Source organism: Bos grunniens, chromosome 26, assembly GCF_055505025.1.
Source record: "Bos grunniens cultivar Pamir isolate PY7600 chromosome 26, Bosgru_T2T1.0, whole genome shotgun sequence".
Lineage (NCBI taxonomy): Eukaryota > Metazoa > Chordata > Mammalia > Artiodactyla > Bovidae > Bos > Bos grunniens.
Window position 1 is genome coordinate 23,022,988 of NC_141190.1, and position 561,964 is coordinate 23,584,951.

The 561,964-nt window shown below is 47.1% G+C and overlaps 18 protein-coding genes, 4 long non-coding RNA genes, 1 other non-coding gene and 2 pseudogenes across 123 annotated transcripts; 11 read left to right on the top strand and 14 right to left on the bottom strand.

Moving 5' to 3' along the window:
- The first annotated feature begins 1,912 nt into the window (after window positions 1–1,912).
- TRNAR-CCU (transfer RNA arginine (anticodon CCU)) lies at window positions 1,913–1,985 on the top strand. Its single transcript has one exon. It is a non-coding gene; the product is annotated as a tRNA-Arg (tRNA).
- Window positions 1,986–3,196: 1,211 nt separating this feature from the next.
- On the bottom strand, window positions 3,197–5,887 carry LOC147344226 (formylglycine-generating enzyme-like; annotated as a pseudogene).
- A 4,800-nt stretch (window positions 5,888–10,687) lies between these two features.
- Window positions 10,688–13,851, top strand: ELOVL3 (ELOVL fatty acid elongase 3). The gene is made up of 4 exons (XM_086377411.1): window positions 10,688–11,024; window positions 11,909–12,040; window positions 12,680–12,831; window positions 13,088–13,851. Exons 1-4 carry the CDS (start codon window positions 10,924–10,926, stop codon window positions 13,513–13,515), a joined length of 813 nt encoding a protein of 270 aa, XP_086233537.1. The 5' UTR covers window positions 10,688–10,923; the 3' UTR covers window positions 13,516–13,851.
- Window positions 13,852–14,006: 155 nt separating this feature from the next.
- Window positions 14,007–26,063, bottom strand: PITX3 (paired like homeodomain 3). 3 transcript variants are annotated; one of them, XM_086377410.1, is made up of 4 exons: window positions 25,859–26,063; window positions 16,238–16,371; window positions 15,861–16,063; window positions 14,007–15,344 (listed from the first exon to the last, which is right to left on the bottom strand). In XM_086377410.1, the coding sequence occupies exons 2-4, from the start codon at window positions 16,353–16,355 to the stop codon at window positions 14,757–14,759; spliced, it is 909 nt and encodes a 302-aa protein (XP_086233536.1). In that variant the 5' UTR covers window positions 16,356–16,371; window positions 25,859–26,063; the 3' UTR covers window positions 14,007–14,756. The 3 variants fall into 3 exon arrangements, with proteins under 3 accessions (XP_086233536.1, XP_086233535.1, XP_086233534.1); XM_086377409.1 differs by lacking the exon at window positions 25,859–26,063 and adding an exon at window positions 24,249–24,368; XM_086377408.1 differs by lacking the exon at window positions 25,859–26,063 and having other exon boundaries at window positions 16,238–16,496.
- Window positions 26,064–29,832: 3,769 nt separating this feature from the next.
- Window positions 29,833–153,657, top strand: GBF1 (golgi brefeldin A resistant guanine nucleotide exchange factor 1). Of its 16 annotated transcripts, XM_086377427.1 has the most exons (42): window positions 29,833–30,076; window positions 40,876–40,949; window positions 42,146–42,254; window positions 43,688–43,754; window positions 123,139–123,270; window positions 127,673–127,791; window positions 128,330–128,438; window positions 128,943–129,003; window positions 130,204–130,258; window positions 130,987–131,085; window positions 134,001–134,148; window positions 134,476–134,699; window positions 135,227–135,395; window positions 135,818–136,029; window positions 136,664–136,762; window positions 137,345–137,539; window positions 137,750–137,939; window positions 138,531–138,671; window positions 138,992–139,080; window positions 140,033–140,235; window positions 140,676–140,799; window positions 141,089–141,214; window positions 141,484–141,566; window positions 142,216–142,452; window positions 142,735–142,828; window positions 143,198–143,374; window positions 143,697–143,761; window positions 143,847–143,970; window positions 144,163–144,234; window positions 144,380–144,474; window positions 144,708–144,861; window positions 148,221–148,446; window positions 148,953–149,113; window positions 149,244–149,490; window positions 149,613–149,818; window positions 150,679–150,829; window positions 150,918–151,048; window positions 151,247–151,348; window positions 151,610–151,723; window positions 151,872–152,052; window positions 152,204–152,332; window positions 152,808–153,657. In XM_086377427.1, the coding sequence occupies exons 2-42, from the start codon at window positions 40,912–40,914 to the stop codon at window positions 153,086–153,088; spliced, it is 5,739 nt and encodes a 1,912-aa protein (XP_086233553.1). In that variant the 5' UTR covers window positions 29,833–30,076; window positions 40,876–40,911; the 3' UTR covers window positions 153,089–153,657. The 16 variants fall into 16 exon arrangements, with proteins under 16 accessions (XP_086233553.1, XP_086233538.1, XP_086233540.1 ...); XM_086377412.1 differs by lacking the exon at window positions 130,987–131,085; XM_086377414.1 differs by lacking the exon at window positions 130,987–131,085 and having other exon boundaries at window positions 149,613–149,806.
- A 728-nt stretch (window positions 153,658–154,385) lies between these two features.
- Window positions 154,386–156,917, bottom strand: LOC147344230 (uncharacterized). Its single transcript, XR_015155268.1, has 3 exons — window positions 156,778–156,917; window positions 154,682–154,807; window positions 154,386–154,508 (listed from the first exon to the last, which is right to left on the bottom strand). It is a non-coding gene; the product is annotated as an uncharacterized LOC147344230 (long non-coding RNA).
- A 2,192-nt stretch (window positions 156,918–159,109) lies between these two features.
- Window positions 159,110–166,795, top strand: NFKB2 (nuclear factor kappa B subunit 2). 15 transcript variants are annotated; one of them, XM_086377433.1, is made up of 24 exons: window positions 159,110–159,206; window positions 160,127–160,237; window positions 160,456–160,548; window positions 160,831–160,912; window positions 161,047–161,087; window positions 161,347–161,445; window positions 161,525–161,676; window positions 161,942–162,048; window positions 162,137–162,295; window positions 162,555–162,659; window positions 162,743–162,846; window positions 162,925–163,063; window positions 163,299–163,427; window positions 163,555–163,764; window positions 163,844–163,985; window positions 164,338–164,452; window positions 164,543–164,756; window positions 164,910–165,079; window positions 165,195–165,297; window positions 165,434–165,585; window positions 165,716–165,785; window positions 166,016–166,188; window positions 166,302–166,413; window positions 166,512–166,795. In XM_086377433.1, the coding sequence occupies exons 3-24, from the start codon at window positions 160,528–160,530 to the stop codon at window positions 166,634–166,636; spliced, it is 2,724 nt and encodes a 907-aa protein (XP_086233559.1). In that variant the 5' UTR covers window positions 159,110–159,206; window positions 160,127–160,237; window positions 160,456–160,527; the 3' UTR covers window positions 166,637–166,795. The 15 variants fall into 15 exon arrangements, with proteins under 15 accessions (XP_086233559.1, XP_086233565.1, XP_086233568.1 ...); XM_086377439.1 differs by having other exon boundaries at window positions 162,761–162,846; XM_086377442.1 differs by having other exon boundaries at window positions 162,761–162,846; window positions 166,515–166,795.
- Window positions 166,796–166,884: 89 nt separating this feature from the next.
- On the bottom strand, window positions 166,885–184,727 carry PSD (pleckstrin and Sec7 domain containing). Of its 3 annotated transcripts, none has more exons than XM_086377429.1 (17): window positions 182,406–182,544; window positions 180,161–180,897; window positions 179,788–179,890; window positions 178,943–179,303; window positions 177,762–178,202; window positions 176,377–176,571; window positions 176,130–176,210; window positions 175,812–175,924; window positions 175,117–175,175; window positions 174,903–174,992; window positions 170,948–170,991; window positions 169,324–169,514; window positions 169,152–169,222; window positions 168,893–169,050; window positions 168,579–168,723; window positions 168,163–168,306; window positions 166,885–167,694 (listed from the first exon to the last, which is right to left on the bottom strand). In XM_086377429.1, exons 2-17 carry the CDS (start codon window positions 180,812–180,814, stop codon window positions 167,464–167,466), a joined length of 3,081 nt encoding a protein of 1,026 aa, XP_086233555.1. In that variant the 5' UTR covers window positions 180,815–180,897; window positions 182,406–182,544; the 3' UTR covers window positions 166,885–167,463. The 3 variants fall into 3 exon arrangements, with proteins under 3 accessions (XP_086233555.1, XP_086233554.1, XP_086233556.1); XM_086377428.1 differs by having other exon boundaries at window positions 169,312–169,514; XM_086377430.1 differs by lacking the exon at window positions 182,406–182,544 and adding an exon at window positions 184,429–184,727 and having other exon boundaries at window positions 166,887–167,694.
- A 148-nt stretch (window positions 184,728–184,875) lies between these two features.
- FBXL15 (F-box and leucine rich repeat protein 15) lies at window positions 184,876–186,912 on the top strand. The gene is made up of 4 exons (XM_086377481.1): window positions 184,876–184,942; window positions 185,116–185,269; window positions 185,640–186,145; window positions 186,582–186,912. Exons 1-4 carry the CDS (start codon window positions 184,890–184,892, stop codon window positions 186,769–186,771), a joined length of 903 nt encoding a protein of 300 aa, XP_086233607.1. The 5' UTR covers window positions 184,876–184,889; the 3' UTR covers window positions 186,772–186,912.
- A 104-nt stretch (window positions 186,913–187,016) lies between these two features.
- On the bottom strand, window positions 187,017–194,885 carry CUEDC2 (CUE domain containing 2). 8 transcript variants are annotated; one of them, XM_086377487.1, is made up of 9 exons: window positions 194,805–194,885; window positions 188,862–188,945; window positions 188,389–188,532; window positions 188,234–188,295; window positions 188,026–188,093; window positions 187,760–187,939; window positions 187,559–187,620; window positions 187,417–187,477; window positions 187,017–187,341 (listed from the first exon to the last, which is right to left on the bottom strand). In XM_086377487.1, exons 2-9 carry the CDS (start codon window positions 188,933–188,935, stop codon window positions 187,195–187,197), a joined length of 798 nt encoding a protein of 265 aa, XP_086233613.1. In that variant the 5' UTR covers window positions 188,936–188,945; window positions 194,805–194,885; the 3' UTR covers window positions 187,017–187,194. The 8 variants fall into 8 exon arrangements, with proteins under 8 accessions (XP_086233613.1, XP_086233609.1, XP_086233612.1 ...); XM_086377483.1 differs by having other exon boundaries at window positions 188,026–188,147; XM_086377486.1 differs by having other exon boundaries at window positions 188,862–188,948.
- Window positions 194,886–197,589: 2,704 nt separating this feature from the next.
- On the top strand, window positions 197,590–228,096 carry SLC68A1 (solute carrier family 68 member 1). 27 transcript variants are annotated; one of them, XM_086377468.1, is made up of 10 exons: window positions 212,726–213,290; window positions 216,860–217,074; window positions 222,108–222,350; window positions 222,656–222,847; window positions 223,057–223,509; window positions 223,636–223,759; window positions 224,986–225,082; window positions 225,654–225,825; window positions 225,912–226,105; window positions 227,294–228,096. In XM_086377468.1, the coding sequence occupies exons 5-10, from the start codon at window positions 223,493–223,495 to the stop codon at window positions 227,554–227,556; spliced, it is 867 nt and encodes a 288-aa protein (XP_086233594.1). In that variant the 5' UTR covers window positions 212,726–213,290; window positions 216,860–217,074; window positions 222,108–222,350; window positions 222,656–222,847; window positions 223,057–223,492; the 3' UTR covers window positions 227,557–228,096. The 27 variants fall into 27 exon arrangements, 26 of the variants coding, with proteins under 26 accessions (XP_086233580.1, XP_086233600.1, XP_086233588.1 ...); XM_086377447.1 differs by having other exon boundaries at window positions 222,765–222,847; XM_086377451.1 differs by having other exon boundaries at window positions 212,815–213,011; window positions 222,765–222,847.
- Window positions 202,796–206,208, bottom strand: C26H10orf95 (chromosome 26 C10orf95 homolog). Its single transcript, XM_086377491.1, has 2 exons — window positions 206,079–206,208; window positions 202,796–205,818 (listed from the first exon to the last, which is right to left on the bottom strand). The coding sequence occupies exon 2, from the start codon at window positions 205,762–205,764 to the stop codon at window positions 205,111–205,113; it is 654 nt and encodes a 217-aa protein (XP_086233617.1). The 5' UTR covers window positions 205,765–205,818; window positions 206,079–206,208; the 3' UTR covers window positions 202,796–205,110.
- LOC147344237 (uncharacterized) lies at window positions 213,270–215,281 on the bottom strand. Of its 2 annotated transcripts, none has more exons than XR_015155266.1 (3): window positions 215,138–215,281; window positions 214,694–214,775; window positions 213,270–213,875 (listed from the first exon to the last, which is right to left on the bottom strand). It is a non-coding gene; the product is annotated as an uncharacterized LOC147344237 (long non-coding RNA). The 2 variants fall into 2 exon arrangements; XR_015155267.1 differs by having other exon boundaries at window positions 215,009–215,142.
- A 1,124-nt stretch (window positions 228,097–229,220) lies between the features above and the next one.
- ACTR1A (actin related protein 1A) lies at window positions 229,221–245,507 on the bottom strand. Its single transcript, XM_086377480.1, has 11 exons — window positions 245,394–245,507; window positions 237,689–237,753; window positions 236,782–236,857; window positions 235,979–236,104; window positions 235,058–235,182; window positions 233,524–233,740; window positions 232,729–232,821; window positions 232,035–232,209; window positions 231,878–231,939; window positions 231,206–231,246; window positions 229,221–231,024 (listed from the first exon to the last, which is right to left on the bottom strand). The coding sequence occupies exons 1-11, from the start codon at window positions 245,439–245,441 to the stop codon at window positions 230,922–230,924; spliced, it is 1,131 nt and encodes a 376-aa protein (XP_086233606.1). The 5' UTR covers window positions 245,442–245,507; the 3' UTR covers window positions 229,221–230,921.
- Window positions 245,508–248,284: 2,777 nt separating this feature from the next.
- On the top strand, window positions 248,285–354,125 carry SUFU (SUFU negative regulator of hedgehog signaling). 6 transcript variants are annotated; one of them, XM_086377479.1, is made up of 14 exons: window positions 248,285–248,691; window positions 253,365–253,499; window positions 281,014–281,150; window positions 316,992–317,134; window positions 318,012–318,097; window positions 318,351–318,423; window positions 321,476–321,632; window positions 323,444–323,555; window positions 337,699–337,833; window positions 339,370–339,508; window positions 346,469–346,576; window positions 348,422–348,490; window positions 348,778–348,954; window positions 350,854–354,122. In XM_086377479.1, the coding sequence occupies exons 1-14, from the start codon at window positions 248,510–248,512 to the stop codon at window positions 350,941–350,943; spliced, it is 1,743 nt and encodes a 580-aa protein (XP_086233605.1). In that variant the 5' UTR covers window positions 248,285–248,509; the 3' UTR covers window positions 350,944–354,122. The 6 variants fall into 6 exon arrangements, 4 of the variants coding, with proteins under 4 accessions (XP_086233605.1, XP_086233602.1, XP_086233603.1 ...); XR_015155264.1 differs by lacking the exons at window positions 346,469–346,576; window positions 348,778–348,954 and adding an exon at window positions 345,160–345,346 and having other exon boundaries at window positions 350,854–354,125; XR_015155265.1 differs by lacking the exons at window positions 346,469–346,576; window positions 348,778–348,954 and adding an exon at window positions 345,160–345,346 and having other exon boundaries at window positions 321,479–321,632; window positions 350,854–354,125.
- A 7,642-nt stretch (window positions 354,126–361,767) lies between these two features.
- TRIM8 (tripartite motif containing 8) lies at window positions 361,768–377,627 on the top strand. Its single transcript, XM_086377492.1, has 7 exons — window positions 361,768–362,057; window positions 362,496–364,757; window positions 373,566–373,661; window positions 373,992–374,225; window positions 375,211–375,242; window positions 375,377–375,492; window positions 376,040–377,627. The coding sequence occupies exons 2-7, from the start codon at window positions 364,188–364,190 to the stop codon at window positions 376,645–376,647; spliced, it is 1,656 nt and encodes a 551-aa protein (XP_086233618.1). The 5' UTR covers window positions 361,768–362,057; window positions 362,496–364,187; the 3' UTR covers window positions 376,648–377,627.
- Window positions 377,628–385,897: 8,270 nt separating this feature from the next.
- On the top strand, window positions 385,898–401,280 carry LOC147344241 (uncharacterized). 7 transcript variants are annotated; one of them, XR_015155286.1, is made up of 4 exons: window positions 385,898–386,189; window positions 393,654–393,717; window positions 394,845–394,966; window positions 400,924–401,280. It is a non-coding gene; the product is annotated as an uncharacterized LOC147344241 (long non-coding RNA). The 7 variants fall into 7 exon arrangements; XR_015155287.1 differs by lacking the exon at window positions 385,898–386,189 and adding an exon at window positions 387,347–387,581; XR_015155288.1 differs by lacking the exon at window positions 385,898–386,189 and adding an exon at window positions 391,251–391,374.
- Window positions 391,859–421,833, bottom strand: ARL3 (ARF like GTPase 3). Its single transcript, XM_086377504.1, has 6 exons — window positions 421,772–421,833; window positions 415,862–416,005; window positions 411,897–412,013; window positions 402,751–402,801; window positions 400,989–401,174; window positions 391,859–392,128 (listed from the first exon to the last, which is right to left on the bottom strand). Exons 1-6 carry the CDS (start codon window positions 421,772–421,774, stop codon window positions 392,081–392,083), a joined length of 549 nt encoding a protein of 182 aa, XP_086233630.1. The 5' UTR covers window positions 421,775–421,833; the 3' UTR covers window positions 391,859–392,080.
- Window positions 421,834–422,131: 298 nt separating this feature from the next.
- SFXN2 (sideroflexin 2) lies at window positions 422,132–440,368 on the top strand. Of its 19 annotated transcripts, none has more exons than XR_015155271.1 (12): window positions 422,132–422,190; window positions 430,419–430,603; window positions 430,784–430,954; window positions 432,060–432,158; window positions 432,891–432,966; window positions 433,206–433,291; window positions 434,538–434,618; window positions 434,969–435,035; window positions 435,620–435,669; window positions 435,972–436,021; window positions 438,015–438,062; window positions 438,927–440,368. XR_015155271.1 is itself a non-coding variant. In XM_086377499.1 (12 exons), exons 2-12 carry the CDS (start codon window positions 430,434–430,436, stop codon window positions 439,024–439,026), a joined length of 978 nt encoding a protein of 325 aa, XP_086233625.1. In that variant the 5' UTR covers window positions 422,132–422,190; window positions 430,419–430,433; the 3' UTR covers window positions 439,027–440,368. The 19 variants fall into 19 exon arrangements, 4 of the variants coding, with proteins under 4 accessions (XP_086233625.1, XP_086233627.1, XP_086233628.1 ...); XR_015155272.1 differs by having other exon boundaries at window positions 430,442–430,603; XM_086377499.1 differs by having other exon boundaries at window positions 434,558–434,618.
- A 5,138-nt stretch (window positions 440,369–445,506) lies between these two features.
- On the bottom strand, window positions 445,507–446,830 carry LOC147344244 (uncharacterized). The gene is made up of 2 exons (XR_015155291.1): window positions 446,667–446,830; window positions 445,507–445,609 (listed from the first exon to the last, which is right to left on the bottom strand). It is a non-coding gene; the product is annotated as an uncharacterized LOC147344244 (long non-coding RNA).
- Window positions 446,289–504,975, top strand: WBP1L (WW domain binding protein 1 like). 2 transcript variants are annotated; one of them, XM_086377496.1, is made up of 4 exons: window positions 446,289–446,570; window positions 491,879–491,981; window positions 500,121–500,282; window positions 501,293–504,975. In XM_086377496.1, the coding sequence occupies exons 1-4, from the start codon at window positions 446,481–446,483 to the stop codon at window positions 502,042–502,044; spliced, it is 1,107 nt and encodes a 368-aa protein (XP_086233622.1). In that variant the 5' UTR covers window positions 446,289–446,480; the 3' UTR covers window positions 502,045–504,975. The 2 variants fall into 2 exon arrangements, with proteins under 2 accessions (XP_086233622.1, XP_086233623.1); XM_086377497.1 differs by lacking the exon at window positions 446,289–446,570 and adding an exon at window positions 470,553–470,840.
- On the bottom strand, window positions 457,809–457,931 carry LOC147344246 (small nucleolar RNA SNORA70; annotated as a pseudogene).
- A 6,619-nt stretch (window positions 504,976–511,594) lies between the features above and the next one.
- Window positions 511,595–517,739, bottom strand: CYP17A1 (cytochrome P450 family 17 subfamily A member 1). Of its 2 annotated transcripts, XM_086377493.1 has the most exons (8): window positions 517,299–517,739; window positions 515,562–515,700; window positions 515,132–515,361; window positions 514,283–514,369; window positions 513,665–513,880; window positions 513,177–513,346; window positions 512,538–512,641; window positions 511,595–512,028 (listed from the first exon to the last, which is right to left on the bottom strand). In XM_086377493.1, the coding sequence occupies exons 1-8, from the start codon at window positions 517,593–517,595 to the stop codon at window positions 511,742–511,744; spliced, it is 1,530 nt and encodes a 509-aa protein (XP_086233619.1). In that variant the 5' UTR covers window positions 517,596–517,739; the 3' UTR covers window positions 511,595–511,741. The 2 variants fall into 2 exon arrangements, with proteins under 2 accessions (XP_086233619.1, XP_086233620.1); XM_086377494.1 differs by lacking the exon at window positions 514,283–514,369 and having other exon boundaries at window positions 517,299–517,701.
- Window positions 517,740–530,539: 12,800 nt separating this feature from the next.
- On the bottom strand, window positions 530,540–536,910 carry LOC147344248 (steroid 17-alpha-hydroxylase/17,20 lyase). Of its 2 annotated transcripts, XM_086377506.1 has the most exons (8): window positions 536,397–536,910; window positions 534,660–534,798; window positions 534,230–534,459; window positions 533,219–533,305; window positions 532,601–532,816; window positions 532,121–532,290; window positions 531,482–531,585; window positions 530,540–530,973 (listed from the first exon to the last, which is right to left on the bottom strand). In XM_086377506.1, the coding sequence occupies exons 1-8, from the start codon at window positions 536,691–536,693 to the stop codon at window positions 530,687–530,689; spliced, it is 1,530 nt and encodes a 509-aa protein (XP_086233632.1). In that variant the 5' UTR covers window positions 536,694–536,910; the 3' UTR covers window positions 530,540–530,686. The 2 variants fall into 2 exon arrangements, with proteins under 2 accessions (XP_086233632.1, XP_086233633.1); XM_086377507.1 differs by lacking the exon at window positions 533,219–533,305 and having other exon boundaries at window positions 536,397–536,830.
- A 12,728-nt stretch (window positions 536,911–549,638) lies between these two features.
- LOC147344249 (steroid 17-alpha-hydroxylase/17,20 lyase-like) lies at window positions 549,639–555,845 on the bottom strand. Of its 2 annotated transcripts, XM_086377508.1 has the most exons (8): window positions 555,498–555,845; window positions 553,758–553,896; window positions 553,328–553,557; window positions 552,318–552,404; window positions 551,700–551,915; window positions 551,220–551,389; window positions 550,581–550,684; window positions 549,639–550,072 (listed from the first exon to the last, which is right to left on the bottom strand). In XM_086377508.1, exons 1-8 carry the CDS (start codon window positions 555,792–555,794, stop codon window positions 549,786–549,788), a joined length of 1,530 nt encoding a protein of 509 aa, XP_086233634.1. In that variant the 5' UTR covers window positions 555,795–555,845; the 3' UTR covers window positions 549,639–549,785. The 2 variants fall into 2 exon arrangements, with proteins under 2 accessions (XP_086233634.1, XP_086233635.1); XM_086377509.1 differs by lacking the exon at window positions 552,318–552,404.
- Window positions 555,846–561,964: the final 6,119 nt, after the last annotated feature.

Sequence of the window (561,964 nt, forward strand, 5' to 3'; positions counted from 1 at the left end):
CTGTCGGAGCCGACTGCTATTTTTGCATATAGTCGCCTCCCTCCATCTGTGAAATCTCTTGCCCTCTGATGTCAGTGGGATAGGAGTTGGCCTTGGGACAGGAGTCTACCCTCTCCCTACCCGCCCCCCTCCATAGTTGGCATCCAAAATAAAGCAAATTTTCCTTTTCACCAGTCTTGCCTCTTCATTGGCTTTTGAACAGTAAGCAGCTGAACCCCACTTTCATTTACACAAACATACATTTTTATACATAGATGATATGTGAAAGGATTCACAAGAAACTAGTAATTGTGGTTGCCTCATGGACAGAGGAGCCTGGTAGGCTGCAGTCCATGGGGTCGCTAAGAGTCGGGCACGACTGAGCGACTTCAATTTCACTTTTCACTTTCATGCATTGGAGAAGGAAATGGCAACCCACTCCAGTATTCTTGCCTGGAGAATCCCAGGGACAGAGGAGCCTAGTGGGCTACCGTCTATGGGGTCACACAGAGTCGGACACAACTGAAGCGACTTAGTAACAGCAGCAGATACGACTGTGTGACTGAGAATGCACTGGGAAAAAGAATTAAGGATAGGAATGGGAGAGAGTTGATTTTCTCAGTTTACTTTTTATTCTTTTTCACTTTTTTACGACTTACTTTAACTTTGTGTGTGTGTATTTGTAATGGAAAAAATGCCATTGTGTCCTCTATTCTGATTGATTTCAGAACACTTTCAGGACATGGAAAGAAGAATTGTAAAACTTGGTGTCAGCTGTGGGAATAGTGGCCCATGTTCCCAGTGTGATTTGCCAGTAGTCAAAATTATAGAGACAGAAAGTAAAATGGTGTTTGTTAGAGTCTGGAGCTGGGGGAGGGAATGAGGAGTTATCGCTTAATGGGTATTGAGTTTCAGTTTTGTGAAATGAAAAGAATTCTGGAGATGGATGATGTTGATGGCTGTGCAACAATATAAATGAAGTTCATACCATTGAACTGTGCACTTAAAAATGGTTGAGCTGGTAAATTTTACGTGTATTTTACCACAATTTAAAAAATTGGAAAAAAACCCACAAGACAGTTCTTAACATTTTAAAGTACAAATATATAGAACTTTATAATAACAGAAAAAGAACTATTAATGACAGAGAAGGATAAGTTAAGGTTTTCCCAGATTTTAAAAAAACCTAAAGAACTTATTGCTATAATAGCAGACACGCCCTACAAGAAATGCTAAACAGTTGTTCCAACTGAAACGAAAGGAGAGTAACTAAAAACTGTACAAAGAAGTAAAGAACACCAGTAATTATACCTACATAGTTAGGTGTAAAATCCAGTACTGTTGTATTTTTGGTTTGTAGCTTCTCTTTTTTCCCTATATGATTAAAAGACAAATGCAAAAACAACAATTATCTATGTCAATGGGCACACAATGCATACATATGTAATCTGTGACAATAACAACATAAGGAAGGGAGGATGAAGCTGTGTAAGAGCAGAGTTTTGTATACTCTTGAGGCTAAGTTGGTTTAATTCAAACTAGATTATTATTAACCGAAGCTGTTACCTCTAACACCCGGCCACTAAGAAAATAACTAAAAACAAAATCAGAAAAAGAAATGAGAAGAGAATCGAAATAGTGCACTAGAAAAAAAATAAGCACAAAGTAAGGCAGCAGTAGGAACTTCCCTGGTGGTGCAGTGGTTAAGACTCTGAGTTTCCAACACGGGAGCTGGTGTTCAATCCCTGGTTGGGGAACTAGATCCCACATGCCACAACTAAAGAACCTGCATGCCACAACTAAGACCCAGTGCAGCCAAATAAATAATAAATATTTTTTAAAAAGATAAAGCACAATAGAGTCACCCCAGTGATGTTCCTGTGTGTTCAGATTGCTGAATTTGAGTGAACCATCCTTGAAAAAACAAGGGACTTCCCTGGTGGTCCAATGGCTAAGACTCTGTACTCCTAATGCAGGGGGTCTGGGTTCGATTCCTGGTCAGGGAACTAGATCCCACATGGCACAACTAAAGACTCTGCATGCTCATCAAAGATTGAAGATCATGTTTGTAACAACTAATGCCTGGCACAGCCAAATAAATAAATTGAAAAAAAAAAAAGAAAAAACAAAATACAATGTGAATAGAAAGACTCATCACTGCCACCCCCCATCCTTTTCTAAAAATAATTTATAAGAAAAAATCATTAATATTTTACATAATTAGTTTCACCCAAGGTTCACACATGGAAGAAATAGCTAAGACATAACATCATAAATTCTCACTATGAAATCACAATAGAATCTGATATATTCTGAGTATTTGCAAGTTGGGAGAGAGCCTCAGAGATTATATTACTCATCCCCTCACTGCAGAGATGAGGTAGGTCACTGAGGCCCAAGAAGGTCTAGTGTGGGACCTTGGGGTCTAACCCCAGGGACAGCGCCTGGGTAGAATGCAGGCCTCCTGAAGCCTAACTCAGGGTGCCGTCTACTCCTTCGTCTTTATCAAAAGTAAACATGCTGCTGCTGCTAAGTCGCTTCAGTTGTGTCCGACTCTGTGTGACCCCAGAGACGGCAGCCCACCAGGCTCCCCCGTCCCTGGGATTCCCCAGGCAAGAACACTGGAGTGGTATGCCAGTTCGTTCTCCAATGCACAAAAGTGAAAAGTGAAAGTGAAGTCGCTCAATCATGTCTGACTCCTAGCGATCCCATGGACTGCAGCCTACCAGGCTCCTCCGTCCATGGGATTTCCCAGGCAAGAATACTGGAGTGGGGTGCCATCGCCTTCTCCGAAAGTAAACATAAAATTCACCAAATGATAAAGTGCACATGCTAATGTGGGCAAGAGCTTCAGTCGTATCCAACTCTTTGTGACCCCACGGACTGTAACCTGTCAGACTCCTCTATCAGTGGGATTTTCCAGGCAAGGATACTCAAATGGGTTGCCATGCCCTCCTCGGGGGGATCTTCCCCACCCAGGAGTTGAACCTATATCTCTTACATCTCCTGCATTGGCAGGTGGGTTCTTTACCATTAACTGCCTCCTGAGAAACCCCACACAAGGTGGTGCAGATTAGCAATTTGGTTTTGCAATGTGATTCCTTTAGCCATCAGTCAGTTATGTAACCCACCTTGGAATGGGAATTTTTCATACGAGATTGTTCAGCATTCTGAGGGAAGACTCATACAGGCTAAACACGGCTTTTTCCTGGATTCAGGAAGATTTTTCATGGCTCTTAGCCTGTGGTGGGCAGGCTGTCAGCTGCACAGCAGAATTCCAGTTTCCAAGCAGCACTGTGAGGTGCGTCCTGGCTTCAAGCAGCACAGCGATATCTGTATGGTGCATGCAGGATAACCTTTCTTCATCCAGTCTTTCCCCAAAGGAGGGCCTTTTGGATTAATCATTCCTTCGACAAAATGGTGAATGGTCCACACCAGTCTGAAGTCCACTCCTAGGCGTCCCTACTATATTGATATAAACCATAACCATTATGAGGAAAGGCGTTAGCAGACACTGTCTCCGTGGTCTCTGGTGTTGGTCATGGGAAACTCGCCCTGTCAAAGGTTGGTATAATGTTGGCCTTTTGGCTACAGTTTCTTGCCCCGGGGGAAATATCTAGTTTGCAGACCTCCTCGACAGCAATATTCCCACTCAACTTTCATGGGTAACCACTTCCCTGCCCAGGTGCAGTAGGCAACGGTGTGGTTTCAGGAGCCCGGGTGATCTGGCCTGGGTCAAACAGTAGAGTCGGGCCCTTCCGGGTGTCTCCAGGTAGTGCCTTTAACAGGTAACCACCAGGGAGCATCTGTAACTGCCTGTTGGCTATCAGACTTCCTGTGCTCACTCAACATCTCTTCAAAGCCAAAGGAGTCAGCAAACTTGTCATGCTCTGTCAAATAGCTGGTTGAGTTTACAGCTTCTCAAATTTAGCCTTACTGACCTCATAGGCGTCCTTGTAAAAAGCATCAATAGCAACTCTCTTCACAGATGCTTCTCCATCCTACTTTATCTGAGGATCATCAGTGCCCATTGTAAATACTCTGGCAGGGATGGGGCCATTTTGGTGGGTAGAAACAGCCGATCTCCGGGCGTCTTGTGAGTATAGGTGTGCAACCCCCATCTGCTACAGACCCCGGGGCACTGGGGAATGCCCAAACTGCCCGAGCCTGTGAGGAACACCACGCCCAGGCCTCTTTGCCTCCCACCAGCCAGCCTGGGCCCCTCATCAAGAGCAGAGGCAACAAGAGGATGAGCTAGATACAGTTTTTGTTTTTTTTTGTTTTGTTTGTTTTTAAAAAACCTTAGATTTTCTTTATTCATTGGTCCATTTCTACAACAAATATATCCAAAACACTACACGATAAGATTATTTACAACATTTCCAAATGAGAAGATTCTTTCTGCCCTGCTACTGCTATTCACACACAGTACTTCCACAGCACATCATGAGAAGATTCAGTTCAGTTCAGTTCAGTCGTCAGTTGTGTCCAACTCTTTGCGACCCCATGAATCGCAGCACGCCAGGCCTCCCTGTCCATCACCAACTCCCAGAGTTCACTCAGACTCACGTCCATCGAGTCAGTGATGCCATCCAGCCATCTCATCCTCTGTTGTCCCCTTCTCCTCCTGCCCCCAATCCCTCCCAGCATCAGAGTCTTTTCCAATGAGTCAACTCTTCGCATGAGGTGGCCAAAGTACTGGAGTTTCAGCTTCAGTATCAGTCCTTCCAAAGAAATCCCAGGGCTGATCTCCTTTAGAATGGACTGGTTGAATCTCCTTGCAGTCCAAGGGACTCTCAGGAGTCTTCTCCAACACCACAGTTCAAAAGCATCAATTCTTTGGCGCTCAGCCTTCTTCACAGTCCAACTCTCACATCCATACATGATAAGATTACCCTGTACTCTAAACTGGTTAAGAAATGTGAAAACTAATAATGTAATCACATTAGCCCTCCTCAATATGTGGCAACATTTTAGAAACCTTGAACTTCATCTTGCAACATCTAAAGAGTTCAACAACAGCTTTCCCCATTGTACTTTACGAAATAAGTTGCAGGGACTAGGAGAAGAACCACATTGTCAAGATAACTAACTGTACAGAAATGGATTTAAAAAGTCACACCTCAAAATTACTTTTTGTGAATTTCACACATATTTACAAATATCACATTGTCATCCAGCTTGTTTACTTGGATTTTCTTTGCTTGGACTGCACCACATTGGTTATGTCTTTAGCAGAGCTAGGGGCTGAAGCAGAGAGGATGGTTCACGATGTCCATTTTCCATATTGTCAGAAGCCACAAGCCAGCTCTTCACTTTGAGCGTTTATTTGGCTTGGAGTTTTGGACTTTTCAATTACCTCTTTGGGCTCTCTGTTTTGTCCAGAGACTATGGCAGCATTTGCCTTGAGTTCTAACCTGGGAACAGACCCCTGTAGTGTTGTGGCTGGAGTTTCCTTTGGGACCAAACTCTGTGAAGGGCCTGGTGGTCAGCTTGAAAATTCTGGCTGTTTAGGGCCTGAGTTTTCCAAGCTAATTCCTTGTTTTCCAGGTAATGGCTGCTTATCAGCCTCCTCCAGACCAGCTGGGTGAGTATCTGGAGTGCTTGGATTCGCTATTTTTCTTCTACCAAGGAGGTTTCTTCTTCTGTTTATTTGCATTGATGTTATTTTGCTTATTGTGTACCCAAAATTGCCTGTAGAGATATCACTCTGCAATAAGTTGACCAACAATGGGTTTGTTCGTGTGACATCCTTATTGACTGGGAAGCCTAGATTCTGACCACAGAACATCTGATTTCCATTGGGTGCACCAATGGAAGGTGCGTTGAAAGGCATCCGATGGCCGGAGAAGTAGTTTCTGGGGGCACTGTTTCCCTGCATGGCCTGCACATGAGGGCGGGGGAACATGGTGCTTTGTTGCATGCTAACATCAGGCATCATCTGAGACGAGCTATCATTATTTGCTATAGTAGCAGGATCACCATGCTGCTGGGCCATACAGGTATATGTATGTGTGTGTGTGTGTGTGTGTGTGTGTGTGTGTGTGTATATATATACAATTTATGTATTGGCTGTGCTGGGTCTTCATTGTTTCATGGGCTTTTCTCTAGTTGTGGTGAGTGGGGGCTACTTTCTAGATGCAGTGCACAGGCTTCTCACTGCAGAAACTTCTCTTGTTTTGAAGCACAGGCTCAAGGGTGCACGGACTTCAGTAGTTGTGGCACATGTGCTCAGCAGTTGCAGCTCCTGGGCTCTAGAGCACAGGCTTAATAGTTGTTGGGCTATATAGTTTTAAATATTGTTTTTCTTTCACATTACTTTGTAAACATGGTTTTGTGTTTCTCCATGTTCTGGCAGCAGCAAGCTGTTTTATAATATTAGTATTTAATAATTTAAGCTTTCATTATAGGGTTGTTTGCAGCTTTTTTGAGTCCCAGTGATGTAAGTGTTTTAGTACATACAGATTTTTTTTCTTTTATTCTATTTCACTGGGTTTTAAATTCCTAGATGAGAGATTGGGTCAAAAGAAAGCCAGTTGGCTCTTGCCAAGTGTTACCTAAGTATGCCTCTAGAAGGATTATTACCTGGCCCTAGACAGGTGTGAATATATCTGTTTCCCAACGCTGATACCCAGCGTTGGGTATCTAATTTTTACTTGGTTTAATGGTTGTTAATTGGAACCATACTATACTTACAGTCTTTAATTTGTGTTTCCCTAATTACTAAGGAAGTTGAGTCTTTTTAAAAATAAATATGTTGTTTATTACTTGTTTATCCTGTTAGATGCCTACTCGATTCAAAGCAACAGACATTCTGAGTGCCCACTCTGTGCTAGGAGCTGTGTACATCCCTTAAAGGGGCAGTGACCTAATAAAAATGATCCTTTGGAATAGGGTGGGGGAACCAGGATAGTATAGGAAACATAAGAGTAGCTCTACTCTCTCAGTAGAAGCACAGTCCTGGCAAACTGCTTGGGGAAAGGCCTGTGGGTGGAAGACAAAGAAGGGAAGGGTTGACTCTGCCTGAAAAAGATTAGGCTTTTGCAGGGTGGGTGACTTTAGAGCTAGGGCTGAATAAGATTTGTCCAGGTGAGAAAATGATGTATGGGGAGAGGGGACAATATGAAAAGAGGTCAACAGGTTGAAAAGTCTGATAATACGGTGCTTGTGTAATGGGGCTGTGACTCGTCCATTGTAGCTGAGACACAGGATGCTGGAGCTGAGGAATGATGGGACATTGGCTGGAAAGGAAGAGTCAGGACTAACCTTGGGAATCTGACCTTGGTCCTGAAGAATTTTTGTTCTTTGTTTAAAAAAAGTATTTATTTATTTGGCTGCATTGGGTCTTGGTTGTGATACATGCAGTCTTTGTTGTGGCACAGGAGCTTAGTTGCTGCACAGAATGTGGGATCTTAGTTCCTAAACCAGGGATGGAACTCCTGTCCCGCCACATTGGAAGGTGGATTCTTAACCACCGGACCACCAGGAAAGTCTCAAATATTTTGTTCTTAAAGAGGAATGACAGGAGCTAATGTATGTTTTAGAAAGATGTTTCTGGTAGCTAAAGAATCTGCCTGCCAATGTAGGAGATGCGGATTCGATCCCTGGGTCAGAAAGATTCCCTTGGAGAAGGAAATGGAAACCCACTCCAGTATTTTTGCCTGGGAAATCCCATGGACAGAGTCCAGCGGGGTATAATCCATGGGGTCACAAAGAGTTGGACATGAATTTGCAACTAAACAGCACTTTTGGTAGTTAATAAGAGGTAGACATGTTCCTTGCCTTTATGGAGCTCAAGGACTAGTGGGGGAAACAAGTGTTAAACAAGAAATCATAATTATAAGCTCTCATTGAATGAAATGAGTCCCCGTATGGGCCACTCTCTTCTTTGCTTTCCTGGTGGCTCAGATGGTAAAGTGTCTGCCTACTATGCAGGAAACGTGGGTTCAATCCCTAGGTTGGGAAGATCTGCTGGAGAAGGAATTGGCAACCCACCCCAGTACCCTTGCCTGGAAGATCCAATGGACAGAGGAGCTCAGTAGGCTATAGTCCATGGGGTCTCAAAGAGTCGGACATGACTGAGTGACTTCAATTGAAAGAAAAAATGTCATGCTTTGAGAGCAATTTATATGTAACAGGGGTAGCAGACCAACTCCAAAGGTCAGGGAGGGTTTCCCCTAGGAAATAATTTCTGGAGGTGTTTCTTCTTCTGCTCTTACACACACCTCTCACTTAAGTCTTACCATTAAACTTCACAGATAAAAGCAATGTAAAATATTTGAAAGAAACCCAGAATTGAATATACATATTCTACATGCATTTGTAAACCTCCCCAAATGATTCACCCTGACATTCCCTTGTATCTGGTCCCCAGTATCCCTTCTTTGTAAAAAATGTTAAATTTCATTTTATTTATTTACTCGTTTATTTTATTTTGGCTGCACTGAGTCTTCATTGTGGTGCACTAACTTTCTCATTGCAGCACTTGGGCTTTGTTGCCATAAGGTATGTGAGATCTTAGTTCTCTGACTAGGGATCAAACCTCATCCCCTGTGTTGGAAGGCAGATTCTTAACCACTGGACTATGAGGGAAGTCCCCACAGTATCCTTCCATTGACGTTATCTGACTTGTATACTGACCCCAACCTTGTGAGGCAGGCAGGCAAGTGTGACTCTCAACATTTTATTGATGAAGAATGTGAGTTTCAGGTTAGGTAACTTGCCTAGAATCACAGGACTAGTTAATATGTACAGGCATTTGAATCCAGGTCTTGTAATACCTATGTGGAATTCTTTTCTTTTTTAAGAAAATTTTTTTTAATTAGTAAAGGTCTCAACAAGTGGTCACACCTATGTTCTTTTTATTTATTTTTTTTAATTTTTTTGGCTGCATGTGTGGTGTGTGGAATCTTAGTTCCTAACCAGCCTGCTCTCCCTGCATTGGGAGTGCAGAGTATTAACCACTGGATTGTCAGGGAAGTCCCTAGGTGGAATTATCCTTGCAATGCTCATTCTTTTGTTTGTTCATTAATCCATCAAATATGCACTGATCACCTTCTGAGTGTCAGGCTATGTGTGAAGCAATCCAGAACCACAAAAGGTTTTAAGCAGGAAAGTAGCATGATCCAATTTAGGTTTTAGAACCTTCTTTTGGATGAGAGGACAGAAAGAAGTGGTTTTCAAAGTATGGTTTGAGGCCACACTGGGTCAGACGGGTCTTCCAGATGGCACTAGTGGTAAATAACTCACCTACCAATGCAGGAGATCTAAAAGATTCAGGTTTGATCCCTGGGTTGTGAAGATCCCCTGGAGGAGGGCATGGAAACCTACTCCAGTATTCTTGCCTGGAGAATCCCATGGACAGAGGAGCCTGGCAGGCTACAGTCCATGGGGTTGCACAGAGTCAGACACGACTGAAGTGACTTAGCATACATTCAGGCACTGGGTCAGTGGCTCTGGGGTTGGTGATATGCCAGGTTTGGGTACTGTTTTTTTCCCCTAATGCAATAGAAAGTGCTATATCAGAGAAGAAAGTGTCAACTCATTATGAAGAGGTGCTGGCTGTAGCAACCAGGTGAGAGATGACACAAAACAGAGACAAAGGGATGTACCTGGGGGTCATTGAGCTAGCATGGCAGGACTTCCCACTCACCCTTAGCTCATACAGTAGCTGAGAAGTGAAACTGGAATTCCTACCTAGGTCCTCTGGCTACAGAGCCTGTGGGCTTACTGCACATAACCATTTATAGCCACTTCATGATTTTAAATATTTTGTATTTATTTCTCTTAGCATTTGTTTTGCATATCTCTATCGTGTCTCAAACTGCCTTCAAGCCTTGTATTTCCCCCTCATTTTCATAAAGTCTAGGACAGAAACAAGGGACAGATGAGTAAGGCCTTAAAATTTTTTTAATGTTTATTTATTTGGGGCTGGGTTCACAGGCAAGGAAAAAGTAGATTTGATAAACACAGACTAGGGAAGAACCGCAGGATACTGGGAGATGAGCAGCACCTCCTCTTCTATAAACCCCTGGCAGTCTCCAGGAAGCCTGAAGACAATAATCCCAGAAGCCCAGAGGGTGACCCCACTTCCTTCCCAGGGTTATTACTGAGTATCAGGCTGGAGCCGGCAGGAATTCAAGAAACTGTAAAGAAACCACAGCCTCAACAACCAACTCTCCAAACATCAACACCAACTACCTCGACAATAAAACTCGTTACAATTCATCTCCCTCCCACTTACAACTGCAGACCAGAAGGAAGCAGAGGGGCCTACGGGAAGGGCTCTTTGCTGCCCCTTCCCCTGCCTGACCCATCCTCATGGGGATGAGCCTGGTTTTCCCAGGGTCTTGGGGAGGCGGGAAACTGACACCCTGTCTCCGAATGGGGGCACTAGAGAAACGGAGGACACCTTCATTCTCTCCTCATTGCCAGATAGGTCAGAACTAAAACCAACTGAGGCAAAGGTTATAGTTGGCAGTGCCAGGAGAAGCCTGTCACATCCCAGTAATCCCAAAGCCACAGCGGCTAAACTAAGCAGGTCAGAGTTGAGGTGGGCGAGAAAAAGATGGGGAGGTGGGCGTGGCGAAGGCCTAAGGTAGTGGGAGGCTTCTGGGGCGCTGCCCTTAAGAATGACCAATCAGAGAGTAGCTTGCAGCCGAGGGGCGGGACCGGGGCGCATCTTTGTCGCGATTGGATGAAGGCCGGGAGCGGGGAGGGGGCCGCGGCGCGCCTAGGACCGCTGCTTTGCAATTTCTCATTATATACTGCAGTGGCCGCGGCTGTGGAAGCCGGCTGGACTGCAGCCCACGTGCCTGCATCTGAGGCTCTGGCTTGCCGCGGAGTTCCTTGCCGCGGGTCTAGTCAGTCCTGCCCCTAAGGTTCTCTCCATCCTCTGTCCCCTAGCTCTCGTCCAGCTCCCGACCTCAGCGTCTGCAAAACGAAATGGTCACAACCGTGAATACTTCAGATGAAATAGAGCAGATGTTCCAGCCCTACAACTTCGAGCTGTTCCGGAACATGAGGCCCTTTTTGGAGGAGTACTGGTGAGACCTGTAGAAGGGGAAGGGCCGTGTTAGGGGCCTAACTCTGATGACCGCTATTTGGGGGGATTGGTGGAATGGGGGAGGGCGAGACAGAATACCCACAGAGATTTTGCTAAGGAGCAAAGGTATCGGATTCCCCAGTACTGACTTCACGTCCCTGTTGTCCAAGGTACATACAGGTAGTGTGGCACCTTAAAGAGGTGAGAAAGAAAGGCAGGAATAAGAGGATGGGATGAAGAATTTAGGAGGAGACAGAAACCAAGCGGGGAAAAGTGTAGTGAGAACTCTGAAGACTGGGGTTGATCTGAACTCCTACTCCCACCCACCTTATAGACGACTGTCCATCCTTTGTGGCTGCATGTGTGCGCATGCGTGCATGGGCTGATGCCTGAAGACTGCTCTTCACAGTTATCATCTTGTTCCTCAAATGTTCCATCATCCATGCTGTGGAGAAGGAGGCAAAATCTGGATACTCTTCCAAAATTTCCCCAGACTTTGCCCTAGAGCCCCTCAGAGCTCCAGCCAATTTGCTATGACCAACCAGGCAGAAGCTGTTGCCACATTCTTTGTACATCACAGCCTTGGTTTGCTTCTAGAAACGGACCAGCAGCTGTCACCCACTCCCAACCCCGGGAACCTTGGTTATAGCTGCTGCCCTGTGTAAAGTACTTTACATATATTAACACTGTCAGGAGAGGAGTGTTATTCCCCCCATAAAAATAAGGAAACTGATGCTCAGAGAAGGAAGTAGGTTTTCCAGTGTCACACAGCTAGTAAGTGGCAGAAGTAGAATTTCAATCCAGAGCACTCACCTAGAGATGAGTGGACATTCCTCTAACCAGCTCCCACCCATAAGCCCATCCACTCTGCCTTCTGCCTGCCAGGACAACCTCATTCGCCATAGCTCTGATCTACCTGCTGCTCATCATCGTGGGGCAAAACTACATGAAGGCACGGAAGGGCTTCAACCTGCAGGGACCTCTCATCATTTGGTCCTTTTGCCTTGCAGTCTTCAGGTAAGACCTTCCCCACTCCAACCTATCTTATAGACCCTAGACCCTCATTCTATCCCTAAGAGCTTTCTAAAAACCTCAATTGCATCAACTGCCCAAGTTGCCTCCTAACTCTCTCCTTATTCTGTTCTTTCAGCTCTGACTCCTCTCCCCGGGTTCCACTCTCCTGTCTTCCTTCTTCTCCAGTTCCTAGACTAGTAGTCTCTGCTCTCTCTCATGAGACCTCTTGTGCTCATTGAGTCTGGATAATTCCAACAATTTCCCCAGCCTCTAATACTCTCTGCATCTAACACTCTCTCCCAAGACCTTCCAATAACTTCCCCAGCCCCTTCTTTCCATATTCCCTCCTCACCCCCATCCTGCTACCTGTCTCCTTCCAGGCTCCTACCCATCCTATGAACCCTATTCCCTAGCTCAGTTTTCAATCTCAGCCTCTAGCACTCCCTGGTCCCTCCCCAGCCTTCATGTCTTCTATTTTCTAGATTACTGGTTGGCTTTACCAGGTTGGCATTGGGATCTCAGAAGCTGTGACCCCTTTGGAAGGGTGGGGAGGTGGTGGAACTTGGATCAGTGACTTGACCAGGCCAAGGGTTAAGGTGCCTGGGAATGACCCTTTCACCCTTTTCCTCTGTTCCATTTCAGTATCTTCGGGACACTGAGGGTGTGGGGCTACATGGGGGCCGTGCTACTTAGGGGGAGCCCAAAGCAAACTGTTTGCTTCACCTCCTTCATCGACAGTCCCATAATCCAATTCTGGTCCTTCCTGTTTGTTCTCAGCAAGGTCGTTGAACTTGGTGAGTGGCAAGGGTTTGTCTCTCTGGTGTCCAGTCAGTTGCATCCCTCCACAGGCCCTCCCCTTTACCCATCACATGGAGACTTCCTTCCCCACCCCTGGGTCCTAAAAACACCTCTCACCCAAGCCCCTCTTCAGATTCTCTGCCATAAAGACCCCTCTCCCTGTCCTGAAAATTTCCCATGTGCCCCCACATCAAGTTCAGAGGGTGGTCCCAACACTAGGTGATATGTTAGCTATGACTCCTCATCTCCCAGGAGACACAGCCTTCATCATCCTGCGTAAGCGGCCACTCATCTTTGTGCACTGGTACCACCACAGCACAGTGCTGGTGTACTCGAGCTTTGGATACAAGAACAAGGTGGCTGCAGGCGGCTGGTTCATGACCATGAACTTTGGTGTACATGCCGTCATGTACACCTACTACACTCTGAAGGCTGCCAAAGTGAAGTCCCCCAGCTGGTTTCCCATGCTCGTCACCAGCCTGCAGATCCTGCAGATGTTTATAGGAGCCACTGTCTGTATCCTGGCTTACATCTGGAGACAGGAAAAGGGATGCCACACCACAGAGGAACACTTCTTCTGGTCCTTCATCTTGTATGCAACCTATTTCGTTCTTTTTGCCAAGTTCTTCCACCAAAACTACATAATTCCCAGGATCAAAGCCAAGACCAAGAGCCAGTAAACAGTTGGAGAAAGAGAAGAAGCCCCAAGCCCTCTCTCCTCCCCAGGGGACTGAGGGGCTGAGCTTAGGTTTGAGGGAATGATTAGGAAGCCTTTCCTGTATGGTTTCCCCATGGGATGTATACTCCAAGGTGGCAGGAGATGATGACAGTCAAGAAGTATCACCCCTGGGGTGGGGATATGATCTAGTACTTTGATGTTTCTGTTGTTAATGTGAAGGCCAAGCAGGCCCTGGGATGGGGGTGGGACTAAGGAGGCTCCCCCAAACTGAGTTATTTGTGTTTCCAGAAATCTTTCTCCTTCTTGCTCTGTTTTTTAATTAAAGATTCCAACAAGGTTTTCAGGGTTTGGGGATTTACAGGAAGGAGGCGACTGCTGTGTTGGAGGAGGGCCGCTGGCAGTGGGATGATGAGTGGGTGAGAAGCTTACAACAGTGTGTGGAAGGCTGAGAGTCACACACAGAGACATTCAATAAGAATCCTAGGCCTGTTAGGCACTTAATAAATGTCTGTTACAGACCAGAATTTTATTGCTGTTAGAGGCAAAAGCCCCTCATAGGAACAGTGAGAAACAGATGCGCAAAGGTGGAGTAAATTTCTAAAGTCGTAGGCTTCCTAAGTTCCAGAATTGACACTTCAAAGCTGACCTTCCAGTTATCCTCCATGAGACCACGAGGTGGCGCTGCAGCACCAGCTTTGTCCAAGCCATACACACCTACACAGACACGCACGCTTCGGGCGCCGCTTGGCTCCGGGAATCCCCAGGCCTCTCCATCCTGGGGTTGAGGGGTTGAGGACTGAAGCTCTAGAAGCCTCGACCCGCACATCTTTCCTGTAAACCCAGTTCTCCTTTAAAAATGGGGAAGGATGAGGGGAGGGAGCTCAACCGCAACTCTGAATCACCAGGCCTCTGACAGTCCGCGCACGTTTATTTCATTTATCTTTGAAAACCAGGGAGAGGGAGTCTGGAGAAGGCGAGGTGGGCCAAAGGTGAATTGGCCCCCCGGGGAACTGGTCCCTGTTCCTGGCCTTAGTCCCAGGGTCTCGGACTAAGGGTCCAGTCCGCCCCTCAGGCCTGGGAGTGGGGGAAGGCTCTCTCCTGAGCCGGCCGCCTCCCCAACCCCGACTGCCCGGCTCTCCTCTCAGACCCCGAGGGCGGGGGCAAGCCAGTCAAAACAACCCCAGTCCGTCGAGGCTGTGAATTACCGCCCCACCCTCAGGGATGATCGACGGGCAGCGCCCTTCAGACGGGCCGTTCCACAGCATACTGGCACGGACTGAGGTTGGCGGCCGGTGGCGGCCCCGGCACGGTGGGATAGCTGAAAGAGGCGTGCTGTTTGGCCTTGAGCCGCAGGCTGGCCAAACTCGAGTTACACGGGTCCCGATATACGTAGGGGGAAGAGGCGGCGGCGGCGGCTGCGGCTGCGGCCGAGGCGTAAGGGCAGGACACGGCCCCGGAGGACACAGCGGCTGGAGCCAGCCCGGGGGGCCCCCCGCCTAGGCCCTGCAAGGCCCCGTGCCCAGGCACGGTGCCTGGGGCGGTCGCGCCCGAGGGCACCATGGACGCGGAAATGGAACTGGGTGGCGAGAAGACGGGCTGCGAAGCCAGAGGCCCCACGTTGACCGAGTTGAAGGCGAACGGGAAGGTCTTGGCGGCGAGCGGCGGGCCGAGGGCCTTGGGTGGCCAGTTGCCGTACGAGTAGCCGGGGTACACCTCCTCGTAGGGCGGCACTAGCCCCCCGAGCGGCGCCGCGAAGCCGCCCTTGCACAACTCCGCCTGCTGGCTGCGCTCGCGCTTTCTCCACTTGGCGCGCCGGTTCTTGAACCACACCTGCGGGCGTGGGAGGAAGGTAGTCAGGACCCGGACCCCCAGGGCGGCTGGTGGACCGGTCGCCCAGGTGGGGGATTCAAGCGGGGTCCGGGTCCGGGCGGAGTATAAAGAAGATAAGGTGGCTGGAGGAGAATGGGGTGGTGGAGCAACGGCACGGGGTTGGGGAGGAGCGCATGCGGGACGGAGTCGGGGGTGACAGTATTGGGGGGTGGCGAGGGCAACAGGAGGGGTCTAGGAGAGGTGAAGAGAAGAACCAGAGATAGTGCCAAGGGAGAAGAAGCGCTCCGTCTAGGGTGAGAGGGTGGAGGAAGAGAAGAGATTGGAGGTTGGTGGAAAAAAGGCCGTGGGGGCAGAGGGCCCTGGGCGAGGGACGTCGGATTTTGGGTCGGAGGAAGGGGCAGGCAGGGCAGAACTACAGGCTGCCGTTTCCGAAGCTGCTTGCTGAGCGGCCCGCGAGAGGGAGGCCCGAGGTGGAGGGGAGGGTGGTGGTGGAGGGAGACCGCCGAGGGTCCGTACCCGCACGCGGGCCTCGGTGAGGTTGGTCCACACGGCGATCTCTTCGCGCGTACTCATATCGGGGTAGCGGTTCCTCTGAAAGGTCGCTTCCAGCTCCTGCAGCTGCTGGCTGGTGAAGTGCGTGCGCTGCCGCCGCTGCTTTTTCTTCAGCGAGCCGTCTTCCGGGGAGCCGCCGGGCAGCGAAACCGAGGCCTTCTCCGAATCTGGGAGCCGGGGTGGGGTCTGTCACAGCACATCCTTGCCTGCGCGGATTCCCTGGCTCGGGGACTTCCTCCGTGGGCCGCCCCCCACCTCGCACCCGGGCTCCCACTCCCGGGTCCCACCCGGTTAGGGATGGAGCTTTTATTTCCCCCACCCCCAGAAGGGGGCGCGCTCACCGCTGTGCTCTTGGCCCTTGCAGCCGTGTTCGGGGAGTGGGGGGTGGGGGGTGCCCGCATCTGACAGCGAGAGGGCCGGGCTCCGGGCCTCTGCCTCGCTCAGCAGGCCGAACTCCATTGGGGGCTCGAGAACTCTGAAGGTAAGAGAAGACACAGACCAGGTTAATGGGAATAAAATCTCCAGGTTATCTCGTTCCCAGTACAGAAGTGTTTCCCCATCTTCCCCTTTCTCAACCACCAACATAAAGCTACCCTTCTAATCTGAGGTGCCCTAGGTTAGAATGGGGAAACAGCAGCCTAAGTGGGGAAAGGTGCCTACTCAGAGGTTTCATACACAGTTATACACACTAGATTTTGATTTGTTCCATGCTGGGCATCTAGAACCCTGCCTGGTGCAGTTGGTGTTCAATAATCATTGAATTAGTGAAAACCTCACTATAGCACATTGCATACCACACACCACATCCTTAAAAAATCAAATTCCCTCTCACACGAATGCCCAATATCCCCATAAACTCAAACGTGCCTCTCAGCCAGTCTGAACCTGTGTTATTCACTCTCCCATGGGACGGATTTGCTTTTGAACCAGACCTGATACTTTCCCTGTAAGGAGAATCACTGCTATCATTTATGAGTACTAACTATGTGCCTTCACCTCATTATCTCTCCTCACAAGAATGGATCAATGTTAGGTATGATCACCCTTTTTTAGGCGTGGAAACTGAGACATGAAGTAATGATGAAGATCACAAAGTTTGTAAGTAGTAGAGTTATGATCTGAATCAGGTCTGTGAGATTCCTAAGATATGCTTTTGTTTGCTTTTTCAAACTGTGTTCTTTGGGGTCCTCCCTGCCCCGCAAACTCCCTCAGGGACTGGAACTCAGAGCTAACCTCAGGGATAGAAATCTAGCCTGATCTTACTCAGGTCAGCTTCAACTAGGGCAGCCCTGCTTTTGTCGGTTTTATTTATGCTTTCTTGAGAGACTTCATTTGAAGAAAGGGTTCTAGGATCAAAAACAAGTTTAAGAATCTTGTCTGCTTCTGTACATTGCACCCCATGAGTCACCACTCTCTCCCACGCCCTCCTGAAGTCCCACCTCAGGCTGTGGGTGTAGGTTTCTTAAAAGCCACTTCTGACCATTACTCCCCATGCCAAATCTCTCCTGACATTGCCCAGGAGCCTGCCTGGGTCCTCCTCCAGGTCTCCCCCTGCAGGGTCCCCCTTTCTGCTAGCTCTCCCAGGCCCCCTCTGGTGGGAGGAAGGGAAAGGGGCACTAGTGGGACTCAAGACTCCAGATGCCTCTTGGTCAGAGGAGAACCAATGGAGGCTAAGGACCAAGGAGCAGGGGTGAAGAGCTATGTAGGGGGGCGGGGTCCATCTGCCTCCCCATTAAGAGGGACTTAATGCAGGCTGTGCAAGGTGGCATTAATGTGGCGGATTAGCCCAGATAGAGACGTGTGTCACTTGGCTGCTCTGAATTGATTAGGAGCCTTTCTAAGAGAGGCGCAGATGGGCAGTGGCCTGTATTTGCACATGGTAATGCCCCCTTCAACCAGCTCAGACATGACAGCTGCCCCCGCCCCGCACCAAGCTAGTTTGAGTGGGACAGAGGTCAAGGCAGAAGGCTGAGAAACAGTCCTTATTCTTTCCACAGGCAGAGAGGACTAGACCTTAGACCCTTTCCTAGGGTTGGAGAAGCAGGGCTGAAGGGAACCCCAAAGGAAGGAGAGAAGTCAGGCCAGGGATGGGAGGGCTCAGCTTCCCTCGCCTTCCAGGTCTGAGGACAGAGTCAGAGGCTTAGGACTGGGCTGATGATGCTCCCATAGAAGGGAGAGGCCCTTGGGAGGGACCTGGAGCAGCCTGGACTAGTAGCTCTTCCCAAGTAGCTGTGGAGGCTTAGAACTAACAGGTGGAAAAAGGGGTGCTCTGAAATCTCTTCATACCCTAAGATGCCCTCAAAATTGCAAACCACACCCCTGACTTCTCCAGAGGCCCACAGGAGCAATGCAGAGCTGGGAAAAGAAGGACAGTTGGGTTTGCCTGTAGGAAAAGCTGAATTCCACGATTGCCATTCATCCTTCCAGTCTGCTTTGGCTCCAGACTTCCCATTTTCCAAACTCCCCCTTCCCCAAGCATTCCATACCTGTGTCTTGGTTTCACCCTTTATTTCAGCAGAGGGAGGCAGAGTGAGGAAAGATAAGGGCCAGAATAAAAGACGAGACTGAGAAAGCAGAGTTCAGGCTGTGTGTTCCCAAAGACAGACAGACACACATGCAGACAAATACAGGCCCCCTCTCAGACAAAATAAGCATTTGGACTTGGAGCTAGAGGCATACAAACACACACTCTCTCCCACACATGTGCCCCCACATTCAGGCAGACAGACACACACCGTCACACAGTCTCCTCTCTCTGTGACAGGGACAGCTGCCTCGGCTGTTTTGGAGCTAGCCATTATCCCCCCTCCCCCTTCCTGGCCCCTTTGAACCTCAGCTCTCAGTCCCAGGAACTAAGGACTCTGTGGGGGAGGAGGAAGCCCGAGGAGCCAGCGAAGTGGTCTATGCTCAGTGGCTGCTGGGGATAGCCTGTTTGGCTGAGTGGGGGAAGGTATGAGAATGCTGGAAGAATAGGATGGGGTCGTGGTGGGGGCAGAAAGTGATGAGCACCCCCCCAATCCCGCCCTGACCCAGGAAAGTAATCTGGTATACCGCAAAGAAACTAGGTTTAGATTCAAAAGATCTGAGTTCATGTCCTGGATCCTCAATTTACTAGCTGTGTGTCCTTGGCAAATTACCTCTCTGGGCATGTTCTTTTCATCTGTAAAAGTAAGATTATAATTCCTTCTCTACCTCTCTTCAGTATTGTGAAGAGGTTAAAATAAAACATAACATTTAAAAATGAGTAGGGGTCAAACTCTATCCAAGTTTTTTTCTCATTTATTGAAATGAGAAGGTTGGGCACCTTCTATGAGCTAGGCATTGAGTAAGGTGCTCAGGATAGAGTCAGAAATAAGGGATCATTTTTGTCTCTGCCTTTGCTTGACTGGTTCACCTCCCTAGCTTCTGTCTCCCAGTGAAAAATTGCTCTGTGAATAAAGGTGAGTATGCTGGATTTTAGAGAGGGATGCATGTGTGTGTTGTGAGCGCTCTGTTCGAAACCTAAAAGTGGGCCCAGTCAATAAGGAAACAGCCACATGGGTGGAGTAGCCCAAACTGGGAGCTAATCTGGGGACCCGGGATGGGTAGGAGAGGAAAGAATGAAGGCTTCAGACTCTTGACTGCATTAGTAATAGCAGCAAGAGGAAAGGCGGTTGAGAAGGGCCCTGCCTATGAAGCTGAAAAGGTAGGAACACTAATGCCAAGAAGGCAACAGAGAGAGAGAGGGTGGGGGCAGAGGCCTCTAGCAGATTGTGTCCGGTGGGCTGGTCAGGCAGAGGCTGGGGGCGCCAAGCTGTTGTCTGAGCTGGAGACAGGCTGGCTGAGGATTAAGCTCCCCCAAACTGCTGGAGGTCGGGAAGCTGGGGAGTTGGGACTGCAGCCAGGGACTTTGCCTCACTCAGTGGACAGGGATAAGCAATAGGTCTAGAAGCCACAGGTTTGGTTGATGCTGGTCAGACATACCAGGAAAGACCAGAGAGAGTCAAGAGATAACAGTGGTGCTGAGTTCAGCTCTTGGGGTGGGGGGCCTCCTGCCCCACCCAAGCCTTTCTGACAGGCCCTGCAGGGGATAGATACATAGCCCAGTACCACTGGTTTCAAGGTGACAATCCCAGCCCTAGGGAGAATAGAGGGCTTGCAGGTGACCTTTGACTCTGAAATACAGCATGGAATTACAGGAAGCTGTCATGGACCACAGTAAGAACAAAATATCCAAGATAATTAAAGTGGGAGAACAGAGACTGCCCCAGAGCAGAGAGGCTATAGTGGGGAGGCCATGATTTCTAAGGGACACAACTTATGGCAAGAAGGTTACTTCCATGTGCACCCACTTTTGTCCTGAAGACAAAGGGTAGACGAGGGCCATAGCCAGAGAGCCCCCAAGTAGTTGTAAGTGCAATGCCCAAAGCACAAGGTACACCCTGGAACTGAAATGGGAGAAAACCTTTTTCTTGCAGAGACTGAATGAAAAGGAAGATAAGAGGGGATGGAGTTGTAATGCTGTAGCTCAGCTCAGCCAGCAGTAAGTTAGTGAATAGGTGAAGAGTTGACTCATTGGAAAAGACTCTGATGCTGGGAGGGATTGGGGGCAGGAGGAGAAGGGGACAACAGAGGATGAGATGGCTGGATGGCATCACTGACTCGATGGACGTGAGTCTGAGTGAACTCCGGGAGTTGGTGATGGACAGGGAGGCCTGGCGTGCTGCAATTCATGGGGTCGCAAAGAGTCAGACACGACTGAGCGACTGATCTGATCTGAGAGCCCTAAACAGGATGGAACCTGAAACTAAAAGTGAGGCCCTTAAGTGGACACAGCCTCATGTACATTAGGGATGCTGAGCATCCACACTGTCTGGTCTCCTGAGTTGCTGTGAGCAAATGAAAGCAAAGGAAGACAGCCATGGACAAGGTTCAACAGCCCCAAGAGGAAACCCTAAGACTCAGGTGGAGGCATCAATGATTTGATGCACTTACTTTATCAAGGGGTAAATCAGGGATTGGGCTTCCCAGGTGGCTCAGTGGTAAAGAATCTGCCTACCAAGCAGGAGATGCAGGTTTGATCCCTGGGTCAGGAAGATCCCCTGCAGAAGGAAATGGCAACCCACCCCAGTATTCTTGCCTGGGAAATCCCACGGTCAGAGAAGATACCCAAGAACAGTAAGGGCACAAGACCCTAACTTCTAAGAGCTTACAGTCTGGGGAGGCAAACAGAGCATAGGATAAAATGATGGACTGCATGGGCCTGACTCTCAGATGGTGGAAGCTCAGAGACACAGAAGCCCGTGTAAGGTGGCATCAAGTTTTGGGGCTCAGAGAATGTAGCTGCTCTGGAAATTAGAGAGGCAGAGAAGGCAGCGGAAGCTTCTAAATAAAAGAGCCAGGGTCTCGATGGGGGCAATGGGAAATCATCAGAAAAACGTGGTCAGGCTGTGGAGGCATCCAATGAGGGGCAAAGGGTTGGGGTTCAGCTAGAGAATTCTCAGCTTTTCTATGAAAAACTCCCCTAAGACTAGTAAGAGAGAATATAGTATGGGAAACTAGGGGCACAACCTGAAAGAGCTGCCGCCAGTATGAAATTTCTTTGAGATCTTCAGCCTTATGTTAAAATTGGAAGCAAATTTTGCATTCTATCCCACATTCATGTTTGTTTTAAAAAATTAATCTATTTATTTTAATTGGAGGCTAATTACAATATTTTAGTGATTTTTGCCATACGTTGACATGAATCAGCTATGGGTGTACATGTGTCCCCCATCCTGAACCCCCTTCCCACCTCCTTCCTCATCCCATCCCTCAGGGTCCATCCCAGTGCACCAGCCCTGAGCACCTTGTCTCATGCATCGAACCTGGACTGGCGATCTATTTCACATATGATAATATACATGTTTCAACGCTATTCTCTCAAATCATCCCACCCTCGCCTTCTCCCACAGAGCCCAAAAGTCTGTTCTTTACATCTGTGTCTCTTTTGCTGTCTTGCATATAGGGTCATCGTTACCATCTTTCTAAATTCCATATATATGTGTTAATATACTGCATTGGTATTTTTCTTTCTGACTTACTTCACTCTGTATAATTTAATACAAAAATAATATTTTCTCTTCAAATCTCCAAGAGACATCTTCAAGTGACATCACCACACCAGGAAGATGGACCCAGTGTAGCCTGCAGTGTCATGCCACTCCCACTCCTATACTGCCCCCCGCAACCCACTACTGAGAAGCAGTGCTCCAAGCAGAGAGAGTGACTTAAAAGCAATATCTTTGGGATCTTTTTTGGGCAATGATGAGCAGAATGGATTGGGCAGGGGAGAAATAGGAAAGGGGAAACTATTAACTGACAGATGAAAAGTAAAGAAGGCCTCAGGGGAGGAAAAGTAGTAGGGAGAGTTCTAAGAGTGGCTTTCTCACCCCACATCTTTTCTTCTGTTTCCCTATCACTCATCATGGGTCCCTGTCAGTGACCAGAGACTAGACACTCTAGATATTCCCAAAGCTCAGGACCTGGGTGCCATCTTCAGGTTAGTTGCCTCCCCTACATGCTAGGAAGCATCACTTAGATTGAATGGAGAAGAAAAGATTTGAGTAGTGTGTTTCTCTTATGCTCACCCCCAACTTAGCTCCAGCATGCCTCCCTTGCCCTCTATTCCTGGACCTGGGTTCTGGGCCCATATTCACATCCTTGAGCTGGAGGCAGGGAGGGATCAGATCAGGATATTTGGTCTGAGAGAGTAGGCATTTGGGGAGTTCCCTAGAACTCTTCTCAAGGAGGGATGGGGATAGTGGGTGGCATCTGAAGTCTAGGATAGGGTGTCCCATCTGTCACTGAGAATCTTCCTGTGGCTGTACCACGGATGCTAGCAGGCTGATCTAAGTTTTGAGAGGCACCCTTCCAAACGAAGATTCTGTGCTTACAGTGGACCTACAGTTTGAGCATAATAATATCAGTAATGTTTCTTATTACTGTGTTTCTTCTCCATTTGCAAAGGGGCTTCCAAATACATGATTTCATTGAACTCTTACAACCACCTTATATGCCAGGAATGACCACTCCATTTCACCTCTAAAAGATAAATTTGTCCATGGTTATAGAGATTGAAGTGGAGAAGGCAATGGCACCCCACTCCAGTACTCTTGCCTGGAGAATCCCATGGACGGAGGAGCCTGGTGGGCTGCAGTCCATAGGGTCGCTAAGAGTCAGATACGACTGAGCGACTTCACTTTCACTTTTCACTTTCATGCATTGGAGAAGGAAATGGTAACCCACTCCGGTGTTCTTGCCTGGAGAATCCCAGGGATGGTGGAGCATGATGGGCTGCCGTCTATGGGGTCGCACAGAGTCGGACAAGACTGAAGTGACTTAGCAGCAGTAGCAGCAGCATAGAGATTGAAGAGGTTCTAATCCAGTTCTCCTAAGACCAGGGACTGAGCTCTTGCCACTCCTCGCCCCCTCCACCCCAGCTACCATTTGTGGCTCTGACATGCATTGATCCTTCCAAGCCCTTAAGGGATTCCATTTCTACTTCCTGCCTTTACCACCTCCCTGGAAATGAGCTCGGGAAGTTTGCTGCCCACTGTGTGCCAAGGAACATTTTCCCATTCATCCTGTGCTTGCATCATTCCAGTTCTAAGAGGCCCCCTCATCTCTGGTTTCAGGATCTGGGGAGCAAACAAATCTGCTTATCTAGGTCTTTCCTTATTTTGTGGATTTCCATCCTATCTCACTTTCCAGAGGCCTAAACTTTCAAGTTTGCTCTCTCCAGCAGCCCCTAGCTCCTCCTTCTGCCACCATTCTCTGACCCTTCGCTAGGTCCATGACATTCTTCCTAAGAGCCAGTGACCAGGCATTCAATCAGCTAAACAACTTTATGCAGGGACAAGAGAAGGTTCTGTCTTTTGTTTCCAGCCATCTTTATTATAATGCCATTGCCTTTTTGGCAAAAGCAGAATCTAGGGGTATGGTCTTCAGAGCACCATCTGTAACGCCTTCCCTATTCCGTTCCTGACTCAGATCCCTTCATTTCACCCATAATTTCAGTGTTTTCCAAAGACAATAGGAGCACAAGCCCCTTGAAAAGGGTATCAAAATGTGATGGGGAATGACTGGGATGTGACTCTATATTTATCAAAAAGGGATGAGGGACAAAAGAGTTTGGAAAACAATGTCCTAGCCAGTGATAAGTGAACTTTAAAATTAAGGAGTGGAGGTGGGAGTGTGGGGAAGACGTATGGGGAGTGTGGTGAGGGTGAGAAAGGTTGGAACCCACTTGTTTAGATTACTCATTGCTGAATATATTACCCTGCACTTGTCCCCATGAAACTCAGTCGCAAAACGGGCTGTTTGCTTACTTACATAGATCAGAAGAGTTCCCTCTACTTTGTTCCCTTCAGCTTAACTGGGTTCTGGTTAAAGAGCTGGAGTCAGAGTGGGCGGTCATTGTATGGATCCAAAGAAATCAGGGCCCTCTCCCAGCTGTAGGAAAAGCAAATACGGTAGTTGGGTAGGGCTGAGACATCCTTCCCAACCAGAGATGGAGGGCAATCTGGGTCCTGTGTTGGATCCCAGTGTCTGGATCCCATGTGTCTCCAACTCAGCCACCAGGGTGGTGCGGAGATTGGTGGGACTGAGGAAGCAAAAAGGGAAACAAGACCCCAGAGTTTGCTTTGCTAAAGGGCTGCAGTTTTCTCTTTGGGCCTGGGCTCCTGCCTACTGTGGGAAAGGAGACTCTAGCCTGGTGAAATCCAGGCAGAGTCTGGGGTGGGGTGTCTGGTCAGCTGTACTGGAATTAGGGGTGACTGAGTTTGTGAGGGAACTGAAGCTGTCAGGGGCTTGTGCTAGGCTCCTCCTTGCCCCCCTCCTTGCCCTTTGTGAGTCATTCCTTCCTTTCCTACTTTTGATTCCCACTAGCAGTCCCACCATTGCTCCGTCTCCACAAATCTGGATTCTGGAAGTCCGGGGTGATGCTCGGAACATGTCTAATCTAGGTTGGAGAGGGAATGTCTCCGGGTGCCACTCCAACCCAAGGCCACATATCAGCTTTCACTCTCGGTCCCTGCTCCCTGCCCCGCAGCCCCTAGCAGAGAGACAAGTTTGCAAAGTGTGAACTGGGATTCTAGGCAACCCACCACAGCGAACCCCACCGTACACGCAGCCCCTGGCCAGGCGCTGCGGGGTAATGAACATGCCACTCGGCCAGGGACATTCTGTCCACCGCTGCCCGACACAGCGCCTGCTCTAGAGAGACCAACCTAGCTTCCCCGGACATTCTGTCCGCTTTGAGAACCGCGCGCGGCGGACATTCCGTCCGATTCCCTGGCTTTCCCAGGTCGGAACCCATCAGGGCCCTGGGACCCGCCAGACCCGTCGTCTGGTCACTTGGACTACCTAACCTCGGCCCTGCAGCCCGAACAGCGGCCATCTGACACGGTCGCTGTCGGGTTCTCACAACACGGCTCCTATCCCAACTGCAAAGCAGCTACGAAGAAAAGCGTGTGCGACTAACACACCCCTGCTCCCAGGCCCTGGAGTCTGAGACCCAGCCCGGGGGCGTCTGGCATTGCCAACTGCCCCCTTGCTGGGCGGCCGCCGCCAGCTCCCCCCGCTGGCCACAACCCTTTTAGCACCCGGGCTGTCGGCCCCGCGCCCCAGGTTCCCAGGGAGCTTCCTGATAATTGGTTTCCCAACGCTGCGCCGCTTCGCAGAGCTCCTGTCCTGACCTCATGACTCCGACTTCTCTTCGGATCCCTCGAATCTTCCCCTTCTAGGTCCCCCGAGTCCTGGCTCTAAGTTTCCCCTTTTCTAAGTCCTGGCCCCAGGTCTACAGTCCGTTCTCCCAGTCTCGACCTGTTCCCCAGGCACCGTTCTACAGTTCAGCCGCCCTAGGTCCCGTTTTAGGGATCCCGAAGTCCGGCCATGGCCCCTCTGCCCGGTGAGCCCCTGTCCCCGCATGGTCAAGCACTCACAGTGAGTCCCGCAGCAGGCAGACTCCCGGCAGCGGCGGCGGCGGCCGCAGTCTGGAGGGCAAGCAGGGGCCAGAGGCCGGGCACCCGGCCGGGGTGGGGGCCGCCCCCCTGAGCCCGGGGCCGCCGCTCCGCTCCGGCGCTCCCGGACTCGCTGGGAGAGAGTAAGCCTCGCCGCGGACTGCCACCCCCCGCCAGCGCCCATTCACTTTATGGCAGCCCAGGGCGCCCCCAGCCAGCAGCGGCTAGCCTCGCGCATCGGGCCCCGCCCCCTTCCAGCTGCACTGCCGGGGCTCCACCCTTTCCAGCTGTGAATTTTCTGGCCCCGCCCTCAGAGGAGGGGTCTGGCCGGCGCGGCGCCAACAGCCCCGCCCCCCGGCCAATCGGAGGCCCTCCTCAGCAACTGGGCCACGCCCCTCCCCACGTGGCTGAAACAGCGCTCGCGGAGAACTGCGTGAACTGGGTATCCCCACCGAGCTCGGGCGGGTAGGCTGCGAGATGGGGCCAGGCAACCACCCTGAGCGAAGTGGAACCGGTGCTGGGGGATAGAGCCAGGTGGGGGTGGGGGGGCGCACGGCCCGGGAGAGACCGCGGGGTTTCAGCACTCAGACTTCGTTGCCGCTCAAATTTCGGTGATTTTCTCCACTTGTCGCTGTCTGTCTCTCTGCCCTTTTGTCTCAGCTCCAATCCTCCCACTTCTCGCCTTTTTTTTTCCTTCGCCACCACTTTGCTTTTTCTGTTTGTCTCACTCCTCCGTCCCCTGCCACTTCGAAAGACTAATTTCTGTTTCTGACCCTCTTTTTCTTTTTTCCCTTGCATCTTTCTCTCTTCCTCTTCTCGGCTGCCACTCCTCCCCCAAGCCCCTTTTCCCTCTCTTCCAAGAAAGTAGCTTCGTGGAGAATTTGGAGTGAGATAAATTAAAACAGCATTCTAACCCTGCCATCAGTTGCAACATTGCCAAGTGACCTTGCACATGTAACTTAACTATGATTCCCTTATTCCTCACCCACCCTGTAAAATTAAAGGAGATTCTAGCTGAATCTCAGGGTTTGGCCTGGGCACTCTTCAGAGACCTGGGCAAGTTCCCTGTCAGTCTGCTCTCTTATCTTACATAGGCTATGTTCTCCCAGACTTATCAAGGCTACCTTCTTCTTGGTGATACCAGGTTCAGTTCTGTGGGTAAGGTGTGGCCTGGTGCTTGCAGGTTAGGGAGTTGCAAAGGATAGGACAGATTTCCTAAGGAATATGTGGAGTCAGGCTGAGTTGCTAGGGTGTCCCTGAGGGCCCTAAGCCCTATTACATAATATACTCCTAAGGTGAATCTGACTAGTCATGTCTTTGCCTAAAACCCTTCAATGGCTCTTGTTTGCTATCAGGATAAAGGCTAAGCTCCCTTGCATGGCATAGAAGAGTTTGAGGACCTGATTCTGTCTTAATATTCAATCTCCTTGTGGTTTCCTGTATATCTCCAACAGTAATGTGTTTCCAAACATTCTTCATTTTGCCAACTCCTACTCACCCTGCTAAGCTCCACTGAGGCCTCATTCTCTCCGGGAAGCCTTTCCTGAATTCCCAGGTTATCCAGAAGTCCAGCCTCTTGCTCCCACAACCCTCCTGTGTGTAGATCTATTACCTTACCCATCATATTGAAGAGATCAGTTTATGTGTTGTTCCCTATAATGCTAAGATTTAGGGGTGCGAGGACCATATCTTCCTCATCTTTCTATTCTTAGGCATTATATAGACACTCAGTACTAATATCTAAGAGAGAGATGTTTTCCTTGGAAAAATGGAGGTTAGAAGGTGCTGGGGCATTATCATTTCTCTTTGCCTCATCTCTAACACACAATTCCATTCATGCTTTTAGGTTGATTAATTTCTGGAGTGGAGATAGGATAGCAGGGAGTTTTGGCCTACTTAGAGGATTTTTCAGTTTATTATCTAGGACCTCTCAATCTGTGATAGGGTCAGAAGACCAAATCCAAGTTTTCAAATGAAGGTGGAAAATGGCTCAGAGGTAAGCTGGAAGAGATGCTACAGTGGTTGTATCATCAGCCTCTGACTCTCTTTGGGTGAAAGAGGCAAGATATTCAGCTGGACCCAGAGATCAGGAGCCCCATTTGTAGGTACACAGACCTACTGAGGAGTTCTTCGGGTCTGATGGGTTTCTCCATATTAGAGGATTCTAGCACAAGGCTTTGGATGTCTGGTTTTGAGACCACATTCCTATGGGGTTAGGAATGTAACTTCCTTAGACTTGCTGCTGCTGCTAAGTTGCTTCAGTCGTGTCTGACTCTGTGCAACCCCATAGATGGCAGCCCACCAGGCTCCCCCGTCCCTGGGATTCTCCAGGCAAGAACACTGGAGTGGGTTGCCATTTCCTTCTCCAATGCATGAAAGTGAAAAGTGAAAGTGAAGTCACTCAGTCTTGTCTGACTCTTATTGACCCCATGGACTGCAGCCTACCAGGGTCCTCTGTCCATGGGGTTTTCCAGGCAAGAGTACTGGAGTGGGGTGCCATTGCCTTCTCCGTCCTTAGATTTGAGTCATCCATAAATGAGAGGAAATGGGGGAGAGAGCTGGATCTTTTTTTCATCTTTCTAGCAGTCTCTTCAGGTCTGTAGGGACACCTAGGCTTTATTCAAGCAGATAGGCTAGGAACTCCAACATTCAATCTGCAAGGAGAAAACTCATCCTTCTGTCCCCTTTCTACACAAACTACTAGGTCACTCTAAATATCCTAGCAACTTCTATCATCTCTTGCCAGGGGAGAGGCAACTAGGGGCATCTTGCTCTCAGATGTTTTATCATTTCTAAGGCTTCAGGAAAGCCTTCAGTTTCCTGTCACTGGTGATATGGACTAACCCGTGTGATTAGCTTTTTTCCGGATAGGTAAAGAGTATCCAGGGACTTCCCAGGTGGTGTAATGGAAAGAATCTGCCTGCCAATGCAGGGGATGCAGGAGAGGCAGGCTCGATCCCTGGGTTGGGAAGATCCCCTGGGGAAGGAAATGGGAACCCAGTATTCTTGCCTGTGAAATCCCACGGATAGGGGAGCCTGACGGGCTGCAATCCATAGGGTCACAAAGAGTCGATATGACCTAGAGACTGAGCAAAAGAAACCAAGGCTTAGGATGAGGGTCAGAGCTGAGTCACAGTCTAATAAACTAAAGTGTAAGAGGTATCGAGGGGCAGTGAAAAAAAGAACTGGACTAGAGGTGAGGACACTTAGGTTTGTCTCTGCTCTGTCATTAACTAGATATACAAACATGGGGGCTATCTTTCCATTCTGGGACTCAGTTTCCTGATCCATAAAATGAAAGGACTTGAATTAAATATCCAAGCCTGTTGTCACCTCCCATTGTCTATTTCAGGATGATAGGCATAAGGCACAAGACACAGAAACAAAGTTGAGATGGGACAGATTCATTATGAGAAGTCAAGCAAGCAGAAGGCACGGTGGGGGACGGGAGGTTGGAATAGATTGCTCCCTTGAGCTGCCTTGAAAGGAAACGATTCCTCAAGTTTATAGTATTGGCCCAGGTGACTTTAATAGGGAGAAGCGGCCGGTTTCGGCGTAGAGAGAATAGTGTCGGCCACTCAAGGCTCTCAAAACGGACTCCGCCCCCTTTCCAGCAAATCATAGCTTTCTTCCCCATAATGCCCAGCAGCCACTGCCAAACTGTGCACTGCAACCTAACTCTACCTAACTCCACCTCTCCAACTGCCAGCATAATTTCTGCTTTTTTACTGGTTCTAGGAACTGTCACTCAGAGAGTCCTCGTATCCGTTGGTTGTCCCCTGCCTATCTTTTTCTTTCCCTTGTAATCTCGCCTCTTTAGGCACTACCCGCCTCCCGACGCCAATTTCCTTCCTTCGATTGGGTAGCCGAAATGCCATTTTTCACGATGCGAAGCTATGATTGGCTATGAGCGGCAGGGCTCGTGCAGATACCAGGCAGCGGGCTAGACTGAGGCTAGTTACCACGTCAGTGAGCTGACAGGGAAGGTAGCCGGCTCCACCGCCCGTTCTGGCCGACTCTTCCTGGCTAATTGGGTGGGCTTTGATTTCGGCCTCAACTCCCGGAAAGGGCTCCTTTCCTGCTCCTATCTGCCGCCAGAGCCGGGAGAGCCGCTCAGAGACGCCTTCGAGGCCCGGGCTGGACATGAACAGCCGCCGCCGGTCCTGGGACTAGGCCCCGCCATTTTGGATCCGCTGACAGGTCAGCGAAGTCTCTTATTAGAGTTCCAGTGTCGTGAAGGCCGCCCTGACATCACGAGAGGGAATAAGGAGAGGAGAGCCCTTAAACCGAATGAGCCGGGTTGGGTTAGGGACGCAGGGGCAAGAACGAGATGAGAGAGAGATTGTTGTGGGAGGGCACTGGGAGAGGTGCAGGGGGCAAAGGTCAGGCCCCTGCCGCCGGAGGGGCGACTTCAACTCTGCCTTTTGATCTCTTGCAAGTACCCGAATCCTTCTCCCTGTGTTTCCAGGCTTAGCCTATTTCCTGTCTTTTGGAGCTTCCCGCGTCTTCCTTCCAGTTTTCAGAAGCTGAAAGCAAACTTGCAGAGTATCATATCTACATTTCAGGGTTGATTTTTAGAGCTTGGATGAGAGTCTCACTGAATTTTGTGCAGCGCCCACTTCTGTGTGACTGCCTCTTTAACACAGCTGAACTGCCTCATTAATGATGATGAACTAATCATCACTACTACTAGACCAGGTAGTGAGAAAGTTTGTGGAAGGACTGAGGCCAGCCTCCCGAGGACCTGTTTAAGAGAAGGCTTTCCTTTTTATGGGGCTGCTCACCTGCCAGTCTGGGTCTGTGTGTAAACACTGGGCTTAATCTTCTGCGCCTCTTTCATCTTTTACAAATATTTTCTTCAGGTGTATATTTTTGGTTGCCATCTCTTCCCCAGGTCTTCTCTTCACTTGTCCTAAGGAGATGAAGTTTAATTTCAAGGAAGCCATTCTATTACAACATATTTGGAGGAGAGCAGAGAGGAATTTGAAAACCTGTGAAGTTGGTACTGTTGGCCTATTATTTTTAGTGGTAGGAAGAGTCATGAGAGATATTCAATCAGTTTAAAAGTGGTAGGGTCAGGACAGCAGAATGAATGATGGAACATAACCCCAAAGAGCGTAGTTTGTGGTGCTGTGATGATTTTGACAAACTGCTGTATTGTAAAGCTATAAGAGTCCCTCAGTGGTAAAGAATGCCTTTAAAAATAAGGAATAGGTATAGTGTCTTTTAATGCATGACATAGAACTTGGCATGCTTTTAAATCAGGTATACAAGGCACACCTCTGGACCCTGTGGAGGATACAAATGGAAAGGTCTGATTGGAGGTTGCTTTGCTGTGCTCAGTTTATGTGCTCTAAAAAGCAGTAGCAATATATGTGTACTGGCCTATACTGTGCATGTCAACCTAAGTGCCTTTTAGCCTGTAATGTACACTCAGTAAGTGTTATCCATACCTAGGATTAGAGTTAGTGTGTGATCCTGTGACCTGGTTCTAACCCTGGCAGTCAGGCCTTTTGCATGGTGAGGTAGTAACAAGGAGAATCTAAACCTCATTATGTTAGAAGGGAAAACAATCTAGGTTCTAGAGTGACTAAACTGTGCCCTCCTGAAATTGTGTGTGTATGTATTTGTTGATTTAAAATAAATGGGGTGGAAATTATAGGACACTATTTGCATTTTGAACTTATTTGAACTTATCTAACCTGAAGTATCCAGGGTCTGCTTTTCTCATCTGGGTTGACAGGCCCTGTTGATCCCTGTTGAGTTGATAATGCTTTGCATAATAGGCAGTCTAGTCTTTGGATATAGTATAACCAGTTCAGCATCTTTTCAGTTGGGCTTGGAGGTAAGTTAGGCATCAAAGATTTTACCTTTTCTTATTTAAAAAGTCATTTTCTGGATAGAAATAATTCTTTACTTCCAGCCCCCATCCCAAATCAGAAAATTTGTTCTTCCTTCAAGATTTGTATTTGAGCTTCTTTTTATAAGTGCCTGTAAACAGTACATTCTAATCTTGACAGTGATGCTCATTGGCACAGTGGGAACTCAGGTTGTAGACACATCTCATGAGTAGCTGGGCACCAATCCCAGTTGAACTCAAGTTCTCAGTAGTTACACTACTACTTCCTTCTCTGTGTTCCAGAAGGCAGGATGACTGCCACTTTTAGATAATAACTTTATTGTTTGGGTACTTAAACTGGCTAGCAATTAGAGAGGAAAAAGACACAGCTCCTGCTTTTGAGGAGACCCATTGTCTTTATACAGTACTCACTGGAAGGATCAGCCTTGTCTTTGCACAGCACTTCTATTGATTGATCAGTCTGTCCTTGTGATTCAAGGTGACTAATTAGAATGATTCTGTTGTGGGGTAATTGTGGAACTGAGTTGAAGGGAGTCAAGGAGGTTAATTTTACCTCTGGCTAGAAGAGCTGTGTAATTGTTAGCTCTTTAGCTTTTATTCTTCCTCTTTTTCTGTATTTCATTATGTTCAATGGCAGTTGTTTATTTAAATGAAAATGTACTGGACTTTGTGGTGATTTGGAGCCCACTTGTAGTGGATGTGATCATGAAATAATGATTTATTGCCATCATATAAATAAACTAGGAAAAAAAAAAAAGTAAATAAACTAGGGATTGCAAGCTCAAATGCCTGAGTATCAGGCAGGTAATGTAAATGAGTGAAGTGAGCCAGGAGGGAATGTGTTAGGATATAGTAGTGACTATAGTTGGAGAAGGCAATGGCAGCCCACTCCAGTACTCTTGGCTGGAAAATCCCATGGACGGAGGGCCCTGGTGGGCTGCAGTCCATGGGGTTGCTAAGAGTCAGACACGACTGAGCAACTTCATTTTCACTTTTCACTTTCATGCATTGGAGAAGGAAATGGCAACCCACTCCAGTGTTCTTGCCTGGAGAATCCCAGGGAAGGGGGAGCCTGGTGGGCTGCCGTCTATGGGGTCGTATAGAGTCGGACACGACTGAAGTGACTTAGCAGCAGCAGCAGCAGCAGCAGCAGCAGCAGCAGTGACTGTAGTGTACTGAAATGTGAGCACAGTATGACCATGCTTCCTATTTTTCAGGAGAAACTGGGAATTCAGATCATTATGTTTTAAACTGTTGGCAACTAGTTAAATTATTTAAAAGCCTTTTACAGGTGGAAAATACGTCTGTGGACTGGATTCTGTGCCATGACAGTGGAGGATGACTCCTGATACTCAAGATGAGCAGACCTCATGAGACTTAATCACTGCAGTTCTCTATGTATAATCATACAGACTCACTTTTTAATATTTGTCCTACTCTGCCAACTTTTATGCTGAGTTGTCATGTTGGATGCTCTGAGTGGTTAAAAGATGAGTGAGAGAAAGAAGCCTTGTTTCATTTTTCATCTCCAAGGTGACAGAAAGGACATCTTTGGACAACTTTGGGCTTATCTCAGTAACTCACTGCATATAGTTCTTGGGATAACCTCAGAATCTCTATAGAGGGAGGAAGTGGAATGGAGAGCTGGGGTACACCAGTCACCTGCTTATTGGGTTGGGAGGATTTTCCAGTTGTATCCTCTCAGGGAATCAGCTTATTTCTTGGTTTGACTTTCTCTTACCTCCATACTTGAAGTAAATTTCTTGAGCCCAGTAAGTTATTTACTAATTCAGTAATTTTTGTTCACTTTCAACAAAGCACAGAATTATGGCATGTTCTTTGGCTAGCTATAGAAACCTTAAAAGCTCTGCATCTTTGGTGATTCTCTGGGATGTTAGAGAGATGAGTGAAGATAAACCTTGGAAGGGCCAGTTGATAGTTGTTCAGCTCCCTGGTACCTTCTACCTTCTCAGTATGCCCATCAGAGTTTTCTTGGTTTACATAGCTCTGTATTAGACATCAGAACACCATGAAAAAGAAAAAACCCTGAGTTTTTGCCTTTGGAGAATCTAATTTCTAGTTGGATAAGAACAACTTTTAAGCAATGAAGAAAAAAAATAATGGTCCACTAATAGTCTGTATGTGTGTGTTCAGTCGCTTAGTCGTGTCCGACTCTTTGAGATCCCTTAGACTATAGCCCGCCAGGCTCCTCTGTCCATGGAATTCTCCAGGCAAGAATACCTGAGTGGGTTGCCATGCCCTTCTCCAGGGAATCTTCTGAACCAAGGGATCAAACCCTGGTCTCCTGTATTGCAGGCATATTCCTTACTGTCTGAGTTACCAAGGAAGCCCCAACTAATCTAGTACCAAAGAAAATAAGACACATATACATGAATATGAAGAATTGACAATTACATAAAGAATTGTAATTATTTGCAATGTTTCATAGAAGAAATGTGAACATGCACATAGCATATGAGGAGACTTCAGGAAGATAGATGTAAATCAGAAGCATTATTCTTTGGTGGATAAATGTGGGTTCTTTTTGTCCGTAGAGTGGCTAATATGGAAGGTTTGTAACTTCTTTTAATAGTAGAGGAACAAACGTGGGTTACAGAAAGTTTTGCTTGCCCGGCTTAGAGTCCTTGTCTTCTGTGAAGCAATTGTTCTCACAAGAGGTGGATGTGAACTGCATCAATATTGAAGAGTCAGTCTTGGTATTCTTTCATTTATTCATTCAGTATTTATCAATTTTCTTACTATGTATGTATCATTTTTCTTTATCATTTTTCTGTGTAAAAGATGCTAAATTATGGTCTCTTCCTGAAACGCTCATAGACTCGTGGGAGAGACAGACTAAATAAATAATTATAAATTAGCATAAGATATGCTTAAATAGAGGTAGGTGCAGTGCTATGGGGTGACAGAAAAAAAAAAAACCAAACCACTCTTGGAAAGTGGGTTAGCTAGGGAGGACTTACACCTTAGGTATTATCATAATAACAGCCAACCTTTGAGGGGTTTTAATATTCCTAATAGCATGCTCGGCCTTAACAACAAGTGGATGAGGAGGTACTAGCTCAGTTTTGCAATGAGAACTGTAAACTGGGGCTCAGAGAGCCTAAGAAACTTGTTTAATTAAGACCATATAGGTAATAATAGTCAAGAATACCACTGTGGTATTCTAAGTCTGTCATTGACTTTTGGATGTAATGAGTAAGGATTTACCAGGTGGATAAGAATGGGAAAAAATGTTCAAAACGGAAAAGGAACAGCATGCACAAAGGCAGACAGCAAAGATCGTGACTTGAACAAGAAAGAACTTTTGATGTTCTATTTAAGAAATATTTTTTGGCCACACTGCAAGGCATGGATCCTAGTTTCCCAATCGGGGATCAAACCCACTCCCCCAGCATTGGGAGGGCAGAGTCTTAACCACTGGACCACCAGCGAAGTCCCTTGATGATCTCTTATATAAAGAGTATATAGAGCATACATGGGGCATCAGTGTCCCCAGCCAAGCTTAAAAAACAGAGCATTACCAAAGCTAGGGCAATGTGTTGCCCTTCCCTGTTAGTCACATCTTCCTCCCCTTAGCCCCTGTTGTAAATTTTTTGTGCTTCCCTGGGGTGTAGTCTAGAGGGAGTTGCTAGTTGATACAGTGACAACTCCTCTTTGGATCCTCTTGGGGTGTGTAACTGGGATGCTGCAAAATACTAGAGGAATCCTGTTAGACCCAGGTTTAAACAGATAGTGGTTTCAAATAATATATGTTGCTCGGAATCTCTGAGCAGATAAGACAGTGGCTTATTTCCCTGGAGGATGTTAGTTGTTGTATTGTGTGTTTAGTTGTTTGTTCTTATATTATTTCTGATAAAAGGTAAACCTTAAGTTCTTTTCTACCATACTCATGAGGTGTCTGCTGGCCTTTGTGACCTTGTGACAAGGGGGTTCTAGGTCGTTGGCTACCAGGCAGCAAGTGGTTCATCAGAGCTTCCCTTTTGAACCCAAAGGACAAATTTCCCTTGGGAGATTCTTGGGTAAGGAGACGTGTTTCAAGGCTTGGAGGGAGATTAGGCAACTCTACATAGTCCTTGAAAATAATTCCTCTTTATTCCCTACATGTTTCTTTTTTTTTTTTTAACTAAGAAACTTAAGACAATGATTTTTTTGTTAGACCTTTGCTATCTTAGAAATGTGTTAGCTTTTGATGCCTAATGAATTTTGATTTAGTGTAGGTCGATTACTTCAGGTGGTATCCCAATTAATAACCTCAGATATGCAGATGACACCACCCTTATGGCAGAAAGTGAAGAGGAACTAAAAAGCCTCTTGATGAAGGTGAAAGTGGAAAGTGAAAAAGTTGGCTTAAAGCTCAACATTCGGAAAACGAAGATCATGGCATCCGGTCCCATCACTTCATGGGAAATAGATGGGGAAACAGTGTCAGACTTTATTTTTCTGGGCTCCAAAATCACTGCAGATGGTGACTGCAGCCATGAAATTAAAAGACGCTTACTCCTTGGAAGGAAGGTTATGACCAACCTAGATAGCATATTCAAAAGCAGAGACATTACTCTGCCAACAAAGGTTCGTCTAGTCAAGGCTATGGTTTTTCCTGTGGTCATGTATGGACGTGAGAGTTGGACTGTGAAGAAGGCTGAGCACCGAAGAATTGATGCTTTTGAACTGTGGTGTTGGAGAAGACTCTTGAGAGTCCCTTGGACTGCAAGGAGATCCAACCAGTCCGTTCTGAAGGAGATCAGCCCTGGGATTTCTTTGGAAGGAATGATGCTAAAGCTGAAACTCCAGTACTTTGGCCACCTCATGAGAAGAGTTGACTCAGTGGAAAAGACTCTGATGCTGGGAGGGATTGGGGGCAAGAGGAGAAGGGGATGACAGAGGATGAGATGGCTGGATGGCATCACTGACTCGATGGACATGAGTCTGAGTGAACTCTGGGAGTTGGTGATGGACAGGGAGGCCTGGCGTGCTTCGATTCATGGGGTCACAGAGTCAGACACGACTGAGCGACTGATCTGATCTGATCTGATCTGATCCAATCCCAATTAAAAATTTATTTCTTCTGAAAGCCTTCCAAATAGCATGTAGATCTCAGATAAGTCTTGACACTTTTGTTTGCAATTTGTAGTATAGTGTTGTTTCTTGTTTCTGTATTGTTCTCAGTATGGGTGTTTTCTCTCTTGCTCCTAGTTCTTTATTTAAAAAATTTTTTTTATTTACTTTTGGTTGTACTGGGTCTTCACTGCTTCACAGGCTTTTCTCTAGTTGTGGTACATGGGCTTCTCTTTGCTGTGGCTTCTCTTGTTGCCGAGCACGGATTCTAGGGCGGCTGGACTTCAGTAGGTGCGGTTCCTGGACTCTAGAGCACAGGCTCAATAGTTGTGGCCCAGGGGCTTAGTTGTTCCGTGGCACGTGGGATCTTCCTGGATCAGGGATCCAACCCATGTCTCCTGCATTGGCAACTGATTCCCAGCACTGAACCATTAGGGAATTCCTCTTAGTTCTTCAAAAGAGAAATTAAACGTACTTCCCTGGCAGTCCAGTGGTTAAGACCCCGAGCTTCTGCTATGGGGGGAATCACGGGCAGGGGACCTGTGTTCGATCCTGGATCGGGGAACTAAGATCCCACATGCCCTGGAGCACAACCAAAAAAAAGAGAAATTAAATATTCTTATTTTATAGTGGTCCTCTCCAGGCCCCCCCAAATATTTTTTACAATGATTGTAGTCAGTATATATACTACATATATTGAAAGCCCTCCAGGCCCCCCACTTGCTTTTGTAGCTTTACCTGCTATTATTCTCCTAGGAATAATGTTCCAACAAGTCTGGAATAATCCTGATCCTTTACATACTGAATTTTCCCACCAGTAAGCTTTTGCTCTTGCCATTCTCTTGTATTTTTGGCTGTTTGAATCCTGTTTTTCATTTGCTTTTCCAGTGTTCTCTAACAGGAATATTTTCTCTACTTCACCCCTGTGACACTGCGTACCACTCATGTATTGGGATATGTATGGGTTGTGTATAGATGTATGTGTTTAATCTATTAGATTATAAATTCCTTGTGGGTGGATAGGGATAATTCGGTATGACTGTGTCTAGCATTTTGCTTAGCATGTGCTAAGTAATATCTGGTTGACTGAGGTGAATGTTTATTAGTTAATTAACTTTGATTGCTGTTCTTAATCATTTACACATGAAATAATACAACTATTTTTCTAAAGAGCTACTCATTTTTAAAAATCTAAAATTTAAAAAACTTTAAATTTTAAAGTTTAAAAATAGGTAATATATGTATGTGACACAAAATTCAAAAAGTATAAAAGAATATACAAAGAAAAGTAAGGCTTCCCCCCTCCACTGTGAGAGGAAGGAACTAGAAGTTCCGTTCTCCAGTGGCAACCTCTGTTGTGTGCTATGTCAACTCGCCTCAGTCATGTTTGATTCTCTGCAATCTTTTGAACTATAGCCCGCCAGGCTCCTCTGTTCACGAGATTCTCCAGGCAAGATTACTAGAGTGGGTTGCCATGCCCTCTTCCAGGGGATCTTCCCAATCCAGGAATTGAACCTGTGTCTCTTACATCTCCTGCTTTGGCAGGTGGGTTCTTTACTTCTAGTGCTGCGTGGGAAACCCAGTGTTTAACACTCCTCCACACTGGGGAATCGAACCCTGGTCTCCCGAATGACAGGTGGGGATACTCACCACTATGCTAAGAGTGTCTTAAAAATCTTTCCAGAGATCTAGAACATATTCATCTTGCCTAAATAATTTAAGGAAGAAGAGGTACTAGAGATTTTCTGATACTTTAAGTTATTTTTAAATTTATTTTTCTTCTACTTCTTGATTCTCTTCCTCTTCATCATTATGTGTTCTCATCATTGAATCTTCTCCATTCATTGAAGAGAATATTATTGTGTGCCTAGAGCATTTAGTCTTCTGAGACTAACCTAGTTGTTTCTTTAAATTGTTATTAAAATAAATGTTGGGACTTCCCTGATGGTCCAGTGGTTAAAATTCTGTGTTCCCAATGCAGGGGGCATCATTTCGATCCCTGGTTGGGGAAGATCCCACATACTACATGGTGAGGCCAAAAAAACAAAATCTTTAAACAATAGATACTATCTTTTGTTGGAATTCCCTGTGGATTGAGAGAGGTGTTATGGGCCTTTACAAAATTTGTACTTTTTTCCTTTGTCATAGTAGTTTACATGCTTCTCACTTTCTTTATGCAAAATATGCAAATAGAGCTACTTGCAGCGTGCTTCCCCCCCACCCCCCACCCCGTGTCTCTGGTTCAGTTTTCTTTTAGATCCTGCTGAACTCTATAAATGCTTCAAGGGCAGAAATTATATCTCATTTCTTTCATAATTATTAATTTTAAATTATATTGATAGTATAGTAATACATTCTTGTAAAAAATTAGAACATAGATAAGGCTATGCTGCTGCTGCTGCTAAGTCGCTTCAGTCGTGTCCGACTCTGTGCAACCCCATAGATGGCAGCCCACCAGGCTCCACTGTCCCTGAGATTCTCCAGGCAAGAACACTGGAGTGGGTTGTCATTTCCTTCTCCAATGCAGGAAAGTGAAAAGTGAGAGGGAAGTCGCTCAGTCGTGTCCGACTCTTCAAGACCCCATGGACTGCAGCCCACCAGGCTCCTCCATCCATGGGATTTTCCAGGCAAGAGTGCTGGAGTGGGGTGCCTTTATAAGTATCCTCTGATTGCAACCTAATTTCATAATACCTTCTCTAGAGATAACTGTGGTTATTGAGTTTTGGTACATCTGCTCAAACCTTTTATTCATTGTTTACATATCTCTGTATATACCTATATCTCTCTATATACCTGTAACGACATTAGATGACTCACAAACACAGTATTTCAAGGGAAAAAGACAAATTGCAGAAGAATACATACAATCTGATATTATACAAAATATAAAAATAGGCAGAATGATACATACTGTCTAAAGATACATATCAATGAAGTAAAAGTATAAAGCAACATTAAAATTTTAATAAACATCAGATTTAGAATAGTGGGGACTATGGATGAAAGAGAGAAGGATGTAATTAGGAAGGACTTCAGTTGTACTGTTCTTAATCTGGATACTGGCTTGTTATATCACTCTTTATATCTTGAAAGTGAAAGAAAGTGTTAGTCACTCAGTCATGTCCAGCTGTTTTCGACCCTGTTAACTGTGGCCTTTCAGACTCCTATGCCCATGGAATTCTCCAGGCAAGATTACTAGAATGGGTTGCCATTCCCTTCTCCAGGGGGATCTTCCCATCCCAGGGATCTAACTCAGGTCTCCTGAAATGAAGGCAGATTCTTTACCAACTAAGCCACCAGGGAAGCCCGTTTATATCTTTGTTGCTGTTGTTCAGTTGCTCAATCATGCCCGACTCTTTGCGACCCGATGGACTGCAGCATGCCAGGCTTTCCAGTCCTTCACCATCTCCCAGAGCTTGCTCAAACTCATATCCATTGAATTTGTGGTACCATCCAACCATCTCATCCTCTGTCATCCCCTTCTCCTGCCTTCAGTCTTTCCCAACAGGAGTCTTTTCAGGGTCTTTTCTAATGAGTAAGCTCGTCGCATTAGGTGGCCAAAATATTGGAGCTTCAGCTTCAGTATCAGTCCTTCCAGTGAATAGTCAGGGTTGATTTCCTTTAGGATTGACTGGTTTGATCTCCTTGCAGTCCAAGGGCTTTATATCTTACTTTATGTTAAATATTACATATTTTTAAAAACGAAACTCTAGTATTTTATGTAGGATTGGTTAGTTGGTTTTTACATAACTGGTGACATATAATCATATACTACAGTTTTTTTGTTTTTTCATTTCACAGTATGTCTGAGGCTCTTTCCGTGTCTTTTGCTCTGTTCCTTAGCACTCTGAAAGATGCCTTATGCATAGTAGCTGCTCATTAAGTATTTCTGAAATCGCTTCACTTACTCTGTTAACCTCACTGTTTTTTATTTTATTTTTAATTGGAGGATAATTACTTTACAGTATTGTGATGGTTTCTGCCATACATCAACGTGAATCAGCCACAGGCATACACATGTCCCCTCCCTCTAAAAACCTCCCTCCCTATCCCATGCCTCTAGGTTGTCACAGAGCACCAGCTTTGGATTTCTTGTGTCATGCAGCAAATTCCCACTGGCTATCTATTTTACATATGGTAATGTATATGTTTCAATACTACTCTCAAATCATCCCACCCTCTCCCTCCCCAACAATGATCTTATGTCTGCATCTTCTTTGCTGCACTGTGAGTAGGATCATCAGTACCATCTTTCTAGATTCCATATATATTGCTAGTATACAATATTTGTCTTCCTTTTTCTGACTTCACTCTGTATAATAGACTCTGGGTTTATCCACCTCATTAGAATCGACTCAAATGCATCCCTTTTTTATTGCTGAGTAATATTCCATTGTATATATGTACCACAACTTCTTTATCCATTCGTCTATTGAGGGACATACAGGTTGCTTCTGTGTCCTAGCTATTGTAAAAAGTGCTGCAGTGAATAGTGCTGCACTGGGGTACATGTGTAGCCTTTGTGCTTTAATTTTCCTTGAGCCTGATCTAAATGTCTGTATAACTGTGTGTCTCCCCTTCCCTTCTCTTTATCCCTTTTGCTTTTTAAAATTTTGTCTATTTTGAGGAGGATTCTAAATAATGGGAAGTGATTAGGTTGGTTTTATAAGCTCCTATTAAGGTTTTCTCTATGCCAAGAAGAGTCTACCTTTCAGTTTGCTTATTAGAGATTTCCTGCTATAAGCAAGTGAACTTGACTTTTTAGAACTTTTCAAAGCTTGCATCACTGCCACTGTCCAATTTTCTGGAGCTGACTTGGCAGAATAAATGCAGTCTAAAAATTGATATTGTAACTGTGGTTCCAAACTAAGGCTATTTTTCTAACAGCCTTCATTCTTTTTTTTTTTTTTAACTTAGACCTTCATTACTGATTGGGTTGATAAAGTAAAAGAACAATAGGAAGGTCTGAAATATTTCTTTAACAAGCTAGGCACACAGAGGTATCTGCTTGTCTTCATGCTTTGTAGGGTAGATTTGAGGGACATTGACTTTGAGGAATTTGAATGCTTTTTAGAGATTGTTGAGGTGCCTTAGAGAAATTTTCTGGTGTAATGTTTTTGGAGTTGTATCTTGAACTTTTAGAGACCTCTAGAAGAGCCAGGTAATTGGATTCATAACATAAGAAGGACCTTATCACATTTTAGTATTATAGGTGGGGAATCTTGGTACTAAAAAGCTAAATTAATAGTTCTGACTTTATCAGGTACTGATTCAAGCATGGGGATGCTCTTGGGTAACCAAATATTAACTAACTTTTCTCTTAACTGTTTCAGTAGGTTTGCCAGGATGGTGGATAAAAATATTTACATCATTCAAGGGGAAATTAACATTGTGGTTGGGGCCATCAAACGAAATGCCCGATGGAGCACCCATACACCACTGGTAAGTGGGGGATGGGCAGAACACTTGGTTACTGAGTTGTTGTAGGGGATCTGATACATGGTCAGTTTCCTGGTAATAATGATAATAGGAGCAATTCAGAGTTTTTCAGAAGGGTATCAAGGACCCTTCTGTTTTATTTTAATAAGAGTCAAATTTATAAGCTGCCTTTTTTTCTCTAGAACCCAAAAGGTGATACCATTTTTCTTCTAGCTGTTTTTATAAGCAGCTTAAGCTAGTACTTGGAACCTCTTTGATATGTCTAAACATGTCAGAAAGATTTCTTATCTTCTTTTTTGTTTGTTTACTTTTTGAACCAGAAATTTTACTTCTAAGAATTTATTCTAATATTCAAATATTAGAAAAAAATTGCGATATAGATTCCTTACCTTCTGATTCCTGAGAACTATAATTAGCTATCAAATTCATTTCAATGAGTGCAGTTATTGGCACATGGAATATGGCTTTGTAATGGTACTCCTTGGAAATTCAGCAAGCTTTCAAATATAGAGACCAAATCTTGCTAATAAGATGAGTAAGCTTAACTGTTGTAAAGCTCTCTTTGTTGCATATGTATGTTCAGTGATGTTTTTGTTACAGTTGTATAAAACAGTTTTGAGTACAATTGTAAAATTAAAGTTTAGACATTTCTAGCTTGGTGAATATGTATATGTTTGTTTAGAAATTTCTCACTTTCATTAATAAAAATGAACTGTTTTATAAGTAAGAGGGGAGTTACGGATGAATGTATATGACTATGATAGCTATGAAGAAAGAGAAGAGATAGGGTAATACATGTCTCAGTCTGTATGTTTCAGTCTGTTTGGGATGTTCTAACCCAATACCATGGACTGGGTAGCCTATAAACAGATTTTTTTTTTTTAAACAATGTATTTATTTCCAGGGGCTGAAAGTTCAATATCAGAATGTTAGCATGCTTGGGTGAGGTACTTCTGGGTCTCAGATTTCTCATTGTATCCTCACATGGTAGAAGGGGCAAGGGAACACTCTTGGCATGTGGGATCTTAGTTCTCCGAGGAGGGATCAAACCTGTGCCCCCTGCAGTGGAAGCATGGAGTTTTAACCACTGGACCACCAGGGAAGTCCCAGCACAGAAGTTTTGAGGGGTCATGATCATTCAGACCATAGCACATGTAGAAGACCTAGCAGTCTATGGTAACTTGAATGCCATGGTCTTGGTGTAGATTAACATTAGCACTTCAGGATGTACTATTTTAGGTAAGCCCAGGGTACTTCTATGAGAATAAGAGATTAGGGAACTGGAAAAATGAACCATGGCTAACTTCCTTTTCGTCAGAAGGAAAACTGACTGAATTTTCTGGTTGGATTCAGAGAAAGAGCTCTTGATCTATCTTTTATTTCCTTTTTACTCTTGGTCTGATAATGGATTCTTTTTTTTAATCTGTGTGTTATAGGATGAAGAAAGGGATCCTCTGCTGCATAGTTTCAGTCATCTAAAGGAGGTTTTAAACAATGTAACAGGTAAGTGTGTTTGATTTATTGCAAGGATGGGCAAACTTTTTCTTTATAGTATAAGACTATATGATATTTTAGACTTTGCAGGCTGTAGCAACTGCAGCTACTCAACTCTGTCATTGTAACTCAAATGCAGACTCAGATAATACTTAAATGAATAATAAATACAATTTTCTTTAAAAAAAACAGGCTGCAAGCCAGTTTTGGCCCACAGGTGTAGTTTGCTCTGGTTTATTTTACTGCTGATCCTTCCTGGAGCTCTTAGTGTCCCACTTTAGTGGGGTATCGGCATTCATACAATTATAAGCTTCCTTCTTTGCTTGAGTTATAAGTGTTATTTTTGGCTAATGTTCTGTTTTGTTTTAGCTATTTTTCTTTCTCTAACTCACGTATGCCGTCAGATAGGAAGTTGATGACACAAGTGAAGTATTTAATACTTGCAGTATAACCTTTCTCTTACAGAAAATCCTTACTGGTTTTAGGACCTGAGCTTTCTGTAATGCAGCTCTTTTAGTCTTCACTTGTTCCCAGAATCTTTTGTGTCACACACTCCGCCTTTGTTTTCCTAATCATAATTATCTTATGTAATATTTATATGTTTAAAATTTTCAAAGCCACTTTCACATTTATTACCTTATTGAATTTTTTTCACTTTTGTTTTATTTATATTTCAGATCAGAAACTTCATTCTTTCTTCTTTTAGTTTAATTGAGATGTAATTGATATATAGCACTATATAACTTTAAGATGTACATAGTGCTTTGAATTACATACATTATGAAATGATTTCCCAATAAGTTTAGTGAACATCTGTCATCTCACAGATACAAAATTAAAGAAATAGAAAAAAAAATTTTTTTTTCTGGTGAGAACTCTTAGGATTTAGTCTCTTAACAACTTTCATGTGTAACATACAGCAGTGTTAATTACATTTATCATGTTGTATGTGCGTACATGCATGCTCAGTCACTCAGTACGTCTGACTCTTTCTGACCCCATAGACTGTGGGTTGCCAGGCTCCTCTGTCCATGGGATTTTTCAAGCAAGAATATTGGAATGAAGAATACTGGTTGCCATTTCCTCCTCAGTGGGATCTTCCTGACCTAGGGATTAGACCCATGTCTCCTGCGTCGGCAGGTGGATTCTTTACCACTGGGTCACCTGTGAAGCCCATTGTGTTGTACATTACAGCCCTAATACTTATTTATCTTATAACTAGAAGATTGTGTCTTTTGGCTGCTTTCATCTAGTTCCTCTTTCCCCCACCCCCTGCCTCTGGAAACCACAAATCTGATCTTTTTGTTTGTGAGTTTATTTGTTTGCTTTTGAAATAGAATTGACCTGTAATACTATGTTCTTACTATACAACATTGTGATTTGATGTTTCTGTACATTTCAAAATGTTCGCCATGATAAGCCTAGTTACTATACCTTTTTGAAACTTTTACACAACCTATGAGGGAGGCATGGCAGATTTGTCCCCCTTTTATGAATGAAGTTGAAGCCCAGAGATATTTTAAGTGATTTAGCTGAGATCACACTGATCCTAAGAAGTGGAGTCAGAACTCAAAACTAGAGTTCAGGCCCCTAACACCAGATTCAGTGCCCTGTTCTGTGTGGTTTCTGCTCATACAATTAGAGGAGAATGTACACAGGAAATGCTTTATATTATGTTTAAAAACATGTCGAGGGAGGAGGTAAAGGCTCAACACTTCATATTTTTCAAGCTGGTGGGGGGAAGATATAGACATAAAGGGAAAGCCTCAGGGCTGTGCTCCTCTGTTGACTGTAAAGGGCTTTTGCAGTGTATATCCCTGGAATGTTTTTAGCTAGTAACATCTAACACCACGATTGAAATAGCTTTTAGGCTTCTGCAGATTAAATAAATGAAAAATAAGTAAATGTTCTCCTTTTATGAGTAACGTAGGAGAATATCTGGAGAAAAATTCCTTTTACTTTCCTAACCCTAATCCTAGGGAATCTAAGGATTTTCTACATGTTTGTTTAAAGGAGCAAATTTGACTCAATGGGAAAAAGTGTTGGCAATGTTAGCCAATGATCAAATATAGAGGAAGAGGTGTCTGATAGCTAGTTTGCAGGGCTAATGCTGCAACTAGGCATGTTCTCATTTTATGGCCTGTACTGAAAGTGATTTGGCTGCTTTAGAAAGTTGGTGGCTTGTGCAGATTTTTTTTTTCAATTGAAATATAGTTGATTTACAGTGTTGTGTTAATTTCTTCTGTACAGCAAAGTGATTTAGTTATACATATATACATTCTTTTTTTTTTTTTTTTACATATATACATTCTTTTCCATGATGGTTTATCCTGGGATACTGAATATAGTTTCCTGTGCTATATAATAGGACCTTGTTGTCCGTCCATTCTATACGTAGTAGTTTGCATCTTCCCAGGTGGCACTAGTGGTAAAGAACCCACCTGGCAATGTAGCAGATGCAAGAGATGAGGGTTCAATCCTTGGGTGGGAAAGATCCCTTGGTGGAGGGAGTGGCAACCCACTCTAGTGTTCTTGCCTGGAGAATCCCATGGGCAGAGGAGCCTGGTGGGCTACAGTCCATAGAGTTGCAAAGAGTCGGACACAACTGAAGTTAACTTAGCACGCACGCAGCACGCACTAAGCCCAAACTCCCAGTCCATCCTCCCCTCCCCCGTAGCACAAGTCTGTTCTCTCTCTGAGTGTTTCTGCTTCATAGGTAGGTTCATTTGTGTCATGTTTTACATTCTGTGTACAAGTGATATTGTATGGTATTTGTCTTTCTGACTTACTTCACTTAGTATGATAATCTCTAGTTGCATCCATGTTGCTGCCAGATTTTTTTTTTAACTTTTCATGTAAAGCTTACATATCCCAATTACAAAGAAAAATAGTCAATAGATATTTACAATTCTTTTTCGTGGGTCAGAGTTTGGAGTATTATCTTTCTCAGAGAATACATTTGGAAAATGTTTGGCAAGCATTTTATATACAGCTAAGAATTGTTGTCATAGTGGCTGAAAGTGAAAGAACGTGAAGTCTCTCAGTCGTGTCTGACTCTTTGCAACCCCATGGACTGTAGCCTACAACGCTCCTCCGTCCATGGGATTTTCCAGGCAAGAGTACTGGAGTGGGGTGCCACTGCCTTCTCCAGAGGATCAAACCTGGGTCTCCCGCATTGTAGGCCGATGATTTACCATCTGAGCCACCAGGGAAGTCCCGTAAGTGGCTGGGTACGTCCTAAAATGGTTGAGGTGAGACTGGAGTTGCCTTGTAGGCCTTTTGGGCACTTTGCAGACCCTCAGGAGCTGAGGTGGTGCTGCTCTCCTGATAAAGCCACGTTTCCTACTTGCCATCCAATCCATATCCCACACTTGTTTTCTCCATTCTGACGTATCCCAAGACTTCAGTTCAGAGATGGTATCTGTGGTGAGTAGTGCAGTCCAGGATTTGGTTTCTAGTTCATCTGAGAGTTACCAAACTTGAGTCTGCTGCCTTAATTTCTTACATCTTTGGATTAGGAATCCAGATTATCTTCTGCTTGAAACTATTAAAACCAGAATGTGCTGAGGAACCAGTTCTGTTAGTGGTACTAGGAACATAGCTGGGTGTTGGCCAAGCTTTCCCTCAGAGTGAAGAAGAAGGTGATGATATTCTCCAGGGGCCAGTAGCTGTGGCAGGTATTGAAACAGTGCCTGTCTAAGTTGCCCCATTGTTCTTGGGTTTTAACATATCACCCACCTGATAAAATGACAGAGTGGATCTGAAATAGAGCATTTCATGGTCTTCTGATTGGTTCTGACCCCCCACATAGTGCTGGCTTCCAGGAGCAGGTTTATGGGTCAGCTGCTCCTGTGGTCCTGGACTTTGTAATCCATGACCAATTTCTTGTTTCTTTTACTGAAACAAACAGATTTTTTTTTTGATTGGCAGTGTCAGGAGGATTGCTTTCTTGGAAGCCTGTTAATGGTCGGAGGCTGGGAAAGGGTTTTGAACTTGGAGAGAGAAACTGAAGGGACTGCCCATGCTATGTGACTGGGAATGGTGTACCACTTAGGTTGGAAGAACTATGGTAGGAATTCCAAGACTCCATTCAGTTAAACTCATGAAACTGATTTGGGCTTGGTCTCTTTTTACAAAGGCTTTTTATTTGCACTTTTCTAGACTATCTGCTGGCTGGGTTGGTTAAGAATATTATTAATGGACATAGGTGATTCATTGGACATTGTCAGTCAACCAAAGCAATTTTTCCTCTTGTAAACAGTCAGAAGACCTTTTAAGGGCATAAGTGCTACCTACTCCTCCAGGAACATTGTCTGAGCATTGTAAAGGATGTAAGTCTACTGTCTCTAGTAAGGGTTGGGTAAGTCCATGTCGTTATTCTCATAGGTGTGTCTCTGGACCACATTTGCAGTCCATATTTGCCCAAAATGCATGATAACTGAATGCTCTGTAATATCTAGAGTAATAGAATGTTCTAATACCACATCTAAAGAGAGGGTTGCACTTGGAAAGTATGAAGTGCCTGAGAGCAAAGTGTGCATATTGGTACTTTGGATAAAGCCATAGCTCACCACCAGTAAGACTTGACTGCTGCCCCTCATTTAGTCTTTCAGTTCTCTTAAAGAATCCTTTAAGAGGTTATTCTAAAGGAGTTAAAACAGATGTGTGGTTGCTAGGAGCAGGAAGTGGGCATGGGAAGTAACTGCTAATGGTAATAGGGTTTCTTTTAGGGGTGATGAAAATGTTCTGGAATTAGATCATGATGATGGTTGTACAACTTTGTGAATATACTAAAAACTGTAGAAGTGTATACTTTACAAGGATGAATTTTATGGCATATGAAATCTATCTTAATTTTTCAAAATAGCAAGTGTAGACTGGAAAAGCAATGGGATTCACCAGCTCTTTCTCAGCACTCAGAGCCATGAAGGACTGCCTCTGACTATACTTGCTGCTGTGCTTTGAACCCATTGCCCAGCAAAGGCAGCGTAAGGCTCTGTTCAGCCTCTTGGCCCAGTTTGTCCTTTTATGTCTCTCTCATTAACTCAAGAAGCACATGGCTTTTATATTTAAATTTATTCAAGCTGTAATCTTTGACATTTGAGTTAGCTTTTAGTACAGTTTTGCATTTATAGTAATATATATTATGTATTTTCTCTATCCCCAAAGAATCCATTTTAATCTTTTCCGGATGCAAATTTCAGGCTGTCTTGCCCCATCTCCCCTTTCTTTCTCTGTTTCCCCTCCCCCAATGGAGTGTGTTTGATCAGGTGTGGCAGGAACATCCACTGTCAAGCTGCGCCCTTTATATTAGTCAATATTATCCTTCTCCCCCCTCCCTGTCTGTCTGCCCCTTTGGGCTTTCCCAGTTGATTTATAATTTTGGAATTCTCATCGGAGTCTGTAATACAGTTTGTTCATTATTTAACCAAAACCTGTTTAATGAGCAGAGAGAGGCAATGTAAATGTTAGGCATGTTGCAGTGATGTACCTTTGTGCTTCTCAAAGCGGGTGGGTAGTTAACTCTGTGCTGCCTGCAGGGCTGGGGCTTCCTGGCCTTAGGGGCAGAAGGACCAATGCCTCTTCCTTGCATCTGCTCAAGCCATACGGTGGGCTTAGATTCCAAAGACACATTTCTTTTTATCCTTTTAGAGATCTTGTTGGGGCTCTTGCGTATTGGAGTTATCTATAATCTCACAGACTGGGCGGTAAGATTTGTGGCATGAGACAGGGGGATGGAAGGGAAAGTGAAATATTAAAATACTTGATACCGCTCTTGGTTTTAGGTGTGTAGAGAGTTGTTCAGTCACTCAGTCGTGTCCGACTCTTTGTGACCCCATGGACTGCAGCACGCCAGACTTCCTTGTCCTTCACCATCTCCCGGAGCTTGTTCAAACTCATGTCCGTTGAGTCAGTGATGCCGTCCATCCATCTCATCCTCTGTCATCCCCTTCTCCTTCTGCCTTCAATCTTTCCCAGCATCAGGGTTTTTTTCCCTAATGAGTCATGTCTTCGCATCAGGTGGCCAAAGTTTTGGAGCTTCAGCATCAGTCCTTCCAGTGAATATTCAGGATTGATTTCCTTTAGGATCGACTGGTTTCCTTTAGGATCTCCTTGCAGTCCAAGCTGTAGAGAGTAGACAGTTTACTTTTTTTTAGCTGTACTATGCCGCATGTTGGATCTTACTTCTCTGACCAGGGATCAGACTTGTGCCCACTGCAGTTAAAGCACAAAGTCTTTACCATTGGACTGCCAGGGAAGTTCCCCAAGTGTAGACAGCTTAGAGTAATCCTTCTAGCCAGCATGGTCTCTGGTCTTTGATCTTTTTGTTTCCCGATTAGATAAGTGCTTGGAAGCCTTAGTACCCTTCATTCAATATAGCTTCCCATACAGTGCTCCAATCAATTGTGATTTGTGGTGTTTGGCTATGGTTATTTACCTCCAGATTTTAGGCTGCCTTTGTCCTTGGTGTTTAAACTTAGATCATTACAAAGAGATTCTTTTCCAGAATTCAAAATTTTTAAACCAAAAATTTTGGTTTAAAGCACAGAGGGAAGAACAGTCTAAAAGTATCCCACCAGAATCTAAGGAATCACCTCTTAATGACTTTAAGGGCTTGAGAAAGACCTCTTAGTGATATGTGTGTGTGTCAGGGGTGGTGGTGGGGAGGGTAGTAAGTTTGCCTATGGAGATAAAACTTCTTGCTGGTCTTTTTAATTTTGAGGACCTATGAGGCTCGGGGTATTTAGCATAAGACTGAGGTGGTCTTGAAGCTCAGTATAAGCACCTGTATTAACTATGGAACTGTTGTAGCTGCTTGGACCTTTTCTTTCTGAGATTCACTAAGATTTGGATTTCTTCCAAGTCTAGCTTATTGAGTTGCTTCTGACCAATATTTATTGAATACCTGCTGTGTGCTAGGCATTTTGCTTAGGCACTTAGCCATTGGATCTACAATGGTAAACAAACTTCCTGCCCTCATAGCCACTGGTTTTTAAGACTAGTAACTCTGGCTGACCATTCTGAGACTAACTTATGTACTTATATACTATACTTTAGGCTATATGGTTCCCTATCAGATATGGAATAGATGATAGTGAATCAGAGCAGTCTGTTGCCATCTTTTCTTATTCCTCCTTTTCCCTTTGTTCACATAAACCATAGAAACGAAGAAAAATTTAGCTCATATATTTGCTTATTTGGTCTTCTCATGTAAAGCTGTTCTGGGCAGAGTTTAGGTATTCCCAAACATATTGATGGGTTTGCATATTGTAACTCTTGAGGGATAAGATATTTCTTCACTGTGCTTACCTGTACAGCAAGCTATGATGTGCCTGAGTTTAAGAGGAAGAAACAGGTGTCTGGAGAGAGTGGATATATCAGGAGTTTATTTAAATATAGTTTATCCTAGACAAACACACCTGTAGGGTACTGTCTCAAGCTTTGTGAATTCAGAGTTTGAGCTAGGAAGTTTGAATCCATGTAACCTCCAGAGCTTTACAGAGAACATTTAAACAGAGTCTGAAAGCCAACCTGGGAGGAACTATAACTTAACACCTGTCTGACTTAGGCCTCTTAGAAATAGCCTTCTAAGTTGAAGCAAAACTTTTCCAGGATGCCTCAGACCTCAAGTTTAATCTGTTCCAATTGAAACATAGGGACATATAGGAAAGACATTTAGTAGTCGCTGTCAGGAAAAAGACTGAGTAAGGGTGCATATTTGAAAGAGAAATATCAATAACCTCAGATATGCAGATGACACCACCTTTATGGCAGAAAGTGAAGAGGAACTAAAGAACCTCTTGATGAAGGTGAAAGAGGAGAGTGAAAAAGCTGGCTTAACGCTCAACATTCAAAAAACTAAGATCATGGCATCTGGTCCCATCGCTTCACAGTAAATAGATGGAGAAACAATGGAAACAGTGACAGACTTTATTTTCTTGGGCTTCAAAATCACTGCAGATGGTGACTGCAGCCATGAAATTAAAAGCCGCTTGCTCCTTGGAAGAAAAGCTATGAGAAACCTAGACAGCATATTAAAAAGCAGAGACATTTCTTTGCTGCCAAAGGTCCATCTAGTCAAAGGTATGGTTTTTCCAGTAGTCATGTATTGATGTGAGAGTTGGACCATAAAGAAAGCTGAGCACTGAAGAATTGATGCTTTTGAACTGTGGTGTTGGAGAAGACTCTTTGAGAGTCCCTTGGACTGCAAGGAGATTAAACCTGTCAATCCTAAAGGAAATTAGTCTTAGATATTCATTGGAAGGACTCATGAGGAAGCTGAAGCTCCAATACTTTGGCCACTTGATGTGAAGAGCTAACTCATTAGAAAAGACCCTGATTCTGGGAAAGATTGAAGGCGGGAGGAGAAGGGGATGACAGAGGATGAGATGGTTGGGTGGCATCACTGACTCAATGAACATGAATTTGGTTAAGCTTCTTGAGATGGTGAAGGACAGGGAAGCCTGGCTTCCTGTGGTCTTGTGGTCTCTTAGTTCCTGACCAGAGGTTGAACCCAGGGCACCCAGCAGTGGAGGCTCAGAGTCCCTGGTCTGAGGGAATTTCAATTTAACTTTGATCCACTTGGAAATGAGCTCAAGTAAATTGTTCAAGGCCTAACTAGAGACTAAAAGGAAAAAATGATAAAATGATAGAATTTGGCTGACAGATTTATGTAATGTGCTAAGTATTGGAACAGGCAAGATTGGGCACACTTATGTAAGTATCTCTTTCCTGTGCCTTTTTTTTTCTTTTGGTTGTGCCACATGGCATGCAGGATCTTAGTTCCTTGACTAGGGATCAAACCTGTGTTCCCTTTAGTAGAAATGTGGAGTCTTAACCACTGGCCCACCAGGGAACTTCCTCCTGTGCTCTTTTTTTCTTTCTTGTTCTGTAATAAAATATATGACTATATTAGTTTGGAGATTGTTGAGCAACACATTAGAGTGTGACTTGAATTTGAGTCAGGCTGGCTTTGGCATCTTGGTAGCTTGAGTGGCCTCAGATTTATGGGCGTTTGAGCACAGTTAGGGGAAATAAAGGTACTGTGTTTTTTTTTTTTTCCCCTTGAGATTATTTATATCAATAAAATGGCTCCCAGAGGCCTATATTTTGATGACTTTACGTTGTCATTTCTTTTTACTGATGTGTTACTCGCTCAGTTGTGTCTGACTCTGCAGCTCCATGGGCTGCAGCCCTCCAGGCTCCTCTGTTCATAGAATTCTCTAGGCAAAAATACTGGAGTAGGTTGCCATTCCCTTCTCCAGGGTATCTTCCTGACCCAGGGATCGAACCTGAGACTCCCAAATTGCATGCAGATTCTTTACCAGTTGAGCCACCAGGGAAGCCCCATGATCTGAACCTTCATTTGAAAATTCTAAACCAACAAGTTCTTCTAAACCTTTGTTTGTCCTCAGGATTAGAAAATGAAGACTTTCTTGAGAAGAAGCAGTACTACGTAGTCTTTTTGTTAATCAGACTCTCCCTTTTCTCTTCTAGTGCTCAAACACACCATCAGAACCACTGTCCTGGTACATTTTCCACTACTCATATCTGAAAGGAAGCTGTGAAGAAAAGGCCTTTTTTTGGCTGTGCTGCATGCCTTATAGGACCTTAATTCTCCATCTAGGGATTGAACCTGCACTCTGGGCAGTGAAAGTGTAGAGTCCTAACCGCTGGACCACCAGGGAATTCCCATAAAGGGCATCCTTAATATATTGGCTCTCAAGAGCAGAAGCAAAGAAACCTAATTTCTTTCTAGCAGAGTTTAGCAGACAAGGTGACAGTGTGGCCTGTGGTGGGTGTCACTGTTGCTAGTATTGCTCTCATTGACATTGTCCTTTTTAAACAGCCACCTCTTGAGGCCTGAAATTTCTCTCTGGATATGTGTTCCAGTTTGCCATAACAGCAGTCAGATGAGTAAAAGGAGGGAAAGCCAGATACAGCCTTGTTTTTAACAGGGAGGCAGGCAGAGTCCCTTTCTTCTCTTCTACCCATTCAAACCTAGGGCAAGTGCCAAGAGGGTTTCAGAAGGAGCCAGGTGTTTGAAATTCACTGTGCAGTTTTTGTTAGGAAAGATAGTGAAGAGTTTTGTCCTAGCCTTACCTTCTTTAACCACCTCTCTGTGCTCACAGACATTCAGTTGGTCACCTCAATTTCTAAAATGATATTGGGTATGTTTATGGAAAGAGTGAGTACATTTGTCTTTTCTGCACCCATTAGAAGATAGAGTGGGATATAGAGCAAAATGAAGATCAAGTTATTTTATCTCAGAGATCATCTTAAACAAGAGTTGTAGATGGAGAGCAGTGACTACCTTAAGCTATCAGTTTTGCTTCTGGAAATGAGGAGATAAGATGCTCCTTTCCAGTTTTGAGACCTTTGTTTCTTTACTTTGGTCTTTGGAAGTCTGAAGGACTTAGATGGACAAGCACTCCTGGCTGGCTGTTGGCTGGCTTCTCTTTGCATGCCTCTTCAGTAACACCAGCCTTCTGTTACCACTGTATGTTGAGTTGTGAAGGGCTGCCACATGTGCACATATCACAACTGACCTTTCCTTGTTCTACGCTTGTTGAGCAATTATTTGCCCGTTTGTAGAACTCACATTATTGCTTTGGGTTTCTGGCCCATTGTGAAGTGGGGCCATCCAGGAAGTGGATTGATACACTGTACATCAGAGGGGAATAAACTGGCTTTTGATTTGGTGGAAAGGCAGGGCCAGATGTAGTGTGGGAGCAAGGGTTTTTCTGCAGTCAACCATGTAGCTTGCTTCAGGTGTCCTGGAAAGCAGCTTGGGAACTGGAGGCTAAGGGTAGTTGGGGACATTAATTGGTGAGCAAGAGGATCAAAAGGACTTCAATGTTATCTGTGATGGGCCCTTAACTGGAAAAAATCCTCTATAAGTATAGGGACAAATGAAATTTTTCTGACACTGGTAGTAATTTTTCAACTGATTATTTTTCCTTTTCAAGTAAAGTGAGTTATTAATTGGCAGAAAAATATAAAACTTGAATAAGAAAACTTCATTTCATGTGAGCTTTTCATGAAGGTTCATTCTTTTCTTTGGGCAACAACAGGTTTAAGAAAACTGCCTTAGTATTGGTAATAAAGGGAGAGCTAAGATAATATTATGACTACCCTACTGTGGGCTTGATTGGTATCTTCAGACTGTAGTTGCATTCTGTTAATGGATTGTGATATCATTTTAAAGGGTTACACAGCAATTTTTCCTCAAGTTTTTAGTATGAAAAATTTCAGACATACCAAAATTGAAATATAGTGAGCACCTGCATCCCATACTTGAGTCAAAATTATTAACATTTAGCCATATTTACTTTATCCATGTATATGTGTATTTTTTTCTCATACATCATTTGAAAATAAGTTGCAGATGTGTTGACATTTCAGGCTGGATCCTAAATAAGGAAATTCTCCTACATAATCATAGTACCGTTATCATACCTAAGAAACTGAGCAGTAATTTACCAATATTAGTGAATATCCAGTCCATTTATTAAAATTTCCTATTTGTTCCCAAACTACCTTTTATATCTATAGCTGGTTTTACCAACCAAAATCCATGTAGAATTCTCATTTCATTATGTAGTTCTATCTCTTTAGACTTTAAAAATCTAATATAGTTTTCTCCACCCTATTTATTATTTTTTTCTTGGCATTGACTTTTTGAAGAGACTAGGCCTTTTATCTTTAGAATGTTTTACATTCTGGGTTTGTCTGTGTCCTTATGGTGTCATTTAACTTGTTACTGTACTTCAAATATTTCCATTCTAGAAGTTAGAGTTAAAAGCTTGACTCAATTCAGGATAAACATTTTGGGCATAGATGATACTGTGTGCTTCATATTATATCACCACAGGAGGCACATACTGTCAAGTTGTCCTGCTGTTGATGGTGCTGAATTTGGTTATTGCTTCTGGTGGTGACTGCCATATCTCTTCATTGTAAAATAAATTTATTTTTCTCTTTGTGATTAGTAGATAATCTGTGAAGTAATAATTTGGCCTCTTGCAAATATCCTGTTTCTAATATCCTTTTACCTAATAATCGTCCACTGATGAATTTTTGCCAGAATCACTTATTTTACTAGGGGAGGGGATTTGCAGAATGATGATTTTCTAATTCTGTCTTTCTTTCTGCATTATTGGCGGTGTTCTCTAGAATAGTTCTCCTCTGTAAACTGGAGGATGAAACACAGTTTATCCTGAAAAGGCAAGGAAAATGCCTAATTCTTTCCCTTAAATTACTAACTTTCAGATAAGGAGTTTGTGTAGTAATGAGCACTAATGGGGGCAAGTGAGGAGTTTTCCATTTTGGAGGGGCTTATGAATTTTTATTTATTAAGTGTTTACAGTTAATTATATTTATGATCGTTTTTGGTGCATAAGTAATTCCAAATTTGGTCAATGAGAGCCCCTTCAAACTAATTCCTTTGTTCCTTTGATATTGACCCCTTTGAGCACTTCCTTGTTTTCTGTGTACAAGCTGTGGGCCTTAAAAAGAATAGAATAGAAAGCATCAGTGCATCACACATAATAAAGAGAATATCTGACTTATTCAATTAGCATAATGTCCCCAAGGTTCATCTATATTGTTACAAATGGAAGATTTCCTTTCTTTTTTGTTTATGGCTAAAGCAGTTCTATTTATATGCTCGTTTCTCTCTGGGTGAATCAGCTTTTGGAAGGCAGAAATTAATTTGAGACTATTTGAATCATAACAGTCCTGGAGAATGTTGGAATAAGTATTCTTCCCCAAGGAAATAAAGATTGTGGATGTAATCATGATTAACTAGTCACTTTGTACCTTCTATATTATCTGTTTTACATGATGTTAAACTGATTGTTCAGGAAAGAGTGGATAGCACATCATGTTAGACATGGCCTGGCCATCCTTTTGAGTTCTTTTGGTAGATCAAGCAGGGAGTAAGTTGTGCTAGAAAGATTTGAAACAGCATCTTTTATAGGAACTTTGATCTGGGCAGAAATTCATTTATATATTAAGTCAACAGGTATTTCTTAAGCACTTCAATGTGTGCCAGACACTGAATTACGTATTAAGGACCTAGTTTTCAAGGAGGCCAACCCAGTTCCTGTCCTCATAAAGTTTATGGTCTAGTGGGTGGGTGATATGAGAGACTCTGGAATTTGAGTAGACAGCTGGATGGTGGTTTGAAGTCTTCCCAGCTTCCACATATGACCTTAGGAAATTGTTGTGTGCCCTGGTGTACTGAAAGAGGTTCTAGGGTCTTCGGAAGAACAGCCTTGGTGTTTGTCAGCTTTCTCTCTCCCATTCTCTGCCCTCGCCCTGGCTTCCTGGGAGTAACTGTGTGCATGGCAGCTTCATTAGCTGCTTTAGGGCTTTGGATGTCTTAGGGCTCAATTAATCCATTTATATTCATCTTTGATTAATCAGTCTGTGCATTTCAGAGCTGAACTAACTAAAATTGTACTATAAGGATAGGATATCAATGACTGATTGTCTTTTCTAATAAAAGTCAACCTCTAATAAAATTTTGCTTTCAGGCTTGGACTTCTAACATAGTTGTTAGGATTCTGCAGTCTAGGGGCACAAAACAAAAATTTTAATAGCTACTTAGTTAAGGTACTAAAAGAATGAGGGGAATTCTATGGTGAGCCAGTGGTTAGAACTCTGAGCTTCCACTGCTGAGGGGCCGGGTTTGATCCCTGGTTGGGGAGCTGAGATCCCGCAAGTCATGAGCTGTGACCAAAAAAATAAAATAAAAATTCACAACTTAATCAGGCCAACAGTATAAAAAATAAAAGAGTGAGGAAAGTCCTTTTCTATAGCTCAAATTTAATAATCCCAGTTCAAAAGTAACATGAGCAGCCCGTTGTCTTTAGCCCAGCAGCCTCACCTGAGGAGAAAAGTATCAGAACTCATAGTGACTTTGAATAGGATTTGACTTCAGATTAGCAGAACATCCCATTATATGTTTATCTTTTGAATCCCAGAGAAAGCTCCCTTATTTAGAAGTAACCCTTGAGAAACTTGAGTTCTTAGAAAGAATGCCATTTAAGAAATGTCCTTTTTCCTTAGGAAAAAGGACTATTCCTAGGATTTTCAAGAGTGGAGAGAGGTAGTAAGGCAGTGAAGCAATTAAACAGTGGTTACCCACTCCAGTACTCTTGCCTGGAAACTCCATGGATGGAGGAGCCTGGTAGGCTGCAGTCCATGGGATCGCGAAGAGTCAGACGCGGCTGAGCGACTTCACTTTCGCTTTTCACTTTCATGCATTGGAGAAGGAAATGGCAACCCACTCCAGTGTTCTTGCCTGGAGAATCCCAGGGACGGGGGAGCCTGGTGGGCTGCCGTCTATGGGGTTGCACAGAGTCGGACACTACTGACATGACTTAGCAGCAGCAAGATCTTTCTAAAAGAGGAAGTTGAAGTGGATGTTGGAGTAAAAATGTTACTGAAACAAATGTCCACAAAAAGACCGTATCATTTGCTTGATAGCTTATTGCGTTTAAAGTGCAGTTTTATCTCGTTGGCCTTTTTTCTGGGATGAGTGTACATCCAGAGTACATCCCTAATACCTGTTATAGCCCAATACTTTTGGTGACCAGAGCCCAGTGACTCTGGCAGAGGATCCTGTTCCCTCTAGCCCAGGAAGAGGAGTTCTCTTTTGGTTTAGCCCACCTGGAAAGAAGCATTGTGGGATAAATAATCAAGGGAAAGTCGATTTCTGTTGAAATCCAGAATCCAAATATGGCTCATTAATCCTCCCAAGTGAGCCCAAGATTACCATCTTAATCAGTCTCAGTTTAGAGGTTTTAAAGACTTACTCTGTTCTCTAGGTTCTTTATAAGGAAGGAAATGAGCAGTGGCTGCAGTTGATAGAGCTCCTTGGTATTTAGAGAATGGGAGCTGTTGCTAGGGTCCTAAGTGGTCCTAGGTAGGCTGCAGCCTTAAGAATCAGCAAAACTGGGTTGTGTGTATCCAGTAACTGAAGGCAGAGAGCTGGAAATATTTGTGTTGCTGATAGTGTTCCTCTAAAAGCTCAGAAGGGAAAGAATTGGCTTGCTTCCCTACCATTTAGTGTTTTAGTGTTATCTAGAATGTAAGTCAATCTCTACTTCTTCTTTAATTTACTGGTGTCAGGATATTTAATCATCAACTGATAGTGGATTCTTTCGAATTTTCATTTTGAAATAATTTCAAACTTAAAGAAATGTTGCAAGAATAATACAGAGGTCTCCTATATACTTTTGTTTTTATTATTCTTTTCTTTCTATATACACACATACGTATGTATATACATTTTTTTCTAAATCATTTGAGAGTAGATTATATATATATTACAGTCTTATCACTTAATACTTCAATGTATATTTGCTAAGAACAAGGATAACCTTTTACATAATATTTAATACAGTATCAAGTTCAAGAAATTTAGCATTGATACAGTACTATTCATATTCCAATTCTGTCAGTTGTCCCAATAATAAATTTTTAAATTTTTTCCTTTTCAGTCAAAGATCACCTATTGCATTTAGCTGTCATATTTCTTTAGTCTCCTTTAATCTGAAACAGTTCTATAGCCTTACTTGGTCTTTCATGACATTGAATTTTTTAAATGAATATCATCCATTTTTTTCTTTTTTTCTTCCTTTCAAGAATGTTCTTCATTTGGGTTAGACTAGTATTTCCTCATGATGATTCAGGTAATATGTATTTGGCATGAATCTACACATCACTGGGCTTTCCTGGGGGCTCAGACCATAAAGAATCCACCTGCATTGTGGGAGACCTGGGTTCGATCCCTGTTCTGGGAAGATCTCCTAGAGAAGGAAATGACAACCCACTCCAGTATTGTTGCTTGGAGAATTCTATGGACAGAGGAGCATGGTGGGCTACAGTCCATGGGGTCACAAGGAGTTGGACACAACTGAAGCAACTTAGCACATACCCACCACTACTGATAAGTGTCCTTCTTAGGACACCCCTCAACCCTCATTGGTGATATTAATTTTGATCACTTCATCAAAGTGTTAACTTTGTTTCTCCACTGAGTAGATACTGTGATCTCCTTGGAACTCACAAGCAGTTTGTGGGGTGACATATTAAGACCTTGTTTTGCTCCTCATTAAACTTTTGGTGGCTCAGTGATAAAGAACCAGCCTGCCAATGCAAGACACATGGGTTTGATCCCTAGGTTGGGAAGATTCCCTTGGAGAAGGAAATGGCAACCCACTCCAATATTCTTCCCTGTGAAATCTCATGGACAGGACCCTGGATGGCTACAGTCCATAGGGTTGCAAAAGAATAGGACATAACTGAGTGACTAAATAACAACAATGACAAACTTTTCTCCCCATGATTTATCATATGTTGATGATTCTTGCCTGAAACATTTTCAGGTTGCAGTGATGGAAAATTTGAATGGTTGCCTAAAACATCTGTTCTTAAAGGACTTGTTCTTAGGTATGAGAAGAAAATGTGAATTTTCTTCCTAGCTTGCTTATGTTTGTTTCTTTCTAAGAAGTACAATCACATGCTCTGAAGATCTGTATTTCTTTATGGCTTTGGTGATGCTGCTGTTCTTGTTGTGTGTGTGTGTGTGTTTTTAATTTATGTTTTTTAATTTTTGGCTGTGCTAGGTTTTTGTTGCTGTGCTAGCTTTTCTCTAGTTGTGGAGAGCGGGGGCTGCACTCTAATTATGGTGCATGGGCTTCTTCTTGTGATGATTTCTCTTGTTGTAGAGCACAGATTTTAGGACACTCGGGCTTCAGTAGTTGTGGCCCCCATGATGAAGGCACAGGTTCAGTAGTTGTGAGACACAGGCTTAGTTCTCTGCGGCATGTGGGATCTTCCTGGATTGGGGATCCAACCCGTGTCTCCTGCATTGGCAAGCGGATTCTTTACCACTGAGCCACCAGGGAAGCTTGTGATGCTGTTTTTTAAAAATATACTAATGCATATATATGGAATTTAGAAAGATGGTAATGATAACCCTGTATGCGAGACAGCGAAAGAGACACAGATGTATAGAACAGTCTTTTGGACTCTGTGGGAGAGGGAGAGGGTGGGATGATTTGGGAGAATATCATTGAAACATATATAATATCATATAAGAAACAAATCGCCAGTCCAGGTTCAATGCAGGATACAGAATGCTTGGGGCTGGTGCACTGGGATGACCCAGAGGGATGGTACGGGGAGGGAGGTGGGAGGGGAGTTCAGGATTGGGAACGCGTGTACACCCGTGGCGGATTCATGTTGATGTATGGCAAAACCAATACAATATTGTAAAGTAATTTAGCGTCCAATTAAAATAAATAAAGTTAAAATAAATAAATAAATAAAAATATACAGTAACTTGGGGAATTCCTTGGGAGTTCAGTAGTTAGCACTTGGAGCTCTTACTGCCAAGGGCCAGGGTTTGATCCCTGGTTGGGTAACTAAAATCCCATAAGTCACATGGCATGGCCGAAGGAATTTTAAAAAGCCAGTAACTTAAAAACTCTTTTAGTTGTTGTCATTAATAATTTTATTTATTTTTGGTTGTGCTGGGTCTTCGTTGCTGCACAAGCTTTTCTCTAGCTGTGGCGAGCGAGGCCTGCTCTTCATTGCAGTGCACAGGCTTCTCATTTTGGTAGCTTCTCCTGTTGCGCAGCATGGGCTCTAGGGTGAGTGGGCTTCAGTAGTTCCGGCTCGTGGGCTCTAGAGCACAGGCTCAGTAGTCGTGGTGCACAGGCTTAGTTGCTCCATGGCACATAGAATTTTCCTGGACCAGGGATCCAACTCATATCTCCTGCATTGGCAGGTGAATTCTTATCACTGAACCACCAACACAGCCAAAACACTTTTTAGTTTTGAAAATTGGGAAAAGGTTGATCTCAGTGAAGCTTGACCAAGGGTTTGGTGATTTCCTAGAATATGGCAACATCATCAGTAGGATGAATTTGTTCTCTGCTTAACCAGCAGCATAAATGCTTTTCCCCTAAGCCAGATTGGAAACAGCCTTGTGAAGCTGATGCCCTTCTTTTTTTTTTTTCTCCTTTTAATAAGTGGGATACCAATATGAATGTATCATATATCAACATTTCTCAGATATATTTTAGAAGCCTGGTTGAGCTCATTAAGAACTTCAGCTTTTTAAAATATGTAAAGTTTTGAAATGCCCATCATTCAGGAACTTTAAGAGAAAAAATTGGTTTTAGAAAATCACTCCTCATTCTTATTTACTATCACCCTTTTCTCTCCGTCACTCTTTTTTCTCTACATTTTTCCTTTTGTTTCTACTTTCTTTTTATTCCTTTGAAGGATCTGGTCAATATGCATGAGTGAGCCTCCCTAAGAAAAGAAAAGGTAGAGAAAAAGGTATTACTCTTGAGTCTTATTCTTTGCTGTTACTGTGGTGAAGAGTAGGCTGATGATATGACATTACTAATGAAAACCTTACTAGTTATCAGTTATGTTTTGTGGAGGAAACCTTGCCTATGAAAAATTAAGAGAGAGAGAAAAAAGTAGGGAAAGAAAATAAATGGAACTAGAGAGACAGAAAATAAGGAGGAAAGATCAGAAAGGAGCAGAAGAAAAGGACTTGGAGGGAAGGACCAAGGTTACAGAGCTGCTAAATAGGAAAGTGGGAATCAACTCTAACATTTACCCTTACCCAGTCTACTGTTTCGGCTTTCCCCTTTCAGTAGAGTGTGCTGCAACGTAGGATGAGGTCGGGATGAATAAAATGGTCCCAGCTTTGATTCTTTGGATCCGTCCATTCAGAACTGAAAGGTTTACCCTGTGATATGGTGACTTGATAGCCTGATCCTAGTAGGTTATGGTGAAAGAGTCTATTAAGAGATGCCTTTTGGGCAGCTAGCATTAACAGTTATTTTTAACTGTTAATGAAACTCCCATTTCAATCCCTTCATTCTTTAGACTCCTCCACTGGCTGCTATGAGAAGCAGTCAAAATTAGCAGCTATACAAAATGAAGTACCTCTTGTCTCCCCAGTCACTTCCAAAATAAACAGGGAGTAATACTGTCCGTATTTTGTCTCACTTTACTCTGAAGGCTACCGATAGAGGAAGCATGGATTAGTGTGTAGTGATTTCTAGGCTCTGCCCTCTGGACAGATTCCCCTGAGTGTGTGGCTGAGTGACAGGACCATGTGGCAGGAGTGCAGCTGGAAGTATATCATCGGCAGATTTGGGTTGGGTAAATATAGCAGGAGCAGGATGTCAGTGTGGGAGATGGATTGTTCTGGGAAAGGAAGTGTTGTCTTTCGTCTGAGAAACAATTTCCTGCACTTCTGGGACTCTTGCTTTCTTCTTCTTTTTTTTTCCAGGGCAGAACAGGAGTTGGCAGGAGTTGGGTACACTTGGTGTATTCTATCTCTGGGTGTCTGTCTATTCCTACATTTGAAGATGGGAGTAGAAATCAGATCTGTTTTGGCAGTTAGCAATAAATAGCCATACCCTTTTGCCTTACAGTTCACTTTTTGCAGTCTTAAAATTATAGCACATACCTGTATAGAGTTTCTTTTTTAAAAGTAACTTTTTTTTTTAGTAAAACAGACAAGTTGAAAGACAAATATAATTATACAAAGAAAATCAACTCTATTGAAAGTCAGACATGAGGCACCAGCTGGCAGGAAACAGCTGGGATGTTTCTGGGGGCTAGACTCTTCACACCAGAACTTAACTCTTCAAGCTATCTCTGTCATCTGAACTACTTAAGGTGGCTGCCTACCTATCAGCAAAAAGAGTAAATCTACTAAATTATGTGACCTTTTACAAATGACTAGAACTTTGCAATTTATAAAGTGTGCTTTTGCATAATTTAAAAACTTTTTAAAAAGTGTTTTAATTTTAGAATAGATTTAGATATATGGAGAAACTGTAAAGAAGTTTCCATATACCCTACACCAAGCTTCTCCTATTATTAACATCTCTCATTAGTATGGTACATTTGTCACAATTAACGAACCCATCTGATACATTATATTAACTGAAGTCCATTCAGATTTCCTTGATTTTCACCTAATGGTTCCAGGATCCCATCCAGGATGCCATATTACATTTAGTTATCATGTTTCCTCAGGCTCCTCTTCACTGTGATAGTTTGCATATTTTTTTTCTTTAATGTTTCATAACAACCCACAAAATAGACTGAGCCTTTATTAGTATCCTCCTCTTACAGATAAAATTCAGGCTCTGGAAAGGCTAAGTAACATGTTCAAGGTTATATAGTTAGTAAAAATTTCTATTAAAATGTGATTATGGCTTGGAAAAAGACAATGAAGTAGCTATTTGCTTTTAATGTGGATGAGGGCAGAACTGTAGCCAACTTTCCAGTGGGCCATTTGTAGAAGAGGAATAAGAGACTGATTTGAGTAAATATTACTTGTTTTGGACCTTTCTGTCTTACCTGGATATAAATTAACATTATTATTTTAGTAACAGTCCCATGGGAAATGCCCATTCTCTTTGTAATTCTGCTGTCTATCAAAGGAGCTGATTCCAGAGAATTCTGGACTGCCTGATAAGTTGACCTTGTTCTCTAGCAGCAGGCTTGCTGCTCACTGGTGCTTGTTGTTAGACATCCAAGTTCAGTAGGAAGGTCCACTGAAAGCCTAGCATGTGCACTAAAACAACCAGACTGTTTCTGGCATTATGTGGAAGTGACTGGGACTAAAGCACATGAATTTTTTATAAAGTTCTAGGGTCTAATTGAGCAAGCTGAAGTTCTGGCTTGAGGTTAGGAGATTCGCAGGATTGTAGTGCTGAGAGGTGGTAGAAAAATGAAAAATCCACCAGGACATGGCAGTTACAGGCTCTGAATGTTTTATTCAGTGGGGTAAGGTGGAGGAGGGGAGAGGAGGTAAAGTGTAGTATGTTACTGATTCTGCTGCTGCTGCTGCTGTGTCACTTCAGTCATGTCCAACTCTGTGCGACCCCATGGACTATAGCCTACCTCCTATAGGCTCCTCTGTCCATGGGATTTTCCAGGCAAGAGTACTGGAGTGGAGTGTCATTGTAGATACTGTTAAAAGATAATTTCAGGGTGATGGAAACTATAGGGGTACAAATTGTCAGATCTTGAGGGAATAGCATCTCTTGCCTAGAGAAGTATCTGTGGAATTGTACCTGTGTCTTAAAGACCAACTTTTAAAGTTCTCCAAATTAAGCTGATAGGGTAAGAGTTTATTGATGGCATTAACAACCACTTTTATTATCACAGTTTTTATTTTAATTAATGGGAAATGGGATACTTCTCAATTTATGCTTTTATGATATATAGCTGTGAGCCTAGAGGCTGGTTTAGCACCTTTTTGTAGTGACTGTTGCTCTCTCTGGTTATTGGCTCTGATTTTTTGTCTCCAAAAGGCAGCTATGGAAATAACAATGAATAAAAAAATGAGGGAAAACTTGAGGAAGTTTGTGTATATTGTTTGTCTTCATGGCATCATGTAGTAGGGTGGGGATGATGTAGACGTTATAAACTATCAGTTTAGGAGTCTTAATGGGCATGGATGACTAAGGCCTTGTGCCAGGAGAGTGGGAGATTATCGATGGGAGCAAAGATGACAGCAGTTATTAAACATTCCATGAACTACATACATGAACTATAGTCCTTGGAATTCTCCAGGCCTGAATAGTGGAGTGGGTAGCCTTTCCCTTTTCCAGGGGATCTTCCCAACCCAGGGATGGAACCCAGGTCTCCCGCATTGTGGGCAGATTCTTTACCAGGTGAGCCACAAGGGAAGCCCAAGAATACTGGAGTGGGTAGCCTATCCCTTTTCCAGGGTATCTTCCCGACCCAGGAGTCGAACCGGGGTCTCCTGCATTGCAGGCAGATTCTTTACCAACTGAGCTATCAGGGAAGCCATTAAACATTCCAGGATGGACCTAATACTCTGAAAATGCTTTCGCTTTACCAATTTGAAAGAGAAAATATAAAAGACAAAGTGACAATATGAAAAATGACTATTCAAACCAGAAAATCCTGTCCAGTGGTGAAATTTTAAACTGTCATTAGATCGGAGGAAAGTCTTGTTCAGAATGTAAGACAAGAAACAGTGAAGTATCTGTGTCTCCAAAGAACTCAGTATTTGAACTGTGGTGGAGGAAAGGGAGATTCCTTACTGTGGTCTTGCACAGTGTGAAATCTTCTTGAGGTCTCAGCAGATGTAGAGTCTCTAAGGATTTGTGGCTGGCTAAAGAGGCTCAGGAGGAGAAGGGGACGTCAGAGGATGAGATGGCTGGATGGCATCACTGACTCGATGGACGTGAGTCTGGGTGAACTCCGGGAGTTGGTGATGGACAGGGAGGCCTGGCGTGCTGTGATTCATGGGCTCGCAAAAAGTCGGACACAACTGAGCTACCGAACTGAACTGAACTGAAAGAGGCTCAGATTCACTGAGCCTCCAGTGTGGAGTGCAAGACAGAAATGGCTCACTGACATCTCTGCTTCAGAGCAATCAGTTTTCGTGAGTGGAAAGCTACCAGGTGTACTTCACTTTTGCAAGAATCCAGAACAGTTCCTGTGAACTATGGCCTGAGGTGACTGCTCGTCTCTACAAAAGCAACAAAGAAGACACTACAGGAACTTAAAATTTCCCAGAAGGAAAGCTCATATCCTGTTAAAGCACTGTAGAAAAATTAAGTAGAACTAGTGAAAAGAGGAGAAGGCAATGGCACCCCACTCCAGTCCTCTTGCCTGGAAAATCCCATGGACGGGAGGGGCCTGGTGGGCTGCAGTCCATGGGGTCGCTAAGAGTTGGACACGACTGAGTGACTTCACTTTCACCTTTCACTTTCATGCATTGGAGAAGGAAATGGCAACCCACTCCAGTGTTCTTGCCTGGAGAATCCTAGGGACAGGGGAGCCTGGTGGGCTGCTGTCTACGGGGTTGCACAGAGTCAGACACGACTGAAGCGACTTAGCAGCAGCAGCAGTGATAAGAGAATCTTTACTTTCATTTTCAAGAGCCTTGTAAAAAAAAATTGAGGTAAATTTCATCTAACATAAAATTGACCATTTTGAAGTGAACAGTTAATTCATTGGCACATGTTGTTCAGTCACTAAGTTGTATCTGATCCCATAAATTACAGCACACCAGGCTTCCCTGTCCTTCACTATCTCCCGGAGTTTGCTCAAATTCATGTCCATTGATTTGGTGATGCCAAACATTCATAGTGTTGCAGCCATCACCTCTGTCTAGTTCCAAAGTATTTTCAGTACCCCTAAAGGAAACCTTGTTCAGTTCAGTTCAGTTCAGTTGCTCAGTCGTGTCCAACTCTGTGACCCCATGAATCGCAGCACGCCAGGCCTCCTTGTCCATCACCAACTCCCGGAGTTCACTTAAACTCATGTCCATCGAGTCGGTGATGCCATCCAGCCATCTCATCCTCTGTCATCCCCTTCTCCTCCTGCCCCCAATCCCTCCCAGCATCAGAGTCTTTTCCAAGGAGTCAACTCTTCGCATGAGGTGGCCAAAGTACTGGAGTTTCAGCTTCAGCATCATTCCTTCCAAAGAACACCCAGGGCTGATCTCCTTCAGAATGGACTGGTTGGATCTCCTTGCAGTCCAAGGGACTCTCAAGAGTCTTCTCCAACACCACAGTTCAAAAGCATCAATTCTTCGGTGCTCAGCTTTCTTCACAGTCCAACTCTCGCATCCATACATGACTACTGGAAAAACCATAGCCTTGACTAAATGGATCTTTGTTGGCAAAGTAATGTCTCTGCTTTTCAATACTTACTAAACAGTTAACTACTTCTCCCTTCTCCTCAATCCCTGGCAAACACCAGTCTGCATTCTGTCTCCATCCTGGATTGTTGTTGTTGTTTTAGTTACTAAGTCACATCCAACTCTTCTGTGACCCCAGGGACTGTAGCCTGCCAGGCTCCTCTGTCCGTGGGATTTCCCAGGCAAGAATACTGGAGTGGGTTGCCATATCTTTTTCCAGGAGATCTTCCTGACCTAGGGATTGAACTTGCATCTCCTGCATTGGCAGGTGGATTCTTTACCACTGAGCTACCAGGAAAGCCATGTGATATTTGACCTATCTGGTTTCTTTCACTTAGTATAGTGTTTTGTTTGTTTATTTGCATATTTATTATTTTTGGTTGCACTGGGTCTTTGCTGCTGTGCTGGCTTTCCTCTAGTTGCAGCAGGAGGGGGCTACTCTTGGTTGCAGTGCACGGGCTTCTCATTGCAGTGGCTTCTCTTGTTGCAGAGCATGGGCTCTACGTGCACAGGCTTCAGTAGTTGCAGCTTGCAGGCTCTAGAAGGCTCAGTAGTGTGGCACACAGGTGAAGTACTCCGCAACATGTGTAATCTTCCCAGACCAGGGATTGAACCCATGTCCCCTGCCTTGGCAGGTGGATTCTTATCCACTGGACCACCAGGGACATCCTAGCATAGTGTTTTTGAGGTTTATCCATGTTATAGCAAAAGTCAATACTTTATTCCTTTTATGGCTGAATAATATTCCATTGTGTCTATATACCACAGTTTATTTATCCATTCACCCACTAATGAACATTTGGACAATTTCTACTTTTTGGCTATTACGAGTAGTCCTGTTAGGCATATGTGTGTACATGTATTTGAGTACCTGTTTTCATTCTTTTGAATTATATACCCAGGAGTGGCATTACTGGCTCATATGGTAACTGACTTTTTGAGGAAATGTCAAACTGTTTTTCACAGCAGCTGAATCATTTTACAGTCCTAGTAGCACTGTATGAGGGTTCCAGTTTCTCCACGTCCTTACCGGCACCAGATAAAACTCCTTCAAGTCTTTATGGATCTCTTGGCATACTTCCCTGAAATCACAGGAAGGCTCTTCTGGGTCAAATAAAGTACTGAGGTTCTACCTTTTGTGCTAAATAATTACTTTCTTCTAAAATCTGTAGGACATAGTGGTCACAGCTGATATAGTTTGTTTAGATAGGGTTGTTGAAATCTGACTTGCCAAAAAGAGTGTCAGTTACACTTTGGGTCTCGACAGAGATGGTAGTATTTCTGGTATCATATGCCATCAGAATCCTGCACCAGGCAATAGACTGGGTCTTGCTGACTATTCAGGAAGTTCAGTTTGCTTGCAGATTGCCAGTTTACTTTCCTGCTTGCTGAATTGCCTTCTGGAGAGGGAGTTAGTGCTAATTCCTGATAAGTTACTGGTTCTTTTTAAGGTACTACATAAATTGATTTCTGTTTTTATTCTTTTACTACTTGTTAGTTGGTTAGTTGCTCAGTCATGTCCAACTCTTTGCAACCCCATGTGCTGTAGCCCACCAGTCTCTTCTATCTATGGGATTCTCCAGGCAAGAATACTGGAATGGGTTGCCATTTCCTTTTCCAGGGGATCTTCCTGACCCAGGGATCAAACCCAGGTCTCCTGTACTGGCAGGCAGATTCTTTACTGTCTGAGCCACCAGGGAATCCCTTTACTACTTATATGGACCTTAATACTCTAACAATCCCATTTCTTTGCTGTTTGGCAAGATGGTTTCTTATCTTGATGTCTTCTACATCACATTATTGAATTCCTAAATGCCTTTTTCATACCTTCTGTTTTTTAGGCCATCAATTTCTACTTCTTATGTCTATATATTTTGTGATTTGTATAATAGTAGTCACTGTGGTTAATGTTTTAGTGTGTCTTATCTAAATTTTTCTTTTGTAGAAATTACTTTCTTCTTGTGGAAGGAAGAAATTGTTGCTGGGATCTAGGAAACTTGACCTTGTAGTTCTCTCTCACTTCTCTATAAGTCTAGCTTTCCTTTGTTTTTGGTAGCACTGCTTTCTCCAGTTTATGAGTTGGGTGGTAGATTTTTCTAACTTTCAGAAAAATAATTTTTTGCTCCTGTAATGTGTTTGCTGTGTTTTAAATCAGAATAAATCAGAATACATTTCAATGTTTATTGCTTCCATTGGTTGCTTTAAAAATTTTTTTTTTTAATGAGTCTGTACCAGTTTTCAAAGCAAACAGAAAATTGTAGTCTCTACTCTACCTCTCTCCCCCTCTCCCTCTCCCCTGCTCCAGGTTGGGTTTATAAATGCATCCTAACCATTTGATCAAAGTCAGTCTTTGAATAAGGCTTTATAGTCAGGTGTAGTTGAATGACAGGTATGTCTGGATTTGGTCTTGAGAGATTTGGGGATGGGTTTTTTTCCCTCCCTCTTCTAATAATGTGCTGTGTTCTATAATAGGTTGAGTTGTAACATTCATTAAACCACTCCTCACATTCCCTGTTTTCAAAGCTTATCAGGATGACTTTGATTTAGTTATTTGGAACCAAAAAGGCATTTGTGGAGCCTGGTCTGGAGTTGTGGAACAGTAATATATCAGAGATCAGACTTAGGTCCCAGTGGGATTATTCCTCAGGATTTACTTGCCTGGAAGTACACACAGGAGTCAAACGGTATGTATGGAAAGCTTTGCTGGAATGCAAATTGGACACATTTTGTTGGGACCTGTAGGGGATTTTCACTGCTTCATAATTTTTCAAAGGTTTGTTATACATCAGACAGTCACTGCCTCTTCTTTAAATCTTTAAATCCCCCCTCTTTTTCCTGTTGTAAAGGTCAGATTTTTTTTGACAACTGTGTGCAGGAACAAGATTTTCTAAATCCCTTCATTTTTATTCATACAAATATCGGCATTCAGTGAGCATCAGTTATCCCAGCATTTACAGGTAAGGAAAACTCAGAGAGAGTCTTATGAATCTCAACTTAGTACCAGGCATATATCTCTGGGGATAAGTTTGGTGCCTCAACTTTAACCCTGACTGCTCTGATATGGGATGAGACCCTCACAGTGACTTGTACAGGAAACTTACCCTTCATTAACTCCATGTCTATGGTTTGTAAAATAGATAATATGACTAGTGGGAGGAAACTGTATTGGACTCTTCTAATGGGGCCTCTTTGTGACAATCCTTAGATTAGTGCTGAAAATAAAGGACAATTCATTCTCTCCAGTGGAGCCCCTTTTTTATGTGGTATCTTGCTTGGGCAGCGTACCACTTTTAATTTGAATATGATTCTTTTTCTCACTCAGTAGATCAAATCATGGTATTATTACCATATGGTACAGTTCCCCATCAAACTTGTTTAGTTTGATGTTATCATGTTATCTATTGCTAGGTAGCAAATTACCCTAAAACTTAGAAGCTTAAACTTTTTATTATGGAACAGTTTCTAAGGGTCAGGACTCTGGGAGCCACTTAGGGGTTTCGGCTTAGGGTCCCTCAAGATGATAAGCCAGAGCTGCAGTCATTTGGAAGCTTGGCTGGGCTGGAGGACCCATATCCAAGCTTACTCATATGGCTTTTGTTAAGGTGCCCCAGTTTCTTGCAGGCTGTTGTCCAGAGGCCTCAGTTCTCACAATGCAGACCTTTGCATAGGATAGCTAACAGCTTTACAGCTGGCTTACCCCTAAGTGGGTGATCCGAGAGAGAGCAGAAGCTGCACTAATTTTTCTTACCTAGTCTCAGAACTTCTACCATATAACATTGATCAGCAGACCAATCCTGACATGATCTGGGAAAGAACTGCACAAACATACGTAATCATTGTCATTGGGGGTCATCTTGGTGGCTGGCTACATAAGAAGTTAATTGAAAAATTTCTAAAGTTTACTTGGGTTTAAATACTGATTTTTTTTCCCCCTAAAAAATTGTGTTCTCCTTACTAGCCCTCTTTCTGTCTTTTCTCTTTCTCTTTTTTTTTCTTTCTGTCTTTTCTCATACTCTTCTGTCTCTAAATTATCCAGGGTGTATATGGCAAATATATATGTGAAATATATATTCTTCAACATGTGAATCTTTCTCACCCATTGTCATCTCTAAGCATTAGTAAAACCCTTCTCTTTTTCTCAAGCAAACCAGTAAGCATGATCAATCCATCTGCTGCTTCCTTCTTGTCTTCCCTGTGTTCTCTCTCTTTTCTTCTAAGAAACACCTGTGGCAGTTGGTCCCAAGAGCTCTCTCCTCATGAGAGCCCTTCAGTTGAATTCAAATAATCCTTTGTGCTTTCTCAATCCATTTACCACTGATCCTATAAAATTTGGTGCAAATAGACTGGAGTGATCAGAGTCATAGGACCACTGTGGATCTTCCAGATTGAGATATGTAATGACGTGAACTCTTCTTAGATTCTATCCAGGAGCTCTGAGATGGAGATAAAGTCCTTGCACAGGGGAGATATTAAAAAACTAAATTATCTGTTACTTGATGGGTTCATCTGGCCCTTTGTATACTAATCAGAAAAGAGCCTAAAGAGTGATTTGCTTTTCTTTACCTTTCTAGAACAAGCAGGCCTATAGTCACAGTAATGAAGAATGTACAGGTTGATCTTGAAACTAACCAGAGACACTGTCCTGCCTGTTCGGTAACCATGCAAGCTATGCTATTACATTGACATCTTTTGCCACCTTGGTAGAGTTTCTTCCACCAAACTCTATACCTGATAGCCTGTGTTGTGAAATTGAACTTGTTCAGCTCTTGTGGGTGTTAAAAAGGAGAATTAGCTTACTTTCTCAAAAATCCCAGAGCATCTTTGGCTTCCTAGGAACAGCCTGAAGCTGTGATTGAATCTGGCCTCATATTCCTGTTGCTGTTAACTGGCCTACTAGAAAATTCATACCTGGAAAAATGTACATGATACTTTTTTTTGACTCAGGATATACAGAACCTGGAAAATTCCATGGACAGAGGAGCCTGACGGACCACAGTCCATGGGGTTGCAAAGAGTCGGACATGACTGAACATACACGCGCAGCGTAGCCCAGCATAGAACCAGTGAGTGAACCCCCTCAGTCGTGTCCAACTCTTTGCGACCCCATGGACTGTAGCCTACCAGGCTCCTCCATCCATGGGATTTTCCAGGCAAGAGTGGGTTGCCATTTCCTTCTCCAGGGGATCTTCCTGACCCGGGGATTGAATCCAGTTCTCCCACATTGTAGGCAGATGCTTTTACCATCTGAGCCACCAGGGAAGTCGTATAGAACCAGAGAGGATCCAAAATTGTGTTTACCTCTATAGAAGTCCATGGATAAAAGTAACAAAGCAGGCAAACAAGAACAAAAAACCTTTCATCATAAAATCACTCTTTACCTAACTCTGACCTTCTCTAATCCTTAGCATTATATACACATAATTTAAATAGTTTAATCAGTTTGCCATATTATTTTTGTTCCTTTTATTCATTTAGCATAACTTAATACAGAATTTTATTTAGCATTTTTATTGTCATTATAAAAATACATTGAATTAGAATGTCATAGGTTAACTATTCTTTTAAAAATTTTAATTTGTTGTATATAGTGCAACTTTAATCATCTTTATACTGATAAAATTGGGTTTTTTTCCTAATTATCTTCGTGAAATAATAGGCCCATTAGTAGACTCAACTGAGTTTTATGGTTGTGCTATCCTTTATTATTTTTTACCTTCTTTTTATTTTGCTAATTTAGTGGACAAGATGATACCTTTATAATTCGTTTTACAGTTCTTTAATTACTAGCATTTTCTCAAGTGTTTTACTGTTAGAAGTTTTTCTCATGTGAATTATCTGTGTTTAAGTCTTGGCCACTTATTTGGCAGAGATTGGATAGTGTCCATTCCGATTTGTATCAGCACCTTTTATATCTGGATAATGCTTTTTTATCTTTTCATATTTATTCCTCATGTCTTTTTCCCCTATTATTATGGGATATTTGAAACCTGGTTAGGTTAGTGGTATTTTTGATCCTTACAGTGAGGTTCTTCAGCATTAACTAGTGTATCTGCATTTGAAGTATAGAAATGAGAGTTTCTGTGAGAGCCTTTAACTCAGAGTGTGCATGGGAGCCTCCCTGTGTGGAGATCAGGCAATCCAAGGTGTAAGGAGGGGAGATGAGGACAAGGCTGACTGATACCAGACCTATAAATAACCTAAGGTTTAGCTTTGTGCTTTGAAATAGGAATTAGGTCACTTTTATTGTCTTCCCCAAGTCATTTACTGGTTGGCCATGAAGAGGAGGCATTAGGATTTTTTTTTAAAGAAAATGTTACTGTCTTCTACTCTTAGAAAAATGAGAAGTGCTGGTATTGGTCAGCTCTGTCTTGTTTTCTTTTTTCTTTTATAGTGAGATGATTGAATGAAAAGTGTGGGTTTGGGGATTTAACTAGACATGATATCCAGCTTCCTAAGAAAGTGGAATTCTAAATAGTGAAAGGCCCTGTATCTCTTTGCCATGGCACTGTGCCTAGGACAGATTGACCATGTGAAAGGGAAGCTGGTAACCCAGCATGTGTCAGTCTTCTCCCCATTGAGCAAGGTCCTTTTTTACCTTGTAGACTGATGTGCCTAATCATTCTCACTGCTCTCTGCAGAGAGTTAAAGGCCCAGACTCTTAGAACTTTTTCTCTGGGCCCTCAATTTTCTTCTCTAACCTGAGAAAAGTGGACCAAATGATCTCTGAAGTCAAAGTCCTTAGCTTCTTTGAGTCTACTCTCCTCTCGCACAAGTTTGGAAATACTTTCAGAGAGAGCCTATTCTACATGAGTGTCATTACCCTTTATTTGTAATGAAGCTTTTGATGTTGGAATAGTACAGAATGTAATTTTAAGGAGAAAATGCACATAATCTTTGCCTCCGTGTGTTTTGAGGTAGTCTCACTTTACAGTTTCCCTTTGTCTTTCTCTTGTCTACTTGGGTCACTTTTCAGGTGAACTGTGCTTCAAACTTGTTATATAATTTCACAAGGGCCTTTTAGTTCCAAGTAAGTGATTCTTAGATCTTTGTTATCTCTTAAAATTTTCAATAGTTTGTGGAAATGAATTAATATTACATGAGTGTTCTATTTTTGATTTAGAACTTTTACTCATTAAATACATTTATATATTAACATATATGAAGATATATAAATATGTCTCAGTTAAGACTCAAAACAATCCTGTGAGGTAGGCATGAGGATATGGAATAGTAATCCCCAATACCTGCTCTTCATCATGTGCCACTCCCAGGAGGCAACTCCTTTCATTTTTTTTTTTTTTAGCAGATTCTTTCAGAATTTACTTAAGCATTTCTAACAAGCTTATATTGCTACTTCTTGTTTTTTTCAGTTTTAGGCATGAAGTTCCCCTCATTTGTTTTATTTCTCTGCTAACGTTTATAAGAATCAAGTTACCTTAGAATGAGACTTCAGATCTTCCAGAGACCCATGCTCAAAACTTTTAAGGGCCTAGTAGGTAACTTATAAATGGGTATGAGGATAGGGATCATTGGGAACTACAACAAATTGAAAGGCTACCCCAGCTAAAGAAATTCAATTCTGTTTTTAACTGCACATAACAAACAGTTTCAGTATATGGGTCTTATTTGGGTCCCGATTTATACAAAAAAGTGTTACAAAAATTTATGAGGATTATAGAAGTTGAATAATTGCAAATTGAACACTAACCTTTTGATACTAGGGCAATATTGCTGTTTCAGATGTGATGCTAATGATGTTATCAAGATGAATGAAAATATATGATATAAAGGATTTGCTTCAAAATAATAGGGGAATGGTGGTGGTTTAGTTGCTAAGTTGTGTCTGACTCTTATGACCCCATGGACTGTAGCCTGCTCCTCTGTCCATAGGATTCTCCAGGCAAGAATACTGAAGTGGGTTGCCATTTTGGGAGGGGATAATAAAAAAAGATTAGCCCTGAGTTGCTAATTATTAAGGGTGGATTTGGAATACATGGGAGTTCACTACACTAGTCTGTTTACTTTTACATAATTTTGAAATTTTTCGTAACGTTAAAATTACATAGTTCAGAATCAGGTCCTCACAGAGGAGTACTAGAATAAGGAGGAAAAGAATCTAGAATAGACTAGAACAAAGGTAGTTCTTTTACCTATACTGTCACCAGACCCTTAACAGTATATTCAGTCAAATAATAATTTGTTATTACAAATGTTCATTTGTCTAGTTTGTTCTTTTAAATTTTTATTTTTTTCCTTAGTAGTAGATGATAACATGTCATTTCAAAATGTGGTTTCAGTTATTCTTACTAAATTCATTCATTGCTCTAAACAAAAAACTTGCAGCTTACACCAGACAAAATATATCTGTGGACTAGCCCTGATTTTTTTAAATGGGCTTAAGTTTGTGATTCCTCAGTTTGTTCCAGAAGAAACTAAAGCACAGAGTGGTTGTCATTTGACCAAGGTTACACAGCTTATTAGTGTAGAAAGCTAGAACTCAGGTCTGATACTATTGTCATTGTTTCTTATGAGAAAATTGCCCCATTAACTTATATAAGAAAAGGGGGTTATGGTTTTGCCTGGCAGTTTTCTTTTTTTAAACCTTAACTATTTGTCTTTAAAACATTGACTAGAGATTTGGCTTCTCTTTTTTTGTAAGGTGATAAGAATAAGAGATCTGAGCCACAGTCAGCTCCTGGTCTTGTTTTTGCTGTTATAGAGCTTCTCCATCTTTGGCTGCAAAGAATATAATCAGTCTGATTTTGGTGTTGACCATCTGGTGATGTCCATGTGTAGAGTCTTCTCTTGTGTTGTTGGAAGAGGGTGTTTGCTATGACAAACAAAAAAGTTTCTCTTGGCAAAACTCTATTAGCCTTTGCCCTGCTTCATTCCGTATTCCAAGGCCAAATTTGCCTGTTACCCCAGGTGTTTCTTGACTTCCTACTTTTGCATTCCAGTCCCCTATAATGAAAAGGACATCTTTTTTGGGTATTAGTTCTAAAAGGTCTTGTAGGTCTTCATAGAACCGTTCAACTTCAGCTTCTTCAGTGTTACTGGTTGGGGCATAGGCTTGGATTACTGTGATATTGAATGGTTTGCCTTGGAAACGAACAGAGATCATTCTGTCATTTTTGAGATTGCATCCAAGTACTGCATTTTGGTCTCTTTTGTTGGCCATGATGGCTACTCCATTTCTTCTAAGGGATTCCTGCCCACAGTAATAGATATAATGGTCATCTGAGTTAAATTCACCCATTCCAGTCCATTTTAGTTCACTGATTCCTAGAATGTCAACATTCACTCTTCCCATCTCCTGTTTGACTACTTCTAGTTTGCTTTGATTCATGCACCTGACATTCCAGGTCCCTATACAATATTGCTCTTTACAGCATCGGATCTTGCTTCTATCACCAGTCACATCCATAGCTGGGTATTGTTTTTGCTTTGGCTCCATCCCTTCATTCTTTCTGGAGTTATTTCTCCACTGATCTCCAGTAGCATATTGGGTACCTACTGACCTAGGGAGTTCCTCTTTTAGTATCCTATCATTTTGCCTTTTCATACTGTTCAAGGGGTTCTCAAGGCAAGAATACTGAAGTGGTTTGCCATTCCCTTCTCCAGTGGACCACTTATGAACAAAGCTATTGGAGGTGATGGAATTCCAATTGAGCTATTTCAAATCCTGGAAGATAATCCTGTGAAAGTGCTGCACTCAATATGCCAGCAAATTTGGAAAACTCAGCAGTGGCCACGGGACTAGAAAGGTCAGTTTTCATTCCAATCCCAAAGAAAGGCAATGCCAAAGAATGCTCAAACTACCGCACAATTGCACTCACCTCACATGCTAGTAATGTAACGCTCAAAATTCTCCAAGCCAGGCTTCAGCAATACGTGAACCATGAACTTCCAGATGTTCAAGCTGGTTTTAGAAAAGGCAGAGGAACCAGAGATCAAATTGCCAACATCTGCTGGATCATCGAAAAAGCAAGAGAGTTCCAGAAAAACATCTATTTCTGCTATTGACTATGCCAAAGCCTTTGACTGTATGGATCACAGTAAACTATGGAAAATTCTTCAAGAGATGGGAATACCAGACCACCTGACCTGCCTCTTGAGAAACCTATATGCAGGTCAGGAAGCAACAGTTAGAACCGGACGTGGAACAACAGACTGGTTCCAAATAGGAAAAGGAGTATGTCAAGGCTGTATATTGTCACCCTGCTTATTTAACTTCTACGCAGAGTACATCATGAGAAACGCTGGACTGGAAGAAGCACAAGCTGGAATCAAGATTGCCGGGAGAAATATCAATAACCTCAGATATGCAGATGACACCACCCTTATGGCAGAAAATGAAGAGGAACTACAAAGCCTCTTGATGAAAGTGAAAGAGGAGAGTGAAAAAGTTGGCTTAAAGCTCAGCATTCAGAAAACTAAGATCATGGCATCTGGTCCCATCACTTCATGGCAGATAGATGGGGAAACAGTGGAAACAGTGTCAGACTTTATTATTTTGGGCTCCAAAATCACTGCAGATGGTGATTGCAGCCATGAAATTAAAAGACGCTTACTCCTTGGAAGAAAAGTTATGACCAACCTAGACTGCATATTCAAAAGCAGAGACATTACTTTGCCAACAAAGGTCCGTCTAGTCAAGGCGATGGTTTTTCCAGTGGTCATATGTGGATGTGAAAGTTGGACTGTGAGGAAAGCTGAGCGCCGAAGAATTGATGCTTTTGAACTGTGGTGTTGGAGAAGACTCTTGAGAGTCCCTTGGACTGCAAGGAGATCCAACCAGTCCATTCTGAAGGAGATCAGCCCTGGGATTTCTTTGGAAGGAATGATGCTCAAGCTGAAACTCCAGTACTTTGGCCACCTCATGCGAAGAGTTGACTCATTGGAAAAGCCTCTGATGCTGGGAGGGATTGGGGGCAGGAGGAGAAGGGGACGACAGAGGATGAGATGGCTGGATGGCATCGCCGACTCGATGGACGTGAGTCTGGGTGAACTCCGGGAGTTGGTGATGGACAGGGAGGCCGGGCGTGGTGCAGTTCATGGGGTCGCAAAGAGTCGGACATGACTGAGCAACTGAACTGAACTGAAGAATAAGAGAAGAGATTCAGTCTTAAAGTCTGGTGGAAATCCAGGCCTAGAGATGGTTCTGTTTCTTAGGATAAGAAATTGCCAAGCTTAGGCAAATTATAAGCATAAAACTTTAACTGAGGCAGGACTGGAAAAATGAGCCCCTTGGTTCTATTTGATCCTTAAGTGAAATTTCACTCCCACTACAAAACTACTACTCTGTTTGCTTGAAAAAAGTTTTTTAACTATCTTAACTATTTTTTCCAAGTCCAAAGCACTAAGCCAGCAGAATAGATGTACAGACCTGCCAGCTGTGGGGAATATGTTGCTAAGTAGCTGTGACAGAGCCTTGGTAAGACACAGTCCTATAGAGCTGATACTAGGCTTTTGCTCCCAGAACAAATTGGGAAATAAGGATATGGGAAGTCGTCTTTTATATATGTTTTATTTTCATGCTTAATTTAAAAGCCTAATAAACCTGAGCTGACTTTCAAAGAGTTATTGCTATACTGGCAAAGAATCACATTGTAAATATTAGTTGAGGGAAGATTTATAGAAAGCACCAGAAGAAAGTAGAATGACTCTTCTAGATAGATTCTAATAAGTCTTTTCCACCAGTATAGCTTATTCATCTCTTTTTGACCATCCTTCCCTATCCCTGTTTGTTTATATATTTTCCCACCAAGACCAAACAGAAGCAAGATGGAAGGAAATGAATTGCAAAATTCTTTTGGGCAGAGAATTTGAATTTTTTCAGACTTTAGTTAAATAACTCTTTTGAAGTAAACCCTGTTCTCCTAAGAACCCGCAAATTTTATTAAGTAGTCTCTTACCAAGTGTCATAGAACTCATGCCTTTATGTATTTTTCCTCCTCTCAGGTGTCAAAAGTTATTAGGACAAATATTTTATCATTTTGAAATTGATGCAGATACCTGGAATGAGAGAGTTGGAACCTGTAGTTTTTAGAATCCATACTATATCTTGACCAGTAAAGACTTTGCCCTTACCAATGCCAAGGGAATATTCTAGACTGGAAGGCAGATAGATTCCATACCTGAGTATTGATTCTGTTCTTTTTTTTTTTTTAATAGAAAATTAAAGCTATTGACCAAAATTAAATTGAATTTATCTCTGTATTTTATTTATAGATCCAGCCACACAATTTAGCATCATATTATATAATAGCATCTATTATATTTTTAAGAAAATGTTTCTCTCTTTAGCAAGAACATGTGTACCTTGTAGACAGGGGCTGTGCCTTCTACATCTTTCAAAGGTTAATAAATACTACCTTGTGTATTTAGTAGGTATTTAGTTTGGCAGGGCTTTATTGGCTATATTCAGTACAAGTGGCAATAATATTAGTGTGTGTCATACATCATCTCATTTAATCTTTCCAGGAATATTTCAACATAATATTATCCTCATTTTATGGAAGAGGAAACTTAGGTTCTAAAAAGTGAAGAACTTGTAGAAGTTCACATACTTAGTAAGTGGCAGAACTTGAATTTTAATCCTAGGCCTATTTCCTTAATGATAGCTCCTGCTCTTTATTCTGTATCATGTTGCTTAAAAGCTTTGGAATCATTGCTAGAAATCTTGACAAACTGTTCTCTGCTTCTGTTTTAAGTATGAAACTCATTTATTCTTTGGTACCAGAAGAGCCCTTCATGTTTAACTCAGGATTATGGCATGCTCCTCTGAGAGTCTAAGCTAATAGGGGGCAGTATAGCATAGTGGTTAACAGTATGAGTTCTAGAGCCACACAGACCTGGGTTTGAATATTGGCTTCACATTGGTGACCTTCAGCAGGTTACTTAACTTCCTTGAGCCCCAGCTGCCTTACCTATAAAAATGAGACAGCATGGAATGGTACTCAGCAATTAGAAGGAATTAACTATTGATACACACAAGAACTTGGGTGGATCTCAAAGCCATTATGCTGACTAAATGATTCCAGTCATATGATATTCTAGAAAAGGCAAAACTACAGAGACAGGGAACAGGTTATGATTGTCAAGTTTAGAAGTAGGGAGATGGTGCGACTATTAATATAAGGAAGGATGGTAGAGGGAGTATTTGAGGTGGTGAAAGTGTTCTGTGTCCTCATTGTCATGTTGATTATATGACTCTGTAAATATTAAGACACATAGGACAGTACACCAAAAAAAAAGTATTTACTGAGTGTTAATTTTAAAAAATAAATGTAAAAATGGGATAGTAATGAAACTTTTCTCATACAGTTATTGTGAAAATTAAAAATAAGATAACACATGTTTATCACTGTATGTGGTATGTAGTACACAATGAATAAATGGTTGTTGTTTTATCATTAAAATATAATATTTAATATAGTGACATTCATTGAAAGGAAAATGGAATAAGCTTTCACATCATCTGCATGGGTACAGTCAGTCAGTAAACAATGAGAAAAATTAGCAAGAGGGATTATGTGAGTCAAATGTGAGTCAGATGGATTATGTGTTTTCACGTGATTTGAGATCTTCTGGAAGGTAGGGGAAGGTTAGGCTTCTTTTCTGGCTGCCTGAACAGTTCCCTTGATCTTACTCTTCAACAAGATGGCTTTGGTCTCAGAGGCCACAGCTCCTTTAACTCCTCAGATTAGATCTGAAATTTTGATTTGAGCAAACTGGATCAAAGAAGAAGCTGAAAGTGATTCTCACACTTGGAAGATAGTAACTGGTCTGTATAACAGCTGTGGCTTCCAGAGCCATTTACTCCTGCCAGCCAGTCTCTGATTAGACAGTGACAGCAGCAGGGCAAACATTATTCAAGAGCTAAAAAAAGTTAAGGTCAAAGTGGCATTGTGGTTGTACTAAGCAGTGAAACGGGGTCTAAAGTGAAACCTTGACCTTTCTGTCATGTAGGTTAATTGTCTTGTACAAGAGTTCAAAACCTGAATCAAAACAACTTGAAGTGATAGTGAAAAGGAATCCAATCTTAAAAATACCTGCTGTACTATTAATAGTTACTTTACAGTCTTAATAGCTCTTACTGGTCTGTGAATTATATTTCTCTTAGCTAATACTGGAATTTAGGAAGCAGGGGGAAAAAAGGAATGTTTGGGGTTGTTGGTACAGGGCTTTGGGTTAGGAGTGGTTTGTTTTTTCCTAATTTCTTTATAGTGATGACAAATTTCAAGCAAAGCTCTGTCATTCAGTTTGCTTCTTTCATAGCTTATTTTACTGTATGTTGTTATTGTTGTTCAGTCACTTGTTGTCTGTGTCCAACTCTTTGTGACACCATGGAATACAGCATGTATTCCAGGCTTCCTTGTCCTTTACTATCTCTCAGTTTGTTCAAACTCATGTCCATTGTGTCGACGATGTCATCCAGCCTTCTTATCCTGTCACCCACTTCTCCTGCTGTCAGGATCTTCTCACTATCAGGATCTTTTCCAGTGAGTCACTTTTTCACATCAGGTGGCCAGAGTATTGGAGCTTCAGCTTTATCAGTCCTTCCAATGAATATTCAGGGTTGATTTATTTCCTTTAGGATTGACTGGTTTGATCTCCTTGAAGTCCAAAGAACTCTCAAGAGTCTTCTCCAACACCGCAGTTCGAAAGCATTAATTCTTTGGTGCTCAGCCTTCTTTATGGTCCAACTCTAACATCTGTTCATGACTACTGGAAAAACCATAGCTTTGATTATATGGACCTTTGTTGGCAAAGTGATGTCTCTGCTTTTTAATATGCTGTCTAGGTTTGTCATGGCTTTCCTTCCAATGAGCAAGTGTCTTTTAATTTCACAGCTGCAGTCACCATCAGCAGTGATTTTGGAGCTCAAGAAAATCTGTCACTGTTTCCACTTTTTTCCCCATTTGTCATGAAGTGATGGGTCTGGATGCCATGGTCTTAGTTTTTTGAATACTGAGTTTTAAGCCAGCTTTTTCACTCCCCTCTTTCACTGTCAAGAGGCTCTTTAATTCCTCTTCACTTTCTGCCTTTAGAGTGGTATCATCTGGATATCTTAGGTTGTTGCCATTTCTCCTGGCAATCTTGATTCCAGCTTCTGATTCATCCAGTCTGGCATTTCACATTATGTACTCTGCATATAAGTTAAATAAGCAGGGTAGCAATAAACCGCCTTGACGAACTCCTTTCCCAGTTTTGAACCAGTCCATTGTTCCACGTCTGGTTTTAATTGTTGCTTCTTGTCGCACTTACAGGATTCTCAAGAGACAGGTAAGGCAGTCTAGTATTTCCATCTCTTTAAGAATTTTCCACAGTTTGTTATGATCCATACAGACAAAGGTTTTAGCATAGTCAACGAAGGAGAAGTAAATGTTTTTCTGGAATTCCCTTGCTTTCTGTTGGCAATTTGATCTCTGGTTCCTCTGCCTTTTGGAAATCCAGCTTATATATCTGGACGTTCTGTGTGGCTAAGTCATTGATTGGGTTTCCCAGGTGGCTAAGTGGTAGAGAATACGCTTGCCAAGTAAAAGACACAAGTTCTATCCCTGGGCTAGGAATATCCCTTGGAGAAGGAAGCAGCAACCCACTCCAATATTCTTGCCTGGGAAATCCCATAGACAGAGGAGCCTGGCAAGCTACAGTCCATGAGATTGCACAAGAGTTGTATGTGACTTAGCGACTAAACAGCAAGTCATTGATTTCTACAAGAAACATTACTCTCTTCTATCCTGTGAGGAGACAATGTCAAGGTGAATAGCCTTTTGTTTTGCTTTGGTTTTGGTTTTTAGTTCTCTGGTAGATATGCTGAGTAGGTGGTTGGGACAAAGGTATATAAAATACAAAAGGATCATCTTTTTCAAAAATCATATTTTATTACACAACTCAGAATATATTAAAAAACATTGACTTGTACACATTAAAGGGATGAATTTATATGACATGAATTATATCTCAATAAAGCTTTTACCTAAAAAATGCCATATCAAAAAAAATCATGATATGTGACCTTTTAATGGAAAGAGTTTGACTAAGAACTTTTCAAAATGGAGCTCTTGGCACTAAGGGATGGTCCTGAGATCCTTTCAAAATGATGGATTATGGAATATTAAATGACTTTTCCAGAGAGTTCTTAGAATTCATGTACTAAGCAAATAACCATTCAGATAGTCATGACATAAACATTGGTAATTTTGGAAAGGAAAAGTTTAGGGAGCATCATTTATTCTAAAATAGTGATTCTCAACCAGGCAGTTTTGCCTTCCAGGGGAAATCGGGCAATATCTTGAGGCATTTTGTGTTGTCAGTGCTAAAGAGGGAGGAGTTCTACTAGTATCTGGTGGGTAGATGCTCCAGACATCCTACCATGAGCAGAACAGCCTTCTACAACAGAGAATCATCTAGCCTAAACTGTTAGTATTGAGGTTGAGAAACCCTGGTGTAGAGATTACACACCTGTGTTTTCTTAGAGTTTTATAGTTTTAGTTTTTACATTTAGGTCTTTGATCCATTCTTTGTATATGGTGTGAGGTAGGGGTCCAACTTCATTTTTTTATATATGGATATCTAGTTGTCCCAGCGTCATTTATTAAAAAGACTAGTCTTTACCCACTGAATTGTGTTGGCATCCTTGTCAAAATCAACAGACCATACAAATCTGTGGAGATAGTGAAAAGATCAGGGGTTGCCAAGAGTTAGGGAGGAGGGAACACAGGTGAAACAGGTGGAACACAGACCATTTTTAGGGCAGTGAAAACTGCTCTGTATAATACTATAATGGTGGATACATGTCATTATACATTTTTCATAACCCATTGAAGGTACAACACCAAGTGTGAACCCTAATGAGAATATATACATGTATATGTATGACCAAGTTCCTTCACTGTTCACCTGGAACTAGCACAACATTGTTAATCGGCGATACCCCAGTTCACAATAAGCAATTTAAAAAAATAAAATTAAAAAAATGCCTTCTAGTACAGGAAAAAAAAAAGTGAACCCTAATGTAAAATATGGACTTTGGGTGATAATGATGTGTCATTGCAGTTTCATTGTAACAAATGTACCACTCTGGTGGGGGATGTTGATTGTTGGGTAGGCTGTGAATAAGTGGGGCAGAGGATATATAGAAACTCTCAACTTCTTTCTCAGTTTTGCTGCAAACCTAAAACTGCCCCCCCAAAATAAAGTCTAACTTTAAAAAAATCAATTGACAATAAACAACCCTGGTAAAAATGAATGATATCTGTACAGATTTCTCCTAGAAAAGGCTTACATAGCTTCCCTGAGATCTTAGGTAATCTTGATGACTATATTGCTTCAGAATAACTTAGGGTGTTTCAGTATGGACACTACTATACCTGAGTGGGGACAAACACCATTGTTATGGTGTCTCTAAGCCTCCTCCTGTCATATATTAAGGCAGCTTATATTATGCAGCCTCAGGGTTTTCCCCAGGCTAAGCTGTGGCATTAAAATTGTAGAGGACCCTAATGATCATTTAGTCCAACACTCTACTAAGCTCTCTGAATTCTGTCAGTAATATGTTGTTATTGTTTATGATACTTCTTAATATGCAGGGTGAATACCCTTTCAGGACCTAACTTTTTCCAAAATTATCTTAGCTATTCTTATCTGAGTACTTTATATACATTTTTTGTTTTTGTATTTTTGTATGTATTCAGTTGCTCAGTTGTGTCTGACTCTGCGACTCCATGGACTGCAGCACACCAGGCTTCCCTGTCCTTCACCATCTCCCGGAGCTTACTCAAACTCATGTTCATTGAGTCAGTGATGCCATCCAACTGTCTCATCCTCTGTCATCCCCTTCTCCTGCCTTCAGTCTTTCTGAGCATCAGGGTCTTTTCTAATAAGTCAGTCTTTGCATCAGGTGGCCAAAGTATTGGAGCTTCAGCTTCAGCATCAGTCCCTCCAATGAATATTCAGGACTGATTTCCTTTAGGATTGACTGGTTTGATTTCCTTGCAGTCCAAGGGACTCTCAAGAGTCTTCTCCAATATCACAATTCAAAAGCATCAATTCTTCAGCACTCAGCCTTCTTTATGGTCCAACTCTCACATTCATACATGACCACTGGAAAAGGTCCATCTATGGACCTGCTGACATAGATGGACCTTTGTCATATGGACCATATGGACCGTATGTCATATGGACCATAGATGGTCCATAGATGGACCTTTGCCAGCAAAGTAACGTCTCTGCTTTTTAATATGCTGTCTAGGTTGGTCATAGCTTTTCTAAGGAGCTTCCAAGGAGCAAGCGTTTTTTAATTTGATGGCTGCAGTTACCATCTGCAGTGATTTTGGAGCCCAAGAAAATAAAGTCTGTCACTGTTTCTGTTGTTTCCCCATCTATTTGTCATGAAATGATGCAACTGGATGCCATGATCTTAGTTTTCTGAATGTTGAGTTTAAGCCAGCTTTTTCACTCTCCTCTTTCGCTTTCATCAAGAGGCTCTTTAGTTCCTTTTTGCTTTCTGCCATAAGGGTGGTGTCATCAGCATAGCTGAGGTTATTGATATTTATATATATTATTTCATTTAATTCTCAAGCTGAGCCAATGTGGTTTTTCAAGTCTCCATTTTATGGTTATGGAAACTGAGGCTTAGAGAAGTTTGCTATGGTTACACCAGAATTGAAACTTGATTCTTGGTCCTTTTTATTCCAAAGCTACTATCTTTAAATGTAATGAGGTCTCCATCTTCATGTAAAATTGAGTTCTAATAGGAATAATAACTATAAAAATGTATTCAAACAGAAAAATGGTACATGAGACTTAAGTTTAAGCCAGTATATACTTATGGGGAAATCTAAACTATATTTAAGATTCATTGACCTTTTGTAGTCTATCTTCTGACCCAGAAGGGGAATGTAGACTGCTCTCTGAATACACTGGCTTCTTATTTGCTCTATAGCCAAAAAGGTCCTTACAATGGTGGGCCTCATCCTGCAGGATTTTAAAGACAAAAATATAGCATGTCAATACCTTAAATACCATTTGTGGTTCCATTTTCATATATATATGAAAAAAATTTAGAGAAAGTAAAATGAAGAAGGGACTTCTAAGTTTTGGAATATTAGAATTCAGGAACATAATCTTCAAATTAGAATTAAGTATAAGAAAAAGTTCTACCTTGTGTGGCTATTAGTAAATTTGTAAGTTTTATATAAGAAGTTTATTCAAAAAGGATTGAGATCAGACATTCTGATCTGGGGTCTTGGAATGGAATTTAGGACATTAATAGAACTCCTGAAAATATATGCAGACTTGTATATATGCACACATGTGCATGACACGCACACACACACATTTCTGGGGAGAAGATTCATATCTCATTGGAATCTCAAAGGGAGTTCAGTTCAGTTCAGTTGCTCAGTCATGTCCAGCTCTTTGCGACCCCATGAATCACAGCACGCCAGGCCTCCCTGTCCATCACCAACTCCCGGAGTTCACCCAAACTCATGTGTATCGAGTTGGTGATGCCATCCAGCCATCTCATCCTCTGTTGTCCCCTTCTCCTCCTGCCCCCAATCCCTCCCAGCATCAGGGTCTTTTCCAGTGAGTCAGCTCTTCGCATGAGGTGGCCAAAGTATTGGAGTTTCAGCCTCAGCATCAGTCCTTCCAGTGAACACCCACAAACCTCCATAAACTTGGGCATTATAACTTTAACTTTTTGTGCTTCATTTTCTTTCACCTGTAAAATGATGGAATGCTCCTCTGATCCCTTAACACTGACTCTGGTGTTAAAACTTCCTTTTCTCTATAAGTTTGCATTCTTGGTTCCACGTGCCTGAGGAAGTGTCACCTTGGTGAAATAGTATTAAGAGGTACCACTTCTAATTCTGGACAATATTTCTCTCTCAGCTGTAGAAGTTGATGTCCTTTCAACTGTGTTTCTCTCCTGAAGAGTCATTTCAATATATTTTTATTGAATGTCTTCTGTATACCAGACACTTTAGGGTGCTTTGTGCGATACAAAAATAACCAAGTTTTATGAGTATCACGTACTGTCCTTGACAATGAAAGTATTACTTGTGTCCAACTCTTTGTGACCTCATGGACTGTAGCCCACCAGGCTCCTCTCTCCATGGAATTCTCCAGGCAAGAATACTAGAGTGAGAGCCGTTCCCTTCTCCAGAGGATCTTCCTGACCTAGGGATCAAACCCAGGTTTCCTGCATTGCAAGCAGATTCTTTCCCTCTTGAGCCATCAGGGAAGCCCAAGTAAAGAGTAATAGACCTTTCCTGCCAGAAAGATGGAGGTAGGACAATCCAAGGTTTGGAAAAAGCAAGGAATCCATTGGGAGAGAAGGATGTTAGGTAGGTTGGATTCATGTTATGGAGGGCCTTAACTGCCAACTGAGGAAGGCCATTAGGTGGTGAAAAGAACTTAACTGGCAGTCTGAATACTTGAGATATAGACTGGGCTTTGTCATAATTTTGTGTGTGATCTTGGGTGAGTTAATCTCTGTTGACTTCACTTTCATTACACATGTATACACACACATAATGGGATAGAAAATGGGCTGGTTGAGTGCTTATTTCCTTACAGCTCTAAAATCCTATGCTTCTTCTTAATTCAGTTAGAAGTGGGAAATTATCGAAGGTTTCTGAGTACAGGAGTTTTTTCATCAGCAGAATTACTGCTGTTCTGTTGCTTGGATACTCCTATTTATTAATGCTGCCTCTTCACCCTAACGTGATTGCTCTAGTGGGACTGTCACTTTAGATAATTCTTGATGTAGTCAAGGAGTTGGCCATCATTGTCATTATTAAGTTATATTATCAAGAACATAGAAACTACCAGGTGTCTGTTTTTGAATCAGGTCTAAAGCTAGTCTTATTTCCTCATGTTATCAGTCACTGACCTGAGAGTTGGATCATGTGTCCTGAGGGTGGGCAGCAGGTAAGTGCTGACATTTTGATGGGCACATCATATTTCAGGGATCTATGAGAAGGCCTGTAATGACCATGGAAAGCCAGCCAATGATCTCCTTGCCATGGACAAATGGGAGAAGTTACTAAGTTTAGCTGACATTAAGCTGTAAATTATTTGAAAGGTGGAAAAGGATTCTATTCAGAGGCTATCTAGAATTTCCGTTTACTAATCAGGTCTGTGTGCTGTAGGGGCTTCCATCCCAGGAAAAATATTGCTTTCTGGTTCCTCTTTCCCCACACTTTGTCCCTGTTATATTGGAAGATGATTTGCAGCTCTTATTGGGACCTGGCACTTTAGTGCTTCCTGCTATTCTTAGATTCCAGGGGCCTCAGGATGATAAAATCAGAGGTTGGAACCACTCGCTAAAAATTGGAATATGAGTTTCGTTGCAGTTGAGTTTTCTCCAGAGAATGAGAGACATGTATGAAATACAGTAAATTGATTTTTGAAAGGAATATTTCTAGCGATATTTACAAATCACCAAAACTAGCAAATAAAAAAGTCTCTATAAGAACTTGTATAAATCAATAAGAAGAAGGCAGATTTTGCAACAGAAAAATGGGCTAAAGACTTGAACAGACACTTCACAAAAGAGTATATCTGAATAGTCAGTAAACATAAGAATAGATATTCAACTTCATTAGTCATTAGAGAAATTCAGAGGCACTGTGGACTACTACTACACATAGAGCAGAACAACTGAAATGAGTTGATATACCCATACTCTGTTGAGCCAACAGTTTTATTTCTAGAAGTATATGCTGTGCTGTGCTAAGTCGTTTCTGTCATGTCAGACTCTTTGCAACCCCATGGACTGTAGTCTACCAGGCTCCTCTGTCCGTGGGAATCTCCAGGCAAGAAAACTGGAGTGGGTTGCTATTTCCTCCTTCAGGGGATCTTCCCAACCCAGGGATTGAACCCATGTCTCTTACATCTCCTGCATTGGCAGAGAGATTCTTTACCATTAGTGCCACCTGGGAAGCCCCATTTCTAGAGGTTTCAGTTCAGTTCAATTGCTTAATTGTGTCTGACTCTTTGCTACTCCATGGACTGCAGCACACCAGGCTTCCCTGTCCATCACCAACTCCCAGAGCTTGCTCAAACTCATGTCCATTGAGTCAGTGATGCCATTCAGCCATCTCATCCTCTGTTGTCCTCTTCTCCTCCTGCCTTCTAGAGCTATACCCAATAGAAATTCATACATGTGTTCACCAAAAGATGTGTACAAGAATACTTATAGCAGCACTATTCATAGAAGACAAAAAAGAGGGGAAAGCTACCCAGATGTCCATAATAAACAAAATGGATGAGTGATATATGTGTGGTATAGTCTTACAAAGAAATATTATACAGCAAGGAGAATTAGTGAACTACAACATACAGCAACACAGATGAATTTTTCCAATGTAATATTGAGCAAAAGAAGCCAAACACAAAGGATTTCATACTACACAATACCATTTATATATTAAAAGCTTTTACTTTGGTTTGCAGAGCAAACCAGATTTTGTTTGGTTGCAGAGCAGTCAGTGGTATTAGAAGTCAAGATAATGGCTACCTTTGGAATCATTGTGAATGGAAGAAGTGATGATAGTGGCTTCTGGGTCCTGATTATGTTCATCTGGGTGCTGGTTACTTAGGTAATTAAGTTTGTGAAAATTCATTGAGCTGTGTACTTAATGATGTTATGTACTTTAATTGAAAAGTTTTCTTAAAGGGGGAGGGAGGGCTTAAGTTTGTAGATGCTGAGCTGTTAGCCAGTCTCACTTACTAGCTAAATAATTAACTGTTACAAATTACTTAAAGCAGAATTCAAACTTTTGTCTCAGAAAAGTTATTAATTATGATGAATCTTGGATCTTTAGAGCCATTTTTAAATAGTTGAGATAGTAAGTATTAAATTTATGGATGCTATTTTGGTCATCAATACTAATAAGAAGGTCTTTGGGGAAATATGACTAAAATGAAATGGCAAGAAGAGGTCTACTCTTATAATACTGATTTTTGGTCAGTATTATATGGAACACTCCTTGGAAGAAAAGCTGTGACAAACCGAGACAGTGTATTAAAAAGCAGGGACATTACTTTGCCAACAAAGATCTGTATAATCAAAGCTATGGTTTTTCCAGTAGTCGTATATGGATGTGAGAGTTGAACCATAAAAAAGACTGAGTGCTGAATACCCAAACTGCAGTATTGGAGAAGAGTCTTGAGAGTCCCTTGGACTGCAAGGAGATCAAACCAGTCAATCCTAAAGGAAATCAACCCTGAATATTCGTTGGAGGGACTGATGCTGAAGCTGAAGCTCCAATACTTTGGCCAGTGATGTGAAGAACTGACTCATTAGAAAAGACCCTGATGCTGGGAAAGATTGAAGGCAGGAGGAGAAGGGGACGACAGAGGATGAGATGGTTGGATGGCATCGCCAACTCAATGGACATGAGTTGGAGCAATCTCCGGCAGATGGTGAAGAATAGGAAAGCCTACCGTGCTACAGTCATGGGCTCGCAAAAAGTCAGACACAACTGAGCAACTGAACAACAAGAACAATTATATGGAACACAGAATACATTGTGTTCTGTTGACCCTTATAATACTAATTTTTTCCCTCTGTCAGCGTCAGGCTCCAGAAGTTGTTTAGTGTGAAGCTTGCTTTTTCTCTCTGGGCAGCTCAGTTTATGACTTTTCTTACTTTTGGCTCAATATCTTTGTTTGTAAATATGATACTTGCTTATTTATCTTCCAAGACTGGTAAGATATCTTGTCCACTGTATTTGTTCAGATTAGGCTGCCTTTTTTTTTTTTTTTTTGAGGATTTTTGGTCTTCTAGTTATGATTTTGTGTGTGTGTGTGTGTCTGGAACTCTATTCATTATTAATTGTGGAATGAAAGGCAAGGTATATTTTGTTCTCCTGAATTTTCTCCCTATTCTAGATCTGCTGTCATCAGGCTTTAGTCAGAAGCTAATATAGTGATGCTCAATTAGTCCTAGAAATTGCCTTCAATTCTAGTTTCAATTTATTCTGAGTTTCTGTGTTTTCAAAAAATCTCATTTTATGATTCTTGGTTTACATTGCATAATTTAAGAGAATATGGCCACCTGTATTTTAAATATATGTAGCTTCATCTTTTCTATTGGGCTTAAAGAGCTGTGTTGGATATCGTGAAACTGGAAGTAGGTTGTGTGGATAGGTGTGGGATTTAAGTGGATTAGTAGTTGGTAGAAGTGATGAATTGGAAAAGTGGTAGGGCACATGTGTTTCTCACTCAGGTCTGGTCTGTTCTTACTATTTGTTGTCAGAGTAAAAAGTGTCAGTAGCTCAGAAAGGCAGAAGCATCTTGACAGAGTTGAAAAAGTTATACTGATATTCTATTGACCAAGAGGAAGTTATATTTTCAAACTTGCACCCTGAGATGAAATCGAAATCGTGTATCTGCCCTGCTTATTCTTCTTAGCCTTGATTTGGTTTTCAAATCTTTTCTATTAAATATGATATATGTTATATTAGCATTGAATCTGCTGTGCCTGTATTGGTTGATATTTCTATTAATCAGTATTAGATTTCTGGTCTCTGTTAGGTACCTCATTTTTACTTTTGGTATTCCCTAGAATAGAGGCATGCCTGCATGTTTGTACTTTTATGATTATAAGCACTAGAGTGTTTTTTTTTTTTCTGGGACTGTTAGAAAATATTGCAGTGGTATTAACCTAGAAGAGATTTTGGGATTTTCAGATTTTTAGGTAAGTATGAGGGCTTGGTCAGCCTGTGGCTTCTACACCAAGACTATTCTTTAGCAGCCCCAAGCCACAGAGGTTTGTGTGGGGTTGAGGAAGGGATTGATTTTCTGTTTATTAGAGGTGACAAGAGCAGTGGGGCAGTGGCAAAGAGGCCATGTTGCTCTTGCTAAATATACATCCCTGACAGTTGGATAATAGGTTCCAGGAAGTTCAGTGGAAAATTAAAACAAAGCAACATTTATAGCTGATTGAACTTGAAAAGCCATTTTGGTGCTGAATGGCAAATATGTAGACTTCAGCATTCCTGGAGCCTGATGCATCCCGCTGGATGGCCCTATTCCTGTGTACATGATGGCCTGGGGACTCAGCATTGTGCAGGGCATTCTCCTTTAGAGAGTGTTTTGAGGAAAGAAAGCTTCCTGGTGCTTACAGAAGTCCCTTTCCCATAGACTTAGGTAACACAGATTCCTTATGTCTTGGGAGCATCTTTCCTCTGATAATTTGAGGACTTACTTATTAGAAGGACAGGAATGTCTGGCAAGAGACAGAGCAGCTCTTAAGTCCTATAAATACTCCTAATCATTCTGTATTGGAGCTGAAGCTGTAAGCAGATTGTTGTGGTATATACACCCCATCTTAGCATGGTCCTGCTTTTGATTAGTGTCCCTAGTTGTCCTGAGGCCACTGACTTGAGCCTTAATTTGAGCTGACTTGGCTATGAAGAAAAGGTTTCGGACTCCATGTGCTGGGTAGTTAATTTTTTTTAGAACCAGGAGAGGGGCTTTAGTCAAGAGATTGGAAGGTGAAGAAATGGTACAGGGAATATAGGTGGAGAGAGAATTGAGCCTTTTGCAACTATCAAGAAAAGTTGCTGTACCCATCTTTTTCTCCAAGATTATCTCATGCTTCCCTTCCTTTGTATCTCTCTTGTGGAGAACAAAGCTTTAATGTCTGATGAAAGCTTTTGAGTTTTGGTTTAGTAAGAATGATGAGAAAGTCCCTGTCACTTAACTTGATCAATCCCTTCAGAACTTCATGCTAATGAAGCTGTCAGGAAAACATGAACTGTGGATATGGGCATAATTTTATTTGGTTCCCACTCAGGTGAACTGCCTTTGTTGGCTGTAGAACCAGTCATTCCTGCACCCTGTGTATTTCCTCAAAGTTGAACTCCAGTGAAACGGAGAATTTATAGGTTCCCTAGCTTATCAGAGCATTTTCCCAACAAATAAAGAGTTTTCTTCCTTTCCACCTTAACTAGAAAACAGAGACCTACCTTAACAGTTCTCTAAGCTCCTCCTTTACTGAATGAAGCTTGAGTGGGCTCCATTTTAGACATATCTCCTATAAGAATGGTGGAATGTTAACAAACTTAGAAAATAATTAAATCTCTCTCTGTCCCCATTCTGCTGTGGGTTTGAGGCATAATGCACTTAATGGGTCTCTTCCCTTCCCAGTTGCAGCCATATCAGCTCTATGCTTATGTTGCTTAGCAAACATTTATAAACTTTGGATAACCTGGCACCAGGCCTTCAGTTCTCTTTTATTTTAATGCTTTTGAAGTTTCGCTTTTAGTTCAGTAACCTTTGTTGGTGCCTAACTATTATAGTTAGCAATCTCATCCATTGCAGGGGAATCTTGGCAGCTGATCCACTGTTGTCTGTGCAGTTTCAAGGGTCTTTGGTTGCAGTAAACCCATACTTTGAGTGTTCCCAAACTGTGAAACTGTGATGCTACAAGGTGGAAACAGCTGTTTCAGTTTGGTTTCTCCTACAGAAAGAATTCTGCTCATGAAATTTGGCTCCAGGTGTTTTCCTCAAGTGCCTGTAGAGTCAGTCACTGAAGAAGAAATTGGTTTCCAGTGAATTGAGTTTAATTTTGCCCTGTTGCTTTCTCTGTCTGCATCTCACATTGGCACCATTAGTTTGCTTTCTAAGCCACTGAAAGCAAGGATTTGCCTGTCCTATAGAGATCTGAGACTTGGCTAGGCTCATCTTTGTGGTCTCCTGGTGGTGAAATTAGGGCCAAGGCACAAGGAAATGCTGGTTCCTGTAGTGTCTTGTGGACAGTGAGTGTTCACTTTGACAGGACAAGGAAAAATAGTTCTGAATATGCACTCCAGAGTCCCGTGCAAGGGTAGCAATACTGTGAATGCTAATAAAGAATAATTGTGCTGCTGGGCAGATGGAACATTTCATGACTTGAAAGCAGGCTCCTTGTATTGTGGGGGCCAGGTTATGTTCCCAACTTCAGGGAGGTGACACTACATGTTCTTCTGCGTATACCCAAGACCAGACTGCAGTTAGTACTATTCCTTTCCTGAAATAAGAATGTGATTTACGAGGTGTGGGCCCTTACATGAAAGAAAACAAAACCGGCTGCTGTGTGGGCCTGTAAAATTCTTGTGCCATCTCGATGGTATAGGTTACAGGAGGAGAAGATGGAGAGGGCTAGCTGGCCCTGCTTTGCTGGGGCACAGCTGCCCCAAATACTTGTGATATTGTGGGTTATTTATGAGCTCGTCTGGGCTGGGATTCACTACCCCACACCCTGGTAGGTGAAGATTTGCAGGCAGAATGTAGAAGCCCTCATTAATCTTCCTGGTCTTGTTGGGGATTTCTTGCCGGCCGGAGCTCCTGTTGGACGACAGACTGGCCTTCCCACTGAATTGCAATGACTCAGATTAATATTAATCCCTTTAATGCTGCAGTTCATGATATAGTCATTAGGTGACTTGGAACTAATCCTGTCCACCTAACTACTGTGATTTATTAAATACACATGGAGATCTAGCCTGAATACAGCCAGGCAGAATCAGCAGCAAATAAATACCTCTGTGTATCTGTATTAATGCTGGTTGATTGGGACACAATTGCAGGCTGGGCTGGGGAGGAATGGGAGTAAAAGAAGGCTGAGCTCTCTAATCAACAGCACTTGCCCATCCCTAGCCTTTAATTTAAGTGACAGAAATTCTGCAAACTCTAGATGCAGGCCCAAACTAAGGAGGAAAAAGTCCCTTAAACATATCAATTATTTTATTGACTTTCTTCCTGTACTTTTTCTCCTTTAAGTTTTAAGAGTAATTATTCAGATAAAGCTTAACTGTGCCTTAACTTGCTTAGATTCTTTGAGTTCTTCATTATTAGACACCCTGGGCAGGGCGTAGGGCACAGTGATCTATCTTCTCTCCTGGCCTCAGGGTTTACATTTTTCTTTTTGAAAGGGGCAAGGATGTGGAGCAGCAATACCTGCCAGATAACAGTTCTTCTTTTATATCCTTGCCCAACTTAGAAGCATAATTTCTTCTGTAAATAATTTTAAGTTTATCATTTTCCATTCTCAAACCTCCTTTTCTTTCCCCTTTTGCTCTTTTAGCAAAGATGGCATTAATATGAAAAACATCTACCTTGCTGGCTTCGTTTAATCAGGCAAGTCTGACATTTGTGAAACCTCTCATTAACATTTTCCCCAAAGAGCACAAAATGGCCTCTCTCCCATCTCCCTTCCCAATACAGCCACCTCAGAGTTTAACTGCTTTCCATCTCCATTGGCAGGCTGTTCTCAGAAATGTTACTTCTCTGAACTCTCACTCTTGGCCAACAGCCACTGGTCACATATGGAGGGACCTTCTGTTCAGGTGCTGCCCTATTCCTTATAAACCTTACTTTTCACCAATTTTTCCTGGAAATGACAAGAAATCTTTTATAGGAAAATTGGGATATGGATTTCGTTAGTATGTCCCTGTGACCTTTTTAAACTGAAAAGCATTGATTGAGCACTACTATCTTCATGAACCCTCTTTGCCTTCCAGGAGCTTACAGACTATAATTAGCTATTCCATAATGGTGCTTCACATGGTAAAGAATCTGCCTGCAATGCAGGAGACCTGGATTTGTTCTCTGAGTCAAGTCCAAGGTCCGCTGGAAAAGGGAATGGCTACCCACTCCAGTATTCTTGCCTGGAGAATTCCACAGACAGAGGAGCCTGGCAGGCTGTGGTCCATAGCGTCGCAAAGAGTCAGACACAACTGAAGCTACTAACATGTTTCACCTTTCCTTTTTTTTCCCCCACAAGCCAGAATATGCTCTATATACTAAAGCAACAGCATTCTAGAAGTACCAAGAAGGGATAGATTAATTCTGGGAGCAAGAAATTAAAGGTAGTTATTTTTGCTGAAATCGAGAAAGTGAGTAATGATAGAGCCAGGCCTGAACTCTTGGGAAGATCTTGGTTTTGTTACTGCCATCAAAGTGGAGACCTCTGTGTGTGTGTGTATCTATGTGTTAGTCACTCAGTCATGTGAGAAGCCCTCAGATCTGTGTACCCTGAACCAATGGATAAGAACTGACCCAGAATAGGCATCTTAATACATCATGGTAGTAATGGTGCTTCCTACTTTTATTGCAAGGTGAGCAGTGGTAATTCTCTTTATTGCTTGTATTCAGTTTTCTTTGCTATTCTTTTTATCCACTTGATTTCAGTGTGACATACTAATTCATATCCAAATGAGGACAATAGTCTCTTGTCAGTTACCTCTGTGTTTAGATCATACTGTTGAGAGGCTCTTTGTTCTTTGACTATAGTTTAAGTTAGGACATGACCTGCTTAGAGAAAGCAAGAGAATCCAGAAAAAGAGAAAACAAGGGAATTCCAGAAAACATCTAATTCTCCTTCATTGATTATCCTAAAGCCTTTGACTTTGTGGATCACAACAAACTGTGGAAAACTCTTAAAGAGGTGGGAATACCTGACCACCTTATCTGAGAAACCTGTATGTGGATCTAGAAATAACAGTTAGAACCTTACATGGAACAACAACTGGTTCAGAATTGGGAAAGGAGTATGACAAGGCTGTATATTGTCACCCTGTTTATTTAAATTATATACAGAGCACATCATGCGAAATGCTGGGCTGAATGAATCACAAGCTGGAATCAAAATTGCTGGGAGAATTATCAGCAACTTCAGATATGCAGATGATACCACTCTAATGGCAGAAAGTGAAGCGGAACTAAAGAGCCCCTTGATGAGGTTGAAAGAGAAGAGTGAGAAAGCTGGCTTACAACTCAGCATTCAAAAACTAAGATCATGGCATCTGGTCCCATCACTTCATGGAAAATAGAAGGGGAAAAAATGGAAGCAGTGACAAATTTTCTTTTCTTGGGCTCCAGAACCACTGTGGATGGTGACTGCAGCTGTAAAATTAAGACAGTTGCTCCTTGGAAGGAAAGCTATTGACAAACCTAGACAGCATGAAAGTGAAAGTTGTTCAGTTGTGTCCGACTCTTTGTGACCCTAGAATGGGTAGCCTGTCCCTTCACCAGCAGATCTTCCAGACCCAGGAATTGAACTGGGGTCTTCTGCATTGCAGGCAGATTCTTTACCAACTGGGCTATCCTAGACAACATATTAAAAAGCAGAGACATCATTTTGCCATCAAAGGTCCATATAGTCAAAGCTGTGGTTTTTCCAGTATTCTTGTATGGATGTGAGAATTGGACCATAAAGAAGGTTAAGCACCGAAGAATTGATGCTTTCAGACTTTGGTGCTAGAGAAGATTCTTGAGAGTCCCATGGACTGCAAGGAGATCAAACCAGTAAATACTAAATGAATTTAGTCAGCCCTGAATATTCATTGGAGGGTCTGATGCTGAAGCTTCAGTACTTTGGCCACCTGATGCAAAGAGCTGAGTCATTGGAAGGGTCCTGATGCTGAGAAAGATTGAAGGGGAAAGGAAAAGAGGGCAGCAGAGGGTAAGATGGTTAAGGTAGCATCACCAACTCGATGGAGATGAATTTGAGCAAACTCAAAGATAGGGAGATAGTGAAGGACAGGGAAGCCTGGCGTGCTGTAGTCCCTGGGGTCACAAAGAGTCAGACATGACTGAACAACACAACTTTTTTTTAAAAATAGATTTTAAACATTTGAACCACTATCTGTTGACTTCCTACTCCTAGATGTAGAAATATAGCACTTCTGCAGTGCTACTTGATACCTATTTTCCTTCCCTCCATCCTCCCAATATATAATAGTTCTCTTTCCAGTTGGCTAAATCAATATTCAGTCTTTACCTTATTAAGATCTTAAGTACTATTTACTATAAGTCAGATATTACTCCCTTTTGAAAAATATACTTAATTTTCTATGTTAGTGTTACTATTTCTTCTCAAGCTCTACAATACAGTTTTTAACTCTGAATATTGTTTTCCCACATGATCAAACTCCATTCTTGTCTCTTCCATTTTTATCTTGTACTCCATTTTTCTCTCTGCTTGGAGAATCTTTATCAGTGCCTGCTAGCCTCTTCTTCCATTCTGCATCGGTTGCTGTCTAGGCATGAGGTACAGCTGTCATCCTGAAACTTCCCTTCACTTTTCTCGGGACTCCTTTTTCCTGGATTCCATGTCCATTTCCTTTTTGTTTTACTCTCTCAATTTGGGTTGAAAATCCTCCAAAGGCTCCTAGGAAAAGACACCTGCTATATAAGTTATTTTAGACTGTATATCTGAAACTATTTGTATTCTGCACTGCTCTTGAGTGAAGATTTGACAGGATATAGAATCCTAGTTTGGAAATTATTTTCTTTCAGAATGTGGTGGCTTTGCTTCTTTGTCTCTTCATTTCCAGTGTTGCTCTTGAGTAGTCTGATACCACGGATTCTCAGTCCTTTGTGTTTGAACTGGAAGTTTTTTTGCAATCTCTTTGTTTCAGTATTCTAAAACACGTGATGTAAACACTTGATGCCCCTTTCTAGTCATTGTGCTACGTTCTTAGTGAGGGTCCTTCTGATCTAGGAAAATCATTATTATTTGATTGGGAGATGATCTTATGTTAGTTCTTCAATGATTTCCTCCTCATCCATTTTATTTTCTTCTTTTTTCTCACCCTCCACCTGATGCTTCCATTTCAGAACTTGTTTCTCACTGGTGCTTCCCTCTGAAGGACCCTGGTATTCAGCCTTTTCAGCTCTACTTCCGTTTCCTTTTCTTCTGCTAAGCATATGTTGATGAATCTTATAACTACTTTTCCTTCATCTCAGGTCACTTTATTTCACCTGTTAATATGTTTCAGTTTTTACATTTAACTCTTGAACACTTTTAGCACTTATGTGAGCCCTAATGTCTTTCTCTTCTACTACATAGGAAAGGATTGCATTGCATTGTTCACCACTATATTTCTATTATCCATCCCAGTAACTGCTACACAGTTGGTGCTCATAAATATTTGTTGAGTGAATTATTATTCACAAACAAAGAAGGTAATTATTATCTTCTTTTAATCACATAGAATTTATTTTGTCAAGTGAAATGAAGCGGGAATATAACTTTTACTCCCTAATAATTAACCATGTGTTACAGCACCATTTATTGAATTTTCTTTTATCATATATTACATATTATTCTACTTGTTCTTCTGCTAGTATTATACGTGCTTATTTGTTATAGTTTTGTAACTCATTTTAAAATGATACTACTACAAACTTTCATTCAGTTCAGTTCAGTCGCTCAGTTGTGTCCGACTCTTTGCAACCCTATGAATCGCAGCACGCCAGGCCTCCCTGTCCATCACCAACTCCCGGAGTTCACTCAGACTCATGTCCGTCGAGTCGGTGATGCCATCCAACTATCTCATCCTCTGTCATCCCCTTTTCCTCCTGCCTCCAATCCCTCCCAGCATCAGTTTTTAAAAAAAATATTCTGGCTATCATTATCTGGTTATTCTTGCACATGAAGTACAGGGTCACTTACTCAAGTTCTTTTAAAAATTCCAATTGGGATTTTGATTTTAAAATGTCAATTAATATGAGGAGACTTTACATCTTTATAATATATGTTTGCCTCCCTGTCCTGAAACATGTTTTTGCTTCTGCATTTATTCAAGACTTCGTTTGTAACTCTAGTAAAATTTGTAGGTTCTTCTTTCCCCCATTTATGTACCATAAATTTCTTGTTTATTCTAAGATTTTTTTTTAAATCTTCAATTGCTAATGGAATGAGATTCCCCCCCAATATAAATTCTTTTTAACTAAAATTGGGTCGATTTTCCTTGTTTATGCAATAGAGTTTATGTTATATGCCCAGGACAAAAGAATACTAGCTTCATTTTTAACAAAAGCTAGCTGTTTCAGTTATCTGTTGCTACCTAACAAACCACTCGAAAAGTTCATGGCTTAAAGCACAACCATTTTATTATATCTCACAATTCCATGGGTTGACTAGGGCTCAGCTGGGCAGTTCTTCTAATGCTTTCATTTAGGATCTTTCTTGAAGTTGCATTCAGCTATGACTGTGGCTTAGATGTCTGGTGCCATGTGGCTTCTTTTGATGTGATGCTTCAGTCTCCAGGGCTTTCCCTCATGACCTCTCATAGAGTAGCTTAGAATTTGTACATGGCAGTTCAGATTGCCAAAATGAAAGAAATAGAAGCTTCAAAGCCTTTTTAGTGCCTGGGCACTGAAGTCCCAGATTGTCCCTTCCCCTGCATTATATCTGTCAACGCAGTCACAGACCAGATTCAAGGGGAACCTCTTGATGGGAGGAAGCCATGTGAGGGGTGGCATTGTATGGGACTGTCTTTGGAGATTATCATAATGGCATTACCTGTCCTTACCTTTCTTTTATACCAAGTAGCTACTAGCTACCCTAGGCTCTTAAATTCCCACAAGCTTCTTTCATCCAGTCAGCTTCCAGTACCAAATAACTAGACTCATTGTTATTTGGGACTGGAAATTAGAATCTGTTTGAAGAGGGTAGCAGAGAGGAAAAAATTTTTTCCACCTTCCCACTTGCTCTCCTGGGTGAGGCATAAGTCTCATGGACAGAAATTCAGCGTTCACTTGAGCATGAAATTCCAGACAAGGGGACAGGTGTACACTGGCCTTGTTCTTCTGAATTCTGCCTACTCTCCAGAAAGAACAGCCTCCCCTCTTTTCCTCCCCAGCAGAAGTCTAACCACTTTCTTCATTGTAGCTTATCATAAGAGCTCCCTCCTATGCTGGTCCAAGCAGAAATGAGAAAGTGTCATTCCTTTTCTCTTTTCACACGTAATTCTTCCTACCCTGGGTGTACTAACCTCTAGCTTAAATATGCACTAAGCAAAGATGTATAGTCTTCCTCCCTTCCTCCCTCTCAGCTTAGTCTGAAGGAAGGCAGCAGGTGATAGAATGAATAAAGAATGGGGCTGGGGTGATGGGGAAGGAATCTTTTCTCACACAGTATGGATGTTGCTCAACAGAACGGGTGTGAAATTTAGTCAGAGCCACAGCATGTGTTTCAATTTTCCAGGGAATTTCCTCTTCCTAACAGTAGGTTTAACCCTTTCTTCTGTATAGTGCCAAGAGCTACATGACATGTGTGAAATAAGTTATTTACAAGAAGGCAAAAATGCTAGGGCCCTTTGGAGATATAGGATCTCCAACTTATTTCCTGCCAAATGGTTGTGGAGAAAAGTGTAACTTTTAGAGCTGAATAGACCTGGGTTCAAATCCCGTCTCTACCATTGGGTTGTCTTGGAAGTTTGTTGTTGTTGTTCAGTAACTCAGTCATGTCCAACTCTTTGTGATCCCATGAACTGCAGCACGCCAGGCTTCCTTGTCCTTCACCATCTTCCAGAGCTTGCTCAAACTCATGTCCATTGAGTCAGTGATGCCATCCAACCATCTCGTCCTCTGTCATTCCCTTCTCCTCCTGCCTTCAGTCTTTGCCAGCATCAGGGTCTTGACAGTTACTTGACCTATTTGAACCTCCATTTTTCATCTGTAAAATGGGGATTAAAAACTTGTTTTACCAGGGTTCTCCTAAGGATTAAACAAAATGATACATGCAAGGAGTCTAGTACAATGCATACCTAGCACATAATAGGCACTCAATACATGTTTGTTTTCTTCTCCAGTCTTCCCACTGGATTTTGAGGATACCTACTCTTCTTTTATAGACTTCCCTGGTGGCTCAGACAGTAAAGAATCCGCCTGAAAGGTGGGAGACCTGGGTTGGGAAGATTCCTGAGGAGGGCATGGCCACCCACTCCAGTATTCTTGCCTGGAGAATCCCCATGGACAGAAGCCTGGCGGGCTACAGCCCATGGGGTCGCAAAGAGTTGGACCCGACTGAGAGACTCAGCACAGCACTCTTCTCTTATGCTGCACCACCTTGGGTTTGCCATGTAAGCAGCTTCTTATATTCCTAAGCTGTAAGCTATTTTCTTTGAATCTAACTCTGTGTGTTAGAGGAGTGAAATCATTTCACATGAAATGCAGACTCTTTCTGGTTGGGGAGGGGGGTGGCTCTCATTAAACTAAAGGATGAATCTATAACAATGCTGAGAAGGATTACAAGGCTTGCCTTCCCCATCTGATCCTGGAGGTCATATGAACTAATAAGAGTATTAAAATAATACAGTGGTAGAGCTAAGGTGAAGCAAAAATGTCATTCAGGCCCATTTTATTGAGAAGGAACTGTGGCTTAGAGGTCATGTTTTATATAAGGTCTCATGACAGAGTGGTGACGGCTCTAGAACTAGAGCTCTGACTTGCTTGTCTATTACTATGGTTATAATATATTTTTTAAGACTATGTGTTTTTTTTGGCCACACCACTCAGCCTGTGGAATATCAGTTCTTCAACCAGGAATTAAACCTGTGCCCTCTGCGGTGGAAGTGCAGACTCTTAACCACTAGACCACCAAGTCCCTGAATTTTAAGTAGTGAGGGCCTAACTTTTTCTTTGTGAACTTCTAAATTGAACCCTGATTATACTTTTATCAATGGAGAAGTAAACACTGGAAGACAAGTAAACACTGGAAGACATTTCAGTGACACTCCTTTGGGGAACCATAGGCCTCACTAAGGGTATGTCAGTTACAACTTGAAAATCTCTTCTTTCCCCAAAGGTTGCCCAAGGGGCACTGAGGTGGCAGTTCAGCTCGCTGTTGAGCCTCTGCTCCCAGAATGGTGATGAGAAGCAAATCTGCTTCTTCTCTTCTATGTCTTCATTCTCCTAAATAATCCCAATAGTAGAGGCTGATCCCAAGCACCCCTAGTTCTCTCTTCTTTTTTTTTTTAGTTGAAATACAATTAGCATACAGTGAAGTACACTGACCTTTGGTGTTCAGTTGATAATTTTTTGAGAGTTGTAGACATTCATTAACCATCTTAAAAAAAAGATATATAACATTTTCATCACACCAGTTTCCTCTGCCGCCTTTAAGTTAACCCACACGCGCATACACAAAACCACTTTCTATATTCTATTACCAAGGCAATGGCACCCCACTCCAGTACTCTTGCCTGGAAAATCCCATGGACGGAGGCTGGGATCCCTGGTAGGCTGCAGTCCTTGGGGTCGCTAAGAGTCAGACACGACTGAGCAACTTCACTTTCACTTTTCACTTTCATGCATTGGAGAAGGAAATGGCAACCCACTCCAGTGTTCTTGCCTGGAGAATCCCAGGGACAGGGGAGCCTGGTGGGCTGCCATCTCTGGGGTCACACAGAGTCGGACACGACTGAAGCAACTTAGCAGCAGCAGCATACCTTAGTTTTGATTTTGAATTTCCTGTAAATGGAATCACATAAGATATTCTCTTTTGTATCTAGCTTCTTTTCACTTAGAATGTTTTTGGAATTCATCCATGTTGTTGCATATATCACTAGTTTTTTTTTTTTAGTTTTGATTCATTCTGTTTACTGAGTACTATGCAGTTGTATGGGTAAACCATAAGAGAATTTACTTATTTTCTTATTGAAGGATATTTGGAGTGTTTCTAGTGTTTGTCCTTCATGAATAGGTTGCTATGAACGTTCTTATACAAGTCTATTTATGAACATATATTCTAGTTTCTCTTAGACAAATACTTAAGGATGAAATTGCTGGATCATAGGGGAGATATGTGTTTGAAAGAAACATTTCTTCAAGGTGGCTATAACCCCCAGTCTATCTTTTCCTCCCCTGGGGGGCTAGGCTCTTTAAATTGAGGATTTGGCAGGAGAAGAGAACCCGTATCATCAGGGTCCCTGCTGCCAGAGCACAGTGGCCTGAATCGGACACTTAAAAAGCTGAAACAGGTGTTTGAAACCCTACTCCAGCCTCCCTATTTTATGCCAGCCCCCTGAGAGGCTGGGGCTTGGCCAGCAGAATTCAGATCTAATCTAATGGATGCTGGATTAGAAATTTTTCAGGACATGGCTAGGTAATAATGTATGTGCTGTGACTTGATACATTTGACGCAGGTAAACAAGCATCATCATGTAGGAGAGGGGCCTTTGGTGGCCCAAATGCTTCTTGATCAGGGGGTAGTTAGTCTGTGTGGCAGATGAAAGCCCCTTCCCACTCTTGCTTTTTACCCCTACCTTTTCTCCTTGAAGCTGAATGCAGTAGAAATCATTTCCCTTTGTAATGTTAATATTGCCAAGGGCCTTTAGCCAGTTAGGATTTGGCATCCTATGTATCAAATATTATGGAAAATAAAGTATGCCCTGGTAAAATTCTTTCTCTGTATTTTTAATGCCTCTATCTTACCTAGGTCTTAGGGAACAAATTCTTGGAAGCCAAAGGTTAAAGCAAGAAACAAAAGGTTAGGGTGTGAGCTTCCAAAGCCCACTTAATGTACCAAAGAGTACTCTCTACTGTTCTCAGTAGGCTTGAAATTGATGGAAGTGTGATCTGTCTCTGCAGGGCTGCTTCAGCTGAAGGTTTCGAAAGAACAAGCTCCAGTAACAATTTTTTTTCTAATATTGGTTAGAAGAGCCCAGGGAGAGAAGAAATAGGCTCCCCATGCCAGTCTAGCCTTTCCACAGAGGAAAGGGCTTTTCTGAATTCAGGTCCGTGTTCATAGGTGGCCATTCCCTTAAACCTAATCTCAGTGTCTTCAGACCTCAATCTTAGAAGGCAGGGCCTGATATTCGGCTGCATCATGTGGATGCTGTTCTTGGTGTGAACTAGGCTGAGATTTGCATGTTAAGATTGTTTCGGTACTTAAAGAAATTTTTTTAAATTTTAATTATCTTATAGTAAAATTGACTTTTTTAGTACACACACCTATGAGTTTTTACATACACATAGATCCCTGTAAGCACTGCATCAGTTGGAATACAGAACAGTCTCATCACCCCAGAAAACGCCCTCAGTTATTCCTGTGTGATCACACCCTCTCTCCTACGCCAACTCCCGTGAACCACTGATCTAGTCTGTCACCACAGTTTTACCAAAGAGGTCATATAAATGGAATCCTACAGTACATAACCTTTTCAGGCTGATTTGTATAAACTGCTACCTAAATCAATAGTCTGTTCCCTTTTTACTGCCAAGTAGTATTCCATTGCATGTTTCTACCACAATTTGCTTATCCATTCACTAGCTGAATGACACAGGGCTTTTCCATTTTTGGACAATTACGCATAGAGCCACTATAAACATTTGGGTACAGGTTTTTGTGTAAAGAACATTGGTTTTCATCTCTCTGGGATTAATATCCAGGAGTAGGATTTCTGGGTGAAAGAATAAGTGTGTGTTTGGTTTTATAAGAAACTGCCAAACTGTTTTTCCAGAGTCCTATATCATTTTGCATTCCCACTAGCAATGAGGATTCTGATTTCTCGACAGCCTCTCTAGTGCTTGGTATTTTCAGTACTTTTATTAAGTCATCCTAGTAAGTAAGCAGTGGTATCTCAATGTAGGTTAAATTTGCCTTTCCCTAATGGCCAGTGAAGATCCCCTGGAGAAGGAAATGGCAACCCACTCCAGTACTCTTGCCTGGAAAATTCCATGGATGGAGGAGCCTGGTGGCTACAGTCCATGGGGCCGCAGAGTCGGACACGACTGAGCAACTTCAGTCACTTCAGTCAGTCAGTGGCCAGTGACATCAAACACCATTTGGTGATCTGTCTGTCCAAGTCTATTGCCCATTTTTTGATGGGAATTGTTTTCCTATTGTTGAGTTTAAAGACTTAAGTCTATTCTGGATTCAAGTCCTTTATTGCAGTTTTAATTATAATTTATACAGTTATTTATAAATATTTTCTCCCAATCTGTAGCTTGTTTTCTCATTCTCTTAACAGTATCTCTCATAGAATAGATATTTTGTTTTTATTGAAGTCCAGTTTTTTCTTTCATGCATTTTGTTTTTGGTGTCCTATTGAAGTACTCTTTCTAAAAACTATGCAGATTTATGCTTTTCATTTACCCCTATGATCTATTTTGAGTTAATTTTTGTGTAACATGAGGTTTAGGTGAAAAAAAATTTTTTTTTTTTTTTGCATATGAGTGTTCAGTTGTTTCAACAGTATTTGTTGAAATTAATACCTTTTTTGATACCAAATTCTCCTTAGCACTGTGTATTCTTTAGGAATGAAGGAATTAAGAGCATTCTATTGAGTTCTTCTTGTCTTTCCAGCAATCACTTTTGTTCCTATTCCTTGTTTATTTCTGAGTCTTTCTGATTTGAGGTTTGTTTTTAATGCCATGTAATGGAAGACTCATTATTTATAAATTGATTGAGCATAAAGGTTTTCATTATAAAGTGGCCATCCATCACAAAGAGGCATGTGGGCTGTAAAAAACATTAACTGTGCACTCTGGCCTGGAATGCAACTTTACCAGAATAATGCAGCTTTTGTATTGTGTGAATTTGGAATAAAATGAGAGAGACAGATATTGTTGGGGAAACAGGTGTTGGCTGAACCCGGGTTCTGTCCCATGTTTTCTAAAAGGTTGTTTCCCAACCGTTTCAGGATTGTTCCTCTAGATTCAGCTGTCTTGAAAGTTCTCTGGGTACCTTTCAGAACAAGTAACATGTGACTTCTCAGAGTACTGCTGCTCCCATAAACTTTTATTTGTTCATTCTCCAGCTCATAGTCATGTCTTTAGAGGCAGCAATGGCAGGTGGTTAGAGTACTTGTCCTGGCCCTTGTTGATTATATTTTCAATGTCTTTGTTTTTCCCATCAGTAAAATGGAAATGTCCCTTGTCATAAAGTTCTTGAGCCCATTAACACAAAAGGTGGCTGAGGCAGAATAAGATTCCTCAGACTTATTGTCACTAAGAATTTGTGATATGCTGCTATTAAAAAAAAAAAAATTTCCAGCTGCTGGGGAAAGGTGAAAAAGTAGGATTCTGTACACGTAGAGAACAGGGAGAGTTGCTTACCAGTCCTGTGACTGATCCTCTTTAGGGATTCTCTTACTCTTCTCCAAAAGCTTTGGCTATTGACCCTTCAGTCTTTTCTATCATCTATACACTATGCTAATGTCAATTCAGAATTTAGTTCTTTAGTATTTCCTTTTACTTCCCTTCAGGGCCCCTGGAGGAGACCTGACAGAGTGGTAATCTCTGATAAACCTGTAATTGTTTTCTCTTCTTGCTGCCATTGAACAATGAAATATTTTACTAGACTGTGAGGGGAATTTGGATTGAAAAAGTTGCTCCAAGTGTAATGACTGCATAAAGCTGGGGTGAATGTCCTGTTTTAAAGTATAGCAACAGAAATTTTTAATTTCTCCTGGGCTTTCAAATTGCCTGCTTAAGTTTGGTCTTGGTCTTATACAATGAATGCAGAAAACGTCAAGGCAGAGTAAAGGACCACAGCAGCTCTGGTTTGCCTGTATGTTACAACCTAATTGCTTTCCTTTCAATATGGGCCAATTTCCTCTAGAAGGAAGAGAACTAGTGGTTAGAGTTGATACGCATTAAACTTGGGCTCTCAGTAAGACAGATGGATCAGTGTGTCCTCCGGCCTCTGCGCTATGTTTGAGGCTGCTCCCTGTGGGCCTTGTTTAGCCCTGCCAGCCTTGTTAAAGGAGCCTCACTCTTCCCTCTTGGATTAGGAATGAATGTGGGCAAACCTGAAGCTTCATTTGTATGGCAGTCATAAAATCAGTGTTAGTCACTGGTTAGGAAGAAGAAAGGTACAGGAGAAACTTCAATTCTAGGATAGTTAAGTTTTACATTTTTATTTGCCATCTGTGTTATGCAGTTAATATATCTAATAGTAAACCCATAGCAATAGCATAGTATAATGTTTAAGAACATAGTCCAGAACAGACCTGGATTTGAATTCTACCTGTTCCACTTATTGTGTGACTTTGGGCAAGTCATTTAACCTCATAGAGGCTTGGTTTTCTTATCTGTAAAATGGGAACAGTAATATTATTCCTCAGGGCTATTCAGTTCAGATCAGTTCAATTGCTCAGTCGTGTCTGACTCTGTGACCCTGTGGACTGGAGCATGCCAGGTTTCCCTGTCCATCACCAATTCCCAGAGCTTGCTCAAACTCATGTCCATTGAGTTGGTGATGCCATCCAACCATCTCATCCTCTGTCATCCTCTTCTCCTCCTGCCTTCAATCTTTCCCAGCATCAGGGTCTTTTCTAATGAGTCAGTTCTTCACATCGCTGGCCAAAGTATTGGAGCTTCAGCTTCAGCATCAGTCCCTCCAACAAATATTCAGGGTTGATTTCCTTTAGGATTGACTGGTTTGATCTCCTTGCAGTCCAAGGGACTCTCAAGAGTCTTCTCCAACACCACAGTTCAAAATGGAAAGATAAAAATTATCTACATAAGATAATTAGTTTAGTATGTAGCTGTTGCTGATGTCTGAGGCTGCTTAAGGTTGTTGTCCTGAGCAATGGAATTGGGTTCTTCTTGTATGTCGTATAGATAGCAGCTCCTAGCAGCAAGCTAAACTGGTTATTTAACAGTTTAAATAACTGTTTAACTGTAAATAATATTTAACTGGTTATTAATGTCCAAGGTGGGAAGCTCATTCTTCTTTCAATCAGTATTATGTATCATATTGAAGAAAGTCATCCAGTAAATTAAAAGAATTTTCCCATGTGTGTGCTGCCTTTTAAGTTCCTATCTTACCTTCTGAAAGTGAAGGCTAAATTTGACATCAGGCAGACCACCGTGGTCCTACTCAACAAGGAGGAGCTTATAAAAGTGAGGATTTCAGGAGCAGAGATATTTGGGAAATAGCCTGCTTTGGCTCTATATGCTGTCAAGAGATTTCAATCTGAAAAAAATAATCTTCTTTTCTATCCTCTCCCTAAGGAGAGATGGACCTGCTGTAGAGACAGAGGTGACCCAGGTCCTGACAAGGTGTTTGAGCCAGAGAACATATGTAAATACCAAAAACTCTTTTCTTTTTGATCATTTTGAACATTTGGAGGCCAGATGTCTACGGAAGAAGGAGAGTAGTTTTTATGTCATCTCTGCTAGCCTGAAAAATGAATACTTGTCAAGGGGTTTTTAAAGGGCGAAGTGTTAAACATAATTTGCCTTTCTTAGTGTAAGGTGGTTTGTACCATGTAGGCTCTAGGTAGACCCATAGACTCACCTTGTACCTGGATGTGGTAGTGATTACGCTATCACTGTACTTTAACAACAACAAAAAAACTTTTTAAATTGATTTTTGGCTGTGCTGGGTCTTCGTTGCTGGTTTTGGAGAGCAGGGGCTCCTCTCTAGTTGTACTTGGGCTCCTCACCAGGATGGCTTCTCTTGTTGTAGAGCACAGGCTCAGAAGTTGTGCACACGCTTAGTTGCTCCATGGCATATGGGATCCTTCCAGATCAGGGATGAAACCTGTGGTCTCCTGGGTTGGCAGGTGGATACTTTAGCACTAAGCCGCCAGGGAGCCTTCATACTTTGTTTCTTAAAGGGTCATAATATCAGAGATAATCTGCCTCCCACCCCCGATGCAGTCTGAAGGCACTTTGAGAAACTAAGCATTTGTTTGAAAATAGGAAACAGATCTGGGAAACTACTGGATGATATCTAGAAAAAGAGGATCCACTCTCAGGAGCTTAGACAAACAAACCAGGCTTGCTTTTCCCCCAGGCTACCTTTGTAGCAGACTGTCTACATTCATGTTTATTTATTCCCAAACTGTACTTTGTCTTTAGAATAAGCTTGGAGGGTCTAAAGGGAGCCTTAAAGAATTTCATTAAACTGTGTACTCCTACCACCATCTTCCCCGGGAAAACCCTGTGGATGAGAAAACTATGGCCCAAAGAAGTGAAGTGTTTGCCCAAGGTCACATATAGTGACAGACCAAGACTGGGCATAGCACTTTTGGTTTGTTTGTTTGTTTCTCTTGTTGTATGGGACAGGGTTGCAAACGGTTATCAGGGTTTAACCCTTAAGCCCAGACTAGGTAATTTTCTGAGAGCTGCTCTTTGGCAGCCTTCTCTCAAATCAGATCTTGAAATCAAGCCTAAATCCCCACCTAACCTTTCAAGGCTGGAAATAAAGGTGTGGCAGATATTTCAGAGGCTTCTGGCTCCACCAAAGTTTAGTTTGGCTTATCCTTTGGACCACACTACTCCTGATGTCCCCTAGTGACCAAAGAGTACAGCTCTTTCCTATGAACTTACAGTTTCTCAAAAATTCCATTTGTAGCTCATTCTCAATCTTACTTTGACTTTTACAAGAAATATTCCTAGGTATAGCTTAGTCAGAGAAGTAGAATATGAGGACCTGGACTTCCCTGGTGGTCCAGCGATTACGACTCTGCTTCCACTGCAGGGGACATCAGTTTAATCTCTGGTGGGGAAACTAAAATCCTGCATGGCACACCAAAAAAAAAAAAAAAATAGGAGGATCTAACACTTTCCCCTAAAATGGAATGTGCAGGCATAGACATAAAAGCCCAGAACCAGAGAGCTTTTTATGCTCAAATAATTCTGTCCTATGTCTCTGGATACAGAAATGTCAAGTGGGGTAAATGAACTAGACTTCTGTTTTTATCATGCTCTGATTCATTAGTCTGTTATACATGATCTACCTTGTGAATGATGATATTCTGTCTCCAGGAACATGAACCAATGTTTGCAGGATGAAGAGTTAGGATGGGAGCAGGCTGGTGACCTTCTAGAAAGCAAGAAGGGAGAAGTAGGCTCTGAGAGCAAAAGGGGTCGAGACAAGCATTTCTGAAGTCAAATGGTGTTGAAATAATATACCGCGGGAGTTTTTCCTTGTCAGCGTAATCCAATTGAGAATGCCCAACCGTCCCTGATAAGAGTCACTCAGGAGTAAAGAGCTTCACTACCAGGGAAAGCAGCTTATGTGTGCATTTTGGCTCAGGAATGTGCCAGCCCAATGCTGGCCAAATGAGAAAAGGCTGCTGCAGGCTGGAGAACATATGCCTCCTGGGAGGATGGTGACTGCTCCCTTGTATGCTGAGAAGAGATTGTTCCCTTTTGTCTAAGGGCAGTGCATAGCACCACATGTTGAGGCCTTTGACATAGATTATCAGAAAAGGTATCAGCTCTGATGTGGGAAGATAAAACAGTGTCACTATTCATCTCCTTTTGGACAGGCCCCTGCATTATCTGAGAAGACAAAAGACTTAGGAGTCATCTACAGATTCTCGACTTGACTTTAGGCCAAACTGAGACTTACCTGTTAATGCTATAATATAGGGAGGTGAGAGCCCTGTTCACTGATGTTGAGCAGAGTAAGAGCAGAACACCATCAAGAAACCTCTGGAGATTCAGTTTGCTTTGTGTTCAAGTGGCCTACAGCTTCTCCAGAAATAGTTTAATAAGTCTTGTTTGATTATTCTTACTGGGCACTGACTGACTAGAAGTTGGACCTGGACTTGATTTGAGAAGCAGGTGGCCTAGTCCTCAAAGGATCCCAAGTGTTCTTTCTCCAATGGGAGTTGAATTCCCCCTCTTCCTTGTTCAGTTCAGTTCAGTCACTCAGTCATGTCTGGCTCTTTGTGACCCCATGGACTGCAGCACACCAGGCCTTGCTGTCCATCACCAACTCCCAGAATTTACTCAAACTCATGCCCATTGAGTTGGTGATGCCATCCAACCATCTCATCCTCTGTTGTCCCCTTCTCCTCCCACCTTTGATCTTTGCCAGTATCAGGGTCTTTTCAAATGAGTCAGTTCTTCGCATCAGGTGGTCAGAGTATTGGTTTTTGAGCTTCAGCATCAGTCCTATTGAGGACTGATTTCCTTTAGGATTGACTGGCTGATGTCCTTGCAGTCCAAGGGACTCTCAAGAGTCTTCTCCAACACCACAGTTCAAAAGCATCAATTCTTTGGCGCTCAGCTTTCTTTATAGTCCCAACTCTCACATCCCTATATGACTACTGGAAAAACCATAGCTTTGACTCAACAGACCTTTGTTGGTAAAGTAATGTCTCTGCTTTTTAATATGCTGTCTAGGTTGGTCATAGCTTTTCTTCCAAGGAGCAAGCATCTTTTAATTTCATGGCTGCAGTCACCTCTTCCTTGTACCCATTCCTTTTTTATCTTCCCATCTTAGAACATGAATTAGTCACCTTCAGAGCACCCCTCTACCTGATCTGCACTCTGTTTACTGAACTGTTTGTGCCTTGAGGTTGACAGCCTTCCAGGGTGGGAATTTTGGCTACTTGGCCAGGGGTGTCAGATGTCTCCTTGGTTGTGAAATTACTCAGCCTGCTTACTATGAGCAGCATCATGGCACCTTTTCCCTGAAGGACTCAGGCAGTCTTCGTACTCTTCCAAAGAAGATCTAGACAATTGAATCTCAATTCCTGGGCAGAATGAACCAGAAGATAGAACACCAGATATTTTTCTTTTCTGGATTCATAGGAAGCAGTAGAGTTGAATCAGCAGTTCAAACTAGAGGTCAGAACTCCAGTTCTGCCTAGACCAGATTTTCTTGGGAAAGTGATTTCAATGTACCATCATTCTCTTTTTTTGGAAGAGTAGGGGAATGAAGGTGATAGTGAAGGTTCCCGGTGGGTTCTTTAAAAAGTCCAGCCCTTTTAGTTTTCCATCACTAAATTTCCATAAAGCATGACTCACAGAATGGAAATGCTGGAATGGATGTATTGTAGCAATCAGATTCCAACTATAATCTGACATATGAGCTTAGGTATCATATGCCTGGTTTTTAGTAGGAGTGAGACTAATGATTCCTTGTCCGTTGACTGGATTGTATATTTTGTGAGGGTCACATCCAGAGAGTTTTTCGTGGGACGTTGTCCAGGCCTCTGTATGGTGTCATTCCTGCCCCCTCAAAGTCTCTCAATGCCACATTGAGCTCTTTCCTCTTAAGAAGCACAAGGTTAGCAAGTCAGATCTAACAGTATATAAAAATAATTAATATACTAAGTCTGATGAGGTTAATCCTGGGAATAACAGGCTGATTCAATATCTGAAAATCAATTAATCTACCATATTAACTATCTAAAGAAAAAGAATCACCTGATCATATCAGTTGTTGAAGAAAAGGCATCTGACAATAAAACATCCATTTTTGATCATGAACATCTACAAAAACTTATGGCTAATAACATACTTCACAATGAAACACTGAATGCATTTATCCTAAAATTGGGAATAAAACAAGATAGCTACTTTTATAGTACTAGAAATCCTAACTAATAGTGAGACAAGAAGAGGAAATAAAAGGCATGTAAATTGAAAGGAAAGAAACGGGGACCTCCCTGGTGGCCCATGCTTTTAATGCAGGGGGCCTGGGTTTGATTCCTGCTCAGAGAGCTAGGTCCCACATGCCACAACTAAGACCCGGCACAGCCAAATAAATAAATATTTTTAAAAAGAAAGAAAACTGTCACTATTTGCAGAAAACATAATTGTCTATGTAGAAAACCCCAAGGAAGCTACCCCTCCCCACAAAAAAATCCTAGAATGAATAACCGAATTTAGTAAGGTCACAGGATACAAGGTCAACAGACAGGGATCAATCACATTTCTATATTCTAACAATGAACATCTGGAAACTGAAAATTAAAACACATACTACTTACAAATATGCCAAATAAAATTAAATACTTATGTATAAATCTAAAAAAACATGTATAGAACCTGTATGCTGAAAATTGCAGTACACTGATGAAAAATATCAAGAAGTAGTGACTACGCAGACACACCGTGTGCATGGATCAGTAGGCACAACATAATAAAGGGGTCATTTCATCTCCAAGTGAGACTATAGACTCAGTGCAGTTCCTGTAAAACTTCCAAGATTCTTTTTGCAAAAACAGACAAGTTTACCATGTTAAAATGGAAAGAAAGAAGAGCTAGAATACTGGAAATACTGGAAACAGTACTAAAAAAAGAAGTAAATTGGAAGAATCACACCACCTGATTTTAAGATTTAGAATATAGCTGTAGTAATCAAGAGAGTATGATATTGTCACAGAGATTGACACACAGATGAGTAGAACAGAACAGAGAACTCAGAATAGACAAACAAGTAAGGCCACCTGATTTTTTAAAAATTGTATTGAAGTATAGTCAATTTATAATGTGTTAATTTCTGATATACAACTAAGTGATTCAGTTATACATACATATATATATATTCTCTTCATACTCTTTTCCATTATGGCTTATCACAGGATATTGAATGTAGTTCCCTATGCTATACAGTAGGAGCTTGTTGTTTATTCATCCTGTATATAATAGTTTGCATCTGCTAATCCCAAACTCTCAGTCCCTACCTCCCCCACCCACTCCCTCTTGTTAACCACAAGTCTGTTCTCCGTGTATCTGTAAGTCCAATTTTGTTTCTTAGATCTGTTCATTTGTGTAGTATTTAGATTCCATATATAAGTGATATATTATGGTATTTGTCTTTCTCTTTTTGACTTATTTCTTATGATAATTTCTAGATCCATCCATCCATAATGCCTTATATATTTACACCACAACTTCTTTTTATTTTTAACTATTTATTTTGTATTGGAGTATAGATGATTAATATGCTAGACAGCATGTTAAAAAGCAGAGACATTACTTTGCCAACAAAGGTCTGTCTAGTCAAAACTATGGTTTTTCCAGTAGTCATATAGGGATGTGAGAGTTGGACTGTAAAGAAAGCTGGGCAGTGAAGAATTGATGCTTTTGAACTGTGGTGTTGGAGAAGACTCTTGAGAGTCCCTTGGACTGCAAGGAGATCCAGCCAGTCAATCCTAAAGGAGATCAGTCCTGAATATTCATTGGAAAGGACTGATGCTGAAGCTGAAACTCCAATCTTTTGGCCACCTGATGCAAAGAACTGACTCATTTGAAAAGACCCTGATGCTCGGAAAGATTGAAGGCGGGAGGAGAAGGGGACCACAGGGGATGAGAAGGTTGGATGGCATCACCAACTCAATGGACATGGGTTTGAGTAAACTCTAGGAGTTGGTGATGGACAGGGAGGCCTGGCATGCTGCAGTCCATGGGGTTGCAAAGAGTCAGACACGACTGAGTGACTGACTGAACTGATAGATGATTAACAATGTTGTGATAGTTTCAGGTGGACAGCAAAGAGACTCAGCCATACATATACACGTATCCATTCTCTCCCAAACTCTGCTCCCATCCAAGCTGCCGCATAACATTGAGCAGCGTTTGATATGCTATACAGTAGGTCCTTGTTAGTTATCCATGTAAAATATAACAGTGTGTACGTGTCTATCCCAGACTCCCTATCTCTTCCCCCATCCTTTCTCCCTGGCAACCATAAGTTCATTCTCTTAAGTCTCTTGAGTTTCTTTCTGTTTTGTAAGTAAGTTCATTTGTGTCATGTCATTTTAGAGTCCACATGTAAGGGATGTTATACAATATTTTTTCTTCTCTGTCTGACTTGCTTCACTGAGTATGACAATCTCTAGGTTTATCCATGTTGCTGCAAATGGCATTATTTCATTCTTTTTAATGGCTGAGTGATATTCCAATGCATATATTTACCATATCTTCTTTATCCATTCCTCTGTGGATGGACATATAGGTTGTGTCTTGTCTTGGCTGTTGTAAATAGTGCTGCTGTGAACATAGGGGTGTGTGTATCTTTTTAAGTTATAGTTTTATCAGGGTATATGAGGAATGGGATTGCTGGATCATAGTCTACTCTAATTTTAGTTTTTTGAGGGACTTCCATACTGTTCTCCGTAATGGCTGCACCAATTTACATTCCCACAAACAGTGTAGGAGGGTTCCCTTTTTTTCACAACCTCTCTAGTGTTTATTATTTGTAGACTTTTTAAAGGTGGCCATTTTCACTGGTATGAGGTGGTACCTCATTGTATTTTTGATTTGCATTTCTGTAACTAGCAGTGATGAACATCTTTTCCTGTGCCTATTGGCCATCTGTATGTCTTCTTTGAAAGTATCTGTTTAGGTCTCCTGCCCATTTTTCGATGGGGTTGTTTGGTTTTTTGTTATTTAATTATAGGACTTGTTTGTATAATTTGGAAATTAAGTCCTTGTCAGGTGCACCATTTGTAAATATTTCCTCCCAGTCCGTAGATTGTCTTTTCCTTCCATTTATGGTTTCCTTTGCTGTGTGAAAGCTTGTACGTTTAATTAGGACCCATTTGTTTATTTTTTCTTTTGTTTCTATTGCCTTGGGAGATGGATCTAGGAAAACATTGGTATGATTTTTGTCAGAGAATGTTTTGCCTGTGTTATCTTCTAGATGTTTTATGGTGTTTTAAGTCTTTGAGCTATTTTTTTAGTTTATTTTTGTGTATGGTGTGAGGCTGTGTTCTAGCTTCATTGATTTACATGTGGCTGTCCAACTTCTCCAACTGTTTGCTGAAGAAACTGTCTACCCATTGTATATTCTTTTTCCTTTTCAAAGATTTATTGTCCATAAGTGTATGAGTATATTTCTGGGTTTTTATGCTCTTACATTGATTCATATATCTGTATTTCTGCCAATACCAACCTATCTTGAGTACTCCTAGCTTTGTAGTCGGAGAAGGCAATGGCACCCCACTCCAGTACTCTTGCCTGGAAATCCCATGGACGGAGGAGCCTGATAGGCTGCAGTCCATGGGGTCGCAAAGAGTCGGACACTACTGAGCGACTTCATTTTCACTTTTCACTTTCACTTTTCACTTTCATGCATTGGAGAAGGAGATGGCAACCCACTCCAGTATTCTTGCCTGGAGAAACCCAGGGACGGGAGAGCCTGGTGAGCTGCCATCTATGGGGTCGCACAGAGTCATACACGACTGAAGCGACTTAGCAGCAGCAGCAGCTTTGTAGTATTCTGTGAAGTCTGAGAGGGTTATGTCTCCTGCTTTGTTCTTTACCCCCAGGACTGCTTTCACAATTCTGGATCTTTTATAATTCCATATAAATTTTAGTTCTGTGAAAAATATCATGGGTATTTTGATAGGTATTACATTTAACCTATTGATTGATAAGGCCAGTTGAATTTTGACAAAGGTGCAAAGACAACTCAATGAAGAAAGGATTTTTTTTTTTTCAACAAATGCTGTTGGGACAACAGAACATCATATGCACAAAAAAAAGAACCACTTTCATATGAAGCTCATCAGTCAGTCAGTTTAGTCACTCAGTCATGTCTGACACTTTGCCACCCCGTGAACCGAAGCACGCCAGGCCTCCCTGTCCATCACCAACTCCCGGAGTTTGCCCAAACCCATGTCCATTGAGTCGGTGATGCCATCCAACCATCTCATCCTCTGTCGTCACCTTCTCCTCCCACTTTCAATCTTTCCCAGCATCAGGGTCTTTTCAAATGAGTCAGCTCTTCGCATCAGGTAGCCAAAGTATTGGAGTTTCAGCTTCAGCATCAGTCCTTCCAATGCACACCCAGGACTGATCTCCTTTAGAATGGACTTGTTGGATCTCTTTGCAGTCCAAGGGACTCTCAAGAGTCTTCTCCAACACCACAGTTCAAAAGCATCAATTCTTCGGCGCTCAGCTTTCTTCACGGTCCAACTCTCACATCCATACATGACCACTGGAAAAACCATAGCCTTGACTAGATGGACCTTTGTTGACAAAGTAATGTCTCTGCTTTTTAATATGCTGTCTAGGTTAGTCATAACTTTCCTTCCTAGAAGTAAGTGTCTTTTAATTTCATGGCTGCAATCACCATCTGCAGTGATTTTGGAGCCCCCCAAAATAAAATCAGCCACTGTTTCCCCATCTGTTTGCCATGAAGTGATGAGACCGGATGCCGTGATCTTTGTTTTCCGAATTCATGAGCTTTAAGCCAACTTTTTCACTCTCCTCTTTCACTTTCATCAAGAGGCACTTTAGTTCTTCTTCACTGTCTGCCATAAAGGTGGTGTCATCTGCATATCTGAGGTTATTGATATTTCTCCTGGCAATCTTGATTCTAGCTTGTGCTTCCTCCAGCCCAGCATTTCTCATGATGTACTCTGCATAGAAGTTAAATAAGCAGGGTGACAATATACAGCCTTGACGTACTCCTTTTCCTATTTGGAACCAGTCTGTTGTTCCACGTCCGGTTCTAACTGTTGCTTCCTGACCTGCATATAGGTTTCAAGAGGCAGGTCAGGTGGTCTGGTAGTCCCATCTCTTGAAGAATTTTCCAGTTTATTGTGATCCACATAGTCAGCGGCTTTGGCATAGTCAATAAAGCAGAAATAGATGTTTTTCTGGAACTCTCTTGCTTTTTCGATGATCCAACGGATGTTGGCAATTTGATCTCTGGTTCCTCTGCCTTTTCTAAAACCAGCTTGAACATCTGAAAGTGCGTGGTTCATGTATTGTTGAAGCCTGGCTTGGAGAATTTTGAGCATTGCTTTACTAGCGTGTGAGATGAGTGCAATTGTGGGGTCGTTTGAGCATTCTTTGAGATTGCCTTTCTTTGGGATTGGAATGAAAAGTGACCTTTTCCAGTCCCATGGCCACTGCTGAGTTTTCCAAATTTGCTGGCATATTGAGTTCAGCACTTTCCCAGCATCATCTTTCAGGATTTGAAATAGCTCCACTGGAATTCCATCACCTCCACTAGCTTTGTTTGTAGTGATGCTTTCTAAGGCCACTTGCTTCTGTTAGGTCCATACCATTTCTGTCCTTTATTGAGCCCATCTTTGCATGAAATGTTCCCTTGGTATCTCTAATTTTCTTGAAGAGATCTCTAGTTTTTCGCATTCAATTGTTTTCCTCTGTTTCTTTGCACTGATCACTGAGGAAGGCTTTCTTATCTCTCCTTGCTATTGTTTGGAACTCTGCATTCAAATGGGTATATCTTTCCTTTTCTCTTTTGCTTTTTGCTTCTCTTCTTTTCACAGCTATTTGTAAGGCCTCCTCAGACAGCCATTTTGCTTTTTTGAATTTCTTTTTCTTAGGGATGATCTTGTTCCCTGTCTCCTGTACAATGTTATGAACCTCCATCCATAGTTCATCAGGCACTCTGTCTATCAGGTCTAGTCCCTTAAATCTATTTTTCACTTCCACTGTATAATCATAAGGGATTTGACTTAGGTCATACCTGAATGGTCTAGTGGTTTCCCCTACTTTCTTCAATTTAAGTCTGAATTTGAATCCAGAGTAGGCACTTGTTTAAGTCTCTAAACTCAACAGTAAGAAAACAACTCCATCAAAAAATGGGCAGATGATTTGGACAGACAAATCACCACATGGTGTTTGATGTCACTGGCTATTAGGGAAAGGCAAATTTAACCCACATTGAGATACCACTGCTTACTTACTAGGATGACTTAATAAAAGTACTGAAAATACCAAGCACTAGAGAGGCTGTCGAGAAATCAGAATCCTCATTGCTAGTGGGAATGCAAAATGGTATAGGACTCTGGAAAAACTGTTTGGCAGTTTCTTATAAAACCAAACATACACTTATTCTTTTACCCAGAAATCCTACTCCTGGATATTTATCCCAGAGAGATGAAAACCAAAGTTCTTCACACAAAAACCTGTACCCAAATGTTTATAGGGGCTCTATGGACATGAGTTTGGGTGAACTCCGGGAGTTGGTGATGGACAGGGAGGCCTGGAGTGCTGCAGTTCATGGGATTGCAAAAAGTCAGACACAACTGAGCGACTGAACTGAACTAAACTGATGCGTAATTGTCCCAAAATGGAAAAGCCCTGTGTCATTCAGCTAGTGAATGGATAAGCAAATTGTGGTAGAAACATGCAATGGAATACTACTTGGCAGTAAAAAGGGAACAGACTATTGATTTAGGTAGCAGTTTATACAAATCAGCCTGAAAAGGTTATGTACTGTAGGATTCCATTTATATGACCTCTTTGGTAAAACTGTGGTGAGAGACTAGATCAGTGGTTCACAGGAGTTGGGGTAGGAGAGAGGGTGTGATCACACAGGAATAACTGAGGGCGTTTTCTGGGGTGATGAGACTGTTCTGTATTCCAACTGATGCAGTGCTTACAGGGATCTATGTGTATGTAAAAACTCATAGGTGTGTGTACTAAAAAAGTCAATTTTACTATAAGATAATTAAAATTTAAAAAAATTTCTTTAAGTACCGAAACAATCTTAACATGCAAATCTCAGCCTAGTTCACACCAAGAACAGCATCCACATGATGCAGCCGAATATCAGGCCCTGCCTTCTAAGACTGAGGTCTGAAGACACTGAGATTAGGTTTAAGGGAATGGCCACCTATGAACACGGACCTGAATTCAGAAAAGCCCTTTCCTCTGTGGAAAGGCTAGACTGGCATGGGGAGCCTATTTCTTCTCTCCCTGGGCTTTTCTAACCAATATTAGAAAAAATTTGTTACTGGAGCTTGTTCTTTCGAAACCTTCAGCTGAAGCAGCCCTGCAGAGACAGATCACACTTCCATCAATTTCAAGCCTACTGAGAACAGTAGAGAAACTACTCTTTGGTACATTAAGTCATTTGGCTTTGCAAGCCCACACCGTATGTGTGTGTTAAAATTTATAGGACTCAAAGAGTCAGTTTTAACGAATTAAAAAAATTTAAAAACAAACAAAAAGAAGCAGAATGTACTTGGCCCTGAAAGTGTCAAATGCTGGTTGTAAAATTGCCCACGTCTTTGACTACAAAGCAAATACAGGTATAGCAACTGGGTGAATGCTCAGAAAAACCTGTTCCCTATCCTACATCTCAAAAGATTTTTTTCCCTTTAACAGTTTCATATCTCAAATATTCCCAACCTGACTATTTTTTTTAATGACAAACCAAATTGTATGTAATAGAGTTGTGTTCCTAAAGCAGCAGAACTAGATGACTTTAATTTTCTCAGTCTGCTTTTTAAAGGTATTTTATATGTTTCACTTTTTCCAAATATTTCTATTCCTTACATCTCAACCCTTTACCATCTTACACACACACACAAAGGTTTTTCTCTAGGCTTTTTCTGCAGATTGTATATCTCTTGGTGGGGGTAACGGGGGATGAGAAGCAGGTTTTATACAGCTGATGTGATCACTATACAGACAAGCTTGGAAAATGCTACCCAATCTGCCAATTAATTAAAGCATTAATCTGTGGAGCAGCCGGGCCAGGGAATATTTACCCTGAGAGGGGTGTGGTAGGAATTGAGTCGGAAGCTCCCTGTATTTGCATGAAAATGGAGGTGCTTAGGAAACCCAGCTTCCTTTTGTCTCTAAAGGTGGGGCAGCCCTTATCCAGTCCCTAAGTCTTTCTAGCCTATTTAGGAATCCTTTTAGGAAGCTAGTGTCTGATGTATGATAGCACCGTAGAAAAACAAAAATTAAACCCCAGGCATAGTAGGGTAGTGAGCAAGTCCAGTATAGAGTAGCTTCTTAGACCTGGGATGAAACCTAAATTCAGGAGTTTGTGCTGATAATTAAGTAGAATAGATGTAATGTTTTTGCAGGGTTTAGAACCATATGTTTGGGTTCAAATTCCAGCTCTGCTTCTTACTAGCTGTGTGATTTGGGGTCAGTCATGTCTTGTCTGAGCCTTATTTTTTTTCATCTATAAAATAAAGATCATGAATTGCCTCATCATCTCAAGGTAGTTAGCCCTCTGCTTACTGTAGACTGAAACAAGGCTGGAGAGTGATTAGGACCTTTTGGTCCAGTTCAGTAGCTCAGTGGTGTCTGACTCTTTGTGACCCCATGGTCACGCCATGGGGTAAGCACGCCAGGCTTCCTTGTCCATTACCAACTCCCGGAGCTTGCTCAAACTCATATCCATCAAATTGGTGATGCCATCCAATCATCTCATCCTCTGTTGTCCCCTTCTCCTTCTCCTGCCTTCAATCTTTCCCAGCATCAGGGTCTTTTCCAATGAGTCAATTCTTTGCATCAGGTGAACAAAATATTGGAGTTTCAGCCTCAGCATCACTCCTTCCAATGAATATTCAAGACTGATTTCCTTTAAGATTGACTGGTTTGATCTCCTTGCATTCTAAGGGACTCTCAAGAGTCTTCTCCAACACCACAGTTCAAAAGCATCAATTCTTCGGCGCTCAGCTTTCTTCACAGTCCAACTTTCACATCCACACATGACCACTGGAAAAACCATAGCTTTGTCTAGACAGACCTCTGTCGGCAAAGTAATGTCCTGCTTTTTAATATGCTGTCTAGGTTGGCCATAGATTATAAACTGCCTCCAACACAGCCTTTTGTTCTTTTTAAAGTTATTTTTCAGCAAGGGACTATAAACCACAAGTTTCCCCCTCAACTTCCTGGGATGTGCTGCATTCTTTATCTCTGAGAGAAGTGAGCTTGATTATAACTACAAAAGACCTGAAGACAGCAGCTCATCCTGAGGTCTCTTTGGCCATGTTGGCTGTCCTCAAGATGAGGTTTACCTGTGTATCCCTGGGGAGGGTGGTGAAATGGACATGAAAAACTGACCCAGCTGTATTGATGATATTAAAGGATTACTGTTAATTTTTAAACTGTGGTTTAAAATATGTGTGTGTGTGTATATGTATATTAAAAACATAAAATTTACCGTCTTAACCATTTTATTGTTAATTTTTAAACATGGTAATGATACTATGGGTTATTTTTTTTTAAGCTTTTTAATCTTTTAGAGCTACAAACTAAAAATTTTACAGACAAAACAACATAGTGTCTGGAGTTTGATTCCAGATAATCCAGAAGGAGGATGATGGTCCCAGCAACTAAGAACTTTGCCTCACGGCATAGACAAAATGGCCTTTTTCTATGTTTAGTTTCTTGTAAGATGGCACCTCCTCATGCTCGTTTCTTTTCTTACAGAACTCTCAGAAATTGAGCCCAATGTGTTCCTTCGTCCATTTCTGGAAGTAATTCGCTCTGAAGATACCACTGGCCCTATAACTGGACTTGCACTCACCTCTGTCAACAAGTTCCTGTCCTATGCGCTCATAGGTAAGCACTCGGGCTTTTTTGAGTGACCACACCCTTTCATTTCTTTGCCTTTCCCAGAGTGGTCAGGCTTTAGGCAATGAGCTGGTGATGTTGGAAAGTTTTCCCCAGCTATCTGTTTCCTTGTAGAAAAGAAATAGGATTGTTTTGGTTACTCATCACACTAATTGATTGAGGTTGTACAAAGTGGGGAGTGAGAGGAGGTTTCCTTGGGACTACTGATTTCTTTGTGCTTTGGAGGCATAAAGGATATGATGCCCTTGGAGGTTTGGTTTTAGTTTATCTTTATTTTTCCAGTATAATGTATGATTATTTTAAGAAGATAAATAATAAAGAGGTGACTACAAGAAAAGTTAATGGTCTCTCTCAATGTTCCTCATCCTTCTTTAGGTTAAATGATGTCAACAGGAAGCTTTGAATCTATCTATACCTTTCCATACATGTATATAAATATATATAAAGTTCTACTTCTTTTTAAAAAGAAATAAAAATAGAATGTGAAAAAAAAAGAAAAAATAGAATTGTGTGCTAAACTTTTTTTCATTTAATAGTATTAAAACAGTGTATGTAATATAATTATCTGATTTATTATTTTCCTTCTAATTTTATTGATTATAATTGTCATATAACATTGTATTAGTTTAAGTTGTATGGTATAATGATTTGATACATGCATATGTTGCAAAATGATTACCATACTTACTTAAGTCCATCACCTCACATAGTAACAAATTTTTTGTATGATGAGAACTTTTAAGATCTGTTGTCTCAGCAGCTTTCAAACATACAACATAGCATTGTTAACTATAGTCATCATGCTGTACACTACATCCCCAGAACTTACTAATCGTATAACTGGAAGTTTGTATGTTCTTTTTTTATTGTAATAAAATATACATAATATAAAATTTGCCATATTAAAGTATATAATTCAGTGGTATTAACTACATTCACAGTGTTGTACAGCCATCCCCACCATCTGTTTCTCAAACTTTTTCATCATACCAGACAAGAAATTCTAACCATTAAGTAATAATACACCATTTCCCCTACCCCTCAGTCCCTGGTAAGATTTTTTTCTTTTTGGTAGCTGTATAATTTCTATAGTATAGATATAACACAGTTCACTCAATCATTCTCTTACTGGAGAATATTTAATATTTAGGTTGTTTCTGTCTTTTTTTTAGAAAAGATTTATTTCTTTTTGGCTGTGCTGGGTCTTCCTTGCTGCACGTGGGCTTTCGCCAGTTGTGGTGAGCCCAGGCTACTCTCCGTTGTGGTGCACCGGCTTCTCATTGTGATGGCTTCCCTTGTTGGGAAGCAGAGGCCCTAGACACATGGGCACGCTGGCTCAGTCGTTGTGGCATGGGCTTAGTTGCTCAGGGACATGTGGAATCTTCCCAGACCAGGGATCAAATTCATTTCTCCTGCATTGACAGGCGATTCTTAACCACTAGCCTACCAGGGAAGCTCAAATTGTTTCTTATTTTGAGCCATTATCAATAATACTGAAATAAGCTTCCTTGTTCACATAGCTTTATTATAAAATTTCCTTTTGTATGACAGATTCCTGTACTTGAAATTTGAATGTCTTCTCTTTTATTGAGTTGTCTTTGTTTTTCTTATCAGTTTGTAGAAGTTCTTTGTATAGTGAGAATATTAACCCATTATCTATTATAGTGTTACAGATTTCTCTCAATCTAGCCCAAATGTTTTATCTAGTCTATTGTTTGTCTCTGAATTTGTTTATGGTGTATTTTTAAAATTTATTTTTAGTTGATTTTGTCACTCAAAATCCTGAATTCTTTTTCTCATGTTGTCTGCCCATGTGCAGTCGTGAGGAACATAGAACACAGGCAGCTGTCCTTATTTCTAACTAGGGGGACAGGAAAAGTAGAAGCTTAGCAAGAAAGGAAAATGACCTTCAGTTCAAGGCAAGAAAACCCTTTATCTTTTCTAGAAAATTGGATTGTTTAGTTGAAGCATTCAGGATTGGGAGCAAATATGCTGGTGCAGCTAGGTTCTGAATAGGGGCATCAGCTTCTCCAGGCACCGTGGTCCTAGCTTCATACTTGTCCTAAACAAAAATCAGGCCCAGCTGCTTAGAGCCTTGCCCTGAGCACCACCTGCAGGTCATCTCTCTTCATGGCCTCCAGTAGCTGCCCTCTGTGCCTTTTCCCTCTGCTCTTTTGTCAGTGTTACTCTCTTGCCTTTCTTGGCTTGGCAGACAGGCTGGTCATTGGAGACCTCAGGCCAGCTGGTCACTGGAGTTTCCTGTGGTGGGAAAAGAGAATGCTGGAGGTGGTGATTGCAGTGGGCATGAGAAAAGGAACAGGAAGGAGTGTATGAAAGCCAGAAGGCAAAGGAGATGAGATTGGCAAATTTCCCTGCAGTCTTCTCCAGGGTGGCCGGGAAAGGAGGAGATTCTAAAGAAGAGGTTCTGGAGAAGATAAGGTCTGTTAAGTGGACCAATTTTTTGTTTAGGCTACCCCTCTTGAAGGAACTGCCCTCCATCTCTCAATCCTGTCATGAAGGTTTCTAGGATTATTTTAGATCCTACTCCAAAGACCAGCCTTTTATTTGGCCCCACACAGCTGCCAGATCAGGATTTGTGTTTCTGATTGCCTGGCTTGTGAGGCCCTGCCTGTGTGGTTCTAAGGACCTGTCACTTGCACTTGCCTTTTTAGAAAATTGTTTGCTACTTCATTCAAGCTCAGAGGATAAGGGCCACAAAAAGATCAGTAGAGCTTAAACCACTTTAACTAGGGAGGTTACTGAAAGAAGGGAAGAAATAAACCCCCAGAAGTTTGTGCAGTGAGAGCAAGGCTGCCATTCACTAGGAGCTCTGAAACACCCACACAGCACCAAGAAGGTCCTGGATTTTCTGAGCAAGGAAAGGTCCTTTTGTGGACTCTGTCCAGCAGGCCTGTGAGAGAGGATTCAGGCAACTGCCTTGAGAGTATAGGATTTTCTGTATTGATTGGGAGAAATATGGAGAGTTGGGTAATAGAAGGAGCTGGGTCACTTCCTCTACTATAGATCATCGTGAAATTGGCTTCCTTCTGCATGACCTCTAAAGTAGCCATTCATGATGCTGAGTAGAGGCATGAAGTAAATAGGACAGTGAGAGTCTTTGACCAGGTATCGGAGACTAACCAGGACGGAAGAGAAAAATGAAAACCAATCACATTGATGAAAGTGTTCTGGCTCATTGTTGGAAGAGAAATGTTCTGGTTTCTCAGCCATCCCCTGAGCTTCAAATTCAGGAACTCCATTATTGTCAGGTACAAGGAAAGAGAATGGAGAATTTCTTCTAATTCCTACACTTTCAAACTAGGAGATTCTCTTACCTTACACCATGTCACCTCTGGAGCAGTTTTCTCTGTTACTCACAAAGTTTTTGTCATAGTCCCATCTTTTTTTTCCTATTTGTGCCCCCCAAGAACAATCCAGGCTTGCCTGGAGGACCTTTGTAAGCCTTGATGGAAGTCACCTCTTTGTCTACTCCTTATGGGTATTTAAATTATGAATGGGACCAGCTTCCTCCTTGGCAACATTTGTGTTAGCTTCTACCCCTGTGCTGGTTGTCAGAGCTGGCATCTCTCCTCTTATTCACAGTTTAAGGTCTTCTTCTCTCTTGCTTCCCAGTTAGCTAGCCTCCAGTCCTCTTCAGTTTGTCCCCTGTCACTCCTTAATCTTTAGTTAGGGATTCTTGTCCATGACATACTGTTTTTAATAAGCATGAAACCAAAGCAGGAAGTGCTCTCTGATTTGCTGTAATGGGCACCCAGATCTGCATATTGGCAGCAGTGACTGTCCATTTTTTACCTCTACTCCCCTACCTCAGTTGCACCAGAAGACTGCATTCCAAAAGCAATCAGATAGATGTGTTGAAAGAGAACACATGAAAAGAGAAAGGCTACAACCTTGGCATTCAAAGCTCTGGCCCTCCCAGGCACTTGCTCTGGGCCAAAACCTCAAATTTCCAGGTCCTTCCTCTATCAAGTGAGTACCTTTACACCAGTGATTCCCAAGTGTGGTCCCCTGACCAGCAGCACTAACTTCACCTGGAATCTAGTTAGAAATGCAGATTCTCAGGCCCCATTCTAGACCTACTAAATCAAAAATTTGGGGTGTGGGCCAGCAATTTTTATTTTTTACAAGCTCTCCAGATGATTATGATATATGATTGAGAACCACTTTTACACGGTAGCGTTTGTGCTGGGATGGGCACAACATATATCAGCCAGTTACGGGCAAAAACTCTCAGGTAATTCAGGGAGCCATGGGTTAGAGAATTAAAAAGGAGAAAACTAAAGTCTCTCAAAATAGACCCTACACAGGACGTCTTGACTTTTTGTCTCTCCTCTTCATATCCTTTCTTTTTTTTTCTTTGCTGGAGCAGATCCCAGCCATGAGGGCACAGCAGAGGGCATGGAGAACATGGCAGATGCTGTCACCCATGCCCGTTTTGTGGGCACAGATCCTGCCAGCGATGAGGTTGTCCTGATGAAAATCCTTCAGGTAAACGGAGGGGAACAGCAATTAGGCTAATGGCCAGGAGCTGGTGCCTCCGGCCCTACTTACCGGAGCCTGCCAGCAATGTGAAGCTGTGTTTTGACTCCACTGAGGCTTGGAGAGCTACTGTGTTTCCAAACAAGCTGCTCCGTACCCAAAGTAAAAGCTTTTTCTAAGGAAAATAATTAAAAGCTTTAAATTTGATATTGATATCAAATAACCAGAACCCTTAATACACTTGTACCTCTGGCAGACTGTATCTGTGCCATCCATCCATTGGGTTTGTGGGCTAGGGCAGAAATGAGTGCTGAGCTATGTCGAGGTCATATAATGTAAAGACACAGCTCCTAAGATAAGCTTCTGAGAGACTGGACCACCAGCACCAAGCCGAAGCAAGGTCAGCATTCTTGCTAACCTCTTTCTCACCCCTGAGCGCTTCCATAGGAGACTAGAGAAACAGGAGGCACTTTCTCTCCCCTCATATACACCCTTCTTCACCCAGCCTGCCTTGTTTATCATAGTGTCTCCTTTTTCTTCCTGGTAGGTACTGCGGACTCTGTTGCTGACCCCAGTAGGTGCCCACCTAACCAATGAATCTGTGTGTGAGATTATGCAGTCTTGCTTCCGGATCTGCTTTGAAATGAGGCTCAGTGGTAGGTGCTTGAATACTGGGCCCTTCATCATTCCTAAGGGCAGTATCTGTGAGTATAAATATAGATGCTGTCTCTGAACCCCAGAGAGACAGAAAACTCATGACTTCTCCATCATCTACCTTGTGGAGCCATAGGGATCTTGAAGTATCTGTACTTGACAATTTGTTTTGTGGCTAGAAGAGACTTTAACTCTTTGTGCCAGGACAGGAATTGGGCTAGATCGCAGACTGACTTAGCCCAGAACCAGATCTTCCCTTGAGGTTTCTGGGATTGACACCAGCCTACAACCCCTGAGAACATATCCTTGTGCCTTTTTTTCCTGACTCAGTAGTGCCATCTAGTGGGTCAGTGAAGTTAAGGCTGCCAGGCTGAGCTGGAGCTGGTTTTAATAAGTTTGGTATAATCCTTAGTAAACAAGGTTTGGAGGGGAGTCTGCTCTGAGAAGCCTCCTGATAATAGCACGGCAAGTAATGACACCTGTGTTATTTGTTTTTGCCTGTGCAGAGTTATTGAGAAAATCCGCAGAGCACACTCTCGTAGACATGGTGCAGCTGCTCTTCACAAGGTAAACCTGCTGCTGTTTGCTTCAGCCCGGCTGCCCAGGCCTCTTGAGCCTGCCTGCTTCCACACAGCCACTTCAGGGACCTGGCCAACCCCACAGCCACATCAGAGGCTACTGAGATTGTGGATGGGAATAGTTCCCTGGGCCCAGGGTTACCATGCAAGGGAGAAGGAGGAGGGAGCTGGCTTGGCCTCAGAGGGAAGCAGAGGGTTATTTGATCTAGGCTGACAGAACTTCTGCCTCCCAGACTTGTGTCAGTTTCTGTGCAAGTAGCAGCTGGGAAAGGAAACCCAGAGAGGAAGCCAAACTCAAGGGAGCCTGGAGCAGGTTGCTGAGCTCCCAGAGCTCAGTCCAGTTTCTGTGAGGAAGGACCAAGGCTAGGGTAACCAACAATCCTGGTTTGCCTGAACTGTCTGTCCTCATTTGAACACTGAAAGTCCTGTATCCTTGCAATCCAAAACCATTGGTTATCCTCATCAAGGCCCTCATCTTAGCCCTGAGGCGAGCGCTTTACAGCTTCCCCTAAGGGATATCGATGATGGAGGAGGTTATGCATGTAGGGGAGCAAGGGTTTTATAGGAAATCAGTGTACTGTGAAACTAAGATTGCTTTTTTAAATAGTCTATTAAACACACACACACACACACACACACACACACACACACACACACACACATTTCCCCCTGGGATTTATTTTTGTTCTCAAATCTATAAATAATAATCCTTATTACCCACAGACTAGATTTGCCTCTGGACCCTGCTGCTAATTGTTTCCTACTTCTCAGGTTCAAATTTACTGGTTTCAAAACTTCATCTGCCATTCACTTCTGACCCTATGCCCAGTCTCCTGGGGTTTTAATAGACTGCCCTCTCCCCATATCATGCCTTTCAGCAATATCTGCCAGGTGAATACAAGCAGGAGAGTATCAGTTTAAAGATGAAAAGAGCCTTTGCACTCCAGGGATACTTAGTCACCTTTCCCTCATGACATCTACCTTCTTTTTTAGAACGTGTCTGTGTTCCGTGTTCCTCAATTTCTGTGGCCCTTCGATGAAGCTCTGAAAAGGGTGAAATGAGCCTGTTTCTTTTTCTAGCTTTTCCTAAGAGACTCTGACCTAGAGCGTCTTTGGGCTGTGGCTGAAATGAAGGGGAATATTTGTTGTTATCCCTAATTACAGTCCATGGGATTTTCTTATCTTACAGGTTACCTCAGTTTAAAGAAGAACCCAAGAACTATATGGGGACCAACATGAAAAAGGTATGATCTGCTATCCCTCACCCAGACTTCAATCTCCCAGCTTCTGTGCTATTGGGATTTTCCTGGATACCCTTGCTTAGCAAAAGTATGCTTTTGCCTAGACAGGTTTGCTTGGAATCTAGAAATAGTTATCACTCATTTACCAAGAAATTTTCCAGGTACCTCTTTCCCAAGTACCTCTCCTTCCCCAGCCTTTCCTTTCTAGCCTATCTTTGTTGACCCACCATATAAGCTAGTGAGCCAGTCCTTCATGGAAACTGGGTGAGGCCCATCAGGCTGGGCAAAAAATGTATGCTGATAAAGGTGAAAGTCCTGCCATCCCCTCAGGGCCCAGTCTTGTCAGCAGGTAGGAGGCCTAGAGAGGCTATACCTAAAATCCCCTGATACTGGATTAGACTGGGCTTATGCTTGGGCTAGCCTCTGACAAGATAAATCAAGTCTGACTCCAGACCAGAAGGTTCTCAAACTGCTAGGAGAAGAATGGTGTTCAGAAGAATGGCCTCTTTCTATCTTAAACTGAAGCCCTGGACTTCACAGGCCTCTGATGAGGATTCTGCTTGCAGCCCTACGAGCTTCTGCCCTTGAAGCTGACCCTGGGCTATTTGGTGCATGAACCTGACCTTCCCATTTCCCCTGCCATCCATCCCCATTCCTGCCCTGTGCCCTGTTGGCTTGTGTCTGAGTTTATTTCACTCTGTTTAAATCGTTCGTTTGCCTGTCTTTCACAGATTTCTCCATGTCTCCTCAACAAACTGGAGCTAAGTAGTGGGGAGCAGACCAAAGCCCTGAACCAGTTAGAGAGGGTACTACTCTTTAAGAACCTCAAGGTCTCTCTCCCTCTCCCTCTCCTTACCCCCTTTTAATTAATTTATTTATTTAAATGTTTATTTTTTATATGTAACATCTGGGTCCCATGTCCTCTGTGTAGAGCACAATTTACCCCTCCCTAGTAATACCTCATAGCTTTGGAAGAGCTGCATGGGTTTGTAACTTTGCAGTGTTGGGAATTTTCATGGGGCATCTGGCTGCCTGGAGGCAGAAGGAAGCCTTGAACTGGTAACACATTGTGTAGTGAACCTAGATAGAGAGCCTGGGTCCTGCTGCCATCTTGTGAGGAGGCCTAATATCTACCATTTCTAGGGGAACTATGAGGGACCGTCAAATAAGACCCTTCACTTTTCTACTCTCTCTCTGTCTCAGAGCTGGCATTAAAAAGCTTAAGCGTAGTCCTTGATTCTAGCTGGATAATTGAACTTGGTTTTGAGGGAAAGGGTAGTCTGTCTGGTTGAGGTCTTTTTCTTCTTGGTTACTATTAAAGGAGTCATTCTAAAATTTAGGACTCTAGATGGATGAAAAGGAGCCAGGTCCCAGGTTAGCCCAGGACACTGGAAATACTTTGTAATCTGCCAGGGGACCCTCTGTCCTTGAGAAGTAGGGGAACTTAGAAGAGGTGCAAGCTAAAGATTACTGTAATCCCCGTATCCCTGCTTTAGGAAGGAGAAGGAAAGAAGGCAGTATGGGCTATCTAAGCTATCCCAAGAGTGTGCATGCTAGAGGTGTAGCTGTGGACATTGAGGTCACTGAAGATGGACTGTGTGTGCACTTGGCAGTCCGCAGGCCTGTGTTCTCGCTGCATGCTTCGTCTCAAAGTTTCATTTGTGTGCTTGCCTAGTCTCAAGTTGCAGCTCTCTTCAGTGGCTACCCTGTGTTTTGCCATGCTTATTAAGCTGGAACCTGCCCCCTGTTTTTAAATAAAGCTTGTATTGTCCGTTGGAAGTAAAATTATATGGAAAAGGTGATGAAGAGTTTCATGAACTGTTCACCCCAGCCCCCACTTTAGGATCTTAGAACAGGGAGCACAGCTATACTTTTAAAGGACTGAGACACTTGTAAGAACTGGCAGCCTCTCAATTCTTACTCCAGCCAAGAGGCAGAGAACGCTCATTGAAATGATCAGGTTAAAGCTGCCTCTGCAGAGGATGGAGAAGGAGACAGTGATATGATCCTAGTGTGGGAAGGAATTTCAGTGACTAGCTTCTCAGTGAAAGTGGGACTACCTGGAATTCCTGAAATTGGGGAGCCACCTGGAGAGAAAAGATATCTCACACAAGTCAGCCCAGATGTGAGTGTTTTTTGGAGCTCAGTGACAGTTTCCAGTTTAAGCCAGGAGCTTCCTGTTTTCCCTCATTGATCTCTTGGACTTCTGGCCTATCTGTATGTTTGACTGATTCTTACCTCCAGAACTTTCTTTTGCCATGGACTTGACCCAGATGAGCTTCAGTGGTTCCCGGAGGGAGCATCCTGGTTCCTGCTTACCACAGGAACCGCAGTACTCAGAGCACTTGAAGCTCTATTCTAGGCATATGACTGCTGGCATTTAGGAGATGCAGGGACAAAAAGTGTAAATCCAATGCTAGGCTGTTGCTATGTTACTAAGAGCTGGAAGTGGGGCTCAGCTGTTGGGCCTCTCTCCTTTATGGGTGGAGATATGGGTAGGGAGGGAAAAAATAACGTGCTTTCTAAGCAAAACATCAAAGGTTAGCCAAATTCTGGAGGGCTTGGGGGAAGAAGGGGGGCCTATCCCTCAGATAGCAGAAGGAATTGAATAGGCCAAGGATAACATGGGTATATTCAGCCTTTAGAAAGAGGCAGGGAGAAAAATTGTTTCTACTCTCTTTTAGAGTCATGCTAATGGTTCCTAGAAGAGAATTTTTATTGCCCATCCCAGGAATGGTCCATCAGTCTAGGAATAGTTTGATAGAACTGAAGTGGGATTGGATTCAAACCATAACTGAGAAGGCATCAGGATTAAGAAAATGAAATGAGCCTAAACAAAGTAGCTGTGAACTTAGGGTAGAAAAAAATGCATGAAAATTTATACCCTAAAGTAGTCAACAGGTGATAAAAGTTTTCCTTTGTGACTAAAAAGAAGCTATAGGAGGGATAGAAATATAGCAAGAGAGAGGGAAATGGAATAGAGCAAGAGTCTAAGAAACCAGTAGTCTTAGCATCTGAAAGCATAAAGTTGCTTCTAGAAAGACCCAACAGTGAAAAGGACAGGAGGGCTCATTTATATACTGAAATTGGGAGTACCAGAGCAGCAGCCTGACATGACCTTTCATCCTTAACTCCACAAGTCAGCTGGGATACCACTCCTTCCATAATTCCAAGGAATGAACCTTTGACCTGTTTGATGTAGACAATCAAGCATGAGGGATGTGGTTAGGATCTAGGCCCAGTTCATGAAGTAATAGGAAAGCTAAGCATTTGGCTGGGAAGAAGTAGGCTCTCATAGCTGGGTAAGAACTAGGAGTCAAAGGCTTCTATGCAGGTAGTTGAGGAGGAAAGGCCAGGGATCCAGGGCCTGTAGATCTGAAGCTTCTGGCAAAGGACCCCTGCCCTTACCCTTTCTGCACAAGGGTCGGGCACCATCTACAGGGCTCAGGATGGCCACCTGGGATTCAAGGAAGCAGAGTGATGTGTGAGGATTGACCTTAGCAATGACCAGCCTAAAAACAGAATGTCACCTTGCACTTGGAGGCTCCCAGGCTGACCTTTAAAGTGGCAAATGTAGAAGGCCAGCTAGAGGACTAGGACTGTGCTCTGATGGTCTCAATTGTTACTTGGGTACAGATGTGGTGTATAGGCTATTTTCTAGGGACCAGTAGAACTAAAGAAGGGAGATTTCTAGGGATAGAATCCTAATTTGAATATCAGGGCTAATGAGGTATGATATTTCCAGCTGAAAATGAGAGCAGGAGGCATGAGTGATTCATCTAAGTGGAAGAAACAGAAGAGATCTCCCCGGGCCCCACGCCATATGACCAAAGTCATACCAGGTTCAGAGCAGCCCACCTCCAGTGGAACCACCTTATCCTCTAACCTCAGTGGTGAGTACCTTGAGCTGCTTCTTCTGATTGGAATAGGTAGAAGAAAAGCTCCTATCTCTCTCAGGAATTGTGTCAGTGAAGACCAACTAACTGAGGCACTTTGGTCCTTCTGCAGAGAGCAAAAAGGAAAAATTCCAGGTCAGGTCACACTGTGACCATTTAGCAATTCTGCAGTGACTTAAGGTTGTTCTCCTTCCAGTGGGACTATGACTACTTTAGAGACCAGCATATGCAGTCTAGGCAAAAACAAGCAAACAAACGGTACCATGGAGGGTAGGTGTTTCCCAGAGTCTCTTTTCTTTAAGCTTTACTTACTTTATTTGGCAGGTGGCATGCCCTTCATTGATGTACCCACTCCCATCTCCTCTGCAAGTTCAGAAACTGCCTCAGCAGTGGTCAGCCCCTCTACTGACAGTGGTCTGGAGTTCTCTTCCCAGACCACCTCCAAAGAGGACCTCACTGACCTGGAGCAGCCTGGCTCTCCAGGGTACAGCACAGTTGCAGAGTCTGGCAGCAGTGAGCTGGGGGTTCCCGAGCAACCTGAGCCACAGGTATGGCTTTGATTCTAAAGATCCCTGTGCAGTCTTCTGCTGTGGGAATTGGCTTGATCCCTTGGCTCCTTTATCCAGGCCTTGGTTCACAAGAAGGTTGGGGCAGTGGGGGTTCTTCCCTGTTTCCTAGAATTAGCTGTGCTGCCTAGGAAGAATACATAGCATGACTCACTGTGGTGGGTAGCTCCCGGGATTTTCAAGTTACGCATACAGGCAGTACTTGGCAAAGGTGAGGATGCTGGCCATGGCTTTTTCTGGATGTTAATGATCTAAATCCCAAGCCCCTGAGGTCCTCTGTTGGTATGGGGTTCTAGTCACCATAGGTCAGTGTTGCCTCAGGTGATGTTTTCTGAGTCCTTCGTCATACTCCTTCCCTAAACCATCTTGCAGTGATTCATAGCCCACTGAGCTGGCACTGTACCCACAGTCCATTAGAGACACTTGGAGGACAGAGACTTAAGGGAAATAAGTTCCAAGTTGCTCTTGCCTCATCCTTTTTCCTATATCCTCCCCATAACTGGTCATAGCAGGAAGGGGCCCATGTGGAAAAGGCCCAATCAACATCTGTGGAATCCATCCCTGAAGTGTTAGAGGAGTGTTCATCCCCTGCTGACCACTCTGACTCCGCCTCTGTCCACGACATGGATTACGTCAATCCCCGGGGCGTGCGCTTTACACAGTCCTCTCAGAAAGAAGGTGAGTACTCTCAGACAGGCTTTTCCCCTATCCAACTCACTAAGCTGTCTGACCCTAAACCATCCTAGATCCAGGGGGTCTTCTAGCAATCTCCTAGGCTATTTTCTAGTGAGGAAATGGAATCAAGCCAGAGGACTGTTGGATGGAGCCCTTCCCTAGCTTACACAGAGAGGGAGTTTGGTTAACAATAGGAAGTGAAAGGGAAGAATAGAAGCTTGAGACTTCTAACAGAAAGGTGGGATCATCAATTCTGATTCCCTTCAATAAGTGAGACTAGTCTCCCTACTGCCCTAGAAAAAAAAATTTTTTTTTTTTCCAGAAGAGAATCACTTATCTGAAATATTCTGTATAATACAGGGCAGGTTAGTCCTGTGATTGAGCCAGTTTCTTAGCAATCCCACTTCCCTCCTGGCCTTTCCCAGGCACAGCTTTGGTCCCGTATGGTCTTCCCTGCATCCGTGAGCTCTTCCGCTTTCTCATCTCCCTCACCAACCCACATGACCGCCACAACTCCGAGGTTATGATCCACATGGGACTGCATCTGCTCACAGTGGCTCTTGAGTCTGCCCCCATAGCCCAGTGCCAAACCCTCTTGGGCCTCATCAAGGATGAGATGTGCCGCCACTTATTCCAGGTAAGACTGGATTTCTAGAGGGGCGCCAAGCCCCTGGCTTTTTTTCAGGGTCTCTTAAGGGCCAGGGACACAGGGAGGTTTGGCTGATTCGTGTGAAGAGTATAGGACCCAGGAAAGAACCTACCTCCCCTACTGACCGCTGCTGCTGCTGCTGCTAAGTCGCTTCAGTCGTGTCCGACTCTGTGCGACCCCATAGACGGCAGCCCACCAGGCTCCCCCGTCCCTGGGATTCTCCAGGCAAGAACGCTGGAGTGGGTTGCCATTTCCTTCTCCAATGCATGAAAGTGAAAAGTGGAAGGGAAGTCGCTCAGTCGTGTCCGACTCTTAGCAACCCCATGGACTGCAGCCTATCAGGCTCCTCCATGCATGGGATTTTCCAGGCAAGAGTATTGGAGTGGGGTGCCATTGCCTTCTCCGACTGACCACTAATGATAGTCAAGAGGCCTCCGTTAATTCCCCGGGGATGCTGGCAACCAAGGGGAAACATAGGAATGGCTGGATACAGAGTTCCCTCAGAGCACAGATATAGAGTTCCCTTGGTGGCAACTTCCCACAGTTTGCTCTCCTGCTCTTCTCTTGGTTGAGCCAAAGTCAGGTTCAGAAACCTAATGGCCTGTCCTACTGTGATCTCCAGCTACTCAGCGTAGAGCGACTGAACCTTTATGCTGCTTCCCTTCGGGTATGCTTCCTACTCTTTGAGAGCATGAGGGAGCATCTCAAGTTCCAATTAGAGGTGAGTTTCTTGAACTTGGAAAAAAGAAGGAAAAAAAAATAGGAAGATGTATGACACCTTCATTTGGATCAGGTTTGTCATGCTGCAGGGGTGGGATTTAGTGGCATCTGAGGAGAGTGCTTTTAGCCTCCATAGTTTGGTTCACTGGCTAACCTCCCTCATGGTCAAATTAAAAGGAGCCCAGAGAAATCTGCCTGGCTTTAAAATAGGAGAACCCAAACGTAGAACGGGCAAGTAACCTCCCTGTGAGTGGGTACAACTCTTTTGCCTATAGTTCTTTTGCAACACAAGCAGGCAGATCAAGCTGAATTCACCAGAAAATTGCAAAAAGGAACCCTGAATAGGAGCAGATCAGGCTCACAGAGCACAAAAAGGGCAATAGGCAACTTGTTTTGGATCAGGCACGAGGTAGAGAACCAGCCCACTCCATCATGAAGGGCAAAGAGAGGAATGTCTTTAGGTATGGAATACCGTTGTCTCTTAATGCATGCTTCCTGGCTAGCATTTGCTTCCTGTCTAATTTGCCTCTTCTTATCTTGAACCCTTTCCCCATCCAAATGGCAATTACTGGATTATTGTCAGATGTACATCAAAAAGCTCATGGAGATCATCACTGTGGAGAACCCGAAGATGCCTTATGAGATGAAGGAGATGGCACTGGAGGCTATTGTGCAGCTCTGGCACATCCCCAGCTTTGTCACCGAGCTCTATATCAACTATGATTGTGACTACTACTGCTCCAACCTCTTTGAAGAGCTCACCAAGCTGCTGTCCAAGGTGCTGAGCATTGTTACTGGTCTCTAGAAAGAAAATTAAGGAAATCTCTCTGGTGGTAGTGAGGATAGTACATATAGGGAATGAAACACTTGAAAGTTGGGGAACAAAAGGAAGGGCATTTTCTCAAAGCAATGTAAAAGTTACGGGCAGTTTTAGGATTTTTTGAGAAGTATTCTAACCTCAAGTCTACTGGATCTGTTTACTTTCCAGAATGCCTTCCCTGTGTCTGGTCAGCTCTATACAACACATCTGCTGTCTCTCGATGCCCTATTGACAGTGATTGACAGCACTGAGGCCCACTGCCAGGCCAAAGTCCTCAACAACCTTATCCAGCAAGAAAGGAAAGAGGCAGCCAGACCTGGCTATGAGGCAGTAGATGGCACTCGAGAAGCCAACAGTAGTGAGAGGAATTTCTTTTCTTTGAGAATCCCAGGAGTCTATGTTTATCCCTTCTCTACTCACTGAATCCTTTCTCCTACATTTTCCTTACTTCCTCTGAAGTACTCCTAATTCTGTGTTTCTAAGATTTGGTGATGTGAATCATAGACCAGACTGGCACATTAACAGACTCATGGACTTCTCCCTTTCTCTTCTTCCGTACTTTGTCTTTTTTACCGAATTGTTATTTCTTTATGGGGAGAAAAGAGAATTTAGATTAAATGATATATAGGACCTTTTCCTACTTTCCTTTTCCTACTCCCAGTAACTGCCTCAAATCTAATTAATCTTCTCTAACTTTTCCTTGAGATTGAGGTGCAGAAGATCAAGGAAAGTGACTCAGTAATCTATTTATTAAACTATAGAATCTAATGCTTGACTAATGTGGGATAGTGAATACTTATTTGGGCTTGAGTTTATCCTGTCAGGGTTGGTGACCTATGTGGGAACTTGCAGATCTCTTTTGCCTGAGACTCGATTGTCCTGAAGCACTGCTTGACTTCCTACAGTACCTACAGTACAGTCTTCACTTAGCTTCTTCTCTCTTAACCAGCTGAGAGAGCAGCCAGTGATGGGAAGGCTACAGGCATGGCCCCAGACATCGCAGGCCTGAATCTGCCAGGTGGAGGGCGGCTGCCAGCAGAACATGGGAAACCAGGATGCAGTGATCTGGAGGAAGCTGGTGACTCCGGGGGTATGTACTGGATGTCCATCTTCCTCAGCCCCCTCAGCTTGAAGACCTGTTGGAGAACAGAGGGGACGGTTGCAGAAACCCCTGAGGGCAGTACCCAAATGAACTTGGCCGCTAACCTTGGCTTCAGACCCAGAGAGAGGAAGGAGAACATTGGGAGCCCTAGCAAACAGAACTTCTAGGGATGTGAAAGACTGATGAGCACAAGAAACTTTCTGAGGCATCCTTGTTTTCACTAGAGGGTATATCAGGATCCTTCTAAAAGTCATTATCCTGGTAAAAGAGGTCTTACTGGTGTTTCACTCTTTCCCTCCCATTCCTAGCTGACAAAAAGTTTACCCGGAAGCCACCTCGATTTTCCTGTCTCCTGCCAGATCCACGGGAGTTGATTGAAATTAAAAACAAAAAGAAGGTACATATAGATATCCCCAGAGCTCAACCTCTACCCGCTCTGACTGGGTGTTCTCTGTGGGGTTCCGTCTCAGAGAACAAGGGAGAGTTTCAGCTCACTGAACAGTTTCCTATGGCTAATTTTTGTGCTTGTTGGGACTTCAGCAGTCCCCCAGTCTCCTTTGAAGCCCTTCATTACTCCTAAGCCATGTAATCAGGACCACCTTTTGTGTGCTCCTGGGCAAATGCTTCCCTCACTGAGAGTCAAGTGTTACTTGTGGTGACAGGAGTCCTGGGAACTGGTATCCTGTGGGTCACTGAAGGTTATTGGTCATCTGGAGCTCTGGGGTGATCATTGGCAATAAAAGGGTATTGACATTTATTCTGGTGCTTTTAGTAAAGTTCAAATAACTGTGCTTTGTGGTTTTCTTAATACAAAGAAAACCTATTTAACCCTTCTTCATCTTAAGGCCAGCCTATATGACTTTGGTTTACATGTGCCCTTGATTGCAGAACTGTGGATAGACAGTCAAAAAGGTATCGTCACAGTTAGTTCGCCTTGTCTTTCAAACTCCAGGGCCTTAAGAGCTAGGAAACCAAAGAAAGAAGGGGAATCTGTAAAGAAAGACTAGAATCAGCTAGTCTGTAAACAAATACTAGGGATGGCTGTAAAACTGAAAAGAAAACCTTCTCTAGTCTCTTTCTTCTACTTTTTCCCCCTGATTCTCAGGTTGGAGGAGAGTGCTATGCATTTTTAGTACTCAGAAAAGGAGTGAGAAGGAATTCCTCAGCCAGTTCTACATAAACAATGGGGATTGGGGAAATCTAAGGGTCAATATGATTCAGCCTTAGTTCTGGAGTGAGCCGTGTCCTAGGAACCCATTAGGTGACCAGCTGTGGACCCTGATGGAGGCCTGGTCTTGTCTGCTTTAGGGGCAGAGCAGCTTTTGACACCTCCTATCTTTCTCCTGCAGCTGCTGATCACTGGCACAGAGCAGTTCAACCAGAAACCAAAGAAGGGGATCCAGTTTTTGCAGGAGAAAGGTCTCCTTACCATCCCAATGGATAACACAGAGGTAGCCCAGTGGCTGCGAGAGAACCCTCGACTGGACAAGAAAATGATTGGAGAGTTTGTGAGTGACCGCAAAAACATTGACCTGCTGGAGAGCTTTGTGAGGTGAGGAAACTATAAGAAACGTGGGATGTAGTTGGGGGACAGACAGTTCAAAACAGTACCAGTCAGTTCCTGCTGGTAACCCAGGTCACACGCTTTTCCTCTTCCCAAGATTTATATCTGTTGAGTTTAAAAGAGTCTCCAGCAAGAAAGCTGAAGGGGCCAATCCATTCTATACAGAGAACATTGCAAAGGGGTGGAGCAGGGTTCCTGAGCACAGAGCAGGTTCTGGGTTCCAGAATGAAATTTCTAGGCAGGAGCACACTGATGTGAAAAGTACTAACCAACTCACTGTTAGAGATGTCCAGAATATACCTCCCCTTTGCCAAAGCCTTCAGCTTCTGTTCCAATAGGAGAAGCTTAGGGGAACTATAGCTATAGATAACCCAACATTTGCAACTTATTATATCTTAAGTCTTTCATCCTTCTTTCTTTCCCTGTAGCACTTTCAGCTTTCAGGGTCTGCGATTAGATGAAGCTCTCCGGCTCTACCTGGAAGCCTTCCGCTTGCCCGGGGAAGCACCGGTCATCCAGAGGTTGCTAGAGGCATTCACAGAACATTGGAGGGTGAGTTTGAGTGGCAGGGGCTGACTCCAGCATCCCAAATTAATTTGACTAAGGGTTTCTGTGGCTTCAACTGAAAGACCCAGTTTCTGTCTCCTAAGAAGGCTGAGAAGAACATCAATGAGCTTTTTCCCATAGAGGGGATGCCAACTTCCATCAAGGAGTTGGCAAGAGATGGGTCATTTTCTGACTGGTACCTTCCCTCTGTCTCAGCATTGACCAGTAGGTTGGCAGTGAGGGTTTGATTGGCCAGAGAAGAGCATTGACATAGGCGGGGTCTTTGCTTTTTCAGAATTGTAATGGCTCCCCATTTGCCAATAGCGATGCCTGCTTTGCCCTGGCCTATGCTGTCATCATGCTTAATACTGACCAGCACAACCACAATGTTCGCAAACAGAATGCGCCCATGACCCTAGAGGTAAGATTGAATCCCAGCCGTGGCAGAGCAGTTCCAGCACAGCTTTGGAGGTAGCAGGAAGGATGTGGGATTTCCATTGGGCACAGTGGACACAGTTCTGTCCAAGGGAGTCAGGGAGGGCTGGGCAGTACAGAAGAGGAACTGGGGTAGGGAAGTGGATTCTTCTACTTACTGTTTCCTAAGTCCTATTTACCATAGACCCAGGAGTTCCTTGAGTGGGGCTTCAGCATTGACACATGGTAGGGTAAATCTTACTGCCCTGTCTCTAGGAGTTTCGCAAAAATCTAAAAGGTGTGAATGGAGGCAAGGACTTTGAACAAGACATCCTGGAGGACATGTACCATGCCATCAAGTGAGTATGTGTAGAGAATGCTGTAACATCTCTGCTAAGGAGAAGCACACTGCTTCCTTTTCCAAATGTTGGCATCATATCAGTCTGCAGTGACTCACATGCCCTGGATTTAGCTTCGTACTTTAGCTGGGCAGCCCCATCTCCTCCAACTCATTTATTTCTTAAAGAAGCTGAACAGTACTATAACTGAAGAACCCTGAGCCAGGATTCAAACTGCCTCTGCTGAGTGGAGGGGGCATCATTGCCCTGTTTTCTGAATCCACAGCAGCTAGATTTTCCTGTCTAGCTCACAAAATGCGTTAGGATGGGGGTAGTAGAGAACCCAAAATGAGTGCTAGAGGGTGAAGTTTGGGACACTTAGATTTTTACTATAAACCAGAAAAAGAATTGTTCATTCTCTCATACTCAGAAAGAATATGAGATCTTACTATAGAACTAAAGGGCCACTTAGAGACAGGGCTTGGAGATTATGGGATGCTTCCTTTCTTTCTCCCTGGTGCCACTGGTGGGCAGGAAAGCAGACCACTAAGCTGCAGTTTTGATGACCTCTCATTGGTGGAAGTGCCAGTTCTGGGCAAAGCCCCTTTTCCTAGGTTGTGACCAGTCAGTTCAGAGCAGTGCACCTACTCTTTTTGTTACCTCCTGACAGGAATGAGGAAATTGTGATGCCTGAGGAGCAGACAGGCTTGGTCCGGGAGAATTATGTGTGGAATGTGCTGCTTCATCGTGGTGCCACCCCAGAGGGCATATTCCTACGTGTGCCTGCTGGCAGCTATGATCTTGACCTCTTCACCATGACCTGGGGCCCCACTATTGCTGCTCTCTCTTATGTCTTCGACAAAAGCCTTGAGGAGACAATCATCCAAAAAGCCATCTCAGGCTTCAGGTAGCCAGGATTTGACTTTGGTCTTAATCTTCTTCCACCTCTCCGAGTTAACATGATTGCCTCCATGCCTCTCTGACTCCTACTCTTATTGTCCTTAGAATGGGGTTCCTCCTGAGTTTTTGGAGGGAGACTGAAGCTTGGGAAAGCTCAGTATTAAACAGACTCAAGAGTAAAAGGTTTCTTCCTGAGACTGATTAGGGAAGAATCCCAAGCAAGCCTCCTTGAGGACTTGGAAAGGCTGCCTGGCCTCTCAGTGACTGTATCTGGTATGTGACATTACAGGAAGTGCGCCATGATCTCCGCCCACTATGGCCTCAGTGATGTGTTTGACAATCTCATCATCTCTCTATGCAAATTCACAGCTCTCAGCAGTGAGGTGAGCAGCGATAGGAACTGTGTTCTTGGCATTCCAAAGGAAGACCTCTCCCTTGGCCATAGATCTACCCTTATCTGTGGAGCTGATTCCCTTCAGCATATTCTCTCACTCAGCCAGACTACAGAAGAGCTTAGGCCATTTCTGTCTGACATCCCTGTGATGAGAATAGCATTACCTCATATAATGGGGATGAGAGAGGAGACACAATAGTGGAGAAGGCCTTAGCCAGGTTAGCCCTTCTCACCAACATTACAGGGGATTGAAGCAGAAATAGCAGAAGGACCCTTAGGAACCATAGGTACAGGCCAAAGAGAATCTCCTTTCAATTCATTTGCCAGGCTCTCAGCCTCTTCTCATCTTCTTTTCCAGTCTATTGAGAACCTACCCACTGTGTTTGGAAGCAACCCTAAAGCCCACATTGCAGCCAAGACGGTGTTCCATTTGGCCCACCGTCATGGTGACATCCTGCGAGAGGGCTGGAAGAATATCATGGAGGCCATGCTGCAACTCTTCCGAGCCCAACTGCTACCCAAGGCTATGGTAGAGGTAATTCTTGGTAGGAGACTAATCGATAATAACAAGGCAAGAGGTCCAAGATTATGTACTGTTTGTTTTTAGAAATGGTTGAGAATAGCACTGGGCCTGATGCATGCTTACCAGGAACGCCTCAAATGTAAGACCACAGGTCTTCAGCCAGGGGATAGCTGTGAAGGAAGACTGGTAGAAGTCATTACCAGTCACCAATTGGAGGGGACCCTGTCTTGTGGAGGGCAGAGGGCAACAGGAAAAAAGCCAGAAAACTTTACTCAGAGGAATAGGAAATGCAAAAGGCATGTGAGAAGAAATTATTCTTGACCTGATTTTCCAGGTAGAAGACTTTGTGGATCCCAATGGCAAGATCTGTCTACAGCGGGAAGAGACACCATCAAACCGGTGAGGGCAAATCAGAGGCTAGAGACTTTGGGGAGGGAGTATTAGAACTGTAGAGCTCACTAGAGCTTGTACCCTCTTTCTCCAGAGGAGAGTCAACAGTGCTGAGCTTTGTGAGCTGGCTGACACTAAGTGGTACTGAGCAGTCTAGTGTGCGGGGCCCATCCACTGAAAACCAAGAGGCCAAGAGAATGGCTTTGGACTGTATCAAGGTAACTGACCCTGCTCACCCCTGGTGAACAAGCCTAGACCCTTCTGTACAAGATAAGACACCGCTGTATGAACTGAAGACTAGGATCACTAGCGTTTGTGACCAGAGCTGACTCCTTCTGCCCTCTCTTCCTAGCTTCTTGGGAACATTCTCTTCCCTCTAGTCCTTATCATTAACCCTTGTGCCCCTCTAGCAATGTGACCCAGAAAAGATGATCACAGAAAGCAAATTCCTCCAGCTGGAGTCACTGCAGGAGCTCATGAAGGTACAGAGTGAAGAGGAAAGAGGGATGAAAGGGCTGGGCTGGGTCTGGGAGGGGAGACAGGGACATATGCCTCAGTCACTGTCAGGGCTGGGCCAATGGCTGGCTTCTTCTCCATGCCTTCTTTCCTGCAATTATTCTCCTCCAGGCTCTGGTCTCAGTGACACCAGATGAAGAGACCTATGATGAAGAGGATGCTGCTTTCTGCCTGGAAATGCTGCTGAGGATTGTGCTAGAGAACAGGTAGCAGGCAGTCTTTAGGCAGGCCTCATACTGGACTTGTGCCAAAGGGATGGAAGCCTGGAGTCATCTTGCAGGGTGGACTCTAGGGACAAGAAGCACAGGAAGCTGCAGGCAGTGGAGGAGAAGCTTGCTCATTAGACCTGCCTTGCAGGGCCTAGCTTCAGTCAGAAAAGAAGGCTTATTGCCTACTGGCCTCTTCATCTGAGACTGTCTTCATCCCTTATGTTTCTCAGGGACCGTGTTGGCTGTGTGTGGCAGACTGTTCGAGACCATCTATACCACCTATGTGTCCAGGCCCAGGACTTCTGCTTCCTTGTGGAGCGGGCAGTGGTGGGGCTGCTGCGCCTAGCCATTCGGTTACTCCGGAGAGAAGAGATCAGTGGCCAGGTAAGCAGAGTGCAGCTGGGAGGGCAGGAAGTTATGTAAGGGGTAGAACCACAGTATTAGTTATGGATATGGCCTGAAACAGAGAGCTCATTTAATACCCTATAGCATGAGCCCAATGGCAACCCACTCCAGTACTCTTGCCTGGAAAATCCCATGGACGGGAAGGGCCTGGTGGGCTGCAGCCCATGGGGTCACTAGGGTCGGACACGACTGAAGCGACTTAGCAGCAGCAGCAGCAGCAGCAGCATGAGCCCAGTGATCTACACAGGGCTGGGGGAGTCTTAACAGGTGGCATTGGAAGTGAGTCTGGAATGGCCTCAGGCATGAAGCCTGATACTCAGCGTCTGTGCTCGGTAGGGTTGGACAGCTACTGCCCTGTGGCAGTCCCAGCCCTGTACCTGATTTCCTAGTTCTCATGCTTAGGACCTTTGCCCAATTTATAAAAAGACAACCAGCATAGAAATAATAAGTGAGTTCTGCAAGATCAGGGGATATAAGATCAATACACAAAAATTAATCACATTTTTTAATACTAACAATGATCATATAGAAAATGAAACCATTTCAAGTGTTCCAAATGAAATCAAATACTTAGCTATAGACCTAACAAAACATGTATATACTCTGTATGCTAAAAATTACAAAATGCTGATGAAAGATATTAAAGAAGACCCATATAAATGAGACATAGTATATGCATAGATTGAAAGATTCAGTGTAGTGAGGACACCATTTCTCTGTTAATTGATCTGTTTAATGCAACTCCTATGAAAATCCCAGCAAGGTTTTTTTGTAGACAAACAAGCTTATTCTAAGATTTACATGGAAAAGCACAGGCCCTAGAATAGCCAAAAAACATTTTGAGAAAAAAGGTGGGAAGGGTCACTCCATCTGATACTAAGGCTTACTATACAGCTACAGTAATCAACACTGTGGTATTTTTGGAGGGACAGACACATGAATCAATGTAACAAGCCAAAAACAGACCCACACAAAGAAACCTAACTAATTTTTAGACAAAGGTGCAAAAATAATTCAGTATAGAAAGGATAACCTTTTTAATTGCTGGAGCAATTGAAATCCACGGTGGGCGGTGAACCTAGACCTAAGCCTCATACTTTATAGAAAAGTTAACTCAAAATGAATTATAGATTTAAATGTAAAATGTAAAACTCGGAAACCTTTAGATAGAAATACATGAGGATATCTTTGGGAGCTGGGCCAAGAGTTCTTAGACTTGACACCAAAAATACAATCCATAAAAGGAAAAACTGATAAATTAGACTCATCAATATGAAAAATTCTACTCTATCAGAGCCCAATGTGGAAAGGATATAAAGACAAGGAGTGTTTGTTTTCAAATCAAATACCTGAGAAAAGACTAATATCTAAAATGTAAAAGAACACAAAACATAACAGTAAAAAAAAAAAATTAGAAAATGAGTGAAATATATGAAAAAGATACACAGATGGCAGATAAGCACATGAAAAAGATTAAGTGATGTTCAAATCATTAGCCAGCAGGGAAACACAAAACCACAGTGAAATACCACTGCACACCTCTCAGAATGACTAAAGTGAAAAATAGGGATAATACCAAATGCAGACAAGGATGTGGGTCACTCATAAATTGCTGGTGGGAATGTAAAACAATAGAGTCATTTCTTATCAAACTAAACATGCAGTTTTAACCCAGTCCAGCAATTGTGCTCTTGGGTGCTTATCCTAGAGCAATGAAAGCTAACTTTTATAAAAACCTGTGCATGAATGTTCACAGAAGCTTTATTTGTAGTAGCCAAAACTAGAATCAGCCCAGATGGTTTTCAGCATAAAAGTATAGTGTATGTATACCATGGGATACTATTCGGCAACTAAAAGCAACAGACTATTGATACACAATTTCTTGGATGGTTCTCCAAGGAATTATGCTAAATGAAAAAAGCCAATCCCAAAAGGTTATATACTGTATAATTCCATTTATATGACATTTTTGATTGACAGAGTTTTAGAAGTTGTGGACAAATGCCCAGGGGGTAAGGATCGGGGCAAGAAAGAGTTCATGGAATTCTCCAGGCCAGAATACCAAAGTGGGTAGCCTTTCCCTTCTCCAGGGGATCTTCCCAACCCAGGGATCGAACCCAGGTCTCCCGCATTGCAAATGGATTCTTTACCAGCTGAGCCACAAGGGAAGCCCAATAATACTGGAGTGGGTAACCTAGCCCTTCTCCAGGGGATCTTCCCAACCCAGGAATTGAACTGGGGTCTCCTGGATTTGCAGGCGGATTCTTTACCAACTGAGCTATCAGGGAAGCCCAAGAAAGAGGCAAGTGTGGTTATAAAAGAACAACACGAGGGATCCTGTGGTATTGAAACTATTCAGCATCTTGGCTAGTGGTGGAAACACAAACCTCCACAAGTTAAATTTAATTAAATTGTGTAGAACTTAATATACATATAAGTAAAACCGGGGAAATCTGAATAAGATTAGAGAATTCCATCAAGGAATACTATAGTTTTGCATAATGTTACTGATCTTTTCTTTTTTTCAGTTTTTTAAAACTTAAACTTTTAATATTGAGTTAAAAGTTATATATATCTATATAACTATATATCAATATAGTTATATTGATAACTATAGATTCATATGCAGTCTTTTATAATAAAGTATTGGATATCAGGTAATTTATTAGATGCTGTACTGAAAATGGCAAACAAAATGGTTGTAAGTGCATCAGGTGTTCACCTTTATGATGGCATGTCTGACTGGGAGCTGTGGCACCCTGACACTGCCCAGCATCGCAAGAGAGTATTGTACTGCATGCACATCAGTAGCCCTGGAAAAAATTAAAACTCTTAAGTATGGTTTCTACTGAATGTGTATTGCTTTTGTACCACTGTAAAGTCCCCAAAAATCTATATCAGATCACCATAAGTTGGGGGCTGTCTGTATACATTCCCCATTTTTCCCCAATGGTAGCACTATGCAAAACGATAGTATAGTATCCTAACCAGGATACTGACATTGATATAGTTTACTAATCTTACCAGATTTCCCCAGTTTTGGTTGTACTCATATGTGTACTAAGTTCTACACAATTTAATCACTTGTGTAGATTTGTGTTTCCACCACTAGCGAAGATGCTGAATAGTTCCACCACCACAGGACTCCTTGTGTTGCCCTTTTATAACTTGTCCCTTTCTTGCCCCCATCCCTCGCCCCTGGCCATCTGTCCACAGAGTACCCTAAGTTGGGTCTTAGCTGAACCATCCTCATTGGCCTAAGGAGACTGCTGGGGAAAGAGGCTAGACAGGATACTGTGTGCCCACTTTCTACTTCCTGCTCCCTACTCTTGCCCCAGGTACTGCTCTCCCTGCGCATTTTGTTACTAATGAAGCCCAGCGTGTTGTCCCGAGTCAGTCACCAGGTAGCCTATGGGCTCCATGAACTCCTTAAGACCAACGCAGCCAATATCCACTCAGGCGATGACTGGGCCACTCTCTTCACACTGCTGGAGTGCATTGGCTCAGGTGTAAAGCCTCCAGCTGCCCTGCAGGCCACAGCCAGGGCCGACGCACCTGATGCTGGTAAGCCCTTTTCCAGGGACATCTGCAGTGGCAGATAAACAATCACGGCCCCAGTGGCTGAGACAGGAAAACAAAACACAGGTTGTTGTGTTCATCAGATTAAATACCCTTGGCTCTGCCATCTGCTTCCAGGGCTTCCTGTGCCCACTGGCCTCTCACCAGTACTCACAGACTAACAGCATAAAGGCAAGCATGGAAAAGGCTATGAGCCAGGCTTCCTACTGTCCTGAGGGCTGTTTCCTCAGAGACTGTCCTCACTGCCATCTCCCTCCCCAACAGCTGCTACTAGATGCCATCCAGAGCCCAAATTAGCCTGCTGCCCCATTTGGTCAAGAGAGCAGCTCTGCAGGCCATCCTTCAGCCCTCTGGTGACAGAGCTGAAACTAATCTAGACCCAGAGAAAAGAGAGGCCAGGCTTCAGCACCTTTCTTCTGATAACTGAAATTATCCCTCATCCCAACATCCCCATTGCCACCCTGACTCTGCCCCTTTCCCTGCTGTCTCAGGGGCCCAGTCAGATAGTGAACTCCCATCCTACCATCAAAATGATGTGAGCCTGGACCGGGGGTACACTTCTGACTCAGAGGTCTACACTGACCATGGCAGACCTGGCAAGATTCATCGATCGGCCACGGATGCTGATGTGGTCAACAGCGGTTGGTTAGTGGTGAGTGAGCACATGGGCAGCGGGTGAGTCTTCCCTCCTTGGCCTGTGGAAAAGATTCCTGGTCCTTGAGAGGGCATCTAGGGGATGATCAGGGTCAAGCCTGGATTCTCAGCTCTTCTGTACTCAACAGGTGGGGAAAGATGACATCGATAACTCTAAGCCAGGGCCTGGGCCCAGCCGGCCAGGTCCTTCACCCCTGGTCAATCAGTACAGCCTAACGGTGGGGCTGGACCTCGGGCCACATGATACCAAGTCCCTGCTCAAGTGTGTGGAGTCACTGTCCTTCATCGTGCGTGATGCTGCCCACATCACACCTGACAACTTCGAGCTCTGTGTCAAGACTCTCCGCATCTTTGTGGAGGCCAGTCTAAATGGCGGTGGGTCACCTGATGAAGGGGCAGTTGGGGAGTAGCCATGTGAATTATGGGGCAAAGAGGGGGAAAGGCAGGCCATCTATGCCCATAGATGTGAAATGTGTCCTGGGTCTGGCCCTGCTTAGGGTACAAGTCCCAGGAAAAACGTGGCAAGAGTCACAAATATGACAACAAAGGGAACCGCTTCAAGAAAAAATCCAAGGAAGGCTCAGTGCTTCGGCGGCCTCGAACCTCCAGCCAACATGCCGCTAGGGGCGGGCATAGTGACGACGATGAGGATGAAGGTGTGCCAGCCAGCTACCATACGGTGTCTTTACAGGTCAGTCAGGACGTAAGTATGGCACCCTTTACTTCCTCTCCTCTCCCAGTACCTGACATCGGGAGTCTTGGTGGGGCCAGGGACAGCCAGGGCTAAGAGGAAGGGCCTGTTTTCCAGCCCAAGTCCTCGGCTAGCACCCCCAGTGTTTCCCTATCCAAGACTACTTGTAAGTCTTCATTTGCTTAATTTTAAAATTATAGTTTATTTTTTAAATAAATAATTCTAATGCACATAGTACAAAGTTCAAAAGGTACAAAGGGTAAACAGATAAAAGTCCCATTCCATTCCTGTCCCTAGCTGCTAAGTTCTCCTTACCAGAGGGAACCACTGCCACCAGTTTTTGTTTCTTTCTCGTTATTCTGTTGTCTGTTCAGAACGTACAAAGTTTATTTTATGAGCAGACTTTATATCACTAAATAAATGGAGAACTAATTGCTTTAAATAGAATAACTTTAGAAAAATACTGAAAACAAAAATTACTACATCTGTCCATACACTACTGCCTGTCAAAGCCTCTGAGCCTGAGATTTGCCATTTTTAAAATGAGATTAATGAACATGAGGCTTTATCTGTCATCAGGGTGAAAGAGAAGTGAAAAGAAAGTGCCTTTCTCACTGTGTAATTGTGTTATTAAATTCTTAGTGCACACACCTCAAGTCCCTGCTACTGGGAGTAATACCTGTCTTTGGAAAACACTGGTCAGGACTAGGACACCCAGCTCACAAAGTTGGAGAGAGTGGTGAGAGGAGTGTGGTGCGATCAGTACTAGGGGCTCCCTTGAGGACTCAGTCAGGGACAGTGGGAGCGGGCTGTTGGGGAGGGGGTCCAGCAGACCTAACCCCATTTGTGTCCTGCCCCTCCTGTGATCCCAGTTGCTAGATCTGATGCACACCCTGCACACAAGGGCAGCCTCCATCTACAGCTCATGGGCGGAGGAGCAGCGCCACCTGGAGACAGGCGGCCGGAAGATTGAAGCTGATTCACGCACCCTCTGGGCTCACTGCTGGTGCCCTTTACTGCAGGGTAAACCTCAGGGGCAGAGGTGGAGCTGGTGCTTAGGAGGTACCGAGATCAGGATGCCTGAAGGATCTGAGCCTGTTCTTGTTCTCAGGCATTGCCTGCCTGTGCTGTGATGCCCGGCGGCAGGTGAGGATGCAGGCACTGACCTATCTGCAGCGAGCACTGCTGGTACATGATCTGCAGAAGTTAGATGCTCTGGAATGGGAGTCCTGTTTTAACAAGGTAGGCCCTCCCTCTGGTCTTAAGGTAAAGCGCAAATCCTAAAGACAGGGATCCCCTGGCAGCCTGAAGAGCTGCTAATGTCAATCCTCAGCTGATTATACCTTCCCTCCTGCTCTGTACCCACCCTCCTCAACCCAGGGTCAGGTGGGCAAGGCTTCCACCTGACCCTTCTGGAGAGATGTTGACTCTACCCACCAGGTGCTGTTTCCTCTACTGACCAAGCTCTTGGAGAACATCAGCCCTGCAGATGTGGGTGGGATGGAGGAGACCCGGATGAGGGCTTCCACCCTGCTCTCTAAGGTACTGTCACCACCCTGCACCCACCCACTCTCTCCACACCTGCCACTTCAGAAGCCTGGGAGGACCCAGAGATGTAGTGTAGGTGCTTATGACCCCCAGCTGTAGAGAGAGACTCAGCAGGAACCAGGAGGATTTTGGAATTCAGAGGAGTCTCTGATCCAGGAGTCCCATGAAAGATAGAGAAGGCTTGCCTCCTACCCATGGAGAGGGGTGCAGAAGGCTCCTACCTTCCTCTCGGCTGAAAGGGGCTGGGGGCCATAGGTCTTCCTGCAGCACCTGTCTCCACTGCTGTCGCTCTCCACCTTTGCGGCCCTCTGGCTGACCATCCTGGACTTCATGGACAAGTACATGCACGCAGGCTCCAGTGACTTACTGGTATGTTCTGTCTCAGCCCAACACTGCTGCCTGCGTCCTCTCCTACCTTCTGGGAAGACCTGCTGTTTCCCCCTTGGTGGCTATCTCCTTCTTACCATATTCCCCCATATCCCTTTTCCCATTCTCATGGTCCCACTGCCATCTGCAGTCAGAGGCCATTCCAGAGTCTCTGAAGAACATGCTCCTGGTGATGGACACAGCAGAGATTTTCCACAGTGCAGATGCCCGAGGAGGCAGCCCCTCAGCCCTCTGGGAGATCACCTGGGAACGCATTGACTGTTTCCTGCCCCACCTGCGAGATGAGCTCTTCAAGCAGACTGTCATCCAGGGTAGGGGGCTCCGACCAACTTCATCAGAGAGAGTCTGGAGCTAATAATTAGTTCTCTGTGCCCTGGGTAGGTGGGAAGTCTAGTAGGCAGCCAAGACTCTACTCGAGAGAAAGCACTGAGAGCTGCCATCTGGATTCTCTGCCATCCCCAGACCCTGTGCCCATGGAGCCTCATGCCCCCAAACCGCTGGCCTCAGCACACCTGACTCCTGCTGCTGGTGACACTAGGAGCCCTGGCCATCCACCTCCCCCAGAAATGCCCTCTGAGCTGGGGACCCGTGGTGAGTCCCTCTGAGTGAGCTTGCTGGATGTCAAGGCCTAAGAGGAGGCCCAGAGTACTTTATGACTGCTGCTGAGCACCGGCAGTGAGCCAGGGGAAGAAGGAAGGAGCCATAGGATCCTGCTCACCTGCTCTTCCTGTGGGAGATTGCAGGGCCAGGTCTGATGAGCTCGCTGCCTGGGATTTCCAGGCTTCAGAAAAGAAGGCTGGATTGGGAACTTGGGATGAAGAGGCAGAGGTGCCCTTCAGGGATGCTAGTAAAAAGCAGACCAAAATTAATCTGACTGGAGGTACAACAGTGGGGGGAGTGGGTAGGTATGAGGTAACTGGACACTGGAATACGTTTCAAGCAGAGAATCTCAACTATGTAGACTGGGAGAGGTCATTTTGCTCACAGGAATGGGGAGGAGCAGAGTGTGGTAAACCAGCTGCAGACTGTAAGGGAGTTTGACTGCAGCCACCTTGCTTTCCTCTAGACTTTGAGAAGCCCGAGGGCCCCCGACCTGCTAACAGCAGTTCTTCTGGATCACCAGTGGCGTCCAGCCCCAGCAGGCTGAGCCCTACCCCAGATGGGCCTCCTCCGCTGGCTCAGTCCCCACTGATCCTGCAGCCCTTGGCCTCCCCGCTGCAGGTGGGCGTGCCCCCCATGACTCTGCCCATCATCCTCAACCCCGCTCTCATTGAGGCCACCTCACCTGTGCCCCTCTTGGCCACACCTCGCCCCACAGACCCCATGCCCACCTCTGAGGTCAACTAAGGCAGGCCCCTCAGCTATCAGGACCAGTACTTCGTAGCAGGCTGTCCTGGCCCCGCTCTCAGCTGTCCCAGGGGCCACAGACTCTTCAGTCCCAGCCCAAGCGGCTGTCACTGCTTTTTGGATGGGGATGGGAAATGGAACTTTTATGGCCCCTCCTAGGACCCACAGTTAGTCTGTGGGACCTTCCTCCTCTGCTCTCCATTCCTGGGAGTCCAACCTGAGAGCACACTCAGGTATCACCTGCAGGCTGGCAGCTCCGGGGAGGGAGGCATCACTGTGCCAGCCCTGCAGTGCCCACCCTTGGGCCCCTCCTGCCCATGTCAGGCATCGAGAGCCAAGTCAACCACTCTGCACTTTGTTTCCCTCTCCCAGCCCCACTCTCACTAGCCCTGGACCACCACCTCTAGTTTTTCCTCTTTTATTAATTGGTCAGTTTGGAGAGTTGATTTGCGCCATAGAGTGTGGGCAGGTGGGACTGGAGAAAAGGAATGCCCACAGGAGCATGTACATATGGAAAAACAGGAAAACAATGGACTTTTTATGATGTAATAAATGTCTTAGTACCAACATCATGGCCTTTTTTTCTGGTTTCCTTCTTGAGCTTGTGGGTACCATGTTCTGGGATACGTAGGCCCTCACATGAACAGAGGCCGAGCCTACCAACCATGGTCAGGATTCCTTCACCACTGCTGCTGCCCACCTCCCCACCCCCTGACCACCACCACCACCACCATCGTAGCAGTGCTCCCTTGTCACCAGGGATGTGCTGGGGATTGACAGTTCTCTTCCCTAACTGCTCCAATGGAGATAACTGTGACAGCCCAGGCTGGGGTCAAAGGGAAGGTGAGCCAGGGCTGAGCTGTCATTACTCAGAAGGCTTCCCTCAGGTGTGCTTCATAGTCCAGCAGCACAGGGAGCCCATGGGCCTTAGCGGGTGGGAGGCTACCTTGCCCATAGCTGTGAGCTTGTGTTTCTGGACACAGGGCATTCATTCTGGCCCGTAACTGAGCATGGAAATGTTTTTCCTATCCCGTAGCCTCCAAACAGCCCAGCCACTGAAGTGTGATTGGAGAAACCCTTCTCTTCTTTCCCTTTGCATCAGGATAAGACAAGGAGTGTGCATGGGGCAGGCAGCATGGCTTCTGCAGGGCTGAGCTACTGTGGGTGGGTTGCAGAATGCTATTAAGCCTTCCCAAGTGAAGCATCTCCCATCATCTTGACTTCCTCCTCTACCATAGTCTCTTCCACCAAAGGGTGGAGAGTAGTACCAGTGGGCCTCCCTTTTGGAGACTTAGGAGCGCTCACCTCTTCATTGGACCCAGCTGTGTCTGTGATCATTCAGCCTCTCAGTCTTCCCTTTGCTCAGCACAACCACGTGGATGGGTCTGGATGTCTGTCAGTGCCTCCCTTGGGTGTACCGCTGTGGAAACGGAAACAGCTGGATGTGGAACAATACTAACAGGAGTCCAGCAGCTCCTGCACTAGTCTCTTCCGCTTCCCTTCCTTCTGCAAATAATCCAAACCGTGCCTGCTCGCCACACTAACCTAAAACCTTGCCCCTGGGAAAATTATGAGTAAGACTGAACGCCTCACCTGCTCTTTTCCTTATGGGTGCAGAAGAGCCTGGATCTACAATCAGGTAGACACTTGGACCATTGGCTTTGACTCTAACATCTCTGTTCTTCCTTCTGAGCCCCACAGCTCTGCCTTCAGAAGCTTCTGAAGGAAGGGAAACATGAGGTGAGGGAGACAACATAGACTAACATATAGAAATCCAAAGTCTATCCTGTGAACAAAATAATACGAAAAGTCTGTAGCCCTTGGTCTGAAATATTAGGGAAGAAGCTGGGGTGATTGCAAACTGAACCCCACCCCACTGGCAAGCAAAGGAAAACATTCGTCAAAAGTCTTATTCTGGTATAGAAAAATCAGCTGACATATAACCTGACTTGTGTTGAACAGTGTTGTCAGGTGAAGGAAACTACAAGAAGATCTAATACGCAGGCCTTAATTCTGACCAAGAAAGACTGGCTAATGACGTGGAAGTGACAAAACCTCTGGGAAAATAGTATAATCTGGAAGGAAATGCTGGTCTTAACAGTGTCTCCTATAAGAACTCTAGGATAGCAGGTTTCAAAAAGCCCGGAGGCCTGAGATCCTAACGAGGAGTGACATTGTTGGAACATGAGTGTATGTCAATATTAAATGCACTGCTTACCCAACCTTGTAGAAATATTAACTCTTCTCCTAGATGAAGCAGCAGGTTCAGAGAGGCTGTGTTCCTGGGAAGTTAGGGAGCTGAGATTCCAACCCAGGTGTGTTTCACTCTAAACTGCATGGTCTTTCCTATGACACTTCCCCAGCTCAAAAGTAGTGATGGTGGTGTGGAAACTCTCAAAAATGAGTACATTTTTCTGTAGTTTCTCATGTGGAAATAAAAGGTCGAGTACCTGAAGTAATAATTACATGGTGAGCTAAGACTTCACTAGAAAACTGGGAAAGAGGGGCAGGGATAAATGAATTTGGATTAATAGACACACACTATGTGTGTGCATGTGTGCTCGGTTGTGTCCAACTCTTTGCCACCCTGTGGACTGTATAGCCCACCAGGCTCCTCTGTGCATGGGATTTTTTGGGCAAGAATATTGGAGTGGGTTGCCATTTCTTCCTCGGGATTTTCCCAACACAGGGATCGAACTGGTGTCTCTTGCATCTCCTGCATTGGCAGGCAGATTCTTTACCACTGAGCCACCTGGGAAGCCCATAACAGATACACACTACTACATATAAAATAGATCAACTATATTCAATATCTTGTTATAAACTATAATGGAAAATAATCTGAAAAAATATATATGTATGTGTGTGTATGTTGTTATTCAGTCACTCAGTTGTGTCTGACTCTTTGTGACCCCAGGGACTGCAGCCCACCAGGCTTCTCTGTCCATGGGATTTCCCAGGCAAGGATACTGGAGTGGGTTGCTGTTTATTTCTCCGTGTGTGCGTGTATGTGTGTGTGAATCACTTGGCTATATACTTGAAACTAACACAACATTGTAAATCAACTATACATCAATAAAAGGGGACCTCCCTGGTGGTCCAGTGGCTGAGACTCTGCACTCCCAATGCAAGGGACCCCAGTTTGATCGATCCCTGGTCAGGGAACTAGATCCCATCTGCTGCAGTTAGGAATTTGCATGCCATAACTAAGGCCCAGCATAGCCAAATCATATTTTTTTAAACTATAATTAATAAAATAAAAACAGGAAAAAAACAAACATAACCAAGAATAAATGCGAATTTTCTGAGCACATAAGAATGATATCAGAACTTCCCTGGAGATCCAATGGTTAGGACTCCACACTTCCACTGTAGGGGGTAGGGGTTCCATCTCTGCTGGGGGAACTAAGATCCCACAAGCCCCATGGAGCAGCCAAAAAAAATAGATATCAGGGAGGACGAATTACAGAGTTAGTAATAATGGGCGCACACTTCCCCATCACCCCGCCCCTCCCAATAAATGCTAGGAACAGTAAAGTATGTGGCTTTTCAAGCCCTTGGGTATTCACCTGTGTTCAGGGCTCACTGGGAAACTGTGGTTGTGAGAAAACAAGAACCCTGGGCTTCAGCTGAGAAGGAGCTTTAATTCAACTAAATAGTTTACCACCCCCTCCATGAAATGCTCTCACCTGGCTGAGACACAGGTTTTTCTTGGTTCTCCTCTGGCTCACTGACCATGTCTTTTCAATTTCCTCTTTTGGTTCCTCCTCATGTCCACAGCTTCTCAACATCAGAATGTCCCAGGGTGTAGTGCTTGTCAACTCCTTTTCTCTACATTCAATCGTGGGGTAATGGTGAACACTGTCAAAACTTCAAATACCATCCATTACACTGACTTAATGTACAATTACCCCTCATCTCCTCTAGGTTCTTATATCAACACCCCTTCCCAACATCCCACACCCAATTCCTCAGCAAGTTTTATTGCCCCTGACTTTCAAATCTACCTAGAATATAACCATTTCTCCCAGTTTTACCCACTCCCACCCAAGTCTAAAGTCTCACAATGGGGTGGGAAGACCTGCTTTGCTTTATACAAATTTAAGGTGAAGAGCTTTGTGCTAGAGTTAAGAGACTGGGTTTGATTCTCACTCTGTCCCTTTCAAGCCATGTATTTGGTTGTGTTACTTCTCTCTGAGTCTTAACTTTATCAGTTTGGGCTTCCCTGGTGGCTCAGTGGTAAAGAATCCATCTGCCAATGCAGGAGATGCAAGAGACTCGGTTTCAATCCTTGGGTCTCAACCCAGGGATCCTCTGGAGAAGGAAATGGCGATCCACTCCAGTATTCTTGCCTGGAAAATTTCATGGACAGAGGCACAGTCCTGGAAGGCTACAGTCCATGGGGTCGCAAAGAGTCAGAGACGGCTGTGCAACTGAATACACATACATCTTCACATAGTATCTGGCACATTCAATTTGCAGGCAAGATGAAGAGGGGGAAGTGACAGGAAATTACCCAAATCAAGGGCCACAATAGTCTCCCTTTATGCAGAGCTCCAAGAAGGCGATGGCACCCCACTCCAATACTCTTGCCTGGAAAATCCCATGCATGGAGGAGCCTGGTGGGCTGCAGTCCATGGGGTCGCTAAGAGTCGGGCACGACTGAGCAACTTCACTTTCACTTTTCACTTGCATGCATTGGAGAAGGAAATGGCAACCCACTCCAGTGTTCTTGCCTGGAGAATCCCAGGGACAGGGGAGCCTGATGGGCTGCTGTCTATGGGGTTGCACAGAGTCGGAACACGACTGAAGCGACTTAGCAGCAGTAGCAGCAGCATGCAGAGCTACTGCAGGCCTGTAATTCTGTTATTAAGGTCAGGGGCAAGCTGCAGGCAAGGTTTGAAACAACAGCCTGTGTTCTACCATGGTGAGCCTAAGGGAGGACATCTCCCAAAATGGAGATTACTCATGGCACCTCCTGAAAAGAAATTCTACCAACCAGAAATGTCCAGCCCCAGAGGTCAGTACTTTGTGAATCTGTGCTGACCTTGCTGCTGCTAGAAGTGTCTAAGCAGGGACTTCCCTGTGGTCCAGTGGCTAAGACTTCGCACTCCAAATGCAGGGGGCCCAGATTCCATCCCTGGTCAGGGAACTAGACACAATGAAGACAGAAGATCTCAACAAAGATCTCAACTAAGACCCAGTGCAGCCAAATTATATATCTATATCTTTAAAGTAAGCGGACATTGGAAACTATATAAAAAGGTAATTTCTTACATCAAAGGCATTTGAACTAATAATTTTGGATGACTTTTCAACTCTAATATTCCAAACTTCCGTGATCGATGAGCAAGACCTGAGTTTCCCAGATAAATACCTCCTTTCCCTTATCCTCGGAAGACTTCCTGAGCTCAGGTCTGAAAGTCTGGCCAGCTGTTAAATGTTCTGTCATTTACAGAACAAGCTTCAGGTCCAGACACTTTCTTCCCGGTAAGACTGAGAGTATTACGGAGTCTCCATGAGGCTCCAGAGGGGCCACCAGATGGCACTCTAGAACCTACTGCAAGATCAACTTCCTTCCTCTTCCTCTAAGTCTTCCCGGCAGCCGGGCCCGCTCCGGGCGGGACCAGAGGGCTGAGGCATATCAGCTTCCCCCTGGGGTTCCCCGACTTCAGAGGTGGCCGAGCATTAGGCGGAGCATAGAACCGAGTAGCAGCAGGGGCTTCCAGCCGGCTTGGACAGGCCTGGGTGTGAGGAGACCGGAGCCAGGTCCCTCGGCTGGGGAATGGCGCTCGGTCAGCGGATCCCGCAGCGGGTTGGCAGAGCTAGTGCCTGTCTGAGGGTCATTCTCACTCTGGCTTCCAGAGCTACACAGATGTTTCTCCTCCAAGGGGCGCCCCAGAGTCACTCCCGATTGGTTGTGTAAGTCCAGGAGTTAAACTTTCAGCCAATGAAAAAGGGCATGGCGAGTGACGCACGGAAACGTCACGGGAATTCCCCCCTCCCGGGGGCGGTAAAGGGGCTTTCCCGGCTGCAGTCCTGGTGGTGGGAGAGGTGTCGCGACCCGTCCGAGGTGGGTCCGGCCGGGAGAGAATCCTGAACCGGAGCCGCCGCCGCGGTGAGTGGCCGGGTTCAGACCCCTGGGTGGTGGGACACCGGCAAGGGTGGGAGGAGGGTCCTTAGCTGACCGAGCCCTAGAGCTGAAGAGCGGCATCTGCGCATTCAGAGAGCGCGTATACGAACATGACACGCGGATACACATCGATATCCTTGTACAAAGACACGGGGCGTACGTCCATCTACACGTATGCCCGCAGATGCACAGGATCGTCCATGCACTCAGACTCGCACACACATGCATACGCAAAGCACACTCACCCGTGCACAAGTGCCTGGACACACACCCTCCACGCAGAAACTCAACGACAGGTTCACCTGTGCCCTCAGATACATGCTGACATGTGTCCACACTAATAAGTTTAAGGACTCTCACCTGTACACGCATGTTCACGTCATGCACACAATGCGCAAGCACATGGGCTGAAACATAGACACCTGTGATGTACCTATGTTACATACGGCCATGGGACAGGGGCGGGGGAGGTGCACCCAAAGCAGGTGCGGTGTGGGAATCAACGACTGTTGAGATTTTCGGGAAGAGAGAATGGAGGTGCCCATCCCAACACCCCCTCTGGCCCCTTGGCCTCAGAGACTGCTTCTCGGGACAGAACCCCGGGGCCCTCTACTCGGAAGAGCCCCCACCTACAGGCCTTCGGGGAGGAGGCCTTCCTACAGCAGGAATGTCCCCCCAAAACCCCCCGGGGTGAATCAGCCGTGGCCTCCCTGAGGGTAGAAAATCCCAAGGTTGCTCCAGGACGGGGGAGGGGAAGGGGGAGAGGAGGGGCCGGGCCCCGGACTAGGAGCTTCCTCCGGCCTTGAAAGACCCCCAGTCCCCGGCGCCGGCCCTGGAGAGAGGAGGGGGGGCCCCCCCCAACCCCGCGGGGCCTTCCCTGGGTCTGATTGCCCCTCTGCTTGCAGAGACGCTGCCGGCGCCCTCTGGCCAGCGAGAGGACCTCGCGCCCCTCCCGCCAGGGGGCGTGGCCAGTGGCGTCATTTCCAGGCCCGCCCCCCTGGCCCCGCCTCCCCCTGGTATTTTCGGGACTTTCCTAAGCTGTTCTAACTTTCCTGCCCCTTCCCCGGCCTGGCCCAGCCCAGCTCCGGATCTCGCCCTCCACCGGATCCTGCCCGCCACACCCGGACGGGTAGCTGGAGGAGATCGGACCCTCCCCTAAATTTGGGCCCCCCTCTCCCCCCAACTCCCGTCCTGATCTGTCTCTCCCTACACCCGCCACTCCTCCCCACCTAAGGCGGGCGCCTGAAACTCTGGGAAACAGAACCCGGCCGAAGCCACCGGACAGAGCCGGGCCTAGCCCAGAGTCATGGACAGTTGCTACGACCCAGTGAGTCACGCCGCCTGGCTCCAAAGCCTGCCGGCCACCCCCCTGTGCCTGTCTGCTTGTTTGCCTGCCTGTCCTAGTCCCTTCTACTCCCTTACACCTCTAATGTCCTCAGATTATTTCACCCTGCCTGTCAGTCACTCTCTGCAAACTGCTTTCAGTAGGAGCTTTTTTATGGGCCTGCCTAGGAGAGGGGGTGATTGCTAATGCTTTAGAGAGCTGAGAGGTGGGGGGTTCTGGGGGTGGCTCAGAATCAGCTGCCATCCCAGTCTGTCTCCATACCAGGGTCTGGATGGCATCATTGAATATGATGATTTCAAATTCAACCCGTCCATTGTGGAGCCCAAGGAGCCAGCCCCAGAGACAGGTTAATAAGTCCCCTGACCTGCCCTTGTCTTGGAGGGAGGGGGAGGAAGGAGGAGGGAGGAGCATGTGGTGTGTGCCCTCTGTCTTGGGAATGGGCTCAGAGGTCCTGGCTCAGCAAGGCTCCTCTGTCCCCAGCTGATGGTCCCTACCTGGTGATCGTGGAACAGCCTAAGCAGGTGAGCAAGTAGAAGGGATGGTGTGGGATGGCTTCAGCTTTGGGGGCAAGTGGGACAGTTGTAGCTGGCTGGCCACGGGGAGGCTAACTATCACAGAGCCACTTCAGGTTGGGATCGTTAGCAGCTGCTGATCACAGTGGCATGATGGTGATTCAGGATACACACGTCTAGTCATTATGGTCACTGCTGGCTGGGGATGTGGCTGGTGAGGGGGGATGTTTCTCCTGGTCACAATGTCACTCTGCCCTGGCACCTTCAGCGAGGCTTCCGATTTCGATATGGCTGTGAAGGCCCTTCCCATGGAGGACTGCCAGGAGCCTCTAGCGAGAAGGGCCGGAAGACTTATCCCACTGTCAAGGTGAGCCAGAGTGGTGCTGGAGGGTGGGCTAGTGGACAGTGTGTCCATGGGCATTACTGACAGCCCTCACCCCTCACAGATCTGTAACTACGAGGGACCTGCCAAGATTGAGGTGGACCTGGTAACACACAGTGACCCGCCTCGTGCCCATGCCCACAGTCTGGTGGGCAAACAGTGCTCGGAGCTGGGGGTCTGCGCAGTGTCTGTGGGGCCCAAGGACATGACTGCCCAGTAGGTGTCCGGTGCCCCCTACCCTGGTCCCCACTGGTGTGCCCCTTCATCGCTTGCCAGTCCTAGGTCCCAGCCCACCTTTGTGAGCTTAGCATCTGACCAAGGGGAAAGACTCTGGTTGGCCCCAGAACCCAAGGGCCCCAAGTAAAAACTAGAAAAGCTTCCTAGAGGAAGTAGAGCAGGGCCAAGCCTTGGCAGTGGGGAGGGTGCCTCAGGAGGAAAGAACTGCCTGCAAGGCCCCTGACTTCTCCCTGCCCCCACACAGATTTAACAACCTGGGTGTCCTCCATGTGACCAAAAAGAACATGATGGAGATTATGATACAAAAACTTCAGAGGCAGCGTCTTCGCTCCAGGCCCCAGGGCCTTACGGGTATGGGGGATATGGAGGGAGTCATGGGAGGTGGTCATGGAAGGAATAGAGGAGGAGTCCAGGGGTCACATGTATGCCCACTGTCCAGAGGCTGAGCGTCGAGAGCTGGAGCAGGAGGCCAAGGAACTGAAGAAGGTGATGGATCTGAGCATTGTGCGACTGCGCTTTTCTGCCTTCCTTCGAGCCAGTGATGGCTCCTTCTCTCTGCCCCTGAAGCCAGTTATCTCCCAGCCCATACATGACAGCAGTGAGTATCCTGACCACCTGGGGTGCTGGGTCTGGGTGCCACAGGTAGTGTGGAGGGCAGCCTCGAACTGTGGATTTGAACTTGGCCCCACCATGTATGAGCTGAGTGATCTTGAGGAAGTCACGTCCCCTCTCTGAGTAAATGAAGATACTGGCAGTTCCTGTGTCTCTTGGGGTTGTTAAAATACAAAGCACCTGGCTCCCTAGTTGGGGCCATGGCTATTGTATCATCTCAAGTAACTGATATGCCATCTCCATAGAGTCTCCTGGAGCCTCAAACCTGAAGATTTCTCGAATGGACAAGACAGCTGGCTCTGTGCGGGGTGGAGATGAGGTTTATCTGCTCTGTGACAAGGTGCAGAAAGGTGAGGCTGGAACCCAGGCTGGGAGCTAGCGATGGCTATCAAGCTTGGGGAACAACACAGCTTCAGGACAAATGGCCCTATAGATTCAATTTTCCCTGTAGATGACATTGAGGTTCGGTTCTACGAGGATGATGAGAATGGATGGCAGGCCTTTGGGGACTTCTCTCCCACAGATGTTCACAAACAGGTACCCTAGGGCCAGGGCTGGGGCTGGGCTCAAATTAAGTCAAGACCTTAATGACACCTATGTCCTCCTTCCCCCTAGTATGCCATTGTGTTCCGGACACCTCCCTATCACAAGATGAAGATTGAGCGTCCTGTAACCGTGTTCCTGCAACTGAAACGCAAGCGTGGGGGGGATGTCTCTGACTCCAAACAGTTCACCTATTATCCTCTGGTAGAAGGTGGAGCTGGGCTGAAGATCCCAGGGGGGCTGGAGACGGGGGCTTGACTGGAGGGTCCCAAGAACTAGATCAGGGGACCCATGAGTGAAATCAGGAGTAGGGAATGTCCCAGAAAGAGGTGGCCCTAGGAGCCAGCCTGAGGGTTTTTGGGGGAAAGGCCATTACCAGAGTGAGACAGGGCTCTTGAGGCTGGTGCGAGTTGGGGTTTTAACATCTCATTTCCCTCTACCCCTAGACAAGGAGGAGGTGCAGCGGAAGCGGAGGAAAGCCTTGCCCACCTTCTCCCAGCCCTTTGGGGGTGGCTCCCACATGGGTGGAGGCTCTGGGGGCTCGGCTGGGGGTTATGGAGGAGCTGGAGGAGGAGGTGAGGTGGTGCTGGTGGCAGGAAGGGCAATGGAGGAGGATGGGATAAAGGGGAGAAAAGTTGTGGGGAAGAAATCTGGGAGAGTCCTCCTGGTGCCCTCTCCCCACAGTCCTGCCTGTATCCACAGGTGGCAGCCTCGGCTTTTTCCCCTCCTCCTTGGCCTACAGCCCCTACCAGTCGGGCGCGGCCCCAATGGGCTGCTACCCGGGAGGCGGGGGTGGGGCGCAGATGGCCGCCGAGACACCTAGCGTGGATGCTGGGGAGGAAGCAGCAGAGCCGAGCGCGCCCCCCGGGACGCCCCAGCGCGAACAGCAAACCCCGGAGCTGCTGCATCGAGGTATGACCTCGGGAATCCCAGCGGTCGGGACGCTGTGGGTGGGGACCTAGTCCACACCCACGCCCCCTGTCACCTCCAGCCCGGGAGTACAACGCACGCCTGTTCGGCCTGGCGCAGCGCAGCGCTCGAGCCTTGCTGGACTACGGCGTCACGGCGGACGCACGCTCGCTGCTGGCGGGACAGCGCCACCTGCTGACTGCACAGGATGAGAACGGAGACACGTAGGTGGGCGGGAGAGCGGGCGGGGACCAGGGCTCCGCGCGCCGGTGGAAGGTCGTGGGCTGTGGGGCAGGAAAGGAACCTATAGAGCCAGGATTCCGGAGTTAGGCAGACCCAGTTTCAAGTTCGGCCTCGCTACGCTCTAGCTCTGTTCAAGATACTTAAATCTCTGTAGACTTTAGTTTTGTCGATTGCTTAAGGGGCACAGTAATAGTACGCACTTACCGCAAAAGGTGCGCGGAAGGATTTACTTTCGTGGGCTGGAGAGATTATGGAGGTGGTGGTGTTTTGAGAGTAAAGCATAACGAGTTGCTGAGCTTCCTAAGCCAGAGTCTCACCCCCCTCAATCCCTAGGCCACTGCACTTGGCCATCATCCACGGGCAGACCACCGTCATTGAGCAGATAGCCCACGTCATCTACCACGCCCCACACCTCGGCGTGGTTAATATCACCAATCACTTGCACCAGGTGAGGGGCCTCTATTGGTGAGGGGGAGGGGTTGGAAGTCAGGTGGGTGAGGCAAGGAGCGGCCTGGCTCACCCTGCCTGCCTCCCCCAGACGCCCCTGCACCTGGCAGTGATCACGGGGCAGACGAAGGTGGTGAGCTTCCTGCTGCAGGTGGGCGCAGACCCAGCACTGCTGGATCGGCATGGAGACTCAGCAGTGCACCTGGCACTCCGGGCAGGTGCCAGCGCCCCCGACATGCTGTGCGCCCTGCTGCGGAGTGGGGTTCCTGCCATGCCCCAACTGCTGCATGTACCCGACTTCGAAGGTGAGTTCATCACCTCATCTGAACCAGCGGGCAAGAGTGGGCACCAGGGAGAGGATCTGGGGAGTGCCTACAGTGGACGTGAGGTGTGGAGGTCAGCTGGTCAAGGGCTCACATTAGGGGCACAGCTGCAGGCTGAATACCCTGTGTCACTAGGGCTATACCCAGTCCACCTGGCAGTCCGTGCCCGAAGCCCCGAGTGCCTCGATCTGCTGGTGGAGAGTGGGGCTGAAGTGGAGGCTGCAGAGCGGCAGGGGGGCCGGACAGCCCTGCATCTAGCCACAGAGATGGAGGAGCTGGGGTTGGTCACCCATCTCGTCACCAAGGTGGGACTGAGGACTGTGGAAGATGTGGAGCCAAGGGCTGGGGATGGTGAAGGTGTCGGGGGAGGCCCAGCGGATCAGTCAGTGCTGTGACCAACCACTCCCTCACACCCCACAGCTCCGGGCCAACGTGAATGCCCGCACCTTTGCGGGAAACACACCCCTACACTTGGCAGCTGGACTGGGATCCCCAACCCTCACCCGCCTCCTTCTGAAGGCTGGTCAGTCCCACCCTCAGGGGCTTATGAACAGGGCTGAGGGGGGAAAGGGGGTGCCTCCCAATCCCCCAATCCCCCACTTTGCAGTCCTTAATGTGGGCTCCAAGGGAGCCTCCCTGTGACTATCTCCCTGCCCCAGGTGCTGACGTCCACGCAGAGAACGAGGAGCCCCTGTGCCCACTGCCTTCGCCTCCCACCTCTGGTAGTGACTCAGATTCCGAGAGCCCTGAGAGGGACACCCGAGGCAGCTTCCGGGGCCACACACCTCTTGACCTCACTCGCAGCAGCAAGGTGAGGCCAGCCCCGGACTAGCAGTACCAGGGGATGGGGCATCTGGGCTTGTAGATGGGGTCCTGAGTAGCTGGTACTGGGGGTCAAGGACTGTGATGGGAGGTAGTCAAGGCTGAGGCTGTCTCCCCAGGTGAAGACCTTGCTGCTAAATGCTGCTCAGGACACCATGGCGCCGCCGCTGACCCCGCCCAGCCCTGCAGGTGAGGAGCTCTCCCCACCCACTGCCAGACCCCTGACCCCTGCTCACAGCGGTCTCTTGTCCTTCGGGACCACTGAAGGAGGTCTCCCTTTCTCCATCCCCGTTCTCCATCCATTGCCCCAGTGGCCCCGCCTGCACTATCAATCAGGTTGCCTTGAGATAAAGGTGACATTTGGGTGTCTTTGCCATCTCTGGGGGTAACTAACATGTTTATGTGTGTGTCCCCTTCAGGGCCAGAGATACCCCTTGAAGATACAGTCCTACAGAACCTGGAGCATCTGCTTGATGGGCCAGGAGCCCAGGGCAGCTGGGTGGAGCTGGCAGAACGGCTGGGGTTGCGCAGTCTGGTGGACACGTATCGAAGGACAGCCTCGCCCAGTGGCAGCCTCCTGCGCAGTTACCAGGTCGGTCAGGCCCCTGCCCATGCTCCATGCCCCAGTCTCAGATCTCTGGTGCTTCCTCCGGGATCCCACACCCTAACCACAACTCCTGGTTCATGCTTCCTCCTTCTCCTCAGCTGGCTGGTGGCGACTGGACGGGCCTGCTGAATGCTCTGTCTGACATGGGCCTGGAGGAGGGGGTGAGGCTGCTGAAGGGTCCAGAGACCCAGGAAAAGCTGCCCAGCACAGGTAAAGGGACCGTAACTGAGAGGTGGATCTGGGCTTGGAGGGTGGGAGGCCTAAGGCCTGACTCTTTCCTGCTCCCTTTCCTGTGTCCACTCCCCCAGCAGAGGTGAAGGAGGACAGTGCCTATGGGAGCCAGTCGGTGGAACAGGAAACAGAGAAGCTGGGCCCACCCCCTGAGCCACCAGGAGGGCTCTGCCACGGGCGCCCCCAGCCTCAGGTGCACTGAACCACTCCCCACCCACCAGCCCCTTCCAGGATCCCTCTGTACAGTGCCCCTGCCTGTTCCAGTTCTTATTTAACACCCCGTGCCCACCCTTCAGTTGGGGCAAATAAAAGATTCTCATGAGAAAGGGAGGGGGCCTGGCCTCCTCCCCAACTTACAGCAGCCCCTGATGTGTGTGATGCTTGTCCCCGGGAAGCAAATGCCTACCCTGGCCTCAGGCCAGGCACCAGAGAGAGGAGGAGGCCCAGCCAGCAAGTCGAGAGCAGTTTTAATGGAGGTGGAGGCGATACAAAGGGCAGGGCCCACTGAAGGAGGGAAGCAAGGCCGCACTGCCTGGCCTGTGCATGGGGCCTCAGCTTGGACATCCATCCTCCACCTCTGGCAAGGGAGAGGGTGAGCCCTCGGGGCAGAGGGAGGGAAACCAGCTCAACCCCAACTCCTGGCTTGTGTCTGAGCCAGGCCCCAGGATGGAGGGGGACTGCTGGTGTCAGGGGTGGGGGTGGTCTCAGCAGAAAGCAGAAACGTCAGGTCTCCCCCACAAAAAAAAAAAAAGGAGCATCAAGAGTCCAGGGGCCCTGGCCCCTCCCACCCCCATCCCCTGTACGAAAAAGTGCAAAACATTATCACAAAAAAGGGGTCTCAGAGGGGCCCTTAGCCTAAGGCTCCTGAGGCCCACGCCCTAGCCCTGCCCTGCCCCGGACACCGCGTCCGGCGCGGTCAGGCCCTGGACCAAGAGGCCCTCACAGGTGGCCCGAGGCCGGCCCGGGCTTAGGCAGGGCCGTGTCATGCAGGTGCCCGGTGGGCACCGCCCCCCCACTCCCACCCCCAGCTCACGGCTTCCACCGCCCACTGCCTGCCCCTGCCCGAGCCTCTGAGTCGGAACACTGAGCCCGGGGCTGGCTGGAGGTGTTGGCCGGCAGGGAGGGACTGGAGTGAGGAGGGGGGAGTCCATCCTCCGTGCCGCCGGCCTGGGCCACTGCTGCCTCCACCGCATCCAGCTCCTCACTGCCTGCCTTCAGCTTGACCCGAAGCAGCGCTGCGTACGTGCCGTAGCGGGATTTCTGAGGCAGAAGGGCAGCGGTGAGCCTGCTCATCCCCCTCTGCCCAGCCCACCCCATCTGGAGCAGGGAGGCAAAGAAGGCTAGGAGATGCCAGGTTCTCGCCAACCTCTGGGGCCCCCAAAGTCTCCAAGGACTGACTGTGACCACTCACACCCCTGGGTGTTCTGGTGCCGTTCTCTGGACTCTGTAGACTGCCAGCTGTAACACCTCATGTTCCTGGAGCCTTTACCAGAGTCAGCAAAATGGAGCCCTTGGCAGAAATCGGCTCCCTTCATCACCCTAGTGGGGACAGACTACTGTCCTCCCTGTCCCACTTGAGAGGAAACTGAGGCTCATGGCAAGAAAGCTGCCCACGCAGGGTCACCCAGATAGTCCCACTCTGAGCCATGCCCTTAACCACCTGTCTGAGCCTGTGCATGGGACACAGAGGCCCTGAGGGAGCAAGAGGTGCCTGGGCTGGGAGCTTACCTCAAACTCCAGATATGCCTCCTTCTGCCGCTGCTCTTCAGCCTCCTTGCCCCGGGCCTTCTTGGTCAGTTGCGTGGCCCGGTGCTCCCGCAACTCACTTGCCATGGCCTTCAGCTTGGCCTCGTGGGTCCGCACTTGCTCCTCCTAGGGGCCAGGGGAGCACGATCAGGGTTATTCTGGCAGAGACAGTGCCTTTGTGCAAGGTTTCTGAAAAGGTGCCCCTTCCTCTGGATGAACAAAGCACCCAGTGTCTGGGTTAACTGACTGGATTTCAGCCTCCACGGCCCCCCGCATCCTGGTGAGGTGGACAGCCACATCATAGGCAGCAGCCTCGAGTGTGGCCGGCCTAGGCTGGCCCCACTCCAGCGCCCCACTTGCCCCGAGGCACCAGGTGGACAGGAGGTGGGGGAGGGTACCTGGGAGAGGCGGGTGGCAGCGCTGGGTAGCAGAGGGCGGCTGAACTTCTTCTGGGAGCTGACGGCAGCTGGGAATGGGGGTGCGGAGAACATGGCAGCCACCACATTGATGCGAGTGATCCAGGACTGCATCTGCTCCAGGCTCCTGGGGAGACAGCACGGCCACCTGGGACTGGGCCAGGGATCCGTCCCGCGATGGCAGTGCTGGCTCAGGGTGTGGCCTGATAAGGAAGGAGGCAGTCCGGGGACAAGCAAGGGAAGCATGCTGGGGGTGGGGGGAAGGGGTCTGGGATGGGCCGGAGGAGGGCACTCACGGGGCCTGGAAGAGGAAGACCCGCCAGTCAGCAGTGCGCAGGTAGAAGACATGCGGCCTCTTGCTGTAGTCACTGGCCCGCGTGGCCAGTGCGTGGTGGATGCTGATGGCGTTCTTAAGCTCTGCCTCTGACAGCGCTTTCCCAGGCTGGTACTCCTCCTGTGGGGTGCCCGTCTTGTCCTGGCCACAGTCCTGTCCCAGCCCAGCCCCCCGAATCCTCTGAGCCACCCCAGCCCCACCCCTTTGGGCTGGCCTCGCACCTTCTGCAGATAGAGGATCATGCCCTTGAGGATCCCGTGGAAGTTCTTCCAGCCGCGCTTGCCCCGAGGTGCTGGCGGGTGGGCAGAGGTGGGGAGTGAGGAAGACGAGCAGGGGGGCCTGAGACAGGCCCACTCCCATCCCCCTCCCAGGCCTTCCCACCTGGCCACATACTCTTCCTGCAGTCAGGGTCCGCGTGCACCTTTCGCACCAGGGCGCCGTGCTTGTAGACTGCAGCCCCGGGCTCGGGAGTCAGGTCCAGGAAAGGGCTGGAGCCACTGCCACTGCCCCCACTGACCCTCTTGATGACCTTGGGGTTGGGGTCGGCCAGCTCAGACAGAGACCGTCTCAGCTCCTCCTCGTCTCTGCAGGTGTGATTACCTCAGAGGGGGCTGGTTGTGGAGCCACAACCCTGCCCCCACATCCAGTCCTGACCTCTGGCACCCAGGAAAGCTCTCCAGTGTCTGTGGAGAAGTGGGTGCGGGGGCTGCCCCTCTTCTCCACAGAAGGAGCCACAGAGGGTGTGGCTCTCCTCAGCCTGAGGCTCCTGGAGCCACATCTCCGGCCTCAGACTGGGTGGCCCAGGATGCTGCTGTACCTCGCCACTCAGATCAGGGCTCCTTGAGCCAGCATGTCTCTGCCCCCATACTAAAGCTCCCACGGGTAGGGCCATGTCTGTCCCTTCCTCTCTTCACATGGACCCAGTCCCATCCTCTCCATTTCTGCACACACACCCCTCACTCCCTTCTGTGCTAGGGCATAAACGTCTGACTCAGCTTCTCAACCACACCCAGCACCAGGCTTTACTCAGAGCTTGTTGGCTAAATGGTGGCAAGAGGAGCTTCCTAGTAGTTCCCTTGTACATCCTGGTCTGCAGGCTCTGTCAGATATCCTCTAAAGGATCTGATTCCATCTTGTTACTCCCTCCTCAGAAACCTGCAGTAGCTCCCTACTGCCCCCACATGGAGCCTACGCCACATCCCACCAGCACTGTCTCTCCCACTCTCCAGGCCAGTCAGGCCTGCCTCCTCTTGGTCTCCCCACCCCATACTCCTTTCAGCCACCATGCATGTGCCTCCCAAATATCAACTTCCCTCTTTCTCTCCCCAATTTTTCCTCTCCTTCAAGGCTTGCCCCAAGACCAGTCCTCACAGAAGCTTTCCCTGATCCCACCCTCGCCGTACCCCAGTCCTGAGCTTGGCCTCCTCTGAGGAGCAGAGGGAGCACCCAACTAAACTGGGCAGTGACTGGACTCTCAGCAGATACCAGCAAGTATGAGTGACCCACCGACTGTTTAGATGAGGGCTGTACTCTCAGACCTGGGGATTCAACACTAGACCTCCTCCCACAGACTAGACTTTTCCAAGACAACTCTTAAGTCTTTCTGTTTCACTGGGGCTGCCAAGAGTAGACAACTCTGGACTCCCTAGGACCCAAGAGGGGGCTCTCCCTCTATCGGTCAGAGAATTCTGACCAGAGACTTTCCCACTTAGATGGCCAAAAAGACCTCCCTGTTTTGTTTCAGTACCCCTCCTCCCAGGCCAGTTGATACTGGCCACCTACCCAACCCAGCTTGTCAAAACAACCAGCTACAGACAAGACACAGGCCCTACATCCAGGCAGGATCTCCAAAAAAGGAAGTGAGGCAGCCTCATAGCCTCTCATAGTCTCAGCCACCTCCCCTGTCTCACAGCCCCAGGGTTCACTCAGCCCACCTCAGTGCTCTCAACCCCTCCAGGCAGCCCCTTCCTGACATCTCATCCCCCCCACCCCCTCTCCAGACATCCCCAGGACTCACATGGCCCACTGCAACTTTTCATTCTTGATGGAGCTGTACAAGGCCTGGGGAGGAAGGAAGAAATCAGGGGGGTGGGGGTCGATCCAGGGGGAGGTGCACCAGTGCCAGAGCTCAGAGCCCGCCCTCCCAGTCAGGGGGAGGAGACAGGACTTCGGGTAAGGATGGGCATGGGTGTAGTGACCAACGACCCAGGCTGTAGAGCGAAGGACAGGACCCAGGCCCAGATCTCCCACTTGAGCTGCAGGCCAAGTGTCTATGGGAAGAACAAACTATTACCATGTGTTATTTTTTGGTGGGGCTGAGCCGTGAGGCATGCAGGATCTTAGTTCGTTGATAAAGGATCAAACCCACAGCCCCCATATCGTATTAGGAACTTGGAGTCTTAACCACTGGACCACCAGGCAAGCCCCAGTACCATGTGTTTAACACAGGGCAAGCAATTAACACAGACATCACAGCACATGGTTGATGTACAGTAACTGCTACTATCATCTTTGGGCTTCCCGGATGGCACTAGTGGTAAAGAACCCATCTGCCAATGCAGGAGATAAATGTGGGTTCGATCCATGGGTCAGGAAGCTCCCCTAGAGGAGGGCATGGCAACCCACTCCAGTATTGTTGCTGGAGAATCCCCTGGACAGAGGAGCCTGGCCATAGTCTACGGGCTCGAAGAGTTGGACACGACTGAAACGACTTAGCGTGCATCTTTACTGTTGATATTGTTAAGGGTCATCCTGTTCAGATTCTGGGTGGGGGGAACTCGGCTCCAGAGGGAACAGAAAGAGCAGCCTAAGAAGCTCTCCTTTCCCCAACCACATCTTTGGCCTATTTCCATGGAATAAACCCACACAGAGCATATGGAGAAACTGAGGCCCAGGAACAGGACTTTCCCTGTCACCTCCCTCCTTGGCTAATAGAGAACACGCTCTCATGGCTCCCAACCCCAGAGCAAGCTGAGCACTTCCCCCAACCCAGACAGCCCCACCAAGCCGAATGCCAGGGTGTGCCAACCCCCTGCCCATGCCCATACTTCATGTTACTGGAGAATGGACATCAGCCTAAAGGGCAATAGTTTTAACTTCCAAACCCTGTATACCACAAACTCCCTGTGAACTCCTGAACCAGTCCCTTCTCTCTGTGGAGTTGGCCTGGGGGACCTGCAGGGGCCTTAGGGTGGTGGGAAGACAGGATGAGTTCCAGGAGTGGCACAGGGGACCCCTCTTCTTGGGAGCGGCCAGCAGCATGGGCTCACACCAGTGCCTCCCACTGTGGGGGTGCCTCCACCAGCCTGTGAGTGGGTGTGTCCCCAGCATGTGCGGCTAAGTGTGTGGCGTGTGGTGGCGTGTGCTGCTGCCTGCCTGCAAGAAGCTGGGTGCAGTGGTGACGTCGGCACCTTCTCCAAGATGGGACACAGCCCCCCACACACCGCTCCCCACGCAACATGGTCTCTGACTCTTTCACTGTCCACCCGCTATGCCCAGCCCCAAATGCCAAGCATCTCACCTGTGCACACCCTGTCTAGGGTAGGTACACCCCACCACATCCACCCCACAGCACCACAACCTCCACCCCACAGCACAACCCAGACAGGTGCACACACAGCCCTCCCAGTACAAGCCCACCCCGCACTCAGCACAGCTCAGAGCCCAAGCCCTCACTCTTCAACTCTCTGGCCAGGACGCTGAAGTGGTCGCTGAGATCCGGCCTGAAATCCTGTATCCAGCCTCCCAGTTCATCCCCTACCCCCTCTCGGCACTTCCATTGGTCCACAACCACGTCTTCCTTCCAAAAGTCCTAAACTCCACGCGTGAGCCCCATATCGTGCTCTCACCTAGAAGGACCCTTTGGTCTGAGATCCCCAACTTGATCTCAGGGCCTCTGCCCTACCCTCTCCATCCATGCCCACCCCTGGCTACCCATGGGCTCTGTCCCTGTCGGGCTCCCCCGTCGGCCCCAGCGAGGCCCTCATCGGCTCGTGCCGCCTTCGACGCCTCCCTCAAGCCGCCCCCTCAGTGGCGCGCCGCCCTCAGCAACCCCCTCGGTCGCCCCCCAGCCTGGCGTGAGCTGCGGCCCCACAGCCCTCACCGCCTTTTTCTTCTTGCGGCTCTGCAGGCGGCTGACCACCAGGTCGGTGTAGAGCACGGGCTTGAGACTGCGCGAACGCTGCGGCCAGCCGTAGCACAGGGTCTCCGCGCCGCGGTGGGTGCGACCGTAGCGCACGGAGCACAGCGAGCGCGAGCGCAGCCGCCCGGCGCTGCTGTGGATGCTGTTGACACCGATCATGCTGGCCTGGCCGGCGCGCCGCGGCCCCCGGCCATGCCCCCGTCCGTCCTCGGCCCCGGACGGCCCGGACGGCCCGCGGACGGCTCCCCCGACAGCCGGCGCGAGCGGCCCGGCCCGGCCCGAGCCCGGCCCGGCTCGGCTCCCACCGACGCACACAGCGCGCGGCGGCGGCGCGGTCGGCTCTGCAGCTTGGCGAGAGCGGGAGGGGGGCGCCGACGGGGAGGGGAGGGCGAGGGCTGGGGGCGGGGACGGCGCAACATGGAGGCGTCCGACCGAGAGGAGGGCCCGCGGCGCGCCGTCACCGTCACCGGGGAGGCGCCTGGGAGAGCCAGTAGGGGGTTCTGGGCGGGGCCGGGGGGCTGCTCCAGGGGTGCTGGGAGGGTGGGGCTGTGAAGGAGGGACGCTCCTGTAGGGTCTGGAGCGCCCCCCGGGCTCGGCAGGGTTGGGTGGTGAGGAGAAAGGTCGGAACGCCTCCTGGTGGCCCTTTTTTATGGAGCCAGGAGGGGCCAAGAGGCTGGAATCACCCACCTCGCCGAGCCGCAGATACTTCAAATGCCCGTGTATATATCCCAGATCACGCTCAAACACCCCACCTTACTTACATACATCCCAAATAGCCAGATGCACCAGTTCACACTCACCTCAACTCACAGTAGAAATTCAGAGGTACACCTCAAATTTTACAGTCACATATACTCCCCTACTCATGGACAAGTCATAAACCAGATAGCCAATTCACAGATATACCCCAACACACACAAACACGCAACCTACACCCCCAACTCAGATACACTTTACATCATAAAACCTAAGGACAAACACACTCCAAGTCAGACAAACCCCTTTGGTTCACCGACATCCTAAATCACACGTATACAAGTATACAACTAAACTCAGTATATATCCCAACCATTAACCACCCCCAACTCACAAAGGACAGCCCCACTCAGATGCATCCCCAAACTCAGAAGCTCAACACACCCCAAGTTCACAGACATGCCTGTGCTGTCACACGTAGGTGGTGCCCGGGGACCCCCTTGACAACTCTAGGAGTGCAGGCCTCCTTGGATAAAGCACCACCGGATCTGGTAGAGGAGTGAAGCCACGGACCAGGACACCCACCTCCTCCTCCCGTTCTACCAGCTCCAGTGTAGCTAACCCTCAGGTTCTGGCGCCCGGGCGCAGGGCCTGCCCATTAAGGACCCAGAAGCTAAGTATGTAGTCCCAGTTTCGTGCTGACTTTGCGATCTTCTAAAGCCTTTGTCCCTCTCGCGCCCCTCTACCTCCGGGTCCCCCCGGTGCAGTGGTACCAGGGAGGCCTTTGTGGCCATACACCCTGGCGCGGGCGCCATACACCCCAACTCAGTGAACACTGTAGGAGGGGCACTAATGAAGGCAAAATACAGAGTCCAGGGCCCGCTGATCACGTGTTACCCAGACCAGCTCCGCCCTCCCCCACGGCCTGCGGGGATGACGAGAGCGCATGCTCCGGGAGAGCCAGTCCCTTGGGGGCTGGGGGAGGGGGCGGTCCCCCGGCTGAGTCACTAGAGCCCAGGCTTCCACAGCAGGAGTTGGGTGCTTGCAGGCCCCTCAGCTCACCCGCCTTGGAGGCCTGCTGTCAGGTCCCCTGCCCCTCCCCTCTGGCCACCTCTGCCCTGCCCCAACCCCCCACCTTAAGCAGCTCTCTGGGGAAGTCGCCGCCTTCGTTGAGGCCTTCCAGGTTACCGATGAAGTCTCCGCAGGTCATGCGTTTCCCGATGTTCTATTGGAGGGCACAGAGGCCTGTCAACTTGGTGGGGGGATGGGGGGGGCGGTCCTTTGCCTCCCAGGCCTTGAAGTCTCCGAACGGGGTTCTCCCATCTCCCTCCCCCCAACCCCCCACTCACGTGGCCGTGGAGATCCGTATTGAGTAGCATGAGGGCGCAGGTCAGCGTGTGCGCACCGTCTAGGGGAGAGTTAACATTTAGCCTCGGCTACCTCCCAAGGGGTCTTCCCACAGCTCCCTTCCTCTCTCTTCCAGTTCATGCCTTGCCCCTTCTCGGACCCTTTTTGGCCCACAGTCACACTTTCGGAAGTCCTGGACCCCATTGGCAAACTCCTATGGAGCAAAGACCTCTCTCCTCTAGCAAATCCCTCAGACAGGACTTCTCCCCCTTCTTAGGTCACCCTACCTAACTCCCTAAGGTTCTGGGGACAGCCCACTGCTCACACCCAACACCAAGGTTCCTCTGTGTCTATGCATTAAACACAAGCAGCTGGGCCCCACACAGTTATGCAGGCCAAACAGAATCCCTACTCAGGTCAAGCACTGTCTTGTACATATATGTGAACAACGGCATGCAAACACACCAGCCACGTGCCTCTTCACAGCACACACTAGCCTCTAGCACTGTACCTGCCCACATGCACAGTTCCTCACCCGTGCAGTCATGCCAGTATTGTCTGCATACATGCATGCTTCCATGCCTGCAAGCTCGTGCACTCATGTACTTCTGCACACACACTCATGCCGCTTTGCATAGATGCAGTACCCATTTGCCTTCATGACCAGACAGGAAAACCCTGACCCTGGCCTCCTCACCCTCTGAGGACAGGGCTCCAGGATTACACTGGAAGTATCTCTGGGAGAAGTGGGCCAGCACACGCTCCCGTTCCTGGGTCTCACCCATTAAGGCCAGCTCCTTGAGAAACACCCTGGGGAGAGGGGAAGAGGGGGCATGTCACATCTACTCAAGGTCCCCTTACCAGGCAACTCTGGCTCTTGGCCATGCCCAGTCAGCTTGGGAAGAGTGACTTCAGGGCAGTTTAGAGGAGGCACAGGGCTCAGGGGAGGCATAACTGAAGCCCTGCACACCAGGCCTAGAGAGTAGGGCCTGCTTTCAAAGGGCTGGACACCCACCTGAGAGCTTGGTCCAGAGTCATGCCCGTGAAGACAAAAAACTTCAGGTACTCGCCAGCCACAAGTTTGCTGAAGTCATTGCTGTGGGCAGGGCAGAGAGACAGGTGGAGTCTCAAGGGCAAGTGTCAAGGGGCCAGGTGGGGGTAACATAAAGACCTGGGGGTATCAGATATAGGGGATGTGGAGGTGCTGCCCACAGAATGCATTCCCTCTCCCCCCATCCTCAATCCCAGCCCAGTGTCTTTACTTCTTGCCCAGATGCCGGGCCACATCCGCCTTCCTGAAGCCATCTAGTCGGTACAGCCTCTTAGCGAGGCGCTGTGCAGCCTCCAGGTCTGCTTTCTGCCCATTGGACAAGGTGTCAGTGCTTCCCAGGGCCAGCCGCTCTGTGCTGTCCAGCTCTGAGTCCGAATCAGACACCAGTTGGTTCAGGGGTGGTTCACTGCCAGGGTAGAACACCAGCTCAGAGGTGAGACAAGCCCTCAGGGGCCATCCAGATGCTTCCTCTGCCTCCAGACCCAGTAGACAGAGAAGGAAAGATTGGGACATGGGAAAGGCATTTTTCTTTTCTCCAGAGGAGATTCTTTCCATCAGCCTAATCTATCATTACCACCTCTCTGTGGAAGTCCTGCCTTAAATCTAACGTGCATCCATCTTGCTGCTGTGGAAGTTCGGGCTGCTTTCCCCCAAACTCCCTAAGTTTGCTATTAGACATAGATTACCCTTCCCCACACTGGCCCTACTCAGGGCAGAGTCCTGTCTCTCTGAGAATAGGGCAGAGATAGGATAGATGGACTGCTAGGGAGGAACAGTGGAGGGTCAAACAAAGATGTGAGGCAGCAGGGACACTCTCCTGCTCCTACGTCTTTCCTCTTCCCGCCTTTTAGCAAGAGGAGTCTCCTCCATGGTCCTTCTCTTCCACCCACAAAGAAGTAGGCTCTGGGGTAGAGGGGATAGGGGGTCAGAGCACAACCCCTCAGCCCCTGTCTCCTCCTCCCTTCCCTTCCCACCCCAGCTGCTTTACTCACAAAGCCACCTGTCACCCCAGAGACAGAGGCCAGAAACTCCTGGTTGCTAGGCAACCCTGTCTCCCTGGCCACCCCCTCCTGTTGCCATGGCTTCAGTGACTGAGAGGGTAGCTGGCAGAGGGGAGAGCAGAAAGGTTAGACTGGTGAAAGGACTTCCTGGGGAAGGGTGAGAGACTCCAGATTGGAGCGGGTAGGCGACATGGGAGAGAGGAAATAGGAGAGGCTGGTGGCTGATTCTTTGGGAGGAACCTCCAGGCTGTGGGGTGGGGTAACAGCAAAAGAATTCTAAGCAGGTTAGAGGCTCTATGTAAGGAGGGAAGCAGCCTTCTAGAGAAAAAGGGCAGTGTTCTCTAGGGATCCTTCCATCCTGAACCATGGTTTTACAAGTCACTGGGTCTGAGACCCAGGCAGCAGGCTGTAAGGGGCTCCCACTCAGAGCCACTGGAAGTAGTCCTCCAAATGGGAAAACACATCTGTATCCCCTAACCACCCAGTCAGGAGTCAGGAATATAAACCACATTTTCACATTCAGGATCCATCCCTTGGAGCAACTGTTCCTGGGACCCTAGGGCCTGAGGTCTGAGGAACCAAAGGAATCACTCACCTGCCCAGGGGTGCTGCCCCCAGTCCGAAGCTGTCTTCTGAGTGGCAAGGACTAGGGGGATCCCTCCCTGGGGCCTGCTTGGCTCCAGCCTCTGCCTCCTCTTCCTCCCCTCTCTGTGTCCAAGGCCCATCAGCAGCAGAGCTGGTACCAGAATCCGGTTCAAGAGGAGCAAGTGGGGCAGGAGCAGGCGGATCAGGCCTTGGGGCAGGGGGTTGGGGAGGCAGCTCAAAGGTGAAAAAGGGGCTCTGGGTCGGGCCAGGTGAGGCCAGGGCCTCCAGCGAGGCGAGGCTGGTGTAGGAGGTGCCCTTGGCCCGGTGTGACTCCAAGATGGCTTCAAACACACAACTGAAAGAGTCAGGCCCATCAGCCGAGGGGCTGGTCCCAGGTAGAAAGGGCAGAGGTGACTTGAGAGGCCCGGAGTGAGGCATTCGGGTACCTGGCCTGCAGGGGCAGGGAGAATCTCTGATCAGGGGCCTAGAGGACAGCTCTCAGGTATCATTTCACTGAACTTTCACACCAACTCTGTGAAGGGGATTATCATCTCTTTTCACAGGCTCCCAGCCCCTCCCAAAAGTTACCTGGCTCAGGGCTCCCCACCACAGGTTCACCAGGCTATACAATGCCCCAGAACACCCCAGCCCTACCCATCCCCAGTGCCCAATCCCTTTCCTCTCTCACTCCCTGCTAATCTCCCTTTCTCCTCCTTCTCCCTGATCCTCTCCCCTCCTGCCATTCCATTTCTATTTCTGGCAACATCTTAGGAGAAGAAGATGAGGCTCCAAGCTGCAATGGGGTGTGAGACAGAGAGGAAAGCCCCAACACTCCACATTCTCCTGCCGGGATCCAGGATCTAAACTGATGCTCCCAAGCCCCCAGGCTTGATTCTGGCCTTTCACCCTGCCCCCCTGTCCTTCCTTAGAACCCCTTTCTTCCTCTATCCTGTGTTCCTACCCTCCTGGGTTCTTGCTGATGGTCCCCCACAACCCCAAACCCAGTACTCTGCCATGCCACAGGCTTAGGTCCAGAATTCCATGTTCCACCGCCCTGTCGGCACTCCAGCTTGGTCCTGACACTCCCAGCCCCACCCTTGTCTCTATCCCAGTCCCTTGGAGCCCAACCCTGGCTCAGGGTCAGTGGGAAAGAACAAGTCACTTTCCTCTCCCACTCCCCCACTCACTCACCGGGCCCCTTCTGAGGCCTCAAACACTTCGTCGTCCACATCCTCTTCCCCACCTGCCTCATCCTCGTCCTCATTGCCACTGCCCAGGCTGGGGTGAGGGCCAAGGCATGGGCCAGGACGTGGGGCAGGTGGGCGGGCAGTGCCAGGCAGGCCCTCAGAGCTGGGCTGACTCTCGATGGCCGAGTCAGCCTCTTCCCGCTCAGTCAGCACCTCATCGATGTCGGTCTCGCGGTAGCACCTCAGGGGCACTGTGTCCAGGTCCGTCTCGGAGTACTTGGCTGCTCGCCCCACAGCCACCCCAGAGCCCTGCCCTGAGCCCACCCCAGGTGGAGATGGGGGGGCCTGCTCTGGGGGCTTAGCACCTGCAGTGTGCATAGGCATCCGGGTCAGCAGGTTACTCAGGTCAGCTCCCTGTCCTGATTCTGTTCTCAGAAGGAGCTCTCCCCCACTGCCTCATATTGGTCCGAATTTCTTTCGCTGTCTAACCACCATTCCTTCTGCTATAGACTCAGCTTGTTCCTGGTAAGGCTCCTTTCAAATCAAGTTCTTGTCAAACAGTTTTGAGGGGCCTGAGGGAGACCAGCCTCTTTACTCCTCCAAGGAATGGCCCTTGATATCTTGCCATTCCCCTCCCTCCACTACCCAGCTGCCTCCAGGTGCCCAAACCAGCTGCCATCCCCAACTGCTATCATAACATGGATGGAAAGACTGAGGCTTAGAGAGGCATTAGCCGACTCAGAAGCCCAGGAAAGGACTGGGGGAGTTTAAAGGAAGGCTCCCTAGCATACCATGGCTCCTGTGGAAAAGGCCCTGTCCTGTTCCCCTGGCCTCAGTCCCAGGCCTTACCTGAGCTGGGGGGATCCAAAGAGCCATAGAAGAATTCCCATTTGGCTCGAGCGATTCTCTGGGCATGAGAGGAGACTTCTCGTGGTGAGGACCAGATGTCCCCCTAAGCCAAGGAGGGAGTCATAGACACAGGCACCCAGAGAGAAAACCAGAAATACAAAGACACAAGAACACAGGACAAAAGCACAGAAGGGAAAACATACAGGACAGAGGTACAGAGACATAAGGACAAACACAGAGAGCAAGAAGGAGGCAGATTTAGCACAGATTGAAGAATTCAGAGTGATAGGCCCAAGATCACCAAGGAGATAAGACAAGTCTTGGCCTTCGCTGGGTGTCTGGGGTTGCAAGGAGCCCAAGAGAGATCACATACCTGGTTCAGGAGTCCAGTGTCAGCAGGTCCTCGGAATAATGTGGCCAGGTGCTCAGAGGGTCCCCCCAGCCCATTGGGGAGAGAGGAGTAAAGACCATCTGCTCCAACCTGGGGTTGAGTTGGTGGCCCCTGTAAAAGGCCCTGGGTCCCAGGCCGAGCTGAGCCTCCTCCAGCTGGTAGCGGGTCTGATGTGGATGCTTCTAGCCTCAACTTTTGATGGGAGCCAGGCCCAAGGGCTGGGGTGGGCCTGGGAGGAGAGACCCCACCCAGGTCCCAGCTCCGACTCAAGCCTCCAGGAGCTGGCAGCCCATTCAGTGGCCTCACACTGGCCTTCTCCACAAAGCGGAATATGACCACAGAGCTCCGGGCCCCTGGTGGGGGCTGCCCAGTGGGTGAAGAGGGTGCCCAAGGTGAGGGAGCAATGCGGGGTGAAGGGGGGCCACGCAGAGGTGTACAGGGTGCTGTCACACGTCCAAGCTCCCGACTTCGGGGACCTGGACCTGCCACTCGCCGGAGTAAGGAGCCTGTGCTGCCATACATGCTGGCTGGGGGGCTCTGGGGCACTGGGCCTTCGGGGAGCCAGCGGCGTGGGCATCGTGGTGGGGAGATGGCACAGTCGCCTTCCGAGCAGAAGCGCATGGCACCCTGGGCCATGCTGGGGCCGGGGGTCAGGCTGGGGGGGCAGGGATGGCCAGGCCAGGTGGGGAGTGAGCGGGCAGCATGCTCTTCAGACAGGCCTGCAAGAGAGGAAGGGGAGCAGGGGGTGAACTTCTAGGGAGTCAGGAGGATGGGAGAGCAGAGACAGGGAGGGGAAAGCAGATGGGGCCACTGGGCACCAGGGGTCTAGCCCACCCCGGGAATATGGCAGCACTGATCCCACCCCTGGGGGTGGTAATCAGTCCTCCTGCTGGGCTATATCCATGGAGGCCTGAGAAGAAAAGAATTATGCCCCAGTGGGCCCCTGGCTGAGAAGGCAATGGCACCCCACTCCAGTACTCTTGCCTGGAAAATCCCACGGATGGAGGAGCCTGGTAGGCTGCAGTCCATGGGGTCGCTAAGAGTCAGACACGACTGAGCGACTTCACTTTCACTTTTCACTTTCATGCATTGGAGAAGGAAATGGCAACCCACTCTAGTGTTCTTGCCTGGAGAATCCCAGGGACGGGGGAGCCTGGTGGGCTGCCGTCTATGGGGTCGCACAGAGTCGGAACACGACTGAAGCGACTTAGCAGCAGCAGCAGCAGGGCCCCTGGCTCCTCTCCTTTCTGCCTGGGGGCCCTAAGCATCACCCTGGGAGAACCAAGGAAGCTATTTCAGAAGCTGAGTGAGCCCAGAGTCACTGTGGCATTTTGGAACTACTTCTGGTGGGGGAGGGGGAAGACTGCTACCCCACCCTCAGGATCAGAAGTATGAGCCAGCCATCATCATCATCATCCGGTCAGGGGCTTCCCACAGAGAGACTGTGGGAAGGGGAGGGGACTCAGGCCTCCTGGAAGGAGAGGGAGGAAGAATAGGGGTAGTATATAGGGATATGAGAGGCTCAGAGGCACAGGTGAAACTCTAATACATACGTGATGAATGGGAAAAGGATATTCTTGTTCTCCATACAGGTACACACACATGCACACACACACGTAAGGACAAATAATGTCAGTATACAGCTAACACGTTCATAGGCAACACCCTCCAGCACACACAGACACAGGCACACACACACATTGCTCAAAGACACACCCTCATACACTCAGTCATAACAAATATGTGTGTAATGGAAAGGCACATGCTTGTTTTACACACACACATGGCAATCAAACAGAAACACACAAAGAGATACCCAAATATACACACAAGGCCCTCATTCCCCAAGACACACAGAGACACAGGTATATCAGACACTCACAGAGACCTACTGGTCACAATCAGACACAAATACAGATGCCTACTCACACACATACTTAAACAGGGACATACACCCTCTCCCCTAACCCCTACCAGTCACTGGTCTCTGAGGGGAGGCGGTGGGGCTGAGCTACACCAGACCCCTCTCCCCATCTCTCTCTCCACCCCCAGGGACAGATCTTGTCCAGCCCAGGATCGACCATAAAGGGGTAAAGGGGCCCCTGACGGCAATGCAGGGTAGGGGCAAAGGTCCAGAGCAGCAGCCTTGCCAGGAAGGCTTCTGAAGCTCAATCGGGGCCCCATGTGCTCTCAGTGCTGCCCTGGACTCAGCCGCGTCAGTACTCACCGCTGCTTGCCTGGAGCTGGGGCCGAGAAGAGGCAGCGGAGAGGCTGGGCCCAGCTCAGCTGTGAAGGCAGCGCGGCTCCCGCTTGCTCCCGCTTGCTCCAGGCCCGCCCGCCTGTCAGTCCCTCCTTCTCCCCCCTACGCGCGGCTCAGAGCTAATCCCCCAACCCACCCACCACCCCCCCCCCGCCCTCTCCCCGGGCCCTGAGCCCCAGAGGCTGCCCCCACTTCTCGACACTAGGTCCCCGCTGGGCTCTCCCGCCAACCTGAGACCCGCCCCTGAAGAGGGAGAGGACGTATGGAACCTCTGGTCTGTTCTTCAGACCCTCACATGCCCCACCCCAATCGTGTCCACGTCCTTCTCGTCCACCACCCCCTGAGCCGCACGCGGGACCCAGCTGCACACGCGTGTCCCGCTCCAGACCCCACGCGTGTCCCTAGGAGGTTGCCACATGACCTGTTATATGCCACACGCGCTCCCGCCCCCACGAGCACGCGGCCGCGCCAGCACACGGTATGGGTGTAGACTGGACCTGCCCCCTACATCCAAGAGACCATCAATTTATGGAAGAAATATCCAGAGAACCCGGCCTCAACCCCTCCGGAGGTTCTGAGACTAGGACTCAGGAGACACAGCCCTGACCACTCGCCCAGGATGCAGCAGGAGGGATGTTAGTCAGACTTCAAAAAGAACTTCCTTGCTGCCTGAGTTAGGCATCTTGCCATCTGGGAGTAAGAGGTTAGACGGAATAACGCCTGGACTAGACGAAGTGGGAGACAGGCAACCCTTGTGCCCTTGGCCAAGGTAGAAGCGGGCCCGGCTATTTTAAGAAAGCGCCGCTAGAGTTACTATGGCAACTGCTCTCCTTGGGAACTCCAAGGCAGGCAAGTAGTGACCTAGGAAGGAAGAAGGGGTCTGTTCGAGCGGTCAAGGGGCGCGAGAACGTGCGAGGCGGGGGTGCGCGGGGCTCACCGCGGGGAGGGGCGGCGCGGGCTCGGCGTGGTGCTGAAGGGGACAGCGCCAGATTTGTCGCACTGCGCAGGCGCAGAAGCGCGAACAAAGCTGGAAGGGGGAGGAGGCGCGCGGCCCGAGGAGGTGCGCGCCCACTTGACTCTATCTTAGCAGAGATCTATCCTCCCAGCTACCGTTCCCCAAGCAGGCGGAGGAAAAGGGAGCAAGTCCCCCACCCAAACAGATCTTCTTTGGTCCTTCCCCGCTGCTATTTACTCTCTTCTCAGCAGCATGGGAGTGGGGGTGGGGGAGGTTGGAGGAGTGTGAAAGGAATTCGGGGAAAAACAGGATGCCTGAGTTCTCTATCCCGATTCGCTTGACCTCTGAAAAGGTGCTTCCTCTCCAGGGCCTCGGTTTCATCTTTAAAGTGGATTGACGGAACAGACCTGTCCACCTTGCAGAGGTGCCTGAAACCCTGGTAATGGATGGGAAGCAGTTTTCGTTATGAAGAGGCAGGTGAAACGGTTGCACGAAGGGAGAATGCAACCCTGCTAAGGCGGGTGTGAGGGTGGGGGAGCTCTAGGGACAGCAGTAGCCCTCTGCGTCTTTCACACCCTCCCTGACAATGGATGATGGGGAAAGCACTGCTCCAGATGTTCCCTGGAGCGGACTCTGAACTAGGATCTGGGGACGCGGTGAGAGGACGACCCACAGTCTGAACCGAGAGGTCTGAGGGGCCGCTGCCCTTGGGCGGGCCCAATCTTAGACCCCACAACTAAATCCCCAGACCAACGCCAGGCCAACCAAGAAGCAATATTCTTGGTGGGCCGACCTGAACATTTACTCTTCTCAGGATTCCAGACCTCCCGGGTAAAGGAAAGGGACCTAGCTGGAGATATAATCCTTCTCGCCTCCAACATTTCTCCCCAAAAGGCGTAAACCCGTTCCAAATCTTCTGGGAGTGGAAGGGGTTGAATAGCTCTGTACCTCACAATCAACCAGGGATGGGAGGTTTGGGCAAATTTGCTTCATTAAGGAACATAAATTCTAACTTTGCCCCTTCAATTCATTCACTAATTCTTGGATATCCACTCCGTGTCAAACAATGAGAGCCTGGACAGTTTCTCCCCATTTTTCAAACTCGCTAAACGCGACCAGAGGGCAGAGAAAGCAGGCCCAGAACCTTAGAATCTTGGCCCCGCCCCTTATACGTTTGACTTTGCCTGCTCCTCCCATCACTTCACTTAGACGCGGCCACTGGCCCAAAACGAAAAAAGTCAGTCTCTGCTGAACCATCGTATTCTTCAGCCTCCAGTCTCAAGCCCTATAGCGGAGAAAGCGAGGTCTCAGTTTACACCACCGGTCTGTTCCGCCTTCGGTTTCGGGATCCATCCGGAACGCTTTCAGATAGGAGCCTCAGTGAGCCGGCACTCGATTGAATCGGTCTGTCTCTGTAGCGCAAGAAGGCGGGTTTGCTGCGCCTGCTCCAAGGCCACAGCGAGAAGACCTTACTGCGCACGCGCAGTAGGCAGCCGATGGAGCCACCGATGGACCCGTCCGGAGGGGAGCAAGAGCCCGGAGCCGTCAGGTACCTAGCACCGGAGGGGCCGAGAGAGGGAAGAAGGGCCTGGGGGAGTGGAGCTGACCCAGGGCCGGGCCTGGGGGCCGCTTTTAGGAGCCTAGGCTCAGGAGCATAACGGAGGCGGACTCGCAGGTAACAGTGACCCGGGGACGCCGCCGCCAACGCCCTTTTACCCACAGGCTCCTGGATTTGCCCTGGGAAGACGTGCTGCTCCCACACGTCCTGAGCCGGGTGCCGCTGCGCCAGCTGCTCTGGCTGCAGCGCGTCAGTCGGGCTTTCCGGGCGCTAGTGCAACTGCACCTCGCCCGGCTGCGCCGCTTCGACGCCGCTCAGGTGAGCCTGGGGCTGGAGCCCCGCCCCCTTCTGGATACTGCCCCCCCGCCCCCCGCCACCCCGCACGCGCCCCGCCCCCACCCCCCAGTCTCCAGCCCGGAACATCCAGCCCCCAGACCCCAGCCCCTCTGTCTACCCTTCCAGATCGCCCGTGGGCCTCTAGGAATGCCTGGGAAGCGATCCACCCAGCGAGAAGTACTCTCAATGGGGGAGTACCAGGGATCAACTTGAGGGCGCGTAGGGTCTCTCCTGGGAGGGCAGGTGCCAAGCCCCGAGGGCAACCTGCTGCCAGGAAAGAACTCCTCAGGGGCGAGTAGGCAGAGTCCTCCCCCGGGAACAGCTGAGAGTCGAGGTGCCTCCCCGCCCATAGGTGGGTCCGCAGATTCCACGGGCCGCATTGGCCTGGCTGCTGCGGGACGCCGAGGGGCTGCAGGAGCTGGCGCTGGCGCCGTGTCACGAATGGCTGTCGGACGAGGATCTGGTGCCGGTGTTGGCGCGGAATCCGCAGCTGCGGAGTGTGGCGCTGGCCGGCTGCGGGCAACTGAGCCGCCGCGCGCTGGGGGCGCTGGCCGAGGGCTGCCCCCGCCTGCAGCGCCTTTCGCTCGCGCACTGTGACTGGGTAGATGGGCTGGCGCTGCGCGGCCTCGCTGACCGCTGTCCGGCCCTGGAGGAGCTGGACCTCACCGCCTGCCGACAGCTCAAGGATGAGGCCATCGTATACCTGGCGCAGAGGCGCGGCGCAGGCCTTCGCAGCCTCTCCCTAGCGGTCAACGCCAATGTAGGGGATACCGCCGTCCAGGAGTTGGCTCGGAACTGCCCGGAACTCCAGCACCTCGACCTAACAGGGTGCCTCCGCGTCGGAAGCGACGGTATCAGGTACCTGGGCCTGGGGTCGGTGAGATGGGAGAAGAGCGATCGCTTAAGTCTCTGGGGATAGAGGCGGGCTGTAGTTGGCAGAACTGGGGTTTCTGGATCTTTCTACTAGCACGGAACTGCATTCTGAACAGGAAGTGCCTCCAGGAATACCTAGGCCAGAGATCCCATAGTTGAAAAACTTTACTGAACTCGTATTTACACTTTGGGAGATTTCAGAAACAAAGTCAGATTTCTGGCTATTCTTCAACAAGGGGAAAACCTTGCAATCCTGGGGCATGAAGTCTCTGGTTCACTGGAGGCATTGAGTGTACTGACCTCAAATTAGGCCCCTTCGGAGGGAAGCATGCCACAACTGGAGGAAGACTGGGCTCTGCTGGCTCCCCCACCGCGTGTGTAGCGGCTTCACGCCCTTTGCCTCCCCCTGCTCCTCCCCCAGGACTTTGGCAGAGTACTGCCCTGCGCTGCGCTCGCTGCGGGTGCGGCACTGCCACCACGTGGCCGAGCCCAGCCTAAGCCGCCTGCGGAAGCGCGGTGTGGACATCGACGTCGAGCCGCCGCTGCATCAGGCCCTGGTACTGCTGCAGGACATGGTGGGCTTTGCACCCTTTGTCAACCTGCAGGTCTGACCCGCCTGCCGATGGGCACAGCTGGACTGTGTGGCCGGGGCCTCATTGCGAACTGTAAGGAAATTGAACTGTGGGGGCCTCCGGTGAGAGGCCAGTGCCCTGCCCCACCCTAGAGCTTCAAATAAAGAGCTTTTTACCCCCTCTTGCCTGGTGCCGCTGCCCTATTGGAGATAGGGGATGTAAAGTTGGGAGAGACACAGTATTCCAGCACCCCAGCTATGAAATGACCAGAATGCACTCACATCTTCCTGGGGCTACCTTTACTGTGCCTGTGGCAGCTCCAAGAGGAGGTTAACACAGTAGAGCAAGGACGTTGGGAAGGAAGGGGGACAGGAGTTAGGGCGGGCCCTGTGTCGTGTGTAGGGCTCCTGCATCCCTCTGGGATCTGTGCCTAGATGGCTCGGGCAGAGTCTGGCAAGTGCCTCAGTGGAAGCGGTACTTTCTGGCTGGCTTGAGGTTGATGTATGTCGCCTTCATCTCCTCAGCCTCAGGGTTCCGCACATCTTTGAATCGCTCCCCTTTGGTGCTCACTATCTGGTTGTCGATGTATCGGATCAGCTTCTTGGGAGCCTGTCAGGCAATCAGGCAGTGAGCAGCAGAAGCCTGGAGACAGATGTGCCCGCTCCACGACCCTGATTGTCTCACCTCCTTAGGAGCCATAGGACGGTGAATCTTCTGATCCTCTGCACTATCCACCATCATGTACCTGCCAAAAACTGGCTGGGTGAAGCTCTTGCCACCCTGGGAAGACCCTCAAAGGTCCCAGCCCTGCCCAGCCCAGACTCACTTCTGCAGGATGAAGGATTTCAGCTCATCTTTTTGGGGGCCTCTGAGACGCCTAGGCAGGTCCTGCAGAGAGAAGCCAGGTGTAGGGCCTAGGGTACCAGCAGGGGAAGCAAATGGGGCTAGGCTAGGGGCAGGGGCTTAACACTAAGCTGGAGCATGGCTGAGGTTACATGGGGGGGTGGGGTGGTCTAGCAGAGGTTACCTGGTTGGGGCCATCCCAGGCTGGAGGCCCCTGCTTCCCCTCTACCAGCATCTGCACAGCTTCTTCCAAGTCCCCTCGAGCTTTGGCCAATACCCACTGGGCCTGCTCCACTGAACAGGTGGGGAACACCTCCAGGAGTACGTCCACCCCTGGCAGCAGCTCTTCCTCAGGGCCGGCTGCCTGTGGGCATAAATGTTGACAAAAGGCACTATTTCCTCCTTTCCAGCCCCCCGAGCTCCTTCACTGGTACCCTCCTCTACCAGTACCTCATCTTGGGTGTCCCCAGCAGAAGACATCATCTCTTCTTTGAGCTTTTCGGGCCGCTGCAGGGGCTCTGGGGAGATAGATACCTGACCTTGGACCTCGGAGCTCTGTGGCTGCACATTCTCTTAAAGGGGCAGAAAGAGCAACAGGTTTGCCAGGGCTTTGGAGGAGGCAGTTTGAGTCACCCAGGGGCCCAATTCCCAGGCTCACCTTTGTTCCTGGCACCACTCAACTGCCCTGAGAGCTTCTGGATCATGTCCCCTATTGTACCCCTGAAAAGACCAGGAGGGTGGTTAAAGGACAACTCTACCACCCTCCACCATCTGCCAGCCCCCCTCGTCCTCTTGGCCCCAGCCAGGCCCCACCTGGGGATGTGGGCGAAGCCAGGCACATAGGCCTCCATCATTTCAGTGAAGGCTTCCATGTCGAAATTCTCCTCTGATGGGCCTGAGGGGCCCAGGTCCCCAAGAACCCCGAGCACATAGGAAAAGATGACGTCATCCAAGCCGCTGCAGGAAGGGAACAGACAAGCCCTGTTAGCCTGGGACTCCAGCTCCTGGCTTCCTGGGGACGATGAGGCAGACCTCAAGCCTGAAGCCTGGAGAGTATCCCACCCTCCCCCTTCCTCAGAGATTTGGTCTCCCCTTTGTTCAACAAGGGTGACGGGAACAGGATGAGAGGCAAGGCCACACCAGCAGATCATACTCAGCCCTTCCGCATCTCAGGAACAGGGCTGAGTGCTTCCCACCCCAGTCTCTCCACTGGCCAGGGTCCAGAGTCCTGCCCAGCTACTCCAGCACTGGCCCAAGCATGACCCTTCTAGGAGAGCAGCTCCTACCTGAGGTCGGCCTCTGGGAGGTGCGTCTGGACAAAGGCAAGAAGGGCTGCACTGACAATCCTCTCCAGCTCCATGCTCTCTCCTCTGCTGAAGGGATACAAGATGGAGGCTTGTCAGGCCCTCTTCTGCCTGCCCCTGCCCACCAGGTCCGGGGGCAGCCAGCTCCTCCCTCCTGCCCTGCTGTGGAAACCATTTGTTGAAGTTGCCTGTAGCTTCCAACTCTCTGGTCCTCCCCCGCTCCCTCAAGCAGAGCCACAGCCCCCCCGCCTCCCTCTCTCTCCACCTCCTCCAGCCTGAGACAGGACACTACACTGTCTCAGGAGAAAGTTTTCAGAGTGGAGGTTTCCCTCCTCCCTCCCCCTGATCTCTCCCCATCTCCCCACCCCACTCCCCAGAAGTAGGCCCAGATCTTCTGGGAAGACGCCAAGGTCTTGAGGTCACATGCCTCCTGGCTGAGGAATCCCATCACTGAGAGGGCCACTGGGCCCCCAAGTCCAGCCACAAGGGGCCCATTGTCCAGCCCCGCAAGGAGCAGGCCTCAGGACTGAGCATAGCCATCCCCCCACCCAGAATGGGCCACCCACCCTTCAGACAAAGGGGCTTTTCTGGCTCTGGGGCCCAGATAGAAGAGGAAGTCTTTCATGAATTCTATCTCCCTGCCTGGTCCTTGCCCTCCAGCAGCTTGGGGCTATCTACAGAGGCTGTCCATTCTCGTTCCCAAGGCCTACGACGTCCTAGAAGATCTGGCCTTTGCCTACCTTCCAACCTCACCACTCCCTCCTAGCTCACTCCACCAGCATCCTTGGGGTCCTTCAAACTTGCCCAGCTTCTTCCTGCCTATCTCTTCCAGATATCCACATGGCTCATCCCCTCACCTCTGCCAGGGCTCTGCTCAAATGCTGCCTCCAGAGAGACTGTCCCTGACTAACCTACCAAAAATAAGCATTCCCCATACTCCCCAATCTCTTTCTCTGCTTTATTTTCTACATGGCATATACTACAGTTTAATGTTATTTTTATGTTTATTTGCTTATTGTCTCTCCTCCCCCATAAAACATAAGCTTCAAGAAGAGGGAGTTGGGAGGGACTTTGTCTTATCCTTTGGTATAGCCCTAGCACTTAGAATGGAGAAGGAAATGGCAGCCCACTCCAGTGTTCTTGCCTGGAGAATCCCAAGGACGGGGGAGCCTGGTGGGCTGCCGTCTATGGGGTCGCACAGAGTCGGACACGACTGAAGTGACTTAGCATAGCACTTAGAGGGAGAAGGCAGTGGCACCCCACTCCAGTACTCTTGCCTGGAAAATCCCATGGATGGAGGAGCCTGGTAGGCTGCAGTCCATGGGGTCAATAAGAGTCAGACACGACTGAGCGACTTCACTTTCACTTTTCACTTTCATGCATTGGAGAAGGAAATGGCAACCCCCTCCAGTGTTCTTGCCTGGAGAATCCCAGGGACGGGGGAGCCTGGTGGGCTGCCATCTCTGGGGTCGCACAGAGTTGGATACAACTGAAGCAACTTAGCAGTAGCAGTAGCAGTAGCACTTAGAAAAATGCCTGCACTTAGTAGGTGCTTGATAAATACTTATTGACTTGTTTCAATCCTGCTTACATGCTTTTGACTCCATAAAGTCTGTATTTGGTAGTCAAGAACATACAGGTGGCAACAAATTGCTCCAGATCCACAGGTCCAAATGTCAGCTTATCCCAGTTAGAAGACTCAGGAGCACCTACCCCCAATTCACCATATCCTTTCCGTCTGTGTATACCTCCTCCAAACAGGTACCTCCTCCTGTTTCACTAGCTGACACAACTTGCTCAGCTGCCAAACCTGAACTTGGGGGTTACCCTGAGCCTCACCCTCTCTCAACCCCACCTGCTGCAGTCAGTCAGTCACCAGGTCCCGGTCAAGTCTGCTGCCTTATTATTCTCCATGCTAGCCACTTCTCCCCAGCTTCAGTCTGGCTTCTGCTCCAACATCTCTACCAAATCTTCTCAGGCTAAGGTCAGGAGTTACTGTTTTCAGGTTTTGGTCTAATCGTTTTTGTCGTTTAGTGGCTAAGTTGTGTTCAACTCTTACGCAACCTCATGGACTATAGCCCTCCAGGATCCTCTGTCCATGTGATTTCCCAGGCAAGAATACTGGAGTGGGTGGCCATCTCCTTCTCCAGGGGATCTTCCAACTCAGGGATTGAACCCACATCTCCTGTGTTACAGGCAGATTCTTTACTGCTGAGCTCCTGGGAAGCCCTAATTGGTCTAATTAGGTTGAACCATATGAATTTGCCAATATTATCCATTTTTTATCAAGAAAGAGAGAACGGCCATTTCTTATACTGTCACCTCATATTTGCCCTTTCAGCAGCATCAGTATTGGTCTAGGAGGCATCACGTCCTCCTGTTTCTCTTCCACCTCCCTAGCCATTACTTCTCAGGCCATCCCTGCCCCCTCTCCTCTTTTTCCCCTCTAACTGTGGCAGCAAAGCTCAGGCTCAAAGCTGCTTCTCCTCTTTCTTCAGTCTGCACCCTCTGTCTCTGGAAGATCTCATCTGGGCCCACATCTTCTTGTTCCAACTCCATGTCACCAATTCCCAAATGTCTAATTCTCTAGTCCAGCCTCCTCCTCTGAGCTACACACTTGTACATCTATCTCTCTGACACCTCCACGGGGATGACTTAACGTGTTCCAAACTGACATTCTCCCAAGTTGTCTTCTCCTCCAAGGCTGTCCCTGTCCCCTGTGTATACCTGTCCATGTACCCAGCTGTTCCTGCCACAAGTCTGAGACCAGATGCTGTGAGGATCCCTGACACCATCCTACCGTCTGCCTTCCCACATCCAATCAGTCACCAAGCCCTGACCATTATCTCTCAACATATCTACTTCTCTCCATCTCTCCTCCCACTGAGCTCCATCTCTTGCCTTAACTGCAAGTTTCCCAGTCGTTCTCCTCACCACCATCTTTCCGCCAACAACCTATTTTCCACAAACATCATGGCTGTACAATCTTTACAAAAAATCATGTTCTTCCTGCATAACATCTATCCATGATTTCCTGTTTCCAGATTAGTCCAGATTCTTTTTGTGGCCCTCAGTTCAGGGCCTTACTCCTGCCTCTGTCTCTCCAGCCGTCATGTACCACTGCCCGCCCCCCTCCCCACCCAGATCACTCCCCTCCACCCTGGCTTGCTTTCACCTTGCCAGCACTCCAGCTTTTTCACGGCAAGAGTCTCTGCATGAACTGTGTCCTCTGCCTGGGTAACCTGCTGCATCCACACCTTCACTTGCTAACTCCTCTTACCTCTCAGGTTTCATTTTACAGTATCCTTCAAGGGATGCTGTTCCTGACCCTCTAGAACTGGTTTGGTCTCTATCTTACACCATTACTGCCGACTACACTTTTCCTTATTTAGCAACACCTTTTATAGCTATAATTTAAAAAATTACTGGGGCAATGTGTAATGATTCTTCCACTTGCTTCATGAGCGTAGAGACTACACACCTGGTTTACTGATCAATGTACACTCAATAAAGTTACTTCCCACTTCACAAATGAAGAGATTGAAGCTCAGTGGGTTTAATGACTTGCCCAGAGTCACCTGGCTTGACTGTAGTAGTCAAGAGATAAATCCAGGACTTTCTAGTTGAGTGTATATTCGAGGGGCTACTTTGGGAATGGGGGGATGTCAAGACCTCCAATTGGGTTGAGATAGGGCTGCCATCTATGATCACAGTTCCCTGGTCCCCTGACTGGTAACACAGAGTTGCTGTGACAGTACAGGGTCACTTGGGACAGCAGAACTGAGAAGCCCTATCCTACCAGGGGAGGCCAGCCTCTTGCTTCAGACCCTAGTATGGGCCTTGGCGAGGAGTGTAACTGCTCAGACCAGGCATACCAGATCCATCATGCTGCTCCCCCAAGAAGTCAGCCCCCTGTGGAGACCAACATCCACCCCAGGTTATACCACTCCTGGCTGCTAGCAGTTGTCTGCCAACCTCTGCGAGGACCAAGGTCCATGGATGCTGCATGAAAGCTTCTAGGGAAGAAGCTCTCAGGGATGTGGCTGATGCCTAGCTTCTAGCCAAGGTCCAAGAAGTTATTCATGGCAAACACCTCACTGTGCTCAAATAAAAGTCTTCCTGCCCTGAGCTTTTGCTCTGGCTTGTTTCCTAACAGAATGTCCCCCTTCCTCCTGTTCTTGGGCTGCCCAAACTTTCCCAAGCCTTCAAAGCTTGCCAGTTCTTTCTTTCACCCTTCTCCACCCCTTAGGCTTCACTGGCATTCCTTTCCTACCCAGCACCTTCTTCTAATATTTCTCCTCATAGTCCCTAAGTTGGGGAAGCTGCAGCCCAAACAGCCAGGCTTCTCCAGGGTCAGAACAGGATTTCCCCAAGACTTTTCAAATTCTGGATATAGCCCTCAGAACCCCATTACATGCTGGGGGCTCCAAATCAGGGTTCACTGGTTAGCTGCACCCATGAAATGTGACACATCCTATTGTGAGTCTTGTTTGAATACCTCTAATGAACGTAATAATATTTAGCATTTACTGACTGCTTACAGGGCTTCCCAGGTGGCACTAGTGGCCCTAGTGGCACTAAACAAACAGAGGTGGGTTCGAGCCATTGGTCTGGAAGATCCCCTGGAAGAGGGCATGGCAACCCACTCCAGTATTCTTGCCTGTAGAATCCCCTGGACAGAGAATTCTGGTGGGCTGCAGTCCATAGGGTCGTATAGGGTCACACAGAATCGGACACAACTGAAATGACTTAGCACTCATGGATGACTGCTTAAGATCTGCTAGGGATTGTTCTGTGCTCTTTACATGTATTAACTTACCTAATCCTCACAATTACCCTAACATATAGATACTAATATATCATATTATCCCATTTACCCAAAAGGAAATGGACACATTGTGAGGTTAAGTAACTTGCCCAGGGTCACAAAGGAAGTTAATGGCAGCTTTATACCCAGGCAGTCTGGCTCCAAAACCTTCACTGTTAACCACCATACTACACCACCTTTCATGATGCAAAGGGTCTGTCCCCAACCTATGTTCTGATCCTCCTCTCCTGCTTGGCTAGGCCTCTTGCCTACCTCAGAATCTTTGCTCACACCATTCTCCCCACACCAGAATGTCTTTGCCCCTTTGCCCCTCACTTTGCAGACTCACTCCCCCTTTGGAGCCAACAATGACTGCCCCATCCTCACTGGCCAGGTGGCCTGGGAGCATCTCCGGGAGCGCACAGCCCTGAACTCTCCAGATGCTCCATAATGCCTCCTCCCCTCCCCAAACAAATTTAAGTGAAACTGGGGAAAGAAGTACTATGTTGTTCCCTTCAGGTGGGGATGTGCCCCAGGTGGAGGGAGACCAGTAGGCCATGTGGGAGGAGTCCTGGGAAGCGGAGTGGAAGAAGCCCCGGGCATCGAGAGTCTAGAAACGAGGTCTTCACTGCTTCTCCCAGATTCTATGAAGCCCGGCTCCTGGGGCCCTGGTACACAACGCAGGTTCCAGAGGACATCATAGTCCCCTGACCCTCAATGCAGCTCTTAGAAGCACCAAGGGGATCGAGGGGTATACGGGACTCCGGCATCCAAAATCAGGCGGGAGTATAAATGCGGGGTGATGGGAGTACAGGAAGTGGGGCCACAATGATGGCCGACCCCTGAAGCAGCAGCTCCCTAAACGAGCTAGCGGGATACCCCTAAGCATCCAGAATAGTGGGCCCGAGGGCACATGGATGTGCTTGCGGCCCTGGGGGACACGATGAGGGAGGCCTGAGCAAGCTAAAAAGCGCCTTAATACAGGCTACGGCGAGACTCAGAGATGGGGGTCTGGCGGGCCCCGGGGGTACCGTGGGGAGACACACAGGACGGGTACCCTGGGTCAATGCTCTCCGCGACTCTTCCAGCCGTGAGTCGGGGCCTGGAGGGGGAATCACCTGCTCCGTCGGGCGCCGCCGGCGACTTGTCCCGCGCGGTGCAGCTCGCATGCCCCCAGCCCCACCAACGAGATCAAAGGCGGGGCCCAGAGCGGTTCACTTCCAGAAGCGCTGTGGTGGCCATTTTTAAGAAGGGCAATTGCCCATAAGTGGGCGGGGCTTCTGTTTCCAGTCCCATTTGTCTCAGGGTTTTGGACGGGTTCTCGCGGCGGCCATTTTTTTTTGAGGGTAGGGAGGAGTTAGGCATGAAGATTACGCCATGGGTGGAGTCTCACCGACTGACTGTATGCCCTCCTAGTTCCTTGTCTGCCCAGACCAAGGACGTTTGGCCCAACCCAGTGTATTCCCATCCACCTTATTTCTGAGCCCCCCAAATCTCGCTCAAATCCTGTATCTTCCCCTCGACTTCTCCTTGTTTTTCCCGTCTTCCCACAAACCCGTGGCTCACTGGTTAATTCTGGTGGCCCCTATACTCCCAGACCTGGTGTTCCCCAAATCCCACTGTCTCTCCTCCTACGTGTCCAGTCCAGATTCAAGCCCTGTCACCCATCAAAAATAATCAGCCTAAATTCATTCCCATGCTGAAGAGAAGCATTTGGGACAGCAAATTTTGCTCCCTATGTCAGCAAATAGGAGGAGGTCTTTGATGTTGTCATAGGGCATGGGAACTCCCCATTCTGGTCTCCCAAGTCTATTTAATTAAGGCTTCTGTTTATCAATTTTTATATAGGCCACACGTTGCCCAGATAACTCTTAAGTACTGACTTACCCGCCATGCAAGTGTGTGCATGTGTTTCGGGCTCCTTGTGACCCCATGGACTGTAGCCCCCAGGCTCCTGTGTCCATGGAATTTTCCAGGCAAAAATAGTGGAGTGGGTTGTCATTTCCTCCTCCAGGGGATTTTCCAAACCCAAGGATCGAACCTGCGTCTCCTGTATTGGCAGGAGGATTCATTACCACAAAGCCACCAGAGAAGACTATGTCTGCCCCTATGCATTCTCTTAACAGCTATGTCTCCCCAAGATTAGGGTGGCTACAGGGCCTAAGTTTGGGTGGTTTGGATGGGGAAGGGGCAGCAGGTGCTCTGAGGACCCACCTGAGCTCAGATGCAGGATGCCTGCAGGCCAGTACCTCAATGCCCATGTTGGCAGGGCTCCTCATTTAGGACAGGATGGCTGAACCCCAGTACCCAGTAAAGCCCCAGCTTCCTCTTTCTGTTCCTGCTACCTCAGCTTCCCGGTGCTATCCAGGGGGGAAGTCCAGAGCCTTCCCTTCCCAGAAGTCCTTCAATGTGTCATGATGGAAGGAGTTCCATTCAAGAATGAGCTCTCCCATTCCCAGTCACGAGGCTGAGCCTCTTTTCAGGTCTAGTCCCCCTGTAGGGTGCTGGGGGCCCAGAGATTGTCACTATGCTGAGGAGCTCATGGTCCAAGGTAGAAAGTCCCATTCTCTATTCCCTAAGGACAGAAGCAATGCCATAATAAGGAGAAAAAGAGGATCACCACTCCCTATTCCAGTCCTGTCCCTCACTTCAACCTCCCACCTCCCCACCAGGATTCTCTGGCCTCAAAGTGAGCAAGATGTGGGCTGCTGGGGAAAGAAGGAGGGAGCACTTTGGCGTCGCGTCTCCCATAAAAGCTCTGCTGCTGCCAGCCTGGTGCTGCTGGGGTTAATGAAGGGTGGGGTGACAGCCACTTTGAACTCTGGCCAAGCAGGCCCCTGGGAAGGAGGTGATGGATGGCTGCCAGGCCTCTAAAGACTAAGCCGTTGCTCCCCTCCCCCAGCCCCCAGTCTGTCCTCCTCTCCCCTCCATTGCACAATACTGATGCCTCTTCTCTCCCTACCACCCCCATTACAGGAATTTCCAGGTTTCCTCAGTAGAGCTGTCCCTGGTTCCAAGCCCAAGACCCTGGCGACCATCCCTGAGACTGTACCTTTCCCCCTTCCCAACAGCCTGTTTCTTGAATGGCAGTGGATGTAGCTACTTATCATGGGAAAGAACTTCTTGAGGTTTTGGGGAAAGACCATTTAGGGGGAGCCCCTCAATTCCCAGCTCAGATTCTGGAGGGTCTCAACTCTGTGCAGTAAGAGTTGGGTTCTGGAATCAGAGGACAGACGGTGGGCTGGGGAGAGGGCCCACCACAGACACAGGGACACATACAAACCATAATCAGGAGCTCCAGGGAACTCTAGTCCCATGTGACATTCACACTGCCTGGGCCTTAAGCCCCTGATTTTTCTGTTCCCTCAGGTCTCAGTATCTTTCCACGGAATGGGAATAAACTCCACTCATGCTTTGGATGCAGCTTGAAGCCACATGATGTAGAAGGAGGTAGACTGATACCCCCTTCCTCCCCATTCCATGAGTGAATTCTGCAGCTGATGCTGGGCCTCCTAAGCTGAAGGGGAAAGCTAGAATCTTGTGCCGAAAGCCTCCACTAGCACATCAGCTCCCCACCATTCAATCTCAGAGTGAGGAACTGGGCTTGAATTAGGCAGAAAGGGCAGATTTCCCAGACATTAAGGGCAGAGAAAGAACCCAGGCGGCTGGCTTCAAGGGGTGGGAGGGACTCGTCAGAGACTGAGGTGAGGAAGGGGATGCTTTGAAAGATTGGGGGGCGTGGAGAAGGGGGTCCCCATTCTTGCTTGAGGTCAAAAAGGGCTCTCTGGGCAGGGTGCCCGGCCCTCCCACACCTTCCTCCTTTCTCAGAAGAGCCAGGATGGGGCGGGGGCGGGAGTTGGCTGGGGCGGGGCCTATTTAAGGAGCAGTCTCTGGGAGCATCACTGTAGATCCAGCTCCAGGAGGGAGAGGAGAGGCTTCAAGGGTAAGTGCAGACCTGTTTCTTTCAACTCAAGTTGGGGGTGGTAGTGGAGGGTGGCTCTTGAGCCTGCCGGCCTGCCTTTACCTCTCCAGAGACAGGCTGCAGCTCTGCCCTGAGTGGGAATAGCACCCCCGTCCTCAGTTTAACTCTCTAGAAAGTCACAGTGTGTTTCAGGGGAGTCTTTCTCTTCCATTCCCTTATCTATACCAGGTACTTCCTGTCTTCATTTCAGGCGTGTGTGTGTGTGTAGGGGCGCGGGCAGTGGTTTCAGGGAGCTTGGACTCCTGGGCCTCTATCTTGGGGATCCACATTTTGTGGGTCTTGTTTGGCTCAGGAGGCCTGTCTCTAGAGAAATACCCTCTCAGTGTACATGCTCTAGCTCTTCCCCCAGTCCCTTGTCTATCCAGCTCCACCCCTAGGCCCATTGGAGCACATTTGGACAGGGGATGACGGGACCCATTCTGCATGGAATCTCTACCACGGCCCTGAGCCCCCACCCCTCATATCTAATATCAGTATCCTGTTGGAATTGAGAGAACCTTTGCCTCTTCTAGCAATGGACCCCTATTTTCTGCTCCAAGCTCAGACCCTTCCTGGAATAGGAGGAATCTTGAGATCTCAGGTTTCTCACCTGACCCATCCTGGGGATGAGGAAAGATTCACAGAAGAGAGTGCAGGAGGGCAGCATCAAGGTTAAGAGAACTTTGGCCACCTGGCTCTGAGAACTGAATTCCATAGGCTGTGAGCTCTAGCAAATGCCCTAGGGACTCAGTTCTGGTGCCCGGCTGTGCTACACCATCAATACTGAAGTCACGGGGCATCAGCCAGTTGCTGCCACTGGCTCAATCTTTTAATAACTTCAATTCAAGCCACTCTCTTGTCAAAGACTTCAATGGCTCCCCAAAACTCCTCACTTTGCCGTTAAAGTCTTTCAAAGTATGGCCTCCACTTAGCTTTGAAGCCTGATCTTCCACTGCTCCCTGGTTATAACCTGTCCTCCAGTGAAACCCTGCTCCTCCCTGCTCCTTCTGCCATGCTTTTACTCGTGCTGACCCTTCCTCAGTTCTTCTCGGGACACCTCCTTTCCATCACTGTCAGATTCCTACACATCCTTCAAAGTCTTTCTCAGATGCCTCTTACGAGAAGCTTCTTCAATGCCTCAATGATGCATACGATGTCCTACAAATCCTCCACACTCTGCTTCCAGTGGGGCTTGATTCATGAGCCCCGTGATGACTAGTCTAGTTTTCCTCACAGAGTGGCTGTTCAATAAATGTTCCTTGTATTTTGCTGAGCATGTCTCATGTATGAAGAGGCCTGTATGTAAAGGCCACAGTCAGATTTCCCAGGTGTACTCTGTGTATACCCTTGGGTAAGTTGTTAATTTCTATAGGCCTCAGTTTCCTCATCTGTAAACAGGGATAATAATTATATCCACATCAAGGTTTTGTGAAAATTAAATGATAGTTTCTGTACAGGGCTTAGCACAGTGCCTGCACACAGTAAGTGCTCAGTTAAGTGTGTAAGATTGTTGTGATTATTACCCTCCTTTCAGTAGAATGTGAGTTACCCAGTTGGGAGGTGGGATAGGGTTTAAAATTGGTCAGTCATGGTTTATTGGCAAAGGGCTCTAAACCAGATGCCAGGATTGGGTAAGGCTGGGGCGAAGCCAGGAGGAGAAGGCCATCAGGATGAGAGTTTGGTGGCTCAAGCCCCACTGAGGGACAGTACTACTGTGTGACCTTGGGTGAGTCACCCCTCTCTGGCCTTGGTTTCCCAACACGAGGTAACTTGAGGAGGTTGAGCCAGATAAACAGTAAAGTCTCCGGCAGCTCTGATGTTTTATGAGTTCTAAGCTTCTAAGGGTTAAGTTCAAAGAAAAGATCAAAGAAAGAAGCATCTAGGACTCCCTGCAGGGCTTCCTTACAGCCACAGGGCTGGAGCATGGGGGTTTGGAAGCAGTGGCAGGCTGGACTGAGCTGAGTGGCAGCACTTCCTTCAAAAAGTCTATAATTGGGGACCTCCTCCCTCACTGGGGCTGGGGGACAGGGGTAAATTATGTGCAGCTTCTGGACATTTCCAGGGCATAAGTGGAGGCCTTAGGGAAAGAATGTGTGTGAGCAATGTGGATTCTCAGAGATGAGGAGAGTTGAGAGACTTTAAGAGTGGGCTTGAGAGGGTAGAAGAGGAAGGGGATTCAGAACACATTTTATATGGTGGGAGATTCATGATTTACTTAACCTGCTTTGTTTCAAAAGAAAGAAAAGAAAAAGGATTTGAGGAGGCTTACCAGCATGTAGAAAATATCTCTAAGATTAAAATATAAAATCTGTGACAAATTACATTTTAAATGTGTATCCTTTTTGATCCAGAGACTCAATATCCTTATTATCACTATTTTTAGTTAGAAATTGTTTCAGACTTACAGAAAAGTTGGCAGAATAGTACAAAGAACTCTGACTTAGCCTTATACCAGATTCACCAACTGTTAACCTTTCTTTCTTTTTTTTTTTTTTCAAGTATCACAATGTTTATTGATAGATACAAGTATATAAAATCAGGGCATGAACATGACTTGATAAATTAAGTAGACTTAATTTCAATACTATAATAAGAGGGACCAATTCAAATTCTTACCATTTGTTTCACACCCACAAAGACCACTTCAAGGGCATTTACGATCTCTCAAAACTGATCAGTTTTGTGCAAGTAAACCATGTTTCTTTTAAAAAGACTTGTGCACTTGCCCAGGCTCAAGGATATTAAAATCTAGCACATAAAGCCCATTACTAGAGGTAGAAATACAGGCAATATACTATTACGGCAACAACCATCAATTACAGTTAAGAATTTTTCTGTAACAACCAAATGGATAATCAAATATTGCAACAACTCAAGTATTACTGAGCAAAGTGCATTTCTACAGTATTCAGTGTTGCTATTCAGTTTTCTAACTTAAAACAGCCTATGATAACTGGCAGCAAAGAAGGTCCTTGCAATAGACTGCCTCTGCTTGAGAACTTATGATGTAATTATTGCATGCTGCTAATATACTATCTAAACATTAAAGATACTCCTAAAATATTTGATGGTAGACTATGATTAGTCTGTCTTTCTTTTTTTTTTTTTGCCATATTGCTTTCTTTAATCTATAGTCCTCATTCAAATCTTGCTACTTGTCCCAACATTGTCCTTCATAACAATGTTCGTTCTAGGCTAGTATCCAAAAGAGGATCATGCGTTGCATTTAGTTTTCATGTCTCTTTCATCTCCTTTGACTTGAAACCTTTGTCTGTTATGACACTGACATTTTCGAACAATTTTCTCTCAATTTAGGCTTATGTTTCCTCATGATTATGCCTTACCACTGAATTTTTGATGTTGTATTTTTCAGTTTAACATATCCAAAGCACATGATGTCAATTTGTATCCATTAAAGAAAAAATTTAAAGACCCTAATTAAAGATGGTAAGAAAAAAAAGATGGTAAGGAAAAAAAAAACGATAAGAAAGATTTTGTTTAAGAGGGACTACTGCAATGGGGTTATTAACGTGTTTACCCACCACTTTTCCCTATTATACTATTAGGTTACTATTTTCTTCAGGTTACTACTTTAAAATTTGTAATTAATAAATATCTTATTGGAACATATCTGAAACTATATAAATATCAGGTTTTTCATCAAACTTTCACCCATTAGTTTTAGTATCCAGAAATGATTCTCACTTGAATCAGTCATTACTGTGATGATTGGGAATGGTAATTTTCTAGTTTCATTTTTCCTTCTTCTATAAGGAGAGCTTTCCAGTCACATGTATTTATTTAGTTAATATTAGCATGGACTTAGGAATCCTTATTTTATTCAGTAGGTTATAATCTGTTACTGTGACTGTTTTGATGCTTAAAGTGTCCTTGATTTGGTCAGTGGAAGTCCCTTCAAGTTGGCTCCTTTGTTCTTTTGATATTTTTGAGGAGTCCTTTAATTTCTGGCACAAGTTGTTCCAGGCTCATCTTGTACCTTTCCTGCCACAGCCTTGAAATCAGCCATTTTCCCAAGGGGAGTGGTTCCTTTTTTGGAGGATGGAATTTAGAATCAAAGATCTGGGCACTGGCTGTGCTTGTTGCTACTAGGGTGTCATTGTTCAATGATTCAATCTCTAATTCTAACGTTTCAGATTCCACAATTTAACACTTGTATCTGTGAACAAAGATGCATATTCAAGGACATTTATTTTCTCATCACTCTCTCAGCTTATTTCTCAAATGCCTCCTAACTGTTCTCCCTATTTCTACAGTGGCCCCTCTATAGTCTCTTTTCCACACATCATCCAGAATAATTTTTAAAAAATCTCATCACATTTCCCTGTGCTCATAATGTTCCTCTAAGGAAAAAAATCCAAAATTTTCTACATGGCTTCAAGATGCCACAGGATCCAGCTTCATCTGTAACTTCATTAACTATTCAGTTCAGTTCAGTCACTCAGTCGTGTCTGACTCTTTGTGACCCCAGGAACCACAGCATGCCAGGCCTCCTGGTCCATCACCAACTCCCGGAGTCCACCCAAACCCATGTCCACTGAGTTGGTGACGCCATCCATTAACTGTTACATTTTCACTAACTCACCGGACAAGGACACCCCAGCCAAGGGTGTTTGTACTTGCTTTTCTCCCCCAGCTATTCAAATGGCTTGTAAAGGTCTTTATTAGGTCTCCACTGAAGAGTCACCTCTTCTGAGAAGCCTTCCGTAAGTATCCTGATGAAAACAGCACCCCATCACTTATTGCTGTATGACACTGCATTGTATATTCCCCTTTGCTTATTGTCAGTCTTCATTTCCCTACATTACATCTCTAGAGTAAGCTCTATCGAGGGCAGAGAGTTGTTTTTCTCCTAGAGCCCCAGTGCCTAGAATACTGCCCAGCATATGTGGGCTTTCAAATGCCTGTCAAGTCAGTGAAGATGACTTTCATTCCTTGGGACTTTTGCATTCACCATACTTTCTGCCTGGCTTCCCCTCACCCTTCTCTTTGCACAGCTAGCTTTTTCATATTATTTAGGTCTCAGCTTAAATGTTTTCCATAAGGACAGAAACTACCATGGCTATCTCATTCACGACTATATCCTCAAGGCCTGCAATAGTTCCTGGCAAATAAAAGGCATTCAAGAAATTTGTTGGATGGATTTTTAATAGCTAAAAACTGGAAAGAATCCAAATGCTACAGACTGTTGAAGAATGAGGTAACACCATGTTCATTGGCATAAAACGATGTCCAAGATATACTTAATGTAAAAGGCAACAAGCAAAACTGTGATTCCTTTTATGTAGTTAATATTAGGTGCACAGAAAAAAATAGTAAAAAAACACTAGATTGGACCTCAGTGTTCATTTGTGGGTGTTGGGCTTCCCGGGTGTCTCTAGTGGTAAAGAACCCTCCTGCCAATGCAGGAGACATAAGAGACACAGGTTCAGTCTCTGGGTCAGGAAGATCCCCTGCAGGAGGATATGGAAACCCATTCCAGTAGCCTTGCCTGGAGAATCTCATGGACAGAGGAACCTGGGGGGCTACAGTGCATAGGGTCGCACACAGTTGGACACAACTGAAGGGACTTAGCATGCCCACACAAAATATTAGAACAGATTTTAACTCTCTATTTTATAAATTTCTGTATTGCAAACTACTTTTTAAAAACAAATACTAAAAAAATAAAAAGTAAAAACAAATACTAACCTTTGAGCACTTAGTATATGACAGTTACTGTGGTAAACATTTTGTGTGCAGGATTTCATGATATCTTCTCAATAATCTTATGAGATAGGTCCTGATACCATCATCCCCATTCGTGATGAGGAAATTGGTTCAGGGACATTAAATAGTTCACTCAAGATCACACAGCAGACCTAACACACTACAACAGCTCCCTGTGTTTCCATAATTTACAAAAAGAAAGGAAAATAAGCTGAAACTAGGGGTAATAGTTCAGGATCCAGGTTTTACACAAAAGATGCTAAGTAAATTTGGCTCCCTGGAAACCAGGGCAAAGAGAAAAATATGATCAATTATGAGATCCTTGGTGCTTCAAAGATAAAAAAAGCAAACCACTCATCAGGAGAAACATCTTTACCAAGTGCTGAGGTTTAACAGAACTTCTGCATGAACCTCATAATTATAGCAGTGTTCAATCAAGTGATCTACAGTTTCAGTAACATACCTGTATACCCAGGTATCTTCTGGCCAACTACAAATGGAAGTTCACTGAAAGCAATTCCATGAGGAACCAACTTCATACAGCCTGGGTGTCAGATCTGGTGGGATGGCTAGACCCGTAGTTAAAATCGGATGTGTGGCTTAATCCTCCAGCAAACTCCTACAATAGTGCACATTCAACCTATTAAAGACTGTTAGGCAGAAGGAGGAGACAAGATACAAATATATGTATGACTGAGTCCCTTCGATGTTCACCTGAAACTATCATAACATTGTTTATCGGCTGTCCCACAATATAAAAGTTTAAAAAGAATCGGGACACAAGATGTGACATCATCTTAGATTTCAACCCTGGTAAAATTTCCAGGTAGGCTGTGTTAGTTTTATTCTTCTTTAACAGATGAGTAAACTGAGACTCAGAGAGTCTAAAAAATGTCAGTTCAGTTCAGTCAGTCTGACTCTTTGCAACCCCAAGGACTGCAGCACAACAGGCCTCCCTGTCCATCACCAACTCCTGGAGTTTACCCAAACTCATGTCAGAGCCAGCCCTAAATCTGTGTCTTAGGGATCCCTTCCTCAGCCATGCTTGCCATCCACACCTCAATAAAATAGCTGATGCCCTCAGAATCTCTCTGTGGATGGTGGGCTGAGGACCTAGGAGAGAGTCGTCTTGCACTGGAAGGCAGCTGGTTAAGGGAAAGTGGGGCCCGGCGAGTGAGGAAGCACACGTTTCCCACTCTAATCCCTGACACCTTGTACCCCAAAAAGGGAAGTAAAGCTCACATTACATAGATGAAGAAACCCCACCTCCACCCCCAAACATAAAAACAATCTTAAAGCCTACACCTGACTTCAGTCACTTTTCTTTACAAGCTGCGAATAAGTGGGCCCTCAGCTTGGGGAGTTAGGGGAAATTTCCTGGAGAGAAGAGACGAAAAAGGGCACGTGGGGGCTCATTGCAGGGCAGGGTTGGGCAGGGAGGAAACAGAGGGTCCAGGCCCTTCCTCCACCACACGCTCAGGCTTTCCAAGTCCAAGGAGAAGGAAGGAGTAACAGGACACCCACTCAGAGATCTCTATGATCCCTTTTCGCCCTCGCCCCACCATCCTGCAAAAACCTGAAATCAAGGAAGAGCCTCAAGCCGGTGGTGGTTAAAAAAAAAAAAAAGGCAAAAGTACAGGTGACAGGTGCACCCAGCCCCAGCGCACAGCTGCGGCGGCAGGAGAACGGCGCGCGTGCTCACAGTCGCCTGCCGCCGGGCCTCGCGCGCCCCCAGCTCAAGCCTTCCTCTTCTTCAGGCGGCCGCGCTCCACCGCTTCCCCCGCGGGACTCTCGTCCCCGCTATAGCTGCTGGCCGGCGGCCGCAGGACTCCCCTCTTGACGCGGTACTCGGGCTCTCGCAGGCGCGGCGCGCCTTGCAGCAGGAATTCGCCGCCGCGGTAGGTGACACGCACGTTGGTGCGCGGGTATGTGCCGTACACGCGGCGCAGCTCCCGGCGCACCGAGTCCGGCAGCTCGAGGCGCGGGCCAAGCGCGCGCTCCACACGGCCCCACCGCAGCTCGGCCTGCACGGTGCCGCCTTCCGGCCACTGCGCCCCGCTCTCGACTGCCGCCTGTCCTGTGGCTGCGGGCGCCTGCAGCGATGGCCCCAGGTAGCTGGGCGCGGGGAATGGCGGGCGCAGGGCCGCGGCGAAGGCCGGCGGGAAGGCCCAAAAAGGCGGCGCGACCTTCAGGGGCGCTCCGGTGGAGTGGAAGCAGTGGTATTCCTGCGGACCAGCCCACTCGCCGGCGCACAGGTCGCGGGGCCGGCTGCAGAAGTTATGGGCCTGGATAGGGGGCAGCAGCAGAGGGGCGGGCTGGTAGGTGTAGGTGAGGTGCTGCAGTAGAGGCCAGATGTCCTCCCCAGGCGCTCGGCAGTAGTATGCGTACATGGTCTGAAGTTCAGGCGGCCGGCGTGGTTCCTGGGGCCTTGTCCTGGTCCAGACCTGGAGTAGGGGAGGTGGATGCGCTTTGTTCTCAGGTCCACCGCAGATCCTGGTGACTAGTAACGCAGGCCTTGGTTCACAGCAGGAGCCCCTGCGATTGTGCCCCCGGCTTTGGGGAACTCTTCCTAAAGAGTTTGGCTACCAGGTCACCTCTTGTCCTAGGGCGGGACCCAAAGCCCAGGCTCCGAGCAGGCTAGAAGGACTCAAGGCCGTTTGAAGCCCCAGCCCTGAAATGCCCTTCCAGGTAGCTCCCCACTCACTTGTCTCCTTTAGCCTCGGGGAGCTGACCCCCAGCATTTGGAGGAACCAGAGAGATCCAGGAGCAGGGCTCCTCTCCACCGCTTTTCAGTTGATCTGCTGTTCTTCATGCCCTGACTCGGCCACACCTCCTGGTTTCCAGGCAAAGGGAAAACCTTTACCTTGCCAGAAGCCAGCCAGTCTGTGTTTACACTGGGTGAACCTGCTGGAATCATGCTGGCCCCAACTTAGACACAACATCCGTGAGGGTATCCCAGTGCCCTTTGCAATTAGGTTAGCTCTCTGTTATCCACATCCCGTTTTCCCAGTCAGATGGATTGAGTTATCCAGCATTTGAGTTAAGCTCCTCACCAGGCACTGAATCAAGTTACTTCATGGTTCAGTCGTGTCCAACTCTTTGAGACCCCATGGACTGCAGCACACCAGGCTTCCCTGTCTTTCACCATCCCTGGGAGTTTGCTCAGACTCATGTCCATTGAGTTGGCAATGCCATCCAACCATCTCATCCTTGTTCAAGTTGCTTATGAGCATCTAACTTCAAGTTTACATCAACCCTAGAAATGAGGTATTAATAGTTTCCCCACCTTACATAGCAAGAAGCTGCTTGTCTCAGATTTGGTATACAATGAATGTATTCTATGACTGGGGCTTATGTAAATATCTTGTCCAGACTCACATAGCTAGTTATGTTAAGGGTAAAATTCTCAAGACTTGTACTGTCAGTAATAGCATGATCACCAATCTATACTGGGTCTGCTTTCCCGCTATCTGACTATCCTCCCCTCTAGAATGTTACATAAGAGCTTATAACTTTTTTCAAAGAACTTCTAATTCTTATTAGCCACATGAAGAACATGGTGATATCATTCTCATGGAATAGATTAAGGAACCAGAGACTCAGGAATTTAGGCCACTTTCCCATCTTCTCACAGTCTGTAACTGTCACTGTGGGATTTGAACTCAGTCCAACTGATGCCAAAGCCCAGAAGCGACTTGGGTGAAGCCAGAAAGGTTGCTTCATTCACATGGGGTGAGGACTATCTGAGCTCCAGTCCCCATTGGTTCAGGTCATGTCCTTCCAGCTCTCTTCCCCAGTGGAGTGGGTCATAGTTGCTGGATGCTTAAAATGGATACCCTCTCCTAGTTGCTGGGCTGCCAGGCCATCATACTTTCCTTCCTCCTCTGTTAATCTAAGCAGTATTACCATTAACCCCCACAGTTTCTCATAGATTTTCAGCATCCCTCAGAGTCCAGCTACCCTCTGGGAAGTTCTCCCACACTCAGCCTGGTGATGTCATGTTTATTCCTGACTGCACCACTCTTTCAAGTCTAATTCAGGCCATTGGCCTAGTGACAGCAGCAGCTCGGACTGGTTTAGGTTATCTACCTAACACTCCCTATCCAACAGCTCCAAGAAGGGAGCCTCCCCCTCTGTTTTCTTTAAGAACTGCTCCCAGGGACTTCCTGGTGGTCCAGTGGTTAAAATTCCCTGTGCTTCCAATGCAGGGGGCACAGGTTTGATCCCTGGTTGGGGAACTAAGATCTCTCATGCTGTGTGGCAAAAAAAAAAAAAAAAGAACTGGTCCCAGGACATAGTGGTCTTTGTTGGGGGAGGCCTCCCACCCCCATGATGTCCATGGCTTAATCCCTGGGGTCTGGTTAATATGTTACATTACATGGCAAGGGGGAATTAAGGTTGCAAATGATATTAAGGTTGTTAGTTAAAAGTCCTTAAAATAGAGAGGTTATCCTGGATTATCTCGGTTGGTCCAGAGTAATTACAGGAGTCAAATGTGGAAGATGGAAACTCAAGAGTCACTGGCTTTGAAGATGAAAGAGGGTCATGAGCCTCATGAGCCAAGGAATGCAGGCAGCCCGAAAGCTGGAAAAGACAAGGAAATGGATTCTTCCTAGAAAGGAATGCAATTCTGCCAATACCTTGATTTTAGTTAATGAGACAGAATTCCAGTCTCCAGAAGTGTAAGATAATACATTTGTATTGTTTAGAGCCTCTAAGTCTGTGGTAATTTGTTAGACCATTAGTGGAAAATTAATATACCTCCCCACTCTATTTATAACTGCCCCTTTCTCCCCCATGGGGATCTGATCACCCTGAGTGGGAGATGAGAGTGTGAGACCAAGCTCAAGTTGAAGCCTGGGACAATGAGAAGCCTGTGTTTTAATGTTCTGACATACTTGCTGAAAACTGCTGGTCTGGGGCGGAGGGTAGTTTTAAGGAAAAATGAGAAAAATAAGAACCAGGCCAAGTTTCTCAGCCTTTATTCACCCTGATTCCAGTAACAGCCTCCACATTTTTAGAGTTCCACACCTTATCTACTGTTAAGAAAGTGGTTCTGGGGGAGTTGGTTCTAGCCCATCCTTAAATTACCTAGGTGATTTAGGGCTCGATCAATCATCACTGACATCCCTTTGGCCATAGTGACTAGTTTACGCTAGCCATGTGACTCAATTTGGGCCAATGGGAACCAAGCCCAGGGCTCTGTTCTCTTATTGTGTGGAGGGAAGGGCTCTCTCCCCTGGACCGAAATCTGGAAGAATGCAGTTCTGCATCCAAAGGCGATGCTCTCTCAGCATGGAATCGCAGAAGAAGTGGAACCAAAGGTCAGAGGGAGATATTGAGTCCTGATGACATCGTTTGAATCCTGGACTTTGAAGTTATGTGAGCCATTAAATTCCTCCCCCCCCCCTCAGTTTTTTAGGATATAGTTGGTATACAGCACTGTTTAAGGTGTAGAACATAATGATTTGACTTAAATTTATTGTGAAACAATTACTACAATAGGTTTGGTCAATATCCATCATCTCATATAGATACAAAAAAAATTTTATTTTCCTTCTGATGAGAACTCTTAGGGTCTACTCTCTTAACAACTTTCAGATATACCATACAGCAGTGTTAACTTTGGTCATCATGTTATACTTTACCTCCCTAGTATATATTTATCTTATAACTGGAAATCTGTATATTTGATCAGCTTTATCCAACTTCCTTCTCCTCACCCCGCAATAAATTCCTTTCCTGCTTAATCTAGTTTGAATGGAGTCTTTTTTTGTATATGTAACCAGTTTTGTTTACTTCATATAAACTTAACTACAAAAGACACAATGAAATGGGCATTTTAAAAATTATACCAAAGCACCATCATGTTAGCCTTTGGAAGTTTAAATATTTATTATACTGTGGAGTGGGTCTTCTGTTGTTTGCATCAACAATACACCCTGAGTGTTTTCCCCCAGAATTTATGAAAAAATTCAAAATACAGAAACCTGAGTAGTTTTTGATCAGTGACCCCCATGATCAGAGGCTCTTTTTCAGGCAAAGTAGAGGATGGATTGGGGAGAGAAAGATTAGAAGCCAGTCTTGGAGGAGGTTCACATCCTAGTTTAGGAAAACTGACAACGAGAACAAGAGCAGGGATGAAAAAGACATGGAAGCAGATTCACCTGGAATCAACTGCCTGGATGGGTACAGGTGGATGCACATGTTTTTAGCTTGGTCACCTGGATGGGTAGTCAAGGTGATCCTGGAGATAAGAAACACGAAGGGGTGACAGAAGTTGAGACAGTGCCGAGTTCTGGTGGGACATTTGGGGAAGACTATCTAGCAGCAGTTTTATATTCAGGCTGGAGATAGGAGGTGAGTTGGTCATGAAGGAAAGGTAGTAAGTGAAGTTACCAAAGCCGCTGCTGCTACCCTGCCCGTATTACATACACTGTGTCATCACGGATGCCAATTTGTTGGGTTCCACTTATGCCTTTTGAGGGCAATTGAGGTATAGTTTATGTATAATATTGTAAGTTTCAGGTATACAAATAGTGATTCACAATTTTTAAAGGTTATATGCCATTTATAGTTATTATGATATTTGACTATATGTCCTGTGTTGTACTATATATTCTTGTAGCTTATTCATTTTAGATGTAGTAGTTTGTACCTCTTAATCTCTTACCCCTATCTTGCCCTTCCCCTTTTCCTTCTCCCCCACTGGTAATTTGTTCTGTATATCTGAGTCTTTATTTTTTGTATATGCATTAGTTTGTTTTATTTTTAGATTCCACATATAAATTAAATCATACAGTATTTGTCTTTTACTTATTTCACTTAGTATGATACATTCCAAGTCCATTCTTATTGTTGCAAATGGCAATATTTCATTCTTTTTTTTATGTCTGAGTAGTATTCCATTGTGTGTATGTGTGTGTATCGGAACTTTCCCAATGGCTCAATGGATAAAGAATCTGCCTGTAATGCAGGAGACACAGGAGACCGGAATTCAATCCCTGGGTCAGAAAGATCCCTTAGAGAAGGAAATGACAACCCACTCCAGTATTCTTGCCTGCAAAATCCCACGGGCTACAGTGCAAAGGGTCGCAAAGAGTAGAACATGACTGAGCAACTGAGCACACAGCATATATGTGTGTGTGTATATATATATATAGGCTCACATGTTCTTTATCCATTCATTTGTTGATGAGCACTTAGGTTGCTTCCACATCTTGGCAATTGTAAATAATGCTGCTATGAACATTGGGGTGCATGTATCTTTGCAAATTATTGTTTTCATTTTTTTCAAATAAATACCCAGGAGGGAATTGCTGGGTCATATGGTAGTTCTATTCTTAGTTTTTTTGAGAAACCTCTATACAGTTTTCCATAGTGCCTGAATGAGTTTATATTCCCATCAACAGGCAGTCTTGGTTTTGAAGTCCCTCTTACCCCATATAGTGTATGGCCTGATGAGTTTAAGTGAATACATGAAAAGAGTATTGAAAATGGAAATTTGGGGGACCCTCTCTCTGACTAAGAAAGCCCTGGAAAAATGTGTCCCAAGGAAGGGGACTGAGGAGTTGTTAGGTGGGAGGAGACTATGGTGGAACCCAAATGAAAGAGGTTGGAAGCCAAGGGAGGAAAGAATTTCAGGGAAAGTGTGTATCTCTTTCCCACCATCCAAGGACTCTGATACAAGTTGAGAGAAGGCAACATGATCTTCAGTTGTACCACATGTCCCCTCCCTGTTATCGCTGTGCTTGACAACTGGGAAGGAAATCAGATATAATCACAAGCCTGGTGCTGACACAAAAGGGCAACTGGTTACACTGTTTATAAAGTCAGAAGCTGAGGGAACACCAAGTGTAACTATGGGGCATTAAGTGCAATACAGAGGCCAAAGCTTTCCCTGTAAGACCACATCTAGTTCTCACCCCTTGGCAGCTCAGCCCATTTTTCTGTTCCCCCACTGGATACCCAGGGAGGGCTAAGCCAAGATTCAGGGTTGCTCTGAAATAAAGGTGCATGCATTCTAGAGATGGGATGCCAGAAAGACTCCTTTAGTCAATTTATGGGGGACCTAGTGTATCAGAGTCCATACTGAATGCTGGGTTTCCTGCCTTCTATTCTCACAGCCAGGAAAGCATAGACAGGGATAAGGGGTAGCAATGGGAGAGAAATGGTAGTCTTCATTCTAGTAATGAGGGCTTTCTAGAACATGAGGGGATTCAGCAATTGCTTGAAGTCTTTAGAAGAGAGATGATGCCTGTGTGGCCAAGGCGGGGAGGATACAGGTGGTAAGAAGAGAGTCTGAAGGGCAGGATTGGGGAGGAGGAAAATGAGACAGACTAGTGGGAGATGGATGCTGGGGGCAAGGTTCATGGGGCCTCTAGGACTCTCCAGGAACTGGGTGAAGAGACTCTACCCCTGGACACTTAGGCTCTTGTGCTGGACTGTTTGCAACAGGTGTGCCCTTTGCAATGGGTGCCACCCAGGTTGTCAGGATGGAAGATACGGTTAATATTCCTGTTGACAACAAAACTTTTACACCCCTATTTCTCATTTAATGCCCACAAAAATCCCTCTAAGGAGTAAAGCAGAGACTCACAAAATGACGGTTCCTGTAAAAGAAGTGGTGGAGCCAGGGAACTGAGTCCCAAGTCCCCCAGAAGTAAAAAGTCGTGATCATTGCCCCTTATCCCAGGGTAGGGAAATAGTAGGACTGGAGTCTGTGCTGTCTGACTGCCTAGAAACCTAACTAGGCTTACAGGCCTATTGAGAGAAGACATGGGACATCCTCACTGGATTGGACTAAGCAAAACAAATCTTGACTTTCACGGCCTGGGAAGGGGTAGGAAGAGGAAAGACTCCTAAGAGTCAGGAGACCTGTGTTCCAGCTTGTCTGGGCCGCTTGCTTGCTGTGTGAAAGTCACTGAATCTCTCCCCACCTCAGTTTCCTCCTCTGTAAAATGGGATAATAGGACCTACCTCCTAGGGATAACAATGTGAGGACTCAACAAGATAATGCATACAGAGTGTTTAACACAGCACAGTGCACATTCTAAGAGCTCAGTAGCTTTATAGTTTACTATTGTGTGCATGCATGCTAAGTCACTTCACTTGTGTCCAACTCTGTGAGACCCTATGGACTGTAGCCCACCAGGCTCCTCTGTTTACGGGGTTCTCCAGGCAAGAATACCGGAATGGGTTGTCATGCCCTCCTCCAGGGAACCTTCCCCACCCAGGGATCGAACCCGCGTGTCTTCAGTCTTCCGCATTGGCAGGCGGGTTCTTTACCACTAGCGCCACCCGCGGAAGCCCATACTTTACTATTAACAGTACAAGGAGGTTGGGCCGCTTGGTTGCTCTCTCAGGGTCTGGTGCGTGTGACCTGAATCCTGGTGCCCACAGCAGCTCGAGGTGGGCGTGTCCACTCTTGGCTCACAGTCCAGCTTCAGGGAGTTCCAGGTCGTGCCACCGCCCTCTCCTTATCTGTCTCAGCTGTGCATCCAGTCACATGACAAGGCTTGAAGGAGGCACTGAGCTCTCTTCATTCTCCGAATTAATAGGAAGGAGGGTGGAGAGGACGGGAAGCTCTCAGAAGAACAGTTGATTTGAACTGAAGTGACATTAAGCCTTCGTGGAGGTGAGAGTCAGGAATTCAGGCAACCTGCCCCGTTTTTTTGGCTAGCGTGCACATCCTCTGTTTGATCCTTAAGGGCAAAGGCCCATAACAAATATGGCGGCGACAGCCTCAGGCTCCAGCACCTGCCTAAACTGCGGTCCCAGGAGCCGAGCGGAGCCAATCGCTGGGTAGGGGCGGAAGAAGAGGCTGGAGAAGTTACAGGCGGCCCGCGCGCAGGCGCACTGGCTGGCAGCTGGCTCCCGGCAGCCTTGGGATTAGGCTTCGCGTGCCACAATTGCGGTGAGCGGCTGGCCGGCGGCAGGGGCTGGGGGCAGCGGGCCGGACTGGGGGCCAGTCAGACACGAAGGACACACGGAGGGGGACAGGAGTGCTGTCTGCTCTGGGAGTCCTGGGGGCTGTCTTCGGGGGTTCCTGAAGTGATCTGGTTGTGGATTGAGAAAGTGCTTGGGTCAGGGTGGAAAAAGCTTGAGCTCAAGGGGTGAGGATGGAATTCTTGCAGAGGGGACTCCCTAGAGTCGCCGGCAGCTTTAGGCCGGGATCCATTTCATTAACATAATGGCCTTTAACCCTGGTGATGTAGTAGAACCTATAGGGGAGCTTTAAAAGAACACCGATGCTGGGCCCCTTCTCTAGAGATTCCAATTTATTTAATTGGTCGGGAGTGAGGCTGGGCCTTGGTTTGATTGAGCAGCTCCTCGGGTGATTTTAATGTGCCGACAGGCTGGAGAGCCACCACATGGTTCAGCACCATGGTTGATCCCAGACTCCTCTGTGGCTTGGAACGGGTGGGTGGTCTTGGGGTGAAGTTACTGACCCTCCAAGGAAATGGTCCCAACTCCCAACAGGGTGAAATTGACTTCTAGCCTAAGAAAGAGGATGGGCCCATTAGTCACTGCATGGAAAGTGGGCACCCTTCCAGGGTGGGCCTCCCCAACAGCCCTGCCAGGGGTTGTGGGAAGACTAAACAGGGAGACAAAGGGGATGTGAAACAGGAAACTCAGCAGACAATTCAAAGGTCACCTTGTTGAAAAAAGGACACCCTTAATATTTGCATAGGGTTTTATACCTTTAAAATTCATTTAATACCCCCTGGGGACAGACAGGGAATGGAATTTTTCTCCCGCTTTGCAGATATAGGAATAAACTAGTTAGTGAATAGCTAGTTAGTGATAAGGTTCAGACTTGCAGGGCTCCCAACTCCAAATAATGCTTACTAGTAGATTTTTCCCCTCCATACTAATTGCTTCTCATACAGTCTGCAGTCCTTCGGGAGCCCCTCACCCCAGGGGGCCCTATCTGGCCCCCTTGGTTTTCTCTCCCAAGTTTATCAGCTCCCTGCCCACCATAGGCTGGTTCAAAGAGCAGGGAGCTACTCTTGTTTCCGTGCTTTTCTAGTTATTTCCCAGGAGCCCGATGGGGTGAAGAGGGGAGCATTTTTGAAAGATGCGGGGGGGGGGGATTCTTCTAAAAATCTTTTTCTGTCCCCCGGGCACCCCAGTGGCCCCCACGCCCCTTTCTGTTGTCCTCAGGAGACTTATCTTGTGTGTGGTTTCCAAGCCCTTCCTAATCTGGTGTCTTTCTGTCCTGAGCTCACTCTCCATATTGTATCAGTTTTCCTTAGCACCTGGTGAAGGCTTAATAAATGTTACATTTTGTTATTATCACTGTTCCTCTTTGTTCACCTGTTGCCTTGCTGTCCACGTTTCACATCAGGCTTTCCCAGGTTGCTTCTTTCTGACTTCCACAGTCAAGCAGAATGAAGAGCTGAGGGGGACAGTGGGATATGGGGGTGTCACTCCTCCTATGGCTGCTTTTTCCCCCCTTGGGCTGGGGATGTCCATATGAGCCTTTTAGGGGCAAGTTGACCCACTGGGTATTAATTAAAAGGCCAATATGTGGTGAAGGAGCCTGAGGGAGCCTAGAGGTAGAAATCAGGGGTAGGTCTGACCTGGCCCCGCCCATAAGGAGCTTGGAGGCTGGAGAAGGGTTAGGGAGACCTTTGGATCCTGATGGACAGAGGAGCCTGATGGGCTGCAGTCCAGGGGGTCGCTAAGAGTCGGACACGACTGAGCGACTTCACTTTCACTTTTCACTTTCATGCATTGGAGAAGGAAACGGCAACCTACTCCAGTGTTCTTGCCTGGAGAATCCCAGGGACGGGGGAGCCTGGTGGGCTGCCGTCTCTGGGGTCGCACAGAGTCGGACACGACTGAAGCGACTTAGCAGCAGCAGCAGCAGCAGCAGCAGCACAGAGGATTCAGCCAAGGAACCTGAAAAAGGGAGAGAACATCTAACTTGGTGTTCTTGAGAAGGTTTGTGCCACTGAACTGGCCCTTTCTCAGATAAGCAGGATTTGATAATGATTGTGATGGGCAAAGTGATGTGAGAAATGCTGAGGGTTTTTCCTTTTTTTTGCTCAAAAGCATCTGTTTTCAATCTTGGCTCCAGCACTTAATAGCTCTGTGATTTGGGGCCAGTTACTGATCCTTCAGAGTCTTGGTTTCTTCACTTATAAGATAAGGATAGAAATAGTAACAAATTATAAGGATACATGATGATAGGTGTAAAAACCAGGCATATCTTATATGCCTGAGAACTGGTATGTAGTTATATCTAGAGTGTTTTAGGTGGAAGGAACAACATGAACTAAGGTTGGAGGTGGCATTCAAAAAAGAATTTGAAAGATGGTAGGATATTCCAGGCAATGAGAAGCATCAGTGTTTCGTACTGAAAAGACAACTTCAATCCTCAATCTGCCAGAAGACACAGACTGAAATCCTTTAGAGATCATAAAGCCAAACTTCAGAGAAATGAAAAAAAGGAATAGTTACATTTTACTGAGGGTCTTCTAAATGCCAGGCACTAGGCTTGGTGCTTTATATACCTTTATGCGTTTCAGCCCCACAGCAATCTAAGAGGTTGGCTTAGATCCCCACTTTATAGATGGGGAAACTGAGGCCCCGAGGGAGGGAGTGGCTGGCTCAAGGTCGCACTACTGGGACCATACCGGCTGTCGCTGTGGGGGATGGGCTGTGGAGCCTCCAGCAGTCTCTCTCTCATGGTGTCAAGGTAAGGGTGGAGCTGGTTGCAGGTTACAGGACATCTCAGTCACATTATACAGCTAGGCTAGTATGGGCCCCAAGCTGTTCCTTCCCAAGAGAGCCAGGGCTGTTGCTCTCTGTGGGGGTGGATTGGGGGTGGTGTTTTGCGGAAAGTTTTCACTTTCGTCTCAGGTTCAAAGGATTTGTTAACAAAATAATCCTCTTGTTATATATGAAGAAATAATACCAGTATTTATTAGAGAATTATCTAACTTACTTTTGATATACTAACATTAAAAGAAACGAGAGAGAAACAGCAGAGGATACATCACCAAATTGAGTTTTGACCAACATCCAGACTCAGATAGCATTGGTAAGTCCCATGACACAGCACAGCTGGAGTCCCAGTTGTGAAAAGATCCCAGGCATCCCATCCACTTTGTGGGTGAGACTTCAAAAATTGCAGTTCAGAGTTCCCGCTCATAATCCCTGGACGCAGACTGATAATCATCATCAGTCTGTGAGCAAAAGCAGCTCTGGTTTTATGTTAATGCTGTTTGTTTTGTCATGTAAAACGTGGAATGTTGTTAAGCCTGGGACTTGGTTGGTCAGAGCCGCTCTATGGGTTCAACAATTTCAAGATTTGTCCCCTATCTTATCTATGGTGCCACAAAGCTTCCACTCACAGCAGGCAGTCAGGCACTTACAGTCAGGGCAGTATCCAGGCAGGTTAGAAGCAAGGTCAGAGACCTGGTCTGCCTTGTCTCTGAAGCCTAAACAGGACTATTTATTTAATTTCCCTAACAGGTGGGACTTCCCTGGTGGCTCAATTGGTAAAGAATCTGCCTGCAATTCAGGAGACCCATGTTTGATCCCTGGGTCTGGAAGATCTCTTGGAGAAGGAAGTGGCAACCCATTCCAGTACTCTTGCCTGGGAAATCCCATAAACAGAGGAGCTTGGTGGACTCTAGTCTATGGGGCTGCAAGAGTCAGAAACAACTTCGTGACTAAACCACCAACAGGTGGGGAGGGCTAGCAGAGGAAGAAGTTACTGATGGAGCAATACCATCTGGAATAGAGACCGTTGAGTGCCCTGCATGCTCCTCCCACAGCTCTGTTTCCTGGGCAAAGGCTTACCTGGGCAGGGTGCTTTGCCTCTAGATCTAGTCCATGGTTTACGGGTTTGTCTCTGGTACCCCCTGAACACTGTATATGCTCCTGCTTCTTGCAGGCCCTCCTCCTCTGACTTTACCTTTTGTGCTTTTTTTCCTCCTCAAACTCCCTTGCCACAAGAAGGACCTGATTACCTGCATATTCCCCTGCTCTTACTCTGATCTAAGTGAGCCTAAGTAAAAGCCAGTTTCTCCGCATATTTCTGTCGGTGCTCTAATACTCCCTTTGTTTGTTGGTGATCAGTCACTAAGTCACGTCTGACTCTTTTTGACCCCATGGACTGCAGCATGCCAGGCTTCCCTGTCCTTCACTATCTCCCGAAGTTTGCTCAAACTCATGCCCACTGAGCCTGTGATGTTATCCAACTGTCTCATCCTCTCTTGCCTCCTCCTGCCCTTAGTCTTTCCCAGCATCAAGGTCTTTACCAATGAGTCGGCTCTTGGCATCAGGTTGCCAAAGTATTGAAGCTTCAGAATCAGTCCTTCCAATAGATATTCAGGGTTTATTTCCTTTAGGATTGACTAGAATTGATACTTTCGAATTGTGATACTGGAGAAGACTCTAGAGAGTTCTTTGGACTGTAAGGAGATCAAACCAGTCAATCCTCCTTGCATTCCTGTAAAGATAGGCACTTACTTTCATTTTGCAAGTGAGGAAACCAAGGTTCAGACAGGCTCAGACCTTACCTGTGGGTACAGTTAGTAGGAAGTGCAGTTGAGATTTAAAACCAAGCTCTTTTGATGGCAAAAGTCATACTTTTTCCATCTCACCACACTTTGAGGTTTTCCTCTACTGTTGTCCCAGTGTGGGTGCAGGGAGCTGGCGGCTGGCAGCTGGGGGCCTTGCCTATAGAGTCCACCTTCTCCAGTAACCAGGGCAGGTCACTGGACATCTGGGTAGGGCACCAGGAGGCTTCACTCCCTCTGGACAAAGGCTTTCGAGGTGAGGGAGGGGAGTTCTGAAAGGCCCTGGGGAATCAGAGGAGGTGACCTGAGTTAAGGGTAAAAGCAGACGCATACACTGTGCTTTATAGGCTCAAAGCACCTTTAGGTGAATCCCCATCTCATCCTGGTGTGGTGGATATGGACGGTCTGGGAGGCTTGATAGTGATAGTCTGTGAAGTTCCGGTGCTCACTGCACTTACTGTGCTCACTATGTCGAAGTATCTTCTCATTGACTGCTGACCCTAGCCTTAGGAAGGTTGGCTTCATTGTGCAATTCAGGAAACAGGCATGGAGGGGTTAACCAAATTGCTGCAGGTCACATGGGTAGGAAATGGAGTTGGGCCTTTGGAGACCTCCACTTGTGCCTTCTTTCCACAACATTGCTTGGGAAAGTGCCAAGGAAACTTTCAGGGTGATGGATATATTCCTGATCTCAACTGTGACAGTTTCACAGGCATACACATGCCAAAACTGATCAGACTATACACTTTGAATATATGCAGAGTATTATTATCTAGGGAAGGGTTCTTTTTTCCATTCTCTCTCTCTCTTTTTTTGTTTTTTGGTTGTACCACATGGCTTGCAGGATCTCCGTTCTCCAGTCAGGGATTGAAACCAGGCCACGACAGTGAAAGCCTGGAGTCCTAACCCCTAGGCCACCAGAGACTTCTCCATTGTGCAGATTACTGTATGTCAGTTATACCTCAATAAGTCTGTGGGAAAAAACAATATTTCCCACCAAATACTTCTTCAGGGGCTTAAAGGCCCCATGGATATCGTCCTGCTTTTGGACAAGGCGGGACCCTTTTGGCCAGGGAGAGATTCTCACAGACTTAGTGGCTGCTTTCAGGAAGTTCGGGCTTCCCAAGTGGTGTTAGTGGTAAAGAACCCGCCTGCCAATGCAGGAGTTGTAAGAGACGTAGGATCAATCCCTGGGTTGGGAAGATTCCCCTGGAGGAGGGCATGGCAACCCTTTCCAGTATTCTTGCCTGGAGAATCCCCATGGACAGAGGAACCTGGCAGGCTACAGTCCAAAGGATCTCACGAGTCGGACACGACTGAAGTGACTTAGCATGCACGCCTTCAGGTAGTTTTGGCCATTCCTCCTTCTTCCTCCATCACTAAGATGTGGACTGGCACAAAGCTGGCACGGGGGTGGGAGGCTGCATACTGACCTCTTGAGTGACCACCTCAGCTTCCAGTGAGTCTGAGAGAGACCCTGTGAGAGTCCCTCCTTGTTCTCCCTGCAGAGCCTCTATCTCCTCAGCCAGTCACTCCCACAGCAAGGATGGCTGAGTCCAGAGATGGAGGTAGAGGGTGAGAACACAGGCCCCATGCTGGCGAACCCCACCGTCAGGTTGGAGTGTGGGCAGGTGGGAGAATGTGTGCAGGGCTGGAGGCACAATGAGGGACGAGGAGTTGGAGTTCTAATGGCCATGGCACCTGAGGAACAGGTGAGATGGAAACGAAGATATGTGGAGGGCGCTTCTGGTAGCAGGGGCCCTTGAGAACAAAGGCCTGGCCAGAGAAGATGGAGGCTTGAAGGTCCGTGGGAAGCTGGGCTGGACTGGCCAGGAGAGGCTGGACTATAGAGGCCCTTGAAGGCTGGGCATGGAAGCAGAGCCCTGGGGACTCATGGGGCAAGAGCAAGACCTGTCGGGGGCGGGTCACCACTTAGGGACTGAGTCTGAGTTGGTTCTCCAGGGCCTGACTCTAATAGGGAAACAGGAGTTTCTGTTCTGCATATGTGTGTGTAAGGATGCAGACATGTAAATGAGGCCTGTGGGTAGGCTTGGGTCACGAGGGCTTCAAGAGGAGATAGCCTCTGAGGAGGTGCATAAGTTTTAGGGCTGCCGAAACAAATTGCCACAAACTAGGTAGCTTAACTCCAGTACTCTTGCCTGGCAAATCCCATGGACGGAGGAGCCTGGTAGGCTGCAGTCCATGGGGTCGCTAGGAGTCAGACACGAATGAGCGACTTCACTTTCACTTTTCACTTTTGTGCATTGGGGAAGGAAATGGCAACCCACTCCAGTGTTCTTGCCTGGAGAATCCCAGGGACGGGGGAGCCTGGTGGGCTGCCATCTACGGAGTCGCACAGAGTTGGACATGACTGAAGCGATTTAGCAGCAGCAGCAGCAGCAGCAGGTAGCTTAAAACAACCTCACAGTTCCTGGAGGGTGGAAATCCAGCATCGGGGCACCAGCAGGGTCATGCGCCCTCTGGAGGGAGCCTCTAGGAAAGCATCCTCCCTTGCCTCCGCCTGGCTGTCTTGTGCTACCTGCAATTCTTTGTGTTCTCTGGCTCATAGCTGCATCACTCAGATTTCTGCCTTCATCTTCACATGGCTGTCTTCCCTTTCTCTGTGTCTGTGTCTGTGTCCAGATTTCCTTCTCCTTATGAGGACAGCAGTCCTTAGGTTAGGGCTCACCTCAATTCAGACCTCATCTTAATGTGTTACATCTGTAAAGCTCTTTCCAAATAAGATCACACTCACAGGTGCTGGGGGTTAGGACTTGAACCTATCTCTCTGGGGCTAATTCAACTAGCTACAGGGAGTTTGAGAGAAGAAAGCCCCTATAGCTTCCCTCTGGTGAGCGGAGAAGGCGGGTGGTCAGACAGGCACACATGGGATTATGTTTCTGAAAAGAGAACAACAACTTTGAATCTAAAAAAAGAGACAGATAGACTTAATGCCTGGCTGCTTAAAGTGTGGTCATGGCCCAGCAGCATCGGTGCCCCCTGGGAGCCTGTTAGAAATGCAGAATCTCAGATTCCACTCCACACCTGTGAAGGTAAAAACCTACATTTGAGCCAAGTCCCCAGGTGATGTGGAAGCACATTACAGTATGAGAAGCACTGCTGTAATAAGAATTGGATTTTTATTTCCTTTTAAATCCATGGTCAGTCTGGCCTGCTGGTCTCTGCACGAGCTGGCCTGGTCCGGAGCAGGCCCGTGTGTTGTCCTTTGTTCTTTCAAGTAACACGTCCTTGAGTTTCTCTCCCGTTTGTTGACGCTGCCCACGTACTTGACCTTTGTGGAGAGCATCGGGCTTGTTGAGCCAGTCCCTTTGTTGTGTTCCTGGGCTATGTCCAACTTTTGGCTGTTTTTAGATGTTGCTGCTGTGAACAACTCTGTACATGTTCTCTTGGGGTTAGTTCCTTAAGGTGGGGTTTCTGGAATCAAAGTGCATGGGCAGTTGTGGACTCTTATCATATCGTATCACTCTTATATCCCTGTGAAACCTGACATCACGGCAGGTCTCTCCATTCTACCCAGCACCCCACAGTAATCCAGTTTGGGAGGTCAAGTGGCAAAAAAAAAAAAAAAAAAAAAGGCTTTGGAGCCAGACAGGCCAGGGTTCAAGTCTGCTACTTTTATGCTGTGTGACCTTGGGCAAATGACTTAACCATCTCTGAGCTTGGGGTTGCTCTCCTATAATATTGGAACAGTGCTGTAAACTTTGTATGGGTTTTATAAAGATGATAATGATACCACCAATATTTATTGAGCACTTTCTGTGAGTTACCTCATTTAATCCTTTTATTCTTCTGAGTAGCCATGATCACCCACTTTTCCCTTTTACAGAAGAGAAAACTGAGGCTGGGGTTAACTAGCTTGCCCGAGATTCTACTGTAGGCACAGTGTGTGCCCAGGCCCAGGGCTGTCAGGTTAGAATATGGATGAAAGAAGATGCCCTAGCATGCGACCTGACTCTGCACTTGCTAGCTGTCTGCCTTCTCTTCCCACGCCTTTATCAGTTTCCTTTTACTCCCTAATAGTGGTATGTAGTCCAGCATTGTTTTAGCTGGTGATTCCCACTGGCGATTCCCCAGTTTTGTGTGCAAACTTTCTCCCAGTGAGATGACTCAGAGGTCTGGGGTTAGGAGCAGGGGTGGCTCTGATCCCTGCAGCTAACTGGCTCCTTCTTCCCCAGGGACAAGTATGGCCAGAATGCCCATGGCCATGGGCGCACCTCAGTGCTCCTGGGGCTGAGGCTGGGCTGGCCGCCATGAGGCTGGGTGGGCCCTGGGCCTGGCTGCTGGGCCTGCCCACGGCTGTGGTCTATGGCTCCCTGGCCCTGTTTGTCTCTGTCCTGCACAACGTGTTCCTGCTTTACTACGTGGACACCTTTGTCTCAGTGTACAAGATCGACAAAGCTGCCTTCTGGGTTGGAGAGGTAGGCCAGCACTGGGGCAGTCAGCCCGGGTGGGAGCTGGGCAGATGGCAGGGCAGGGTCCTACCCAGGCAGGAGCAGAGGGTAAGCTGGCTTGCCCACTAAGATTCAGCAAGAAAAGGTAGAGCTGGAGGCCTCAGTGGGGATTATGCCAACTCTCCCGTCCTCTGTCCTGTGAGCCAGGCACTGTATGCACACTTATAATATATTCACATGTATTTATCAGCAGTGCCCTGGATGGTGGGAGTTTGATGGGGGCAGTGGCTGTGGGTTATGGCAGAGGGACTGACCTGAGCACCTGTTTGCAGGCAGGAAAGCTGGCATCATCTCTGAGGGGTGGCGAGCAGGCTGGGGTGGGGAAAGCCCTGGAGAGGACGCCGCCTGGAGCCCACCTACCCGTCTCCCCTCTGCCCACAGACCGTGTTTCTCCTCTGGAACAGTCTCAACGACCCCCTCTTCGGCTGGCTGAGTGACCGTCAGTTCCTCAGCTCCCAACCCCGGTTTGTTTCCTGGGGAAAGCTCAGGACTGGTCCTCTCCCACCTCCCCCTCCCCAGGGCTGGAGGACCACTACCTGTGTGTGGGGTGGGGAAAGAAAGGGAAACCACTGCCAGCCGTTGGCTGGGCCTTCTCATTTCCTGAGTTCAGGCAGGGAGTGGGGCCTGCCAGGGCTGCCAGGGCATCTCCCAACGGCCCCCCTCTCCCTGGCAGGTCAGGTGCTGGGCTCTCCTCACGGGCTGTGGTGCTGGCACGGGTGCGGGCACTGGGCTGGCATGGGCCGCTGCTGGCACTGTCGTTCCTGGCATTCTGGGTGCCCTGGGCGCCTGCTGGGCTGCAGTTCTTGCTGTGCCTGTGCCTCTACGACGGCTTCCTGACGCTCGTAGACCTGCACCATCATGCCTTGCTGGCCGACCTGGCTCTCTCAGCCCACGACCGCACCCACCTCAACTTCTACTGCTCCCTCTTCAGCGCGGCCGGCTCCCTGTCTGTCTTTGCCTCCTACGCCTTCTGGAACAAAGAGGACTTCTCTTCCTTCCGCGCCTTCTGCCTGGCGCTGGCCACTGGCTCTGGGCTGGGCTTTGTGGGGGCCGCACGGCTGCTGAGGCGGCGGGTTGAGGCGGCCGGCAGGGAGCCGGGGTGCCCAGCCATGGCTGTGAATGACGGGTGAGTGGCCAGCACTCTGCTGGGCTTGATTGCCATGCTGGGGCTCCTGGCTGATGGATGGCTGCCTGGGGTGGGGGATGTCTCTGGCCCAGCTTAAGCTGTTCTTGATTCCCCTCTGCCCCGTAGCCTATGTGAAGAAGAGCTGCTTGTGGGCGGCGAGGAGGCGGGTAGCATCACCTTGGGCCAGTACCTCCAGCAGCTGGCACGCCACCGGAACTTCCTGTGGTTCGTGGGCATGGACTTGGTGCAGGTATGGGAGCAATGCCCATTCATAGGATGGCTTCAAATGCCTCACTCAAGGGAACCACCTTCCCAGAAGCTGGAAAATCAGTTCTGGCCTTGCCTGAGGCTGAGCCGCTGAATGGCAGGAATACAAGTTGGGTAGTTAGAGACCTGGATTCTCACTGCATCTGAGCTCCTAACTCCCTATGTGCTCTTAGGCCAGTCTCTCTCTTTTGGGGCAGCCATGTTCTCACCTGCAACATGCGTATAGAAGAGAGGTGCTCCCTTGGGGACTTTTTTTTGGCCACTCTGCAGGGCATATGTGGACTTCCCTGATGGCTCAGTGGGTAAAGAATGTGCCTGCAATGCAGGAGACACGGGTTCGATCCCTGGGTCAGGAAGATCCCCTGGAGTAAGAAATGGCAACCCAACTCCAGTATTCTTGCCTGGAAAATTCCATGGACAGAGGAGCCTGATGGGCTATAGTTCATGGGGTCCCAAAGAGTCGGATGTGACTAAGCACACACAATGCTTAGAACACTTTTGTATAATTGTATTTTTGCAGGGCATGTGGGATCTTAGTTCCCCAACCAGGGATCAAAACCACATCCCCTGCATTGGAAGTAGAGAGTCTTAATCACTGGAACACCAGGGAAGTCCCTGAGGACTCTTTTTAAAACACCACAGGCCAGACCTAGAACATATGTAGTATATAAGCCAGCAAAATTTAGAAACACATTGTTTTTGTGTCATTAAGCTTGTTTTAGCATTGAAAAGTTTTACAAAAGAAAGCTTTCAGTTGTTTTAATGGTGATGTTATCATTCCTTCTAACTTTTATAGATAAGCATAGGAATTTGGTTTTAGGTTTTGTTCTGGTATGGTCCATGCTGAAGGACATGGGACTAGACGCCGCTCTGGCTCCTGCTGCTGCCCACCCCCGCCCCACCCCTGTTGGTTTTCCCTCTGTTCCTGGCTCCCCTTCACCCCGCCTCCCCAGCCTCCTTAGTGTCCCTATTGGCTGTTCCTGGCTCCCCCTTCACCCCGCCTCCCCAGTGCCTGCCCAGCCTCCTTAGTGTCCCTATTGGCTGTTCCTGGCTCCTTTCACCCCGCCTCCCCAGCCTCCTTAGTGTCCCTATTGGCTGTTCCTGGCTCCCTTCACCCCGCCTCCCCAGCCTCCTTAGTGTCCCTATTGGCTGTTCCTGGCTCCCTTCACCCCGCCTCCCCAGCCTCCTTAGTGTCCCTATTGGTTGCAGGTCTTTCACTGCCACTTCAACAGCAACTTCTTTCCCCTCTTCCTGGAGCATCTGTTGTCAGACCACATCTCCCTCTCCACGGGCTCCTTCCTGTTGGGTGAGTGGGTACCTTGTGCTGGCCAGAAGGACAGAGGCTTGCACCCCAGAACCCCTAGACTGACTGCAGATACAGCCACCTCCCAGCTGGGGCCCAGGTGGCAGAGGGCAGAATCTGTGCTGGGGTTGCACCTCCAGCCCCCAGCCCCACCCCCACTCTGTTTTCCAGAGGAAGGGAGGGAGCTTATGCGAGTTTGAGTGGGTAGGGTTGCCCTCATGGTGGTCCTCTTGATAGTCATGCCACCTAGCGGTAATGCGGCGCAGTAGCTCGTTCACAAGGACGACTACTCTCCTGACAGGCCTGGGAACGTGTCTTGACTGTGCTTCTTCCCTGTGTGGCCTTGGGTGTGTTTTATTTCATCTTTTTGGGTCTCCATTTATCTGTAAGGTAGAGATAGTACTTACCTTAAAGGGTTGTGAGGACTAAATAAAAGGATGTGGAAACTCTTAGCACACCGCCTGGACCGAGTTAGTGCTGAATCAGTGCAAACTTTGATTTCTGATGGTTAAAATGTGGGCAGTTGTGGAGGTTGTGGCAGCGCCCCTTGATAAGGCCACGTTCCCTTCCCCAGGCATCTCCTACGTCGCTCCCCACCTCAACAACCTCTACTTCCTGCCCCTGTGCCGGCGCTGGGGTGTCTACGCCGTGGTGCGGGGGCTCTTCCTGCTCAAGCTGGGCCTGAGCCTGCTTATGCTGTTGGCTGGCTCCGACCACCCCGGCCTGCTCTGCCTCTTCATTGCCAGGTAGACGCTGCCCCTCCCTCGCCCCCACACCTGTGTCCCCCCACCCCCACCCCGCTTCATTCTTATCCGTTCTCTCTCGCCGGCAGCAACCGTGTTTTCACAGAGGGCACCTGTAAGCTGTTGACCTTGGTGGTCACGGACCTGGTGGATGAGGACTTGGTGCTGAATCACCGCAAGCAGGCAGCCTCAGCGCTTCTCTTTGGCATGGTGGCCCTGGTGACCAAGCCAGGCCAGACCTTCGCTCCGCTGCTGGGCACCTGGCTGCTCTGCTTCTACACAGGTGAGGGCCCAGGGACTGGCATGGTGCTCGAGGCTCCAGGGAGCACAGCATACCTGGTGTATCTGCTGATGAGCCTGGGACCTGGGTCGAGTGAAGCAGAGAGAATGACAACCAGCCATGACAGAGGCTGGGCCTGGGTTGCCCCTGGCTGCCACCCCTCCCCTGCCTGTCCCTATGTGGGCAGAGGAACTGGGTTCCATCTTTTAGTACTTCATTCATTCATTCACCAAATATGTATGGGATACCTTCTCTGCCAGGTGGTGTTCTAGGTGCCTCTAGGGAGAGAGATAACAAAATAAGACAGATAAGGTCTTTGCCATCATGGACCTTATATTCTATGTTGGGGTGGGGTGGGGTCGACACTAAACAGCTAAACAAGAGAAGAGCAGGCAGTGATAAGTGCACTGGTAAAAGTATCATTGTGGCTAAGAAGCTACTCTGTGTGGTCCGGAAGGACCCTGAGGAGATGGCACCCAGGATGTGAAATGAATGGTGAGGATTTAGTCTAGAAAGATCTCAGCAAATCACAGGCAGGCAGAAAACAAAGTACAGGAGCCCAGGTTATCAGGAATGGTTTGGATTGGCATTTCCTCCTCCGGAGGATCTTCCTCACTCAGGGATCGAACCCCAGTCTCTTGCATCTCCTGCACTGGCAGATGAGTTCTTTACCACTGCAACATTGGGGAAGCCCAGGAGTGGTTTGGAGATGAGGCTGAAAAAGTGAAGAGGGGCTCTGTAGATCAGGGCAGGGTTTGGATTTTATTCTCAGTGAAGCTCTTAGGAAGGTTTTAAGTAGGGCAATGGCCTAGTCTGATTTACATTTTTTAAAGTTCACTCTGTCTGCTGTTTGGAGAATGGACTGTAGGGAGGCTGTGGCAAAAGCGATGGAGGCTTGGAGCAGGCGGTGCTGGGGGCTGAAAAGAAGTGTTTGGTTTGGGCTGTGTTTTCGAGTTGGGAGGTGAAGGATTGGCTCTTGGGGAGTGGTGAAGCTAATTGAGGACTCTAGGAAGACTTTGGTTATTGGGGGGATAGTGGTGCCATTCCGAAAGAAGGAACGGGGGAGAAGCAAATTTGGGTGCAGAATTGAGAGTTGGGGTTTGGACGTGTCCATGTGACATCTGAGATGAGGCGCTGTGGACTCTGGAGGCCAGGGCTGACCTGTTCTTTCTGTGGGCTCTCTTGTCCTAGGTCATGATCTCTTCCAGCAGCACCCCCCGGCCCCTGTGGGGAGTGCTCAGCCCTGGCCGGAGCCTCCGGCTCCACCCCCGGCACAGGCCCCGCCGCTCCGCCAGGGCTGCTTCTACCTGCTGGTGCTGGTGCCCATCGCCTGTGCTCTGCTGCAGCTGTTCACTTGGTCCCAGTTCACGCTGCACGGGAGGCGCCTGCACATGGTCAAAGCCCAGCGCCAGAGCCTGTCACGGGCCCAGACCCTGGACGTTAAGATGGTGTGAGGGGAATGCAAAGCCACCCTGCTGAGGACACTACCTGTAGCCCTGGGGGCGCCAGCCCTGTGTCCTGCTCTTCTGCCTCCCTGGGGTCCTGCCTGGAGGACAGATGGCAGAGTGGGAGCATTTGGGGCTGAGCCGGAGTGTCACTGGGGTCTAAGTTCCTGCATGACTGTCTGGCCCAGCTTGGGCAAAGGCTGGGCTGTGTGTGTGCTCAAGGACCTGCTTCCTCCTCTAGAGCAGAAGGAAGAAGAGGACCGAGAAGGGTGGGGCCCACACTGTGGTCACATGGGGTTGCTATGGGTATGGAGGCCATTCCTCCTACCTGGCTGGGGCTGGCGCCCTGTGGGCTCTGGAACCACTTTTGCCTGGTCAGGACTGGGAGTCCTACCTGCCCCTTCCAGTGATTTGTCTCAGAATTCTCTGCTTCAGCCGCACCTGGAGTAGCATGCCCCAGCTGCTGCAGGGCGCCCCTGAACCCCAAATGACCTCTCAGTGAGGTTCATCTCATCACAGATTGATTAAAGCCAGTCATTTCTATTTCCATTCCTGGAGTCTATGCTGTGTATGGGAATGGTGGGCTGGAGAACAGGATTTCTTAATAAGAGCAGCCTGAGAACGTTTTCAAAGATGAGTGGGGTAGGGCGGAGGGGACGCTGCATCAGGTTCACTGAGGTAGTGGGGAGAGCCTGCAGACTGTAGCCTCATGGGCCCCTGGGAGCCAAACAGCTTTCAGGCCTGTGGTCATAGCCCCATTGCGTTTCCCATTTACCACTGCTGGAGGTGGTGGGCAAGGAGTGGCCACTTCTAGGCTAGAGATCCTTGGAGTCACAGGGATCTTCCAAAGATGACTTAAAAATTTTTTTTTATTTACCGTGAGACTGGGACTAGAAACCTTGGCTTTAGGCCGGCGTTTCTGTCTGGGCTCTATAGACATTTGGGGCTGGGGAGTTCTTTATTGTGGATGGCCTCTGCCTACTAGATGTCAGTTGCATCTCTCCCGTCATGACGACCAAACACCTCCAGACAGTGCCAAATGTGTCCCGAGAGGCAAACTGACCTTAATTGGGAACCACTGCCCTAGACCAATGGTTATCTGAAGGTCTGCATCACAGTTAAGAATGTAGTCTAGTGCTATATTGCCTGGGTTCAAATTCTAGCTAACAAAGGGCAGATTTGGGAGAAATTACATAATCTCTCTGTGGCTCTATTTCGTCATCTGTAAAGTGAGTAACAAACATACTTGCATTTTAGTTGTTGCGAGAATCAAATGGTTAACACTTGTAAAGTGCCTAGCAATTCCCACCCCTAACTGCTCAAGTATACAGGTTTAAAATGGAGAAGTGATTAATCAGAATATCTGAGCATAGACCCCAGGAACTGAGTTTTAATAAGCTCCTGACTTCAGAGATATGAAGAGCTGACCTCTCATTGTGGGTGGAGTCTCATCCATGGGCTTGGGCACAGGGCATGGACTCTCAGTTCCTGGCCTGGTCTCTGGGCTTCTTTGTCAACAGCCTCTTTGCATGCTCCTGACAGGCTGGGACTTGGGTGAAGGTCTAGCCAAGTCTGGCGGGTGCAACATGCCCTCTAGAGGACAGACTAGGCCCAGTCTCAGGGCCCACAGCTCCTCCCTCCCACCCTGCACTGACTGCAGACAGAGGCCCAGCTGATGTGTCTATTAGAACGAGTTTATTTAAGTACACTGGGCCCCACCAGGCAACATGGTTTGTGCGAGGCTGTGCAGGGGACAGGCTTGGGCTAAGAGGAGGGAGGTGAGCTGGTTAAGCACACTGCAGTCCGCGGGTCGCCACATCGCTTTCACACACACCTGCTGCTGCGGCCCACACCTGGCAGGGCCTTTGGTCGTTGGACGGCATGGGGTCGAGAATACTGCCTGGAATCTGGGATCGGGCAAGTGTTGGTGTCATGGGTGAGGGTGCCGGTGAATATCTGCTAGCCCCAGCTTTGCACTTCTGGGCTGAAGAGCCTTTGGACCCCTGCCAGGCCAGCCCAGTCCAGGGTAGGCGCCTGGCCCCACTGGACCAGAGGAAGTGAGCCTGAGCCCATCAGTTCCAGGCAGCCTGGTCTGGCCCCTCCTTCCCTGACCAAACAAGTCCAAAGACAAGAATAGCACAAGTCAGCCAGAGGGGGCTGTCTGGCCTCTACAAGCTAGTCCCCTGGGGTCAGCTAGCATGGGAAAAGGCAGCTTGGTTAACTGTGGCTCTTTCTCCAGTCCTAAGGAGGCGGCATCCCCAACACCCCTCCTTTGCCGGGAGCCTTTGCCAAATGGTGATTCTACCTCCTATTTCAGAAAAATCCAACCAGCAACCAGCCTGTTGATTCCAGGGCAGTGAGCAAGTGGAAGAGGGAGAAAGAAAGAGGCCAGAGTGACTTTGAATGTAGCCTCTGATCCCAAATGGTCCTGAGGCCTATGGATACTGTCAGTTCATGTTGGCAGGGAGTGGCAGGGCCCTGAACGCTATGCTAAGCTTAGGCGCTGTAAACATTAGTGTGAACAGGGTGACTGGTGGACGGGGCAGTGAGCTCCCTCTCTCCAGTCCCCTAACTGAACAAACACTTCAATAAATAAAACTGAAGATGGCACTGCCCATGGATGGATGGAAAGCAAGTTAACAGGACCTGAGGCCAACAGGCTCCTGAAACTCTCCAGAGATCCCTGGATGGCGCTGGGGGTTGGAGCAGTAAGCCCGCCACTGATCAGAAGTAGCACTCCATGCCCTCCTCAAATGCCCAGTGTGGTCCTGGTCCCCAGGTGAAGTTGAGGGCATCCTGCCCGCTCCTGACAGGGAAGTCTCAATAATAGCTCCTGGAGTGTTTCTCCAGCTTTCTAAACCCAAACTGCAACAAGACCAGACAAGAACTCAACCCTGGACTCAAGCCTCAGTCCACGATCAAGAGGCATCGAGAGCAGAATGATGAACAAGGGGAGGCCACAGGGCCTCCTTCGGGGGTGGGGCCAGCCCAGCCTAGGATGGGCAGCAGCAAGTGTCCCCGGGGTTGGTTTACCTCCCTCTCTGTCTCCCTGTGGTAGTAAACATAGTCCCACACAGCCAGACAAAGGCCCGGCTGACAGAGCAGGGCCCTCTGCCAGCACTTTTCCCTGTCAGGGGCCAGTTAGTGGTCAACCCCAGGTCTCAGGCCGTCGCCATTATGGGTAGTTCATCGTCCTTTCCGGACCCTGAAATCCTGGGATCCCTGGGCCACACGGCACTCGCATATGTGCACACATTCATACCCACACACACACATTCATACACACAGGCAGTTCCTCGCAAACACTCCGACTCAAGAAAGCGAGTTTTAAAGTGGAGTTAACTTCAGAGAGAGGTGAAGACGATGTCCCAATATTAGAAGGTTTTCCTGTGGATGGACCGGGCACCATCTTCCTCATATTCCTTCTTAGAGACCCACATCTTCTTAAAGGTGTCCAGGGAGGCGAGGATGGAGCCCCTGGCATGGAGGGAATCCAAAGGAATCATGTCAGAGACGGGGAGTGGGTATCTGTGGAGCCAGCCAGTCCCCCTGGGGTCAAACCAGACCAGGCTTTTCTTCAAAGCCCTGGGGTGGTGAGGCGTAATCAATGCCTCTGCAATAAGAGTGCTCCACTCTTATTCCCAGAAGAGCTACTCACCCAATCCATGTGGAATACAGTCTCTCCTGTGGTGCAGATATCTGCCGGGGTGGGTGGAAAGAGGAATCTGAGATGGCCGTCCTCCCCTCTCCCTTCCCCGTCCAATACTCGTCTCTCCACCAGTGAGAGTCAGTGGATATGTTTCACACAACAACCTTTAAATTCTGTCCCTGTGGCCTCTCTGGGGGATACCATGGTCAGCCTGACACTCATCTGGAGAAACAGGCTTCTGGCAACCCGAAGTACCTATGGCTCCCAGGGAAGCAGGGGCCATCTGAAGGCAAGATCCAGCTCTGCTGGGAGCTGGTGGGGAGCAGACTGCACGGCAGGCACCACAGTCCTCCACTTAGGACCCCTCCTTCCTCAGGCAGGCCAGCTCCTCTCAGCAGTCACTGAGGTGCTGGACTGTGTCACGGGGGCAGCTGAAGTCAAGCTCCCTGACAGACTGCATGTCTAGCATCCTGCCACATCGGGGATCAGAACTGCCCCGTTTGGTGAAGCCCCATCATGAGGATGGGTCCCCCCGCTCTAGCAGGCCTCAGGGGCACAGTAGAAGCTGGGAGCCACCTGATGGTGCCTGGAAATCTTGGGCAGAGCAGGAGGGGAGGCCGCGCCACGCGGTGCCCCAGACCCTTGGTGGCCCAGTTCGCCCACCCCCTGGCATACTCCTACCCTGATCTTCACGTCTTTCGGAGCCAATTTCTTCACTTCACTCAATAGCCTGTCACCAAAACCTGAATAGGCAGGAAGGGAGAATCTCACATCAGTCCCCTGGGCCCAGCAGGACGTGGCAGCTTCCTGGGGTAGGGCCCTGAGAGTAAAGCCCAACCTTTGAAGAGGGTGGAGCCACCCGAGAGGACGATGTTGGAGAACAGCGTGCGCCGCAGGTCCATGTCAGACTTCTGGATGGCAAACACCAGCACCTCGTGGATGCCCTCGCTCTCCTCGCCGATCAGGTCCGGCCTGAACAGCAGCTCAGGTGCTCGGAATCGGGAAGGACCAATCTGCGGGGTTGGGGGGCAAGCGTCTTAGGCTCAGGTCCCTCTGCCCAGGGCTTAGTAACCAGGTGGCTCTGAAGGCCATGCTCAGGGAAGACTTTGTATGTCAAGAGCCTCAACAAACAAAGATAGAGCTCCTGGGAAACTAGAGAGAGAAAGCTCCTGTGTTTAATCCTAGCTCTGACATTTTCCAGCCAAGAGACTTGATAGATTCATTCATTTGTGGAAATTTCCTCCTATCGGTGGAGGTCCAGGAGGCTGGAATTCACTCTGTACTGTCCTGAGTGGTTAGGGATAGCACTACATATTGGCCTTCTAATCCCACAGGAGAACACCTCCTCCCCTCCACACAGGAGAAGCCAAGTCCCTGGCACCTCACCCTGCAGGAGACGCTGCAGCTCAACACTACACTGCTCCAGGCAGAGGGTGTAAAAGGACCAGTGCGCCTGATTCCAGCCTCCCCATGGGGAGTTCTCTTTGGGCTCAGTGCTTTTGGGACCTGAGGGGAGAGGCCCCGCCGCCTACCTCAATGGTGCTGCCGTCGGGCAGGTAGTATTGCGCCTTCTCCGTCTCTAGTGTCTCATCCTTCTGGGGGTTTATGGACAGGTAGCAGGCTCTCTGGAGAACCAAGCACAAGTCAGGCTGGCTGGAAAGCTGGTGCCTACCTGGTCAAAGTCCCCATCCATTGCAGTGACTGTCCTAAAGGTCATGAGAGCTGCATATCCTAAGTGCCACCCAGTGAAGCTGACCCAAACCTCCCCGACCCTTCTTAGGATATGTGTCCCCACCTGCTCCACCTTCCTGGAGGCCAAGTGTGGCAACTCGGCGTTTTGGATTTGAGTCTGAGACCACACCCTAATCTTAGTTCAGACTCAGGTGTCTTTTTCCTACTACTTGTATGGTTCTGGGCCCTGCCTACCCAGCTCAGAGGTCTCCCAGGAGCCGTAGATGACAGGAGGGTTCATTTTACTTAAAAAAAAAAAAAAAAAAGCAGTCTGACTTCTTCAAGAGTGTAAAAGAACATGTGTAATTTATACATGATGTATAAAAAACATAATGAGCATGGGTGTGCTTATCACCCAGCTTAGGAAATACAGGCAGCTCCCTTTAGCCCACAAGATGGCAGCACTTTGGAAGGTCAATCCCTCAGGGTGAGGGGACTGGCTGGAGATCATAGGGCCGCCAGGAGGCCTGGTCAGGAAGGACAGAGACCCATCTCCAGGGCAGGGGTTTAGCCACTCTTCACTCCACGTCACGGAGGTCCTGGCTGCTGTTCCCATTCCCTCTCCCAGCCCTGGGCCCATGGAGGGCAGCACTCACTTCTTTTATGGCCTTGACAATCTCAAACTCGGAGGATGAGTGGAAATCATAGCCCTCCTTGCGCAGGTAGAGGCGAAGAAAGCGAGAGACGTCTCGGCCAGCGATGTCGATGCGCATGATGGAGTGGGGCATGGCAAAGCCCTCGTAAATGGGCACGGCATGGGTGACGCCATCCCCAGAATCCAGCACCACACCCGTGGTCCTGCCGGTGGCATAACTGAAGCAAAGGGGGCACACCATCACTAACCCCTGCCTCCTCACTCTGGGAAGACTCTCACTTCTTGCTAGAGTTCAAGGTCAACTGAACTAAAGCTGGGGCCTGCCTTCTCCAGAAGCCTCCGACTGGACTGAGTATGAAGGCAGCCTGAGCACTGAAGCAAGCAAGCCTGGAATGTTTAAAGGAAAGAAGCCAAGCCTCTCCAAGCACCCCTTCTGCCACTGCTACAGAAGAATAGGCCCTCCAACCACAGGAGATGACCTGCCCTTCCACTTTCAGGGACCCAGCCTGAGGGACAGTTTTTACTCTCTAGACAAGAGAAAAAAAACTCAGGGGTCAGGCAAGAAAAGTGAATGAATTAAAGAAAACAAGAATATTTTCACTTGCATAAAAAACTAGCTTTTGGGGACTTCCCTGGTAGAGTGGCTAAGACTCTTCACTCCCAATGCAGGGGGCTCAGGTTCGATCCCTAATCAGAGAACCAAGATCCCACATGCTGTGCAATGCGGCCAAAATGTTAAAGAAGGAAAACAAACCAACCAACCAACTAGCTTTTGGCCCTCTAGGTCTGTCCTTAAGTTTTTCTCTTAGTAAGGACAAGGGTACAGAAATATATTTCTGTGATATGAAGGGGGAAAACCCATAATGTTTCATAAATAGCACCTGAAATTCAGCCTTCGTGTTGGATGACAGGCAGTGGAGAAGGCTGTGGTGAAGTCAGGTTTCCAAACCCTATCTAAAATGGCAGCTGCAATTTTCTTTCAGCTCCTGCTGATTTTTGCTCTAGAGGAATGCAGGCCCGGCATTATCAGATCTTCCCATTCTTTTTTAAGAGAAGTCAGAAATTTTGATTTTGATAGGAAATGTCCCAATTTTTAATGTCACAATTTTTCAGCGGGGTCAAACATGCCATCTGCAGGCTACCAATATATGATCTTGGCAATGGACCTAACCCTGGTGGGAGGCAGGCTGGGAGCAAGACAGGATGACAGGGGTGTTTTCATCACGAGCCTATCACCAGCCTTGCACAGCGCCTGGCTCAAGGAGGCCCTGAGAAAAACACCTGAACTCACTGCGGGGCCAACAGGGAGAGCTGTTGTAGCACGTGGCCTTCCCAGCAGGCTCAGCGGAGAGCCTTGGCACCAGACCAGCAGGGAGGGCCGAGACTGGGAGATGCTGCCTTTCCCACCATCCATTACCGTCCCTGGCAGGGGTACTGAAGGAGCTCTGCACCAACCCACAGCAGGGCCAGCCTCGCTTCTGCCAAAGGACTGCTTCCCCCCCAGGGGCCAGGCTCGCCAGCCAGCTGTTACTCACAGACTGAGCACAGCTTGCATGGAGATGAAAAGGGCTGGCACGTTGAAGGTCTCGAAGAAAACTTCAGCAGCTCGTTCCCGGTTTTTCCGTGGATTTAAAGGCGCCTCTGTCAGGAGCACAGGATGCTGGGGAAAGATGCCCAGACAGCAATCAGGTGAGGACAGATTCCCAGCCCTCATTAGCACTGAGTGGCTGGCTGGAGAGCCCACACGAACTCTGTCAGCCTCTCTCTAAAAGAGGGCTGGTGGGCTGGTCACTTGCCGCCACCCAAGCCAGTTGCTCAACTTTCCAAATTCATACCCCCTCTAAAGTGTCATTCTATCCTCACTTTCTACTACCCTCTTGTCCTCCAAGATTCTTATATAGGCCCTTGTACCTTCTGGATAGCTCCAGGTATCAAGATTTTGCTAAACTCTATATTTGGAATTACTATGATAAAAGTAATACTTAAAATTTTTTTTCCAAAATAGAAAATTAAATATCATTATTGATAATACTATTAAAAAACAGAATACATCCCTCTCCTGGAAATTCTGATAAGCCTAGTCAGCACCTTCCTTTGTGTTTCTGAGTTGAGAGTTCCTTCCTTAGAAACTAAAGAGTATATACAGCTCCGAGGTCTGAAAGGCATGGGTTGGAACCCCAGCTCTACCACTCTTCGCTGGGTGATCGCGGAAACACCATCTGGCTTCTCTGAACTTCTGTTCCCTTGTTTGTAAATGGAGATGATAATACTACCTGTGCCTCATAGGGATGCTGTGAAGATTAAATGCAAACATGTCTGAAAAGCACATGCCTGATGCCTAGAACATGAGACACAAATGCTCAAGGCGGTTATCGTAGTCATCTGCCTCATCTCTGGGGTAGGGCTTCTGTCTGCGCTGCATAGCCCACATGGCGCCCCACACACAGGACCCTTACCTCCTCTGAGAAAGTCTGCAGCTGGTCCTTAGAGTAGACGTACTGCCAGATGCGCTCCATGTCATTCCAGTCCTTGACGATGCCGTGCTCCATGGGGTAGCGGATGGAGAGCAGCCCTCGGTGCTCCTGGGGGCAGAGAGCAGTGCTTGCAGCCGCAGCCAGCCTCTCAGGACTGCCGGGTGGACCCCACAATCCGCACCCATGGCTAAGGGTGGACCCACCCATCCTTCAAGTCCCTAAACTATGCTGTGAACTGTGCTCAATGCCCAACCAGCTGGCAAAGCAGAGGGCTTCTGCCTTTCCGTGGGCCCCTGGGTGGCATTCTCCTCATTGTCTGGTCCCAGGACACAATCTCCTGGCATCTGCAGCCAAGGTTGGCAACAAAGATTCTGTTGTTCTGCTTCTAGAAGTTGCCCAAGGGTTCTGCCAAACTGTGCTAATTAACTTATCCCCAGGGTACCCCAGCCAGGATCTCCCCTCAATCACTTTTGCCAAAAAATAACCAAGCCAGTCAATTTGATCTTTGGCAAGATAGTGATAGAAGGAAGGCAAAAGCCCTTTTTTCTGGACTGGTCTCTGTTTCCCAAAGTGGGGTTCCAAGTATTTCCTTTCTAAAACCAGAGGCTGTTCCTGGGAGAAATAAACCAGTTGGGTTTATTCTCTTTAGAATGAGAGAGTGAAAGGGGAGATTTCAAGAGGAAATTATTTCTTTTACTCATGTCCCTCTGTCGGATACTGCCTGCGTGGGGAGCAGTGAAGGTCCCCTGCTGGCTTGAGGCTTCTTCAGTAGGACATGGGATTACCTCGGCTTTGGGGCCAATGAAGATGTCACCTTCGAGGGCGCCTGCCATGACACGAACGTGCTTGGGTCTGCCCACACTACAAAAGAGAGCGGGGAAGACTATCACTTCTCATTTCATGACAGAACACAGGCAAGTTATACTAATGCATGTACTTGGATGGGAAGAAATATACTCCATTCTACTGTGACTGTCACTGAGGAATGCACTTCCCACAATTCCTATAATGAACATTTTTTTGTATTTATTAGCATACTATTTCATATATTTATTATAAGTTATCAAATTCAGGATGATTCAATATCCCTAGTTCTTCTCTTTCCCCAATGTATGTACAGATCAAGAGACACAAGGAAACAAGTGTTCATTGAGAATGATTAACTCAAAAAGTTTTTGTCTCCTTAGCCTCCTGCCCAGGCCTTCTATGAAGGACAACTGTGATGCTGTAACTGAGAGATGGCCTTCCTCCTTTCTCCACTGCTTTGACCCCTTTCCCAGGTGCCTGTGCCCTTCTCCTGCCTGCAGCGCCTCTGCCTTAGTAAGAAAGTGCTGAGAAAAAGACTCATTCTCCCTAGAATGGTAGGTATGGTTTAATGTCAAATTCCATTCTGAGTGACAGGAGAATTTTAAGAAGAAGACTCCATTATGAGACTGTCATCCAAAGCAGTAAGTCACCAATGATAACATTTTTGGCATCAGATAAAAAAAAACAAAAAACTGCCTCTCAATTGTAACACGCAGGCAACAGTTTGCTCACTCCAAAAGCCAGCTCTTGTCCCTGCTTGTTGTTGTTTTGAAGACCAAGACTGACCTAAATGAGAGATCCTTTCCCCCTAAAAGACGGAGGGCTGACATCATAACAAAACTGACAAGCCTTACAAGCTTCTCACTAAGCTACAGAATGACTTACTAGTTTGGGAAGCAGTATTTAGGGATCTGATCACCAGCAAAACCAGCTTTAATCACACCGGATCCCTGAGGAGAGAAAGAGAAGTCAGAAAATCACACAAACAAGAGGAGATTCATATCACACAGTATGTATAATATGGTCCCACCTTTCTTTTAGAAAGAGAAAGGACCTTATATTTATGTGTAATATATCCACTCATGAGGATTTGTACAGTGAATACATGCCAAAGGGAGGACACTGGAGCTGGGAATGGTGAGGGGAATTTCTACTACACACTCTATTTGATTTTTATATATTCTTCGTCTTTTCTACATTGAACATGTTTACTTTTGGAATTAAAAATAATATTAATAAAGGGAAGAAAAGGAAAAGGCTTGAGGAGAGAAGAGGAAAGTACCTAGAAGCACAGAGCGGCCGAGTTTAGGAACATAACCAAGGTGGGAAGGGCACACAATTCTGCTAAACCATCAGGGAGTGCGCGTCTAAGCTACCTTCCCAGCTCAGACCTGAACTGCCCCCGCCCTCCAGGGCCTCTATGACAGACACACCCTGAGAGCACTGCCATGCTCAAAGCTAACTCCCATACGGCGTACATCGTCTGGCTCTGACTGCAGGGGCAGACTCCAGTGACTCGGGGGACTGCAGTAGGTGTTTTGCCTTTTCACTGTGCTTTGCTGCACTCATTGGTCTCTTGAGGGTCAAGAGCAGAAGAGCCCTTAAGCACTCTGAGAAGAGTCTGCCGTCTCCCACCATCATCTCTGGTACCGCGTGGGCCCAGCCAAAGTAAACATTGATTCTGGATATCAACGCCATGCAGGACAGGTGGTGAGGCTTGATGCTGCCTGCAGATCACCCTGTTCTCTTCCTTCTTAATTCTTCTACCACTACATCAGTTACCCTTGTCCTTCCACCCCCAACACAGTTGCAGCTCCAAGAGCAGCAAGCCACCTCCTGCTGCCTGTCGACTTCTCCTGGGGTGGAGTGTAATGTTTGCAGAACACACAAGCATTAAACACACCAGGAGATGCTACATAGCCAAGGTTACCTTGGTACCAAAGGCTTCCCAGCAACACCCCTGGATCCATCTGTCTTTTTTATTTCTGCTTTTTTATAAGAGCAGGGTGAGGGGGTAGGTGACTGATCCTAGCGAGGGAGGAGGTAAGAAGTGGTTGAAGGACAGGGAAAGAGGTGTTGGGGGAGAGCAGGGCAAGCCCGTTCTCTAAGACAGCAGGAACTTCTGCCAACAGAAAAAACAGGAGACAATGTGCAAACTCATCGGTCTGGGCAGAACAGCAAGGAGCCTGGAAAAGGTACAGCTGTAAACTGAGCTGAAAGACTGGGAAGGAGGGCGGACTATCCTACTGCAAACCCAAGGGCTTGGGGACAGTGGCGCAGCTAGTGAGAACATCCTACAAGAGAATTTGGGGAACTTGTTAGCTCAGGCTTCCGAATTGCCCACTGCCTTCATCTGGGTGTGGTGATGCTAACAGACTAATTAGATCTCCTGGCAGGAGTTGAAACGAGAAAAGTAAAGATGAAATCTGTGCTTCAGACTCTAGATTTTTTTTTTTTTTTTACGAGACTGATACTTTTTTTTTTTTTTTTAATATTTATTTATTTGGCCGCACCAGGTCTTAGCTGCGGCATGTGGAATCTTTTAGTTGTGGAATGTGGGATCTAGTTCCCCAACCAGGGATTGAACCCAGGCCCCTTGCCTTGGGATTATGGAGTCTTAGCCAATGGACCACCAGGGATTCTCCAAGATATTTCTAAGAGATGATTTTCCTGGAGATTTGATTTTGAGTTTACTAACAAGAGGGCTAGAGTTTGAGTGACAAAGCAGATTAAGACATTAGATTCTTTTCTTTCTCCCTGTCCTTTCCAGCTAGAATATAACAGGCCCAGTTCAAATATCACTGCCTTCCTCCTGAAGGATAATCTCCAGTTGCAATTTGTTATCCTCTTCCTATTACCTTCCCCAAATCACCACTGCCTGTTTCACTAGGTAGCATGAATTTCATTCTGCTTTCTATTCTAATTTATGGTTTACACTTTTGTCTCTTTTCACTGCAAATTCCTTGAGGTCAGAGACTTTGTATATCAGCAGTATCTGACATTTGCAGGGTACTTGGCTAGATGCTGGCTAACTAAAATGAAAACCAAGCTCAAATGATTGGCAGATGAACCTGAATGAGCAGCCGGAATGCCAGAAGCCCCAGGCAGAGGTGGTACAGGGAAGGTGATACACAAGGTCGAACTAGACCCAGCTTGTCCCTGCAGCCCCATGAGCTGGCTTGGCAGGCCAAGTGTCAGGTGAAAAATGGGTGGGGACAAGGGAAGTGGCTGAGTTGCCTCTATTCTGCTCAAGCCATACCAGGAGAGCATACAAAGGGGTCATGTCAATTTCTTTAATAGTATTTGTAACTAGGAACTGTATACTTGGCAAATGAGCTGCCACTCTTTGTTATTCACTCTGTCAAAACCAAGTAAACAAATGCCTTGTTTGAAACAAATGCCTACATTTGAAAAAGTAATCTCATTAAATATTTGATTTTGGGGACTCAAGTCTGCTGCCAGCCAACTCTGACCATTCTCCTTCTGTTACAGGCGAACAAATAGCAAATTCCTCAGCATGTTTCTAGTAGTACCTGCTGGCTATCGACCTGTGGCTTGGGCAACTTTACCCTAAGCACTGATTATTCTTAACATGCTGGGAAGAAGGCTAGTTGTCTGCCATTTAATGCTGTGAGGTGGAGCCTCAGATTCTAGGACACTGGTGAAAACATCGTACAAAAGAATTTGGGGAACTTGTTAGCTCAGGCTTCTGATTTGGACTCAGATTCTAGGACATTCTGGCCCAAAGACATATTTTGTTTGGTCCACAAAATCGTTTTTAAAAAACAACTTTATTGAGATAAAACCCACATACCACACAATTTACCCATTTAAGGTGCATCATCTAATGGTTCTTAGTATATTCACAGAGCTGAACAATCATCACTACAACCTAATTTTAGAACTTTTCATCATCCCCCCCAAGAAACCCTGTACCCATTAGCAGCCACTCTCCATCCTTACTAACCCCCACCCTGCTGCTGCTGCTGCTAAGTCACTTCAGTTGTGTCCGACTCTGTGCGACCCCATAGACAGCAGCTCACCAGGCTCCCCCGTCCCTGGGATTCTCCAGGCAAGAATTCTGGAGTGGGTTGCCATTTCCTTCTCCAATGCATGAAAGTGAAGAGTGAAAGTGAAGTCGCTCAGTCGTGTCCGACTTGTAGCGACCCCATGGACTGCAGCCCACCAGGCTCCTCCGTTCATGGGATTTTCCAGGCAAGAGGCAACCACTAACATACTTTCTGTCTCCACAGACCACAAACTACTTTTACATTAACTTCCAAAAGTTAAAAATTAGAGATTGCAGGACTTCCCTGGTGGCCCAGTTAAGACTCCATGGTTCCCTATGGGGGCGAGGCATCGATCCCTGGAATCAGGGAACTAAGATACCACATGCCACGTGGTGTGGCCAAAAAAAAAAAATTAAAAATTAAAAAACACTAGAGATTGCATATGAAATTAACACTTCTGATTTCCCTTGAAAAATGAGAAAATCTGGTAACACTTGGCCTGCATTCCTGCATGGGGACAACTTGCTGGAAACCTTGGTCAAGCATGCTCAATGCATCTCTCAGATTTCTCACTTATTAAGACTACCTTCTCCTCATCCCCCTGCCCCTCCTCCGCCTCTTTAATGTATCTGGTTGGCCTCCCCAGGCATTGAGTTTGAGACCCCTATTCTGGACATTCTTTCCAGTTTGTGAAGCACATCCATGGCTCTCAAAATACACATAATTGAGTGTAATCTATAAGCCACCTTCTCTTCCCTCTCTCCACCAAACTAGGGAAGATTCTCACTGCAGTTGTACAACCAACAGGCTGAAAGTCATACCACAAGTGATGGTGTTAAATAAATATACTGACTTCATTTCCTTAGCTAATTCTAGTGTCCCTTAAACTTAACTGAATCAATAGATCTTAAGAGCTGATGACAAACTGTTAAAAAAGAGAGAAAATTAGTGAAATTTGACAGACTAGATATTTGATGATACTAAGGAATTACTGTTAATTTTATTAGCTTTGATAATAGTATATTAGTTATGTTTTTAAATGTTTGTGAAAGAGGGAAGTGGGTGGGTATGTAGCTAAAATGATTGGTCAAGAGTTGATAACTGTTACAGTTAGATGATGGATACATGGATGTTTGTTATAACATTTCCCCTCCTTTTGTTTATATTTGAAATTTTTTACATTAAGGAAGGGTTTCCCTGGTGGCTCAGCAGTTAAGAATCAGGATGCCAGTGCAGGAGCTGTGGGTTCAGTCCCTGAATCTGGAAGATCCCCTGGAGAAGGGCATAGCAATCCACTCCAGTATTCTTGCCTGGAAAACCACATGGACAGAGGATCCTGGCAGGCTTCAGTCCATGGGGGTCACAAAGAGTCAGACACGATTTAGCAACTAAACCACCACCACCACCAGAATAAGGAGAGCTAGCAAATAAGATGATAGCAGCTAAGTAAAAATTCAAAACATAAATACTATATACACACACATTATAAAACACATGTGTCCATAAAATCAGAAAGGAGCACATTAATTTTACAATGAGGTTTGCTTCCGGGGTTATGTATGGACCAGAAAGGATGGGATTATGGATGGGTACAAAGAGGCTTCGATTATATCTGTAATGTTTTATGTCCTAAAAAAATCTGAAGCAAATTTGGCAAATGACAACATTTATTAAATCAAGGTGGAGGACACATGCTACATAGGTGCTTGTTATATGCGTCTCTGAACTTTTCCGTGTGTTTAAAGAATCTCACTTTTCAAAAAGGGGGCTGATGAAGCATAATGTAAACTCAGTAAACAGTAAAACTCTTAGCTTGAAAAACTTGTAGAGATCTGATATTATTCCTGCATTTAGGCCCACATAATATAGCCAGAAAAGACAATTTTAAGATTGACCATAATGTTGCTTCATTTTATGGAAGTATTTAACCTTCGAGATCCTCCCAAAGATATGAGCTTCAGAATAAATATAGTATTCCAGTTAAAGTGTTGTAGTCCTGGGAGTGGCCCTTCTCATTCTTGTACTACTATCTGTGATATGACTTTGGGAAGAACAACATGTTTCATTTTTTAAAATACTCATCACTTTTTTGTTGTTGTTGTCATCATTAAATCGCGCATGCACATACGCATACACGCACCCTTCCATCTTCTTCATTAAATTCTGATGAATTGGTTTGGTCCCAGAATTCTATGAAAGGGGTGGTCAACAATTGTCTTAAGACTAGGAAAGGCTGTGAACTGGTAATGGGGCTATTCTCTCTTTTCCTTGCTTTCTTTGTTCTTCTGTCTTTTAATTACACTCTCCTTAGCCCAGAAATAAAACTGTGGCAGCACGATAAGCTATGGAGCTGTTAAATCTGCTAGAGACACGTTATTCTCATAATATAAAGCTGGCTCAAATATTTTAAATGATTTACTGGCAGATAGTAAATTCTAGTGGGAAAATTAATTTAAGTTTCTCCTACTTCAACTTTTGGTGGGATTGCTGGCATAATAAAGGAAATGTTTTCCCAGAGAAAAAACAAGTCTATTCCTTAAGTATTCAAACTGAAAAGGTACCGCTTCTTTGATGCATTTCAAATACATTATCAAGAATGAGAAAGAAGGAACTAAGAAGCATTTGCTTAAGTGACATAAAGAAAATGGTTGGAGATAGCACTGCTGCCCAACAATCCTAGAAGCAAAAGGTCTGGTGGGATGGACAGACTGCTCCTTTTGCACTGATGAAAACAGGAAATTGCTAATTTCTATTTTCCTTTCTTTTTAAAACAAAGAAAAAGGCACATGAAGCATACACAAACTGGCTGAAGATAGAAATAGTAGTCTTCTCTGAAAATTAACATCAAGAACAAAGAGTCCTGCTCAGCCTTATGCAGTAATTAGTCCTTCCTCCCATCCTTTTATTTAAGGACATCTTTATTACTGTGATAGAGATTTTCAGCCATTAATCCCCCCCACCCATAAAAATTAAAAATCCAATGTGCACCTAGTGGTGCCAGGCCCTAGACACTGTCTGTGTGTGGGGAACTGGGGAACGAGAGACTAAGGAAAAATGAAGGATACCAAGCATCTTTTCCCACCCGGATTCAATAGCCTAAGGAAGGCGATCCGCAACCCTCCCCGTCCTGCCCGCCGATCAAATCCTCCCCCAAATGAGGTGTCTCACTGAGCTCAACTTTTTTCCAGGAGAGAAGGAAAGCTAGCCAAAGAAGCACGTTTCCTTGGAAAAAGTGAGGAATTAAGAACTCAATCTCAAATTGAATTTTGGCTCTTCAATTTATAAGCCAGGTGGTTTGAATACTGTTATTTAACCTTACACGTCTCATTTTTCTGTGTATTTCGAGTCCTATCTACCTATCAGTGTTGAAACTTGAATAAGATGATGCAGACGAAAGGACCTTGCAAGTGCCAACGGTCCCAAGGACTGAATCAAGAGACCGAATCTGAGTCAGCTTAGTAGGGGAACTCAGAGGGGACTAGAAAGGTAGCAACAAATCTCCGTTGGACCAAACCTTTGAATGGAAGACAAACATCCACTTTTTAAATAACTGCCTCCTTCCGCCAAAAATAAGAGCTATATTTAGATTCTTTCCATTTGTGACTATCGTGCATTTGCGTGGGTTACTATCAGGATGAATAACGGATAAAGCACTGGATTAATGTGCGACCTTGGGCTCACTTTACCTTTTTGTGCTTGTTTTCTCATTTGTAAAACGAGGATCAAAATTCCTGCCTTAACTATTCACCTGGTTTTTGTGAAGATCCAATTGGAATGTATGCGAACCCCTCCGTGTAAGCGCTGGAGCGCCTGGCAAGTATTATGTTTAGTAATTTTTACCCCTAGCAACTAGGCGTTTCAAAGAGGAAGGTACCTCCCTGCTTGCTTTGTCATTCTCCTTTCTTCTCGACCTTTATTACCGCTGTAATTTATAATCACAGAAATAACTGAAATTCTCAGGCCATTTCTGGCATCACACTCTCAGACCCCACCCGGATACACCGCCAAGCCGCCCTGCCGGCTGGGACCGAAGGAAACTTAGCCCTGCTCCACCGCCGCCCTATCCCGTCTGCCCCCTCCACTGGAAGTCCCCGAAACCAATCACAACAGCCCTCGCGCACCGCACCGCCCTTAGAGAGGGGAAACACTATGGCGGCCCGGAAGAACGGCAGGGGAACGAGCCAATCACTGCAGAAGGCTGCCTTCATCCGGCAAGGCCCAGAGGCGGGGTCAGCGGTCAAGATGGACAGCCAGAGCAGCCAATAGAGTTATCGAACACTGGGGAGGGGCGGGCGCCGGGGGCTCAGAGAGCGGTTAAGGCCCCTCGAGTCAAGGGCCCAAGGACCCTGCTAGGACTATAACCCTTCCCTTTATCCATCCCAAGATTCTCCATCCCATGGTTGCTGGCCAGCTGGTCGCCCTATCTGCGGACTTCGGGTCGAGGGAGGAGAGAGGCGGCGGCGGCTGAACCCGCCTGACAGGCCGGGCCAGTGACAAAGAACCGGCAGCCCAGACTGAAACACGGGAAGCGATCCCTTCGGGGAGGAGAGCATAAGCCCTGCTAGGGGGATGCAACTCACGTTGTCGATCACGACAGGCTGGTTGGCGATTACATCGTAGGACTCCATGGCAGAAGAACCTCTCCTTCCGAGGAAGGAACTGCCAGCCCGGTCCGCTGCTAACGCCAATGACACGCATGCGCAGTCTGGCCGCCGGCAATGGGCAGCCGGGGAGCGGCCCGACCTCACTTTCGAAGAACTACAATACCCAACATGCCTTGCACCTGAGTTAGCAAGCCAGGCTGCTTCGGAACCCCACCTAGTTTAAGGAACGCAGCGTCGCGTTTCGACGCACTGTACCCTGGGCTTTGTAGTTTCTGTAGGTAAATAGAAGGGTACGCCTATTGATGGTTGCAATCTCACGTCTGCATCTGTAGTCCATTTGAAGGGATTCTCAGTGCATGCTGAAGTATGTAGTCTTCAGTATTGTCTGTACGGTGTGGATTGATCAGTAACTGGTGAATGTTTGGATGAGGTTGCGATGTTTTTATATGGGTCTATAAGGCATTAATAAACATCTACCACCCGTATGCAGGTCAGGAAGCAACTGTTGGAACTGGGCATGGAACAACAGGTTGGTTCCAAATAAGAAAAGGAGTACGTCAAGGCTGTATATTGTCACCCTGCTTATTTAACTTCTATGCAGAGTACATCATGAGAAACTCTGGGCTGGAAGAAGCACAAGCTGGAATCAAGATTGCCGGAAGAAATATCAATAACCTCAGATATGCAGATGACACCACCCTTATGGCAGAAAGTGAAGAAGAACTAAAGAGCCTCTTGATGAAAGTGAAAGAGGAGAGTGAAAAAGTTGGCTTAAAGCTCAACATTCAGAAAACTAAGATCATGGCATCTGGTCCCATCAATTCATGGCAAATAGATGGAGAAACAGTGAAAACAGTGGCTGACTTTATTTTGGGGGGCTCCAAAATCACTGCAGATGGTGATTGCAGCCATGAAATTAAAAGACGCTTACTCCTTGGAAGGAAAGTTATGACCAACCTAGACAGCATATGAAAAAGCAGAGACAGTACTTTGCCAACAAAGGTCCATCTAGTCAAGGCTATGGTTTTCCCAGTAGTCATGTATGGATGTGAAAGTTGAACTATAAAGAAAGCTGAGTGCCGAAGAATTGATGCTTTTGAACTGTGGTGTTGGAGAAGACTCTGAGAGTCCCTTGAACTGCAAGGAGATCCAACCAGGCCATCCTAAAGGAGATCAGTCCTGGGTGTTCATTGGTAGGACTGATTTTGAAGCTGAAACTCCAATACTTTGGCCACCTGATGCAAAGAGCTGACTCATTTGAAAAGACCCTGATGCTGGGAAAGATTGAGGGCAGGAGGAGAAGGGGATGACAGAGGATGAGATGGTTGGATGGCATCGCTGCCTCAATGGACATGAGTTTGAGTGAACTCCAGGAGTTGGTGATGGACAGGGAGGCCTGGCGTGCTGCGGTTCACGGGGTCATAAAGAGTGGGACACGACTGAGCGGCTGAACTGAACTGAACCACCTTCTTAGTCTAATAAAAGGAAATTTTAGTATACATACAGGTGAGGTACATGTTCCTAGAACAAAGGAAAGTATATTGCATAAAGCTTGCTTTAAAAAAAAAAAAAGGTATATTTTTGTTCAGTTCAGCTCAGTTGTGTCCGACTCTTTGCGACCCCATGGACTGCAGCATGCCAGGCTTCCCTTTCCATCACCAACTCCTGGAGCTTACTCAAACTCATGTCCATTGAGTCAGTGAAGCCTCCAAACATCTCATCCTCTGTCGTCCCCTTCTCCTCCCGCCTTCAATCTTTCCCAGCATCAGGGTCTTTTCCAATGAGTCAGTTCTTCACATCGGGTGGCCAAAATACTGGAAATAATCAACAAAATATTTTTGGTTGATTTTCTCATTTTTTCCTGGAAAGGTGTAAACTTGGCAACATACTAGTATTGTTCTGAAGACTGACATTTGGAACTACTGGTATAGATGATCTTTTGGTCATTAAAACATAGTTCATCTAATAGCTTCAGGAACTGTTCTCTCTCTCTCTCTCTTTAGTCACTAAGTCGTGACCCCATGGATTTGTAGCTTGCCAGGATCCTCTGTCCATGGGATTCTCCAAGCAAGAATACTGGAGTTGGTTGCCATTTTCTTCGCCACAGGATCTTCCCGGCCCAGGGATCAAACCCAGGTCTCCTGCACTGCAGGCAGATTCTTTACCGACTAAGCTGTGAGGGAAGCCCAGGAACTGCTCTAGTATACCTTTAATTTTCATGGGGAGCTAGAAATGACACTGATGAATGAGAAAATGGAATTGAAGAGAGATTATGTGTTACTGCTTTCTAAGGAGCCCAGTGCATTTTTCTCTAATAAATTATTTCGTCCTTTCCTTCATGTTGTGGGGACCTTTAGTTAATAGCCAGTAGTCAGGACTCTCCGCCAGTAGTCAGGACTCTCTTCTATCCCTTTCTCTTGAAATTTCAAGATTATTTGAGTGGAAGACATTACTATAAGTAAAGTTATTGCAGGCAGAAAAATAATTTCCAACCCGGTGCCTTAGAAACTAAAAAATTCCGTTTTTAATGCTACATGGACGAAGGAAGCAATCCATTGTCACATTTATGTTTAAATCCTTCTGAAATAAATTAATTAAACAAGTCCTTCTGAGCACCGTGTTAGCATAACAGTGACATGCTTTTTGTCGGCGCACTTCCCAAAGCTTTCTTGGGTCCCTAGCACCTCAGAGGATGTCCCAGTATCTCTATTTAATCCTGGGCTCCTCCTAACGCTAGGGGGAAGCGAAGAGCCTTGGAACACCCCCACAACTCTGGGAGACGGAGGAGGGACCTATTGTCAAGTCATGCCTTCCCTACCTGTGACTGGCACAGACATTAGCCAATGGAACCGGAATAGGGCGCGCCGGCACCCCGCCCCCTGAGCGCCCCGCGGCCCCCGAGGCACCCTCTGGCCGTCTCCACCGCGGCGACGGCCTGGGCGGACAGTGCGCCTTGCGCAGGCGCGGAGCCTAGACCTCGCTGCAGCCCCCATCGCCTCCGGGAGTCGCACCCAAGGAGTTCGCCTGCTGGCGCGTCAGTGCTCTCCCCCTCGTCTGCCCTCCCCGGTCCCCCCAGCACCCTACGCGCCCCAATGGCGGAGTTGCGGCCTAGCGGCGCCCCCGGCCCCACCGCGCCCCCGGCCCCTGGCCCTACTGCCCCTCCGGCCTTCGCCTCGCTCTTCCCCCCAGGACTGCACGCCATCTACGGAGAGTGCCGCCGCCTGTACCCAGACCAGCCGAACCCGCTCCAGGTTACCGCTATCGTCAAGTACTGGTACGTCTTGGGCCGCGCGGAGACCGACAGGGGCGGGCTGAGAAGGGTTAAAGCGCCGGGGGCGAAGTAATTTGCCAGGGAATTGGAGGGGAAAGGAGAATGGTTAAAGCACTTGGAAGAGGGCTTCCTGCTGTGAGGGAAGAAGTTAAGGCTCAAGTTAGGAATGGGGACAAAGGGGTTAACGAAGCCTGTGGGTAGCGAAGGGTTAGCAAGGGAGGGGAGGATGAAGGGTTAACTGGCATTAGAAGAATGGAGTGAATTGGGGGTGTCGGTAGAAGCTGAGGGGGCGACGGTCGGAGAGAGGGAACTGTAAACGTGGTGAAAGGAGGGGGCGCCTGGAGGGGGTCATAAGTGGGCGCGGGGAAGCCGAAGGGGGGCGGCTGAAGTGAGATGGGGGAGGCGAGGCGGAGCCTGAGGAGCATCTGAGAAGGCTTTGGAGCCGCGCGGCCGGAGGAGCTCGGAGGGCACGGGACTGCACAGGGTAGGGGCGGGTGTGGGTCTGTGGGTTAGGATGTGAGCGTTGAGCTTGTGAAGGGATGAGGGGGAGGTCTCATTTTGATACCTTCCGGATGAGCTAAGACATTCATATCAGTGCAGTGCTTTTGCGTTTGAAGTTTGATGGAGCAGCTTCTCCCGATCAATTTTCTGCTTACTCTGCACAGTTCTCTTACTCCATGCAGAGCTTCCTCTGGCTCCGCGGCTGCTTTGGTCTAGGTCACTGGCTAGAACAGGGGCAGGCTGGGTCAGGGAGATCCATGGTTTGGCTCAGGATTGAAGGAGGCTGCCGTAAACGATGAAGATGTGGAATTTGGACAGGGAGGATCCTTCAGTGAGATATTAAGAGGAACTTTGTGGTCTGGAGCACCCAGATGTAGGCAACAGTTCCTCAGGGGAGCTGAGAGTAATCCCCAAGTAACTCTGTTAAGATCAGACCTATGTACACATCGACTGCCCCTGGGGAAGGAATGGTCTTTTCTAGTTTCCCATTCTTTTTGCAACCCGTTTCTTCGTGCCACCTCTGTTATGGGGACTCTTCTTCATGGTCTTTCTGAACTAAAAGTTGACTGAGAAACTAGTTGAATCTGTACAAAACCAGTTTCATGCAGGCACTGTATTAGATGAACCCCTTCATTGGCTCCTGAAAGACTGTTCAAGGCAGCCACTTGGGGTGTGACCAAAGGGGAGGTACCCCCGAAGGGGGAATGAGTAGAGTGGATGTCTTTACTGGTTACCTTTCTTTAGGGCTGAGTCTTTTCCCTCCATGACAACCACTTCTTCTGGAGATGGCAGGAGCTGGGTTGCCTAGGGCGGAGGCCAGTTCCCTATGTCTGTGGGAGGATGTAGAGAGGCTGACAGTGTGAAGGGCCTGGGGAGCAGCCACCTGCTCCGTGGGGAGAGCGGCAGGAGCAGCCTGCCTCTGTCTGGTAGCCAGGAGGAGGTGTGGCCAGCAGTACAGATCTCTCTGGCAGGCACGGTGTTCTTTGGTTGAGAGGAGTTTTTGAAGAGGTCTTCTGAGTAAAAAGCAGCTCTTGATAACTTAATCACCCATTTTAAACTTTTTATTTATTTTCATCTACAAATTATGGCAATTTTATTTCATTTTTGTCATTCTTTTACCATTTACTTCTTTTTCTTGACTTATTGCCATCTGGTATAATTTCCTTTCAGTACGTAAACTTTTTATTTTGTATTGGGGTATAGCCAATTAACAATGTTTGTGATAGAGTCAGGTGAACAGTGAAGGGACTCAGCCTTACCTACACATATAGCCATTCTCTCCCGAGTTCCTCTCCCCTCCAGACTGCCACATAACATTGAGCAGAGTTCCATGTGCTATACAGTAGGTCTTTGTTGGTTTGTACCACTATATTTAAATATGTACAGTGATGGACTCTATTGGCATACTTCATGAGAAAAAGGGGACCTGCCTCTGCCATGCTGTTTGTTCAGGCCTTGTTTGAGTATAAGGAGAAATCCCCTCTCAGACTTGGGCCACTGTTATTATGTCACCCAAGTGGACATAAAGGATAGAGTTGTAAAAGGGATTGAACATGGGGTTCCCTGATGGTCCAGTGGTTAAGACTCTGTGCTTCCACTGCAGGGGGTATGGGTTCGATTCCTGGTTGGGGAAGTTCTACAAACCATGAGGTGTGACAAAAAAGAAAAAGGTATTGAACACATGCAAAGGACTAAGACTGGTTTGGGAGTCTAATTTTTCCTCCATCTCCCTGTGAACCTTTTTTCCCATCTTGCTGCAAGTTTGTTAGCCAGGTCAGGACTTATCTTAAAAGATGGGCCAGCATCTAATGATGAATAAAGATGATTGTACAGCACTTTGTGGAATTAGAAATGCTGCCTGGATGCAGAAATAAATGAGAAGAAACAGCCCAGGGACTGGTTCTTTCTAAGATTCAGAAGGGGTTGCATAATTAAGTCCTGAAAGTGGTTCACTGATAAACCTTCACATTTAGGATCCTATAAGCCCTCTTCAATTTTCATAGCAGGATGACTGACTGAGGCTGCCTCAGTTTGGCTGTGGCCCAGGGTATGTTGAGATTCTTTTTTCTTGTGACAGAAGGATGACTTTCTTGACTAGTAGTCCCTAGCTAACCGGGACATCGTGGCTGAAAGCTGAGGCTTTACTGGTCAGGGAGCTGAAGTAGAGCCAGTGCCTTGGGTCACTCTGGCAACTTCCCTGTGAAGTCAGGTGTTCAGGGACTTACACTGAGGGATGATCTGGGTCCTGGGATAGCATCTTTTTCCAAGTGCAAAATATGATGATTTTCCACGTACTCATCTGCTTCCTATCAGGTCTCCGAGTGAGTAGAACAGAACACTATGTACTTAGAGAAAAGGCTAATTTTGTCTGACTGTCGGTCCTTTTCTGCAGATGGAGTTTTGAGGTAAAGCCTCTCTCTTTGATGAAATGCCCTTTGGGAGACTTGGCCAGGGCTGTCAGGGATGTTGTAGATGGGGAGCACAGAAGAGTGGACACAATTTTGCCCCTTGTTTCTGGAGGGACCTAGGCTGAAGGACGGGCAGGACTGGGACTCGGCAGCAGGGAGACTAGAGCAGATATGGAGCCTGTAATCATTCCCACCTGTTCCAGGGCTCTGCAGTTATCATGAGGTCCTTGCAGGGGTAGCCACCCTTTCTTTCTTCTTTTCCCCAACAAACTTTTCTAAATCCAAATGATTGTGGAATTAGTCGAGTGATTTACCCACTCACTCCAGTATTTGTGCCTGGAGAACTCCACAGACAGAGGAGCCTGGTATGCTACATTTCATGGGGTTGCATAGAGTCAGACATGACTGAGTGACTAACTTGGCAAAAGCAGAGTTAAGGAAAGCCATGGAGATTTATCCCTTTTCCTAATCCACTCCGTTGAGATTCTAAGCTATTTGTAGCGACTTTCTTGTAAGTCCTATAAATAACTTAGCATTTCCCAGCAGAGAATAAGGACTTCTGCAAAGGCAAATAATGTCCTGGCAAAAGAGGGTGAAACCAAACCTACTGGTTTTAAAAGTGTTACTGGCATGTTTGCTGGGATCACATACGTGTAACATCTTTTATTTGGTTGGTTGTGTTCTTTCAGCATATAATCCCCAATGCCAAGTGTACCCCATCCTTGTCCCAGGGTCAAGCAAAGTTTTTGCAGTCTGTGGAACCGTCCGATGTCCAAGGCACCTCAAGTACAGGGTTTGGGGGCTAAATGCAGACTTCCTTGTGCTAATGGTTTCCATTTAGTCTGTCTCTCGACTCTACCACATTTCCCTCTCCATTCTGAAGAAAAGCAGGATTCTTTTAAAAAGATCACTAATTACTCAGCTAAAGGGACCCCTTCTTGAATTAAATCCTCAAAGTGAGCTAATGACTGAATCTCTTCCTCAGCTGCCTCTCTGTTGGAATTATGGGGAAGTCTAATGTGGTCCTCAGAGGCCCTGAATCATTTAATGTTCCAGCTCTACCTTTCAGGCAGCCGTCTCCCGGGATCATCTTGCAGTTGCAAGACCTCACAGGGCTCAGCCGGGCTCCTGCTGCAGTTCTCTGTGCAGAGCTAAGCTAGCCTAAGTTTGGCCTTTGTCACTTGCATGATAAAAGACCAGCTTTGGTCTGGGATGTTCAGGCTGGGGTCTGGAGGCATTGGGTCTGTTTAGAACAAACTATAATTAACATAGGGTACAATATGGTCTTTCAGGAATTAGCTCTCTAAGAGGCAGGAATGGAGCCGAGCCTCTGCTTCCAGTAACAATGCCCATTGGAGATGCTCAGGATGGTCTTTCAACAGAGGCGCATTGATTGACTGATGCACTTCTTGCCTTGAAGCTTGGCGTGTTTACAGGCACCATGGAAGAGAGAGAATCCCTGCCAATCCCACTTGGGGTTGGTAACTTGAAACAGAAGGAAGTCAAAGGGAGCAATCAGTCTGTTTTATTTCTAAAAGAGGTTCTACCTGAGATAGGAGAAGGGAGCCTCTTGTGCTTGTGGAGCTGGGCTACCTTCAGCTGCCCATCCTTTGGTCTTACCCTAGAGAGGTGTGGCCCTCCCTTTAGTTCTCTTTTACCCCAGATTCATCCAGGATGGGGCCTGTAGGTTTGTAAGGCAGAGCCCTTTAGCTTCACATTGTCTGCTTTAAGGTTTACGCTGACATCCCTGTGTTTTGTCTTTTGCAGGTTGGGTGGCCCAGACCCCTTGGATTATGTTAGCATGTACAGGAATGTGGGGAGCCCCTCTGCCAACATCCCTGAGCACTGGCACTACATCAGCTTTGGCCTGAGCGATCTCTATGGCGACAACAGAGTCCATGAGTGAGTGTGTACTCTTGCCTTCTAGCTCCCTCTTCCCTAGCCTTGAGCCTTATTTCTGAGTTTTGTTTTGCTGGGAGTTTTACTTTCATTTTAGGTTTGAAGGATTCGTTAACAAAAGAAACCACTCATTACATACAAATAAATAATTTCAACTTTTAATAGATTAACTTAATTTCAATATACAGTCATTAGAAGGAAAAGAAATAAAAACAATAGAGAGAAGTAACAGCAAGTACATCACCAAATTAAGCTGACAACAACATCCAGACTTGAACAGTTCTGGGAAGTCCTGAATGATAGCAATCTGGAGTCCCAATTGGGAAAGGGTACTGAGCAGTGCATCCACCCCATGGGTGAGGCTTCATATTGCACTTTTGGGGGCTCCCGCTTATAATCCCAGACCGCAAACTGATATCATCATCAGTTTGTGTGCAAAAAGGCAGCTCTGATTTAACTTTTACAGTGGTGTTTGTTTCACCTTGTGAGTCACAAGACTTCTTAGACCCCGGGGGGCTGCTAGGCCTTTAGGGGCTTACGAGATCCGAGACCCACTCCCTTTCTACCTAAAGTGCCACCTGACTGACTGTGCCTGTTGCTTGGAACCTGGGCAGTGTCCATGCAGGTCAGAAGCAGGTCAGAGGTCCACTCTCCTGTTTCCGAAGCCTGCACAAGACTTCCTCTATTTTAATTTCCCTAGCAAAGTTTTCCTGAGCAGAGAGGATCACGTCATAGTCCCTTGAGTTTGGCATTTCTCACGTGGAACATCTGGGTTTCTGCCCTCTGCCTGTAGCTACTTGTGCTGATGTGGTCCAGATCAGGACCTGAGCTCTACTCATCTGGTGCAGAAGAGTGTCAATGATGAGAGAGAATTCCAAAACTGTTAGGTTTCTCCAAGCTTGTTGTGATGTTTGAGCTCAGAGTACAGGCAGCATAGCTGTGACCCAAAAGTTGAGTTGATTCCTCTAGGTCTACTTCCTTTTCCCCCCTCTAGATTATTATAAAAATTTTAAAAGAAGCAAAGTTGAAAGAGTTTTACGGTGAACAATCATATACCACTACCTGGATTCTACCATTAAGATTTTATTCTACTTGCTTTATCATGAATATGTACATCTCTGTTCCTCTGTGGATCTTACCTACTTCCTTTTTACCTCCAGTTATCTGTGCTCAGATCAGCTGCAGTACATTTTTTATCCTAGTCTATCTTCCATTTGCTGCCCTGTGACACTTCTCAATCCTACCTGCCTCCCCTACTTCCCTGTCTAATCACTGAATTTAAATACATTTTACTATTAAGTTAAACATCATCAACTGAAAAAAATAACAGCAACAAAATAATAAAACCTAATAGTTGTTTGGGAAGGAAATGGCAATCCACTCCAGGACTATTGCCTGGAAAATCCCATGGACAGAGGAGCCTGGTAGGCTACAGGCCATGGGGTTGCAAAGAGTCGGACACGACTGAGCTACTTCACTTCACTTCACTTCACTTCACTTCAATAGTTGTTGAGCATTAACTATTAATATGAGCCAAGTACTCTTCTAATCACTTTATATGTATATATATTAACTAATTTTCACCACAACCCTAAAATACTGGTAGGTTCTGATATTTGCCCCATTTTACTGTTGAGGAAACTGAGACACAAAGAGATTCTATAATTTGCTTAAGGTCACACAGATTGGAAGTGCTGAAACCAGGATTCTAACACAGGCAGTCAGGCAGTACTCTTAATGACTATACTCCATTGCCTCTTAAACAATTATATCATGTTCCCTAATAATTTTAAAATAATGTATAATAAAAAAATGTTTCCATCTTTTGAGGGAAGGGTTCTTCAATTTTAATGTAGTTTTCCCTCCCCCTTATTAGTATGGTTAAGCAAGAGCCGATTTCTATTATATCTTTTCCTATTTTTTGCCTTGCATATTATCTTTTTATTGCCATCTTTCTGGTATCTTGGTGGTGGCTGCTTAGTGTGTATAAATTGAAAGAGTAGCCAGGCTCTTCCTGCCCTGCATCAGCATAAGAGGCTGATTCTGGAGATGATTCTGAAAAAGAAGATAATATTCTTTTTTTTTTTTTTTGCTTTGTTTTAGTTCTTACTGTGTTTCATATCATTGTGTCGAATGCTTTACAATCTTATCAGGTCTTTTTGTTATCTCTGTTTGGTACATGAGGAAACTGAGTCCCTGGAGGGGTTGAATGAATTGTCAAAAGTCACACATCTAGGCTATAAAAGAGCTAGGATTGACTTGAGCTGTTCAGAGTCTGAGCTCTTAACCACTGGGCTATACCACCTCTCTGATCACAGGCTCAACTCAACTTCCTCTTCACTCTTGTTAAGCTTAGAGGCCCAGGCCCCATCTCCTCATTGATCACGTGTTGGGAGCAATGCCTGGGCCTGCTCTTTATAGCCTTCCAGACATATTCATTGCAGTGTCAGCAGAAGGCTTTGGGAACAGGGAATTAATCTTGCTTGAATCAAGACCCTGCATTACATTATTAATAATGGAGATAGAATAGCAAACAGATGCGGGAGTAAACGGACTGTGCTGGACTTTAATTTATATTTTTAATAAGAACCTGCAGAGGATATTTAGTGCCGCTAGCCTGTACCTTTTTGTTGACAGATTTATTCCAGTTAAAAAAAATACGGTTTTCTATGTGACCTAAATATTCTTACAGTCTACGCGCTACTGAGACATGAGTCCAAGGCCCGGGTGACATGAAGAACATAATTGAGAAGGTTCTATGTTTGAGGAAAGGCAACCTCTCAATTTGAAAAAGGGCCTTTCTTTGTTCAGCAGTACCCTTGTATATATGTGTCATTTCTATGTGATAAAACACTTTGATATTCAGATGTCATTCATGACAATGGTGAGACCTCCCTTTGGGCTTTTATCTTACCATTCAAGCTTAGGATTTTCTGGTATTAAAACCTGTCATTGGAAGGACATGGGAGGGATGTTCTTAGATATTTACTGAGTTCTGGTCTATGTTGCAGAAGTCAAAAGTACCTTTGTAATTGGTCTTGTGCTGGTGTGACTGATCTCTTCTTGATCCTGGTAAGTTTCTTGAAGAAAAGTTTGCTTTTCCAAACATTTCATGTGGAGAGCCCTCTTTAAAACTGTTTCATGAATTTTCATGTAATTTAGCGCTTAAAACTGAGTTCAGAAAGGTGAGTGTTCTCTCACCCAACTTAAGTGCTAAGAGGTGTTGAATTGGAGTTATAACAAATGAATTTCTGGCAACAGGCTTTTTACACTGTCTTTTGACTTCTCATTCAGTGAAAAAAAGGGCAGAAGCCTCGGTTCGTTTATTCAGCATTCATCACGTGCTGAAGTTCTGTTTTGCACTGGACGCAGATGTCTTAGGGATAAGATGTCTTGAGGATAATATGCCAAGGCAAAATTCCTGTCTCAAGGAGTACATGCTGTAGAGGGAGGATAAATGTACAGATACTGAATAAATAAATGCTATGATCTATGATGTGGAACATGATCTGGGAGCACAGTGGAGCAAGCGACTTGTAGTCGGGCTGCTGGATTGGAAGAAGCTCCAGGGAGGAAGTGAAGTTGGAGAGGAACCTTGTAGGAAGGGACTGGGGGGGATCTGCAGTCTGACACTCTTGGGCACAAACATTCACTTTGGGAACTAAGAGGAGCTTTCAAAATCTTCTAGCCCAGTATTTCCAAAATATGCTGCCTTCGTAATTTTTGTCACCTATAGTGTATTACCTACTTTATGTTCTCTTTAAATGAATCTCCTTTTAAAAAACTGATATCTTTTTAAAAGTTAAATTACCTTGGTGGTCCAGTGGTTAGAACAGCAGAGGACATGGGTTCAGTCCCTGGTTGGGGAAAGTTCTCACACGCTGTGGCCAAAAAAAAAAAAGTTAAATCATTACCATATATGGGAAACCATTATCACTTGCTATAATTTAAAGGTACTTATTAGAGTAAACATAGTGATAGCAAAGCAATGTTATTAAATTCTAGCTCAATTCTGGCCTGTCAGAGAAGAATCTAAGCTTGAGGTCAGCTTTCTCTGTCCAAGAGATTAGTAAGTATGAGTGAAGTATTATGGCAGAAAGTGAAGAGGAGCTAAAAAGCCTCTTGATGAAAGTGAAAGAGGAGAGTGAAAAAGTTGGCTTAAAGCTCAACATTCAGAAAATGAAGATCATGGCATCTGGTCCCATCACTTCATGGGAAATAGATGTGGAAACAGTGTCAGACTTTATTTTTTGGGGCTCCAAAATCACTGCTGATGGTGATTGCAGCCATGAAATTAAAAGATGCTTACTCCTTGGAAGGAAAGTTATGACAAACTTAGATAGCACGTTAAAAAGCAGAGAGATTACTTTGCCAACAAAGGTCCGTCTAGTCAAGGCTATGGTTTTTCCTGTGGTCATGTATGGATGTGAGAGTTGGACTGTGAAGAAAGCTGAGTGCTGAAGAATTGATGCTTTTGAACTGTGGTGTTGGAGAAGACTCTTGAGAGTCCCTTGGACTGCAAGGAGATCCAACCAGTCCATCCTAAAGGAGATCAGTCCTGGGTGTTCATTGGAAGGACTGATGCTAAAGCTGAAACTCCAATACTTTGGCCACCTCATGTGAAGAGTTGACTCATTGGAAAAGACCCTGATGCTGGGAGGGATTGGGGGCAGGAGGAGAAGGGGACGGCAGAGGATGAGATGGCTGGATGGCATCACCGACTCAAGGGACATGAGTTTGAGTGAACTCCAGGAGTTGGTGATGGACAGGGAGGCCTGGCATGCTGCAATTCATGGGGTTGCAAAGAGCCAGACACGACTGAGTGACTGAACTGAACTGAACACCAAATTGAACCTGGCCATAGGTATGATTAGACAAGTTGAAAGACAATTGAGAAAAGAATTTTTTTTAAAAGTATGAGTCAGTATTATTTAGTCACAGACAAATGGGAAACACTGATTTAGTCCATCTCTCTTAATTGTGCAATTGAGAAAGTACAGTAGCCTACCAAAGGCTACAGCAAGTTAATGTCTCCTGACCTGTTAGCAGCAGGGTCTCCTTACATCTAAAATGTTCTGTGTAACAAGGTCCTGCTGTATAGCTCAGAGAACTATATTCAATATCCTGTAATAAACCATAATGAAAAAGAATGTATGTGTATGACTGAATCACTTTGCTGCCCACCAGAAACTAACACAACAATGTAAATCAACTCTACTTCAATTTTTTTACAAAAGTGTGAAAAGTAAAAAATTAAAATGTTCTGTGTGTTCTCTCCTGACTGGGGAGAAAGGAATATGCACAAGGCATTGTTTGTCTTTAAGGTAATAATATAAGCAAACTTTTTTTTCTTTTTAGTTTTGACTATATTCTAGAGTAGTGCTAAGTTCTTTGTATTATCCTTGTAGTAATTATATGACATAAGGAATTCTTATTACCTCTTGCTCATAGATATAGAAATTTACACTTAGAGAACTTATTGCACATGTAGTAAATTAGTAATCAGTTCTAGCAACCCCAAAGCCTGTGTTCTTAGCTATTGTTCTGTATTGCTTTTCCATTTTAATCAGTCAACGGCATTTATTAAATGCCTACTGTGTACCTCTTCCCATTAAGGTCTTATTTTATCCTCATAGCTTATGGAGGACAGGGACAGAATAGGCAGAAGTCCGGGGGGTGGGGGTCCCCTGGGTTTCTTCTTGCTCCTGGTAGGCTTTCTTCAGTGAGCAAGAGGGGAGCCGAACCCTGGTAGCCCTGAGAGGGGTGAATAGCAAACTGATTGGATGAGCCCTGGGTTGGCCAGTTCCCTCCAAGTTCTTTCCCCGTTCACATTCACTAAAAAAACAGGACAAGAGAGCACTTGTTTGAATTAAAAGGTTCTCAAGAGGCTGTTTCTAAAGTTGGAGAGCTGGAACAAGTTCCACCTCGGGGCAGCCACATGGGAGATGGGCGTGCTTTTCTAGGAACCCTAAGGCCACCCCCAGCTGATTTCAGTGGCCAAGACTGTCCTGGTCCCCCCACCCCCAACCCTCCCAGCTTGAGAGGTGTGAGACAGCTGAGCTTCAGCTGCCAAATGCCTGTCGGAAGCCTGCAGCTCTGGCTCTTCTTTTTGTGGCCAGGCAGCTGCGGACTGGAATGTGGGGCTTTGCAGGGCTGTGGAAGAAGTGGCTTCAGCACCCCTCTCCGTGGGAATTTCTGGCTGTCCCTGGTCCTGCCAGCAGTCCCAACAGGACCCAGGCTACAAGGGCTCTGACTGAGGCGCAGGAGGCTGGCTAGTTGTCCGAGTGTGTTTGTGATCTCAGGCAGACTTCCCTGGTGGGATTCCACTGGGCAGGTCATCTGCTGTTCATGCCGGGCTGGTTCCAAAGCCAGCCTTTGTGTGGTGTTGGCTTGCAGGCTGGCAGCTCCAGAGGGCAGAGCCCACACCGCGACGCTACCTCCACGGTTGGTCTGGGCTCTGCCCCACAGACCCTGGCTTCTTGGCAGATGTGTCATAAAGTAGAGAGGTGTTCTCTCACCCCAGGGGCCTGGAGCTGCTGCTTACTGGCTCCCCATGGCTGCCTCTGCTGGGCTGGTGGAGAACCTTCTCTTCCCTTTGGGTTTCTCCCATCTGGGCTCTGCACCGAATGAATTATTTATTAAAACACTGGATACAGATTAACTTTTCCACTTGTTGTTTTGTGTGGCCTTGGTCCCCTGCAGTTGGGAAATGCTCATTTTCCTCTCTCAGAACTTGGTTGGCAGGAACTTTTTAACATGCCATTTCATCCCCTGGGGTTTCCAGTGGAGATTCTGCTCATTGCCATAACATACCTGTTCTGGGAGTGCAGGTCCTCTACTAGTTGGCCTTTGCTTTCTTCCCAGGGCTCTCCAGAGGCTGACAACTGGATTGCCTCTCTAGACACCCACAGATGGCAGGCCCTCTCCCTGGCTGGGCATAGCAGGCTGAGGAAATCCTTTGCAAGTTCACTGGAAGGCAGGCCTTGTTGATGCTTTGGTTCCTCTCTCTGTCTTTCATCTCAGAGGTGGTTAGTTTCAGTATGACCGTGTGAAATGGTGATGTTCTCTGCTAAGGGCAGGGGACCTGGGCTATTGGTCTTGGCCCAGGAATGGGCAGAAGGGCCAGCAGTAGGAATAGAGCTCTCCCTGAGGCAGAAACTACTGCTCTGGGCTGAATTTCAGGCCCCGGATCTTGAATTATAAAACTTTGAGAATTCCTTTTCTTTTGTAACCACGGAAGACCTGAGGCATTGTGGGGTTCTTAGCAGATCTGTGTGGGGCTGTGGCTTTATCCTCTGTAAAGCATTTCACTTGCAACATGGATTCTCTCTGCCTTCATGGTGTAAAGATTCTAAATTTTCCAGTTCAAGGAGTCCTTCAGTAAGGGGGCAGTTGGGAAGAGATTCCTTGAGCTGGCCCAGTCAAACTGACTGAACAGTCCTAGAGGCCTGATTAATCTGGGGTGACTGCCAGGCTGGTGTGGTGCCAGGTTGGTCAGCATTGGGAAGTTTCCTCTTTCTGCAGGGAGAGGGGAAGAAACTTGGAAGCCCTTATGGGTTTGATATGATCAGATCTCAAAGTCCCAGCATTCTTCTCTGCTAGCACATGCTTTTCGACTCCCATCTTCCATGCCGCAGTTTTTCCCAACTATGCTGGTCCTCACACCTGCCATGTTCTGGGTCTGGGTTTGCCAGCATCTCCCTTGCCCAGTATTCTGACTCAGAGAGCCTGACTCAGGACTCTGGTCTTTGGCTCCTAAATTCATTCCTCTGTCCTGCCTCTTGGGTCTCCCAGTCAACTACATTTCCTGTTTTCAGTAGCTCTGTTCTGCTGTCTGGTCCTCAGATGTGTGTGGAGAGGTCTTGTCCTCACTGACCTGAGCCCCCTGGGAGTGGGCCCCCATCCCTGCACATCCCTTTGCAGCTTGCTAACCTACCTGCTGAGCTCTCCACAGAGCACCAGGCTGTGCAGCACACTCCAGCAGCAGAGCTGCACTGAGTCCCAACAATGGCAGAATGGAGCTCTCCAGGTGGCTCAGTGGTAAAGAATCCACCTGCCAATGCAGGAGACATGGGTTCCATTGCTGGGTCAGGAAGATCCCCTGGAGAAGGAAATGGTTACCCACTCCAGTATTCTTGCCTGGGAAGTCCCATGGACAGAGGATGCTGGTGGGCTACAGTCCATGGGGTCACAAGAGTTGGACACAACTGAGCGACTAAACAACAAGAACAACAGGCAGAACACTGGAGAAGGTGATGTGTTTGGGTAGTGGTGGAGATCAATGAAAAGTCATACTTAGCTCCTGTCCTTGAAATACCCAGTGTATATACTTGGTAAGAGTTGCAGAGTCCCTGGGAAAGAGGCAACAGTGAGAATTAGGGCTAGGAGGAGCTTTTGACTTTACCTGACTCTGAGGCTTTGCGACTGTCTCCCCTCACCCTGTAGTCTTCAGTGCTTCAAGAATCTTAAACCATGTAATGATAATTGTAGCTCCTACTGTGTGCAAGGCACTCTTCTAAGTGTTTTATATAAACTCGTTGAATCCTCACAATGGCTCTTTGTGGTAGGTATTATTAAGCTTATTTTACAAGGAAACTGAAGCACAGAGATGTTAGAGAACTTATCCACCCAGCAAGGGAATGCTGGAGCTGGGCCATCAACCCAGGCAATTTGGCTCCAGCAGCCCTCACCCTTTCCTTCCTCCATGTACAGGGAGTGTGGTGGAGGTCCCCCTCAGACCACTATTACTATCATGCACCGCAGTTCAAAGGTATCTTGGATTAATGGAGTGTGACTAGGGAAGCAGGAAGTGCTTTGCAGGGGAAATGTTGACCTGGGTATTGAAGCAAGTCTGTAATGAAAGAGTCCTGCCAGGGAATGGCAAGGGGGTAGGTGACAGGATCCTTTGTCAAATTTAAGTCAAGGCTTCTGCAGCCTTACTGTAACCATTTTTAGTAGGTTTCCAGCAAAGTTTGGGACTCCTAAGAACACAAAGTTGATGCTTCTGACTTGGATGTCGGGTTCACATGGTCGTGCTTCCTGTGTGGTCAGGGATGTGCCCAGCATTCCAGTAGTGCAGAGGGTATCTTGCATAGAATGTGTGGACTGTCTGATCATTCTTTCTGGGGAGAGGGTATAGAAATGAGGAACACTTCAAAGCCAGGAGTATTCATACCTTCTAGCTGAGGTATCTGTAGTGTCAACATGGGAAGGATTTTTGGTCTGAAATGAAGTATCACTCTGCAGAGGATATATTTTTCCTCTGTCATTGTATTCAATACAAACTGTCGTATTACTTTTTAAAACATCTTAATCTCTATAATTTTTTTTAATTAATAGGCTTTATATTTTAAAGCAGTTTTAGGTTTGAAGAAAATTGAATAGTCCAAAGAGTTCTCATATACCCCTTCTTGCCTCTGCATGTAATTTCCCTGTTACTAAATTTCTTTTGTTAGTGTGGGATATTTGTTACAATGGATGATCCAGTATGGATACATTATTACTAGCTAATGCCCTCTAGTTTCCATTAGGGTTCATTCTTTTTGTTATATAGTTCTGTGGGTTTTGACAAATATATATCCTGTATCCACCCTTAGAGTATCTTATACAGAATAGTTTCACTGCCCCCAAATGCCCTGTGCTTTGCCTTTCTATCCCTTCTTCCCTCCTCCCAGACCTCTGACAACCAGTGATTGTTTTCCTCTTTAGTTTTACCTTTTTTGAAAAAGCAAGAGAGTTCCAGAAAAACGTCTATTTCTGCTTTATTGACTATGCCAAAGCCTTTGACTGTGTGGATCACAATAAACTGTGGAAAATTCTGAAAGAGATGGGAATACCAGACCACCTGACCTGCCTCTTGAGAAATCTGTATGCAGGTCCAGAAGCAACAGTTAGAACTGGACATGAAACAAGAGACTGGTTCCAAATAGGAAAAGGAGTACGTCAAAGCTGTATATTGTCACCCTGTTTATTTAACTTATATGCAGAGTACATCATGAGAAACGCTGGGCTGGAAGAAGTACAAGCTGAAATCAAGATTGCCGGGAGCAATATCAATAACCTCAGACATGCAGATGACACCACCCTTATGGCAGAAAGTGAAGAACTAAAGGGCCTCTTGATGAAAGTGAAAGAGGAGAGTGAAAAAGTTGGCTTAAAGCTCAACATTCAGAAAACTAAGATCATGGCATCTGGTCCCATCACTTCATGGCAAATAGATGGGGAAACAGTGGCTGACTTTATTTTTCTGGGCTCCAGAATCACTGCAGATGGTGATTACAGACATGAAATTAAAAGATGCTTACTCCTTGGAAGGAAAGTTATGACCAACCTAGACAGCATATTAAAAAGCAGAGACATTACTTTGTCAACAAAGGTCTGTCTAGTCAAGGCTATGGTTTTTCCTGTGGTCATGTATGGATGTGAGAGTTGGACTGTGAAGAAAGCTGAGCACCGAAGAATTGATGCTTTTGAACTGTGGTGTTGGAGAAGACTCTTGAGAGTCCCTTGGACTGCAAGGAGATCCAACCAGTCCATCCTAAAGAAGATCAGTCCTGGGTGTTCACTGGAAGGACTGATGCTGAAGCTGAAACTCCAATACTTTGGCCACCTGATGCTAAGGGCTGACTTATTTGAAAAGACCCTGATGCTGGGAAAGATTGAGGGCAGGAGGAGAAGGGGATTACAGAGGATGAGATGGTTGGATGGCATCACTGACTCAATGGAAGTGAGTTTGTGTAAACTCCAGGAGTTGGTGATGGACAGGGAGGCCTGGCGTGCTGCGGTTCATGGGGTCACAAAGAGTTGGACACGACTGAGCGACTGAACTGAACTGAAATGTCATGTAGTTGGATTCATACAGCATATAGCCTTTTCAGATTGACTTCTTTCACTAAGAAGTATGCATTTAAGGGTCCTTCATGTCTTTTTGTGACTTTATAGCTTATTTGTTTTTATCACTGAACAATATTCCATTGTGTATATATACCATAGTTTATCCACTCACTTATTGAAGGACATCTTAATTGCTTCCAGTTTTTGGCAATTTTTAATAAAGCTGCCATAAACATTCATATGTGAGTTTTCTGTGGACATAAGTTTTCAACTCATTTGGGTAAAATTGCTGGATCACATGGTAAGACTATGTTTAGTTTTACAAGGAACTATGAAACTGTCTTCCAAAGTGGCTGTACCATTTTGCATTCCTGTCAGCAATGAATAAGAATTTCTCTTATTCTGTGTCCTCTCCAGCATTTGGTGTTGTCAGTTTTTTGGATCTTAGCCATTCTAACAGGGATGGTAGTGGTATCTCATTGGTATCTTAGTTTGTAATTCCCCAGTGACACATGATGTTGAGCATCTTTTTATATGCTTATCTGCCACCTGTATCTCTCTCTATGAATGTGTTAGTTGCTAAGTCGTGCCTGACTCTTTGTGATCCCATGGACCCTAGCCCACCAGGGTCCATGGAATTCTCTAGGCAAGAATACTGAGTGGATAGCCATTCCCTTCTCCAGGGGATCTTCCCCACCCAGGGATCAAACCTGGGTCTCCTGCATTTCAGGCAGATTCTTTACCATCTGAGCCACCAGGAAAGCCTGTATTTCTTCTCTGGTCATATATATTTGGTTTTGTTCTTCACCTTCTCTCCTTCCCCATTTTACCTCTGACCACAAACTCCTTTTTCTCACATCATGGGTGCAGACAGTGTTTTCTGGTATATTTTTCTTTTGGTCACTTCTCAAGCCATTAAGTGAGTTAATTCCCTTGAATAGGAGCTGGCTCCACATCTGAGGCCTTTCCAGGTGGTGCTAGTGAGTGGTAAAGAACCCGCCTGCCAATACAGGAACCACAGGAGACGGGGGTTTGATCCCTGGGTCGGGAAGATCCCCTGGAGGCGGGTGTGGCAACCCACTCCAGTGTTCTTGCCTGGCAAATCCCATGGACAGAGGAGCCTGGTGGGCTACAGTCCAAGGGTTGCAAAGAGTTGAACATGCCTGAGCAACTGAACACATACGCACACCACATCTGACTCCTCCATCTCTCTGGTTTTTAACTGGGGCTGGCCCAGTGTTCCGTACCCTCTTTTCCCTAGTGATACCTTCTTTTCCCTGGTGTCTTTTTACAAAGTCTGTAGCTGGTATTGGGTAGGCTGATAGCCTGCAACTTCAATCCCAAGGTTCAAGATTGATTTGCCCTCCGGTACAGATACTACTACAAAGACTGGAGTACAAACTTGCCCACAGCAGACCCTGGCAAACTTAATCTCACCTTAGATGAGAAATGAGTATACCAGGTTCCTTGAGGCCCCAGCCAGACCTCAAACTCTCTTAGTTGAACCAGCATCAAGAAGACTCTTTTAAAGTCCAAAACTTTCCTGTTCCATTCATTATTGTTGTCACTTTTGAGTTACAAATTCACTTTTTTTTTTCAATTGAACCATTTTACCAAAAAATGTTGGAATTAAAGAAGGAAGAAAAGAAACCGTTCATAATCCTATCACTTTTTGTTTGCAATCCTACGTCTGTCCTCATTATGACTGCTGTGAACAGTTCATTGTGAATGATGCTGTGCCCAGATAATGCAAGGATTCTGTCTTGTGTGAGTTTCTCAGTTTGAGGTTAACATCTTCCAAGGCTTGCTTGCTACTGCTACTGCTGCTAAGTCGCTTCAGTCGTGTCCGCCTCTGTGCGACCCCAAAGACGGAAGCCCACCAGGCTCCCCCGTCCCTGAGATTCTCTAGGCAAGAACACTGGAGTGGGCCACCATTTCCTTCTCCAATGCGTGAGAGGGAAAGGTGAAAGTGAGGTCACTCAGTCATGTCCGACTCTTAGCGACTCCATGAACTGCAGCCTACCAGGCTCCGCCGTCCATGGGATTTTCCGGGCAAGAGTACTGGAGTGGGGTGCCATTGCCTTCTCCAAGGCTTCCGTAGTACCTGGCTTATGCTGTTTTATAAATTCACCTGGGCCATGGCTGCTTAAACTTCCAATTTCTAAAAACAACACTTTTGCTTGAGATGATGGCTCCTACCCATTGTTGGGTTACATTAACTCCGTCCATTAATTTTACTGCTTGACTTCTCACAGAAGTGAAGAGTAGAGCTGAGGTCTGTGTGTATCAACTGTGCTGGCGACCTTCTTAATGAAAATCACCCTGCATGGTGGTGGTAGTCTTGAGAGTGTGTGTTGTTCTTTTTGTTGTGTGCCCCTTTGGAAGTTGATCAGCAGTTAGATTCTATGATCATTGTCACCTGGAAATTAAGCACCACGAGCCTCCTTGTCTCTCCCTTACTTGGGTGTGTGGATACAGAAGACTGAGACTGACCTTACAGAGTACCCTAGGGTGTCAGTACCCAAGGTACTGATGACACATTCTCAGAGATAGGTAAGATCCTTTTCAGGTAATTACCTGAAATAAATGGGCTACTGTTTAGGACCCTGGAGGCTTTCTGCCATACATAGGAATCAAATCAATAACATAATAATACTCTTGTGTTGCAGTGAGATCTGATCAGTGGATCTAGGAGAAAGGATGGTCTGTTGTCCTTTCCTGGCACTGGGTTTACCAGGTGATGGCTGGGCACACTTAGTTCTCATCCAACATTAATCACTGGCCACTCTTGTTTGCTTGGAGGGTCAGCCATTCACTCATTACAGAGATAGTCACTGCTGGGATAGTTGTGGGCATGAGGTATGTAGTAATGAAAAGGATACTCCTGGTCTGGTCTTGTCTTCATGGAACCTCCAGTCTTTTGGCTGAAGCATCCTTGAGCAGGAAAAGTGTGGGAAGGTGGACTTGTTACAGCCTCAGAACCTTAGGTATCAAACAGAGCCTCCCTGCCTCCTTTTCTCGGAGAAGGCAATGGCACCACACTCCAGCACTCTTGCCTGGCAAATCCCATGGATAGAGGAGCCTGGTCGGCTGCAGTCCATGGGGTCGCTAGGAGTTGGACAGGACTGAGTGACTTCACTTTCACTTTTCACTCTCATGCATTGGAAAAGGAAATGGCAACCCCCTCCAGTGTTCTTGCCTGGAGGATCCCAGGGACAGGGGAGCCTTGTGGGCTGCCGTCTATGGGGTCGCACAGAGTCGGACACGACTGAAGCGACTTAGCAGCAGCAGCGGCCTCCTTTTCTGCAGTCTGTCCCTTGAGGCCTAGAGGGGGGCTCTTTGTGAGCAGGAGTCCTGAAGCTCAGAAATGAGGCCAGGCCTTTGTTCTTGGCTCGGCCAGTTGCTCATCTGTAAGTGAGAATGTGGATTCATAACAGTTACTCAGAGAGATGTGGTTCACTAGACTCTAGGCCCTTAACTAGCAGGTTAGTATAAATTGGTGGCCTCTAAAGATCCTTTACCTTCCTACTCCCTCCCCCATTACTCAGGCTTCTTGAGACCCGTCATAGAACCAGCTTTGCTGCAATAAGGCCAATCAAGGAGATATTTTTGTTATCCCAATGCTGACCTCCGTGTGATGCCTGGAGGTACTTGGAGGCTTGCCTCTGCTACCAGTTTCCCTGACTCTGATCTCCCCTTTCAGCATGAGGTGAGGAGCTCAGGAGCCATGCCTGTGGAGGGGGCTAATGAAGGGTAACTAGCAGAGAATGGAGCCTGGCCCAGGCTCCCAGTCCCAGGGGGTCAAGCTGGCTGGCTGCACTCTCTGACTGTGATGGATTTGACTCCTAAATGCTTCTGAAAAGCTTGTTTGGTTTGAGGAAAAAACTTAGTGAAATCCGACAGACAACACCATGGCTTGTCCTAACCCCTTCTCCTTCCTGACCTAGCTTTTTCAGTATATCAGATTGCAGACATGCTGGATTCCTGCCCTCCTAGAGCCAGTCTGGCAATTTTTCATTCCTATAGCCATGGGTTTTGCACAGAGAAAAGGCCCAGAAGGAAGACAGTGGCTGAGCAGGGAGCCTTTGAGGTTGGAGCTTTACAGGAGCTTTGCTACTGTAGAGCCCTTAGTCCGATCCCAGCTCTGTGGTTGATGGCAATGTTCATACCATATCCCTCCCTGCCATCCAATGACCTCCTGTCTCAGTAATAGCCAAAGGCTATTGCCACCAAGATTCTTTAATCCACCTCATCCCCTGCTGTTCTCCTTCCTCATTCTGTTCTTGCAAAACCAGGCATTCTGCTGCCTCAGGGCCTTTGTACCTGCTCTCCCCATGTTTAGAAAGCTCTATTCTCAGATAGCTTCATGCCCTACTCCCTCATCTCCTTAGGTCTTTCCTCAAATATCACCTTTTAGTGAGGCCTTACCTGACCTCCTTACTTAGGATGGAAACCCTGAGCCCCCTCCATGAAACACTATCACCCTTTCCTGCTTAATTTTTTTAAAGCACTTATCACCATTTACCTTATTTTATTTAATTGGCTTGTTTGTTGTCTGTCTGCCCTTCTTCCCACTAGAATGTAAGCTCCCCTAGGGTAAGGATGTACATCTGCTTTATGCATTGATGTTTCCCCAGTATATCAACAAATATTTGTTGAGTGAATGAGTAAGTGAAAAATTTAAAAACCTTGCTTTGGGGTTTCTCTGGTATTGGGAAAGCATTCTCACAGCAGAGTCAAAGAATTCTTCTGGCCCAGCACCAAGTCTGAGCATTTAGCTCATGCAGGGAGATTTCTTCAGTTTGGACCTATGTACTCATAATGGGGTTGATGCTCCATGGGAATTTTCATAAGAGTCAAAAGCCTTTCTTTGGGAGGAGGTGTGTGATTTCAGTAGAAATGCTGGAACCTTGCTTTATTGGGGTGCGGGAGAACCTCTAGCACCTGGCATGGTACTTGGTGTATAATAAGCCCATAATTGGCTTCCTGAAGTGTTTAGTGCAGTTTATGTTTTAAATGCTGGGGATATCATAGGAGCAAGACAGGTAGGGTTTCTGTTCTCATGGATTTTACATTTTAATAGGAAAAAAACCCGTTAAAAAGTTTTAGGTAATGCAAGTACTGTGTTGAAAATAAAGCAGAGAGGATGTGCTGGAGATATCCAGGTAGAAATTGGGGTTGAGGTAGCTGGAGAGGTTACATTTAGCAGGTAATCAGTAATGGCTTCCTTGAAGACACAGCATTTGAACTGAGAGCTCAGAGACAAAGTAGCAACCAGGTTGCCACCCCCTGCAACTCTAGGGGCACCATTCATATTATTCTGTGCAATTTGTGCTCCCTGGAGTTGTATGATGCTCTGGTCACTCAATTATGTGAAGATTGTAGGCAGTGAAAATTGCTATTTCAGAGGCCCTGTGTAGTAAGGACCTTGACATGTTCAGGGAACAAAAAGAAGGCCAGTATACTTGGGGCTTGGTAAGAAGAGCACAGTGGAGCCAGATGAGGTTGGAGAGTTTGAAGGCAATACAAAGAATGTGACATTCAACAGATTATCTATTATCTGTTGATGAGGGGAGCAAAGGGATGATGTGATGGGGCAGAGGTTTCAGGAAGCTTTTCCAGTAACGTAGGAAGTCAGCACTGGTGTGAAGTCAAGAGAACAGAGCTGAGTGATGGTTTTATTTCCCTAAAAAGGAAACATCTGCACATTGACTCCAAGGAAATGCCATTAAGATATTTGAGTCTGACTTTGGTAGTGACTGAGAGGAAAGCTCATTGCTTTTTAATACTGTCTTATCTTGTTTGTCATTGAATATCTCAGCCTGATTATTTCTTTGGACAGCAATGGGAATATTACTACTGTTTAACATTTGCTCAGCTGTGACACTTTGTGCCCACGTACAGAACACACAATAAGTACAGTCCTTGCTCTTGGGGAATGGAGTGCAAGAAGATTTGTTCCTTCCCATTACCCTCTTTCAGGTGTCTCGATCTGGGGTGTCTGACTTCCCAGAGTCCTGGAGGCAAGTGGGTGAATAGAAAGTCCTTGGGCAGAATGCCCTGGCTCTTTGGGTTTGCAGGAAGCCCCAGGCTGTACACCTGTGTGCAGACAGAGTCTTGCTTCCAAATCCGACTGTGGTCTTGCCGCTGTCGGCCTAGCCTTTTTTTTTTTTTCTTAATTAAAAAAAAAATCTTAGTATAGATGCTGCTTTAGCCCAAAGCCTAGAGTGGGGGCTGTCCTAGTGATGCCAAGTAACTCAAGCACCAAGCTCGTCTTTGGCCTAGAATTCCTATAGAACACCGAGTGGGCTTGGAATCCCTCTGGGGACTGACCTTTGAGTTCTTTGGTGGTGGCTGGGAGTAGAGGGGAGAAGGTATAGTTGATCTCCACTAGGGGAGGATGAACTCTTAGCTTTTGCCATCTTGCAGAGAAAGGGTCTGCTGCTCTTGGCTTGGTGCTTTTCTTAGATTCAGTTCTCAGGCTGGGAGGCTGATTGCTCACTGAAAGCCCGGGATAGAATTAAACCACCCTGAGCGTTGGGAGCCAGGTAGATTGTTTAGCTGGGTTCTCAGCTGAATCAGCCTGGGAGCTACTGTTTTTAAACCTGAGGAATGCTGTGGGAACATGCTAGTTGACTCCCAGCAAGGGATCCGAGGAAACATCTACTTGAGTGAGGCAAATGCATTCCATGAGTCTGGTTGGATGGCATGAAGCAGAAAGAGCATCTGCTACTCAGAGTTCAAGCTCAGAGGTGGCTGCCCTGCACCGTAGCCTCATTAGAATCCCAGCTCAGCATAAGGTGCAGAGTCTCGACTGATACAGTTTTTTTTTCTTTCTTTTTTACTTTCTTTAAGATTGTGCAAAATTAACATGATATAGCTGGAAGTGTTTAAAAAAAACACAGCTATGTCAGAATATTACCATATAGACATTGGAAAAGAATTTTACAAAGTTTTATTACCTCATTTAGTCCTTGTGTAGTCACCAAACACGATTTCAAAATAGATCATGATGTATCAGTACTTGTGAACTGTTCAAAATGAAAACATAATCTTTGCAAATGTTTAGTTTGTAATTGTTCACTGAATTCTGTTGTAACGGCTGTCACTCAAAGCATGGAAGCAGCCAGGAAGACTCTTGGGCATGGTTTGAGGAATCCAAGGTCAGGAACTTGGGCAAAGTTGGAAGATCCAGCACCTCTTGAAAGATGGGGCTGGTTAAGCTTCAGAGTCTAGAAGGTAGGGAAGCTGGAAGCGTCTGCTGCTATTCTCAGGAAGAAGTGATAAACGGGACTGCTTCTGCGGAGCACCAAGTAAGGGAAGGTTGACTACTAGCTTCTCTGTATGGGTATTTGCTAGTGCTGGACACTGTGCCACCCACCAAAAGCCTCCCAGCTGCCCTATGAAGTCAATATTCTTATTCCAGTTTAACAGATGAGGAAACTCCAGGGCACGTGGAAATTAACTTGCCCAAGGGTCAGCTGGAAAGTGGTGGAGCTGGGCTTTGTGTCTTGTCTATGTCACTGGACTCTTCTCTAGTATCTTATTAGGACCATAAAGTGGGATGAATTTTTGCAGTTGCTGCCCCGAGTCCACCTTGGGACCTCCAAAGGGTTCAAGGAGCCCAAGACTGAGACTGTCTTGTGTTCCCCATCCTCACTTCCCAGCCTCCCTGCCCTGCTGGCAGGCTCACTCTGCCTAAGCCCTCAGCTCATAACCTTGGGCTGGCATTTGCCCCTGTATCCCTTGCCCAGTGTTCTAAATTCTGTAAAACTTTGCCTTTTTTCTCAAATTTAGTCTCATTAGTAAATATTTTAGTCTCACTGTGTTCCATTGTTCAGCAAGCCTTCACTGAGCACTTCTTTGTCAGTCACTGGTGGTGCAAAAAGGGGGCAACTCCAATCCTAATGGGAGAACTAGGAAGGCAGTTACTGTACAGCAAGGAGGGTCCTGTGGTGGAGGCTTGCAAGGAGTAAGGAAGAGTGGTAGGTGCCCTATATTGGTCTCAACAAGACAGAGTTTGGCACCTTCAAAGTAGGATGGCTGGGGAAGGGTTTGTTTGTAAAGAAGAGACTGCAGTCACACAAGGCTAGCCATTGGCTCAGCTGCTACTCTCCTAGTGCTGAAGGGGCCAGAGGAGGGAGTGAGATTTGAGAACCCAGAAGAAAAGAGTTGTGTAAAGTGTTGTTCTTCAGAGTGACCTTAAGCGGCAACCTTCAGTTGAAGGGTCTCTCTCCTCCCTCTGATTTCCTGTTAGGGTTTCCACTGGCTGAACCCAATTGAATGCCAGAAGGTTCAGGAGCCCCACAGAGGTCAGCCTTAAAGGGCAGAGAGCAAGGTGGGTGTGTTGGTTTTCTACTGCTGCATAACAAATGACCACAAATTGAGTAGCTCAAAGCAGCACACATAATCTCACATCTCCTCTGGGTCAGGAGTCCAGGTGTGGCTTATCTGAGTGTTCTCTTTAGGGCCCACAAATCTGCTATCAGTGTCAGCTGGGCTGCATTCTCACCTGAGGCTCCACTGGGGAAAAGTATCTAGGATCTAGTACTCACCAGCTGGGGCTTCCTGGGTGGCTCTGATGGTAAAGAATCCGCCTGCAATGTAGGAGACCCAGGTTTGATCCCTGGATCGGGAAGATCCCCTGGAGAAGGGAATGGCTACCCACTTCAGTATTCTTGCCTAGAGACTCTCGTGGACAAAGGAGTCTGGTGGGCTACATTCCAGGGGTTGCCAAAAGTTGCACATGACTGAGCGACTAACACATACTTACTCAGCAGTTAGAGGCAGAAAACCCTTTGCCTCTCAAAACTCAGAGATTAGTCTTCCTGCTTTGAAGGAATCTCGTTTTTAATGACTGTGTAATGTCCCACCACACAGTGCACCAGAACTGGTAATACCCCTACTTGTAGAACATTTAGATTGTTTCTAAATGTTTGCTGTTATAAATACCACTGAATATATTTACAGAAAAGGCTTTTTCCAAATACAGGAGTGAAGAGCTGCTGCCCCTCATATATATATAAAATAAGGCATTGACTCATGTAATTATGGAGGCTGGTAAGACCAAAATCTATAGCACCAGTGTCACTAGGTCCATTGTAATCAGTATGGAGTGAATAGAGTTTTAATTAATAGGTTATAACTTGTTAATACCATTTGTTTTGATGCTCAATTGTCCTCAGTTTGGCCAGTGGGAGCCCTTAAGTTTAGGTTCTCTTTACTGTTGACTTAAATGTTCCCATCATTCTTTAAGTACTTACTTACCTTCTGGTACAACAAAAAGTTCCAGGGTCATTTTGTGCTTTCCCAACTCAAACAGCCATTTCTCCAGCAAGCTCTAGTCTTTTTTAATGGCAGATGGTATTTAGAAACCAAGATCTAAGTGCTGCGTGTTATCATTGCTTTTGAGGTGTTACTCAGTGGAGAGAGCTAGGAAATACATCTGTATCACACCCACACCTACATCTTTTATTCCACTATTAAATACCATACCAATACCTCCAATTCCAAAATCATACCTATGAGGCTCTTTCTATCCTTCTGTTTTTACATATTTTTAACTTTGATGTATGTTTACCAGTTTTTTATCATATCGTACAGTGAGAGTAACCTGGCTCTCATTATCCACAATACATTTACACAGAAAGTAGTTTCACAATTACCAACCCATAACACTGCATGCTAACCAGAGTTCAGTATTTGTTTACTGTTCTTTCTGTCTTTAGTCTGAGGACATATGATCAACAAACTGTGTACTTAAGGTAACTTGGGTGACTTTTTCCTCCCTCTTCAGTGTGGTAATATTATTTTAAATACAGTTAAGTTCATTAATTTACATTTGTATTACATTTAACATTTTCCTCCATCCTTGTTTGAGTATGTGAAAGCATTATCATTGATCCAGAAATGATAACCATATAGAAATATATATTCAGAGAAATGTCACACTCATACTTCCCCCACCCTACAGTCCTTTCCACTTGATTCCTACCTACTGCCTGTAGGTAACCAATCTTATATCCTTCCTGTGTTGCTTTTTGCAGAAATGAGCAAATACAGGTACATTTTCCTGTATTCCCTTTTCTCCTTCTCAAAAGGTGGCATGGTATAGTCCTCTTCTGCTGTTTTTACTTAACAATGTCCATTCAGTTTTTAGAGCTCTTCCTCACTCCTTCTTACAGCTGCATTGTACTCTTTGGACCACTCTCCTATGAACGGGCATTTAGTATTTTGGGATCATAAACTCTTAGATTTTGATATGCTGAGTCAAAAAGTAAACAATATGTGGGAGTTCCCTGGTGATCTAGTGGTTAGGATTCTGGGCATTCATTGCCATTGCTCTGGTTCAGTCCCTGGTCAGGGAACTGAGATTGGGCAAACTGCTGTGGTGAATCCAAAAAAAAAAAAAGTGAACAATATGTGATTTTGTTAGGTGTTACTCACTTCCCCCCAAAAAACTTGTGCTAATTTGTATTGCCACCAGCAATATATGAAAATACCTCTTTCCTCACAGGCTCATCAATGGAATATAATGTCATACTTCAAAATTTTTGCCACTCTAAGTGATAATGGTATCATCGTTTTTTTAATTTGTATTTGAGTTGCATTTCTTTTACCATGAATGAGATGGACCATCTTGTTGTTTGCTTAAGAGGAATATATCTATAGCTCGGTTTGTGAATTTTTTTACCTTTAGGTCTTTGGGGTTTCCGCCCCCAACTCAGTTTTTAAAACTGCGATAAAATTCACTTACCGTACAGTTCACTCACTTAAAGTATACAGTTTAGTGGTTTTGAATATATTCAAGAGTTATGTAACCATCACCATAAACTAATTTTAGAATTTTTTTTTAATCACCCTCAAAAGAAAGCCCACACCCATTAGCAGTGACTCTGTGTCTTTAGTCTCCCAGCCTGAGGCAATCACTGATTTGCTTTCTGTTCCTGTAGATTTGCCTATTCTTGATATTTTGCATAACATGAATATATATTATAAATTATTGTATCATATAAATGAATTCATACAACATATGGTCTTTCGTAACTTCCTTCTTTAACTTGGTGTAAGTGATACAGTGCTTACAGTGTTTCAGGCAGTTTTGAAATATTTTATCCTCCTAACAACTCTGAAATAATTACCGTTATCCTCATTTCATAGATGAGGAAGCCGAGGCATGGAGAGATAAAATTTCTTGCCTGAAGTCACACTGCAGTGAAGAAAATGGGCTTTGGAGTCAGACCTCAAGTCTGAAGTCCATCACTTGCTTACTGTGTGACTTATAGAATATTACCTAAATTCTCTCAAGTGTCTTTTTCTCATATATTAGTTAAACGAGGATAACAATGGCTGAGTCACAGGGTTGTTGGGGAATTAAATAATACAGCATCAGGAAAGTGCTTAGTGCAAGGCCTCCCACTTAATAGGTATTCAGTTAATTGTAGTGGTTATTTGTAGATAGAGCCAGGTAAAGGCCTGGCTTATTTGGCATGGTTGGCTCTGACTCCCCTAGTGTAGAGATGTATCTGAGATGCCAACTTTCTTTTTTTAAAGATGTAATCCACATAGCATGAAATTCGCCCTTTTAGTATACAGTTCAGTGCTTTTTAGTATATTCACAAGGTTGTACAATCATCACCATTATTTAATTCCAGAACATTCCAGCACTCCAGAAAGAAACGCTATACCCATTAGCAGTCATTCCCCATTCTCTCCTTCCCCAGCCCCTGGCAACCACTAATTGTTCTGTCTCTGTGAATTTGTCTATTCTGGACATTTCATATAAATGGAATCATATGATATGTGGTCTTTTGTATCTGGCTTCATTCACTTGGCATAATGTTTCCAGGGTTTACTCATGTTGTAACAAATAATCAGTACAGCATTCCTTTTTATTGCCAAGTAATATTGCATTGTATGGATATTCTATGTTTTGTTTATCCATTTATATGTCGATGACATTTGGGTTGCTTCCACCTTTTGGTTGTTATGACTAATGCTACTGTGAACATTGGGCTTCCCTGGTGGCTCAGCTGGTAAAGAATCTGCCTGCAATCTGGGAGACCTGGGTTCGATCCCTGGGTTGGGAAGACCCCCTGGAGAAGGGAAAGGCTACCCACTCCAGAATTCTGAAGAATTCCATGGACTGTTTAGTCAATGGGGTCGCAAAGAGTTGAACACGACTGAGCGACTTTCACTTCACTTCACTATGAACATTAGCGTACAAGTTTTTGTGTAAAAACTGTTTTCAGTTCTCTTGGGTATATACCTTGGAGAGGAACAATTGTATCATATGGTATATTTAAATTTTTGAAGAACTGCCACATTGTTTTTTCCAAAGCAACTCTGCTGTTTTGTGTTCCAATTTCTCCACATCTTTGTCAACACTTGTTACTGTTCATCTTTTATTTTGGGCATCCTAGAGAGTGTGAAATGGTATCTCATTGTAGTTTTGATTTGAATTTTCCTAGTAACTAATGGTGTTGAACACAAGATACCAGCTTTTAGGTCAGCTTTTTCTGCCTGCCCACATCTTGTATTTATTCTTGGAAGTCTCTCCCAAGTTCCTGTTTGTCTTCTGCCTGGAATTCGCAGTCATTTTGGTCTCTCTGAGGCTGATTGGCACCTTCTTAGTCAGGTGCTTTGGGGGGGACCTTTGGGCAGGTTTCAGTGGTTGGGATTTGAGGCACATATTTTTCCTGTTGGCAGCTTCGATGTGACTCTTGAGGCTGGCACAGCCATTGCCTGGGCTCCCCAAACTGCTGAGACAAAGCCAGCCTCTCCCTAGGGTGCCTTAGTAGGCAGGATCAGATGTTCTTGAGCTGGAAGCAATCCTGGGAGGCCATCTCATCCAGCTTTCTACAGCAAGACAGTTAGAGTCCTTCACCCCTCCCTACCAGACTGGGGAGGGGAGGACCTGTAATGCCTTCCTTTAAGAATCTCTGTAGGAAGAAACTCCACTGGGCGCCTTTGCCACCAGCCAGTGTTTTAGCAGCCTCTGTGTTAGTAAGATCCTTCGCTCTGACCCAGATCCCACCTTCTACAGCATGTGCCAGTTTCCTCTCATGCGTTCCTTTCTGAAGAGGATGCGCAAGACAGCCGCTATCTGCTTTGGCTGGAGAAGCCCTCACGTGAGGAAATGCAGACCAAGCCAGGCCCCTCCAGGGGACGTTAAAGACTGAATGACCTTGTCATTAGGCTATTGCCCGGGCAATCTGCTTTGAAGAAGAGGCCTTCTGACAGGCCCCAGGTTGTGTGTTTATCCCGAGGCTAGGCCATTCCAAACTCATGTTTCAGAGTTTAGAGGTTGCGTCCAGCTAGCCTGGTGGGTGGTAATCAAATGCAGGTGGAGACCATCTGGCCCGGACTGTCCCTCCCAGCCAGTCAAGTGAGGGCCGGCCTGCCCACCACAGAGCTGGCCCAGAAAGCAGCCTGTGTGGAGGCAGATGGTGTACACGTGCATTTATGTGCATACACACCCATGTGTGCGTGTGTGTGTGCGTGCGTGTGCATGTCCCTCCTTAGAGAGGCGGCACTGCTTGGGTGGATGTGGCTCCTCTCTGTGCATCTGAGGGTTCTCCCCTTTGCACAGTCTGAGGAGCGTGTTTCTCTTAGTCTGTTTCTCAAGTTTTTGCGGTTAGAAATCATGTATTTTTCTTGGCCCAGGATGAAAGCCCGGGAGTAATGGTCTAATACATTTTACAAAGCAACCTCTAATTGGTGGCTGCTTAAAATCTTCCCTTTGCCCTAGTGACCCATCTCCCTTTGCAGGGTTTTGACTCCAAGTCAGTCTTTACCCCGAGTTTTCACACCCCCTCGCAAGCCTACAGCCTCAGCTTGCTTAACTCTTCCCTCAGCCTCTCTGCATAGAATTGCTCCCAGCCAGGACAATTCAGCAGGGAAAGAAAATAGCTTACACTGCATCCTGCCAAGCATCTTCTAGCCTGGTCTCCCAAATTCTAGATGTATACCCCCAAGTGGAATCTGCCTCCCCATTGATACTCAAAGAAAATGGTATCTAATTAAAGATCTAAATGTAAGACCAGAAACTATAAAACTCCTGGAGGAAAGCATAGACAAAACACTCTCTGACATAAATCACAGCAGGATCCTCTATGACCCACCTCCCAGAATAATGGAAATAAAAGCAAAAATAAACAAATGGGACCTAATTAAACTTAAAAGCTTTTGCACAATGAAGGAAACTATAAGCAAGGTAAAAGACAGCCTTCAGAATGGGAGAAAATAATAGCAAACGAAGCAACTTGACAAAGAATTAATCTCAAAAATATACAAGTAGCTCATGCAGCTTAATTCCAGAAAAATAAATGACCCAATCAAAAAATGGGCCAAAGAAATAAACAGACATTTCTCCGAAGAAGACATACAGATGGCTAACAAACACATGAAAAGATGCTCAACATCACTCATTATCAGAGAAATGCAAATCAAAACCACAATGAGGTGCCATCTCACGCCAGTCAGAATGGCTGCTATGAAAAAGTCTACAAACAATAAATGCTGGAGAGGATGTGGAGAAAAGGGAACCCTCTTACACTGTTGGTGGGAATGCAAACTAGTACAGTCACTATGGAGAACAGTGTGGAGATTCCTTAAAAAACTGGAAATAGAACTGCCTTATGACCCAGCAATCCCACTGCTGGGCATACACATTGAGGAAACTAGAATTGAAAGAGACACACGTACCCCAGTGTTCATCACAGCACTGTTTACAATAGCTAGGATATGGAAGCAACCTAGATGTCCATCGGCAGATGAATGGATAAGAAAGCTGTGGTACATATACACAATGGAGTATTATTCAGCCATTAAAAAGAATAAATTTGAATCAGTTCTAATGAAGTGGATGAAACTGGAGCCTATTATACAGAGTGAAGTAAGTCAGAAAGAAAAACACTAATACAGTATGTTAACGCATATATATGGAATTTAGAAAGATGGTAACGATGACCCTATATCCGAGACAGCAAAAGAGACACAGATGTATAGAACAGTCTTTTGGATTCTATGGGAGAAGGTGCGGGTGGGATGATTTGAGAGAATAGCATTGAAACATGTATATTATCATATGTGAAAAAGATCGCCAGTCCAGGTTTGATGCATGAGACAGGGTGCCCAGGGCTGGTGCACTGGAATGACCCTGAGGGATGGGATAGGGAGGGAGGTAGGAGAGGGGGTTCAGGATGGGGAACACATGTACATCCATGGCTTATTCATGTCAATGTATGACAAAAACCACTACAATATTGTAAAGTAATTAGCCTCCAATTAAAATAAATAAATTAATTAAAAAAAAGAAAATGGTATCTAAGTATTCTATGGTATTATAAGGCTTCCTTTTCAGTCCTTTAGACTCTAAAATTTAGAGAAACTTTAAGTTTAGAGAACTTAACTTATCAGAGGTGATCTCACTGCAGCAGATGCAGGTTGGCTGGACCCACCCATGTACACAAGCAGGGCTGGCCTTGGTGTCAGAGCTTCTGAGTCGCTGGAACCTCTTTATGTCCAGTCTCCTGGCCTGGCCCCTTCGAGGCGATGATGATGATGATGGAGGAACGATGTCACGTGGAATCCCAGGGTTGGGCACTGACCACCTCATTCTGGCCTTCAGCATGCTCCTCTCTGACCACCTGTTCTAGTAGCTTGGCTCCAAGAAGGTGTTGGCTGTCATCTTATTTTATAGCTTGAATTTGTATGCTCAGGAGTTTACATGTGTATAATCATTGTGGCTCATGTTTGTACAGATATAATTACTGAAAATTATATCATGAACGTATTTTAACTTTTAACCCTTTCCGGGCTGGCAGGCCTCCTATAGCTCTCAGCCACCCCTCCCTGGATGTTTCCCTCACCCCAGGAGGTGCCACCACCAACCAGCCTCCTTCTCTAATCTATGTCATTTCCCTCTCTGGCAGAAGCCCATGGACTCCTCTGGAGATTTGGGCTCCTGAGTGTTTCCAAGCAGGCACTGCTCACTTGCCTCATCTCCCTCTGATGTGTGTGACCATCATCACTCTGGGCCACTTGGGGCCAGGAAGGGAGGGCAAACTCGGCTCCCTCCAGGTGCCAGTGATTGGAGAGTGCACACGGGGTGCCAGCGTTCAGAAAGATCAGAGGCCCTCCCAGTATTTGGAGTCTACTTTGAGACTTGTCCTCAAATGCTGAGTTTGGAGGCCAGTCAGCTCAATCCAAGGATTGTCCCCTCGTGGGGCAAAGTGGAGGTGAGAGTGGAGAAAGGTCTCATCCTCCTAGGGCATACAGTAGGACGTATATTCTTAGCAAACCAAGTAGGTGCTTATTAATAGCTTGTAGGAATAAAGAATGTGAATAAGGACAATTTTCAGTATTGGAGCCTCAGTCATACAGAAAGGAATATTTCAGAGCCACAAAATTTGGAACTCGTAATTCAGAGTACCAGCAGGCGAATTCGATTGGCCAGGCTGAGGTCATACACATGTATGGAAGCTGGAGGGCAAGGCTAGAGTTCTGGTTCCTTACCCCCTTTCAGGGTCCTCCCTCCCCTCAAGGCTTATTCCCTGAGATTCTTCCAACTAGGGGGTTTGGATGCTGAGGCCACCAAGAAAGGAGAACTTTAATTAGGCAACAAAACAGTGTTTTCCCTAAGGTAGTTAAACTAAAAACATTTGCTTTTTATTCCTTCCAGATTCACAGGAACAGATGGACCTAGTGGTTTTGGCTTTGAGTTGACATTTCGTCTGAAGAGAGAAACAGGGGAGTCTGCGCCCCCAACATGGCCAGCAGAGCTAATGCAGGGCTTGGCCAGATATGTGTTCCAGTCAGGTAAGAGCCCCAGAAGCTGGCGGGTGTGGATGTCCTTTCACCATGAGCCTGCTAGGGTTGGGACCTACAGGTATATTTTGATTCCTGTGGAGGGAGCTTTCCTGGGAGTGCTGTGTACCCCATTTGCACCATGAAGGTGGTTTGTTTCCTGGCGTCTCCCAGGTGGAAAGCTGTCTGGGCCATGGGAAGGAAGGTTATGTCCTATGACCTCCAGCAGTGGGAGTCGCTAACACCCAGAACCTTGGTCGCAGTCTGCTAGCCTTGCGTCTCATTCCCAGAGAGCCAAAGGCCAGCCCTGCGTGGAGCTGACCAGTGCTTTTCCTGTTTGCCCCCTTTCCCACAGTTAGCACGGTCCTTCCTCCCTGGGGCCACACACACACATGTTAATCTTGGCTAAGGGTTAGCAGTAGAGCGTAGGCCAGAGAGAAAGAATGAATTGCCATGAGCTTGCTCCCTCACAATATGAATGAGAAGCTGGAATCAGGCAGGACCTTGACGGTCAGATATATTGTTTGATTCAGATGATTCAGGTGCCCTCTAGGGGATGGTCCAATGCCCCCGGTGCCCCTCTGGAGACCTAATATGGAACCGAGGGGGCTTTGTGCTAGGAGCCTTGGTCACATGCTCTTGACTTAGCTTGCCAATAGTCCTCCAGTGGGATGATATGTTGGAGTGGAAGTCAGTATTTTTTATGGATGGTTTCATATCATCTGAGTGTTTCTGAGTGGTTAATTAATTGCTCAGAAACTTTCCCATATGACTTCACATTTTGCTTCTTTGGTTTGGTAAGTAGCCTTGAAGTGAAAGCCAGCACGGTTTTATCCAACTCCTGCTCTTTGACCTGCAGAGCAGACCAACATCCAAGCCAGGATGTCTCAAAGTATGGTCCTTGCACCCATGCATCGGAATCATCTGAAGAGCTTGTTTCAAGCACACAGCCCTGAGCCCCAGAGATCTCTGACTCAGAATCTTAGGGGGCTGATGTTCCCAAAAGTTCTGATAGAAGCTAGATTTGGAAAACCATAGGCTTGGCAGCTTCTCTAAGTATAGTCACTTTTTTCCCCCTAGCCTTGAGTAGGCTCTAAATTGGGGGTGCAGTTGACCATCTATGTTGAAGGCCTCTGCCCTCGTTCCAAACCCCTGGCTGTCAGTTGTTGGCTGGATGGCCATCATGTAATGGGACTGATCCTTAATTACCATCTACCATTGTGTGGCCTATGGGATAATTCCCCTTTGGAGGCTAGAGTGGGTCTTCTCTAAGCAAGAGTTCCCAAACCAGGCTGCGCCTGAGATTCTCTGGGATCTCAACATACTTGAGTCCCAAATGCCCCTCTGGGCTCTGATTCAGTTGGTCAGAGGTGCGACTGGAGCATCTGTTTCTTAAGCAGCTTCCTGGGGATTCTAATGCAGTAGTCTGGGATGTCATTTGGACTTTTTTTTTTTTTTTTTTTGGACTTTAAAGGACTATTGACAGGAAGAAATGTCATTCACTGGGGCAGGGGAACCGGCTGTTGGAAGCGGACCCGTGTGGTTTGGTGCTGTCCTGGTGTCTTTTAACACTGTGCCAGGAGTCTACTGCCTGAACCCACGGTGTCCCCTTCTCTCCCTTCTTGGGATGCCTGAAACTGATGCTGATAGAGAACTGTCTTTGAGAAAATAGACATTTCTTCAGTCTCTCCCAACTGAGATATTTCAGCTCCTAGAAAATAGACATTTCCTGACATGGAATTTGATCCATTATGGGAAGGAGGGCTCTAAAGACTAGGCAGTCTCTTGCTTGTATAGACAGGTAGCTTCCTGCCCACTGCTTAAGCCAGTGCGTTTATACGTTTGTTTGCACTTAATGTACCTGTTCAGGTGGATCAAGATCAGAGAAATGTAAAACAGGTGTTATGAATCACTGTCAGGTGGAGTCAAGCAGATGAACTTCTGAAATAGTTCTGATGTTATAGTTCTGAAATAATAATGCAAGTGAGGGAGAAAATAGGATTTGATTTGCAAAGGTTCATTTCAACTGCAGAGTAACCATCACAGTGACTGTTTTGCAATACTAATGTAGTCATTGATTCAAGCTCATTTGTCAACAGATGCCAAAATCATTGGATTAAAAAAGATTGTTGGGGTACAAGATGTTCACAGGAACTCAAAGAATCCCTCCACAGATTACTTATTTGCTACAAAGAGGAAAATAATGCCTTTACAATGGTTTGAGTGGCCATCACCTTAACCAAATGACCACATGTAGTGATGCAAAATGGAACAAATGACTACCATGCACCTCCTTACATGATACACTGTGAAGTATGAAACATCACACAGGTAGCACTTTTCCAAAAAATATTTCACCTGAATTGAATCCTGGGTGTATAGTCAGGCAAGTCCAGATTGTAAGATATTTTATAAGACAACTGCCTGGACCCTTCAAAAATGTCAATGCTCTGAAAGGTAAAAGGTCTGGGACTCGCCTAGATCAAAGAAAACATGACGGTTTAAATGTACTTACAGTCCTCAAAAAGGTTATTTTTAGAGCAATTAGAAAAAATATAGACTGTATATTAGATAATAGTACTGTGCAACTGTGAAATTCCTTGGGTGTGATATGGTATTATGTTCTGGTATTATATTATGATAGTGTCCCTGTTCCTAGGAGATAGGAGCCGAATTATTTATGATCAAAATAACATGATGTCTGCAGCTTAACTTTTGAATGATTTGGCAAAACAAAGTGGGCTGGAGGAGAGACAGAAGAGAAAGCAGATGTGGCAAAATGTTAATAACCGGTGAATCTCGGTGAAGAATGTATGGAGGTGAAGGATATATTGTACTCTCCTTCTAACTTTCCTATGGGATTGAAAACTTTGAAAATAAAATGTCGTGGCTGTTTTCTTGAGTGTGCGTTGACTGGTGTCGCTCCACAGCATGGTCTGACCCGACAGGCCCTTTCGTGGTGTCTGCAGTGTGACAGCTGTGGTTGGTGTCTGCAGGTCACTTCAGGCATTTCACAGCAGCGACAGGATGACTTCACTCTCCAAAGTATAATACCTGATTTTCTGATTTTCATAATATGATGGTATTCTTGAATAATAGCTAAAACAAATCTACCTTAGATTTTTCTTGAAACATGGCAGGAAGTAGTAATTATCTAAATAATGGGGAAATGATGAAGAAAAGTATATGGCAACTGATGTAAGAGAGAAGACCACGGCCATGAGCTGAAATCGTTAAGAACAGAGCTAAAATTCATAGTGTGTTCTGTGTGCCAGGCACTATTGTAAGCACTCAGTCAATGTGCAGTAAAGCCCTGTGAGTTAGGCACTGTGTGATAGCAGCTTTTCAGCTGCAGAAAGCAAGACAACACAGAGAGGGGAAGTAGATTGTTCAGAATCACACACCTGGTAAGTCCGAGGGACAATCTGAACCCAGGTGTTGTAGTTCTTACCGCCACTCTATTAACCGTGATTGCTTAGTTGACGTTTGGGCTGCACATGTCTCAGGTCGGACAGTGAGATTTGAGAGTCGTCCACATAGATGATTGCACTTGTATGCGTAGTCTCTAAACTCCAGCGTGCCTTGCTCGGGCATTCTAGAACATTTGGAAAATAGAGGAGGGCCAAAGCCGTTTGTAATGTTATCCAAGTACTCTTAAACACATACTTTCATCTTTTAACTTTTTATTCATGAAAATATGTGTATGAAAAGTGCAGCTTGCTGAGAGTTCATACCCCACGTAACCAGCACCCAAACCAAGAAACTTCCTTTGTGCCTCCTCTCAGTCATCTTTTCTTTTCCTTTTTCTTTCCTTCTTTCTTCCTTTCTTCCCTTCCCTCCGTCCCTATCTCCCTCCTTTCCATCCTTCCTGTTTTACTGCATAGTACAGGCTCTCAGCTCCACGTGCCTGAGCTTGTTGGTAAGTTAGGTAGGTAGCTATAGACGAGGTAGCCCCCATTTCTGCTTCTTTCCCTGGCACACTTTGCCACTGGCACATTTCGCCATCTGGCACGTTACTACTAGATCAAGGGGGACAGCATAGTATGATGGTACAAGCATGGGCCCTGGGCCCATACTGCCTGCCTTTTATTTCAGCTCTGCCAGTTATTGCCTCCTGACCTTGTGCAACATAACCCATTTGCTCATCTATAAAGCAGAAATAATAATAGTAACTATGCATGAAGTTATTGAGATGATGAAATGAGTTAATACCCTCAAAGCACTTAGAATAGTGCTTCTTTCTCCCCCCACCCCCCGCTCCCTCTCTCTCTCTCTCTCTATATATATATATATATATATATAAAACCTCCAATTATTATTTGGTCTTCAAAAACTTTATATGAATAAAGAAGGTGGGTACCTTGATCTTTTTTTTTTTTTTTACAGTGTTAATAAAGACCCCATTTTACAGGAAAACCCTGGTTGTCCCATTGCCTGTTTCTGTATCAGATGCCTGCCTTAGCTGATATGGTAACAGTTTTGGTGCCATTATCCTTCTCCCACACCGAAAATCAATAATAATGATACAAATAAAATCACCTCATTTTATATGTATCACATTGTAAAATGAAAAAGCAAATTCAGTTCAACTGTGGCTCCTTGATTTATGTAGTTGGCAGTGCCTGTAAAGTCTTAAGCAAATCAAATCCTATTCTAAATGCACTAGAGCCCATGTACTTTAGTAGAACCTTGTAAGTAAATCCTTCTTTATAAGGTGAAAAATCTTTTTATAGTTTTCTCGGAGCAGGGCACACTTTCCTGATGCTGCGGAGAACCTCCCTTGTTACGTGCAGGCATTGCTCTGCCCTGACTGGTTCCACTGTACAAGGATCACACATATGCTGTTACACAGAACATGTATTTTATGTCTGATGTGTACATAGATAGATCCACGCGTGTACCTAGCAGCATAGTTCTGTGTGATGGTCTTGCCTCACTTGGCTGTCCACCTTAAACTCAGTGACTTACATGAAGCACCCTGCCTATTTGCATGTGAGAACATGTTGAGCAGTATCTAGTAAGTGGAGTGCTTAGACCTGCTTTTCCAGGTCTGAACAGCATCCACAGCATTGCCATCCAGACTTAGAAACAGCATTAGGGCGGTGGGGAGGGCAAAGGAAAGAGACAAGACTCTAGGGGGTGTGATGGGGGGTGGTGGTGCTCTCACCCTGTCGTGGGGCTGCATGGGGCAGTCTCTGAAGCTTGCTCTGAAGAATGACTTAGATGGGTTCCATAACTTAGCCCCGACCTGCTAGAGGGCAGTCATCTTCTGGTTGATTTGCTCAGAGATGGGAAGCTGAGCTGTAGAGAAAAGGAAGTAGAAATGTGAGCAGCCTGGGAAAGATAAGTATCCAGAGAAGGTGAAGAAGTCAAGGTGTGGGGGTGGGGCAGGTCAGTGTTTATTTTAGTCTGGATGGTTCTAGTCATAAACAGATGACAGAAGCCCAACACTAACTACCTGAAATAAGAACAGACTTCATCGGCTCAGGTTACTGGGATGTCCAGGGCTTCAAGCATGGATTTACCTATATGTTCAAAAAGTGTCCTCAGGGCTCCTACTTGTGTGTTGGTTTTGTACTGTAGACTGACTCTGCCCACGTGCCAGGAAAGATGAGCACCACCAACCAGAGTATCCCGTTCTCCCAGTTTGTACCCGGCAGGCAGAAGGCTTTTTTCTTCCAACATCTCTCCATCAGTCCTGGGGAAGGACTCAGATTAGTTCTGTCTAGGTAAATGGGTTCCCCCAGTTAAGGGTGGTCCAGATGGGAGCACCAGGATTTATGTTTAAAGTCTTCCCTGCTCCTCACTTCCAACTACGTGGAGTGGGAGAGAAGTCCTCTAGAGCACAGGGCAGAAAGCACTGGAGAAAACATGCAGGTCTAGCCCTTGGCTGGCAAAGTCAGCTGTCTCACAGGGCTTTAGGGGCATCTAGGACCTCAGACGTGGTGTGCAGTTAATGGAAGTTAGGTCATTAGAGGATGCAGGTGGAGCGGGCACCTTTTGTTCTTGTATCTGTTGGGATGGTTTTGACTACAAGTAATCGAACACCATGACTAAAATGGCCTAACAATAGTGCCGTTATCTTACATAGTAAGTCATCTGGAGGTGGGGAGTTCCAGGGTTGGTTATTATCTGTTCAGCAATGCTGTTAAGGACCTGAGTTCTTTCTAACTTCCTGCTCTGTCTTCTTCAGTGCTTTGGATTGTCTTTTTAAACTGCGGTTCCCTGATGTTCTAGAGAGAGCTGCTGGAATCCCTACCATCCTGAAATCACACTTGACAGAGTCTACCAGCAGCAAAAAAGACACTTCTGTCCTGTGTCTCTTTTCAAGACCAATCAAAACCTTCACAGAACTGCCCTCATTGCATCTCATTGGCTAGAGTGAGTGAAAGTCGCTCAGTCATGTCTGACTCTTTGCAGCCCCTATACAGTCCATGGAGTTCTCTAGGCCACAATACTGGAGTGGGTAGCCTTTCCCTTCTCCAGAGGATCTTCCCAACCCAGGGATCAAACCCAGGTCTCCTGCATTGCAGGTGGATTCTTTACCAGCTGAGCCACAAGGGAAGCCCCAGAATAGTGGAGTGGGTAGCCTATCCCTTCTCCAGCAGATCTTCCCGACCCAGGAATTGAACCTTGGTCTCCTGCATTGCAGGCGAATTCTTTACCAACTGAGCTATCAGGCAAGCCCCTCATTGGCTAGAGTTGTCAGGAAAGTGAGACAACCCTGTTGACTTACTGATCAATATCCACCTTCTAGGGCTGGGCCAGGGAATGCACCCTGGTTCCCTGAAAGTCATAGCCAAGGAAAGGCAGAGGAGGAAAATTGGGGTTCTCTTAGTAAGAAGATGAGTGGCCAGCAGATGGGCAAAAGAGTTTTCTGTCCCCTTACCCAAGTGGTACCTGGGGTCAGAGGATCCTTGTATATTGATCAGGATGCCAGGCCAGTATTAAAGTGTCATGTGGAAAGAGAATGTGACCGGGTAGCTGCTGTTGTTTCACCTGCTACACAGATTTAGAACAAAATCCAGTCACCATCATGAACCAGAAAGTTCTGCAGTAACTTTACCAGTAGACACTTCAACTTCTTTCCCTCTTACTTTACAGCCAGTTCCTCTTACTTCCCCATTCCCTTTTATTTTTGTGATCAGTTCATTCTTTCTTCTCAGATTGCCAGTGATTGCTCCCCTGCCGCCCGCCCCCCCCACCACCCTCTGGGTTTCATTAGAAAGAAACCATTCCCCAACTCAGCAGGGCTTGATTTCTGAACTGCGCTTTAGAATTCTGCTGGAAAGGCTGTCTGTTCTCAGTTCTGCCATTGGTAGACTTTAACCACAAATTCCAAGGCAATTTCACTTGAGTTTTAGGAGAAACGTGGCCCTCCAACCTTGTAACTGACACTGGAAATTCAAGTGCCTTTGCTTGCTGCTGTTTAATGGCAACCTCATGACATGGGCTAAGTCGGCTCACTTTGTGATTCAGGCCCAAGCAGGGAGATGGGGGTGGGGGTGGGTGGCATCGATTGAGCATCCTGAGTTCTGTGGTATGGACAGACTAATGCCAACAAGAGATTTTTTTTTACTTTACATTTTTTCCTTTTCCCATTTATTAAAGAAATACTTGCTCATTATAAACCTGAAACATAGAATTATGTGACAGAGTGAAGTCCTTTGTAATTCATTCCCGCACTGAGAAAACGTTGGTGTTCTATTTTTTAATTTTCCTTTTTTCTGTGATAATTTCTTTTTAAAAAATTTTTTTGAATTGGAGGAAAATTGCTTTACAATGTTGTGTTGGTATATGTCATACAACAATGCAGATCAGCTGTAATTATATTAATACATATATCACCTCTGATTTTCTTTTCAATGCATGTATCTAGAAAGAATTGTCATTATGTTATAAAAATAGACCATGTTTTTCATAATGTTTTTCAACTTGCTTTTTTTTTAAACTTCATATCTTTTGGATATTTTTCCATGTCAGTATATTTTTTCTAACTGTATACTTTTTTAAATTATCTAGATACACTGTACTTTAACCATTTTCCTAGTGTTGAGCATTTGGGTGATTTCTAGTTTTTCCCTACCACAAACTTGCAGTGTGCATCCTTGTCTATTTGTGTCTTTGTACTCTTGCCTAAGTATTTCTGTGGGATAAATTCCTAGAAGTTGGATTGCTAGGTTAAGGGAAATGAACATTTTATATGGTAACCGCCATTGCAGATGAATGATTATATTATTTAAGAATACTCCTGTGATCATCCATAAATGTTATAATTGTTTTCAACAAACAACAGAATGATTGTTACATAAAATTACTTTCATAGCAACATTGTACTCTTCTGAGTCCTTGAGAATGGTCCCCTTCCTTAGGTTATTTGGCCTGAGGAGGCTTGTTAATACATGTTGATCGGCATGCGTTTGGGGTTAGGAAACATGCAGGCTCTTATGTGGTTCTTAAACAGTTTAGATTTAGCCCGGGAACCCATCCATCATGCTTCCTGTCTCTGAAGCTGGAAGTGGTGAGGGACACAGCCTGCTGCCTGAAGTCAGAGACTTTTCCAGGTATTGACAGTGGGTCAAGTTTTATTAAAGAATCCCAGTGAATTATGGAATTTTCTCAAGTTTTGCTTCTTCCTACCTTTCCTAAAGTTAAAAATACTCATGCAGTTAGTCTTTTCCTGTTGGGATCTTTTTTTCCCCCTCTAATAGTTAAAAGTAAGTAAATAAAATAGTAACTGTTGAGCACCAAGCTATCCTAGGCACTTGCATTCTCTTACTTAAGCTCTGCAGTAGGTGGCTTGATGAGGAAGATGCTGATATTGCCACTTTTCACATAAGGAAATGGGCTCAGAAGGGAGGTGGGCCTTGGAGAATTTCCCGCAGCTTGTGAGTGGCAGGGGCTAGTCTCCAGGGCCACCCTTACCAGCACTGGTTTGCATACTCTGGCCTTTGAGCCTCCAAGGATCCATTTTAAATGACTAGAGGCCTTGGGAGAAAGGAGCACTTTTTCTTTGGTTGTGTTTTTTATTGAAGTACCTGTTCCATGCCAAGGATGCTGTCAGATGCTGGGTAAGCCACGTGGAACAGACAGATAGGATCCCTTCCCTCAGGCAGTGGAGAGAGACACCGAAAACACAGGCCAGTAAATACTGGATTCCGTAAGATGGCAGAACAGAAAAGCTCAGGTGCCCCAGGAGAATAAGGTGGCGGGCTCCCTTCAGGTTGTGGAGTCAGGCAAGGACAGGACTGAAGGCAAAGAATGAGGATAAGAAGTTTTTTGGCAGAGGGACCTGCATGTGTAGGCCCTGGAGGAGAGAAAGAGGTTGAAGAATATGAGGAACTGAAGGGAGGGAGAGGAAGGGGCTCAGGAAAAGCTGGAGGCTTGGCAGGCTTGGAAAAGTGCTGGGTTTTGTACTTGCACTTGGACTCAAAGTCACGATCAAGAGTCTGGTTTTGATTCTAAGGGCAGTGGAGAGCTACAAAAGCATTTCGAGGAAGAAGGGGAAATGACCGGTTTGGGGAGTGAAAACAGTTTTTAAAAAAGGAGTTAAGATGCGTTTGAAACTGAGGTGTTCTGAGGTGTCCTGCCTGCATTATTAGAATGGCTCTTCCCTAGGAGGTGCTGGGGCCACTGCAGTCCTTGGAGCACAGCATCAGAGTCATGGCTGCTTCTCAGCCCAGCCTTTCTAACCCTTGGGACCTTCCTGCAGTCCAATCCTGCCGCCAGTCAGCCTCTGCTAAGGCTCTTCAGCCTTGGGAGGGGAACCCCTCCTCTCTCTGGGGATTGTCAGCAGCCTCGGCATCCTGTGCCCGGTAGCACACCACAGGGCTTTCTTTCCAGATCCGAGAAGTGGACCGGGTTTTGCTTCCTCATCCCTGCTCTGCAGTTGAGTGAAAGAAGTCAGGAAGATTGAGTGAGGCGGTTAGAGCATGTCCCCAGGTGTGAGATGTTGCTAGGCTGCAGTTCAGTTTCTCATCAGCCGCTTACCTGGCTGGCTTCTCTCTAAATATCCCAAGTGTATTTGATCTTAATATCTTTGCCTCAAGTAAAGTTTTCTGAAAGGAGATGTTCCATCATTACCAATGAGAGCTGTCGAGTTCTCGCGTTTCCTGGTTCCATTGCCCTAGTAAGTTAACTGAAGCCAAATGGAGCTGCCTGGTTATATTAATATCATTTTTCTTCCTCATACTCTTTTTGATTTTCCTGACGATTTCTTTTCCTCAGCCTGATTTATCCTCTTTTCTGGTTGCTATGGATCTGTAAAATATTTTCCCTTTCATCTGTTAGTAATACTGATCAACTATAAGGCAAAACAATTCCTGGTTTCTCTGCACTTTTCCAAGATCTTAAGATTGGTGATTGAAAGATTGTGTTTCTACTCCACTGAAATAAAACAGTCAACTCCTCAGAAATGATCTTATGGCCTAAAATTTAAGTGGTTTGCATGTAAATTGTAATTTATTCAGTATTTAAATTTAAGTGTTTTTAGGGGAGACTTAAATCCTAGAAACAAAAGTTGGCAACATATGGCCTTTATGTGGAATCCTGATGGACATCTGACTTTGTACATAAAATGTAACTGGAACACAGACATGCCTATTACGTATTATCTACGGCTTCTTTTGTGCTGCAGCAGAACTGAGTAGCTGTGACAGGGACTATATGGCCCTCAAAGCCTAAAATATTTGATATCTGGCCTTTCACTGAAAAAGTCTGCCAACCTCTGTCTGAGAGTGTTTTCCACTGCTGAATAACCACCCAAGCCGAGTGGTGGCCATCCTTCCATCTCTGTGATAGATTCAGAGGTCCTGGGAAACACCTCGCCTTAGCTGGGGCCTGTGCCTCTGCCCAACATAGAGGGATCACAGTACCAAGACGTTTGTTGGGGGAGGAGGAATTTGACGCAAACTCCTTTCTCTTCTGTGGGTCGTATCTTACTCGGAGAACTGCGTGAAATGAGCTTCTTTTCAGAAAGGAATTCTTTGATACAAGCATTAAGCTAGGCTATTCACCCTGAGATTAGCGCTCTCTTCTGTGGCCCCCCATGGAGTCTTAATTGGTTGGCTCTTCCAGCAGAATGTGGCTCCTTTGTCTCTAGCACCTGCATTTCAGGAGTGCTCCCTGAAGGGGGCAGTGAAGGCCTCTGGCAAGTAGAACAGAGCAGCTGGTACATTCGGAGCAGACCCAACACCTTGACAGTAGATAGAGCCCTTTGCTAACTTGAAATGGCTCATCACTGAGTGTTCAGTGAAAGGAGGAGAGCACGGGTAGGGGCAGGAGCGCAAGAAGCAGGCTGCCGGTTTGGCGATGTGGGACCTGTGACACCTGGGGTCAAAACTGAACATCGCCGAGACTTGGTTACTTAATCTGTGAAATGGGGTAATCAGGATATCTATAATATGGGCTTCTGTGGTAGCTCAGTTGGTAAAGAATCCGCCTGTAACACAGGAGACCCTGGTTCGATTCCTGCATTGGGAATATCTGCTGGAGAAGAGATAGGCTACCTACTCCAGTATTCTTGGGCTTCTGCAGTGGCTTAGCTGGTAAAGAATCCGTCTGCAATGTGGGACACCTGGGTTCTATCCCTGGGTTGGGAAGATCCCTTGGAGAAGGGAAACGCTAGCCTCTCCGGTATTCTGGCCTGGACAATTCCATGGACTGTATAGTCCATGGGGTTGCAAAGAGTCAGACACCTGAGCGACTGTCACTTTATAGTATAGTCAGTGTCCCTAGTACAGCACATGGAAGCAATTGATATTATTTATGTGGTCATTTAAGAACCATGTTGAAAAAAATAAAGCATATTGTTGGGGGGAAAGGTAATAAGCTTAAAAGAACAAAAATGGTGCACCTTACAACTCTACAGAGTTGGGTCCTAATCTTATGAATATATATACATCTACAAAAATGCCTGGAAGAGGTGCATGAAGATACTCACAGAGGCCATCCCAAGGTGATAGGGTTATGAGTTATTGAGATGTTCCTTTTGGAACCTTCCACTGTGATAGAATTTTTTGCAAAGAGCATGGATTTTATTATCAGAATAGAAAAACCAAAAGGACACCTGTGACTAAGTTTTTCACAGAACTTCCCAGGGGACAGGATGGTGAGCCCCGAGAAGCAGTCCCAGGCCAGTGCTACAGGACAGTCACCACCTCGGGGTGTGCCCCCTGCTGTGGTTACTGGAACAGCTCTGAATGCCACGCAAGGATGGGCCAGTGCAAGGGGTTCTGCTTTCTTGTCCAGTCTCTTCACAGCTCTTTCAGTGGGAAAAAGTGACTCGTAAGCCAGATTTAGTTCTGCTCTGGCCTCTCTAGCATTGGGTCTCCGCAGCCAGGCCTGTCTTCTTGCTTTTCAGAGCAGACATGGTGACAGGCTTGTTGTTTGGTTTCTCTCCAGGACTCAGAGGCCAGGCAACTAGCCTGCTCTTCCCCACGGAGCTCTGATGAGGTTCCAGCAGCATTTCTGACCCTTACAGAGCCCTTCTCCAGGAATATGACAGTTGAAACTAGAACCAGAGGATGAAAAGAGAAAGGAGCTGGAATACTTTTCAAGAGGGGCCTGGGGCAGGCCCAGGCCATACTGGGTGGTTGTACCATACTGTCACGGGGCCTCCAAAGTAGCCACTGGGTAGCCATCCGCGGCCTTGTGTGGCTTGGCCCAGTGGAAGCTGAAGCCATGGGCACTGCACTGGCATGGAGTGTGTGTCTCTGGGACAGGCTACAGCCCTGTCTGTGCTTTCCTGAGCCCTGGGCCCAGCTCTAACAGTCCCTCTTGGATTTGAAAATTTAGGAAGAATAGGACACGTATTGACTTCCTGGGCCAACTGGGCATGTCTGAGTCCCCACCTGGACTGCCAGCCTGGTGACCTGAGCTCGAGAAGCCTTTGTCCTATGCCTCTGTGTACTGGGCCACTTAGATCACATGTACATTGTGATCCATCTTGGCTGATGCACTGTTATTCCGCCAAACAAAAATAACTTTATGTGACTAGATGTGTGGGTTTTTTCACACCGAGTAATTCTCCAGTTTTCTGCAGACATCAATTAGGTGTCCTGCAATTCTGTTCAGTTCTGACATTTAAAACATTTTTTTAAACATCTGATTGGTTTTATTCAACGTTTCATGAATTTGGGAGCATCCCCCCGGTAAACAGAGGTGTGCTCCCAGTTCTGACACTGTTTGCCTGGAGTTAGCATCAAGTCCCACAAGTAAGGGTGCAGTCCCAGAAGATTGCTCCCACTTCAGACATCAGCCCCAGGTTGTCAACTGTCCTTCTGACCAACCATCTATAAACTGGGGTTCCCATGACCCCTTCTTAGGGTTTGATAACTTGCTAGAACAGCTCACAGAATTCAGATTACTGATTCATCATTACAGGATACAACTTAGTTGCAGCATTATTTATAATAGCCAAGACATGGAAGCAACCTAAGGGTCTATCACCAGATGAATTGATGAAGAAGGTGTGGCATGCATATATATGTATATATATATATATGTACACACACAGTGGAATATTATTATTCACCCATAAAAAATGAAGACATTCTACTATTTGCAGTAACATGGGTGAACCTTGAAGATACTATGGTAAGTGAAATAAATCAGATAGTGAAAAAGCCACTACTCATATATCTCACTTATATGTGGAACTGACCCCCTCTCCTCCCAAAAAACACTCATAGAGAATAGATTGATAGTTGCCAGAAGCAGAGGAGTGGAGAGTGGGGGAAATGGATGTAGGCGGTCAAAAGGTACAAGCTTCCAACTACAAAATAAATGTCATGGGGATATAATGTACAACATGGTTAACATAGTTAATAATACTGTAGTGTATATTTGAAAATTGCTGAGAGTATATCTTAAAAGTTCTCATCACAAGAAGACTAATTACTATGTTTGGTGAGGAATGTTAAGTTAACTAGACTTATGGTGATCCTTTTGTAATATATACACATATTGAACCATTATGTTTTATACCTGAACCGAATACAATGTTATATGTCAATTATATCTCAATAAAAAGAAAGGAAAAAGGCTACTACTCAGCAACAACCAGCTGGGAGAGAGGCAGGGGTCGTGGCTTGCAGGAAAGGGTGCAGAACTTCCCTACCTTCTTCAGGTGTGCCATGCTCCCAGCACATGCTCACCCACCCAGAAGGCCTCTGAACCTCATACTTTAGGGATCTTTATCAAGGCTTTATCACATAGACAAGACCATTTATTAACTCAATCTCCAGAGCCTCTCCCCTCCCTGGAGGAGAGGGGGTGGGGACGAGGCTGAACATTCCAAGCTTCTAACCGTGGCTCAGTCCTTTTAGAGACCAGCCCCCACCCTGCAGCCATCCTGGAGCTCAGCATTAGCATGCTTCTAGCACCTTTATCACTTAAGAAAATGACAAAGGTTTAAAGAGCTCGAAATAAGAGCCAGGGAGAAAAACCAAAATATATGTTTCTTATATTGCAGCATCACAAATAGTAAGATAACAGACCCTGACGGTATAAACAGACCCTTCTTGATGAACTTTCAGTTTCCAGCTTTCCCTCACTTTAGACAATACTCTAAGGAACATTTTTATGTATATCTTGGCGACTGTGTTCAATTATTTCAGAATAAATTTCTTTTTTTGGCATAGGTAAGTGTTTGTGTTTTGTTTTTTGTTTTTTTTTTTCTGGCTAATGTATGTATTCCTCTGGTGTTTGCCATGGAAAAGACCCACCTAATCTTTAGGCTACAAGGAAATCATTCACTCATACGGAACTCACTTAAGTGTTCTCTGGGTTTTTTAAACCTTGCATTTTTAGCTTCTGTGGTGACTCTGACCTCACCTCCTTCTTTGTGGGTCATTCCTTATACATGCTTCTAGAGGCAAGACAGCGGAGAAGACAATGGCACCCCACTCCAGTACTCTTGCCTGGAAAATCCCATGGATGGAGGAGCCTGGTGGGCTGCAGTCCATGGGGTCTCGAAGAGTCAGACACGACTGAACGACTTCACTTTCACTTTTCACTTTCATTCATGCATTGGAGAAGGAAATGGCAACTCACTCCAGTGTTCTTGCCTGGAGAATCCCAGGGACAGGGGAGCCTGGTGGGCTGCTGTCTATGGGGTCGCACAGAGTCGGACACGACTGTAGAGATTTAGCAGCAGTAGCAACAGCAGAGGCAGGACAGAGGAGTGTATCAGACCCAACATCGTCAGCAGCAGAGATTTTTTTTGAACAAGTGAGATGAGAAGATAAAATAAGGGGGCCCTTTCAGAGTTGGTAAAATGGCTGCTTTTGCTGCATGTCTAGTCTGGTTTTGCCTGTGCTTCCCACTACTTGGAACTGGTTCTTCCAAACACCAAAGTTCTCCAGAGGGGCTTTTTGGGAATTTCAGAGTTCCTTCAAGTCCTGTCCTGGAGGAATTTGGACTTGTGCTCTGGAAAGGATAACATCAGTAGTAGAAGCTGTTGACACATTTGGATGTTGATTCTTGATACTGATGAACTTGATTATTTCCTGCTGGTTTTGGAGGGCCTCCTGGGGAGCTAAGGGGTCCTGGGGTCACAAAAGCTGGTAGTGGACACAGTGGAGTGTTCATCCATGTGAACTCTGGCTGGAGGCAGACATCTTGGGTCCTTGGCACCCAGAAGAAATTTCTAGAGTGGAATTTCTGGGACACAGATCTGCACATTTTGTGGTTTGGTACGTGTGAACGGCTGTCCTCCGTGAAGATGATTCCGTAAGGCTGGGTGGCCCCTGGCCATCACTACCTTGTGTTCTCTCATCTGTAGTTATGGTCAGTTGGCAGCCCAGGCACTGAGAAAGTAGCTTCCGAAGTCCCCAAAGTGAGTCACAGGAGTCTTCCCATTTTTGGTAACTTCAAGGCTGCCTTGATTCTAAAGTTAAAGAGTTCTGCGACACTGGGGCATGTGAGCTAAGCCAACTCCATGGCTCTCAGAAAGCCGAGCTAAATGCACTTCCAAGCTTACCCTCATGACTTAGTCCCTGTTCCACCACTTCAACCAGGAAGAAATGTCCTGACAAGAAGTCTGGTCTAAGTACCAAGCTGTTACCACTCATAATTTGCAGCCTCTGCCAAAAACCAGATCACACAAAATTGGTTATCCCCAACCTCCTTCCTGTGTCTGAGGGGTAGGGAACTTTGGAAGTGCTTGGGCAGACACATGAATAGCTGGAGGTCTGGTCTTTATACCTGTACCCAGAACTAAGTTTCTGTTTCATGTTCCATCTCCAACACGGTAGAACTTCCTGGGTGCCACATGCACCCAGGGGACATCGACAACTCGATGTACCCAGAGTAGTGGTTCTCAGGCTGACAGAAGTTCTCTAAACTGTGGTTTGTGAGGAATGGCTTAAAAAGTGAGGAAACTGGAAACATTTTACTTTGAAGAAGAGAAGACTTTGGGATGAGGTGTGGAGAGTGGTGAACTATGACCCACACAGGTGTTTTAAAAATATCTGAGGTCTTGCCATATGGAAGAGGGATTTGACTTTTCTTATTATCCAGAAAGGATTAGAAAGCTGTTGACTATTCTTTGAGATGTGGAAGCATTTTCTAAGGAGGCAGTAGACCTTCCATCTTTGAAGTTGTTCTAGTCAAGTCTGGCTTTAAGTAGAGAGGTTTTAAGTGCTGCATGTGGGGTTGGTTATCTGGGGGCTCAAACCACTAAACCCAAAGGCCACTTAAGACATACTTGTTTCCTTCTAATCCAGCTTCCAGCCGGTTCTGCTGTGCTCTGGTCTGGCTTCCTGCAAACAGCCTGCCTCCCCACTTCTTCATGCTTTTGTCCCAGGCCCTTCTTGATCTGACCCTGCTGGGCAGTCTCTGAGAACATCCATATGTACTGTGGCTGTGTTTCTTGATATAAGCTAAGGAAGAGGAGGCTTCATTTCCTAAGGTGAAAATTAGAATCTTGGCTCCTGAGGAAGTTGTCTGCTCTGCCACAGTGGATGGACTCTGAGGGTCTCACCTCCCACTATGCCCTTCCACCTTCATTCTTTTTCTTGTCAACGATGGCCGTGTTTTCCAGTGGTAGACTCTTTCAAACGCGTAGAAAGTGAAAATGAAGTCACTCAATCGTGTCTGACCCTTTGTGACCCCATGGACTGTAGCCTATGAGGCTTCTCTGTCCATGGGTTTTTCCAGGCAAGAATACTGGAGTGGGTTGCCATTTCCTTCTCCAGGAGATCATCCCGACCCAGGGATTGAACCCAGGTCTCCTGCATTGTAGGCAGGTGCTTTACCATCTGGGCCACCAGGGAAGATGGCTCAGATGTGTAACAGTTCAAATGTGTAACAGTTCCTTAATTTGTACCATACTTTCATCTCAAGACAATTCTTACTTATGTTAATTCTTTTATTTGGTTGTAAAAACTACCCTGCAAGGTAGACCGTATCATGTTTTGATACATAAGGAAAGGGATGCAGAGAAGTTAAGTGACTTCTTTAAGGTTGCTCAACAAAGGAAAATGTATCGGAAAATAAAGTATGATTACGCAGAGACTCCTCACTTGATGCCCTGTTTTTGCCTTGGACACGAGGGTAAACAAAATACATTTGGGCCAACTCTTTGTCTCCATGATTCGGTAGAGGAAAACTGATGAATGCCGAGTGTTGCTTGAACCTTACGCTGTGGTGGCTGGTGACAGAGCCAAGAGAAGTCAGTGTTTTATTAATTTATCTCTTTTTGGGTTGCTGGAGATGAGGCCCACCAGAAAGCTCTCTGGCTTAAAAGTTGATGTTTCAAGCAAATGGCCCATAAACACGTGAAAAGAAAGATGTTCACTTCATAATAAGAAAAACACAAATTAAAGTTAAACCACCCTGAGGTACCACTTCCCACTTGTCAGATTGGCAGAAATCCACATTTGATCACATAACCTGTTGCCAAATTGTGAGGAGGCAGGCACTTTCAGGCATTCATGGTGGGATGCAAAATGGTGCTCTCTCGGTGAAAGAGAACATATCACTGTCTAGCAAAATGCTTATCTACTTACCTTTGCTATAGCAGTTTCACTTCTAAGAATCCAAGACACAGATGCAAAAATAGGAAAAGATATTTACAAATGGCTACTAATTAAAGCATTTTTTTTACATGTTTGAAACGTTACATATTTGTCATAACTAGTGCAGGCATCTTCTCACAGCAGTAGTGGGGGGTCCATGGGAAGACAAGGAAATTTGTGCATGCTTTGTCATGCCTCTGCTTCCATTTGCTGCTGTCCCCTGGGCCAATGTAAGCCCCTGGCCAAGCCTAAAGTCAGAGAGTGAAGGGTCTACCAAGTTTTACAGATAAAATGCATATGTTAATTGGGACTACCAATGCAGTCAGTTTACCATAGGGTAAAGTACAGGTACTTGTAATTCATACAGCATGGTTTATAGATTTATTATCTTGGTTATGTAAGTAGAATACACTGTGTTAGCAAGATGTCTCTTAAAATGTATAAGTCCAACCGTTTCAGATATTTCAATATATATTAAGGAGTTATGTTTAAGAATATGTATGCTCATCATTCTATCTGTGCAATAAAAGATTTGGTGGTAATAAGGATAACACTCTTGAGGATAAGCAGTGGAACTGCCTCATGCAGAAGGCCAGGCACTGGCCTCAGAGTTGTTACTCAGAATGGCAGGCAAATGTGTCAAAGCAAAGAAATTTCTTTTTCACATAGCCTAAAAAGTTGTTGAATATTCAGGGATATAGAATCAAATATATGGTAATGTTGTGACCAAAATAAAACTACAGCCGCTGCAATCTTAAAAAAAAAAAAAAAGAAATGTGGAGAAAAATATGTATAGTAAGTTATTTATATAAGAAAACATGTTTTTCTTTATATGTTTTAAGTGGAAGGATAAACTATTATTTTTTAAATGATGATCTATGAAAAAAGGAACAGAATGTAGAGGAAGCCAGATTTCTCTAAATAGACTTTGTTTTTAGGTTTTTGACTTTGGAGTGATGTAAATTTTATTTAATTACAAAGCAAACAAAAAAGCCTATAATATTATCAAAATACTCCTTATAAGATAGAATGTGATTGATCTATATTTCGCATTGTATAAATTTGGTAGTTTATAACCAGATGTATTTGATCCTCATTCAGTTCAGTTCAGTTGAGTCACTCAGTCATGTCCTTTTTGCGACCCCATGGACTGCAGCATGCCAGGCTTCCATGTCCATCACCAACTCCTGGAGTGTGCTCAAACTCGTGTCCATCAAGTTGGTGATGCCATCCAACCATCTTATCCTCTGTCGTCCCCTTTTCCTCCTGCCTTCAATCTTTCCCAGCATCAAGGTCTTTTCCAATGAGTCACTTCTTTGCATCAGGTGGCCCAAGTATTGGAGCTTCAGCTTCAACATCAGTTCTTCCAATGAATACTCAGGACTGATTTCCTTCAGGATTGACTGGTTTGATCTCCTTGCTGTTGGTCCTCATTATATTCTACAAAAGCATTGAGGAAATTTGAGTAAGAAAGTGTAATAATACAGTGAAGATTTCTAGATAAGAAGATTGTCTTGTTTGCTTTGTTTAAAGATTGTTAATGCATATCAGTAATGGAGAAAATGACATTACTACCTAATATTGAAAAATGAAAGGTGTCTGTCTTCTGAAAAAAATTATAAAACAAAACCCAAAATGAACATTTTTCCTGTGTTGGTTTTCTGTGCTATAAAACTGATTTTCACAAAGTTAATGACTTAAAACAACACATGTTTATTATTAGTTTCTTTGGGTTAGTGGTCTAGACCTAGCTTTGACAGGTCCTCGGCTTAGGGTCTCACAAGGCTGATATGGAAATGGCTGCAGGCTGCATCCTTATTTGGAGGCTATACTGGGGAGAGATTGCTTCCAAGTTCCCTCAGGTTGTTGGCAGAATTCCTTTCCTTATGGCTGTAGGATTCAATGCAGCTTGCTTCTTCAAAGCCAGCAGTGCAGTCTCTGGTGTGTGTGTGTGTGTGTGTATCTCAACAGTCCTTTTTTTTTTTTTAAGAGTTTTCACCTAATTCAGTCAAGTACACCAAAAATTATCTCCCCTATAATTAACTCAGAATCATTTGTTTGGGCCTCATATCCATTAGGATGGCTACTGTTAAAAAAAAAAAAGAAAAAGAAAACACCAGAAAATAATGTGTTGACGAGGATGTGGAGAAACTGGAAACCTCATGCACCACTGGTATGAATGTAAAATGGTACAGCCACTGTGGAAAATAGCACAGAGGTTTTTCGAAACATTAAACATAGAATTACTGTATGGTTAAGTAATTCCACTTCCAGGTATATATCCAAAAGAACTGAAAAGCAGAGTCTCCAAGAGTTACTCATACACCCATGTTCATAGCAGCGTTATTCACAAGAGCCAAAAAGGAGAAGCAACCCAGTGCCCGTCAACAGAAGAATGGATGGATAAAATGTAGTGCATACATACAGCCTTAAAAAGGAAGGCAATTGTGACGCTTTCTACAACATGAGTGAACCTTGAGGACATTATTCTAAGTGAACTAAGCCTGTCACAAAAGGACAAATATTGGATGGTTCCATTTACATGTGGTACCTGGAGTAGCCAGCTTCACAGAGACAAAAAGTAGACTGGTGATTGCCAGGAGCAGGAGAGAGTGGAGAATTGGGAGTTGTTGTTTAATGGGTACGAAGTTTCAGTTTTGCAAGAAAAGAGTTTTGGAGATTGTTTGCACAACAAGGTGGATGTACATAATAATATTGAATTGTTCACTTAGATTGTTCAGATGGTAAATTTTATTTTATGTGTATTTTAGTACAAGAAAAAAATTTAAAAATCAAATGATTAGAGATCTTAATAATGTGTAAAATCCCTTCACTTTCATATTCTCTTGGAAACCAACAGGTTGCAGGTCTTGCCCACACTCAAAGGGAGAGAATACAGGATATGAACACCAGGTGGTGGGGAATCATGGGGACTTCCTTAAAGTTGACCTAAAAATTCAAAGCAAAATGTAGCAAACGAAATTCACAACATATCCAACTAGAGAAAAGCCTGCGCAGCAATGAAGACCAAGCACAGCCAAAAAAAAAATCTTTTAAAAAAATCTGTGTTCATAGTAATACTTAAAAACGTAAATAAACAAGGTCCTGCTGTATAGCATAGAAGCTATATTCAACACCTCTGATCTTGAATATATCAGTGTCAATATATTTATGTATGTATATATATAATCTATATTCGATATATATACATATATGTATAACTGAATCAGCTTGCTGTACAGCAGAAATTAACATAACATTGTAAATCAACCAACTTCAGTAAAATAAATTTTTAAGAAAAGGCAATCAAACCAGAAGAACCTCATTTGATCATCTTTTTAGAAGATATGACCATTTATCATTCTGAAAACTAGCAAATAAAGGAAAAGAGCCACACATTTGATCTGCCTTTCCTGTAAAAATTACCTCAAGATAACTTTAGAGATGATTTCCAGCTAAAAAAGCTATAAAGAATGATAGAATCGTGTTTGCAACCTTCCAATGAAATACTAGATCTAGCTAGCGTCATCACTGTCTGCTAACATCACAGTCTAGCTCTAAGCTTTGGTGTTTACAAGAAACATCAAGAGACAGAGCAGCATGCTGAATAACACCATGGGGATGCAAACAGCAAAATTCTGACTGGGAAATTCTACTGGACAAAAAACCTGTTTCCTTCAACAAGGAGAAAAAAAAAAACAAACTTTGAGATTAGAAGGCTTAAAAAGTAAACCATCTAATGGGTTAGATTCCTGGGTTGGGAAGAGGAGGAGGGCATGGCAACTGGAGGAGGGCATGGCAACCCACTCCAGTATTCTTGCCTGGAGAATCCTCATGGACAGAGAGGAACCTGGTGGGCTACAGTCCATAGGGTCACAAAGAGTCAGACACGACTGAGTGACTAAGCACAGCACAGCACGTCTAAATACACTGTATGGTCCTTGTTTGAATAGTAATTTGATCAAACCAACTGTCAAAGACATTTATGGAAGATCAATTTGAACAATAACTTTGATATGTGATAATCAGAAACTACTGTCAAATTTTTTAGGTTTGATGCCTGTAATTGTGGTTATGCTTTTAAAAGTGTCCTTACCATTTAGAGATCAAAACTAAGATATTCATGGGTGAATTGATATAATATCTGAGATTTACTTCAAAGTAATCATATGAGGTTAGGGTGGAGGCTGGGGGGAGTGGTTATAGATGATTTAGAACTGCCCATGAGAGTTGATAATTAGTATAGCTAAGTGATATTTGGGAATTTATTGTATTATTTTCTCTACTTTGGTTGAAAATTCACCTTGACAAGTTGTTTGGTTTGTTTCTAAGCCTAAGTTTCAGACCAGGAGTCGCAAAAAAACATATGAAATATTTTAATGTAATTTGGAGAGATTTGAAGTACAAAGCTGTACGATGGGCTGGCCAAGTCTTAGCAGATTTAGTAAGAAAGAACTCCTTGAAAATTACGTTCTCTAATACTCAGGTCACCGCTGTACCGAAATGCTTTCCTTTCTCCTGTTTCAGTGTGGTTGGTGGTTGGGAGAAGGGTTGAAGTTCACTGTTTTGGTTTGATTGATTCACCAGTTTCCCCTGCCGCCTGACTGCATCTGGTGACTCACTCAGGAATGACTTCTTCCTGAGAGTACTAGGGTGAATGAAGCCTGAGCTCCACCCCAGGCCTGCCATTGAATAGTTCCACCTTGCTTACATCTGAACTCATAGCTGGGATGAGGGCAGACATGTTTTCTTAAATGAGGATGGCACTTGAGAGAAGACTTGCTTTTCTCACCTATGTAACTTCTTACCTGGTTCCAGAAGGTTTCTCTCTTCATATTCGTTGGAAACCAAACACTTTATGTACATAAAGCCTGGGCAGAACCAGGTTCTTCCCCTGAAAGGAACTGGAGCCACATCCTGTCTTCACCATCCTCTTTGCTGAAGGAAAAACAGAGATGGTTGTTTTATCTGCACCTTCCTAGCCTGTGCGTGCCAACGGTACACCTCTCTCCACTCCCAAAGCAAGTGCAAAATGACAACAAAGCAAAAAAGTACCTTAGAGTGTCCCTCCAGGCTTCCAGACTTCTGCAAAGGAGCAAAATGCCCTTCCTCTGGAATTTAGGCAGAATGAGGTCTGTGCTAAAGTTCTTTGACTCAGAGATACGAATGCAGCTTTGTTCCATAGTGAGAGTGCTTCTCCTCTGTTTATCCTAACAAATGTGAATAGCAGGTATGTGTGGTCGTCTTCACCTGGGCTTGTCAGGTGGCTGGTCTATAGCTGTGTATACAGATCTTAGATTTTAGACCTTTTTTCTTTTTTTTTTTTTGAAGAGAACAGCTGACTTTATTCTTAAAATGATCAAATAGCAAATGTTGATTGTCAAAGTATCATGAACAAAATCACTTAACAGATCTTGCCCTTGTCCCCAGAGATCTTGTATCTCAAAGAGCATAAAAACAGCCTATTAATAGAAATTTAAAATAATATCCTAAGATTTTAGACTTCTTAAGAGCAATGTTAACCCTGAGCTGTAAAGCAGTAAGAATGCTAGAAGTGCGGGTAAGAACCAGTGTACAGAAATAGGACTAAGAACAAAAGTTGCAAGGGAGAGAAAGGGGATTGTTTTTATGTAACTGACCATAACCACCAAGAGAAGAAAAATAAAGTAACAGGAAAAGTTTGAAATCTGTGGCAACAGGACCAGCATCATCAGTCTGGTTAATTTAGAAGGTGGAGCATTTGTTTAAGAAATTAAAAGCTTAGATGGTGAAAGTTCCACTGATGACATGTTAGATGTGAGCCAAGGGTGGCCCCCTAGCTTCCTGGCTGGGCCAGATCTGTGTCACTGCACACAGAGTTCCTGAGGCATGTCTGAGGTATCAAGGAGGAGTTCTTTCTGATTTTATTTTTTTAAGTGTATTAATAATATGTAAGTACATTTTTTGAGGCTAAAAATTCAGATTCTACAGATAAAGCCCTCCTTAACCACACAACCCAATCTCAGGCCCCTCCCTAAAAAAAGTCGTTTATCTGTATGACCATCTAGACACTTTTTTTTTCCTGTGTATTCACCTTCTTCTAGGTACCTAAAGAAATGAGATGGGTTTACTTTTTTTTTTCCTTCTTTAATGTAAGTGAAATGATGCTGTTCTTCACAGATAGATTTTTCAATTAACAGTATGTCTTGCAGATCTTTCCATGTCAATTATGTTTATCTATTTTTTTCCTTTTTACTGTTGCCTATGATTTGGTAGCATGTTTAGGCCATCATTTAACCATTTTCTTAGTGATGCACATTCAGGCTGTTTCACTTTTTCCATGATCACAAACAATGCACCAATGCTGCAACCATCCTTGTTCACTCCTCCTTGGGCACGTGTTCTGCTGTAGGGTAGATGCTAAGAAGTAGGATGATTGAGTCAAAGGGAATGTATCTTTATTAATAGTTTCTGCCATGTGGCCCTCTACAGTGACTATGCTAGTTTACATATTTGTTGTTTAGTTGCTAAGTTGTGTCCGACTCTTTTGTGACCCCATGGACTATAGCCCGCCAGTCTCCTTTGTCCATCGGATTTCCCCGACAGGAATACTGGAGTGGGTTGCCACTTCCTTCTCTAGAGGACCTTTCCGACCCAGGGATTGAACCTGCGTCTCCAGCATTGGCAGGAGGATTCTTTACCACTGAGCCACCATGGAAGCATTAGCAACTAAATGGATTTTCCTGTGGATTTAAATACTAGTCTTTTTAGGAAAGAGGCAGAAGGAGTAGAAGCATGCACTTGATTTTAAAACTTTAAAACATCTCTTGGCATTTTGAGGGGTTGAAATGTATGTAGGGGTTGCAAGTTTAAAATCTTTTTTGTTATTTTGGCTTTTGGAACAAAGGAGCTTGGAATCTGCTCTGTGTGTAGGTGGCGAGTCCTCTGCCAGTTCAGGAGAGTGAGAGGAGCACGGACAGGTTTTGCCCAGTTACTAGCCTCTGGGCAGAAGACTCCGCCTTTACATTCTGACAGATGTCTAAACACATGGAGCTGCTTTAAGAGAGAAGTGAAAGCATCTGCCAGTTTAGGACTCAGGGTTTTCTGGAAGGCCCTGAATTCCTTACAGGAGGGTATGGCCATGGTGGGTGGAGGAACAGGATTTGACTAGTGACAGCTGCTACCTGTGGCAGATAGATCCCTACGAGCTCCCACTGCAGTCAAGGGCCTCACCATCCACACGGGGAGAATGAGGGTGTCGCACTGGGACCCTGTGTGTGTGGACATGGAGTGTCCGGGATCTGTCGTCGGCCTCTGGGGTTATTCCCACTACCAGATAGAGAGCCCGTCCTGAGACTCACTTTTGGGGGAGGACCCTGGGGGCCACTGGCAGCCTGCCAGCCCCCTCCTGCACTGATTTTGCTGAGTTTCTCTGTTATGAAAGGGGTCTCCCTTCCCCTGCACCGTTTGCCTTTGTATCTGTGTCTTTGAGGAAGAGGGAAGAAGGTGGAGAGCCAGAGGTTGTTGAGAAAATACATAGGGAAACAATTTTGAGTCTCCTTGGACTGGCTTTCCAATCCTTGGCAATTCCTTTGATTCTGGACGAAACCTAGAAGAAATATCCTTTGCTTACCCCTTCAGTTTTGTAAGAACAAGCACGTCTCCTCTTGCTCTTCCTGACTTAATCAAGTGGTATGGCACGCCCACTTCCCCAGCAGTGTCTTGCAGCCACATTGAGCCAGATTAATGTCACACAGAACTAGTTGAAGGACTCTCTCTAACCAAACACTCAGATTCACTTTTCCAGTCTAGAGAAACTGCCTTCAGGAGTTCTAAAAGGTGGGAGAGGGGTTGAATTCTTGCTTCCACCCCTTGATCAGGTTGGAAAAGCTTGACACCATCCACCCAGCTATGAAGAACTTTGCCTGCTGGCCACGAAAGCCCGTTAACACACGTACAGGCAATCTGTCTCTCTCCCGCCTCCACACACTGTTTGTTTGTTTTGTGGTTATTTCCTTCTTTCTTAAAGAAAGAATCCTGTCTCGGCCTTTCTTTGGCGGAGTGTGATTTGAAGCGCTGCAGCGGGGCGATTGTGCAATCCCGCTCCTGGAATCTCCTTCCTACAGTCTGCTGTGCATGTGTGCGCAGAAGGGCAGGGGTGCCAGATTCTGTTGTTCCATACCAATCGAAGCTTCTAAACTCCCGTGTCCCCCTCATACTGTCTGCTTACAGTACTCAAGTGTTAAAGGGGAATTTCCCAGGACACAGTCAGTTTTTTGCTCCTATGTGATACACATACATATTGTTCTCAGCTGCCATCCAGACTCCCTAGGGTAGGCTAGGTCTCACCAGTGCTGCAGGGCTCCGAACTGCACTCAGCTCTGGCTTGGAGCTGGGGAGTCTGGGCAGGGGGCAGAGAAGTGTCCACTCATGACTTTATTTGGCTCCCGGGAGGAAGGAGAGTTGCCGTTGCCAGGAAAAGGTGAGCGCTGATCTTTCCCAGCAAGAAGGTCTGTTCCCTTCCTTCGGCGGGTGCTTTCACATGGATGTAGGGGAGGACTGCAGGAGGCTCTGGGTCTGAGGGTGCTAGAACAGTGAGGGCAGTGCCCTCTGCTTGATGCCTGGGGTGCCCCCTCCCCAGAATGAGCACAACATCTCATAGGTGTGTTAAGGGCTCCAGAAATGTAATCTGTGGCAGTGATACCAAGCTGTCCTACATGCTGTGACCTCAGAAAATGTTGGAGGCTCCTCATTTCTAGAAATCTACCATGACACAAATAGATGAGGCAATATACAACCCCACTTCTTTCCCTACAGCTTGGCTTAGAACAAGCAAGGAGAAAGCACCAGGGCTTAGAAATTAGGACAGGATTACATGGAGATCCAGCAGGGCAGTGGGCAGACTAAGTGGCTTCAGTTAGGAGTATCTGGGCTGGGCAGAGGCCGACAGGGCTGACTTTGAACTTCACCCCCTCCACCACCTCGGCTAGGCCTGGGTCATTCAGTAAAACCTCCAGGCTGTCTCCTCCTCCTGCTGGGGCATCTGGAGGCTGCTCAGGCCTGTGCAGACTTGTGTTTCTGCCCATTTAATGTATTGCAGTTCATGGGCCTTCAGTTGACTTGAAGGGTCTCTCTTCCAACCACAGAGGAGGCCTTCTCTGGGCCCAGCTCCAGCAGCCCACAGTGGGCCTTCTCAGGAAGGAGAGAGGGTGAGGCCATTGCCAGATTCTCCCCACCTGGAATGTTGGTTTGATCCTGGGACTTTCTGAGACAGGGGAGGCCACCTGACCTTCCCGCTCAGCCATCTGTGTCGGAACATCTGGCATTTCAGGGAAGAACTGCTTAGCTGTCCTAGGAACCAGCTCTATGTCTTCATTTGGGAAGCATGGAAGGCTTCATCGTGAAAGTGATTTGTGAGTACCAAGAAGATGAGAGGGATGGAAAGATGATGACCGCAACCCCATTGTTCAGAGCTTGACCCTAAAGTTGACAGACTCCAGTCTACCAGCCTGCTTTGGGCTGCCTTTTGTTTTCCTCCACTCCCTGAAACACCTCTTGCAGACCTGCCACCCCTTTGACACCTGCCCCAGTTCAGCTGGGTTTCCTGCCTTTGCTCTTCATGTCTGGAGCGCAGGTAACCATCCACAAGCATGAGTACTTCTGGCATCCGCCATGAGAAACCCTGTCTTTGAGGCTCCAGGAGACAACATTAACCCGTTCTCCTCAGACCAAGCTTATGGAGTCTGACCACTGAGATGGGGGGTGGGGGAGGCGGGGGGCTCCTCCTATACTTCTACACAGAATGGAAACAGATCCCACTCTTAAGAACTCTTGAAGAACGCATTTGTTTCTTAGTGTTTCAAAGGCAGCTCTCATTATTTTGCAAACAATAGCTGTTTTCTTCTGCAATCCATTTCCCTAGATTTTGCTAACTTCTTCTATCTAGCACAGTCCTACTTCAAACCACCATGACTAAAGCTGGATGTTCACGAGGTAGGGTAGGGTGACAGCCAATTCAAGGGGTCAGTTAGAATCTGCACAGCCATACGCACCGCCCCCCCCGCCCCAACCTCTTAAGAGTTCTTGCCAGGGAGTTGTTTGTTACTGGGGAGAGACATCCAGTGATGAAAGCTTTCTTTAAACTGAGCAAGGGGCAGAACTGAAGCGAGTATGTTTTGGATCCTATGCCACCCTGAAGTGGTGTAAATTTTCCAAACAGGCTGCAGCAGCGGAATGGTACTGCAACATAGTACTGGGAGGCAGAGAGGAAGAGGGAGGGAATGTGAAGTGGCCTCCAGGCCTCACCTGGAATTGCCCACCTTCACACCTCCTGGCAGCCCCTCTGCTGTGCAGTTTGGGTGGGGTTCCCAGGGATGTCTGGGTAAGAACACTTGAGGGGACCAAAGAAAGGAAGGGAGAGGGAGCGAGCTCCTCTAACCACTGGGCTGAACAGCTGGGCCTCCAACCGAGGCAGTATTAGCATTTCAAAACCCCTCTGATGGGGCTGAGGCCTTCCCAGGGTGGGCGCTGGGCCTGAGAGCAGAGGCCATGCTGGCTCCGCACAGAATGGGGCTGAGCATCCGGGGCATAAAGACCAGGCTGGACTCAAGAATGAGCCCATTGTGGCTTTGTCCCAGGCTTGAAAACTGTGACCAAGGCTCTTTCATTGTTAAGAAAGACCGTTTCTTGGCCAGAGCAGAGCTCAGAAGTCTGGTTCACCCAGCAGGCAGGTCTGGGAGGTTGTTAACTACGTGCTCTCTAAACCTTTCTGTGGGTAGTTAAGACCGTCTCACTCCGGATCACGCAGGTTGGTGTGTTGGTTCTGTAACAGCAACCCGGGTCTGTCTCCCAGCTGACTAAAGTCAACCCCTTCCCAAACTGTCTGTACAGAGTTGCTTTTCGTTATTCGTATTGCATTTAAACAGTGTAGCTTTGTAAAGCATGTATTTTTAAATTGATGTTAATTCTGGTTAATAAAGGTCGTAATTCCAAACCTCTGTAGCCTCTTCCCTGTTTCCAGCCAAAGTCTGCTTAGAGGTGGGGCGCTGGAGGGAACTGGCCACTCTTCCTTAATCCAGGAGCAATGGTGCCACCTACTGGCAGTTGCTGTTAGCTACAGGTTCTGTGGCCTGTCGTGCTATTTGATAAAGGGACTTTGACCGAGATGGAAGTAGCAGTATTCCAGTACAGAAGTAATAACATGCTCCAGTGGAACACGCACTGAGTAGGCACACTATTTCCTACTTACAGATGTGGAAGGGCTTAGAGACTGTGATTGGGCAAGTTGCCCAGGGTCACAGAGGCAAATAGGCTTCCCTGGTGGCACTTAGTGGTAAAGAACATGCCCGCCAATGCAGGTTAGATGTAAGAGACACAGGTTTGATCCCTGGGTAGGGAAGACCCCCCTGGAGAAGAGAATAGCTACCCACTCCAGTATTCTTGCCTGGAGAATGCCATGGACAGTGGAGCCTGGTGCGCTACAGTCCATAGGGTCACACAGAATTGGACACAACTAAAGTGACTTAGCACGAACATGCACGCAGCAGAGGCAAATAGGACAGAGCCTTCCCACCTGCAAAATTAGCCAGTTGGCCAGGGTTTGCCAAAGCCAGCAAGAGATTTTAGATGGTAACTGGACAAAGCACTCAATACTGTGACAAGTGAGGACTGTCTTCCCTCTTCAGTTCTGATTCAGTCCTGCTGAGTTTGTCAGTTTGATATGACTCTTTAAACCTTTAACAGTCTTTGACCCTTGTTTATTTCAGTTTTTAACAATGTTAGATAGGCAGCAGTATCAGTTATAAATTATTAACTTTTTTCATTAAATTATTTTGAAGTTATCAAAATTATCTTCCACTTTATGACAAGCAGAATTGGTTTTTTATTTTCCTTATGTAGTATAGTGATATGACATTTCCTTTAAAGTAAGTTTGTTAGATTTTAAAAAGTGAGTCAATTTTAGGGGGGAAATACAGGTAGGCAATGGGATGGGTGTACACAGATAAGTTGAAAACCCTGATGGATGTTAACGGGTGACTCAGAAGTGTGGGCGATGTTGCACTGTGCCCATCCTCACTGGCTAGCTCTACAACCTTGGGCAATCTTGAGGATCCTTTCCTTGTTTGTAGAAAATGAAAATGGAGTAGGTGATTGCATAGGTGGACTATAAAATGCTGTGAAGTCTGGGGACTATGACTCAGGTTTCTCCCGGGTCAGGCTGCTTTACCTGTGAAGGTAGTAACAGTCCAGGGCCTTGTTTCTTCCACTTTTCTTCTCCCACAAGATTCTTCCCTTTTACCTGCTGCATTTTCTTTCTTCTTCTTAAAAATCACCTTTACAGAGATATAATTCACATATTTTATAGTTCACAGCTGTGAGACCATTACCCCAAAAAGCAGCCCCAGACCAGTCACTTCCCATTCCCCCTTACCCAATCCAGCCCTGCTGCTGCTGCTGCTGCTGCTAAGTCGCTTCAGTTGTGTCGGACTCTGTGCGACCCCATAGACGGCAGCCCACCAGGCTCCCCCATCCCTGTGATTCTCCAGGCAAGAATACTAGAGTGGGTTGCCATTTCCTTCTCCAATTCATGAAAGTGAAAAGTGAAAGTGAAGTCACCCAGCCCTAGGCAACCACTAATCTGTCTATCTCTGTAGATTTGCCTACTCAGGACATTATGTATAAATGGAATCACACATGGCCTTTCGTGACTGGCTTCCCACTTAGCATCATGTTTTTGCTATGTTGTTCATGTTGTGGCATGTATCAATACATCAGTATTTTGTATTGCCAAATAATATTCCATTGTGTGGATATACCACATTTTATTTATTCATTCATTAGTTGATGGACACTTGGGTTGTTTCCACCTTTGGGCTATTATGAATAATGCTGCTGTGAACACTGAAGTACAAGTCCTTGTGTGGACATGTTTTCATTTCTCTGGGGTATGTACCTACAAGTGGCATTGTTGGGTCATATGGTAATCCCATGTTTAGTATTTCATGGAATCACCAAACTTTTCCAAAGCAGTTCCACCATTTTACATGGGCTTCCTGGTAACTGAGCTGATAAAGAATTTGCCTGCAATACAGGAGACAAATACAGGTTGAATACAAATAGAATACAGGTTCAATTTCTGGGTCAGGAAATTACCCTGGAGAAGGGATAGGCTACCCACTCCAGTTTTCTTGGGCTTCCCTGATGTCTCAGGTGGTAAAGAATCTGCCTGCAATGCAGGAGACCTGGGTTCAATCCCTGGGATGGGAAGATCCCCTGGAGGAGGGCATGGCAGCCCACTCCAGTATTCTTGCCTGGAGAATCCCCATGGACAGAGGAGCCTGGCTGGCTACAATCCTTGGGGGTCAGAAAGAGTCGGACACGACCAAGTGACTAAACACAGCACAGCACCACTAATGCAGAGGGGATCCAATTTTTCCAAATCCTCACCAATACTTGTTATTTTCTGAGGTTTTTGTTTGCTTTATTTTTTTATTTTTATAATGGCCATCCTAATGTACGTATGAGGGCTTCCCCCATAGCTCAGTCGGTAAAGAATCTACCTGCGATGCAGGAGACCCAGGAAGATCCCCTGGAGAAGGAAAGAACAACCCACTCCAGTATCCTTGCCTGGAGAATCCCATGGAGAGAGGAACCTGGCAGGCTACAGTCCATGGGGTCATGAGAGTTGGATACGACTTAGCAGCTAAATCAATCAATGTGTGTAAAGTGATTATTTCCTTGTGGTTTTCATTTGCGTTTCTTTTCACTTTCTTGAATTACAACAGGTTTTAATTTTAATGAAGTCCAATTTATCTTCTCTTTGTTTGTGTGTGCTTTTGGTTATCTATCTAAGAACATTGCCTAATTCAAGGACAGAAGATTTACTCTTATGTTTCTTCTAAGAGTTTTGTAGTTCTATTATAGTTAGGTTTATGATCCATTTTGAATTAAGTTTTATTTATGGTTTAGAGAAGGAATCCAGCTTGATTCTCTTGGATGTAGATATTCAGTTGTTCCATCACTATCTGCAGAAAAGAGTATTCTTTCCTGTATTGAATTGTCTTGACTATCTTGTCAGAAATTAATTGACCATAAATTTGAGGGTTTGTTTCTGGACTCTATAAATTGTGTTACCTTGATCAAATGGTGTTCTTGTGCCAGTACCACACTGTCTTGATGACTATAGCTTTGTAGCAAGTTTTGAAAACAGAAAGATTAAATCGTCCATCTTTTTCAAGATTGTTTTGGTTATTCTGTGTCCCTTGCATTTTCAAATGAATTTTAAGATCAGGTTGTGAATTTCTGCAAAAAACGGAGGGGGGGCATTTGGCATTTTAACAGGGACTGTATTAAATCTGTAGATCACTTTGGGGAATATTGCCATCTTAACAACATTAAGTCTCCTGGTTTATGAGCAATTTCCATCTATGTAGGTCTTCTCTATTTTCTTGCAGCAGTCGTTTTATAGTTTCCAGAGTACAAATTTTACATTTCTTTTGTTAAATTTATTCCCAAGTATTGTATTCTTTTTGATTCTGTTGTGAATGGAATTATTTTATCAATTTCATTTTCAAGTTGCTCTTCTTAGTGTATAGAAATATGCACTAGCTGTTTATTATTCTTATATCCTGAAATCTTGCTGAACTTGTGTTTTTCTGATAGTTTTTTAGTAGATTCCTTAGGATTTCAATTATAAGATCATGTCATCTATAGATAGAGGTAGTTTTATTTCCTTGTCAGTCTATCCAATTTTTTATTTGTTTTTCTTACCTTATTGCGTTGGTTAGAACCTCTAATACCATAGGGTTTTTTGTTTGTTTGTTTGTTTTGTTTTTTAGAACCTAGTGAATGATTCCCTCTTGGTCCTTCTTTTCTATTTTATTGTATTCTCTTTAAGTGTTACTGATGTATTTGTTTGCTTTTGGCCGCACTGGGTCTTCACCGCTGTGCTCGGGCTTTCTCTAGTTGTGGTGAGCAGGGGCTGCCTCTAGGTGCAGTGTGCAGGCTTCTCCTTGTGGTGGCTCCTCTCGTCGTGGAGCACAGGCTCTAGACACACAGGCTTCAGTAGTTGTGGCTCAAGGGCTCCCCACAACATGTGGAATCTTTTCAAAGCGTGGATCAAACCCACGTCCCCTGCATTGTCAGGGGTATTCTTAACCGCAGGACTACCAGGGAAGTTCAGAACCCCTAATACCATGTTGAATAAAAGTGGTGAGAGCCCGTATCTCTGTTTTGTTGTTGATCTTAGAGGGAAATAATTCAGTGTTTCATCATCAGGTATGATGTTAGCTGTAGATTTTTTGTAGGTGCCCTTTAACAGATTGAGGAAGTTCTCATCTATTCCTAGTTTGAGTGTATTTGTCATAAAAAAAAAAAAAGTATTGCATTTTGATAAATGCTTTTTCTGTGTCTATGGAGAGAATCCTGTGATTTTCCAGAAAATCTGTATTCTGTTGACGTAGTATTTACATTACATTGATTGTCTTATGTTAAACTAACTTTGTATTTCTGGGATAAATCTCACTTGGTCATTGTGTCATTTTATATGTTGTTGTATTCATTTTGCTGATATTTTTGTTGATGATTTTTGTGTCCGTGCATAAGGGATATTGGTCCGTGGCTTTCTTTTCTTGTAATGCCTTTGGTTTTGGTATCAGGGCTTTATAGAATGAATTGGGAAGTGTTACCTTTTTTTTTGTTTGATTTTTGGAAAAGTTTCTGAAAAATTGGTATTAATTCTTCTCTAACTGTTGGTAGAATTTACATTGAAGTCATCGGGCCTAGACCTTTTATTGTGGGGGGAAGCTTTTAATTACTAATCCAGTCTTTTTACCTGTCGTATTGCTTCTTTCTTGCAGATCACGTATGCTGCTTGTAGACACATACTTCTGTAAAGGGGAGAAAGTCTGGGAGGAGCAGGCTGAGCAGGAATTGGGAAATTGGGGGGTTTGTAGTTGACTCTCCCTGTGCCTTACTTTAAATGTTGACTGAAAAGTGATGAGATCTTGACAATTGCAGATTCCCAGATCATAAGCAATAGACCACAATGAACCACTATACATTAGTTCTACTACTAACTGTAGTTGGTATGAACTACGACAGTTATATAAAATATGAGGTAGTTGACTATTTCAGAATGAAAAATACAAACTTACTTCATGATTATTTTAAAAAATAAGAATAAGAAATGAAGTAGTTATTGTACATAAAACTATAGTAACCAAAACTGTATGGTATTAACATTAAAAACAGACACATAAATCAGTGGAACAGGGTAAAGAACCCAGGAATAAAGCCACACATGTGGTCAATTAATTTACAAAGTCAGAAAAAGAAAGATAAGTATCATATGATATCATTGACATGTGGAATCTAAAAAAATAAATAAAAGAAAAAATGAAAACCAAGCTCATAGATACACATAACAGACAGATAGTTGCCAGAGGAGAGAGGAGGTTGCTGGGGGGGTGGGGGGGCGGGTAGGTGAAATTGGGTAAAGGGAGTTAAAAGGTACAACTTCCAGTTACAAGATAAATTCTATGGAGGTATATACAGTAGAGTGGCTATGGTCAACAGTACTGTGTTATATATGTGAAGGTTCCGAAGAGAGTAGATCCTAAAAGTTCTCATCACAAGAAAAAAAAATATCTTGTGTGGTGATTGGCTTGTTGTGATAATAATTTAACAATATATACATATAGCAAATCATTATGTTGTGTACCTTAAGCCAATATAATACAATATTATATTTATAAATAATAATTTATAATTGAGGGGAAACTATGAGGTAACTTTCTGTGTGTTGATATGAATGATCTCCAGGATACATAATTTTGAATGAAATGTGCAAAACAATGTGAAGTGGGAAGAAATGGAAAAGGACCTGTAGATGCCTTCAGTCTGGTAAATGCAGACCTGTGGAAGGATACCCAAGGTGAAAGGCAGGGGAACAGGAAACTTCATAGCATCTGGGTATTTTCCCCTTGTGGCTCTGCTCCCTCACGCATCTTTCTTTGAAGCAGTGGGCCCGTGTGAAGGGCAACAGGGAGACTGTCAGGTGGCCGTATTTGCACGTTTCTCTTAGGCAGCCTGGGCCCAAAGCCTGTGTCCTCCAGGGCAGCAGCTGCCCCTCCGGGCTGCATGTCTCTGCCGAGGTGTGTGAGGCATGGTCAGATCTCCGTCTGCTGAGGAGCTGAATCTCTCTGCCTATGGGAAACTCGCCCTCCGAGGTTGGGGATTCCTATTTGAACAGTTTCAGCTGCACAGACAGAGAAGGCAATGGCACCCCACTCCAGCACTCTTGCCTGGGAAATCCCATGGACGGAGGAGCCTGGTGGGCTTCCGTCTGTGGGGTCGCACAGTTGGACACGACGGATGCGACTTAGCAGCAGCAGCAACAGCAGCTGCACAGAAATCCTAGTATGTTTTTCCAAGGTGAAGGGCTTTCACAGCCCTCCAGCCTTCCTGTGGACTTCTGGCTGAATTCTTTCATTCTTCTGTACTTCATTCTTTCTTGGCAGACCTGATTGTGGCTGCCCCTTCCCACTGAACTCCCCCAGTGAAGGTGCTGGGGAAGTGAAGATTCCAGAAGTTGTTGGGCCCCCCAAGCGAGCAGCCCCACTGGCAGCCTGTCATTTTCCATTGAAGGCTGGCAGGATTGGCAAGCAGGAATGCATTTGATTTGGGGGAAATAGCCATATTCTTTGCTCTCATCTGAGTGAATGCTTCCCCTCCTTCACTGGGGCCACCTTGGAAGGCTATGGAGCCTCCCAGCCCAGGCTTCTCAGGCCCCAGCTTGGGCTTCAGGGCTGCCTGCCAGGCCTCAAACGCTGAGGACCCTCACGTCTCTCCACAGAGAACACCTTCTGCAGTGGCGACCACGTGTCTTGGCACAGTCCTTTGGACAACAGTGAGTCAAGAATTCAGCACATGCTGCTGACAGAGGACCCGCAGATGCAGCCTGTGCAGACACCCTTTGGGGTGGTCACCTTCCTCCAGGTGAGGCCCGGGTTGGACATGGGCTCCAGCCTTCCCTGGCAGGATGGGAGGGCGGGTGGTCTTCTCCCTCTTTCTAGTCCCTCTGATGGTCTGTCAGGTGGATTCGGGTGGTCTGCTTCAATCTGCTGAGATGGGCTGAGGGGGCAGGGGCGGGGCCATTTGGGTAGGAGAGGGTGGCCATAGCTGAGTGGATAGCAGGGGAGGGTATTTCTGTGAACTTATAAGACCTGGACAGCCACAGGCCCAGGACCCCTCTGGCGGGCAGCTTGGGGCTGGACTGGACCTTACCCAGAGGAGCGTGCATCTCCCCCAGCTGTAACCAGGCTGCTTGTGGTCATGGTGGGTCTCTGTGAAGGTCTAGTTTTTTCCTCTGAGATTTACTCAAAAGTTCAGCCCCTGATAAGGAAGGGAGCTTTTCTTCGAGCTGCTGGCAGCCTCTGGTTGTCTCTCCGAGCTAGAAGGGTCTCAGAATCTCCTCTGTTTACAATTCCTGTGATCTCGCCTGGGTAGGAACCTCTCCTTGGACCTCCCCTGTTTCCAGAGACGTGGGCTGGGGACCCATCCTAAGTCTGCAGGGCCCTGATTTTCTCTTCTGCCATCTGGGGCATGGCTTTGTGTCACCCAGACACCTGAGCCATCGCAGCAGGGCAAGGGTCAGACCTTGGTGCCCCACCTGTGGACCCATCTGTCTCCTAGTCAGGCCGCTGTTCCTTTCTAAGGGAACCATCTTATTTTGGACACATCAACCCCAGAACACAGATCCTGCCTGTGGTCCCCCAGGTTTGAGGACACTGAGAGAGCCTGTGTGGCTGACCTTCCGGATGGGTGGGAGGAATGGCCATTAACACACAATGGCATCTTTGTCCTTGGGTCTCAGATCGTTGGTGTCTGCACTGAGGAGCTCCACGCAGCCCAGCAGTGGAATGGGCAGGGCATCCTGGAGCTGCTGCGGACAGTACCCGTGTGAGTGCACCCCTGCGCCAGGAGGTGGGGGCAGGCTCCCCAGGTCAGGGATTGGGAGCCCCTCCTTCCCCCTTACATTACTGCTCAGACTCTGGGTTTTCACACTGGGCCTCCCTGATCACTACCCCTGGCTGTCCCTTGGCCACTAGTACCCTGTGTTCTGGGCCTGGGGCAGTGAGCAGGGAAGGCTGTAGACCCAGCCCGTCAGCCCCAACCCCTCAGTTACCATCCTGTCCCCTTTCCTTGTCCACAGCGCTGGCGGTCCCTGGCTGATAACTGACATGCGGAGGGGAGAGACCATATTTGAGATCGACCCACACTTGCAAGTATGTCTTGAGTGAGGAAAACGTTTCTAGCACACTGTGCCTAGGCCTCTGCCACATAACCCTGGCTTTCCTGTTGGGAAAACAGAGGAGCTGTATTTGTGAGTGAGTAGAAATATGGCATGATATGTAACTTGTTCTCTGAATTCTGCAGAGTACATAACGGAGCAGAGATTTCAGTCCAGGAAAAATTGTCTAAACACATTTTCCTGAATTTTAAAAGGATTGATTTTATTGAATGCAAATTATACATCAATAAACCTGACCAAAAAATTGGATCACCAGCAAGAAAGAAAATCAGTATAATGGGTATTGCTTGTCTGGGATTCATCCTGCCATGTTCCCCTTCTTAGAAGAACACGGGCTTCCTTTCAGAAAACCTCCCTACTGCCACTGCCGCACCATGACAGACAGTGGAACAGGTGACAGTGACCCCACAGCCCAGCTGCGGGGATGAGGGCTGATTGGTCTAAAGATCCTACCCTCTTTCAGATCATTTTCATCTTGGGCAGTCAGACACCGAGTTCCTCCCGTGGGTAGGTTGGTATCCCTTGATCTATAAAAGAAAGTCTTTGTACACACAGGTCGGCCGTTCCCGCTTGCTGTGTGGCCCACCTGTACAGTGGTGTCAGTGTCATCTCTGGGATTTTTAGAAGCAGCACTCTGTTTGTATGCAGGTGAATTTTGAAAGCCGGGTAGAGCATAACTTTGTTTCTTATGAGCTTCTCATGAAACAGGAACCGCAGACAGCCAGTAATGTGCCTGGCACGTGCCTGCCTCCTTCTCTTTTGCCCTTGCCCTTTGCAAGTCATTGCCATCTCTGAACATTTTATGCCTCTGTAGAAATCTCACAGGCCACAGGCAGCCTGTGTTAGTGCCAAGAGTTGGTGTTCTTTAGGAAGGCTGGGAGGGGGTAGGGAGAGGTAGCAGGCAGACAGGCAGCCTGCGGTCCCTGGGCTCATTACTGCAGACCTGGGAGTTCTCGGGCAGAAGCCTACTCATTCACAGATGATGCTCCTCTATTTACCTATTTACCTTTTCGATCACTGCCAGGATCCTCTGTTATCTCTCCTTTAACTTGGTTTCCTAGTAGCTTCTGCTTATGCAAGAACTGGAACCACATGGCTGTGTTTCCCTAAGCCCTTGTTCTGCAGCCACACTGGGATCCAGCACAGGGCATCGTGGGCTGTTGCTTTGGCCCCTGTCCTAAGTGCCAAGTGCTAAGAAAGCACCCAGTCTTTAAGCTACTAGGATAAGCAGCCTGTCCTTGCTCTACATACCGAGAACAGTTCTCCTTTCTAGTCTTCAGGCATCCCTAAGGCCAGCCAGCAGGACCCAGAGCACTAGTGTTCTTTAAAAGCAAGCAAAGCACCTCGGTGTGCGCCCAGTGGGAGCTGCTCTGTGCTCACTTGTGTCTCTGGGGTCTACTTGCAGCTGGTTTGTTTTAGAGCTGCTCCTGGCCCTTTGCTCCACACTCTACCACTAGCCAGTTGTGTGCGGGAACAAGTCCCCAGATTCCTCGGCATCTTTACCCTTTCTTGTTTACTCATAAAGTAAGTGGGCTGAGCTCATTGAGCCAAGAGATGTCTTCAGCTTCTTGCTTAGATGAGGGGCCCCAAGGTGGCCAGTGGAGAAGGAAAAACATAGACTCTATCCTGAGCAAACCTGCACGCCCCTGCCTAGGGCACAGAGAGCCACTCCCTGTTGTCAACTCAGAATCCTCAGCTTTGCCTGGGCTGATGGGAGCCCTGGAGATGGGGAGAGGGGGGCTGATGGGAAGGAGGCATCAGGCCAGGGCCACCTGCTGACGGTGTCCAGAAACAAGGACCCTCTCTGTAGGCTTACCTTGTGCTTTCTGAACAGGCTCCCCAGCCAAGCAGCAGGCCAGTATGGGCCTGTGGAGCCATGGGGAGAAGGTCCCCAGACAGGGAGGAGCAGATTCTAATTGAGGTCCTGACTCAGGAGCTTTATTTGGCCCACATGACTGTTTATGAACGAGGTTGCAGGAGCCTCCCAGATGACCTTTCATCCAAAGCCCAACAGCACAACTGTATTTTACCGGAAATCCCAGGGTATTTGTGTTCACCTCTTCCTTGAGACCATTTGGAGAGTGTTTGGACTCCACAATATCAAGGCCTGTGCGAAGGCAGGACCTCTGGTGGAGCTTGCAGATGCTCACCGCCCTCCCGGCCGCCAGTTCAGTCTAAGAAATGGAAAAGAATCTCCATCCAGAATCGTTGGCCAAACAAGTCAGCAATGCTGCAGGGAAAGTCCTGCCCTTCTGCTCTCTGGGGGCTCGTCACCGTGTGACCACACCCTCTGCTGTTGGAAGAAGAAACTGCAGGTGTGGAGCTGGAGAGGTGGAGCTGAGTCCCAGTCTCTCCCGCCTGTGGCTGGCTTCCACACTGGCCTCTGGAGCAGGGCCGGGTGATCAGTCAGCAGAGGAAGGACTGTGCCTTTCCTCCAGGAGGTAGTTCCTGGCCCTGCTACGTCAGCTCCATAGGCCAGCACAGGGTGGGCAGAGTCAGGGCTCTGAAACAGGTGTGAAGGTCACTATACTGGAAGTCTAATGAGTGAGGAGAAGCTTCCCTTGGGATTTTCATTCTTCCCAGCTCCCCTAACTCCTGGTTCTCCTGGAGGAGCCCAGTGGCTGGCAGAGACTGTCACTCGTTAGTAACCAGGGCAGAATAGAGTCAGGAATCCTGTTCTTCTGACACCTGTCCCGTGCTTAGCTCTTACTCATGCTCGTGCTTGGTCCCTAAGTCATGTCCAGCTCTTTGTGACCCCATGGACTGTAGCCCACCAGGCTCCTCTGTCCCTGGGATTCTCCAGGCAAGAATACTGGAGTGGATTGCCATCTCCTTCTCCAAAGTATCTTCCCTACCGAGGGGTCGAGCCCACCTCTCCCACATTGGCAGGTAGATTCTTACTGCTGAGCCACCAAGGAAGCCCTTAGCTCTTATTGAAGCTCAGTAAATATGGGCAAGCAAATATGGGTGGTGACCTTGGGCCACTGGTTGGCTGAAGGAACTCTGGCTCTTTGGTTCTTTCCAAGCAGGAGCGAGTTGACAAAGGCATCGAGACAGACGGCTCCAACCTGAGTGGTGTCAGTGCCAAGTGCGCCTGGGATGACCTGAGCCGGCCCCCCGAGGATGACGAGGACAGCCGGAGCATCTGCGTGGGCGCTCAGCCCCGGCGGCTCTCCGGCAAAGGTGGGGGCTTTGCCTTCCCCTTGCCCAGGCTGGGTTTTAGCATTTCTTGGCAGTATTTAAACCGCCAGTGAGATCTCCAGCAAGGTGGAATGGAGGGAGCTTTAGTGACCCATTTCTCCTGGGTTTTGTGTGTATGTATTTCACATTGTACCTCCAGCAGGGACCATTGTGTTTTAGGTTTGCCCCTTGCAATCTGAGGTCAGGGAGGTGAGTGGAAGCCCTAGAACAGTTACAGGAAATGACCATAGTCCACCCAAGTGCAGGAGAACAAGCCCTGGCCACCCACAGAATTGACACAGGGCCCAGCTCTAGCCTGAAAGCCATGCCAAACCCGAGGATCATACTGGCCTCAGCTCTGCCCAGGCCTCTGATGGGAAAGGCCTGAGTATGAGACCAGTTTATAGACTCTACCCGCCCCCCCCCCCACATACACACTGTCTTGCAGATACAAAGTAAGGGCAGGGGCAAGCACCCTTACCTCTGAACCTAGGCGGGTGGGCCTTGGAGAAGGAGGGTATGGCTCTCCTGTTGGAAGCTCAGCATGCTAGTCTTGGCTAGAGAAGCAGTCATGGTTTTAAAGAAAGGGCATCCCTAACTATCTTCAAAAGAAAAGCAGCCATATATAAAGACATGTGCTTATAGCTGCTCTACTTCCTTTCTCTATGCTTCCCCCTTTCTTTATGTTTTGAAGAGTAAGAAACTTGGTCCTGCATAAAATACAAACACATGTGATAGCAATTATAAAAGGTTTTCTTTCCATAAAGAACAACTTAAACCCCTCATGCAAATATCTGACCCTTTTCTTTCCTTCCTGCTTGTTCTAATGATGTGCCAAGCCCCAGGGAGGTTCTGAGAGACTGTACAGTTATTAGACTCATTCAGTTGCTTTTGCGAAAAAGAGCTAATTTAAGGAAGGATTCACAGCTTTGTCCAAAATTTCAACCATTATTGGCTATTTTTAAAAAATTCTTTTAAGTAAGATCCATGAGGCTGTAACAAACAGCTAGAAAAATCACTAATCATGTTCAGCATCTACCCTAAGCCCACCCTTTGATCAACCAACATTAATTTCCTTTTTAGTGTGTGTTTGCAGAAATAAGTCTTAGACCAAAATCTCAATGTAGGGGACCAGAGTAGTAAGCTTTACCCCGAAGACCAGCAAAGCATCTTGCAAAGAAATAATTCCACCAAGAGACTCTTTTCTCACCTCCTGGTCCTTGGCAGATCTGTGAAGAGGCAGGGTTCCCTGGGATGGGACCAAGGTGGGAAGATGACTCAGCATCCCACTGACCTGGCCCCAGGGGAAAGGGTGTCAAGACCAGACACCAGCTGACTACCCCGAACCCAGAAACTTGTGTCAGGGACGCCTGCCCGTTCATGGCAGAGCACTTGCAGCCGTTACTGGCATCCAGTAAGTGGGAAGAATTCCTGGGTGGTCTTGGGCAGCGGCTGTCTTGTGAGTCACTGTCTGGACCCATGTTAGGGGTAAGCCTAGGGCCTGTGACACAAGAAAAGAAGGACAGTGGAGGAGAGCCCTGCCTTGGAAGGCGCCCTTCTGTGGTCCAGGGGCCATTCCTCATCTTCTACAAGCATGGTGTTCTTCAGACCAAAAGTTTGGGGAGCACACAATGCCTCATCTGCCCCGTGTCCTCATGCTGCACTCAGATCTCACAGCTGATAGCTGGAGTGGCCTCAAGACCAACCTTCTCGGGGGCCTTTCCCCAGCACATCTGCAGAGCTAGGCTCTAAAGACGGGAATGGAGCTGCTGGGGCCCAGAGACCCATTGGGTAACTTGGTGGTGTCATTGCAGACACAGAGCAGATCCGGGAGACCTTGAGGAGAGGACTTGAGATCAACAGCAAACCCGTCCTTCCGCCAATCAACCCTCAGCGACAGAACGGCCTCACCCACGACCGGGCCCCGTAAGTTGCCCACCCACAGAGGGGGTCAGTCCAGCTTCCTGACAGCAGTGTCCCGAGACTGGGACACGGGAGCAGTTCTGTCCTTCAGATCCTGTCCCTATGCCTTGCATGAGAGAGAACAATGCCCAGAGGCCTTTCTGGATGGACTCAGGGTCTCTGGGGCACACAGATCCATGGTCATAAGGGCCTCGGAGGGGACCCAGCAGAGCAGAAATATAAACAACAGTAAATATTTACACGGGCTGTGTGAGCAGATGGGAGGCCAAGTTGGGGCGAAATCTGACTTGGGGCCTCCCAGCCTTGTGGGAGCCCATTGTGCTGAGCACCATTCCCCTCCTTATCTCGGCCTCGGCCAGAGTTGCCCTTCCTTCCTTCCTGGAGCCTGGTCTCCGGCTGATAGCTGCAACCCCAGGGGCCTCCCTGTCTGGCCAGCCCCAGACTGGACGCCTGCTGCTGAGGCCCTTCTTCCTGCCTCCTTTCCAGGGGGCCCAGGGAAGGTAAGTCCTCTCAGGCCTCTGCTATCTGTCCACGAGCTCTTCAGAGAGACTTTTGACCACCTGAGAGGTCAGATCTACTTCCTGCTGACCTCTCCTCTTCTGCTGGGGACAAATGGTAGGCAGAGCTGGAGCTGGGCACCCCCCGCCTCTGCCCTTGGTCCCAGGGCAACTCCAGGGAATAGCTGCTGGCAGGGGCAGCCTGGGAACTGGCAGCCCAGAGCAGGAACCCTGCCTGCCAGAGAGGAAGTTGCTGTGTCCTGGGCTAAAAGGGAGGCGGACCACTCCTGCAGGTCCAGGGTGATCCATTCTTCTTCTGAGAAGTCTTTATTACACATTCGCTGTGTGGCAGGCTCAGGACCCAGAGGGCCATCTGGGGTGTAGGCTCTTTTGGGAACACATGAACTGAATGAATTAATTAATTGGCATGATTCTGGCTGTGGATGTAATTTGTTGGAATTAGTTACTTTGAATTTTCTATCTTCAGTTCCTCATCCATGACCCCCAGAAGCGGTAGTGATTTAATGTGCTACAGAAGGGACAAGTCAGCATGATCTTGAGTAGTTAGGGAGGGCTTCCTGGAGGAGGAAGTACATGAGATGGGCCTTGAAGGTGCCCTAGAATTTTAACAAGCAGGAGATGGAGCTGACGGGGATGGAACAGGGAAGACCTGGCTGGTTAAAGTTGAGACTGGAACCTGGGAGCAGATTGTGGAGTAGGGAGAGTTGCTCTGGCTGCCTGAGGTGGCCCACCTGGTGAATCTGCCATCCAGAAGCCATGAGAGTGGAGCTCTTTGGCAAAAGCCTGGAGAAGCCTCCACTGTACCTCTGAGCAGCTTTTAACTCTAGCCAATGGGTTTCTGCAGCCAGCTGCCTTGAAGGAGCTGGCCGAAGGCACCATCCTCCCCTGGCAGCTGCAGAGGGCCAGGCAGAGTCATGGGGCATCTGGAAACTCTCCACCTGGGAGTCTGGCTCCCATCCCAGGGCCATACTTCTTCCCATGCCCTGAGCTGGGCCTCTTCCTCTGGGCCCTGTTGGCACTGGTGGGAGGTTGGGAGGTACTTGTAGGCTCAAAGGCTCAAACAGATTGCCCCATAACTTGCAGATGGTCTTAGTTCAGATGGCCCCTCCACCTCTGAAGGTCTAGGTTTCTGGGCAGAAGGGCAGGGGCTCCTGTGGAGGTACCCCACTTACCCCTGTTATATATCTGGAACAAGCCTGAACCCTCACGCCCTGTCTTGGGCATACTTCCAGCTGCTGCAGCCCCAGCAACCTTTTGCTGGGCTCAAGATTCTTGGGTGCTTAACTCTAGCCCAGACTCAGTCTGCTGAGCAGTAAGGATCGGACCTGGTCCATGGGCCGTCTGCAGACAAGGCAGAGCTGCAGCCTCCACTCTGGCCTGAACTGGCTGAGCTACAGAGAGATGGATGAGAGTAGAGCAGAGGTGCAACGCTCTGGGGTCCTCTCCCCTCCCTGCAGCTCAGGGACCCAGTCACATCTCTAAGGCACTGGAATCTGCAGTCTGAAGGGAGTTGGCACCGTCTCCTCTAAGGTCATTGGTCCTAGTTACCAATCTGCTAGCATTTGGTTGAGAACTGGTTTCTCCTCCTTCCCCAAGAACATTTTCCAACACCACCCCCTGCCCCCTAGTCTCCAGCTCCCTGTTATCTCAGGATCAGTGGTGGTGGACTCGATTCACATTAGCAAGCACGAGTGTAATATCTGTGCTGCCCACCCTGGGAGCTGACCCCATTTCAGATAAACCGCCTGGATCGTGACTGAGAAAGCCAACCCAAAACATGCTGGCACCAGTGTTTGCTTCTCTCCCTGCGGGGGCACAATGGGCACAGGCTGTGTTGTGTCTTTGTGTCCAGTTTTCCTTTAGTCAGGCTTTCTGGGTGGGGACTCTGAGATGTGGTCCTCATGGGGCCAAACGTGATTTGAGGAGGCTGTGGAGATAGAGCGGAGAAGCAGAAGAGCCCGTGGAGCCTGGCCATGAGCAGCGAGGCTCTGGCCTGCCTGGGGGACTCGGACACTCGCTCTTTCCCATCTCAGTAGCAGCCAGCACTACTGGTGAAGCGTGTGAGCCAGGTCATGTTCCAAGGACTTTGTATTAATACCACCCTCGTGGTCACTCTGTGAAGTAGATAATATTATTATCCCCCTTTTCTAGGTGAGGAGGCTGAGGTACAGAAAGGCTAATAAGTGATTTGGTGAGGAAAGGGTGGCACTTAGGGCTGTCCCTCAGCTGTTAACACGGTATTAACTCCTCACGCCACGCTCAGGGCCCATGTGAGGGGCACCCCAGACCTGTCTCTCCCCCTCCCAGGCCGACCCCTTCTCACGAGTCGGAGCATGAATAGAAACCTCTCCCTTGAGGCCAAGGTGCAGGCTAAAGCCCCGAGTTAGAAGCTTACTGTTTGTATTTAACTCAAGGAGGACATGCTGCCAGCCTCAGTGCTTCCAAATCCCTGAGATAATGAAATGTGTCATAATTGGCTCATTTATACCACAATTCCTTCTTGACACGAAGCCTTGTTGCCCTCATGTTCAGAAACAAAATCAGCCGTACCTCTGGCCTCTCCACCGCTTCAGGGCTAGGGGATTTCTTTCTTTCTTGAGGCCTCACTTCCTGCTTCCCAGAAAGGCAGGCCCCTCTGGGTAACCTGCTTCTCTCCCACTCGCCCCTGCCAGCCCTCCTCCCACCGCCTTCCCAGAAGGGGAGCCCTTGGCCCTCTTTGGGGCTTCTTCCAGCGTTTCACAACCCCTGCATTCCAGCCGTGAAATTTGTATCTGGCTTTTCCCAAGATGATCAGTTGAGAAAAGCCTCCTTCGGCTTGCTGGCGCCTCCTTTCCCACTGCCCGCCCGCGTGAGTTTGGGAAGCAGCTCCTCTGTGCCACTGAGGGGAGCCCAGCTTAGGCACTGTGCCTGCCAGCATTTGTAAGGACCTGGGTCAAGGAGGGGAAAAGTCACTGGCATCCCGTGTCTGAGGTGGCTGGCTTAGACGCGGACTGTGGTACGGAGCCCGGCCTTTGCTCCCCAGGCTCCGCACAGGGACTGGGAGATGAGCGTGGTCAGGTGCACTGCATGGCGAGGCTCGTCTCTCTGTAAACTTGCTCCAGTGCTGAGAAGCTGCCTCGGTGTACCAGCCCTCCTCCTTTTCCCTCTGCAGTGACTCACTGACCGAGGCTGGGGGACCTCTAGGGAGCTTTCTGGATCACATAACAACGCCCCCCACCCCTCTAAAGAGGGACAGGGCTCCTGGGTGTGTGTGCACATGTGTTGGTAGGGAAGGTTCCCGGCTGTGGGAGAAACCCTTTGTGGTGAGGTATCTTTAAAAAGCACACTAACCATCATCACTGAGCTCTTTCAGTCTTCTGGAATTGCACCAGCAGCATTTAAGGCTTTTTTTCTTGTTGCCTTAACTTTCTGAAAAATTAAAGTTTTGTAGCATGGCGTCTCCCGTCATGGCATTGTCAGCTGTACCTTCCCCCCAGCATGCCCCAGAACACAACGTGCGTTTCTCTCCACTTTAATGAGTGTCTCCGCTCCCATCTGTTTGGCCGTTTGAAGAGGGGGTCCCTACTGCCTCAGTCCTTGTCTTGAAGAGCTTGTGACCTGGCCAAGGAGTCATTCTTTAAAGAAAACTGTGTTTTGTTTTCAGGCTTCCCAGGTGGCGCTAGTGGTAAAGAACCTGCCTACCAATGCCAATGCAGGAGATGTAAGAGACGCAGGTTTGATCCCTGGGTGGGAAGATCCCCTGGAGAAGGAAATGGCAACCCACTCCAGTTTCTTGCCTGGAGAATCCCATGGACAGAGGAGCCTGGTGGGCTACAGTCCATAGGGTCGCAAAGAGTCAGACATGACTGAAGCGACTTAGCACGCATGTGTTTTGTTTTGTTCAGCCTATGAGGCCCATGAAGATTAATTAGAAGAAGACAATATCTCGTTTGCATCCAGTGAATTGGGTGAAGGAAGGTGAGTTTCCATCTGGGAAAACAGCCGGGCTGTTGACGTCACTTCCCGCACGCAGGGCAGGCCTGGATAACCCTGCTCCGGGGGCTCCATCGTGTCAGCACAGTGGCCCGCCAGGAGCCCACGTGTCACGTTGGCTCCCCTCACCCCTCCCACACTGGGGAAGTACGGTTGTTTTCACTGGAGAGAAAACCCAAAAGAAAAAGAAACAGCCCTGTTCTCAGGGCCCCTGCCAGGCCCCACAGGGCTGACGAGGGGAAGGGCCCAGGCTCTTGTGAGCCACTGTTGTCTTGCTGAGCGCTTGCCTTTACGTGCCCTTCTCAGAAATACACATTTGAAAGGGCAGAACGAGGGCTCCAAAGTGCTCCTGCCTGGGTGAATTTCTGTTTGAACTCCATTCTCTGTCCACTTCCCCAAAGAGGTGAAGCTGGGGCCATTGTTAATGCCCCAGCCTCAGAGTTCATGGCCAGCACGTCGAAATTCTCAGTCCACGCTGCATCTCCTCCTCCTTGAGTTGCACAATCAGGAGTATTTTTATCACCCATCCTTGATCCTCAGTGTCACCCAACACTTGAGCAGTGAGTCACTTCTCCAGGGAAGGGAAAAGGAAGGCTCAAAGGTGAGAGCTAGAGAGAGGAAATGACTCAGTGTCTCAGGAAACAGAAAGCCAAGGGCTCTAACTGGAGCTGGCTCATTCAGGAGCGCAGGGGTCCTCGTCCCCGACCCGAGTCAGACCACGGGGCTGCAGGGTGGAGGTCCCGGGTGCCCGGAGGAGTTAGTAGTTGATGGAGGGATCCACCAACCTTAACATGATGCTTCCTCACTCTGATTTCTTCACCTACACTCCATCCCACTCTTCTATCATCACATTTTTCTCCTTGGGATGTTCACAGTGAAAATACTGCATTTTGTCATTTGGCTGTTGGTGTTGGCCTTGTACCCCTGTGTCATCCTCATCAGAGAATTTGTCTGGACTCAGCGGTAACAGCACCTGTGGAGTTAAGCTGGGCCCTCACTCCCACCCACACCCGTCCCAGTCCTGCCCTGAAGGGAGACCTGCAAGTGCTTTTCAGCGCTTTAGTCAGCAATCTGAAAGCAAAAGGAACAATCTCCCAGGCCAGTGGGCAGAAGCCAGAGGTTGGACTGGGCTCAGCAGGCCAAACCCACTTCACTTTTGAATCGTTGCCAAGCCGGGTGCCCTGGTTCCTGTTGCCTGGCGTCCCCAAGGAGAAGGCCTCAAGTCGCATAGCCAGTGCAGACGTCATCACTGTCACAGGACTGGGATTGTGGCTAAAAGGAGTCACGGTGGCTGGGCTCCTCTCCTTTCTACACTTGCTGCCATTGATAGAATATGACCAACACCCTTAGGCTAACATGGAAAAATTAAGACTTTTCAATCTGTTGAGAGCAGAGTGCAGAGGAAACATGGCTACGGTTCTGTCAACCTGTGAAGTGTGGGTAGGGTGACCAGAAGCATGTACTGCGATCTGTGCAGCGCTAGAAACAAGGAGTCTCTCCTGCCGTTGGAAGGAGAAGGCGTGTTAGGATATATAAAAAGTCCCCTTATACAGTGGGAAGTGTAAATATAGAATGTTATATAGACAGGTGGTAAAAAAGAAAGAAATGGGAAGATTGAGATCAGTTGCTGAATTACTGAGGCGTGCCTCTGAGCCATCCCGTAAGCCATTGCTCAGTGTTCCCAGTACAGGAAGGATCCTGGGTTGGACAGGTTCTGTGGCCAAGCAGGCATTTTTACTAAGTATCACCATCTGCCAGGCCCTATATTGTGGATTACTTTTGTCCCCATTTTACAAACTAGAACACAGAGGCTTAGCTAGATTTTATAACTTATCCTGGGTCAATGAGCCAAGATTAAGAAGGTTCAGACCCAAAATTTGAACTTTGGGTTTTTTGAATCCAGATCCAGGCCTCATCACCACTAGGTGCTGCCTGTAAAAGAGGATAAAAGTAGAGGAGGTGTCTGCCCCTCCTCAGGAAAAAATAACTGGAAAGAAGGCCACAGAAGTCTCCGAACCAGTGCACAGAGTAAAGTTGATGTTAGTTTGCCTGCAAACTCCTGAAGGTGACAGATCATAGAGAAGCACACTGAAAAATAAAGTGAAATCTGCTAGAAGATATGCTCCATCAAATGAGTGAAGAAAATACTCAGGAAACAAGAAACGGGATCCCCCATGAGAAAGAGGGGAGAGGAATTGCCAGCGTGAAGGTGAAGGGTGATCCCGTGAGGACACCTATGTAGCAAGAATGGAGGGCAGTGAGTTCAGACTGGAGTCATTTGGAAGGATCCTCTGGAGAAATGTCTTTAAAAAGATAAAATTGATAAATATTTGCTCTATTTGAAAGTCTTGGGACAATCTGCAGGCCATTGGTAGTTAGTTTAGGATTGAATTATTGAAATTCATAGAAAACAATACAGTTATTAAATACAAGAAAAATAGAAAATTATGCTAAAAAGGAAAAGTAATCATAGTATATACTCCATGAAAGTGAAGTGAAAGTGAAAGTTGCTCAGTCATGTCTGACTCTTTTCAACCCCATGGACTGTAGCCTGCCAGGCTTCTCTGTCCATGGACTTCTCCAAGCAAGAATACTGGAGTGGGTAGCTGTTCCCTTCTCCAGGGGATCTTCCCAACCCAGGGACAGAACTCAGGTCTCCCACATTGCACGCGGCTTGTTTACCAGCTGAACTACCAGGGAAGCTCAGTTGTAAATAGCATTAGTATTGTATAATAACATCAACGCTTAATACTGATCCAAACAAACTTACGGCACAGTTATCTTGGGAAGGAGGGAGTATGAGATGAAAGCGAGCTAAAGGCTCATCTTCCGTAGCAGGAAGTCAATGGCTATAGCCCAAAAAGGGAATAACGGGAAGTGGAAAGTACGTTAGAGGTATTGAGGAAAGTCAAAGAAGTGATACTGTAGGAGCTGTTACAGCTTACCCTGCGTAGTGAAAAGAATGACATATTCCAGGTAGAAATCACAGAACTGGCACAGAACTGGTAATCCCTGCTCACTCAGAGGAACTTCAGCTTCCCCAGCATCAGGCCAAGAGCTCAAGGTGAGCGTTGGATAGCTGTCTGACAGGCCTCCTGAGAGCATCTTGCCGTGGGGTGAAGGAGTTGATGGAGTGCCTCACGTGCCCCTGACTGACTGGCAGAGAGGCCGGCACCATGGGCGTGACAGGTCCTTGGGACAAAGTACTTAGGCAGAGCAGGGTTTAGGAGGGAAAACCCTGGGCCCTGTCAGAACACTGCTTGGTCAGTGGTCCCCAGAGGGAGGGTCCCTACAACCTTGTAAGGGACTTTGTTGGGGATTGAGTGAGGAGGGATTCCTGTGGCTAAGCTTGGAAGATACTGGCTTACACAAAGTGAAACTGGTTGGTTTGCCCTCCATAGTCCTCCTCAGATTCCTCGAAATGCCAGCATTTTGTGAACCTCTCATCTGAGACACAGTGTGCTGCATCCAGCCCTTGCCACATCTGCTTTTCTAAAAGTGTGTCTTAAATTAAAATTCCATTGAATGCCCTTTGGGAAGCCCTGCTGTGGTTTCTAGGAAGCAATTCTTTTTAAGAGTTCAGGGGAAAAAAATAGATGTGTCTTTGTGGCCTTGGAAACCCCAGAAGGAAAGACCACTCAAAGGGATGGGAGGCTCTTAAGAATAAATATTGTGGTTATATGTTTGCTGGCATCAGGAAGACCTAGGGGTTTTGTCTCAGCCCTTTATTACCTCATTGTTCGATTTGGGTCTAGTTATTTAAGTATCTGGGTTTCCGTTTCTTCGTCTATAAAATGGGAAAAATAATACCTATTTATAAGGTTGTTATACGGTTCATGAGGTTCTCAAGGCAAGGATACTGAAGTGGTTTGCCATTCTCTTCTCTAGTGGACCACGTTTTGTCAGAACTCTCCATCGTGACCTGTCCATCTTGGGTGGCCCTGCATGGGTTGGCTCATAGCTTCATTGAGTTATGTAGGACTGTGACCCATGTGGTCATTTTGACTAGTTTTCTGTTATTGTGGTCCTGATGCTGGGAAGGACTGAGGGGAGGAGGAGAAGGGGGCGACAGAGGATGAGATGGTTGGATGGCATCACCAACGCTATGGACACGAGTTTGAGCAAGCTCCGGAAGATGGTGAAGGACAGGGAAGGCTGGTGTGCTGCAGTCCATGGGGTCACAAAGAGTCAGACGTGACTTAGTGACTGAACAGCAACAGTAGGGTTGTTACAGGAAGGAAAGGAACAGATATATACAGGGTTAGCATAGGGCCTGGCTTCATAGTTGCGCTTCCCAGGCAGTGCGATGGTAAAGAACCCGCCTGCCGATGCAGGAGGTGCAGCAGACATGGGTTCTATCCCTGGGTCTGGAAGATCCGCTGGAGTAGGAAATGACTTCATAGTTGGTACCTTTTATTATTATTGTGGATAGTCCCCTGAAAACTGAAAGGAGGTGTAATATCTCTGGGGACCAGTACAGATATGTAGAGAAGTCTTTATGTAACTCAGAATATTTTTGAAGAATTTGAACAAAAGCTAGAAGTATGTTAGACCAACAAGAAAAGCTGAAACTCAAGAAGAGCTAAGTCTTGCAAAAAAAGTGCTATGATCAGCAAAAAGGACTATTTTTTATACTTCTGTTTAGAATGAGAAGAAGAAAACCTAGGTCCTGTTGTTTGGACAGAGCGATGTTAATCAGAGACAGAGAGGCAGCAAAAATTTACTCTACTTCTGTTAGCTTCCATCTCAAATAGAATGGTTATCAGACTAGGAAGAATCACAAAGGCATTGATAAAAGAGGATTGAAGCCATGATTTCCAGTCTCCTGGTCCACATGTATTGCACCCCAGAATACCAGTCCAATTGGCAGATGAGATTCAGAAAGCTGGTGTCAGTAATCTCTGAGGGAATGGGAGAGAGGTGTTGGCAGACTGAAAGCACTCAGAAGTTCCAAGATGCGAAAAGCATCTTTCACTCTCTAGACTAGCGAGCTTAGTGTCAACTCACAGGGAAAACTCTGGGCTAGATTGTTCAGTGAGTAGGCTGTGAACACTCCCTAAGGAAAAACAGTGAGGCTTGCTTTCACAGAGAGTCAGGCCTGCCGGACCTTCCTCACTGCCTTTTTAGAAACACTTAACCTATTTCTACCTGGTAGATAAAGGAAGTGCTATAGACCTCATATAGGTGGGGGTAAGCAAGACATTTGGAGAGTGTCTTCTGACATCATCGTTGGCAAGACACAGAAATGTCTACAGACCATCCAGGAGGGTGAGGGACGACGTAGCGGTGGAATGGTTGGGTTGATTACAACCGGTAGGATGCACATACCCGAAGAGTAATGATGTCAGTCTGTCAGCCCGTCTGCCTGGCCCTGTCCTGTTCACTGTTTAATCAAAGCCTGGGGTGAGAACATGGATGGCAAGTTTATCAGTTTTGTCAGTGACGTGAAGTCGGGGGAAACGCCAATATGATGTGTGCCAGAGCCAGGTTTCAGAAATATCCGGACCGCTCGAAACCCTAGCTGAGTAACAGCAGAGTTCTGTTTCAAGCTCCAAATCATCTAGAGTACACACAGGCGGGGGAAGAAGAGGTTTAAGCTCAGTCCATGGGAGAAAGCCTGAGGGGGATTTGTTGACAGAGGGAGTGCGGTATAAGTTGGTAGCTATGACGAGGTTACAAAGAATGGACAATTTGATGACAGTTTTAATAGAAATAAAGTATCCCAAGCAAGAAAGCTCACAGTCCCTCTGTGATCTGCGCTGGTTAAACCACGTACTGTATTTCCACACATGGTACTTCACTTCTGGACATGACACTAGAGTTTGACAAGCTAGAGTGAATGCAAGGGAGAGTTACTTGGATGGATGGATGATTTAGGACCTTATCTTAAGAATATAGTTGAAAACCACAATAACAACAGCAAAGAATATCGTTGAAAGTTGGGGCCACAAATCCTGGAAGAGAAACTCTTGTTGGGCTGTGGGAGCGGCCTCGGGGATGTACAAGGCTGTCGTGGAGGATGAATTAACCTACTTCTGGCTGACTTGAGGACCAGTGGATGAGAATTGCAGGAAGGCTCATTGTGCTCATTGCGCAGGAAGGGAGCCCTGCCAGCACATCCCTCAGCAGAACAAAGGCCTCAAGGGATTTTGTTGACCTGTAGTTGGGCCTTCCCAGAATACCAGTGGTTGACCAGGGCCCACAGTGACTGCTGCCCCATCTCAGAAGTCCCCCTCCCAAGCCAAGGGTAAGGACCTTTGCTCAGAAAGGGGGACTGACTTGGCTAGAGGCACTTGGATTCTGGGCCCAGGGTAAAGGCAAATAAGTCTCTATTAAGCTATCAACATTCCTGCATGAGGAGCAGATAGACTTCTAGAGGCAGCCCGCTAACATCCTGGTAATGCCTTCCAGATACATTTTGAGTACCTACTACATCCCAGGCACTGTTTGATGCTTCACCTAAGTCATCTCATTTAATCCTTATAAGGAAAGCATATTATTATTCTTCCCACCAAGAAGATAGTAAAGCTTAGAGAGAAGTTATTTGCTCAAGGTCATATGGGACTTGAACCCCAAACCTGTGTTTATTAGCCACTCTGCCTCCCTGAGCATACTTCATCACCTGGCTCCATCTCCCCAGCAGCCCCTGGAGGTTGCCGGCCACCACGCCTTCCCTGGGAGCAGTTCTCCCCTCCAACCCCGAAGCTCTGCCTTCCCCTCCACTAGGAACTCAGAGAGAAAACAGCCCAGCTGAAAAATTAGGCCACGCTGGCGAGCACACTACTTATTTTTTTATGACTAAGATTAAGCTGACAACCGTGCAAAACATTGCAAACCTGTGTCGGCTGCAGATTTAATACCTCACCCAGCCCACACAAATAATTCATGCTTCTGCACCGATGTCCAGAAAAAACAAATCAGCAAAAAGCTGGGCTCCTGCATGTGTGCGTGCATGTGTGTGTGCGTGTGTGTGTGTGTGTGTGCGTGTGTGTGTGTGTGTGTGTATCTGCCCTGTTTCCATTGAAGCAGCAGGCCGGAAATACCCAAGCTCCAGGACTGCAGATCTAGCATTTTGCAATTTTTTTTTTTTCTCTTTAAAGATTAAAGTACGTTTTCAAATGATTGAAGGTTGGTGGGAGGTGTAAATGTGGGCACTTGTCACATTAATTCTTCAGATGATTAAGTTCTTTTCCATTTCTTTAAAGCTGTTTGCACTTGGGTTTGATGTCCTCGTTCCGGGTGAGTGTGTTGTAGCAGTTACCAAGGTGACTTTAGCTGACTTTCAACAATTTATTTTTCCCTCCAGCTTGAGACGTCTCTAGCCCTGTGTGCTGTTGATTCTGCTCTCCCAGCCCGCTGCCCCCACCCCCCAGTTGCTATTCATCCGCATTTTTGCCTGTGTCAGAGAGGCCTGCTGCCTGGCCCCATCTGGCAGCTGGGCTAGGAGCCTGGTGGTGGGTGATGTGTCTCAGAGGTGACACAGGGAAGTGATGGTGAGAGTCACACCCTGGTTCTTCCTCTTAAACTCTGACTATAGGCTTATCCCCTCTCCTGTCTGAGCCACAGTTTCCTTACCTGTACAAGAAGGGTTAACCACAGAAAAATTTACCTGGTGTAGGGTCCTACTCTGGAGCAGAGTAAGGGCTCACCAAAGAGGGCTGCTGCCTTTCCTGAGTCCTGCTCTTGTCCAAGCCCCGAGGCTGGTGTTTGGTGTTGCCTTCCTCCGAAGGGAGGCGTAGTGGCCAGGGCCTCAGGGGAAGAGAGCTGGTCAGAGGTCCGAGGCTCCCATGCTGGCCTGCCACAGCCCAGCTCTCTGACCTTGGATGCTTTACCGGGTCTCTTTCTTAAAGGAAAGAGGTAGATTAAACACCCTCAGAGTTTCCTCCCAGCCCTGAAATTCTGTGACCGGCTTGGCCAGCGTGTTTTGTCTTCTTCACAGGTCTCCTGAAAGGGCTTGTCAAAGGAGGTGCTAGGGCAAAGGGCAACTCAGAGTTGGCTTTGGGAGCCCAGAGGAAGAGACTACTTTGTGAAAGAGCAGTCACATCTGGGGGTGGATCCATGCAGCTGGTGGGAATGGTCCCTGTTACTGTGGGCTTATAAGTCGCTGCCTCAGTGGGGCCCCGTGCTGCCCCATGTCACCCTCCATCTTGCCTACAGACCTCACCTCCTCCCTCTGGGGAGCTGCTCTCTGAGTGTCGGGGTGCCTTTTGGGCCACAGGCTGCAGCCCTCAGCCCTCCAGTGTATAAGGAGGTTATCAAACCCAGACATCCTGGATGGCTTCTGCCGCTTGAATGATAAATAACTAAAGCTTCTCCCCCAGTATTTACTTATTATGTTTATTCATTTTTGGCTGTGCCGGCTCTTCGTTGTTGCATGTGGGCTTTCTCTAGTTGCTGGGGCTACTCTCTGGTTGTGTTGCACAGGTTTCTCATTGTGGTGGCTTCTCTTGTTGCAGAGCACAGGCTCTAGGCACATGCGCTTCAATAGTTGTGGCTTGACGGCTCAGTTGTGGCACACGGGCCTAGTTGCTCCTTGGCATGTGGAATCTTTCCAGACCAGGGGTTGAACCCATGTCCTCTGCGTTGGCAGGCGGATTCTTATCCACTGCGCCACCAGGGAAGCCCATCACCCAGTATTTTGATTGGACACTTGAGTAATTATTTTGAAATTCACAGTTCAAACCGGGATCTAGTCTTTTGAATGAGATCAGTGGCTAACCCTCACTTCCGGCTGGGGCAGATTTGCGAGGTCATCATTGGGGGCAGCTGAATTTGAAAGAATGAATCTTAGATTGCAAAGGGGCCCTGTGGCCCAGCTGTGGAGCAAGCTGTGGGTGGGAAGCAGGACAGGAAGGGGTGTGAGGCAGCAGTGGCAACGTGCCGTGGCGGAAGCCACAGTCAGGAGGAATCTGGTACCGCACTGCTGGGGCCTCATTGCCGAGTAGGGTGGCGGCCAGCCCCGCTGCCCAGCCAGGATCTCAGATCTGAATCCTGCGAGCCTTGCTCTCCACCCTTCGGTGAGGCCTGTGTCATTTCCTGTTGGATGAAGGGTGTGTATGTCACTGTAGCTATGGGCCGCCAGCAGGAGTGTGCATGCTCTGAGCCTGCTCTGATGTCACAGCCTTTTCAGGGTCAGCTGGAAGGAAGCTTTCAGAGCCGAGTCTCCTGAAACTTTGGCACCCCAGCATTGGAGAACTTGGGGTCTGGGGCTCCAGGGCAGCAGAAGAAGGGCTCCCAGAGACCCCTGCTGCCATCTGAGGGAAGAACAAGCCACTGTGACATAGCTTTTCTACAGTGTGTTGGCCAAAGATGAGGTTTCAGAACTAGACTCACCTGCGACCAGATCCCAGCTCCACAGCCCCCGCTGTGCAACCTGGACAAGTTACATCACTTTCTTGATCCCAGACTCCTTATCTGTTAAAGGGCCGTAAAAATCGTGCCCACCTCACAGAGGCGCTGTGCCCACCATGTGAGGGGTGCTTCGCACAGCAGCTGGCACTTGGCAAATGCGGGCTGAGTAAATGGTGGCTGTTGTTACCTTTATCATCAGTCACCATCCTTGTCATTGCACAGGAGCCCAGCCTGGGAGCCTCCTGTCCTGCTCTGCCCTGCGGTTTTCACCTTGTGCTGAACCTGTTCCTGTGCTTGCTTTGCAGGAGCCGCAAAGACAGCCTGGAAAGCGACAGCTCCACGGCCATCATTCCCCACGAGCTGGTCCGTACGCGGCAGCTGGAGAGCGTTCATCTGAAATTCAACCAGGAGTCAGGAGCCCTCATCCCTCTCTGCCTCAGGTGAGTGCCACAGAGCACAGCTTGGCTTCAAGGAGCTACCAGGACTGTGCTTGGCCCCCCCATGCCTTGGCGGAGTCTAGGACCCTGGCGGGAAGGAGAGCTAGTCAGGCAGCTCCAGCCTGGGCCTGTGGGTGGGCCTGTGGGCAGGCCTGTGGCCCCCAAGCCCACCAGTAGCCCCCATTGCACTGAAGAGCTCTCCTTTGTGCAGAGAAGTGTTCCCCCAGCCCTGCTCCCTTACAAAGGTCCAGTAACCTAGGGTGTCTCAGACCGCCCCCCTGTCATCCCACCAGCCCAGTGGCAGGGTCCCTGGTAGCACTGGGGTGGTAGGGCAGGGGCTCTAACGGGTGGGGCTCTGTTTTCTCCTGCTTTGCTGTTTTTCCAGCAAAACATTCAGTTCTCTACACCCTGTGGCCCGCACACTCCTTGAGGGACTCAGAAGCCCAGACTGTGTCCCTTCTGCTGCCATCCACAGTGCTAGAAACCCAGCCCCAGGGCCAGAATGCAGCTTCCTGCATGAGGATGCTGCCCTGGGGGAACCTGTGCAGCTGGCTTCCTCCAGAGCCCTGGGGGTTCCACCCTCAATTTTACAGCAAGGATAACTGTAAACCCGGACAACAGTGGCAGGGAAGAAGGGGGTTGTACTTGCTGGGACCATCCCCACTATCCCAGAGCCTGGGGAAAGAGCTTGGGTGGAAACCAGCCTGGCCCAACAGAGCAAAGACAGCCAGTGACCAGTGGCTGGCCGGGGCCCTGTACAACCCCCACACCTCCCCAAGGACCCCAACCACTTCCTCCCCCAGCTCCCTCTCCGGCCCAGGCTCAGGGCCTTTAGGCTGATGAAGGGTTAATCTGAGGCAGCCTGAGGAAGCCAGGAGCAGGTTTTGCTTCCTTTGCTGACTGGCATCTCTGTCCCCACAAGTTGCCCCTGCCCACCCTTCCCCCAGGTGTTATTTCCAGACTAGGGGTTAACAATAACTTCTGTGGCTCTCTCAGAGTGACCCTACTTGGCTTCAGCTTTTTTTAAAGATGTGGACTTGGTAACCATTTAAATCTCACGAGAGGCCTGGGAGTGGGTGGACCAGACACAGGGTTGTGCTGTGAGGGCCCTGTGCCATCACCCAGGGGTGTGGGAAATTTGTTTAGGGGCTTCTTCATCCCCACCCTCCAAACAAAGAGGGGCACGATCCCCCTTTTAGCTCTGGACCTGACCTTGGGCACGTTACCACCTGGCCCCTCTGGCCTCAGTTTCCTCACCAGGACACGGAAGAGGTGGACCTCTCTCCCCTTGCAGCCTCTCTGAACGCTGCTCTGGTGTCTGCCAGCCTTGAACACTTCGGAAGGATGACAGTAGAACACTCGTGAGAGGCTTCTCTTGGGAGGTGTTGAGACGAACATGTTTGGTTAAGTCCCCTGTTAGTGGGCAGCTGGTCAGTCAGGAGGGCATTTTCCAGGTACCCCATCCCGGGAGCGTAGCCCCCACAGTCCCCGAGCGCCCTGGCCAGGCCCGCTCTCACTGTCTCACGTTCCCACCCCCAGGGGCAGGCTCCTGCACGGACGGCACTTTACATATAAAAGTATCACAGGTGACATGGCCATCACCTTTGTCTCCACGGGAGTAGAAGGCGCCTTTGCCACCGAGGAGCACCCTTACGCAGCTCACGGACCCTGGTTACAAGTGAGAAGGCTCTTTCTCTTCTGCCTGCCTCCTTTCCTGTGCCCACCACCTCCCTGTCCTCCCTTGGCAAGCTCCCGGGGGTGCCTTCCTGAGGGGCCAGTGGAGAGATGCCATGTGATGTGTGGATGCTTCCACCTAGCCCACCAGCTCTAGGAGCACTTCCTGGCCTCTGCCTGTCCCCCGAGACAGGAACAGTAACCTTCCAGGCTCTGGCTGTGGATAATTCTGTTTGCCATGGAAATTCAGTTTTGAGGGATGTGCGACTTTCTGCATCTCAGGTAAACCAAGGTACAGGAAATGAGGGGTGCAGCAGGGTGGGAGGGAGTGTGGAAGCCACTCTCCACTATATGGGGAAGCCCACCAGAATACCTAGAAAGTAGGCATCTGAACCTGGACCGGGCAATGGGCTGTGATGGGCAGGTCTCGGCAGACCAAGCCTGCCCCCTCTCATCTAATGGTTCTCCTGTGTTCCTGACGGACACCCAGCTTCTCAGTGCAAACCTGCTGGCTTTTTCCAGAATACTTTGTCCTTCCTTTGCTCTTCTGGCTGGGGCACAGCCTCGAGCCATTGCCAAGCAGGGTGCCCAGACCTGACAGCCACAGGCCTCTTTCCAATCCCCACCCTGCCCAGGTCTCTAACGGGTACTTGGCCTGGTCCAACCCACTCCCAGATGTAGTAGAGGAACAACATCCTTTTTTGTCTGTTGGGGGCATGGGAGAAGGAACACGCCACCTTACCTCTCTCAGAAAGGGAATCTGACCCTAGTGTAAAAGATGACTCTGCCTTGTCTGTGGTGTATCCTGGGCAGTGGGGGGCAGCAGTGGGCAGGGGGATTACAGTAGAGAGGAAGTGGGTTTAGGCCAGTCTGGGGGCGGTCTGTGAAGTGATTTACCATTAATGTAGGCATGCTTTTAGTTTGTGTGTGTGTGTCTCCTCCTCAGGCCAGCTCCTCCCTCCCCCTCCCCACCAAAATACTAACCCTTAATTAAAACAAACAGCAAACAAAGGATACCAACCAGACTCCCAAGACTAAGCTGAGGGTAGAAATGGAAGCCAGTGCTTTAGGGATATTGTGTTCCATAAATTATCTTGCCTTTTTCCACTGTTGTTATTACATTGTTTCATAACAAAATTACTTTGAACCATAAAGTTATAAATACATTTTAAAAGTCCCACTTGGTAACATTAGATTTCTGTCCATGTGGTGTTGGTTGTTACCTTAGCAAAAGCTCTGAACTCTAGCATTTGAAATTAGCCTGGAACAAGTGGAAGGGGCCTCCTCCCACCCCCAGCATGTCCCAGGCCTCCAGGCTGCTTGTGGAGAGCAGGGGCGGGGGCGGCACAGAGCTGGGAAGGAGTGGGGGGTGGACCATGCAGGAGACCCCAGCCCTGACAGGTCAGAGGTCATCATTTCCAGCAGGTGACAGTGTGTTGACAGGTCTCAGCAGAAGTGTCCTCAGTGCTTTGCGTATTGAAGGTTAAGCACTTTTTCTTGGGAAAGTAGGAACTAGAGCCTCTCCAACTTGAGAATAAGTGCCACCCAGTTGCCTTTGACGTGCTCTACTCTGAACCTGTCCTTGGAGCCCCGCCATCCCTCCTGGAACATCTTCCTGCCTGGAGTGGGGGTAGGGGCTCAGCATCTGCAGTTCTCAGCAGCCTGGTGACCTGGGCCTCCAGAGGGCTCAGCACATGTCCCATTGATCCTCAGTCCCCTCAAAGGTCTGGGCCCAACCCTGGTTCCCAAGCCCCTGATCCCCTAGCTGCTGGGGTTTCCTTCCAGCTCTGCTCCCCCACGCCTCCCTGGCAGCCCCTCAGCCAGCTCGAGCACTCGCCCCGCTGACTCCCAGCACATGGTCCCCTCCCAGGCGCTGTTGCCCGGGGAACCGGAGCGGTGGGAACCAGCCGCTGGCCTCGGCATGTTTCAATAAAGTTGCTGTGCTGAGAGCTGCTTAATCAAAGGCCTGTGTTATGGGCTCATTAGTGTGGTCCACCACGGGGGCCAGCTCACAGGGGAGCTCCCGGGAAGGCTGGCTGGGGCCCACTCCCCAAGCACGCACCCTAATTCACCCAGGGGTTTCTCAGGCCCTGTCCAAGGAGCCTTGGGAAACCCTCTGCCCCTGCCCCCAGCCCAGCCCTCCTCATCTCCCCACCCCCAAAGCAGTCAGCACTTTCTGCATCTGACTGCCGGCATCAGCCCGCCTTCCTCTCTAGGGTCTTGCCACTGTGGTCACAGGCAGCTCCCTGGCTTGTGGGAACCTGGGCTTGTAATTACTTGTGGGCCTCTCAGTCTCCCCCTGGGGCCGCCTGTCTCGCTGGGAGTCTGAGGACCTCCTGGAGGTCTGGGGTCAGGCTCCAGGTCACCAGTGAAGGCCCAATCCACTAGCCCAGGAAAGACACTGGACCCGTCTAGAGGGAGACCCCAGCAGAGAGACTTGCTTCACCTCCTATGGGAACCTCTCCCTCATGCTTCTGGATTCCAGGATGTCTCTCTGGCCCATGTGCCCAGGCCTGTGGGGGGCAGGGAGGCAGGAAGGAACTGAATGCAGCAGCCCCAGGACTGAAGAAACCCAGACTTCTGTTCTCTTGGCTGCTGGAACACTCTGCGTTGGTCCCAGATGAATTGGGAGGGGCTAGGATGACTTTTCTTGCATCAGCCTTCAACAGCCTTGGAAGCCCTCGCTCCCAGCCTTGGCACCTTGTTCTGGCCTCCAGCCCAGGCCTGTTATCTCTTGGGGAAGTGGCATGGCAGAGACACCCCTCATGGGAGAAGATGACAAAGGAGAGCCTGAGAGAAAAAGGCAGAAAGTGAGGGAATCTGGGCCCTTTCCGGGGTTTCTGGAGTAGCCCCAGACAGGCCCCCACACCCACCAGCTCCTGGGCCTGCACCTGCCTGAGGCTGCCCCCTTTCTCCAGGTCCGCCCCCCGCCCCATCTCTCCAGCCCCAGGAACGTCAAGGCCTGGCGCACAGAAAGGCAGGGCTGCCTGCCACCCCAGAGTGAGTACAGGGGACACTCCCCGCTTCCTGGAGGAACTGGAGAGGCAGGAATCCTCCAACTCCTTAGGCTCTTCAGTTTCCGGAGGTTGACACCAGACTCCTCCGTCCGCCCTACCCTTGGCTGTTTTTATCTCTGCTGAGATGGTGAAGGCTGTCAGCCAGCTCCAGAGGAGTACAGGAGGGTCTTTGGACCTGGGGAGGCCTGCCAGCGTCCGCTCCCGCACACACCTTCTCCCAGCATTCCTCAACCCAGTGGCTTTAACAAGCCTCTCTCCCTTGAGTCTGTCAACACTGGGCTGTTAGTCTCTGAGCGGGAGCCTGGCCCAGAGCTGAGTCGTTCATCCGTCCCCAGCCAAGATTGATCTGAAGGGGGAGAAGTCGGACCCAGAGGTCACTCAGAGGTCACATCACCAAATATGAGAATATTTTTTTTAAGCCCTGCAATGCTTTCTCAGCTGTGTGGTGTCTGACGGCTCACCCAGGTGGCCCCCCTTTCCCAGCCATTCTCTGCCAGCCTTGATGGGAGGCCTGGGGCTTGGGAGAAGACGCCCAACAGCTGTTCAAGTGGGCTTCACTTCTCCAGGCCAGATCTGGGGAGTCACTGCCGGGCTCTGGTCCTCGCCCAGTGGCTGACTCACCCCCGCACCCTGTGGACAAGCCTCAGCCTTCTCCTGTCCCATGCACCCATTTGGACATTGTGTGGAAGACACTTGGTGAACCCTGGCCTTGGCCCTGCGCAGCTCCTCTTGCTTTCCTCTGCTATTTCTCCTTCCACTAGTGAACGTGGAATCTCAGAAGACCTTTGCTTGGCTGTCCGAGGGTCCTCGTTGTCACAGGTACAGCCATAGGGCTTCAATCCCAGCACTGTGCCTGGGGAGGTACAGGAGAGAACTGAGAGGGCCTGTCGTGCCCTCACCAGCTGCCAGCCAGAGCAAGAGAAGTCTGAGCCCGCTCCTGGCCACCTCAGCCAACCCCTCGCCACCCACCGAGAACAGGAAATGAATGCAGCCTCACTGTGTGGCTGCTGCAGTGGTACCTGCCGCACCCGCACCTCTGCCCCTGAGCCTGGGGGTGGGGGGGTGGTGCTCCAGGCCGTTGTCTAGCTTTTGTCCGGCCTGTTGGTGTTGGGGGGATGCAGACTGGATGGCTTCCTGGTCCCTGCCTCCTCCCTGCCATCATGGGTGCCAGAGCAGCTCCTTGGCAGGCCCTACCCTGTAAACAACACATTTCCTTCCCTGAGAGAAGGAAAGGGAGGGAAAAAGAAAGCCAAACTTGTTGGGAAGCAAGAACAACGTGTCAACACGAAGAGCAAACAAGGCCCCAGACAAAGTGAGGATTGTCACACCGAGGGGAAGGAGTGGGCATTGTCAGTGCTATTTGCAGACTCAGAAATATCACTGACCGCAGACATTTGAATCAGATCTGCAGTGGCTGGGCCCCTGCCTGCCCCACCGCCAGGCCTGCCCAGGGCAGGCATGATGAAAGATCACTTTTCAGGTTCCTTCTGGAACTTGCCAGGGCCTGGGGAATTGGGAAGATTGTTGACGATCCTCCGTCTTCATCCGCCAGCCAGGCTATCCTAAGGCACTGGGTGTGAGCACCTTGGAGTAAGTTGCTGGCCTGTGTTCCAAGTCCCCTCCTTGATCAAAGGTGGAGGCTGGGAGTGGGGGGCAGGGAGCCACTGCCCGCCTCACAGCTCTACCAGTCAGAGCTAGTGGGAGAGCTGCAGCCACTAACTCATCCCTGTTGGTTAAACCTGTGCCTAGACCCACTGCCCCTGTGAGTGTGTTTCCCCAGGGTACCCTCCACCAGGATCTTCTGCAGGGAGGGGTTGCCTTTTTAAAATGCAGATCCCTTGACCTAGCTACTCAGATTCAGAAGGTCTGGATGGTGCCTAGTATCTCCAGGTTTTCAAAATCCTCCCCAGGGAGTTTCTTCTCAGATTGCTTGGGGGGCTTCCCCGCTCACTGGAGCATCTTCTCCCTCCAAGGGCTGTTTGTGCACAGACGTAAGCCTCTTATGCCCAGTTCTTGGTGATCATGAGCATCAGTGAGTGCTGTCTCATTAGTAGTATTATTTCTACTGCTGTTTTCTGGACTGGAGCAACTGTCGCCTCATGTGCACGTTTACCAAGCTGACCTGGAAATCTGCCCCATTGGAAACTATATCGGGGCATGGTTTGCCTTCCTTTCCACTTGGCCAACCTGGTTTTGAACAGCTGCATGTCTGTGACGCCCAGGGTTCCAGCCCTCTTGAGCTGAGCAGGTGGCCAGGAGATGTGTCGCTGGTTTTCCAGGCCATTGGGTTGAAGCCAGAGTCACTTCCACCTCCCCCAGCAGAGAAGAGACGTCAGCTTTGAGTATACGAGGCTTCTAGAATTGAGGTGCCCTCCCCAGACAGAAAAAGAGCATCTTCTACCACCATGAGTTCAGGTCACTGCTCTTCTAAAGTCCAGACTTGTCTTGTCTCGACACCCGCTTGTCTGCAGAGTGGAAATGATGGTTACCTTCCTCACAGGGTGGCCCTAAGATGATACCAGTCAAGCACTTAGCCCTGGTGCCTGGCACATGGAGGAGGCACTGGTGCTTCTGCTGCTGGCGGTGTTATCCTTACTGCTGTCATTCTCATAACCCTTCTTATTATTATTTGTGGCAGAGCCAGGCAGCTCCATGGGGACCCAGGGAGCTTCGAGAGTCCCAAGTCCCAGAACTGCACAGGCTTTTCCCACAGTTGCATCACAACGGCGTGTCTGTTCCTCGTGAGAGCATCCAGGAGCTGATGCATCGCGGCTGTCTATCTCCAGTGTCCTGTTGATAGGATCTGTTAACATTCTCAGCTCCAGGTCTGAAATATACAAAGAACAGGGCCTGTTTGTTCGATCTAAGCTTCTAAGGTTTAACTCCCAAAGGAAATTAAATTAGGTGCCTGGAGCTATGACAGTCTGTCGTGTTTCTTTGTAGGGAATGTCACCCTTAATATCATGCAGATCTCGTGTACAATTTTCCCCATTCAATTCTTTTAAAATAATGCGAAGTTTCCAGCAGGAACCAGCCAATCACTAAAAGTGAAAATTGAGGAGCCACTAGGGTTTGTCCCTCCTTTTGGTCCTGCCGTCCCCTCCCCCAGCTGAGTATAAAATGAGTCCACACACAGATATTAATAGTACACATTTGGTAGTTGGTCTACCGAAAGCCACCGTAACTCACACTCTCTCCACCACCAACTCCACACCTTTGTCAGAAGAACTGGCTTAGGACTGAACTCCTGTTGGTGGGATTATTTTCCCCATTTCTCCAGCTCTTTGGAGCCTCTCTGTGTGGTCACCATTCCTGTGAACCCTCCCCCACCCCCTCTCACCCCCAGCACTAGTTACAGTCCCAGGCCTATTTACCTCTCTGGCAGAAATGTCCACCCTCCCAAGTATTTGTGGGTTAGAAATCGGTTCAGCCTGGCCCGGACTGGAGCCATTGTAATATAATTGGGTTTTAGGTATGCTTGTGTTTGTGCTCACATTTGCAGAGATGGCAACAAGCCCCGGAAATTCCCAAAATGTGAATATGACTTTTGTACTGCTCAAGCAGACTGGTGATAACTGGTCGAGAGACTCCAGGCTTTGGGGGGTGGGGGTGGTGGGGGGAACCCTAGGATAAGAGCAAGAGGAGCAGAGGCTCCGGCTGTGGGAGCTGGAATCAGTGGCATTGGGCAGCGCCACAGTAGTCCATGAGAGGAGTTACCGGGTCCCAGCTTAGGGAGCCAGGAGGAAGGTGGGAGGGAGCATCTCAGGTGGGCATTCTCACAGACCTGCTTTGCCTATCCAAACTTTGTCTCTGTCTCCACTTGAAGCCTAAGCTTCTTAAACAGAAACTGGTGAGGAGATACGGGCTGGTGGTTGGAGCTGTTTTGTCCCTGACTGTGGGCTTGTAGCCTGAGAAGGAGACGACCTTTGGCTCCCTGTTAACCCCAGGAAGGTGCTTGTCCAGCTGGGGAATGGACTGCTTTCATGGCTGTTTCCCTAGGGCTCCACCCAGGGCCAGGCCTAGCAAAGGCACCCAGGGAATGCTTCTGGAATCAAGTAGGTTGATGGGCAGGTGACCGGAAGAATCAATACATGAGTAAATGCCGTGAGGGTTAGACTTCAGGAATTGGAAGCTCTGCTTTGCACACTAACTTTAGAGTCCAGAGAAGACTGGGACATGGGGACTTCCCTGGTGGTCCAGTGGTTAAGACTCCGCCTTCCAGTGCAGGGGGCCTGGGTTAAATCTGTGGTTGGGGAACTAAGGTCTTACATGCCATGGGGCAACTAAGCCTGCACACCCCAGTGAAGACCCAGCTCAGCCAAAAAAATAAGGACCAGGAGATGATCTTTTCTCCGCTGCTCACAAGCCATGTGACACTGGGCAAATCTCATAACCTATCTGTGTCTCAGTTTCCTCATCTGAAGGAGATAAGCTCTATGAGCGCTTAGCACAGTGCCCGGTGTGGTGATATTTTGTCTGCCCACTTGGGGTAGTTTTCTCATTCCTTGCTCACACCTCCACCCAGTCAACTTCCTCCCTTCGGAAACTTCCCTCCTGTGAGGTGCCTAGTGAGCCTGCTTGCTTGCCCTCCTTCCTCTGCCATTCCACTTTGTCTGATACACTGACCTATTCCAAATGTTGAGCCATATGTTCTTATCAGAATGGACAATTCCCTGGGGAAACCTGCTGGTATTTTCTCAAGTCCTGGATCCTCCTCCTTGTCATAGGGGATTTTTCCCACACCTTGGTCTTCACCTCGTTGTTTCTCTTCCTCTGTCCCCACATCCCACCCCGGGGCATTCAGAGGCTACTGGAGAAGGCAAAATAGAGGTGGGGAGAGCCACAGCCTGGGGTTACAGAAGGGTCCACTGCAGAAGTCAGGAGGTCCCATGGACCAGCATGCGGAGGAGATGGGTGGAAGACAGGATCAGGTTGGGAAGAGGAAAGACATGCCCAGCCTGGGCCCAGTGTGGGACTGGCCTGAATAGAGGAGCCTGTTGAGAAGATGGCCCTGCAGGTTGAGGAAGTCCTGGGTATCCTTGCTGTTGACTGCATGCATGGTTGACTACACACATGGGTGAGGGTGGTGGTTGTGCCCCTGAACGAAGGGGCAAGGCTGTTCTCAACAGCAAGCGTGAAGCCTCAAGGTAGCAGACCAGAGTAGTGAAGTGGGATAGGTGGGAGGTGCCCTGGAGAAGACGTTTCTTAAAACTTGTAGGACTCAGTGGCTGAATGGGGCTGGCAAGGCAGGGCTTTGGGAGCTTGGGGCCTGAGAAAAGGTAGACACTACGCATGGGAGTTGAGGCGTCCCTTTCCCTTCGCTAAAATGAGAGAGGCTGGTGCAGCTCAGACATTCCTAGAGGTACCTTCCAGGGCATTTCCAGATTCCAGGCAAGGCTTGTATTCCAAACCTGGACAGATTCCTTTTGTCCTCCCAAGCGGGGCTCGGGGAACACACAAACCTTGTTGAACAAGGAGGATGTTGGAGTCACTCTCCTCTGCCCTGCGGCTTTTCTGTTTCCCTCTACCATACTGCAACGTGCAGGGCGCCCGGACTGCCAGACAGGCGGCCTTCCCCGCCCCTTCTCATGTCCCTCCCGGGACCAGCACTGCCGTGTCTCCTGAAGTCCTTGCCCTGCTCCCCTCTGTCCTAGACGTCCTCCCTTCTCTGCCCCAGTCCGTCTGATACTGTAGGCAGCTGGTGGTGGGAGGTGGGGGCAGGCTGGGGGTGACAGTCAGGGCTAGGCCTCAAGTACTTCCCCTGGCCCTAGAACATATCACAGTGGGCTCACCACTCCTCCACGGCCTGGACAGAGGTCCATAGCTTGGCAATTAGCAAAAAGACCATATACTTTAAACAAATAATAATAATAAAAGCCTGTCTTGTGCCTTCTTCCCAGATTCTGTTGACCGAAGAGTTTGTAGAGAAAATGTTGGAGGACTTAGAAGATTTGACTTCTCCAGAGGAAGTAAGCTGTTTGGTTCTCTCTGACAGCAGGTTCCAGTCTCCAGGAGTCTGTCTGCGTGTGTGCATGTGTCTGTCTCTGACGTGTGCAGAGAGGCTGGAAAGGAGACCCTGGAGATGTTAAACAGCTTTATTTCACTTCCCTGAACCTCCCCCTCCCCCACCCCCAACCCTTGTGAGGACACCCAGCAAATTGTCTGAATTGCCAGCTCCCAAGAAGCTCATTGAAGAGGCAGCCAGGGCCTTTGGGCTAGTACTGAGTTCTCCTCAGCCCCTGCTGTTCCCTGGCAGGTTTTGAACAGAAAGCCCACGCCTGCTGCCAGAGAACATTCCATGGAGTTCTGGTGGGCAGCAAGGGGCTCCTGCTCCAGCCTCAGGCCACCCAGGAGCCACTCTCCCTCCCGCCTCTGGCCACGAGCGCTCCCCTCTAGGCCCGCCTCTTCCAGCCCCAGCCAAGCTGTGGGCCAGGTGGGGGCCTGTGCTTGTCCTGGCTACTCCGCTGGGGTACAGGAGTGGAGCCCACAATCCCTTTTGTTTTTCTTCCTTGTTCCCGGCATCCTCATTTGTGGGGACTTACCTCATCCTGGAAAGTCCCTTCCCCTCCCCCGGCCTCCTACCAAGCAGCACCCCAGCAGGGTTGAGCCTTCCTGGCCTCAGAGTCCTGCCCAGATAGGTTAGTGGAACATTAGCACGCTGATAGTTCTAGGGCTTTTCTGGGCCCTCTCCTGTCCGGGGCAGAGACAGACCCTTCTTCTGCCCTTTCTGCCCGAAAGTGTATTTTGGGGAGAGCTCCTTCACCTCCCAGGGGCCAGGCTTCCAAGCCAGAGCGAGGCCAGGCAGGAGCCAGCTTTCAGCCAGGACCCAGTCAGCCCGGACACAGAGGCCTCCGACGGATATCCACAGGGCGGAGGACCGTCCACGGGGCAGGACTGGCCCGTCCAGGTCTCCAGGTGGACAGGAACTCCTCAGAGCCTGAGGTCACCCCTAGTGGGATAATGTCTTCTCTCTTCTCATTTATACATTCAAAAGTCACTAAGTACCCAGTCTGTGCCAGCTGGTCAAGCCCCACAAGTCACCAGGCCCTGAGGCCCAGCTCCCATTCAGTCAGACCAGAGCCGGCTGCCCAGAAGCGCTTCCGGAGAGGCCATGTCGCACAGGGATGGCACGGCGCCAGACTGCTGCTCTCAGCTCGGGTGCTGAGGGGGTGGAAGAGGGGTAGTCCAGGCAGGAGGGACAGGAGCCAGGAGGAGCTTAGGAAAGTAGGTCACTAAAAATGACTTTTTTTTTCCTTTCCTGTGCAAGGCTGTCCCCACACCCTGCCCTCCTCTCCACTTTGGTCCTGGCTTGGACAGTCCCCCATCAAGAGGGAGGGAGAGGGAACCAGCCGGGCAGTGTCAGGCCGTCCTCTTCTAGCACCAGCTCTGGGCAGGCTGAGGGCCCTGCTCTTCCCTCCTTCCCAGCTTGCTCCCAGATTAGCAGGAGACTTAAAGGCAGACCCCACTCCTAAATCAGGGAGCATCTATGAGCACCAGCTGTGTGCCTGCTGGCCCCATGCAGGGTCCTCGCATACACAGGGAACATGTCAGTCTCTTCCCCTGTCCCCCTCCAGAAGCTTGAGAAACAAAACTGTAAGCAAATCGGTGATTCCGGGGAGTCGGGTCATAAGAACTTGGGCTCTCCTTGGCCACTGCCAGCACCTCTCTCAGGCTGGTAACCCTGGGAAGCTTGTGAGGATGAACAAGGGGGAGCAGGGTGGGGAGCTCCTCTCAAGTTTGCACCAGGCCCAAGAAGTCACCTCAAACCACACTAGCTCTGCTTCTCCACTCCCACCAAGGCCAAGGCAGGGCCTCCTTCCTTTGGGGCCCTTTGGCAAAGGCTCCAGGGGGCAGGTTCCAGAGTTCTTCCCTGCCAGCCTCAGAAAGGAGCCATGGCAGGGACAGGACCGCAGAGTTCCAGACCTCAAGCCACTTCCCTGTAGCATCTGCACCCTCCCCTGCCCCCCCCATCCTCTAGCCCCCGGGCCTCAGGGAGCAGATTCCTTACATGCTTGTGGCCAAAGGCAGAACCAAGGAAGTGAGCTGGAGGGAAGGTCAGCCCAGTCAAGAAAGAGTCAGAAAACAAGCCTCCTCCAAGCCCAGTTAATTATTGGCTGGGTGTGGGGAAGGAGGGGTCAGCACTGGATCCCAGCCTCTCACCTGGTTCAACATTCGTGACTGAAGCCAGGCAACCAACCCGTGGTCTGTCTTGCCCCAGCACCCAGGAGACAGGGCCTGGGTGAGGGTCCTGGCCTCTCTAGGCAGTGTGGGAAGAAGGCAGTGGATTCTAACCGTGTATCCTCTGGTTCTGTGCTTTTTGCCCCCTCCACAGTTCAAACTTCCCAAAGAGTACAGCTGGCCAGAAAAGAAGCTCAAAGTCTCCATCCTCCCTGACGTGGTCTTCGACAGCCCGCTGCACTAGCCTGGGCTGGCCCTGCAGGGGCCAAGGGCGAGCCCAGCTGCTTCCCGGTGACTCCAGTGTAACAACTGCATAAACGAGATTCCTGCAAACACAAGGACAAGTGTGAGGATGACTGCGTAGCCCCTACACTGCAGCCTGCTGGGATGCCCCGCACAGGTCACAGGGCTCCCCCTCACCTGCAGCTTGAGGGGTCTCCGCACCTGCAGCCGGCCGAGCCACATGACCAGGCCGGGGCCCCAGGGGGCTGCAGTCGGGCAAATGTCAACCTTCTCCTCCTACTGCCACCACAGGTTCTGGTTTGAGATTTGCCTCTGGACCTCTGATATGCCCCCAGGTGGAGACAGGCCTCGTTCCCACCTACCCTCTGCTGCATAGCCCAGCGGGAGGGAGGTGTAGCAGCCAGCTACCCTGCCCAGCTCAACTCTGGGAAGCCTTCGGTAGTCAAGCTCTTCTGGCGGTGCAACGATTCCTTTGATCGTGTTTGGTTTTCTTCCTCCTTATTTTATTTTGTAGAAACCGGATGGTATTTTATTGCTCTTCAAAGATGTCCAGAAGCCATGTATATATGTTTTTTTTAAAAAAACAGAACTTTATTTCCAGATGAACTTTCTCATTCTTACAGACAAGGGCCTGGGGCCGTCTCCCCCAGAGCCGCCACCAGAAAAGGTGCTGGTGTTCGCCTGCCGGTCAAGGCCTCGGAGGAGTCAGCTTCGCACAGAGGCTTTTCTTCCAAGCCAGGCCTGGGGGAGCCGAGACACTCCCCCATGCAGCCTGGAGCCCAGTTTAGCTGGGGCAGGAAGGGCTGCTGCTGGTTCCCAGGTGGACTGGGCCCCCACAGAGTTCAAGATCAACAGGGTCTCCGAGACTTGGTGACCCCAGCCTCATCTTCTAGGCATTTTCCTCCCAACCAGGCCTGCCTGAGAGAGGGTAAAGCCCAGCACTTCATAGACCATCCCCACCTGCCACTCAGGGCCTGAGTCTCCAGCTCTTTGCCACTCCCATCCCATTTCCTCATCCACTGGGCCTCCCAGCCTCCAGGCTGCAGGACTCTGACTTATTAAAAACAGAAGAATCAACCTCTTCACATGTCTTTCACATTAGTTTTGCAAACACTGCACTCTCCCGCCTTCCATTCATTTCTGTGTTGATTCATTTCTCATCCTTCATTCTCTACCCCTTGTCCTGTCTCCTTTCTGGCATCCTGGCCTCTAGTGGTCTTTGGTTCCTCACTCCAGTACTGCAGATCTCACGGTCTTCCTGTCTCATAGCCAACCTATGAGTTCTGGGGTTGTCTCTCACTTTTGACCTGTAATCACAAGCCCCTTTCAGGCCCTCTTACCCCTAATTCTGGGGATGGCTATTATGAGACCACCCTTCTGGCTCTCCCACAACAAAGTTCTTTTGTCTGTCAGGGACCACACAGACAGACAACATGCCCTGGCCCCTGTCTGCAACCGCCACACACATGGGCACTACCAGGAGTGCCGAGGAGACCCATAGGGCGCAGGGCACCTCTGATGAGCCATCCAGCCAAAGAGCTGCCTTCAGGGGCATGAGGGTGGCCAAGCTATTAGACTTCCAAGGGGCCATTCAGGTCTGGCTCTTTCTCTGCTTACACCCTCAGGGCTACCTGGTTAGCACCATCAAACTCAGAGCTTCAAGGCAGATCCACCTGGCATCTGGGAGACACATACCACCACCACCACCCCCCACCACCACCCCCCCACCACCAACACAGCAAAGGTGGAAGCCCCTCTGGACTTGATGTTGGCCGCAGCTGTGCCTTCTGCTCTGAGGACTTTTCCGGAAGGACATTTCCTGGTCTTCACCCACCACAGCATCCCCACCTTGAAAACTCTTGTCTTTAGGTGTTTTGTGGCCAAAGAGGTGTCATTGACTTGCTTCCTTTCCTTGCCATCCTGACCTACTTCTCCACAGATTCTTTCTGGAGACCTGCCTCTACCCCGCCTGCTTTGGCTTGGGGGCAGGGGGGTATTTTCTGAGCTAAGTTTTGTGGTCAGTACAGAAGGCAAAAGGGAAGCAGGTGAGCTCTGAGACAACAAGCCTGTGAAGCCTGTGGCTCCTTTCTGCCTCCCCCTGCACCCCCCCAGCCCCTCCTCTTATCGGGAACCTTCAAGGTTCAGCTGAGACCAGCCTCCATCTCATTTCCCTACAATGCTTTGGCTCCAGAGGGGTGACAGAGCATCTACCATCTCTGCCCAGACCTCTTTCCCTTGGGTGATGGTGCCTTCCAGAGGGAGTTCTTCACTGAGAGGGGACCCTCATTGAGGATAAAGCAAAACAGATTGTGGGGCACGTCCAGCACAGCACTTGGCATATGGCAGGCACTCACTAGAGGGACCCCTTCTTTCCCTCTCCGTAGCTCTTTGGAAGCCCTGACCTCATAATAAGTTGGGGAGGTTAAGAAGTCTCCCTCCCTACATCTGCCTACATAGGCTTCCCTGAAGCTTGCCCCTTCCTACTCTGTCCCTCCATGTCCCTGTGACTGAAGCTTCTGAGGGGAAGGGGCTCCTTCATGCTATTTGCTGGCAACACAAGGTGGACACAGCCGCAGCTCCTCAGGCCCAGTGTGGGCTGCAGGAGGACCACGGCCCCAGCTGCCATTCTGTGGGGGTGGAGAAGCTCACGCAGGGTCTCAGGTCTGGCTGGGGAGCTGGTGCCTCTTCCTGCCCTTCTCTTCCAAAGGCCAGGCTTCAGGGAAGAGTCTGGGAAGCCTTGGGGAGAAACTAAAGGGCTAGCATGTTTTAAAAAATAAACACGTTCTTGGGACTGGGTTTTGAGATTGAGAACAGGGGAAAAACCTGCAGGTCCGCCCCTGTGGGGCAGACCAGGAGAGAATTCCCTTGACTGTATTTTTTTATCTGGTTGTCTTTCCTCGTTGGCTTCCAGGTCCTTGTGTCAAGTGAGGTACCTGGGTCCCTGTTATAAGTCAGGAGCCCTGTAGAAAGAGCTCTCCTTTTGTACAAGTACCTGAATGCTGCAATGAGCAGACTTTTGTAAAATTTTATATTAGTTTCTAATGTCAATGGTGACTCGGTTCCTGGGGGCTGCAGCCAGCCTGGGACTTTTGTAAGAATTTTTGGGTGACTCACTTAGATGTCGTTTCCTTCTTGTCCCCTCTTCCTCTGTGTAATCTAAGTGCATTAAATGTATTTGCAGAAGTGCCTGGGTCTTGTGCTCCTTTCTGGCTGCCTGGAGTAGGGGGGCGGAAAGCCTGGGGCCCTGACAGAGGGGTGGGTTGGACTCAGCCTCTTAGAAGAAGCCAGGATGTGGAGAGGCCCAGAAGACTGATGTTGGGAGTGGAGGGGGTGCCAAGGAAGCAGGATCACGCAGCGGTGACTCTTCAGTCATGCAGAAATGACTTCACAGGGACAAGCTCTCTCACTGGTCCTGAACTCCTCTAAGGTCAAGGGGGTAGGAGGTGGAACAATCTGGGGTGATGAGTGAGTGGGTAAAGACCCTCTCTTCTGCCTCATTCTCCTCCCCTCCTCTCACCAAAAAAAAAAAAAAAAAACCCACCTTTTTCCCCTGGGAAGTCGGGCCTTCCTCAGGTCCAGTTTGGAGTTCTTATGCCCCTTTCAGCGAGGGCAAGAGACAGCAACAACCCCCACCCCCACCCCCACCCCCAGCCACCTACATTCAACCTAATCCAGGGCCTGGGGTAGGCTCAGAACTGGCACACCAGCCCACCCTTCCTATGAAATCTTGTGGGCCTGCGCTGGGTGAGGAGGCAGGTGGCTCTTCCTTCCCCGAATCGCCCAGCTCCTGTCTCTCCAGGGCCTGGTGTGGCAAAGCAGAGCCTAGTGCTAGAGGGGGAGAAGCCCCGAGAGGCAGGCAGGAGAGGGGTCTGCACCCAGCCCAGGTCCACAACCCTGCAGGACTGCTCTGGGTCCTCACACACTCTTTCCCTTCCTACTAGGCCTGCTTGTCCATCCTGGGGAGTAGCAGAGCCCTTTTCTTCTGGTCCTCAGGATGGAGCCATAGTACCCAGGAGGTTCTGCAGGGGTCCTGGGGGTGGCTTGAAAGGGTAGGACCTGAAGGAGTCAGCTCCTGTCTGAAGGGCTCTTAGCTCCCCTCCCTGTCCTCTTGAGAAGCAGCTGGATCTGCAGGACCTGCCTTAGGGGGAGGTCACTGCTCCTTCCTCTGTGACCTCCTGCTGAACTGTGGCTGTCCCTACCCCCACCCCAGGCAGTGGGGCAGGTCCTGTCTGGGGCCTTCAGTCTCTCTGGGAGGCAGAGCCTCCTGGAGCCAGGCTGACTACCCTGGGGTGGCCCAGGCCACACCCCTTCCCCTTTCTCCCTGGAGATTGGGGGCGGAGTGCTTATCTAATCCTCCTCATCTGACTAGCCTGGAAGGACCCAGGGTCAGGGTGACGTTCTTGCCCCAGAGAAAACAGAATAGGGAGATTCTGTGCTGAGGTGACTCTGGGGGAAGGAGTAGGCTGGGTTTGTGTCTGAAAAGAAAAGAGTTCCTGGGCGTGAAGCAGAGACTCTATCCCTAGATTTAGGGACAGAGGAATCTTCCATGTGATCTCTAATGTCTCCTCCAAAAGCCTATACATTCCTCCAGGTAGACACCCTACTTGGGGGGTCAGGGGACCCACAGGCTTCAAGCCATGGGACAGGGGATGGTGAGATTTGTCAAACTGGCCTGACCAGAAGGCGAATGCATACTGGAAATGAGTGACTCAACCCAGCCTGCCAGGCTCTGAAGTGGGGAGGCCAGAAAGGGGTGAGGAGGGTGATCAACTGGGCAGGAGAAGGAAGAGAAGCATCCCAAGACCACAGGGCAGGGAAGGATGTGGTCTGGGAGGGGAGGCCATTTGGGCCCCTTTCATGGGGGTATGAAGAGACTAACCAGCCCCTCCTCCTCCTCAGCTCAGGAAGTCTTCAGCAGAGAGGTAAGGGCAGGATGCGGGAAGGGCAGGAAGACTGCTGGTGGGCATCCACAGTTGGTGTCAATGTAGCTTTCTGAGGAACTGGAGGGGCAAGGGAGACCTTGAGGGGATTGTGATGAGAGGAGTGGCCGTATTGGGGCCAGAGAACGAGAGAAGTGACACTGTTCGTTTGTTTTTCCAATTTCACTGCGGCCACCCCCATTCCATCTCAGTACTGAAAGCACCAAAAGGAAGGAGAATGGAGCTTCTGGGGTCTCAACCTTGACAAGACAGAAGAGGGCCACCTGAGCAGTGCTGAGCTGCTATGATACCACTGTGGAAACCGTAAGAACTAGAAAATATGCTCGCTTGTCCTTTCAACTAACGTGCGGCAGGCACTCGGATATATGCTGGGAGACTCCTCACAGGCCCAGCCTGAAGGAGCTCATAGTGCAGTGGGGGGAAGACAGACGAGGAAGCAGTTGCAAGAAGGACCATAAAAGAGGAAGGCTGCTTTCCGTCCCACCCCAGCTCCACCACTTATCATCAGTTTGCCTTTAGACAAGCTGACTCAGCTCTGCCTCAGTTTCTTCATGTAAAAATGGATACTTACTTCCTAGAAATGTTTTGTTTTTAAATACTTACTTATTGATTTTGGCAGCACTGGGTTTTAGTTGCAGCATTCGGGCTCCTTAGTTGTGGCATGTGGGATCTAGTTCCCTGACTATGGATCTAACCTGGGCCTCCTGCATGGGGATCATGGAGTCTTAGCCACTGACCCACCAGGGAGGTCCCTCCCAGAGTTTTTGTAAGGATCATAGTAATTGCTTAGTTAGCGTTAACACTTTATTAAAGGGCTATGCCACTTTGTTAAAGGGCTTCCCAGGTGGTGCTAGTGGTAAAGAACCCACCTGCCAATGCAGGAGATGTAAGAGACGAGGGTTCAATCCCTGGGTTGGGAAGATCTCCTGGAGTATGAAATGGCAACCCGCTCCAGTATTTTTGTCTGGAAAATTTCATGGACAGAGGAGCCTGGCAGGCTACAGTATGTGGGGCCGCAAAGAGTCGGACACAACAGAGTGACTGATCGCACACACACACGTGCCAGGATATGAACACAGAGAAGGTGCCCAAGCCAGTCTGGGGAGACTTAAAAAGGCTTCCTGCAAGAAGTGACATCTAAGTTGAAACCTGATGCTTAAGGATAAATTGGGCAAAACGGGGTGGGGTGCTGTACTTTGAAAAGCTCTCCAGGCAAACAGAACAACAGGGGCAAAGTCCCCAAACTCTTCTCAGGAACTGTGGAGTTCAAATTGCCTAGAGTAGATTGCTTAAGTCATCCAGCTGTCACAGTAGGATCATCCCCCTACCTGCTGGATGGAGAACATATTGAAAGAGAGGTAGATTGGAGGCAAGGTGACCAGTCAAGCCTAGATTAGAATAGAAGCGGTAGGAATGGAGAGAATGGGATTCATTCATTGATACAACAAATATTTGTTGAGCATCTACTATGTGCTAGGTCCCATCAGGGATACAGTATTAAAAAAATCCTTTCACAGATCTTAAATCTTGGTGATGGAAGATTTTTAAAAGTTGGACACAGAGTACATGGAGCTATGTGCTAAGGAGAAAAAATGCAACAGAGGAAGAGAGAGAGTGAGGGCTGAAGGAGAGGCACGTTTTAAAATATGGAGGTCAGGAAAGGCCTCACGGCCTAGGCATCGCTTGAACAAAGGATCTCAGTGACAGGAAGAAGGGTGCAGTAGGGATATCTGAGGGAAGACAGATTCAGACAAAGTGAGGTGCAACTGTGAAGATCCTGGGGGCTGGGGCATGGGAGACACACCAGCTATACTTGAGGAACAGCAGGGAAGCCAGTGTGGCTGGAGCAGAGGAAGGGGACCGTAGATAACTTACACAGAGGCCAGACCTTACACAGACCTTAAGGTCCTGTGTAGGACCTTACAGGCAATTATAAAACTTTGACTTTTATTCTGGTGGAAGTAGGAAGCCACTGGATGAGTAAGCAGAAGAGTGACAAAATCTGACACATTTTTTAAAGATTACTCTGGCTCTTCAGTTGAGAATTGACTCCAGGACATAAGGGCAGGGGCTTTCCTTGTGGCTCAGCTGGTAAAGAATCTGCCTGCAATGTGGGAGACCTGGGTTCGATCCCTGGGTTGGGAAGATCCCCTGGAGAAGGGAAAGGCTACCCACTCCAGTACTCTGACCTGGAGAATTCCCAAAGAGTCGGATACCACTGAGCGACTTTCACTTTCACATAAGGGCAGAAACAGAAACCGGTTAGGATCTACTGAAATAAATAGACAAGAGTTTGTGGTAAGTTATGGAGAGGTTAAGAAGTAGTCAGGATTTGCCAACATCTTGAAGGGGGGACATCGGAGTGGACAGCACGTTGGCTACATGAATCTGCAACCAGGAGGGTGAGGATCTAAGCTGGAGACTGATTGGGGAGTCATCAGTATATAGACAGTAGTAAAGCCTTAGTAGAAAAACATCTACTTCTGCTTTATTGACTACGCCAAAGCCTTTGACTGTGTGGATCACAACAAACTGTGGAAAATTCTTAAAGAGATGGGAATACCAGACCACCTTACCTGCCTTCTGAGAAATCTATATGTAGGTCAAGAAGCAACAGTTAGAACAGGACATGGAACAACAGACTGGTTCCAAATTGGGAAAGGAGTACATCAAGGCTGTATATTGTCACCCTGCTTATTTAACTTATATGCAGAGTACATCATGAGAAATGTCCACCTGGATAAAGCACAAGCTGGAATCAAGATTGCCAGGAAAAATATCAATAACCTCAGATATGTAGATGATACCACCCTTATAGCTGAAAGCAAAGAGGAACTAAAGAGCCTCTTGATGAAAGTAAAAGAAGAGTGGAAAAGCTGGCTTAAAACTCAACATTCAAAAAATGAAGATCATGGCATCTGGTCCCACCCCTTCATGGCAAACAGATGGGGAAACAATGGAAACAGTGATAGACTTTATTTTCTTGGGCTCCAAAATCACTGTGGATGGTGACTGCAGCCATGAAATTAAAAGACGCCTGCTCTTTGGAAGAAAAGCTATGCTCAACCTAGACAGCATATGAAAAAGCAGAGATATTACTTTGCTAACAAAGGTCCATATAATCAAAGTTTGGTTTTTCCAGTAGTCATGTATGGATGTGAGAATTGGACCATAAAGAAAGGTGAGCACCAAAGAACTGATGCTTTTGCACTGTGGTGTTGGAGAAGACTCGTGAGAGTCCCTTGGACTGCAAGGAGATCCAACCAGTCAATCCTAAAGGAAATCAGTCCTGAATATTCATTGGAAGGACTGATGCTAAAGCTGAAGAATACTTTGCCCACCTGATGTGAAGAAGTGACTCATTGGAAAAGACCCTGATGCTTGGAAAGATTAAAGGCAGGAGGAGAAGGGTACAACAGAGAATGAGATGGTTGGATGGCATCACCAACTCAATGGACATGAGTTTGAGCAAGCTCCGGGAGTTAGTGATGCAAACAGAAGCCTCCTGGTGTGCTGCAGCCCATGGGGTCAGACATGACTGAGGGACTGAACTGAACTGAAAGCCTTAGGAGTAAATGAGGGAGCAGGTGTGGGTTCATAAGAGTGTGGAGGGCAGTCAATATTTATGAGATAGAAATTGGAGAAGTCTGTGGTTAGAAAGATAAGGAGACAGAACAGTATGATGTTATAGAGGTCAAGGGGAGCTGTCTAGAAAGGTGAGAAATTAGTGGAATCCTTTAGATTATCCTGAAGGTCATTGATGAGGAGGCCAGAGAAGGATGTTCCAATAGCACCAATCTAGACCTTGTTTCTTTGCACCATCTTTCAACCAAGGAATTGAAGCTTAGTGTTTGAAAGTCACTTTCTCTTTGTTTATTCACTGATATGCATGCATGCGTTCATTTACTCAGCATAAGACCTCCCGTGTAAGGGGATGCAAAGTACTAAAAGATACATGCTCTGTACTTGAAGGACCCATATTAACCACCCAATCAGGAATAAAGAAATGAAGGTCCTAACGTAGAGAGGCTCTTTGGTTTTATGAAAGGATCAGACTCATGGGTCATTTTGAACTGGGCTTAAATCTCAGGTCTACCATTTAGAACAAACTCATGAATCTCAAATGCATAATCTTCAGCACAAACCTCCCCTGAGTCTGTATATAGAACTGTTTCCTCTGGAATTTCCACTGGGATAGCTAAACCAATTCAAACATAACTTAGAACTATTCAAAAATCTCTCCACCCAAACGTAATCCTCTCCAGTTCTCTCCTTCTGGGTAAATGGCATCACCGCCCAGGCTCTTGTTAAGGCCCAAATCCTAAATTCAGAATATTCTGTATTCATACAGTGGTAAGCATATCTTGATCCTATTCTTACTCTATTACTATTATGTCTTGATTCCTCTTCACCCCATATCTAATTTGCCTCTACTTCCAAAATACATCCTAAATCTAGTAGCTTCTCACAACCAGCTTCAAGTCCAAACTCCTTACCACGACACTGTGTATTCTGGTCCCGACCTGGCTTTTCCCTCACAACAGGCCTTCTTTCTGCCCTGGAACATACTTTATTCATTGCTTTTGTATTTGTTTTTCCCTCTGATTGAAGCACTCTTTGGACTTCCCAGGTGGCACAGTGGTAAAGAATCCACCTGCCAACCAGAAGACACAATTTGATCCCTGGCTTTGGAAACTCCCCTGGAGAAGGAAATGGCAACCCACTCTAGTATTCTTGCCTGGAAAATTCCATGGACAGATGAGCCTGGCGGGCTACAGTCCATGGGGTCGCAAAGAATCGGACATGACTAAGCACACATACCACACCCAGACTGTCACTTGCCTGTGAAGTGAAGTCAAAGTCTCTCAGCCGTGTCCAACTCTTCTCAACCCCATGGACTGTATAGTCCATGGAATTCTCCAGGCCAGAATACTAGAGTGGGTAGCCTAACCCTTCTCCATTACATTTTCCTGACCCAGAATCAAACCGGGATTTCCTGCATTGCAGGCAGGTTCTTTACCAGTTGAACTACTAGGGAAGCCCTGACTCCTCCTGAATATTCAGGTCTCAGCTCAAATTTCACTTTCTGAGAATACTGTGTGAGTCCCTTACTCTCCGCCACAGAAATTATCCTACATAATTAATTAAAAAATTTTTTTCTGGGGGGTACATATTCTCCAGGGAATCCCCAGGGCCTAGAAAAATGCCTGGTGCATGAGACTTTTGTTAAACATTTGTTAACTGACAGGTTGACTCCAATTTTTTTTTTTACTCCATTTTTTTAGGCCTCCGTTTTCTTTTAAACTGAAGAGACTAATAATGCATATTTTGTTTGGTAGATTTAAGCCTCAGAAATGTAGGGAAGGGAATTCTCTAGCTGTCCAGTGGTTAAGACTCTTCACTTCCACTGCAGTGGGAACAGGTTCGATCCCTGTAGAGGCACTAGGATCTCATATGCTGCCCTGGGCAGCCGAAAATAGAGTATCAAAAAAAAAGTAGGTAAAAATATTGAGGATACCGGGGAAATTGCTGCACAGTGAACCTTTGCAATTTGCTGTTGAGTTCCATCAGAACAGATGAGCTGACTGACAAACCCTCCTTTCCCTCTCAGGTAAAAGGAGACACGAGTGAAGAGGCCTAGGAATATGTGGTCCCACTCCACAGCATTATCGTCTCCCTTTTAAGAAGCAGAGAAACTCATCCCCCATTTCCAATGTTTAATGTACCGAAGTTAGCGCAAGTCACGTGAGCCCCGGGTTGCCCCGCCTTAAAGAGGCGGAGTCTCAGTTTGGAGACCAATAGCAGGAAAAGTCTCCGGAACAGCCCCCAACTCCAGACAGGGATAAGGGGAGGAGCCGGGCGCCCAGCAACTGTTATAGCACTTCCGGACAATAAGCCCCTCCCCTCCTCCTCCTTCCCTGTCCGCTTATTTCTCCAGTGCCGGGTGGGCAGAACCAGCGGGTGCTGATTACAGGCCCCGCCGTAGTGCTGCTGCTTTCTCCTCGCCTACACCTCCCAGTCTCCCCCCGCTACCCTCGCAGAGTAGCGGGACCGGCCTTGATGTAGGGACACCACCCTCCTGCCTCCGCCTCTCTCCGCGCTAACTCGGGACCCCGGCTCACCGCAGTCCGCTCGCGTCTCCACCCTGCCCGCCGCGCTGTGCTCCGAGCTCATTGTATCCTCCCCATTCCTGGGCTCAGACTCTGAGGCCAAGCTGTGGCGGGAAGATCGGGGACCCCTGTGCACCCCTCCAGCCGGTCCCGCGAATTGGGGCCCCTGCCCCGCCTGCCGTCCTCGCAACAGCGCGGTAGTGGCTAGGGCTCTCTTTCCTCACCACTAAAGCAAAGAGGGCCGACTGGCGGGCAGCAGGGACGAAGCCCCCCACTCCCAGCCGCGAGCCCCCTCCTCCCGTCCCCTTCCTAGGGGAAGGAGAGCCTAAGCCCCAGCGAGCTGAGGCAGGAAAAAGCAGCCGTGGACTGCCCAGCCAGCAGATCATTTTTATTATCGAGATTATTATTAAAAGGGGGCGGGGAGCCCAGGATGAGGGGGAGGGGGTTAGAGACGCAGCTATTTTTATTAAACAGATTATTCCTGAAATAATAATACGCGCAAGATGGCTGAAGGTGGCTGTGATGAGAGTGTTGGGGCTTCCCCCCCCCCTTTTTTTTTGATCTGAGGATAAAGCTCTGAGGCGACAGCCGCTGCGGAGACCCTGCCCGGAGTGCCCTCCCCCCAGTTGAGAAGCAGCGGGCGGACAAACGGACCCACAGACGGAGCGACTGGCTCGGGCCCGCCCCGGACGCGTCGCCTGGGCAGCAGCTGGGGGCCGCGGGCGCTCGCCTTTCTGACGACTTCTTCCAATTCTAATCTTTTTTTATTTTTTGGAAAGAACCAGGGTGGGTGGAGCAGAGGTGGAGAGAAATCGGGACTTGGCATTTTCTCCCCTGTCTTCTAATCTGAGGGAGGCCAACAGCCCTCCCCTTAAAAATCCCACCAAAAAAAAAAAAAAAAAGAGAGCGAGCGATAGAAAGAACGCTGCAGGACCCTCCAGCGAGCGCGCTCGGACCCCCGGCTCCACTGCGGCGGCTGCCGGGAGCTCAAGATGGCTGGACGCTGAGAGAGGCAGCCCGGCCCGGCTGGCTCGGCCCGGCTCCGCCGCCGCGGGCTGGCTCCGACCGCAGCCCCGAAGACCGGAGCAGAGGCCGAGAAGAAAAGAAAGTGGGGGGGGAGGGGGGCCGGGGTGGCGAAGAGGGAGGGCCGGGCCGGGGCGGGGGGGAGGGGAAGGCCGGGAGCCGAGCCTCCTGTTCATTAGCAGTTGAGAAAAATTCCTTTCTAGTTTGATCAATCCTTGTTTTCCTCGGCAGAGCCGGGGCGCCCGCCCAGCGCGGAGACGGAGAGCGGGGTCTTTCCGCGGCGGGGGCGCCCGGCGCCAGGCCTCGAGGGAGCGCAGAAGTAGAGACGAGGGGGTCAGGCCGGAGCTCCGCCGGGGCTTCTCCTCCCTCCCTTTCTGGTTGGCTTTTTTTTTTTTTTTTTTTCCACTTCTCTCCCTCCCCCTTCCGTTTCTATTTGTGAAGGGAGGAGGAAGGCAGAGGCGGGCTGCTGTCTCTGGCCGGGGACTGGAATTTCATCTGAATGACTGCCCCTGCGCTCACGCAGCGCCCCGGAGTCGGCCCGCCTGCGCCCCGCAGCCCGCACCCGCAGACCGCGGGCCAGCCGGTGGGCGCCCGCGCCGCGGCCCGGGGACCGGCTCGTCTCGCCCGCCCGGTCCGGATCTAGCAGTCCTTGGCCGGGCCGCACTCGCTTCCCCGGCCTCAGACCCCGGACGAGGCTAGGGAGGCGCGGCGCCGGCGAGCCAGGAGAGAGCCACCATTGCCGCCGCCGTCTCTGGAGGAAGTGTGCGGCTCCCGGGCTCTGTCTGCCTTGGGGCGCGCCCCAATGTCAGCCGCGGGCCGGAGTGCGGGCCGCCGGCCGCCGCAGCCCTAGCCGCGCCGACCGGGAGGCGGCCTCTTATATGGAATTTGGACCCCGGCGCTCCCCTCCAGGGCTGGTGCCCCGGCCGCGGCCCTGGCGCAGTCCGCCGCCTCCCGCTAGGCGCTCGGGAGGAGGAGGAGGAGACGCAGCCGGCTGCGCGCGCTGCGTGAGGACCGAGGCTCACTCCTCTGGGGGGGCGGGCGCGCGGAAGGCGCTGGTGAACTGAGCGACTGTCGGGACCGCTCGGGGCTCGGTGGCCCTCCCGCGGCACCGGACGGACCCCCCAGGTCGGGGAGTTGGGGAGACCTGCCCGGGCCCCCTGCCCGCCGCCGCCATGGCGGAGAATTGGAAGAACTGCTTTGAGGAGGAGCTCATCTGCCCGATCTGCCTGCACGTCTTCGTGGAGCCGGTGCAGCTGCCGTGCAAACACAACTTCTGTCGGGGCTGCATCGGCGAGGCGTGGGCCAAGGACAGCGGCCTGGTGCGCTGCCCGGAGTGCAACCAGGCCTACAACCAGAAGCCGGGCCTGGAGAAGAACCTGAAGCTCACCAACATCGTGGAGAAGTTCAACGCCCTGCACGTGGAGAAGCCGCCGGCGGCGCTGCACTGCGTGTTCTGCCGCCGCGGCCCCCCGCTGCCCGCGCAGAAGGTCTGCCTGCGCTGCGAGGCGCCCTGCTGCCAGTCCCACGTGCAGACGCACCTGCAGCAGCCCTCCACCGCCCGCGGGCACCTCCTGGTGGAGGCGGACGACGTGCGGGCCTGGAGCTGCCCGCAGCACAACGCCTACCGCCTTTACCACTGCGAAGCCGAGCAGGTGGCCGTGTGCCAGTACTGCTGCTACTACAGCGGTGCGCATCAGGGACACTCGGTGTGCGACGTGGAGATCCGGAGGAATGAGATCCGGGCAAGTACCCTACACACACACACACACACACACACTCACACACTCCCCTCCTTCCAGGCAGCCTGGGACCACCCTTCCGGACAGGCTGACTCTTGTGACATCAGCCCAGAGGCCCCCTTTCCAAACTCCTACTCTCTAAGTTTGGAGGCAAGGTCCTGGGAAGAAGGGTCCCCAATCGCTACTTGATATATTCCTGCACCTGTGCTCATAGGGGTCCATCTTGTGAGTCACTTATAGATATGAGGTGTGGGGCTGTCAGGGGTAGAGTTTGGCTGTTGCTTTTCTGTTTTGCGCGGAGCTCCCTGGCCCGGCAGTTGTTTCCGTAGGCCCTAGGGGAAGTCACTAAAGGCAGTGACCCAGGTCCTGCTTCTCCAGCTGCTGTTTATGTAATGAGTGTCCTGGTGCCGCTGCTGTGGCTGACATGATCCATGATGCTGGCATACCAATGAGGAAGTAAACAAAAGCAGCCATGTTAGTTTCAAGCCCTATTGGAAACACATTGGGGGGGTGGAGGGGGAGCTTCCGGAGGGAGAACAGAGCCCCTGGCCAAGGCCTGGGCAGCCAACGGCATCACCAGGACAGCATCTCAGCTATTGGGATTATTCCCCGTGACCCCCTCTCCATGTGTGAGAATCTCTGCCCACGGTGTGCCTGTGTGTGTTGCACGCGTCCGCATGAACACACCTTAAAGTATGTCTTCATCACCCTGAACCCTTTTCTCCCAGCCCAGCCCTCTATCACAGCCCTCCCACATTTGGGGAGGGGAAGTGGAAGACGGAAAAAGAATCCTGTGGGTTTAAGGTTGAGCCGCCTTGCAATCTGGTTTCAGGCAGCTGGCTCCCCTGGGCTGCCGGCTGGGTGATTATGGAACCGCATCCCCTCCCATTGTATACACCCTGCAGCAGCGGCCAATGTCAAAACCGCCTTCCCCCTCAGGCCTCTGGGCCTGGCCTGGCTGTGGAGCTGGACTGAAGCAATACTTCCGTCCCCTTCAGTGGAGGGGGCTCCTCCTAGGTTCCTCCCTGGTCCCCTGGCTTTCAGGGTTGAGTCATACCAGAAGGAAGGGGTTGGCCTGGGACTGTCTGAGCCATCTCAGAAGCCCCAGCTTGGGGCCTGGGTGTGATATCACGGGGGTGAGACTGGGAGTGTTGCTGGGTGGGGACCCCTGGAGGCTAGTCGAGGCCAGTGGGAGCTTGGGTATGAGGAAGCTCTGAACAGGGCACAGTTGGAGATGGGGGCTGTTTCCTGTGAGGGGGACCAGTCAGAATGAGTCACTGTTTAGCAATTAACAAACATACACATACAACTAACAAAAGGCAGGAGGGCTGCCACAGGCTGAGGGCAGGGATAACAAATAAAATTTGCTGTATAATTAGTTTCCAATTGGATGGGCTAGCTCTGGGGTTTTGTGCCAGGGCAGGGCCTCTCGATTCTTAAAGGAAGTGTGTGTGTGACGGGGGAGGATGGAGAGAAGAGCCACATCAGGACTGGAAAAGGCAGAGGCCTAGGGGAGGATATGAGCCCCTAGTGTACTCCACCCCCCACCCAGGGCAGGCAGAGCTGAGACTGTCCCTAGTATTGAGAAGCTGTTAATAAAGATAGAAGGGCTGGGAAGGAGGCTGGGAAAAGTGCAGAGAAAGAAAAACTGCCCAGTTGTCTGTCCTGGGTTTGACAGTGGAAAATGAAAGGAGGGGAAAGGTGGAGATGTGGCTGAAAGGCAGAGAAAGGGACAACCACCAGGGTGATGAGTGTAGTGTAGTGTGCACCCACGGCTTTCCGCTTAGTTGTGTCAGAGTGCTCAGGTGTCTTTCATTTCAGTGAGGGAGAAAACACCATTGTGCCTGATTTGGTAGTAGGAGGGTGTCTGTAGATGTGGGTTCGTGTTCTCGAGTGTCTTTGAGACTGTCTGCTTTGCCCTCGAAGGTGCCTGGCACACGTACCCAGTGCACCCTTGAGTTCCCACCAGCAGGTCCTTGAGCGCGTGGAAGGGCCTGAACTTTGTTAGTGGCTCCATGTGCATGTGCGGCTGTGTGTGTGTGTTCGTTCCCGTTCCTGCTGTGGGCAGGCGCAGAAGTAGTGGGTTGCATCACAGCCAGATGTGCAGTTCTGTGTGCTCAGCATCTGTGCCCCGCAGCCTGAGTCTCATTCCTTCCCAGGCTTCCCTACCCCAGGCTCTCCAGATCCTCTCTGGTGTCAGGGCACTGGCGTTGGAAGCCCTGCAGTGGTCTCAGCTCCATGCCCCTGTCACTCGTTGTGAGCTGGACTTACTGAACAGGAGGGCCTCACCCTCATGGGAGGGGGTAAGCCGCAGAGAATCTGAATGGAAGAACCCATTGCGCTCCGTCCTCACTAGGCCAGCCAGGGGGAGGGGCCTTTTCCTGGCCTCTTCCCTTTTGGGAGGGAGGTTGTCTTAAAGGGCCCCTGCTGGTGCCATGGATGAAGGCAACAGAATTCTCCCAGATACAGGAGCAGATGCATGGAAACCTGGATCACACCTTAAGATACAGACAGCTCTGCTGCTTGTGCTTCCTCTTCTGTCATCCTAGAGAAGGGGTAGGGGCTGCTGAAATGCCGTATTGGCTAGAAACAGGAAACCCTGATCAATCTCCCCCAGTGGTCCTCTGCCTCATAGTCAAAGCACCCACCTGGTTCAGGGAGCCAAGCAGGCTTCCACCTAGCAGGGGGTCTCAAAGGCAGGCCTTTGAAATCCTTGCCCCACTCTGCCCTTGTGAAGCCAGTGTGCAGGCCGTGTTGCCCTGAAGCCTGGATGCCCACTGGGTAGACTCTAGAGACCATGCTCCCGAGACACCTTTAGACCCTAGTGTGTTCTCCTTTGGGGCTATGGAAGGCTGAGGACCCAAGATTGGGGCATCCAGGTTGTCAAACCCTCTTCAGCCCCCAGGTTTAAGGGATTCATGTGAGCAACTTGGGACTGGTTTGAGCTGAGAGCACCTTTATCTTAGAACCTTCCTCAACATAGAAAGAAGACTCAAGATAAGGCCTAGATGTGTCTGTAAATGGTTACGCAGGGCGTGTGTGTGTGTTCGGGTCATAGTTGTGCCTCTGTGTCATTCCTAGTCCCCCAGACTGAGGTTGGAAATGTTCCCAGGACTCTGTACCTTGAGTTCTCAAAGGTTCAGAGTTGAGAAGAGGTTTTTCTCTGGGGGCAGGATCCCACTTCTTGGGCCAGTTTGGGGTTCGCAGCTGTTCCCATTCCTGCTGGCCAGAGGGGTTGCCCTGGGACCCGGGAGGGGACCCTAGGTCTCTGCCTCATGTGTCTGTCACCAGGCAGGCTCTGGGGGAGAGGGCTGCCCTGGCCCAGCTAGAGCCCAGCTGTGGCTGCAGCCTGCCTCAGGCAGTATCAACCCCACTGCTCCCTGCCGCCCTCCACGGACCATAATCCTCAGGTCTTAGGTGGGGTGGGAGCTAGGATGGGGAGGCTGTGTGTAAGTGTGTGTGTGACGTGTGAGGGTCAGGTAACTGCTCCTTTACCATCCTGAAGGATCGGGAAGTGGGGCAGGGCTTGGCCTTCCTCCCTGGGCCCCAGGCGGAGAGGAAGGAACCTGAGGCGGAGGCCCAGCCCCCCACCTCCACCCCAGGATCCTGCTGATACAGCCAGGCACCTGTCATGCACGCGCTGTTGATTACTCTGCCTCCCCCAGCTCTGGGTGCCTGTGCATCCATCTCCACAGATGTGCGTGTGTAACTGGTGTGTCTGGGTGTGCATCTCATGCGGAACTACTGTTTTGTATCTCACGTGTATATCTCCGAGAAGGTGCAGTGTGAATGACTGACTTAATCACAGAGTTGTCTTGTGTCTGACTGTGGGGCTGGGAAGATCCATGTGTGTGTTATTGGTGGGGGCTAGGGGTGCCCTGCTTGCTGTATACCTGTGAGTGGAAGTTGAGTGTGCACACATGTCTATCAGTGATGGCACTAGTGTGTGTGTGACTGCCTGCCTGTGTGGTTGGTTGGTAGGTGTGAGTCTTGTAACTTTCTCACCTGGTGGGGATGTTGGAGTGGAGAGGGGAGGGGACGCACCTTTGGGTGAGCTTGTTGCCCGAGGTGGGTATTGGAGGTGGAAGCCCAGATGGATCCTGCCATGCTGTGTTGGGGGCAGTCAGGGTGGTCGTAGGAAGAAGGGGAGACTGGCTGGGACCCCGGCCCCGGCCTGAGCAGGCAGGCCTGGCTGGCTGTATCCCTGGTTCTGGGAAAGCCTTCCTTCCCGGCTGGCCTGGCATTCAAACTCAGACAAAGGGGGGCTTTCTCTCTCGCCTCTTTGTTCTGCTGCCCCAGAGCGCTGCTCTCTGCATGGCAAAAGCTAATTCCACTTTGCAGCTGGGAAACCCTCTCTGGGTCTGCCGGGGCTTGCCTCCGAGGTGCCGCCTTTCTCCTTGCCCTGGCTCCTGCCCTGTAGCCACTTCACTCTGGGTCTGTGGTTGTCTGCAGCCTAGGGGTTCACACAGTAGCCCCAGGCAGGGACTGAGGCCCTGGAAGGGATGACCAGGGCAGGCAGAAGCTGCTCTGAGGCCAGGCGGGAGTGCTGTGGCCCAAGGAGAGGGGAGGCTAACTAACGTACTCCTGGGACTAGGGCTGATGCGGGAGAGTGGGGGGCGGCTTTGGCAGCTGGGGAGGAGGTTAGGAGGGGGTCACTCTGCGCAGGGGCTGCCTCCAGAGCGGGAGCTGGCATGGGGGTCATGTGAGCAGGAAGAGGTGCTCTGGCCGTCCAGCACCCTTTTCTCACCTCTAGCCCTGGCCTTCTCTGAAAAACCAGGGCCCTGGCTCCTGGGGCCCTGTTCCCTCCTGACTGCTTTTCTTCAAGGTTGACTTGAGGACTTTATTATTATCATTTATTAACTTTTATACAGCCTAGAGTCTCTATGGCCTTACCTGTCTGCCCAGTCTAGTCTGGCACCAGAAATGCCAGCTGGGCCTGGCCAGTCAGTCTCCAGAAGGCTGGGAAGCTTTCCCAGGGCAGGAATGTGAGGGGCTTATGATGGATCCCTCTCCAAGCTGGGGTTGGGCATCAGAGAGAGCAGCTCCAGGCAGTCTAGAACATTAGGCGACAGGTATGAGGGTCTTGGAAGTGTGGGAATAGTGAGCCCCCAAGTCTTCCTGATGCTTTCGGCCTCACAGGCCCAGGAGCAGACTGTGGCAGGTCTTAAGTCCTCAGGGAAGGCACAGGGGCGGGAGTGGGGCTGGGCCCACAGTGCCGCTCCTTCTGCAGGAGGTGTTGTCCCTTGAGTGCGGCTAGTCTAGACCATGGTTCTCTCCATCCTGCTTCTGCACCCTTGAGGCGTGCCACGGTCCAGGTGGCCTGCTTCGTGCTGGGAGCAGTTTGTGGAGTATGTGTCCCACTGCCTCCTGCAATAAGAGGCAGTCAAGCTGGGAAGTCTCTCACCTGTGGGTTTTTCCCAGCTAGGAAATGGAGCCTCAACTCAGTAATTTCCGGGAGGTTGAGATGGAAAGGAGGCTGCTGCTGGTAGAGGAAGGGGTCCTTGCTTCCTCTGCTCTCCATCTTCTAGCTTCTTAGCAACCTGATTCAGTCATTTGGGGGGGTCGAGGGGCAGCAAGCGGATTGCCCTTCTCCCGCCATCACTCCTAACCCCAGTTTTCCATTGTCTGAGACAGCAGTATCCCCCCAGCCTGCTGTTCCCCCAGGTGTTGACTGTGGCAGGAGTAAGATTACCTAGCCCCGAGGGAGAGTGATTCCTGCAAGGGGGAGCTGGACAAGGTAGGCCCCCTTCCCAGGCCAAGGGTGGCTCCTACCCTCTGACAGATTCCTTCCTATCCCCGGCCTCTCCCTTCCCCCTGTAATGGAGACAGAAGGCCGATGGCCTCTGGGCTGGGCTTGGGCTGATGAAACCCAGCCACCTGCTAGGGAATGTGCCCACTTGGCTGGGCTGGGCTCTGTCCCAGAGGGCTCGGGGCAGGCAGGAATTAGGACTTGGATCTGGAAGTCAAGGGAGGACAACCTCAGGGTCCCAGGGTGACAGTGCTCCCAGGAGAGGATGTGGGAAAAGCCCAGAAGAAGGAAGGGGCTGAGTCCCACCCCCTGGGACAAGACCTAAGGTGCTTCCCTGGGCTGAGGGGGGTTCAGAGGAGTGGGGTGGGGGCCTCCCACTGGTCTGTAGGATGGGAGTGAACAGGCCCACTCCAGGGCTCTGAGGAAAAGGGGGCTGGGATCCCACCTGGGGCTGCCTCTCTCCTGCCCCTCGTCTGGGACTTGGCCTATACCAGAGTAGGTATACCCCTAATCTGATACTGATGGGTTTGGCGGTGCACAGATGTGTGGGGGTGGGTGAAGCCTGGGCTCTCAGATGTCCTGGACACTGGGAAGGCCTGGAGCCTCAGAGGCATCTGGGTTGGGGGACTGTCCTCCCAATGTGGGGGTGAGGCAGCCGCCAGGCAGAAATTTGTTGCAGGGAGGTACAAAGGTCTAAAGTCCTTTGGTATTCTGGCCACCTCACCTTCACGCAGGCCTCCCTCTGTTGTCTGGGGCCTTCAGGAGGCCCTGCCCCCACCGTGCAGGGGTGTGTGTGACAGCGTGCCTAGGGCGGCCTCAGGGCCCAGGGAGCGGTGTGTGCTGGTGTGTGCCCTGCAGTTGGATACATGTCATTGGGCCGTACTCTGGGGGCTGCCTGCCCTCTTCATGTCACTGGGGGCACTTTCTACTTCCCTTCGCAGTTGAGACCCAAGGACCTTCCCAGTGGAGACCCAAGGAAGGACGTGTGACTACCTCCATTCCTGCTCTGAGCCAGCTGTGTTTCTAGACAGGCTCTGACTCCCAGGCTGGCAGCAGATCCCTGTGCACGTGGGGCTGGGGTGAGGGGCCTGCTGGAAGGATGAGGTGCTGGAGTGGGAGCAGGGCTGTATCCGTGTCATGAGGTGCTGTCCTGGGTCACTGAAAGGTCAAGTTGTTGGAGGGCGCAGTGCAGTGTGTCCCAGACTTTCCTAGCTCAGAATCTGAATGCCTCCTCCTGGCCCCAGAGATTTGGTTTTCTGTTTCCAGGGTTGCCACCAACACAAAACAGGGTCGCTGAACTCTCTTGCTGGCCTTGGTTTCCCCATATGTAAAAGGGGTTGGGGGTAAAAGGGAGGGATTGCTGGTAGCTTGTCTTGAGGAAGCCACCTGAATGTGAATGGGAGTGAGGGTCACGGGGTCAAACTTGAGGGGCACTTTGAGGTGTACACAGAGGAAGAAAAAGAACCACTTCTTGTGGAGTGGACACTTACTGTGAGCTAGGGTCTGTGTGATCTGTTTTGCAAATCTTGTTTTCTACACAAAACTCATGGGTTTATTCAGCAAACAACGTTATGCATCTGTAGGGTGCTGGGGTCCTTGGGTCTCAACTGGGAAGGGAAGTAGAAAAATACAGCAGCAAAGCCCTGTTTTCAAGAAGCCTTGAGTTTTGTTTGGAGATCAGAGTGCAGTTTGTCAGACAGACTATAGAATACTGTTGTCATAGCTCTTCCTGTGACGTGGCCACGATTTGTGTCTGTAGTGTCCAGTATAGTAGCCACTAGCTACATGGAGCTGTTGAGCACTTGAACTGAGGGCGGTACACATGAAAAACTGGTGCTTAGTGTATTTGACTTTTAATTAACTTAAAGTGAAATAGCCACATTGTGACTAGTGGCTACCATATCGGACACCACAGGTGTAGGAGTAGAGCAATGTGACAGCCCCACCATACAGCCAGGACAGGGAGAGACCTTCAGAGCCTCTGAGCAGGGGCCATGGAGAGGAGCGGAGCCTTAAGTTGGGCCTTGAAGGATAGACGGGGGATGGGAGAAGGCACCGTGGGCTACAGAAGGGCATCAGCAGGCTTCAGGGAGCTCAAATGTGCAGTGTCAGGGACAAGATACCAGCCCACCTGACTGGGAGAAGCAGGTCGTAAGAGCCTAAGGTGTTTGGAAGGAGGGGTCATTGAGGGTTCTTGGGCAGCAAAGAGATCCTGTTTCAAGAGGTGTGTCTGGTAAGGGAGGATAACAAAGTGGTTGGAACAGCCAGGATGAGCAGCGCTGGGAGGAAAGGGGTTGTGGAGTCAGATTAAGGGCTGAGAAGAGCAGCATGGTCCAGAACCTTCCAGCAAACTGGCCTCAGGTCTTCGGAGAGCCAGAGTCTCCTCTCCCTCCAGCTCCAACTAGCAAGAACTTCAGAGGCCCAGCTCTCAGTGTCAGGAGCAAGCCAGGGGTCAGCTGGCTGGCTTGATGTCCTGCAAGTGTAAGGCAAGCATAAGATCAGATCTCTGGGCTGGGCCAGAGGACTTGTGAGACCCAGAAAGGCTGTGTGAAGCTCTGCACCATTTCTAAGATGGTGCTCCCCAGAGAGAGGCCCCACGACTTGGATAAGAACAGACCCTACTGCCTGGTCATTTAGGTTTGTATTCCAGCTCTGACACTTACTAGCTGTGTGACTTCGGAGGAACTACTTAACCTTTCTGGTTTCCTCTTCTCTGAAATGTGGATAATAATAGTACTTATCTCACAGCATTACTGGAATGATTAGATAATTCTATACAGGAAAAGTGCTTAGAATGGAGGCTGGCCTGACCCTGCCCTCAGAAAGCTCATGGTTTAGATATGTGTGGGAAGCTATTCCCGGTTCTCTGTTCTGGGGACAGGCTGGCCAGGCACTTGTCACCAGGGCCCTGGGATTGCATGAGGGCCAGAAGGGATTGGGTGGCCGAAGTTTTAGATCATCTGGGTCAAAGGATCAATAGGATGAGTTTGTTCTGTACAGGGAAGAATGGTGTTCACCCATCTTAGCCCCCTCTGATGCCCTTCCCCCTACTGTCTCTGCAGAAGATGCTGATGAAGCAGCAGGACCGACTGGAGGAGCGAGAGCAGGATATTGAGGACCAGCTGTACAAACTTGAGTCAGACAAACGCCTGGTGGAGGTAGCCAAGCCCATGCCCATGGTATAGGGTGGGGATGGTTTGGGTACAAGGCCTGGGGCTAGTTCCTTGCTTGGGCTCGGACCTGTTGCATGGTCAGCTCTATATGCCAGAATCCCTTGCTCAGTCATTCAATGACCTGTTGGTGGATGAGCCCCCAACTGGTGCCAGGGTTGCTGTACTACCAGTTCAGGATTCCAGGTCCGACCTTGACCGCGGGAAGCCCTAGGCAGCCTGGGGGTTTGGGGTCCCAGACTCCCCTATCCAGGATGGGAGTCAGGCACGAGTGGCAGCCAGAGCCACCCCTACTAACCGGTCCCCCGACCCTTGCAGGAGAAGGTGAGCCAGCTGAAGGAGGAGGTGCGACTGCAGTACGAGAAGCTGCACCAGCTGCTGGACGAGGACCTGCGGCAGACAGTGGAGGTCCTGGACAAGGCCCAGGCCAAATTCTGCAGCGAGAACGCAGCGCAGGCGCTGCATCTCGGGGAGCGCATGCAGGAGGCCAAGAAGCTCCTGGGCTCCCTACAGCTGCTCTTCGACAAGACAGAGGACGTCAGCTTCATGAAGGTGGGCTGGGCCCAGGGCTGGCTGGCGGGACCCAGGGGGGCATTTCTAAGTTGGAGTCCGCGTGCTTTGCTCCCCAGCTGGCTCCCCCACCACAGGGGTTTGCAGCCAGCCTGCATGGATTCAGAACCTCCCCACCACCCCCGTTCTTCCTAGCTTTATGACCTTGGCAAGTCATATACATTCCCTAGGCCTCAGCTCCCTCACTTATAAAATAGTGTTGATAATGTTTTTGTTCAGTCACTCAGTCGTGTCCAGCTCTTTGCGACCCCATGGACTGCAGAGGCCAGGCTTCCCTGTCCTTTACTATCTCCCAGAGCTTGCTCAAACTCATGTCTGTTGAATCAGTGATGCCATCCAACCATCTCGTCCTCTGTCATCCCTGTCTCCTCCTGCCTTCAGTCTTTCCCAGCATCAGGGTCTTTTCCATACAGATCTATTATCTGTTATCCATAATTCCAGATTTTTAAAAATCTCTGAAAACCGAAAGAGAAAAGTTCAGGCAACTCATTTAACGGCAAACATTTGACCTGAACTAATGTTGGCAATTTATGGTATTTATTGGTCTTACTTGGTACAAATGTTGAAACGTTGCTGTAGAAACATTGATGTGTTAGATTATGGTGTCCTCCGTAATCACATATTATGATACAGGCATCACATGTCCCTTCCAAAATCCAAAAAATTCCATAATCCAAAACATATGCTGCCCCAAAGATTCTGGATAAAATATTGAGTGCCTGCAGAACCTTCTTCTTGGTAGTTGTTTAGATAAGATGCTGGATGTCTGGAAAGCACTCATAGTGTTGTCTGTCACACAGCAAGAGCTCAGTCTTCTGAAAACAGAGGCACCACACCCTCTGCCCCTGAACACTCTGGCCAGCCTCAAAAGTGTCAGCCCTGCGCAGGGAGAGAGAGAATGGGGCAGCTTCCATCTTCCCCTCTCCCATGCTGCCTTTCCCACTGACACCCTTTTCTCTCCCCCTAGAACACCAAGTCTGTGAAAATCCTAATGGACAGGTGAGCAGATGGCCGCTGGCCCTCAGGGGAACACACGTGGAGGAGGGCAGGAAGGGGCAGGCCCACGGCGGGGAGGTAGGGCGGGCTTACGCGTGATACCTCCTCACAGCAGACGCCCCATCCACTGCCCCCAGGACCCAGACCTGCACAGGCAGCAGCCTCTCTCCCCCTAAGATCGGCCACCTGAACTCCAAGCTCTTCCTGAACGAGGTGGCCAAGAAGGAGAAACAGCTGCGGAAGATGCTAGAAGGTGAGGGTGAGATCCTCAATCAAAGGAAGAGAAACCTTTGCATGCATGCTCAGTGCAGTTGTGTCTGATACTTTGCAACCCCATGGACTGTAGCTGGCCAGGCTCCTCTGTCCATAAGATTCTCCAGGCAAGGCTACTGGACTGGGTTGCCATGCGGTCCTCCAGGGGATCTTCCCAACCTGGGGATCAAGCCTGTGTCTCCTGCATTGCAGGAGGATTCTTTACCCACTGAGCCACTTGGGAAAGCCGAGGGAACCATCTGGGCAAGGGTAAATGCCAGAGCCTTCCCTCTGAGCGGTAGCCTGGCCTGTCATAAGCCTTGCCTCATATCCTGGCTCTGCCACTTCCAGCTGTGGGACCTTGGGCAGGCCATAGTACTTCCCTGAGCCTTGGCTTCTTCAGCTGTAAAATAGAAATGGAGTAGCCAGCATCAAGACGATGTGTGATGTACTGTGCTTGGCCCCATAGACAGAAAAGTTCCCCAGGGAGAGGAGGCTGGGGTGGCCTGGGATGGGGCTTTAGCGACTTTTGCCCAAACTTTCCACAGGCCCCTTCAGCACACCGGTGCCCTTCCTGCAGAGCGTCCCCCTGTACCCTTGTGGCGTGAGCAGCTCTGGGGCGGAAAAGCGCAAGCACTCGACGGCCTTCCCTGAGGCCAGTTTCCTAGAGACGTCGTCGGGCCCTGTGGGCGGCCAGTATGGGGCAGCGGGCACAGCCAGCGGCGAGGGCCAGTCAGGGCAGCCCCTGGGGCCCTGCAGCTCCACGCAGCACTTGGTGGCCCTGCCGGGCGGCGCCCAACCAGTGCACTCGAGTCCGGTGTTCCCCCCATCGCAGTACCCCAACGGCTCCGCCGCCCAGCAGCCCATGCTCCCCCAGTATGGCGGCCGCAAGATTCTCGTCTGTTCTGTGGACAACTGTTACTGTTCTTCCGTGGCCAACCACGGCGGCCACCAGCCCTACCCCCGCTCCGGCCACTTCCCCTGGACAGTGCCCTCGCAGGAGTACTCACACCCGCTCCCGCCCACCCCCTCCGTCCCCCAGTCCCTTCCCGGCCTGGCGGTCAGAGACTGGCTCGATGCCTCCCAGCAGCCTGGCCACCAAGATTTCTACAGGGTGTATGGGCAGCCGTCCACCAAACACTACGTGACGAGCTAACGCCACGCGGGCGGTGAGCACCGGGGAATCTGCCCCCTCAGCCCCCGGTGGCTCGGGGATGATGCATCCAGAGACCTGCCCCTCTACCTTCCTGTCCTCCCTCCCTCCCTCCCTCCTCCATTCCCCCAAGTCTTTTCCTTTTGGATTTTGTTTTGTTTAGGGCTTGTTTTGATTTTTTTTTTAATGAATCTCCTGGACGCGGAGGTGACAGTGGGAGCTGGCCTGGGCCGGGGCCGCAGGTGGCCCCGGAGTTGGGAAAGCGTCTACCTCAAGGCGCTGAGCTCTCTCTCTCTCTCTCTGTCTCACCTTTTTCCCTCCCCTCCTTCCCCTTCCCACCCCTTGGCTGGAAGGAGCCTCAGCTTCCTTTACAGCCTTGAGGGGAGGGGCAGTTTCCAACTCTCCTCACCCAGCCCTGGGAGGAGGGCCCAGGTGCCCACTGGCCTGCTTCTCCTGTTGGTTTTCTTTTGGGCAGTTTGATCACTGACTGAATAAGGAATGACCTGTAGATTGTGGGGCCTTTTTTTTTTTTTTTTTTAAACGAAGAATGATTTTTCCTGCTTCCTTCTCACCATCCTCCCAGACGGAGTTCAAAGGCCACTTCTCAAGCAGCTTTCGGCACCTTCAGCCTCAGAATGGAATCTTAAAGACAGGAACCCCATGTCCAGGAAAGGGGAAAAGGAACTTTGCCAATGATAGTGACCACAGCAAAAGCAAATAATAATAATATTAATAATAATAAAGAGAAATAAAAGAAATAATAAAATAAGAAACCATAGCACAGCCCTTGTCAAGGTCAGCGGGAGAGGAGGGGCTGCCCGGAGTTGGGTCCTTGCCTGGGTTTTGACACAGCAACTTCCTGTAGTGAGCACTTTGTATGAATCGTGGACTTCCTGTTCTCAAGGCGCAGGTATTTATTCTGTAATCTGTCTAGAGCACACACCGAAATCCAACCTTCTAATAAACATAATGGCGCAGTCCCACTCCCTGCCTCGCCTTTTACCCCCAACTCCCCCAGGCCTGGGGTCTTCAGGCATTGGTGTGAGGAGGGGCCCCTTCTAGGGACGGAAGCCCCGGCCTTGATTCTGTTCTGGGTTTAGGCTGTTCCAGGCCTGTGAATGTCAGTTCGTCAGCCACTAGCTATATCTACTCTCGGCCTTGGGTTCATTTGACAAATATTTGCTGAGGGCCTCCTAGGCCCAGCCTCCCTGCTGCATGGGCCCCGGCATCTCTTTGAGTTTCTGCCAACATGCTCTTAGCAAGGACAGACAAAGGAAAAAATACCTTTCTATGAGTCTTGCAAAGTTTACCTCCTTCACTCCACAAATATTTATTAAAGTACATGCTAAGCGCCAGGCACTGTGTAGGGCTAAGGGCACAGAGCTACAGCAGTCTCTATCTTGGAATTTAGTCTAATGGAGCCTCAGCCCCCATTGATGCGATAAGGGTGGGGGGCACTTGGCTCCATTCTTCCTTTGGTGGCTTAAGCTCTGGCCCCTGCCCCTTCCTCCAGTGAGCATGGAAGAAGAGAAGGCAGGAAAATCTTGAACGCTGGGAAGCATGGAGGTTGGGTGGCAAGGTGAAAAAGACATCCTACCCTCATCCCTTTTGGCAGAGCTTCTCAAAGTCCATTGTGTCAGGAGCTTGTTAAAAAGAGCTGATTCCTGGGGCCCTACATGGACTCAGTGGGAATCACTGAGGGCAACCTGCTTTTGTGTGTGTGTGTGTGTGTGTGTGTGTGTGTGTGTGTGTGTGTGTGTGTGTGCCTGGGGCCCTACATGGACTCAGTGGGAATCACTGAGGGCAACCTGCTTTTGTGTGTGTGTGTGTGTGTGTGTGTGTGTGTGTGTGTGTGTGTGTGTGTGTGCCTGGGGCCCTACATGGACTCAGTGGGAATCACTGAGGGCAACCTGCTTTTGTGTGTGTGTGTGTGTGTGTGTGTGTGTGTGTGTGTGTGTGTGTGCGCCTGGGGCCCTACATGGACTCAGTGGGAATCACTGAGGGCAACCTGCTTTTGTGTGTGTGTGTGTGTGTGTGTGTGTGTGTGTGTGTGTGTGTGCCTGGGGCCCTACATGGACTCAGTGGGAATCACTGAGGGCAACCTGCTTTTGTGTGTGTGTGTGTGTGTGTGTGTGTGTGTGTGTGTGTGTGTGTGCCTGGGGCCCTACATGGACTCAGTGGGAATCACTGAGGGCAACCTGCTTTTGTGTGTGTGTGTGTGTGTGTGTGTGTGTGTGTGTGTGTGTGTGTGTGTGCCTGGGGCCCTACATGGACTCAGTGGGAATCACTGAGGGCAACCTGCTTTTGTGTGTGTGTGTGTGTGTGTGTGTGTGTGTGTGTGTGTGTGTGTGTGTGTGTGCCTGGGGCCCTACATGGACTCAGTGGGAATCACTGAGGGCAACCTGCTTTTGTGTGTGTGTGTGTGTGTGTGTGTGTGTGTGTGTGTGTGTGTGTGTGTGTGTGTGTGTTTTGCCAAGGCACGCTTGATCTTAGTTCCCTGACCAGGAATCAAACCGAGCAGGGATTGAACTCTGCCCTTGGCAGTGGAAGCGCAGAGCCCTAACCAGACCATCAGGGGATTCCCAAGAATCGAATTTTTAACTTCCTGGTAATTCTGACACATCCTGGGGTTTGAGAAGTGCTGCCATGAGGGACTGGCCAGGGACCTGCTTGTCAGACCTGTGGGTAGGGTGGAAGGATGGGCAGGGCACACCAAGCCCTCTTGGGGAAGGAGCCAGGTTGATGGTGGGTGGGGGCTAATTTTTTAAAAAATCTTTTTAATTGAAGGATAATTGCTTTACAATATTGGGGGGCTGATCTTTTTAAAAGCTCTCTGGTTTGTTGCCTAACACTTTGCATAGATCTGCGTATGTGTAAAGTAGAAGGGGTAACCTTTCCTGGGTGCCTAGTTCTCTTTCCCCTTGTCTGGATGGAATCAGGGCCTGAATGCCTCCCACCCCAGAAAGGCTAGAACAAGACAGGGAGCTATGGGTAAGTCCTTCGCCAGGGGTCCAGACTTCACCGACAGCTAGTCACCCCTCTTCTCAGGAAAAGGATGCAAGTTGGAGGGCATTGTTAGTCCCTGTCCCCCAGCCAGTAGGGCTGGCCAGACCAAAGTCTTGGTCTTGCTAAGTTCCTCCATCCTCCAATCCTATGGGGTAGAAAATGACTCAGTCTGCAGTGAGTGGACCTTGATCACCACTCCCCCTTCCCCACTTTGGCAAGGAGCCAGAGCCAGGAGTTCAGAATGACAACAGCTGGCCTGCCCCCTTCTCTTCTGCACCTGTTTGGGACTATTGAGGGGAGGCAGATGGCTGGAGCACAGTGCTCCTCCAACCCAGGGTGGAAGGATGCCTGGGGGCAGGTGCTGCTGGACAGATAGACATTTAACTCTACTCACATCTGCTCCCGTCTCACTGTCGCTTTCTCTCGCTTTCTCCGGTTGTCAGGAACCCTGGGACATTTTCTGTGCCAGGAGTTGGGAGCCAAGACGGAAAGCTGCCCGATTTCTTTCCCACTTGGCCTAGCGGATGGAAGAGGTTCTTTCTCCATGTACATCAATGAAAGTGGGATATGGAGGAGAGACTCTGGTGGGAGTGGGAGGGTCTTGGGCCCCACCTCTGAAAGCCCACCACAGCAAACAGACACCCAGGCACAGAGGCTGTAGGCAGCCATGCAGCTAACTGTGTGTAGTATGGCCAGGGGTGCCTGGGCAGCCAGGGAAGCCTGGAGAGGCTAACCCCATCCAGCTGTCCCCAGCTACCCAGCTGTCCCTGGCTTTGTCGGAGCAGCTGTCACCCACCTCCCAAAAGTGTCAGAGGAGGGGCAGAGGAGGCCTGGAGAGCTGGAGCTGCCCCAGGAACAGGGGCCGGCGGGAGGAAGTGTGGGAGCCTTTCTCACCCTGCACACTCGAGACACCCCCACCCCCGCACCCACAGGCACACCCTGTGCCTCCCTCCGCGAAGCGCTGTCTCAGAGATACGGGCTCTGCCCCCCAGGCAGTGACTTACCGCCCTCCCCAGGGAGGCCATCGCTCCTCCCCTTTCCGGGCAGGGCAGGGCAGGGTGTCACGAGCGGAGCGCTTCTCCCCCACCCCACTGATGGCTCCTGTGGGCCAGATGTGCGGAGCCCGCAGGGAGGCGACCGCCGGGGGGTTTCCTCCGCCCGCCACCCCCGCGGGCCCGGGCTCTTTCATGTCGCCCTCCCCGGTCCCAGCCCCGGAGCTGAGCAGCTGCGCCCCGCTCTCCGCCCCCAGCCTCTCTCCCAGCTGTCTTTGGGGTGGGGCCGGGCAGCTGGGGAACAGCTGCAAGGCGTGGGGTGGGGGTGGGGGGGTTCGAGTGCCCTCCCGCAACAGCCGGAAACAGTCTCCTTGCCCAGGCCGGGTGCAGGGGGAGGGTGAGGCCTGGGGGATTGTCGGCCCTTGCGCCTCTTCCCCACCCCCTGCCCCGCCCCCAGCGCATCTGGCCCGGCCTGCCGAGAGGCCGGCAGACCCCAGATCAAAGCCCCCTCCGGGCTTCAAAGGGCACCCTGGGGGAACACCCTGAATGGGGAGGCCGCTGAGTCAGTGCACCAGGGCCCTCTCTGGAGGCTGAGACCCTGAGTTTTAACCTCCTTTCTGGGTTCTTCTAGGCCCTGTTCACATACACCCACTCCACCATGCCCTTTCCTCAGACTCCTTCATCTGCTCCCATATGAGGGTGGGGGAGAACCGGAGAACACTTTCAGGATCAGACCTGGCCCCCTGGGGGATTTCCTACCCCAGCCCATCTCTGCCCTCTGTAGATTGGGTGTGTGGTGCTGTGAGGTCTAGGAGAAGGCCTTGCCCAGCCTAGTTCTCTAGGCCTACAAGCAGAGGGTGCCGTGGGGTAAAGGGAGGAAGAAAAACGATTCCTGGATATCCCTGGACAGACCCACCACACTTTACCCCTCTTCTATAGCGAGATTCTCCCTGTAGGCTTTTGGAAAACTCTTCTTTGGAGGGGCTTTAGCAACAGTGGTCTCTAGAACTTAGGATCTTGGTACTGATTCTAGAACTCTCTGAATCCAGTTTTTTTCAGTTAAAGAGGCAAGGAAGGAAATAGAGGACACTCTTCGGTTGCTCCCTCTCTTTACTCTGCCAAAGTGCTGGGGCTAAGATTCTAGAAACTTCGTTAGAGGCTGCAAGGAATGGGAAACGGATCAGTAATAGGAGGCAGAGGCAGCTGGGGCTGGGGACTTCTGGTGAGAGGTGAGAGGCCCCCATGAAGGGGCCTGGCCTTCAGGATAGCAGCTTCTTCCTCCAGCATCTGTCTTCCTCCAACACTGTGTGCCATCCACCTGCACTCCAAAGTCTTTCTTCCCTTCCAGCGCAGGATGTATTCACTCTCTGCTTGAATTCCTCCAGTGACAGAGAACTCACAACCTCGAGACATCCCTTGCTTTATGAAAGCTCTTACAAAGAACAAACACATCTGGTGGGTAGAGCTTTGGCCTCTACCACATTCTCCAGTGTATGAGAATCACATCCCCTGAGTGAGGGAGGCCTTTACAAGCCCAGGGCTTCTTCCCTAAAATTCCCTGTCCCTGGCATTTATGATGCCAGGACTTGCCAATGGACTTCTGCACTGGGAGGCTGGATGTTTCCTCCACAGGCAACCAGTTTTCCTTAATTGCTATGTGGTTAATTCCTCTCAACTGCAGCAAACTGGGTTATTTATGACGTCTCCTTGCACTTAGATCTTCAATAATTGGGTCTTTTTTGAGAGAGAACCCATCTGCTCAATGCCATACATTATTTCTCTTGGTTTACATTGAGGCAAGAAGAGGGTGATGTGTGGGGTGGGGTGCAGCGTAGTTTGCAACAGCCTGTAGAATGTGGTGTAGAGGTGGCATAGGCAACATCTCAGAATTGCAGATAAGAAGTGGGATGAGGGAGCAGGCTTCCAAGAGCCATGCCGTAAGGGCAGGGTAGACTTCTAGCCCACTTGAAAAAAATGGCAGTGAGTCACTTGACATATGGGTGTCCTGGCTGCCTGGCTGTGAGTTGGATATTGTCCTCAGACACTCTCCATGTGTGTGCCTGCTGCAGGGCACTGAGCAAATGGGCAGCTCATGGCCTAATGCATAGGGACTCTCCCTCCACACCAAATACCATCCCTACCAGCTGCAGTTCCCTGAGCTCCACCCGTCAGGTCATAGGCTTAGAGTCAGTCCTCCAGCAGCCCATGTGGTTCCGTGCCCCAGTAACTGCTGTTCTCTCTGCCTGGATTGCCTGTCCAGCCTCAGAGTCTCATCTTCTCTGTGCATTCCTCCCCACCTCTCCAGAGGGTGTATGAAGAATAAGGAAAGATGTGTGTGAGATGCCAAGATGGGGCTGGTGTAGGACGCTTTCTAGCATTGATACTTATCATGATGTTCAAGTTCCTTTGGGCCAACCACACTCCCATGCACTTAGCACTGTCACTTGGTATTCTAACTCATTGTGATTTATGTGTCAGGTTAGAGGCTGCATAGCTTGTGTGTCCGAGTAGCCTGTGCATCCCTGGAGGACGTGAAATATTAGTCATCTTTGACTTTTCAGAGCCCAAGAAACAGTGCCTGTTTCATTCATTCACTCATTCATTTATTCAACTAATAATTATTGCTGTCCTTCTAATATTGGCCTCTATTCCAATGCTGGGGATACACTGGTGAATGGAATACACAAACTCCACTCTCTTGGAGCTAATAACTTAGTGGGAAAGAGCTGACAAACAAGAAGTCAGTAAAGGGACTTCCCTGGTGGTCCAGTGGCTAAGACTCTATGCTCCCAGTGCAGGGGGTCTGGCTTCAATCCCTGGTTGGGGAACTGGATCCTGCATGCTGCAGCTAAGTGTTCACATGCCACAACTAAAGATCCAGTGTGCTTCAACTAAGACCTGGAGCAGCCAAATGAATAAATAAATATTTTTTAAAAAGAAATCAACAACTGTGAGTTGGTGATATGTACCAAGAAGGGAAGTAAAGCAGGGACAGGGCTTGTCAGTAGAAGTAAAGAGCTATAGTAATTCTTATATATGTAGGTGGTTGCGGAAGGCTTTGCTGAGAAGGTGACATTGAGTGGAGATCTTAAGAATGTGAGGAGACAAGATCTGGGGATATTTGGAGCAAAAGAGTCCCAGGTGGAGGGAACAACCACAAAGGCTAAAAGCAGAAGATGCTTGTTTCAGAAAGAGCAAGGAGTGGCTGGAAAGGTGGGTGAGGGGCAGAGCAGGGAGTGATGAGGTCAGAAAGGCATGAGTAAACGGGGGCGGTGGGGGGCAGGTAGGAGGCGGCCAGGACATGAAGCACTGTAGGTGCGCTGCCTCCACTCAAAAGATATCTGCTGAATGAATGAATGATGGATGAATGAATGAACACCGAATGCCTGGGCTATTGGGGCTCTGAATGTTTCCCAAGGGAGCCCTGTGGGCTAGAGGCTGCCAGGCCTTCGTCCTGGGGAGGTGGGACTTGAATTGTGCCCTAAAGGAGGGGTGAGCAAAACACAGAAGAGAGGACAGACATCCCCGAGAGGAGGTCTCTATGAACACAGGTGGGGAGATGAATCCCTGTCAGGGGGCAGCAAGGATTGCTCATCTGGAGCTCAGGGTGTGTGTGAGACCCCGTGATTGACAGGTCGATAAAAAAAGATTTGAGGTCAGACCAGAGGGGACTTGAACGATAGGATAAAGCTTGACCTTGCGTGTCTCAGAGCAGCGGGGCCTCCACAGGCATCTGAACAGAGGAACTGAATGTTAGAACGATGGCTCTTCTGAGCACTAAGGGGTGAGCGGCCAAGCAGTGGGGACAAGGGGACCAACTAGGAGGCAATGGGAGGTCCCAAGGAGCAAGGAGGTCGGGGGGGGGGGTGGTGGCGCAGTCAGGGTGCAGGTTGCCTCAGCCCAAGGAGCAGGAAGGACTGTGGCTGGACCTCTGGGTCCCGTTGCTCAGGCTGAGAGATGGAAGCCGGGGTCAGGCCCTGCTCCTTCCCTCCCAGCCAGTCGTGGGCCCCAGAGTCAGCAGAAAACCCCGGCCCTGGGGAGGAGGCGGGGGCGCAGAGCCAGAAGCTGCTGAGGGAGCACTGGCAGCAAGATGCCATTGTACGTCCGCAATCAAGATACTTCAGAGGAAATCAAAAGCACCAACTGGGGAAATGATGTGTGCACGCTCTCGCTTTCTCTCTCTCTCAAGCACACACACAAACTTCTGCCTCCAAAATGGGTCAAGTGAAGGCTGTGGGCGTGGGCTGGAGAGGGAGGGCTGGCAGGAGAGGAGGCCCAGGGCCCCGAGCAGCCTGGGCGCTCGTGCCCACTCACCCTCCTGGCATCGGGGTTGGCAGCAGCTGCGGGGTGGGGTGGGACATGAGGATAAATATACACCTCCCCATGCATATGGATAATGCACACAGCTGCCCTGCCTGCTTTGCGCTCATTAGGACCAACTGTTTCAGGAGCGGTGGCAGGCGGGCGGGAGGGGGTGATGTGCCCATTCACAGGCTGGGGGTAGGGGGGCTGCTTGCAGCTGTGCAGACACCTCCCCCCTGCCTGGATCAGCATCCCAGCCCCTGAATTGCCCCGTCCTCCCTCTTTTCCTTCCTCCCAACCTGCTGCTCTCCAGATCTGAGGGTCTCAGGGTGGGAAGGGAGCCTGGGGAGTGAGTCAGGAGGAAATCCAGGCTGCACCCCCACCAGAGCTGGGGGAGTTGAGGGGATGGTTGGATTGTAAGGTATCCTCTGGCCCCAGGATGGGCTGCTGCTTGCAAACCCAAGCTCCTTATCTATTTCTCTCCCAGTTCCATCTGTAGCTTCCAGGCAGGAAAACTGCTTCGACCCTGTCATCTGGAAGCTCCGGGGAAGCCTCAGATCATATTCGAAAGCCCAAACCAGGCTTGCTCTGTGGCCCCAGACAGAATCAGAGGGGCTTGGGAGTGATGGTGCGATGGCACAGGCTTCTGCCTTCTCAGCAGCAAGGGAGGCTGGTGGGCTCCAGTTCACCAGAGCAGGTCGTCCAGGAGAGACTGGGGACTGCATTGGCGATGTGAGTGTTAAGAGCCTGGTCCAGGGGGAGGTCTGGCTGATGTAATAAGTATGACTGACCCCGGCTGAGGGGCCCTCAGCCAGTGCCAAGACTTGCACCCTGGTGGGGTCAGGGGGGCATCCTTTCCCAAATGGGTGTGCGGAAGCCACGTGCCAGCCTTGCCCAGTCTTAGGAATTTGCATTCCCATTCTGTTAACAAGGCAAAGAAAGGGGGAGGCAGCGTCTGTGTGTGACTCTGCAGTCGGCCCTTTCTCTTGCCCTCCAGTGATCTAAGTGGGCTCCAGGGACGTCTACCACTTTGCTGCAGCCCGTCTCTCCTCCTTCCGGGCCAGGGCACTGGGTGGGGGCTGCAGAGCCCTGGGGGAGAATCGAGGCCCAAAGGGTCACAGCCTCCCCAGCCTTTTTCCTTTGTTGTCAGGGCGGGGCCTGGCCACCGCCTGCCCCCTCTGCTGGTGGCCTTCAGAGCAGCAACCACCTCTGGGCTCTGTGAAGTTTCCTGTGGATCTTAAAGAGGTGGGTGGCAAAGTGAGAGAAAGAGACGTAGGCCTTGGCCTGGTTTCCTGGAGCCCCGCTCCCCACTGTTCTCAGCTCCTGTGTTTAGTCAAGAAGGTGCCCTGGAGAAAAATGGTCTTTCTATTTAAAGGGAACCCCAGCTAAACCATTTCCTAGCTGTGTGTTTCTAGGCCAGTGACTTACGCTCTGAGAGCCTTGGTTTCCTCAACTGGAAGAGAAGGGTGGGAATGGTTACCCTGTGGGGTACAGAAGGATCCAGTCAGTGAATGACTAACAGGAGGAGTCGTTTGTTGATCTAAATGGTAGTTCTGACCTCAACCCTTGCAGGTCTCAGCTTCAGGTATCCACCTGAGTTCTCCTGCAAACCTTGCCCCTCCTTGACTCAGCTTGCTCTCTGCCTTTCTGTCATTAATATTTCATTTCTTTACTGAAGGCTTTTTGTCCCTGGGTCACTGCTATTCACCCTGGGAAAAGAAACCTCTCCCTGCTCCTTTGTGCCGGAGTCCTCAGCTCCTTTTCTGAGTTCAGAAGCCAAAAGGGGAAAAGGTTTCATGAGACGGGCTTGGGGCCCAGCAGTCAAACAAGCCCAGGTGAAAATCGTGACCCTGCCCCATTCTCATGCTGTGATCTTGAGCAAGTGAATCCAGTTCTCTGAGCCCTAGCCTCAAACTGAGTGATAACACCTGTAGTTATTAATGTTGTTGCAAGGATTAAATGAATGATAACGGCCAAGTGCTTGGTACAAGTGGATGCCCTGGTCTGACCCTGCAGGGGCCTGGTTGTTGGCTGTATCACCACAAGCTCGTGTCTGTCTGGTTCTGGACACACACACACGCACACGCACGCACGCATGCACGCACGCACGCACGGACATGACACAGGACGCAGTGCTGGACCAGCAGGTTCACTGCAGGGAACAGGAGCTCTCTTCCCCTCCTCCCTGCCCAGCTCCCATGCTGCAGCTTCTCCGTGTTCTGCAGTGTTGGAAAAGGAAATTACTGAACAGATTGCAATTAAGGGGGAGGTGGGGGGGAGAGAGAGACAGAGGCCCTGAAATGCAGCTTGACTGAGCGCTAAACTGTGTTTTTGCCCAGAGCCAATCAGGAGCCGCTGACAAGAGCCTGTTCCCACTTACAAATCTAATTGCAGGAGGTGGGGCTGGGGTGGCCCAGGGAGCCCCCTGGAGAGAGGAGGGGGCTGCCAGCACCTCTGGGAAGGCTGCTGACCCTTGCAACACGTGGGGGGCCGTGTGGGAGGGCAGAGGTTCTTGGAGGCCTGGGAAAGCCTAGACTCCAGAATTTTTGCCTGTTATTATAATAGCTACCAATGATTTAGTACCTACTCTGCACCAGACATTCATAACTTCATTTAGTTTCTTGGAGATTCAACAAGGTAGGTGATTACCTCATGTTACAGGAAGAAACTGAGGTACAGTGTTCCTACTATGTGCTAGCTATTGCCTTCTATCTACATCTGTTGCCATTATATCTCTCTTCAATCTCCCTACCACTCTTGTCCCATTTCACAGATGAAGAGGCAGGACTCCAAGAAAGGAAGCAACTTGCCTAAGATCACAGCTGATTTATGGATGGGCAAGGATAGATTTTTGGGTCTGAGTCCCAGGGAATACAGTATAATTGTCTCACTGTCGCTGTATTGAGCAGGGCATTCTGGGTAGAATTGTCAGATTTAGCAAAACAACACAAACACAACTGGGATGGCCAGTTAAATGTGAATTTCAGGTAAACAGTGACTTTTTTTTATAAGTATTATGTCTCAGATCTATGTACTTATATTCAAAATGATTCTTTGTTTATTTGCAATTCAAGTTTAACTGAGTGTCCTGCCATTTGTCTGGCAACACTAGACTTTCTCTCTCTTCCTGCCTCCAGCTCCCCTCTATTCTGCCAACAGCTTGCCTTTAAAGGCCAGCCCTTGGGACCAGTCAGGCTGGTATGTCTCTAGGCTGCTGAAGTGAGGCTGCCGGAGGGGAAGACGAGCTCTTCTCCAGAGGGCAGAGCTCTGGACCGGAACCCACTTTGCCTCCTACTGTGTGGCTTTGGGCAAGTCTCCTCCCTTCTCTGAACCCTGTCTAAAAGGAAATAGTATTAGGTAATTGCCAGTATCCTTGCAGCCCCAATTTTCCTAATTTCTCCCTTTTTTCTGTCTGTGCAAAGGATGGCACCAAAACAAAATAATTGTGCTGCCGTGGGGACAGAGGACAACAACAGTTGGGACAGGGGACCCCTCCTTCCCTACCCACCCACCCCCACACCCCCCGCCAGCAGCACTGATCAGAGAAGACCCCTGGTGTGGACTTGGAAGGCTGGGGGCTGAGACAATGAGCCATTATTGTGTTACTGTCTTTGTCCTGGGGGGCCGGTGGCAGCTTACTGCTGCCTTCAGACCTGGGTTCCCAGCCCACTGGCACTGATGACTCTGTGATCTTGGGCAAATGCCTTAACCCAGGCCAGCACCTCATTTTCCTTAGCTGTAAAGTGGGATTAACACTGCCCCATGACATCGATGAAGGGTCTGCTTTGTGAGAAGGGCTTAATAAAGGGTTATGTTTATTGGTGGTGGTGGCGTTCATGTCACACCCTCCTGCAGAAAGCACCTTGAGAGATGCTGACCTCTGAAAGGACGAGCTCACTGCAGCCCTCTCCCCTCTCTAGCAAAGGACACGACGCTTTCCAGGCTGCCTTCGTTTCAGCTAAATTTTATTTGTCGGATTTTTGACAGACGTCTAAATTATACATTGAATTTTCCACATGACCAAATACCATGTCCCTTCCTTTGATTATCATTTTCAAAAGATACTAAAAAAAAAAAAAAAAACTTTTCGATGGAGCAGACTGAACCCTGAAACCACATGGAGTGCAGAGCTAAAAATAAAAGGAAGTAAGAACTGGCCCCTGAGAAGGAAAGAGAAATCAAAGCAAACTCTGACGGGAATCAAGGGACGAGTCCTGGCGAGGGTGACATGGTGTCACCCTCCGGGCCAGGCCGGATAAGGAGCGGCCGACAGCGAGGGTGGGGCCCAGAGTGGCGCAAAAATAGCCATGGCTTTAGCCCAGAGGGGAATAAAAGAAATTTGTTAAAAGCCAGGAAAGAGAGAAGTGAGCGGGAGGGAGGGAGGGGGCAGGACCACGTCCTTCCCGCAGTTTGGGAGCTGCGGACCTTAACCCTGGCACATCTCTACCCGCCAGCATAATCGCTGACTCTCAGCTGTGCGCCGACATGTTCCCCAGCTCAGCCCACATCAATGACACCCTTGTTTCCATAGTAACCAAGGGAGAGTGAAGGGGAAAGGGTGTGCTGCCCTGGGCTCAGGGAAGCCAGCCAGAAGGAGCCGCACGGGGGAGGTTGGGAGGAGGGGAGGGGAAGGAGTTTTTCCCACAGCTGGTCTGAGCACACATCCTGGGGCCCCTGTCCCAGGCCTGGCCTGCCCTCTGGCCTCCACCCCTCTGCCCTCCCTCTACACATTCAGATGCAGTCTTGCCCAGAGCCAGTCTCACCACTGAGACTCCCTGGGAGTGGAAAGACCCAGCATCCCCCTTCTAGCTTCCAATTTTGTCCTCCACGGCGGGGGGCGGCAGGGGGGTACTAGGGAGAGAGGAAAGGGGACTTTTAGAAGCATTTTGTTTTTACAAATGCGAGCTGTCAAACTCTGCGATTTTCAGGCTCCTCTCATCTACCCTGTGAGCCCCGGGAGGGTTTGGTAGGGCTCAGAGGGAAGATGAAAGCCTGTGACATCCACAATGTCTCTGTGTCTTTAGCTGAAAAGCAAAGCTGAACATTCACAGAGGCTGTTATCAGACGAAGGCAAGTGGCTTCTGCCTGCTGGCCGAGGCCCTGGGCGGGGGTAGGGGGGGTGCCCTTTCAAACAGTTCCCTAAGTTGGTGGTAAAAGGACAAAAATATTTCACAGATCATCCACTGCTAGAGTCCAAGTTCCACATAGCTGTTAGCAAATCGAAGACCTCAAAGCAGGCATTTTGCCCCTCAGATAACACTCATGCTGCACTATTCGAAGGGAATCCGTGCTGCACTATTTGGAGGGAAAAAAATATTTTCATGTGCTAGAGCCATATTTGCAGCCGGATAGAAGGGGGATTTCTGGTCCCTTGTAATTCTGTTTTGCTTCCTTTCAAAGGCATCTGGGTAAGACAGACAAGCCTAAGGAGGCTGCAGGGAGCAGCAAGCTCACAGTGGTTTAAAAACACTCACCTTTTGTTTTGCAAGTCCCCACAGGTCTGTCCATAGCCACCCCAGGGCACCTTTTCATGTCTGGCCTTGTTAATGACTTTCACCCCAGACCGCCTTTGAAGCGGGCCATGCCTCAGCCTCCTGGGCACAGCTTGGTCCATAAAGGCTGGGAACTGAGGGCCAGGGGCTGGAGCAACCCCTTCAGTCTGTTCACATGCCTTGGTGGGTTTGGAAAGGGCTGCCTCCTGGGATGTGAAAAGCAGCTGGCCTGGGACCCGTCAGCTACTGGACGGTCTCTTATTCATTCTCTGAAAACCCGGGAGGCCAGGCACCAGAACAGAGCTCGGTTGGAACGCCAAGGGATGCTCTGGCCCACCTTCCCTTGTCTGAAGCTGGGGATTTCTTAAGTCTCAAGGAAACAAGCTCTTTTTGCAACACAGGGCAGGAGAAATCTCCTGCCATTCCTCTCTGATCAATCAACAGAGGACACATTTTGCTAGAGAGAGGCTGAGGGGACCAGGAGCTGGGGTGACTCTGGCTTCTCTGGGCAAGGCCCCCACAACCCTACCCACCCAAGCGCCTCCCGGCAGCAAGCCCTCTCCACCCTTGAGCAGCCCACACCACCAAGTTGCCAGCACTGTAAAAATTGATCTCTTCTGAAGATCGATCTGCCTGGCTTTTCTCAGTGGAGCAGGTTCATGGTGAAGCTGCATTTATTTTTAAAATCTGATAGCAGCGGCCTATTGTGATCATTTAAACATAGAATTCTTTGAGCTTTAGAAATCCCTTCTATGGGACGGCCGTGGAGAAGGCAGCTAATCTCGGAGTCAGCTGCTCACTGCTCCATTGAACTGGAGAAAGCCTGTTTACGCTAGCCTGAGCCCTCCATGTGAGGGCTTTTTAAGGACCTTGTAATTTTTCTGGAATTAAACCTCCCACCTCTCCTTACATTCCAGATGTCATTACAGTCAAAAGTGGTAAGAATTTGCTTCCCGTGTGGCTGGCTGGGGGGTTGGGGACGGGGTATGTTTCTGTGGTGACTTGTCTGCAGGAAAGGATTTTTTTTTTCCCCCTTTCCAAAGGGTGAGGATTACATAGTCTCTTACCTGCATGACAAGATGGTTTAATCATCTGCTGTTCCTCACCTCCCCCTCCTTTCCCTGGCCCGTGCAGCTTCCCACCCAGACAGGCTGCAGCCATGGTAATGGGTGATGGTAGAGATCATTGACCAGCATGAGCAAACTATCTTGGCTTCAAAACCACGGGGGAAAGTAAGGACAGGTCAGGAAATAAATGACCACAGCCTAAACTGTGGTCCTCTTCCTCTCTCCCCCACTGTTTTTTTTTTTTTTTGAAAGAAAAAAGCCCACTGGAATTGTCTAAACTGCAATGCAATCTCTTGCTCATTTAAAAGATCTCATTTTCTAATCATGTGCTTTGAGATATTTAATACTATTTCAATTATGCAGAAGAAATAATATAATTCCTTTATTTGAAAAATGATACTGAGCCTCAGAGATCAGTTAAATCTACGGCTGGAATGGGGATTCTTTTTAAATGGTGTTGCTCCTTCTCTTCATACAGCTGTAGCTGTACACAGATGGAAAAACATTTGGTCAGAAAGCAGCAAATTAGTGTTTTTCAGGACAGAATTCAGCTCCCGCATCTCCATTTGTCGAGATTTTATTTCTTCTTTGCGCTGACATTTTTGCAGACCCAGTTCATGCCGTCCTTTGAGGGAAATGGGTAGAGAGGCAGTGTTAGTTGTAAGTAAGGCACCACACACTCCAGCCCTCGAGGGGAAAGAGAGAAGGTCCCGGGTCCTCCCTCCCCAGCCACGGGCTCAATGGCGCTTGCCTGCCCCAGGGGCCCACCTGGGTGACCAGGGACAGTGACCTCCTAGGGAGGAGTGGGGAGGCCTCTGAGAGGTTGAAGGGAGACGGGAGGGGGAGTGTCAAGAGCCTGAACTTGAGATGGGTCCTCAGGAACTCCCTCTGAAAAAATAAACACATCTGCCTGGATCCCAGGCCTGATTGAGGAGCTATCAGGACAGATTCCAGCCATTTTTGGCTTTTTCTAAAAGCTGACCTTTGCTAGGGCATTAAATTCAATAATCAGCCACCCTTCTGGTGCCCCGGTGTGTTTACAGTGTGACAGTGTACACTTGGGCTAAATTAAATTTCTTTTTGGAAAAACAAACCGACTGCAGTGCGCGTTACTAGACACACACTGGGGCAATGTGTATTCATTTTTCTCTGTGCAGCACCAGGGAAGGTTTAAAGGGGCCTGGCCTGGTTCTTGCAGCTTTAAGCAGTACCAAGCAGAGGGACTGGGGAGAAGGTTCCCTTAAAGGCACAGTAACCTTGAACGTGTCCTCTCTTAGAAGGCTGGAGGACAGAGGTAAAATCCACACAATGTCTATGTACAGCCACCTGGCAGGTGGCGTATCTTGTGGATCCCAGGCCCACCAGAGACGACCTCTTTTTCAACCCCCTTAGGAGCCATCCCTGAAAGCTCACTTTCCCCAGAGTCTGTGTGACCCTAAGAGTTGCGCAGAATTCTCAGAAGCCCAGAATAAAATCGAAGGAGGCTCCTGCAAGGCACCCCCTCTCTTTTCCCCTGCTTCTGTCACACACAGACGTCTCAGGGCATACATGACATTCAGAGCCCTGCATTTCCTGTGACCAGGGAGCTAGTCGTTGAACCTGAACAGCTGAGACAGCTTAAAGTAATAAATATCAGCTGACACCCTTGGCCATTCGGAGCATTAATCCCATAAACAATACATCACGGCAAAACAACCAGCAGGCATCCTATCTCCTGGCTAATCTGACCATAACCTGAATTTACAGTGATTAAAACTCCGCCAGTTGCCATCAGAGCACTTGGTTGGGAGAAGCAGAGTATCTGATGGCTGTCCCAGAGCAGACCTTAGAGGAGGCTGGCCATGGCCCACTGCACAAAACCTCACAAAGGTGGACAGCACCTGGCAGCAGCAGGGACCGCGGTGGGGTGGATGGCGAGGTGAGAGAGGGTGGACTCCGATTACAACTGGGTCAGTGGCTTACTCTGAAAAGCTGAGGCCAATTTTAAGACCATTTTTATGAAAAGGACTAATTTCAAGAGAAGGATGTTTAATTTTAGGAGCTAATTGGTTTCCAGGAAAAAAAAAAAAGATCACCTGCCAGGAGACAAAAAAGATTTTACAAATAAAAGAGAGATGAATAAGATAACCATCTTCTCTTTGCCTTCTAAGGTGAATAGCTCAGCACTTACGTGGCACTTTCCATCTGTAGGAACCCGCACAAACACCATCAAAGGTGCGTACCTCAATATTTCCTGATCTATAGAGACTTGCACTATTTTATCAAATCATCTTAGAGAAATCAAGAGCAGTGTTCCCACTGAATACTGTCTTCCCTCTTGTTTTACGGCTGATTACAGAGGGGGCTGGGCTTCTTTTATTGTATGTAACTCAACATGAATGCACTCAAAGAGATAGGAAAAATATTTACTCAGCTGCAGGAACCCAAGGCAGAACGTGGAGGGTGAGGGGCAGCTTTCTACTGGGTATCTGTTATGGAGGCAGAGGGGATTTGAATGGGGAGCCCTGCTGAGGGGCAGTGTCCTCCAGATGTGTGTGAGAGCCCCAGTCCTGCCAGCAGAGGGCGCTCAGAGGTCGGGCCCCACCAGCTGACCTGCTGGCGGGCGGGGCGGGGCGGGGGCACTTTCCATAGCTGCTGCCTGCAACCTGGAGTATGGGAAGCTGGGAAGACTTAACTCCGCTCTGGTTCAGGAAGGCTGATCTGTCTAAAGTGTTTGGAGGCTGGGGGTTTGTGCCTTTCCTGTTACTGCCCAGAGGAGGACCTGAACTGGAGCTGGGAGGTGTCAGGGAGGCAACAGTCAACAAGGATATTACCTCAAAGGTGCCCACTGGCAAGGAAAGATTCCTGAGGGGAGGGTCCATGCCAGACTGGCTTGGGGTGGTGTTTACAGAACTTCGCACGATGGCTGGCCTGCCTGCCTGCTAAGTCACTTCAGTCCTGTCTGACTCTTTGCGACCCTATGGACCATAGCCTGCCAGGCTCCTCTGTCCATGGGATTCTCCAGGCAAGAATACTGGAATGGGTTGCCATGGTCCTCCTCCAGGGGATCTTCCCAACCCAGCAGCAGACACTTAATTAATTTCTTTTAATCCTTGTAACAACCCTTTGAAGTAGGTACTTAGGTATGAGGAAATGGTGGCACAGAAGAATGCGTGGCAGAGGCGGGCTGTGAACCCAGGCAATCTAGTTCCAGCGCCCGCGCGAGTGCACCACTGACCATTTCTCAATGATTGAGAGCAAGTGCCGGGGGAGGAGCTCTGCCTCAGGCTTAGGGAGAAGCTGTGCTTACCCTCAAGTTGGCAGAGGGAGCAACTGCAGTTTTTTTTCCTTATGACTTTCAGCTGAACACAGGGGCATGAGAAGGAACAGCCCCAGACAAGCGCCTGGCGTGGCTCTGCTGCAGCTCTGAAGGTGCCAGAAGCTGTTTCCGGCCACTCACCTCTCAAGATTCCTAGGTTGCCAGGTACTGATACTTGTGGAATCCTACATTTTTATATCACAGCACGATCCCAGCATATTAACTCGCTGCAAGCCTGCCATCTCCAGCGGAATCTCTCTCTTTAGAGACAACATCATTGCAAGAGGAGGAACCTTAAATCAGCAGCCACATCACTCTGGCCTTAATTTAGCAAGGCTTTGATTTTCTTTTAAACAGATGACTGAGAAAAAGGTGATAGTTTACCTGAAGCAGGTTACTGCTCTGCTTCCAAAGAAGGAAATGAACTCGTAGGTTTGTTTAAGGGCTGAACCTTTACTGTCAACTGGTTTGACCAAATTTCTGCAAACTGGATCTTCCTCACAGGGCTGACAATCTCATGGTATAGTCCTCCCTTTCTTCCTCCACTGCCCCTCCCCCTGACCAACCTTGCTGAAACTGAATTTGAATTGATTGGCTTAGGAGAGACACTGAACCTCAAATACTAAGCTTTCTCTGGCCTCTTGCAGAGGAAATAACTGCTACCATGTCATGGGATTATTCCCTACTAACCACTGGGAAAAATGGAAGGTGGCCCCTAATCACATGGGTGGAAACCTACTTGATCACAGAGCTCTCCATTTCGGGATTAAAGGCATGATGCCCTTTCTATGGGAAGAGTGCACCCCTCATACTCTGATCTCTCTGCAATGCATCCGTCACTGCTCAGTGGTAGGAAGGAAGGGAGCAGTGGCAGCCATGGTTGGGTGGGTCTGGTTGTTTAATGCCACGAGGACTACACCGTCACATCAGTAATTGCTCAGGCCCGTGTGAGCAATGCAGCCCATTCCTTTGTGCCACTGGGCCCCCAGGGTCAAGGAGCAGCTGGAGGCAGCATACATAAAATATTGCTTGCTATTAATACTTTTTCTGGTGACAAAAGGCACTGCCCCAGAGAGGTAGCAAAATTGCATGACCCAAGCTTGCTTTCCTACTCTACAGAGAGGGTTGAAAATTTAAAAATAAACCTGAGGTCTGACTTGCAGATAAGCAGTTCCATACACCCTGGGAGTCAAAAATAACTGAACCAGGCCTAGAAAGAGGTTGTAAATGTTATTTTTTAAAAAAATATTGAAATTCTGTTGGCATATTAAAAAAAAAGTTTCCCTCGGATCAAGGAAAAAGAAACAAAAACAAGAACCTGGGCTAGTTTAGAGTTCATCTGTGAGGCACTCCGAAGGACAGCTCACACGGCAGGACTCAGATGGCTAGAGGCCCTTGCTAGAGGCCCTTTCTGTGAAGGTGAGAGCTCTCTGAGCCGGATTACGGCTCCTGCTCGGAGAAGGAAGACAGGGCATATGGGAGCGATGTGAAAAGAAGGTATGGATGTGAGGTGGGGGCATGGAGAGCAATACCCAGGAGAACCTTCTGCTAGCTTGAAGCTACTGGTGTAGGCAGATCTCTGTTATGACTAAGGTTAGAGCCCAGGTTGAAACTGCTGATCTCTGCTTTGAAAGGAAATTCTAAAGCAGTATAATTTTAATTAAACACACACACACAGTTCTGGGGAGGCAATGTCTTCAAATACCTGAAACTACCACCGCCAGGGAGAGCTGTGGTTTGGGATTCACATTCAGGTCTGCAGGTGGAAGAGGGACTGATTTCTGTACACCTTTCTCTGACTCTCAGCCAGATCCTTTGTTCACTATTTTCCAGACACCCAAGGAAAAGCAGAGAAGAGTCCCAGGGTTAGGTGTTGTTTACGAGAAACCCTGGCAACCCTGGATGCAGACGGAGGCTGCTCCGTGTTTGCAAGGGGTTCTGCTGGAGGGGGCCGTGGCTTTTCCCTCCCGGACACAGTTCAGTTTCGCTTTGCCCTGCCTTCATCTGCTTGACATAACTGGGTCTCTCTGACCACTCCTCTGGATTACGGGGCTCTCCCTGGCAGAGTTTCCAAGACTGATGCTCTCCTTCAGCTTTTAGTGCCCCTTACCTGCCTCTGCTCTCAACAGCTCCCCCTGAAAACCTGCTTTAATTATGTGATGGGCTGCCTCCTCATCAACATCAGTCAGGCAAACAAAGACCGGTTCCCAACTCTCTAGAAACCCGCAAAAGCCAATTTCCACATCCAGAGCCAGGGACTGCCTGGCTGCAGGTATTTGCCATCAGAATATCAGGTAAAACAAGAACCCGAAATCCACCTCAGGAATCACTAACTTCCACAATCTCGAATCATGTATTTAAGCTGCTTGGCTAAGGAGAAATGAGTTCCCTGCCCGAGTAGTCTCCTCACCTAGCAGATGTGTTCCCCCGACTCACCCACTCGAGGGTTATTTATCAGCACAGGACAGGCTTCGCAAATGCATTTGATCAGGCATACACATAAAACAATGTAAAAAGACAGTTGTTTTTAAATATCTGGAACAGTAACGGAAATTCCAGGTGTTTTTTTTTTTTGACTTCTGTATATTTTCTTTCAGGGTCATTAGGGCTGTGGTCCCAGTTGCTTGACCCCTATCACGACTGAGCATTTTGGTAGCTCTCCCCATTGCTGACCAGCTTTCAGGGGGCCATGGGTGGGGAGGGTAGAATGGGAAGATGAGATAGGAAGTTAAGGAATTTTAAGTAACTTTTTCACAGAATCTCTGTCTGAAAGTAAAGTCTTTCATTTTTAGGAATACTTAAAGCCTTAATTAGTACGAGTCATTAAAAGGCCTGCTCTTGAACTAAGCAATGCAGGGAAAAGAATTCTACGTAACTCTTTTTCAAATGAAAAACAAGAAATTGGCTGAGTGGGCAAGAGCTTAGGTCAAAGGTATTACCTAAGAGGGACATGGTCAATCAGTGCCTCACAATGAATGTTGTTTCCACAGAAAACTCCACGACCTTTCTCCAGTCCCCAAAGGTTGCCATTAAAGGACAATAGACAGCAGATTCCCTTCTTAATTAACATTTTTATTAAATAACCCATTTCAAATAATGGTTAAATTCTCTAAATTTATATCATTCTATTAACCATAATCTAATCTCATTAACCTTGAAATCCCAGTCTTAAGTACCCAATTCTATACACCATGGTACTATCTACTAAACTAATTAAGTGACCTTCAAACTATTTCTCCTCCACATCAGATCATTATTTTTCTTGCTCATGGTTCTTTGCTGGATCTCTCATGATCTCGCACTTCCTGTGAACCTAGTTGCTGAAGGTCCCTGATCTGGGAAGAATTTTCTAACAAAATCAAACCATACAGGACTGTCTGACTTGATTCCTGCCTGCCCCCACCCTCTGTCCGGTAGCTCAGGCCTCTGTCCCAGCCTGAAGATCCTGTGGCTTAAAGGGAACTCCCTTTCTATGGCAGATCGACAGTTGGGAGCAGGGAGTCCATTCTCATCTCTGCCTAGCCAGGGTGGTAGGGGTGTAGGCTGGGAAGACAATGACCGCCGCGTCCTCCCACCTCCTCTGAGGAAGCCCCCTTGACCTGAATACAGATCCTCTAAAGACTGATTTGAGGGGACCCTAGCTCCTCCCTTTCATATCCCTAAGGCTGGCTGAAGAAACAAGAGCCTCACTGCTAGTTCCAGCTTTGCTTTTTCTTCCTTTTGACACTCTGGCCAAGGGAAAAAAGATCACACAGCTGTCAGTTCCCACTTGCTTAGGAGTACGCATACAAAATGTATTTCTTTTCTTAAGCTCCACCTTTAGAGTCCCCAAACTCAAGATCCTCTACTTTCTACATTTGGGCTCTAAACAATTTGAGAGAGGCATAGTCCTCTTGCTGAAGTGGTCTGTATAAACACAAGAAAGCTGTTTCTTTTCCTGGGCCTTTACCCTCACCAAAATAACCCTAGGCCCAATGAGCACCATCTTATGCACAATTGAGAGAAATACTTTAGGTAAAACTTGATTTTTGTTTAAAAGTAAAAAGCTAACTAAAATGATCAGAATCTCCCTATGCAAAAACATCCTGGGCTGTAACAGACTTGTTGGACCGACTTGTAAATTAAGCTGAAAAATACCCAGTTAATTCAAAACCTGATTGACACATACAACCATATATGTGACTGTAATTTTATAGAGGAGACCTAGGAAGAATAAAACTATTAATGATCGTTTCATTGCTGAGTGGGATTAGAGGAAATGAAAGAACTTTTTAGTTTTTAATTTTATGTAGTACTTTGATGGAGAAGGCAATGGCACCCCACTCCAGTACTCTTGCCTGGAAAATCCCATGGACAGAGAAGCCTGGTGGGCTGCAGTCCGTGGTGTCGGTAAAAGTTGGACACGACTGAGCAACTTCACTTTCACTTTTCACTCTCATGCATTGGAGAAGGAAATGGCAACTCGCTCCAGTGTTCTTGCCTGGAGAATCCCAGGGACGGGGGAGCCTCGTGGGCTGCCGTCTATGGGGTCGCACAGAGTCGGACACAACTGAAGCGACTTAGCAGCAGCAGCAGCAGTACTTTGATATGATTAACAATGAGAATATATTGCCGTACATATTTATTTTTGAACACACTGTGGGGCTTGTGGGATCTTAGTTCCCTGATCAGGGATCGAACCTGGGCCCCCTATACAGAGTCCTAACCACTGGACCGCCAGGTAATTCCCAAGAATATATTGCTTTATAACCACAATCTAGTAAAGAAGAAAGGAAATAGATGAGACTTAACACTTGCCCCCTCCCCAAACCTAAACCTCACAGAGACTCACAGAGCTCCAGCTTCCCTTTTGGGGACATAGCTGAAACCACCTCTGGCTACATCACACACACACACACACACACACACCCCAAGAGCTTCTGAGAGCACGCACACACACACACACACACACGCCCCAAGAGCTTCTGAGAGCAGGTATGGAAGGGTTTGGAGCAGGGGCGCTTGTCTTGTGCTAACTGGTCTGCCCTCAGATCCAGTGGCAAAGCACAGAAGGGGCCCTGGCAGTTTGTGTAACACAAAGGGAAAAAAACAGGCAGCGCACAGATGGAACAAGTGAGATAACTCTAGGAAGTGATTATTTGCTGGAGATAAAAGCGATTACATTTGTCAAATATCTGCAGGGAAAGGGAAGAAGAGTGTTAGGAGGGAAATGGAAAGAGGCTGCTGGACAACGATGGAGAACCAAACCCAACACACCAAATCATAGAAAAGCAAACTGGCCACACCACCAGACACACGCCCTACGGCAATGAGGGGAGATGCCATCTCTCTAGACGCTGTTGGCCCCTCACAGCACCCTGCAGCGGTACTGTCCCGTTCTCACGGCACTGTGTCACCACCCTGGCAGGTATACCAGATGTTGAAAATAAGGCGTAGGGGGCATGCTGGGGGCTTCAGAATCAAGAAGCGGTCCTAGAGGGCTGACTCTAAGGGTTGACTGGCTTGAGGTTGCTTGGCAGGATGCGTCAGAGCTGCAATTGTTGATCATTCTTTGAGGACACTGCCTCTCTGGTGTCTGGGTTACCATCGTGTTCTGTCCCAAATTAATATCAAATGAAGGGGAGCCTGCTCTTCCGGTACACAGTTCCTCGGTGTAAAGCGTAAGGCTTTTAGGCGGCAGAAGCCTCCCTGTGGGACACCAACCCAAAGCAGCAGGAAATAGACACCAACCCTGAGGGTAGTTGAGACAGCCAACAGAAAAAAACGAAACACTTCTAGGATAACTAGTGTGTGGTTGATGGCTCTGTTACCTTGAGAGTGCCAGGTAACAGAGCACTGGTATTAGCATCCATAATAGCAGATTCAACTCAAAACCCTCAGCCCAGTCATCAGAGAATCCTAGAGTTGGGAAAGCAGTTTTGAAATCTTCTGTTCCGACCTCCTCCCTAATGGGGCAGCTTGTTGCTTGTGTGGGGTGGTTTATCTCTGGCTTTCCTGGACCAGTTAATGATATCAGATTGGTTGCTAAGTAGGAAAGAATCAGACGCCTCCAGGCCCTCCACATCCTGGAATGGTTCATCTGTCCATCAAAGGCTATTTGTTTCATATCTTTTTCTATCTAGATCCGTGCAACCAATGAGACAGGCTACCTTGGTTGCCAGGTGACCGAGCCCTCCGGTGACCTCACCTGAACGCCCTCTCCTGTGAGAGCTGAGCAAGACTGGATCTGCCAGAATCGGTCGCGGATGGTGTGCAGGTTCAGTCCTTCTGCAATTTCAGAGGCAGGGGCTGCTGTGAGCAGATCCTGCTTATTAGCAAAGATGAGCACGGGCACGCAACTTAGCTTTTCTTCCTCCAGTAATTCAGCTAGTTCCTGGATCATTTGGGGAATAGATGGGGAAGAGGGGGACGAAATCTATGATATTTAACCATGTACTTCTAATTGAAACTAAATAAAAGTTAAGCTGATCAACTAGTAACTTTCAAGGGCAGTAGTTCTCAAACTTGAGCGTGTGGAAGAATCTCCTGGCAGATTTCAGGGCCCACCCCAAAGATGCTGACTTTGGAAAGTCTAAGCCAGGGCCCAGGAATCTGCATGTACTCCTACTAATAAAGTAGTTCTGTTATAGGGGGATTCATAAATCATACTTAGAGAAACTCAAGGGAGAACAAAAGTTGTGGTTAGACATTTAAAACTTACCCAAGGTTATTATATGCAAATAACTTTCAATGCATATATATACACATATACATATGTATATATGTACAGATACATATATATTTTTAAAAACTTGAATAAAAATGACAGTTGCTTTAGAGACTATAATTCTGGTTCATCAATCTCTATCTCCAAAACATGCATGCATGTGCATTACATTTCCTCAAACCCACATCCTAAAGTAACTGCGTTAGTCTATCTGACAAGGTCTCTGAGTTTTAGGTGATTGTTTGGGATCTAAACTGTATGTTAATTCTGTCTGCAACAAGTCCAGGAGAAGGTATATACTTACCTAAAAGCCAGGACCCACCCCTTCCTCCCTCGACCCACACTTTGGCCAGTTAAAACACTGGAGCTGTCAGAGAGAACTGGATGGTCTGACGGGCAGATCCCTGTCTGACACCTTTCAGCCCCAAGTTCATGTGTAGCGCTGGTTCACATGAGTGATGGTCCAGAAATCATCGAGGTATGGAAGGGAGAAGGGCTGTCTCCAGGCGAGTCCTCAAACTAATTTCCAGGGAAAAGGAACATGAACGTGGGGACTGCTACCTTTGGAAGGCCGTGTGTGGTAGTTTAGGTCACTGGCCAAGGGCTGTACTAAAATGTAAAAATATAAGCACGCTTCCCCAGAGACCTCCATGCTATTGCTCACTTAGTAGTCAGCCTGGGTAAAATGGTCTATATCCACTGCGTCTCTATGTAAAATTGCATTTGCTAACTGTATCATGTAATCACGCTGACACGCACCCTGCCCTGGAAGCAATATTCAAAGTATACCTATCTCTTGGCTTGGAAAGAAGAGCAGCTTAGTCATGGCTTGCATATTTCTTCCCATACCTTCTAATTTGTCCAAGTTACCCTCGGATCAATTAAGTTGGTATTGAAAAAAAATGCACACAGAAATGGTAGGTGAACTGTCCTTTGGGTTCACTTCTCTGTGGCCTGGGAAGAAACCTGGAGAGCTTTTGGGCATGGCGGTAAGTTCCATTTGCTTATATCTTGTTTATTTAATTTGATTAAAACTAAAAGCCTTTAAACGAAAAATTGTTTAAAGAATTCTCAACTAATTTCTTTTTAGGCAAGTGGTATTTTGCCTGCTTGCCAGATTGACTGTCTTGTCTAAATTGCAGAGGTTAAACAAAAAATACTTTTCCTCACTCTTATACATTTACAAAGTTGATTAATGAATACGCAGTTGTTTGGGAAATATCTCAACAGAACAATTATTTACCTGACCTGTCTCTTCAAATCTTTTTCTGTCTGCGCTGTCAATTACATATATCTGTAAAGTGAAAGAAGAAGGTTATTTCAATGAGCAGATATGGAAAAAGACAGGGCAGTTTCTAGTGAAGGAGCAGATGATTCCTCATCGGCAGAGTTCATGTTAGCACAGCATACAGAAACTGAGCTGGTCACTCGTGTCAACAATGGACACAAAATAAACTGATTAATTCATTAAGATGCCCAGAAGATACCTCCGACAAAGCTCCAAAGTAAGAAGGTGAGCCAAGTAGGATAAAAATAGCTACATTTAATGGGAATTCACTAAGCATTCTTTATCCTAGATTTACTTTATTAATCCTCATCATCACTCCATGAGACAGATTTCATTTTTTCTAATATCTATTTTATTTGTCTATGCCAGGTCTACTTGTACTGTGAAATGCGGGATCTTTAGTTGCAACATGCAAACTCTTAGTTGCAGTGTTTGGGATCTAGTTCCTTGACCAGGGAATGAACCTGAGGCCCCTGCATTGGGAGCTTGGAGTCTTAATTACTCAGCCAACCAGGGACGTCCCTAGATTTCATTTTTATCCCATTTTATACATAAATAAACATAAGCCCAAAGAAGTTAAGTAACTTGGCCCAAGTCACATCTAGTACATGACAAAAAGGAGATTCAAACTCAGGCATATGTGACAGTAAAGTACCCAGTTTTTAAAAAAATTATTTATTTGGCTGTGCCACATCTTAGTTGCGGAATTTTTAGTTGCAGCATGCAAACTCTTAGTTGCAGCAGTGAGATCTAGCTCCCTGACCAGGGATCAAACCCCAGGGCCCTCGCATTGGGAGCATGGAGTCTTTGGGACTAGACCACCAGGGAAGGCCCCTCAGTTGTTCTTAAACACTCTGCTGTTCTGTGTCCCAGAAAGGAAGGGACGGTGCTTGCAGACATTTACAAATCCTGTAGTGCTCAAACGTCATCCTTCGGGAAGTACCACTTTGATTATGAACTGTTAGCTGTCTTCAGGTTCCAGTGATGTCCCTCCCATTCCCACCTTCAGAGGCTGGGAGGTTAAGATCAAATACTGGAAACAGCAGGTGTAGAGACTTTGCCAGAGTAAGAGAAGTTTTGAGATTTACTGTAAATTACAAATCCCAAGCTTTCTCTCTCATCACTGTATTTTATTTATTGCATAAATAACATTGATATAACAATAAGGGAAATTAGGTAAGACCAAAAAAGAAAGAAAAATAGTTACAGAACCCAAGAACATTCATTATTTTAATTTCCTATGAAAGTTCTCTTCTAATTCTTCTCCATATGGAAATTTAAGAAGAAAATTAGGTATATAATTTTGTAGTCCTTTTTAAAATCAGTGTATTAAATGTTCTCCCAGTTGCTAATCTTAAAAATTATCAAAATTTCAAACTCTCTTTAAGGAAGTTAGAATTGTTATTTAACGGCATAATGGAAACATCCTTTTAAAATAACATATTCATTGAAAAACACAATGAAAACCAATCTTCAGCTCCCACCTTTAGGAGGCTTATAATTCTGTGCTACTCTGAAAACTTGCACTCTCTTGAAAGAAAAAAAAATTAAAATTCCTTTGCTTAAGTTATTGTTGTTTAGTCTCTAAGTTGTGCCCGACTCTTTGCAACCCCATGGACTGTAGCCTGCCAGGCTGCACTGTATTTAGAGTCGCTAGTGTTAAACATTATACCAGGGACCAGGTTCAGCCTTTTCTCTGAAGACCACCCTATGTTTCCAGTTGTGTTTCCTTCATGGAGAATCACAGGAAGAGGAAGGATGGATGTGTTTGGTCTCAGTACTTATTTGTAGTCTTATTATTGTTATTGTTAATATTCTTCTGACTCAATGTCATTGCATACCACAGAGATACAAAATTTGAGACTGTGTGATAACTCACTTTGCAGAACATGCTGGTAGCTTATTTTTCCACTGGTGTGTCTCATATTTTCAAAGTAGCACACCCAGTATAAACACAGATGTAGAAAGAAGGAATGCAATGGGAGAGTGAACCTCAATACAAAAGATCTGATGAGAACTACTTGGGAGTCTAGAGTGGATTAAAATGATATTCACTCAGGCAAGAGAAAAAGATGATGTCTGGGAGGGGAGAAGGGTCAGGTGATGCCTGGGAGGGAGATCTGGGCTCAGATTACAAAGCAGGAAAACATGTGTTTGGGATCAAAAGGTGTGAGTAAGACGGTAACAGTAGAAGAGGCTGAGAATACAACTAAAGATACAGGTAATGGGAATTCGCTGGTAGTCTAGGGGTTAGGATCCAAGGCTTTCACTGCCTGGGCCTAGGTTCAATTTCTGGTCAGGGAACTGAATCTCACAAGCTGTGTGGCGAGGCCATTAAAAAAAAAAAAGATACAGTTAAGAAATCGTGTTTGGAGCACCCCTGGTGGTCCAGCACCTAAGACTACACTTCTAAAGCGGGGGGTCGCGGTTCGATCCCTGGTCAGAGAACTAGATCCCACATGTTGCAACTAAGAGTTTGCATGCCAAAACCAAGACCTGATGCAGTTAAATAAATGCTGCTGCTAAGTCGCTTCAGTCGTGTCCGACTCTGTGCAACCCCATAGCTGGCAGCCCACCAGGCTCCCCTGTCCCTGGGATTCTCCAGGCAAGAACACTGGAGTGGGGTGCCATTGCCTTCTCCAAGTCAAATAAATAAATAAACTTAAAAAAAAGTCAATGTTTGATAAGATTAAAAACAGACAGATGGGAGAGAATAATCAGAAACTGAAAGAGAGTTTTAACAGTAGACAAAGAAAGATGATGAGTCAAATACCAAAGAATTCAGAGGCTTAAAGTCAATAAGAAGGAAGTTTTAACTTTTAATTACTTGCTAAATTACTTGTTGGGCTTCCCTGATAGCTCAGTTGGTAAAGAATCCACCTGAAATGCAAGAGAACCCAGTTCAATTCCTGGGTTGGGAAGATTCCCTGGAGAAGGGAAAGGCTACCCATTCCAGTATTCTGGCCAGGAGAACTCCATGGACTGTATAGTTCATGGGGTTGCAGAGTCGGAAATGACTGAGCAACTTTCACTTTCAAATTATTTGCTATTTATGGCTTTGACATGAAATTTCACAAAAACATTTTCATTAAAAGATTCAAAAGGAGGATTTTCCTAAGCTGTACATAAATTCTCCCTATCATTTAACATTTTTCTCACATAACTTTTATGAAATTTGAAAACTACCATACCATAATTCCAGGAGGAAGGCTATAAAACACTGCCCCATTTATTAAAAGGGCCAAGTGAAAAAGTCATAAGCACAAGCCAGTCTTTAGTGATCCCACAAATCTGTTTTTCTGTGGTGGCACATGCTTCTCCTGGTAACTCCCTTCCCAGCGCTGCCCAGTTTCTTCATGCAAGTGTGTTTCTGGGCAATAGCTAAGGCTAAGTGTTAGCTGTTCAGTCGTGTCCAACGCTTTTCGACCCTGTCGACAGAGGCTTCTCTGTCCCTGGGATTCTCCAGGCAAGAATACTGGAGTGGGTTGCCATTCCCTTTCCAGGGGATCTTCTCTGACCCAGGGATTGAATCCAGGTCTCCTGCACTGCAGGGAGATTCTTTACCTTCTGAGCCATCAGGGAAGCTCCCCACTATGGTTAAGAAGAGCCTCTTTTTCTTCCTTTCTTTTTCTCATTAATAACATAGGTGTTAAAAAAAAATAACATAGGTGTTAAGCTAGTGATGCAATATATATATTTAAATTTAATCCAAAAACAGATAATCAAAAAACACTCAGTATCAGAGAAAGTTAAATACAGTGCTTTTAATTGATCTTATAAAACACTATGGATCTTCAAAAATTGTCATAAACCTACTCCAAAACTTATAATCCATGGCACTCAGAATGAGAATGATGCTTTAAGCAAAGCCAATTCACATCTTCATTGGCAACAGCTTTGACATTTTTATTTGGTTGAGGGAAGATCACCTAGAGGAAAAGATTTTCTTCTGGATGGAAGTTCAGCCAACTCTGCATTATCTGGAGACTGATTATCCAGCATGTGAATGGAGGGCTCTGTGTTTCTCCTCTTGGTTCTGGGCCTCCTCCCTCCTGCTGCCACCTTTTGGCCAATTTATCGTTCCTAAGTATTTTTCCACCAGAGGGGTAGGCGGAGACAAGAAGAGACGACACTAAAAAGTGTGGCTTTTTATTGATAGCCTGAGCAAAAGTCTAAAAGGAGGGTGAACCTGACTGACAAGGAAGTTTTCTGGATAATCTGTGGCTTTCAGTTACGTGTGCTCTAGTAGTACTGATGCTCAAAGTGTGAGCACTGATAAGATGGAAATAATACAAGAGACGGTTGTGGAGCTCTATCTCACCTGATGTCATTTGGATATGGAAATGATGACAAATTTTATAAACTATGTTGTGCTTAAACATAAGACCAATAATGATAAAGTAAATGGAGTTTGGTAGTAATATTAACATACACCTTGAAAAAAAGTGATGTGCTTTTAACCTATCAAAAGGCTGTTATTTCTTGGCATGAGAGAAAGGGAAGGCATCCTATACCCTCCCTTCTGTCATACCTCAGGGTTAATTTCTTAGTCACTTCCCCCAAATTAATAAAGCTGAAGTCAGATGTTCTCAGTGTCATCATTCCTGAGAATAACTCTGTACTTTTAGGAGTTGCTCTGATTCTTTCAGACCTCTAGAGAAACATACAATGTTCGAAAGTGAGAGTTGGCACTTTCTGTAAGGGGTCAGGTAGTAAATATTTTCGGCTTTGTGGCCCAAACAACCTTTTACAACTACTGAACTTTGCTGTTGCAGTGCAAAAGCAACCATAAAAAGTATGTAAAAAAAAAAAAAATGGACATGGCTGTGTTCTAAGAACTTTATTTATGGGCACTGAAATTTGAATTTCATATAATTTTCAAGTGTCATAAAATCTTATTCTTCTTTTGATTTTTTCCCCAATAATTTAAAATGTAAAAACCATTCTTAGCTCACGAGCTATACAATAACAAGAGGCAGGCTGGATCACTTTGTCGACACAGCTCTAAAGCAAGAATCTATTATGGCACTCTAGAAAGAATTGAAAAGAGTTAACCAGGCAACGAAATGTGTCAAGCCTCAACCCTGCTCTTCTAGGCAGCGTGGAGTCTAGGATAATAGGTCTTTTCAACCAACAGTGGAAGCCTATTAAATACAGACAACCAACCAATATAACCCATCACCACTGCCACTCCAAGATGCTACAAAACGAGCAGACAGGCTAAGAGTCACAGGGCCTTAGAATCTAACCCTGGGGACTCAGCTGCTCAAGACTTGTTTAATCTCAAACGACACTGGAAAATAACAAAAGGTTTGACTCTGAATCCAAAATATTGTTGGATACAGTGCAGTATAGCTGGAGAAAGCTCCTGTAGGGTTATTCTGAACTGATTTTATGATAATTCCCAGATGCTCTCTCAGCTAATGGGGAGTGCAGAATCCAGGGTCATATCACAACTCCCTTGCAGTCTATCCTCAACATGTTAGAATAATTTAAAGTTACCCTGACCTAGAAGTTTCTGAGACCTTTTCATGGAGCCTTACAGACATTAACATCCTTATATACAGCTCTTATTTGGACATTTCTTTCAAAGTACCTAATGGAGCAGGTGAACAGATAGAACTGTGATTTCTCTCAATCACTTGCTGTTCCCCTACTCTTGACTCAAAAAAGCAAAAGAGAATCTATGGCTTTTTCTTCCCTCCAGTTTTATTGTGATATGATTGGCATAGAGAACTCTTTAAGGTGTATGGTATAATGATTTGACTTGAATCTATAGCTTTTTTTTTACTAGCCTTATATCCTGCAAACTTGCTACAATCACTTATTAGTTCCAGGAGTTTCCTTGTTGATTTTTGGGATTTGAAAGACTAAATCTTTAGTTTTTCTAACATGTAGTTTCGTATCACAATTTAAAGACTGATTTCTACACTTCAGGTATTTGTAAGTGAAATAATATGATGGCTTGTATTTGCTTTAAAGTACTTAAAAAAATAAAGTGGTGGTAGGGGAGATGAAACAAGATTGTCAAAAGTGAAATTAAGGAAGCTGAATGATGGGGTTTCATTACATTACTTTTTTGACCTCTACATAAATTTGAAAATTTCTAAAATTATATTTCAAAGCCAGATACATTATTTGAGATTACAAAAGAAGTCTCTTTCTGTATTAAAGGGAAAATTTTTCTTTTCTCCCCAACATTTCTCTTCTGTTTTCCTAGAAGGTATATAATACATTTTGGAAGAATAGTTGGCTGAATAGATGGATAAATGGATGGATGGATATGTCTCATCTTCTTCTTATCCATTTAAATCTTCAACTTGGCACCAGGAATATACTGGAACTTACCTTCACCACAGACCAAAAATATGATGAGCCTTTGTGATGCCCATCTCAGTAACTCAACTGCGTTTACTGATTTGATGATAGTTCAATTTTATATTTTGGTATTATTTCCCATTTAAGAATTGTGATAAATAAATGAATTTACCATTTCTCATAAACCCTCTGTGAAGCAGATGCTCCATCCAGTTCACAGAATTAATAAGCCCCTGGACCTGACCCACAATGATACAGAACCACAGAACCTGAGAGCTGAGAAGGAATTCAGAAGTTATAGACCTCCACATTCTACCTAGTGTCGGAATCCATCTATAACGATGATCCATTTCATTTATTTGGTACTTTTCTAAGCACTGGGGATACAACAGTTGGGGCAAAAAAAAGGCAAAGTTCCTGTCTTCACGGAGCTTACATTCCAGTGGGGGAGAAAGGTAATATATAAAGATGTGCCTGAGGTGAGGGACTATACCACGAGCATATCTAAGGAAAAATAATTCTACCATTGGAAACAGTGACGACAAAGGCCCGGAGGTGGGAGCATGCCTGTCTTCTAGGAATGGCAAGGAGGCCAGTGTGGCTGGTACCAGGTGAGAGGGGAAGAGAAGCCAGCAGCTGGGGGGCTTCGTGGGCCACTGCAAGAACTTTGGCTTCTACTCTGAGCTGGGAAGCATATGTTTTGATAGGATCACTATAGCTATGGTGTTGAGGAGAGACTTCGGGGAGGCAAGGCAGAACTTAAGAAACTGGTCAGAATGAAACTGCAGCAACCATTGCATGCTAGCAGTAGAGGTGGAGAGAAGTGGGCAGATTCTACCTCCATGCTTTGAAGGTAGAACTGACAGGTTTGGCTGACAGGGCAGAGGTGGGGAGTGAGAGGAGAAGGGGCCCAGGGTAAGTTCAATGTTTTGGGATGAATGGGACTGCCATTCACTGAGAAGACTGGAGGAGAAGCAGGTTTGGGAACGGGTGGATAAAGATAGGAATTTGGCTTTCGATACACTGAGATTGAAGGGACTTACTCGCCACTGGTGTGCAGATGTCAAATAGTTAGCTGGCTGTATATGAAACTGAGTTGAGGGTTGGAGAGAACAGTTTGGGACTCACCAGCACGTAGGTGGTAATTCACACCTTGGAAGTGGATGAGGTCACTTAAGCTGAGACTTGGAGAAGAAAAGCACAGGCCTGAACTTGGGCGCTCCAACATTTGGAGGTTGGGAGATAAGGAGAAGACAGTGATGGAGATCGAGGAGAGGTAGCAGTGGGTGTCAGAGGATGAGATGGCTGGATGGCATCATCAATGAAATGGACGTGAACTTGGGCAAACTCTGGGAGGTGGTGAGGGACAGGGAGGCCTGGCGTGCTGCAGTCCATGGGGTCGAAAAGAGTCAGACACGACTGGGCAGCTGAACTACAACAAGAAGCCAGTGAGACAAGAGAAAAACCAAGACAGGATGGAATTCTGGAAGCCAAGGAAAGACAGTGCTTCAAGGACAGCATTCCAGCTCTGTTTCGTGGGCTGACAGTTCAAGTGAGGTAAGTAATGAAACCTGAACATGGGCCTCGGCACTAAGGATCCTCAGTGAGCCTGAATGGAGGGTTCCGATGCCTGCAGGGAGAGGAAGTGAAGACAGAGAGCACAGAAAACTCTTTCAAGGAGCTTGTTATAAAGAGAGGCTGAGGAATGGGACATTGTCTAGAGGGGGGATGTACAGGAAGACGAGTTCTTTGTTTTAAACAAGAGCAACTACAGGATGTGTGCACGCTGATAGGAGTGAGCCGGTAGAAAGAGACCTGTTAGGAAGTAGTCTTACAGAGGGAAGCTGTCTGAGATGCAAGGCGAGTTCTATTGGCTCTGAAGATATCAATGTGTTTTGCAGCTTATTGTCCCTCATCATAATTAAATTCAAGCTTTCAGTCAGAGGTTAATGGAAATATTATGCAACATTTTTTCCTACCCAAGCTCACGAGAGGCCCTGGTTTCAGGGTATAACCATGAAAGTGAGTGGCTGAGGTGGGGTGGGTGACAAGCTCGCTGGAGGGGAGCTGAAGGAGCTGAGACTGAAGTATCGGATAAATCATACATAGACAGTGAAATTTCCAAGAATCCTAAAACAGTAGTTCTAGAGAACTTGGCAGTGAGCGGGCAGCTCGACTCAGCCTCTGCCTGCGTGAATGCTGCCTGAGCTGGGAATCCCAGTGCGTGAGCAGCTTCTTTTACTTCTGGACAGTCACAATTACAGGAAACTTTTGTTCTTATTCTGTGTTAAACCCTAACAATCCCCAAAGTGCTCCTTGCCCGGTCCTCTAGAACTAGTCACAATGAAACTAACTGGAAACAGTTCTAAGCACTTTCTCTTCCAGGAAGGACATCTTCAGGTCTTTCAACCATTTCTTATACATCCTGGTTTCTAGGACCTTCACTATCTTGACTGCTCTCTTTGGGATATACCATGACTTAGTGATTTTCTTGGAGTGACAGAGTCAGTGGCTCACTCTTCTGACTTTTCTGTTCTTCCAATCACTATGGTAATTAGTAAATACTTTATTTGCCAGGGTGGGTGTGGGCACAACACTGTTACTGAGCGACAGCAAAATATCTTACACAAAGCTCCACAATCTGTCTGCTAGCCCTAAATTCATCGTGACAGAAAGCAATGTTGTAGCAACGGAATTATTGACAGGATAGATCATTACAGGGTAAATGTTAGTAAGACAGGGCAGAAGAGATTATGAACTGATGAATCTGAAGGAGTACTTACAAGAATATCAGTGTTTTCAAAATAATTCCTCCAGTATGGTCTGATTTTCCTCTGTCCGCCAATGTCCCAGACATTCAGTTTAAAACCTTGTGATTGTACACTTTTGATGTTAAAACCCTGAAACAAAAATACCAAGTTTTTTCAAAACGGAGGGGATATATGTATACCTATGGTTGATTCATGTTGCGGTTTGACAGAAAAAACACAATTCTGTAAAGCAATTATCCTTCAATTAAAAAAAACACACCAAGTTTTACTAGACTTCGAGATCACATTTCTGACAAAGGTACATTTACCAGCTATGTTATTTATTAATTCTGAGATACTCTGCAGGATAAGAAACAGATATTAAAAAAAGTTTGCCCTGATAGGGAAGAAAAATGTATTTACACATGTTCCCATCACTCGGGGCGGAGTCGGTGCTCATGACATCATGCTGAGTGCACACACGCATGCCACTACTGAGAATGAGAATTACTCAGATAATCAACCCAGATCAGATCAGATCAGATCAGTTGCTCAGTTGTGTCCTACTCTTTGCGACCCCATGAATCGCAGCACGCCAGGCCTCCCTGTCCATCACCAACTCCCGGAGTTCACCCAGACTCACATCCATCGAGTCAGTGATGCCATCCAGCCATCTCATCCTCTGTCGTCCCCTTCTCCTCCTGCCCACAATCCCTCCCAGCATCAGAGTCTTTTCCAGTGAGTCAACTCTTCACATGAGGTGGCCAAAGTACTGGAGTTTCAGCTTTAGCATCATTCCTTCCAAAGAAATCCCAGGGCTGATCTCCTTCAGAATGGACCGGTTGGATCTCCTTGCAGTCCAAGGGACTCTCAAGAGTCTTCTCCAACACCACAGTTCAAAAGCATCAATTCTTCGGCGCTCAGCCTTCTTCACAGTCCAACTCTCACATCCATACATGACCACAGGAAAAACCATAGCCTTGACTAGACGAACCTTTGTTGGCAAAGTAATGTCTCTGCTTTTGAATATAAACCACCTCCAATCCCCATCAACCCTCAAGATGATAACACTTAACAGGATATTACATGTAACTAACAAACAAAGCCGAATCTGCAGACTCAACAGAACAGAACTAATACAAAATTTAAAAAGAGTCAAGAGCTACAGTCTGGAAGACTGGATTCTTCAAGAGCAACTCAAAATGAAAGAAATTTTCCTCATATGAACTGATAAGGAAAAGGAAAGAGCTGAACTCAGGACACGAAGGGGGAGGCTGGTTTGTAACTGGAGTAGTTACAAACCCCTCGTGAGGGTGGTGATGAAAACAAACAAAATGAACATATGAAACTGTTCTTTAATAGGTATCTCTGATGAACTTGAAAGGATTCATTTTCAGGACAGTGATGCCAGGTGGAACTTTGGAGCAGGTGAACCAATTGGGGGCAGACAGAATGGTGAGCTGGGAGTTGGGGTGCAGAGAAACAAACTAACAAGAACTTTGGGGTTTGAAGAGAAGGCATTTTATAAGCAAGAATAAAAAAAGAAAAAGAAAAAACATCTGGCAAGAATGACATAGTGAAATCAGGATTTGAAAAACCCTATCAACAGCTTGCTCCCATAGAAGTGACGTTTCATCCAAAAGAGCTGGAGTTAGGCGGGTCTGGAGATGCCGCCACAAACATTTGCCTCTCCTGGCAGCTTGCCAGCACCGAAGGACAAGGCTCAGGCAAGGATAGGGGAACACAGCCACCCAGTTTCCACCAAGGATAGTCAGTCACTGGAGGACAACTGGGGATGATGCTGACTACAGGGCCTCGAAAATGCCAATGACTGAGTAAATTAGAAGCTTTAGAACTCTTAAGGGAAGTGGCTTATGCTTATTGTAAAAGGTAGCTTCATTCTGACTCATTTTCAAAACCACTTTTATGCATTGAAAAATCCCACACTTAACTACGTTATTAAATGTCAGACCCAGTAACAATGAATCCTTTCTGGAATGAGGGAATAAATAAGAGTAGATCCTGGAATATGACCATATGTTAACCGCCTAAAAAGTCTGTAGGTCACCAAACCTAACAAATCTACTAGAAATTATTCTAAGGAAATAATAATGAATGGGTGCAAACATTTAGAGACATGTACTGTATTAGTACTGACATACAGAACAACGTAGAAAGACATTATTTAGTGAAACAGATGATACAAAATAGTATACTCTGTATGAGCCATTTTTCACTTTTTATTTTCAACATACCCACCATGGATGGGGAAAGAAAAAACCTAAAAGCATACAGTTTCAAATGTTAACAGTGGTTATGTCTGACTGGGCATTATAGGTGATATCTAGTTTCTCGATTTTACATATTTACATATTTTAAATTTACTACCATGAGCATCTTATTATTTTTTCTAATACAAAACAAAAACACATCATAGGTGTGTTTTAAAAGACTAAATACAAAAATACATTTGTTCTAAATACAAAACCTTGGCATAATATAGTAACAGATCAAATAGAGCCTGAAAATTAGAACTGGAACTTGGGGTCCATAACTAGGACTTCATGTTCCTGCTCTCAGCGTTGACCTCCTCATTTCAGTGGTGCTCTTGAGAGAGACAGCCTATCTCTCATACTTAAAAAACAAAAAACAAAAAACTTAGTTCTTCTTTTTCTGGCAGAAATCCTGACACACTAATAGGTGTTTTCAGCTTGTCTAGGCTAGACTACTGTAATTTGCTCCTCCTCAGGCTATACATTAAATTTGTTCAGAAGCTGTAAAATTGCTCATTTGGTAGCAGCTGAAATGACTTTTCTGTAAAGAGCTGCGAATCAGTAAGACTTGCTGGCCATCAAGTATACACACCAGCACAGCCATTCAAACATGACATTGAGCTCATCGCAGGACAGTGACAGAAAACGCTAAGCAACTCTGGTTTTGCTAAAACCTCTTGTTCAAACACTTCAAAGACCAACAGGGATGTTATTAGTTAGGAAGCCCAAAGGCCTGGCCAAAGGTCAAGTGTTCTCAGGATTCCTTGTAGGAAAGAAGACCTAAAGAAGCCTACTAGGATTCTTCCAGGCAGGGCTTGTCTGCAACATCCATGCTGGGAGTACCACCAGCCTTGGCTTTTGCTTGCTTAGCCTTAGGAAAGAGGAGGGTTGATGAGACTGGATTTTAAAATATGGGTAGGGACTTCCCTGGTGGTCCACTGGCTAAGACTCTGTGCTCCCAATGCAGAGGGCCTGGGTTTGTTCCCTGATCAGGGAACTAGATCCCACATATCGCAACTAAGAACCAGAGCAGCTGAATAAATAATAAAAATAAAATAAGAAGTAAGCTTAAAAAAAATAAAATTGGGTTTTTTCTTTTAAAAATTGACATACATTTGTATTTATGAAGTCTGAAAAATATATACTAAAAGTGGTTTTTCTCAGGGTACTCTTTTTTTTTTCCCCTTTATGTGCTCTCTGTATTTTCTACATGTATTGATTTCAAAATCAGAGAAAATAGGGCTATTTCTAAAAAGGAATCACTTAGATCTCAGGGAACTGATGTGTCTTGATATGTATAGAAATATACATATAAATGATTTCTTTTTAAAAAATTGTTGTAAAATATACATAACATGAAATTTACCATTTTAACCATTTTTAAGTTTGGTTTACTGTTGTGTAACCATCACTGCCATCCATGCATCATCTTGCAACTCTGACTCTCTATGTCCATTAGACAATAACTCCCCATCCCTCCCCATCTCCAGCCCCCTAATCACCACTGTTCTCTTTCCTGTCTCTATGAATTTGACTACTTTAACTATCTCATACAAATGGAATCTCTTGATATGTTTTTGAAATATGAGATTATTTTGAAATTGCACAGACTTTTCTCAGTAACAAAACTTACAAACGGACACAACTCTATTCCCCATTTTGTCTTTCACTTGCTATTAGCATCTTCCATGTGTCATGCAAGCATGGGGGCGAGGCAGAGCTCACCTGCGTCGGTGTGATGTGGCTGATGTCTTCAGATGCCAGCTGCTTCAGAAGAGTGGTCTTGCCAGCATTATCCAAGCCCAGGAGAAGGATTCTCACCTCCTGGTCTGGTGCACTTTTCAATTTGCGCAGAATTGAGAGTAAGCCCTTGAACAACCATGAAGAACAGAGATTATTTGGGGGGCATTGACTTTGATATTACTGGGTATCTGAACGTCTTCTCCTTGACAAGAGTTCTTGGTTGTGGAGAGCTTATTGTTACCCACTTTAACATCATTTATTCCATTTGCGTATATGTTTTTGGCAGAAGCACTTTAGTGAATTCAGCAACTTAATACATAGCTTAGCTTATTCTTGTTCCTCTTATTAATCCAGCTTAGCAGTTACCCTAGATCTCCTGGGAGTGTGTACTTGTAACCAACTCATATTCCTGAAGCCCTTTATATACACTTAAGAGAACAGCACTCACCATGTCTGACTGTAGGAAACTGATTTTTGTATTTTTCTCCTTTATACTAGAGTGAAGTTTCTTGTGGGTAAGGACTACAGGTTTCATCTCCCACAACTCCTGGCACTTATTAGACACCATGATAGTTGCTGAACTAAACAGAATTATCCACCCAAGTTAATGCATGATTTTCAAGGTACTATTTCAAAAAGTCGTAGAAAATTGTACTTGGGCTTTTTAGAAAAAAGACTTTGTTTCAGTTCTTGTTTAAGCCTTCATCATTCAAAATACTCTATCATCTTCTAACTTCCACATGACCCTTACAGGATACCAGCACAGAACAGATTTATCTATGTTCTTCAGATGAAGAATCTAATATCTAATACAACAGAGACACTGAGGAATTGAAAGGTCATTTTGGAAGCAAAAAATATCAAAATGTAACCAGGATATTTTTGACTAGTAATCAAATATTTTCGTTTCTTGTTTTTGTTATTATTCTTTTAATGGATGGAAATAAGTCACGTTGCTTTTTAGCTAAAAACATAAGGAAACTCTTATAAGATAGTTATTTGTTGTGTCTTGCAGCTGACAATCATTTTCCAGTGAGGCATAGTTACATCAAGAATCAAAGAACCCCAGAGTTTAAAGGGCATATAATCTAATCTTCCAGCCCAAGTGGAAATTCCTTCAAACTGAGTCTTAAAATGATATAAAATGGTTATGTTTTTATCCACTTTGCATCAGGAAATAACTCAAACCAGTCGGTTCACTAAGATCAAATGCTAATTCTGTGAAATAATTTTCAACAGTTGAGACTTTGGACAACGATATGCAAATATGCATAAAGAATTCCTTTCTGCTTCAGATACACTTTGTTTACCACTTCTAGTCTCGTAGTCACACTGATCACATTAATCTCTCCATGCCTCAATTTTTACCAGCAATAAAATGTAAGGTTTAGTTTAAGAGACAAATTCTATCCCACAAGATTTTGAGAATAGAGAATGAACAGATTTGAAACAAACAAAAAAAGATAAGCAAGTTTTTTTTTTAATGGCATATTTTTTTCTTTTCATCTAATCCAGCCTTGAATTATTTGACACTATTCCTTTTTAAAACTCTATTTATGAGCAATCTCCCTAGCTTCTATTAGCTACATTGCAATCACTCATTTATAATACCACCTTTCAGAACAGTTAAAATTAGAATTCTGAGATCCTCAGGGGACTGGTGATATAAAAAGGCTAAGAACAGGGAAAATACATTGTACTATTCATTCTGAGTTCCTGATTAGATGTCCTCATTACCCCTTCCAATAAAATTCTAAAATAGCTGGAATTTATCACATTGGTACATTAAACAACAGTATAAGAAAAGAAAGTTCTTCTCATGCATCATTTACTAGTGAAGAAATTGTGGAAAAAGGTATGTTTTCTATAAAATATTTTCAAGGTTCAAAGTAAATGTTTTATGTTTTTCCTCATGTGTCTTTTCCCAAAAAATCACTAAATACAAATACTGCTTTCTATAGGCTGAGAGCTTTTACACACTCATTATGTTTGAAATTGAATGATTAAAATAAAAATATAATTTCTATTCATCTTGAAAGGAGAGAAGCAAAGCATGGGTGAGAAAGAAAACATTCCAACTATAGCTAAGCGTTATTAATCTAATGGTATAAAAAAATAATATCTCTACATTTCCAATGAGCAATTTTTCCTCATCAGGAGACAATAACTTCACACGTTTCACTGTTAAATGAAATTACAGAGAAATGGAAAGTTCAGCTAATATTTTCTTCCAGCAAAATGACAAATGGCATCTCAAGCATGGTCTCAGCAAGACAAATGCAAATACAATACAGCATCATATTAACCCAACTCCTGAGGACAGGGGATCACAGGATTATCAGGGTTTGCTAAATAGGGAAGAGGGTATTTATAGATATCAGGGTTCTGCCTGAAAGGGACAAAGTAAGCTGATTTAAGAGATTGGACAAAAGTGCAGAATAAGTCTACTCTGTGCTTCTATTCATATATATCTATATTTTAATGTCAAACGAAAGGAAACACAGCCATTATAAGTTAATTTTATTATGGGGCTGAGTTTCGAGGTATTCAGTTCAGTTCAGTCGCTCAGTCGTGTCCGACTCTGCGACCCCATGGACTGCAGCACGCCAGGCCTCCCTCTCCATTGCCAACTCGAAATACAAGGAAATGAATTTTTAGTGTACTTTTGGTCAATATAATCTATTCATTCATTTATGTTAAACACCCATAACGTGCCCCAAGTGCAATGGCGAGCAACAGAGATAGGATCTCTGTGTAGGATGCGTACTCCCATGACATGAAATAAAGGCAATTTAAGAAAGAGGAACTTGAGTTAATTGGGTATTGTGGGTTATCAGCAATGTATCCACACAAGTTACCCGCACCCTGGTGGACAGAAGCAGTCTGATTCAGCCACAAAACATTTGAACAGTTTTCTATAGGCAAATCATGAACAGATATGCTGTTGACGATGGATATTTTATCTGCCTCAGTTTAAACTCAGTGACTGGCAGAGGCCTGGTGTGCTGACCTAAAATGACACAAACTAGGTCATTCAAAGAAACTGGGATGATGGAGAGGGACAGAGGTATATGTTGGTACATGGAAAATATACGTGGCTGTGAGGAGCAGCTAAAACTTAAGTATTAAAATTAGTAAGCCAACTGGCAAGTACATGCACTCCCCATAACTAGCTAAAATGGAACAGACTTCCATTTATTTTTACCTCACCAAAAAACATTGGTGCTGCCCCATGAGGCCTTGTTAATTTCCAGGAACTATAGCTTTGTTAGGGAGAACTCACCCAAATCTTGTCTTCTTTCTCCTCATCTCTCTACTAAATAAATACAATGTTCCCTGAGGAGCAAAATACTGGCATCTCCTCAGTTGGAGTGGGTTCTTACTTCATCAGAGTCTTAATGAAAAATACATTATGGGCTTTAGAGTTTCATAGACTAACATCCCGATGGGTAACCTCCAACATAGTTTTATCTAGAAAATGGGAACAATACTTATATCTCAAGAAAAATGCTATGAAGATTAAATCAGATGATGTATGAAGCATGCACATAGAGGGAACTCAAAACAGTTGTTGTGTTTATATGTTTCTACTTTTCACCAACCATTTTTGACCAGAAAACATAATCTTGGGAACAATCTTCAAATGTCAAACATGCTTGATAAATATCACTAGCTTTATATATTCAGAAATTACTCCATAAATAATTCCTGAATGGAGGACTCATCTATTAAATAACAGTGATTAGTTATGCACAAAAATTACTGTCAACTTAGTATTTCACCAAGGACTTGGTATCCTAAGGCAGGGGTAAAACAGCTGAACTTCTAGGGGTTCAGAGAAATCAATAATGGGTTTTTGTTGCTGAATTCCAAATTTTAAAAGAATAAATTTATATTAGTCGTAGCTGAAGGATTAAGACAATAAATAAACCTGGAACTCCTGTAGAGTTACTATGGGGACTCATGGGTATCAGATATGACATACTTAATCATACCACTGACCCTTTAAATTCCGTATTCCACTTAGAGTTCTAAGAATAGCGCATACTTTTGGAGATAGAAAAAAAGTGTATTTTGGAAACCAGATGAAGACTCCTGAATAATTTGCCCTAATTCCTTATTGTTTATTGTAGGAAAAAAAAATAAAAAAAGAAAAACAAAATCTGTCTTGATCACTGAATACAACAGTTGTATACAATAGTGTTGTATACACTGTCAATTTGTTGTATACAGTGTCAATCTGTACCTGGAAACATAAACAGTGGTTAATTTATTGTGGCTTGTAATTATAAATTAAACAGTCGTGAAATTACACAGTCCACTTCACTGATAAACAAACTAGGAAAAGTGAGCCAGCTCTCATGCGTTTCTCCTTTACGATGCCATCCCTTTCTCTGTTGGTTTGGCATGCCTTTTTCATTTCAATTCTAGTTATTTTCTGTGTAAATATTTATATTTGTACTCATTTGTTGAGAAAAACTTAGCCTTTAAATGGACAGCTCATGTATAAACGATTAATAAAAAGCAAACGTAAAAATCTGTTTAGCCTGAGGTTAATAAAACTGCAATGTACAAAGTGTTGAAATGTGATTGGCAACTTCAGATCCAATAATGCTACTTCTTTAACAATGTGACAATGTTAAATCAATTCAAATAAATTTTTCCTATCAAAATTTACTCACTGGATAATCTAACCAAGTGTGCATGTGTCTTTTTTTTCCTTCTGGACATCTAGCTTTTTCTTACTTCATAAATCAATAGAAGTGGTTCAACAGTTCTAAAAGTCAAAAAGGGATTGGAGTTGGGACAGGGAAGTACCTACAAGCTTGAGTGCTAGCTCTCTGCAGCTGGTAAATTTATCAGCCTGCTCCAAACACTCTAAAATAAATTTTTTCTTCCACTAGTTTTAAAACCACTCAATTTCATTTTAATACGCTCCAATTAAGTGCAGAGAAATCAATAAGGAACAGAGTGTCAAGCGTCAGATACGTCACATAATTTACGTATTTGGGAAAGCTTTATTCTGGCCTGACAGGGAAAAGGCTAGCCCCAAATTGATGGCCACTCTCCCTTTTTAATCTACTCCAAACTGAGATTAAGGCCTTTGCTTCTGGTGTGGTCATATGCAAAAGAAGGTGGCAACAGGTCCGAAGTAAATACTAAAGATCGGGCAGCAAATCTGCCTCCACCAACACGTATTGAACAGGAGACTGGCTATCACCAACAACCAGACCTTGCAGAACCCTCAGCAAATAAAAAACTCGGGACTGCAGAAGTGCGCCCGCCACGCAGACACGGAGACCGCTTAAAATACACCAGACATCCCTTCCAAGCGGCACCTCTTTGTGTCCGGGGATTTACACCCTTCCCCCCCAGAGGCCCTCACACCGCGAGGAACAGGAGAGCTAGGCTACCATCTCCCCTGGTACCGCCAGCGAGACCTCAAAGACAGCAGCGCTGGCCCTTCTCCCCTCTTCTAGCCGGGCAGTGGTGAACCCCACTTTCCTGCGGCACTGGGAGGCCGATTCCTTGGGAAGATTTAATCCTGCGTGCAGAAGCTGCTCTCCGCAGCTCCTCGGATCCGCCCTCATCCCAATCCCCAGAGTAATGATGGAGCCCTGGCTCCGTACCGCGACAACCCAGCACCCTTCCAGCCCATTCCCCTAGTTTCGGACAGGTTGCAAGCTCCGCCTTCCTCCCCAGGCCCAGATTCCCTCCAGGGCCCACACTCGGGGCTCCCTGCCGCCCCCCGAAACCAATCCAGGACCCGGACATCAGGCTGAGCGCCAGTCTGTTCCCTCCTGTCTTTAAGCGCAGTGCCCTGCCTTGGGCCAGGGGAAGGGAGGCAGGTGACCGACCAGCTCCGGAGGGACCCAGGCCCCCCACACTCACCATCCTCCCGCCGAGTCCCTCCTCCTCCTCCTCCTGCCTCCCCCGTTACCAGGGGCAACTGCGACGGCGCCGCCCCCGACGTCCCTCGTACGCACGGCAGAGGAGCAAAGCAGCAGAACGGGGCGGGGTCCAGCTCCGCTTTCCCCAATGTGCGCAAGCGCGCCAATCTGCCCTCCCACTGCGCAGGCGGGCTGCTGGAGCGGCCGGAGAAGGCGGCAGGCTGCAGAGACCTGGGGAATGGTGAAATCTCGCCCACGTGGCTGGCGGGGGCCACCAGGCTTGTGATTGGTCCAGAGGGAGGGCGTGAGGGCGGGGCGAGGGGAGGTTCCCTGGCGGAGGCCAGAAGGGCATCCTGGCCTGGCTGCCAAAGCGGGCTGCTTTTGGAAGCGGCTGTGTTAGTCCGTTTCTCCCGGATCCAGGTAAGGATCTTGAGAGGAGGCCTCCTGCAACATCTACCTGTGCCAGGTTTTATTCCCCACATCCCAGGAGGGAGTTTGCATTTCTGTCCTGACTGCCCAGGCGAGGCTGCGGCGCGGGCTGGGCTTCCACCTGCCAAAGCCACGTGGCAAGGAAAGGAGCTACCTGTGGATCTCTTTATGGCCTCCAGTACCTTCGTGTGCCAGGCTGAGGAGCGGGGGCATCATGGGTTGCGCACCCGTCTCCACACATCCGTGTTAAAATCCGGGCTGGAGGAGTCCTGGTGGTGCGAGGCTGCCTACAGGAGGGCAAGAAGCTGCCTGAGGACTGGCCGTGAGGGCTGGGATGAGCTGATGGTTTACGGGGGTGAAAGGCGATTGGGATGGATGGTTTTGCTGAACTAAGTTGGCAGGGGTCGGTGCGCCGTCTGCAGCCCTGAAGGAGGCAAAAATGGGTCTCCACTTCTAGGCAAGAAAGAGTGAGAGAGATTCTGGGTGCTATTTCCCACCCCTTCCCAGTGCAGAGGACAGGAAGAAGAGTTACCATATTTGTGCCAGGTCCTAGTCTAAATTCTGGAGACACAGCAGGGGGCTAAATCTGCCCTCATGGAAATTACATCCTTCCTAGTGAGATGCTTTTCATACAAGATTTCATTTCATTCTCACAGCCCTAGAAATTGGTTATTTTAAGGGTTAAGAGTGGGGACTTGAATCCAGTACTTTCTGACTCTTGAGGAATTATTATTTTTGGCCGCTCCATGCTTGGCATGTGGGGATCTTTGCTCCCCAACCAGGGATTGAACCTGTGCACTTGCAGTGGAAGCAGAGTCTTAACCACTGGAATGCCTGGGAAGTCCCTGGGCTTAGCTATTGTTAATAGTTTCCTCCAGGTTTTGGCCTTTGCTGCTTTTAAGACCAGCAGGTTTTCAGCCTAGTTTAGATCGTTGGAATGAAGGCAGATTTTCCCTGAATGGTTCTTAACATTTTATGTATTCAAGTCAAGTTTCCACGTATCTCTCTCTAGCCTGCTGGTTCTTCTGTGAAAAAGGCAAAGCAGACTTCTCTTCCAAAATTGCCTGGAGCCTAACATCATGGCTGCCAGGGAGTCATTTGATTGTACATAGGCATGTATTACCAGAGCCTGCTGGTTTAATTATTAGTCTCAATCTCCAAGTTGAGCTAGGTAGCCTTGACAGCAGCCCTTGACCCATCTCAGTGGACTTTGTGTTTGAACTGCTTGAGTCTTTGACTGCCTTGATCTTCCTCTGATGGGAATACCAGCGATGATGTTTTGTTTTTTCCCCAAGTAGGGGATTCAAATAGGAGATCTTGGGTGCTTCCCCCTCCCTTGCAAAAGGATACTCTAGAAGAGTTTGGAAAGCCTGTTACCCAAACTCTGATACTCTCTGCTTGAGAAAATCAGCTCTCCCTGGAAGGACAAGCATTGCTTAAGGAGAGGTAGTAGGTTACACAATTTTTAAAATATTTTCCCTTCTTCCCTCCTTTTCTCTCTTTCTTGAGACAAACACCTTTTAGTGGATAAGAGGACCCGTCTAGGTGACTCTAAGCCTTGTGACTTTGTGGTCTCTCTTTTTTTTTGTCCACTCTGCACTGCCCCCTTGGCAGTGAAGGGTGGAGTCCTAACTGCTGGACCGTCGTGGAATTCCTGTCTAAGCCTTATAACCTTGGGAAAATATGGCCCTAGCTGTTATCAGATTTTTGGATAAATAGGACTAGATCTGTTTCCTGCTCACATTTGTATCTGCCACAGTGCAGGACCATGTGTGCCATAAACACTCACCACACTAGCTCAATGCATGGGAACCTCCTCGGCATCAGTTTCTTCATCTGTAAGCTGAGATGTTGGATCCCTAATGTTTTTAAGCTGTGACATTCTCTAACCCTAGAAGGAAAGGGAAGTATTGGTTAGTCACCTGTTTGATTTCCACCTCTCCCCCATTCCCTGTAGCAGAACCCTGGATATCATAGTCACCTTTTTAGGAGGAATTAGATATGGCTTGTGTAGGAAGAGGGAGCTTAAATGCTGAAAACTCAGCAACTAGTAGGACTCAGTATAGGAGGGGTAGACAGTTTGCAGCTTCATGAAAGAAAGCCTGTTATTACTTCTGTAACCAAGGCAGGTTCTGAGTTTGACAAAAAAAAGACAAGATTTCGGGGACATCCTTGATGCCCGGAGAACCCAAGAATAAGTTGGAATGCATTCCAGGCAGGCGGTAAGTGTTTTTAGAGGGCAGATGAGGACTATAGCATGCACCTTACAGTCTGTCAGGGGAGGCAGATTTTACACTAATAAACATCAAGAAAGTGACAATTACAAAAGCCCCATGTGCTGCAAACGAGGACAGGATACTATGGGATTATGTAACCGAAAGGCTTGAGTTTGCCCTGAAGGAATCACAGAACTGTCCCCTTTGGGGGCCAATGGAATGGGAAAAAGTGTTAAGACATAGAATTTAGATTTTTTTCCTTTTATGTTTTACATAAGACAGGACAAGGATGTGCCCTGGTAATGAAGGCAAAGATTCTTGCATGATTTAGCAAATGACTACCCCTTCATGGTAGACGTGCTTTCACTGTGAAAGAAAGAGGATTTTCCAGTGTTGGATTGTTCAGTTGAGAGTGGAGAGGGATGGCCGAGAAGTGTGTGTGTTGTGTGTTGTGTGTGTGTGTGTTGAAAGGGAGGCATAGCATTAAGACTGTCTCCATCTGGTGCAACTGTGTGGCTCTGTAAGTCAAGGCTTACTGTTTTTCCTTCCTCTAGAATAAAGGGAACTCTTTCCCCCTCCTGGCTTCAGCTGGGACTGGGTGAAATGCCTTTGGTCTTTGGACCAGCCCCCCTGCAGGAGCCACGTCAGCCTGTCCTTAAAGGACAGAGCCTGGAGCTTCTCCTGGGCTCTGGTAGGGTGTGAGAGGGGGCCGTCTCCCCCACCTTAACAAACAGTCTAAAAGTTGATGTCTGTTCTTGCTCTACCTCATCTGTTGGCTGCTTCTGCCTGCTCCCTCTCTAGTTGTTCTCAGATTTTTGATGGGTTACCTCTTAAATATAGTGGTCTTCCTAGGTATTTCCTTGGATCACTGCTCTTCCCAGTCTGCATTTTCTCTTTGGAAAACTTCATCTTAACCCACCCCCATGTTGCTCCCTCACTGTTTTACTTCTAACCCTGATCTCCGTTCGGGGTTTTAAGCCTAAATATCCAATTGTCTACTGACTGGACCTCTTCTTTAGCAAATACTCAAATTGCTATGCTAGGCATTGAGGCAACGGTGGTGAGCCATGGACACACTCCTGGCTTCAAGGAGCTTATGGCCTAGTGGGGGACGGTGGGCATTAATTCAGGTAAAACCACAGCATATCACACATGGCATGGCTCTGAAGGACAAGTACAGAGCCAGGAGCTCATAGCAGTGCATGAGAGGGAGGAAGGGGTCCTTCAGAGACTTCTCTGAGCAAAGGAGGTTTCAACCAAAATCTGAAGGATGGGTAGGTGCTTGTCATTCAGACTGTCTCTGCAGAGCAAAAGGCTACTTTTGGGGGAGGGCAGGGGAGTCCTTGAGATTATTTGCTAATGCACCTGCTTTTAAGGCTGCTATTTATTCTGAGGTGACTTTGCTGTAACTTCCCTTGCAGCTGTAATGGGTCTTTACGGAGGTAGTGTCTTGAGTGGAAGTTCCCTTTCATTCTACTATATAATATAAAACATTTATTCTTTATTAGGTCTATGGCTTCCGTCAGCCATATGTTTCCTTTCTCTAATATGAAATCCTGGCTTTGTTTGCTTGAGTCTATGAGTACCTTGGATCTACATGATTGTATAACTCAAGAAGATAGTTTTTATTTTTTAATTATTTTCTTTTGGCCACACTGCATGGCATGTGGGATCTTGGTTCTCCAACCAAGGATCGAACTCGCACCCCCTGTAGTGGAAGTGTGAAGTCTTAAACTGAACCACCAGGGAAGTCCACCTAGCTTTTTTTTAAAAACATGTTAACCACTATCATTTTCATTGTATATACTTTGGCACTGAATTATTACAAAAATTACTTCTGTATCTTAAAGTTTTCAGAATGAGAAAAAGAAATGGCCAAAAACATATGAGTAGATGCTTAATCTCATTAAGAATCAAGAAAATACAATTTAGGAGCTACTCTGATGGTCCGGTGGTTTAGATTCTGTACTTCCACTGCAGGGGGCACAGATTCGATTCCTAGTAAGGGAACTAGGATCCAACATGTTGCACAGTGCTGCCAAAAAAAATTTTTTTTAATAAATTTTAAAAAGAAATATAAATGAAAATAACAATATTGTTTCTGCTCATCATATTGGAAAGAAATGATTTATTTATCCATTTTGGTAAAAGTTTGACTAAAGGAGGATTATCATATACAACTGGTTGAAAAATCAATTTGAATTATATTTATAAAGATTTCATTTAAAACATGTACGTCCTTTGATCCAGCAATTTCACTTCTAGAAATCTATCTTAAAGGTATGGTTGTGGCACTTCCCCGATGGTCTAGTGGTTAAGACTACACCTCCAATGCAGGGGCGGAGATTTGATCCCTAGTCGGAAGCGAGCTAAGGGGTTTCCCAGGTGGCGCTAGTGGTAAAGAACCTGCCTGCCAGTGCAGGAGACATAAGAGATGTGGGTTTGATCCCTGGGTCGGGAAGACTCCCTGGAGGAGGGCATGGCAACCCACTCAGTATTCTTGCCTGGAGAATCCCACAGACAGAGGAGCTTGGTGGGCTACAGGTCATGAGGTTGCAAAGAGTTGGACAAGGCTGAAGCAACTTAGCACACACACCAGGGAACTAAGATCCCACATGATGTATAGTGCAGTCAAAAAAAAAGATATAGTTGCCATATACACAAAGTAATGTGTATAAGGATATTCTCAGCAGGGAAAAACTGAGAATAACCCAAATGTCTACCAAAGGATGAAATCAAGGCACATGGAGTAGTATGTAATAATATAAAAGAGTGAGACGGAGCTGTATATGTAAAATGGAGAATTCTCTAAGATGTGAAGCAAAAAAAGTCAGTTGTGTATTAGTGCCAGTTAGTTTATTGCTCCTTAGCTCCAAATCGACCCTTCTTCATCATGTCTTATGATCCTGGACGTTGTAAACCTTTTTCCTTTGCCCTCGGATATGATTTTAAGCTCTACCAGTAGAGGGCGCTGGAGGAGCACCGATGAGGAACGGGTAGTCTTGCTGGTGCCTGGGTGCTTGCCTCCTATCAAGTTTCAACAACACCCCACCTGGCAGCTTCCCTCAGCATCCCTGTACGCAGCTTCCCAGAATCTCAGTGGCTTCCTGGTGAGTTTCATCAGCCCTCCGACTCAGCATTCCAGCGCATCGATTCCTACCTGCCAGCCCTTCAGGGGGCAGCACCTCAGCAAACTTTGAAGTAGACTGCTTTTTAAATCTTGCTCAAGGCGTGCTTGTGAACTTGTAATTCAGTATATACGGAAGATTGTCAGGTGATTTTTTTTTTCCAAGAAAAAAGACAAATGACATAGTAGAAGAAGATATAGAAGTCTCAAAAGTATTCCTTAAGGAAAAAAAAACAGATGAGCAGGTATTATTTAGTGAAGAGGGAGAGGACGAGAATCCTGGACTGGCATTTGCAAAGAAGCATGAGGACTTCCCTGGTGGCTCAGATGGTAAAATGTCTGCCTACTGAGGGAGACCCAATTTCAGTCCCTGGGTTGGGAAGATCTCTTGGAGAAGGAAATGGCCACTCACTCCAGTATTCTGGCCTGGAAAATCCCATGGACGGAGGAGGCTGGTAGGCTACAGTCCATGGGGTCACAGAGTTGGACACGACTGAGCGACTTCACTTTCTGAGACAGATGGCAGCCTCTTGCGTTTGAGGAAGTCTTGTAGCACTTGAAACTCAACATCAGGAAAGTCTAACTCAGTGTTTTCTCCCTTAAAGTCGGTTTTTCTGTATTCTCCAGATATTACTGTCCCAATCAGAAACCCTGGTATCACTCTAGGTATTTGTGATGGCCAGAGGAACTCAACAGGACTGTCTCTCTGCTCTGCTTCCCGTTTTAGGGGCTGCTGAGGGAGAAGTAGTCACTTTGTAACATCCACATGCCTTCTTTTGGTTATTAGACCAAATGCTGATTCACATACTGTGGGTGTCTTGCAAATGTAATTAAAGTCCCTAATTGGCTGGCTTTGAGTTAATGTAAAGGGAGATTATCCTGGGTGGCCTGACTTAATCAGATGGAATCCCTTTAAAACAGGGCTGGGCCCCCTCCTAGGAGAAGGCAATAGCAACCCACTCCAGTACTCTTGCCTGGAAAATCCCATGGACGGAGGAGCCTGGTAGGCTGCAGGCCATGGGGTTGCTAAGAGTCGGACAGGACTGAGCAACTTCCCTTTCACTTTTCACTTTCATGCACTGGAGGAGGAAATGGCAACCCACTCCAGTGTTCTTGCCTGGAGAATCCCAGGGACGGCGGGGCTTGGTGGGCTGCTGTCCATTGGGTCGCACAGAGTCAGACACGACTGAAGCGCCTTAGCAGCAGCAGCAGCAGCAGGGCCCCCTCCTACCTTAGGTTAGGAATTCTAAGAGGTAGGTAGACAGACAGGTAGTTCTCCTATTGATTCTGTTTCTGTGGTTGAGCTCTGACTGATAGAATTTCTGCTATACCCAGTCACTTGGCACATCCTCAGATTTGGCTACTTTAACAGCTTCTCTGCTTTTGGTCTTCCTTCCAGTTCTGATGCATTTGGGTTCACTTGAGCCCCATTTCTTCTTGTCTGGAGTGTTGGGGGTTCCCTTCTAGCTGGTCTCTGCGTCCTCTGAGGTCTTGCCACTCCCTGCTTACATCCATGGAATTGCCTAGACTGTTCTTTCTAAACTACACATCTAATCTTATCACTCTTCCTAAAGTTTTGTTAGTGGCTTCCTGAAACTCTCAGGCAGCTTTTTTACATGACTCTATTTTTTCCTCCTCTCTGGCATATAGATCATACGTCTTTTGAAAAATTTTTTTAACGGTTGCCCAAAAGTTTGCCGTATATATTTACAACTAATCCAAGTCCATTTTCAAATTATACTGTCCCACATCATGGGTAGTCCGAGTACCTTAGAGTCTTCCCAGCTTTTCCATCCCATCTATTATAGCATTGTTGTCATTCCTTCATTTTTTTTTTTTTTTTTTAGGTAAAGATTTATTTATTTTATTTTTGGCTGCACTGGGTCTTTATTGCTGTGTACAGGCTTTCTCTGGTTGTGACAAGCAGGGGCTACTCTCTAGCTGTGGTCGCTGACTTCTTATTGCCGTGTCATTGTGGAGCGCGGGCTGTAAGGCATGGGGGCTCAGTAGTTAACAGCGCATGGGCTTAGTTGCCCCACAGCATATGGGGTCTTCCCTTAGCAGGGATCGAACCTGTATCCTCTGCATTGGCAGGGGGACTTTTAACCACCGGACCACCAGGGAAACTCCCATTCAGTTTTTCAAAATATGCATTTGTTTATTTATTCAGCTGTACTGGGTCTTCATTGTAGCATGTGGATCTTTAGTTGCACCATGTGGGATCTTTAGTTGTGGCATTCAGGACTTTTCATTGTGAAATACAAAGTCTTAGTGGCATGTGGGATCCAATTCCTGACCAGGAAACACACACAGACTCCCTGCCTTGGGGGCACAGGAGTCTTAGTCACTGGACCACCAGGGAAGACCCCATTTCTGTCATTATCTCTGACTGTTTCTACTTTCGACGTGACCCCATGCCTCTTCTCCTGCAGATAGATCTCTCCTACCTTCTGGGGCGGGCTTCACCCACATTCCACCTCTTTTGGGAAGCCCCCCTTGATTTTTGTGATCCTGCCCCCAACTCAGCCTCCTCTCATCTTGTGTTTATCGTAGCCCTCCGTGTTATCTGCTGTTCCACAGGTGGGCTCTTGTTCCCCAGTCAGACTCAGCTCCCCAAGGACAGACCCTGTATTGTCCCTTTCTCCTGAGTTGCCCCCAGCATGATCATGCCCTGGGCTGGCCACTGGCAGGCACTCAGGAAACATTTGATGTCCAGTGGCCCAGATGAGTGACAGTTCACTGGGCTCTTCCTGACCTGAGTGGGGTGATGCTAGCGGCTGGGGTGAACTGTCCATCTCCTATAGTGGGAGGTGCTCAGGGCCTCTGGAGAAGGTTTTGATTCGGGGGACAGTCCTCATTTTTCCTCTGTTCTGAAGTTCACAGTTTTGTGTATGGGCAGGATGGAGGCTGACCTGTCTGACTTTAACATCGATGCCCCCCGTTGGGACCAGTGCACTTTCCTGGGGCGGGTGAAGCACTTCTTCAATATCACAGACCCCCGCACGGTCCTGGTACCAGAGCGGGAGCTAGACTGGGCCAAAGTGATGGTGGAGCAGAGCAGGTGAGTGGCTGGGGGACGGGCCGGGTGCACTGGGGCAGCATCGGTGGGTGCCCTAGGGGAGAGGTGGAAATGGAAGATGAGGGGATAGTCAGAGAGCTCAGGGAGGCGGGGGGGCCAAGAGCAGGATGACTCAGGGTGGAGGTTGGGAGGTGACGCCGGCCTGTTGTCTTTGGGTGACAGGATGGGGACTGTGCCCCCGGGCACCCAGGTGGAGCAGCTTTTCTATGCTAAGAAGCTGTACGACTCGGCCTTCCACCCTGACACTGGCCACAAGATGAACGTCATTGGGCGGATGTCCTTCCAGGTCCCCGGTGGCATGATCATCACGGGCTTCATGCTCCAGTTCTACAGGTGCGACTGGGGAGCAAGGCAGCGCCAGGGGCACCACTTAGACCTGCTAGGGAGGGAGCCATAGTAAGATAATAGTAATAGCCATCTTTATTGATTCCTTACCAGATACCAGACACCGTGTTCAGTTGTTCGCATGTATCACCTCATTTAATCTCAGCAGCCGTACAGAGAGGCACTGTTTTCATTTTCATTTTACAGATGAAGACCTGCAGTCCTACAGAGGTTATGTAACTTGCCCAAGTGCACCAGCCAGGAAATAGTGGTGCCTGGCTACATGCACTGAGGCAGTTCTCTCTAGGACTCAATGACTGAACTCTTCTACTCCTTTAAAAAGTACTTATTCAACAATGAATTTAGTGTATTTTTATAACATAATATCCAAAAAATTAAAAAATGGGAAGACACTTTCAGTCCAGTTGGAGAGAGAACACTTTCTCTGTTCCCCTTCCTCTTTTCCCTGCCCCTCTTCCCTCCCTAACACATTCGGTTAGCCAGTTGTCGAGCCAGACCTTGGGCCAGATAAAAAATAAAAGTGTTAGTCTCTCAGTTGTGTCTGACTCTTTGTGACCCCATGAACTGTAGCTCACCAGGCTCCTCTGTCCATAGAATTCTCAAGGCAAGAATACTGGAGTGGGTTGCCATGCCCTCTTCCAGGGGATCTTCCTAACCCAGGGATAGAACCTGGGTCTCCCACATTGCAGGCAGATTCTTTACTGTCTGAGCTACCAGGGAAGCCCACCCCTCAAGGAGGACCCAGTTTTGTTGAGACCAAGAAGGAAACAGTTAGTCTAGCTTGCCAAGTGGTAGGCTGGGGGCAGAATATGGGGTGGTGGGAGCAGACATCAAAAAATGACTACCTGTGTCTCAGGAAGGACAGGGGAAGGGTCAGGAAGGTTCCAAGGAAGAAGAGGTCTCTCCAGAGAGCAGGATTCAGCCATATACCAAGAGGCTGGGGGTGTGGATATTCCAGGCAGAGGGGCAGCCAGTGCAGAAGAGCAGGTACAGGAAGCAGCACGGGAATGGCCTGGGGAGTGCAGGTTTGACTGGTGTTCCCACGCCCTCCTCCCATCCTCTTCTCTGCCTCTCCTGGCCTCTCTCCTGGTAGGACGATGCCTGCAGTGATCTTCTGGCAGTGGGTGAACCAGTCCTTCAATGCCTTAGTCAACTACACCAACAGGAATGCAGCCTCCCCCACGTCGGTCAGGTAGGAGGCCTGAACCCCTGGCTGGCTGTGTGGGCCTGGAGCTGCCTTCTTGCCTTGGGCGGAACAGCCCTTCTTAAGGGGTTCCGGGGCTGGCTGTCCTCCCTGGGTGGGGCCTGCCCTGGATGGGTAACCAGGTCTCTTTTCAGGGTTTGGAAGTATTAGGCAGACTAAGAGAGTATCTTCTTCCTAGATGAATTCAACATTCACTCATTCATTCATGCTACAAATATGTCTAGAGTGTGTATTAGGTATTGGATAGGGTTCTAGGGGCGGGGGATACGTTTGAGTAAGACATGTGTGGTCTCTGGAGTTTAAGGTCTTTTTAGGAAAATAAGCATAATGATCTCAGTCTATAATAGCTGCCATTAAGGAAATAAATATGACATGCTGGAGAACAGCAGAAGGGCGTCTGTACAGATAGGCCAGTCAGGAAAGTCCTTTCTGCAGAGCTGACATTTCAGCTGAGTTTTGAAAGGTAAGGATTTAGCCACGCAAGAGCCCGGGGAAAGATTCCCAGAAGAGGGAGTGGCAGCATGCAGAGGTTCTGAGCAGGCAGGCACTTGGTGTGCTTAACGTACTGAAAGGAGCATCTGAGTGAGTTGGAGGGAGATCCCAAGCTGAAGCTGAGGTTTTCAGGCAAGAAGCCACAATTCCAGCCTTTATCACTCAAGCTTCGGTCCTGCCCTCAGCCTCCTGGAGTTCCCACTCCCAAACATCTCTCTCCTCCACTAGGCAGATGGCTGTTTCCTACATCACAGCCACAACCACTGCAGTGGCCACTGCTGTGGGCATGAACATGTTGACAAAGGTACGGTTTGGGGCTGCTCTGGACATGGTGGTCAAAAGGGGGCAGCAGAATCCGAGGGAAAACTGTTGTTTTCCAGGTATTGGTTTTTCTCGGGGCTTTGAGGGAATTTGGGTGCCCTGACTGGGTGTCAGGATATGTGGTGGTAGTGAGGTCTGATTTCTTATTTTATGGTCCTAAAGCCCCTTCCACCCCCATCTTCCAGGGACCTGACCTACTCCCCTTGTCCTCTTCCCCCACAGAGAGCTCCGCCCCTGGTGGGCCGCTGGGTGCCCTTTGCCGCCGTGGCTGCAGCTAACTGTGTCAACATCCCCATGATGCGCCAGCAGTGAGTACAGGGATCCCTTTTCCTCCCTGTAAACCGCAAGGTCAGCAGGGAAAGGGCAGGAGACCGAGGCAGTGGGTGGCGTTGGTGGCTGAGGTGGGGGTGGGGAGGGCTGCACTTCCAAAGGTTCTCCGAGGACAGGCGGCTCCAACAGTGATGGCTGCAGGAGTGGCGGGTGACCTGGGTTTCGTCTGTGATGAATGCTGTGGGAGTCATTCTCTGAATGGGTTTGGAGGTTTAGTGTGGACCTGTGGGGTTTGGCACCAGCTCACGTCCTTTCAACTACAACTGTATTTAAGTCGTGAACTTGGCCTACTTCCAGAGCCCTGGGGATGGCTCACAGAATGAAACGCCGCAGAGCAAGGTATCCAAAGATAAAACAGAACCAAGAGGCTCTGAGGGAAGCCAGAGGGGTAGATAGATGTTTTCCAGCTGCCAGGCTCTAAGCTTCACAGCAGGAAAGGGGAAAGGAGAAACCCACTGTGTCTCACAGCCTTTGTTCCTTGACTAGAGAAAGCAAAGATGTTCCCCTGCTATAAAATTTAATGATGTAATACATGTAAAGCGCTCAAAATAGCGCCTGGAATGTAATATTAAGCGCTAGCTACTGTTGCCACAGTTGCCATCGATGCCTTCCTGGTCATCACCGATGTCGTAAGGCACATTTTCTTAGGACTAGTAGTCAGTAGAAAGTGATCACGATCACCCTTGCAGAAAGCACACCACGGGAGAGCCACGCATACTCTACTTGACTCCTCTTCCCCTCCCCTATCCGGTTGCTCCTTCCAACGAATGAATGAGTCCCCACCACCCACCTGGTCTTGGATGGAGTGCTGGCTTGAATATAACAGCCAGAGCAGCTCCTGTTTGTGGGTGGGTCATGTAGTCAGGCACTGGACCAAGCACTTGGCAGGCATCATCCTGTTTAATCCTCACTGAGTCCTGTGAAGGGGCGCTATCATTATCCCCATTTTGCAGATGAGGGTAACTGTGTCTTTAGAAGGACTAGGGAACTTGCTCAAGAGCATACGCTTGCTCTGCAGCTTCCAGATCCGGCCTAGGCAGCCAGGACCTGGTGCTCGCTCTCTGAACCTCTCCCCTAGATATATGCAGTATCACTCTCTGGAGTGGGAAAGGCCGCTCCAAGGGCCAGGCTGCAGGAGGTGGCTCCCTAGAGCTGGAATGCTCGTGGTCCCCTGGTGTGTCACATCGCTGGCGGGCTTCCAACACACCCCTTTCCCCCATCCAGCACTTCCTGTCTGTGTTTAGGGAACTCATCCAGGGAATCTGTGTGAAGGACAGGAACCACAATGAGATCGGTCATTCCCGGGTGAGCAGAGGCCCGCCCTGGGGGTGGGAGGAGGGAGTTCCCTCTCAGAACCTGTCCTGTTCTTAGCGCTCAGAGCAGGCCTGGGCTAAAAACCTTTTCCCTGGCGCCATCCTCCTCCTCCATCGATTTTCCCTCCATATCTCTGCTCATGTCATTTCTGATCCTGAAGTCATAAGAACGTGGCTGGGTGGGAGAGGGTCAGGTATGGTCACTTAACCCCTGACAGGTCCATCCCTTCCCCTTTACCAGCTCAGACTTGACCGTGACTCTGACCCTGGCCAAGCCCTCTGGTGCAGCCTGTGGACTCTGCATAAAGTCATAACTGACAACTAACTTTTTTCTGTCCTTAGAGAGCTGCAGCCATAGGCATCACTCAAGTGGTTATTTCTCGGATCACCATGGCAGCTCCTGGCATGAGTAAGATGGGGAAGCCCTCCCCTCCTTCCGGACCCTGGTTCATGTGATGGAGACCTCAGCCACACTTGGGGTGGGGGATGGGACCCCAGCCTCTATAGGCATTCTTCTCAAACTGGTTTGCTTGAGTGTCGAGAACCACTGGAGAGTCACACCGTAAATCCTGGAATGTCAGTTAATCGAGATTTGGTGGAGAAAGTTGTTTTCCTTTAACAAATATTCCTTAAGTTCCTTCAATGTGTTGGGGAGATAGTGGTAGAGAAAATAAGTTCCCTGTCCTGGTTTTGCCTCCAGCAGGAACAGGTTACAGAGCAGGATACAAAACTTGCTTGAAAGATGGTTGGTTGTAAGAAGGGTGCTCTGGGCCCGTGGTACCATCCTCCTGTGGTTATAGGGCTGCAGGTTGAGGAGTCTGGGAAGCACCTTCTTCTGGGACTTGGGGGAGAAGTGGGTGTGGCCATGCCTATACATCCTTCTCCCCAGTGAAAAGTGTTTTCTGGAACTTCTGGGTAAGGAGGGGGAACCACTCAGTCTGTGATCTGACTTTAGAAGGGGAAGTGTCACAGCCTTTCCTCTGCCTCTTCCAGTTCTGCTGCCAGTCCTCATGGAAAGACTGGAGAAGCTGCGCTTCGTGCAGGTGAGTGGACTCTCCTCTGCACCTTCACTGCCCGGTGGCCCCAACCACACCCGTGCTGGGGGTCCCTGACCCTCTCACCCTTCCGTCTCATTCCCATCCCCGCACTGCACTCCGGGAAGGCCTCTCCCAGTACCCTGGCTGCCCAATTCTCAGCCTTGTCTGCTAAGAGCAAGGAGACTCCCACCTCTGCTGCAGAGCCAGGGTTTCCTGCCTGTGGGTTTCTAGCTGGCTTGCCGATGTGGGGTTCCCCTCGAAGTACGTAAGTCCCACGTGGGTCTCTCTTTTGTCTTGTTTCTGCACAGAGAGTCCGGGTTCTGCACGCGCCTTTGCAGGTTCTGCTGTCTGGATGCTTGTGAGTAACGTGTTTTCTCAGTTGGCGTCTGTGGTGGGGCACCCCAGATCTGTCTTCCTGTGTCACCCGTGTGGGAAGACATATACTCCTTTACCTGACTTCAGAAGCACCCAGGCTTGAACACCTGTGGCCCCTCTGACTTGTCCCATCTTTCCAAGGGCGCTGGGCTGGCCCTGTGCACACACCGAGGTGGAAAGCAGCACCCTTGGATGTCCTCCTATCCCTGGGGTCTCCCCTCCAGCCTTAGGTCTGCAGTAGTTGTAGAGAAGAGACAAAAATGATGAGATCATCCCACCACAAAAGAGAAATAGGGGGGTCAGCTCACACAGTGGTGAATTTAGGTGGCGCTAGTGGTAAAGAACCTGCCTGCCAGTGCAGGAGACATAAGAGACGCAGGTTCAGTCCCTGGGTCGGGAAGGTCCCCTGGAGGGGCAGGCGTGGCGACCCACTCCAGGATTCTTGCCTGGAGAATCCCATGGACAGAGGAGCCTGGTGGGCTACAGTCCATAGGATCACAAAAAGTTGTACGTGACTGAAGTGCCTTAGCATGCACGCATGCACATGTCAGTTATGTCTCAATACATCCGAGTGTGGTGAGACGTGAAAAATGACACAGCCTGGGCCCGTCACGTGTCCCAGGCTCGCACGGGCGGAAAGCACCATGACTCCCGGCAGCGGTCTCGGGTGCCTGCCCTGGACTGGACAAGTCCCAGCATTCATCGTGCTTTGTGAGGCCATGAGCCAATGACCACAGCCTAAGCTCATGTGTATTGGATGTCTCCTGTGTGCCCCCACTGTGCTGATGTTTCATGTCTATAATTTCCCTGATTCCCTGAGCCCTCGAGGTATACATCCTGTCAGTGTCTCCTTTCCCAGATGAAGAGACTTGCCCAGGCATCTCTAGTTGGTAATTTCTGGAGCTGAGATTGGATCCTTAATAAGTCTAACATTATGCCAGACTGTCTTCTTTATTTTTTTCGCTGTGCAGGCTTTTCTCTAGTTGCAGCGAGCAGGGGCTACTCTAGTTGCAGTGCACGAGCTTCTCATGGCAGTGGCTCCTCTTGTTACGGAGCACAGGCTCTAGGGTGAGCGGGCTCAGTAGTTGCGACTCCCGGGCTCTAGAGCACAGGCTCGGTAGTCAGAGGTGCCTGGGCTTAGTTGTTCCAAGGCATGTGGGATCTTCCTGGATTAAGGATCAAACCCATGTCTCCTACGTTGGCTGGCAGATTCTTTACCACTGAACCACCAGAGAAGTCCCCGCCAGAGTGTCTTCTGCAAATTGATTTGCCACTGAGGGAGCGGTTACATACCATGGGCTGAATGTGTCCCATGTTTTACCTTGTTTAACCCTCGCAGTAACCCTGCCGAGTATGCACTCTTGCTCTCCCTCCGCTGGCTCAGGGGGCTTGCCCCAGATGGCACAGCTAAGAAGTACGCAGCTGGGACTCGAGCCCAGGTCTGTTAGAATCCCAGATTCTGTAAAATACAGTCCTGGGCCCACATCCTCTGAGAACTTGTGAGAATAAAGATTCAAGCCCTTTCCTGGACCTACTGAATTAGCCCTGCGTTTAAACAAGCTCCTAGAATTCCTTGTGTGCCCCATGAAGTTCCAGAGGCTCTGCCCTCACTGTTCTCCAACAGCCTGGGGGTTCAGCAAGTACAGGAGCCTGCCCCGAGTTCACACCCCTCCTGCTTTCCCTGAACACCAGAGGGCACCTGTGGTTATGAGTGCCGCTGCTCACATTCCCTGGTGTCTCCATTCCCATCTTCATCTGTGAGAACGATGGATGGATGGGGGTGAGGGGTGCAGGGGGGCTGGTTTTATCCTGTGTTGGAGTGAGTCTCCAGGCGCCAAGAGACCAGGAACAGGGTTGGAGGGAGAGAAACTTCGGGTTCAGCTCCCCTATCCTTTGGGGACTCTCAGCCACGGGGTGTGGATGAGTCTGTGAGATGCCAGACACCCCCTAATGCTTTGGTTTCTCCTTTCTTCCAGTCTTATCTTCATGGTGCCAGTGGCGTGTGGGCTGTTCCCGCAGCAATGGTATCAGCTGTTCATTACCCACTTGTTTTCACTGAATTGCCTGTCTCTGCTCTTCCTGACCTGCCCACTCTCCTGAAGGAGAGGGAGCAGCAGGCAGGGCAGCATCTGTTTGGGGACAAGTGTGAACTCTGTCTGTGTGAACTCTGGGCCTCTTGACTCCCGTTGAATGGGAAACCGAAACAGAGCTCCAAGGGGCAGAGGGATGTTGCTCACTCCCAGTGGAGCACAGGCTGCCTTGGAAAGATGGTAGGGGAACAGTAAGAGACTTCCTGTCCCTGCTGGTTGAGTTGTTAGACCCATCTCCCCTGGCTGGATCTGGTCTTTGAAATCGAACAAGAGGGTAGGTACTCACTCTGGCTGATGTTTGCCGGAGGGTGGATGCCTTGGACCTCTCAGCTTCCCTTCCATGTCCTGGGAAGGGTGCAGGGGGTGGGTGAGAAGAGATGATGGCAAAGGGAAAGGGAAGCATTAGACGGGTGTCAGGGGCAGGGGGCAGGGTGGCGGAGAGGACTGACTCCAGGAGACCAGACGTAGCCTGAATGGATACAGGGAAGATGCCCGTCTCCCTTTTCCTAGTACTCCCAGCTCAGTAGTCACCTACACCGCTCCTGTGTTCTGATCACTGTGCTTGCAATCTTTGAGAAGGTAGATGTTTGGCACTAGGGAGAATGAAGTCAGAGCCCAACAGAAGTAAAAAGCAAAAAAAAAGTAAAAAGCAACATACTGTGCTGTGTAGAAACCATTTGTAATTCTGATGGAAAAATGGGCAAGGGCTTCTTAGAGGTGGCAACTATGTTGGATTTTACCTCAGGGTAATTTGCTGTTGGTCCAGGTGGCAGGCTCATAACACTTCTCTCTTCTCAGTGAATTGCCGGTTTCCTATCTGGAACCCGAGCTCCAGGACACCATCAAGGCCAAGTACAGAGAACCTGTGCCTCATGTCTACTTCAACAAGGGCCTCTGAGGCCTCACCCCAGCACGGACCAGTCCATACGCCAGCTCACAGAGAACCTGTGCCTCATGTCTACTTCAACAAGGGCCTCTGAAGGCCTCACCCCAGCACGGACCAGTCCATACGCCAGCTCACAGAGAACCTGTGCCTCATGTCTACTTCAACAAGGGCCTCTGAAGGCCTCACCCCAGCACGGACCAGTCCATACGCCAGCTCCTCCTCAACTGCTGTGGATCCCTGTGCCTCGTTCCTCTTTGCCAATAGGGCCTGCAGGCCAGCGTGGATTCGGGGGGCGAGGGTGTCAGGGGGAGAATGCCTCATGCTTCTACCCAGGTACCTGGGTTTATTGGACTCCAGGGGATAAAAGCGACCAAGGGGAGAGAGGCCAAGGCTTCTATCTGCTGTCCCTGAACCCCCATCTCCTGGAGACCAGGAGCTAAGACCCCCTCAGAGAGAAGGTGTTAGGTCCTGAGGGTGACACTCAAGTAAACCGTTTGGAAAAATTAGGAAACCTGGGATTCTGGTCCCAGCTGGGTTTGAGGAAGGACCCCCTTTCTCTTCCTCCTTATCTGTTCTCAGTCAAGGGTACCCTTCCCGCTGGGAGGGGGTGTGGTTCTGGCTCCCTCAGGAAGAGGGAGGGGAGAGGCTGGGCCACCTTGGACCTCCTCTTTGCTCTTGCCCACTCTCCTCCCCAGGGCGCCCTGGGCAGAAAGCTTCTTTGGGAGTCTTGCTAAACTTGAGAGTTTTTATCAGGCACCCAGGAGTTTTTAGTGCAAAGCACCGCACCGCCCCCCCTCCCCCCCAAAAAAAAACAGGACATAGTGAGGCAGCAGAGTTTCATGGTGCTTCAAACCCTATCTGTTGACACTGGCTTTGTTCTCCTAAAATCATATCTGATTCTGCTTCTCTGTGTCTGAAAGATAAAACCACTGACTGTGAGTAAAAAGGACATAGGTAAGCATTAACTTCATGTTTTAGTGGGTATAATTTCCTGGCTGCCTCCCTTCCTCAGCCCATTGGGTTAAACACCAAAGAAAGACTGGTGTGGACTGAATAGGAAAGGGAAGTTTTATTTGGACGCCTCTGAGAGGAAACCAACCAGGACCAAAGAGCCTTAAAGGACACACAGCTAAGTGCAGCCACTCACCCTTCCCCGCCAGGGTGCTCTAGGTTATTTTGGAAGCCCTTGAGGGAGAGGGGGCTGCTGTAGCCAACCTGGGGCCAATGTCTATGAGTTTTGTCTAGTAGAATTTACTGACTGATCAAAGGGTATCAATGTGAATTGAATGCATTTCTTGAAAGAGCACAATGGACTGTCTGCACACTGAGTTAATAAAACCTAGATGGAAAGCAAGAGCTGTTCTTACTTTGGCCTTGGCATGGAGGAGGGTATCACAACTCTAAGGGGAACCTGTCTGGTGCCCAGAGGCCATTGTTTGTCTCCCTTATTATGGAGGAAATATCTACCTGCCTTTGCTGGAGGCTCTAGAGTGTTCCCTGGACTGGATGTGTTGCTCGAGGGCAAGAGCTGGCAACCATGGCTTGAGGGGCCAGGTTTGCCTGTTTTTATGTTCCTGGGAACTAAGAATGGCTTTTAAATTTTTGATAGGTTGTGAAAAAAGAAGGATGTGTGAGACCCTGTGGGGGTGGCATGCAGAACCGAAAATATTTACTATTTGGGCCTCTACACAGTGTCCCCTACTCTGGAGTAATGGTTCTGAAGAAACATGTCTGAGATTCACCTGGAGGGCTTCTCAAAACATGGATTATAGGGCACCCTCCCTAGAATTTCTAATTCTGTGGGGCTGGGATGGAGCCTGTGGATTTGTGTCTCTGGTAATTGTGATGCTGATGCTGTTGGTTTGCGGACCACTTTGAAGGAGCACTGCTCTGAAGAGAAAGGGGCTCCTCCTTGAGGTCAAAGTACTGACAGCAGTTTGATTTTTTTCCCCCATTAAAAATTAAAATACAGTTCACAAAACATGAAATTCATCCTTTGAAAGATACAGTTCGGTGGTTTTTAGCATATTCCTAACGTCATGCAACTGTCATTACTCTCTAATTCTAGAATATTTTCGTTATTCCTGAAAGAAGCTCTGTACTCATTAGTAGTCGTTCATTATATCCTCATCCCCCAGCCCCTGGCAACCTCTCATCTATCTTCTGTCACTCTGGATTAACCTATTCTGGACATTTCATATAGATGGACTCATACAGTATGTGGTCTTCTGTGTCTGACTTCTTTCACTCAGAGTATTTTCAAAGTTCAGCTATTCTGTAACATGTGCAGCTTAATTTGGGCTGATATCTGAGCAGAAAAGCCTATGTCTTTGGAGCTGGCTTCTTTGGGACAGGAGATTTGCCTTCAGCTTTGCTCAGTTCCAAAGGCAAATAGGAAAAACATTACCAGAGCTGGCCAGAACTCGGCAGCAATTCTGAGCTGAGGTTCTTTCAAGAATCTACAACCGTCTTACTTTTCCAGCTCCTTAAGCCTCCTGGCATTTCTCTTTTCTTCATAGACGATTACTCTTGGAAAAGTCTGGAGTAGAGAGCAACTGCCGTTTAGAGGCAGATTAAAAAGTTCATTCAAACTGCATCTCAGTTCTATCTTATAAAAGCCTCCCATTTCTTTGAGTTGGCTCCTGTGAGGTGTGGAACGAGGTGATGAGGGTGACTAACATGCCTCAGGGTGAGAAGTTCTAGTTCAGATTGGGCAGGGTGTCATGTCCTGTCCTGGAGCTCAGTTCTTGTCCTGTCCTGGAGCTCAGTTCAAGCTCAGGTAAAGAGAGAAAAGGAAGTTGAGAAAGGACAGAATTCCTTTCTGTTTGTCAAATTGAAACCTTTGGAGTTGCCTAATGATAATGATGTCTGGCCTTTTTTTTTTTTTTGATTAAAATTTTGTTGAAGTGTAGTTGATTTATAATGTTGTGTTAGTTTCGGGTGTCCGGCAAAGTCAATCAGTTATACATGTTCAGTTCAGTTCAGTCGCTCAGTCGTGTCCAACTCTTTGCGACCCCATGAATCGCAGCACGCCAGGCCTCCCTGTCCATCACCAACTCCCGGAGTTCACCCAGACTCACATCCATCGAGTCAGTGATGCCATCCAGCCATCTCATCCTCTGTTGTCCCCTTCTCCTCCTGCCCCCCATCCCTCCCAGCATCAGAGTCTTTTCCAATGAGTCAACTCTTCGCATGAGGTGGCCAAAGTACTGGAGTTTCAGCTTCAGCATCATTCCCTCCAAAGAAATCCCAGGGCTGATCTCCTTCAGAATAGACTGGTTGGATCTCCTTGCAGTCCAAGGGACTCTCAAGAGTCTTCTCCAACACCACAGTTCAAAAGCATCAGTTCTTCGGCACTCAGCCTTCTTCACAGTCCAACTCTCACATCCATACATGACCACAGGAAAAACCATAGCCTTGACTAGATGGACCTTTGTTGGCAAAGTAATGTCTCTGCTTTTGAATATGCTATCTAGTTTGGTCATAACTTTCCTTCCAAAGAGTAAGCGTCTTTTAATTTCATGGCTACAGTCACCATCTGTAGTGATTTTGGAGCCCAGAAAAATAAAGTCTGACACTGTTCCCACTGTTTCCCCATCTATTTCCCATGAAGTGATGGGACCAGATGCCATGATCGTTTTCTGAATGTTGAGCTTTAAGCCAACTTTTTCACTCTCCACTTTCACTTTCATCAAGAGGCTTTTTAGTTCCTCTTCACTTTCTGCTATAAGGGCAGTGTCATCTGCATATCTGAGGTTATTGATATTTCTCCCGGCAATCTTGATTCCAGCTTGTGCTTCTTCCAGTCCAGCGTTTCTCATGATGTACTCTGCGTAGAAGTTAAATAAGCAGTGTGACAATATACAACCTTGACGTACTCCTTTTCCTATTTGGAACCAGTCTGTTGTTCCATGTCCAGTTCTAACTGTTGCTTCCTCACCTGCATACAGATTTCTCAAGAGGCAGGTCAGGTGGTCTGGTATTCCCATCTCTTTCATAATTTTCCACAGTTTCTTGTGATCCACACAGTCAAAGGCTTTGGCATAGTCAATAAAGCAGAAATAGATATTTTTCTGGAACTCTCTTGCTTTTTCGATGATCCAGCAGATGTTGGCAATTTGATCTCTGATTCCTCTGCCTTTTCTAAAACCAGCTTGAACATCTGGAAGTTCACGGTTCACGTATTGCTGAAGCCTGGCTTGGAGAATTTTGAGCATTACTTTACTAGCGTATGAGATGAGTGCAATTGTGCGGTAGTTTGAGTGTTCTTTGGCATTGCCTTTCTTTGGGATTGGAATGAAAACTGACCTTTTCCAGTCCTGTGGCCACTGCTGAGTTTTCCAAATGTGCTGGCATATTGAGTGCAGCACTTTCACAGCATCATCTTTCAGGATTTGAAAGAGCTCAACTGGTATTCCATCACTTCCAGTAGCTTTGTTCATAGTGATGCTTTCTAAGGCCCACTTGACTTCACATTCCAGGATGTCTGGTTCTAGATGAGTGATCACACCATCGTGATTATCTTGGTCGTGAAGATCTTTTTTGTACAGTTCTTCTGTGTATTCTTGCCACCTCTTCTTAATATCTTCTGCTTCTGTTAGGTCCATACCATTTCTGTCCTTTATCAAGCCCATCTTTGCATGAATGTCCCCTTGGAATCTCTAATTTTCTTGAAGAGAGCTCTAGTCTTTCCCATTCTGTTGTTTTCCTCTATTTCTTTGGATTGATCGCTGAGGAAGGCTTTCTTATCTCTTCTTGCTATTCTTTGGAACTCTGCATTCAGATGCTTATGTCTTTCCTTTGCTCCTTTGCTTTTCGCTTCTCTTCTTTTCACAGCTATTTGTAAGGCCTCCCCAGACAGCCATTTTGCTTTTTTGCATTTCTTTTCCATGGGGATGTATCTACTCATTTTTAAGTTTCTTTTTCCATATAGGCCATTACAGAGTTTTGAGTCAAGTTCCCTCTGCTATACAGTAGGTCCTTATTAGTTATCTGTTTTATATATACTAGTGTGTATATGTCAATCCCAGTCCCCCAATTTATCCCTTCCCTTGAATATTCCGTATTGATCATAAGTTTGTTTTCTGCATCTGTGACTCTACTTCTGTTTTGTAAATGAGTTCATTTGGACCCTTCTTTTTTTTTTTTAAGATTCTACTATAAGTGATATCATTTGGTATTTGTCTTCTGTGGCTGACTTATTTCACTGAATGTGACAGTCTCTCGATCCATCCATGTTGCTGCAAGTGGCATTATTTTGTTCTAGTTTTTTAAGGAAACTTCATGTTGTTCTCCATAACAGCTGTACAAATTTACATTCCCACCAACAGTGTAGGAGGGTTCCCTTTACTCCATATCCTCTCCATCATTTTTTGTTTGTAGATTTTTTTTTTTTTTTGATGATCATTCTGACTGGTGTGAGAGAATACCTCATTGTATTTTTGATTTGCATTTCTCTAACAATTAGTGATGTCAGGCATCTTTTTGTGTGCTTTTTGGCCACCTGTGATAACTGACTTTTTTGTGGAGGACTTAAAACTCCTTGAGGCTGGGATTGAGACTCTGCACTAAGAGAATAATATGGCCCCTGCCTGTTATTCGATCTTTTCTTCTCCTCTAGGGAGTTTGATTGTGGAATGGATGCATTTCTAAGAAATTTAAGATTGGCAAAAATACTTGTCACTCTTTGCAGCACTTGGGAAAGTAGGATCAACATAGAGACAACCAATTTCTTCACTTACTTGTTTCCTACTTTGCCACCATTTAAGCCAAGAACAAACTCCCTTGGGCTCAGCTGTGGCTAGACCCGGCCAGGCTCTAAAATGCTTTGGCAGGCTTTTGAGAGGAAATTGTCAGCTAAAGGAAGCCGGCTTGTCTGCTGTGAGTCTTCATTTGTTTATTTTCCCAATATTGATGGAGCTCATGGTTGGGGCCTGTACATGGTTGTAGGGATTTCTTTTTAAAAAAAGAAAAACGAGTAAGATGTGGTATGGCCATACAAAAAGCTATAAATCTAGTGGGAAGGGTCAGGCAGGTAGAAACTATAGATACACGGTGTGGTTTTGTGAATTCAAAAGAAACAAGAGGGCGGGAACTGGGAATTTATAAAGGGGAAACTGTATGTGTATTTGGGCTTCCCTGGTGGCTCAGATGGTAAAGAATGAGCCCGCAACACAGGAGACCTGGCTTCTATCCCTGGGTTGGGAAGATGCCCTGGAGGAAGGCATGGCAACCCAGTCCAGTATTCTTGCTTGGAGAATCCTCATGGACAAAAGAGCCTAGCGGGCTACAGTCCATGGGGTCCCAAAGAGGGGGACACGACTGAGCTAATAAGCACAGCATAATGTGTAAATGAAGTTAAGTGTGCTGTCTAGCACAGTACGCTGAGGATCTCTTAACTGTGGGGAATGAGCAAAGCGTGCAGAAAACGTAGTGGCAGCAGGTGAGATAAAGAAGTATGCAGGGGCCAGGACACAGAAAGGACCGTACTGATAAGTTCGGATGATAAATTCTGTAGGTAGTTGCAGTATTTTGAGAGGGGAAGTCCTGAGACAATGATATTTGCTTTTAGGTAGTAGAGCACCCGTGTTCTGACCTGTGAAAGAAATTCGAGAGGGAAGAATTAGCAACTGGCTGGGCAGCAGGAAGCCTGTCTGTATTTAGCCAAAAAATGAGAAAACAGGTTGAAACACTGGAGCTATTTCTTAGGTAGAGTCAATAGAATTTCCTCCCTCGAGTACTTGGGTTGACAAAGCACTGTGCCTTAGGTAAAGATACTATCTGACATGGAATTCAAATTGACCCAAGCTGCTGCTTGAGCAATTTGAGACCAAGAGAGGGACCGACCTGGTACTGGGGCTGTGTTTAAAGACAAAAAAAATCAAGAGATTTTTAGATTATAGTAGCCTTCTTCTTTGAGAGCGCCCGGTTACTTTCTAAAAGTAACTTATTTTCCAACACCCTTTAGAATTACCAAACCTCTTCTCTTTGCTAAACCGTGGAAATCTAGTAGTTCCGCCACACTCAAGATGGTAAACACCAGACTTAGACTTTTCAACCCACGTTTTGGATGGTCCCGGCCCCCGTCGGAGGTACTTCCGCCACTCTCTGCGGAGCGAACGCATTTATACCGCCTCCCAGCACTCAAGATGGCCCGGCTTCCTCCTACTTTCCATTGGCTGAATTTCTCCAATTTTCCGTCTTCATAAGGAGGCGGAACTTCGATTTGATCGACAGCTTTTTTAACCAATGGACGAAGGGCAAGGGCCAATGAAGAGTAGGAACTGGAGAACCACCCCAGTGTCTGGGAGGGCGTTTGGGCTGGGGCGGGGTGAAGCGGAGCCGGAAACGGGAGGGGAGAGTGAAACAGGAAAAGAAGGGAAGAAGGAAGAACAGGGAAGAGGAGGAGAGGGAGGAGGAGGAGGGAGGTGGCGGCGCCGTGGCGGAGGAGCAGGAGCAGGAGGGGGATGGCGAGGAGAAGGCTCCTGGGTGGCATGGCGCTCCTGCTCCTCCAGGCGCTGCCCAGCCCCCTGTCAGTCAGGGCTGAACCCCCGCAGGTAAGGGGGAGGGTCGTGTGGCGGCCTGAGGGGCCAGGCTGGGGGCCTCGGGGTCGTTGAGGCGTGGCTGGAGAGGGCCTAAAGGAACGTTGTTACCAAGAGTTGTGGGCTCCTGAGACGGTCATCCATGCTTGAGTGGACAGGATCTGAGGGGGCGTCGATGTTTAGCCGAGGGACACCTGTGACGGTTTTGGTATCAGGGAGGAGGCAGAGGCATGCTGCCAAGTGAGTTGAGGGGCGTTTGAGGCGGCACTTCAGTCAGGTGGGCCGGGAATGATTGTGAATGGATAGTGGTATCAGGCGGGGCGTGTGTGGGGTGCGCATTCGTGTCCTCCAGTGGAGCAGGTCTGTGAGGCAGCGGTGCCGCGTGTTCGTCGGTGCGGGTAGGGGTACGTGGGTTATTGAGCCGGCCTGAGAGGGCGGCCGGGCTGAGAGGATACCTATTTCCAGCTGGATCGGGGTATGTTCTAGGGGCTTCTTACCCCATTTTAAGTGGTGTTGGAGGCGGGACTCTCGGAAGGCAGGTGGGATGAAGTAGCCTGGGACCCCTCAGCAGCAGCGCACACCTGAGCTGTAACAAGTTTTTACTATTAGGTTGATTGGCCTGGGGAAGCCAGTGACTGATGCTATCCTGGGCCAGCTCAGTTTTGAGCAAAGGATGGTGCTGATGCCGATACGGTCAACAAATGGAGCACCCTAGCTTTTCTTGCTAGGTGGCTTGTGCAGATTTCAGCCGCTGCTGGCATTTCGAAACTCTTAATGGGAGCGTTACCCTTGGTGCCAAGTTGGGTGGGGTGCAGTGGGGGGAATCACCCTCCTTCCCTTCTTTGCATTTGGCAAGGCTTTACTGTTCTGTTTTCTCTGTCTCTTCAGAAAGGCCTACACACACAGAGGAAGATGACAGAATCTATATAGTATAGCTTAGCACTTGAACTTGGTGTGGTCAAGAGTAGAAGCAGAATGCCAGCAAAAATACTTATCATTTTTCCTAGGAATTTATGAGCATCATGTTATGCCCATTAGTATCCTCTATTTAAAACATTAATTTTTTTTTAAGTGAGGTAAAATTTATAAAACATAAATCATTTGAAACCATTTGACCATTTTAAAGTGAACACTTAAGTGGTGTTTAGTACATTCACAGTGTTGAGCAACCACTGCCTCCATGTAGTTCCAGAATATTTTCATCACCTGGGAAGAAAACCCACTATCATTAAGCAGTTCCTCCCTGTTTCGCCTCCTCACAGCCCCTGGCAAACATCAGTCTACTTTCTGTGTCCATAGATGTATCTATTCAGGATATTCCATGTAAATGGAATCTTACAATATATGACCTTTTGTATCTGGCTTCTTTCCCTTAGCATAAAGTTTTCAAGGATTATTCACATTGTAGCATGTATTTCTTTCCTTTTTTATGGGTGAATAATATTCCATTGTGTGGCTCTTCCAGAATTTGCTGTTTCATCTGTCTGTGGAAGTATCACCTGCTCTTCTCAAAGACTGTATTTATGTATATTAGAAATTACATGTGAAAGGAGCAGAGCTCATTTTCTAGCCCAGCACATTCCCTTTTCTTGGGCTGGGACTCTTCTGTTCTAGCCTTTGTTGGGGTTCTTTCTTTTCTTAGTTAAAATCATAAACTGGCAGGAGAAATAAGTTTTCTTTATTAGAAAAGTTACTGCCCTTAGGACTGGTCAAGCTAAGAAGTGTAGATATTGAGTAAAATATAGAATAAACTGTTGCTTTTCCTTTACACCTGCACTTAAATATCTCTAAAGACTGTTCCCAATAACCAGTAATTAGCATTACTAGGGGGTTGATTTAGGAACAGTGCAGGCTTTGGAGCTGGGTTCCCTGGGCCTGTGGACTGCATCTCCCTAGTGGAGAGCAGTGATTGGCATCTGGTGGGAACCAGATCCATTTCTTTAACCGAATGGAAAATGGCGGTTCCTTCCCAGGTCATGGAAGCCTAGGAGGTGGAGAGAAGATGTGGGAGGGATCCTCAGTGTAATGCCCTCGTTGCCATTTGTGGATCACAGGCTGTTTGCTTATCATCTCTCTGGCACTTCCGATTCTTACTTGGGGGACAGGGCGGCTTTTGTACTTTGTTCCGTTTGGATGGATGCTAACACTGGACGGCAGCTATTAGGTTGTTACAGGTCCTGCAGAGAAGGGGAAGTTTCTGAAATGAGTAGTCTATCCCCCTGACCCTTTCCCCCGAATACTCCTGCCTTCATCTTATAGACTCTCTTTCTCAGTATCTATGGTGAGAATTGTTTTGTGAATTTTGACCTTTGAAATGGAAGTTACTCTATAATAATTAACTCTGAATCCCCCACAATTTAGTTAATTTAGTTTTTGGTTTTTGTTGATTTTTTTTTTTTTTTTTTTGGTTTACAGAAATCAGTGAAGAAAAAAAAAAATTAGAGACCACTTGGTATAGGATGTACTTCAGGTACTTGCTGTCCTTGTTTCAACAAGTAGCTTCTGGCTAGCTCTGAATTGAGGAGGACTCTCTGTACTCTTTCCGTATTGAAAGTGGTATGGGTACCTCATTGCATTTTTTTTCTCTTGACATGGCTCTATCAGATACAATCTTTTTAATTAAAGTCCATTCTAAAGGAGATCAGTCCTGGGTGTTGGAAGGACTGATGCTAAAGCTGAAACTCCAATACTTTGGCCACCTCATGTGAATAGTTGACTCATTGGAAAAGACTCTGATGCTGGGAGGGATTGGCGGCAGGAGGAGAAGGGGATGACAGAGGATGAGATGGCTGGATGGCATTACCGACTCCATTGATGGACATGAGTTTGAGTGAACTCCAGGAGTTGGTGATGGACAGGGAGGCCTGGCGTGCTGCGATTCATGGGGTCGCAAAGAGTCGACACGACTGAGCAACTGAACTGAACTGAATTTATTTACAATGTTGTGTTAGTTTCTGGTGTACACCAAAGTGATTCAGTTATGTATATATGTGTGTGTATCTTAGCTCCCTGGTTGCTCAGACAGTAAAGAATCTGCCTGCAATGCAGAAGACCCAAGTCCCTGGATCAGGAAGATCCCTGGAGAAGGAAATGGCCACCCACTCCAGTATTCTTGCCTGGAGAATTCCATGGACAGAGGAGCCTGGTGGGCTACAGTTCATAGGATCACAAAGAGTCAGACAAGACTGAGTGATTAACACACACACATGTGTGTGTGTATAGAAACATGTGCACACACACATACATGTGTATATACATACGTGTATATAAACACACACATGCATATATGTATATACAGATAAATTCTTTTTCATAATACAATCTCTTTTAAAAACCTACATTTCATATCAGATAATATTTGGCAGCTTTCTTTCTCTGGTTCCAGTTCTGCACTGGAACAATTATTTCCTGCCATCCTGGCCCAGATAAGTTCATCAGTTTAATTCTTTCTGTGATTAGGAACTTAGACTTAATTCTCCTGTAGATCTTTGCAACTCAGATGTGATTCTGTGAATCTATAAAGAATAAAAAAGCTGTGGAGTCTCCAAACAGGAAGGCCTTGACATTTGTCTCTTTCAGTTGAATTATGATGGAGATACAGAGTTTCTTTCTTTTTCTTGTTGGTTAGATTCAACTGGAAAAATCTGACTGTAGTGTTTTAAAGCTTTAGTAGAAATGTCTTTTTCCATAAAGTGATCCAACCGATAGGTTGGGCGCAAATCTGTAGAGATGTGGTCCTTACCTTCCCTCTGCCATGCTTCAAACTTTGAGTTGGACAGGGGCCCTAGGTCATGGTTTGTTTTTTCCCACCACATCCCCCAATAGTGTATCCCTTCCCCCCACCATTACTTGTTTCTGCTGCCCTAGTTCTCAGTCCAGAAGCCCTGCTCCACTCTTCTTTCCTAACTACAGCATTATGGTGCGACCACCCTCATTCCTTCTTGTAGAATAGTGAGTTATGAGACTTTCAAATTCTTATCCTCTTTCTTTCTCTTTCTTAGCCTATTTTACACACCAAAGTGAGCAGTTGTCTAAAATCAACACCACGAGTTGCTTATGTAAATCCTTTCAGTAGACTCCAGCAAACATGTACTGAAACGTTCGTTCTTTGCAGCAGGCTATTATTATTCCTAGGCACTGCTGCTGCTGCTGCTAAGTCGCTTCAGTCATGTCTGACTCTGTGCGACCCCATGGACAGCAGCCTACCAGGCTCCCCCGTCCCTGGGATTGTCCTGGCAAGAGTACTGGAGTGGGGTGCCATTTCCTTCTCCAATGCATGAAAGTGAAAATGAAGTCGTTCAGTCGTGTCTGACTCTTAGCGACCCCATGGACTGCAGCCTACCAGGCTCCTCCACCCATGGGATTTTCCAGGCAAGAGTACTAGAGTGGGGTGCCATTAGGCACTGGGAACCCTCAAATGAGTAACCAGCTCCCTGTCCTCAAGGAGATGATAATCTTGTGAGAAAGACAGATAACAAACACTGATTTGTAATCTGGAGGGATCAGTGCTGTAATGGTTGTTCAGTTGCTCAGTGATATCTGACTCTGCGACCCCATGGACTGCAGCATGCTAGGCTTCCCTGTCCTTCGCTATCTCCCAGAGTTTGCTCCAACTCATGTCCATTGAATCAGTGATGCCATCCAACCATCTCATCCTCTGTCGTCCCCTTCTCTTCCTGCCTTCAGTTTTTCCCAGCATCAGGGTCTTCTCCAATGAATCAGCTCTTTGCATCAGGCGGCCAAAGTATTGGAGCTTCAGCATCAGTCCTTCCAGTGACTATTCAGGACTGATTTCCTTTAGGGTCAACTGGTTTGATCTCCTTGCTGTCCAAGGGTCTTAAGGATTGTAACGAGTCCCTATAATGGGAGTGCATGCAAAGGACTATGGGAACCATGGCTAGGACTGGGGGAAGGTGGGGATTTAGGGAATGCTTCATAGAGGGAGAGGCATTTGGACAGGGCTTTCTAGGTTGATAAAATTAAGTAGGATGTCTGTGGACCAGGAAGTTGGGGGGGGGGGTGGTGGTTGTTCCAGTATGAAAGAGTGGGAATGGAGTTTTTGGAAGAGGCACACAGTCTGTGGTGGAAGCTTTGCCTGTGGGTGTGCAGAGGACTGTGAGAGTAGGTTGAGACTTGAAAGGTGGGCTGCAGTTAGATGGTAAGGAGGCCTTTTATCCATTGTTGAAGCAGTGCTGTCCAGTAGAACTTATATGATGTTGGAAATCATCTGTATCTGTGCTGTCCATGTGTGGCTACTAAACACTTAAAATGTGACTAGGATAACTGAGAAACTGAATTTTTAATGATATTTAATTTTTCATATCAACTTTATTGAGAGATAATTCACTTGGCAAAGGATTCATACTTTTAAAGTGTACAGAAAATATATTTTTTCAGTAAGTCACAGGGTTGTGTAAGCATCTCTACTATGTAATTTTAGAACATTTTCGTCGCTCCACACAGAAACTGCATAACCATTAGCAGCCCTTCCCCATTATACCCCTTCCTCCTCCGGCCCCTGCAACTGCTAATCTACCTTCTGTCTCTTTGGATTTGCCCATTGTGGACATTCTGTATAAATAGAGTCATATACCACGTGGTCCTTTGTAACTGGCTTCTTTGACTTAGCATCATGTTTTCAAGTTTCTTCCATGTTGATCTATTGGTATTTATTTGCATGTATCAGCATTTCATTCCCTTTTTTATGGCCAATATTCGTTTGTATGAATGTACCACATTTTATTTATCCATTCATCAGTTGATGGACATTTGGGCTGTTTCCCCTTTTGGGCTATTGTGAATAATGCTGCTGTGTACATGCATGTACACGATTTTATGTAGATATGTTTTCATTTCTCTTGGGTATATACCTAATAGTGAAATTGCTGGGTCTAAGAAGTCTTTGTGTAACCTTTTGAGAAACTGCCAGACTGTTTTCCAGAAGTCTGGAATGATATGGTATGATATTGTGGCTGCTGCTGCTGCTAAGTCGCTTCAGTCGTGTCCGACTCTGTGCGACCCCATAGACGGCAACCCACCAGGCTCCCCCGTCCCTGGGATTTTCCAGGCAAGAACACTGGAGTGGGTTGCCATTTCCTTCTCCAATGCATGAAAGTGAAAAGTGAAAGTGAAGTCGCTCAGTCGTGTCCAACCCTCATCGACCCCATGGACTGCAGCCTTCCAGGCTCCTCTGTCCACGGGATTTTCCAGGCAAGAGTACTGGAGTGGGGTGCCATTGCTTTCTCCGGATATTGTGGCTACTGACCACCTATTAGATAATGCACATCTAACAGTTTTCCAGTGTGGAGCTGGAATATGGTCTAATGTAGTGGTGGAGTCATGGGTTGTGGGGGCAGACTATGTGAGTTCCAAACTTGATTCTTCCACTTACTGTCCTTGAGCAAAGTATTTAACTTTTTTGTGCCTCAGTTTCCTCATCTGTAAAATGGGGATAGTAATAGCATGTACCTTATAGATTTGTTGGGAGGTGAAAAGACATACTGTATGTAAAGCTTTTGGAGTATACTTAATGGTTATTAAATATAATAATACTTATCCCATGGACAGAGGATCCTGGTAGGCTACAGTCCATGGGGTTGCAAAGAGTTGGACATGACTGAGCGACTTCACTTCACCACTACTATTATTTTTGAGGGTCCTCAGAGTTCATTGTGATTGGTAAGTTGGTGTTACCTCTCAAACTAGGTTCAGAAACTGAGATTTGGGGAGTTTCAAGTGACTTCCTTGATCCTGTTCTATGTCTGAGTTTAAGTTCAATTCTGATCTTTTACTTGTGTAGGTAACTTTTCATGGTGAACCTATGTAGAGTGGTCTTCTCAATTGGGAACAATTTTTCCTGAGGACATTTGTCAGTGTCTGGAATCTATTTTTTTTTTTTTAAGTATTTATTTTTGGCTGCATCGAGCCCTAGTTGTGGCACTCTGGCTTTCTTGTTGAAGTACTCAGGCTCAGTTATTGTGGTGTGTGGGCTTGCTCCAGGGCACATGGGATCTTAGTTCCCTGACCAGGAATGGAACCCACATACCCAGCATTGCATGAGAGTTTCTTAACCGCTGAACCACCAGGGAAGTCCCTGGAAACATGTGATTGTCATAACTCAGGAGCATTACTGGCGTCTGTTGTGTGAAGGCCAGGGGTGCTGCTAAACGTTGAGGGTAGTCCCCCCACAACAGAGAATTGTCTGGCCCAAAATATCAGTAGTGCCAAGGTGGAGGAACCCTTGTGTGGTACCTGCTTTCCCCTTACCGGCTCCTGTTCAGCATCTTGGGATTTGCTTTCCTATAAAGAGATGTGTGTGAGATAACCTCTGACAACAAATTTCAGGTGGGACAGTTTAAAGCTTTGATGTCCTGAATCTTGATTAGTCTCTGTCGTGTTGACGTGTTACCAGTCAGCTTCGCTTTGTCAGCCAACATCAACAGTTTTGACAAAAGCACATTTTTTTCAGTCTGTGGTTCAGTAAGCAGGTGAGCCTCCCTCAGTCACCCCATCTTGAACTTTCTTTCCTCTCACTTTGGTCTACCCTTGTGATTTCACTTTAAGAACATGTTTGTTTTCGCCCCAGTGAAAGCGGGATGGCCAGTCACTTCCTTTTCTGTGTCCTCCATGGTCCCGTAATCACTCTGAACTGAGTCATGTTCTTAGAACTTTTTCCTTTGCTCGTTCCAAGTCTTCACTCTCCTCTCATTTTTAGCCTCACAAATGTTAGTTCTCACACACGCTCAGCCTGTAGAAACCATTAGATGTCCTCCTGTCGCCACGATGGAAGCTTACGGTCCTGGACCTCAGCGGGGCTGTGTCTGGAGGAGAGTCCTTTTGCCAGGCCCCAGGACGCAGCTCATCTGTGGATACTGGGCACAGGCTGACTACTCTGTGGGTGCTGTGGGAAACTTAGATGGCTTTGGATTTAAAATTCCAACTGCTGTAGAATGCCTGGCCAAGTCACGCACCTGAGGGCCTCGTTCTTTCTTGCCTAAGTAGCTGGACTGATGTTTGAGGGACCGTGAAGACCAGGTAGTCCAGTGACGCGGGTTCATTCTTTGCCCTGCAGCCTCAATGGTAGGCTTTGTTGGGGCCACTGAAGCCTACTCTGACCACACAGCGTGGCCACTGGGTGACAAGGAGTGGTGACAGTGGATCTGGGTGACCTGTTCTGCTCAGCAGCACACAGCAGACAGCCGTGGGGACCGCCCTTTTGGCCCATCCTTTACAGATCCACTAGGTGGAGCAAAGTCTGGCCAAAAACCCACATGCAATGTGGAAACCACAAACAAATACAATAAATCCAGAATACTGCAACCTGGGAGGTAAGGAAAAGGGAAACAAATTGCATTCTATTGAATTCTGCAGCTTGTTGATACATTTCTGGGCTTTCCCAGTGTGGGAATTAAAGTCCGTCATCCTTTCATACTTGTGAGTCTTGCCTGGATGGGGTTTTTTTGGATCCTCTCACTCACTCAGCTACATTCCCATAGCCGGATTTATTTACTTTTGGTTTTCATCTTTCCATACTTTCCTCTGTGGGACAGCAGATGAGCTGTGTATCTTCTATTCCTGGTGCCATCGTCACTCTCATAGTGTCACGGCTCAGTTTTGATTCACAATCTTAGGTGTTTTAAAGAATTTAAATTTGTTTTGGAAGAGATGAGAGTGAATGTAAGATGTTGTAAGAATATTTGTGGCTTGGAATCATGGATCTTAGAGTGAAGTTATAAAAAAATATCTGTTTTGATTTTTAAATATGGAGCAAGACGGATTATGTTGTAACACTATTTTATTATACATTCTTATAGATCAGAAGCATGCCATTCATGGAGAAAATAATCATATTTCTCATAACTGTTATTTGTTCCCCATTTAAAAATTATATTCCTCATCTAAGATTTCACCTGGCAATTTCACTCTGGTTGTGTTAACCAATCAAACACAGAATGAAAGCACCATAGCTTAGTTTATCGATTGGATTTACATATTTGTGGTTTATTTGGGAGAGAACGTTAATATTTGGCTTTCTGCACTGGGATGTTGGAGCACTGTAGCTCTTTGGGACTTAAATATAGAGTTGAATAGTGTAAGAAGTTCATCCTGTGTACTTCTTTCTATTTTCTTGAGCCCCTTGTTTTCAAATATGCAAATCCTCTTGCTGCTGCTGCTGTGGTGGATGGGGGTGAGGAGCAGAAAACCTGCTCTGGCCTGATTCAGAAGAAGGTCCACTCTGGCTGTCTCTCCATTGCCTTTTTTAGACCTGATTGCTGCTTTTCTTTGGGCTTTAAGTTACGTTTTCATATCAGTTTTTAATTACACAAAAATAATAATGGCTCATAACAATGATAAGTAACAGAGAAATACAAAAATAGGGGAAAAATTGAAAGTTTGTGGTTTGGTGTGTATTTTTGGTGGTTTTTCTGCTTATGCTGCATATTTATAGATACAGCAATATAACTCCTATGTATAAACTTATATACACATAAAATACATGAAATTGTTGGTATGGGTAGCATTCTTTGTTTTCTTTCATTTATTTTTTAAATTTTATTGGAGTATGTAATTTTATTGAATTTACAATATTGTGTTTCAGGTGTATAGCAGAGCAAATCAGTTATACATATACACATATCCACTATTTTTTAGGCTCTTTTCCCATGTGAGCCATTAGAGTATTGAATAGAATCTTTCATTTGTTTTTGAAACAAAAATGGATACTTTACATGTAGTATTTTAACAATATGCACTTCTTTTAAACCTTCATATATTGTAGACTTCTTTTCATATGGCGTGTATGCCTCGTGATTTTTTTTTTAATGCCTGTATGTTACTGCTTGAGATCAAAAGTTATTTAACCACCCCTCCATTAATGAACATACATTGTGTCCAAGGTTCTGCATTTTCACACTGTGCTATAGTGACCATTGTTGCACTTATTTCTGTCTGCAATTTGCTAGATTCCTAGAAGTGGAATTAGGGGTTATGGGGTTATAATGTGTGGACATTTGGAATTCAGGGCCAACAGTGCCAAGTTGCTTCCCAACACGGTTGTATCAGCTCACATTCCCATTAGTAGGGCTTACTTCCCCGCACACGTGAGTAACATTTCTTCACTGGCGCCTTCTGCTTGTCCTTGAAGATGTGTCTTCTGATTCTTAACACAGGCTTCTAGAGACCATTTCGGTTTACTTCCTCAAAGGCCTAGAGGTCTCCTCCCTGTCTGCAAACTGGTTGCTCCCTTTGCTGTGGAGCAGGATTCACCCAAGGGCAGTGGGCCTGTAGCCAGAGGAGGGTAGAAATGCCTGCCCATCTGCCAAAAGAAGTGGTTTGTGGTCCCCTCGAGAATGTCAGGCAGGTGCCTGGAGCTGTTGGCCAGTCGCTGTGAGGCACACGAGTTTAATTTCAAGCCCAAACTACCACCCTTCCATGGTAGTATCCCAGAAGAAGAGATGCTTGAAACTGGCATTGTTGCAGAGTGCAGACTCTAGAGCCAGATTACTTCCATATAACCTTGGGCTAGTTAGTTAACTCAGTATCCTCATCTGTAAAATGGGATATTAGCACCTAGCCTATAGGCAGTACCTGCCACATAGTAATTACTGGGCAAATGTTAACCTTTGTTGTTGTTATTATTAATTATTTTAGCTCTGGTGAACATTAAGGCTTCTCCATTCCCTTACTGACGCAAGACTTATTTTTGGTGGAGGGATTTAAGAATACATTTTGGTTTACTCCTTGTCCAAACTGAACATGAATCACTTTACATACCATCCCCCTTGGCAATCAGGTGAGAGGTGTTTTTTCGCCATTTTATTTTGGACAGGAAAGTAGGACTTACTGGTGGGTATGAGTAAGGAGGAGACAGCACCATGGCTGTCACGAGTGCAGGGGCTGCCATTTGTCCAGGGGGCCAATATTAGGGATGTATTTGACCCCACAGCCATCTGGGGTGAGCCACTCTTCTGTTCCCATGTTTTCATCCTCATTAAACTTAGTGAATCCCCACTTCTTGGAGACGTGGACCTTCTGATGGCCAGGGAGCTTGAACTTGGCCCCAAGGAGGGCTTCGGTCATATGCTTCTTTTTCTGCTGCTTGGTGCGGATAGACATTATAATTTGGCCAACGTGGACCCTGACCACTATGCCCTTTGGAAGGCCACTGGCCACTGAGGCCTTCCAAAGACACTGAGCCTACCTGTCTGGAACCTTGACTGGGGACAGCATGCCAGTCTTGAAGGTCCTGGAAAGGGCTGTCTCCAGGATCCCTTTGAGCAACCTTTGAGCACAGGCAACAGGCTGCATACACTACCGAGGAGGCTGCTGTTTGCAGCCTTTGCACCAGGCCCCCATGATCAGCTTAATTGGCTGCAAAACAATTGGTTTCTAATAGTAAAGTGTGAAATTATTTATTCTTAGAGCAGGTAAGTTAGGGTATATGATGTTACTCTGATATACACACCATTGTACTCTCTTGAGCAAGGAAGAGAGGGGGGGTTTTGGATCATCGTTCATTCTGTCCCCAGCGCTGCCACTTGAAGATCTGGCTGTTCTCAGCTCACAATGTACTTACTGAGCTGAGGGGCTCCCTGAGGCTTCTTGACACCAGTCCCCAACCTCCATTTGGTACTTCCTCTTCTGAGTTGAGAATGCTTTCTGAGGCTTGCTTTTATTTTATTTTTGTAATACAGCTTTTGTTGTTGAGTCACTCAGTCACATCCAACTCTTTACGACCCTATGGACTGCAGGATGCCAGACCTAATACGGCTTTACTGAGATGTAATTCACATACCATACAATTCACTCTCTTGGAATATACAATTCAGTGAGTTCTAGTATATTCACAAGTTTGGGCCACCATCACCACTATCTACTTTCAGAACATTTTCATCAATTACAAAAGAAGTGCTGTTATCAGCAGTCATTCCCACCCCTCCTTCCAAGATCCCCCAAATCCCTGGCAACCACTAATTGACTTTCTGTCTCTGTGGACTTGTCCATTTTGATCAATTCATGTAAATGGAATCATATGCCATGTGCTGTTTTATGACTGGCTTCTTTCACTTAGCATTGTGTTTTCAAGATTCATCCATGTTGTAACATGTCAGTAAGCCACTCCTTTTTAAAAAATTTTCATTGGAGTATAGTTGATTTACAGTGTTGTGTTTCTCCGTGCATGTGTGCTTATTTGCTCAGTTGTGTCTGACTCTTTGTGACCCCATTGACTGCCAGGCTCCTCTGTCTATGGCATTTTTTCTAGACAAGAATACTGGAGTGGGTTGCCATTTCCTCCTCCAGGGGTGCTTCCCAATCCAGGGATTGAACCCATGTCTCCTGCATTGCAGATGGATTCTTTACTGCTGAGCCATCAGGGAAGCTGGTGTTCATTTCTGCTGTACAGCAAAGTAAATCAGTTATCAGTTCAGTTCAGTCGCTCAGTCGTGTCTGACTCTTTGCAACCCCATGAATCGCAGCACACCAGGCCTCCCTGTCCATCACCAACTCCCGGAGTTCACCCAAACTCATGTGCATCGAGTCAGTGATGCCATCCAGCCATCTCATCCTCTGTTGTCCCCTTCTCCTCCTGCCCCCAATCCCTCCCAGCATCAGAGTCTTTTCCAGTGAGTCAACTCTTCGCATGAGGTGGCCAAAGTATTGGAGTTTCAGCTTTAGCATCAGTCCTTCCAAAAAGTACATATACCTATATCCACTCCTTTTTTAGATTTTTTTCCCCATGTAGGTATTACATAATATTGAGACAATTTCCCTGTACTATACAGTAGGTCCTTATTAGTTATCTATTTTATATATAGTAGTGTGTATTTGCCAATCCTAATCTTCCAGTGTATTTCCTACTGGTAACCATAAGTTTGTTTTCTGCATCTGTGACTATTTCTGTTTTGCAAATAAGTTCATTTGTACCAATTTTTTAGATTGCGCATATAAGTGGTATATGACGTTTGTCTCTGACTTCACTCAGTATGACGGTCTTTAGGTCCATCCATGTTGCTGCCATATGTTATTCCTTTTTTATGGCCAATGAATATTCCATTGTATGTATGTAACACATTTAGTTCTTCACTGATGGATATTTGGGCTCTTTCCACTTTGGTTTATTATGAATAATGCTGCTTTGAACATGAATATACAAGTTTTGAGTGGACATATGTTTTCTTTCTCTTGGTTATATACCTAGAAGTGGAATTGCTAAGTCATATGATCACTGTTTAACTTTGGAGGAACTGTTTTTCATAGCGGCTGCACCATTATATATCCCTACTACCAATTTGTGAGGATTTTAGCTTCTCCACATACTCTTTAACACTGTTGCCTTTTTTTTTTTTTTTTAAATAATCATAACCATCCTGGTGGGTGCATCCCATTGTGGTTCTGTGAAGAAGGCTGAGCGCCGAAGAATTGATGCTTTTGAACTGTGGTGTTGGAGAAGACTCTTGAGAGTCCCTTGGACTGTAAGGAGATACAACCAGTCTATTCTGAAGGAGATGAGCCCTGGGATTTCTTTGGAGGGAATGATGCTGAAGCTGAAACTCCAGTACTTTGGCCACCTCATGCGAAGAGTTGACTCATTGGAAAAGACTCTGATGCTGGGAGGGATTGGGGGCAGGAGGAGCGTGCTGCGATTCACGGGGTCGCAAAGAGTTGGACACGATTGAGTGACTGAACTGAATAACTAGTGATGCTGAGCATCTGTTTGTGTTCTTATTGGTCATTTGCTTATATTCTTGGGAGAAATGCCTGTTCAATCCTTGGCTTATTTTAAAATAAGCAGTCTTATCTGACTGAAGGGACAGCAGCCTTCCCATGGAATCCCAGTGAGTGAGTGCTCAAGGAGAGATTTTCCTTTAAAACCAGACTTTGTTAGGGTTCTGGCACTCTACACCTAGCCATGCTACCTCTGATTCTCATGACCCGGGGCCAGTTACTTGAGCTGGCTTAGAGGTGGCTCTGAGACAGTCATTTCTGCTGTAAGAGGCCCACAGAGTCTGCCTTCTCTTGGCCAGAGTCTTCTACCATCTCTCGTGGAGATTCATGATACATGTGTTCTACAGTTAAGCCTCTGAAGAATCCCACAGTAAATACTTATCTGATATCATTATCTAATATCTTATCAGATAAATGGTTTGCAAATATTTTTTCCCTGTTCTCTGTTGATTTTTTCCCACTTTGTTGATGGTGTCCTTTAAAATACAGCTGTTTTTAATTTTGATCAATGTCACTTTATGTTCTTTTGTTACTCAAGCTTTTGGTGTTCCCTAGTTCTTTTAGGGCTTTCTAAACTTAATATTATTTAGGGTAAAAAATGGACATTATTCAGAATAAGATCCTTTATTTATTTTACTATGGAGCATTTTAAACATTTACAAAAATAACGCTAAAGAGAATGATATAATACAATGAAGTACCTACGTACCTACCTCCTAACTTCAGCAATTTAGCATTTTGGCCAGTCTTGTTTTTACCTATATCTACTTTCACTTTCATTCATCCCCACTGCAATTATTTTGAAGCAAGTTGCAGACTTCTATCATCTCAACCATAAATAGTTCCGTTTGAATCTCTACAAGATAAAAGAACTTTGTTCCAGAACATAACCGCTCTCCCATACCACACCCTAAAAACTTGACAATAATTCCTTAATATTACAGGAGAGGATCTTGCATGTGAAAATTTAATTTGGATCTAGAGGTAAAAATCTAACGAGAAAATTCAGCTAATTATGACAGTTCTTCTGTTTTCATAAGGAATTATCCAGAAGAGTTACACCACTTTAAAAAAGTTATACTACCCAGCGATACCCTTCAGTCCTATGAGTATCAAAAAGTGCTCTTCCAACCACAGGTCTTTCTTTTTTCACTTGAACAGCTCTAGTGGTGAAGTTTTAATCATGGCAGTCCTCTCCTTTATCCCTCTGAAATCTTTGTCTTTTTTTTAGGGGTTGGGGGATACATGCATCCATTTCTAGCCTCTGCCCAGTATATAAAGTGAAAGATTAACTTCTGATTGTGTAGGGAGAGGTTTTGGGAAAATCCTGTTCTTATCAGAGATTGCACAGAGGTTCAGAGAAACACGGGGAATAGAGGAGACCAGCCCGCATGGCTTGTCTTTCAGCTGTCCAGAGCAGTGTCCCCCATCCAGAGCCTGACTGACTACGCCTGCCCTCAGGGTACAGTATGGTGGGGGGGAGCAGTTCACAACTGATGAGTAGAGATGGAAAATAGAATTTGGAGGCTGAAAGACGCGATAAGATAATGATTCTATGAACAAATGTTCAGTAAGAAAGGCTGTGCTGTTTGAAGTGTAGGAGGCTTAGGGTTAAAGAAGCTGCTTAACTGTGGGACCCTTCCGAGGCTTAACTGTAAAGTACATGCACCGTGAATCTCTAAAAGAGACTGTAAACTTCTTCAACCATGTGAGCATCTTATCACACAAATAGCTGCCTTGGAGCGGCTTCTGGGTGATGCTGATAGAAGTAGTGCAGGCTCAGAGAGGTGAAGTAACTGGCCCAGGGTCATGAGAAGGAGTGGTAGAGTGCCAGAGCCCTGACAGAGTCTAGCTTGCAGGGAAGTCTGCCTGTAGGCAGTCACTCACTGGGATTCTACGGGAAGACCTCTGCCCCTTCAGTTAGAAACCGTCGGTCTAGCCCTAGGTCACCTAGCATTCTCAGACCTTCGGTGTACTGTCCGGCAAGTGGGAGTGGTGGTAACTGCCTGGCCCCATCATCAGCTGATGTAAGGAACAACGAAGAGAGATGTGAAAGTAGTTTATAAACCTTGAATTCTTTGCAAGAATGATGCTTTATTGTGTCTCTCAGTGGTCAGTGCCTCCTTTTCTATAATACTGAGCACGCCTTGCCAAGGATATGCATCTTGAGCAAAGTGAAGGACTTCGGAACGGTGAATATCAAATAGGATATTGGTACCTGCTGCCTTTTTTCCTGAGAGGTACAGTAGCCTGCACTGACTTCTTGCTGTGATGGGATGCTTTTTCAGAGGCCCTTCCAGCATTTTCTCCCCTAGACGTTAGGCATACAGAGTAGGGTCTGCCTGCCCACCTTTGCTTTGCTCTCATGCTTTCTTCATGATTTGGAGCCATGGTCAAAGTGTCTTTGAAGTCGGTTTACATACTGCTGTCATCCTGTGGGAGTCCACAGGGTTCAGGTGTGGCCTTGGTTGGCCATAATGTGATGAAAGGTCCAGCATCCTTGGCATCTGGTGTGATTCCCTCTCCAGTTTCACCACCTCAGTCATCATCTTACTTGGGCTATGGACGTGTGTGTTCCAGAAGTTTTCGCACTCCCTACATCTTCTGGGAAGGATAAGTTGTCTTAAAGTTTTCTGCTGGTGTTTTTGACCATGAAATCTTAGACCTGAAGAAAGTTTGGTTACCAAATATCCTAAGGAAGAAGGAGGTAATATTTAATTTACATAAGATCTAGGAAATGAGAAAAGGCTTGGTGCCAGGAGCTGTGTTTCCAGCTAGGCCTTATTAAGTCTCATAGTCCTTTAAGCAGAAAAGGAAACTTCCTGGTGTTGCTAATGGAATTTCTGGTGGATGGGAGACAAAACCAGGGCCTGCTTCATCCCATTCCCCATATCTGAAAAACTATTACTGGGGCGTTCAGTCATGTCCCAGCTGTGTACCTTGAGGAAGGGAGTTTGGCTTTTGAGATGGCTTAAGTGCTTTAAATTCCTCAGCTGAGAAAATTGGAGGTGGATAACCAGAGGGTTTCCCAATCCCTTCATCAAGCCTTATGAGCTCAGAATACCATCCAGGTACTCTCCTTATCTCTCAGCTGTTTTTCAGGTTTCTGTGACCAGGAAAAAGTCACCTGCCCTAATGTTTTGGGTTTAGTTGTATTAACTTCATTTTTACCATTTTCTCTGTAGTTGTCAATTCCCTCATCCATGTGACCGTCTTTTCTTGAAGGCCTGCTTTGTGCGATGCATTGCTTGGTACTGTGAGGGACACAGAAATGGAAGTTATGTACCTTGCCCTTAGTTGCTTATACTATACAAGAGGAGATAGGCCTGAGAATAAATGACTTTGCTGACACATAGACAAGGGAGCAGATCTTCTTATAAAGCACAACCAAGATCTTACACTGGAGAGTCTGCACACTTGCTCTTATGACTTTGCACCCGGAGAGCCCAGAGCTGCTTGCAGGTCCTCAGAGTTGAGGTGTCTTGAATAAAATGACATGATGTTGGCCCTTCCAGGGGCCTGCCACCATTTCACCAAAAGTGGGTTGAGTCTCTCTTTGTCCTGCCCCTAAGTGGAAGCTGAAATCAGATTTAGTGGAGGCCTTGAAGTCTAATTTCCCTAAATGGAGTTCTCTTTCCAGGTCACGTGTGTATCATGTATTTGGTGTGACCTAGGTTCCCCCTTTTTTCTTATTCCGATTTTTGGTTTAGAGAGCAGTTTGTGAGGAGACATGAAATCTTTCTGGGGACAGCCTTAGTTGTAGCTTGCTGATTTTCCTGTAATTCTTGGCTACTTGCCAGTTTGGTTGAGGTTGAACTGTTTTCAGGGCAGGAAGAATGAACCTAGCATTTTGGTATAAAAACAAACAAGGCTGCTGTTGTGCTTGATAAAGCTAAAACTGTAGACCCAGCAGCAGCTCATTAACCATCAGTGACAGCTCCTGGTTAGTGGTGAGTTTCAGAGACCCCTAGACTTTCCAGAGAAGGCAGTAAATATTTATCCACTAAGGTAATAAATACCAAGAGTGATTGATTGTCAACAGAAAAGGATTTTCTTGTTAAGGGGCAGATAAGCAGGAGGCAGAAACCTTGGGAAGCTGTTGTAAACCACTTTCAGCTTCTGCTACTTTGACTTCTCTCTCTATTTAAAAGATTAAGGCTGTACCATTGCATGGAGAAGGCAATGGCAACCCACTCCAGTACTCTTGCCTGGAAAATCCCATGGACGGAGGGGCCTGGTGGGCTGCAGTCCATGGGGTCGCTAGGAGTCGGACACGACTGAGCGACTTCACTTTATTTTTTCACTTTCATGCATTGGAGAAGGAAATGGCAACCCACTCCAGTGTTCTTGCCTGGAGAATCCCAGGGACGGGGGAGCCTGGTGGGCTGCCGTCTGTAGGGTTGCACAGAGTCGGACACGACTGAAGCGATTTAGCAGCAGTAGCAGCATTGCATGGATGTCTTTCTTGCACCTCCCACATCCCCCCACAAAATCAGATTCAGGATTTATCATATTTTCGGAGTAAATATAATCAAACAGCAAGAGAACCAAGATACTTAACTTACTTAACAAAATAGAAATTCCTGCCCTTGACATTTATAGTGCTACCATAGTCATTAGAAAGAAAAATTGTGCCACTTACAGGTGCTCAGTAAACAGACATATGTGCTGGCTTCTGCACTGTTCCGCCAGCTGATCTTTGCTTCATCTTCTTCAGCCTTTCTTGAATGCCCCGTGTGCCCTTGTTTTCATGCTTTTGGTCATGCTTGGCCTTGCTTAGTGCTTTCACCTTCTCCCCCAAACCCTACTTTTTTTTTTTAGTTAGCCGTCTCACGGTGACACTTTCTTTGGCCAGTCTGTCCCTCAACAGCTTCCTTTCTTCAAGCTCTTCTTACACTTCTGGCTCTACTCCTTCCCTCACTTTTATTATAGGGTGCCATTTGTTTCTGTCTGAGGTCTTTTCTCCCTCACTGTGTAATTGAGTGAGTCACTCCTTCAGGGCAAGGCCAGTTCATCCAGTAGTGATCTTTCCCATCCCCGTGGTCTATCCTGGTGGCTGGACGTGACTGTGACTATCATGTCACAGAAGAGGGGGAAGTGACGGGTGTAATATCAAAACACTGTGTCCATGCGTGTTCAAGCCATTTTGTCCAACCACACAGGTCTGGCTGAAATGCTGGCTCCAGCTGCCTACTAGGTGTGTGTTTTTGAAAGAGTTACCTAACTACACTGAAGCGCATGTTTGTCATCTGTAAAATATGAGATAGCAACATAGGTTCAGGTTCTCCCTCTCTGAAATATATCATCTGATGTTTAACAAGTGATTGTGTACTGCAGTTGTGGGCTGTTTACCCAGCCAACTTCTGGGAAGACTCAGGAAAGTAGTAGGAGAGCATCCCCGGGTTTTCACGGAGGCCTTGTAGAAGAAACAAGCCCTGTGCCTTGTAGAACTCCTTGTCCCTCTTGGAACCCAGGAGAGGTGTGTTACCTTGCCTCGGCAGGCTTGCTCCTTGTCTGCCTTTGTCCAGCCCCAGGACACAGATAAGTTAGTATTCTTGATTTCTGGCAGCTGAACAGTCCGTAACATTTCTACTTGGCAAGGTTCTGCAAATCTTTGGTCTGGGCTTGGAATTCTTCCTATGGCATTCCCCAAAATAATTACTTCAGGATCCTTTTATTGATGCCCAGCTTTGCATTCGTGACATGATGTCTTGGTTTGACTTTGATTGTGGCGCTCCTGTCAATCTGGGGTTTGGGTAAGTATTCATTTCTGCATTTTTTGAGTCAGAACTCGAAGGCATTTAAATGTGCTTGTAGACAGCCTGAGAGTGATAAGAAAGGTCTTTTATTTTTATCTTAGATGTTCTGTGTCTGCATCACAGCCTCTACTCAAAGCGTCTGGAAATAAAAGGCTTTAGGTCTGGAGATTAACTCCTGCCCTGGAAGTTGGCAGTTGCTATCCTGTTCTGACAAAACCCTCTTTCTTCAGATTCCTTGATTGCGAAATGAGAAACTCAGAGCCCTCAGCCCTAGTCTCCTTTAGCCTCTGCTGGCCAATGAACATTTCACCAGGTTACCTGAGATCCAAGGCATGGAAGACCTTCCATGCCACCTTGCTCCTTGTGTGGGGACCGGGTGCATGTTGGGAACTTTTGAGAACTTTAGGACTGTCCTAGTCTTTTACCTCATGGAGCTCAGGCCCCAGAGTCGGTCCGAATGCAAGGCCCTGACCCTGTCCTTGGGAACACCACTGTCAGATCCAGTGGTAAGTGACAGTCTACAGAGGGTTCTAGAGCACTGACTGGGAACATGAGTGTCTGCTTAGCGTTTAGCTGACCCTCAGTTCCGGTTTTTGCTTTACTGGTCACTTCTGGTTTAATATCATGACTCCTGTATTACTGTAAAGGAAAGAGTCTTCGGAGCCAGAGACGTCATTCAGATCCTTGCTCTTATTCTGCCTGCTATGTGACCTTGGGCAGGTCTCCATATGCCTCAGTTTCTACAGCTGAGCAGTAAGGATATTAATACCTACATGATGGGATCATGAGATGTTGGTTAAATAAAAGTTCTTAACATAAAGACTGGTTTCATTGTCAGTACTAGCAAATAACTTGTCTCTCCCTGCCTCTTTCCCAGAATTTTTTTTTTTTATATTTATTTTTAAAGTTTTATTTATTTAGTTTTGGCGTGCTGGGTCTTGGTTGCTGTGCAGGCATTCTAGTTGCAGTGAGCAGGGGCTGCTCTCTAGCTGCAGTACATGAGCTTCTCGTTGAGGTAACTTCTCTTGTTGATAAGCACAAGCTTTCAGCATGCAGACCTCAGTAGCTGCAGCTCATAGGTTCGATGTTTGTGGCTCCCAGGCTCTAGAGCACAGGCTCAGTAGTTGTGGTGCACAGGCTTAGTTGCCCCTTGGCATGTGGAATCTTCCTGGAGCGGGGATCGAACCTGTGTCTCCTGCATCGACAGGTGGATTCTTTACCACTGAACAACCAGGGAAGCCCTTTCTCAGAATTTAAGGATGATAAATGCATAGGCTGCCTAGGAAAATGTTGCCAAAAGATTCTTAAATCAACTATAGCGAAGGAATGAATTTCACTAGCTATGAATATATATTATGTTGCAATGAGTGAGTGAGTGAAAGTCGCTCAGTCGTGTCCAACTCTTTGTGACCCCATGGACTATACAGTCCATGGAATACTCCAGGCCAGAATACTGGAGTGGGTAGCTATTCCCTTCCATAGGGGATCCTCCCAACCCAGGGATTGAACTCAGGTCTCCCACATTGCAGGTGGATTCTTCACCAGCTGAGCCACAAGGGAAGCCAAAGAATACTGGAGTGAGTAGCCTATTCCTTCTCCAGTGGATCTTCCCTACCCATGACTCGAACCAGGGTCTCCTGCATTGCAGGCGGATTCTTGACCAACTGAGATATCAGGGAAGTATAGGTGTTGCAGTATGTCTTCTTTAATAAATTAATGCAAAGGGTTTCAGCATTACTATCTTTGTCACTACTCAGGGCCATAAACACTTATTAAACTAGAACATTTTGACAGCATAATCCTTGTCAGTTCTGGTTTAGTGTGACTTGCAGCATGTAGGATCTTAGTTCCCTGACCAGGGATGGAACCTGTACCCCTTGGCAGTGGAAGCACAGAATCCTAACCACTGGACCACCAGAGAATTCCTCCTCCCTCCCTTTTTTTAAGTTGGTGAATTCAGCATTGAATCAAATTCTACATTGTGTCAGGGAGGTGACTAAAATGGTTTGAAGATGGATTTGACTTAGCTTTGGTCCACCATGTATGAACCTGGATCACTTATATAAAAGAATCTTTTTTCAGACTAGTAGAAACTACTGATTATCATTTTGCTTCTTAAATCCCCAAATTGACTACTTTGTCCCTGGGTTGTGGTAATATTTGTAAGTCATGGAACAATGTGAACTTGCCTTCCTGGGAATGCCTGCATTTGCCATTTCAGCTGTTCTTTCTCCTCATCCCCCAAATTTTAGAGCTCAGTGAGGGTTGGTCAAGGACTAGGGGCAAGGAAAAGCAGATCAGTGAGGAAGATGCCATTCTCAGTGGTCACTTTGTCAGAGTATGTGATGTTGTTTTCGGTTTAATGCTGCCTTGTACACAGAATCTTATAATCTTGTAAGAAGAAAAAAGTTGACAAATGCTGATTAGAAACACTGTCTTGAGTAGCATCCTTAAAAGAATGATTTATTAGGTTGCGAGGAAATTGGGAGGCCTGTGTTGCAATTTTGATCATTTAGATTGAACTTTGACAAAATTATTTTTTAATTTCTAGTAATCTTGTTGCAGTTCCATTTAATCAGAGATGACTGCTGATAAACATTATTTAGAAATGTGGAAAGTTTCCTTTGTCCATTAGAGCAAGGATTCTTGACTGTCTTGCTCACAGAGGTACCTCCAGCTCCTACACCAGTGCCTGGCTGTGGGTGTTCAGTAGATGTGGAATGAATGAATTAATAGTACGCTTACGCCATGTACTCTTTCCATAGAGCTGTGGGTGTCATGCTGTCTTGTCAGGTAGGTTCAGAGCAGAGTTGCCCAGGAGGGGTTGAGGATGCCTTTTCCAGTAGTTTCATTGTCAAAGTTAATAATGCTGGGTGTGTTTGAGGATGGTCTACATTTGAGGAAATGAAAAGAGGGCATGGAAAGCTGTCTCTTCTCTCTTCGCCAGAGGGATGTGTCTGAGTGTCCAGGCCTGACTGGCTGGCTGTTCATCCTGTGTGTGAGGGTAGAAACAAGGCATGGGCTAGACTAGATGACTGCGTCTTAAGGGTACATATTCACTGAAGAATGGCTTCGTACTCCTCAAACACCTGCAGTGGCAGAAGCCACTTCACCCCTCTTCCCTTCTCCATAGCAATGAGGCTGCTGGTCATTTCTTTGTGAGACTCCAGGAAATGGCCCAGCTGGCTTGGCTTATTCATTTCCTTGTCAGGAAAGTCGATGTGACCTTGACCGTCAGTGGGAGACCTGCAGCAAGTACATTGTGTGTCTGGCTGGTTTCGCTAATGATTGAAAAGTACTTTTGGCAAGTCACCTTGCTGTAAGTGTATTGTCCTCAGTAGAAATGAAAGATAATAGAGGTGAAAAATAATTTGCAAGAATCATTTTTTATTTACCTGGGTCTGCCCAGCACAGTGCCAGTCCCACGGGGGCCTTTGCTGAGTATCACTGAAAGAAAACTGTTGCAGAAAATAAAAAGATGAGATATACTTGCTTTGAGTGATGGAAATATCATTAATCTGCAGCTTAGGAAGTTATTAGAAAGTAACTTTGCATTTACAGCGTTCCTCTGAAGATTGTTCTCCTTGTGCGTTGTTTCTGCAAGTCCAAATCCAAACACAGACCCTTGCTACTGTTGTCTTTGCTAAAGGTTTCACGGCTGGAGGGAGTGAGTGTGACCTGCTGTTTAGGGAACGCTAGCCAGTCAAGAGCTGGCTTACACTGCTGACTGGGAAAAGTCAGGTAAGGACGCCAACCCTGGGGCCTTTGCTTCCTGTACAAAAGCTTGCCTGTAGAGAGCCATTTCTCCATAAACTGCACTTAGAGAAGAAAGTCTGACAAACCTAAGGTAGTGAACTTTTCAGAAGCAAGAGTCAGTTTAAATATAGAGATCTGCTTCACTGGCAACTTGGAGGCTGCGGTGGGACTTGTTGTACCTTTTGTAAGACAAGTGAGGAAAGATGTTGGCACCTGTACATGCAGTCTGTTTATGAAACATAAACTCTCCTGTCAGAGCGAGGGCTCGAGAGGTCAGCACCCAAGGTAACATGTCCTACCTTCGCTGGGAAAGAGGTACCTCTCCCAGCCCTCTCTGAATTGCATCCATCTCTTGAGAAAGTTGGAACAGCCAGGCACGGTGCACTGTTGAGCACCGGTTCTGGCAGAGGTGGGATGGGGAAATTTCTGTGAAACTGACAGCTCCTGGGTCCTGTTTTCTTAACCAAGGAGGAGAAACAATTCCCTGGGAGCTCTTAGAATCCCGTCATTATTCAGAGAAATGTAGCTCTTCGCAGTGTTAAAACCTTGATTTATGTACAGTCCAGCCTGCTCAGAGCCGAGGGGAGTAAAGGGGAGGGGGCAGCAGCCTTGTCCCCCCTCACTGTCGGCTCCAGCCCTAGGTGGGTCCAGAGCTGGACTTAGTGGGTTTGCAGCACATCCTCCTCAGTATTCTACAGCAGCTGTCTGGAGTTTTTTCTGCCGTGCCTGAACTGATGTCATTTCCCCCTTGGCAGACAGCTTCAGCTTTGCTGCGTCTGAGATATGTCACGAGAAGGTGGGGGTGGGTCGGAGCCAGGCGGGGGGAGCAGCCAGGAGAGCAGGAGGAAGAGTGCCCGCTTGGTCCCAGGACTCTGTTTACTTTTTCTTCTTTGCTAAGGAAGGCCGGGTAACCGGGAACGCTGAGCACCAGACCCGCCAGGGGAAATGCTCCTTCCAAGACCTTAACTTTTCAAAAGCCCTTTGTTCCCAACGTTAGTGTGGACGATGCTCTTGCAGGATGCCTTTCCTTTTGGGTCTTAGACAGGTAATGGAACGGGTGGTCTGGGGATTGGGTTCGGAAAGGGAAGAGGGTGGGAGCTTACTTATCGCACTACTGCTTTGGGTGGAGGGAGCCTTTTAGAAAATGTCTCGCAGTTATAGCAGGCCAGCTCCCTTACAGAATTTTCCAGGCTTTTCTTCCTGCTTTCTAGTTGCTCCTTACTCCCCTGGCCACCGGGTTCTTAACCCCCATGTATCCCTGAGCTCTTGCTGGATTATCTGTTCTGATTTTCCATGAGACACCGTAAAACCATTGCCAAAGCCTTAGTGAGGAAACAGTTGAGGGGTGAGGCCGGGAAGGGGAGAGGCGGAGCAGGATTCCTGATCAAAACCCCTTTTATTCCTTCTCCATTTTGATTGGGTTAGTGAGCAGAGATTTCTTCACAGTTCTCTGCTTCTGAAGAGATTCTGAGTTGGGGTGGGGGGCCTTCTTTTAAAGGGAAGGGCTCCTTTTAGAGACTTTCTCCTTTTAAGCCTGTGGTCAGGGCTGTGGGTCCGAGGGACGTCCTGAATGTTTCAGAGGGGTGGGGGTGGGACTGACCACACTCTGGTCTTCCTGATGGATTTTTCCAAGCCAGCAGACCCCCGTGGCAGAGACTTGAGTACTTTGTGAGCTGCCGTTTGAAGTAGGGGCACTTGAGTTATAGCCGGTAACCTAGTGTGGAATGAGAAAACAGTAGCGACCAACTGCGGTCTTCTGAGAACACAGCTGTTGCCAACTATTTGTTCCAGGGCTTCTGAGATCAGGCCACCCCCGCCCCCTCTTTGGTCTGAGAGGCAAGTCTGTATTGGAATGTGTAGCTGTAATCAGCAGCGGCTGTAAGCGGGGGTGGGGACAGACACACACCCTTCTGCTGCCTGTTCCTGGATGAGAAAAAGCCACAGATGTGATCAAACCAGAGTCTTACAAAAGAAATATATATGCTTCTAGGGACTGCTGTTTAACCTCATGCTTAGAACAGGACTAGAGTGTCCCTTGGGTGGCCTGAAATTCTTCTAAAAGTAAGCTTTTCTGAAAAGCTCCACATGTTCTATTACTGCTTTTGTTACTGTTCAGAGTTCCTTTGATGCAGAGACAGGCAGAGAGAATGGGGACCCTATTGGAGCACTTCCTCTGTCCCTCAGGAAGGGCTGTCCTTTTGACTTGTGGGCAGAGTAAGCCCTGGCGAGGATTTTGAGCAGTGTTGGAAATAGGAAGCATCTCATGCTATGTCAGCAGGTGGGGAATGCTGCTGGAAACTGCCTGGTACAGTGGAAAGAGTAGGCCTGGGGAGCCAGAAAGACCTGCCTCTGTATCTTGGCTCCCCCGCAGGGTCTCAGAGGCTGCATAACTGCTCTGAACCTCGTCTTGAAAATAATAAAACCTACTGGAAGAGTTATTGGGAGAATTTGACGGAAAAATGTATTTAAAACACTAGCACTTTGGCTAACTGGGAATAGGCATTTAGGAAAAACATAAGGAAACTAGAAGCTAGAGGACTGCTAGCAGAGGTGGAGGATATAATGGCAGGAGCTCTTGCCCTGGGATTTGGACATTGTTGACTGTGACTTGGGAGGCCGTTGCTTCCTGTAATCCGTACTGTAGTAATTACTATAATCTGTGCCATGTCCAGTAACCTCCGCACAGTTGAGTGAGAGGATGCAGAGCTGGGTGGCATGGCATGAAGGACTGGGTTGGTTGTGGGGAGCATCTCAGAGACTGCACAGCAGGGGTGAATCTACGTTCTTGTTTCTGAATGGGTTCCTGGTAGAGGGCTGGACTTGAGGACCTCCTGAGGCCCTTTCTGCCCCAGCCTTCTGTGATTCAAACTTTGCCTGTGAAAACCCTGAGTATCTTTGGTAACATAATTTTGTATATTTCCAGTATTTCTGTGTCTGACAGTGAAGCTGTGTTCTTTATTGGAGCTATTTGTAAACGCCAGCCTTCTAAAAATTACTTGGTGATAATTCTGTTTTTAAGAAAATGACACAAAACATATATGCTGTTAGTCTTTATCATACATTATATGTGTGTGTGTGTGTGTATTGCTGCTGCTGCTAAGTCACTTCAGTCGTGTCCGACTCTGTGCGACCCCATAGATGGCAGCCACCAGGCTCCCCCGTCCCTGGGATTCTCCAGGCAAGAACACTGGAGTGGGTTGCCATTTCCTTCTCCAGTGCATGAAAGTGAAAAGTGAAAGTGAAGTCGCTCAGTCGTATCAGACTCTTAGCGACCCCATGGACTCCTCTGTCTATGGGATTTTCCAGGCAAGAGCACTGGAGTAGGGTGCCGTTGCCTTCTCCGAGATATATATATATATATATATGTACACACACACACACACACATATATATGCTTTCATATACTATTTCCCTCTTAATACACGTTATACACCTATCTTATGTGGATTGTGATTCTGTTTCTCTGGTAGTTGTGCTGAGGCTTACAGAGGTAAGCCACTTGTCCAAGGTTGATCAGCTAGCTAGGGAAACTAGCTAGGTCATTAACATTTATTTGTTTTTGGCTTTTTTTGTTTGGTTGGTTGATTGGTTTGTTTTGTTTTAAAATTTTGAAACCCAGGCATTTTGATTCCAAAGCCTGGTGTTTTCCTTGCTATCTACCGGTGTCTATGAAAGTGGAGTTGGATTAATGCATTGCTCCCGCCGGGGCATGTTTTCTGAAGTTTATTTCTAGGTGGCCCAGGTACCAAATGAGACGCGTGTCTCTGAGTACCCTTTTGCTCTTTACTCTGTGGAAGATTCTCATGCACATTGCATCTACTGAATAATGCCACTGAACTTAATGTGGATCTGGCACAGAGGATAAACAAAGCACTGTGCTTCTTCCTAGAAATCACACTCTAGTGCAGTAGTTCTCAAATGCATAAAAATCACCTAGGAGTGGGGTGATTAGAATATAGATTCAGTAGGTGTGGGGCCAGGGCCCAGGAATCTTCATTTCTATTAAGTTCCCCAGGTGGTTCAGACCTGGTAATATCTGGCCACACTTGGAGAGATTCCGCCTCAACTTGGCCCACACCCCTCACCCCCTTCCCTGCACTTTAGTAACTTTGGTATAATTATAAGACAGTGTGCTAAGCCTGAAACAGAGGACCCCCAGGGACTAGGACAGCAGAGGGTGGGAAAGCATCAAGCTTGGGGAGCAGGATGGGCATGGAAGGCTTTCCTAAGAAGGTGATACTTGATCTGAGTCTCGAAGGATGAGTAGGAGTTTTAACACCAGACATATGAGCTGGGGAAGGAGCATTCCAGACAGATCAGGTTGGGAGTGTTGTTTTTGTTTTCTCCTACAGATGAGAAACGACACTGTCATCGATGAGTCTTGGTATTAGGTATTCCTGAGATAAGACAAGGACCTTGCTTCAGCAAGTACTGGTGTCCTTTATGACACAGAGAAGGAAGGAAAGCATGAGGGGCCTCAATCCAATAATGAGTGTGGCATGAATTCAGTGTCTATAAAGGGCAGCTAGGCCTTGTTGTTGTTTAGTTGCTAAGTTTTATCCTGCACCTCTGACTCTTGCAGCCCTAATGGACTGTAGCCCACTAGGCTCCTCTATCCATGGGATTTCCCAGGTGAGAATACGGGAGTGGGTAGCCATTCCCTTCTGCAGGGGATCTTCCCAACCCAGGGGATCTTCCCAACCCATGTCTCCTGCATGGCAAGTGGATTCTTGACCACTGAGCCCCCAGGGAAGCCTTAGGCTGTTTTAGTTCTTCCAGTTAAGGACAGCTAAGACAACCCCCTGGAAGCTACAGGGTTGACTAGAGAACAGTGTTTGTGCTTACTGGGGCTGAAGTTCTGAAGAGAATCACCTGCTGTACTTTTGGGCTGTGGCACTACATGGCACATTTTAGGTATAACATGTAGTTGAGCATGCCATCCCTTCCTTATCTGGCAAGATCAGAAAATGAGTTTTCTGGTTAAGAGGGAATCTATCCTGTATACCTAGCAGATGGATTACTGATTTTCAAAGAACAAGATTACAACAGAATGTTCTTGGTCTGCTGATTTGAATGAATTCTATTTCATGTTTAATTCAGAAGGTATTGATTTTATAATGCTGGAAGTTCTTGTGACCAACATCTCTATCTGAAAAGTATTGAGCACCTGTTCTACTCACAGCATGTTGTGGATACCAAGGGGTAGAAACTTTATCCCCGTGCTCACAGGTAGGGGGCGTAGAGCGAGCTCACGGATGGTGGAGCTTTACGCAGGTGGCGGCACGTGACATTAGGAGCGGAGCGGCACGGTTCACGGGTGGAAAGGTGGCTTTTGCAGGTGGTCCTTTCCAGAGTCCAGTGGTCTCGGTTGTTGCACAGCAGGTGTGTGGAAGGACCAGTGCGAGTTCTAATTGCTGGAATGCAGCCTGGATCCATCAAGACGATAATTTATATTCTGCATCTCGAATGTTGCCTTTCTCTCGGAAAATTATCCCCTGAGATGTCCTCACTGAGGAAGTGTGATGATCCCTGTCTTGCATGTCATAGGAGTCTCTGCAGCAAATCTGCTGTCAGCCCGCCTCCCCACGGCCCTGTTCCTCGTCTGGGATTGAGTTCCTAGTCACCATTACCCTCCTGTGTGGGCTTTTTATCCTTGAAAGTTATGACCAACCTAGACAGCATATTAAAAAGCAGAAATATTACTTTGCCAACAAAGGTCTGTCTAGTCAAGGCTATGGTTTTTCCAGTGGTCATGTATGGATGTGAGAGTTGGACTGTGAAGAAAGCTGAGTGCTGAAGAATTCATGCTTTTGAACTGTGGTGTTGGATAAGACAGTTGAGAGTCCTTTGGACTGCAAGGAGATCCAACCAGTCCATCCTAAAGGATATCTGTCCTGGGTGTTCATTGGAAAGACTGATGCTAAAGCTGAAACTCCAATACTTTGGCCACCTCATGTGAAGAGTTGACTCATTGGAAAAGACCCTGATGCTGGGAAGGATTGGGGGCAGGAGGAAAAGGGGATGACAGAGGATGAGATGGCTGGATGTCATCACCGACTCGATGGACGTGAGTTTGAGTGAACCCAGGAGTTGGTGATGGACAGGGAGGCCTGGCGTGCTGCGATTCATGGGGTCACAAAGAGTCAGACACAACTGAGCAACTGAACTGAACCAGGTTTAGGACATAGTAAGAAAGACCCTGTTTGAGGGAACTGGCTTTATATAATGCAGCAGACACCAGGGTAGCACTTGTTTGTACTACCAGAGGTGGAAGCTAAAATTCGTATTGGAACGGATTTGTAAAAATCTGTGACTACTACAAGCGAGAGCTCCATAAACACCTCAGTTCCCTCCTGTCACCTAACAGAAAGGGTGGCTCTCATCCAAGCCTTTCAGGTGACTTTTTAAACACCCGTCCCCCACCCCCCCACCAACCGTCTCTGTTGCAAGAAGCTGCTTTTTTAGAGGAATGTGCTTGTTTTTCATCACATTCCTGTTATCAAAGCAAAGAGAAACCAGCAGACAGGATAAGTAACTCAGTGGAAAAGAAGACTGTATCTGCTGATTTTGAAACTTTTATCCAGAATGGCGCCAAAGAAAACATTCACTTCCTCCAGTAATATCCCATGAGTTTGATCCACCCCCTCCCACCCCTTTTCCTTGAAGAGGTAAATTTTAGTCTAGGAAAAGAGAAATATGGGGCTACTTGGGGGAAATAAAAACCAAACTGTTATAAAATTTCTTCCCCTGCCCTGACTCCCTAACACCTGGATGACAGTTCCTCTTGGCACTAATCTTGATTCTATTTATTGATTTGTAGTGACAGTGAGTTGAAACACCCTGCAAATTTGACCTGGTTTAGCCATTTCTGCACTTGCTCTGTAGCTGTTGCTCCTCTGGGAAGGGCTCAACTGGACTTGAACCTGGACCTACCTCAGGAGAAGCATCTGTTGCGAAAATGGAGATTCAATGCAATGTCACTTGCTTGACCTGTCTTGTTCTTTTAACTAAAAGATATAGGTGGGGCAGTGGCAGAAAATACACACTCAGGAGAGAGGGAGACAGGCTTTGAAGACCAGCAGCTGGAGTGTGACACAGTGACTTCTTTACCTGAAAGTGGTGAATTGTTTGCTGGGACTGAATTGCATAGAAGACATTGGATCCCTTGGGCATTGAATAAAGAGATTCAGAATATTCTTTATTGTTTGGTTCTCTTGCTTAACACACATGTTCTCAGGAGCTTCCGCTGAACTGTGACGCGTGGTCTCATTCTTGGTTTCAAATATTGCACAGCCTATCCTATGGTTTTCTTCAAGGGTTTGGAAATCCTTGGGTTCCCCCCCACCCCAGGCAGAAGTGTAAATACCTATGACCTCCCACTCCTTGGGGTGTGGTTCTGGAGTGTGGTGAGGCAGCCTCGGATAGGCTGGAATGGACTGCCAACAAAAATAGAACGTGCAATCATTTCTCTGCCTTGGGAGTAAGTTTCTGGGTTGATGAACCAGGCTCAGATTGTGCTGGGTTCCTATAAGCCCAGGGAGCCATAGGTCGGTCTCAAAGGTCTGTCTCAAGTCATCATGTGAAATTTTGTTGCCGCAGCCCTGGCCTAACCCTTGGAGGATCCCTTCACGTGGCTGCTTGTACAGCGTAGCTAAGAGGCGTGGGGAACATGGGGGAGGAACAGCCTGTGGGGTTACTTCATTGTCAAGTCACCAGGATGAGTACTTCCTGAAGGTTTTTGTGTGTCTAATCCTTTGCTGGGTAGGTGCACTTGTGAGATTGACTTCATCCTTCTCTTAGGGAATTTACAGAGTGGTTGGGGAGCCCAAAGGACAATCAGGTGACAAAGAGTGGATGCAACACGATTCTGCACTGAGTTGTGTGGTTCAGTTTGGCTGGAATGGTGGTTCTAAACTAAGGGCAATTTGTCCCCTCCCCAGGGGACTTTTACCAGTGTTTGGACATTGTTGATTGTCGCAACAAGTAGCCAGGGGTGGAGTGGGGTGTCGATACTGGCATCTAGTGGATAGTGGCCAGGGATGCTGCTGAACATCCTATAATGCACAGGAGAGTCGCCACAGGAAAGACTCCAAATGTCAGTACAGTTGTCCCTCAGTATTCATAAGAGTTTGGTTCCACAAGCCCGGCAGATAACCAATATCTGAGGCTGCTCAAGGCCGCCATGTAAAATAACTGTATGCACTTAGCTTTCAGCATACGTAGGTTCTGTATCTGTGGATTCGGCTTGTCTGGGATCCATCCTGCAGGTACCAAGGGTGATGAGCCAAGGTGGATACAGGATGGGCGGAAAACTCCTGGTGCTTGGTGCGCGGCACTCTGCTCAGGAGGCAGTCACAAGCCACAGGCCTCAGGGCGGGCGAACGGAGATGTTTTAATAAAGAGGAAGGAAATAGGGGTACTTTTTCCTGCTGCTTTCTAAGCAATATGCATTATCTGCCCACAAGTTTAGAATCTTAACATCTTGGTTGCCCCAATCAGCAGGAACTATGCCTTCTCAAGGACAGGTTTAGAGTTCATTTTTTATGGCCAGTAGATAAAATCAAACTGTTTTGGAACTGATACTTTATCTCTGAAAAATCTGAACAACCACCCCCAGAAGGGTAGAATCTCAGAATTGCCCAAATATCAATAACTTTATACAGCTTAAAGAACAATTGTTGTTTAGTCACTCAGTCATGTCCAACTGTTGTGACCCCACTAACTATAACCCACCAGTCTCCTCTGTCCATGTGATTTTCCAGGCAAGAATACTGGTATGGGTTGCCATTTCCTTCTCCAGAAGATCTTCCCACCCCCGGGATGGAACCTGCATCTCCTGCTTGACAGGCAGATTCTTTACCATTGAGCCTCCTGGGGAGCCCTAAAGAACAATTAGGCTACAGTTATTTTAATAACAATCCATATCTCAAGCTGGATGCCTGTTGCTGTGGCCCTTTGTTGTTCAGTCACTCAGTTGTGTCCGACTCTTTGTGAACCCATGAGCTACAGCTCGGCAGGCTTCCCTGTCCTTCACCCTCTCCCAGAGTTTGCTTAAACTCTGTCCATTGCCTCTGTCTCTCTCCATTGAGTCGGTGATGCCATCCAACCGACTCATTCTCTGTTGTCCCCTTGTCCTCCTGCCTTCAATCTTTCCCAGCATCAGGGTCTTTTCAAATGAGTCCGCTCTTCCCATCAGGTGGCCAGAGTATTGGAGTTTCAGCTTCAGCGTCAGTCTTTCCAATGAATATTCAGGATTGATTTCCTTAGGATTTACTGGTTGGATATCCTTACAGTCCAGGGGACGCTCAAGTCTCCTCCAGCATCACAGTTCGAAGGCATCAATTCTTCAGCACTCAGCCTTTTTAATTGTCCAGATCTCATATCCATACATGACTACTGGTAATACCATAGCTTTGACCTTTGTAAGCAAAGTAATCTCTCTGCTTTTTAATATGCTGTCCAGGTTTGTCATTGCTTTTCTTCCAAGGAGCAAGCGTCTTTTAATTTCATGGCTGCAGGCACCATCCACAGTGATTTTGGAGCTCAAGAAAATAAAATCTGTCACTGTTTCCATTGTCTCCCCATCTGTTTGTCCTGAAGGAATGGGACTGGATGCCATGATCTTGGTTTTTTGAATGTTGAGTTTTAAGCCAGCTTTTTCACTCTCCTCTTTCACCTTCTTCAAGAGACTCTTTAGTTCCTCTTCACTTTTCTGCCATTTGGGTGGTGTCATCTGTATATCTGAGGTTGTTGATATTTCTCCCAGCACTCTTGGTTCCAGCTTGTGCTTCATCCGGGAGGGCATTTCGCATGATGTACTCTACTTAGAAGTTAAATGAGCAGGGTGACAATATTCAACTTTGATGTACTCCTTTCCCAATTTTGAACCAGTCCATTGTTCCATGTCCAGTTCTAATTATTACTTCTTGACTGCATCATAATCTATCTTTGATAACAGAAAAGGGGGATGCTAAATTCCCCTTCTTCTAAATCATCTGGTGTCTCTTTTAATCTTTAGATGTCAGGTCTTAAAATTCAGAAAGTTCTTTAAGGTTATTCAATCTTTTGAAGAAAGCCTCTGGATTCTGAAGATTTTAAGAAGTCTTGTATCTGTTCGCTCAGGGGTAACATTTTTAATGTAACCCTTTGTTGAGGTAGAAGCCAGTGGTTTCCTTGAACTTTCTACTGGCAATAAATCTCTGGTACTGGTCTCTAGTGGAGGAGGGCACGGTAACCTACTCCAGTATTCTTGCCTGGAGAATCCCATGGACAGAGAGCTGCAGGCTACAGTCCATAAGGTGGCAAAGAGTCAGAAGTGACTGAGTGACTGAGCACTGGTCTTTAGACAGTCAGGCACACAAGACAAGTCCCATTAATATTTCTTTTGCCCCCAACAAAAGCTTGGTGCAGTGGGGTGGAACTACTGAGGAAAAAACGAGGTTACATTTAGAATTTTGCTTAAAGTGAAGAAGGGCTCTGAGACCCCACGTGTCCTTCACTGTCCAGTGAAACCGTAGTGAATCTTTCTCAAAGTACATCAGCAACAAGTTAACATGTACCTTCAATATTTCATATCCCCTTGAAAACTGCACCTCTTTTTGGGCAAAGTGATTATTTGATTTGATCAAGACATGTTCAAGGTAAAGCAAAGACTTGATGAGCTAGGGCGCAGTCATGGAAAGAATACTGAACCGAAAGTCAGGAGATCCGAGTTTTGACAGTCTCAATTCTGTCATCTGCAGCCTTAGGCTAGGTGTCAGTTCCTCCTTTGTAAGATAAGGGTGGTAGCACTTCTCATCCCTTGTCGGGTGCTGGCTGGCAGGCTCAAAGGTGAAGCTGACTGTTCAAGAAATTTGAAAAGCTTTTGAGTCCTGTAAAAATGTGTATTATATAAACTGACTAGGTATGTGTGTGTTGTGTATATAACCATCATTGCTTCAAATTATGACTCTGAGGCTTTGTCACATTATTGGGGGGGGTGGGGGGAAGGGATGAATTCTGTTGATTGGACTGTATTTGAGGCACAAAATGAACCTGAATATTTTAGGAAGATTTTCAGCAATAAGAACTGAAACAGAAGCTTTTTTTTTAACCTAACAGTTTAATAATTACAACGTTCCTCAAAGGCAAAGTCCATGTCTTATCTGTCATTTTTGTGCCTGTCAGCATCCAGCATGAAAGTTTAGGATAACTGCTAATTATTCAGGGTTTTTCCCACTAAAATTCAGGCTTTAGATCCAGAAAACTTGTTCTAGCTGTGTGATCACTCTGAATCTCAGTTTCCTGGTTTCCTGTAAAAAGAGAGGAATATGTAACTTGGATAAAAACGCCCAGCCAGATGCTTGATAAACACAGGCACTGGGCAGAACTTGGTTCTCTTGTCTCATTTCCTGAGTGTTGTGGCTGGAGGTTTTCCTGACTGGCTAGAGATCTTCTCCTCAGTCAGAGAAGAGGGACCCTCCTCTTTGTCTAGGTACCTGTTTTGTGTGGCACTTGTAAGATGTAGCTGGAGCCTCGGTCTAGAGAGTTCAGATGTCTGCCATTCATATTTGGGCCTCTGAGCAGGCCTTAGCCTCAGAGTGAGAGGATGAATGGGGTATTACTGAGCTTGAGAGCAGGAGGAGCTCATGGGATGCCCACAGGGGCTAGGCAGTGACATGCTTGAGTCAAGCAGATGCAGTTTTTGGACAGTAGGGATATTTGGACAGTAGGGGTTTTGGGGAGGCCGAGGTGGAGCTCGAGGCCATGTACATCTGTAACCCTATCTAATATGGCCCCGGGATTTTCAGAAGCTGGAAATCAGAATTTCTGTATGAATCCTTTTCATTTTAAGATGTTGACAGTTAATTTCATTTTTTTTTTATTGTAAAACAAAGGTACCACGTGGACGTAGAACTCAGTAGTGGGCCCTTTGTGGCCCATGGGTGAGCAGTTTGCAATCCCTGCTTTCAAACAGGAGGGGCAGATACAGCTAATACAGAACGCAGGGACTTGCCCTCCTGACCAGCTGTGGAGACACTATAGTAGAACTGCCTTCCTGCTCTCTGAGTCCCGCTTGCTTTGTCACATGCTCCCTGCTATTTTGTCCCTCAGCTTTGCACCAGCCCTTGCTGAAGAAGGCATACTTCTCGGTGCATTTATTCTATGGCAGAAGAAGCCAGTGATGAGGGATTGCCAGGATACCTCAAGGGAGAACTTTTTTCCTCGTAAGTGTCCAGGGGTGAGAGAGTGGCAGGTTAACCCAGTGTCCTGAGCTGCTACCACCGGCCAGACCCCCCAGGCCTGCATGCACTGGGACATCAACAAGTAGCCTTTAATAAAACCATGGTCTATGTTGCAACTTCCGATCTTTGCTCTGGGATTTTCCTACCAGGATCAAGTGGCTTTTTCTGAGTTTGTTATTCAGGTTCCTAACAGCAACACAGGAAATGGGTTTTAATTTCTTTGCTAGCTGCTCTGTTTGGGGGCTGTTTAATGAGTCTCCAGTTGTAGTGCAGCTTTGGTCACAGCAGGACTGGTGTGGATAGCAGCTTACCTGATCTTTCACCTTTAAAAAAAATTATGATTATGATCTTTTTGTATTTTTTTATGAAATGAGGCAGGAGAGCATAAGTAATTTTATGTGCTATGTTTCTAAGTGACAACTCTTGAGGGTAACTGTTGGGATGTGTTTAAGATTATAGAAAGAGATATAGTGGAGGTCTATCTCTTCCACTTTTAGAGGTAAAGAAATGCATATGCTGTATGTTTGTTATAAATTTAGGACAATGGTTGTTGAATTTAAATATATGTGAGCATAACCAGGGGAGTGTGCTTTTTTTTAAACTTTTTATTGTGTAGTATATTGTAGCTGATTAACAATGTTGTGAGTTTCAGGTGGACTGCAAAGCTGTACATATACACGTATACACTCAGGAGAGTGTATTTTAAAAGGCAAATCTTCAGTCTCTACCCCCAGAGGTTCTCAGTCTACATTCTTAACAAATATCCCGAGTGATTTGGGGCCTATGGACCATACTTTGGGAAATGCGTCTCTATTTTGTTGCCTTTGTTGTCTGAATATGTTCATGGCCACTTGAGGGCAGATTCACTTATTTGTGAGATGCCTTGGTTTGTTCTCATTCACTGTGTTGTGCTACCTTAGATTCTTGGAGAGAGTCAGTCTCTTGAGAGTCCTAGAGAGAATTGTTTAGGAGACCCTCACAGGTTGACATACAGGGACCAAGTCCCTACTGCAACAGGGGTCCCAGAAACTCCTTCAGCAGCACACACTGCTGCCAAATCTTGAAGCAGCTCCCCACATTGGTTGTAGGCTTTTTCCAAGTGTGTCACTAGCTCCAGGGTTTAGCTTTACCCTTTAAAGTACTTTACAGCCAGCGTATGGGAGACTGGGTGCTCCTAAGCCAGGAAGCTGGAGCTTTGAGCCCTTAAGGGGTAAAGCACACTATCAAATCTGAGGGCTGAGGCTGAATCTTACCAGATTAGATTTACTGGCTTGATTAGAGAAGCATGCCCAGGCTGTTTGTCCTTCCGGAAAATGACTGAGCTCAACAAAATAGCATAAAAATCCATTCCTAATACCCTAGTGCATACAAAGCAGAATCTTGGTTCACATCTTAGCAGGGGCTTGACCCTTATTAGAAAGGAAGAAACCATAGCTAGCAAAGCTTAAAGGAAGAATTGTCATGTGTAGTATACCTTGGGAAGAGTACAAAAGGAGAATGTGACAGTCCCTACTGTCAAAGGGAGACCAGAGAAACACCTGGGAAACAATGGGCCAGGACTCCTGTGAATCATCCCTCTGCCTCACTTTACTTTCCTTCATCCCCAGCTCTTCTGAAATGTCCTCCCACCCTTGGGGACTTCCCTGGTGGTCCACTGATTTAGACTGCTTCCATTGCAGGGGGCATGGGTTCCATCCCTGGTTGGGGAACTAAGATCCTGCATGCTGCACAGAGCAGCTGGGAAAAAAAAGTGGGGGGGGATCTTTGAGCAGTTCCTGTTTCCTTCAGCTCTTCAAACAGCCTTAAAACTATTAGTAGGAGAAAAGTGATTTTAACTAACTTATTATAAAAATAGAGGTAAATTCACAAAACTTTATAAAGAGTGTATTTATATTTTATGACCACTTGCAAAGGATGTGAAAGTGTTTCGTTTTTAGAATTTAAAGATTCTGTCTCGGCGTGCAAGTGTGTTCAGTCACTTCAACTCTTTGTGACCCCATGGACTGTAGCCTGTGAGTCTCCATCCATGGAATTCTCTGGGCAAGAATACTGGAGTGGGTTGCCATGCCCTCCAAGAGTCTGTCTAGGATAGAACAAAAATAGCTGATTCTGAGTTAAAGGTACTTGTCTGTTGTACAAGGCATATGAGGTCTGGCCTCATTCTGAATTCTCAGTACTTTCTTTCACACCACTCTTCCTTAGATTCACTGTGCTCAGCCATGCTAGCCTTCTGTCTTTTCCTAGAGCACACCAGTTTCATTCTTGCATTGGTATCTTGGCATGTACTTTACATTCTCTCTGCCTAGAACACATTTCGCACAGATCTGCTTAAGCTGGCTCCTTCTCATCATTCAGGGCTCAACTCAGACATCACCTTCTTAAGGAGGCCTTTCCTGACTGCCTCATCTAAAGCCCTTTGTCCTATTATCCTGTTTTAGTATCTTTATGAAGCTTATTAGTATTTTAAATTCTAATTTCACTTGTTAATTTTCAGTCTTCCCTCACTGGAATATATTTAAGATCTTTTTTGTCTTGGTTGTTCTCCACTTTCAAACAGTATGCCCAGATATGAGTTTATTATTGTCTGAAAATTCCATCTTTAATCAGTTGTCTCTTTAAATATTGACTCCATTTTCTTCTTTCCTTCTTTAGTGTCTTATTTCTTATTTTCCATTTTTGTGTTTTCTCTTAATTGGTAGAAGCTGGTTGCTGGTAATTTTCTCAGATCTGCTTTCCAGTCTACTGATTCTCTTCTTTAACATGGTCTAATCTCTGTGTAAACCACCTGTTGAATTTTTAATTTTAATAACTATTTTTCTACAAGTTGTATTTTTTCCTGAAATCCATTTGGTCATTGTTTCTTTTTTAGTATGTTCTTTTCTCATGTTTTTCATTTTTTATTTTTGGCTTTAATCATTTGAAATATGTATTACAGTTTATCTGATCATTCTATTAAGGTTTCTTTGGAGAGTCTTACCCTGCTATTAATTGAATTCCCACATCTTGTTTGTATTTTTACATAGTTTTTACATTTTGCTTGCGCTCATCTTCAGCAGAGAGCTTTATTCGTGGGCATCTTTCGTGCTGTGATTGAGGGTAGGTCTCTTTAGAATTTTACATTTCCTCTGCCAGATATCTCATTCTGGGACTACTTTTTTGTGTTAAACTTTTGGCCTGGGGATTCTCAGACTATGTAGTTCAATTGAGTTCAGTCCCTCAGTCGTGTCTGACTCTTTGCAGTCCCATGGACTGCAGCACTCCAGGCTTCCCTGTCCATCACCAGCTCCTTGAGTTTGCTTAAACTCATGTCCATTGCATCGGTGATGCCATCCGACCATCTCATCCTCTTATGTCGTCCCCTTCTCCCACCTTCAATCTTTTCCAGCATCAGGTTCTTTTCCAGTGAGTCAGTTCTTCATATCAGGTGGCCAAAGGATTGGAGTTTCAGCTTCAGCATCAGTCCTTCCAATGAATATTAAGGACTGATTTCCTTTAGGATTGACTGGTTGGATCTCCTTGCAATTCAAGGGACTCTCAAAAGAGTCTTCTCCAACACCACAGTTCAAAAGCATCAATTCTTTGGCACTCAGCTCTCAATAGTTCAGATCTCAATAGCCTATGGAAAGGCTTGTAGTTACAGATTACTAGAAGAGATACTTTTTTCCTCTCAATTCAGACCTTTCTTATTCTCGCTGTGTGCCAGTGGGCTCTTTTTTCTAGTCTGCTTTCTCTCTTTGAGGGTCTTCACCTTACATTGGAACTCAGGTCCAAGTGCCTGTTTTAGGTGGACTCAAGAAAATAAAACAGCTCCTTTCCACAGCCACTGGAAAGGCCTGATCTCATTTATCACTGTAGTTTCTAGTTCCCCACCCCCAACATTTTTGGCCCTGGGGTTCTTCCTTGCTTTCAGCTATATAATTAAAATAATATTATGATATTTTTTAAGTTACCTACTCAGCTATATCATCAGAAGCAAGATCTTTCCCCCTAGAGTCTCTTGCTCAGTGCAGTAGCTGTAGCATCTAACACAATGCCTGGCTTGTGAAGAAAGTGATATCAATACATATTTGTTATTCAATTTTAGAAATGGGTGTTTCCATTAGGAAACCATTCCTCTTCCCAGTAGAGAAGGCCAGAGATGGTGCTCCAAATTCACTAGTATCCAACAGCCAAGAGATTTAGCGTTTGTGATTTAGCAACTTGTGAAGGATTTCAGTTTTCCTATTTTTCACTATTAAACGTTAATGCTTTCCTAAGGGCATGAAGATGCTGTTGCCAGTTGTTAGCAGGGTTTTCCAGCCCCATAAATCGGCAAATTAAAACCATCCCTGGGGAACTATTATTGCCCAGTGTCTCTTTTTATGCTGGCATTTTGAAAGTTCTTACACTGATTAAATTGACCTTTACAGTGGCTCAGCTAAGAATAGCAACTCAAAGACATGGAAACTCTTAAGGAAAATGATGTTAGTCCCATAGTTTATGCTGCCGCCAAAGAGATGAGATAATTTTTTGCATATGTGCAAAGACATACTATTCATCCTTTTCCATTGTAAAAAATGTTCTTTCCAGTTCATTGTTGGTCTAGCTCACTGGTTCTTCCTGCCTGTGCTTTTTGTTTGGTGACCATATATGCCCTGTTTCTTAGAGCAGCTGGTCACTGTGCTACCAGAAGTCACACCTATAACAAATGAGAATTTTGAGGGTCATCACCACAGTTATTCTGAGGTGAAAGGCCTCAGCATATGAGCATGTGTTATTCACTCAAAGTTCCTTTTTGACAAGTCTACATTTCTTGTATTTTGGGGCCAGGAGTTTGTGCAAATGGAACATTGCTGAGAAGTATCTTCAAAATGCGAATCTCATCTTACCCCCACGCACCTAACTCACTACGTACTTTTTCAAGCATCTCCAGCTGAAGGACTTTCCTTGTACTGTTTCCTTTGTTCTTCCCACCCCTCTTCCGTGGCTACTAACTTTCTAACCATCCTGGCAGTCTCAGTTCAGGCTTACCTTCCTCACAGCTGTCTGGACCTCCTTAACTAGTTTCTGTGGTAAACTCTTACCAAATGAGGTGTTTTTCCTTCCTAGTTGCAGTTTTATGTGTATGATTACTTTATCATCTTTTGTTAGACTTTAAGCTCCGTGAGGGTAAAGACCTTTATTTATTTATTTTTAAGCTTGTTTTATTTTATTTTAACATTTTATTTATTTCTTTTTGCCTGTGCTGGGTCTTCATTGCTGCGTGCAGGCTTTCTCTAGTTGTAGCAAGTCGGGGCTACTCTCTAGTGGTACGCGGACTTCTCATTGCAGTGGCTTCTCTTGTTTCAGAGCACGGGCTCGGGGGTGCTCAGATTTAAGTAGTTGCAGCAGGCAGGCTCAGTAGTTGTGGCTCATAGGCTCTAGAGTGTAGACTCAGGAGTTGTAATGCATGGGCTCAGTTGCCCCACAGCATGTGAAATCCTCGGACCAAGGATTGAACCCATGTCTTCTGCATTGGGAGGTGGATTATTAACCACTTGTCCACCAGGGAAGTCGCACGTTTCACCTTTTATTTACCCATTGTGTTCCCCACTGCTGTTTCAGTGCTGGTGCAGGGTAGGTACTCAATAAATGTTGAAGGAACGGGTGAAGGCCCCATGTTCCACAATGGGATGAAACACCGTTTAACTTTTCAGAAAATTCATGTGTGAAAATAATGACCTTTCAGGCAAAGAAGGGTGGAGCCCCAAGCGTGTTGCCTCTCTTCACTGCCAAGTAGAAAATTTTCCCAAAGTCAAAGAGCTCCTTAAGGGCAGGGACCTTATCTTTTCCATCAAAGACAAAATGTTGATTGTGTTTGGGGATTTTAGTGGATTTATTTAAGCATCTAAAGTGTTAAAAGCAAGTGAAGAAGAATAACTTAAACCAAGGATGTTCTAGTTTATTAGTTAAAAGCTCAGGATCTGGAGTCAGATGAATTAGCTAGCTGCATGGCCTCAGGCAAGTTACTTAGCCTCTCTTGACTTCAGTTCTCTTTTACTACCCACTTCATCCTCTTGTAAGGAATTTAGAACAGTGCCTAGCACATAGGAGGTACTCAGTATTATTCACCCCACCTCATTCTGCCTTCATGGAGGCTGCATAGCCATTGTTTCATTCACCAAACCTTTGTGAGCCCAGCACTGTGCCCATTCTTGGAGTTGGGGATGGGGATTAAGGAGACAGAGCTCTTGCCCATAGGAAGGGCACAGTTTTTTCTCTCATTCACTCTTGAGGAGGGAAGGGGAGGGGTGGGATATTAACTTCCCACTTGAGACTTAGCCTAAACAATGTAATTTGTGTATAGTCCTTGGAGATGCTTGGAAGAAAAGCAAAGGATACTCATGAAGAGTGCTGAGAATTTTTCATATTTGAACTTTCCATTGCATTCTCTCCAGTTCCTTTTTCTATTCGTTATGTCCGAAGCAGCCCACATTGCCAGTGAGCTTTACTGTTCTGAGAAATAGTTCTAAGTGAATGCACAGTGCTCTTTATTGAATACTCTCTCACTGAATGCAAAGTGCTCCTTATCGAATGGGCTTTCATGCCCAGCGATAATGACTCAGAGAATAACATTGATATTAAGAGCTCAGAGAAGTTCAGTTACTACTGAAGTTACCACAGTTAATAAGCATAGTGTGAGAACCAAACTTTGAACCCAGATCTGACTGAATCTTAACCATTTGGATCTTGAGCTGCCTGGAGATCCCTGAGAGTCCTCTGGGTGACTTACTCCTATAGGGAAGGGTAGAAGAGCAGCAAGCAACATTTGCACACCTCTATTCTTTGCTTTGACTGAGAGGAGACACAGGTTACAGGAACTTTTGCATTGGCTGCTGCCAAAAGGCACCCCACTCCAGTACTCTTGCCTGGAAAATCCCATCCATGGACAGAGGAGCCTGGTGGCCTGCAGTCCATGGGGTCTCTAAGAGTCGGACACGACTGAGCAACTTCCCTTTCACTTTTCACTTTCATGCATTGGAGAAGGAAATGGCAACCCACTCGTGTTCTTGCCTGGAGAATCCCAGGGACGGGGGAGCCTGGTGGCTGCCGTCTCTGGGGTCGCACAGAGTCGGACACGACTGAAGTGACTTAGCAGCAGCAGTAACAGCTGCCGAAAGGAATGGGAAGTGGGTAGGCTGGTAGACTCTTCAGGATGAAGGAGACATGAGTGAGCATCTTAACTAGCTCTTGGGCCACTGAGTGAGTGACTTGCCCAGAGTCCTGTTCCTCGGTAATGGCAGAGCTAGGACCAAACCCAAGGCTTCTGGATTTTCTTCTCCTAGCAGTAGGTCTTTCTCTGGAGGAGCTCATCATGCTCACATCTCACTACCCTCTTAATCCATCATTTCTTCCTTGTAAAGGTCTATGAGTCCATGTCTCTTCTTCTTTAACTGCCCACCTACTTTCCTTCCTCCTGTAGCAGAAAATGACAGTTCCCATAACCAAGACCATCCTAGACAACTTGGGGACTCTATTTGAGGAGAGGAGAACAGGGGATGAGATATCCTAGGTAAAAAGTATTTGGGAAACTGAGTTAAATGATGCTGCCACAGTCTGCTGTCCTGGGGAAAGTGGAAGGAGAGCAGGGAAAAGAGCAGGGTTCTGTTTATACCAGGCTTCCTGTCTCGGTGAATGGGAAAGCCAAGAAAAAACCTGACACCAGTAGGTCATTAAGATGCCACATGTTTAGATTTCAAACACATTCCATTTCTTGCCTCACAGAGGACCAGTTGACCACCCTGTGTTCCAAGCCTGGACCTCATCTGATAAAATTTTTTGAAGCAGAAGTGTCACTGGATTATTTCATGTGTTGAGGTGTAGGCAACACAGCCTCTTTTCGAAACTATGTGGACAGTTTGAACTGTGCTCTTGTGAGCCAGGCCAGAAGAATGGCATTTCAGGGACTGGTAAACTTGGGAGAACTTTTTTCATGTCCTTAGGAAAGCAGTGTTTTGCTCTGAAGTCAGAGGAGGTGTGTTCTGGCAAAAGCATCGAGCGCAGATCTGCTTTCTCCACATGCGTCAGGCCTCAGAGGAGGCATCCTAGTGGACAGCCACCTTCTAGGTGTGCCATTTTCCTTACGGTGGACGTGGGGAGGCAACAATAGGGTTCTGTGTGCAGTGCTGTCACAAAACTGTCGTCAGAATCAACAGATGTCTTGCCCATGTTTCCTTCTTCCTAAACCCTTTTGCACCAGGGTGTAAGACTCTTAAAAGAGACCAGGAAACACCTGAGGATGTGGTGGAAACACGCTCTGAGCCAGGGATCTGAGTTTTAGCCATGCCCTTTCTTTTGTCTTCGCCCTGTGGCTTCAGGTCCCCAGCCTCTAGCCCTGTAGACAGTCTCTGGATTGCTTTGTTTATACCCTTGGCCAAGTAGACAGTGTAGTAGAGCAGGGCCCAGAGAACAGGAACCAACTATGTGGCTTGAATTTCCACTGGCAGGCGTCCGCCCGGATGTACACTGTGGGCAGGGTCAGCCTGAGTAGCAGCAAATACAATACTGTGGTTTTGGTTTCTTTGCTGAGCAGGGTTTTTTCCCTTCCTAACTATGCTCCTTGAGGTTAGGGAGTGTCTTATTCATCTTCATGTCTCTCATACCCAGCCCAGTGTCCGGCACAGAGACGGTGTCCAGTCAATGACTGTGTTGCTTCTTTAGGATAAAGAAATGTTGAAAGCCACATCTTAATAGGTCTCATGCACTGTGGCCCAGAGGACATTGGAGGCTGAAGTTCATTTAAGTTATTGTAAACTTATTTATGAATAAGTTATAAAGCTTATATATAAACTTATTGAAGTTTATTTAAGTTTCATATCTTAACTGTGAAATATAAAATAAACCCTTCCACCTCTATTCCCATCCACCAGTGCTGTGAATAGAATTTGGCAAAATGCTAGATGGTTACTCAGCAGTGCCCTTTCTATAGCTGTCCCTGACAAGGGAGAGTGTGAATTCTAGATCCAGTCAAGATTATTAAGGGATCATCTGATAAGCAAAAAAAGATCTAGCAAATTGAAATTGCATTAGGTCATCTAAGCAAGTCACTCTTAAGACTGAAGAATTTTAATAAATAGCAGGTTTTTTAGCCTTCTTTTGAATCATGCTGTAATTAACCTTGGAGATCATGTGTTTTAAAGGGAGGATGGACCGGCTGACCAGATGCTAATCCTAGAATATGTACTGCCTTAATTATTCCAGGAACTTTCACAGAGAAGCTGGTTTTATTTAAAATGTACAGCCAGTTACAGGAGAATCATGACTATGGTTCTTATGAATCTTATGGGCTAAATTAGCGTCAGAACATGGAGTGCTTCAGCTTGGACATAAAGCAAGGAGGACTCTGCTCTGTTTTTCTCTCTGAGAACTCTGCTCTTTACCACTTGGCTTCGTGTACTGAATCTTCTTCCCTCTTTAATAAACCATATTATTTTTCTTAAATCTGCTGTTGTTGCATGGTTCTTCTTCTTCTTCTTCTTTTTTTTTTTTTTCCCCTCAATGGAGTAAATATTGGTACAGACTGTTTGGTGGAGGATGGATAGGCGACCAGAAAGAGGGGGATAAGAAGAAAGTGTTTGTCGCTCAGTCGTGTCCGACTCTTTGTGACTCCATGGACTGTAGCCCGCCAGGCTCCTCTGTGCATGGAATTCTCCAGGCAAAAATACTGGAGTGGGTTGCCATTTCCTTCTCCAAGGGATCTTCCTGACCTAGGGATTGAACCCGGGTCTCCTGCATTGTAGGCAGATTCTTTACCAACTGAGCCACCAAGGAAGCCCTATGAGAAGAAAAGTGATATTTAAAAGCTATAATTCAATGTGCTAAAATTTTAAATTTCTTTTAGGACAAGGAAACCTGCGTGGGTACCAACAATCAAAGCTACATCTGTGACACAGGACACTGCTGTGGACAGTCTCAGTGCTGCAACTACTACTATGAACTCTGGTGTAAGTCTTGCCTGGGGGCTTCTTGGTGTCCAGCCGCCTCAGTTCACCACCTCTGCTCATTGGGAAACTGAAAGCTGGTCAGCCTTGTTCCTCTCTCTCGGTGGCAGTGTTGGCGAGGAGACTCTGCTAGGTTCTGGAAGCAATCCCTCTGTAGAGGAGGAGCGCTCCGGTGCTCTTTGGACACCATGAGCTAAAGACTGGAAAATATGGTCTGAGCCCTCCTAAGAGGCCATGGTTAGCAGATCTGCTGCAGAAGCTTCTGAGTGGAATTCTCTTGGATGCCCTCTCCAGGGTGTGCCAAGCAGTGACAACAACTTATGCCCTCTCACAGGCCAGCCCAGCTGCCCAGACCCCCTGTCTTTGCAAAGAGAGGTTTGCAGCAGCCAAGCTGCCGTGGATGCCAGGCTGCTCTCTGGATAGCTCTAACATTTTCTTGTTAAAAAAAAAACAAAACACCAGGACTTCCCAATTCCCCACAGATCCTCAAGGAGCCGCCTCTGTTTCTGAGGGTCCCTCTCAGTGGGATCTTTCCTTAGGTCGTGGCCAACAGAGCCCTCCTGGAGAGGAGGAATAGAGGTTCAGCCCCCTTTGTTCCTTCCCCAGATTGCAAACTGAAGTGTCTGGAGGCTTCTCAGTCCACCTAACCTGTTACTGTCAACCCAAAGCCATTTTGAGTTGTCAGCTCCACCACCTTGTCACTGGCTTGGTAGAGGCCAGGACCACTTGCACCTTCTTGAGTTGTACAAGGATGGGGACAATGCCCTGGGCTTCAGGGAGTGACCTACACTTAGAGAGTTCACTGAAGCACTTTGTACTCTGATCTTCCTGAAACTCAGATGAGACACTGAGGATACTGAACAAAGAAGGGGGAGGATGGGAGAGTTCTGAGGGCAGAGCGTTGCCAGGTGACCAGCACTACAGTGGTTCTCAAGCTGTCCGTTGATAGAGGAGGCAGTAGATTGTTTTCCCAGAGAATTATAAGCCCCCATCACTCCCTCCATGTGGAGACAACCTTTGCCGCTTGCTTCACATCCTTGCCATCACCTCCACCTCTGCCCTTTTCCCCCTTCTCCTTTCTGATCTCCCCATTCACCCCACATCAGGTATATGTCAGAAAGCAGCTAGAAAGGCTGTTGTTTAAAATGGAAAGGAAATTAGACTCTTGGCTGGGAAGCTTCTCCTTCTGAATGCAAACGATCTTGTAGCCAGTGGGAGTGGTTCCTACAAAAAAGACCTCTCCTCACCCTCGTACTTCCCTTTTGATGATTGGCTCTTCTGCCTCTCTGAGGAATTCCAGGGGTGGTTAAGGGAAGACTCCTTCCCAAGGAGAGAACAGGGTTCAAAACGTCCCCATCAGTCCTCCAAGTACATAAGCAGCAGCAGCACAGGCAGGCCTGGAGTTGTCGGTGCTATTTTAGGAGGGGTGGGGCTGAGAGACTCACTGGAGAAACACAACGTGCCAGGCAGGTGGACAGGCTGTTTAAATGTTTTAAGATGCAGATAGCCACGGGTTCAAATTCTCCCTCTCACCCCTTAACTAAAACAAAAGTCAAAGTTGGGCTGCCAAAAAGCCACAGAGCTGCGGTTTGTTTTTCTGGGGCCCTGCCCAGGCGGCATCAGTTGCAGAAAGGATGGAGTTGCTGATGGCCCCCATCTCAGATTGACAGAGCCTCCTGAGGTGTTGGCGGAACAGACTCAGTAGCCACCAGAATTGGGTCATGAATGCCAAGGCTAGAGGTGGGGTGATGGGGACAGGGAGATGCGAGACACAGGTGTCAGCGAGGCAGGTGGTCTGGGAACCAGGCACTTCATCCCATGGGCCTAAAGAAAGCCAGGGGAAGAGCTGCACAGTGACTAATCACTTCTCCAGTCGTGGTTAGCTGGGGAAAGAAGGAGGCCAGACAGAGACCAGTCTGGCTGGGGAGGAAAGACTCACCCCTGTACAAGATGGCCCGTGTCTGCCAAGTTCTCAAGAGACAGAGACTAAAAGCCCAACTTCCTCTTTGTGCCCAGAAATGGCTTTTTGGTCAGAAGGTGCCCAGTGAGCGTTGCGCCTCTCTCCGGAATTCTTTGGTTTTTCTCCTTCTTGAGGGCCTGGCCTCGGCCTGATATGGAGAGGAGGGAGGTCAAGTGTAGGAATGAGCCCTTTCGGTTCTCATGGGAACTGTGCTTCTGGTCACTCTGAACCCTGTTCTCTCTAATTGCCTCTGAACTCTGCCTGAAAATAATGGGCTTTGGGTTATTCTTTTTTCTTTTTCCTTTGGAAGGAAAAGATCTCAGCCAGGAAACCCTTGGCAGAGTTTTTGTCAGAGTACCTTTTTAACCATAGTTGCCTACTGGGAAGGCCTCGGGGAAAAATAAATGCCATTTCCATCAACCCTCATACCATTGCTAAGCCAAATTTTCCTGTGTGCTGAGGACTGGCGCACACACACACATGCAGAGCCCACTTTGCACAGACACACAAGCACATCATAAACACACAGAGACCTAAAACTTCAACCAGCACCCTTTCTCCACTGTCGTTTTAATCTCTTGTAACATAGGCCATTGTCATTAGTGGGTCTGCATCAGTTCAGGAATGAAAGTCCTGTTTTACCACCGCCATGGTTGAGGCTTTAAGACCTGGCCTTATCATCCCATGCGTTTTTATGGCTCTTGTAGTTTCAATCATCATTCAATCATTTATTCAGCAAACTCTTATTCCAGTGGTTTCAGACTTTGGCAAGCATCTGCATTTCCTGGAGGGCTTATTAAAGCATGGATTTCTGGGCCCAAGTCCTAGAGTTTTTGATTCAATAGGTCTGAGGTGGACCTGAGAGTTTGCAATTCTAACCAAGTTTCTACTGGATGAGGTGGCCTCTTCTGTGTTAAAGCATGTGGGGAGAGAGAATCCTTTCCATCAAGAAGGGAGTCTCTAAGCAGAGAGAGGAGATAATACAACATGCCTCACTAGTAATGCAAGGTAGAAAGTGGAGTGTGTGTGCCAGGACCACTGTGTATGTGCTAGGAGAATTTGCTTTCGCTGGACAGGATTCAGGTAGGCTGCATGGAGGTGGTGGCATTTGAAGCAGGCCTTAAAGAAAGGGTGGATAAGATTTAAACACATGGAGAAGGATAGGATGACTTCTCAGGCAGAGGAACGCCAAACACCATAGGTCAAGGCTCCATGGGAAAGAAGAGAGCATGCATCACATTAACCTTTTCCCTGGGATCATGGGGTTCACTCAGGGGAGATGAGAGTGCTGGTGTGCATAAAACTCTGCTGTGGGCTGGGCACCCAGTAAAGTCTGCACACATGTCAGCTCAACCTGCTCTAAGGACAACCCTGCCAAATATGCATGGCCCATTTCTCAGGACCTGGGGTGTTCAGTCACCAGTCAGTCAGTTGTAGTTGAGTCGTGGGGTCAGTGTGCCTCACACAAAGCTACCCTCTTCCAGAACTCTTAAGTGCCAGGCCAGAGGGTGGTGGGCCCAGATTGTGGAGGGTCTTGAATGTGCAGGTTTGAGAACTCTGCATGTGGACATTAACTCAATTATCCTCACAGTGACCAAGTAGGTAGAAACTGTTATTCTCCCCATTTTACAGATGAGGGAAGTCAAGGCAAAATGACCAGGGTCACAAAGCTAGAATATGAAACTTGTCCAGTCTTTCTGATGAAGTTGCAAGTCCTCTGAAGCCTTCATTTCCCAAATTCAGGCCTTTTCCACAGTGGAAAAGGATCTCCTGCTAAGAGCTGTCGAGGGCTAAGGAGGATACCCACCATCGTATGGGGTAGGAGGAGAGCTAGTGGACAGTATACTTTGGCTTCCTAATGAGGAATTTCCTGCCAGTTGGGGAGTGGTGTTTTCCCAAGTTTATAGTGAACTCCAGGGCACATGACTCAGTTCCTACATTGGACTGTGATTGTTTTTAAAAACATGTTTTCCATTTTGCTTAGCATGACAAGCGTGCCCCACAATGAGGTCACAGCTTTCAGAGGTCATTGGGGAATGTAATCTGTGGGTAGATGTATGTTTGGGGAGGAGGGCATGCTTCTGTCTTTCTCTGTGTGGCTCTTTCTTTTAGGGTTTCCTTTTAAAAACTTTCCTCCTTGTTTGTGAAAACTAGTGAAAAGATCAAAAGTTTGCACAACTCCGTAGGGACTAGTCTAGATGGTCCCCTTTTTAAAGATGTGGGGACATGGCTTTGCCTAGAATCCAGTAGGATCTGTTGTGTGAGGGTCAGACAAGAAGGCCTTCTGTCTTCCCACATTAACTCCATCAAGTGGGACCAGTCCTTAGGGGCTCTTCTGGACCTGTGCTAATGCCCTGTTACTCCACTTGGCCCCTTCTGCTCCCACATCAGTTTTCCCCTAGTTTTGGTGCATACTGTCACTTTGTGATACTGTATTAGAAATGCAGAAATTGGAGCTCAGTTTGAGACTTCATGTAATATCATGCAAATGGTACATAGTAGGGAGAGTTTTTCTACCCATGCTACCACATGAAAAGAAGCAACTAATGGAATTTCAGTAGACATGAGTTTTCTGGTGCTGTTAGATATGACTGTGGTAACCCTGCCAAAGGTATGCCTTCTACTTGTTTCATTTCTTCCCCCGGTCTCCTTCCACCCTGCTTCATTTTTCCTTTAAAAAAAAAAAAAGACCTCTTTTTCTGTTAGACTTCTAGTTCAGTGGAACTTAGGCTTTTTCTGGAACAAGGATTCTCTTTAAGAATCTGATGAACATTTGCAATCTTCTCCTCCAGAAGAGCCTATAAAGGCTTAGTCTGGATAGGCTAGAGGTTATGCTCAGTAATAAACAAGTCCAAACTCCTGAAGGTCCTAAAACAACAGGTTTATTGCTCACACTCTGTGTCCATCACAGATTGGATGGTAGCTTTGTTCCTACTTCTTTATTCTCTGGGGCTGGACTGACCCTGAAGTCAGTCTAGAATGTTATGACTTGCTGTAGCAGAAGGGAATCTAACAGAGGATCTCACATTAGCAAGAAATGTTCTGGCCTCTTAGTGACATCTGTCATTTCCAGTCTCAATTTGTTAAGTTAGAAGTAGCCCCAAAATGTCACCTAATCATAAGGGGGCCAGGAAATTCAAGCCTACCCACATGCCAGGAAGGGGAAGAACCAGAAATATTTGGCCAACATGAAAACCATGAAAAAAATCTCTGCTGTAATAGCTAAGAAGTTTTGCCTTAGATCATATATAGTGCAGCATGAAGGTTTCAAGTTAATTTACCTTTAGGTAAGAAACAATTAGAAAAGTGACAGGAGGCAAAAAGTAGAGTTAGGTGCTGATTATGCCATGGGAGAATGTACTTTTAAAATTATGAGGTAACACAGAAGCATAAAGGATTGTGATATGATGCTGGGCAAGTTAATGTAGGTAATATAAAAAAGTGGTTAGCCCAGAATCTTTTAGGCTTGACTCTAAAATATTCCCTGGTGGCTCAGAGGGTAAAGCGTCTGCCTGCAATGTGGGAGACCTGGGTTCAATCCCTGCATTGGGAAGATCCCCTGAAGAAGGAAATGGCAACTCACTCTAATATTCTTCCCTGGAGAATCCCATGGACGGAGGAACCTGGTAAGCTACAGTCCACGGGGTCACAAAGAGTCAGGCACGACTGAGCAACTTCACTTTCTTTCTTTCTTTTTCTAAAATGTTCTCAGAGACAGGCTCTTCAGCAGAGTGCATTTTGCTTGCTTATGCCGCCTCCCTTGGGTGTGACCTAACCCTGCAAGGCTGGGAGCTGACCGGACCGTAGAGGCAGGAGATGTTACAGGGCAGCAGTGGGAAGCCAGTTCACTCCCAGAGCTCCTTTCCGGCTTCAAAACCCCTCCCTGAGGGCTCTACTAACAGTATCCAGTCTCCAGTCAGCCAGTATTGAAAGGAGAGAAGTGTAAGTTAAATTAAGCAAATGTCCGCTGTGACTCTGGGAAGGACCACAAGGGAGACTTCGGACTTAAACTTACATCTGTGTTCTCTGGTTAGGAATGGGGTTTTTCTGTCTGCTGATGGGAAAAGAGGAAAAGATCCTCTCCTCATTGTCCTCCGCCTGTTCTGTCACCAGACCTCAGCAGAAGTTTCTGTGGAACTGTGATATGTGCTAAAAGCAGCAAGGTGCAGCAAGTGGTGTTGCCAGCCTGCCAGGGCTGGAAGGCAGTACTGCTGTCCCAGTCTTACCCCATAGGGTAGATTCAGAGAGGACACCCCTGGGGGACAGAAAGAAACACCCTGGCTGTTGCCAGAGGCCACACCCTAAATTTCAGTGGGCTCTTTCAAAATATTGTGTCTGGTACAAACAGAAAAAAATCAGGGATTTATTCATTTGTAATTGTTTACCAGGAAAAAGAAGCTTTTTTTTTTTTTTAATATTCATTCTGATAAGAGTTATAGAAATACTTAACATGTTCTAAACACAAACTTATAGTTACAGAGCAGATGATTAAAAATAATATATAACATTTGTAATGGAAAAAATTGAAGTTCCTCAGAAATAGGGAGCAAATGAAAAATAATATAATCTAGTCTCATTTAATAAAAACTCACCTTAAAATTATTCCTCAGATTTATTTTAATTGAGAAAAAGTATTTTTTTCCCAAAGAAGTAAATGTTCATCTTAGAAAATGCAGGAATTGCAGATAAGCAAAACATAAGAACTGGTAACAGAAAATCCTGTTGTCCAGGAATAATCTCATGATTAACTTCCTGATCATCCCTCTGGATATTTATACTTTTTTTTAAAGCAAAAGTCGGGGTCATATTTTATGCTGTTTTGTAATTGCTTTTTTTTCCATTTAGTATTTGAAACATATTATTATGTCAAAAATAGTATTCTGTGGATAATTTTTTAAATGATTCATATCATTTCATTGTATGAAGACATTCCCAGAGGAATTTTTAAGCCTATTCAGAAATGTATTAATTTTTTTTTAAGCCAGAAAAAATAAAATTTAGTCACAGATATTTTTAAGTTTAACTTACTTTGTTTCTAGTTTTGTAATTTGAAAGAAGAAAATAAAAATTGGGGTAAGAAATTAAAATTTCTTCTCATAATCCCACAACTTAAAGATGTCACTATTTTTGTGTTTTTCTTTGCAATCTTTTTTTCCCCTCTAATCTCTATTTATTTTTTAAAGCAAAATTGCTCATTTATTAAACAAATTAGAAGTCTTTTCTGTATACATGTGAAGATTGGAGAGGGGTTCTTATATTAGGGTTTGCCAGGATTCTCTAAATATGATCAAAGAGAACATCAGTGGGAAATGAGAAGAAACAGTCCACCTGGGGAAAAGAGAGCTGTGGGCTTCTCCCCTGCTCCCCTGCTCCTCTCTGGAGCCAGGTGGAAGAAAGGGAGACCACTGATGCTTCCCAGTCTAAGCCAGCTGCAGGCAGAGCGAGCTGGGGGAGTTGATTGTTTGTGACGATGTGAGATGGAATTGTACCAGCTCATATCAAGAGCAGAGGAAGTTGTTTATACTCTCCAGGGAAGTAATGGGCTGAGGCAATTAGAATTTTTCCACCTCTAACTTCCGTGACTCCTGTATGATGGAGGCAAAGTGGTAGAGGAAAAAACTTTTATCAGGCAGTCCCTCCGGGGTCCTCTGCAACTGCTTGTCTGCTGAGTTGTGGGGATTCTGAGGGGCTCTTCATTCTTGGTGGGGAGCCTGGGAGCCATCCTTGTGGGCCAGGGCTGGTGAGGGGAGATGGGCACCAAGAGGGGCTGAAGCATTTTCTCAGATCTCTTAAGAGAGGAAGGGCACGTTGTCCTGAAAGGTAAGCACACTTAATGCCCACCAGACCTAAAACATAGGAGAACTTGGGTGCTAGACCAGCAGCTCAGCACTCCACCCCTCTCCCAAGAGCCTGGAGGCACCCCGGAGTGAGTAACCTCTTTTAGAGTCACTTTTCTTAACATTCCTGCCCTCTTCTGTCCCACATATCTTTCACTCTCGTACAAACATTTATGAAAATTGAATACCGGTTCTGAATGTAACTGCCGGGCAAGGCTCAACAGTGCTAGCTTCGGCTAGGTGCACACCGTCCCAGTCTCCCTGTGCTGCGAGCGGCCCCTCCAGCTGGTGTCCCACTGGCATTCATGGCGTGCCTGCCCCTCTCTGTCTCTCCTTCCCTCCCAGGGTTCTGGCTTGTGTGGACCATCATCATCATCCTGAGCTGCTGCTGCGTCTGCCACCACCGCCGAGCCAAGCATCGCCTTCAGGCCCAGCAGCGGCAGCATGAAATCAACCTGATCGCCTACCGGGAAGCCCACAATTACTCAGCGCTGCCATTTTATTTCAGTACGTACTCCAGAAGCCACCAAACCTGCTCTCCGAGGGAGTGGGGGGTGGGGTCGGGTGTGACAGACAGACTGTGGGCCTCAGGGCTTGGCCTCTTTATGCCTAGAGCAGGGTCTCAGAAGTGGGAACAAGAGGGTGTACACCTTGAGCACGGAGAGGCCAGGGCTGTGGATGTAGCCCCTGGGCCCGTTCCATTCCACACTGGCTGGGTTCTCACTGCATCTCTGCTCCTTTAGATTTTTGTTAGGCGTGTTGTTGAATGGTGTATGATATGAATGGAGATTTTGAGGTCAGTGGCCTTGAAATCTCTCCATTTTGCTTCCTGCCATGTGATATGCCTAAGCAGAGGCTGCCATAAAAAGGGCAGGAGTGGGAGGTAATATTGGGATTTCCTGAGAACCAAGAAACTTGATGATTCACTGAAGGGCACACTCACCTGACTTCCCTGGAGTTCCTTCCACTGATCTCTCAAAGGATTGGTGGAGGCCCAGTGGTGCAGCCTGTCCAAAGGCATTCTGCAGTGTGTTCTACAGAATAAAATAGTCGTAAATTTGGAATTCCTCATCTAGAAGAGTTAAGTGCTTTGCACAGTGGCCGGTGTACAGTAAGTGCTCAATAAATGCTTGTAATCACTGTTATAATTAGATCATCTGTGTCTCAAAGCAGAGGATGACTCACCTGCCATGTTCCTAATAAGCCTTGATGACAGGTCCCTCATCCTGCATTGGTAAGCCACCTGCTCTTGGTCTGAAGCAGGATGAGGTTTAGTATGTCTTTCCAGCCATACTAGGGTGAGAGGCAACACAGCTTTCCAGCCTCCCAGAGAAGGGCTGTCTTCACGATATACATCTGGAAAGTCGCTCACAGCCCTTTGTCCTGCCTGCACCTGAGAGTTGTCACTTGATGAGTATGCTGGGGGTGGGATGAGATACCTGTTTAGTGTGAGCCTGCAGTCTGTCCTGTAACAATTGCCAGTGCAGTAATTTCTCCTCCCTACCTCCCCGTTTTAGGGTTTTTGCCAAACTATTTACTACCTCCTTATGAGGAAGTGGTGAACCGACCTCCAACTCCTCCCCCACCATACAGTGCCTTCCAGCTCCAGCAGCAGCAGCAGCAGCAGCAGCTACCTGCACAGTGTGGCTCTGCAGGCAGCAGCCCCCCAGGCACCGACCCCACCAGGGGCTCCCAGGGGGCTCAGAGCAGCCCCTTGTCCGGGCCCAGCAGAAGTAGCACGCGACCCCCAAGCGTCACTGACCCTGAGCCCTCCGACATGCCAGCAGACCCAGCAGCCACCAAAACCTCTGGCATGGAGCCCGGCGGCTCTGTGGCTGGCCTGGGGGAGGTGGACCCCACGGCCTTCCTGGACAAGGATTCTGAATGTAAGGAGGAGCTTCTGAAAGAGTACAGCTCTGAGCAGGGCAGCGCCCTCCCTGACAACAAAGACAAGACACCTGGCAGACATCGCCGCTTCACGGGTGACTCAGGCATCGAGGTGTGTGTGTGCAACCGGGGCCACCATGACGACGACCTCAAAGAGTTCAATGCACTCATCGACGATGCTCTGGACGGGCCCCTGGACTTCTGCGACAGCTGCAATGTGCGGCCACCTGGCGACGAGGAGGAAGGTCTCTGCCAGCCCTCCGAGGAGCAGGCCCGGGAACCCGGGCATCCACACCTGCCAAGGCCGCCTGCCTGCCTGCTGCTGAACACCATCAACGAGCAGGACTCCCCAAACTCCCAGAGCAGCAGCTCCCCCAGCTAGAGCAGGTCCTGGCTATACCTGAGATCTTGGCGATGCAACCAGGGTAGGGGAAAACCATGCGAGAAGCATTAATAACTGTGTTCCTTCCCCCTCACCCCCTGCTCCTGCATTTTCCTGCATCTCCAGGTACAGTTTGGGGTGTGGGTGGCTTGCCCCCCACAGAAACACAGTGCTGTGGAGGGCTGAGAAGTTACCCTGTGACTCATTCCTCATACCCCACCCCATTCCCCTTTACCTCTTTTAAAGTCACATCTCACTGCCTGCTTGGGTCAGAGAGATGTGTGTTCAAAAGCCCCCAAGGAGGGAATGAGACCGTGCCCTGAGGTGACTCTTGGTGATGGAATGGATGTGCTTTCCGGTGTTAGTTTATGAGAACCTCGCTGCATCTCTGTCCAGAGGAGGTGGCTGGTCTCAGCCCTGGATGAAGAAGGAAGCTCACAGAGGCCCAGGGATTGTCTCCCCTTGCTACCAGCATCTGTGGAGCCAGAACTGTGTTCTGCTGTGGTGGGGAGGAGAGTTGACTGCAGTTGTGTGGTGGATTGGTAAGGGACTTGTGCTCTCAAATTCCAGCTGATGAGCTCGCGGTGCCAGGGTGTTCTGGAGGGGCTCCTCCCTTCTCAGCAGGATCTGGCTGGCCACAGGTTGGTTTCAGGCTGGAAGATTATATACCTGCCTTTTGTTTTTTGTTTTTTTTTTTTAAGAAAACAACAACAACAAAAGCAAGCTGAAAACGAGAATTTGACCAGTGGGCAGGCAAGAATTCTGTTTTGGAAAAGGGAAGTTTGTGTCCTTTTCTCAACTTGGCCTTCAAAGAGCCTGGCTATAGTTGAGCCAGGAGATACATAATGTGCAGGCTTGGGTGGGGGCTGTCTCTGGAACTCCTGTGGATGAGCAGGAGGCCCTGCAGTGTGGCAGCGGATGGAGGTGCAACTTCCCGTTGTCTCTGCCCTTTGATCTGCACCCATGGGTGACTAGTGCCCTCCCCCCATCCCAGACACACGTCTGCCAGCCTTCACGTCTCACTGTTCTCTACGAACAAATGAGGCTGTGGGTCCTGAGGAAGGGCAGGCCCACAGTCTGGCTCTCACACAGTATTTTCTCTTGATTCTGAATAAGTTGTTTTGTTTATTTGTTTATTTTTTCAAACTGACCACTTGGAATAAGAATGCCTTGGTTATCTGTGGTTTTCATGCCCTTTGCCTGCTCCGCACCACCCCTTGAGTGGGGTATCTGATTTTTGTAGCCTATGTAAAGAGTCTCAGTGGCCCAGATAGGAGGGTGTAGGCAGCCCTCCTGAAGGACCACAGGATCCTTGATTCCTGTAGTTTTGCTTCAGAAACCAGGTGAGCTTTGATAGGAATAATCTGAATGGAGAAAGCAAACTGCCGAAACTAACATTCCCTGCCCAGCCCTGTTCACATGAAGAGCTTGGTTCTTCCCCCACTCTTGAATGATGATATTCAGAGTAGGCGTTGACGTTTTGGTTAAGAAAGGAAGGTATATATCTGTATATATATGAATACACACGTATCTATGTGTATGTGTATATATATATATGTATATGTATATAAACACATACACACAAAATAGACAAATCTGAGGCTGTGAGGTGAACAAGTGTCTGCATTTGGAGTCCACAAAACCAAAATCCATGTTGAACAAGTGCAGTCTGTATACGATGACTTTTCCAGTAACCTGTGTGTGTCTGTCCATTGTGTGTGAGCCCCCAGCCCTGTTTTCCTGTGAATATACTTTGAACGGCAGCCACTCTGTTCACATTACCCATGCGTTCGGAGCAGGCGCAGCCCTCTCAAGGTAATTTATTTTACGCATTTACTGTTTACTGAGCAAATGTCTGACTGTGCACTTGGGTGTACTCAGCAGTGCTGTTGACGGCAGTCTCCACGTTTGCCAGAGATACTGTGCTCCAAGTAGAGGTTTTACTCTACCCCTCACTGCAATTTGCACATTGCTCTATGGACACACGGAGGCCTGTGTCCTATTCCCTGTAAGCGGAAAGTGCTCTGAACCTGTCTGCTTTCCCCAGCTGCTCCCAGCCCTCGGCATCAGCCCCCAGGAGGGTCCAGACCCCCTCAGGACAGAGGGCCAAGGTGGAACCTCAGACAGAAGCTTGACTGGATCTTCAAAGTCAAGCTCAGACTGGCTTTGGCCCAGGCATCGGCCCTACCCAGAATTGCCAGGAGGCTTTGATGGCCACCACAGTGCCATAGGGCTTACCTCCCTCTGCTGAGGTCCAGCACGTGGCCGACGTGTGACCAGAGCAGGCAGGAGTGTGCCTGCAGCCCCCCTCAGATGCCTTTCCTGACGCCTTTTTTTTTTAATCCCAAACAACTCACTGAAGTGTCTCAAAGGCTATTAAGTTTTACCAAAATGAACCATGTTGGAGTTAACTGGTTAAAGGGGTGGATTCTGGCCCTCTGAAGATTCCTTCTCCAGTCAGAGTGGGGAACTGGTCTGCAGGTTTACTGCTGGGTTCACTGCAGTGTCTGACCCTAAAGGCACGAGAAGAAAACGAAAATGCGGCGGATGGAGCTGGACCCGAGTCCAGTGTCACCGCCTGGCCCCTGCTACATGAGGCTGCCCTGCACACGGAGGCACTGAAGTAGGGAGCTGAAGGACCCTTGAGGGGCCGGGCAGATTTGAGGGAGCCTGGTGTTCCAGGCAAATGAGAAGGGACGGGTCAAGGGTTTGGTGCTACAGTCGGAAGATTTGCAATTGCTAACACATTCCTGTGTGAGGCACATCACCCTTTGTCAGTTATTGTGAATATGTGTATTTTAAGCAATAAGATTCAGCTGGTCAGACTTTTCTGGGCAGTCTTGGTGACGCATTTCCTGTGCTGTGATTGTTCTGAGGACAGAGTGGCTCTAACCACTGTGAGAAGCCCAAATAAAAAATCCATCCCCAAAACCTGATTACGCTTTTTCCTTGCAATGCTTGTTCCTTTTTCCTCCTCCCCTTGAGATTCCTCACCTTCTCCACATAGAGGCCAAGAGACATCACAGCCATCAGGACAGGCACTTGGGCTGAGGGCACTTTCTGTCCTGAGGACTTCCCTCCAAACCCCTTGCTCTGCCAAGGGGATATTTCTGAGTTCTTCACACAAACAGGTTAAAAGCAGATCCCCCGCCAAAAGCAGAAACACATTTTGTTAGAGACTCCGTAGCTAAGACATTTAAAGGAAGCGAGCCCTTCTGGGGAACTCTTGTATTGGTACGGTAGAGTTGTGGGTGGGTATTTGGCCTTGGAATTTAATACACAAAATGCAGCATGGAGCCCCTATTTTGTGCTCAGCACTGTGCTGGGTCCTGAGGAGAATGTGAAAGAAATGTGTAAGACAAGGCCCCTCCTTCTGGAAGTTCAGTTACAGTGGAGAGGACGAAGCAAACTCATGTGAAATAGCTAACCAACAATGTGAGGGCAGTTGAGAGGAAGTGGGCACTACAGATTCAGAGAAGCTTGAGGAGCGTGGGGGTAGTGTAGGGCTTGCATTCCAGGCAGGGACCACAGAACTGATTTTCAGGCAGCTCAGAGCCACTGGTGTGCCAACATCTGCCATCATGGGCCAATAGACTTACTGTCACTTTACCCTTGCTAAAGACTGTTCTCTTAGCACTTTGAGTCAATGGTATTAAAGTCCCTTCTCCAAGACTGGGAAGGAACAACCTCTGTCTCTACCCAGATGGGTGGAACACCCCGACCCAGCGAGACTTCTCTGGGCCACATGCAGGTGGGCAAAGCATGATGATGAGTACCCACAGAACCCTCCTGTGAGGCCTTGCCTCCCCAGGTGGAGTGATGGGCCAGTAGGGTATGCTGGCAGAGGGCGTTGTCCTCTTTAGCCCCTGGGTTTGCCCAGCAGTCAGCCCTGTGGTTTCTGAGAGTCCAGTAAAGCCAGGCATGCTCCCGGCCCCATCTGACCCTGGGCCAGAGGATGCTGCCCTGGCCCTTCAGTAACTCCGGTGGGATGGCCGCCGCCTAGTTCCTTCTAAACTTCTGGGCTCCTCTAGGTAACCCCAGGGGAGCCATTTAGCATCTGGGGACAGTTACGTTCTGAAGGCACAGGAAGGAACTGGTGGAGCACATCATTCTTAGCTGCTTAAGCTAAGGTCTGAATGGCACAAAAACAAAGTGGTACAGCTATTGCAGGTTGCGTACCAGAGGCTGTTCATGTACTCTTACTGCCCAGGTCGTTAGCGACCCCCTCACAGTACCCCAGGCTCCTGGGTCGCTGAGTTCCTCATTTCTCAAATGAGGTGCAGCATTTGCTGTCTTTACCACTCCTGGTGACCAAGTTCAGGTGGAGACCATACCAGTCCCTTGAAAGCACAAAACTGATTTGATGAACAAGAATTTCAAGAAACACCCTCTATTGTCCAGTTTCCTATATTTTCAGCCGGGGGCAAAAATCAAGGTTTAGCTCAGGAGAAGGAGCAGGAAGTGGGTTTGGCTGACTGTTGAAACCTGCTGGAAACCTGGTTTTCATTGGAAAGGGCTGTGGGTCTTGGGAGATGTTTGGGATACAGTTCCCAGCTGGGACAGGTGACTGGCCTTAAGAGCTGAGCACTTACGAGCACCTATCATGTGCTAGGCATTGGGGATGCAAGTATGCCTTAGACCTGGCCCCTCTTTAGAAGAGCTAATAATAGTCTATCAAGGGAGAAAGCACATGAACAGTTTTAGCAGTACATGGTAAGTACCATGACGCATGTGTACACAGGATGCTGTAGAGAATGTAGCCCACCTGAGGGTTCAGGGCAGCCTTCCTGGATCCGGGACCTCTAAACTGACTTGCCAGGTGAAGAAAGGTGTAAGGGCAATTCCAGGCAATCAGTCTGCATATTACTGAATGCCTACTGTATGCCAGGTGCTGAAAAGCACCAAAAAAAGTGTGGGAAACTTAAAACAGGAGAATGTAGTGTCGTGTCTAAAACTGTGAGCAGTTTCATCCCTCTAGGTAATTGCCTTCTGGAAAGTGACAGCAGATGAAACTGGAGAGGTAAGCTGGTAATAAAAAGATTTTAGTGTGTCCTTATTTATTGACTTTATTAACACCAGGTCTTTAGTATAAGCATCTTACCTATATTTTCTATTTTAGCCTCAAAGCAGCCCTCTGAAGTATGGACTGTTAATTATTCCTGCTTTATTAATGGGCATGAAGCATTCAGAGGAGTTAATTAACTAGTCCAAGATCACACAGCTGGTGGAGTTGTGGTAGAGCCAGGATTAAAGCTCACATCTATTGATTGCCAAACTACTGCTTAATTAGTTGGCCAGAGAGTGGAGAGTTGTATCCTTTGGGCTCACAAGCCACGTGAAGAACTTTTTCTTTTCAAAGGTGATAGGCAACCAGAGAAGGATGTGTTGAGCAGGGGAGTCCATGTGGTAGCAATTGAATCAGAAACGGCTTCCTCTGGAGCTACTTTATTCCCTCTTCCTCTCCCCTTGGCTAGTTATGAGCCCCCACAGAGGCTCCACACCCAGCCAGCTTTCACCTACCAGAGCCCCTCAGTTTTGAGATGGCAGGTGGTATCTGCTTCAGTAACCCCTTGGAAACACTGTAAAAGATTCAAGAGTTATTTGGACCTTCTTTGTATCTCTTCCTTGCAAGAGTGTTTTGCTCTTCCTCGAAGATTAAAAAAAAAGCTTTTGTGGCAGTTGAGAAGAGGATTTTTGTTTGAGCTAAAATTTCTCCTCTTTCTGTATCAGGCTGCTCCTCGCCACAATTTAACCTTCCGTTGTGCATCTTCTCACTAAGGAGTCTCAAGAAACCTAATCCCACTGGAAAATGTTACAGAACACCCTGTTTTGGAACTGTGAAAAGTTGTCTTTGGGGTCTCCACCCACTTCCCAGCTGCCAGCCTGCCCTGGCTCCAGCAGGAAAGGGGGCAGTGGGCAAGGCCATCTGGAGCTGCAAGAGGGGGGCCTCCTGTGGTCCTGTCCTGCATCAGACCCATCTGGATACTGTGGTCCTGTCCTGCATCAGACCCATCTGGATACCTGCTCCCCTCCCTGACGAAGCTGGTAGCCTTTGGGAGGTTTGTGTAAAACCCTTAGAGAAGGTCTGATTTGGTGGGTCTGGACATAGGCACTGATAATAAACCCAGAATCTATTAAGGCACTGAACAGGAGATGCAGATTCATATTTGGTCCTTAGCAACCCTCTGAGGTAAGTGGTGCTATTTCTACACACCCATATTACAGATGAGAACACAGAGGTTCAGGAAGGCCTAGTCAGTGGCCTATGCTCACTGGTCCGTAAATGACTACTCTGAGAGAACTTGCTCCTGCAGCCTGACCTCTTATCTTTTGTAACTTGAAACAGTGTGGACCTTTCTTACACAGCCCTTTCTGCTTTTCTTCCTCACCAGAACCTCAGATAATGGCAGCCCAGGTGTTAAGTTACCCCACTTTCCCAACGAGAAGCCAACAGTGAGCCTTAGAGTCAGAGCCTGAGACCCCTGGGAACCAGAACCTGGGGCCTCCTCCTGCAGGCCTCCCCCCAGCCCTCTAGAGCCTCTGTGATTAGATTCCTGTCCTGAGATGGGTGTTTGTCCCCATGAGCGTCCCTGGAGAGAGGGCTCTTTATATGCTGAGGTTTAGTGGCCACCAGAGGCCGACCAGAACATTCACACACTCACCCACCCACACCCCACAGCTAGGTCACCAGCGAGGGGCTCTTCTCCTCCCCTCAGAACGGGGACTTTGGGGAACCACTCTTCTGAAGGACAGGGACAACCTGTTTCTGCTGCGAAGCCCAGCTTTTACAACGCCTAAGAACTGATCGTTAAATTTTCAGGAGTTTATGAGCTATTTAATCAGAAAACTTATATAAGCTTGCAATTGAGTAAATTATATGTAAAACAAAGGTAATAAATACACAACACTGATCATTTTCTAATTATTTTACTACATTGCTATTATCGATGCCCTTGAGGTTTATGTCTATGTAGGGTGGGAATACTGTATAATGGTATTAACTGTAATATAATGGCAAATAGTATGTTTTGCTACTGTGAGTCTCTTCCCCAGGTCCTGTGTGATATTATATTGGTGGCTGGAAATTGGTCATGATGGGAATGTTCACACCACAGTGATCAGCAAACTACAAATCAGGGCTGTTCCCTCCCACCAGCACCAAATAACTTGTGTTGTTTAATGTTTATTTGCTATCACACCACTACTCTGGTTAAGGGCAGTCTGAGGCTGAAAAGGTGGCTGTAGGGTCTTGATGAAGACCTTCGAGCTTTGCCAAAGATCTGGATTTCCTTCTGCATAAGGAGTTAGGGTTCTTTTATCACCAGACCAATTAGTTGAGTGATGTAGAGCATCTGACTCATTTCTCTTGTGTGTCTAACCTTCTGCTTGTCAGGTTGTCATTCAGCCAAAAGAACACAAGAGGGCTCAGTCTTGAATTCCAGAGATGCTGGGGCAGACAGTGTCCGTGGAGGTCTCCGCACCCATTTGCAGCTCAGGCAGGTGCTCAGATGCACATGCGATTCCACACCAAGGAACAAAAGCTGAGCACTAAAAGGATTTAGGTCAGTAGGAAAAGGCCTTCCAGGCAGGGGAAAGGCAGTTTGGGCAGGTGTCAGAGGTCACTTCCTGAAAGGACACTCAACTCTACCCTCTCTTCCCAGCCAGACAGCCAAGCCCTTCTGCACAGATGCAGAAGACCTGTGGGTAGAGCGTGCTGGCTTCTCATTCCACATCACTGAAATATCCTGGGTTCTTGCCCCAGCCCTGCTGCTGAGTCGCTGGGTGATTTAGGGCACGTCATCCCCACATGCCTGCCCCCCTGGCCCTCAGGTTTCTCCTCTTCACCTCTCATTTCACGGCCAGTCAATGGTCTGAATCAGTAGTTGGGGAGTGGTTGATTCCATCCCAGTTACACTCGCCCACCTCTTCTAAAGGGGATGTTGTTTACCTGTTCCTTTCAGAGTCTGAGCAGATTGGATCACTTCCCTCCTCCAGCTGGGACGCTCTCCACTTTCTGAGCTGAGGGTTGCTCAGCTCTGGATCAGCGACCGGCCGATGGGGTCAAGGGACCCGTGAGAAGGACGGTGCCACCTCCAGTTTAACCTCTTTCTCATCAGCTCACGGGTGGTGTCATCTCTCTCGGCTGCATGTGCTGGGGGCTGAGTCAGCCACAGCTGCCCACCGTCTCCTCTGGGCTCTTTAGCAAGGCCTCAGGGTCATGGGCCAGGGAAGGCTAGGACTGAGTTGGGGGACAGGAGTCAGGTACCCCTGGATTAGCAAAGCTCTCTGAAGGAAGAAGATGCTGCTGTGATGGAAAACTTTGACCCTCCCTCCTTGTGGGGCTCCCTTGATTTCGTCTGTCTGGAACTTGGCCAGGAGGGTCTCAATCTTGCCCTGCCAGCTGGTCTAGAGCCCTTCTCCAGTCGGAAGGATTGGGTCGCTGATGATCTGACCCTGGTCTGGCTGGCGCCAAGGAGCTGTGGTTGGGGCCTCTGTCTAGGCTAAAGAGCAAGGGCCAGTTTCTCCCAGGGCATCTCAGGACATCGTTTCCTTGCAGACTGGCGAGCAGCCAAGGTTTAAAGATGCTGGTTTTAAGGTTTGAAGAAGGTTCTGTTTTCTAGTAAGACGTTTACAGACTTCCTGGGGTTTGGGGGTGGGGAATGGGGACAGAGCCTCGGTGCTTCAGCAAAAGGCTGCTGTGGAAGCCCTTCCCTGGTCATGGTTACTCCAGTACAGAACAAGGAAAAGGAGACCTACCAGTCTTTGGGGAACAAGACAAGAGGAAGGGGTAGTGGTGGGTTGAGTTTGTGGATTACAGACACCTCTCCCAAAGACAAAGCTTTGAAGTACACACAGCAATCTCTGGATCAAAGCCAACATGACCTGCTGCTCTACTTTCAAAGTGTAAACTCAATCCCACTATGTTTTGCCATCTCCACTGCCATCCCCAGGGTGTAAGCCACCATCGTTTTGCTCTCAGGGACCAGCACAACCTCCCCCCGCAGCCCCACTCTCATCTCTCTGCAGACCAGTTTCCACTTGGATGATTTTTTAAAAATATGAGCCAGACATTTCCACCTAAATGTATAAACCCTCCTATGACTTCCTTTCATATCTGGACTAGAAACCAGAACTCCTTTCTCCTACTTGGAAACATTCCGCGGGGCCTGGCCCTGCCTGCAGTCTGACTTCATCAGGGACCATTCTTCCCCTCATTGGCTCGAGCATTGGCCTCTCCTACCTTGAGAGCCTCTTCCCTGATGCTCCCTCAGCGGTGGGCACCTCCCCCCAGTCTTCATGCCTCCCCCACCCTTTCATTCACAGCAGCCTCCCCCACCTCGGCCATTCCCCTTGCACCATCAGCACTGAATATAACTGACTCCAAATTGACTCTAAAGCACTTATGAGTCTCTAGAATGTTCATTTGTCAGCCCTCACTAGAATTTTAAGTTTCATGAAACCAAGGAGCCTGAGGGTCCAAATAGTAGGTGGCCCATAAAATACTTGTTGAAAGAAACGAGTGAACAAATGAGTGAGCTGCTCAGATGCCTTTGGAGAAAGAAACTGTTTTATGTACATCACTGCCAGGGCTGCAGGCTGGGAAAGAAGGCAGAGTGGGCGGGGAGGAAGAAGGAATGGTGGGAGAGGATGGGGGAGCTCCTCTAATTCTGTGTGGTGGGGGTCACATAGGGTGGAGTCATGAGGTGCTACCCTCAGCCTGGGCTTCCTTCCAGGCCTGGCGCACCTCGATCTTCACCTTGAAAGGTTTGATCTGCAAGACGAGACTGGCATGGCCCTCCAGAGAGGGTAGCTTCCCATCATCCGGGATCTCCAGGTTGAACCTCTGCAGCAGCCGGGACATGAAGAGGAAGAGCTCCTGGCGGGCTAGCATCTCACCTACGCAGGAGCGGGGTCCTGCTCCAAAGGGCAAGTAGCTTAATGATGGCGAGATGAGTTGCGTCCCCGTGGGGTCCAAGAAGCGCTCTGCGGACACAAGGAGCCATCAGCCAGGGGCCAGGGTCAGTGTCAGTAGAGGAGTAGGGGGAGGACAAGGCCCTGCCTGGGGAGCCCCAGTCTGAGAAGGTGGACAGCCTTATTTGGGTGGAGGGGGGGGACGGCAATCTTAGGAGAGATAAATGCCCTGCTCTCAGGTAGCCCTTAATCACACAGAGAAGATGGAATATTCAGGAAGGATGAAAAGGTGTATTAAACATGAAAATGGCACCATCCCACAGGAGAGGGGGCTGACTTCACAGGAGACATATGCCTATGGGCCTTCTCAGAAGAGGAGGCTGCAGTTGGTGGAAGGAGAGTGGGGAACCCAGCTGTGAAGAATCTGGGTAAGTGTAGGGTAGGCTAGGGGTGTCAACAGGTCCATGTAGTGGGAGTCAGGAGTCTTCTAGCAGGAAGCTTGGCAGAAGGGAAGCAATGCTGGAGAGGTGGGCACAGAGGGGGCTGTGTGGCTGGCGGGGCAGGACAGAACAGGGACTCACCGGGCATGAACAGGTCGGGATGCTGCCACTCCTTCTCATTGTGATGCAGTGCCCACAGGTTGACCACAACGTCTGTGCCTTTGTCAATGGTAAGGTCGCCAATGCTGCTCCAGAGAGGGAGAGGAAAAGAGGGTCTGGAGTATCGTCCTTCCCCACCTTCTCTGCCCCAAGTCTCCGTGGTCCCTACCCTGGGGAAAAGAGTCCTTTGCTCCCTCATGCCCGCTCCCTCATGCCCACTCCCTCATGCCCACTCCTGCATCTTCTCCTCAGCTTCTGCCAGATTGAATATGAATCCAGCCCTCTCTTCCTGAGTAGCACTTAGGATCAACACTTGTGGGTCTGTTAGGGCCTGTGGGTGTGCATATTGAGCTGGTGCGTGTGTGCATGAGTGCGTGTGTGTGTGTGTTGCGGCTTTTGGATTGGGTAGGAGCACGTGTCTCCCAGGCAGCGGGCAGCTTCTGAGGGAGGTCAGGTCGATGGGTCAGTGGGTGTCAGTGGGTAGGAGACACACTGGTCAGTAGGTCGTGGGTACGATGATCGGTTGTCAGTGGTTGACTGTAGGTTGACCAGCCAGCTGGAAGGGTCAGATGCTGGGGGAGGGACCAGGAAGGTTGGATGTTCCTGGGAGGGAAGGCACACCTGGAGTCAATGACAGCCTTGTGGGGGATCAGCATAGGAGCCACAGGCCGGATTCGAAGCACCTCTTGGATGGTCGCCTCCAGCAGGACAAGGCGGTTCCGGTCACTGATGGTTGGGGTGCGATTGAAACCTATAATTTGGTCAATGTCATGCTGGATCCTCTTCTTCAACTGGGGTCCAGACAGGGTGGATGTTACCAGGATGTATCAGCCCATGAGGAGCAAGGGCTTAGAAGAACCTACTGTCACACCCAGAAGGGCAAGACCCTTCCCAGAGGTGGCTCTACAACCCTGGCTTTGCTTGCAGAAGATGAGGCAGCTCCACCCAAAGGCCAGAGCCAACCACTGCTTGGGTAAAGGGTGCAGCACAGTCATCCTGCGAATCCTGCGAAGAACCCCCGAGATACTGACTCTCCCTTTCTCTGGAGCAGAGGTGAGTGTGCCTGGGGTCAGGAGTGCTTGGGAAGGCTCGGGTAGAGAGAAACTCACCGAAGGATGGTGTAGCAGGTAGGCCACGATCCACTTTATCACAGACGTGGTGGTCTCCACACCAGCCCCGAAGATGTCCCCTATAGTAGCGAGCATGTGTCTATTTGAAAGCAGCTTTGAATCCTGGTCTGGGCCAGCATTGTTATTGTCTGCATTCACCTTGGCTTGGATCAGTATGTGCAGCAAGTTAGTGATGGAATCACTGCTGAAGTTCTCCTGGTTGGGTGAGATTGGGAGACGATGAAGAGAAAGGAGCCCCATCTGCAACCCCTGCCATACTCTCACCCAGACTGTAGACACAAAGGCTTCTCCCACTTGGAAATGAGGGAGTGGAGTGAGGCTAGTCAGGACCCATGAACTGGTGGAAGTGGAAAAAACACTGGGCCCTCTTTAAATTTGCAGGGTGGATGGGTCCCTTCAGGGTCCTCTGCAGTTCCTCACTTCTCTACTCCTATTTATTTATTTTTATATTTATTATTAAGTCAGGATTATTGAGCACCAACTCTATGGCAGGCTCGCGGCTAGGTGCTGGAGCTCCTACACTGTCCAAAATGGACCCTACCCTGCTCTCCTGCCACTTTCCACCTGACTCGTCATCTCTTCTGCTCCATCACCTACCTGACATTTTTCAAGGATTTCATTCAGCAATTCATTTCGCATTTGAACACAACCCTTCATCTTTTCCATGGCTTTGCTGGGGAAAATCTGCAAAGTGGAAATGTTAGATTCTCCCTGGTGAGTTCCCACTCTAACCTCAACCTTCAGCCAGAATGGAAAGCAGGACAGGGACCCAGAATGGGACCATCGGTGACAACCAGGACAATTCCAAACAAGGGAGAAAGGAGTCACCTCCCCTCCCCCTTCAATCAAACGTCTAGCACTGACTGAGACTTTACTCATGTAACACAGACTTGAGTCTCACGGCATGATTAAGTTCCTTAACTTTTTGAAGCCTGTATTTTCATCTGCATGGGGATAATAAACCCACTTCCAAAGGGAATGCATGATTAATGCATGTGGAGCTTTGGGACTGGCACATGGCATTTCCCAGGTGCTCAGCGGGTAAAGACTCTGCCTGCAATGCAGGAGACGTGGGTTCAATCCCTAGGTTGGGAAGGTGCCCTGTAGAAGGAAATGGCAACCCATTCCAGTATTCTTGCTTTGGAAATCCCATGGACAGAGGAGTCGGGTGGGTAACAGTTGTGGGGTCTCAAGAGTCAGACACGACTGAGTGAGTAAACAACAACACCAACAACGTTATCATGAGTATTAAAATGCATAATTTAAAAGCTAAACCTATTTCTGTAGAGAAGCAGCAAGATTTTGAAGAGTCAGAGGAGGTAGAGGTCACTGTAATTGAGGTCGTCAGAAAAAAAATGAGGTCTGGAGTGAACCGTAAGAGGAAAGAACTGGGGATACGATCAGGGTCTGCTGAGGTCTGCCCATAGGACCTGGCCCCATCCTCACCTTCAGCACAGGGAATATGTCTAACAGAACTTCCTTGCTCAGAACCTCCAGGATGCCATCATTGACATTTTGTATGGCCTTCAGGGCAGGATCCTCATTCTTGAAGGAGAAGTTGAAGCAGATAAAGCTGATTATGTTGGTCACCGCCAGAGAGAGAGGCTCGGACAGATCTATGGCCTCTCCATGCTGGGTGGCCAGGAAATCACAGAGCACATTGGCTTCCTGATTAACTGGGGAGAGAGAGGGGTGTGAGGGCGGGAGTTGAGTCATCCCTTCACCGCCACCTCGACCAGTTCCATCTGAATCGAAGAGAGCAGATGTCCAGCAGATGGCAGTGGTAGCCAAGAAAATGTGGAATGGAGGTACCAGAACCCTCTCCCTCCCCAACCCTCTGCAGGCTCCTTCAGCCCAGGGCCAGCCAGGCACTCACTGATCTTCTCTAACTTCAGGTTGCCATCCTTGAACAGGGCAAAGGCATTCAGTGCCAGCTTCCGATGCAGCTGCCAGTGGGCACCATGGTCGGCAAAGGCAATGCCCTTTTGGTTGTCTGACAGGATGTCTAGAGTGGCCTTTGGAAAGCAGAAAAGGACATAGGACTCAGACACCATCCACCTGCCCTCCCCGAGGGCAATGAGGCTGGTAGCTGTTGCGCAGCCTCCTTATAGAGCTCCCTGCTTCACTCCACCCTGACTGCAAGGCCTTGGCAGAACAGAACCTATGGCCTGATACTCCCAGTTCCAACAGAGAGACAGAGTAAGGCAAAAGAAGGAACCCTGAATTAGATTGTTCAGATCAATGACAGGGTGAGGCAGCTGTGATGGGATGGACTCTCTAAACTTGTAGGAGCAGAGATTGAGGACACACCAGGCCCCTACCCTTCCCTGGGTCCTCTGGGGATGGGGGCAGCTAAAGGCACAGCAGCTGAGCCCCCTTTAGATCTCCCTTCCATTGCTAGCCATGTGCCCAATACAGGCCCACATCGGGAGAGGCACATGTCTTATCCACCCAGCCTAGACATGGGCCAAGCTGCTTCTGCCCAGAAGACCCCCAAAACTATACAGGTTCCCCCAGACCTTCTGTCCTCTATCCCCATATCTGCAGGCCCCATCAGACTAGCCGCCTCCTTCTTCTTTGCCCTGGAGAGAAGAAGCCCAGCAGAGATGGGAGAGGGTAGTTGGCCCAAGAACCAGGCCGACTGGCCCAAGCAAAGAAGAGTCAAGCCTTGGTCTGATCAAAGATGAGCAGCCAGGGGGCATTGCCCAGGACATTCAGGGGAGTCCCCTCAGCCAGATGCTGTACTGGAGGCTGGCAGTGTTCCTGGTTGACTAGCTCCTACTCCCTTCTGCCCCCAGGAACAAACAGAAAGCTCGACAGGTTGAATCTTCAGCGTCCTCCCCAAAAGTGCTTGCATAGGTCAATTCCCCAGGGCTGGAGCAGCTCGAGGAAGCCCCAGGGAAATAGTGATCCCAGCCCTCCAAGAATCAGGGTACTTCCCCCTCACAACTTTTTGCGGAGGACAGGAATCACTAACCCGTTTTCCATGTGAACAGTGTTGATCAAGGCTAGTTATTGAGAACTTCCAGCACTGGGCTAAATGCTTTACAGGTACTCTTTCAGTGAATCATGAGAGCTCAGATTTCAGGCTCAGAGAGCTAGACTCTTGGGCTTTCCAAGTGGCTTAGATGATAAAGAACTTTTACACAATGGGTGAGACCTGGGTTCGATTCCCGGGTCAGGAGGCTACCCCAGAGTAGGAAATGGCAACCCACTCTAGTATGCTTGCCTGGAGAAATCTGTGGAGAGAGGAGTGTTGTGGGCTAGTCCATGGGGTTGCAAGGAGTCGGTCAAGACTCAGCAGCTCACACTTTCACTTTTTCAGCTGGGAGAGATAATGTTGTAAGGGCTCCCTGACCCCCTCAAACCACCACTCCCACCCTGTCCCACCTCCAGAAACAGCCAGAAAATAAAGTCTTCCTTTAATTCTTCCTGCCTAGCTTAGAAGCTGGGTGAAGTCTGAGGGGTCGCTCCCCACCCACAGCCCCACCAGGTTGTTATTGGAAGAATCACAGGTTGCTGGAACTAGAAGGGGCATTGCAGGCATGGCCTTGGCTGAAGAGCTCAACGTGCCCAGGGGCTGGTGAGGGGAGGGGTCAGAGGCATTACTTACCACTTTGGGACGCCCAGAGAATTCCTTGCCCTTCTTGAGAAGCACCTCCCTGGCCAACTGGTGGTGTCCAATCATCACAGTAGTCTTGGAACCCAAACGAAAGGAATAGATGGGGCCATATTTTTCCTGCAGCTTGAAGAAGTTCTTGTGTTGCTGGCCACGTCTGGGGAGGAACGGCAGGCTGCCTACCAGGGGCAGGGATGGGAGGCTCCTGGGGTACTTGGCACCAGAGTGCTTGGTCTTGGGCCAAAATAAATAGGCGAGGGTGAGCAGAAAGACAGCCAGGAGCAGCCACATTGTGTCTGGGTGGCAGCAGTCAGGACAAAGAGCTGTGGAGTGGCTTCAGCCACCTTAGGGTGCAAGAAGGCCTTTTTAAGGGCTCCCCTGACCTTCTCCTTGACTTTATGTTAATGCTCACCTTGTGGAAGTTTATCCTGCAGCACAGCCAGGAGTCCTCTTCCAGAATGGGGAAGGGAGAGGAGGCTTCTTTCAAGAGCTGGCTCCACACCAGGGCAAACCCCTAGGGGAGGGGCTAGGTAAGGGCACAGATAGCTAGTCCCTGTCCCTTGCTCACTGTCCATCAACGTCTCCAGAGTGGGCAGAAGCAAATGATATCTGGATCAGGAATCATGGCTCGGGACTCTCTGTATTACGAAATCACAATCAACAGACAGCTATCCAATTTTATCAGCTGAGCAAAGTGAGGCTTCCCAGGGTAAGGCTTGAATAAAGTCACACAGATAGTGATGCATTGAATGCAGTTCTCTTCATTCCATGTTTGCTGCTTTTGCCTGGGGGAGTGAAACCCTTGTGTTGAGATCAGGGGCCCTATTGTCAGACGGGTTTAGCCTCAAATTCTAGCTTAACCCCTTTCTTGCTATATGACTTAAAAAGGTTTAGTATGTTAAAGTATACATAGCATGAAATTTGCCATTTTGAGTGTACAATTCAGTAGCATTGAATATACTTCACAGTGTTGTACAGCCATCACCACTGTCTACTTCCAAAACTGTTTTCTTAACCCCAAACATAAAGTATATCCACGAAGCAATAACTCCCCCTTCGCCTCCCCCCAGGCCCTGGTAAACTCTAATCTGTCTCTGTGAATATGCCTATTTCACTTAAGTGGAATCATATAACATTTGGTCTTTTGTGACTGGCTTGTTTCACTAGGCGTAATGTTTTCAAGGTTCATCTACTTTGTAGCATACGTCAGAACTTCATTCATTTCCTAAATATTTGTTTATTTGGTTGTGCTGGGAGTTGGCTGCAGTACTCAAGATCTTTAGTCTTCATTGCAGCATGCGGGTTTTAGTTCCCTGGCCAGGGATTGAACCTGAGCCCCCTGCATTAGAGGTGTAGAATCTTAGCCACCGGACCACAAGGGAAGGCCCCTCCACTCCTTCTTATGACTGAACAATCTTCTAGTAAGCGGGTATGCCACCTTTCGTTTGTTCATCCTCAGTTGATGGACACTTAGGTTGTTTCCACTTTCGGCTACTGTGAATAATGCTGCTATGGACAGGGGTGTACATGTCCACAGCATGTACATAGTATCTATTTGGGTCCCTGTTTTCAATTTTGGGGGTGGTAAATACGTGGAAGTGGAATCGCTGGGTCATATAGTAACTCTATGGTTACTTAACCTGTTTTACGGAAAAGGAAATGGCACCCCACTCCGGTATTCTTGCCTGGAAAATCCCATGGGCGGAGGAGCTTGGTAGGCTGCAGTCCACGCTAAAGATCGGACAGGACTGAGCGACTTCACTTTCACTTTCCACTTTCATGCACTGGAGAAGGAAATGGCAACCCACTCCAGTGTTCTTGCCTGGAGAATCCCAGGGACGGGGGAGCCTGGTGGGCTGCCGTCTCTGGGCTCGCACAGAGTCGGACATGACTGAAGTGACTTAGCAGCAACCTGTTTTAAAATTCAGTTTCCTCTCTATAATGGGAATAACAGTGGAATATACTTCTTGTTTTTTAAAGTTTAATGTTCATTTATTCATTTATTAATCAATTAATTAACTATTGGCTTCCAAGACCTTAACTTTTCAAAAGCCCTTTGTTCCCAACGTTAGTGTGGACGATGCTCTTGCAGGATGCCTTTCCTTTTGGGTCTTAGACAGGTAATGGAACGGGTGGTCTGGGGATTGGGTTCGGAAAGGGAAGAGGGTGGGAGCTTACTTATCGCACTACTGCTTTGGGTGGAGGGAGCCTTTTAGAAAATGTCTCGCAGTTATAGCAGGCCAGCTCCCTTACAGAATTTTCCAGGCTTTTCTTCCTGCTTTCTAGTTGCTCCTTACTCCCCTGGCCACCGGGTTCTTAACCCCCATGTATCCCTGAGCTCTTGCTGGATTATCTGTTCTGATTTTCCATGAGACACCGTAAAACCATTGCCAAAGCCTTAGTGAGGAAACAGTTGAGGGGTGAGGCCGGGAAGGGGAGAGGCGGAGCAGGATTCCTGATCAAAACCCCTTTTATTCCTTCTCCATTTTGATTGGGTTAGTGAGCAGAGATTTCTTCACAGTTCTCTGCTTCTGAAGAGATTCTGAGTTGGGGTGGGGGGCCTTCTTTTAAAGGGAAGGGCTCCTTTTAGAGACTTTCTCCTTTTAAGCCTGTGGTCAGGGCTGTGGGTCCGAGGGACGTCCTGAATGTTTCAGAGGGGTGGGGGTGGGACTGACCACACTCTGGTCTTCCTGATGGATTTTTCCAAGCCAGCAGACCCCCGTGGCAGAGACTTGAGTACTTTGTGAGCTGCCGTTTGAAGTAGGGGCACTTGAGTTATAGCCGGTAACCTAGTGTGGAATGAGAAAACAGTAGCGACCAACTGCGGTCTTCTGAGAACACAGCTGTTGCCAACTATTTGTTCCAGGGCTTCTGAGATCAGGCCACCCCCGCCCCCTCTTTGGTCTGAGAGGCAAGTCTGTATTGGAATGTGTAGCTGTAATCAGCAGCGGCTGTAAGCGGGGGTGGGGACAGACACACACCCTTCTGCTGCCTGTTCCTGGATGAGAAAAAGCCACAGATGTGATCAAACCAGAGTCTTACAAAAGAAATATATATGCTTCTAGGGACTGCTGTTTAACCTCATGCTTAGAACAGGACTAGAGTGTCCCTTGGGTGGCCTGAAATTCTTCTAAAAGTAAGCTTTTCTGAAAAGCTCCACATGTTCTATTACTGCTTTTGTTACTGTTCAGAGTTCCTTTGATGCAGAGACAGGCAGAGAGAGTGGGGACCCTATTGGAGCACTTCCTCTGTCCCTCAGGAAGGGCTGTCCTTTTGACTTGTGGGCAGAGTAAGCCCTGGCGAGGATTTTGAGCAGTGTTGGAAATAGGAAGCATCTCATGCTATGTCAGCAGGTGGGGAATGCTGCTGCTGCTGCTGCTGCTAAGTCGCTTTAGTTGTGTCCGACTCTGTGCGACCCGAGATGGCAGCCTACCAGGCTCCTCTGCCCATGGGATTTTCCAGGCAAGAGCACTGAAGTGGGGTAACATTGCCTTCTCCGAGATATATATATATATACATACACACACACACGCGCGCACATATATGCTTTCATATACTATTTCCCTCTTAATACACATTACACACCTATCTTACGTGGATTGTGATTCTGTTTCTCTGGTAGTTGTGCTGAGGCTTACAGAGGTAAGCCACTTGTCCAAGGTTGATCAGCTAGCTAGGGAAACTAGCTAGGTCATTAACGTTTGTTTGTTTTTGGCTTTTTTTGTTTGGTTGGTTGATTGGTTTGTTTTGTTTTAAAATTTTCAAACCCAGGCATTTTGATTCCAAAGCCTGGTGTTTTCCTTGCTATCTACCGGTGTCTATGAAAGTGGAGTTGGATTAATGCATTGCTCCCGCCGGGGCATGTTTTCTGAAGTTTATTTCTAGGTGGCCCAGGTACCAAATGAGACGCGTGTCTCTGAGTACCCTTTTGCTCTTTACTCTGTGGAAGATTCTCATGCACATCGCATCTACTGAATAATGCCACTGCACTTAATGAATGTGGATCTGGCACAGAGGATAAATAAAGCACCGTGCTTCTTCCTAGAAATCACACTCTAGTGCAGTAGTTCTCAAATGCATAAAAATCACCTAGGAGTGGGGTGATTAGAATATAGATTCAGTAGGTGTGGGGCCAGGGCCCAGGAATCTTCATTTCTATTAAGTTCCCCAGGTGGTTCAGACCTGGTAATATCTGGCCACACTTGGAGAGATTCCGCCTCAACTTGGCCCACACCCCTCACCCCCTTCCCTGCACTTTAGTAACTTTGGTATAATTATAAGACAGTGTGCTAAGCCTGAAACAGAGGACCCCCAGGGACTAGGACAGCAAAGGCTGGGAAAGCATCAGGCTTGGGGAGCAGGATGGGCATGGAAGGCTTTCCTAAGAAGGTGATACTTGATCTGAGTCTCGAAGGATGAGTAGGAGTTTACCAGACATATGAGCCAGGGAAGGAGCATTCCAGACAGATTAGGTTGGGAGTGTTGTTTTTGTTTTCTCCTGCAGATGAGAAACGACACTGTCATCGATGAGTCTTGGTATTAGGTATTCCTGAGATAAGACAAGGACCTTGCTTCAGCAAGTACTGGTGTCCTTTATGACACAGAGAAGGAAGGAAAGCATGAGGGGCCTCAATCCAATAATGAGTGTGGCATGAATTCAGTGTCTATAAAGGGCAGCTAGGCCTTGTTGTTGTTTAGTTGCTAAGTTTTATCCTGCACCTCTGACTCTTGCAGCCCTAATGGACTGTAGCCCACTAGGCTCCTCTATCCATGGGATTTCCCAGGTGAGAATACTGGAGTGGGTAGCCATTCCCTTCTGCAAGGGATCTTCCCAACCCAGGGATTGAACCCATGTCTCCTGCATGGCAAGTGGATTCCTTACCACTGAGCCCCAGGGAAGCCTTAGGCTGTTTTAGTTCTTCCAGTTAAGGACAGCTAAGACAACCCCCTGGAAGCTACAGGGTTGACTAGAGAACAGTGTTTGTGCTTATTGGGGCTGAAGTTCTGAAGAGAATCACCTGCTGTACTTTTGGGCTGTGGCACCACATGGCACATTTTAGGTATAACATGTAGTTGAGCATGCCATCCCTTCCTTATCTGGCAAGATCAGAAAATGAGTTTTCTGGTTAAGAGGGAATCTATCCTGTATACCTAGCAGATGGATTACTGATTTTCAAAGAACAAGATTACAACAGAATGTTCTTGGTCTGCGATTTGAATGAATTCTATTTCATGTTTAATTCAGAAGGTATTGATTTTATAATGCTGGAAGTTCTTGTGACCAACATCTCTATCTGAAAAGTATTGAGCACCTGTTCTACTCACAGCATGTTGTGGATACCAAGGGGTAGAAACTTTATCCCCGTGCTCACAGGTAGGGGGCGTAGAGCGAGCTCACGGATGGTGGAGCTTTACGCAGGTGGCGGCACGTGACATTAGGAGCGGAGCGGCACGGTTCACGGGTGGAAAGGTGGCTTTTGCAGGTGGTCCTTTCCACAGTCCAGTGGTCTCGGTTGTTGCACAGCAGGTGTGTGGAAGGACCAGTGCGAGTTCTAATTGCTGGAATGCAGCCTGGATCCATCAAGACGATAATTTATATTCTGCATCTCGAATGTTGCCTTTCTCTCGGAAAATTATCCCCTGAGATGTCCTCACTGAGGAAGTGTGATGATCCCTGGTACTGAAATAAGTCGTCCCCAGCGACGCTGTGGTGGGTCTGGGGCCCTTTCAGGCAGTGTGCCCTTCCCAGGTTGGAATGTATGGGGTAGAGGCACAGGGGGCTATTTACTTTTTTTTTTTTTTTTAATTTATTTGTTTATTAGCCACACTGGGTCTTCGTTGCTGCGCGGGCTTTCTCCAGTGGGGCTGAGCAGGGGCTACTCTTCGTTGTGGTGCGTGGCTTTCTAGAGCACATGCTCAGTAGCTGTGGTGCAGGGACTTAGCTGCCCCGCATCTTGTGAGATCTTCCTGGAACAGGGGTCAAACCCATGTCTTCTGCACTGGCAGGTGGATTCTTAACCACTAGACCACCTGGGAAGTTTTGTGTTAGGCCCTTGCATGGCCTAATGCTGAATACGACAGAGTAGCCAGAGTGCTGAACCCTAGTTACTCCCTGGACACAGTCAGAAATCTTCGGGACTCCCTAGGACAACACTGAAAGTGCTGTGAGGGAGCCGCAAGTGGGGAGGGCATGCCCAGGGAGAGGGCTGAGGGAATTTGCTATCTTCTAATTTAACCCCTACGCTGCCGGACATGATATTTCGATTATTTCATCGTGACAGCCACCCATGAGGTAGGAGTTCTTATCTCCTTTCTCATATGAGGCAACTGAAACTACGAAGTTAACTCTTGGAGATCACAGAGCTCCAGTGCGGCGGCGGCAACTCTGGAGGCAGACGTCCTCAGTGTCATCCCGCTCTTGCATGCCATAGGAGGAGCACATTTGCTCCTATTTGCTGCAGCAAATCTCCTGTCAGCCCGCCTCCCCGCGGCCCTGTTCCTCGTCTGGGATTGAGTTCCCGGCCACCATTACCCTCCTGTGTGGGCTTTTTATCATTGATACCAGGTTTAGGTATAGTAAAGCGAGACCCTGCTGGAAGTGAACTGGCTTTATATAATGCAGCAGACACCAGGGTAGCACTTGTTTGTACTACCAGAGGTGGAAGCTAAAATTCGTACTGGAACCGATTTGTACAAATCTGTGACTACTACGAGCGGGAGCTCCATAAACACCTCACTTCCCTCCTGTCACCTAACAGAAAGGGTGACTCTCATCCAAGCCTTTCAGGTGACTTTTTTAAACACCTGCTCCCCACCCCTCCGCCAACCGTCTCTTTTGCAAGAAGCTGTTTTTTTAGAGAAATCGTTGTTTTTTTTTTTTTTTTTTAAATCACATTCCTATTATCAAAGCAAAGAGAAACCAGCAGACTGGACAGTTACTCAGTGGAAAAGAAGACTGTATCTGCTGATTTTGAAACTTTTATCCAGAAAGGGGCCAAAGAAAACATTCATTTCCTCCATAATATCCCATGAGTTTGATCCACCCCCGCCCACCATTTTTCCCTGAAGAGGTAAATTTTAGTCTAGGAAAAGAGAAATATGGGGCTACTTGGGGGGAATAAAAACCAAACTGTGCTATAAAATTGCTTCCCCTGCCCTGACTCCCTAACACCTGGATGACAGTTCCTCTTGGCGCTATTCTTGATTCTGTTTGTTGATTTGTAGCAACAGGGAGTTGAAACGCCCTGCAAATTTGACCTGGTTTAGCCATTTCTGCGCTTGCTCTGTAGCCATTGCTCCTCTGGGAAGGGCTTAACTGGACTTAAACCTGGACTTAACCTCAGGAGAAGCATCTGTTGCCAAAAATGGAGATTCAGTCCGAAGTCAATTGCTTGACCTATCTTGTTCTTTTAACTGAAAGAGATAGGAGGGGCAGTGGCAGAAAATACACACTCAGGAGAGAGGGAGACAGGCTTTGAAGACCGGCAGCTGGAGTGTGGCACAGTGACTTCTTTTCTTGCAAGTGGTGAATTGTTTGCTGGGACTGAGTTGCACAGAAGCTGTTGGTTCCCTCAGGCATTGCCATTGCGTCAGGGATTCAGAATATTCTTTATTGTTTGGTCTCTTGGTTAACACACATGTTCTCAGGAAATTCTACTGAACTGTGACCCATGGTCTCAGTCTTGGTTTCAATTATTGCATGGTGTATTCTGTGGTTTCTTCAAGGGTTTGGAAATTCTTGGGTTACCCCCCAGGCAGTGGTGTAAATACCTATGACCTCCTACTCCTTGGGGTGTGGTTCTGGAGTGTGGTGAGGAAGCCTTGGATAGGCTGGGATGGGCTGCCCACAAAAATAGAACGTGCAATCATTTCCCTGCCTTGGGAGTAAGATTCCAGGTGGATGGCCAGGCCCAGATTGTGCTGGGTTACTGTAAGCCCAGAGAGCCGTGGATTGGTCTCCAGTCGTCATGTGAAATTATGTTGCCACAGCCCTGGCCTAACCCTTGGAGGATCCCTTCACGTGGCTGCTTGTACAGCGTAGCTAAGAGGCGTGGGGAACACGGGGGAGGAACAGCCTGTGGGGTTACTTCATCGTCAAGTCACCAGGATGAGTACTTCCTGAAGGTTTTTGTGTGTCTAATCCTTTGCTGGGTAGGTGCACTTGTGAGATTGACTTCATCCTTCTCTTAGGGAATTTACAGAGTGGTTGGGGAGCCCAAAGGACAATCAGGTGACAAAGAGTGGATGCAACACGATTCTGCACTGAGTTGTGTGGTTCAGTTTGGCTGGAATGGTGGTTCTAAACTAAGGGCAATTTGTCCCCTCCCCAGGGGACTTTTACCAGTGTTTGGACATTGTTGATTGTCGCAACAAGTAGCCAGGGGTGGAGTGGGGTGTTGATACTGGCATCTAGTGGATAGTGGCCAGGGATGCTGCTGAACATCCTATAATGCACACGAGGGTCACCGCAGCAAAGAATTCAGTTCAGTTCAGTTCAGTTGCTCAGTTGTGTCCGACTCTTTGCGACCCCATGAGCTGCAGCACACCAGGCCTCCCTGTCTAACACCAACTCCTGGAGCTCACCCAAACTCATGTCCATTGTGTTGGTGATGCCATCCAACCATCTCATCCTCTGTCGTCCCCGAATTATCTGACTTCAAATGTCAGTACAGTTGTCCCTCAGTATTCACGAGAGTTTGGTTCCACAAGCCCGGCAGATAACCAAAATCTGAGGCTGCTCAAGGCTGCCATGTAAAATAACTGTATGCACTTAGCTTTCAGCATACGTAGGTTCTGCATCTGTGGATTCGGCTTGTCTGGGATCCATCCTGCGGGTACCAAGGGTGATGAGCCAAGGTGGAGACAGGATGGGTGGAAAACTCCTGCTGCTTGGTGCGTGGCACTCTGCTCAGGAGGCAGTCACAAGCCACAGGCCTCAGGGCGGGCGAACGGAGATGTTTTAATAAAGAGGAAGGAAATAGGAACACATGTGTACCTGTGGCGGATTCATTTTGATATTTGGCAAAACTAATACAATTATGTAAAGTTTAAAAATAAAATAAAATTAGAAAAAAAAAAAAAGAGGAAGGAAATAGGGGTACTTTTTCCTGCTGCTTTCTAAGCAATATGCATTATCTGCCCACAAGTTTAGAACCTTAACATCTTGGTTGCCCCAATCAGCAGGAACTATGCCTTCTCAAGGACAGGTTTAGAGTTCACTTTTTATAGCCAGTAGATAAGATCAAACTGTTTTGGAACTGATACTTTATCTCTGAAAAATCTGAACAACCACCCCCAGAAGGGTAGAATCTCAGAATTGCCCAAATATCAATAACTTTATACAGCTTAAAGAACAGTTGTTGTTTAGTCACTCAGTCATGTCCAACTGTTGTGACCCCACTAACTATAACCCACCAGTCTCCTCTGTCCATGTGATTTTCCAGGCAAGAATACTGGTATGGGTTGCCATTTCCTTCTCCAGAAGATCTTCCCACCCCCAGGATGGAACCTGCATCTCCTGCTTGACAGGCAGATTCTTTACCATTAAGCCTCCTGGGGAGCCCTAAAGAACCATTAGGCTACAGTTATTTTAATAACAATCCATATCTCAAGCTGGATGCCTATTGCTGTGGCCCTTGTTGTTGTTGTTCATCGCTCAGTTGTATCTGCTGCTATGTGAATCCGTGGACTGCAGCACGCCAGGCTTCCCTGTCCTTCACCCTCTCCTGGAGTTTGCCCAGACTCATGTTCATTGAGTTGGTGATGCCATGCAACCATCTCATCTTCTGTTGTCCCCTTCTTCTCCTGTTTTCTATCTTTCCCAGCATCAGTGTCTTTTCCATTGAGTCGGCTCTTCGCATCATGTGGCCAAAGTATTGGAGCTTCAGCTTCAGCGTCAGTCCTTCCAATGAATATTCAGGATTGATTTCCTTAGGATTGACTGGGTGGATCTCTTTGCAGTCCAAGGGATTCTCGAATCTCCTCCAGCATCACAGTTTTGGAAGGCATCAATTCTTTGGCACTCAGCTTTTTAATTGTCCAGCTCTCATATCCATACATGACTACTGGAAAAACCATAGCTTTGACCATATGGACCTTTGTAAGCAAAGTAATCTCTCTGCTTTTTAATACGCTGTCCAGGTTTGTCATTGCTTTTCTTCCAAGGAGCAAGCGTCTTTTAATTTCATGGCTGCAGGCACCATCCACAGTGATTTTGGAGCTCAAGAAAATAAAATCTGTCACTGTTTCCATTGTCTCCCCATCTGTTTGTCCTGAAGGAATGGGACTGGATGCCATGATCTTGGTTTTTTGAATGTTGAGTTTTAAGCCAGCTTTTTCACTCTCCTCTTTCACCTTCATCAAGAGACTCTTTAGTTCCTCTTCACTTTTCTGCCATTTGGGTGGTGTCATCTGTATATCTGAGGTTGTTGATATTTCTCCCAGCACTCTTGGTTCCAGCTTGTGCTTCATCCGGGAGGGCATTTCACATGATGTACTCTACTTAGAAGTTAAATAAGCAGGGTGACAATATTCAACTTTGATGTACTCCTTTCCCAATTTTGAACCAGTCCATTGTTCCATGTCCAGTTCTAATTATTACTTCTTGACTGCATCATAATCTATCTTTGATAACAGAAAAGGGGGATGCTAAATTCCCCTTCTTCTAAATCATCTGGTGTCTCTTTTAATCTTTAGATGTCAGGTCTTAAAATTCAGAAAGTTCTTTAAGGTTATTCAATCTTTTGAAGAAAGCCTCTGGATTCTGAAGATTTTAAGAAGTCTTGTATCTGTTCGCTCAGGGGTAACATTTTTAATGTAACCCTTTGTTGAGGTAGAAGCCAGTGGTTTCCTTGAACTTTCTACTGGCAATAAATCTCTGGTACTGGTCTCTAGTGGAGGAGGGCACGGTAACCTACTCCAGTATTCTTGCCTGGAGAATCCCATGGACAGAGAGCTGCAGGCTACAGTCCATAAGGTGGCAGAGAGTCAGAAGTGACTGAGTGACTGAGCACTGGTCTTTAGACAGTCAGGCACACAAGACAAGTCCCATTAATATTTCTTTTGCCCCCAACAAAAGCTTGGTGCAGTGGGGTGGAACTACTGAGGAAAAAACGAGGTTACATTTAGAATTTTGCTTAAAGTGAAGAAGGGCTCTGAGACCCCACGTGTCCTTCACTGTCCAGTGAAACCGTAGTGAATCTTTCTCAAAGTACATCAGCAACAAGTTAACATGTACCTTCAATATTTCATATCCCCTTGAAAACTGCACCTCTTTTTGGGCAAAGTGATTATTTGATTTGATCAAGACATGTTCAAGGTAAAGCAAAGACTTGATGAGCTAGGGCGCAGTCATGGAAAGAATACTGAACCGAAAGTCAGGAGATCCGAGTTTTGACAGTCTCAATTCTGTCATCTGCAGCCTTAGGCTAGGTGTCAGTTCCTCCTTTGTAAGATAAGGGTGGTAGCACTTCTCATCCCTTGTCGGGTGCTGGCTGGCAGGCTCAAAGGTGAGGCTGACTGTTCAAGAAATTTGAAAAGCTTTTGAGTCCTGTAAAAATGTGTATTATATAAACTGACTAGGTATGTGTGTGTTGTGTATATAACCATCATTGCTTCAAATTATGACTCTGAGGCTTTGTCACATTATTGGGGGGGGGTGGGGGGAAGGGATGAATTCTGTTGATTGGACTGTATTTGAGGCACAAAATGAACCTGAATATTATAGGAAGATTTTCAGCAATAAGAACTGAAACAGAAGCTTTTTTTTTAACCTAACAGTTTAATAATTACAACGTTCCTCAAAGGCAAAGTCCATGTCTTATCTGTCATTTTTGTGCCTGTCAGCATCCAGCATGAAAGTTTAGGATAACTGCTAATTATTCAGGGTTTTTTCCACTAAAATTCAGGCTTTAGATCTAGAAAACTTGTTCTAGGTATGTGATCACTCTGAATCTCGGTTTTCTGGTTTCCCGTAAAAAGAGAGGAATATGTAACTTGGATAAAAACGCCCAGCCAGAGGCTTGATAAACACAGGCACTGGGCAGAACTTGGTTCTCTGTCTCATTTCCTGAGTGTTGTGGCTGGAGGTTTTCCTGACTGGCTAGAGATCTTCTCCTCAGTCAGAGAAGAGGGACCCTCCTCTTTGTCTAGGTACCTGTTTTGTGTGGCACTTGTAAGATGTAGCTGGAGCCTCGGTCTAGAGAGTTCAGATGTCTGCCATTCATATTTGGGCCTCTGAGCAGGTCTTAGCCTCAGAGTGAGAGGATGAATGGGGTATTACTGAGCTTGAGAGCAGGAGGAGCTCATGGGATGCCCACAGGGGCTAGGCAGTGACATGCTTGAGTCAAGCAGATGCGGTTTTTGGACAGTAGGGATTTTTGGACAGTAGGGGTTTTGGGGAGGCCGAGGTGGAGCTCGAGGCCATGTACATCTGTAACCCTATCTAATATGGCCCCGGGATTTTCAGAAGCTGGAAATCAGAATTTCTGTATGAATCCTTTTCATTTTAAGATGTTGACAGTTAATATTTTTTTTTATTGTAAAACAAAGGTACCACGTGGACGTAGAACTCAGTAGTGGGCCCTTTGTGGCCCATGGGTGAGCAGTTTGCAATCCCTGCTTTCAAACAGGAGGGGCAGATACAGCTAATACAGAACGCAGGGACTTGCCCTCCTGACCAGCTGTGGAGACACTATAGTAGAACTGCCTTCCTGCTCTCTGAGTCCCGCCTGCTTTGTCACATGCTGCCTGCTATTTTGTCCCTCAGCTTTGCACCAGCCCTTGCTGAAGAAGGCATACTTCTCGGTGCATTTATGCTATGGCAGAAGAAGCCAGTGATGAGGGATTGCCAGGATACCTCAAGGGAGAACTGTTTTTCCTCGTAAGTGTCCAGGGGTGAGAGAGTGGCAGGTTAACCCAGTGTCCTGAGCCTCTTCCCTGCTGCTCCCTCAGCGGGGGGCACCTCTGCCCAGTCTCATACTACCCCAACCTTTCATTCACAGCAGCCACCCCCACCTTGGCCATTCCCCTCACATCATCAGCAACCAGTATAACTGACTCCAAAGCACTTATGAGTCTCTGGAATGTTCATTTGTCAGCCCTCACTAGAATTTTAAGTTTCACGAGGCCAAGGAGCCTGAGGTCCAAGGACAGTGAGTGAGCGGCACATAGTAGGTGGCCCATAAAATACTTGTTGAAAGAAACGAGTGAACAAATGAATGAGCTGCTCAGATGCCTTTGGAGAAAGAAACTGTTTTATGCACATCACTGCCAGGGCTGCAGGCTGGGAAAGAAGGCAGAGTGGGCGGGGAGGAAGAAGGAATGGTGGGAGAGGGTGGGGGAGCTCCTCTAATTCTGTGCGGTGGGGGTCACATAGGGTGGAGTCATGGGGTGCTACCCTCAGCCTGGGCTTCCTTCCAGGCCTGGCGCACCTCGATCTTCACCTTGAAAGGTTTGATCTGCAAGACGAGACTGGCATGGCCCTCCAGAGAGGGTAGCTTCCCATCATCCGGGATCTCCAGGTTGAACCTCTGCAGCAGCCGGGACATGAAGAGGAAGAGCTCCTGGCGGGCTAGCATCTCACCTACGCAGGAGCGGGGTCCTGCTCCAAAGGGCAAGTAGCTTAATGATGGCGAGATGAGTTGCGTCCCCGTGGGGTCCAAGAAGCGCTCTGCGGACACAAGGAGCCATCAGCCAGGGGCCAGGGTCAGTGTCAGTAGAGGAGTAGGGGGAGGACAAGGCCCTGCCTGGGGAGCCCCAGTCTGAGAAGGTGGACAGCCTTATTTGGGTGGAGGGGGGGGACGGCAATCTTAGGAGAGATAAATGCCCTGCTCTCAGGTAGCCCTTAATCACACAGAGAAGATGGAATATTCAGGAAGGATGAAAAGGTGTATTAAACATGAAAATGGCACCATCCCACAGGAGAGGGGCTGACTTCACAGGAGACATATGCCTATGGGCCTTCTCAGAAGAGGAGGCTGCAGTTGGTGGAAGGAGAGTGGGGAACCCAGCTGTGAAGAATCTGGGTAAGTGTAGGGTAGGCTAGGGGTGTCAACAGGTCCATGTAGTGGGAGTCAGGAGTCTTCTAGCAGGAAGCTTGGCAGAAGGGAAGCAATGCTGGAGAGGTGGGCACAGAGGGGGCTGTGTGGCTGGCAGGGCAGGACAGAACAGGGACTCACCGGGCATGAACAGGTCGGGATGCTGCCACTCCTTCTCATTGTGATGCAGTGCCCACAGGTTGACCACAACGTCTGTGCCTTTGTCAATGGTAAGGTCGCCAATGCTGCTCCAGAGAGGGAGAGGAAAAGAGGGTCTGGAGTATCGTTCTTCCCCACCTTCTCTGCCCCAAGTCTCCGTGGTCACTACCCTGGGGAAAAGAGTCCTTTGCTCCCTCATGCCCGCTCCCTCATGCCCACTCCCTCATGCCCACTCCTGCATCTTCTCCTCAGCTTCTGCCAGATTGAATATGAATCCAGCCCTCTCTTCCTGAGTAGCACTTAGGATCAACACTTGTGGGTCTGTTAGGGCCTGTGGGTGTGCATATTGAGCTGGTGCGTGTGTGCATGAGTGCGTGTGTGTGTGTGTTGCGGCTTTTGGATTGGGTAGGAGCACGTGTCTCCCAGGCAGCGGGCAGCTTCTGAGGGAGGTCAGGTCGATGGGTCAGTGGGTGTCAGTGGGTAGGAGACACACTGGTCAGTAGGTCGTGGGTACGATGATCGGTTGTCAGTGGTTGACTGTAGGTTGACCAGCCAGCTGGAAGGGTCAGATGCTGGGGGAGGGACCAGGAGGGCTGGGTGTTCCTGGGAGGGAAGGCACACCTGGAGTCAATGACAGCCTTGTGGGGGATCAGCGTAGGGGCCACAGGCCGGATTCGGAGCACTTCTCTGATGGTCGCCTCCAGCAGGACAAGGCGGTTCCGGTCACTGATGGTTGGGGTGCGATTGAAACCTATAATCTGGTCAATGTCATCCTGGATCCTCTTCTTCAACTGGGGGCCAGAACAGGGTGGATGTTACCAGGATGTATCAGCCCAGGAGGAGCAAGGGCTTAGAAGAACCTACTGTCACACCCAGAAGGGCAAGACCCTTCCCAGAGGTGGCTCTACAACCCTGGCTTTGCTTGCAGAAGATGGGGCAGCTCCACCCAAAGGACAGAGCCAACCACTGTTTGGGTAAAGGGTCCAGCCCAATCATCCTGCACAGAACTCCCGAGGTATGGACTCTCCCTTTCCCTGGAGCAGAGGTGAGTGTGCCTGGGGTCAGGAGTGCTTGGGAAGGCTCGGGTAGAGAGAAACTCACCGAAGGATGGTGTAGCAAGTAGGCCACGATCCACTTTATCACAGACGTGGTGGTCTCCACACCAGCCCCGAAGATGTCCCCTATAGTAGCGAGCATGTGTCTATTTGAAAGCAGCTTTGAATCCTGGTCTGGGCCAGCATTGTTATTGTCTGCATTCACCTTGGCTTGGATCAGTATGTGCAGCAAGTTAGTGATGGAATCACTGCTGAAGTTCTCCTGGTTGGGTGAGATTGGGAGACGATGAAGAGAAAGGAGCCCCATCTGCAACCCCTGCCATACTCTCACCCAGACTGTAGACACAAAGGCTTCTCCCACTTGGAAATGAGGGAGTGGAGTGAGGCTAGTCAGGACCCATGAACTGGTGGAAGTGGAAAAAACACTGGGCCCTCTTTAAATTTGCAGGGTGGATGGGTCCCTTCAGGGTCCTCTGCAGTTCCTCACTTCTCTACTCCTATTTATTTATTTTTATATTTATTATTAAGTCAGGATTATTGAGCACCAACTCTATGGCAGGCTCGCGGCTAGGTGCTGGAGCTCCTACACTGTCCAAAATGGACCCTACCCTGCTCTCCTGCCACTTTCCACCTGACTCGTCATCTCTTCTGCTCCATCACCTACCTGACATTTTTCAAGGATTTCATTCAGCAATTCATTTCGCGTTTGAACACAACCCTTCATCTTTTCCATGGCTTTGCTGGGGAAAATCTGCAAAGTGGAAATGTTAGATTCTCCCTGGCCATCCCTGGTGAGTTCCCACTCTAACCTCAACCTTCAGCCAGAATGGAAAGCAGGACAGGGACCCAGAATGGGACCATCGGTGACAACCAGGACAATTCCAAACAAGGGAGAAAGGAGTCACCTCCCCTCCCCCTTCAATCAAACGTCTAGCACTGACGGAGACTTCATTCAGGTAACACAGACTTGCGGAGAAGGCAATGGCTCCCCACTCCAGTACTCTTGCCTGGAGAATCTCAGGGACGGGGGAGCCTGGTAGCTGCGGTCTATGGGGTCACAGAGTTGGACACAACTGAAGTGACTTAGCATAGCATAGCATAGCATAACATAACACAGACTTGAGTCTCATGGCATGATTAAGTTCCTTAACTTTTTGAAGCCTGTATTTTCATCTGCATGGGGATAATAAACCCACTTCCAAAGGGAATGCATGATTAATGCATGTGGAGCTTTGGGACTGGCACATGGCATTTCCCAGGTGCTCAGCGGGTAAAGACTCTGCCTGCAATGCAGGAGACGTGGGTTCAATCCCTAGGTTGGGAAGGTGCCCTGTAGAAGGAAATGGCAACCCATTCCAGTATTCTTGCTTTGGAAATCCCATGGACAGAGGAGTCGGGTGGGTAACAGTTGTGGGGTCTCAAGAGTCAGACACGACTGAGTGAGTAAACAACAACACCAACAACGTTATCATGAGTATTAAAATGCATAATTTAAAAGCTAAACCTATTTCTGTAGAGAAGCAGCAAGATTTTGAAGAGTCAGAGGAGGTAGAGGTCACTGTAATTGAGGTCGTCAGAAAAAAAATGAGGTCTGGAGTGAACCGTAAGAGGAAAGAACTGGGGATACGATCAGGGTCTGCTGAGGTCTGCCCATAGGACCTGGCCCCATCCTCACCTTCAGCACAGGGAATATGTCTAACAGAACTTCCTTGCTCAGAACCTCCAGGATGCCATCATTGACATTTTGTATGGCCTTCAGGGCAGGATCCTCATTCTTGAAGGAGAAGTTGAAGCAGATAAAGCTGATTATGTTGGTCACCGCCAGAGAGAGAGGCTCGGACAGATCTATGGCCTCTCCATGCTGGGTGGCCAGGAAATCACAGAGCACATTGGCTTCCTGATTAACTGGGGAGAGAGAGGGGTGTGAGGGCGGGAGTTGAGTCATCCCTTCACCGCCACCTCGACCAGTTCCATCTGAATCGAAGAGAGCAGATGTCCAGCAGATGGCAGTGGTAGCCAAGAAAATGTGGAATGGAGGTACCAGAACCCTCTCCCTCCCCAACCCTCTGCAGGCTCCTTCAGCCCAGGGCCAGCCAGGCACTCACTGATCTTCTCTAACTTCAGGTTGCCATCCTTGAACAGGGCAAAGGCATTCAGTGCCAGCTTCCGATGCAGCTGCCAGTGGGCACCATGGTCGGCAAAGGCAATGCCCTTTTGGTTGTCTGACAGGATGTCTAGAGTGGCCTTTGGAAAGCAGAAAAGGACATAGGACTCAGACACCATCCACCTGCCCTCCCCGAGGGCAATGAGGCTGGTAGCTGTTGCGCAGCCTCCTTATAGAGCTCCCTGCTTCACTCCACCCTGACTGCAAGGCCTTGGCAGAACAGAACCTATGGCCTGATACTCCCAGTTCCAACAGAGAGACAGAGTAAGGCAAAAGAAGGAACCCTGAATTAGATTGTTCAGATCAATGACAGGGTGAGGCAGCTGTGATGGGATGGACTCTCTAAACTTGTAGGAGCAGAGATTGAGGACACACCAGGCCCCTACCCTTCCCTGGGTCCTCTGGGGATGGGGGCAGCTAAAGGCACAGCAGCTGAGCCCCCTTTAGATCTCCCTTCCATTGCTAGCCATGTGCCCAATACAGGCCCACATCGGGAGAGGCACATGTCTTATCCACCCAGCCTAGACATGGGCCAAGCTGCTTCTGCCCAGAAGACCCCCAAAACTATACAGGTTCCCCCAGACCTTCTGTCCTCTATCCCCATATCTGCAGGCCCCATCAGACTAGCCGCCTCCTTCTTCTTTGCCCTGGAGAGAAGAAGCCCAGCAGAGATGGGAGAGGGTAGTTGGCCCAAGAACCAGGCCGACTGGCCCAAGCAAAGAAGAGTCAAGCCTTGGTCTGATCAAAGATGAGCAGCCAGGGGGCATTGCCCAGGACATTCAGGGGAGTCCCCTCAGCCAGATGCTGTACTGGAGGCTGGCAGTGTTCCTGGTTGACTAGCTCCTACTCCCTTCTGCCCCCAGGAACAAACAGAAAGCTCGACAGGTTGAATCTTCAGCGTCCTCCCCAAAAGTGCTTGCATAGGTCAATTCCCCAGGGCTGGAGCAGCTCGAGGAAGCCCCAGGGAAATAGTGATCCCAGCCCTCCAAGAATCAGGGTACTTCCCCCTCACAACTTTTTGCGGAGGACAGGAATCACTAACCCGTTTTCCATGTGAACAGTGTTGATCAAGGCTAGTTATTGAGAACTTCCAGCACTGGGCTAAATGCTTTACAGGTACTCTTTCAGTGAATCATGAGAGCTCAGATTTCAGGCTCAGAGAGCTAGACTCTTGGGCTTTCCAAGTGGCTTAGATGATAAAGAACTTTTACACAATGGGTGAGACCTGGGTTCGATTCCCGGGTCAGGAGGCTACCCCAGAGTAGGAAATGGCAACCCACTCTAGTATGCTTGCCTGGAGAAATCTGTGGAGAGAGGAGTGTTGTGGGCTAGTCCATGGGGTTGCAAGGAGTCGGTCAAGACTCAGCAGCTCACACTTTCACTTTTTCAGCTGGGAGAGATAATGTTGTAAGGGCTCCCTGACCCCCTCAAACCACCACTCCCACCCTGTCCCACCTCCAGAAACAGCCAGAAAATAAAGTCTTCCTTTAATTCTTCCTGCCTAGCTTAGAAGCTGGGTGAAGTCTGAGGGGTCGCTCCCCACCCACAGCCCCACCAGGTTGTTATTGGAAGAATCACAGGTTGCTGGAACTAGAAGGGGCATTGCAGGCATGGCCTTGGCTGAAGAGCTCAACGTGCCCAGGGGCTGGTGAGGGGAGGGGTCAGAGGCATTACTTACCACTTTGGGACGCCCAGAGAATTCCTTGCCCTTCTTGAGAAGCACCTCCCTGGCCAACTGGTGGTGTCCAATCATCACAGTAGTCTTGGAACCCAAACGAAAGGAATAGATGGGGCCATATTTTTCCTGCAGCTTGAAGAAGTTCTTGTGTTGCTGGCCACGTCTGGGGAGGAACGGCAGGCTGCCTACCAGGGGCAGGGATGGGAGGCTCCTGGGGTACTTGGCACCAGAGTGCTTGGTCTTGGGCCAAAATAAATAGGCGAGGGTGAGCAGAAAGACAGCCAGGAGCAGCCACATTGTGTCTGGGTGGCAGCAGTCAGGACAAAGAGCTGTGGAGTGGCTTCAGCCACCTTAGGGTGCAAGAAGGCCTTTTTAAGGGCTCCCCTGACCTTCTCCTTGACTTTATGTTAATGCTCACCTTGTGGAAGTTTATCCTGCAGCACAGCCAGGAGTCCTCTTCCAGAATGGGGAAGGGAGAGGAGGCTTCTTTCAAGAGCTGGCTCCACACCAGGGCAAACCCCTAGGGGAGGGGCTAGGTAAGGGCACAGATAGCTAGTCCCTGTCCCTTGCTCACTGTCCATCAACGTCTCCAGAGTGGGCAGAAGCAAATGATATCTGGATCAGGAATCATGGCTCGGGACTCTCTGTATTACGAAATCACAATCAACAGACAGCTATCCAATTTTATCAGCTGAGCAAAGTGAGGCTTCCCAGGGTAAGGCTTGAATAAAGTCACACAGATAGTGATGCATTGAATGCAGTTCTCTTCATTCCATGTTTGCTGCTTTTGCCTGGGGGAGTGAAACCCTTGTGTTGAGATCAGGGGCCCTATTGTCAGACGGGTTTAGCCTCAAATTCTAGCTTAACCCCTTTCTTGCTATATGACTTAAAAAGGTTTAGTATGTTAAAGTATACATAGCATGAAATTTGCCATTTTGAGTGTACAATTCAGTAGCATTGAATATACTTCACAGTGTTGTACAGCCATCACCACTGTCTACTTCCAAAACTGTTTTCTTAACCCCAAACATAAAGTATATCCACGAAGCAATAACTCCCCCTTCGCCTCCCCCCAGGCCCTGGTAAACTCTAATCTGTCTCTGTGAATATGCCTATTTCACTTAAGTGGAATCATATAACATTTGGTCTTTTGTGACTGGCTTGTTTCACTAGGCGTAATGTTTTCAAGGTTCATCTACTTTGTAGCATACGTCAGAACTTCATTCATTTCCTAAATATTTGTTTATTTGGTTGTGCTGGGAGTTGGCTGCAGTACTCAAGATCTTTAGTCTTCATTGCAGCATGCGGGTTTTAGTTCCCTGGCCAGGGATTGAACCTGAGCCCCCTGCATTAGAGGTGTAGAATCTTAGCCACCGGACCACAAGGGAAGGCCCCTCCACTCCTTCTTATGACTGAACAATCTTCTAGTAAGCGGGTATGCCACCTTTCGTTTGTTCATCCTCAGTTGATGGACACTTAGGTTGTTTCCACTTTCGGCTACTGTGAATAATGCTGCTATGGACAGGGGTGTACATGTCCACAGCATGTACATAGTATCTATTTGGGTCCCTGTTTTCAATTTTGGGGGTGGTAAATACGTGGAAGTGGAATCGCTGGGTCATATAGTAACTCTATGGTTACTTAACCTGTTTTACGGAAAAGGAAATGGCACCCCACTCCGGTATTCTTGCCTGGAAAATCCCATGGGCGGAGGAGCTTGGTAGGCTGCAGTCCACGCTAAAGATCGGACAGGACTGAGCGACTTCACTTTCACTTTCCACTTTCATGCACTGGAGAAGGAAATGGCAACCCACTCCAGTGTTCTTGCCTGGAGAATCCCAGGGACGGGGGAGCCTGGTGGGCTGCCGTCTCTGGGCTCGCACAGAGTCGGACATGACTGAAGTGACTTAGCAGCAACCTGTTTTAAAATTCAGTTTCCTCTCTATAATGGGAATAACAGTGGAATATACTTCTTGTTTTTTAAAGTTTAATGTTCATTTATTCATTTATTAATCAATTAATTAACTATTGGCTTCCAAGACCTTAACTTTTCAAAAGCCCTTTGTTCCCAACGTTAGTGTGGACGATGCTCTTGCAGGATGCCTTTCCTTTTGGGTCTTAGACAGGTAATGGAACGGGTGGTCTGGGGATTGGGTTCGGAAAGGGAAGAGGGTGGGAGCTTACTTATCGCACTACTGCTTTGGGTGGAGGGAGCCTTTTAGAAAATGTCTCGCAGTTATAGCAGGCCAGCTCCCTTACAGAATTTTCCAGGCTTTTCTTCCTGCTTTCTAGTTGCTCCTTACTCCCCTGGCCACCGGGTTCTTAACCCCCATGTATCCCTGAGCTCTTGCTGGATTATCTGTTCTGATTTTCCATGAGACACCGTAAAACCATTGCCAAAGCCTTAGTGAGGAAACAGTTGAGGGGTGAGGCCGGGAAGGGGAGAGGCGGAGCAGGATTCCTGATCAAAACCCCTTTTATTCCTTCTCCATTTTGATTGGGTTAGTGAGCAGAGATTTCTTCACAGTTCTCTGCTTCTGAAGAGATTCTGAGTTGGGGTGGGGGGCCTTCTTTTAAAGGGAAGGGCTCCTTTTAGAGACTTTCTCCTTTTAAGCCTGTGGTCAGGGCTGTGGGTCCGAGGGACGTCCTGAATGTTTCAGAGGGGTGGGGGTGGGACTGACCACACTCTGGTCTTCCTGATGGATTTTTCCAAGCCAGCAGACCCCCGTGGCAGAGACTTGAGTACTTTGTGAGCTGCCGTTTGAAGTAGGGGCACTTGAGTTATAGCCGGTAACCTAGTGTGGAATGAGAAAACAGTAGCGACCAACTGCGGTCTTCTGAGAACACAGCTGTTGCCAACTATTTGTTCCAGGGCTTCTGAGATCAGGCCACCCCCGCCCCCTCTTTGGTCTGAGAGGCAAGTCTGTATTGGAATGTGTAGCTGTAATCAGCAGCGGCTGTAAGCGGGGGTGGGGACAGACACACACCCTTCTGCTGCCTGTTCCTGGATGAGAAAAAGCCACAGATGTGATCAAACCAGAGTCTTACAAAAGAAATATATATGCTTCTAGGGACTGCTGTTTAACCTCATGCTTAGAACAGGACTAGAGTGTCCCTTGGGTGGCCTGAAATTCTTCTAAAAGTAAGCTTTTCTGAAAAGCTCCACATGTTCTATTACTGCTTTTGTTACTGTTCAGAGTTCCTTTGATGCAGAGACAGGCAGAGAGAGTGGGGACCCTATTGGAGCACTTCCTCTGTCCCTCAGGAAGGGCTGTCCTTTTGACTTGTGGGCAGAGTAAGCCCTGGCGAGGATTTTGAGCAGTGTTGGAAATAGGAAGCATCTCATGCTATGTCAGCAGGTGGGGAATGCTGCTGCTGCTGCTGCTGCTAAGTCGCTTTAGTTGTGTCCGACTCTGTGCGACCCGAGATGGCAGCCTACCAGGCTCCTCTGCCCATGGGATTTTCCAGGCAAGAGCACTGAAGTGGGGTAACATTGCCTTCTCCGAGATATATATATATATACATACACACACACACGCGCGCACATATATGCTTTCATATACTATTTCCCTCTTAATACACATTACACACCTATCTTACGTGGATTGTGATTCTGTTTCTCTGGTAGTTGTGCTGAGGCTTACAGAGGTAAGCCACTTGTCCAAGGTTGATCAGCTAGCTAGGGAAACTAGCTAGGTCATTAACGTTTGTTTGTTTTTGGCTTTTTTTGTTTGGTTGGTTGATTGGTTTGTTTTGTTTTAAAATTTTCAAACCCAGGCATTTTGATTCCAAAGCCTGGTGTTTTCCTTGCTATCTACCGGTGTCTATGAAAGTGGAGTTGGATTAATGCATTGCTCCCGCCGGGGCATGTTTTCTGAAGTTTATTTCTAGGTGGCCCAGGTACCAAATGAGACGCGTGTCTCTGAGTACCCTTTTGCTCTTTACTCTGTGGAAGATTCTCATGCACATCGCATCTACTGAATAATGCCACTGCACTTAATGAATGTGGATCTGGCACAGAGGATAAATAAAGCACCGTGCTTCTTCCTAGAAATCACACTCTAGTGCAGTAGTTCTCAAATGCATAAAAATCACCTAGGAGTGGGGTGATTAGAATATAGATTCAGTAGGTGTGGGGCCAGGGCCCAGGAATCTTCATTTCTATTAAGTTCCCCAGGTGGTTCAGACCTGGTAATATCTGGCCACACTTGGAGAGATTCCGCCTCAACTTGGCCCACACCCCTCACCCCCTTCCCTGCACTTTAGTAACTTTGGTATAATTATAAGACAGTGTGCTAAGCCTGAAACAGAGGACCCCCAGGGACTAGGACAGCAAAGGCTGGGAAAGCATCAGGCTTGGGGAGCAGGATGGGCATGGAAGGCTTTCCTAAGAAGGTGATACTTGATCTGAGTCTCGAAGGATGAGTAGGAGTTTACCAGACATATGAGCCAGGGAAGGAGCATTCCAGACAGATTAGGTTGGGAGTGTTGTTTTTGTTTTCTCCTGCAGATGAGAAACGACACTGTCATCGATGAGTCTTGGTATTAGGTATTCCTGAGATAAGACAAGGACCTTGCTTCAGCAAGTACTGGTGTCCTTTATGACACAGAGAAGGAAGGAAAGCATGAGGGGCCTCAATCCAATAATGAGTGTGGCATGAATTCAGTGTCTATAAAGGGCAGCTAGGCCTTGTTGTTGTTTAGTTGCTAAGTTTTATCCTGCACCTCTGACTCTTGCAGCCCTAATGGACTGTAGCCCACTAGGCTCCTCTATCCATGGGATTTCCCAGGTGAGAATACTGGAGTGGGTAGCCATTCCCTTCTGCAAGGGATCTTCCCAACCCAGGGATTGAACCCATGTCTCCTGCATGGCAAGTGGATTCCTTACCACTGAGCCCCAGGGAAGCCTTAGGCTGTTTTAGTTCTTCCAGTTAAGGACAGCTAAGACAACCCCCTGGAAGCTACAGGGTTGACTAGAGAACAGTGTTTGTGCTTATTGGGGCTGAAGTTCTGAAGAGAATCACCTGCTGTACTTTTGGGCTGTGGCACCACATGGCACATTTTAGGTATAACATGTAGTTGAGCATGCCATCCCTTCCTTATCTGGCAAGATCAGAAAATGAGTTTTCTGGTTAAGAGGGAATCTATCCTGTATACCTAGCAGATGGATTACTGATTTTCAAAGAACAAGATTACAACAGAATGTTCTTGGTCTGCGATTTGAATGAATTCTATTTCATGTTTAATTCAGAAGGTATTGATTTTATAATGCTGGAAGTTCTTGTGACCAACATCTCTATCTGAAAAGTATTGAGCACCTGTTCTACTCACAGCATGTTGTGGATACCAAGGGGTAGAAACTTTATCCCCGTGCTCACAGGTAGGGGGCGTAGAGCGAGCTCACGGATGGTGGAGCTTTACGCAGGTGGCGGCACGTGACATTAGGAGCGGAGCGGCACGGTTCACGGGTGGAAAGGTGGCTTTTGCAGGTGGTCCTTTCCACAGTCCAGTGGTCTCGGTTGTTGCACAGCAGGTGTGTGGAAGGACCAGTGCGAGTTCTAATTGCTGGAATGCAGCCTGGATCCATCAAGACGATAATTTATATTCTGCATCTCGAATGTTGCCTTTCTCTCGGAAAATTATCCCCTGAGATGTCCTCACTGAGGAAGTGTGATGATCCCTGGTACTGAAATAAGTCGTCCCCAGCGACGCTGTGGTGGGTCTGGGGCCCTTTCAGGCAGTGTGCCCTTCCCAGGTTGGAATGTATGGGGTAGAGGCACAGGGGGCTATTTACTTTTTTTTTTTTTTTTAATTTATTTGTTTATTAGCCACACTGGGTCTTCGTTGCTGCGCGGGCTTTCTCCAGTGGGGCTGAGCAGGGGCTACTCTTCGTTGTGGTGCGTGGCTTTCTAGAGCACATGCTCAGTAGCTGTGGTGCAGGGACTTAGCTGCCCCGCATCTTGTGAGATCTTCCTGGAACAGGGGTCAAACCCATGTCTTCTGCACTGGCAGGTGGATTCTTAACCACTAGACCACCTGGGAAGTTTTGTGTTAGGCCCTTGCATGGCCTAATGCTGAATACGACAGAGTAGCCAGAGTGCTGAACCCTAGTTACTCCCTGGACACAGTCAGAAATCTTCGGGACTCCCTAGGACAACACTGAAAGTGCTGTGAGGGAGCCGCAAGTGGGGAGGGCATGCCCAGGGAGAGGGCTGAGGGAATTTGCTATCTTCTAATTTAACCCCTACGCTGCCGGACATGATATTTCGATTATTTCATCGTGACAGCCACCCATGAGGTAGGAGTTCTTATCTCCTTTCTCATATGAGGCAACTGAAACTACGAAGTTAACTCTTGGAGATCACAGAGCTCCAGTGCGGCGGCGGCAACTCTGGAGGCAGACGTCCTCAGTGTCATCCCGCTCTTGCATGCCATAGGAGGAGCACATTTGCTCCTATTTGCTGCAGCAAATCTCCTGTCAGCCCGCCTCCCCGCGGCCCTGTTCCTCGTCTGGGATTGAGTTCCCGGCCACCATTACCCTCCTGTGTGGGCTTTTTATCATTGATACCAGGTTTAGGTATAGTAAAGCGAGACCCTGCTGGAAGTGAACTGGCTTTATATAATGCAGCAGACACCAGGGTAGCACTTGTTTGTACTACCAGAGGTGGAAGCTAAAATTCGTACTGGAACCGATTTGTACAAATCTGTGACTACTACGAGCGGGAGCTCCATAAACACCTCACTTCCCTCCTGTCACCTAACAGAAAGGGTGACTCTCATCCAAGCCTTTCAGGTGACTTTTTTAAACACCTGCTCCCCACCCCTCCGCCAACCGTCTCTTTTGCAAGAAGCTGTTTTTTTAGAGAAATCGTTGTTTTTTTTTTTTTTTTTTAAATCACATTCCTATTATCAAAGCAAAGAGAAACCAGCAGACTGGACAGTTACTCAGTGGAAAAGAAGACTGTATCTGCTGATTTTGAAACTTTTATCCAGAAAGGGGCCAAAGAAAACATTCATTTCCTCCATAATATCCCATGAGTTTGATCCACCCCCGCCCACCATTTTTCCCTGAAGAGGTAAATTTTAGTCTAGGAAAAGAGAAATATGGGGCTACTTGGGGGGAATAAAAACCAAACTGTGCTATAAAATTGCTTCCCCTGCCCTGACTCCCTAACACCTGGATGACAGTTCCTCTTGGCGCTATTCTTGATTCTGTTTGTTGATTTGTAGCAACAGGGAGTTGAAACGCCCTGCAAATTTGACCTGGTTTAGCCATTTCTGCGCTTGCTCTGTAGCCATTGCTCCTCTGGGAAGGGCTTAACTGGACTTAAACCTGGACTTAACCTCAGGAGAAGCATCTGTTGCCAAAAATGGAGATTCAGTCCGAAGTCAATTGCTTGACCTATCTTGTTCTTTTAACTGAAAGAGATAGGAGGGGCAGTGGCAGAAAATACACACTCAGGAGAGAGGGAGACAGGCTTTGAAGACCGGCAGCTGGAGTGTGGCACAGTGACTTCTTTTCTTGCAAGTGGTGAATTGTTTGCTGGGACTGAGTTGCACAGAAGCTGTTGGTTCCCTCAGGCATTGCCATTGCGTCAGGGATTCAGAATATTCTTTATTGTTTGGTCTCTTGGTTAACACACATGTTCTCAGGAAATTCTACTGAACTGTGACCCATGGTCTCAGTCTTGGTTTCAATTATTGCATGGTGTATTCTGTGGTTTCTTCAAGGGTTTGGAAATTCTTGGGTTACCCCCCAGGCAGTGGTGTAAATACCTATGACCTCCTACTCCTTGGGGTGTGGTTCTGGAGTGTGGTGAGGAAGCCTTGGATAGGCTGGGATGGGCTGCCCACAAAAATAGAACGTGCAATCATTTCCCTGCCTTGGGAGTAAGATTCCAGGTGGATGGCCAGGCCCAGATTGTGCTGGGTTACTGTAAGCCCAGAGAGCCGTGGATTGGTCTCCAGTCGTCATGTGAAATTATGTTGCCACAGCCCTGGCCTAACCCTTGGAGGATCCCTTCACGTGGCTGCTTGTACAGCGTAGCTAAGAGGCGTGGGGAACACGGGGGAGGAACAGCCTGTGGGGTTACTTCATCGTCAAGTCACCAGGATGAGTACTTCCTGAAGGTTTTTGTGTGTCTAATCCTTTGCTGGGTAGGTGCACTTGTGAGATTGACTTCATCCTTCTCTTAGGGAATTTACAGAGTGGTTGGGGAGCCCAAAGGACAATCAGGTGACAAAGAGTGGATGCAACACGATTCTGCACTGAGTTGTGTGGTTCAGTTTGGCTGGAATGGTGGTTCTAAACTAAGGGCAATTTGTCCCCTCCCCAGGGGACTTTTACCAGTGTTTGGACATTGTTGATTGTCGCAACAAGTAGCCAGGGGTGGAGTGGGGTGTTGATACTGGCATCTAGTGGATAGTGGCCAGGGATGCTGCTGAACATCCTATAATGCACACGAGGGTCACCGCAGCAAAGAATTCAGTTCAGTTCAGTTCAGTTGCTCAGTTGTGTCCGACTCTTTGCGACCCCATGAGCTGCAGCACACCAGGCCTCCCTGTCTAACACCAACTCCTGGAGCTCACCCAAACTCATGTCCATTGTGTTGGTGATGCCATCCAACCATCTCATCCTCTGTCGTCCCCGAATTATCTGACTTCAAATGTCAGTACAGTTGTCCCTCAGTATTCACGAGAGTTTGGTTCCACAAGCCCGGCAGATAACCAAAATCTGAGGCTGCTCAAGGCTGCCATGTAAAATAACTGTATGCACTTAGCTTTCAGCATACGTAGGTTCTGCATCTGTGGATTCGGCTTGTCTGGGATCCATCCTGCGGGTACCAAGGGTGATGAGCCAAGGTGGAGACAGGATGGGTGGAAAACTCCTGCTGCTTGGTGCGTGGCACTCTGCTCAGGAGGCAGTCACAAGCCACAGGCCTCAGGGCGGGCGAACGGAGATGTTTTAATAAAGAGGAAGGAAATAGGAACACATGTGTACCTGTGGCGGATTCATTTTGATATTTGGCAAAACTAATACAATTATGTAAAGTTTAAAAATAAAATAAAATTAGAAAAAAAAAAAAAGAGGAAGGAAATAGGGGTACTTTTTCCTGCTGCTTTCTAAGCAATATGCATTATCTGCCCACAAGTTTAGAACCTTAACATCTTGGTTGCCCCAATCAGCAGGAACTATGCCTTCTCAAGGACAGGTTTAGAGTTCACTTTTTATAGCCAGTAGATAAGATCAAACTGTTTTGGAACTGATACTTTATCTCTGAAAAATCTGAACAACCACCCCCAGAAGGGTAGAATCTCAGAATTGCCCAAATATCAATAACTTTATACAGCTTAAAGAACAGTTGTTGTTTAGTCACTCAGTCATGTCCAACTGTTGTGACCCCACTAACTATAACCCACCAGTCTCCTCTGTCCATGTGATTTTCCAGGCAAGAATACTGGTATGGGTTGCCATTTCCTTCTCCAGAAGATCTTCCCACCCCCAGGATGGAACCTGCATCTCCTGCTTGACAGGCAGATTCTTTACCATTAAGCCTCCTGGGGAGCCCTAAAGAACCATTAGGCTACAGTTATTTTAATAACAATCCATATCTCAAGCTGGATGCCTATTGCTGTGGCCCTTGTTGTTGTTGTTCATCGCTCAGTTGTATCTGCTGCTATGTGAATCCGTGGACTGCAGCACGCCAGGCTTCCCTGTCCTTCACCCTCTCCTGGAGTTTGCCCAGACTCATGTTCATTGAGTTGGTGATGCCATGCAACCATCTCATCTTCTGTTGTCCCCTTCTTCTCCTGTTTTCTATCTTTCCCAGCATCAGTGTCTTTTCCATTGAGTCGGCTCTTCGCATCATGTGGCCAAAGTATTGGAGCTTCAGCTTCAGCGTCAGTCCTTCCAATGAATATTCAGGATTGATTTCCTTAGGATTGACTGGGTGGATCTCTTTGCAGTCCAAGGGATTCTCGAATCTCCTCCAGCATCACAGTTTTGGAAGGCATCAATTCTTTGGCACTCAGCTTTTTAATTGTCCAGCTCTCATATCCATACATGACTACTGGAAAAACCATAGCTTTGACCATATGGACCTTTGTAAGCAAAGTAATCTCTCTGCTTTTTAATACGCTGTCCAGGTTTGTCATTGCTTTTCTTCCAAGGAGCAAGCGTCTTTTAATTTCATGGCTGCAGGCACCATCCACAGTGATTTTGGAGCTCAAGAAAATAAAATCTGTCACTGTTTCCATTGTCTCCCCATCTGTTTGTCCTGAAGGAATGGGACTGGATGCCATGATCTTGGTTTTTTGAATGTTGAGTTTTAAGCCAGCTTTTTCACTCTCCTCTTTCACCTTCATCAAGAGACTCTTTAGTTCCTCTTCACTTTTCTGCCATTTGGGTGGTGTCATCTGTATATCTGAGGTTGTTGATATTTCTCCCAGCACTCTTGGTTCCAGCTTGTGCTTCATCCGGGAGGGCATTTCACATGATGTACTCTACTTAGAAGTTAAATAAGCAGGGTGACAATATTCAACTTTGATGTACTCCTTTCCCAATTTTGAACCAGTCCATTGTTCCATGTCCAGTTCTAATTATTACTTCTTGACTGCATCATAATCTATCTTTGATAACAGAAAAGGGGGATGCTAAATTCCCCTTCTTCTAAATCATCTGGTGTCTCTTTTAATCTTTAGATGTCAGGTCTTAAAATTCAGAAAGTTCTTTAAGGTTATTCAATCTTTTGAAGAAAGCCTCTGGATTCTGAAGATTTTAAGAAGTCTTGTATCTGTTCGCTCAGGGGTAACATTTTTAATGTAACCCTTTGTTGAGGTAGAAGCCAGTGGTTTCCTTGAACTTTCTACTGGCAATAAATCTCTGGTACTGGTCTCTAGTGGAGGAGGGCACGGTAACCTACTCCAGTATTCTTGCCTGGAGAATCCCATGGACAGAGAGCTGCAGGCTACAGTCCATAAGGTGGCAGAGAGTCAGAAGTGACTGAGTGACTGAGCACTGGTCTTTAGACAGTCAGGCACACAAGACAAGTCCCATTAATATTTCTTTTGCCCCCAACAAAAGCTTGGTGCAGTGGGGTGGAACTACTGAGGAAAAAACGAGGTTACATTTAGAATTTTGCTTAAAGTGAAGAAGGGCTCTGAGACCCCACGTGTCCTTCACTGTCCAGTGAAACCGTAGTGAATCTTTCTCAAAGTACATCAGCAACAAGTTAACATGTACCTTCAATATTTCATATCCCCTTGAAAACTGCACCTCTTTTTGGGCAAAGTGATTATTTGATTTGATCAAGACATGTTCAAGGTAAAGCAAAGACTTGATGAGCTAGGGCGCAGTCATGGAAAGAATACTGAACCGAAAGTCAGGAGATCCGAGTTTTGACAGTCTCAATTCTGTCATCTGCAGCCTTAGGCTAGGTGTCAGTTCCTCCTTTGTAAGATAAGGGTGGTAGCACTTCTCATCCCTTGTCGGGTGCTGGCTGGCAGGCTCAAAGGTGAGGCTGACTGTTCAAGAAATTTGAAAAGCTTTTGAGTCCTGTAAAAATGTGTATTATATAAACTGACTAGGTATGTGTGTGTTGTGTATATAACCATCATTGCTTCAAATTATGACTCTGAGGCTTTGTCACATTATTGGGGGGGGGGTGGGGGGAAGGGATGAATTCTGTTGATTGGACTGTATTTGAGGCACAAAATGAACCTGAATATTATAGGAAGATTTTCAGCAATAAGAACTGAAACAGAAGCTTTTTTTTTAACCTAACAGTTTAATAATTACAACGTTCCTCAAAGGCAAAGTCCATGTCTTATCTGTCATTTTTGTGCCTGTCAGCATCCAGCATGAAAGTTTAGGATAACTGCTAATTATTCAGGGTTTTTTCCACTAAAATTCAGGCTTTAGATCTAGAAAACTTGTTCTAGGTATGTGATCACTCTGAATCTCGGTTTTCTGGTTTCCCGTAAAAAGAGAGGAATATGTAACTTGGATAAAAACGCCCAGCCAGAGGCTTGATAAACACAGGCACTGGGCAGAACTTGGTTCTCTGTCTCATTTCCTGAGTGTTGTGGCTGGAGGTTTTCCTGACTGGCTAGAGATCTTCTCCTCAGTCAGAGAAGAGGGACCCTCCTCTTTGTCTAGGTACCTGTTTTGTGTGGCACTTGTAAGATGTAGCTGGAGCCTCGGTCTAGAGAGTTCAGATGTCTGCCATTCATATTTGGGCCTCTGAGCAGGTCTTAGCCTCAGAGTGAGAGGATGAATGGGGTATTACTGAGCTTGAGAGCAGGAGGAGCTCATGGGATGCCCACAGGGGCTAGGCAGTGACATGCTTGAGTCAAGCAGATGCGGTTTTTGGACAGTAGGGATTTTTGGACAGTAGGGGTTTTGGGGAGGCCGAGGTGGAGCTCGAGGCCATGTACATCTGTAACCCTATCTAATATGGCCCCGGGATTTTCAGAAGCTGGAAATCAGAATTTCTGTATGAATCCTTTTCATTTTAAGATGTTGACAGTTAATATTTTTTTTTATTGTAAAACAAAGGTACCACGTGGACGTAGAACTCAGTAGTGGGCCCTTTGTGGCCCATGGGTGAGCAGTTTGCAATCCCTGCTTTCAAACAGGAGGGGCAGATACAGCTAATACAGAACGCAGGGACTTGCCCTCCTGACCAGCTGTGGAGACACTATAGTAGAACTGCCTTCCTGCTCTCTGAGTCCCGCCTGCTTTGTCACATGCTGCCTGCTATTTTGTCCCTCAGCTTTGCACCAGCCCTTGCTGAAGAAGGCATACTTCTCGGTGCATTTATGCTATGGCAGAAGAAGCCAGTGATGAGGGATTGCCAGGATACCTCAAGGGAGAACTGTTTTTCCTCGTAAGTGTCCAGGGGTGAGAGAGTGGCAGGTTAACCCAGTGTCCTGAGCCTCTTCCCTGCTGCTCCCTCAGCGGGGGGCACCTCTGCCCAGTCTCATACTACCCCAACCTTTCATTCACAGCAGCCACCCCCACCTTGGCCATTCCCCTCACATCATCAGCAACCAGTATAACTGACTCCAAAGCACTTATGAGTCTCTGGAATGTTCATTTGTCAGCCCTCACTAGAATTTTAAGTTTCACGAGGCCAAGGAGCCTGAGGTCCAAGGACAGTGAGTGAGCGGCACATAGTAGGTGGCCCATAAAATACTTGTTGAAAGAAACGAGTGAACAAATGAATGAGCTGCTCAGATGCCTTTGGAGAAAGAAACTGTTTTATGCACATCACTGCCAGGGCTGCAGGCTGGGAAAGAAGGCAGAGTGGGCGGGGAGGAAGAAGGAATGGTGGGAGAGGGTGGGGGAGCTCCTCTAATTCTGTGCGGTGGGGGTCACATAGGGTGGAGTCATGGGGTGCTACCCTCAGCCTGGGCTTCCTTCCAGGCCTGGCGCACCTCGATCTTCACCTTGAAAGGTTTGATCTGCAAGACGAGACTGGCATGGCCCTCCAGAGAGGGTAGCTTCCCATCATCCGGGATCTCCAGGTTGAACCTCTGCAGCAGCCGGGACATGAAGAGGAAGAGCTCCTGGCGGGCTAGCATCTCACCTACGCAGGAGCGGGGTCCTGCTCCAAAGGGCAAGTAGCTTAATGATGGCGAGATGAGTTGCGTCCCCGTGGGGTCCAAGAAGCGCTCTGCGGACACAAGGAGCCATCAGCCAGGGGCCAGGGTCAGTGTCAGTAGAGGAGTAGGGGGAGGACAAGGCCCTGCCTGGGGAGCCCCAGTCTGAGAAGGTGGACAGCCTTATTTGGGTGGAGGGGGGGGACGGCAATCTTAGGAGAGATAAATGCCCTGCTCTCAGGTAGCCCTTAATCACACAGAGAAGATGGAATATTCAGGAAGGATGAAAAGGTGTATTAAACATGAAAATGGCACCATCCCACAGGAGAGGGGCTGACTTCACAGGAGACATATGCCTATGGGCCTTCTCAGAAGAGGAGGCTGCAGTTGGTGGAAGGAGAGTGGGGAACCCAGCTGTGAAGAATCTGGGTAAGTGTAGGGTAGGCTAGGGGTGTCAACAGGTCCATGTAGTGGGAGTCAGGAGTCTTCTAGCAGGAAGCTTGGCAGAAGGGAAGCAATGCTGGAGAGGTGGGCACAGAGGGGGCTGTGTGGCTGGCAGGGCAGGACAGAACAGGGACTCACCGGGCATGAACAGGTCGGGATGCTGCCACTCCTTCTCATTGTGATGCAGTGCCCACAGGTTGACCACAACGTCTGTGCCTTTGTCAATGGTAAGGTCGCCAATGCTGCTCCAGAGAGGGAGAGGAAAAGAGGGTCTGGAGTATCGTTCTTCCCCACCTTCTCTGCCCCAAGTCTCCGTGGTCACTACCCTGGGGAAAAGAGTCCTTTGCTCCCTCATGCCCGCTCCCTCATGCCCACTCCCTCATGCCCACTCCTGCATCTTCTCCTCAGCTTCTGCCAGATTGAATATGAATCCAGCCCTCTCTTCCTGAGTAGCACTTAGGATCAACACTTGTGGGTCTGTTAGGGCCTGTGGGTGTGCATATTGAGCTGGTGCGTGTGTGCATGAGTGCGTGTGTGTGTGTGTTGCGGCTTTTGGATTGGGTAGGAGCACGTGTCTCCCAGGCAGCGGGCAGCTTCTGAGGGAGGTCAGGTCGATGGGTCAGTGGGTGTCAGTGGGTAGGAGACACACTGGTCAGTAGGTCGTGGGTACGATGATCGGTTGTCAGTGGTTGACTGTAGGTTGACCAGCCAGCTGGAAGGGTCAGATGCTGGGGGAGGGACCAGGAGGGCTGGGTGTTCCTGGGAGGGAAGGCACACCTGGAGTCAATGACAGCCTTGTGGGGGATCAGCGTAGGGGCCACAGGCCGGATTCGGAGCACTTCTCTGATGGTCGCCTCCAGCAGGACAAGGCGGTTCCGGTCACTGATGGTTGGGGTGCGATTGAAACCTATAATCTGGTCAATGTCATCCTGGATCCTCTTCTTCAACTGGGGGCCAGAACAGGGTGGATGTTACCAGGATGTATCAGCCCAGGAGGAGCAAGGGCTTAGAAGAACCTACTGTCACACCCAGAAGGGCAAGACCCTTCCCAGAGGTGGCTCTACAACCCTGGCTTTGCTTGCAGAAGATGGGGCAGCTCCACCCAAAGGACAGAGCCAACCACTGTTTGGGTAAAGGGTCCAGCCCAATCATCCTGCACAGAACTCCCGAGGTATGGACTCTCCCTTTCCCTGGAGCAGAGGTGAGTGTGCCTGGGGTCAGGAGTGCTTGGGAAGGCTCGGGTAGAGAGAAACTCACCGAAGGATGGTGTAGCAAGTAGGCCACGATCCACTTTATCACAGACGTGGTGGTCTCCACACCAGCCCCGAAGATGTCCCCTATAGTAGCGAGCATGTGTCTATTTGAAAGCAGCTTTGAATCCTGGTCTGGGCCAGCATTGTTATTGTCTGCATTCACCTTGGCTTGGATCAGTATGTGCAGCAAGTTAGTGATGGAATCACTGCTGAAGTTCTCCTGGTTGGGTGAGATTGGGAGACGATGAAGAGAAAGGAGCCCCATCTGCAACCCCTGCCATACTCTCACCCAGACTGTAGACACAAAGGCTTCTCCCACTTGGAAATGAGGGAGTGGAGTGAGGCTAGTCAGGACCCATGAACTGGTGGAAGTGGAAAAAACACTGGGCCCTCTTTAAATTTGCAGGGTGGATGGGTCCCTTCAGGGTCCTCTGCAGTTCCTCACTTCTCTACTCCTATTTATTTATTTTTATATTTATTATTAAGTCAGGATTATTGAGCACCAACTCTATGGCAGGCTCGCGGCTAGGTGCTGGAGCTCCTACACTGTCCAAAATGGACCCTACCCTGCTCTCCTGCCACTTTCCACCTGACTCGTCATCTCTTCTGCTCCATCACCTACCTGACATTTTTCAAGGATTTCATTCAGCAATTCATTTCGCATTTGAACACAACCCTTCATCTTTTCCATGGCTTTGCTGGGGAAAATCTGCAAAGTGGAAATGTTAGATTCTCCCTGGCCATCCCTGGTGAGTTCCCACTCTAACCTCAACCTTCAGCCAGAATGGAAAGCAGGACAGGGACCCAGAATGGGGCCATCGGTGACAACCAGGACAATTCCAAACAAGGGAGAAAGGAGTCACCTCCCCTCCCCCTTCAATCAAACGTCTAGCACTGACGGAGACTTCATTCAGGTAACACAGACTTGCGGAGAAGGCAATGGCTCCCCACTCCAGTACTCTTGCCTGGAGAATCTCAGGGACGGGGGAGCCTGGTAGCTGCGGTCTATGGGGTCACAGAGTTGGACACAACTGAAGTGACTTAGCATAGCATAGCATAGCATAACATAACACAGACTTGAGTCTCATGGCATGATTAAGTTCCTTAACTTTTTGAAGCCTGTATTTTCATCTGCATGGGGATAATAAACCCACTTCCAAAGGGAATGCATGATTAATGCATGTGGAGCTTTGGGACTGGCACATGGCATTTCCCAGGTGCTCAGCGGGTAAAGACTCTGCCTGCAATGCAGGAGACGTGGGTTCAATCCCTAGGTTGGGAAGTTGCCCTGTAGAAGGAAATGGCAACCCATTCCAGTATTCTTGCTTTGGAAATCCCATGGACAGAGGAGTCGGGTGGGTAACAGTTGTGGGGTCTCAAGAGTCAGACACGACTGAGTGAGTAAACAACAACACCAACAACGTTATCATGAGTATTAAAATGCATAATTTAAAAGCTAAACCTATTTCTGTAGAGAAGCAGCAAGATTTTGAAGAGTCAGAGGAGGTAGAGGTCACTGTAATTGAGGTCGTCAGAAAAAAATGAGGTCTGGAGTGAACCGTAAGAGGAAAGAACTGGGGATACGATCAGGGTCTGCTGAGGTCTGCCCATAGGACCTGGCCCCATCCTCACCTTCAGCACAGGGAATATGTCTAACAGAACTTCCTTGCTCAGAACCTCCAGGATGCCATCATTGACATTTTGTATGGCCTTCAGGGCAGGATCCTCATTCTTGAAGGAGAAGTTGAAGCAGATAAAGCTGATTATGTTGGTCACCGCCAGAGAGAGAGGCTCGGACAGATCTATGGCCTCTCCATGCTGGGTGGCCAGGAAATCACAGAGCACATTGGCTTCCTGATTAACTGGGGAGAGAGAGGGGTGTGAGGGCGGGAGTTGAGTCATCCCTTCACCGCCACCTCGACCAGTTCCATCTGAATCGAAGAGAGCAGATGTCCAGCAGATGGCAGTGGTAGCCAAGAAAATGTGGAATGGAGGTACCAGAACCCTCTCCCTCCCCAACCCTCTGCAGGCTCCTTCAGCCCAGGGCCAGCCAGGCACTCACTGATCTTCTCTAACTTCAGGTTGCCATCCTTGAACAGGGCAAAGGCATTCAGTGCCAGCTTCCGATGCAGCTGCCAGTGGGCACCATGGTCGGCAAAGGCAATGCCCTTTTGGTTGTCTGACAGGATGTCTAGAGTGGCCTTTGGAAAGCAGAAAAGGACATAGGACTCAGACACCATCCACCTGCCCTCCCCGAGGGCAATGAGGCTGGTAGCTGTTGCGCAGCCTCCTTATAGAGCTCCCTGCTTCACTCCACCCTGACTGCAAGGCCTTGGCAGAACAGAACCTATGGCCTGATACTCCCAGTTCCAACAGAGAGACAGAGTAAGGCAAAAGAAGGAACCCTGAATTAGATTGTTCAGATCAATGACAGGGTGAGGCAGCTGTGATGGGATGGACTCTCTAAACTTGTAGGAGCAGAGATTGAGGACACACCAGGCCCCTACCCTTCCCTGGGTCCTCTGGGGATGGGGGCAGCTAAAGGCACAGCAGCTGAGCCCCCTTTAGATCTCCCTTCCATTGCTAGCCATGTGCCCAATACAGGCCCACATCGGGAGAGGCACATGTCTTATCCACCCAGCCTAGACATGGGCCAAGCTGCTTCTGCCCAGAAGACCCCCAAAACTATACAGGTTCCCCCAGACCTTCTGTCCTCTATCCCCATATCTGCAGGCCCCATCAGACTAGCCGCCTCCTTCTTCTTTGCCCTGGAGAGAAGAAGCCCAGCAGAGATGGGAGAGGGTAGTTGGCCCAAGAACCAGGCCGACTGGCCCAAGCAAAGAAGAGTCAAGCCTTGGTCTGATCAAAGATGAGCAGCCAGGGGGCATTGCCCAGGACATTCAGGGGAGTCCCCTCAGCCAGATGCTGTACTGGAGGCTGGCAGTGTTCCTGGTTGACTAGCTCCTACTCCCTTCTGCCCCCAGGAACAAACAGAAAGCTCGACAGGTTGAATCTTCAGCGTCCTCCCCAAAAGTGCTTGCATAGGTCAATTCCCCAGGGCTGGAGCAGCTCGAGGAAGCCCCAGGGAAATAGTGATCCCAGCCCTCCAAGAATCAGGGTACTTCCCCCTCACAACTTTTTGCGGAGGACAGGAATCACTAACCCGTTTTCCATGTGAACAGTGTTGATCAAGGCTAGTTATTGAGAACTTCCAGCACTGGGCTAAATGCTTTACAGGTACTCTTTCAGTGAATCATGAGAGCTCAGATTTCAGGCTCAGAGAGCTAGACTCTTGGGCTTTCCAAGTGGCTTAGATGATAAAGAACTTTTACACAATGGGTGAGACCTGGGTTCGATTCCCCGGTCAGGAGGATACCCCAGAGTAGGAAATGGTAACCCACTCTAGTATGCTTGCCTGGAGAAATCTGTGGAGAGAGGAGTGTTGTGGGCTAGTCCATGGGGTCACAAAGAGTTGGTCAAGACTCAACAGCTCACACTTTCACTTTTTCAGCTGGGAGAGATGATGTTGTAAGGGCTCCCTGACCCCCTCAAACCACCACTCCCACCCTGTCCCACCTCCAGAAACAGCCAGAAAATAAAGTCTTCCTTTAATTCTTCCTGCCTAGCTTAGAAGCTGGGTGAAGTCTGAGGGGTCGCTCCCCACCCACAGCCCCACCAGTCTGTTACTGGAAGAATCACAGGATTCTTCTGGAACTAGAAGGGGCATTGCAGGCATGGCCTTGGCTGAAGAGCTCAACGTGCCCAGGGGCTGGTGAGGGGAGGGGTCAGAGGCATTACTTACCACTTTGGGACGCCCAGAGAATTCCTTGCCCTTCTTGAGAAGCACCTCCCTGGCCAACTGGTGGTGTCCAATCATCACAGTAGTCTTGGAACCCAAACGAAAGGAATAGATGGGGCCATATTTTTCCTGCAGCTTGAAGAAGTTCTTGTGCTGCTGGCCACGTCTGGGGAGGAACGGCAGGCTGCCCACCAGGGGCAGGGATGGGAGGCTCCTGGGGTACTTGGCACCAGAGTGCTTGGTCTTGGGCCAAAATAAATAGGCGAGGGTGAGCAGAAAGACAGCCAGGAGCAGCCACATTGTGTCTGGGTGGCAGCAGTCAGGACAAAGAGCTGTGGAGTGGCTTCAGCCACCTTAGGGTGCAAGAAGGCCTTTTTAAGGGCTCCCCTGACCTTCTCCTTGACTTTATGTTAATGCTCGCCTTGTGGAAGTTTATCTTGGAGCACAGCCAGAAGTCCTCTCCCAGAATGGGGAGGGGAGAGGAGAGGAGGCTTCTTTCAAGAGCTGGCTCCACACCAGGGCAAACCCCTAGGGGAGGGGCTAGGTAAGGGCACAGACAGCTAGTTCCTGTCTCTTGCTCACTGTCCATCAACGTCTCCAGAGTGGGCAGAAGCAAATGATATCTGGATCAGGAATCACGGCTCGGGACTTTCTGTATTACGAAATCACAATCAACAGACAGCTATCCAACTTTATCAGTTGAGGAAAGTGAGGCCTCCCAGGGTAAGGCTTGAATAAAGTCACACAGATAGTGATGACAAGAATCTAGTTCTCTTCATTCCACGTTTGCTGCTTTTGCCCAGGGGAGTGAAAGCCTTGGGTTGAGATCAGGGGCCCTATTGTCAGACGGGTTTAGCCTCAAATTCTAGCTTAACCCCTTTCTTGCTATATGACTTAAAAAGGTTTAGTATGTTAAAGTATACATAGCATGAAGTTTACCATTTTGAGTGTACAATTCAGTAACATTGAATATACTTCACAGTGTTGTACAGCCATCACCACTGTCTACTTCCAAAACTGTTTTCATAACCCCAAACATAAAGTATATCCACGAAGCAATAACTCCCCCTTCGCCTCCCCCCAGGCCCTGGTAAACTCTAATCTGTCTCTGTGAATATGCCTATTTCACTTAAGTGGAATCATATAACATTTGGTCTTTTGTGACTGGCTTGTTTCACTAGGCGTAATGTTTTCAAGGTTCATCTACTTTGTAGCATACGTCAGAACTTCATTCATTTCCTAAATATTTGTTTATTTGGTTGTGCTGGGAGTTGGCTGCAGTACTCAAGATCTTTAGTCTTCATTGCAGCATGTGGGTTCTAGTTCCCTGGCCAGGGATTGAACCTGAGCCCCCTGCATTAGAGGTGTAGAATCTTAGCCACCGGACCACAAGGGAAGGCCCCTCCACTCCTTCTTATGACTGAACAATCTTCTAGTAAGCGGGTATGCCACCTTTCGTTTGTTCATCCTCAGTTGATGGACACTTAGGTTGTTTCCACTTTCGGCTACTGTGAATAATGCTGCTATGGACAGGGGTGTACATGTCCACAGCATGTACATAGTATCTATTTGGGTCCCTGTTTTCAATTTTGGGGCTGGTAAATACGTGGAAGTGGAATCGCTGGGTCATATAGTAACTCTATGGTTACTTACCTGTTTTAAGTTTCAGTTTCCTCCTCTATAATGGGAATAACAGTGGAATATACTTTTTTTTTTTAATGTTTAATGTTTATTTATTTTTAATCAGTTTATTTACTATTGACTGGATCCTCATGGTTGTGCAGACTTTCCTCTACTTGTGGGTCGCAGGGGCTACTTAGTTGCAGCGGGGAGGCTTCTCATTGCAGTGGCTTCTCTTGTGAACACAGGGGACTCAGGCTTCAGTAGTTGCTACATAGGGTAGTGGTTGCGGCTCCCGGGCTCTAGAGCACAGGCTCAGGAGTTGTGGTGCATGGGCTTAGTTGCTCCATGGCATGTGGGATTTTCCTGGATCAGGGATCAAAAGACTGTGTCTCCTGCATTGACAGGCGGATTCTTTACCACTGAGTCACCAGGGAAGCCCTGGAATATACTTCTTAAGGCTGTTGTGACTCACTAAGATAACGCATGTAAAAGTGCTGCCTGACATGAAGTGCATGCTGATTTGGTATTTACCGGAATCATTGTTGTGTCAAAATGGCCTTCCTCATTTTTCTGAGTTCTTATTAGTATATCTTCCTAACAAACAAAATCCTCATCTTCTGCTGTACACCTTCAGTGGCTCAATCAGTACTTATCAATGGTTTGATAATACCAGGTAAAGGCACAGTCACAAGAGAGTGTCAGTCATCACCAGGGTGACTCCTGGTGTCATTCATTGTAGAGGAGGTGGGTCCTCAGGCAAGTAACTGTGACCCACTGAGTGAGACTCACAAAGGTGAGAGATGGAATTTCTGCCCCTCTCTGGGGGTGATCTGCCAGTGTCTGTACTTTAAAGAGTATGGACTTGTATAAGGGCTGCTGGAATTAAGCAGGAAGGCAGCAGGTCAGGGAGCTCAGGATAAAGATGAATCCACAAGGCCTTGTAAAGCAAACTGTCTCGTTGCCCACTACTTCAACAGTTCAAACGTTGTTCAGACTTTTAGGGCCATTTGGAGCCAGAGGTATGAGCTGGAGTAGTCTTCATGAAAGCAAGGGGATTTGAGCTAAGCCTTGAAGGAGAAATTAGGATGACTTAATAGGCAGAGGCAGGGGGAGAGGGGAGGAGGGGCACTGTTGGAAGGGAGAGCAGCGGAGTCAAACACGTGGAAGCTAGAAGAGGCACAGTGTGTGAGATGGTTTTGATTGCAGACTTGAAGAGGGTGTGCCAGGGGCTGCTGCTGCTGCTGCTAAGTCGCTTTAGTCGTGTCCGACTCTGTGCAACCCCATAGATGGCAGCCCACCAGGCTCCCCTGTCCCTGGGATTCTCCAGGCAAGAATACTGGAGTGGGTTGCCATTTCCTTCTCCAATGCAAGAAAGAGAAAAGTGAAAGTGAAGTTGCTCAGTCATGTCCGACTCTTAGCGACCCCATGGACTGCAGCCTACCAGGCTCTTCCATCCATGGGATTCTCCAGGCAAGAGTACTGGAGTGGGGTGCCATTGCCTTCTCCGAGTGCCAGGGGCAGTCCCTGAGAAATAAGATCTGACAGGTGCATTGAATCAGGCTCTGGAGGCCTGAATTGGAAAGCTAGGGAGGGTGGGGAGCTAAGGACAGTTCCATAGCAGGAAAGCAACAGGGGCACAGTGGAGGGCGAATCTGGCCTCAGTGCTAGGCAGACTGGATGAAATCTTGTATAATGTTTGATAGCTGGGTGGGAAGTGGTGAGGCCTGTGATTCAAGCAGGGCCCTGAGTGGGGTCAACCAGCTGGTAGAGAAAAATGAAAGGACTTTCTGTCCCTCAGGCGAATGCCAAGGTAATTCTCTGATATTTCACATCCAAACACAAATAAGAAACAGGAATTTTTAAAAATTGTTGCTTCACATCCTTATCACTATACTATAAAAGTTATGCATGATAACTGCAAAAAATCTGGAGAATACAGATAGCTAAAAAATAAAAATTTCAAATATATTTTTTAACTTAATGATGCTATATACATTTTTTGGCATGGATAGTTTTCTATGTTATTAAAAACTTTTCTACATCATTATTTTTAATGGCTGCATATTATTTCATGGTCATATGTATTTAATATGTAGAGCATAGCTTAACTGACCCTGTTTTGTATTATTGGACATTTTAAGTTGTTTCTATTTTTGTCTTTGTTGTTGATATAAACAACACTAAGGAATAGCCTTGTGGTGAAAACTTTGGATATAACTGTTATATCTTCTTAGGATAGAATCCAAATAAGTGGAATTGTTGGTCAAAGGCTATGTATACATATTTTTAAAGACTCTGACAATTACTGAATTATTACTAGATGCATTATATTAGTAGATTTCTTAGTATCTTGCCATTCCTAGAATGCTAAGTTTATTCAGTCGTGTCCAACTCTGTGCAACCCTATGGATTATAGCCTGCCAGCCTCTGTCCATGGGATTCTCTAGGCAAGAATAATGGAGTGGGTTGCCATGCCCTCCTCCAGGGAATCTTCCCGATCCAGAGATCGAACCCATGCCTCTTATATCACCTACACTGGCAGACAAGTTCTTTACCACTAGCACCACCTGGGAAGCCCTAGAATAATACTAACTTATCCAAAGAATTGTCTTTTAATACAAATTCTCTTTGTAATTTACTTAGGATTTTCTTTCTGTTGCATCTCTAGTCATATGAAAAAATGGGTTGTAGTTTTCTTATTTATGGATTGTCAAGTTTTAGTATTGTGATTTTGCAATCTTTTTCTATGTCCTAAAGCAGATTAAATAGCATGAGAATTATCTATTTTTTGAAGCTCTAAAGAAAGGTGACCGTGAGAACTGTTGGGCCCTACCACTTTTGGGGAGAGATAATTCTCTAACATTATTTTCCAGTTTCTTCAGTAATTATTGATCTCCTCAACTCTTTGAGACTTCCTGAGTCCCTTTGGCAATTAATATTTCTTAAATTTTTTTTTCTATTTTTTTCTTGACTTGTCAGAACTTTTATTAATCTTTTCAGTGAGTCTCTCCTTGGGTTTATTCATCAAGTCTTTGATTGTTGTGGTCTTATTTCATTCTCAGTGTGGATAAATGATCAATGCAAAACATGTATAACTTTATACTAGGATTCAGACTGAAAGCTTGTATGAATTCCGCTTCCCCTACATCCCTATTTTCCTTGTCAAAAAACATAAGACCCATTATCTACTAGAACTTATGACCTGGGAACTCTATCCTTAGGTGTATAACCACAGAATGTGTACATATAATCAAAAGGCATGTCTAAGAGTGCTAATAGCAGCACCGTTTATTATACTCCCAGACCAGGAAAAACCCAAAAATTTATGGATTGTAGAATGGATGAACTGTCATCTGTCATAAAGTGGGCTATCATATAGACATGAGAATGAATGAAGTGCAGCTCCATATACTAATATGTATGAACTGCCCAAACATAATCCTGAGTAAAGAAACCAGGCTTATAAGAATGCATCCTGTATAACTCTACTTATATAAAATTCAAAAACAGATCAAACTAGTCTATGGTTATAGGAGTCAGGATAGTGGTCATCCTTGCAGGATGGTTCATGGCTGAAAGGTGGGGATTCTGAGGGACAGGTGATGTTCTGCGTCTTGATCTGGTTTCTGGTAACACAGGGAAGTTCACTTGAAGTGGGACACCAATATTCATATGTAGCTTATACTTCAATGAAAAGTTTACTTTAAACATAACACTGTAAATCAACTATACTCCAATATAAAATAAAATTTTTTTCTTTTTTTTTAAATAAACAATTTTAAAGTAATAAAATATACATGAAGAAAAAATTTACTTTCAAAAGTTGGGGTGTCTATGGAGTTTGTGACCTCCTGAGATTGCATGCAACATTTACATGTACATAAGAGTCCCTTGGATGGCAAGGAGATCCAACCAGTCCATTCTAAAGGAGATCAGTCCTGGGATTTCTTTGGAAGGACTGATGGTAAAGCTGAAACTCCAATACTTTGGCCACCTCATGCGAAGAGTCGACTCATTGGAAAAGACTCTGATGCTGGGAGGGATTGGGGACAGGAGGAGAAGGGGACAACAGAGGATGAGATGGCTGGATGGCATCACCGACTTGATGGACATGAGTTTGGGTGAACCCCGGGAGTTGGTGATGGACAGGGAAGCCTGGCGTGCTGCGATTCATGGGGTCGCAAAGAGTCGGACACGACTGAGCAACTGAACTGAACTGAACTGATAAATATATATTTTTCTGGAGAGAGGATTCATAGTTTGCAATAATTTCTTCCAACAGTGACTTCAACACTGACTCAGGGGTTCCTATCTCCTCACTGAGTCCTACCCTAATCTTGCTTTGTCAGTCTCCTCCTTCATGTATCCTCCCATCTCTTCTCTCCCTCTCTCCAAAAATGTCCCCCTGACTGCTCTGGTATTCTCTCTTTCTAGAACAAGCATACTTCCTTACTTTCCTTATTTTGTGATTCAATGTTTATATATATTTCAAAATGATGACCATGATATCTAATTGCAATATCTATCACCATACAAAGATAATACATATTTATTACCTAAATTCCTCACATTGTACATTTCATACTCGTGACATATATTTTGCAGCTAGAAGTTTATATTTCTTAATCTACCTCATCTACTTCTTTCCTCTTCCTACCCCCTTTCCCTCTGGCAACCACCTGCTTCTTCTCTGTACCTATAATCCTGTTTCTCTTGTGTTATGCTTGTTCAATTGTTTTGTGTTTTAGGTTCCACAGATAAGTGATAATAGTACCAAATTTGTCTTTCTCTGCCTGATTATTTCACTTGGCATAATACCCACTGGGTCCATCCATTATCCATTTCAT

Excerpts from the sequence above, each read along its gene's own strand:
- LOC147344248 (XM_086377506.1), bottom strand. The coding sequence starts at position 536,693 with ATGTGGCTGCTCCTGGCTGTCTTTCTGCTCACCCTCGCCTATTTATTT. Across the intron at positions 533,306-534,229 it reads ACATATTCCCTGTGCTGAAG|ATTTTCCCCAGCAAAGCCAT; the intron begins GTGAGGATGGGG and ends TCCACTTTGCAG. Across the intron at positions 530,974-531,481 it reads TCCCGACCTGTTCATGCCCG|AGCGCTTCTTGGACCCCACG; the intron begins GTGAGTCCCTGT and ends TTGTGTCCGCAG.
- SFXN2 (XM_086377498.1), top strand. The coding sequence starts at position 424,375 with ATGCCCGGAGAACCCAAGAATAAGTTGGAATGCATTCCAGGCAGGCG. Across the intron at positions 424,422-430,441 it reads GAATGCATTCCAGGCAGGCG|GATGGAGGCTGACCTGTCTG; the intron begins GTAAGTGTTTTT and ends GTGTATGGGCAG. Across the intron at positions 430,955-432,059 it reads TTCATGCTCCAGTTCTACAG|GACGATGCCTGCAGTGATCT; the intron begins GTGCGACTGGGG and ends CTCTCCTGGTAG.
- SUFU (XM_086377479.1), top strand. The coding sequence starts at position 248,510 with ATGGCGGAGTTGCGGCCTAGCGGCGCCCCCGGCCCCACCGCGCCCCCG. Across the intron at positions 253,500-281,013 it reads GGCGACAACAGAGTCCATGA|ATTCACAGGAACAGATGGAC; the intron begins GTGAGTGTGTAC and ends TATTCCTTCCAG. Across the intron at positions 321,633-323,443 it reads CCGGCGGCTCTCCGGCAAAG|ACACAGAGCAGATCCGGGAG; the intron begins GTGGGGGCTTTG and ends GTGTCATTGCAG.
- TRIM8 (XM_086377492.1), top strand. The coding sequence starts at position 364,188 with ATGGCGGAGAATTGGAAGAACTGCTTTGAGGAGGAGCTCATCTGCCCG. Across the intron at positions 374,226-375,210 it reads AGGACGTCAGCTTCATGAAG|AACACCAAGTCTGTGAAAAT; the intron begins GTGGGCTGGGCC and ends CTCTCCCCCTAG. Across the intron at positions 375,243-375,376 it reads GTGAAAATCCTAATGGACAG|GACCCAGACCTGCACAGGCA; the intron begins GTGAGCAGATGG and ends CACTGCCCCCAG.
- WBP1L (XM_086377496.1), top strand. The coding sequence starts at position 446,481 with ATGGCGAGGAGAAGGCTCCTGGGTGGCATGGCGCTCCTGCTCCTCCAG. Across the intron at positions 446,571-491,878 it reads TCAGGGCTGAACCCCCGCAG|GACAAGGAAACCTGCGTGGG; the intron begins GTAAGGGGGAGG and ends AATTTCTTTTAG. Across the intron at positions 491,982-500,120 it reads CTACTACTATGAACTCTGGT|GGTTCTGGCTTGTGTGGACC; the intron begins GTAAGTCTTGCC and ends CTTCCCTCCCAG.
- SLC68A1 (XM_086377454.1), top strand. The coding sequence starts at position 222,183 with ATGAGGCTGGGTGGGCCCTGGGCCTGGCTGCTGGGCCTGCCCACGGCT. Across the intron at positions 222,848-223,056 it reads TTCCTCAGCTCCCAACCCCG|GTCAGGTGCTGGGCTCTCCT; the intron begins GTTTGTTTCCTG and ends TCTCCCTGGCAG. Across the intron at positions 223,760-224,985 it reads TGGGCATGGACTTGGTGCAG|GTCTTTCACTGCCACTTCAA; the intron begins GTATGGGAGCAA and ends TATTGGTTGCAG.
- C26H10orf95 (XM_086377491.1), bottom strand. The coding sequence starts at position 205,764 with ATGTACGCATACTACTGCCGAGCGCCTGGGGAGGACATCTGGCCTCTA.
- ELOVL3 (XM_086377411.1), top strand. The coding sequence starts at position 10,924 with ATGGTCACAACCGTGAATACTTCAGATGAAATAGAGCAGATGTTCCAG. Across the intron at positions 12,041-12,679 it reads TTTTGCCTTGCAGTCTTCAG|TATCTTCGGGACACTGAGGG; the intron begins GTAAGACCTTCC and ends GTTCCATTTCAG. Across the intron at positions 12,832-13,087 it reads CAGCAAGGTCGTTGAACTTG|GAGACACAGCCTTCATCATC; the intron begins GTGAGTGGCAAG and ends CTCATCTCCCAG.
- CYP17A1 (XM_086377493.1), bottom strand. The coding sequence starts at position 517,595 with ATGTGGCTGCTCCTGGCTGTCTTTCTGCTCACCCTCGCCTATTTATTT. Across the intron at positions 515,701-517,298 it reads TCTCTGGGCGTCCCAAAGTG|GCCACTCTAGACATCCTGTC; the intron begins GTAAGTAATGCC and ends TGCTTTCCAAAG. Across the intron at positions 514,370-515,131 it reads ACATATTCCCTGTGCTGAAG|ATTTTCCCCAGCAAAGCCAT; the intron begins GTGAGGATGGGG and ends TCCACTTTGCAG.
- NFKB2 (XM_086377433.1), top strand. The coding sequence starts at position 160,528 with ATGGACAGTTGCTACGACCCA. Across the intron at positions 161,446-161,524 it reads AGACTTATCCCACTGTCAAG|ATCTGTAACTACGAGGGACC; the intron begins GTGAGCCAGAGT and ends CACCCCTCACAG. Across the intron at positions 163,064-163,298 it reads CTATTATCCTCTGGTAGAAG|ACAAGGAGGAGGTGCAGCGG; the intron begins GTGGAGCTGGGC and ends CTCTACCCCTAG.
- ARL3 (XM_086377504.1), bottom strand. Across the intron at positions 402,802-411,896 it reads TTGAAAACACTGATATTCTT|ATATATGTAATTGACAGCGC; the intron begins GTAAGTACTCCT and ends TTCACTTTACAG. Across the intron at positions 401,175-402,750 it reads GATTTGAAGAGACAGGTCAG|GAACTAGCTGAATTACTGGA; the intron begins GTAAATAATTGT and ends CAAATGATCCAG.
- PITX3 (XM_086377408.1), bottom strand. The coding sequence starts at position 16,481 with ATGTTGGTGGTTGAGAAAGGGGAAGATGGGGAAACACTTCTGTACTGG. Across the intron at positions 16,064-16,237 it reads CAAGGGCCAAGAGCACAGCG|ATTCGGAGAAGGCCTCGGTT; the intron begins GTGAGCGCGCCC and ends CCCGGCTCCCAG. Across the intron at positions 15,345-15,860 it reads TCACCGAGGCCCGCGTGCGG|GTGTGGTTCAAGAACCGGCG; the intron begins GTACGGACCCTC and ends CCACGCCCGCAG.
- CUEDC2 (XM_086377483.1), bottom strand. The coding sequence starts at position 188,935 with ATGGAGCTGGAGAGGATTGTCAGTGCAGCCCTTCTTGCCTTTGTCCAG. Across the intron at positions 187,621-187,759 it reads CCTGGGATGGCCCCAACCAG|GACCTGCCTAGGCGTCTCAG; the intron begins GTAACCTCTGCT and ends TTCTCTCTGCAG. Across the intron at positions 187,478-187,558 it reads AAATCCTTCATCCTGCAGAA|GTACATGATGGTGGATAGTG; the intron begins GTGAGTCTGGGC and ends AGTTTTTGGCAG.
- FBXL15 (XM_086377481.1), top strand. The coding sequence starts at position 184,890 with ATGGAGCCACCGATGGACCCGTCCGGAGGGGAGCAAGAGCCCGGAGCC. Across the intron at positions 184,943-185,115 it reads CAAGAGCCCGGAGCCGTCAG|GCTCCTGGATTTGCCCTGGG; the intron begins GTACCTAGCACC and ends TTTTACCCACAG. Across the intron at positions 186,146-186,581 it reads GTCGGAAGCGACGGTATCAG|GACTTTGGCAGAGTACTGCC; the intron begins GTACCTGGGCCT and ends CTCCTCCCCCAG.
- PSD (XM_086377430.1), bottom strand. The coding sequence starts at position 184,486 with ATGGGGAGAAACTGTCCAGGCTCTCATTGTTTGACACGGAGTGGATAT. Across the intron at positions 175,925-176,129 it reads ACTCTGGACCAAGCTCTCAG|GGTGTTTCTCAAGGAGCTGG; the intron begins GTGGGTGTCCAG and ends CCCTCTCCCCAG. Across the intron at positions 170,992-174,902 it reads TCCCCAGAGAGCTGCTTAAG|GCCTTGTACAGCTCCATCAA; the intron begins GTGGGGGGTTGG and ends CTTCCTCCCCAG.
- ACTR1A (XM_086377480.1), bottom strand. The coding sequence starts at position 245,441 with ATGGAGTCCTACGATGTAATCGCCAACCAGCCTGTCGTGATCGACAAC. Across the intron at positions 236,105-236,781 it reads TCATTGGCCCCAAAGCCGAG|GAGCACCGAGGGCTGCTCTC; the intron begins GTAATCCCATGT and ends CTCTGCCCCCAG. Across the intron at positions 235,183-235,978 it reads TGCAGACTTTCTCAGAGGAG|CATCCTGTGCTCCTGACAGA; the intron begins GTAAGGGTCCTG and ends ATCTTTCCCCAG.
- LOC147344249 (XM_086377508.1), bottom strand. The coding sequence starts at position 555,794 with ATGTGGCTGCTCCTGGCTGTCTTTCTGCTCACCCTCGCCTATTTATTT. Across the intron at positions 553,897-555,497 it reads TCTCTGGGCGTCCCAAAGTG|GCCACTCTAGACATCCTGTC; the intron begins GTAAGTAATGCC and ends TGCTTTCCAAAG. Across the intron at positions 551,390-551,699 it reads ACTTGCTACACCATCCTTCG|TTGAAGAAGAGGATCCAGGA; the intron begins GTGAGTTTCTCT and ends TCTGGCCCCCAG.
- GBF1 (XM_086377427.1), top strand. The coding sequence starts at position 40,912 with ATGCAGCAAATTCCCACTGGCTATCTATTTTACATATG. Across the intron at positions 40,950-42,145 it reads GGCTATCTATTTTACATATG|TAGGTTTGCCAGGATGGTGG; the intron begins GTAATGTATATG and ends TAACTGTTTCAG. Across the intron at positions 144,862-148,220 it reads GAGAAGAGATCAGTGGCCAG|GTACTGCTCTCCCTGCGCAT; the intron begins GTAAGCAGAGTG and ends CTCTTGCCCCAG.